This window comes from Rhinolophus sinicus, linkage group LG03, assembly GCF_036562045.2.
Source record: "Rhinolophus sinicus isolate RSC01 linkage group LG03, ASM3656204v1, whole genome shotgun sequence".
Classification (NCBI taxonomy): domain Eukaryota; kingdom Metazoa; phylum Chordata; class Mammalia; order Chiroptera; family Rhinolophidae; genus Rhinolophus; species Rhinolophus sinicus.
The window spans coordinates 157,882,321-158,318,133 of NC_133753.1; the positions used below are offsets into that span (position 1 = coordinate 157,882,321).

General features: G+C 35.9%; 3 protein-coding genes and 1 pseudogene across 7 annotated transcripts; 2 read left to right on the forward strand and 2 right to left on the reverse strand.

The window, feature by feature from the left end:
- Window positions 1–868: 868 nt before the first annotated feature.
- PPWD1 (peptidylprolyl isomerase domain and WD repeat containing 1) lies at window positions 869–21,629 on the reverse strand. The gene is made up of 11 exons (XM_019743876.2): window positions 21,393–21,629; window positions 18,128–18,230; window positions 16,343–16,443; window positions 16,073–16,193; window positions 14,335–14,782; window positions 10,821–11,011; window positions 9,792–9,981; window positions 6,202–6,383; window positions 3,912–3,993; window positions 2,836–3,018; window positions 869–1,790 (listed from the first exon to the last, which is right to left on the reverse strand). The coding sequence occupies exons 1-11, from the start codon at window positions 21,580–21,582 to the stop codon at window positions 1,647–1,649; spliced, it is 1,935 nt and encodes a 644-aa protein (XP_019599435.1). The 5' UTR covers window positions 21,583–21,629; the 3' UTR covers window positions 869–1,646.
- Window positions 21,630–21,691: 62 nt separating this feature from the next.
- CENPK (centromere protein K) lies at window positions 21,692–55,129 on the forward strand. Of its 3 annotated transcripts, none has more exons than XM_019743031.2 (10): window positions 21,692–21,787; window positions 28,988–29,138; window positions 30,903–30,959; window positions 35,047–35,119; window positions 39,062–39,108; window positions 45,143–45,225; window positions 45,324–45,422; window positions 45,759–45,885; window positions 51,713–51,766; window positions 54,244–55,129. In XM_019743031.2, the coding sequence occupies exons 2-10, from the start codon at window positions 29,022–29,024 to the stop codon at window positions 54,400–54,402; spliced, it is 816 nt and encodes a 271-aa protein (XP_019598590.2). In that variant the 5' UTR covers window positions 21,692–21,787; window positions 28,988–29,021; the 3' UTR covers window positions 54,403–55,129. The 3 variants fall into 3 exon arrangements, with proteins under 3 accessions (XP_019598590.2, XP_074184998.1, XP_074184999.1); XM_074328897.1 differs by having other exon boundaries at window positions 21,782–21,963; window positions 54,244–54,535; XM_074328898.1 differs by lacking the exon at window positions 21,692–21,787 and adding an exon at window positions 23,847–23,867 and having other exon boundaries at window positions 54,244–54,535.
- On the reverse strand, window positions 32,717–33,800 carry LOC109443021 (large ribosomal subunit protein eL18; annotated as a pseudogene).
- Window positions 55,130–69,827: 14,698 nt separating the features above from the next.
- Window positions 69,828–331,914, forward strand: ADAMTS6 (ADAM metallopeptidase with thrombospondin type 1 motif 6). Of its 3 annotated transcripts, none has more exons than XM_074328899.1 (25): window positions 69,829–70,400; window positions 77,195–77,527; window positions 79,688–80,052; window positions 90,025–90,193; window positions 95,937–96,148; window positions 96,659–96,742; window positions 97,260–97,405; window positions 172,757–172,800; window positions 176,994–177,099; window positions 205,366–205,512; window positions 213,726–213,867; window positions 230,663–230,770; window positions 240,510–240,655; window positions 242,750–242,813; window positions 258,742–258,844; window positions 264,779–264,912; window positions 266,437–266,560; window positions 267,099–267,179; window positions 276,938–277,101; window positions 277,546–277,684; window positions 297,066–297,195; window positions 305,207–305,411; window positions 313,702–313,878; window positions 316,254–316,410; window positions 328,546–331,914. In XM_074328899.1, the coding sequence occupies exons 2-25, from the start codon at window positions 77,431–77,433 to the stop codon at window positions 328,653–328,655; spliced, it is 3,354 nt and encodes a 1,117-aa protein (XP_074185000.1). In that variant the 5' UTR covers window positions 69,829–70,400; window positions 77,195–77,430; the 3' UTR covers window positions 328,656–331,914. The 3 variants fall into 3 exon arrangements, 2 of the variants coding, with proteins under 2 accessions (XP_074185000.1, XP_019599425.1); XM_019743866.2 differs by having other exon boundaries at window positions 77,389–77,527; XR_012495117.1 differs by lacking the exons at window positions 316,254–316,410; window positions 328,546–331,914 and adding an exon at window positions 278,353–278,441 and having other exon boundaries at window positions 69,828–70,400; window positions 77,389–77,527; window positions 313,702–313,838.
- Window positions 331,915–435,813: the final 103,899 nt, after the last annotated feature.

Genomic DNA, 435,813 nt, shown 5'->3' on the forward strand with positions numbered 1-435,813 from the left:
AGTATTATAACTGTAGTGTTTTGAAAGGAGCTAAAATTTTGCATTGAGCAAAGAGGAACTTTTTAAAAATGTAACCTTGTTTCATTTGAGAACATTTAGCATTTTAAATAACCATTTTGGAAAATGGCTTGGAAAACTTAGCTGTCATCTATGAACTAATATTGCTAAGAGAAAGATTTTTATGAAACATTGGGATACTTCTCAATTTGCAAAGTAGTAATAGGGAAGATAGTGTTACTTGTCCCCTAAATGAATGAGTGAAAAGGACTAATGAATAAGCATCAGATGGTATCTTGCTAATGTAAAGCATGCTTTAAAAAAACATCTAGCAATTTATGTGTTTAGGTCTACTGATTACATTAAATTTGTGACATGGAATGGAAAAATTCATTAATCGAATATGATTTTGACTCAAAGCAAAATATTTTGAGGGAATGAGGCATCACCACCACTTGGTGGCAGTATTACCAAAAATTTAAGCGCGTAGGAATGAATAAATTGCTAGCTAGGTAAGTCTAAACACCTAAAATTAGGAAGGAAAGGTAAATGTCACAGTGAAAAGTTATTTTATGTTCAACTTTAAGTTGTTTTTAAAAGAAGGACACAATTTTACTTTAACGTAGCACAATTTAGCATATCCTACCATTATACAAGTTTGTGGTACAAAGTGAATAAAGGAAATAATCCTGATCAATAAAAGGAAAAGTGAAAGCTGAGATTTAAAGCATAAGAATGTGAATTCCCTAAACAAGTCTGTTAAACATGTTCCTCTTTTAAGTTCTTGAAGAGTCCGTCTGGAAGCTAGAAAAGGTAGTTCTTAATAGTTACGAAGTAAGTTATAAGGATAAGTGAAGAAAGGAAATCAATATAAGATTTTGAATTCATTGTTTTATTGCTCCAATTTCTTCTAATCTCTCCATTTATTAGATGCCCAAAGTTTTACTCATTATATATTTTTTGATGGCATATTTAATAAGGTAAGAAAAGATATGCTATAAACTTGAGGACAGAAAAATTATTTAGCTACATTAGAAAAAGAATGAAATAGTAAGTGAATCTGTATATAAAACCAAGGACTCAGGTATTCATTTACTCAAATTCTTATATTTGAAAGAATATTTGATAATTATTAGGGCATTTAACACTTGACTGAAGGGACTTCCTATTTTATACATTAAGTTTTACTTACCATTGCTTACTACTTAACAGTGATCAAAAGACAAAACTAATCCGCATAGAACACAAACCTTGTAAAACAAAGGAAATAGTATATACAGTCAGATCCTGGTGCCCTTTCTTTGTGGATCTGACGAAACACGAGGACAGATTTGGCATGTTTTAAGAAGGTAAATGCATACCATTCTTATTATTTACTATGGTTTTGAGTCTCATGAGAAATTACGTATAAGGAGTACTATTTGCCTGAATTCAGTCCATTCCAATGTTTCACCTCCCAGGATGAGAAATATTGCAAGAAAAAGGCAAAGTTTTTAAAAAGTGGCCTTTAATGAAAAATATAAAAATATAAAGCTGCATCCCTGAAACATGATTTGTATGTTCAGCAAGTCTTAAGAGATTTCTAATGTAAACTAATCCTGTGTTTACAATGTGTATTTTTGTTTACACAATACAATGAAACAATCAGTTTACTTGACAGTAATATTTATGATGCTGACATCCTCATAGGGTTTATCTGTTTTGGGATTAACTTTGACGTTGGAGATCCTTTGTACAACTTCCATTCCTTTAGTCACTCGTCCAAATACCGTATGCTTATTATCAAGCCAAGGCTGTGTTGGAGGACAAATGGAAAATCTTGGTAAACCCAGATTTCTTACATCACACCCTCTGGGTGAGCAAATTAAAGATGATTTAAATTTATGCTTCACTTCTTTATGTAATTAAAAAGATTTACAATAATTTCACTTAGTAGATTTTGAGTGATTTCATGTTTATAAGAAAAAATATAAAAGCATAGTTTAATGTAGGTATCTGTATGTTTCAGACCAAAGGGAGGTGGAAAATGTTTGCTAAAGGTAAGTTTCTTTGCATGGCTTAAAGAATTAAAGCTAAAACTTTAAAATCTCTCTGCAGGAATCCTACCTGCACAATTAAAAGCAATTTGGAATAGTTTAAGGAGCATGTGCTTTGGCACTAGAGAGGAGCTCAAATGCTAGCTCTGCTACTTAGTTGACCTTTGGCAAGTTACTCATGTCTCTTTGTTTCTCATCTATTATTTAAAACTTGGTATACTGATACTAGAAGTATTGTGACTATTATGTGAGACTACGAGTATGTAACTGGCATATGATAGTTATAAATATTTTTCATTCATTGCTTAGTGCTTAATTTCAAAAATTAAGTGTATAGTTTTATAATTTTGTGGAACTGCACAGCAGTAGAGTATACTGTTAAACTGTATTCCATCAAATCCACAATGCCATGGATTATTGGTTGCATTCTGACTTCAGATACAAATATGTGGGGAAAAAATGTCTTAAAATCAGGAATTTATATATTCTAATCTTCCCATTCTAAAAATGAGCAAACAGGCCCAGAGGTGAAATAATGTGTTTTGTGGATTGTACAAAACATTAATGGTAGCAAAGCTGACTAGAACTCAAGTATTCTAACTTACAGGAGTATTGTTTTACAAAGTAAAATTGGATTTGTTAGGTAATTTTATAATACATTTGCTAGTCTAAATGGTTTTCATTTTTACATCCTGGCAGATAGAAATAATGGTAGGGAACAATGCAGCTCTTTCTTCCACTGAATTCACTCTTAGATCACAATTATAAACTTCTGACTTACAGAAAATACTGTTCTACTTACCGTTGGTACTACTGTTATGAAAAACTGAGATCCATTAGTATTTGATCCAGCATTGGCCATGCTGAGTGTATATGGTCTGTCGTGTCGTAACGTTGAATGAAATTCATCTTCAAACTCTCCTCCCCATATGCTTTCTCCTCCCATACCAGTGCCTGTTGGATCTCCTGTCTGAATCATGAAGCCCTTAACAGAAAGTATACAAAAAACATTACACTGTTGTTTTCTATATGTATGCTGTGGAGTTTTATGTTTGCCAAGAGTGCTTTGTATTCAGTAAAAACTTTTAACAGTTAGTTACTCCATAAAGTGATTTTATTAAACTCTTATTAATTTATACTTTAATTTGGATGATGTATTTCCATTGTGCAACTGCTACCTAATTTCAATGATTAAAACAAAAATGCAAAGGTCTCCTCACTTATAGACATGTATTATCTTCCCCAATAATCTAACTAAAACCAATTAATAGTGTAAATAAGTTTTAGCATCTGTATAGTATTTAGGTCTTACATAATTGCCTCACTCTTCTTCCTTTCCCTAAGCACTTGGATTTTCTGGATTTCATTTCACTAATTCCTCCAGAACCCTGAAATGTGATTTTTCTTCTGCCATCTCAGACCTCTCAGTAACCAAGAACTACATCACTGCACCACCCGTTTTATGGAATGCTGCTCAACAAAATCCTGGGCAGAGTTCATTCTGCTCTTCAGGTATTAATGGTGACATCTGGGCTCTTCTATTATTTAAATTCATTATCTTCTAGATCTAGACCTTCTCTAGCCACTAGGAACCAGTTACTTTGGCTATTGGTTTTATCTCAGCATGACCCTCTCCTCATCTGACCCCGTTTTCAACTGTTGACAAGAGTATTGCTGCACTGTTTCTAAAAAGGTAACTATGCTACTGTTCCTGTCTTTGATTCTAGATCTGATATTCATGACCGTTCTTTTGGCTTCCATAGTCCATGTTTCCTATTCCTTTCTAATAAAGTGTGAGAGATTAAGACTCCTTAGGTTTAAACCTCTTGTTATGTAATAACATACTATTCCTTGAAGCATAATATTTGCATAACTTACCTTAATTATACGGTGAAATGTATGTCCATTATAATAACCATTTCTGCTGTGAACACAGAAGTTTTCCACTGTCTTAGGGCACCTAGTAAGACATATTTTAAAAATATGAAATCTATTCAGAGCATCTTAAGACAGTTTCTTTGCAGTTCTGCTTCCTAATGGTGTTTTCAATATCTTCTGAATGTTTCAGAAGGACAGTATTTTTTTCATAACCTCTTCTAATCTGAGGACAAGCAAGAGTTGAAAGGACATATAAGCAGTTGTATGTTATTTTTTAATGTATCTTTAGATCAAGATTGCTTATTATTTCAGTTTGACAGAATTTAATTTCAAGGTTACTTATCAGTTTAAAAAATAACAACCATAGCACCTTCAAATATATAGTTTCTGTGTATAGTGGGTTAAGTTCCTAGGAAAGTTAATTTTTTTTTAATAAACAATGTTATGGTACAGTGAAACATCCTCTTGTGATTAATTTTTACCTTTGTAACAGTTAAATTAGAGGTAAAAACCAAAAATTATTTTCCTACATTTATCAAATGCTGGTAACCTTAATAGCATCATAGCTGCTTATAATATGTCAGCTAAAAAACGAGTACACTATATGGGCCAGACACTTTACCAAACTTTGGAGATTGAACAGTCAAGAAAACATAGTGCCTGTATTTACGAATTTTATATCACCATGAGGAGATGACAGGGTCAGCAACCAAAAAAAAAAGAAAAACACTAAATTATTACAAAAAGCATGACACCAACATAAGGAGGCACACCTAACCCAGACTAGATATTCAGAGAAGCTTTCCAAGTTGAGATGTGAATTATGAGTGGGAGTTGGGGAGAGACGTGTGGCTGGCAAAGGGAATAGCCTGTGCAAATGCTTAGGAGGTAAAAAAGGATACTCAACTATTGCAAATGGGATCAAGTTCAGTATGTTCAGTGTAGCAAATGAACTGAAAATGGAGAAAGATAAGCTAGGAGGGCCAGCTAATGAAGACAGCTAGGAAGTCATTAAAGGATTTAGGGCAGAGAAATACAGGAAGTCTTCACTTAAGGTCAATGATAGGTTCTTGGACACTAGGACTTGAATCAAAACAATGTAGAACAAAACCAATTTTACCATAGGCTAATTAACATAAATGGGATAAGTTCCTATAGCTTTCTTTCTGGTCACAAAAACATCACCAAACTTCTAAATAAAGACCCAAAACACTTCTAATATTAATCATTAAAATAAATGTGAGCTATATATACATTTAAAAAGATTAATAAAAGAAAGCTAACTATTTCCCAACCCAATTATTCCAGTTTAGGTAATTTTTTATAAAAATGTTATGGTACAGTGACATATTCCTGATCAAGGACTTACTCACTGAAGTATCTCTTATATTTAATCAACTTTAAATAACAATCACACACGCTGAATATGAAGCTTTCTAAATAATATTAACTAATCTCATGGAAAGTTTAATACGGTACATCATGTAATAACTAGCTCTTCGAGCTGGGAATGGAAGGGAAAAATCAAGAGAATCTTGCATGAAGTACATCAGGGAATAACAGGCTTAAGTGGTTCATGGGTTCTGAGCACTTGAAATGAGATGGTCCTGGATGCTGGAACTGCCTGGTTCTTTGTTCAGTACCACAGTGTGGTATGATAAAACATCCATAACCAATAAATAAGTCCTTTTAAGTAAAGGTGTTGTAAAAGATGCCACCCTTTGCATTAAGACTAGCCAGATACTCTATTGTATTTGGTATTCTATGTTCATTTTGCAAACTTTTAAACTGTCTAGAATACTTTTCTTTTTTCAATGGAAGCCCTTATTTGTTTTATTGGAATTTATTTTTAAAACATGTTAACTTCTGGGACTAAGGAAGAGGTTAAGTAGATGTCTGGCAACTGTCAGGAAGGAAAAATAATTATCCTCTCCTTAAGGATTTGCTTTGAGAGGAAAGCCAGTTAAAAATAAGTGAGCCACAAAACTTATTGTTGGGATGAGCAATTAACAGTAATAATAATATGTTTGTATATCACTTTACAGTTTACATTTAGCACTGTTACATTTTGTCCTTATTTTATAAGCCTGTTATATATGTGTATATATGTATAAAAAAATTTCCCATTTTCTAGTGGAATGATTATCAGAAATCTCAGGGTTGTTGCTCTTTCACACATTTCAATTCTTTAAAATTTCTTAAGTCAAAATAACAAGAGTTTTAAGTTGCATAGTTTCTTCAAATATACACATTTACATTGGTGTTTTAAGATGACAAAAACAGTACATACTCAACAGGAAAAAGTTTGATGTGAATGTCTCCCATGCTTGTGTGGATAATCGCACTGTCTGAAACTCGTTTAGGTCCTTCAGCCTGAGTAGCTGCCATGACTTCTTCTTTAGAAGGTTTCTCATTAAAAACATCTCGGTCAGAATCTGCACTTTTGGTATCTTCTGGTTCTCGTTTGGTAAACTCAAGGAGGAAAATAAAAAGTGATTGAATGAATTAAATTTTTCATCAGGTTAAAAATTATGAACAAGAAAATTTCATTACTCAAATTTAGTAACTTCTTTAATAGCATGTTGATTCTTTAAAAAACAAAATTATTGTTAAGTTATAAAAATTAATTTATGATTTTGATTTAAAAAAATTCATTTCTAATGCAGTATTTGAGGAAAGTAAGAATTCACATCAGAAGAAATCCTTATTTCAGGAATTACTTCCTATTATAGGATGTATAGGCAGTTAAATTATTTTTATACTTATCTAATATGAAAATAATCCATATAATGAAGATGTACAATTTTAAGTAAGATTTAATATCCTTTGGGGTAGAAATATTGGGGGCTCACATTTAACAAGATACAGTTTTACGTGAGGGACCTCTCTACTTCTGCATTCTAGCATGTCCTAACCTGCCACCTGTTGATAGCTTTTCAATCTGGAATCTCTGGGTTTGAATTTCAGCTCTGCCATTTACTAGTTATGTGACTTTGGGGAAGTAAATTTATTTTGTCCATTTCCTCATTCTAAATGATGATAGGAATCCATTCTAAATGGAATAGGAAGTACCTCAAAATGATACCTTGTGAAGATTAAATGAAGGGATGAAGTGCTTAGAGAACAGTTTTTACTATACAGAGGGCACTATATACACATATTAATAATTATTATGAGCAGGACCGCATGCTAGGTAGGATGAGGATTCAAAGACCAATCAGTAATGGATCCTGACTTTTTTTTTTTTTTTTTTTTTTGCAGAGCACCATCTAATATAGCTGAACCCTGAAGTTTGGAAGAAAGAACACAAATTTTGAATGAAGTTGTAGAAATCTCACAATCCTCAGGGTATAAGGAGAAGTGAGAAAAACCTTTCAGTTGTTAAAACTCTGGACTTCCCAAAGCCTCTTTCTTTTATCTAACTCTAAATAAGTAGACATCTTTCCTCCCAAGAAAGCTCTACTTGATGCCAAATGAGTTCCAGGAAGGTAAAGCTAGTGCCCCAGGCCCTCTTGCCTAATATTCCTTGATCCATTTGGACAGAATCCAAAAAAAAGAAACAACCAAGCTAGGATGTTATTGCATTAACATCTTATTCTCCTGTTTTCAAAGGAATATTAAATAATATTATTTATTTATATTAATTTTTAAATACCTTGATTTAGCTCACATATGGTATTACTAAAGTTCAAATTTTGTAAAATTTTACTTCATAATACTGGATTTGAAAAAAGGAAATCGCATACATATATATGTACATATATTATAAATATATATATAATATATATATATATACCATTTTAATTTTGCTTAAGACTATGTACATGTAATAAAACTGAAAGCTCATTCATGAAAATGTTAGCTATATAAAGACAGTACGAGTCACTTATTTTTGTTTTTCTATTTCTTCAAAGTTTACAAGGAACATGTGTGATTTAATCAACATAAAAGTAAACTCTGGGGAAAGAAAAACAAAACACAACTTGTTACTTAGGTTTTTAATAAAGTGGATGGAAATTGTATGTGTTTTTAGTGTATATCAAGGATTCTCTTTTGTGATTAATTTTTACCTTCAAAACAGTTAAATTAAGGTTAAAAAAATTATTTTCCTACATTTATCAAGTGCTTGTAACCTTAACAGCATCACAGCTGCTTATAGCATATCAGTTGAATGAATGAGTGTACTATAGGGGTCCAGACACTTTACCAAAATTTGTGGACTTAATAATCAAGAAAACAGTGCCTACATTTACAGATTTTATATCATCATGAGGAGATGACAATGTCAGCAACCAAAAAACAAAGAAACAAACAAAACACCACCAAATTATTCCAAAGAGTATGATACGTGACACCAACATAAGGAGGCACACCTAACCCAGACTAGATATTCAGAGAAGCTTTCCAAGTTGAGATGTGAATTATGAGTGGGAGTTGGGGAGAGACGTGTGGCTGGCAAAGGGAATAGCCTGTACAAATGCTTAGGAGGTAAAAAAGGATACTCAACTATTGCAAATGGGATCAAGTTCAGTATGTTCAGTGTAGCAAATGATCTGAAAATGGAGAAAGATAAGCTAGGAGGGCCAGCTAATGAAGACAGCTAGGAAGTCATTAAAGGATTTAGGGCAGAGAAATACAGTAAGTCCTCAGTTAAGGTCATTGACAGGTTCTTGGACACTGGAACTTGAATCAAAACAATGTAGAACAAAACCAATTTTACCATAGGCTAATTAACATAAATGGGATAAGTTCCTATAGCTTTCTTTCTGGTCACGAAAACATCACCAAACTTCTAAATAAAGACCCAAAACACTTCTAATATTAAACATTGAAATCAAACATTGAAATAAAATGTGAGCTATACCTGTATTAAAAAAGATTAATAAAGTAGATAATTATTTTCCAACCCACTTATTCCACTTTAGGATCATAGGTAGCTGGAGCCTATCCCAGCAGCTCAGAGCAGGGCTCAGGGTAGGAATTACCCTTGGACAGGACACTACTCCATTGCCGGGTGCGCTCGCCCTCTCTCTCTCACACTGGGACAATTTAGACACCAATTAACCTATCGTGCACATCTTTGGGATGTGGGAGAAAAACAGAGTACTTGGAGAAAACCCACATAGACATGGGGAAAATGTGCAAACTCCACACTGACATTGGTCCTGGCCAAGAGTCAATTTTTTTTCTCATCAAAATTATAATGAAACGTTATTTAAGGACCTGTAGTCACATTCGGGTCTTAGGAAGTCTCTGACTGCAGTGAAGGAAAGAATGTGAGGGCAGGGGTCTCTAGGCTTTATAGACATTTCTGCTTGGCTGAACAATTAGGACGATGTTACTCCTAGGTAGTTTGATTTTGAGCCCAATTTTAGTTAACATGCAAAGTACTTGTAATTAATTCTCCCAGAAAAAAAAATTCCTCAGGAATAAACAATTCCAAGATAGCAACGTTACAATGCAGTCAAAAGATAAAAAAAACAAATGTGTAGAGAAGAAAGTTAAGTGTGGGGGAGATGTATTCAAGAGTAAAAACTGTAAAATAGTAACAGAAGAATTTTTAAAACCCCATAGCAAAACTATTTTGGATTCAATTATTACCATAACCACTTACTTCCTATCGTCTTAGACAACACAAATAGTTGTAGAAGCCAGGTTGAAAAATTTTCAAAACAGGATGGAAAACAGTACAGAAATACTTAAAATCAAGTCCTAGTTAAAAATTCTACAATATTAATGTTGTAAGATGGTATTCTGGTTGTTTAGAAAGTCTGCTATTATTGCCAACATTCTCTTCAGTTGAAAGCACAAGCTAAGAAAATAAAACTCCAACCAAACTGGAAGAAACATTAAGATCTATCTCTCAGTACTTCCACATACCATATAAAATCTATTCTTTTTGAAAGATGTGCAGACTATTGTTGGATCAGCTTGAATATTCTGAAGAACAGGGTTTTCAGAAGCTTTCATTTCTATAGTAGTTGCAGCACGATGTTTTTTGGCTATCCCCTGAAACAAAGCCAATTGCATCACTCTAATATTTTCTTGCTTGCCTAAGATCCGCACACACCTGGAAAATACGTTTTATCAAATAAAATCATCAGAATTAACTCTAATTATAACAACTACACAGATAAAAGCAGGGAATAGTTATCTTTATCTTTGTACAAAACAACTAGTGAAAGGTTTTTAAAAAGTATTTCTCTACCCACCCCCCAAAAAAAAGTTATTTAAAATTGGTAGGCAGCTATAATTTTTAGGTTACAAAAATACAATCATTCACTCATACAGTTTTAACCTATCCCTATTATTTTAACCTATCTGCAAACCTTCAAAGATTTTGTATTGCCAAGAACTACAATACAAATTTGTTTATATGTGAGAATGTACAGCACAAGATTTTTTCTCCTTAAAATATACTTTAAGTTCTTTTTATTTACATTCAGTGATAGTATCTGATTGTAACTATTCTGTACTAAGACCAAATGGACTGTTTGTACAAAAGGCTTATTGTGGTTTCATGCATTTTAACTTCTGATTTTATGTCTAGCAGGATGTAATGCTGAATTCTGTGGTTAAAATATTTGGCAACGTTTAACATGAACCAGGCTAATTTAAATCAATAAGCAAAAGACAGACTATAACTTGTTAAAAAAAAAACAAAAAAAACTTGAAACTATGCATATCTTCTTTCCATTTCTTTTACAAACATGAGTGGAAACTTTTTACATAAGATTATAAACAACCAAAAGACCACAGAAAAATCCAGTCAAAACATTTGGTTAAGTTTAGACATTTGGGACCATTCCACTTGTCTTGGAACAAACAAAACTCCCATTGTTTCCCCGACCGAGGAAATGGTCCCCCATAAATGCATTTTTAAAAAACATACATCATATTAAAGCTTACCGGTTTGTTTCTACATTTATGACTTTAATGCCCAGCATTGTTCCATACAGCACAAAGTGTCCAGTTTCATCAAAAACTATATTAATTAATCTCACTGCATCCACCTTCTCCAACTCACGTTCTACAGCCATTCGTCGGCCAAACTCCATGTCTGGGAGCTGCTGCCTCATCTGCTGTAGTTCAGTAAACATCTAGGAAACACACCACTTATTAACAAAAAGCTACATAATAAAGGGAATGAGAATTTAAATAGAAGCAGAGTATACATGAAGAGTCACTGACAGTCTGTATACTTATATATGTTCTTAAGGAGGATTCCAAACATTAAGCAGGAAATAAAAAGATATCAGTAAGTTCAATCATAAAATATATTTACACTAACTGGTTTCTCCAATTAAAACAAAACCAGTTAGTTAATATAATTACTGCTTTTCCTACAGAAACAACAATATATCTGCTGCCTTTTATAAGCTATAGACTAGCACTTTCTGATAGAAATACAATGCAAACCATATATGTAATATAAAATTTTCAAATAGCCACATTAAGCAAAACAGGTAAAACTAATAATGTTTTATTCAACCCAATATATCCAAAATATTAAGCAATTTAATAAAATTGAGATAAATTATACCTCTTCTTATATTAAGGTTTGAAATCTTGTATTTTATAATTTTAGCTGATCTCAATTTGGACTAGGCACATACCTAGTGTTTAAGAGCCACATGTGCCTAGTGGCTACTACATTGGGCAATACCGTGTTTCCCCGAAAATAAGACCTAACCGGAAAATAAGCCCTAGCATGATTTTTCAGGATGACATCCCCTGAACATAAGCCCTAATGTGTCTTTTGGAGCAAAACTTAATGAAAGACCCACTCTTATTTTTGGAGAAACACGGTAGCTATAGACTATGAGGTCCTTATTCAAGGATCCTGGGGTCTGACATACGAGTTGTATAACAAGCACTCCATTTTTGTTCAATGAATGAACTCTTATTATTCCACTAATGTGTAACAATTTCATGATATTTCAGAAAATGTTTCAAGTTATTTTGACATTGAGCACAACTACAGTTAGAATATCATTAGATAACTAGGACATAGGATAGATATGGGTGCACTTTAGTATGAAAATTTTGTTTACTTTTCTTTAGAATAGTTAAAACACAATTTTCAAAATAGGGATCACATCTTAATTATTATGTACTATTACACTATAAGCCTCCCAAAAGATACGTTCTTTACATTCAGTTTTCCAGATGTTTAGGGCATCAAAGAGCAGAATTCAAAAGTAGCTCTCCAATGCAGATTAAAATAGGCCAGACTTAGGTCTCATCTACTTCTATCCTTTTTTCATGCTTGTGTTAACTGGAAATCTCCAGGGTTTTTTTTTCGTTTGTTTGTTTGTTTTTTAGATATGGAAAGAACAATATACTCTGAAAATCAAAAGGCAGTATGTGTGTTAGGGAACAAACAACATGTATTTCATAAATGTTAACCCAATGTGATAAGCACATCAAAATCTTTTTACAGTATTCTAGCAGGGCCTCTGTAATACACAGTTGTGTGGCCATATGCAGTGATTCTGGTTAATAAATACTAAAAGATACAACTTCACACCATCCAATTAAATTTCTCATCGGTTATACTAGGACACTTAACTGGTTAGACACCTCCCCCTGTAACATGGAGCTGTGAAATTCCAGTCACTGACTACTCACTAGCATTGTAACTAATTTAATTGGCATTTGCTTTTTTTTTTTTCAAACTCTCATTATGAATCTCAACTTCTATCATAGGCTTTACTACTGTACTGACCATTGACCTCTTAACACTTTAGTTCTGTCACTTCGACAAATGTTGAAGACAACAAAGGAGTGGATGGAACAGCTCAGAGTATATATGTTAAGAGATTTACTAAGTTCAATCATAAAATTGATTGAGATTAAATTTATGAGACCAATCATAAAATACCCAGGGACTAGGATTTGAATATTTCTTTTCCTAAGGAATCTTGGAAGAGCTGCAAGTTGGTAGAGTTTTTAAATTATACTTAAATTGAAACTAATAACTCGTTACCAGCCACCACTAAAGAAGAAAACATCACCACCAAGGTTTCTTTTCTTAAAAGCATAGTAGAAAGCTATCTTCTTCCAATAAAATGAGTCATGAATCCGGATGATTTGACTAGCAAATAGAACTTTATGTTTGTCTCAAGTCACATTACTTCAGGCAGATAATCTATCTAGCTTGTTACCCTTGCCACCAAACAGGAGTGTACTTATAAAGTGACAGAATTTTTGAAAAGCTTAATGCCAAGAATATAATGTAAACTGGTCATTACCAAGACTGTGGAATCAACACTGTCATACAGTAAACATTATCGCTACAAAGGTTCAACCCACAGATTCTCAGGGCACACCATCGGCAGAGAACCACCTGATGAAAACAGTTGATGAGACCCAAGTTTCCACAAAAAGCAGTTAACTTTGCATTAATAAAAACTATACAACTATATGCTCTAACAAATTCTTGTTAGCAGTAATTACGTGTCAGATCCTGTTCTTAATGGAGATAATATCATGAGCCAAAACAGATACAGGACCACAGATCAATCGCATAGTTTAGTCTACTGGGAGTTGATACACATTAATCAAATAAGACCATACCAAATGCTTTAAAATAAATAGTGATATACAGTCACATACAAAAAGTTGTCCTAGACTGAATGAAAAGTGAAAAATTCCCAAAAGAATTGATTCTTTGAGATTTGAAGAATGAGTTCAATAGGTAATGGGAGAAATGAGGGGGGAGGGGTCAAAGGAGGACATGATCAGTATGTTCTTTTAAAAGACTGCTCTGGGTATATAGCATGGAAAACAGATTAGGAGAAAGCCAGAATAGATACAAGCAGTAGGCCATGCAATAGACCAGGCAAAAAATCATGATAGGATAGTGACAGTTATGCTGAAATGAAATGGATGGATTTAAAGCATATTTAGGAAGTAAAATTGTCAGGACTCATGAGAAATTAAATAGAGGGGTAAAGAAATAGAGTTATGGAGGACTCAAATTTCTGGCTTGTGCAAGTAGATGGATGTTGATGCCATTCATGAAAACGGAAAAAAGGGATAGGACCAGGCCTATTAATAATAGAAAGCTGGAGAAATAAATCTGGGAGTAGTCAGACAGGAGCGAACAGAGTGGGAAGAGAAGGGGGCCTAGAATAAGTTTTGAGGATCTTAAGAGAATCTGCTTACAAATAAAACAAAACTGAAAAAACAGCCACATAAGTAGAAGGGTAACTGGCTCAGAAGACCTTACATCATAAACCTAGGGAAGACACCCTTGAAGAGCAACAATACAAGACAGCAGACAGTTGAATACTATCTTTAATGTGCTAAGAGAAAATAACTGTCAATCTAAATATCTATATTTAGAAAAATATTTTTAAGAAATAGCATTAAATATTTTCAGAAATGTAAAATCTGAATAAATATAAATTGCACTTACACTTAGTGATTCATCAAAGACTCTCATGAGTTTTCCAGTTAAAAACCTAAAAATTCTGACTTTTCTATCAGTCCCAATTGTAGCTATTTTCTTTCCATCCGGTGAAAAACATATGCTGGTTGGAAAAGCCTTGCACTTGGCAAATTCATATAAATCTGTGTCAGTTTTATATTCCCAGTTCACATTTTTGGGGAATTTATATTCATGAGGAGGCCCAGTCCAGTATTCAATCATTCCAGATTTGTCAGAAGACACTACTGCTTTGTAAACTGGGTTTAGCCGTATCTGAGTAAGAGGTGATGTATGGAGTTTGTCAAAAACATGAAGTGGCTGGTTATCTCCTCGACCATCATAAATAAAAATTTTTCCTGTACTCTTCTCAGAAGCAGCAACTGAAGATATAGCATCCCCTGGGCAATAGATCCACTCACATTGTCCAGGAAAATAGCTGAAATAGTAAAGAATTGAGGGGAAAAAAGAGGTCAACACAAGTAAGCATCCCTCTCCATTCGTACCACCAAAAAATGTCCTGGCCAGTGATTTAGCTAGTTTTGGATTCCTTGCTCTAAAGAAGCAAAGAGATACAGAATGGAGAGGAATAACTAAGAACAGTTACTAAGTTTTCTCTTCCTGACCTCACCAATGAAATGGTAATAAATTCTGAGGAGTTATCAAACTACAAGAAGAGAATTGCATAGCAAACCATTTACTTCTCTTGGGTAGATAATGAAACTTAGTCAGACCTGGGCCTTAAAATATTGTGGGGCATTACTTTTGGGATCTCTATGTGTCAATCGATGTACAACTTACTCTTAACTAGGTTAGCATGTAACAGTATACATTACAAATCCATTCTTGAAATATTCAAGTTCAAAATATTTCAGTTTTGACTATGCTCAAAAGAAAAACATTTTTATATCACACTCTCATTATTAGTAACTAGAGAGTGGGGCCCTATTCCCACATGCTTGTGGCCTTCCAAGAATAGGGAGATATCATTTCCTCTCCCCAATGCCAATGAAGACACAGTGTAAAACACAGAAGAGAATCCATACCAGAAACCAAACCCTTCTGGAACCTTGATCTTGGACTTTGCAGCCTCCCGAACTGTGAGAAAATAAATTTCTGTTGTTTAAGCCACCCACTCTATGTAGTCTTTTATTATGACAGTCTAAGCAGACTAAGACAAGTCCCAAAACTGTTTCTGATAATGCTATAACTTTCAAGCTGACATTTATTTAGAAATATGTAAATTTAGTGCGTTATCTTAAAAAAAACATACTTAAAACAAAGTATTAGTCTCATTATTGTGCAGTTTAACCACAAAGTTAGGGTATCAGTATACTTCAAGTTTAAAATCATCAACAAATAACCTCAATTCCAAAAATGTGCATAAGATTTGTAAGAACACAACACCATATTACTGAAAAGAGCACAACAAAGAAGTTAATTCTAGGTACCAGTAAATGAGATATGATGATCCTTCTTGTTAAGTAGTGTTAAACGGATATAATAAATTCTTGCCATGATGCTGTTTGGAAATTTCTGCAGTGATTAATGACAAACTCACAGCAGAAGCCTCCACATAGCATCAAAACAAGAATTCACCATATCTAATTTTCCCAAAGGTACATTTTTTAATGGCATGGTAATGTATTGTTTAGAAATACCTATGAAATGATGTAGTTTAAATATTATTTCCCTAAATTAAAAAATCTATCATTTATAAAGGACTCACCCGAGCTTCAGCATATTGATCATGTCGAAGTTCACGACATCAAACACCTTCATTGCCTTATCGTCGCCCACAGAACAGAACAACGCTCCCTCGGAACTAACTGCAATACTCTCAATAACTCCTATTTAAATAAACCAAATTAAAACATCAAATACCAATGAAATAAATGCACGATTGAAAGCAAAAAACACTTTAAAAGAAATGTTACCCAGTACAGTTTTAAAAAGTCCCCCACCCCCCAAAACAGAAAGAAAAATTTGAAATTCTTACCCAGGTGACTACGAAAATGTTTAACAAATTCAATTCCCTCTTCCACTTTTTTCCAGAACTTAACATGTCCATCATGACTGGCAGTAATAATAAAGTCTGTCCTGCATATATAAAATTGTAAAAGTTGATTTCTAAAACAAATCTATGAATCACTCAATACCCCTTAAAGCAATCATTCACTGACAATCTTTGACTCTTTTATAATAGGTTTTCAAAAAAAACCAAATCTTCGTTTATGCAGGCCACTATATTAGAGTAGATAGAACATTGCAAATGTTGAAGCTCATTTCTGGATATCACAACAGTTGGTGTCGTTAATTTTAATCTTAAGAGCTAGGATCCAAATTGAGCTAGGATGTGACATTAAAAAAAAGAAATCTCACCAGGAATCACGAGACCATGGGGTCCTTTTATGCTAAAATTACCCTATAAGCAGTCCTTTCACAAGGAAAATGTTCTATTTTTCAGAAGCTGATAAATAATTCTCAACATACTGCTTTCATATATAGTAAAATTCAACGTGTTTGTTTTATAACCTAGGCAAGGTATTTTGCTTGTTTAAACTATGAAAAAGATTTTGTACAGAATCATCTTGCCTATAAGGTACATAAAAATAGAAACTATTTATTGAAACCTAGTATGTGTCAGGTACTTGACACACATTAGTCTTTACAGCAACTCTATTAGAGTGGGTATTTTTATTACCATTTTACAAAATAGGAAATAGTTTTAAAATGTTAACTGTATTTGCCCTAGGTCCATAGCTGGAGAATGGCATTAAATTATCAGATCTGCCTAACTTCAAAACCTATTCTTTCTATTATACTCTGTTGCCTTGGGTTAAAAAGAGAAAAAAAAAAAAAATTGAGAGAGTGATAGCAATGCTAGTCCAATATGCTGCTTTATACACTACAGATATTTTATTTAATTAAATTTATATCTTAAATTGTCTCCAAGAAATCAAGAATATATTGATCCAAAGAGCAACGTAATTAATTTACTTCTTTCCATAATTACTGCCAATATCATCCATCACATCTCATCCCAATTTCTATACTAATCTCCTAACTGCTCTCACTGAATCCATTCTTGCCCTATTTAAATCCATTCATTTCACCACAGCCAGAGTGGTCTTAAAAGTAATAAATCTGATGTTATTCTCCTGATTACAGGTTCAAAATCCACATAAGGAATATAAAACGCTGGGATTTAGCCCTTGCCATTTTTTTTTTCTCCAGCCTCATCTAAAACTGTTTCCTTACTTATAAAATGCAGATTATATTGCTACTTCATAAGCTTGTTCTTAAGATAAATAATTTGTGGAAAAACTTTAGAACAGTACTGGGATAATATGAGCTTAACATACAGAAGTATATTACTATTATTATCCTGTTCCAAATCCCCGTTCATCTACCTTGAAGGTGCTGTGACATTTCCACAATGTGTTAGTTCTCATCATTTTCCCCATTAGTACTGAAGAGGCCAGTTACCAATTACTCCCATCTTAAGTAATATACTCTTTCTTCTGGGAAGCTCAGACAATACCTGGTTCATCCCCTTTTGGCATTTTATCTCCAAAAGACATACACACAAACTAAAGAGTTCTTAGAAAATATAATGCATTCCTTGTATGACATAGGAAAGAACATGTAGGACTTAAAACTATTACAGAACCTGTGGAATTATATAGAAATCCATAATATCTTAAAGTTACTTCTACAAGTCCACCTCAAAATTGAAGCATTTAAAAAAAAAAAATCTTGGAAAAAAATGTGATCGACTTACTTGGTGCATACCACATGGGTAATAACATCTCTGTGCATGTAACTGCGCTCGTACATGGATGCACTGGGGAGATTATCAAGATAGACTCTTTCAAACTCTAGAACTGAAAAAAAGCAAAGAAAAAAGGTTATTTTTAGCAACTGAAACTAAATACTATTTTGTATTTTCTTTAAGTTTTCTAAGTTCTATTTTGTATTTTCATCTAGATTTTCTTTAATTTCTGTCAATTCCACATGTAATGAAAATAAAAATCCAGTGTCTCTCATGTCAGTTTTAACTTTTATTATTGCACGGTACTGAAAAGCACTATTATTTATTAAGTCAAGATGAGTTTCAGGTGTTAATATAGATGCTTCACTGTCCCCAGAACTTAAGAATTGAGTTTGAAGATTCCATTAAAAAAAACAAAACAAAAAACCTTAAAAAGCTTCATGAAAATACTACAACCACCTTTCTAACCATGTAGATTCAATTAGTGCTAATTTAAATAAGTAATAAAAAGCCAGGGGCCATCTATTAAGATGTCTCGTATCTTTAAGGCACTGATCCTCTTTGAAGTCACTGATATTGGGATTTTTTTAGAGCTGAGAAAATCCTAGAGAATATCCAGTTGAGTGCTTCTCATTTTTCCGGGGCAAAACATTTGTAAGAGCGGTAATCTGAGGACACAGTGATTGCATTACATGCGCTATAAACAATTTTACTAGTAAAAAAATGACATTATAAGTGTACCTAATAAAAGTCCAATGATGGCCAAACTACCTACAAAAAGTTGCTAAATTACATATGATGAGTTACTTCACCTTTTTATAACTACTGTATAGCAGACTCAAAGCTAGTCTGACAAACTATTTTTCCCTTCATTTTTATTAACAGAATCCCCATTTTTATAACAGCAGCTGTAAGATGACCTTTCTCACCTTCTCCTGCCGTTAGGTGTGACCATGTGTCAATGAGATAAAAGTGGAAGAGTTGTGAGATGTTAAAATTGTATGATGGTAAAGAAGTCTCCTTGAAAAGGTGTACCATTCTTCCCTTCCTCAATCCAGCTTGAATTGGGATACGTGCACTGTAATTCTAATAACCATTTAGGATGAAAATGAGGGCCATACCCTAGTGATGTTAGGGCTAAAAGCTGGAAACGGCCTAGGTTCCTTTTGAGCCCCTACATCAATCCTAGACTGCCTACTTTGGGGCTTCTTTTCACGTGAGAGAAGTATACCTCTATCTTTTTAATGTTACTGTCATTTTGGGTTTTTCTGTAATATGCAGTTAAATTTAATCCTATTTGATACACATTCCTTTTGCTGTTTGTTAGTTCACTTGTTGAATAGATTTTATTGAAAATGAAATAGGTTTTAAGGCACATGGGCATAAAGAAGAGCAACACATAGTTCCTGTCCTTGAGAATCCATGAATTAAAGGTAGTGCCATATAATTACTCATAATGTTTTTCTGAAAATGTATACAGAAGTTCAAAGTCCAAAGAACATATTAAAGGGAATGGTTCCATTCCTAGAAAGCTAAAACACTGTCTTTTTAGATAAAAATCTTCATTGATTTTTTTTTTTTTAACATTTAATGTGTTTTAAAATTTCAGTTTTATTCAAACTGAATACACTACTGACTGGCTTAAATACAATAAGCATCTAATTAAGGATGAAGATTTGCACCCCTAATGATTTCTATCTCTGAATTGTATTAAATTTATAAGATCTTTTTCTCATAACACTAATATCAGCACTTCGGTATTTTGGGATTTTCCCATTCCCCCACTTATTTCCATAGAAGAGGATATGCAAAAATATTCTAAATCAATCATAAACACCATAATATTCATTCATTCGGTAAATACTGAGTATCTGCTATATGCAAAGCACTGTACCAAGCACTGGAGCAAAACTAGCTCCTATATCCTTATAGTCCTAGCAGTGGAGAGAAACATTAATCTATGACATGAATAAATATACAATTTAAAAATGTAGCAAGTGAAATGAGGAAAAAGTTGCTATGGAAACATTTATCAGGAAGACCTGGCAGTAAAAAAGGTAATGCACTTTAAGGGTGTCAATGTACAAGGTTCTAAAAAGCAGCTTCTTCAAAATTTGGACACATAAAATTTGAAAGCTACCTGTAAATTCAGCACCATAAACACTACCTCAGAGTTATCAGCAATGTGCTTTAGAAACCCAGCCCAGAATGGAGAAGTCACAGGCTTCCCAGAGGTGATGGCTGAGTGCTAACGGATGAACAAGTCAGCCAAGTGAAAGGGTTGAGGGGAATAATTCCAGGTAGAGAGACACTATGATAGCCTGACCGGCATCCAGAGGAGAAAATGACTATGGCTGGAGCGCAGAGGAGAAATGACAGGGGTTAGGAGAGGAAAGTATGGAAATATGCTGATCGGATGAGAAATCATATCATGAAGAGCCTTATATGCCATGTTAGGGAGATTAGGGACTTCGTTTTGAAAATAATGAGAAATCACTTAAGAGTTAAGTAGGGAGAGTGATAAAGTAAGATTTGAGCTTTCACAAAGATCACATTTTCATGGTCCTATACGTTTAAGGAAAACATTTCATTGAACAACTTGAAAAACAAGAAAATTTAATCTATCCCTTTACCCACTCCTTTTATTTGCTACAATTTTGTCACTATTCCACATTAGTGGCAAGATGCTTCATGCCATGGTATGTAACGAGTACGGATTGGGAACCACAGACCTTGGCTTTCAAGTGAAAAACGTGTGATCCAGGTAACTTACGTAACTTTCCCTAGGTCAGAAAACTCATTAGTGGAAGAGTCAGGGTGGAAATTAGCTTTACCTACACTTCACGATTCCAAATGGGCACCGCCGTCCCTCCGCTGCGCAACACACTACCACTCCTCGGCTAAAAGCCTGAGAACCAGGACTTTTTTCCCACAACTGCTACACGGAGTTAGAAACTCCAACCTCATATGGCTGCAGGGATTAAAAGAGAGGTGCTAAGCACGTAGTAAGTCTCGGTACAACTAAGCATTAGCATCTGTTATAACAAATCAGTGATTAATAGTATTTGGTATTATAAAAAAGACACTGTACTGCGCCCAAATCACGCTTTCAGGAGGACGTACAAGTACAGAGTGGCCAGAAGTGAGAAGACGACCCTCTGTTCTGAAGGCACAAAACCCCACAAACACACCACCCGTTTTCGAGTCAGGCTTGAAGTCTCCTACTCGTGGCTCGCAGCATTCCACCTCGCCCGGGGCTTATCCCTGTAACTACCTTTCCTCTTCTTGGCCAATGTTGCCTCTACAGGTAAAGGCCCAACCCAGCGCTCTTCATTATCCTCTTCGTTCTCTTGGGCCACTGGTACTGCCACTGTCAGCTCTCTTTCTTTGAGCTCCGTTTTTTCCGGTTCCTCCGGGTCCCGGCGCCTTCTCCTCTTTTGCTGGGAATCACCTTCTGCCGCCATGTTGACCGAATCGTCGGAAAAGGCGCGACACACACAGAGCGGCAACCAATCGCAAGGCAGCGGCGCAACTTTACCGTCAGCGGCCGAGCGAGTGTCAGGATTGGCTGCGGCGAATCCAATCAGCAAGCAGCGCGCGCTCGGTCCTGGGCGCGGAAGGCTGGTCTACCTTAGGCTGAGACGGCTTGCAGTCTGGGACTCCGTAGTGGTAAGAAAAGGGCAGGGGAGTGCGCAGTAACGGTTTTTACTTGTCCCCCGGGCTGGCAGCTCCCACGATATGGAGCTGTAGCCCCGGTTGCTGGGACCCTTACCTCCGGGGAACTGGATAGCCGACTTCCAGCCGGGCCTTGAGTCCCGCTCTTCTCCGGCTCTAGAACCTCTCAGGTTAGGAGAGAAAAAGACAAAGGGGTGGGGAATTGAAAGAACTGGTTAACTTGGGCCTTTTTTAAGTGCTCCAGGCATGTCTTCTTTCCTGAGCGTCTTGGTTCTGACACGCACTCTCTGAAGGAGGTGGTTAGCGTTCGTTACTGTTTTTGAAGGAGAGACCCAGCCACACCAAGTAACCTAAGTTGCCCACGGTGGGACCACTCACCCTTCTGCCTTCACCCTGGTCTAGGCGTCCATCTCTTAGCGGCCTTCTGGATTTCAGCTCTCATCTTAAACACAAGCAAGCAAAACAAAAAATAAATAAAAAGAAAGATATTTGTTGTGGGGAAAAAAAACTAACACAAAATTTACCATCTTTATCTCTTCTTTTTGTCTTTTAAATACATCTTGTTCACATGACCTTCCTAAAACACTGCTTTCAAAAACCTATTCAGCAGCCTCCTGGTTGCCTATTTCAAACCAGATAAATTATTTTTGCTTTGAGGTGGACAGATACAGGTAAAGAACTGAACTGCCCATAGTAAGCACTTTTTAAAGGTTTTTTTAATTTTTTTTTATTTTAAAGGCTCCCATTATTTGGCCCATCCTACCTAGCAAGTCTCATTTCTTCTCTGCCTTCTGCTCTAAGCGGATCACTTTTTGTGTGTGTTGTGTGTCTCACAAATTTCCCATGCTCATCCTTGCCTTCCAGTCTTAAGTTTTCATGCCTTGAAAGCATCTCCACAGCAAATCTAGCCTTCACCTTTTCAGATTCTCATCTGTCAGACCCCATGGCAAAAATAATGAGGATAAGGATGATGATGATAATGGTAGTGAGCTAGTAGTGTGTACTAAGCACTGTACTTAGCCCTTTATTCTTCCAGGTAGATTTCTCTGATCTTCTCTATCCTGAATTCTGAAAGCATTTGTAGTCTGTATTGTGTAATTTACCGCACCATAGCACTTCTCACTACCTGAAATCGTATCAGATATTTAGTTGTGCATTTGTTTATATTGTCTCTCAGTGAAAAGGTAAACTCCGTGAAGACACTTTCACCTACACAGCTATAGCCACTGTGTCTGACAAATGGCACACATTAAGAACATAGTTGTTGGATAAATGAATACAGCTTAGAATTATAAGGGTACTTTCTGTTACTTTATTTCATGTATATTAGTCTTTTCCCAATAATAGTATTCATTTCTTTAATTTGGTTTTCGATCTTTTAAGTTTCTATGGGATAGTATTCCCAACTATAGCAGTATTGTTCTTCAATAAATAATTGGGAATTGGAGTACTAACTGAGGACCTTGAAAAGTTGTCTTGTTCTATTTCCAGAAAGATAGATTTAAGGATACAAAATGTGGGAGCAGGATAAAATTAATTTCTTAAATGTTTATATTTATTTGTATTCTAATGCTACATTGAGCTGCAAATCCAGCTAATTTGTTAAGTGTCTGTCCACATAGTCATTACACGCAGCTTCACATTCCTTTTGCATACTGATAATGTATTTTATCAGTTAGTAGTCTACAAAGTAGGGAAGCTCAATCTGCACTTAACTTTTAAGTTAAGGTATACTATTTAAAATATATGTGGTATTTGGCTTTTTGCTTAAAAATATTCTAAATTGTTTATGGCTTGTAAACTTAACTTTTGTGTATGGCAAGGAAGATGTTTAATGTCAACATTTTTGGATCTAACATGTTATTTAACCAGTCTTCTAGTTGACATTCACATTGTTAATAGTAATGTTTATAGCTAATACTGATATAGCCATATATGCTAGGCACAGTTCTAAGAGCTTTACATTATTAACTCATTTAACCCTACAGGGTAAGTAGTATTACTATCTTCATTTTACAGATAAGGAAACTGAGGCACAGACAGTTTAAGGGACTTGCCCAAAGTCACATGGCTTGTAAGTATCTCAGCCAGGTTTTGAACCTAGATAGTCTTGATTGCAGAGTTCATACTTGTTTAGACTTATGCAAATATATCTATCTGTAGGATTATTCCTAGGAGTAGAATTTCCTGGGTCAAAAGATTAATGCATTTAAAAATTTTTTGGATATTGCTTATTATTCTACAAAGTAATTGGTCTACCAACAAGTACATGGCTTTGTTCTATGCTCTTGTCAATACTGTTTTTTACCAAATTTTTCATTATTGCTACTCTGAATGAAAAATAACTCCTATTTAATTTGCATTTTTAAAAGTTATGACTAAAGTTAAGAATGCTCTTTTTGTGTATTTAAAAGGTATTTCTTAGTTTTTATTTTTTCTTAGAATTCCCCATTTGTGTCCTTTGCCCATTTCTATTGGATTATTTTGTTGTTTACCTTTTTTTTACTATAAAGTAAAATATAGACTTAAAAAACCACATAAAATAAATGTAAAGTTTATAAATTATTATAAGATGAATACTTTTCTTGATCACCATGCAGATCATGAAATAAAATTTTGATACCTCAGAAGTCTCTCCATTTGGCCTATCCCATTCATAGCCCTCCTCATCTTTCTACCTCCTTTTTTCCCTCCCTCCTTCCCAAAGTGGTTGATATCCTGACTTTTATAGTGATCACTTTTTAATGATAGGTTTAATTTTTTCTTATTAATTTGTAGGCACTCATACATGAACAAAATTAGGTCTTGATGCCATATGTATTATAAATATTTTTTCTTAGGTTTTTAGGTATTAAATTTTGACTTTGTAATGATATCTGTGCTCATGTAAAATTTTAAAAATTCCTATATAAAGATTTTGCTTAATTTTGTTTAGAAAGGCCTTTCCTGCTTATTCTTCATGAGAATCTTGGCTGTTTTTGGCTCTTTGCACTTCCATATAAAGTTTAGAATTAGCTTGACAAGTGCCACAAAAACAAACAAAATCTTTCAGAATTTTAATAAAAATTCAATAGATTAACTTGGGGGAAATTAAAATCTTTACTATGTTGAGTTCTCCAATCTATGAATATGATATACGAGGTCTGACAAGTTCACGAACTCATCTTAGAAAAAGTCCTGCATACTTTATTGCTGAATATCACTATGGTTACCTTAAAGTACTCCCCTTGGGAAGCTATGCACCACCGCTAGTGCCTAGTGCGCTCTTCAGAGCAATTTTGGAACTCTTTTTCTGGAATGGCCATCAGAGCTGTTGTACCACCCTTGTGACAAGTTCACGAACTCATCTTAGAAAAAGTCCTGCATACCTTATTGCTGAATATCACTATGGTTACCTTCAAATTACTCCCCTTGGGAAGCTATGCACCGACGCTAGTGCCTAGTGCACCCTTCAGAGCAATTTTGGAACTCTTTTTCTGGAATGGCCATCAGAGCTGTTGTCATACCACCCTTGATGTCTTCAATGTCATCAACATATTTTCCTTTCAATATTTCCTTTATCTTTGGGTAAAGAAAGAAGTCATTGGGGGCCAGCTTAGGTGAGTAGGGAGGGTGTTCTAATACAATTATTTGTTTACTGGCTAAAAACTCCCTCACAGACAGTGCTGTGTGAGCTGGTGCATTGTTGTGATGCAAGAGACATGAATTGTTGGCGAAAAGTTTACGTCGTCTTTGTCTAACTTTTTCAACCTTTTCAGCACTTCTAAATAGTAAACTTGGTTACCTGTATGTCCAGTTGGTACAAATTCATAATGAATAATCCCTCTAATATCAAAAACATTAGCAACATTATTTTGACTCTTCCCCCCCCACACACTTCTTCTGCACCCCCGCCTCCCCTGCCGGCCGCTTACGATGGCTGCCAGCCACTCATGCTCGTGCTCCATCCACCTGAGCCACTGGGCCAGCCCCATTTTGACTCTTGGTTTGGACTGATGGAACTTTTTTGGTTGTGGAGAATTGCCTGATTTCCATTGTGCACTTTGACGCTTTATTTCAGGATCATATTGGTACACCCATGTTTCATCACCAGTGATAACACGGCCCAAAACATTGTCTTGCGTCTCCAAAAGGTCTTGGCAAACTTCAGCTCTCTTTTGCTTTTGATCATCGGTGAGCTCCTTCGGGACCATGTTTGCACATAGCTTTCTCATGCCAAGATTTTTAGTTCAGATTTTCCTGTTTCTCTATAGGTGTTTACTTGGGTCTGCTACTTGGGTCTCATGGTCAGCCAACAATTTTGGTGCACAATTTGATGAATTTTTGCAATGTTTTTGTCATTTCTGCTCGTTACTGGCCGCCCTGACCTCTCTTCACCAGTGACGCATTCTCTCTCCTCATAAAAACATTTAATCTATTTGTATACTGCCGTTTTCTTCATGACATTATCCCCAGAAACTTGGACTAACATGTCCCTGATTTCACTTCCACTCTTGCCAAGTTTAACGAGAGATTCATTAGTGCATGTTTTTGTGTGCCATCACGAGAGTGTCTGAGCTTGAATTAGGGCAACGAACAAACATTAAACACCACTCAGCAAGACACTGCCACATGTTGACACAAACACAGCTGTGAGCCAGATATACCAAGATTATGAAACCTTACCGAGCTGTTTGTACAGTGCTGCCAATGTATGTACATGGTGACAAGTTCGCGAACTTAATTGTCAGACCTCATTACGTCTATCTTAAGCCAGTCCCTTTATTTATGGACTAGCTCCCATTCTTTTTCCTTCTCTCCTGCATCAGCAATATTTCCTTCTGTTTATCATAATAAGATGTTGTATTGGGGGAAGAAACAAAGATGTGTTTTCTCCCATCTTAAAAAAAAGAAAAAATCTCTTGATCCCATATCTACCTCAACTGGGACCTTGTTTCTTTTCCTTTAGAGAAAAGTTTTTAAGAACACTTGATGTACTGGATATATCCAGTTCTCTGCCTTCTATTCTCTTGAATCCACTCCAATGAAACTTTCACTCCCACCATTCTACTAAAATTACACTTAATAAAGGTTAATAATGGCCTCATTTGTGCATATTTCCCCCAGTGAAATTGTTGTGACAAATCATCCCAAAACTTAGATGTGTAAAACAACCATTTATCATGCTCTGTGATTCTGTGCATCAAGAATTCAGGCAGGTCTCAGCAGGACAACTTGTCTCTGCTTCACAATGTCTGGACCCTTGTCTAGAAGACTGCCTGGGTGCAGAATCATCAGAAAACTGGTGCGTGTGTATGATGTGTATGTCTGATGGTTGATGCTAGCTTTTGGCTGGGAACCTTTTTAGGTATGTGCTCTTCTCCATGTGATCTCTTCAGTTTGGGCTTCCTCACCGCTTGGTATTTGGGTTGCAAGCATCAGTGTGCAGAGAGAGACAGATGTAAGCTGTATTGCCTTTTATGACTTAGTCTTGGAAGTCATGTGGCAGCACTTCCACTGTATTCTATTCATAAAGTCATATTCAGTTTCAAGGGAAGGGTAAATAGGCTCTGCCTCTGGATGGAGAGTGACAACCTGAAATATTGCTGTGACTATTATTGGAAAATAAAGTCCCCAATCCATATTGCTAAGTAAGTTGTCCATTATCTTACTTGACCTATCTCTAGTATTTCGCATTTCATCATTCATTCCTTCCTTGAACACTTTCTTATCTTGGAGTTCAGGATACTGTACTATTGATTTCTCTCTTATCTTACTGGGTTCTCCTTCTCAGACTATTTAAGTGGTTCTTCCTCATCTTCTCAATCTCCAGGTGTGGAACTTTTCTCTTTTCTATCTGTACACTTTGCTTTTCTGATCTCACCCAGCCTCATGGCTTTAAATAACTGTATGGTGATGACTCAAATTCTAGCTTCAGACTTTCCCTTGAACTCCAGGCGGGTATATCCAGTTGCCTAACCAGTAGCTCCACTAATAGACACCTTAAATTTAGCATGTCCTAAACTTAATTCTTTAAAAAAAAAATTAGTTGAGGTGACATTAGTTAATAAGATATAAATTTCAGGTGTACGTCATTATAATTTGGTATCTGTATATTCTATTGCATGTTCACCACCCAGAGTCTAGTTTCCTACTGTTACCATATATTTGACACCTTTCACCCACTTCGCCCTCTCTGCAACCCTCTTCCTTTCTGCTAACCACCATTCTGTTGTTTGTATTTATAAGTTTATTTTTGTTTGCAAAACTGAATGCCTAATCAGCTTTCCCCCACATCTTGCTGAATTTGTTTCTTCCACCATCTTCCCCATCTCAGTAACTGGCAATTCCATCTTTCCAACTGGGTAGGTCCAAACTTTTTTAGTAATAATTTGACCCCTCTCTTTCTTTGACACTATTTATATGCAGGCTGACACTATATATATGCAGGCTGTTAGAAAATCCTGTTGGCTGTATTTTAAAAGTATGCTTAGAATTGGACATTTGGTACTGCCTCAGTATTCTCCTGGTCTACATCTTACTTGGATTATTGCAGTGGCTTTCTAACTGGCTTTCCTATTTCAGTCCTTTTTGGCTGTAATTAACCAGAGTTATAATGTTCAAACATAATTCAAATCATGTTATTCCTTTATTTAAATTCCTCTAATCACTTATTATTTCAGCTTAAGTCCTTAAAATGTCCTACAAAGCCCACATGATCTCATTTCTCTTTCCTCTCCGACCTCATCATGTTTTCGCTACCTTACATGCTCTGCTCTAGTCACAGTGGCTGTTTTACTGCTTCAGGAACAGGCAGTCATATTCCTGCCCCAAGGCCTTTGCACTTACAGGTGGCTCTGCCTGGAACCTAGTCCCCTAAATATCCTCATGTCTCACTTCTTTATTTCCTTCATGTTTCTGCTCAGTTATCAACTTCTCAGTAAAATTACATTGCCCCTGCCCTAGCATTCCCTGTGTTTCTTCCCTGCTTTGCTTTTCTCCATAACACTTATAAATAATTTGATGTACTTGAGTATATAGTTAAAATTTTGGGGGGGCTTTTTTGTTGAACTAGAATGTGAGGGATTCTAGTGGTAGGAGGGATTTTTTACCTATTTTGCTTACTGTTACATCTTTAGCTCCCAGGTGAGTATTTGGCAGGTAATAGGTTTTCAACAAATATTGTTAAATGAATAAATATTTTTTTTACTTTAGTTTTTCTTAAAAGGCTAAGAAAATCACAAGACACATGTCAGTGAGTCAGGAAGATCGAGATCCAGATAGTACTACAGATATAGAAGATGTTACAGATACTAAAGAAGAACTTATTAAAAAATGTGAAGAAATGTGGAAAGATATGGAAGAAGTAAGTATTGGGAGATAAAAGTGATAATTAATGTAAGAGTTAATTCCATTTCAATAATAGACTTAGAAAAGACATAATTATGCTGATTCCTAAAAGCCATTATATAATAAATATTTTTATAGTTTTTAGAACTATAAACATTCATTCAAGGAACTTTATACTGGGTGAGCTGTAGAAAGAAAAAATTATGGCAGTCCCTGCCCTCAAGGAGATTATCATCTAATGGAGGCAACAGTCATGATGTTAGAATTATTGTGGTAGAAGTGCAAAGGCTGTAATTAGGAGGAGTACTAAACCTAGACTCAAGGGGTCAAGGATAGCATCCTAAAAGGGGTAATGACTGCAATTCACAGGAGTTAGCCTGTGAAAGTGGGAGAGGTAAACAAAACACAAAGAACAAAATATGTAAAGGTTGGGACAGTTGAGAGATCTCCAAGTAGAATACTAGTGTGACTTAGGTAAATGAGGAGAAGAAGGAAGGACTTGTGGAGTGAGACTGGACAGGTAATTAGGGGTAAGAACATGAAGGATTTTGTTGAGTGTATACTATGGGGAGCCATTAAAGGACTGAACACAAGAAGTGACATGATAAAGATACATAGTTTGGGAAAATTACTCTGGTCGTTTTGAAGAAAGTGGAATGCAGAAGAGTAAGACTACAGGTAAAGCATTTAGGAGGTCCTAGTAGTAGTTCTGGTAGTACTAAAGGGCTAAATCCTGTCATTGCAAATAGAGAATGGATTCAAGAGGTATTAAGGAGATAGCACCAAAAAGACTTGGAGGTTAATTGTTGTGAAATGGGGGGAGTTATGGATAGTTTTAGGTTCTTGGTTTGGGCCAGTGGGTGGTTGGTGGAGATACAGAAGTGGAATGAACACTTAATTATGTGAATTTGAGTGGAAATGTGGAAATATGAATTAATTTATAAAATGTGTGAAATATATGTACATTTTCTGAGTTAGTGAAATAGAATCACTTCCGTTGCACTACAGTATATTGGTAAAAATTTGTTCTACTTGAATTAGCGTAATGTATAATATAGGTCACAGACACATTTCGCGGTTTATTCTTCCCAGTAAAGTTTCAGATTAGGGCAGAGTAGTGTGATTTTTTTTCCTTTTTTTTTTCTAAAATTATTTTTTAACACAAATCTTTGGTACTCTCTGTATTGTGAATGTATTTTCAAGATAATTTATATAATCTTTGCTTTTGATATTTTTCAGTATAGAAATTTGATTTTAAAAAATAAAAGTATTTTTTTGTAGAAAGATACTGGAGATAGAAATGACCACATATAAAATTTAAATTACCCATATTTTTACTCAGATATAATCACCATTAATGGCTGTGGCTTTTTTTAATGGCACAGAAACAATGTCTCCTGGAGGTTTTATTTTCTTATGGTCTTAACTATCTTATAGTATCTCTTTTGTTACTTTTCTGTAGTGCTTTCCCTCTTGTTCCTTATTTTCCCATTATTTAGCTTCTAATTCACTCTAGTTATTAGTTGTTGTTCTTTTTTCCTTAATTTTTGTACTCATATTTTCATTCTGTATAGAGTCTTGTATCCCCTTTTACTTTCGATGTATTCACCTTGGGACCTGTTTGCTTGCCTTTCCTATCCTCTTGCTTAGAAAGTGAGGAATTTAAACAAACTCTTCTCTTACATCAGATAATTAGAGGAATATAACATTGACTGGTATAAAGGGAGGAGAATGGAATTGTGGGTTATTCTGTGTGACTTGTTTTTCTTTTTAAATCAAGTGTCAGAATAAATTATCGCTTGTTGGAACAGAGACACTCACTGATTCAAATGCTCAGGTATGATTCCTTTTTTTCTTTCTAAAAATAGGTAAGTGGAATTATTGTGTTTTTGTTAACAAGTGTATCCATCTATATTTATGTATATTAATAAACAGTTTTGCTAATACCTGTATGTTTAATTATTTGTAAAATTCTCTGCTATTTTTGATTTAAGAGAACTACTTATAAAAATTTTTGAATAAGCTGTTATAAGTAAGAGAATATTTTCTTTTTTATCTTTTCACAGGTACACATACATTTAATTTAACTGTTGAGTGAATTGCTCATTGGCTGCTATTATGATACAATAACCTTTTTAAAAATTAGACCAAAGACTTTTCTACTTTGTGTTAGGTACAGTAGCCACAGTTTATTTTACTATGTGTGTTGAATCTTAACTGATTTTCCCTAGGTTTTAAAAAAAAGGATTAAGATCTCCATTTTAATAATCAAAGACCTATGGAATTGGTCTAGGAATACACCAAAGGATCAGTGCAACAGATTAAGAATTTAAAATTTGACAAATATGATAGTTCCAATCTCTAGGAAAGGGATGAATTAGTTAATAAATGATAGTAGTGCAGCTACACATCCATCTGGGAGAAAATAAAATCCAACCTCCATCTTTCGTTACATAAACATAAATTCTAGCTTGCTATAAAAATCTTAAAAGAAAAGCAAGGAAACTGCAATCTAGTGACAGGGAAACTCTTGGCTATTAATAGAAATCCAGACATTACAAAAGAATACTTAGATGCATTTGATCACATAAAAAGTTAAAATTGTTTTAGTAATAAAAATTCTAAGAACAAAGTCAAATATATAAATGAGTCCAGTGAAAGTTCTCCAGAACTGGTGGGAGCATGTCAAAAGATATAGGGACCAATTAAAGTCACTCCTGCTGTCTAAATTTGGTATCATTTGAGCATCAAAAGGAATACTGGTTTTAATTCATTATAACAATATGAAAAATAACAATCTATGAGCCTAATAAAACTCAATAAAAAATGAGAGCGATAGAGAAAGGAGGGGAAAATACTAATTTGTCACTTTTGGACGTGACTAACATCAGATCTTTAATCTAAAAATTGATAAAGAAATAAGCCATCTTTTGTTAAAATTCTTGCATCCATCAATAAATATAGAGCTCTTGTACAGGGTAAAACTGAATATTGTATTTGGAAAAGCATTATACAGTAAATAAACTATCAATGTGTTTTCCTTGGGAAATGTGGTTCTGACTGTAGAAATTGAGACCTACTGAATCAGAATCACTAGGGAGAGGGATTATAAGTTTCCTAATGGTTTTCATGCAATGAGCCAAACACTGGCTTTGAAGGAAATACTTATGTAGTTGTAAATAATCAGTATCCTGAGATAGTCAATAATAACATCTAAGGAATCTGCAAAATGTATTTTCCTATCATGTTGAAGGTCCTCGAGATTACTCCCCATATGATGGTTCTCTTGGGGGATTCACAGGACTCAGGATATGGTCCTACTCATGGCTGAGATTTATTACATTGAAAAGATACAGAGTAAAATCAGTAAAGTGAGCTGGACCATGGGGTGAAGTCCACAGGAAACCAGGCACGAGCTTTCGGGAGTCTTTTCCCGATGGAGTCCTACAAGACGTGCTTAACTCCCCCAGTGAGTTGTGACAAGTGTGAAATGTCCTCCTTACAGACTCAGTGTCTAAGGTTGTTTGTGAGGGCTACTCACATAGGCATCCTCTGCCTAGCAGTTATCAAAATACTATACTCTCAGAAGGAAAGCAGGTATTCAGCATAAATCATATTTTTTGCACGCACAGTTTTAGGCACAGTGAGTGACTTTTTTTTTTCTTCAGCATCCAAAATCTTTTTTCTACCAAGGCGGGATGTGGGGTTAGTTTTTGTAGCTGTTGCTGGCCCATTGGTCTCTGGTGCGGATGAACTGCCGGCCCTTGAAGGGCACATAGCATTTGGTGTGGTTGTGCGGGATTCCAGGTGCCTTGCCAAAATTCCTGTGTACCTCTTGGCCCTTGTGGGGACCAGAGAGCAGGACGGTGCCATAGCCCTGGGGGAGTCCAAGGTCATCTGGGCGCAGGTGAGGATCTTGCCCCCGGCCTTGAGGATGCGGCTCTAGGCACAGCTTCTTACACGGAGTGTACACACCTTCAGTTTGGGGACCACCTGGCCACGCACATCATAGGTTGTAGTTCCTACAGCCACAGTTGTTTGCCCTCCCTGCCAGGAAGCTTCATCTTCCGGATCATCTGGGAAAGGGACAGAGGTGATGGATTGGTGCAACTCATGAACAACCTCTTCAGCACCACCTGGTTGAAGGTGGAGTTGGTTCGTCTGGCCAGAAACCGGTACAGCTTTGACCATCAGCCTTAGGTAGATGTCATGGCTCTTGGGCTGCTTGCGCCAAACCTTCTGTCTTTGTTGTGGCGGATGTTGACTTCTGTGATGATGCCTCCTGCTCCACGAGATCTGGAAAAAAAACCGAGCCACTCATATTATTTAGGTTGGTGGGAACCATCTCAGAATCCAAATTACCCCGATGCCCACCCAGGGTCAACTGTGCAAGTAGGCCTGTAAGGATAATCTCAGGCTTGCTTTGTCAACTCTTTTCTGCATACCTGTTAACTGCAAAACTTCAACATTAAAACTCAATTTATTTTCTAAAGCAATAAGTTAAATATTAAAAGAGAAAATGGCAGGATTTCTCAAATTTTTGTGTTTAAATAACTTTAGAAATGCTACTGTTTGTTTATTTTTTTCTACAAGGGGTTGTTCAATTTTATAACAAGGTCAGAAATAATTTGAGTGTTTACCTTAGCTGGGCTTTGACAAGGTAAGAGCTGTGTTTCATTAATACAGTACGAAGTTGAGCAGTATGAAATTATTATACTATTTTTTAATAGATCAAAACTTGAATATTAGTAATTTTGCATCTGTCAACCTAATATGTGAAGGGAAAGTGACATGGATTCCTTATCATGATAGTTTTGCATAGTTTAGATACTATTTAAGAATTTGTTATCCCTTCCTAGTAATAATAATAATTTTTTAACACTTATAAGTTGCTTTATAGTTAACAGAAAACTTTTTCGCGTTCTTATGTAATTATAAGAAAATAATGTTAAACTCTCCTTTGGTAAAAAATTTAAACACCTATAAATACATTTTCATGTAATTATATAAAGTTTTCAGAGAGACTTTTTTTCCCACTGACTATTCAACAGGCAATGTTATAATATAGAGCAGGGTCTTTGAGCTACTGACTCTGTATCAGGAAAATTGGTTAAAAAGGCAATACCTGGTGTTCTTTTAGTGTAAACGTTATAGTGATATGCACTGCATTTTTGAAATGTGCATTTTTTATCTGGTTGGCGACCCGTAAGAATTATATAGAGGAGATAAAAAATGTTCTGAAATTTAACTAAGCATACAGAGACTTTAATTTTATGGTCTAATTCGGCATAAGATTTATAACATAGATTTGTAATGCTCAAAATTACAATGATTGGAGCCACCTAATATCAGAAACATATTCATCCGAATTTAACTTTGGCTAAAGAGGTACACAATTTACAAACTATTGTGTAGTAAAACTGGTTTTTATGTGGCATGTGGAATTAATTTCATAATTGTCTCTATATACGTATTTAAAGTTATTTTTATCTACTCAGCTAAAAACAGTTGCAGTGTTTTTGAAAGTGCATAGAGAGAAAAAAGAGCATCTTTAAATCAAATTTGTCTAAAAAAAATGATGGCAAGAAATGACCCTATTTTTTTGAAGAAATGCTAATTTAGGGAATAAACTTAATATATGTACTTAGGTTATTTTATTTTAGGTTGAATGTTGAGGTAGAATTGACCATTTTTAAATACTATATCACTAGTATAACAGACAATTTATGAGCTATAATTAGTGTGGTTTAAAGCAGAATTCTGATTGGAATGATAATTTTTTTATAGTTTCGATGGCTATTACGTTACCCATTTCTGTTAAGACTTTGTATTAAACTATTAAGAATGTCTACACTTTCATTTATAAGTAGTTAAGAATATTCCATAAGACATGATTTTGTTTTATTTTCTTGTTTTTTTTATAGCTGTCATTATTAATTATGCAAGTGAAATGTTTAACTGCTGAACTCAGTCAATGGCAGAAAGAAACTCCTGAAAGTAAGATTCTTATTTCTAGGTTTGTATTTTTGTATACAAATTAATGGCAAATCACAAGAATAATTACTAGATCCATTTAGCCTTCTTGAAATTGCCTAAATTCCGTGGTATCAGAAAGCCACCTTGTGTTTCTTTCTTTGCCTATATTATTTTGTGATTATTGTATTATTATAGGTGAACATATCTGTCTCACATTAGATATAGCAATCTTGATTATGAAGACATTACCACAGTTCATCCTCATAGACACTGTCTTATATGCTAGGTAGAAACTATAAATTGTTTCTTAATGAATGAAACTTAGTGGAAAAGAAAAGTTATTTTAGATACTTATTTGCATAAGGGTACATAGATTATATGTTGCTTCTTGATTTGTCCAACTAAGACCAAGTATATTTTTACTTTAAGTTGAGAAATAGATGGCTTAAAAATCTGTAGTTATAACACCCAACTAGGAGTTATTTTTCTATTATGAAAGCCTACATTCTTTAAGCCATCTGTATGTCTGTATGCGGTATTCAGTATGGATTGTATCCTCTTTTTCCACACACATCTCCCTTCTCCTTTCTCCTGCCCCTCTGTCTCCTTTCCTTTAACTCCCCCCATTTCCTTCTTAATCTCCTTTGAGTTTATCATCTTCTATCCCAGTTACTGGAATTCTTTTCATTCTCTTCCTAGACAGTTTCATATGCATTCTTGGTTGTAATTAATTCATGCCAATGTCTACCATTGTTCCACATCCTCACTACCATCTAGTAGTCTTTTTAATTTTAGCACTTCTGAAAGAGGTTATATGTGTGTATATATGTATATATATACACACACCCACATATATGTAATTGTGATTTTAATTTTAATTAATCCAACTCTATCCTTTTGCCTTCTGAGCATCATATTGAGCATTCAAAGGCTGTTCATATTCTAATGTTAAAATGTTGGTGTTCCCCAGAGGACTATGCCCAACACTTCACTTCGTGCTCTAAATGCTATTCCAGCATTATATTTTCTGCTCCTGTTTTTATGTGTTATATCTAGGTTAATGACTTCTACATTAGGATGCTAGGGCTGCCATCTCAAAATACTATGGATTGAGTTGTTTGGATTGGGTTGTTTAAATCACAGAATTTTATGTTCCCATAATTCCAGAGGCTAGAAGTCCAAGATTAAGGTGTTCTTTTCTGCTGAGGCCTTTCTTCTTGGATTATAGACTGTCATCTTCTCCCTCCCTGTGTCTTCACATAGTCACTGGTCTGTATCCTAATCTCTTTCTATAAAGATGTCAGTCACAATGGAGTAAGGCCCACCTTAATCACCTCATTTTAACTTTTTAAAGACCCAATTCCAAATATAGTCACATTTTGAGGTCCTGGGGATTAGGACTTCAACATTTGAACTTGGGGAGGGAGGGGCTACACAATTTCCATAATAACTAAAAGTGTATACCCAAAACAGACTTCTCTGTAACATCACACTTATATATCTCTCTACCTTCTAGACATTTTTTCCAGAATATTCGACAGAAACCTCAGATTCATGAACTAGTCTTCATTCTCTGACCCATTGAATGGAATCTATTTGATTTGCCATAAAGTTCAGTACCTCTAGATTCTTCCATTTTCATATTTCACATACAGCCTGTCATTAATCATTGAACCTTATTACCACAGATTTACCTTAGGCCTTCATCCTTAGTCCATTAGTTTATTATAATAAACTTTTTGCTTCTCGATCAAGATTTTTTTTTTAATTATAGAAATTTAAACAATTTAAAGAAAAGTTAAAGGTCTAACTTTATTCTTTTGCATGTGTATTATCTACTTTCTCAATACCAATTATTGAGAGGGTCGTTTTTCCCACTGAATTGTCTTGTCACCTTTGTCAAAAATCATTTGACCATATAGTGAGGATTTATTTCTGGGCTTTCTATTCTGTTGGTCTATATGTCTGTCTCCATTCCAGTAGCACACTGTTTTGATTACTGTAGTTTTGTAGTTGGAAATTAGGATGTGTGAGACCTCCAACTTGTTCTTTTTAAAGGATGTTTTGGCTATTTTGTGTCCCTTGAGATTCCGTGTGAATTTTAGGATGGATCTTTCTGTTACTACAAAAAAAAAAAATTTACTGGGATTTTAATAGGGATTACACTGAATCTGAAGTTTGCTTTGGGTAGTATTGACATCTTAATATTGTCTTCCTTAAACACGGGATGTCTTTCTGTGTGGTGGTAGCTTTAATTTCTTTCAGCAACATTTTGTAGTGTTCAGCATACAAGTCTTTTGCTTCGTATGTTAAATTTATTCCTAAGTATTTCATTCTTTCTTTTTAAATTATTATTAGTTTCAGGTGTACAAAACAATGTACTAGTTAGACACTTCTTCTCCCCTCACAAAGTGATAACCACCTGTCCCCATTCCATCGCCCCTCTGACATTGTATATATCTATTACAATTCCATCGACTCTATTCCCTATGCTGTACTCCATATCCCATGTCATGTTGATGGTATATATCAAAGAATTTTAAATTTTAAATTTTAAATTTTATTTTATTTTTTTAAATTTATTGAGGTGACAATTGTTAGTAAAATTACATAGATTTCAGGTGTACAATTCTATATTACATCATCTATAAATCCCATTGTGTGTTCATCACCCATAGTCAGTTCTCCTTCCATCACCATATATTTGATCCCCCTTACCTTCATCTCCCACGCCCTACCCCCTCATCCCCCTTACCTTCTGGTAAATTTTTCTTATTATCATCATCCCTTACACTTGGTACTGTTAACACTGAATACACAGGCTGCCATGTTGGTCAAATACCCACCTTGCTTAGGGTTGCCAGGAAAAATTAAAAAAATCTTTGTATTTTTAGAAACTGCCATATTGCATTGGTTGAAATGATTGAATGAATCTTGAAATGCTACTCTTGGCCACACTGGCTAAGAGGGAGATTTTTATACTTTATGTTCTTAGAATTCGCATTTATTGAAATGATTTAGTAGCCATCCTGGGGCTGCCTATAATCAGTTCTAATACAGGGCCTATTAGAAAGATAAACTATTCTAAATATAAGGGTTGAACTTTTCTAAGTATAAAGATTTCATTTTGCTATACAAAATTAAAATGAAATAGTAGTTTATACTTATCAGACCAGCAAAAATTTTAGTTTGTAATATCTTTTGTTGTTTCTTATTCATTGGTCGGAAATTTTTAGAAAAGAATCTGGTAATCCTGTATTAAAATTCACAATACACATTTCCTTCTGTGAAATTCCATTTCTGGGACTCTGTCCCACAGAAATGAAAGTACCAATACAGAAAGACATAAATAAAAGAATGCTTACTGCATCATTGTTTTTGCAACTAAAAATTACACACAAAGGTAATGCCCCGTCAATAGTGAAATCACTAAACACATTATGGTATATTCACTCTGTGGAAGGAATATTATGTAGCTATTTAAAATTATGAATTAGATTTCCACTAGATGAATAGAAAGTTTTTCCATGGGAGTTCTATTGAGTGCAAATAAGAATAATGTGTATGATATAACCCATTTTTATACAACCAGCAATGACAAAATTAATAACCTTTGCATGTGTATATACAGATATATGTATGCATACATAGGATCATGTGACTACAGAAGGAACACACTAGAGATTATTTTAATTCTGAAGGATTGGGAAAACAAAACAAGAAAAAGACACTAAAAACAAAATGTATAACATCACATTTGTCTAAAATTATATATAAGTTGGTTATATATGTAAAGATATTAAATAAAAATAATTTCATAAAACTACACATATTTCATAAGAATTTTTATAACATACAAATGGAAAGGGAAATGGGTATCTTAGAAACCACAAAGTCAAATTCTTGATTTTTTGAGAGTTAACTAAGCATATGTATAATTTTTGGTTTGTTTTGTTTCTGTAGTAATCCCACTGAATGAAGAAGTTCTGGTAACATTAGGAAAGGAAGAGGTAAGTCACTTAATGAATTTGTAATAACTTCAAATAATTTATAACTAGAAGTGTTTTAGATAAGTCCATCACAGAAAAAGTAGGATGAAACCACTTTAAAATCATAATAATTTTCTGTTCTGATTTTAATGTTTTATTAAACAGAATATTTGAAAATATTTGAATTTTGAACTCAATTTGAACTCAGTATCAGAACTATTGCTAAGTCAGTATATGTGAACCTTACTCTTATACTTAATTTTCAGTTGATTAAACTCTCTTAATAATAAAAGTAAAAAAGTAAAACATAGCGAAATGATCATACATAAACATCTATCCTTTTCAAATCTTCACATAAATGTCAATGAAGACATGGTTTTAAAGTGTAAATCCATTAGGTCAAAGTATAAGAGAAAAGAAAGAATCAAACAAAAATTTTAATAAGGTTGTAGAGCATGGAAAGAGGTAATTATCTGTATGCCTACAGACAGAAGAGGAATGAAAGATTATCTGCCTTACAGAATTAAAAAAATGCCTGGGATTTGAAGGTACCTGGTACTGCTACATTCAAGGTTCAAGTGAGGAGCTAAAAACAGGAAATTTCTTTAAAGTTAGAACACAGACTATTATATTTTCTCTCTCATTCTCTTTTTTGCAATCAAACAGCTAACTGTTTTTACACCCATACCTGAAAACTGGAGGTATGTGGTATGGGGACATAAACCATTGAGGTGCTGGACTCAGGGACACCAGGTTGAGTGTTAGTAGGTGTGGTATACAGGTCAATAGTCAAACTAACAGAACACCAACTTAAAAAAAGGAGCACTTCACACCCCCAGGGATGGATATAACCAAAAGACAGTAACAAGTGTGTGGATACTGCTAGTGGGAATGTAAAATATTGCAGCCACTTTGCAAAACAGTCTGGTAGTTCCTCAAACAGTCAAAGAGTTATAATACTCTTTGAACCAGCTGTTTCACTCCTAGGTATATACCCAAGAGAAATGAAAATGTGTGTGTGTGCACACAAAAACTTACACATTAATGTTCATAGCAACATTTTCTTAATTGCTGAACAGAGGAAGCAACCCAAATGTCCATCAACTGGGGAATGGATACATAAAATGTGCTATATCTATACAGTGGCACATTATTTGTCAATAAGAAGAAATGAAGTACTGGTATATGCTAAAAATCGGTTATACCTTGCAAACATTATGCTAAATGAAAGAAGCTGGTCACAAAGGATCACATACTACGTGATTCCCCTTATATAAAATTACCATACTAGGTCAATCTAAAAGAGACACAAAGTAGATTGTTGCTTGTTGATTAAGGCTGTGTGATTGGAGAGGAAATAGTGAGTGACTGCTCACTGTAAAAAATATGACCAGTAGAAGTTCCAAAATAGAAAATAAAAAAAGGAAGGGAAAAAATAATAAAATAAATAATATATAAACATTTTCCCAGAATTAAAGATAATGATTCTTCACACTGAAAAAGTCCACCAAGAGTGATACATGGCATAATGATCCAGCATCATTTTTTTTCTTTGATAGCAGCCATTAGGCTAGCAACTATAGTTTGGACTGGCCGAAATCCAAACTTGATGCAGTGTCAGCATCTGCCTCAACATTCTACTTTCATTTTACCTATACAAATAAAAATAATAAGGGGGTTGAATATTTAGCTTGTTTCTCATTATTTTGCATTTCCTTACGATTCAGTGAGCCAACTCTAGGAATTGTTTCTATCATTTCTAAATTTCATTGATAATTTCTACCTGCAGAAACTGTTGACAGTACAGCTGTTATAGCTTTGTTGATTCAGTAACCATCAGGCATCAAAGATTCATTATCATCTGCTCCATCATCTTTCCTTTTCTCAGAGTGCTTTTGCCAGGGTTATTAGAGCAAATCCCACTTCTGATGCCACCTGTGTCAGGGTTTTCCCCAAGACCACTCTCAGGTTCAGTGATTCGCTAGATTGGCTCACAGGACTCAGGAGAGCTATTATACTCATGATTATGGTATATTATAGTGAGAGGATATAGATTAAAATGGGCAAAGGGAAAAGGCACATGGACCAAGCTTATAGGAGTCATTTCCCAGTGGAGTTGCACGGATGTGATTAATTCTCCCTGAAACTTTGTGAGACAAACATGGGTAAAACAAGTTCCCCTGAGCCTGTTGTTCAGGGTTTTTATCAGGAGTCAGTCCATATGCATGTAGGGCCTCTTTGATTGACTCCAGCTACTCAGATGTCAGCCTCCAGAGCAAAATTGCATTCACCATGAATCACACAGTTAGAAATCAACTCTGTAATCAAACTGGTACCAACTGGCCCAATGCTGCAGGCACACACAAGCACTCTATCTGGCAGAATATTCCAAGATCTCAGAGCTGCTCTTCTACAAGTCCACCGGGAACCAGGGACCAGTCCTGAAGACAGGACTTTCTTGTAATGTGCAGAGTTTGTGCAACCTTGGTCTCCTGGGTTAACCCTTTCCTGCATACTTGTCTTTTTTCTTCTCTTAACAGTGTCTTTTGAAGAACATAAGCTCCTAATTTCATTAACTCCATTTCATCTAGTTTTCTTTTACAGTTTGTGCTCAAGTATAGGAAATATTTGTCCAACTTAAGGTCACAAAGATTTTCTTGCATGTTTTCTTTTAGAAATTTTAAAGTTTTAGGTTTCACATTTAGATCTATGATCCATTTTGAAATAATGTTTATATATAAAATGAGTTATCGGTAAAGGTTCATTTTTTTTCATACAGATACGAATTGTTTTAGCACAAATTGTTGAAAGAAATAGATTTTTCTTGAATTTTCTTTGTACATTTATTGAAAATCAATTGACCATGTACATGTGGATCTGTTTCTAGACTCATTTGTTCTCCATTCTGTGCTGTGGCTGTTTCTCTTCCTTTGTCTGTGTTTCTGTCTTTAGGCCAATAACATATTGTTTTATTTACTGAAACTTTATAATGTGTCTTAAAATTAAATTAGTATGAATTATCTAACTTTGTTCTTTACCAAAATTGCTTCATATTTTTGTGTAAATTAGAGTTGGCTTGTCATTCTATCACATATAAAAGCTTACTGGAATTTTGAGATTTTCCTGAATCTATAGTTTAATATAGGGAGAATTGACATCTTTAATGTACTGAATCACAATTCAAATCCATAAGATAAGTTTGATCTCTGCATTGATTTAGGTATCCATTTATATGGTATTTAAAAAATGTATCTCACCAATGTTTTGTACTTCACTGTATCAATAGACTAAAAAGGAAAAAAAAAAAAGAACTTGACCATCTCAATGAATTCAGAAAGAATAGTGACAAAATCTAATATTAATTCATGAATTAAAGGAAAACTTCATAAATTGTAATAGAAGTGTGCAGGTATATTACATGTTCTGTTAAATTCATCCCTTTTAGTATTCCATATTTCTGATGCTATTAAAATGATATTCTTTTTTAAATTTCAATTTCTAATTATTTACTGCTGGTATATACAAATGCAATTAATATTTACCTATTGATCTTGCACCTAGTGAGCATGAGAAACTTTTATTCTAGTAGCTCTTTTCTAGATTCCATAGGATTTTCTATGTAGCTAGTCATGTCATCTGAGATAAAAGGAAGTTTTACTTACTTCTTTCCATCTGGATGCTTTTATTATGTTTTTCTCGACTTATTGTACTGTCCTGGAACATTTAGTAATCTATAGAATAAAAGTGGTGACAATGAACATTTTTGCCTTGATCTTAATCTTAGCGGATAGCATTCACTCTTTCGCCATTAAGTGTGATTGTTAGCAGCAGCAGGGTTTTCATTGATGCCCTTAATTAAGTTGAGGAAAATATCTTCTGTTACAATTTATGAAGTCTTTTTAAAAAATCATAAATTAATATTGAATTTTGTCACTTATTTCTGAATTCATTGAGAAGATCAAAAATTTGTTTTCTGTTTTGGTCTATTCATACAGTAAATTACATTGATTGATTTTTAAAAGTTGATTTGGACTGTTTGTACATTCCTAGGATAAGTCCCACTTTGCTGTAATGTATTAATTTGTTTTTATTTCTTGATAGATATAATTTACTAAAATTTTATTAAGACTTTTGCATCTATGTTGATGAGAGATGTTGGTCTGTGGTTTTCTTTTCTTGTGACATATTTGTCAGGCTTGGTATCAGGGCAATACCAGCTTCATAGAATAAACTGAGAAGTATTCTCTCTTCGAAAGTGTTTGTATAGAATCAATATTATTTATTCCTTAAATGTTTGTTAGAATTCACAGGTGAAGCCATCTGGGCCTGGTGTTCTTTGTGGGAAAATTTTTAACTACAAATTCAGTTTTTTTGCTGCTAGTCAGGTTTCCTGTTTTCTCTGAATGAGCTTTTGTAGCTTGTGTCTTTCAAAGAGTTTGTCCATCTCATCTAATTTGTCAGATTTATTGAGATAAACTCTTCATAGCATTCCCCCATTACCATTTTAATGTTTGTAGTAATGTCACCATTTTTATTCCTGACATTGGTAATTTGTGTCCTTTTTTTCTCCTATGATTAGTCTGGGTAATTCTACTGACTGTATCAAAAAATCAGCTTTGGAGTTCCTTCATTTTCCCCCATATTTCTTTCTGGTTTTTTATTTCATTGATTTAGGTTTTTATCATTATTTTTTCTTCAGCTTAATTTTTGTTTTATTTGCCCTTTTTCTAGTTTTTTAGGATGGAAGCTGAAGTCATTAATTTGAGAGCTGTCTTTTTTCTACTATAGACTTTTAGTGATATAAATTCTCATCTGAGTACTGCTTTTGCTTCATCCCAGAAATTTTGTTTTTATTTTCAGACAGTTTATAATAATTTCTTATTTTCCTGTTGATTGCTTCTTTGATCCATGGGTTATATAGAAGTCTGTTTTTAGTATCCAAATATTTGCATATTTTTCCAGGTATCTTTCTATTATTGATTTTTAATTCCATTGTTAGATATTATTTAATGTAATATCAATATGGTTACATTGAAATCTATATACTTGAGTTTTTGTTTCTATTTGTTCTACCTTTTCTCTGTTCCTTCTCTCTCATCCCACTTTCTTGGATTAATTGTATTAAAAAATAACCCATTTTATGTACACTATGGCTTCCTTGTTTTATCTCTTCATTTTTCTTCATGATTGCTCTACTGTTTATAATATACAACTTTATATTATCACTGATTTAAATGTAGAAAAAGCTAATGGTAACCTTGATATCAAGAGAATGGAACACTAGCTAATGTTTTTTGAAACAAAAGGATACTAGAAAAAGTTCAGAATTTATTGTGATTTCCTATTGCCCCACAGTCCTCTTTTATGTTCCTCAAATACGTCAAGTGTATGCCTGCCTCAGGACCTTTGTACTTACAAATTTCTGTCTGGAACATTCTTTTGCTAGATAGTGACATGGGTTATCTCTTGCCTTCTTTTTCGATTGCTAAACTGTTAACCTGATCAGAGAGGTCTTCCCACATCATAATATCTATCATATATCTCATACCTGCTCCTCCTTTCTGTATTCTTAGTTTGACTTATTTTTTTCTTCATGGAACTTATCACTTAGTGGAGTTACATGTTTATTTTTCTAGATTCCTGACTTTGTTCTCTTCACCTTTGCTTCCCTGATTCCTTCAGTAAGCCTGGTAGTGAATACCTGATCAATAAATATTTGTTTAATGAATGACATTCATTTGTGCCTGTTTTTTCTCCTTAGAAAAGAGACCTGATCTACTTGATTACTGAAAACTCACCATTAAATTGCCTTTCAATAGGAAATTAAACTTTATTGCTTAAAAACCCCTTCTTAAATTTTGTATTATATTTAACAATTAAATATTACAAAGAACTTAGTACCTGCTATATATTTCCCTTTCAAAGACTGCCTGCTCAGCTTTTTTGCAGTTGATTTCTGAATATACATTTTAGAATTATATGTAAATTTTACTGTCATTCTGAAATATATTTATAGGATTAAAGACTAAGCAATTAATTTATTATTTTGTTCTAGTTCCAAAAACTGAGACATGATCTTGAATTGGTACTATCTACTATTCAGTCAAAGAATGAAAAGTTAAAGGAAGACTTGGAAAGGTATATTTATATTATAATTACCATTAATCATTGATATGTGTCAAATTGGCATTATTGTTTTATTTGGCTATTGTTTGTTTTGCTTTTCCACATTAAAGGGAGCAACAATGGTTGGATGAACAGCAACAGGTATTGGAATCTCTGACAGTACTACACAGTGAATTGAAACATCACATTGTGACAGTTTCTGAATCAAGGTACTATTTTTATGTTCTAGGTTTTTAAACTAGGAAAAAGTAATTTATTTTTTGTTGTATGAAATACATAGATGAAAAGAGGTAAATTCACCAGAAATTGTGAGTCTTACCATAACTTTTGCCATCTATTAGTTACATGATCTTCTATGAATGACTTGACTTTTAGTTTCCTTATATATTAAATAGAGAATATTACTTTCATAAAGCTAGATATATTTGTTTTGAGCAAATGAAGTTTGAACAGAGTTCTTGATCAACCTTATGGGTAACCAGTTACATACACTTACATATTTTTTATCAGTGAAATATTTCTCTTAATTTTTTGAAACCTGTTAGAATCTTTAATGAGCTGAAAACTAAACTGCGTGATACGAAAGAATATAAGGAGAAACTATTGATTACCTTGAGTGAGTTTCTAGAAGACCACTTTCCTCTGCCTGATAGAAATGTTAAAAAGAAAAAGGTAAGTTTTAGAAAAGACATTCATGTAGATATTCATGGATGAATTTGTTTCAGATAGCGTTAAATGTAAATTTTCTGATAAAGTTTTATGTTTATTGTACATTACACACACATGTAAATGTAGAAAAACAGTCCATCACCACATTAAAATATTGATTGAAAAATTAGAAGCAACCTAGTTGTTCAATAATATAGGATTAGTTAAATACATTTTTTATGTTGTATCCATATGATGGGGAAAATGGATAAAGCACAGATGATTAAATTGTATAATTTGTACCAAATGATGTAATAGTGCTTATGTCTGGGGACTAGGATTGTAGATGAGATGTGTTTTCATTTTTAACTATTTTCTAGATTTTTCCATGAACACGTGTAACTTTTAAAATTAGAAGAATTATTGTTTAAAATCTGTTAATGCAAGTTACTATTTTAATAGTAATTAAGATGGAATAAACCTTTTCCACAAAAGCAAATAAATATTTCAATGGATGACAGAAAATTGAGAACATCCACTTAAATTTCTTTCTTATAACAGAATATTGTGTAAATGAAACGTGGAAGTAGAATAGGCATTGAAATTGGCATCAGAATGATCTTTTTAAAAATATATAGTTTAATCATTTTTCAATGTAAAGCTTCTGATGGCTCCCTACACAATGAAGTCTATAAGCTCCTTAGAGAAATGAATTTATACGCTGGACTTTGTCTCTTTAGCCCCCTTTCCAATCATTCTTTATCCATCTCTTGCATGAATCCATTCAACCATACTATTATTGTTCCAACAGGTTTGCAATGACCTGTCACCTTTTGTGCCTTACACATTATATTCCCTCTGCTTACAAAATGCTTTCTATCTGTGAGGATAGCAAATTCCCACTTATGACAACTCAAACATCATCTTTTGTGTGAACCATTGAATGAAGCTTAAATGTGATCTTATTAGGATTTATCGCATAATTTTGTAGTAATCATTTATGTCGATCTCCTTATTCCCCCACCATGCACTGAGCTCCTTGATGTGTTTAATTCATCTTTGTGTCTTTACTATCTTTCATATCTATTATGTACCTTCTAAGTTCATATTTATTGAATAATTGTAAGTATGTATACTAGGAAAAGGAGAAGAAGTTCTCTTGATTTTCTTACAGTCTGGTGTTTTTTGTTGTTTTTTTAAGTCTTGCCTTTATTGTTTTAACTATCAGTAGGCTTTACATTTGTTACGGACTATCCTGTTTCCCTGAAAATACGACCTAGCCGGGCAATCAGCTCCAATGTGTCTTTTGGAGCAAAAATTAATACTATGTCTCCCATTCTATCCGTTGTTACTTTTACCCCTTATTTATTTCTGAATTGTTAACACTTTATGTTAACTGTTTTATTAAGTTCATGATTCTTTATCTACTAATGATAATAATGCCACATTAACACACTTATTTTCTGATCCCAGTCTCCCTGTTTTTCAACTTTTTTTTTAACCTATAACTTCTCCACTAATAGAACCAGAGGTTTGAGGCATTCTGAAAAGGAAACATTGATTACCAGAAGTCATCATTTTTTCATTAAGTTGTATTTGATAAGCTCATTTTTTTAAATGGAATTTATGAACTATTGATATGTCACAAAATGATACTTTCTGTCAAGCAATAATACTGGATGTAATACTGGATGTATTAATAAGCTCAAGCTGTTATAACAAATTACTGCAGACTAGGTGGCTTAAACAAAATAAATTTATTTTCACACGGTTCTGGAGGCTAGATGTTCAAGAGCAAGGTGCCATCAGAGTTGATTTCAGCTGAGGCCTTTCTTTCTTGCTGTGTCCTCACATGGCCTTTTCTCTGTGAGTAGAGAGAGAGAGAGAGAGAGAGAGAGAGAGAGAGAGAGAGAGCTCTCTGGTGTCTCTTATTATTATTATTATTATAAGGACACCAATCCATTTGGATTAGGGCCCCACTGTTATGACCGTATTTAACCTTAATCACCTCATTAACAATAATCTCAAGATCCATCCATATTGTCGCAAATGACACTATTTCATCTTTTCTTATGGCAGAATAGTATTCCATTGTGTATATATACCACAACTTCTTTATCCAGTCATCTATGGCAGGAAACTGGTTGTTTCCATGTCTTGACCACTGTAAATAAAGCTGCAATGAACACTGGAGCACACATGTCTTTATGGGTAAATGTTTTCAGATTTTCTGGGCAGATACCCAAAAGAGGGATTGCTGGATCATATGATAATTCTACTCTTAGTTTTTTGAGGAACCTCTATACTGCCTCCCATAGCGGCTGCACCAATCTGCATTCTTACTATCAGTGTATGAGGGTTCCTTTTCCTCCACAGCCTCTCCAACATTTATTATTATTTGTCTTGTTGATAATAGCCATTCTAACTGGTGTGAGGTGATATCTCATTGTGGTTTTTATTTGCATTTCTCTGATGATTAGTGATGTTGAGCATCTTTTTGTATATGTGTTGGCCATCTGTATGTCCTCTTTGGAGAAATGTCTATTCAGGTCCACTGCCCATTTTTTAATTGGATTGTTTTTTGTTGTTGTTGTTGAGTTGTATGAGTTCCTTATATATTTTGGATATTAGCCACTTATCAGAAGCATTGTTTGCAAATATCTTCTCCTATTCAGTTGGTTGCCTCTTTATTTTGTTGATGGTTTCTTTTGCTGTGCGGAAGCTTTTTTAGTTTGATATAGTCACATTCATTTATTTTAGCTTTTACTTCTTTTGCCTTTGAGGTCAAATTCATAAAGTGCTGTTTGAACCCAAGGTCCATAAGTTTAGTACCTAGGTTTTCTTCTATGCAATTTATTGTGAAATAAGTCACAGAAAAGTCGAGAACCGTATGACTTCACTGGTATGTGGGATATAAAACTGAAAGCAACAAAGGAGCAAGACAAAGAAAGAAAGAAACAAAATCTCATAGACACAGACAATAATTTAGTGGTTCACAGAGGGTAAGGGGATGGAGGGATGGTACATGAGGGTAAATGGGGTCAAATATATGGTGATGGAAGGAGAACTGACTCTGGGTGTTGAACCCACAGTGTGATATATAGATGATGTATTACAGAATTATACACCGGAAATCTATGTAGCTTTACTAATCATTGTCACCCCAATACATTTTAATTAAAAATAAATAAATAAAAGCTTTTCAAAGTGAAAAAAGAAAATCACTTGTTTAAAGGGTCTCCAAATATAATCACATTGGTTAGGACTTCAACATAATGAATTTTGGAGGGCACATTTCAATCCAGGACAGTGGAATTTATCATTCAAAGATGTATACACAGAAGAAAGAGACAACCAGAATCCATCCATGAAATCATTAACATTAGGTGAATATCTATTGAGACATTTTTCTAAACCCATACATGTATAGAAACATAAGTGGAATGATGGATGGGTGGATCAATATAATTTTGTATATGCTAATATAAAATAAGTATTAGAGGGAATTTTACTTACATTTGATAGAAGAAAAGTGAGTGAAGTTGAATTGTTGAACTCAGATACATATTTCTTTGCTTTAAGTGATTTTAGTTGTGGAGAGATCCCTAATATAAAGAAAATAAATTAGAAAAACATAAAAGATTATAATAGTTTGTTTAATTTTACCTTTTAACTTTAAGCAGTATTCATTGACTCCCTGCTATGAAAGATGAGGAAATTAACATTCTTCCTCTTAACCCTTATTCCAATTTGTGTTATTTATTTTTACTTTGGCAAGTCTATAGCATTTATATTCTGTTTTGATACTATCATTAATGTATATGCTTAGTCTTTATATCACATTGTATGGGATTCAATAAGTATCATCTTTTACCATTCATTTTTGAATTTTTAAGTTTAATTCATTGTTTCATTTGATGGGTTTCTTTGACAAGTAATTTGTTCAAGAATTCCTAGGTGCTTTATTTTTTAAATTTTTGAATGCTGAAAATACTTTGTTTGCCTTATACTCAAAGGATACCTTCGGCACATTTTAAAAAAACGTCTCAAGACTTGGTAGGGATTGCTCCATTCTGAGATGGAATGTGCAGTGGAGAAGTCTGAGGCCAGCCTGTAGATGTCTTGCTGCTTCTGAGTATGTGCCTGAAGACTTCTTTATCTTTGACCTTCAGTGACTTAACTGGATACGTCACAATGTTGATCATTTATTAGTCATTTTGCTCTGAAGATGAGACATTGTTTCCAGGGACAGATTTATGTCACCTTTAATTTTAGAGAAATTTTATTTTATATCTTACATTGTTTATCAAGTCCTTGTGTTGAAACATTTTTTCTTTGTTTGCTTTATTTTATTTTTCCTTCTGTGTTTTCTTTAACTGTCTCAAACCTTTATATTTTAATCCATGCCTTCCTGCTTATTTCTGTATCAATTCTATAATTGTCTTTGCTTTCATCACTAGTGAATCATATGCTGCTTTTCACCTCTTTTTGATTTAGCAAGGTATTAGAGGTGAGGAGACTTTGACATCCAGCTTTACTGAGAAATTACATTTATTTTTTGTGAGGGTTATTTTACTATTTCTTTAATATTTTTGTATTTTTGTAAGACTTTATATGAACTGCATGTTACTCTTTGACTGGTAACTGTAATGTACTAGCTGTCACTATAGTTGGTGACTTTGCAGTTAATTCAATGTGTGAACTCAAAAGCTGCTGATTAGGATTAGTATTATCTTGGAAGATTTCTAGCAGTTTCCCTTAGCGCCTTGTCCTGTTCAACATTTTAAACTGTTATTTGGATAAAGAGGTAGAAGACTTGGTCATCAAAGGTTGGGGAGATATGAAATTGTAAGGGCTAGATAGTAAATACTTGTATATTGGATGACAATTAGGACTGTATTTTTCAGCTGTCCAGGAGCGAGGCCAAATAAAATAGGATGATATTTAGAGGAGGTACATTGAATATTTTTCTTGGGTTTAAAAAATTAAATAAAGATTGAAGGTGACATATCTTAGATAGATGTATGAATAAAGCTGGCATTTTAGATGATAGTATGTTCCGATCGAGGTAAGCAGGGAGAAATAGATGTCCACAAGCTAATGCAATCTTCAACTTAATGAATAGAATTCCAGCATCTACAAATATGGATATGAGTCTTCCTTTTTTGTCTTTGGTGTTTGAGTCATGCCTATATCATTTGGAAACTGGAATAAAAAAGCAAAAAAGACAAATTAAGACACTTTCAGAGAACAACCATAATACTAAAGGGCTGCAAGTCTATGGCTTCTGAAAAAATAATTGAAGGAACTAATGATTAATAAGGAGAAGAGTTGAGGCTCATAATTACTGTCTTCAAATATGTGAGGAACTTTTGCAGGGAATTGGATTGAGATTTATTCTCTGTCATTTCAAAGGAAAAAAGCTACAGTGAGTTAACTTTGGGAACTGTCAAGAACTATAGCAAGGTGAACAAGTTTCCTGTCCTGAAGCTGTAAAAATACAGTCTGAAAATGTCATTTATTGGGATATTTTGATTGGGCAGTTCAAACACTAGACTTTTATATATGAGTGTATGTAATATGTATAACATAACTCATCCCTTATATATTTATAAATAGTCTGAATTGTTTCAACTGTGTTTTTATGAACCTTGCTGTTTAGTAAAAGTAGGTTGTTTACTTTCAGAATTCTTTTTAAATCACCTAATTATAAATGTTTGGCTTTAGTATGCCTTGTGACATTGTAATTAATAAATGTTAATTTTTTGAATTTTATAATAAATACAATCTAATATTCTGCCATAGGCAGAATTGAAGTGTTAATTCTTTGTTATTCACATTTCCCTCAAAGAAAAATATTCAAGAATCAACTGCACAGCTGATAACACTGCATGAAATATTAGAGGTGAGTGTTTTGTATTAAAGATGTAGCTTAGTTACTGATTTGTGAACAATTATACACAGGCTTGAAAAAAAAATACTGCTTCAGAAAAAATACTTTAGTTCTTAAGGTATACACCAATCTTAGACATATTAATTATCTTTAATATAAAATTAGTTTCTGTTTTTTATACAGTACTAGAAATAATATTTTCATTTCTTAAAAGAACATGAAATTAGAGTCTAACTCTTAATCATATTCCCAAGATTACTACTTTAGGAACATTTTTATGATGTTATTTAGTATTTACATGGTGAAATCGTGTGCTGTTACATGGATGGCATCTTAGTTGGCAATGCAGCATTCTATGAAAAATACTTAAGTGAGTTTAAGGATTCTTTCAACTAGGTTGCAGAAATTCATGCACAATTTTTTCTTAAATAACATCAGCTTCTTTTTTCATAATGCAAGGACTGAATAATCCCAACTTTTTCCGCTTGACATTTACCTTTCTTAACAAATATCTTTGATCTTTTTAAAACAATCTTTTTGAACTTTGCCAGTTATCAAATATGTTAAATATTTGATAAGATCTTGATATGACAATCCATGCAAATTGGGCAGAGAAGAAGGTAAAATAGTCTATGAAGAAAGAGATCTTTAACAGTTAGCATATCTTTTTAAAATCATTGGTAAGATTAGAAGAAAGAGTGCTATTAGAAAACTTGTTTCATTGTAATTTTATGAATTGGATGCTGAAGTCTCTATTTTTATCTAGAGTAGTAGTTTGGTGTTTCAGGATATTTTAATATAGACTATTGCTTTGGAAGTAAAATACAGATTATTAGATTTGTGATTAGCCTCTTTTAACATATTTTTAGTTGTTCTAGTTTATACTGAAACTAATAAATTATTGTTTCTCATGGATGACTTAACTATTTTTTTTAATAAAATCTGTCATAAGTGGAAGATATTGACAGTTATTAACTGGGAAATATATGAGTAATTTTTGAATATTATACTATGAAATTCCATCTAAAACTTATAATTACAAACCATATTTTGTCTCCAACACTTATATTATCAATGATAAAGGTAACCAGTATATAAGCTGCAATTCATTGAAATATGAAACAATATATATGTTCATTTTAAAGTTAAATATTAGCATTTAATTATTGCTGGCATCTATTAGAATTTTAATTAATATAATTGAAAGTTAGAAATGAAAAGTAAGGATGGTTTTAAATTGTATTAAAATAAGCAATTGCTCTAAAATAGGAATAATATTTAATTATTTTATCATCATACCTTAAAGAATGAGACCAAAAGATTCTTTTTCCCCAGTATGTGTACTTGAAAGAGCTAAAGTTCATGATAGATGAAAACATCATTTCAAGAATTAAGATACTGATATTATTATGAAATGTGATTGAGATGAGAGCTTCATAGTTACACTTTTATTTTTATGGCACTTAATATTTGTATAAATTATGCTTCTTTTTCATATTCCTTAAGTAATATCTTTTAATTATAGCTTTGATCTGGCAATTCAGAGATACACTGTCTAATTCATGATCTGCCACTATAACATTCCCCTTGAGGAATCTCTTAACCTTTCTGAATTCTGGTTTTGTAATTTGTGGAGACAGTGTATAGTAGCTCAGGAGGCAGAATAAAAATTGATATACATTTAGCATTTTTCATAGAACATTAGTGTTCAAAGAATTTCAGTTATGTGTTTCTCAAAAATAATTTTCCTAATGTCAGTGGATCTGGGAACAGGTGGTTCTCGGTGCACATTAGCAATCTTTCCCCACCTTATTTGACCAGGGAACCCTGGTTTTCAAGACTAAGAACATCCTTAGGGAGACCAATTCAATGGAATACTTGTACAGTTTGGGAAATGTTAGCTTATATAATTTACTACAAATACTCAAAACTTCTGTTTGTAGTTGTAATCCCTCAACATCCTTAGTAAAGAAATCCAAGATATTCAGGATGCAGTTGAAGGAAGTGATGATGATAGAATAGTTTTGAAGATTTATCATAAAAACAGGTGTTTTGGAGGAGGCACAGGGCTGGTGATTTCTTGTTCCCCCAAATATTAAGACATGCATGTATTTTGAATTTTGCACATATTTTATTGAGTATTTATTTAACTTATTTTTATTTTTAAGAAGTAGTTACACCCAAATTTCTAACCTAAAGAAATTATTAGTGCCAAAAGAGTGGGAGAATTGTAAATGCCTTTTAACTAGTTTTTAGGAAATGTTTTCAAAGTTAAGATGTAGAGATTCATTTTAAAGTTTCTTCTTTCACTAATATCTATAGTGAATTTTTCTTTTAAAAAAAATTATTTAATACATAGAAATTATGATATAAACAATTATTCAAAGAAAAAAACATTCATTCTTTGGTAAAAAACTGTATTAATGTTTTATTATAGCTGTATCCATTTTTTTCCCAAGTAAGGTTTATTTTGAATGTTTTTCCCTTAGATTCTTTTAAATAGATTATTTGATGCTCCACATGATCCATATGTCAAAGTTAGTGATTCTTTTTGGCCACCTTACGTTGAGCTGCTCCTGCGTAATGGAATTGCCTTGAGACATCCAGAAGATCCAACCCGGATAAGATTAGAAGCTTTCCATCAGTAACAAGATGGTCTCTTTTTTCACACAGTACTTAAAGAATCTTGGATTATGAATCAAGAATAATGGAAACACTGAGGATTACTTGACTAAAGAACACTGTTTGCAAATTAAAGTACATAGTACTTCTTCTATCCTTACAATGACACATGCTGCCATCTATTATTCATTTAAAAATGGTCCTTTCATATTTGAGTCAGTACTTCGGTGTTTTAAACTGAATGGACGAGGATGCAAGTAAAAATATTCTAGACTTAACCATTCTAAAGCATTTAATGTACCTTACTTTTGCAATGCTTTTGGGGAAATTCTTTGTTAATTTATGGTATTGCTAATGTAATATTTTTCTTTTAAACTTCATGACAGTTTCTTTTATGCATTTTTGAGTTCTGTTTGGTACTTACCTTCTTTAACTTTAGGAATTAAAATGGAAAGTCCACTTAATTTGCAGATCGTTTTAAAATTGACTTAGTATCCGATGTAGAAGGAAGCATAATTTAAAAGTATTTAGTAAATCCGTTCCATGTATACTGTCTTATTTTTATATTTGTTAAAAATTGAAATATTAAAAAAAGTATTGGATAGAGGTAGAAAACTATATTTTAATGTGTATCACATAATTGATACATATTAAACCACTCATGATTGTTAATTATTACTAACAAAATTGTGTTCATAAAATTTTTGTTAATCTTTGTAACTTTTCTTTAAATAAAATTCTCTTATTGAAAAATATTTAGCTTTTTTGGTGATGTGGTATGATATTTTTAGAAACTAAATAGACTTTTTGATAGGCAGATAATTGAATATATTGTAGGACTCATTCAGGATTACTTACAAGCTAAACGAGAGAATTTCAAACCCATTTAGAATCCTTAGTTTTCTAGGAGGACTTAGTGTGTACTTTTCATTTGAAAATGCTTTCTACTGTATATCATCCAAGTGTCTTGATTACCTTTAATACTTCATCTTTTTAAAAGTAAGCAAATAATACTCCAACTATACCATGTCCCTTTTTGTAGAAAATACAAACACTTATATTTTAGTAAACATAAGTTTTTTTAAAGGAAGATATATATACCTTTCTAGATTACTCCAGTTGGGAGTCAAGGGAATGAGCCACTTTTTATTCCTTGAAGTTACTGGAGAAAGGGAGAAATGGTTCTGGCAATAAAAGCCTGACAGTAATTCTACAGGGCAGGTACTGATGTTGTCCATGGACTTCTCTGTGTTGCAAATTACAGAAATAAGGAGAAAGGCAATAAACAACTCGATTTATTTGGTAAGTCTTCATTTCACATTTTACTGATAAATCTACTGATTAGATCATTTTACTGCCGTATCTTGTGTAAGGCTCTAAAAAAAAGTGATTGCATCCTACTTTAATTTGCAACCTCCTTACACAGCAAGATTATTTGCCCACTTTTGATCTCAATCAGCAAAGTAAACTATAGTAGAATTAGTCTTGATTTGTACTCCATCTAAGCTTACAGTCCTTGAAGCTTTTTGTGGTTGTGAGTATGTTGGAGAAAATGTTTCAAATTCTGAGGATCTATATGTTTTTTCACTTTTTCACTGATTTAAGGAAATCACTGAAATTTGTTAAGATTTAGAATGTATTTTTATTTCTAGCTCTTAAATATGATAATGCAAAATATCTGAAAATAATACCATATTCTAGCTTTCCCACACCAGATAGTGATGTTAACATAACTTAAAAACAAAAATTTGTTTTAATCTGCCACAAAGTATATTTAACTTTGTTTTTGGTTGGTGTGTACACATGGATTGATTTGGGAGAATTTAAATCTCTATTTGGTTGAAAATTTAACCCAGTTGAATAAGACCTAGTTTAGTCATATCCGATGTTTTATGTGGTCGTACATCTGTATTAACACTTCTGACTCTGTTATTTTCCTTAGTTTACTTTTTGTTTATTTATCTAACTGTAGTTAACGTTCCTGTTGCTTTTACCAAGGATTATATTTTTCAATTCCAAAACTACCACAGCCAAATGGCATTTATTCCAGGTGTGCAAGACTGGTTCAATATTGAAAAATCAATTAATGAAATCCATCACATCATCAGACTAAAGCAGAAATATACGATCATACCAATAGATGACAGAAAAGCCATTTGACAAAATACAGCACCCACCCATGATTAAAAACTCAGCAAGCTAAGAATAGAAAAATTCCTTTCCTTGATAAAGAACATCTACAAAAAACAGCTAACGTATTTACTTAATAGTGGAAAACTAGATGCTTTCCTTCTAAGATCAGGAAAAAAGGCAAGAATGTCTCCTTCACCACTCCTACTAACATTGTACTGGAAATTCTATCTAATGTAATGAGAGAAAAGTCCCAAGAATCAACAAAAAAACTCCTGGAACTAAAGTCCAATTATAGCAAGTTTTCAGGATACGAGGTTAACATACAAAAGTCAATTGTTACTTATGCACTTGACATTCAAACATTTATATTACACCAAAGAGAGAGAGAGAGGAAGAGAGAGATAATTAGTATAAATCAAACAGTATGTACAAGATTTACTAGTATGTAAGGAAACTGACAAAAGTTAAAGAAATCAAAGGAGATCTTAATAAATGGAAACATATTTCATACTTATGGATAGGAAAACTTCATGTTGTTAAAGTCTCAGTAGTTCCCAAATTGATTTATTGATTTAATGCAATCCCAATTAAAAATCCCAGCAAGTTACTTTGTGGAAATCAACAACTTGATTCAGGAAAAAGACCCAGAATACCTGCTACAATATTGAAGAATAGCAAGTTAAAGGACTGACACCAACTTAAGACTTGCTATAACACTATAGTAACCAAGACAGGGTGATATTGATGAAAATGGATGAATTAATCAATGGACAGAATGGAGAGCTCAGAAAATAGACCCATATAAATATGGTCAGCTGATCACTGACAAAGGAGCAAAAGTAATCAATGGAGAAAGCTTAGCCTGTCTTTTTCAACAAATGTGCGAGAACAACAGTACATACACATGTCAAAAGAAGAGGAGGAGGAGGAGGAGGAAGAATGAAGAAAGAAGAAGAAAGGAAGAAAAGGAAAATTAGACACTGACATTACATGTTTAACAAAAATTAACTCAAAATAGATCATAGACCTAAATGTAAAATCTACACCTATGAAACTTCTAGAAGATAAACTGAGAGAAAATCAAGTTTGATCTTGCATTTGTTGAAGACTTTAGATACAACACCAAAAGCACAATCCATGAAAGAAAAAATTGATGTTGGATTTTATTAAAATTAAAAACTGCTCTGTTAAGGACACTGTTAGAATGAAAAAGTAAACCATAGACTGGGAGACAATATTTGCAAAACACATCTAATAAATCACAGATCTAATAAAAATATTCAAAGAACTCTTAAAACTCAGCAGTATGACAACAAACATCCCAATTTAATGGAGGGCAAAAGATCTGAACAGACACTTTACCAAAGAATATATACAGATGGCAAAAAATAAGCAGATGAAATACATCTCCACATTATATGTCATCAGGGAAATGCAAATTAAACAATGAGATACCACTACACACCTCTTAGAATGGCCAGAATCCAAAACATTGACAACATCAAATGCTGTCAAGGATGTGGAGGAATAGGAACTCTCATTCATTGCTGGTGGAAATGCAAAATGATAATAGTCACTTTGGAAAACAGTTTGGCAGGTTCTACAATAATAAGCATATTCTTACTGTACATCCCATTGCAATTATAATCCTTGGTATTTGCTCAAATGCATTGAAAACACATGTCTACACAAAATCCTGCACACAAATGTGTATAGCAGCCTTTTTCATAAGTGCCAAAAATTGGAAGCAATTCAGATATTCTTTATTAAGTGACTAGATAAATTGTGGTACATTCATACAACGGAATATTATTTGGCCATGAAAAGAAATGAGCTATCAAGCCATGGAAAGACATAGAGGAAACTTAAATGCATATTGCTAAGTGAAAGAAGCTAATCTGAAAAGGCTGTATATTCCAGCTATATGACATTCTAAGAAAGGAAAAATTATGGAGACAGATAGAGATCAGTGGTGGCTGGGGAGGGGAAGGGTAAGAAGGGGTAGAATGAATAGGTGGAGTACAGGGACTTTTAGAACAGTGAAAATATTCTTTATGATATTGTAATGGTGGATACATAACATGCATTTGGCAAAACCCATAGAACTGCACAATACAAAGAATGAATTCTAATGTTATCTATGGATTTTAATTAATAATAATATATCAATATTAGTTCATCAATTATAGCAAGTGTAACACAAGCATAAAATGTTAATGATAGAGGAAACTGGGCAGGGGAAATGGAGTATATGGGGACTTCTCAATTTCTCTGTAAACCTAAACAGCTCTAAAAATAAAGTCCCATAAGGATGGGATAAAGGAGAGAGAACAAACTATAAAAGCTCATTTTTATATAGACACTGAAACTGAGAAAATAAATGCTTATTGTTTTAAGCAATTAACTTTTGGGTTATCTTACATACCGTTTCCCTGAAAATAAGACCTAGCTGGACCATCAGCTCGAATCGTCTTTTGGAGCAAAAGTTAATGTAAGACACGGTATTATATTAATAATATATTTTATTTTATATTTATATTATATTATATTATATTATATTATACCATACCAGTCTTATAGTAAAAATGAAACCGGGTCTTATATTAATTTTTGCTCCAAAAGACACATTAGAGCTGATGGTCCGGCTAGGTCTTATTTTCGGGGAAACATGGTAGTAACAGATAATTTTATCATGAGAATGTTAAAATGCTGTAATAACTGGTTATGGACTTGGGGGTGGGACAGACTAAAGCAATTTTAAAACTCCTAGGTGAGCAAGGGTCAAAATGGAGGAAGAAGAGAATAAACATGACAAACCATAAACAACACTTTTCCTAGTAAAATGACCATGCAAACCAAAATGTTAAATAAGTAAATGAATTTAATGCAAAGATAGCCAAGACAGCTGATTTTGTTGTTTGCCTCTGCTCTTTTCTGCTTTTAACAGAACTACATTTTGTTTGAGTAATCCATTTTTGTATACACAGCCATGCCATTTAATTAACCAAACATGGTTATCTGAATCCCTTTCTCAGTGATTTACTTAGGAATACTTTTGATGCAATATTGAATCTATATGACATTTTGGGAAAGTTTATTTTTTTTTACTGACTAAAAAAATGTGTAGGAAGAGATGGCTTCTTTTGTTCTGGTGGATATTATTGGGTCTGCATGGAACATCTGGGACTGTTTAGTCATTTTGTAACCATAAGGAGAGTCGCCATGGACAAATCTGGCATTTTTAGTATGGCAGAGTCACAAAAGAGAAAGAAAAATTCTGATAATTTTATTGAGCCACTGAATTAACTATCCCTAGAGCTGCTCTACTGGGGAACATGATATGTAAGATAATAAATTTCCCTTCTGGTTTAAGTCAATTGAGACACGTTTTTTATGTTACTTGAAACTGAAGGCATGCTTGCTGGTTGCAACATCCAACAAAATCATCAAATGAAACATTCACTCTTGATGAAATTACTTTTATGGAACAGTCTGACTAATACTTTAAAATGTGAATTTTGAGGTTGTTTGAAGAAATAAATTTCTTCCATTTAAAATGGTCTGGGAATTAACAACACAAAAATAGCAATAAGTGAAATAACATTTTGTTATGAAAGGGAATTCATTAACAAATCCCGTATCAGATTAAATATAATAATTTAAATACAAATTCTACAAGTGAGATAGTCTTGACTGGATAGAGTTAAAGTTTGAATTAATGAAAGAGAATTTGAAGAATTCACCCAGAAAGAGATACAAATTATGAATGAAGAGAGTAGAAGGAATGATAGGCAAGTAATATTTGGATATGTAATAGCTAAAAAATGTATAGCATGCAGGACAACAGAAATCCTCAGGAAAACAATGTACACATCGAATATTACACAGGTTAAATAAAGCTAAATCCACACCTTGAAAAAGTTTTGTAAAACTGCAAAACTTCAAAGAGAAGAATTTTCAAAAATACCAAAGAGAAAACATAGTTTAGAAACATAGAAATAGCAATTATGTCTTTCATCTGCAACAATGTATATGGATCCTGAGGGGAAAGAAGACCATTAGCCTAGAATTTCATACCCAGCTAAACTATCATTCAAAAATGAGGACAAAATTAGTTTCCTGACAAATAAAAAGTAAAAACCTTTGCCACCACACATTATCCCTAAAAGAACTGTTAGAGGACATACTTTGACAAGAAGAAAAGTTAATCTAGGAGGACAATGGGGATAAAAGGAACAACCATGAGCACATAAATTTATTTAATATCAGTTATGAAAGGAAGGCATTTGGAAAGAAAAAATGTTTCTGGAAAAGATGTTGCAAGGATATCACACTTCAGAACATCTGGCTATTTGAATAAAAAATACAACCTATGTTTAAAGGAAAAACCCACACAGTTACCAAGTTTGTATTAGCCTGTTCATAGTGGGGAAAAAATGCAATTTTCCGCATCATATAATCATATAATAATCATATAATAATGATTATATGCACGTAAGTTGTGATGTTTCTTTAGGCATCAGAATTGCAGAAGTAAGGAATAAGCATTTGATAGTAAGTTAATTTATGGGAAATACTTAAAGTTTTTTGGAGATGTGATAGGATTTCCCTTTCATTTTTGGCTTACCTTAGGATATAAAGTGTTTTGACTGTGAATCATGATATGCATTCTTACTGTGTAATGGCAGCAGGGCAAAGGGTTGTTTTTGCTTTAGAACAGTCGCATATTATAAAGAAACCAATGGTTTGTTTATTTTTTGCTTTTTTGCTTTTTTGTTAGAAAAAGATATAGCAAGTAGGCAAAAAAACCCAAAAACAAAAACAAAAAAAACTAAGGGAATATGAACTACCCTAAACATAAAAGGGAAAAAGTTGAAATGTACTATATTAAAATTAAGAATTTCTGTCTATCTATAAAAAAAGGAAAACTCATTTGGAAAGACTCAGAAGTCAATGTATAGAATGGGAGAAAGTATTCACACTATCTATATCCAACCAAGAACTCAAATATGAATTACATAGAGTGCCCAAAAATCAATAAAGTGAAGACAGTAATCTATGTATTGTTAGCCTGTTTGGGCTTTTATAACAAAATGCTATAAACTGGGTAACTTGCAAACAACATAAATTTATTTCTCATAGTTCTGGAGGCTGGAAGTCTGAGATCAGGGTGCCAACATGGTTAGGGGAGGGCCTTCTTCCTATCTTATAGCTGGTGCCTCTCACTATGTCCTCCAATGGTGAATGCGATGAGAGGTCTCTGTATGGTCCCTTTAATAGGAACACTAATCCAATTTATGAGGGTTACACCTAATAACCTAAGCACCTTTCAAAAGACCCACCTCCTAATACCAATCACATTGAGCATTAGGATTTCAACGTATGAATTTTGGGGGGACAAAAGCATTCAGACCATAGCAGAGAGGAGTTCTAGTTTCCAACTAAGATGGAATAGATGCAGTTCTCTCTAGTCCAGTTACGTACAGCTAAAAACTGCACATTATATATAAAATACATGTTAAGAACACTGAAAAGTGAACTGAAGAAGGCACAGTGGCTAGGGACATGGTGAATTGTGGTTCCATTTACTAGATGGGAAACACAGAAACAGGTTGAATTCTGTTTAAGTCACATGAAGTTTGTGTTGCCTGTTAGCCATATTCAGGTAGACATTTAGATACAGGAGTCATTGGCATATAGATAGTCTTCAAAGCCATGAAAAAAGATACATTAGTCAAAGAAAGAAATCAGTCAATAGGGAATAGAATGGATCTTGGGACTAACCCCTGGGCATTTTAATATTTAGTGATTGAGCGGAGGAGGAGGGAGCATTGGGGTAGTGTTACCATAGACTCAAAAGGTCCGCTTGCCAGTGCACATTAAGCCAAAAAAGATACAAGCAGGAGTTTGCAGCAAAGAAAGTAAAGGTTTATTTAAGAAGTTGGTGCCAAGTCTGGAGACACAGGTGAGCTCATGCTCTCAAATACCTGGCTCCCAGATGGCCTCTAGCAACTGGGTTATATATGGGGAAAATCATTAATCATGGTTACTATGGGAGCTGGGGTTGTGGGCTCTGCTGATTGGTTGGGGATTAAGGCAGGGAGCAACTGATCATGGCTTTAGGTCCTGATGTCAGTCATGGCAATGTTCGGTCTGGTTTCCAAGGGATGCAGTCCGTGGGATTGTTCTGCTTTCATGAGTCTGGAGTGGAAACAACTGAGGCCCAGGTGTTATCTTGTTTTACTAAAATATTCTGGTTTGGGATTTGGTTATTGTATCTTGGTCATGGTTGACAGACCTGAAGCTTTATTCATAAATGAGTTTGATGTTGAACAGAACCTAATGTCCTAAGGGCTTAATGATTAAAAGGAGTGGACGTACAGTATATGAACAGGTAGAAGGACCTGAGGTAAGAATGCAAATGAGTTACAGTTCTATCTGGCTAAACAGTTACCTAGGATTAAAGCAAATTGCATGCTAACAAAATGAAGTTCATGTGTGGTTACAGTAGGAGGGGAATTATAAGACTATAGTGTCACAGAAGCTGAGGGAAGAAAATATAGCATTTCTAGAAGTTGGGAGTGATCAACTAAATTGAATGTTGCTAGAGTTCAGGTAAGAAGCACAAAATTGACCACGAGAGATTTGGCAACATGGATGTCAGAAAATCATTTAGACAATCATCGAGTGCTCTATTATTTGGAGCCCATAACACTTACAATATATGTTACTAAATTATGTAACTTATTGCATTTTCCCTTATCACTCTTTGATTTTGTTTTCCAATTTGTAAATGTTTTGAGGAAAGGAAACTTGCCTTATATTTGTATACTTCTTTTCCCTTTGCATAATGCTAAAGAGTAGGCAATTGTTATTAGCATATCAAGGACTTTGCTGTTAGCTTTCACTTCATTTTCTCTTCCTTCTTTTTGAATGTTAGATATTATTTGCACACTATAGTTATGAACCATTGATTATACCCAGTCTCCTCAAGTTTTTTATTCCTTCCTGTTATTGATCTCATATCTAATAAGAAAGTAAATAAGGAAAGAGAGGTTGAAATGAAACTTGTTTTGTTTTGTTTTGCCACTATTGGTGGTAAAAATTTGGGGTAGAAAGACTGAATTTATAAGCTAAATCTAATATATGAATTTCAGTTAGCTTTGCTCATCCATAATATATCATTGTATTGCTAATTGCAAATTTAAAATATGAAAGTCTCTCTGAAAATAAATTATAATAACAAATAACAGTAATCTTTATTTCTTTTTCCTTTTTGTAAAGTTGTAAGTCATTCCAACTATACAGAGATTAAAATAATAAATACCCATTGTGGATGAAAAAGAGTTTACGGAAAGTAAACTCACAGGGTGATCTGATCATAAATTCCTAACTGGGCAGGCCATGGTGGGTAGTCACTCCCCAGGCATACACTTCTTTAATGAAAGGTTTATCATTGCCTTTAGCAAGCCCTGTCCATTGTTTCTATGCATCTAAGTTAACACAACCTTTGAAATGCCTCTTTCCAGACCCCTCAGAAACTACCCTCAAAAGAGAACCCAGTCTTATAAACTATCTTGTACTCCAATTCATGCTTTCTCCCACCTCGTGTAATCTTTCTTATGTTCCCTCCTTAATTTCAAATGTATAAAAGAAACTGTAAATCTGTTATTCTCTGGAACTTTTGTGATTGTGCTTCCGGGCAGCTGCCATCAGTTTTGACTCAAATAAACTCATAAAAATTCTCTACAGGTTTGGTTCTTATGTCAACACCATGTACATTCAATGCCCGTAGTTCGCAGATGTTAAATATTTTACACTACTAATTCAGGTTGCTTTTCTTTCTTTTTTTTAAAATTTTTATTGGGGAATGTTGGGGAACAGTGTGTTTCTCCAGGGCCCATCAACTCCAAGTCATTCAATCTAGGTGTGGAGGATGCAGCTCACTGGCCCGTGTGGGAATCGAACCAGCAACCCTGTTGTTCAGAGCTCATGCTCTGACCAACTGAGCCACCTGGCCACCCCCTTGTTTTGTTTTTCAAACAAAATTTTATAGATTTAGTTGATGTCCACTTTGTGCTCCTCCTTAATTCCATTCTTCTCTTTCTCCCCCAAATAACTATGATCTTCAAGATTCTGTACTCTTCCTGTGCATACATTTGTAAGTTTGAGATATATATTTGGTGTGCTACCAAAAACTTATATAAATGGTATCATCATATATATATATATATATATATATATATATATATATATATATATATATATGATCCTATCTTAATATGCATTACAATGTAGCCTAATGCATCCTTTCAACTCAGTTATATAATTTATCCACAGCAACACCTGTAATAGCCCATCGTTTAACTGTTGTATAAAATTCCACTGTAGGAATAGATTACAGTTTATCTCCCTATTGATAATCATTTAGGTTGTTTCTAATTATTCAATGCTACAAGTAGTGTTGCCATAATTATTAATGGGGATTCACATGTGCAACAATTTCTTAAGGTTATATACTTAAAAATGGACAACCACGTCAAAGTCTATGCACATCTTCTTCTTTATTAGATATTACCAAATTGCTAGTATTCATGGTTATTGCACTTAATTTTTACTTTCATCAACAGTGTATCAGATGTCCAGTTTGCCCTATCCTCCCAAATACTTGATATAATCAAATTTTAACATTTTTACCACTCTAATGAAAGAGAAACATTTCCATTTCCGTGATTGCTGCCAACATTGAATACTTGCTTCATTCATTGGTCCTTAGCTTTTTTTCTCCTCTGACTTTCCTATTCATGCCATTTTCCTATTTTTAATTTTTTGGCCTGTGTCTTGGAAATGAAAAAGGGGCTACATACTAAATCTGACAAGCTCAGAGGAGGCCTGCGTGGTTGACCTACCAATTCAGAGACCAAAAGTAACCACATAGGATGGTCTGAACATAAAAATTCCTAACTGAAAGCGGGTTATGGCAGGTAGTCACATTCTAGGCCTGCAGCTTCCTTGACAAAGGTTAATCTTTACCTTAAGTGAGCCTGTCTATTGTCTTTTTGCATCTAAGATAACATATACTTGAAATGTCAGAGTAATCTTCTTTTCCAGACCCGCACTAGAGCAGGAGACCGCAGAACCCCTTATTGTTATCTTGTTCCCCGCATACCATCTCTAGTTGCTGTAAATGTTAGTTATGAACTGTCCTGTAAATGTTAGTTATGAACCAATGTAAAAGAAGTATGTGTCGTTCCATTTTGCTTTTTATCCAATCCCAGAGATTTCCCCGCTTTGCTTTCTCCCTCCCCCTTAATCTACCACCAATGGATTTCATGTAACCCTTCTTACGTGTCCTCCTTTTATTCTAATGTATAAAATAAACTGCAAAACTGCCATTCTCCAGAGAATTTTCTCAATCTGTTGAGATTTTGCTTCCTGGCAATTGTCGTCAGTTTGGCTCAAATTCATGAAAAATTCTCTACAGGTAGGTTTGGACATTTCTTATGTTAGCACTCGTATCTCTTATAGATTTGTGAGAGTTCTTTCAATGTTCTAGATATTTATTACGTTTTACTTACATGTGTTGCAAATTCTTATCCCATTTTCTGGCTCACGCTTGTCTTTTTAGTGGTTTTAAAAAATTTAATGAAGTTAAACTCATCAGTCTTTTCCTCTATGCTTTGAGCTTTTGTATCTTATTTAAGAAATCCTACAATAATCCTTCAAAAAATTAGAAAATATTTATTTTCACTATATCAAATTCAAATCCAGTCTCATTGAAAGAATAAAATGTATTGTGTAGAAAGCGTATGGAATTTGGTTTCAATGTGTTGAATCTGGTTTTAATGTCTGGGAGGTAGAATTCAAAATTCATCATCTTTTGAGATAGTCACCTGCTCCAATTTAATAATCCAAGCAGGCATAAAATCAGAATTCTTCATCTCATTTTTCTGAAATACAGGCAATAATCTAATTTTAAGAACTGCCTTGGTTTTTAACTAAAAAATTTAATGTACATGCAAATATATGAACAATTATAGGTTAGAAGTTATTTTTTACCTCTAAACGTTTCTCATTCCTGATTCACTGGTTCTCAAACACTTCTGTTGCTTCTGTTTTTCAGTCCCTGAAATACATACATATAAACTTGCATGCATACATCCATATTCCTTCCTTTCCCAATTTTTCATTTATTCCATCTTTGATTTCCCGAAAGGGCCCTCTTCACTTAGATTTATTAGGCTTCTGAAGATTGCTGGCACAGCTTTCTTTCAAGTGTTAGGAGGGGGTTTGTTGTCAACTGTACTCTGCCCATATTCTTCATTTAAAAGAAAGGGAAAGCTGTAGGGAAAAGTTTTCAAAGACTAAAGGATTGGTCATTATAAAAATTTTAAAGAATTTCTACTGAAACTTAAATTCATATAGTGTTTAACTTTGCTTCATATAATTCAATTGAGAAATAATGCATGGGTATTGCACTAAAACATTTCCATGCTAACAGAAGTGCTGTGTATAGTATAAAGAAGGCAAAATATTAATATAGCATTTATATTGCAAGATAAAGAAGAAATGAGGGGGAACTGATAGATTGAAATAGATTAAAAGTTATATGGTTACACGGGCAGGTTCATTTTGTGAAAGTTCATTAGACTGAACACTTTCATCAAGTTTTATATTTATGCACTTTTCTGTATACATACTCTACTTCAACAAAACGTTTAAAAAAAGAGACAGGAGATCAACCTAATTCAATATATGGATCCGAATTTCAATAAAAAGTTTATTTTAAAGCCTTTATTTGCAATTGAGGAAATCTGATATCTGATGAAATTAAGGAATTATTGTTTTTAGAGTAATAGTGGTGTAATAGTGGTTATTTATTATTTTAGTCCTCGTATTTTATAAATACAAGTAAATATTTAATGGATGCAAGGAAATGTTATCTGGGATTGGCTTCAAAATAATCCAGTGGGGTGGAGGAAGTAATGGGGAAAACTCGATCATGTGCTGACACTTGTTGAAACTGCATGATGGATATGTTGGATGGAGTTCATTATGTGATTTTTTTTTTACTTTTGTATGTGTTTGAATTTTCTGTAATGCAAGTAAAATGTAAACATGCAAACACACACATATATAAAGTTAAATCGACACAATCCATTACTCACGCTAATAATTTTTCACCTTTACTCATACTGTTTTACTTAACTCAGTCATTTGGAGAAAAGGAATCTGTTGGAAAATTTTCATTACTCTGTTTAGACGCAGGATGGCACTCTTTGAATAAGTAATTAGCCAAAGTCCATTTCTCACTGAAATAAACTCCTCTACAATGTTGCTGTTTCCTAGGGCAGTTTGTCTTAGTTGAGAATAAAAACTTTTCAGATAGCTTATATAGATAATTACTACTCACACCTTAACTTTAGTTTTCTGTGTTGGCTGTGTCTATCCACCACCAGTTTTGAAAAATTAAACACAAGGTTCACAACTATTTAAATTGATGGTTTGATGCAAAAACACTCTGTGCCCACTCTTCTTATTTTCGGTGTTTACAATTATTGCTACGAGATTAGCCACCTCATGTATGAATGTTAATGCAAATATATATATACACATATATACATTTCCCTATGAATCACCTTTATTTAAAACCGTGAATGCCAACCACAGGGCGTATTTCTATGTTTTACATGGCGTTGAGCCAAATACTACTGATTTAAGGTCAAGATGAGGACTATTGACTGTGGACAGATGCTTTCCCCTTTCAACCCTCAAAAAAAGAATGGAAATAACTGTATTCTTGGACGTTCTCAGTCTGATTCATGCCTTCTCTTAGCCAACTATTCATGTATTCACCAGAAGAATTACACCTACTACCTCCGGTGTAGGAAGAAAAAAAAAAAATCAAATGAGCAATAATGTTAGCAGAAGCTTGAAACTTAAGAGCCGGTCTTCAGAAGGTCCTCCTCCCCACCCCCTTCCCTCCGGTCCAATTCCCGTTTCTGGTTCTGGCCATCGGAAATTGACTTGGCGTTAACTACCGCCTGGAATTGAAAGGCGTCAATTCCCCCACCCCACCCCCCAACCTCGGAAACTCTTAAACCTCTTCCTATCCTACACTCAACGGGAGAGACAGATAAATGATGCAGCAGATTACACCGCTGAAAGACAACATTTGTCCTGAGCTATTTTCACATTTTTTTCCTGTTTCCGATTGGTGTGCCAGACTTTGTTTGCTTGCTTAGGACATGGAAAACATATTTGGGCATTTCCCCCTCAGTTTAATGCCAGTGGCTTTCTCCCAGCAAATGAAAGTGAAAGTGCTACGTTGTAGTGGTGTTTTATCCTTAAAGTATAGACTGGTAGCTGGTGTGTGTGGAGGGGGTGCTGGGGCGAGGAACGGGGGCTGCGGGAGGGTGGGATTAGGAAGCTTGAAGAACCAGTTTTGAGGTTTTGTTTGTTTATCTTGAGATCGCAGCAGGGTTCCTGTCCCCCGCCCCCCTTTTGGGGGGTTCTGACTTCGGATTTATTTTCATTTGGGCAGTCATTGAGATTTCATTCAATGTACAGACTTAAAAAAACACTCCACTTGTAGCCTTCCCCGGTTGCACTTTAAAACAGCATCCAGTCTCACCCTCATCTGGAAATAATGCAAGCTTCTCTCTTCCCCCACTCCCTCCTCCCCCACTTTTTTTTTTTTTTCCCTTTTAAAGCCCCACATAACCTGAAGTCGGTAATCAGATGGAAAATGTGCTGGTTTTAGTTTACTTTAGTCTACTCTCCCTTTTGGTGGCAATTTTACTCATGGAGGTGTATTTAAAAAAAAAAAGAAAGATATTTTGTGCACATGTAGCTTACCGAGTCTTGAAATCTGCCAGTGATGTAAGTTTCCTATAAATTTCTTCAGATATACTGTTTATGTGCAACTTTTAATATTTTTGTTGTGTGGACTTTAAAAAAAAAAATCCAAGGAGAAGGACACCAGAGATCTTAACAGTGACATTAGTTCATCTAAAGTCATTCATCCTTTCCCTCCCCCTTCTTTTTTCCAAGAAACAACTAATCACAAACCAGGCTAGAATTTCTAAAAGAGGTTAGAGGAGGAGGAGGAAAAGAGGCGGAGTGGGGTAGGGGATTGAGGTTAGAAGGGCCAGAATTTCTCTCATTCACAGGGTGGAAAAGTTGACATTGTCTAAGCCCGTCTGAATGGCTTGTAGTTAGTTACCCCGATTGTACCTCTACCTCCCCTCCCCCTCCACGTGACGACCCAGGACACATGCGCACCCGACGCAGCCCGGCACATCTGCAGACTGACGTCAGTGTGCTCTGCCTCCGAGGAAAAGCTGCCAAAATTTTCTCCTGCTGCAATTCAAGTTGGCTGGGGGCCGGTAGTGAGGGCTACTTCAACAAAACTTTGCTGCCCTTCCTGCTCCTCCTGTCTTCTTTTCTCCTGATACCTTTTGATGCTCTTCACATGTTATTTGCATAGCAAAGGCACTAAGCTGTCCAGGAAGAGAGGGCACCACTTCCACCCCCAATAAGTCTTTTTTTTTCTTCCTTCCTTTCTTTTTTTCCTTTCCTTTTTTTTTTTCTTTTTTTGGAGGTGGGGGGCGGGAGAAAAAGGGGTTTGCAAAGGCAGCATCTCAGGATGATAGCCTGGATGTATTGAAGGCATCTCTTTTTCTGCCAAATCAGAAAGTCCGATCTCTAAAGCCAGGGTTAGCCAGACTATAGGGTTTTATTCTGGCTGCAGAATAACTAACTGACTGCTGTGGCTTTGCAAAGGGGGGCAGAAAAAAAAAGTTAAGAGAGGAGAGGGAGTACGTGAGTCGTCCAGTGCAATCTCTATTGTTTGAAACTTACTTTTTATCAGAATTTGAAGATGAAAACGGTAAGGAAGACTTCACAATATTCAATGAAACCGTTTTTTTTTTTAAATTAAAACTTGTGCTTTGCTTGTCTTCCGAATAACGCGTAGAAAACTTTTTTCTGTGTTTTTTTTTTTTTTTAATGGCAATGAGTGAGCTTGACTGAACTCATTTTACAGATAGAAATCTTTTTAACTCCAGACTAGTCGGGGGGTTGGAGAATTCTGGGTCTTGCAAGTATTTTATGATGCAAAAATATATACGTTTATTATACGAATAGACATGTTTTGTGAAGTATGACTTTATTATGATTATTGTGGTCTTTTAACTCATCACCAAATAGTAATCGGGAAAGTAATAATGATGTGTATTTGAAACCGATTTCCAGTTTTCTTAAAGAAAAACCTTCTGCATTTTATAGTTTCATGTCAGTGTCTTAAATAGTCAGACAAGTGCATAGTTTATGCCTGGGCTCAGAGGGCAGAATTAATGTGCTAGCTGTAGCCCCGATGCTCTAGGATATGTTAAGCTCTTAATAGGCTAATCAAAGAGATGGTAGCGTGTGTTTTTGATTTACTTTTGGCCACTTGGGACGTGCTAGACTCATAACCCTCCGGAGCCTTGAATATCGGGGTATGTCTGTATATATGGTACATAGGATCAAAGTTCAGAGATTTGGGGGGCGGGGGGTGAGTGCTGGAGGGGTTATTGGAAAGCTGCCTTCTGATAATGTGTACTACAATTCCTGTCTTTGGTAATTTCTTTCCTTGTTGTACTAGAAGAAAAGAGAGCGAGAGAGTGAGAAAGCGCACTGAGAGGGAACAAGAGAGTGAGTTTCTTACTCTTGTTTTTATTTGAGCTGCCGGTGCAACGCGTTTGGGCCAAATGCCAACTGTCTGGGTCACACGCGTTTTATCCAAATAGATTTAGCGCTGCTGTCTGGAAATGGGCTGCTGAATGTTAACTTTAGGATCAACTCAACCAGGGCAGCTCAGACTGTTACCCTCTGTCTGGGCGAAGTGGGATTGGGGTGGGGGTGTACAGAAGTGGGGGGAGGAAAGGGATAACTGCACCATTGCTTGGAACTTTTAAAAAGACACTGGAGTGTGATTTTCAACATATTCTTTTATGTTTAAATTTCCTGGACTAGTTTTCTTTCTTTTGTTTTTATTGCTCTTTTTAGCTTATGTTGATTGGCCTGAAACTTAGATGTGGGAATGACAGTTCTCAAAATTCATTGCAGGGAAAGAAATGTAAAATAAAACTGGTGTAGTTGAAGGAAATTGAGAAAATTAATTTTGGAGATAATTGTTTTCCTGTATTTCCCCAAAGTGGTAACTGCAGATCTGGTTTATATTAATTTAGTGTTTAAACGTGATCATTGGTGTTTTGGATTTTTGAAGAATAGCGTAAAGAAGCAAATAAGTTGATTTCAAACAAATCAAATTCATTCATTTGCCACAAATGGCAGCAAATGAAATGTATGTTGTGGTGTTAGTATTTTTGTAATTCTCAAGGAGAAAAATCTCTAACCTCAAGACCTGAAATATTCTAACACTTTTCATGTCTGAGCCAATATGTGTGAGACTAATTCTTACTCTTGTCTACTCTTACCACTTCCTCTTCATTTCCTTAGCAACCACTAGTAGCTCTTAGTGGCTTAGGACGGTCTCTATGCCAGATCTTACCCTGTGTGTGACTTTTGTGAGACAATAAAGAGAGTAAACATGTTAAGAGAGTTAACAGCACATCTTCAGAACACTTCTGGGGTGGGGGTGGGGGGGCAAGAGGAAAATGGTGGAAAGGTTGATAGCTCTCTTGGTTATACCAAAAGACATAGTTGATTATCAACATTTTGAGCTAACCTCATGAGAAAAAAGTATTTCTGTTTTTCAGGAAAGAAGTTATAATACAATGTATATCTAACTTGCCATCAGTGGGGGGTTGGGGGGTTGGAAATAACAGTTTGGGACTATATGTAATTTAGGGCTTGATTTTTGTAGAATGATGTTTTATAGTTTTGCTTTTGGCTCATTTGCTTTTCTTATAAGTTTTGAGTGTGTTTAATTACACCTTTCCTTGGAAACCAATCTCACAAAGTTTATAAATGATCTGGAAAACCTTTGTACTTTCAGCTTAGTGGTGTCCTTGGCATATAGTATAAAACCATAAATATTTGTTGAGAGAATAAATGGAAAATGAAATGAGACATTAATTTACACATATAAAAATTAAATATCTGAAGAGAGCATAGTATTATTGCTTCCTCTGTGAAGACCAGATCAGCCTTAAAAAAACACAAAACCAAAACCAAAACAAAACAAAACAGAATTAAGATGGATGAAAGAAGTTGAGAAGGATGTTATACATGTTCTTTAGCTCCATAATAATAGCTCAGGAGAGGAAATTATTACCTTGGCTACTCCCAGATCACTTGAGTGGGAAGTAAAGATGATAGAGGAAAAAGACAAGTAAGTACCCTTCAGCCAGGGCAGACTACTGGGAGAATTACTGCAGTGCAAGTTGTCTGATCTTATTTCTGCTTAGCTAGTATAGCTTTGATCCATGGAAGCAGGTAAATGATCCCTTTACTGGCTGGTGCATTTGTATTAGGAAAGAAGCATATGTGAAATAAAAGTAAAATGGCAGTTTTGATTCTGTTTTTAAATTTCAAGTGTCATAAACCCAGTTATCATGACCTAAATTCTTTACTGTTTGCTGTAAGACAATACAAAGTAGTTGATTGATTCCATCATCATTTCTAACTATTCCACATTTTTGAGGGAAGCAGGAACATGAAACTATCTTTGAAAGAAAGCTTTTGAAAAGTGATGAGTCAGATAAGGAGGAGAGGGGGGCGAATATTTGTTTAGTCATTAAAGTGAAGTGTGTGGACACTTTACATCATGTGTAATCTAATTTAATCTCTCAACAAGTCTTTGTAAGGTAGATATTATTATCACAGTTTTATAGATGAGGAAACAGATTCACAGAGTTTAAGGAACTTGAAGTCAAGCCAGGACTCAAAGCCTTTGAGCTTTCCGCAACATAATAATGTTTCTGCTGTACAGTGTAAAGAGTTAATGCCTTATGATTTCTGGAGAGTTATGTAATATTTTAATGTTAGCCTGAATTTTGGAAACTATGGAAAAGTCAGTGCCTATACATATTTGATGATGCTTTCCAGCAGATTAAGCTATCCAGCAAGTGTCAGAAAATAAGTTACCCATTCACTTTTATTGTGAGGTGACAAAAAGTGGTTAGATATGTTAGTTATTGTTGATATTAGTTGAATATGAGCCAACTCATTTACTCACTGGTAAGTTTCTTCACTGACACTGGAGGCTTGAAAATAGTGGGGAGTGAAGGCGGAGTGAGAAAGGAGACAGAAACTCAAATTTATTGAGTGCCCACATGCCAGATACTGTAGCTAGTGCTGGAAGCAAGATCGCAGCGGGTTTGTTTAACTTCAGAGCTCCTGCGCTTTCTGCTATGTACCAATGCCCTTTCTACTATAAGCCTTTAAATCAAACGTTAGTCTACTTCTGGCCAAGTAGTTACAGATTACTTGTTCTGTTAATGCTACTGGTTTACTTACCTTGGGTGTTTGTAGGACAGTGCTAGTAATGGTAAGAGTGGAGGTTACAGAACTGTCAAGAGCAGGACATTTTTCGAGGGGGAAAAGAATTGTTCCCCAAACTCAGCTAACTATATTGTAAATTTGTCATTTGTTTCAAAGCCCAGCAAAATAGGGAAAAAAAGGATGAATGATTCAATACAAATCTATCATCACTACTAGATAATTAACTGAAATGTCAATTATGTATTCCTCTTCAATGGAAAATTACTTCAAAATATAGGAGAGACTCATTTAATGTGGGACATTATTATAGAAACACTTAGTTGATCTGAAAAAAGTTAAAGCAATGAGGAGTGAATGTTGTTCATAAAAAAGCAATTATGGAGTTGGAAACTGTATGTAGTAGGTTGGGAATCAAGATAACTGGATTATTTTCACTACTGTTATTGAATAATGGTGTGACTTAATCTCTTTATAGAGGGTTTTGCCTGAGAAAGGATATACGTATGTCTGCTGTCTTGACTAAATCATTGTAGAGGTAATTTTGAGATGAAACAGTTATTGTGTATAAAGTTGCTTAACACTGTTCACATTAATTAACCTATACCGTTTTATGAATATTTTATTTCATACTGGTTGTATGCAACTGCTATTGATTTTTAAGTTAGAGTGCCTTAAAATGTAAGTGTGATGTAGTAGAAAGAATTTGGACTTTGGAGCCAAGTAACTTTGTGTATGACTCTGGGCTCTACTATTTTCTAGCTTTCTGACTACTATGGGCTTCAACTTCTTTATCTATAAATTGGCAGCAGTCTTAGTTATCAATTGCTGCAAAAAAAAGATACCTGAAACTTAGTGGCTTAAAATTACACACATTATTATCTTACAGTTCCTGTGGTTCGGGAGTTTGGACATGGTTTAGCTATATTGGGTACTTCAGAGTCTCTCATGAAGCTGCAGTCAAGGTGTTGGCAAGCACTGGGGTCACCATGGAAGGCTCGACTGGGAAGGGATCTGCTTCTAGCCTTCTGTATTAGTGAACAGGATTAGGTTTCTTGCAGGCTATTGCATTAAGGGCCTCAGTTCCTTGCCAGTGGTTATCTGATGGCTGCTCTCAGTTCCTTGCCACGTGAGCCTCTCCATATGGCAGCTTGCTCCATCAAAGTCAACAAGGGAGAGAGCCTACTAGTAAGATGGAAGTTAGAATCTTTTGTAATCTAATCACGGAAGTGACATCCCCTTCACATTGAGGTCTTCAGTTGGAAAGGATCCAGTTACTTAAGGGAAGGGAATTACACAAGAGCGTGAATATCAGGAAGCAGGATCATTGGAGTCTGCCTGACACAGGGGCAGTAATACCTACTTCACAAGATTGTTATGAATATTAAAAGAAGTAACATATTTAAAAGTCTCTTTATTTTTGGTCTGAACTTAAACTACTTTTCCAGATATTACTTGTTAGTCTTCTGCATAGGAACCAAACTTACTATTATTACTAATATTTTCTTTTTTTTTTCTTACCACTTAGACTTTGTAGAATCTATTTCTTTAATTTGTAATGACTGTCCCTAGCAATTTGACATCTTCCAGCGCCTATCTCAAGGGCTACTTTTTTGATAAACTTTCCTTGACTCATCTTTCTCTGATTCAGAAGTCATCTCCCCCATCTGACCTCCTATAACACCTTTTCATAACTGCTTTATGGCATATGTCAGTCTGCCTTGAATTTTTTCCTTATTACTTAGATTATGAGTAATGATTGTGTCTTAATCTTTTCTGTATCCCTGTGTTGTAATAACATCATTTGAAAACATAGGAAGATAATATTTGTTGATTTATGAATTAGTTTTTTCAAAGTTTACCAGTTTAATAACTTGTAGAGACAGACAAGGAATTTTAAATAGTTGTGGTTGTTTTATATGTTGTAATAACTGATATTTCTAGCACCATAGGGAGTGAAAGTATTCCACATACGTTAATTTTCCAGTTAACTACAAATATACTTTTATAAGCCTAAAGTGATTTTATTTTAACCACTATTTATTTATTCATTTACTCTTTCATTTTTTTAACCAATAAATATGTAAGCATTTATTATATGATAATGCCATATATTAGGGATGTGTGATTAAAATCGAATATCTTTTGTGTACTTCTCTATCTTAACAGTAAATTATCATATTAAGAGTAATTTAACCTTTTCTTTCTGACTCAGGCATAGTATTTTGAGTATCAGATACTGAGCTATAACAGTCATATGCACAATAGGAACTGCTAAACCATAGAAGGACTGTTTGCCTGTGTCCCAAGCTGTATTGATTTGGGATTTTAAAACTACTTTTTTAGTTTTTTGTCAGTTTTGTGCTGTTAGTGAGCTAGTTCTAGTCCCTTTGTTAATTTCTTTTTAAGTGCTTGTGTGCTGGGAAATCTGGTAGCCAAGTATGCTACTTTTCTGTATAGAATGTGAATTCATGGACTCTGAGTGAGGTGGTAAGTCGAAAGGAAAGTACATGAGATAGAACATGAAATCTGTTGTGATACTTGAAATGAATTTTTTAAAATGATTTTCTTTTCAGAAAATGGATTTCTTTTTCTTTCAGTTAGATTCTAGATAGTTGATGTTGTCTTACATGCGTTGCCCTATGAGTCATATATAAGACTTCCAGATAAAGTCAAAGGTTACAGTAAATATGGTTCAACTTTTTTAGAAGTTTAGTTTGTGTTACTGTCTGAGTGTTCAGACAGCAGCTAAATGTCACTATGTGTTTATAGATCTACTCTGTAAGAAGAAATGATAGGTGCCTCATAAAGCAACAAGTCAATCTCTGGATATGTGTGTTCTAAAAAGCATGTTACGGAATAGGATCACATACTGTTTCACACTTTCATAAAATGAACTTTGATTGTGAAGTCAGTCTACTTTTTCTTTTATCAAAAGGGGTTAGTCACTGTACCCACACATAATCTTCAAAGTTCTTTAAAAAAGAATTTTTATGATTTCTCTTCAGATTCCTTCTTTGATTATTAAGTAGCTCTGACATTATCCTGCTAAACATTTAGGTTTCTAAGTCTGTGTTTAGTCTTGTGGATTTTATTTAGACTATACAGAACAACAATGGTCTAATTTAACTATATTAAGTTATTTTGTAGTGTATGTCCTTTGGCAAGCATTCAGCAATATAGATCTGTGCATTCAGGATCTTTTTCAGTTAACTTAAATTTTTTTTGTTTTTCTAGGTTAAAAAATGGCCATACTTTAGTAACTAATCAGCCTAATGCTTTGCTTATGAAAATTTTACCATCATTAATTTTTTCATTTTGGATTGAGAAAAATGAATCCAGATATAGAAGAAAGTACGGGATGTTGGAAAAAGTACCTGTTAAACAGTGGACCATCTAATAACTAATTTGCTATGGTATTGACTCTCTAGCACATAGGTAGCCCTCCAAAAAATCATCCAGTTTTCTAAATTATGGAAATTTTGTGGAAGACGTTGGCCTGGATTTTGAGCCTCATCATGGCTTCATCGGAATTTCATAGTGACCACAGGCTTTCATACAGTTCACAAGGTAGGATTTGTGCTTTTGAAACTGACAAAAACTATTGTTATTATCTGATAAGAAAAGATTCTGAATGTTTAGTTTGGGTGAATATTTTCTTTGGGATATGTAATGATAGGAGCAGAAGCCTGCTATGTCAATTTAGTGCTTGTTTCATAAATGTTAAGGGCTCTAGGAGCCTTTTTACCTTGTTCTACTAGTATTTAATATCCAGTGGATTTTAGCCTGGTCTTTCTCAGAAGATAATAGACCCAGGCCTCTCATTCTTCTTCGGAATCCTAAACTTTAATAGGTTCATTCATTGCTAAGGTTTATAGGCAATGTCATGTTAAAAAGGGATCCAAAGGTTTATGTTATGAATGAACAAGAAACCAGACAAATTCTGATATGAGATTTTTCTAGTATGGACCCTTAGTGGAAAAATGCTTGTCCTAACTTAAGAATTCTGATCTAAGCACTAAAACCTGGGTAAAAAAGTAAGAGATGTAAGAAGTTCAATGTTTCAAATTCCAATCCACAGGTCCCTATGATTTTCATCTATGGAATTGAACTTTATGTCATAGAAAAGTTCTTAACAGAGAGGTCCCAGGAGCGAATGCCATTTTGTTTTCCATGGATCGGTCCAAAACTTGTAAAATTATTGAAAGCATATCTTTTGGATTCTCCTTCCATGAATGTGTAGTGACAGATCATTTTTCGGTGCTGATGAATCAGATTTTCAAGGCTATTACAGATTGATGTCTAGAAATCCATATGTATAAAATATGGCTTTCAAAGTATATCAACAAAGCCACCATAGCATTTAGTATGAACTTTTATTCACGAGAGGTAAAATAAATGCTATCTTTCAATTTATTTCGATTTGATCATGGTTTCATGGTTTCTATTTGTGGGTGAACTCCACATACAGACAGTGAGGCATCAGGCAGACATTTGGTTTTCCTAGCTAAAGAAAGATATGGTTGAGATGGTAGATTGGTAATATTTACTATGCCTAAGTGAGGAAATTATATTTAATAGTGTTCTGAATTTTTTGTCAATTGATGATTTTAACAGCTTTATTGAGATACATATATATCATATAATTCATCCACTTAAAGTTTCATTTACAATTCAAATGGTTTATTATATTTACAGAGTTGTACAACCGTGACAACAATCAATTTTAGAACATTTTCATTATCCCCAAAAGAAGCCCTGTACCCATTAACAGTTACTCCCAAATTCCCTTCAAACCATCCTCCACTCCTAGCCTTAGGCAACCTCTACTCTGCTGTCTCTAGAGATTTGCCTATTCTGGATGTTTCATATAAATGGAACCATATAATATGTGGTCTTTTGTGACTGGTTTGTTTCACTTAGCATGTTTTTATAATGTTAGACAATGAACTTTGATTATGAAGCTGTTATTATGAAGGGTCATTTATGCCATAGCTTGTATCAGTACTACATTCCTTTTTATTGCAGAATAATATCCCCTTATGTGAATATACCACATTTTACTCATTTACTCATCAGTTGGATATTTGGGTTATTTCCTCCTTTTGGCTATTGTGACTAATGCCGCTATGAACATTCATGTACAAGTTTTTATGTGGATATGTGTTTTCATTTTGTTGAGTATATACCTAATAGTGGGTCAGATGGTAGTTCCATGTTTAATCTTTTGAATTGAACAAAAAAATTTCAAAAAATTTAATTTTTTGAAGGACTGCCAGACTGTTTCACTAAGTGGCTACAGTATTTTACATTTCAACTGATGATTTATTAAAATTTTTTCTACAAAGCTATAGAGATTCTGTATAAACTCTCTTGGATAACTTCAACAAGCATATTTTATCTGAGCTAAATTCTGCTCTTTTACATATGTGTATTTTTCACTGTTTTAAATTTCAATATAAAATATTCATATTTCCTGCAGAATTTAGCTCTTAGAATCCATGTTTTTAAAATTAAATTTAAAAAAGGAAAATAGTCTTTCGAAATAATTTTAAAACAATGTTATTTTGAGGAGTGAAATAATTGGAACTGATTTCATCTTTAGATGCCTCACACATGATGATGCACGGTGTTAACTGATATAGTTGTTGTTTATACTGCTACTTCTTTGTTAAATTTTGTTTTCTTCCATGTGTTTTTTTCTGGATTCTCTACCTTGTGATTACAAAGAGGAATTCCTGACTTATCTAGAACACTACCAGCTAACTATTCCAATAAGGGTTGATCAAAATGGAGCTTTCCTCAGCTTTACTGTGAAAAATGATAAACACTCCAGGAGAAGACGGAGTATGGACCCTATCGATCCACAGCAGGCAGTATCTAAGTTATTTTTTAAACTTTCAGCCTATGGCAAGCACTTTCACCTAAACTTGACTCTCAACACAGATTTTGTGTCCAAACATTTTACCGTAGAATACTGGGGGAAAGATGGACCCCAGTGGAAACATGACTTTTTAGACAACTGTCATTACACAGGATACTTGCAAGATCAACATAGTACAACTAAAGTGGCTTTAAGCAACTGTATTGGGTTGGTAAGTAGATGTTTTAATTTTAAATTTCTGATGGGGAAATAAATTCACAATGTAAATGTCTTTCTTCACATTAAGAAAAATGTATATGTATATATGTACATACATACACATATACATATACATACATGCATACATAGGTGGTTTAAATAGGGAAAGTAAGTCTAAATTTTTTGTTATTTTCACTGGCTTTGCTTTTGATAGTCTTTTTGATAATGTTTGCATTGACTTTTGAAAGTAAGAGCTACTTTTAAAACTCTACATTATTAGTAGAACAATGAATGAAACCTCAGGTTTAATTTTAGGTCTAAGTTTTCTGTTCAAGTAAGATATCTTTTATGCATAAACAAAATTCAGTCATTGATGAAGAGTTTAAGATTGTACGTGTATGTATGTGTGTGTATTATTTCAGGAAGCCACAACACTGATTTCTTCTTTAGGTTTTTTTCTATAATATCTTTCTCTAATAGGCAACATAGCTTAAAATTAAGTATGACCTACTTGTAGTTATCAATTCTTGAAGCAAAATCTTTTATACCAATATCTCTTTATGAAATAACTTTTTCCTGAATATATCTGAAGATTGATAATAAATCTTATTTTACTTAGAAAATAGATTTCAAAAGTGTAGGGTCTATCCTGGGTATTTGAGTCTATTCTAGTCAAAGGTAAATACGCAGTTCAAAGTTGGGCCCAGTAGTGGTTGCAGAACAAAGCATACTCTTACACTTCCTTTACCACTTTTACCCTATTTAGTCTAACGTAGATATTTCATTAAAACTTTGTGTAAAACAGCACAAACATTTTGATGCTCAAGTCGTTTTAGAAACTATGTTTCTTCCTTATACTATCACATTCAGATTTTCATTCCTACTTCAATATAAAAAGGCTACATAATTAGAGTTAAGTTTAAATAAGTTCTAAATTTGAAAGGAGTATCGAGAACCAGTTTAGGAAAATTTTCACTATAGGTATTTATAAGAATTAGCTCAGATTGTCCATTTTCTATAATTGTCAATGGGTCAAAATGATTACTTGGAGTTTAAGATTTGGGTTTAATTTCTATAAATAGATACATTGAGTACATTTATTGCTAGTTTCTTTTTCTATAAGCAGTGTCAGTTTTATATACAAAACAGATTTATCTTTTTGAATAAAAATAAATTATCCAAAATAAATAAGTATTTTAAAACTTTTCATTATGTTGAAATACCGCTTGCTGATAAATATGATAGAAAAAGACTCTTCCTAATCATTGATCAAACCCTTTAAGTTTGGCATTAACATTAATTATGCCGTTGATAGTTTTAACAGGGTGGTGAAATGAACAAATTTGAGATTTAGAAAAAAAACAAAACTAATTCTATTGTGAGATTTGAGGGAAGAGGAATGATTGGAGCTATGAAAATGAGTTAGAACGTGAAGGACTATACAAAGACTATGGTGCTAGGAACGGAGAAGATAGAATGAATTTGAACAACATCTTGGTGAGAAAAATGAGAGGATTTGTATCTTATTAATTTTTTTCCCCACTGGCATCTAATAAGACATATAGTACATAGTAGATATTTAATAATATTTTAAGAAGTTGAAATAGAATTGAACTGAGTGTGGAATGAAGGAGAGAAAGTAATTGAAGATAGCTGAGGTTTCTCTTTTTGAAGAGGGTGGTTTATGAAGTTTACTAGTTGAGAAAGGAAATGCCAGTGGAATGCTGGATTGGAGAGGAAGATGAGAGTGATTTTGATATAGTAAATGTGAGGCATCTGAAGAAATAAAGGTTAAAGATGTCTAATTGGGATTTGGAAAATACAGCTCTGAAATTTAAAAAAGGATTTAATTCTGGGAACAAGTAATTTGAGAGTTATTAATATAAATGTTTATGAAGTTGTGAAAGATGTTTTTGAGGAGTCAAAAGTGAGAATAAGGTTGAAAAGGGAAACTTTTCTACACTTAGTGGGATAGCAGAGGATCATCCCTCTCTTCTTTATCCTCAGTGAGATTTTCTGTCTTGTTTTCTTTCCCTTTATTTGTGAACGCCTTTCTGTTTCCCTTTGCTTCCTATTAAAACTGCGTGGTCCATGTTAGCTAACTTTGATTGCTTGATTAAGGCGAGGTCTGCCATGTTTGTCCAGTAAAGCTACTCTTTTCCCCTTGGCAACTGATAAGAAATTTGTGAGCAGACACTCTGAGACTATGTAAATATCCTATTTGTCATCACACTTTTACCCACCAGTTTTAGTAATCCTTGCCTTCATTCTTATTTTGTATCATGTTACATTTTAATAAAATGGAATATGTAAACAGGTTTTAAAAAAATCCTACTTTTTAAAGGCCCCTATTAACCAATTCTGTTTTTAATTGTTCTATTAAAAAGAGTATCCAATGTAGAGATCATTGAAATCAGTGTTACAACCCTTGCATCATTAAAAGGAAAAAATTTCCTAACATTACAGTCTATCTGCTGTTTAAAATGGTATCATATTTTAGGACTATGGATGTGTTATCCAGGTATTGTTTTTCCAGAGTTTTTAATTTTATTTTGTGTTATTGAGAATTTTTTTTTTTTTTTTTTTTTTAGCCACATGATCAATATCATTCAGTTCCTTAGTTCTTATATGTATTGCTTGGAATATATTTCATTCTTCTTGGAGGCTTTTTCTTAGAGTCTTCTAGTTAATTAATTTCTTGAGTTGCTACACATCTCTCATCTTGGGATTTCTTTTTTCCGAGGTTGGTTCCATATCTTCCTCTTTCTGTATTTACATTCTGGTTTTATTGGAGAATATCTTCAAGTAATTACCTCAGAAAAGGTACCTGGGAAGTAAAATTTCTGATTCCTTACCTATTTAAAAGTGACTTTATGTTGACCTCATGTTTGGTTAATAATTTAGCTGTATGTGAAATTCTAGGTTCAAAAATCATTTTCCTTCAGAACCCTGGATGGTGGAATTGGGAAAGGGAAATATTGAGCATCAAATTTAGGTTGGTACAAAAGTAATTGCGGTTTAAAAGGTTAAAAATAATTGCAAAAACCATAATTACTTTTGCACCAACCTACTATATGGTTTTGTAGCTTAGGAAAAGACTTACAGATCTAAAAAAATTAGCATTGATTCATTTTTGGGTGTCAGAATTCTTCTTGTTCTATTTTTTCTTAAAATTTTTTCTTCAATGAAAGTGATCCTTATACTACTTCCTGTTTCAAGAATTTTATAATAATGTGGTAAGTTGTGAGTCTTCATTCCTTACCTCTACTTAGTTTTTAATGGGTGCTTTCAATTTAAAGACCCGCCTGTAGCTTAGAGCAATTTGAAAAATAATTTCCTAATAATTTTGTCTCCTGGTTTCCCCCCCAACCCTTCAGTAATTGGGTCTCTGCTTTTCTTACCTCTTTTCCCATCTTTTCCTTATGATCTAAGTTCTATGAGTTTCCCCAAGTTTGCGTTTTTTCCTTCAATTGATTTAAAAATTACAGCAGTATTATTTCTAATTTTAAAGAGATCTTTTTTTGTGTGATTGTTTCTTTCTTTATATATTGTTCTTAATTCATGCTAAATAATTTTTTCAAATCTCTCTGAAGATACTAAAGACTATATAGCTAGTTAAAAAAGACCAGTGACTCCATTAGACTTTCTATTTATTTAATTGTATTCATAGTTGCCTTTCTACTTTTTCCATTATTCATTCATCTATTCACCCAATACTTATAAATACCAGATAATAGGCACTGTTCTAGGTGCTAGGAGTTCAACAGTGAACCAGACAAAAATCCTTATCATCATATAGCTTGCATTTTAGTGGAGAAGATACACAATAAGATAAATAAATAAAAATCATAGTATTTTGGATAACGTTAAGTTCTGAGGTGGAAAAATATTGAGTAAAAACTTTAAAGAAAATGAGGAAGGGAATGCTGACATCTGAGTGATAAGATTTCTAGATGGAAATCTTCAGCTACAGAGCCCTGATCTTAGAGTGTTTGAGGAACATAGCCAGTACCATGGCTAGAGCTAAGTGAAAAAGAGAAAGAATAATGGAAGATGAGGTTAGAAAGAGAACCTGGGACAAGATGGTAGGTTTTAGAGGACAGGATAAAATCAGTGATGACTCCAAGCTTGAGTCCTTGGCAACTAGAAGAATACAGCAGTCGTCAGTGGATATGAGGAAGACTCAGGCATTAACTGAGATGGAGAAGCTATAGGAAGAGTAGGTTGGGTGGTGGTGTATATCATAAGTTCAGTTGGACATGTTAAACTTCAGATGTATAAAATGTTGGATATACAAGTATGGAGTTCAGGAGAGAGATGTGAATTATGGACTTATAAATTTGGGACTCATCAGTATATAGATGACAGCCAAAGCCAGGAGATTCTATGAAATTGCTTAATTGGGGAGAATAGACTAAAGAAGAGGTCCAAGGGCTTAACCTTTGGGCACTCCAGCGAAGAACAGTGAAATAAGAAGTTAAAGGAAAACCAGGCAAATATCCTAGAAGCCAAGAGAAAGAAGTATTTAAAAAGAAAAATGCTACTGAGTCAAAATAAGAGTAGGACTGAAAACTGACCATTGAATTTATCAATAAAGAGGTCATTGGTGATCTTGACAAAAGTGGTTTTGGTGAAATCATGATGGGGTATGGAAAAGAGGCAAAAACCTGATTGAAGTAGGGATTAAGAAGAAATGGGAGAAGATAAAAGACTATATAGACAATTATTTTAAGGAATCTTGGAAAAGCAAGAAATGATCAGTTGCTGCAGGCAGAAGTGGGGGTGACAGGAGGTTTTGTTTTGTTTGATAGGAATGATTATGTAGAGAGAATCGAAATTTCTGGAGTGGTATTCTTGATAGGTAAGAAGGGATGGAATCATATGCATAAATAGAATAATTGTCCTTAGCTAGGAGAATAGACAACTCATTCATAATAACAGGAAATAAAATAGATTATATGGACATGAGATTCAGGAAGGTGGGATATTTGTGGTTGTAGGCGTAGGAGGTTGTGCAATGTTCTCTATTGGAACGGAAGATGGAAAGATGAGCTGTTAGGGGGTTAAGAACAGAGGAGAAAATATGAAATATTTATCCAGGAGAGTGGAATACTGAATGAACCAGAGAAACATAATATAATTGCCATGAAGCATTAAGGACACAGTTGAGATTATGATGGTGAATTTAAAGTGAGACTCGTCAGCATGTTGGTGTGTTTTCCTCTGGCTAAATGAAGCTGCAGGGGTGTAGACCCAGACTAGCAAAATTGGATTTAATCAGGGTTGTAGTTTAGCCAGATAAATCCCATGAAGGGAGAAAAGAACAAGGAAATGGAAGGTGGAATTGAAGCTAGGTTAGGAGGCAAATGAAGACATGAAGTGGGTGGAGGACAATGAAAAGCATCAGTGGGTCCTGGTGGGCATAAGGACTGTCTCTTGGGGTTGAGATACTAGAGGGATAGTACTGGAAAGATAGAAGAAGGGGGAACTTGAAATTGAGACTATGGCAAAGTTGCAAATATTGATAATGCTGAAGTCTGGTATGTGACTATGTACCCATATGCATCCACGAGTGTCTAAGGTGAGGTGAAGGATAAGATATTTGGAAGGGAGGAGGTCCAGGAATGGAGGAATGGGCAGGGATTCAAGAGGCCATCTATGTCAGTAGTTCTTATCCTGGGGTTCATGGATGGAATTCACGGGGTTTGTGAACTGGAATGGGGAAAATTACATCTTTATTTTTGCTAATTCTGAACTGAAAGCTAACATTTCCTTCTTTTATGAATGTCGCTAACAAACCAATAAAGAAATAGCGGTACCTGTGACTTTGTCTCCAATAGAAATTACTGATATTTCCATGTCATTTAACAGTTTTCGCAGGTTCTTCAAAATATTATTTATGTTAATCACTGTTGTGAAATTATGTTAATTATTAGACCCACTGCGTATCTTTAAGTGTTACAAAAGATATATGTATTACTACTACATTTAAAAAATCTTTTGATAACTGTTTTTCACTACAGTGGGTTTTATTTATAATTCTATATATTTTTTCTGCAATTAAAATATTATTCTGAGAAGTGGTCCCTAGGCTTCACCCCTAGACTTCCAGAGGGATCCATGACACGTGCACGCACACGTACATACAAATTTTAAGAACCCATGATATAAGAAGATACTGAAAACAATTATTTCAGGAATGGTACTGCAGAGAGTGACAGTGATCCATAAGCTAAAATCTTTAAGGGATGAGGGAAGCAACTCTGGGTCAGCAGATAACCGCAACTAGCAGAGGGAGAAGGTGATGGCTTGAGATTTGAAGCTGGTGGGTTTTGTTTGGTTGGTTTTTTGTTGTTGTTATTGTTGTTTTGGAAGAGGGCGAGAGAGGGAAAATTGTTTGGAAATGGCCATGAGTCACAAGGACACAGTCCCTACTTCAAGATCCAATAAGAGGCTGGAGGCTGGTAGGAGAGACAGCAGCCACATTTCAGAGGATTACAGGGAAGAAAGTGTCATTTCGGGAAATTCAGGTTTTTGTTTGAGCCAGATGAAGTGAACATTCACAGATGAGGCTGAGGGTGCAGGGCATTTTGTTGGCAATTGATTTGAGTTTGAGAGGGCACAGTAGAAGTATTTTAAATGGTGAAGAGGGGAAGTAGCAGGTAAGATCAGAAAACATGACGTGTATAACCATATGGGCAATAGAACCCAAGGAATGGGTCTTGGTCTTCTTGTAAGGACAGGTGTGGCAGGGAAAGGGAGTTCGATGGGATTACTCCTGATGGTCCTGAGGCAGACAGTGCAGGGGTGAGTGTGGATGCTGAGGAAAGTCAGAGGCCGGGCGCTTTGGAGGCACGCACAGATTTCTGGGACTCCCACTTAACTCAGCTCTTTCATCATCTGGCCTTCAGCACCTTTCTAATTTCATAATCATTTCCCCCTTCCCTCCCTCTAGCCACAGTTGCTCCTTGCTGTTTATCAAATACTGCACTCATGCTCCTACCCCATTGCCACGCAAAGGCAATGCTGTCCCACTGGTCGCTTCTTCCCTAGGTATCTGTTTGGCTTGCTCCTTTACTGTACTAAGGTTTCTGTTCCAATGTCATCTTCTTAGAGTGGATGTCTCTGGTCACCCTAAATAGCTTGTGTAATTCCCTCACTTCTGATTACTCTCTGTCCCCCTACACTGCTTTATTTTTCGTCTGAACATTTATCTCTACCTGATGGATCATTTATTTATCCAAAGAATGAATTACTTTTTTCTAGCTCCTCCCAACAGAATGTAAGCTCAATGATAGACCAGGAACTTTGTTTTGTTCACTATCGTATCCATACTGCTTAGAACAGAACCTGCCATGTGCTAGACAGTCACAACATAGTTGGTGAATTAATAAAGTCAGAAACAACCCTCAGACGGTAGGGGAATTATAACATAGTGACTCAGAGTACAGGCTCCAAAGTCAATCCGGTGAGCTTGTTACTTACCTTTGCCCAGTCTTGGTTTCTCATCTGCAAAGAAGAGCTGACAGTAGTTCGTGCTTCAAAGAGCTGTTAAGATTAAATGAGATAATGTGTGTGAACATCTTACATAGTACCTAACATAAAATCTCTGGGTTTTCTTCCAGAGTCGTTCCATTCTTGATGTTAGAGATTGTGTGTACTTAGGAGCCTTCTGACTCTGTTTGCCCCCAGCAACCTGAGTTTCTCGTCTGGGACCTTAAACCGTTCTTCTTTTTCACAGTCCAGCATGACATAACTCGAGCGCTCTTCCTTTTCTGGGCAGTACTCTGGACCCCACTTCCTACACTTCCCTCTTACCCAAGCTTCTTACATATGCCCTCTTTTCTGCAGGAAAACATGCTCAGTTTACTATCACATTGTTAAATCTTCCCGGTAAAGTAATTCATGTTCATCTTTAGAGTTTGTTAATGGCATATGATGTTATTTCTGTCAGTGCTTGCATTTAATTTAGGGACTAATATCTTTAAAGTAAAGCAAGTGGTGGAGAAAATAATATGAAGTGACTAAGGGCTGCTTTTTTGTTTTGTTTTGTTTTTGCATTCCTTAGTTCATTTCGTATAGGTGGTTGCCAACTTCATCTATAAGTTAGAGCAGTTCTGATTATGTCTTATCTTTCTTTCCAAGCATGTGATACTTAACATGAATTGCCCTAAACAGAATCATAGAGGCTAAGATTCAAAGGGACTTTTGAGATTCTCTGGACTAGAGGCTTTCAGCTTTTTTTCTTTTTAAAGCAACAAACCCTTTTCTCAAATGAGATGTTATGTGGAAACTTAATATATAGATTAATAAAAGCACAGCTGATTCCTAAGCCCAGGAATCCAAGCCATGTAGGTCTGTCTTTGTTGTCTGGGGCGATCCCCTGAGGGCACTTCCATGGAACCCTTAGGGCTCCCCAGAGTGCTGTTTTAAAACCACTAATTTACACCAACCCTTTCATTTTTCCAGCTGAGGAAATACACCCAAAGAGTTTGTGTTTTATCCAGTGTTACAGGGTAAATTAGTCAGATTAAGAGCAGTCCTCACATGTGCCACACTTATGAAAACACTACCGTGTTTTCCTGAAAATAAGACCTAGCCAGACAATCAGATCTAATGCATCTTTTGGAGCAAAAATTAATATAAGACCGGCATTATATTATATATTATATTATATTATATTATATTATATTATATTATATTATATTATATTATATTATATTATAGATTGGGTCTTATAGCATTTTAAGACCAGGTCTTATATTAATTTTTGCTCCAAAAGATGCATTAGAGCTGATTGTCCAGCTAGGTCTTATTTTCGGGGAAACAGTATTAGACAAGGATGGAAATTCTTATTTCTGATGCAGATAACTTTTACTATCTCCTTTCTTTTAATCAGCAAATTTTTATTTGGTATGCACAGTATATCTGAGACACTGTGCCTGTAACTGATATAAAGAAATATGAGACATAACCCTTTGCCTTAGGAAAGCGACTAGTATAGTTTGGAAGATAAAACATGCAGTTGAAAAGTTATACCAACTTTAAATATAGCTTCAGGACTTGAGATGTAGCAAAGCTGTGTGGAATTAATTACAAATAAATTAATTAAAAATAAATAATAAGCTCTGTTGGAGCTCATAGGAGGGTGAAGTTATTCCAGTTAGGCAAGAGGAAGTTTTAAAGAGGAGCTATGACTGAGCTGAGTAGGAGTTGGCTAAATAAATAGGTGTAAGGCAATATAATACTGTGAATGAGAGCAGAGCTTTGTGTGAATTCCAGCTCCCTCACTGACCTCTATACAACATTGGGCAAGTTCTTAACCTCTGAGCCTGTTACTTCATCTGCAAAATGCGGATATGTGGGATGTATATTAAGGACATATCAATTGGTGTAACGTAACCTTAAAATATCAGTAGTTACCACAATGGACGTTTATTTCTCCCTTATGTCAGCATTTCTGATGGACAGCTTTCCATGAGGTCACTCAGGTACCCAGGTTCCTTCTCTTTTGGCTTCTACCTTCCCCAGGTCTTTTTTTTTTCAGAGAGTGGAGAATTCCACTGGGAGGTTTTCAGGGGCTGGGCCTGAAAGTGATATACAACACTCTGCCCATTTTCTATTGGCCAAAGCTCAATTACAAAGCTATACCTAAACACAAAGGATGTAGTTAATTGTGCACAATTTGAAAAGGAAATAAGCCTTAGTGAACGCATAGAGATCTCTGCTACCTCATAGAGTTGTTAGGAAGATCGGAGGAAATAATCTATGTGTCATGCTTAGTACAGGGCATAGCATGTGGAGGCATTTAAACATCCTTTTTAAAGAAAAGGAAAATTCATATAATATTTTGCTGAGTATAGACAATTCATTAATTTTCTATTAACGTGTTTTTTGGAGAGATATAAATTTATTTTTGAGTTTTGGTAATGTTAATATTTCAAATGATTCTTCTTGGTAAATTCTTTGTTTCTTTTTCTTTTAGCATGGTGTTATTGCTACAGAAGATGAAGAATATTTTATTGAACCATTGAAGAATACCACAGAAGATTCCAAACATTTTAGTTATGAAAATGGCCATCCCCATGTGATTTACAAAAAGTCTACCCTTCAACAACGGCATCTGTATGATCACTCTCATTGTGGGGTTTCGGGTAAGTGAACGTATGGCATTTAGAAAGCATATTGTGTTGTTTGCCACTCACTTTTTTCTGACATGTATAATAAAAGTAAATAAGAATTTGAGTAATTAGAATGATAATGCCCAGAGTCATTTCAAAAGTATCACTAGTATCAATAGTTTTAAGTCAATTTTGGAAGCTCTTTCAGAAGTCTTTAAAATGTAAGTCTGCGTAAAATTTGATTTTTTGTTTCTTTGAAGGGGAAGTAGAGCCACCTTAATTTGCTCAGGTAACAGTTATAGCTTTCATGCACAGGTGTTCCCATAGTACTGTGTACTGTTTGGTCAGCCTGATATCTTTATGCTAGGGACAGGAATCTAGACACTTGAATACGACTTGAAGAGTTTTAAGGTGGTATTCAAAGATGGTGATAATTAGGGTACTGTAGAACTACATAGTAGGGACAATACACCTAAACTTCAGTGGTCAAAGAAGGCTTCATGGAGGAAGTGACTTCTAAGCTGAGGCTTAAGGGATAAGACAAGGTAGCTGGGCAGAAGTGGAGGGAGCAATGGGTTTATATAAAGGAAACAGAATTTACAGTGGTTCTGAACCTAAAGAAAGAATGTCACGTTCCAGGAACTGACAGTTTATATAACTGGATATTAGAATGTGGGTTGGAGAAATAGGGGTAAGAGTCATAGTGGGTGGGGAAGTGGTGGTGAGAGCGATAAGAAGGGGCCAGATCACAAAGGACTTATAAACCATGTTCAGGGGTTTGTCTACCCTAAGTGCGCTGGAAATCCATTGAAAGGTTTATGTAGTGGTGTGGGGACAGAGTCCCAGAGAGCAGTTTCCAGGCTCTTGGCCTCACGTGGAAAACTGCTGGCTCGGGTAGTAGATGGCCATCAGCTGTGACTATAGTTGGCCATCAGCTGTAACTGGTTAGCCATTGGCCACTGATATAACTGCCGTGCCTGAGGTAGCAAGGGCGGATTGCAGTTAGCAAGTGGGTTGGTTGGTTGGAGGATTGCAGATCGTATGGCTCCTGCTTCCTGTGTCTCCAACCCAGCTGCCAGTGAGAATATAGTGGTATGACTCCCCTATCTATGGCTCCGTGGGTATTCCTTTTTGGCCTCACTATGTCCTGCGTTCTTGTGTGGGGGAGCAGAAGCAGACACCCTGCATGACAAGTAGGAATCACATGATCAGGTTTAGGTTTCTGAAGATTACTCTGGCAGCCACGTGGAGACTGAATTAGAGAAAAGCAAGACTAGAGGTAGGGAAATAGGAGGCTGTTTAGTTTAAGGGTTAGGAAACTTAGAGAAACAGAGGACACAGTCTGGCATAGTAGAAAGAACATGGGCTTTGGTGTAAGCTTTGGACAAATTACCCAACTTCTCTGAGTACTCCTCTCAGCACACATTACTTACTCAGTCGAATTGTAGCTATCATCATTGTTGAGACGCCTGTTTCTAGCATTTAAAGGGCTATTATATTTTTTAGAAGATTAGATTTGTTCTATGTAGCTCTACTAACTGGAACTAGGGGCAAATTTCAGCTTAATACAAAGAAGAGTTCACCAGCAAGTAAACTTAGTGAAAAATGGGGTGGGTTCAATAGGTAGATTTGTAAAAAAATGGAGTGCATTGCCTTACAATTAGTGAATGCATTGCCCTTTTGTTTCTTAGTATTGTTCATGGGCTCCTTATTTTCTGCTTCAAGTATAAGTGTTCTTTAAAGTTCTTTCCTCAACTGCCTGTTCTCATAACACATTCTCTCTTGAGTAATCGCTGAGGTTTTTAATTACAAGAGGTCCTGTTGGTCAAGAATAATTGGTACTAGAAAAAGTCCACTTAAAGTGAATCCACTTAAGACATTAAATAAAATTTTAAAATAAATACTAATAAAAAAAGATTTGATTGGTCTTTGTATTGATTAATGAAACTAAATATTATGGAAATGGTGTGCTTTATTTTTGTATTCAACAAAAGTTAGGCTATAAATACAACTACATATAAATTCTTTTAAAACTAGGACTTAAATATTCAGTTGTTTATTGTAATATAATTGTTTTATATTCAGATTATCCTCTTTTGACGTGCCTATCTTGTTAACTGGTGTTACTCAGGCAAATCCTTATTTTTCAATGGTTTAGGCTTGAGTCAAACAGTTCTGCAACTCCACTCTTACTGCCATCATAAAATTCTGTCCTTTTGCGGGAAGATTTTCTTCTTCTACAATCTTTCCCCCTAGGTTACTGAGGCTATTTCCTAAATGGTCCTCGCTTTTAATCTTTGTTGATTTAGTTGATTTAGTTCAGACCCTCACTATCTCTTGCCTAGACCACTGTAACAACTTTCTAACTGGTCTTCCTGTCTCCAGGTTTGTCTTCCTGTCTATAGTTAAGTCTGTCTCCTAGATCCGGCTATATTACACACTTTCAAACACTTCACTGGCTTCCCAATAGTGGGAATATAGTAATAGTTCCTTAATTTCCATCAGAATGTCCCTAGATGTTATTGAAAAAGAAGCATTTTGTAAATTCAGTAAGTTTGGGAAATGTCAGGTTGAGAACTACTGATCTTAGTTATGATACTATTTCAACAGCTTAGTTCAAGTGAGATGTACCTTTGTAGGCATACATTGCCGGTTAACCTGTTATTGGGAGCTCAAGTTTATATCAAAATATGAGCTTTAAAAAAACCCCCTTTGACTGTGGGCATATTTATCTCATATTCAGATATGAATTTTCCTATTTTAATTAGATTTAAGATATGAGTTAAGGTTTTTTTTTGAAAGTAATATCTATTCTTTGAAGAAAATTTAGAAAATACAGGATAAAAAGAAAAAGAAAAAAGGAAAATGAAGTTACTTTTATACAAACCACCCAGAGATAATTGAATGTTCTTATACTCCATTGATATAGATATTATGTTTCTATACCTGCATTATCTACTTCTGAATTTTTTAAATAAATATTAACTTAGCATATATGTACAAGGCTATTCTAGGTGTTGGGGATGCAATAAATAAAGCAGGAAAACTCCCTGCTTGCATGAAGCATATATTCTAGTGAGGAGACAGTTAACTAAGTAAGCAATCAAATAAATAAATACATGTCCAACTGTCAAGATGTAATAAGTGCTATAAATGAAAAACAAAGCAGGTTAATGAGATAATCTTGAATTGCTCGCTATATTAAAAAATATTTTGAAATTGATCAATTGAAATCTTATTTTCGACTGCAAAGAGATGAATGTATTTGGTTTTGAGGAAAAGTTCTTTATTGTATGTGCTTATGAAGGAATGTTTTCTTTAACATTCTACACTCTAAAGTTAAACTGAGCAAAGCGTATGTGATGAGTATCATTTGAAGAACTACTAATCTTCATTTTGAAAAAAAAAGTCAGTTGTGTATTCTATTTTAGACTAAAAATATATTAGTTACAGATCATTAAGCTTAACATGAAGCAGTCAATTGACAATTGTAAAATGTAGATATTGTTTTGCAATGATCTAATCATGCTGGATTAATTTTTAAAATGAACTGCGGATGTTATCTTTTTTGATTTTATACATTCAGTGTTCTTACATTGTATGTATATCGGACAACAAGTTTTCTGAGTATAAGAACTCTTCATTTATGAATATCCAGCAAAGACATTATATATACATATGTCTAATGGAATGGTAGCCATGCAAACAATTAAAAAGCTAAAAGGTTGAAATTTATGAAAATGATGATTATAATAACAGCACCTACTTTGTATTGAATGCTATCCAAGGAGAAACACCATTGCTAAGTGTTTATTTTGCCCAATGGTGTGTAATTCTTTTCACAACACATTAAATAAAAATAAGAAGAAATTGGTTGGGTCAGAGAAGTGAAAATGATGAAAATAATGGAAATTAAATTTTATGTTTAGACATGTAAGCTATCTAGTCAGAGGAAGGGAAGACTAGGCATGATTTGAATACATGAGTGGTTTTATGATCACAGGAGAGTGAGCAGGAGAAACTGGAGTTATGTAATACAGAAAAGATTTTAGCTGTTTCATAATAATATTGCTCCAAACCCAAAGGCTTAAGTAATACACTTTTATTATGTCCCAGTTTCTGTGGACCAGGTGTCTGTGCATGGATGGGTACCTACTTAGCCTCAGCCAAGGCTGGGTTCTCATCTGGAGTCCTGACTGGGGAAGAACCCATTTCTCCACTCCCATGGTTCTTGGCAGCATTCCATGGGAGTGGAGAAGTGGATTCTTCCCCAGTCAAGACTGAAAGCTTTAGTTTTTGGGTTGGTTGTCTGCCAAAGGCCCCTAGCAGTTTCTTGCTATGTACGGTTCACTAACTTGGTTGCTTGTTTCCTCTAAGCCAGCAAGGGAAAGACTCTATTAAGATAGATGCTACAATATGATGTAACACAATTATTATGTACAGTACTCCTATACATTTCATCATCTTTGCTATATTCTGTTGGTTAGAAACAAGTCCCAGGTCCCATCCATATTAAAGTGGAAGAGATCACAGAAAGGTGTGGTGAACATCAGGAGGTCCTGGGGGCCACCTTAAGAGTCTGTCTGCCACAACTGGACATAGGGGAATACTTCCTGGCTGTCTTGGGGATATACTATTGAAATAAGAAATAGTATGTATCTGCTTCTCTTGACCTTTAGGAATAAACACACTATACGAGTTTCAAAAATATTTGACTGATACTTCTCTTGGTCCCTTTCATCTTATGTCTTAAAATTTATAACTTCACCAAAGTAATTTTTAAAAGGGAAAGGCTAAAGAAGTTAGAGAAATTGAGAAAGTGCCACTTTCTGTCAAGTATGCCATATAAATTAATCTAATTTTTCTTCACTAAATTGTTCAATAAGTGGAGGTTCGAAAGATTTCTGTTCAATATAAGAATGTGAAAGTGAGGTGTGCAGAAAGTCTGTATGCTCAAGTTTATTAAGTGAAGAGGAATGTAAATGAGGCAAGCATTTCCAAGTGCCATAGCACTGCAAGGTTTCCTGTGTACTGAAGAACCAAAGGTCTAGAAAACCAAGGATACGCTACAGTCCACACTAAAATGTAGTTTAAAGTGAGTCGTGCTGGCATCATGAACTTTCAACTCTCATTCTATTGCCCTTTACCTCTAGGTTTTGGAAAAGGAATACTTTGAGTACTCTCAAAGTGTAAATAGTTGGGAGACCACAAAACTAAGAGCAAAAAATAATTCACAGCTTTTTAGACTAGAGATTTCTAGAACAATAGAATTGCTCTAATTAAGATAGTTTAATAAAAGCATCTTACTTTAAATGCTCAGAAGCATCTTAAGAATAGATTTTTGCAACATTCATGTTCTTCATCAGAACTATCTTAGTGTGTTTAGAAAGTTAATACTCTAGTAGCTTTCTAAACAACTTTAAATGATTTTTTAAAGTACCCATTCTAAATTTAAAAGTATTATAATGTACTTACTGGAATATTATGAAATGCTTACTTGAAAATTCTTTTTTATTAAGTAATTCATTAGATTTATTTTCTTTTGCTTTCATGAACAGTTGAGTATGATTAATGTTTAATTTTTTTCAGAAAATGTAATTTGAAAAATTTAAAGAGTTTAATTTTCTCACTACCGTATTTCTTCATCTCCTCCTGTCACTTTGAAAAATCTAAATATGTTAGAGAATTTATGAGAAGCATGTCTATTTGAAAAACCTATAAATAAATAAATTTAATTAATGGACCTGTCTGAATTAGTTAATTTTTTTTATTGTAGACCTCATAAAAAATGGCAAACCTTGGTGGCTGAATGACACCTCTGCCTTTCCTTCTGCACTGCCAATTAATGGCACACATATCCGCCACAGACAGAAGAGATCAGTAAGCACGGAGCGGTTTGTGGAGACATTAGTAGTGGCAGACAAAATGATGGTGGGCTACCATGGCCGCAAAGACATTGAACATTACATTTTGAGTGTGATGAATATTGTAAGTTTGATCCCTCTACATAATATTTTAACTTAATCATTTGTTGTGGTTTTTGACTAAGGTCATAGATTTTTTATTGTGAAATAATGAGTTCAAGAATTTATTTGTCTACTGTGAGAAAGGATTGATCTACTAATATTTCAGTTCCATAGAAAATAAATTTAAGGATGATTTTATTGTTCATTTTCAGATAATAGGAGTTTCTGAATAGTATGTGTTAAATTTTGTTTAAGAGGTTTTCTTTAACTTGAAACATTAGCTCACCCTCTCAATTAGTATGTTGTAGTTCATCTTTAGGAGAAAATATTTCTTGAGGTAGACTTGTATAACAAACCTTTTAAAAGGCATTTTGAGGGTATTGTTTTAATTGATATGGGATAAAAGAAAACCTTTTTATATACACAGTGGTTAAAGTCATGAAAAATTGCTTTACCACTCTGTAAAAAAAATAATGAATCACCCTATGATTTTTGTCTGACTTTGTGTCTTTTCTTATTTTCTGGAGGTCAGGTTGCCAAACTTTACCGTGATTCCAGCCTAGGAAACGTTGTGAATATTATAGTGGCCCGCTTAATTGTTCTCACAGAAGATCAGGTAAGAATGAGTTAGTTTACAAATCTAAACTTCTAATAGACAGGCTATAGAATTATGTATTATAAAATAATTTAATTTATTATTGCTCCTCTTAGGAAGTTCTAGTTGAATATGATTTTCAGCACTAAGCATTTAGTATTTGAAGCAAATTTTAAATAGTTTATAAGAATATACCTCTTATGTCATGTTAAAGCTATATATTTGTATATTAGCTGTATATTTCAGTCTAAAGGTGAGCATTTGCATGACAGACCTTCTAATAGTGGTTTTGGTTGTTTTTGTATGCTGATAATCACATATATTCACATTATCATTAAAGCTGGAACTGGAAAGAATGTTTGTTCAATAATACACTAAATTAACTCTAGGTCAGATATTACAGAGATAAAAATTGGCAAGAGATTATTCCTAGAAACCACTGCTTCTAATTATAGTCCCACTTTTAGTCTTCAAAAGTTTTAACAAGTGACCTTAGTAATTTGTTTGGAACATTTCTGGTATGCATGTTGTATTGCAGCCAAACTTGGAGATAAACCACCATGCAGACAAGTCCCTCGATAGCTTCTGTAAATGGCAGAAATCCATTCTCTCCCACCAAAGTGATGGAAACACCATTCCAGAAAATGGGATTGCCCACCACGATAATGCGGTTCTTATTACTAGGTATGGTTTGTTGCAAGTATTTTACCTTTGATTGTTGTGTTTGATATTGTAACTATATTTGGTTCTATCTAAAGTCTCATTTAGGTAATGAGTATAGAGAAAGCAAATAGTAATTTATTATTCACCACTGAAAAGAATATATTACACTATTATTGTGTTTGCATCAAATGAGCCAAATAAGAAAAAAAGAAAGATTTAGAGTTGATGTAGAAATTTAATAAATAGCTTTCCTTCTACTAAGATCTAGTCATAAGGTTTAATTGGAAGTACACATATGCTTTGTTAACTGAACAAAATATGCTATAAGCAAGATTTTTAAAAGTATGAGAAAATTATACTTTAAAAATGTCATCACTCTTGGTTGTAAAATATTATTCTTTCATTCAAATTGTTAAAAGGGAGGACATTGGTAGTTACACAATTTACTTAGATGAATGTTTATTTAATTAAAAATATTTTAATTAAGAGATACAAATATAAAGAAGCAGATCTATTATATTATACGTTAAACAGCTTTTCTCTCAGGCAAATTATTTTTTATGATAACCCAATGAATGCATATATTTCTTTCCAGTTTTACAAAACTGCATTCCGATCCGTTTTATTCCTTACTGTCCAAGAACAACTCTGAAAAGTAGATATTGTTATTATTTTCCCATGTAAGAATGAGGAAACTGGTTCAAAATACTTAAGTTGCTTAAATTTATTCAGCTAATAAGTGAAAGAACAGGTCTCAAACCCTGGTGATTCTTCTTTGATTATATTATGCTATTTGTCTTCATTTTTTAATATTCTAATTATGATTGTTTAGAAACATGATTAAATCATAAGTTAAAGATAAGTTTGTCTTTAGACCTCTTACCAGCATTTAAAAATGAAAGCAGTAACAAACAACAATAAGCAAAATGGAATCATCATTCAATCTTGGCTAAATGGACTAGCCTTTGTTCTTTTGATTGTTTCTTTTAATTTGCAAGGCAATATTTAACGTATACTTCATCTGCAGTGTGCTCATGACTTTACATTAAACTCCATGCAGGGGGTATAAAGTATACGAAATCAGATTCTTTAGACCCAGAATCTTGAGTAAGATAATGTGAACTTAGCTTAAAAACAAATTCCTTGTTAGCTGAGTTGTAGAGTTAAAGTTTTTGAGTTTATTTTTTTTACAGTTAGACTTACTTTAATTGCCTTCATCTACCTAACATCGTAAACCAGAAAATTTTGTTTATGACATGCTTGCTGAATAAAAACAACATTGTATAGTTCTATATTCATATGTGTTGACACGTCAGTCTGATAAATTCTGCAATTCCTCAGAGTCTTGTGGTCTGGAATGATTCCCAAATATATTTGAGGAGTTAAAAATATACTAGGAATTGTGCAAATATAGAAAACTTTGTGTAAAAATATATATGGATATCATTAGCGTCAAGGAAATTACTAAAGGAATATGTCTTTCATATAATGATTATAGATATTTACATTGGCTTCTGTATTTATATTTATAAAGCCCTACCTTTGGCCAAAAAAGCAATACCCAGTGGGCTCCGAAAGCTTCACATTTTTATTATTGTATCTGCATTGGATTTTTAACTTTTGCATCAAATGACCAAAGTTATACCAAGAGTGCACATTTATAACTATTCGAGTATTGAAATACATCTGGACAGTTAGCCACCCTTTCTTTGCACTGGCTACAACATTTGGCTGTCTGACTTGTTACTCTGAATTGGCCCAGATATTTTTCAGATCTTCTGCAGAGCTCTTTTTTGCTTTAATAAGCTATACTTTTAGTGGTTTTCTTTTTTTCTTTTTTTTATGTCTGAGATCTGAACATAAAATTTTTAACTTTTCTTTTTAAACTTGTCTCCTAATGGTCAGATTAGCACTAGAAATGATCTCAGGATTTAATAGGACATTACTTCAAAGAGTTCATATCTCATATTATTTTATATTGGTTAAGTAAAGGAGGTTAGAAAAATGCCTGTTTGGGGCAGCTTAGAATGCCCTTTTGAATTGTTATTAAAGTCTCAAAGTAACTTTTAGCTTGTTTCAAATTCTACAAATATCTTTGAACTATTAGGGCCACAGAGTGACTTATCCAAAGAAGATGACTATCATTTGTAATATTCAGGGTCTTTTTTTGTTGTTGGAGCATTTACCAGTGCTTGCCTCTCCCATATAAATTTTTGAATTGTGAAATTGAACATATGTTTAAATCATACTGCTTCTTTTAGTAAAAATAATTATGAGAATTTCATAGATGATTTTATACTAATGTTGAAAATTGCTTCATGTAATTCACTTATTAATATGTTCAGGGTTATGACTCCACCATTTAGAGGTAAGATCATGATTTATGATTGCTTGAAATGTCAGCTCACTAGGGAGAATGGATAATGTGTTTATCGAGAGTTCCAGAGAAAAATTGATGGATATGTTTATCTCTAGTAGGCCTAATTTTGTCCTAGGGATTTAAATGTTTTAAACAGAAAACCATTTAGAACTGTAGTTACTTAGGTAGTAATACTTACTTTTAGAAAAAAGTATAAAAACTCAAAATGTTATCTCCTCTTAGCAATGGCATTTCATTGTTTTATTTTACTGATATAAATTTAAAACAAACTGTGCTCTACAAAGCTATCAGGTCACTGTGACTAGACAGAAAGAAAATAAAGTAAAAAAAATTAAAATTTTGTTGTTTTCACCTGGTATAAAAAATGTTGAATTAGCACCAAGAACATCTTAAAAAATATTTATATATACATAATGTTTTAATTTTTATGTACACTTATGTTTATTTTTGTATATAAGTGTATATAAAATATAGTGAACATCTGTTATTCATCAGCTAACTTTAATCTTTTTTTAAAAAATTGAGGTATAATTGACAAATAAAATTCTGTATATTTAAAGTATACAACATGATGGTTTGATATACCTTGTGAGGTGATTACTATAATCAAGTTAATTAATACATCTGCACCTCATAGTTACCTTTTTTTTGTTTCTTTTTTGGAGTGAGAATGTTTAATATTAATAGCTACTCTTAGTGAAGTTCAAATACCCATACAGAATTATTAACTATAGTCACCATGCTGTATATTAAAATCTCAGCATTTATTCATCCTACAAGTAAAAGTTTGTAACCTTTTACTAACATTTCCCTATTTCCCTCATCCCCCATTCCTGGGCAGCTACCATTCGACTCTCTATTTCTGAGTTCAACTTTTTTAAAGATTCCACATATAACTGAGGTCCTACAACATTTGACTTTATCTCTCTGGTCTATTTCACTTAGCATAATACCCTCCTTGTTTATCCATGTTGTTGCAAATGGCAAGATTTCCTTCTTTTTTTATGACTGACTAATATTCGTGTGTGTGTGTGTGTGTGTGTGTGTGTGTGTGTGTGATTTTATTCGTTGATCCATTGATGGATGCTTAGGCTGTTTTCATATCTTGGCTGTTTTGAATAATGCGGTGAACATCAAAGTGCAGCTATCTCTTCAAGATGCTAAACTGCTGTTTTACTTTCGGCAGAAATATACCCAGAAGTGGGATTGCTAGATCATATGGTAGTTTTATTTTTCAAATTTTGAGGATCCTCAAAACTACCAGCAGTGTAGACTCCATGCGGCCTTATCAGCTGAGATTAATGTTGGAAGACTGCAGGGTTCTTCAGTGGCCAAGGCTGCAGTTGCCTTCAGCAGCAGTGAAAGCTTCTGGGGACTGCCTGATCTCTCTTTCTCCCATGGAGGATGTCGTGGTGGTGGGGATCCCTCTTGGTGCCAGGTCCAGCTTGTGGGCGTCCATACCAGTGCTCGGTGTGTGATGGAATTGTGCAAATATAGAAAACTGATTATAGTTTTCTATCACTGTGGAGCTGTGATGGAGATGGACTGGAGTGCCAGTGCTCGCAGTGCAACAGCAGCTCTGGGGTCTGGTGCCCTGGTTCTGCTGCAGCAGCTATGTGTGAAATGCAGGTGTGTGCGAGGTGGCCACGAAGGCGGAGTTTGAAGCATGGGCATGTGCACAGCAACAGTGGCACTTGGGTCTAGGGTGCTGGCTAGCCTGTAGTGTCATTAACTCTGATTCTTGAGATGTGGGCATGTGTGGAGCAGCCACAGGGCTGGAGTCTGGAGCCCGAGTGCACACAGAGCGGACTTGGAGCGAAGGTGTGGAGAGTGGGAGCAGGTGGAGCAGCTGTGGCTCTGGATTTGGGTGTGCTCAGGGTGAAAAGGTGCTGGCAGCCTTGGTCCCAGGGAAGCACAACAGCAATTCCTTTTTGGAGTGGGCACAGCAGCATCTTCCCCCGGTCTGAGGCCGTGCTGGCTATTGGTTAACTTGGTGATGAAAGCTGCCCGGGTCCTCTGTGGAGCAGGCTGCTGGGCCTGTGCTTCCCTGTGGAAGCTGTTGGGGGTCTGGCTGTGGTGAGGGCTGTTGAGGTCCTCAGCAGCAAAGGCTGCTGGGTTCTCTGCATAACAGGTCACTGAGGGCCACGATGGTGTGTGCCTCATGGCTTGGCACTTTGTTCCAAGTTTCCTCCAGACATCTCCACTAAGCTGATCTCTCCAGAAATTCTTTCTGTGCGGTTATTGTCCATTTTTTGTTCCACTATGTTGCTGTAGGTTCTTAATTGCACTCTTGAGCCCTCCCAGGGCTATTTTCATTTGTGAATAGTTATCTCGTTGTTTTATGTTGGGGGATGAAGGTTGGTATCTCCTACTTCACCATCTTGCTGATGTCACTCTCATAGCTTTATCAGATCTTAACATTTTGCCATACCAAAGAGCAATTAGTTTCATGTCACTTTCTAAACTGATGTATGGATACTTCTCTGTGGTGTATCAACTATGTGACATCTTAGCTCTGAACATAAGAGTAAGTGCTATAATGCATAAATTTGTGGAAATATAGTCATATGAAATAAACAAACATTAGTGGTGGAATAAACAAATTGGTCTTTTATTTTTGTGATCCATTTTTTAGTTAAAATAGTAGTAATATATATTGGTTACTTATATAGACTAGATTTATTAGAATTATTTGATGATTATTAGTGTTTACTTAAATCAGCTTGACATTTAGTAACTCTTTTCAAAATAATGGACTATGACACCATATAACTAGGTCAAGAAATGATTAATATTTTGTACTCGAAATTCTGGAAACAGAATTTAAGAAATAGGACTGTATGTATACACTTAAAAAGTTACACTTTCCACAAAACTTTCAGATTATCTATATTTACTTTGTATTGAGAAACTAAATTAATAGTTACTTAGAAATAAAAATCTACTATTTGACAGATTATTTAAAAAATTATTTGTATTTCCACATGAAGTCAGGACATACCCACCACAAAATTAAATTCAAGCCAATTTCTAAATTTATTTTGTGGCAAAAGTGTTAAATCCATTTATAGTCCTGAAAATCGGTAGGAATTTAGTGACATAAATTGTACTTGCATCAAAGTTGAGCGATTAGCATGAGCAGATTAATGTATACATTTCCTGGCTTTGCCTACTATTTAGCATTGGAATCATGTTTTTCATCTTTATGATATTAATATATAATGTATATATTTCAGATAGGAATTATAACCTAAACTCTTCTTTTTGGTAACAGACAGCTTTATTGAGATTATTATAATTCATAGACCATACAATTTACCCATTTAAAGTGTACAATTCAATGGTTTTTAGTGTATTCACAGGTTTGTGCAACCATAATTAATTTAAATAGAGTTCTATCATTCCCAAAGGACGTCTTCTCTATTCCCTTCATCTTCCTCATCCCAGCCCCAGCCTTAGGCAACCACCAATCTTGTTCGTCTCTATAGCTTTGCCTTATCTGGACTTTTCGAATGCATGGAATTATACAACATGTGGGCTTTTGTATCGGGCTTCTTTTATTTTGTATATTGTTTTCAAGCTTCATCCATGTTGTAGTATGTACCAGGACTTCATTCCTTTTATTATCCTAAATTATTGAAAATTCAAGGTACAGATCTTTAAGAATTTCTCTATTAATAGGATATTCTGCCATAATTATACTTCCTTTTCAATTTTCCATTAATGAAATATATAAGACATATAACTACATTTCAAAATACAGATGCAAAAATTTCATACTAAGTCACATAATTTAGTCATTTAATTAAAATGAGCATATTTATCCTCTTACAGGATCACGGCAATTTGCTTTGATGGTGCTGGATTTTAAAGGGATTAGAATTTCCAAAGTCAACTAATGTTTTCAGATGGGAGATTAAAAATAGCTATAAAAATGAATTTTTGGTAAAACTTGGCCTCTAATATGTAGATTTAAACAAGTTTCCTGATATTTTTAAAGAATGTTATCTATCAGAATTATATATTGGCTTCACAAATATACATTAAAACAGAGGAAAGGGAAATTCAGTGTGGTACATTAACATTTATTTGGTATTTATTTATGGTTGTTTCTTTTTAATCCTTAAGGAAAAGCCAGTTAAATTTTTTATGAACTATTACTAAGCTTTTAAGAATATGCTAATGTTATAGGCCACAGAGAGATCCTGAATTCAGATTGTGGATGAATTGATTTTGGCATTTGGACATTTTGAAGCATTCATTATTCTCTTATCACTCTGGCTCGATCGATCATTCTTACTCATCCCCATCATCCTTCTTCCTTTTTAAGTTTCTTTCGCTTGGTCCCCAGTTCATTGATTCCTTACTCAGATGTGTTTGAGTAGATTATTTCCATTTCGATCTAGGGTTATGACAAATTTGGGCAACCTTGATTTCTTGTGCATTTTAGGATACTTTCAAGAGAGAGCGTACTATTGACAGCTATTTCTAGACAATAGGCACAAACTAGGACCAGGTAAAAGAGGATTATGGTCATCCCAGGCATTACCTATGTTTGCTTGTAAAGCTTTAATTACCAATGGGAATAAGAAAATACTTTTCCCTCAGTGCCTCAGTACATGCAATTTAGTAAACTGTCTTTGTATACACCTTGAGTAAAATTGTGCTTTATTTGTAATAGGCACCGTTAAATAATTAAATCCAAGAAGGATGTGTCATAATAAACACTTAACTTTGAGGAATAGTAAGTTTAGTATCTATAATGGTTTTATGGATATATTTATGCAGTTTCTTATGTGCCAAATAAGTAAGTGTTTACAGACATTTAATTATTTAAACCTCACAATAACTTCATGAGATAGATTCTGTATTATCTCCATTTTATAGATGAGAAAACTGAGGTACAGGGAAGCTAAATGATTGGCAAGATCACACATGAATGAGAAGACCCAGGATTTAAACCAGGCAATCTGTCTCCAGAATCCTTTTAGAGGAATTATAGGAGTGTTCAGCAAAAATAATGTGGTGACACATTAACAATAGTGGCTACTGTGGTAGTTAGACTTCTAAGTTGGCCCCCAATAATCTCTGTCCTCCGGTGTTCGAGACTTTGTGTAATCCCCTTCTGTTGAGTTTGGGCTGGGCCTAGTGAATTGACTTTTAACAATGCAGATTCTTCCTACCTACAAAAAAAGTGTATCTCTTTGTCTATTTAGGTCTTCTTAATTTCTCTCAGCAGTATTTCGTGGTCTTCTGTTTTTAGACCTTTTGTTATTTTTTGATGTTATTGTGAGTAGTATTGTTTTACAAATTTCATTTTATAATTGTTTACTAGTATATAAAAATACAATTGATTTTGTATCCTTTTTTAAATTTATTATTAATTTTAGTAGCTTTTTAAAAGATTCTAATGGATTTTCTACAAGAAAGATGATCATGTTTTCTGATATTAAAGGTAGTTTTACTTCTTCCTTTTAATCATAAATGACATTTATTTCCTTTTCTTGCCTTATTTCACTGGCTAGGGCCTCTAGTACAATGTGGAATAAAGATGTGATAGCAAGAGATCCTTGCCTTGTTACTGCTCTTAGCGGGAAGGCATTCCGTGTTTCAACATCAATTGTGATGTTTCCTGTAGGGTTTTTGTAGATGGCCTTTACCAGGCTGACAAAGTTCTCTTCTCCTTCTAGTTTGCTGAATTTTTATGAGGAATGGCTGGTGAATTTTGTCAAATACTTTTTCTGCATTTATTGGGAGGATGATATGTTTTTTCTTTTGTTTATTAATACAGTGAATTGCATTGATTGATTTAGAATGTTTATATAACCTTGCATTCCTTTGATAAACCCAATTTGGTCATGATGTATTATCCTTTTAATAATTGTTAGATATGATTTGCCAACATTTTGTTCATACACACACACACACACACACACACACACACACACACACGCACACATCTATATTTACGAGGGATTTTGTTGTGTAGTTTTCTTATGTCTTTATCTGGTTTTGATGTTAGGGTAATGTTAACCTCACAGAATGAGTTAGAGAATATTTCCTTCTTTCCAATTTTCTGCAAAGGTTCATATAGAATTAGCATTATTCCTTCCACAAATGTTTTATAAAATTCAGAAATGAAGACATCTGGATCCGGAGTTTATTTTGTGGGATGATTTTTAACTACCAATTCAAATTATTTAAGAGATATAGAGCTATTTAGGTTATTTTATTCAATGTGCTTTGGTAGTGGAGTCAAGAAATGTATTTCTTCTAAGTTGTAGAATGTATTGGTATAGTTGTTCATAGTATCTTATCTTTTTGATATCTGTAGAATCCATAGGGCTTTCCTCTCTTTCTGATATTGGTATTTTTTGTTCTCTTTTTTCCTAGTTTCTCTGGCTGGTTTTAATGATCTACTCAAATTTAGTTTCTGTGGTTTTCTCTATTGTTTTTCTGTTTCTTTGATTTCTGTGATGATTTTTATTGTTTCCATTCCTATACTTACTTTGGGTTTAATTTGCTATTCTTTTTGTAATTTTGTAAGGGGGAAGCTGTGGTCATTGATTTGCTACCTTTATGCTTTTTCTGGTATAAGTGTTTTGTGTTATAAAATTTCCCCCTAACTACAGCTCTATCACATCTCACAAATTTGTATGTGTTGTGTTTTTATTTCCATTCAGCTCCAAATACTTTATATTTTCCTTTAATTCTTTTTTTGACCCATGCAACATTCAGAGTTGTGTTACTTAGTTCCAAATATTTGTTTTTTTCCCCCTCTGAGATCATTCTGTTATTTATTTCTAATTTAATTCCACTGTAGTCAGAAAATATACTTTGTATGACTCATGCTTTTTAATTTATTGAGACTTGTTTTATGGTCTTTCTTGCTATATGTTCTAGGTGCACTTGAAAATAATCTGTATTCTGCTATTGTTGGATGGAATGTTTTGAAAATTCAACTCTTCTATATCCTTACTGATTTGAACAATTTTAACTCTACTAAGTACTGGCTAAATGCTCTACAATGTGGTTTTCCCAATTTTCATACTTGAAAGCACTATAGGAGAGTTCCAGTTTACTCCAATTTGCCTAACACACCGCTTAGCTTTATAATGCTTGATATATTTTAAGTAGTCAATTAATGTGTTAGTAGTTAGTATTAGACCTAAATTAATGGCATTTTACTATTTAAAAAATTTTTTAAATAAATAACAAGGGACGATTTAGAGCAGTAATTTGTGCATTTATCTGTTATGAACTTGTCATTTCTTTGAGTTTTAGTTAGTAGCTCATTGTAATGTACTTTTTTCACCGTGTCACACATGAATAAAATCAAGGGTAGGTCCAGTTCTATCAGTTTCTTTTATTTTTTCTTAACAGATCTATTGACATGTAATTCATATATTATACCGTTCACCCATTTAACATGAACAATTCAATGGTTTTTAGTATATTTACAGAGTTGTGCAGCTTTCACCGCTACCTATTTTAGAACATTTCTATCACCCCAAAATGAAACCCTGTACCCATTAGCCGTCACCCTCCATTTCCCGTAGTCCTAGGAAACCACTAAACTACTTTCTGTATAGATATGCCTATTCTAGACATTTCATAATGGTATCATAAAATATGTGGTCTTTTACAACTGGCTTCTTTCACTTAGAATTTTTTCAAGGTTCATCAGTGTTGTAGCATGCATCAATACTTCATTTGTTTTTATGACTGAATAATATTCTATTCTGTGGATACACCACGTTTTATCTATCCATTCATCAATTGATGGACATTTGGGTTGTTTCCCTTTTTGGCTGTTACGGATAATGATGCTGTGGACATTCGTTTATACGTTTTTATGTGGATATATGTTTTAATTTCTCTTGAGTAGATACCTAGTAGTGGAATTGTTGGGTTATAAGGTAACTATATTAACTTTTTGAAGAAATGCCAAACTGTTTTCCAAAGTGGCTGCACCAGCAATGTATAAGTGTTCAAATTTCTCTACACCCTGGCCAACACCTTTTATTGTCTGTCTTTTTGGTCATAGTATTTCTAGTGAACGTGAAGTCTTATCTTATTGTGGTTTTGACTTGCATTTCCTGGAAGACTATGTTGAGCATTTTTTTCATGTGCTTATTAGCTACTTTTATATCTCCTTTGGTGAAATACATAACGTTCTTTTATTTGACTAGATTGCATTTCTTTTCACATTTATATAAAAAGTTAAAAATGAACATTTAACTTTATACAAAATCAAATATTCTTTTTGAGGAATATATTTATTGTTCAAGTATTTATTCAATAGATGTTGAATAGTGGGAAATGGTCTTTGTAGTCACACAGCCCTTGAATCCTACCCCTGGACATCTGTTAGTTGGTGACCTAGGACTAAGTACCCAAGCTCTCTGAGTTTGTAGGATGGTGTAATTTTATGATATAATGTGTGTGAGTACTTGGTACACCTTGTAGGGAGACATAGTAATAATTTGGAGCTATTATTAACTATATATTAGGCACAAACCAGGTTTTGAGAAGACCAAGTATAGTGGAATCATAGAAGAAGCATCTAATCTTACATGGAGGAGAATCCAAGCATAACTTCATTCAGAGTATAATACTTGACCAGGGACTTGGAAGTTCAATAAGAATTTGAATAAATGATGGGTACCTGTTCAAGAAAGAAGCACTGCATATTCAGTAACATAGAAAATGTGAGAGAGAAAATGGCCTCCTTTGGGGATCATAAAGCTCAGTATTTTTAGGGAGGAAAGTATGGGTGAGAAATTGTAGGAGATGAGGTGGGAGAGGTAGAAATTCATTTACTGATTCATACATTCAACCTTTATTTGTTGAATTGATAATATGTCATGGTGCTGTTGGCTGCTAGGTATTCAGTGGTGAATAAGTCAAAGAATAAGTTTGGTGGGTTTGAGGAAAATAAGTGAAATGTAGTGAGCAAATGGAGAGAATAATATGCAATAATATAAGAGAAGTTGCAGAGGCCACGGCATGGAAGGTTTTGTGTGCTATTTACAAATTTAGTAGCATAGTATAGAAATAATAATGTTCCCTATTCATGGATATTCAAATTGATTTCTTTTGTTTGGTTTTCAGTTATTAAAAACAATGGAATTCTCTTTGTACTCATGTACAAATATGTCCATATTATGAAATGCAAATCAGGAATATATGGACATGGAAAATTCTTCAAGAAATAAAATAAAGCAAGCAAACAAAGTTACATGGAGGAGAATCTAAGTGTACCTTCATAAAATATTATTTCTTTTATGTTTAAAAAATCAACAAAACTAGTAAAAAAACCTTAGCTTTTATTTTATGTTATTTTTTACATAAGGGATGACATTGGAGAAATCTAAGCAGAAAAGTGACATGATCAGATTAAAAAAATGTCCCTGGCAGGAGTGTGGAGGATAAGTTGTGTGTATGTGATTAAGTGCTAATATATGCAAAGCAGTGAAAAATGGGTGGAAAAAAATTCAATGCCTCTTTTCTCTCCAGTTCAGAAAGGCTTTTTAGAACCATTTGAATTAGCATTTCACTTTTCTTTTTTACTTATCCTAGAGAACCGGATGCCGGGCAAAAATCTTAGTTTCTGATGTTGGAAGATGAGGCGTTCATGATGAGTGAAGTAAAAGGGTAAAGGAAAAGGAAAGGAGATTTGGGGAATAAAAAGAGGAAACTGCATTTAGAGACATTAGAAGTTACACTTCTTTTTTGATTAAATTTTTACACTGTATTATTTTGGGACACTATTTATATTGGCTATATCTTTCCTACCCCACCCTTCCAGAATTTATCAAAAACTAACATCCCTACAAGTGATATCTTTCTCATTTTATAAATTCTCAGCACCTTAATAATAGCCCAATGTTAAAGAAATGTTAACAGAAATAATTCTGAAGTCTTTTCTAGAATAAGAAAAAGCAATGTTTATTTCACCCACTTCTCTCACACTATCTTCTCAATTTACATTTACTTTCAGTAATCTCATTCATTCTCATGACTTAAGTACCATTCAGTTAAGTACACCTATACAGCTTTAAGCACCATTTATATCCAAATATACATCTCTATCCCCGACCCTTCCTCTAAACTCTCTATTTGTAAATTGAATTGTAATTGACATCTCCGTGCATCTCAAACTTAACATGTTCAAGACCATATTGCTAGTCTTTCCTTTAAACCTGCTCTTTCTGCAGCTTTTCTGATTTCAGCTTCTCCCTACATGGCAATTACAGTACTTTTGCCTGTTATACAAACAGCAAAGAGGCTTCAATTAGGGAATTAATATTAAGGAATTAATAACATGACATTGGAAAATTAATATATACTAGGTTTAGCTCTGCAAAATTTTTAAGCATTTCCTCTGTTTCCTTGCTTTACACTGATATTTTTTGTTTGCTAATCTCTGATATCTTTCTTCCTATCACCTAATGGTTAGTTTACATATATCATGAGCTAAACATACATACTTAAAAACTCTATTAAGAAGGAAGAAGATGAATTATAATTCTTGGAAGAGTATGTGAAGTATTTAGGGGATCCTGCTCCTGTCTACTAGTCCATTTCTCTAGAGTTCTGGGCTTAACTTTCCAAATGGGTTTTTGGGCCTGAAAGATAAACTTATAATGATATAGTAACTTTTCAGAAGTTCCTTAAAAAAAAAATTGTTTCTCCATTTTACTGATAATAAAGGATATTGAGAGAGCAAAGACTAAGAGATTTATATAAGGCTTTATATGGCTGCAGTGGAAAGACTAGAAAAAGGAATAGGAAAACTATTAAAAATAATTTTGAGACACACAGAAATTATCTTCTCCAGGAAATACTGTAAAGCTGCATTTATTCATTCATTGAGACATTCAACAAGCATTTATTGTGTACTTACTGTATGTAAGTTGTTGGGAATCACATAACAGTGAAGAAGATAGATAAGTCTAAGTTTTTAGCTTTCACTCTAGAGAGAGATAGATTATGAATAAGTGAAAAAAAGAAGAAATACATAATTTTAATGTGGGATATGTATATAGAATAGAGAGAGTGACAAACGTCGTAAGGAGGTAGAAAAGTCTCTGATAAGGTAACTTTATTTAAAAGGTGTGAAGGATGAGGAGTCAGCCATATTGGAAGAGGAGAATGACAATGGCATGTGTTTTAGGCAAAGAAAACACACATGCAAATAATGAATAAACTCTAGTAAGTAAATGAGGTGGGAAAGAGTTTGGCTTGTATGAGAATATTTGCTACAAGTGCATACACATGCACTCTTTTTTTCCTTGCTGTTTATTTTTGCTTTCTCTTTTTTTTTTGAGCTGCCTTGGCTGGCTGTTCATATTGAAAAAATACTATTTAGGAGCCTTATTTACATTGGTTAAGGCTTGTTGATGAAAGATTTCCCTCAGGGTGATTGGATGTTTGTTCACTTTTTTCCAGGGGAGGCAAAAATGACGGTGTCCTTGGGTCTTTTCTGTGAGACCATTCAGTTTCTCTAGAAAATAACCCAACAATTTCCTGCCTAATTGCAAGTGTTCTGAAAGCCAGATGGGGAGGGTGTGGGAAGGTTCCAACTAAGCATGCTGTTACTGGTTTCAAGCCTTGGACTTTACCTTTGCCTCCACTAGCTAAGGTGTCCTTGAAACTGAGCCTCTCTAGTTTAATTTCAGAGAACAAAACTGGAGGTCAAGGTTGTGGAAGACGAAAGTTTTCTAGTCTTGCAAGAGTATACCTAATCTTCTGTATAAAGATTTTGAACCAATCTCTGTTTTCAACCTCATGCCTCAGCCTTCTCAAAGGTAGTTAATTCTTTTTTTTTTAAAATTAGTTTCAGGTGTACAAAACAATGTAATAGTTAGACATTACACCCCTCACAAAGTGATAACCCCCAGCCCCTAATCTACTAGCCTTTTGACAGATTTTGTAGGGTGTCAGATGGGCACACGTCTTATTAGGGAGACCACTTCATGGATGGTGTAGATGCCTGACCACTGCACTGTACACCTGAGGCTGAAGCTGAATAACAATGAATGTCAACTGTAATTTATTATAGTTTCTAATTTTGTTTATAAATTCTTGATTATTCAAATAGTATTGTGTATTTTTCTATATCAAATGTATTACTAGCTTTCCATTTTATTGACTTTCTTTAAAAACATCTCCAATTTAATAATTTAATTTTAATGTTGTCTTGTTATTTGGGACTGGTTAATTCTGACTGATCATTCAGTAGTGTGTGGTAAATATTATACATACAGTAAATTTATTTTTAACTTCATGTTCACTTTGTTTTTCTCTTTTTCCATTGACTCTATTCTTTCCAATGGCAGTTTCTCACTTCCTCAGATTCTTTTGGTTGTGATCCTTAGGCTAGGTAGGAAGAAAGCTTTGATTTCCTACTTCTGGTACAAGTGTCAATTCAATATAGACTGAGTATGCCCTTTGGACTTCTCCCACATAAACTCTCTAGGAAGTCATCAGGATTGCCAGATAGCAAGGTACTTTGTGGTGTAGCTGGGTCCTCAGGAAAATTCAAATATGTAAAATAAGTTGTTTAATAGTTTCCAGAAAAATGTAAGCATATTATTTACCCAACTTGGGTACAGCATGTAAATTAAGGAGTCATATTGTGCTTAGCCGGCAAGTACTCCTTGAAGCCCTTTAAATATGCTCTGGCCTTCCTCCTTGGGCATGTAAATACTTTTAATTTTCCATAGAGCTGTAGAAGAATAATGATTATATTCATGAATCTGAATGTTTATTAAATGAATGGTGACTAAAAATAGTAACACTTTCTCAGTGTGCTTAGTGAACCTTTCTAGTTGAAATAGAGGCAACGATTGAACTATTTTGAAATCATGGTTTTTGAGCTTTTGAAATGAACTTGTTGTATTCTCCTTTCTCATAAACAATGTCTTATAGCAAGAGAAGTTTATAATAAAAATTTCTGTATTTAATTAATTATGATTAGAATTTTGATCGATTAAGTTTTTTTTATTTTCAAAACTTAACCTTTTTTTCTAGAACTATAGCTTTAAATTAAAGAAAAAATATTTTTTCAAATATTGTTCTGAGTCATTGTGGCATTTTGACTTATACTTGCATTAACTAAATTTGGTTATCTATCTACTCTTATTCTAAACTTTGAATTTGTTTGTATTCAAGTAAATATTTGCACTTTCAGTGAGTTCTTTCTACCACTATTGTTTTTATGCTTTTTGTAAGCCAGTTCTGTTTGCCACTAATTGTAATCAGTCACAGTTTTAGGGATCAGGGCATTATATAGGAAACTAAAACACACTTGTAGTTTTCTTATTTCTTTTGGATTGAGGTTTTATTTTTATTTTTGTAACAATTTTATTTAGATACAATCCACAGACCCTAAGATTGACCCATTTAAAGTATACAATTCAGTCGTTTTTGTATATTCACAAAGTTGTGCAACTATCACCACAATGTATTGATTGAATTGTTTGCTTATTCGTTTTTATTATTTCTTTTTCCCCTCTCCTTTATTTGTATGGGAATTATATGTTTCATTTTTAATTTTTTGATGGTTACTCTTGTAATTTTATCAAGAATATTTAATGAGTAAAACTAATCAGTATTACTCTTTCCCGAACAAATCAAAAACACTAAAGCATGTAAGTATGTCCACTCTACTTAACATATGTGGTATCGTGTTCTGTATTTTATTTCTAATTTCTTTTTAACTCCACAAACTATATACTACCACCATCATCATCATTGCAATTTTTATATAGACAGCAGTTATTTTTATTTATTTACATATATGTCAATTTCTTCACTTTTTTTGCATATTAAGGATCGTTTTCCTTTTTCCTGAAGTACATTTTTTAGAAGTTTCTTTATCGAATGCCTGTAGTAAACATTTTCCCCTCTTCCTCCCCCTCATCCTCCTCCTTCTCTTTTTCATCCTCCTCCTCATCCTCCTCCTCTTCCTCCTTTTTTACAATAGTTCTTGAAAGTTATTTTTGCTAGATTTACAATGGTAGGTTGATAGTTGCTTTCTCCCAACATTTTGAAAATATTATTTTATTCTCTTTTGGCTTCCATTGTTGCTGTTAAAATGTGTGAGGTTAGTGTGATTGTCATTGTATGTACGATCTGTCTTTCCTGCTGCTTTCAAGTTCTTCTCTGTATCTTTGCCATTCTGAATTGAATGTATCTCTTGGAATTTATTCTGCTTAGTGTTGAATATTCCTTTTGTATCTGTGGATTTATATCTGTCATCAGTGCTGGAAGTTTCTCAGGCATTAGATTTACAAATATAGGGTATTTTGAATTCTTTCTAATCTCTCCTGGGTCTCTTTGTATGTTTGACCTTCTCATTTAGCCTGTGTTCTTATAATCTTTGTTGTTGTTTTTTTTCATTATCTTGATCTACCTGTCACTCTGTGGTGCAGTCTGGGTAATTTTTTCATATCTATAAGTTCCTAATTATTTCTTCAGTTGTGAGTAATCTGCCATTTAACTCATTCACTGAGTTTTTGTTTTAAAATTATACATTTTAAAAAATGTTGTTTTTCCTCAATTCTGCCTAGCTGTTTTTGAAGTGTCCTTTTCCCTGTTTTTAAAAATATTCTATTCCTTTTTTTTTTTTTTTACATTTTCATTCACTTTCATTTTCTTCATGGCTCCAGTTCCCCTATGAAAATAAAAAAGTAGGTTAATCTTGAAGCACTAACTGAACTCATGTAGTAAATTTACCTTTCCTCTTTTAGGTGTGTTTATTTATTTTTTTACTTGGTAATTAGATGGTGTTTTTGGAAGATGTAAAATGATAATGAATTAATTGGACTAGAGACAGAGACCAGTTAGGAGACAGTTTGATTTGTTTTCCATAGTTTAGCATTTAGTATACAACTGTTGATTGAATTGTATAGTGTAGGCAAAAGGAAATTACAGTTATTTAGAGAAGGAATAAGATTAATCTAAAACACCAGTAAAATAACAATCTTCAATTACCACTGAATTTGTAGAGTGTGTATTTTTATTGATTCTTTATTAGTTTTATGTTTCTAATGGATAAGAAAAAAATATATTTTTATTGTAAAATGATTTTTTACCATATGACATCAAGTTACAAACGCACTTTTTTGTGTAATTAGAAATGGAAGACATTAGATGAAAAGATTGTTTAGGGATAGAGAGGAATGCTGCATTATATAATTTAACTGGTCAATTAGTAATTAATAATATTGTTTATTTTAAATATTAATCTTCTTTCACAAATGGAGATTTATAGATAATAGTGAAAAAGTTTACTTAAAAAGAAAAAAATCCCTGCAGTGCTTGTTATTGGAAATGTTTCTGGAAAACCTGAGTAATGCATTGCCCTACTGAAGAAAATTGCCTGGGAAAATTGTGACTGACAGCTTATGTTAAGGTTTGCAATCTTGCATAGGTATCATGCCAAGTTTTCATTTATTCACTTTCTTGAAAGTGCAAAGAGACTTAGAAAATATAGGCTTACCACAGAGTTCCTTTAGAGAAACCATTGTCATATGAGAGGATGTCCCGCTGAGCCTGCCTATAGTTGTAGTCAGTGATTCTTTAAGAAGATATGGAGGCCTGTTGCTAGGTTTTATAAGGTCATTTTGAAAGGCTACAGATTGATCAAAAAGACAAGTTCTTCCTTTTGGTGCCACAGAGAAGTAAATACAGTTTCATGAACTTTGATTTTTGGTGTGTAGGTTAAGGCTATTCATTAGCACACTAAGCAAGTTATAAGGGTTTAGTAACACTTCATATTCATAAAATTAAGCAATACAGTAGAGACTACTGAGATACACATGAATAGGGAATTGTAAACTAATACTAAACATTTTCAGGTGCAAATAGTTGGATTTTCAGAAAAACACTATATCAGTGTGATTTGAGTTAGTCAAGGTCTTCAGTGACTTCACTTGTTGCTTTTCTATTATTAATTTAGTTTCATTTAATTTGTTATTTTTTATCAAGTACATTTTTTTGCATAAACAAATTGGTTTGTTTTTGACCTATAATATTTCAATAATAGAAATATCATATATCTCCTGTATGAATCATCTATAATATTATTGCTAAAGCAGATGTATACAAAATACCCTCTTCTCCAAATTTATTTGTGTAGGGATATATTATTGGTGATTTGTTCCTATGAATGGATAGCATGTAAATAGCTTAAAACATACTGTTAAATTAAGAACAATAAAATTATTGCCTCAAAAATATTTATAGACATTGTTTTATGACATAAAATTATGTGTATGTGGTCAAGTAATATGTGTGTATGTATGTGTGCTTGCACAAAAAAGTGCTTATACATGATTTACAATCCCAGTCCACTCATCAAGGAGTAATTTTATTACGTGTTGCCCTGAAAATAATACCTTGCTGGACAATCAGCTCTAATACATCTTTGGGAGCAAAAATTAATATAAGACCCAGTCTTTTATATTATATTATATTATACTATGTTATATTGTTATATTAGACCTAGTATGTTATATTATATTATATTATACCTGGTATTATATTATATTGTATTACGTTATATTTTATAAGACCAGTTCTTATATTATAGTAAAATAAGACTGGGTCTTATATTAATTTTTGCTCCAAAAGATGCATTAGAGCTGATTGTCCAGCTAGGTTTTATTTTTGGAGAAACACGGTAATAGGTGGGACTCTGCATTAGAGTTTGTCATTCTACTATTACAATTTAATTTCTTGGTTCTTAAAATATTTTAGCATTTGATATTCTTGTTTTCACTTTTTAAAATATGTATTCTTCCAGAATGTAATCACATCTTAATCATTTATTATATTATATATATATATATTCCTTTTAAAAAAAAATCACTTTACTAACTGTGTGTCCTTGGGCAAGTTACTTTATTTGTTTGTGTTTAATTTTCCTTGCCTATAAAATGGGAATTATAATAATGACCTACCTCATCAGAGTGATTGTGAAGGTTAAATAATTGTAAATATCTTAGACCAGTGCCTGGTGCAAATCAGCATTCAAGAAATGATAGCTATTATTAATATTTGGCACTGTAGCGGGATTAATTTACTTGATAGGAGACTTTTGAATGAGATATGTAGTAGGGTGTTTCTAATTCCCTCCTTTCGCACTCATAATAAAGTGATCTACAGGGAAATCTAGAAGTTTAGCTTGTGACAGACTTCCACAAATCCATAATTTCTTTTGAGACTTCTGTGTAAAGTTTACCCAAAAATATATCCATGTTTATTTTAATATAAATGTTTTTAGTTATCATTTAAATAGTTTTCTTTTCCCTTCCCCAATACATCCCCATAAAATTGATTTAGTCTTAGCTCAGGTTGCAATGACAAAATACCATAAACTAGGAAGATTAAACAACAGGAATTTATTTCTCACAAGAGGCTGGGAAGTTCAAGATCAAGGTGCTGGCCTTCTGTTCCACAATGAGGGCTTTTGTCCTGGCTTGCAGATGGCTGCATTTTTGCTGTGCCTTCACGTGGCAGAAAGAGAGAGCAAGAGCAAGAGTCAAATGTATTTTCTTAATTCATTAATGAATTAATGATATCAGTACTAAAATGTGAAAGATTATTAGAATTTTTTCAGGATTTGATATATCACATCTGCATATAATTGACAAGTTGTGTGAAGATTCTTAAGCAGTGCTTTTAGATTGGGAGAATATGTAATATTCATACTTTTTTTTTTTATTGAGCACTTATGTGCAGTGCATTCTAAATGCTGAAGTATAGCTGTGAACAAACAGAATTCCTACTATCTTTTGAAGAGCTTACATTTTAGTAAGGGACACACATGAAAAGCAAGATAAATGAATACAGAATAAGTTAACTAGTGATAAATACATGAAGATATTAGAGTCTAGAGAGTCATAGTATGTGTTTATGTATGTGTGTGGGAATTACTATTTTACATAATGTGGTCCTAAGATGATATTTAATTTTAGAGACTCATTTGAACTAATGGAGTAAGTCTGGTGGATATTGGGAGAAGGGCATTCTGCTCAAAGGGAAAAGGAGAATAAAGACCTTGAGGCAGGAGCAAGCTAAACATATTCAAGGAAAAACCAATGGGCCAGTGTGACCAGAGCTGAGTAAATGATGGGGAGAGGTAGAAGATAGGATCAGAGAGGTTCAGGGACCAGCTCATATATTATCTTGACAGTATTTTACTCTGAGTGAGAGAGAAAGGCATTACAAGATCATTTTGACTTCTAGATTAACAACATGCTATAGAAGAGCAAGGGTGAAAGTGGAATTACCAGTTAAAAGTTATTCAGCATTTTCAGTTACATAATGGGAGGTTGGACCATTGTGTTGGCAGTGGAGTCACGTTCTAAATATATACTTAAAAGGCACAGTCAACAGATTTTTTACCAATGTATTGAATGGGATGTGTGAGAGAAAGAGAGGAGTAAATGAATGCTCCAAAGTTTTGGACAGATTGGTTGAATGGAATTGCTTTTTACAAGAGATGGGGAGACATACTGTAGGAACAGGTTTGCAGGGGAAGATCAAGAATTTGTGGTCTTGTTAGTTTTAAGATGTTTATTAGATAGCCAAGAGGAAATGCCAAGTAGTCAATTAGATACATGAATTTGGATTTCAGTAGGGAGTTAAAAATCTTGGAAAAATCAGTATATAGATGGTATTTAAAGCCACTCAACTAGATTAGATCACCGAGGAAGTAAGTGCATATAGAGAAAAAAGGTAGTCCAAAGTCTGAGTCTGGATTACTTCAATGTTTAGAGGTCAGGGAAAAGAGGAAAAGGAGACTGAGAAAAAGCAGTCAGTGAGATAAAAGGAGAACCAAGAGAATGTGGTGCTCTGGAAGACAAGTAAAGAAAAGTGTTTTAAGGAGGAGAGCATAGTCAACTATGTCAAATGCTCCTGATTTAATACAATGAGGCCCTAGAAATAACCATTAGATTAGGAAAGATAGAGACAATTGGTGATCTTGAAAAGAGTGGTTTCAATGGAAGGGTGAGATGAAAGTCTGATTGGACTGGGTTCGTGAAAAAATAAATGAAAGGAAAAGAAGTGGAGACAGTAAATATACAAAAGTTTGTTTCAATGAGTTTTGCTACCATGTTTCCCCGAAAATAAGACCTAGCCAGAGCATCAGCTCTAATGCGTCTTTTGGAGCAAAAATTAATGTAAGACCCGGTCTTATTTTAATATAATATAAGACCCGGTATAATATAATATAATATAAGACCCGGTATAATATAATATAATATAATATAATATAATATAATATAATATAATATAATATAATATAATATAATATAATATAATATACAACACTATACTATACTATAATATAATACTGGGTCTTATATTAATTATTGCTCCAAAAGATGCATTAGAGCTGATTATCCGGCTAGGTCTTATTTTCGGGAAACACGATATATAGTCAGACAAAAGAAGTAAGGCAGTAGCTGGAGGGATCAAGGAGTCCTTGGGGGTTATTTTGTTTTGTTTTTTAGAATGGGGAAATACTACGTGTGTTATATGATACTAAGAATAATCAAAGACAGGTAAAATTGATAATATAAGAGAAAGGGGAAATCTACAGTAACTATGCCTGAGAGGCTGAAAGAGATGGGATCCCGTACTATATACGAGGCAGTGTCATTAGTTAGGGGTCTGGGGGATGTATTTATTATAAGACGTAGGAGAGAAGGCAGAGTATGTGCGTCAGAATATAGTTGGTTAGATTTGGTGTGGAGCATCGGGTTGTCTTCTGGTTGCTTCTATTTTCTCAGTGAAATAAGAAACAACCAACTGAGAGTAAATGAAGTATTAAAGATGAAGGAGAGGAGACGTGAAATAGTCATTAATGAAAGTAAAAGAATGACTAGTGAAATGTAGTAGCATTGTTGGAAATTGCTAAGGGCTTACTTGAAGTTACTTCTTTAATTTAAAGTGAAATCAGTCAACATTGTTATGTTTTTTTCTTCAGTGACACCCACCTGATTAGGTGCAGGTGTAGAATAGGTGGAGATTTGGATTTCCCTAGGTTTGGGGTTTTTGCAAGTGGGAACATTGGAGGGAGAGAAGGGAAGGGGACATACAGGATACACGCAGGAGGGTGATAATAATGCTTGACCATGGTATTGAAGCCTGGTAAGGAGGGACACACCTTCATTACACGAAGGTGTTGAGGAACAGGGAAAAGTGGTAAGAAGCTGGGAAGACAAGAGATGGAGGTCAGAGAATGGAATTCTTGATATGAGTAATGACTAGGTTTTGGATATGATCATGGGAGTAGGAGGCTGAGGCAGACGGAAGATAAGACAATTGGAAATAAAGATGTCAAGTAAATGAGAGGCCAGGGTATTAGGATGATGTAAGTTGGTATTGAAATCATTGAGAGTAAAGTTACATAGGTTGCAGGTGTACAATTCTGTAATACATCATCTATATATCACATTGTGTGTTCACTACTCAGAGTCAGTTCTCTTTCCATCACCATATATTGGGTCCCCTTTACCCTCATCTACCAGCCCCCTTCCCCTTCCCCTCTGGTAACCACTGAACTACTGTCTGTGTCTTTGAGTTTTTGTGTCTTCATTTGTTTGTCTTGTTCTTTCGTTGTTTTCAGTTTTATATTACCACATATCAGTGAAATCATATGGTTCTTGACTTTTTATTTCTGACTTATTTCGCTTACTATAATAATCTCAAGATCTATCCATGTTGTTGCAAATGGTACTATTTCATCTTTTCTTACTGCTGAATAGTATTCCATTGTGTATATATACCACATCTTCTTTATCTAATCATCTATTGAAGGACACTTTGGTTGTTTCCATGTCTTGGCCATTGTAAATAAAGCTGCAATGAGCATTGGAGCACACATGTCTTCATGGATAAATGTTTTCACATTTTTTGGGGTAGATACCCAGGAGAGGGATTGCTGGATCATACGGTAATTCTATTCATAATTTTTTGAGGAACCTCCACGCTGCCTTCCATAGCGCCTGCACCAGTCTGCATTCCCACCAACAGTGTATGAGGGTTCCTTTTTCTCCACAGCCTCTCCAACACTTGTTACTATTTGTCTTCTTGATGATAGCCATTCTGACTGGGGTGAGGTGATATCTCATTGTGGTTTTTATTTTGCCTTTCTCTGATGATTAGTGATGTTGAAGATTTTTTCGTATGTCTATTGGCCATTTCTATGTCACTCCAATAGACTTTAATTAAAAAAATAAAGGAAAAAGAAATCATTGAGAGTTATAACAAGTGATAGTTGAGAGAGAGAAAAGGAGGAAGGCAGGAAGGGTTGGAAAAGTAAGAAAGAGATGGGGAGGAAAAAAACAAGTGGGAGTGACCTGGAAAAATGGTACCTTTTCAGTGCAAATCACTTTGCTAGGTATTGTAGTGATTACAGAAAAGTGTAAGATGTAAGGATCTAGGCAATTAATTCTTATATTAAAAAAATACCTGTTCTAAAAGAGGAAGAAAAATGAAGAACTGAGATTGTCTTAGAGAAGAATAGAATAAGGGTTAACTTAATTATTTTAAGTACCCAAATGATATTTGAGTGTAAGATGCTAAGTAATTATTTTTTTGTTTTCACTGAGGATGGCTTATGTGTTTATGCCTGATTATTTCAACTCTGTTCTAATGCACTGACATGGCACCATTAAGAAATCAGCAAAATAACAAGTACTGTTTTGCTTTTTATGACTAGAGGAGGTTTTAAGCAAATTGCTGTTAAATAGTCCTTGAGTGGACCTAATAGAGGAAAAATAAGTAGAGGAAAGCTGTCAGGGTTATACAATGAAACAAAAATAAACCAAAACTGAAGTTAAATATCAAGAGCAATTATGGGACTTTTTTTTTTTAAGCACCTGTTAGGATTTAGGCTGATGTCCCATCTATTTCATACAGAATTGACCATTGAACATTGGGAGTGATGGGCGCTGACCCCTCCATAGTCAAAAATCCTTGTGTAACTTTTGACTCCCCCAAAACTTAGTTGTCCCTTGGTATCTGCAAGGATTAGTTCAAGTACCTTCCTTGGATACCAAAATCCTGAGATGCTCAAGTCCCCTATATAAAATGGCGTAGATCAATGCATACTGTTGGCCCTCTCCATCCGCAGACTCCCAACCTCGGATTGAAAACACGACAGGTATTTATTAAAAAAATAAGTAAGTAAATCTATGCACTTCAAACTTTGTTCAAGGGTCAACTATCTATACAAAATTCACAGGAATAGAGACAGTGGAAATGTAATGGCTGTGTGCGATGTCAGAGGGATAGTGGATGGGGGAGGGGGGTTGTCATTGTGTGAGGGATATAAATGATAAATGTCTAACTAGTGCATTGTTTTGTGCACCTGAAACTAATAAAAGAAATGTTCAAAAAAACAAAATTGACACTTTCTGCTGTGAAAGCTAATTGTTGAAGAGGAGGTTGGAGAGTTAGAAAGAGAAGAAGGGGAGAGATTGATAGCATAGATGAGATAGGTTAGGTGAGGAATGATCAGGGGAAACTGGGTGGCCATAGATAGGAATTGTCTGTTCCAATCAAATGGTGGTGTTTTTGTTCTTATCTCATGATCAAGACAGTTTAGCACTGTATGTTTTATTGTAATGTTTCTTTTTCTGAATTTAAATGTTTTACTTAGATAAAGAGTGTTATCTCAGTCCAGTTCTTGGCAAGAATTAAGAAAATGTCATGTACATGCATAAAAACGGGGAGTGGGGTGGAGAAACTAGAAATGACGTCATCTGGACTATTCACTTTCCAAAGAAAAGGGGAGGGACAAAATGTTTTTAGAGTTCTAGAGTTCTAGTTTGCATTCTTGAGATAACTAGTTTACCTTATTATTGTCTCTGTAAGTTTTCTAAAGGGAAATAAATAATCAGGTTAAACTCTCTTGGCATTTAATTGTATTTATTTTTTTATTTTTTAAGCACTGAAGTGCCATTCTAGTGATTAAGCAAGTGCGTTATGACCTAGTGGGTTAATGTGACAAGTATGTGGCTTGAAGCCAGTGAAATGTCTGCATGTTTCCAACCATACTTAGTTGTTTTCAGACATATAGCTGTCATAATTACTGTGCCTGTTATACTATACTGTTATGATTGCGTCTATTGTAATAGTACAACTAATTGTTTAGGTATCAAACTGGAAGCTGTGTGGTTTCTTTGTACCATCAGTTAGGAAGAATTTTTTTTTGGTATATCTTTTTAATGTTGCAAAAGGGACCAGGGATTTACAGTAGAACTACAGAAGCTTTAAAATATTAACAGCCCATTAAGTACAGGATATGGTTCATGAGGTTTAATGGGAAGTTGTTAAAAGGAGATGGAACTATTCCAATGGTTGGGGAGGGGTTGTTAGTGGCAAAGAACAGGGCAAAGAATAAAAAAAGCTTGTTTTTCTCATAAATAGACAATGTTTGGGTACACTGAACAACAACAGCAACGGAGCTCTTCTGTCCTGATGAGCAGTACTCGGAGCTCCACGAGAATTCCATTTTGTCCATATGGTAACTTCCCTTTTCAGAGGATATCCAGCAATGTTGTGTTAAAAAAAAATTTCCTGTGGATTTGAGATGCTTGGCATTCATTAAATCAAACCTTTGGACTTTGAAATAGCACCTACTTTGTTTAACATTTAAAAAATTACAAGGCTCCTGAGACTAGTCCTTGGAGTAGCCTTTAGTGATTATCCAGAGAATAATAAAATACAAGTTTTTCAGAGGAGGGTATTTTAAAAGCAAAAGGGTATAACACTTAAGAGTATAATATTTAATCTATACCCGAGTCTTTGTTCCTTGGAGAGTGGCACACTTATAGCATGTACCACACGGCCACTGACAGTTAGAATCTAATATGTCACGTGTGTTCCCTGCACATACTTAGGTCTTAGCTGCCGGGTCAGGGTAGCAGGCTTCGTCCACTTGCTTGGTTTAAATACATCCCCCCACCCCGCCACCACCCGCAGCTCTTCAATCCTGAGCAATTTATGTAGCTTTTCTGAGTCTCAGTTTTCTCTTTCATAGTATTATTTGTAACCAAATGAAATTATATTCATAGAAGCAGTGTGTAAGTTATTAAGTGATATACTTGGTATATAGAATATTATGAGATTCAAATAGGTAAATCGGAAGCTAAGACTCTGGCATTTTGTAGCTAGGCCCAGTGATAGGAATCAGAGCTCTACTCAATGTTGATTCTCTTTTCAGCAGACCAAAGTTAGTTTCACCACATATGCTTCAGGACTTTTTTGCTTTGGATTTTATATTAGATCGATATTATTGAATGAACTTTGAAAAACACTGAGAACCCTTTAGAAACCTGAATGAGAATTACAATAAACATTCAATATGACTTTCACACTTTTAATTCCTTACATGGCCTTTTCTTTCAACCCAGCCCATGGTATTGTTCAATATTCACTGTCTGGAATGCTGACAGGTTACAGTTATCTGTTGCTTTGTAATTTGTAGTAAATCACTCCGAAACAGTGGCTCAAAACAACAGTCCAGTAGTTTTGTATCATCACTCACAGATTCTCTGGGGCAGCGATTTGGGAAGGGCTCAGCAAGACAGTGCTGGCTCCTTCTCTGAGGTAGCAGTTAGACTGTGGCCAGAGCAGTGAAAGGGGGCAGAAGCACCTGGGGACTGCCTGGGCATCTTTCTCTATTTATGTGGTTCCTCCGTGTGGTCTAGTTTGGGCTTTTTCACAGCATGCTGGCCTTAGGGCAGCCAATCTGCTCTCATGGAGGCTCAAAAAGCCAGTGTCCTGAGAGAAACAAGCGGAAGGTGTAAAGCCTTTTATGACCTCCCCTCGGAGGTCGCAAGCCTGCAGGATTCAAGAGGAAGAAAGATGGATTCCACCTCTTGATGAGAGGAGTGTCAAAGTCATAGATCTGTGGGAGATTATTATTATGGCCGTCTTGGGAAAAAACTGTGTGCTGCACAAGTGATGATTAATCCTGCCTTTTCACATATAGCTCTTGCTTCCTGTGAACCTGACCTCTCTAGGGCCACAATATGGATTTACTCTTCTTTTTCTTTTGTAACTAAACAATTTTCCTGTTATATGAACAAGGAAGAAATAAAAGCTAACTAAAAGTAATAGCACTATTCTTTTTGTACCCTCTTAAATCTAAAATCAGCCTCACTTGGAAAGATTATTTGATACATGTAATGAAAAAAATAAAATCCTCAATTTCCTTTGTACACTTGCCAGAAAATGTGCTACTAAATATTGGTTTGGAAAGCACATATTCAAAGAATGTAATGCCACTGATTTGCATGAAACCTACAGAAACTCTTGTTTGGAGAACAATTTATCCTCTGACAGATAGTGAGAATGTTTATTCTTATTTCATATAGCACTTTTAAAAAAAATATTTTTAATTTTCAATTACAGTTGATGTACATTATTAGTTACAGGTGTACCACATCGTGATTAGACATTTATATAACTTATGAAGTGATCACCTCGATAAATCTACTACCCACCTGGCACTATACATAGTTATTACAGTATTGTTGACTATATTCCTTATGCTGTGCTTTACATCCCGATGACTATTTTGTAACTACCAATTGGTACTTCTTAATCCCATTCCCTTTTTCCACTCATGCATGCTTCCAACCTCCCTCTCGTCTGGCAACCATCAAAATGTTCTTTATATCTATGACTTTGTTTCTGTTTTGTTTGTTCGTTTATTTGTTCTTTAGATTCCTCATATAAGTGAAATCATATGGCATTTGTCTTTCTCTGTTTGACTTACTCCACTCACCACATACCCTTTAGGTCCATGTATGTTGTTGCAGATGGCAAGATTTCAATTTTTTTATGGCTGAGCAATATTCCATTGTACACATGTACCACCTCTTTTTTATCGTTTCAGCCATTGATGAACAACTAGGTTGCCTCCATATCTTGGCTATTGTAAATAATGCTACTATGAACATATGGATACACAGGTCCCTTCAAAGTAGTGTTTTTGGTTTCTTTGGATAAATATCCAGAAATGGGATTACTGGGCCCTTCTATGTCTCTTGTCATAGCGTTTGTTTTAAAGTCTATTTTGTTTGGTATATATATTGCTACCCCAGCTTTTTTTTTTCATTTCCATTTGGATGAAATATCTTTTCCCATCCTTTTACTTTCAGTCTGTGTGTGTCTTTCAATCTTAAGTGAGTCTCTTGTAGGCAGCATATGTAGAGGTCTTGTTTTCTTATCCATTCAGCCACCCTATGTCTTTTGATTGTAGCACTTAATCCATTTACATTTAAAGTAATTGTTGATAAATATTATTGCCATTTTATTATTCATATTTTGATCTTTGTTTTCCTTTTCTTAAAGAAATCCCTTTAGTAATATTGGTTTGGTGGTGATTAACTTTTTTAGTTTTTCTTGTCTGGGATGATTTTTGCTATTGAGTTGTATGAGTTCCTTATACATTTTGGATATTACCCCTTATCAGATATATGGCTTACAGTTTTTGCCTCCATTCTGTAGGTTGCCATTTCATTTTGTTGTTGTTCTTTTGCAATATGGAAGCTTTTCAGTTGATGTAATTCCACTGTTTGTTTGGCTTTTGTTGCCTATGTTTTTGGTGGTGTATCCAAAAAAATCATTGCCAAGAACAATGTCAAGGAACTTTTTCCCTATGTTTTTTCCTAGGAATTTTAAATCTTACATTTACATCTTTATTCCATTTTGAGTAAATTTTTGTGCATGTTGTAAGATAGGGCTTCAATTTCACTTTGCATGGGAATATCAAGTTCTCCCAACACTATTTATTCAAACGACTATCCTTTCTACATTGAATTTCTTGGCTCCTTTGTCAAATATTAGTTGACTGTATATGTGTGGATTATTTTAACAAATTTAACTCTTCTGATCAATGAACACAAAATATTTGTCCATTTATTTGTCTCTTCAGTTTCTTTCATTAATGTTTTATATTTTTAAGTGTACAGATCTTTCACTTCCTTGGCTAAATTTATTCCTAAGTATTTTATTGTTTTTGATGTTATTGAAATGAGATTGTTTTCTTTATTTCTTTTTTAGACAGTTCACAAGTGTATAGAAACACAACTGATTCTTGTATGTTGATTATATGTCCTTCACTTTACTGAATTCATTTATTTGTTCTAACCATTTTTCTTTTGGTGGAGTATTCAGGATAGTCTATATATAAGATCATATAATCTACAAACAGAAGCATTTTATTTCTTCCTTTGTGATTTGAATGCCTGTTTTTTTTTTTTTCCTTACCTGATTGGTCTGACTAGGACCTCCAGTACTCTATGTTGAATAGGAGTGGTGAGAGTGAAGAGGGCCCATGTTTTGTTACTGATCTTAGAGAAAAAGCTTTCAACCTTTCACCATTGAGTATACTATGGCTGTGGGCTTGTTATATTTGTTATATGGGCCTTTTTTATGGTGAGCTATGTTCCTTGTATACCCAATTCGATGAGTTTTTATAATGAAAGGTTGTTGAACCTTGTCAAATGCTTTTTCTGCATCTACTGAGATGGTCATATGATTTTTATCTTTCATTCTATTCTTGTGACATATATATATATGTAATATATATATAATATGTATATATCTAATTTATTGATGTGAGTACTTCGAACCATCCTTGCATCTCAGGGGTGAATCCTACTTTATCTGGTATATGATCCTTTTAATCTGCTTGTTCTTTGTTTGCTAGAATTTTGTTGAGCATTTTTGCATCTTTATTCATCAGGGTATTCAAAAGGAGTTTACAATGACATTTTTTCTACAAACTTATTTCATCAATCTTGCAAATTATCAGCTATCCGTATGTTCAATAAATGTAACTTTTTAAGCCAAAAGAGTAATAAAAACATTCTTTTTATCTTACTATCTATTTTCCCTCTGGAGAAAGGATAGTTTTTCTAAATACTTTTTGGCTTTAATGTTTGAACTAATTTTCAAGATTGGCTTTAAATAAATGGCTGTAGAATAACAGATAATATGAGAACATTTTAAAAATCATCTTTTAATAGAAAAAAGAAAAGCATTGCCAATTTGAAATGTTCAGAAAATTTGGCAGAGTTGGCAGGGAATATTTAGAGAACACTACTTACATCCTGAGATTCTAGGTAAGTCATAAAGGAATATAAAGTGCAATATTTTAAAATTTTATGATTATCATGTCTTAGATGACTCTAAAGTTACTTTAGAATTAAGACACTTAAACTTTTAAGCAATTGGAGAGTTTTACATTTGAAATCATTAGGCAGTTTGGCTTCTTCAATTTTTACAACCTGCTAAAAGTGATCTTTAAATTCTAAGAATTAGAAATATTCTAACTTTGCAAAGAAAAGGAGAACCTAGAGACTCCTCAGGAAAATGGCTGATTTCAGGAGTAGATTAGGGTCAGTGCTCAAAAAAATGGTAGTTTAATGTAGCAAGAACCCAAAGCCTGTTTGAAGGGGTTTACATTGGCCAACCTGGGACCAATTAAGCCCCAGAATAATTAAGTACCATAATAAATTATAAGCCATTGAAAAAACAGTAACTGATGTGTCTATAAATCATAGAAAAATAGAGGCTCTTGTTTATAGAAGAACACTGAAGCCTGACTGGTAAATATAGAGGAGATCTGGAGTCAGAAAATCATTATGATAAACATTAGATCAGGCTAGGATCATGTGTGCATGCTAAACTATAGGGAGATTTTGATGAGCAGCAGGATATTTGATTGACTTCAAGTCTCAGGCTACTTATTAAGTTGCAAGAGAGGAAATAATCCCAGTAATTATGCAGTGGAGAAATAAGGCAACAGCTTGACCTGGTGATAAGAGTTTACAGAATGAATGATGGACAGATAGACCTGGTAAGTGTCTAGATATTATATTCAGGTCAAGATGCCTGAGTTCATCCTCATCACATCAGACAAATGCAAAATGAGGAATGTTTTATTTTAAAAAAAGGAGGGAAGACTGTGTCCTTTAAAAAGGTCAATGTCATAAATGACAAAGAAAGGCTGTGGAGGTGTTCTCATCAAAAGAGCCTAAAAAGACATGACAACTAAATGTATGTAATGTCTGATCCTACACTGTTTCCTGTATTGGAGGAGAAAAAAATAAATGCTATAGAGGACATTATTGGGTCTACTGACAAAATTAAAATATGGACAGTTTAGATAAAAGTGTTAATATCCGTGTAAATTTATGCAGTTGATGTTCTCTGTGTTTATACAAGAGACTACTGCTAGGTGGGTTTCTTAGGAAATACACACTGACATTTTTAGAAGTAAAGGGCCATGATGTATGTAACTCACCATCAGATGATTCAGAAAAATTTTTTTATGTGTGCGTGTGTAGAGAGCATAAGTACAAATAATAAAACAAATAGAGTAAAATGTTAACAGTAGGTGAGTCTAGGTAAAAGGTATATAAGTGTTCTTTGTGGTATTTTTGTTTTTGCAACTTTGTGTGAATTTGAAATTTCAAAGAAGAAGGTTTTTTTAAAAAAATTTTTTTAAGGGAGCTGAAAACACCAGTTGATGTTAGAATTAAAGAAAAGCAAATAAAAGCAGAGTCAAAAACTTCCCAAGACATAATTTCATTATTTAATAAGCTGGTAATCGATTCATTACTTTGAGACATTTGCAACTATTTCTAATAAAGACATGAAGGAGATTACTTGATGAAGGCATCAAAGTGAACGACATGATATAATTATTTCTGATGTCTGTGATTCTTTCTCTCTGTGATTTTGGCAACTGGTATAACCAAAGATGTGAGGAAAAGTTGTTGTAGTAAAGATAAAACGCAGTAACAGTGAGCTTACTGATAATGTCATAAGTTATTGTTTCTATTATTTGGGGGTATTCAGATGTGTAATAAGAAAAAAGGGCCCAAACTATTATCACTTCTTTTAGGATATGTAGAATTACAGAAGAAACCGTATACATTATTTTCAATGACTTGAATGACTATGAATTTATACTGCTGCTTGTGAAAACAGTTGCCTGACCTGTGCTAGTATATTAACCATTTATTTGTCTATATCTTGCTTTGAATCCTCTCTTTGCTTCTGTCCTGCAGCTCTGAATTAGATTCATTAATCTTCTAATCTCCCCTAGATTTCATCAGTTCACTGAAATCTCCAGTACCCTGCTCTAACAATGTCTTCCCTACTTACTTTCTCCTCTTGTCTGTGACCCAGTGATAGAGTTCCTCTTATGAACTATTTAGCCAGGAGGAATTCAGACCAATCTTGACCAAAAGTTTAAAAATGCTTGACTGAGCAAGTCACACCAGGTGATATCTCTCTCTGTAGTAGACCGGGGGTGTATGATAAAACGTCATATTTCTGAAATTTTGTTAATATTAATGTACTTATACAAAACTATTTATGGAAAGGGAAAGAGACAGATTCCAAATAAATGAATAAAACCTGGTTTTCAGTGACTTCCTACTTCTACTTTCAGAACTGTTTCCGAGGGCTAGAATTGCTATGTAATCTGTTAGGTCCCTAATTACTTCTGCTTCGAAGAAACTCTATGATTCCAAGCTTGGAGAGTTCTCTTGAACACCTTATATCTTGTTCCTCTCATTAAACCAAAGAAATACATTTGTAATGATAAAATTCCAGGAATGGCCATTAAAGGTGACTTTTTTTTTCATTTGAATGATGCCACAAGTGATTATTAAATCTGCCAGTCTATACCCATTGATTAATTTCTTCTGTATAAAGCCCGAAAACTGAAATCAAATCATGCCCATGAGACCACCCCTTCTCCCCCAACCTCATTATTACCATAGACAGGAAAAAACAAACTTAGCCAAATGCCAGAAACCTATGTAATGATAAATATGTACAAGGAAAGGGATAGGTATTAAATTTTACTAAGAGCTACATTTCTTGGGCCAAGCACTATTTATACATTTCAGTTTCAAAGAGAGAAATATACAGATTCTTTTTAAAGAAAAAAATATTGTCTCAGACCCCCCAATATTAAATTAAATTCTTTCTTATTATCAGTGTTATTTAAATATGTACAAATATAAAACAAGTATAAGTTCTTTATGCTTATAGCTCTTATAGACTCATAAAACCAAAATAAATTACAATTTTAATAACAAAAGTATGAAACCAATAAAAGTCACATCACTATTACTATGAAGGCAAAAACTATTATTGAAACTAAATTTCTTCTTAAAGTGAATATGACACAGGTTTCTCTGAGTTCAGCAGGCCTGTACTGCTGTCTGATGACTTCTCCCATTATTTTTCTCTATTCAAACTGTTATAAGCCTTAGTTTATACAGCATTATGCCCTCATTTGGCCTTCACTTGGCACAAAAACAGTTTTTATGTAAGTATTCCTCTGTTGTTTTCTCATTAGGCTATGGCAATTCTAGTACTATTTGGGGATAACGTGATCCAGAATACAAATGTCAAAGCAGGCATTGAAACTATACTTTGTTTTATGATGTTTATTCACTTTATATGTTTAGTCTTACCATGCCTACATTCATTATTTAAAAGAAGATGGTCTTCAAAATGAAAACCTAATACCATATATATCTATATCTATCTATACCTATATCTATATCTATCTATATATCTGTATCTATATCTATATATCAGTAAACCCCTGACCAGGAGTTTGTGGACTCCCAGGATGAGAGACACTGCATTATCAGATTTAATCCTTAGAACAACCTTAATAGATTGATATTATTTTTACCATTTTGCAGATGAAAAGATTGAGATTCAGAGAAATTAAATAACTTAACCTCAGATCACATAGAAAGTAGGTTTAGGAGAACCCTTAGATGCATTGGGCAAGAGAAGGGTGCTAATTGGAAGAGTGATAAGGATGAGGTTGCATGTTATATTTAGTGTGGCAGTCTTAGAACAGTTACTGGACAAAATCTGTCATTTATTTATTTTCTCTTTTGGTCTCAAAACTTATACAGTTATCCTAAGGTCGGAAAGTGCTATGCTATGTTACGTTCACTGTGGCTCGCATGCACTGAATAGTCTTTGTATGTGGTAGCACATGGTAATCTACACTTTTTGCTTTTTCTCTTTCTGGCCAGAAGATTAACCAACAAACCTCACTTGGGAAAATTCCAGGGTAATCCATGAGTTTAATCCACATGAGGTTCACATCAAATGAGTTATTGATGCTCTCCTTCTTCCCCACCCTCTGAGACCGTAAATGTCACTACTATAAAACTGCTGCTGATTACCTGTTTGGAGAGTAAGAAACTTATTCATGCAGCCAGTGCCCTGTTCCATCACTCAGACATCAGGTTGGCTTGAGGTTTACAATGACCTTACTGTCAACCTGTCAGGCATTTCTAACCTTCGATTTAAAAGGCACACTGTAACCATATATAAAGTATGAAATGCTAGTCCTGTGCTGGACATAGAATTATAAAATTTTAAAAATGTAATACTGAGTACCCAGATAAAATGGTTTCATGGCTGAGGATTGAAGGAATTAGCTAATCTATGAGGTACATTTTATCTCTTATTTTGAATACGCTTTAAATGGAGTGAATATGAATCTATTTTTCTGTTTAAGGGTAAATACACACACACACACACACACACACACACACAACGTATAAAGCTAGCTTTCTAGCTTTAACACTGAAACTCAGATTAACAGTTTAGATTTTGTTTCTTAGCACTAAATATTTTTATTAAAATAAATAAATCACCTATACCGAGATCAGTAAATGTCAATTATCAAACACACTGCCCCATGTTTTGAACCAAAGAATGCCTTTTGTAATGGAATTTCAGGTGCCATGGAAGGCCAACATGAGATCAGTTTGAAATTGTACAATTTCCAAATAACTGAAATATAAACTGGCTTGCGTTATTGTTCTTCCATCCACAACAAATCCAGTGAAATCCTCTTTGTTTCCCAATAATCATCTTGTACTCATCAGGAGCAAAAAATTAATAGAAATGTTTACAGAAATGTTGATTAAAGAAGCTAATGGTCAATGCTTGTTAAGCATGCTTGTTAAGATGTGTCCAAGGCCCTCAGTCCTATGTGTGGTAGTATAAATTAGTATAATATTACTGAAAGGCATTTTATAAATAGGAATCAACAGCTTTAAACATTTATATACCTTTTGATCCATCAAGTGCATTTCTAGGAATCCTTTTTAAGGACATAAACAGATACATGATCAAAGATTTGTGTACCAGGATATTTGTTGCCATATTATTTATAATATAGAAATATTGGGTGCAACTTAGATGTCCAGTAAAGGAGGATATTTAAATTTAAAATTTCAAACATAGAATAGATGTACTCATTACTCAACTTTAACAAGCAGTGGTTTATTTTTTTAATGGGCGTTGAACATCTTTTCATATGTCTATTAGCCATCTGTATGTCCTCTTTAGAGAAATCTCTCTTCATGTCCTCTGCCCATTTTTTTTAAATTAAAGTTTATTGGAGTGACAATTGTTAGTAAAGTTCCATAGATTTCAGGTGTACAATTCTGTAATACATCATCTATAAATCCCATTGTGTGTTCACCACCCAGAGTCAGTTCTCTTTCCATCAACAAGCAATATTTTTTAAAAAGGGAAAAGTGGGATATTTTCAATGTCAACCATGATGTGATAATAATGTATGGGTTCAAATTCAATCAGAGGAAAAACATCTAAAGATGTTGCTAAGATACCACTGATCTAATTCTTCATAAAGCACTCACCACCCTGGTACTATTATAGCTTACTTAGTAAGTTAAAGAGCTTATATTGTTAAAATGTTCAAATATTAGGCTGGAGAGTTTCTGATAAAATAAACTAAAATCTGGTTGGCACAAGGAGCTTCTCTTTTCTCTGACCATAGAGGTCATTACTGCCCCATAATTCTTAGTCCATCCTCCACGCTCGCCCAAAACAAGAAGTGGTGCATTGTCATTGACCGCGTCGAACCTTCCATTTGGGCAGAGTGTATACTCGGAGATGGTTCACATAATCCATTATTCCTTCTGTTAATTTTAAACTTCCTACAACCTCTTCTGAGGTATTATAAAATTGGCTGCACTAGCCCCTTTCTTTGTAAGCTACTTAATAATTGGACATGGCACATCCCATAACAAATGGGAAGAAGGAGTATCCCTCTGTCCTGATGCTTTTCCCTCTGTCCTAATGCTTTTCCCTCTGTCCTGATGCTTTTAAAATATATTGGGAATCAGAATTGATTTTCAGAAATTGTTGCTCTTTATAGAAAAAAATGACTCATAAAATATAAATAATAATATTCAAAATGATAAAAATGTAAATGACAATAAATATAATAATTAAATGATAACAATAGTTTTTTCCTGAGTAATACTATGAAACAACGCTTTTCAAAGCACCTTATACATGTTAGTTCATTTAAACTTCATAGCAGTTTCATATTTATTCTGCTCTCATCCTCACTTCATAGTTAATAAAACTGATGCACACAGGAGACTTACCCAAGGTTACCCAGGTAGAAAATGGCAGAGCTGAGATTTAAGCTTAAGAGATCTCTCTGATTGTAGCTTGTAGTAATTGCCACCCCCAATATTTATTGGTATTTATTTATGGCAGGCACTGGGTCTACATTCACGAATAAAACATCCATGCTATCTGTACTTCTGGAGCTTATATTCTAAGAAGAAAAGACAGGCACTAAACAAGTAAACAAATACAAATTTACTAATTGTAATGAATTCTACACAGGAAAAACATTATACAATGAAAGAAAACAGTAAGGGATGTACTTAGATCAGGGTGGTCAGGAAAGGCATCTCTGAGGAGTGACATTTAAGCAGACACCTGAAAGATGAGGAGAGGTCATTTGTGGAGGGCAAAGGGAAGATTTATTCAGTCCTAACAACAGCATATGCCCTGAGGCAGGACGGAGACTGATAGGTCTAAAGTGAGATGACACCAATATAGGGAGGGAAAAAATGTATGAAATGAGGTTGGAGATCAAATAAGAGTCAGGGCTTCACTCTTAGAAGGGCCTGATGCTTTATTTAATGCTCTGCTGTCACCGTCTTGAAATTCTTAATTTTTGAACAAGGAACCCAGCATTTTCATTTTGCACTGGACCTTGCCAATTGTATAACCGGTCCTATTTGTGAGTTATGGGAAGGAAACTGGATGGTATTATAATGGGATGTCTCCAGTGTTTTATGCAGGGATTCGACCTGATGACTCAACATTAATATATAGAAATTAAAATAGAATGTGACAGTCATGACCCAAAGTATAAATGTCCAATTCCAAATGAGTACATTCAGAATTCAACTTGTTCAGGAGATTATGTGGCTCAAATCAGATATTCCATAGGAGCAATATTGAGACTTTTTATATGTCCAAGGCAGATGACAACTAACACTTTTGCTAAACATTTTTTTATAAGTTTTAATCAGTGGATTTAAACTTCTTCTTAAGAAAAATCTTAGCTTTGCCTGAGATACTCCTGGCTTACCATCTAGGTGAAATTACTGCTATGGCTTTTATAGTATTAGAAAATCCAAGAGTTATGGATTTTCCCTCAGTAAGAGACATGGAATATATGTGCTTCTGGCTCTTTCTAACGGCGCCAACCTTAAATTGTCTGTGTACCAAAAAATAGCTGAAGTAAGTGATTTTTTTTCAGGACAATAGTCCAAAGGAACTGTTAGTTATCCACTCCTCTAGACTGAGGAGTATGATATGTTACCATGTCTGGGTCATGTTAGTCTGCTTCAGTGTGGACACTCAATAAATGTTCGCTAATTTCAAAATCACCTTAAGTCTTCACAGAATTGTGTTTATTAAGTGATACTTTACCTCTGCAGCTCTAAAACTATTATCAAGATAAGATTTCATCTGTTTCCTGAATGTAGTTTCCTATGTGATAACTTAAAAAAAAAAAAAACACAAAGAAAACCTTTTCATTATGAAGAATTTCTATTAGGAAAAATTTGTATCTTTCAAAGGATTGATATGGTTTCTTTTATCAGCAACAAAAATGATATAATCCTTAATTTACCCTTTTGCTTTGACTGCCTGGAAGCTTATAGCCAAAATTTAATCTTTAATACAATAATAGTTGCCTTTCTAATCCCAGAATAAGGGTATCATATTTGCTTCTTTCTTTATTTGACCACTTAAACATCTATGAAAAATATTCTATCATACTCATAGTAACAGGAATGTGAAAATATATTTAAAAAAATTTTTGCCCATTAAATTAGTGAAATTTAAGAAATGATAAGTTATGTTTCCAATATATATTGAGTGGTACTATAAAGTAATTATTATTAGATCTGTGGGTACTGATATGGAATAATTTGCAAAATATATAGCTAAATTAAACACACACACACACACACACACACACAGAGTACAGAACCTGAACACTTTGGTCAGAGATGTTCTGCTGAAACAGCTCTCTGGAGAAAAAACAGCACTCTGATTCAAAACAGGTTTAGATTTCTATGGTATATGAGTAAATACTCCTACAATGGCTGATTTCAAGCTACTGACATGAAGTCACTGAACGTTGAGTTGGGAAGAAATGTATTTTATTGGTTCTCATGAACCAGTAAGAGCTGACTCCAGCACACTGCTGAATAGTATAGTGCATATGTTAAGAATTCAAACAAGTAAATGTGAAAAATGCTTATGATGTAACCTTAAGTGAAAAGGCAAGTGTATGTATTATACATTTATTGCATATTTGTAATAATTACATATGATTATGTATATAAACACACAGGTACCTATGTGTGATCCCATTTTTTTTTTTTTTTTTTTAGTTTCAGGTGCACAAGACAAAGCAAAACTTAGACGTTTCCCATTTTTATTTCAAACATACATACTGTAAGTGTGTGTGTATGGGGTGAGAGTTGAAGGAGCGAGAGATAGAGAAGAAGAGAGAGAGAGACACGATTGTTCGTCAGGTGTTGGGAAAGTGAAAGTCCTACCAACAAAATGAGTCCTCTCCACAATGTAGAAAAGAAAGAAAACTGATTTGTTAGTAGGTAAGCATAGTAGAGTTTATGCATATAGTAGCCTTCTAGAGGCTATAAAGATAGGATGAAATCTCCCATGATTTATACAGCAAAGAAGAGGAAAGAATAAGAATTTCTCTTATCACTTTATGCCAGTCTTTGTACATCTCACAAGAGCCCTGAGCTAATTCTCGTGGTGCACGTTTACATATCATAGATTATTTGGCCTGCAACATTGTATGTATCTCTCCACTATAAAAATGAGGGAAGAGACAGGGTTCACTCCCTAGAGAGATTTGTTTATTTTCCAAAGATTTTAGTAGGACTTAGATTCACTATGTTTTCAAGGAAATACTGTACAAAGAGGGGGCGGGGGATGGCAGTGGTCTCTTTGCCGTTTATAAATGGAGAAAATAATTTTCATTTAGTCCTACACATGTTGAAATGAAGATTAGAAGGGAATGCCCCAAGTATTTATACTAATTATTTGGTGAATTGTTTGTATTTTTTAATGATTGCCTGTATTTTCCAGGTATTCCTAATGAACACATATATCTTATAATCAGGAAAAAAATGTTCTTTGATCTTAAAATGAGACTATATCATTATATTTTATCATTTGAGATTTCATTTTTAAAATCTCAAGTTGTTTATTGTTAATCCTTCTATGCACAATTTCCTCACGATGTACTACTTTTATTCAGTTCTGGGGAATACATAAATAAGCACAGAAAATGTCCTTGTCTTCAAAGAGTTTTTAATATATTCAGAGAGTTAAGTTAACTTACATGGAACAATAAAGCAGTGAATGATATAAGCAAATGACACACAGCCCAGGACTAGATTGTATGTAGTATGGTGCTGTGGTATTTCTCCGAAAATAAGACCTAACCGACCATCAGCTCTGATGCATCTTTTGGAGCAAAAATTAATATAAGACCCAGTCTTGTTTTATTGTAATATAAGACTGAATCTATAATATAATATAATATAATATAATATAATATAATATAATATAATATAATATAATAATATAAATACCAGATCTTATATTAATTTTTGCTCCAAAAGATGCATTAGAGCTGATTGTCCAGCTAGGTCTTATTTTCGGGGAATCAGGGTAAGATGAGAACGAAATCAGAGCATTCTTAAGTTCAAAAAAGGTTATTTGGAAGAAGTAGATTTGGGAAAGTTTTGAAGGTTACCTTTTTTTTTAAACGTTTTTTATTTTATTTTATTTTATTTTACTTTTTTAAATTGGGGAACAGTATGTACTTCCAGGGTTTTTTCCAAGTCAAGTTGTTGTCCTTTCAATCATAGCTGTGGAGGGCGCAGCTCAGCTCCAGGTCCAGTTGCCTTTGTTTGTTGCATGGGGCACAGCCCACCATCCCTTGTGGGAGTCTGACCGGCAACCTTGTGGTTGAGAGGACACGCTCCAACCAACTGAGCCATCTGGGAGCTCAGCGGCAGCTCAGCTCACGGTGCTGTGTTCAATCTTAGTTGCAGGGGGCAGAGCCTGCTATACCTTGTGGGAGTTGAGTAGAACTGGCAACCTTGTGGTTGAGACCCCACTGGTCCATGTGGGAATTGAACCGGCAGCCTTTGGCATTAGGAACACAGAGCTCCAACCGCCTGAGGCACCAGGCTGACCCCAAAGGTTACATTTTTTAACTAGATGAAAATCTCATCGGATGAGTTTAATGTCATAAACCAAATCAAAAGTCAGGAATGAACTTAGAGATTTCTATTAAAAAATATAGCTAATATATCAGTTTCAGGTACACACCATAATTTTTCAACATTGATGTCACTAAAGAAGTGATCACCATGGTAAATCCAGCAACCATCTGACACTATACCATGCTATCACAATATTATCGACTATATTACCTATGCTGTACATTACATACCCATGACTTACTATACCTGGAATAGTACTTACTATACCTGTACATTACATACCCATGACTTTATACCTGGAAATTTGGAACTCTTATTTCCCTTCACCTTTTCCCCCCTTATAAAATCTTTCAGTTACAGTTGACATTCAGTATTATTTCATATTAATTTCAGGTGTACAGCATAGTGGTTAGACATTTATGTAATTTAAGAAGTGATCCCATGACTAGCTGTGTACTATTCTGGCACTATGCATAGTTATTACTATATTATTGGCTATATTCTCTATGCTTTACATATTTTGTAACTACCAATTTGTACTTCTTAATCCCTTCCCTTTTTTCATCCATCCCCCAAACCCCCTCCCATCTGGCAACCATCAAAATGTTCTCTGTATCTATGAGTTTGTTTCCGTTTTGTTTATATTGTTCTTTAGATTCCATGTATATGCAAAACCAACATTGCATTTGTCTTTCTCTGTCTGATACACTCCATTCAGCACAGTACCCTCCAAGTCCATGCCGCCACAGATGGCAAGAACCCATTACCTTCTATTGCTGGCCAATATTCCATTTTATATATGTACCGCCTACTATTTATCCACTCATCCATTGGTGGACACCCAGGCTGCCCCCATGTCTCGGCCATTATAAGCAGTGCTGCAGTGGACATATGGATGCGTTCACCCCTCAAAGTAGCGTGTTGGGTTTCTTCGAATAAACACCCAGAAGTGGGATTACTGAGTCCTTCTTTGTCTCTTATTATAGCCTTTGTTTTAAAGTCTATTTTGTCTGATATTAGTGTTGCTACCCCAGCTTCTTTTTCATTTTTATTTTCATGAAATATTTTTCCATCCCTTTACTTTCAGTCTGTGTGTGTCTTTTTATCTGAAGTGAGTCTCTTGTAGGAAGCATATGTAAAGCTTTTGTTTTCTTATCCGTTCAGCCACCTTATGTTTTATTTTGTTGTTGTTTGTTTATTTTTTTATTAGTTTCAGGTGTACAAAACAATGCAATAGTTAGATATTTCATCTCTCACAAAGTGATAACCCCCCTCTCCCAATCTATTCTCCCTCTGACATCGTATATATCCATTACAGTTCTATTGACTCTATTCCCTATGCTATACTCCATATCCTGTGACTATATAAAATTATAGTTGACATACAATATTATTCAACTTCAGCTTCAGGTGTACAGTGCAGTGGTCAAGCATCTACACCGTCCATGAAGTGGTCTCCCTAATAAAGCATGTTTTGTAGGTTTCAGCCCCCTTGTGTTTTTGATTAGAGCATTTAATCCATTTATATTTAAAGTAATTGTTAATAGATATGCAGTTAGTGCCATTTTATTAGTCATATTTTCTATCTTTTTTCTTTTTTTCTTTTTGTCTTAAAGAAGTCCCTATAAGATTCCTTGTAATACTGGTTTGGTGGTGATGAAGTCCTTTAGGTTTTTCTTGTCTGAGAAACTTTTTATCTGTCCTTCTATTCTAAATGATAGCTTTGCTGGGTAATCTTGGTTGTAGATCCTTGCTTTTCATCACATTGAATATTTTGTGCCAACCCCTTCTGACCTGCAAAGTTTCTGTTGATAGATCAGGTGATAGCCTTATGGGAGCTCCCCTGTGGTAACTAATTGTTTTTCTCTTGTTGCTTTTAAGAGTCTCTCTTTGTATTTAACCTTTGGCATTTTAGTTGTGTCTTGGTGTGGGTCTCTTTGGGTTCATCTTGTTTGGGACTCTGCGCTTCCTGGGTTTGTATATCAATTTCCTTGACCGGGTTAGGAAAGTTTTCCATCATTATTTCATCAAATAGGTTTTGAATTCCTTGCTCTCTCACTTCTCCTTCTAGTACCTCTATAATGTGTATGTTGATACACTTGATGTTGTCTCCTTATTTTTTTGGATTCTGTTTTCTTTTTGCTGTTCTGATTGGGTATTTTCTGCTACCATATCTTCTAAATCACTGATTCTACCCTCTGCTTCATCTAATCTTCTGTTGATTCCCTCTAATGTACTCTTTTTTTTTTTTTTTTTCAAGATTTTATTGGGGGAAGGGGAACAGGACTTTATTGGGGAACAGTGTGTACTTCCAGGACTTTTTTTTTTTTTTTTCCTAAGTCAAGTTGTTGTCTTTTCAATCAATCTTAGTTGTGGAGGGTGCTGTTCACTTCAAGTTGTTGTCCTTTCAGTCTTAGTTCTGGAAGGCTCAGCTCAGCTCAAGGTGCCGTGTTCAATTTTAGTTTCAGGGGGCGCTGCCCACCGTCCCTTGCAGGAGTCAAGGAATCGAACTGGCAACCTATGTGGTTGAGAGGATGCGCTCCAACCAACTGAGCCATTCGGGAGCTCAGCGGCAGCTCAGCTCAAGGTGCCGTGTTCAATCTTAGTTGCAGGGGTGGCTGCCCACCATCCCTTGCGGGACTCAAGCCCTCTAATGTACTCTTCATTTCTGTTATTGTATTCTTTATTTCTGACTGGTTCTTTTTTTATGTTTTCTATCGCCATTTTTATGTTTCCTATCTCTATGTTGAAGTTCTCCCTGAGATATTTGAGCATCCTTATAACCAGGGTTTAGAACTTTGTGTCTGGTAAATTGCTTGTCTCCATTTTGATTAGTTTTTTTTTTTTTTTCTGGAACTTTGTTCTGTTTTTTTTTATTTGGTACATGTTTCTTTGTCTCCCCATTTTGGTTTCCTCCCTGTGTTTTTTTCTATGTATTAGGTAGGACTGCTTTGTCTCCTGGTGTTAGTAGAGTGGCCTTATGTAGTAGGTGTGCTGTGGGGCTCAGTGGCACAGTCTTCTGAGTCACCTGAGTCATGCACTCCAGGTGTGTACCTTCTGTGAGTTATGTGTGCCCTCCTGTTGTAGTTGAACCTTGGTTTCTGTGGCATGTCAGTGAGAGGGATTGACCCTCCAGCTCACTGGTTGTGAGGACTGGCCATGACTGCAGTGGAGGAATTGTGGTGCAGGAGTTGACTCTACCGAGCAGGTCTCCCTCAGCAGGGCTCTGGTGCCTACCCAATCTGCCCCTTGAGTGTGTTGTCCTTGGAGGTGGCTTGGTGATGCTCTGGCTTATTTCAAAGCTGGCCACTGGGCATGCCAGTCCCTGGGCCACCTGGGAGAGGACCTGCTGCAGGTCAAGTTCAGCCGCAGCTTGTCCCCCATCTGGGACCACCCAGCAAGAGCGACAAAGCTGTCCGCAGATGGCTGCCACCCACACCATGCTTGGAAGTACCTCTAGAGGCCAAGCCATGAACAAAGGTCAGCTGTCGCTAGTGCTGGGCTTAGGGCTGTCCAGCCAGAGATACAGGACATGCTCAAGCCAGATGCTGCTTGTCTGGTTTTCGTGAACCTTTGAGAGACCCTAGGAAAATCGGTAGCATGAGCCAAGGCAGGTGGTTTGTACAGAAAAGCCACTGAAAGCGTCTTGGGTGTGTGCGAAAGTTGTGTGGGGCAGGGTCTAAGAATCACTGGGGTGTGATGTCCACCAGCTTGATGGAGACTCAGATATGGGTGTCTGCAGGCCGGGAAGGGGGAGAGTTCAACAAAGAAACAGTGGCTTCCATCAGCTCCTTCGTCCAGGAGAAAGCTGTTCCTCCAGCCCCAGTCCTGAAGCCGGACAGCTCAGTTCCCTTCCTACCTCTCTCCTCTCCACCCCAATATGTCCCGTTGCCTCTCCAGCTGCTGCCCCAGTACTGGAGCTCAGAACCAGTGATTCCACTGGTGAGTAAGTCTGTCCACAGTCCCTTTAAGAGGAGCACCTGGGACACCAGCTGCCCTCCATCTCTCTCAGCCACAATCTTCGCTGGTTTTCACAGCAAAAATTATGGAGACTTCTCTCCTTGGTACTGGAATTCTGGACTAGGGAGCCCAGTGTGGTGCTGGGACCCTTTGTTCCTTTAGGGGGGACCTCTACAGCAGAGATATCCCTCCCAATTTTTAAAGATGACATATGGGTGTGGAACCAGCCTGTTGCATATCTCCGCCCCTTCTGTAATACCAGTCTCCAGGTGGGTTCAGTATGTCCTTAGTTGTAGGGCTTTGGTTCAACAAGATTTCAGCAATTCTCAATGATGGTTGTTTTGTAGTTTAGTTGTAATTTTGATGAGGTTGTGAGAGAAGTAAGCATAGCCTTTACCTACTTTACCATCTTGACTGGAACCCCCACCTGAGAGTTTTCTAGTCTCTATAGTAGAGGAAGGCAAATGAAAAGAGTCAGTGAAATGGGTACTGAGTGACACTGTGAAGCAACAAATAATAAACCATTTCATGACTAATAAGTTTCAGACCAATTGAGTTGGACTTGTAGTCTAAAGGCAGATATGCTTTGCATAACATCAGGATCCAAAAGAAATCCTGTTGCTGGTGAAATGATAGCTTAAATAAGCAAAAGGAGTTTCTCCTCTTGAACAAATTGATTTCTGATAACAATATTTACTACAGGGAAATGGGAAATTAGCATTAGGACGCAAAATAGACATACTAGGACCAACTTTAGAAAGTTAAGTGACCTTAAGTTTTATCTTTATTAAATCTTTCCTTTCAAAACAGAGCTTTCTAAACCCTCTCAATGTCATGACCTTAATGAAGGTAGACTTTCATCATTTGATTGTTTTTTCCAAATAAAAATAAACCCTGAATTAAGAAAAATAATTTTGTGCAGTAAGATATTATGTAGATTGATCTTAATGGAATTTTATGTGGTTGGTTATATATGTGGTCTTGTTTGATTTATATATGACATCCTTTTAATTTACCTACAGCAATTACAGGTTGGTACCTGGGAAGCAGGATGAATATGTAGGATGTTTGTTTGGGAGAACTTTTGGTATTTGTTCCTATGAGGGAATGGAAGCAAACAGGATTGGGCTGAAGGAGGAGTAGGGCTGTGATGCAGTGAGAACAAAGGCCCCAGTCAATCCCATGGGGAGGCTGTTTGGAGCAGTTCCAGGTTGAAGGAAGGGGGCTAGGTCTGTTTACCCTTACGCTGACCAGTCATCTAATGTAAGCTGCCCCCAGGAGGGGATGTGATCTTGAGCAAGGTGATCTATACAACTGAGAATAACTCCCAGAGAGGACTGAAAGCTGAGGACTGGTAGCAGTTGGGGAATAAAGTCTTCAAACCTAATTTAACATTGTAACTATGAGAAAATCAAACTTAACATGTACATTTTAGTTTTACATTATACTTTTTAGGAATATTACATAAGTACAAGATCTATTGATATATTCTCATTTAAGATTCTGGATTTGGAGTATTAAAGGTGACTTATTCCAACTCAAAGAGGTGTCTTTTTTTTTTTTTTAAGATTAATATGGAAGCTTCGCTTGAGTGTCCCCCACCTCCAGAAATATTAAGTTAATTCTGTTAAATCACTTATCTGTAACATCATTCTGCATATGCTGAATATTGAATAAGAACAGTGAGTTGTCATTCATTTTTTTTAGTTTTTAATTCCATTTGTTCATGGGAATTTTAATTTCAGTACAGCTCCATGATGATCTTTGTAATATTTTGGAGGATGCTGATGTCAGGCGTAATTCTCCATTCCCTTGTTCTGGCTCATACATTAACTGGCCTATATTAAAAGAGCCCCCCCACCCTCACCCCCATTCTTTTTCTTGGAATGGAAGCTTAAAAAGAGAGAATCTGTCTTGGTTGTTATGCATGCCTTTTTTGCCTCTTGGATAGACTACTATGATTTATTTTCTTTTGGCCTTTCCCTGAAAGTCATCCAGAAGCAACAGTATTTATAGAACAGAGCAGCTCTACTACTGAACATGGCAGGGGGCAGGGGGCTGGGTTATCTTCTGGAGTTTGTATTGTCTGCAAGAACAGCAGTCAGATGGATTGAATTTAGATTTTACCGATTTAACACTTAGAATAATCTAGACTTTAAATCTATTACTTGTTTGTGAGAATATGGGATCAGTAAGATGATAGCTTTAGGAACATGGATTTTGATGAAGCTAGATTAGAACAGGCACACTAGTTATATGTATGAGTCTCACATATTCTATATAGCAGAGTTACAATTTTTGAAATGTAAGTCCACAAGGCTGAAAATATCAGGAGTGGTTGAAACATCATTTTACTCAGTTTCTAGGAGCATTGCAACTAACTTTTATGTTCATATAGTCTTGTTCTTGGATGAATTCAAGTATCATTGGTAGATTTTCATAAAATTTCTATATTAAGTATTTTCATCTTCCCTCTCTCACTCTTCCTTCCTCCTCTTTGGCTATTTTAAGACATAATCAGAATGGAAATTATAGGGATAGTACTTTTATAAAGACTGACAAACTTTTACGATTACCATTAACAATTTATAGTAATTCATGTAGGTTCTCTGAATAATAATTCTCACTTCTACCTTTATGTAACACTGAAGGTTTTGTATCCCTTTGTTTCTTAGGTGATTGTATTTATGAGGTTAGTTGTGTTTATCTGAGATCTGATAAAATGATCTGTTTTAAGCCTGGAACATAAAAGATTTTTGTTTTTGAAGTTTGTTGATGACTTTGTGCCTGTAACATCCAAAGAGGTGTTTTTGGTTTCATTTGATGACTATAAAGGTCAAAAACAGAACCAGAAACTTATCAGCTAACATTTGATTATATAGGAATGCCCATGCCCTGAAACTATACATGTATTGTATTAAATCTCTTAAGTGCTAAAAAGTCTGTTCCAAAGTGAAGTAATTGACAAGACACTATTATGTCTTCTAATAATCTTTGTTTTACCTTGTAGAAATAAATTACATTGCATGCTTCTCTAATTCAGATTTGAACTAATTTTTCATAAAAAATGTGACCCATCTAAAAAATGACACCGTAAATATGGCCCTTAGAACAAATAGACCCTTAGAAATTTTGTTCCAAATAACTTATTTAATACTGTTGTGTTCAATTAATATTAAGACTTTTTCATTAAAAATTTACTTATTTACAACTGATATTTGCATACTGTATATCAGTGTATGGAGAGCACTTTGGCATATTTTCTGGTCCTTATCATAATAATTCTATGGCATGGTTAAGATAGTTATATTATTGTCCCTAATTTATAGAAGAGTGATCTGAGACATATAATTAAAAAAAGTAGATCTCCTAATTCCAGTGGTCTTTCTGCCACATGTGCTATATCCCATGGATGATCATTTGTTTTGATTTTCATAGATGTGAAGCAGAATTTCTCTCTGTTTCTGCCACGAGCAGGCAAAACCTCTTTTCAAAAGGCAGGAATAGGTGTTGTGTAGGTTGTAAGAGATACCAAACTTGATCAGGCTGGCAAGAACTATAAATTGGTAAGGCGGTCTGATCTGGTCAGCATATCTACAATAAGCAGACTGTATCAAAATAAGTCAGGATTCCATGGTCAGGAACTTAGCACGGAAGCAGGAGAGCTTTAATGATGATGGGGACAGTAGGGCTGTCAATCAGTTTCAAAACTCCAGGGGCACACCATTATTGTATTCTCTGTGAATATGATCTTCTGTAGTTGTGCACCATGGCAGTGCTCCATGATATATTAAGAGTACTAAAAGAGCAGTTATGCAGTGAAGAAGCTCTGAAGACTGAGGCCTTTTATTATGGCTAGCTCTGATAATCAGTAAGTCATTTTCCCAGACAGAATCCTTTGGTCTTAAAAAGCTGAGGTCAACTCTCACAGCTGTAGTTTCTCCAGGGATAAATAGTCCTTGTGCTTAGCCAAAAGCCTTTCACATCAATATTTGAAGAAAGAGAACCATATCCTGAAGTCAAATTGAGGATTATTTATGCCCCTTTCCAAACACAGAGAGGTTGGCTTCTTAGATGGTGAACTGTGTTTGGCAAGGTGACAGGAGTTCAGAACACCAGAGTCCTTATCGTATCTTCATGTGCTTTCTGCACTTCAGTTTTGCGAAGTTCATAATAGATTGTGAAGGTTGCTCTTAGTTATCTCTAAGAACTTTCAGTTATGGCTTAGATCAAATTGAAATATTCTGGGATGGTTTTTAAATGATTTATAGTTAGGTACAAGCTTTTAATGATGTTAACATTTCTATTTGACACAGAAAATCATTCTTTCTGAATAGTTGATGATTTATTTTGATTTGAAATTATAAATCCCAAAGATAATTTTCTTTCCATGAACATTGTGTTGTTTGGCAGGTAGTTTTCCCTAAAGATTATTTAAAAGTCTCTTACCCTTAATTGAATATGTTACACAGCATAGAAGTCCACTAAGCAATGCTTCCAAAAAGTATTTTCATTTAGTGGATATGTACAACCCCCTTTTAGATTTGATGAAAGGAGTCAATAATAGTAAAGTAAGCTCAAATGGATTTTCAACATGTTGAAACACTCAGTGCCAAAGAGAAAAACAAGTATTGTTCTGAAATGAATGAACAATAATCTTTGTATTTTATACCAGAATGTATCATGGGAGGGGGGGAGATAAGAATTTTAAAAATTCATGTGAATGCTAAAATTTTCCTTTTACTTTGCTAATGCTCGCTTTAAAAATTTTCCAAGTTGCGTTATTTGCAGTCTAGGCATAGGGATATATAATTTTCCAATTATAAAAAAGATTGAAGCCCTTGTTATATCCTGTTGGCCATGAAATCTTGTAGTGTCTTACCATACTGACTTAAGTGTAGAAATAGAAAAAACAGCATTTGAAGCAACTTATGTTGAAATTATATCAGTAACATGCTATAGCAGTCTCTATTTTTTTCCTTCAAAAAGATGGAGAATTAGATATTGTATTTACATGAGGATTATAATATTTTTTCCATGGATTAGTATGTATTCACAGAACTAGAGTACAATAAATACTTAGTAATATGAAAATACTTTGAATATAACTTAATATATGATGAATCAGAAACTCTGACAGGACCTTGCATTATCTTGGGTACCTCTTTATAAATTATACAATTATACAATACCATGGAAAAATGCTAGTTGTTTCAATTTTACCTTTTGGATTTAGATGAAAGGGTTTGTTACATATATTCCTTCTACATTCTTTGATGCCAAATTTTCATAAACAAATTGTTTTTATTCAGTGATATTTATGAGTTTCCTTTCTTAAAAAGTTCTCTACTGAAATAGGAGCACTCAATTTGGTTTTTAAAATTACATTTATGAATGACTCTTCTACTGGCATGAAAATTGTAGACTAGGTGATGTTTGTCTCTCCCCCCAATGAAGGCAGAAGTCTTTTTCTGAAGTCAGTAACACTTTAGAAAGAGAACAGAAAAATATGTGATTGAAAGAATTGAGCCCAGTAATTCCTGCTATTATGGTGACTTTCATCTGAAACATGTGGAGTGCTCTTCAAGCTCTATTTCCCATTGTTGAATTAATATAACAAATATAGAATATGATTTTGAGCAGTATGTTTACTTTCCTAGATTTAAATTTGTTTTTTTAGGAAACAGTCTGAGCAAAGTACATACTTAGCCTTGAATAATTATTTTTAGAGGACAAATAATATTCACTGACAGAATACTCTCTGGGTAAAAAAAACAAAAAACAAAAATGAAGTTATTTTATTAACTTTGGTTTAGTTATTAAGTACTTTTCTGTTCATGTAGAATATTTCATCTGGCTCTCCTGGCAATGCTGTGAAGCTGAGAGAGACAGTTGGGGAAAATAATGGCACAGTGAGATGACTTGCCAAAGGGACTGTAACTGGTAGCTTCAGAAAGGACTAGAACTCAGATCTGACAGGCTAACTGTGTGTTTTCTTCAGCTGACCACAGTCTCATTTTATAACCTGTTGATCACGATGCAGCCAAAATTTTAACATTGTAAAAATGAGAACTTTCAAAAATCTACCAGAATGATTCCTTCAGGTACTCTACCATTACTTCATACAAAACAGGTTTTTTTTTGAGTGATAAATACAAAATTTCCATGGTAAAAATAATTTTTACTCGAAAAGATAGAGAATGGAAATAAGGTGATGCAGTGGGTTAAGTCACCAATTTCTAGCCCAACCGACTTAGATCTTTATCCTGGCATGAATTTGGTGGTACCTCCTAGTCCCTCATGGATTTTTCCACATCAGACAAAACCACTGAATGGTTTTGTGCAGTCTGGCAGGATTGTTAGTTGCAGTGGTGTAGAAACGGAAACAATTTGGGAGTTGTAGGTTGAAACTTAGGTGCCTGGTTCTATGAAGTGGTATTGGTACTGAACTTTGAGTACCAAATTTATGTATATATTTAAAACAATTTTTTTAAGGTGGATGGTAGTGGTGGCTATTTGAGTGTCTTTGGAATACTGAGACATTCAGTATAATTGTACATCTTGTAAAGAGGAATTTTGGAGCAGGATGGGTTGTAAATTCACTGCAAATTTAGAATCCAAACAAAACTCATTTCATGTTTGTATAAACTATTTTAAGCCATTTTGTTCTTACTAAAATTTTTTCTCTAGTCTGTAGTTTTTGTTTTTAATGCCAGCTTCCCCTTTTTCTCAATGGGATTCATATGCATGGATCTGAAGAATCATTTCTAGATGGTCCCAAAAGAGATTAATGCCACTCTACTTGCTTACATACATTATAATCTTTTTTGCAAATCATTATTGAAGATCCACAGAATTCACTAAGTTCTTCAGAGAGCTTATATGGTAGAGAGATGATGTGATTGACATCTTCCTAACGTTCACTTTAAAGAGGCGTTAGACCAGCATAGTAAACCATTAAAAAATGTGAAACATTTTATAAGAGAGATACAGCATTAGGGGTGTATTTTAGCAACTCCTCTACATGAAATAGATAAATTTGGAATTGTTTCGAGGACATACTCTCTTTCTTCCCTGAACTCTTTTAACATTCAGTCTTAGTCTCTGGATTAAAGGACTAAATCACAGTACTTTTTAACAGCAAACTCTCAATGTGTGAATGAGATAAGGAAACTGGTTTTGAATTACAAAATTAATATTGCCTTAAAATCTACAATTTCATTATTTTTTTACAAATTGATATTGTGTAGTTGCTTTGCTAGTAATTATAACACATGGAGTCATTTTATACATAGTTTTGAGTGCAGTAAGTTCTATTAATCATGCTTTTATTATTTCATCCACCTCTCCTCCTTTACCTTCCCTCTAGCGCACACCACAGCAAACTCTATCCCAAACCCAGTTAATGTATGCCAGTCGACACTAGAGGCTACTTCATTAATAATCTTACCACTCTTGAAAAAATGTGTGATATCTTCATTTAAAATAAAAAGCTAAATAAAAGTGAGTTTAGATATGGAAGGAAAGCAGAGCTAGAAAGTTCTAAACATCTTCAATGTTTATTCTCCAAAATATAACAATTTTAACATACCCTAAAACTTTAGGGAACAGCTGCTGCGTCAATATTTGGTTGGAACTTAAAATCCCTAATAAATTCCAACTTCCCAGCAAGCTAGAGTTTGAACAAAGCTATAAATGTAGTGTGGTGTCATTGGCTTGAATTAATTTGAAGAAACATATGCAGAGGGTATCCTTCACAGTGATGAAAATGCATATAAACAGAAGATATTAAATGCTTAACAAGAAAAGGTGCAAAATATTTTTCTCTAAAACAAGAATGGAAAAGTGTGGCTTTCTGGGGCTAGCCAGTTGCTATCTGGATCCTGGAGGTGAGGTCCTGTTGTTTGGCTGTTCCTTTCATATTACATGCCTTCCATTCTTATGGAATATGCTTTTGAGATAAACCAGGCGGAAACAATAGTAGTCTTTATTTGACCTAATTGTAGAGAGTCATAATTGTCACACTACAACCACAAACAGGATGCAGTTCTCCTATTTGCTGAGAGCAGGGCTCTTTCTTTTGAGGACAGCTAGTTAGTAAGAGATGTACAAAAATGTTTTATTTTCAAGATAAAATATTTACAAACAGACTATTTCAGTGAATTTTTATTAGCTATGTATGTGTCTTGCTCTAATTTTTTGTGATTCCTTGTATTTTTCTGACTATCAATCAAGCTTATAAAATAAGTTGATGAATTGAATGTATGAAATACATAGACAAAACCTGAAATGATGTAAATTTTTAACTATTTAAATGTAAGCTAAACATATGCCTACTAAAAGTGGGAACCCTGGTACTAAAAAATCTCCTCCTAACATGAATGGTTTCTTAGCATTAACTTATTGTGTAAATGTGTGTGTTTGTGTTTCAGCTAGGAGTGAGTAATGGAACAATGAAATTAGGGGATGGAAGGAAGCAATGTAAAAAATAAAGAAACAATTAAAATAAAACCCGATGTTATGACGGCAATTATAAATTCTAGACATATTTTCTGAAATAATCTCATACCTGAAGAGTACATTATTAGTTTTACTAAACATGCACCTAGTCCTATTATAATTACTAACACAGACTCTAAAATTTTAATTAAAATGAAGCTGATAATGTTAATGGAATTGAAATAGAACCTTGGCCATGGTTTAGAAAGGGTGTTTGATTTCCCATGTTTAACCTTTGTTTTACTATTGCTCATGAGTAGAGTAAACCCAGTTCTATTTATCCAACGGTGGCTTTGTGTTTTATCTCTCAAGTAGTCACTATTTTGAAACCTAAGTGGCTAACTGCCATGACAGGCTAACGATGGATTTAGAGAAGGAATTTGATTTGAGTGAGAAAAATGACTATCTTTAGTTTGGTCAACCTTTCTTTTCTTGGTTCAGTAATGCCAGATGTGGGCGTCACAGTTCCATTTTCATTTTGCCATAATGATTCCTTGGTATGGGTCATATATAGTACAGGGACTGAGTAAGTTGATAATGGGAATTGAAACTTTGGGTGAAGACAAATTTTCCAATTATCTTGGTATTTGGGGAGTTATTCTGAATTCTAGAATCTTGCTCTTTGTGTCTAAAAAAAGTCCCCACCTTGGATTATTGCCTTGTCTTTGAGCAGTTTTAACATAACATTGTCATCACATTTTAAAACTATTCATTCACACAATGATTCATTTCACATAATATGTTGATATTCACATCAATTACGATGATTTTGTGACAGAACATCACCACTTCACGTTGCTACACACCCTTGGATTATGATGAATCCACAAGAGTGGCCATCAGGACTTTTGGTCAGAAAAATTTTCAGTTTTGGAAGCAATGTGAGTGGCAAGGAATGAGAGGAAAAAATTAGAAGATATACTAGATTTGGCCAACAAACAGCAAGAGCACTTTGGGGATTTCGAATTTGATTTATAACTATTCTTTTAAAAAGTTGACTACTTTTACAGTGCTCCCAAAACTAAAAGAATAGTGTTTTTGGAAGAAAGGTTGAGGAGTTTTTAAATTGGCAGATGGAGAAAATTTACCAGCCAAATAGGCCTTCATACTTGCCGCAAAACCTTTACTGACACTTCATTTATCTTAACTACATTAGGACTAATAAGTTTTTAGGTTAGCAACCTCCAAGGAAAGCCTTGTTGAAGATTCAGAATAAACTGTGAGGCAGTTCTCAACTTTCAATTAGTTACATTATAATACTATAAATATCATCTTTCAGTGGGAATCTACAGAAAGTAGGATAATTTTAATTGCTTCATAATCTTTAGTAAAAGAGTTGTTGTTATTTCTATATTATGAAGTTTACTGGTGTGAAATTTAGAATTTGTGCTTAAGTTTTAATATACAGATGAAAGAAAAAACCAAGTTACTAGTATTATCAAACATAATTGCAAAAGACCAATTCCCATTAACTACTGAGTGGGATTAACCTAATCAATTAGTTCACAAATATTGTTCACAAAAGCAACAATAATTAAAATATCGATAACATTTATTAAGCATTTATTGAGCTAAAAATGCGCAGTATATATGCAGTACCTAAGTTTATCCATAATGCAATTCTAGGAGCTATAGTTACTGTTATTTCCCCAATTTTATAGATGAGAAAACAAGTTATACAAGTAGATGGGGAGTAGGATGGTTCTAGAACTAGAATCTATGTTAGAACCCTCTTAGGAAGATACAGTAGTAGAAACTATTGCCTTTGCTCTCAATAGGCTTACAAACTAGTTGCAGAGATAACTTGAAAAAGAACAACAAAAATATGAGGCAATATATAATTAATCAATAATTTGAGTGCAGCTGGAGCTCTAAAGAGAGATCAACAAGAGTCAACAGAAAATGCTTCCTAAATAAGATGAATCTTCGATTTATCATATTTGTATAGAAAGAAAGTAGAAGAGATAAGGGGAAAGAAAATTAGAACATGTATGGAAGAAGCAATTAACTTTGCATTTGAAACCAGTCATAAAAGAACAGTGAACTTGTATACATTAGTCATAAGTAGCATAAAATTTCTTACTTATCTCACATATAGGGATAAAACATTTTCATCAAAATTTAGAATGTCTTTATTATTTTTTAAATAATTGTTTTATTTTTCAATTACAGATGACATACAGTAATATGTTTGTTTCAGGTGTACCACATAGTAATTAGACATTTATATAACTTATGAAGTGGTCACCCCAATAAATCTAGTACCCACCTGACACCATACATGGCTCTAACAATATTATTGACTATATTCCTTATGCTACACTAAATCCCCATGACTGTTTTGTATCTACCCATTCGTACTTAATCCTGGCCTTCTTTTCAGCCATTCCCCCAAACCTCCCTACTATCTGGCAGCCATTAAAATGTTCTCTGTATTGATGAGTTTGTTTCTGTTTTGTTTGTTTATTTTGTCCTTTAGGTTCCACATATGCATGAAATCATATGACTTTGTCTTTCTCTGTCTGACTTACTCCACTCTGCACAATACCCTCAAGGTCCTTCCATGTTGTTGTAGATGGCAAGATTTCATTCCTTTTTTATGGCTAATTAATATTCCATTGTATATATGTACCACCTCTTCTTTACCCATTCATCCATAATGGATACCTAGGTTGCCTCCATATCTTGGCTATTGTAAATAATACTGCAATGAACATATAGATGAACAAGTCCCTTCAAAGTAGTGTTTGGGTTTTTCAGTTAAATACCCAGAAGTAAAATTACTGTGTCCTTGTCTTTTGTTATAGCCTTTGTTTTAAAGTCTGTTTTGTCTGGTGTAAATATTTTGTCTGGTCTAGCTTCTTCTTCTTCTTTTTTTTCCATTTACATTTGGATGAAATATCTTTTTCCATCCATTTACTTTGGGTCTCTGTGTGTCTTTCATTCTGAAATGAATCCCTTGTAGGCAGCATATGTAAAGGTCTTGCCTTGTTATCCATTCAGACACCCTCTATCTTTTAATTGTAGCATTTAATCCATTTACATTTAAGGTAATTGTTGATAAATATATAGTTATTGCCATTTTATTATTCGTATTTTTGATATTCTCCTTCTTTCTTAAAGAAGTCCCTGGAACATTTCTTTGTGTGTTGATGTGTTGTGTGTTGATTTGGTGTTGATGAACTAACTACTGTAGCTTTTTCTTATCTGGGAAGCTCTTTTTCTCTCCTTCAATTCTAAATGATAGCTTTGCTGGGTAGAGTAGTCTTGGTTGTACGTCCATACTTTTCAACACTGAATATTTTGTGCCAGTCTTTCTGGCCTATAAACTTTCTGTTGAGGAATCAGCTGTCAGTGTTATGGGGCCCCTTGTAGGTAACTAACTGCTTTTCTCTTGCTGCTTTTAAGATTTTCTCTTTGCCTTTAACCTTTGGAATTATAATTATGATGTGTCTTGGTGTGGGCCTCTTTGGGTTCATCTTATTTGGGACTCTCTGAACTTCCTGGGCTTGTATGTCTATTTCCTTCACCAGGTTAGGGAAGTTTTCTTTCATTATTTCTTCAAATAGGCTTTCAATTTCTTGCTCTCTCTCTTCTTCTGGTAACCCACTGATGCAAATGTTGGTACACATGATGTTGTGCCAGAGGCCCTTTGGGTATTTTCTGCTACCTGATCTTCTAAATCACTGATTCAGTCCTCTGCTTCCTCTAATCTACTGTTGATTTCCTATAATATATTCTTCATTTCCATTATTGTAGTCTTTATTTCTGACTGGTTCTTTTTTATATCTTCTATCTCCATTTTTATGTTTTTTATCTCTTTGTTGAAGTTCTCCCTGAGATCTTTGAGCATCCTTATAACTAGCATTTGGAACTCTGCATCTGATAGATTGTCTCCATTTTGTTTAGTTCTTTTTCTGGAGCTTTGTTCTGTTCCCTCATTTTAGACATGTTTCTTTGTCTCCCATTTTTGGCTGACTCCCTGTGTTTGTTTCTGTGTATTAGGTAATGCTGCTATGTCTCCTAGTCTTAATAGAGTGGCCTCATGTAGCAGGTGTCCTGTAGGGCCTGGTGGCACAGTCTCCCTGGTCACCTGAGCCAGGTGTTCCAGATGTCCTTGTGTGGGTTGTATATGCCCTCCTCTTGTAATTGAGCCTTGATTTCTGTTTGTACCTCAGTATGAGGGATAGACCATTGGGCTGATTGGTTATGAGGACTCGGTATGACTACAGAGGAGGAGCTGCTATGCTGGGACTGACCCAATGTAGCAGGACTCACATTAGTAGGGCTCTGGTGCTGCCTATTCTGCCCTTTGTGTGTTTCAGCTGTGAAGGTAGCTGTGTGGTGCTCCAGCTCAGTCTGAAGCTGGCCATCAGGTATGCTGGCCCTGGAGCCTCTTGAGAGGAGCCCTCTCCCAGCCAAGTTCAGCTGCAGCTTGTGCCCTGCCTAGGGCCACCTGGCATGAGCCATAAAGCAATTTGCAGATGGCAGCCACCTGTACTGGGTGTGGAGGTGCCTGGGAGAGGCCAAGCCGTGAACCAAGGCCAGCTGCTGCTAGTGCCGGGCTTGGGTTGCTCAGCAAGAGGTATGGGGCATGCTGAGGCCAGATGCTGCTTGTTTGGGTTTTGTGAAACTTTGAGAAATTTTAAGAAAGTCTGGAGCATGAGCCAAGGCAGTCAGTTTGTACGAAAAAGCCACTGGAAGCGGCTTTGGTGGGCCCACAAGTTGGGTGGGATGTGGTCTCAGAATTACAATGGCTGGGTGAATGAATGGCATCAGCCAGTTGATGGACCCTCAGACATTGCAGCCTGTGTCTGCATACTGGGAGGCAGTAGGGCTCAACACAGAAATAATGGCTCTGCCAGCACTTCTGTCCGCAAGAAAGCTGCCTCTCCAGCGCTCATCTTGAAGCCAGACAATTCAGGTCTTTCCTCTATGTTCCTAGTTGCTTTCCAGCTGCTGCCCAAGTGCTGAGCTCTAAGAGAGTGAGTCTGTCAGTGAGTAAGTCCTTGTGCAGTCCCTTTAAGAGGAGTGTGTGGGACTCCAGCATCCTTTTGTCTCTCTCTGCCATAATCTCCCTGGTTTTCACAGCCAGAAGTTGTGGGGACTTTTCTTCCTGGCACTGGAACCCTGGACTGGGGAGCCTGGTTTGGGCTGTGACCCCTCGCTCCTCTGGGGGACCTTTGTAGCCAATATATTCCTCCTGATTTGTAGCCACCACTCGTGAGTGTGGGACCAGCCCTTGGGTGACTCTGTCCTTCCTACCATTCTCAAGGTGGTTTCTTCTCTGTGTCCTTAGTTGTAGGATTTCTGTTCAGTTAGACTTCAGGTGATTCTCAATGATAGTTGATCTGTAAATTAGTTATAATTTTGGTGGTTGTGAGAGGAGGCAAGCTCAGCATTTACCAATTCTACCATTTTGACCTGAAATCAGAATATCTTTAATATATTTCCTAGTATATTGTAGGTGCTCAAAAGAATTTTGGTAAAATGTCTGACATGCATTAGTTGATTAAAATTAAATATTTAGTGTCTTAATATTCCCTATTAGGTGTTTTTTTCAGTGAGAAATAAATCAACATTATTTAATTACTTATTTTCTTTCAAGAATCTATTGAAAGAAAAGATTTAAATACTCTTCTATATATATTTTGAGGTGGTTTTTTTTGTACATATTATTGCTATAGTATCAATATTTACTAAAATTTACATTACCCAAATTTGTTGTAGGGAGACTAACTCCCTTTAGAAGTAAAGAGGCAAAGAAATATAAACTATATATATATCTTTTTCACTGCTGTATTCATAGAACTTAGAACAATTCCCAGCACATGGTAGGTTCTCATTAATTATTTGTTGAATAAATGAATGAACACACACACACACACACACACACAGAATTTGTTGAGTAACATCACACTTTTTAATCTGAGAATATTTAAGCATTTTCCAAGTGTTATCCATTGGCAGTATCACAGTCATTTTGTTTAACTAGGGACTAAAGAATAGTGAGAGATCATGTTTACTCAGTGCTCCGTAGTGATTCAAATATTGGGGATAAGAATCTTCAAATGTCCTCCCTCCCAAATGTAAAACTTTCCACTGTCACCCTCAAGAAACGATAATGGCAATAAATTATTTTTCAAAATTGGTGGGTTAGAATCCCATAGTTATTTAACTTCTGTAAATCTCAGTTTGCTTAATCATAGAATGGAAATAATACCATTTTGCTTCCTACACCATGGACGTAGTTATGAGGTCTAAATGAGAAAATTTCAATGGGAACTATTAACACTGTACAAATGGCATATATTTTAAATTGTTTTTAAAATACTAACAATGTTTTAAGCCAACACATGCAGTGTACAGAACAGTATAATGTTAAGCCTGTTATTACTATGGCACTGATTATGGAATGCAAGTATATATTAATAAGGTAAGTTTCATTCATTCATGTGAAGATCTAGGGATGAGTCCTCAGGTTGAAATAAGCCTTGCATATTTGGGGAAGAATGTAGGTCCGTGTGGTCAGTTCAAGTGAGTGAGAAGGAACATAGTGCTGGAGAAGTAGGCAAGACCGGATCATTTAAGCCTTACAGAGTATGATGACTAGTCTGAGTTTTTTGTGAGTGTAATATTATCATTATGATTATTTGAAAACAGTATTCTGCAACTGAGAATGGCATCGTTACCCTTCCTTATAACTGCAAGTGGACTCAAGATAAGAGATCTTAAGTTTCATATATACTCAAGTGGATTATAAGAGAAGAACAACTATGTATATGCCGGGAGGCATCCTGCACATTATTTTAGACTAACAAAAACCATTAATGGTCCCCTATGATTATTGAATACTCTGTCTTATATTATTATTTATTGGTATTGTTGTCGCCTAATCTATTCTAAATTTCTTTTGGCCATGGATTGTGTTTTAAACAACCTTGTGTAGAACAGGTTGGTTGTTTTGGTTGTTATTGTTAAGTTTTTTAAATACCAAAATAATATACTATTAGGTTAATAAACAAAAGTCTCTTTCCCCATCCCTTCCCTACTGTTATTTCTGGAAGTTAGTGCTCTATCTCTAAATTAATATGATTTTACAATAGTTTTTTGATTTATCCATTTTATATATTTTCTTTTATTTGCTTCTCTTGTGGATAATAATTTAGCTGATTTAAACCACTGACTGTATCCTTGTCTTTCTAATATATTTAATCATTTTAAATATAAATGAAATATAATCATTTCCTCTTTTGGTTACCATTTAAAATTTAAACAATACACCTTTGTTTCTTATTTTATCACATATAAGCATCTTTTGTTTCTACACCTTGCAGAGAACAATGTAAGTGCTGACCAGATATTTTAAAAAGCTGGCTGAAACAGCTTTGTTCATATGGAGCGTAGAACAAACACCATCGTTACTTTTCTTCTCCGTAGCAATTAAATACTGATCCTTGTCTTACAGCTCTTAAGTGCATTTGCTCTTGAACTATATACGATATATAATTCATGTATGTGGGTTAGCAATAGATGACTTGATGGATCCTGTCTGGCTATACATACTTTCATGTTAGTCAGTTGTTTAAGTGTCTAGTTCCTACACAGTAGAAACCAGGTCAGTTTAATTTTCTTGGTATTTTATCTGGCATAGCTCGACATATAATGAGGGCATTCTGAAAATGCTTTTTTGATATTTATCAGTAAACTTATTCAAACAAATCTTGTTCAGTTATTAACAGCACAGAAGGCCTAGTAGGGCAAGGTAACCCAGATAGTTATACTGTGTTGTGATCCTCCAAGCTTTTCATTGTTTTCTGCAAAGAAAACTGGTCAGTATATTGGGAACTTTTAATCTAACGCTTTGAGACTTTATGAAGTTATGAAAGCATGTTGGGTTTTTATACCTTATACCCTTTACCCCGCGAGACTGCCAGTATTTGGCTGGGACCTGAAGGTGATGGAGCAAATTTAGCAAGACCTCCACAATCATACTTTTTTTTCAGAGGGTGATGAATTCTGGCACCCAGTTTTTTAGAGCACTTAAACCTTTCTTAGTAGACCTGTAATGATTAAATGTTCTAATATACTTAATAAATTATTTGCAATTTGAATTGGAGAGCAATATAAGAGGAATCAAAGCCTTATGTCACCTTATTATTTTTGTTAGACTAAAATTATTTAACAAATTGGAATATTGACTAGATACTAGGATAAGGACGTATAATGGCAGACAAATACAATGCAATATGTTTAGAGAAGAAAAATAGTGTAGACTCCAGAGGATAAATAACGGACTATATTTAAGTGAATTGGAAAGCCCCTGAGCAGTAAAGGAATAATAAGATTAGTGTGAGTTAACAATGCAGTGTTTTGGTTAAAGCCAACAAAGTACAAAGTCATATAAATAAGAATGAAGAATGTAGGAAACTTGAGATGACCTTCTCATTGTACTTGCCACTGGTCAGACCCTTATGAGAGCATTGTTGCTGGTTCTGGGCTCTACCACTAAAGGACATGGTGAACTTGGAGAAAGTTCAGAGGAGGACCACAGAGATGATTAAAGGGTTGAAAAAGAAACCTAAAAGAAAAATTTTTAAGTAGTAGAGATTATTATTGTTGCAGAGAAGAAAAGATTTAGAGGTATTTAATTTGCGTATAAAAGTTAGAGACCAGATGTTCTGAATCTTCTCTGAAGGTCAAACAAAAAGTAATCAAATTAACCTGCAGCATGATGGATTTAGATTAGATAGGAGGAAAATTTTACACTTAATGTTAGAGTAAGTGCCTCTCAGGCATGTGAAATCTTTTCTAACACTGTAGATCCTCATTGATAACCTCAAACTGCTCAAAGGGCATTTGAAGCATTTATCATTCTAGTACCTCATCAGGTAGACCTACATTTTAAAAAATGTTTTCTGACTGAGAAAAATTAACAGTTGATTGCTAAATTATGACTTATGATCAATCCTTGTAGAAAGTGTATCTGGTTGACTTGATAGAGGTGATGTAATTTGAGTTGTAGTCAATTCTGTTAAATAGACAGTGTAGTATAAAGTTGCATTAAATCAGAAGGGTAGTCAATATGACCTCTTCCCCTACTTTCATTTAACTAGACCACACTTTAGAAGACAAATGACAGTTGTTGCTCATTAATAGGATTGATGCTAAATATCAGTAAAAAAGAGAAAGGATTATGTTGAGGTTTAAATATATTTTTATTTAAAATGTTAACTTTTATATACATATTTACAAATGATAAAGTGCTGTGGTGTTGTTTTTTTCTAAGAGTAACCCTTTCATATGCAATTTTAAAATGCAGCCAGGCTTTCACAATCAATGTTGTTAAATAGTTTGACCATAAATAAAAATTATTTATCTTTGCAAATCAACTACCAAAGTACTGCCTAACTAAACCAGACTACTGGTTGTTTGTGGCTAGATTTAAAAAGCCTGTATACTAACAATAGAAAAATTCTTCTCCCTATTGAGCAATGTGCTACATGTATATTATGCTTTTCCTTTTTTGCTTTAAATAGCTTTGTTGGTTTTGAGGTTTTTGAGCAAGAAGACAAAATAAGCTGTGTACTTTATTTTAAGGCAAAGAGCTGTTGTGGTCTGCCATGTTCTGTAAAACTAAAAAGATGCTATAGTAAAATTTTAGAAAAAAAATTTTAAATGTAGTAAGTAAAGTTATTTGTATAAACTGTCCTTATATTATAAATAATATAAAATGACTGATGATTTTTTCATTGCCTATAAAGCATTTCCATTACATGTTGATGTTAAATGTAGTTTTTTTCTTAATACTGGAGGAAGTTGTATTCTTTTCTTTTTCCTTTTTTCCCCCCTTCTTTTACCCCTCTCCTCCCCCCTGTTCAAGCCATTGTTTCTCAGTCTAGTTGTGTAGGACACAGCTCTCTGGCCCATGCTGGTATTATGAGCCTTGCGCTCCCCCCGGCTGAGGCAGTTGGTCGTCAGTTGGCTGCTCAACCACCTGAGCCACCGGACTGGCCTGAGGAAGTTGTATTCTTTATAGGGGGTAATTTGTTTTCGAAGCAAAGAATAACCTGGTAATTATTTTTTAGAAAAAATTTTTTATTCAAAAATTTTATATAGTTTTGTTCTAGGTGCTGTAATTGTTGTAAATATTTTAATATTAAAAATACATGGTGTGCTTGTTCATCCAACTGTAAGGGAATATTGGGATTCTTGTTACTTACTCCATAAGAAGACAATATATTTTTCAGGGTGGTATTTATTAATTAGGTGAATTTAGTATACTTCCTCTTCTTCCCCTCCTCTTCCTCCTCTAGTGATGGGAAGATATTATTATATACCCTCAATACTGCTGATGGTATTTGGGAGGAAAATGAGTCTTATGTGAGTAATTGAATGTGAAACACATGAATGCTGTGATAATTAGAGAAGGGATAGATCACTTCAGTTTTCATGAAAGATGAGGTCTTTGAACTGAGCTTAAATGATGCTTAGAATTTTACAGTAGAAATAGCAGGAGGATATTGCATGAACAAGGCATGGATACAGGAAAGATTAAGATCTTCTTAACAAGTGGTGAGTATATAGTCAAATTAGAGTAGAAGACATATCTAGGGAGAAGTAAGCTAGATTTTGAGCTGTCTTGAGCTCCAAGCTAAAGAGTTTAGATTTTTGGAGACAACTGCAGTTTTGAATGAGAGAATGGCATGAGCAGAGCTATGCTTTAAGAATAATAAGCTATATATAAGAGATACAGTTGGATAAAAGATACTTGCATTCATCCCAATAAGAAATACTTAAGGATATAAATTAAGGATATAAATTAAGAAGTTGTAAGTAGGGTTGGAAGTGAAAGGATGAATATATCTACACTGAAGAAAAATTATCCAGTTCATGTGAAAGAACAAAGGAAAAGGAAGGCACAAAAAAATAACTCTAAAATGACCAACTTCAGTCCAATAAATTGTACTCCAGTGGTAGAAAAGTGTGAAAATGCTTTCTCTTTCTGGTAATGCCTGATTATATCTTTACTGATCTTAGAAAAGTTTCTAAGCTTCTTAAGATGAGGGGTATGTTAGTCTTGTACATGTTTTTCCCTACCCCGACACATGATAAGCTCTCAGTAAATATTTGTTGAAAACTGGCTTAATTTTTTGATCCATTAAAATGAGCGAATCTTTTAGTAGACAAATTTTTAATGGGTCAAACCTATTCCATTATCTGCTTTTCAAGGCAACACTGTATTAAATATGCCTTTAAATATTTTTTGCTTTCCTGACAAACACACAGAAATTTCATTATCCAACTGTGTTTTGATACCTTAAAAATAACTTTCTTTCTACTAACTGTTGACAAAGGTATTGGGAAGTGGGCTTGTGGAAGCATAAATAGATAACAGCCTTTTTAGAGGGCATTCGTTCTGTAAACACTGAATACCTACTGTGCTCCAGGGATTGTGCTGGGTGCTGGCATACAGTAGTGAGCAAAACACATCAGTCCCTAATCTCAAAGATTTTGCAATCTAGTGGGAAAGACATGTACATGAAATTACCAATCTGTTTTTAAGAGTTATGAAGGAAAAAAATTTGGGAGCTCAACAAGTGTTTATTAGGGGAACCTCATCGAATCAGGGAAGATTTCTCTCAGGAAGTGCATTGACCTAGGATCAAAAGATTAGTAGGAGTAATCTAGGAATCTGTAGGAAAGTTTCAGATGGAGGGAGTAGCAAGTTCAAAGTGCATGAAATGGGAGGAAACATAGCATGTTTAGGAATCAAAAAGAAGGCAAATATGGCTTGAGTTTGCAAAGAGGGGATAGAGGTGGACATAAGGCTAGAGAAGTGGGCAGGGGTGAGATCATGACAATATGAATGAATGATAATCCTTAAATGTGTTTCACTTCTAGGAATTTATAATAGAAAAATTATCAGACAGATCTGCAAAGATATAGTGATAGTCATTGTGTTTAAGTTTGTATCAGAAAACTTGGAGACACTTTAAGTTTTCAACAATAGGGAATTGTTTAAATAAATTTTGCTACATCCATACAATGGAATTTGCATATGTCATAACTGACGTAGCTCTTCAAAATATATTGGTAACTAAGAAGGAGGAGACAAACCATGTAATATTACATTTTTGTGATGTGTGAAAATATAGTAACAATGTATACATTATAAATAAATATAGTATGATTTCGTGACAAAGCAAATAATAAATTATTTGGTTAATGAGGAAATGGAAAAAGACTGAAATAGTAATGAGAAAAGGCCCAGAGGACAAATGTAATAAGTAATCTGTTGAACTGATGATTGCAAAGGGGTGACAACCCCATATTGGTAGGCTTTTTAACTTAGATGTGAAAGTCTCAATCTTTTCCAGTAGTTTGGGGACAATTTTGCAAGGGCAAAAGACATTGCTGGCTAACTATCTCTATGTTTCCCAATAGAAAATCCCTACTAGAATGAATGGAAAATTCATGTTATGATGTGAATAGCCACCAAGGTATTTTACAAACTAATGGTAAATCTTTAATTTATTCCATGAACAAAATCATGGGCAGCCTCTAACATATGTTAGGAATTAGTAGCTAAAAGTATCCCAGTATTTATTAAGCAAATAACCATGACATATCTTGAGAACTATTGTATAAAATGTTTACATAATAATAAATAATGTTGCCTCATTAGATAGTATACATATGGTTAGTCTTAGGTTTTAGGCATTCAAAAATATCAGCAAGTAACTTTCTTCAGGTAATAAATGTCATTCAGATAAAGAGATGAATGTTATTAAAGATGTAACCTGTGAAATGAGGTACATAAACTTAACCAAATTAACTGTGTAAAGTGGTGTTATGGACTGAATGGTTGTGTCCCTCTAAAATCTGTATGTTGAAACCTTAACCCCCAGTGTGATGATATTAGGATGTAGGGCCTTTAAGAGGTAATTAGATTTAGATGAGGTCATGACGGTGGAAACCCCTAATGGAATTAGTGCCCTTCTACGAAGAGAACAAGACCGGAACCCTCATTTTCCACCCTGTTAGGATATAGCACAAAGGTGGCTGTCAGTAAGTCCGGCAGCGGCCTTTCACCAGACACCACACACCTGCCAGTATCTTGATTTTGGACTTCCAGAATGATGAGAAATAAATTGTTGTTTAAGCCACACAGTCTATGGTATTTTGTGGTAGATGTCAAAGGTGACTAATTCAGCCATTGGTACTAAGAAGTTGGGTGCTGCTGTAGCAAATACCTAAAAATGGGAAACTTCGGAACTTGGTAATGAGTAGGGGCTGGAAGAATTTTGAGGTGCATGCTAGAAGAAGCCAGAATTGCCTGGATGGGACTTTTAAAGACAATTCTGGTGAGAGCTCAAAAAGAAAAGAGGAGAGTTGCAGAAAAAGCTTTCATCTTCTAATGGAATAAATAAATAATTGTGAACAGAATGTTTGTGTAGAAATATGGATGATAACGGCCATTTTGGTGATGTCTCGGTCAGAAACTAGGAATATGTTGTCAGACGATAGAGAAAAGTAGGGTTTTCAGGTGGGAATTCCCGCCCGTTCTCAGGAATTTTTTTCACTTTCCCGTTCCCGAATCCCGAGAAAAGTTGGTCAGGAAATCGGGAAAATCAGCTCCTTGAACCCAAGTGGTTGGCAATATCGTCCATCACTTTGTGGAAACGATCCATTGTGGAGAACAGAAAACAGTTTATATCTCGGGATTAGGAAATGGGAAAGTGGAAAAAAATTCCTGAGAACGAGCGGGAATTTCCTCCTGGAAACCCTAGAGAAAAGGTGGTTCTTGTTATAAACTGGCAAAGAACTTGGCTGAATTACGTTCATATTCTAGTGTTTTGTGGAAGGTAGAACTTGTGAGTGATAAAGTTGGATACTTAGCTGAGGAGATTTCTAAGCAAAGTTGAAGGAGCAGCTTGGTTCTTTCTGACTACTTATAGTAAAAATGTGGAAAGAGAAATGTATTGAAGAAGGAATTGATCAAAAAGGAACTGGAACTTCAAGATTCGGAAAATTCTCAGCCTGTCCATATTATAAAAGGTGAGGAAGCATATTCAGAAGAGAACAGTAAGGATATGGCCGACTGACCCTTTCATGAGGAGATTCGTGTGGGTGTGAACTGCAGACGTAATCAGCCATCTCAGCAGAGCCAGCAGTGGAGATAAGATTATACCAGGAGAAATATTGCCACCTGGGACTAATGCAGAGGACATAGTAAAAGGGAATGAAGGAAGGCTGTGAACATGTTACATCTTCAAAACAAGGCAATTCAGAGATGATCTCTGGGCCTGCTTACTCCCACCCCAGGTGCAGCGTGCATGGCCTGGGAAGCAAGACTGCCTCCACCTTGGTTTCTAAGAACAGGAGAGCTGCCTGGGATGGCCTTTGCAGACAGTCACGTGGGCAGTGCTCTGCCTAGCTAAAGGCATGGGGTGACGTCCCTACTGCAGAGGGTCCAGAGGGCAGCACATCACCCAAAGAGGATTATTCTCAAGCCTTAAGATCTACTGGAATTTGCCATGCTAGGGTTTGGATTTACTTGGGGATCCATTGCCCTTTGTTCCTTCTGATTTCTCCCTTTTGGAATGGGAATGTGTATTAAATGCCTGTCCCTCCATTTGGTTTTGGAAATACATAGCTTTTTGGGGTTTCACAGCCGAAAAGGAATTTTGCCTCAGGATGAATTATACCTGGAGTCTCATGCATATCTGATTTCGATGGTATTTAGATGAGACTCTGGACTTTAGAGTTGATGCTGGACTGAGTTAAGATTTCTGTGATTGTTGGCATGGAATAAATGTATTTTGCAGGCAAGAAAGACATGAATTTGGGGGGCAAAGGTGAAATTTTATGGACTGAACATTTGTTTCCTACCCCCGAAAATTCCAGTGTTGAAGTCCTAATCCCCAATGTGTTTGTAATTGGAGGTGGGGCCTTTGGGTGATACTTAGTTTTAGATGAGGTCAGAATGGTGGACACTTATAATGGGATTAATGCCCTTATGAGATGAGGAAGAGACACTAGAGCTTTCTCTCTCTTCATGAGCAAGCACCAACAAAAGGCCATGTGAGTACACAAGGAGAAGTTGCCTGTCTATAACCTAGAAAGCAGGCCCTCACCTGACACCAAATCTGCCAGCACCTTGATCTTGGACTTCCCAGCCTCCAGAACTGTGAGAACTACCTGTCTGTCATTTTAACCACCCAGTCTACAGTATGTTGTCACAGCAGCCCAAACGAACATAAGTCGTCTTGTAATCTTTTTCATTTGTCATAAAAAGTTGTGTACATTCTTGCGTGCATTGTGTTAAAGTAATTTTTTCTCTGTGTTATTTTATTACAATTGTTTTTATAACTGAAATCAGTTTTATAATGCTGGTGCCTCAGTGAGTTTAAGAAAGCAGAAAATCGCTGTGTCACTATCACTTGGCTTTCACCACCACATCTAAGAGAACGAAATGAGACAGCACAGTACCCAGGACATTCTGTTTGGAAGTAAATCAGTGACTCAGTGTTAAACAAATGAGTCTCAAAGTTTAGATTTTGATTTATTCCATTTCAAAACTAAATCACTGAAAGGAATGCTTCTTTGCAAAGACTATTGCTCTTGCATAAGAATGGAATGTAGTTTTTGGAAAAGGTTTTAAGAACCCATCCAGGTATTTCATCATTGTAAGGTAGTGCTATGTTTTGCAGATCTTGAAATGGAACTTAATCGTATGTTTTGGTCAGTTTCTTCTGATAGCCATGCCTAGCCAAAAACGATTAGGAGATTAAAGAGTTGAAAGTAGTCACGGCAGAAAAGTATATTAATATTATAGTAACAGATATTCAGCCAACCTCTTTGGTTTTGATCTTGCTCAATCAGTCCTACCTTGAGAATTTAGGATAAGGGAATGACAATGTATACATTCATCTACTTATCCCAAAACAGAACTCTTATTTCCTTTAGGTGCCTGGCTTTATGTGGATTCCTAAGATCACATTTCTTAGCATTTTTTTATCTGCCCAGAGGCCTTTATTATTCTTTCATGAAAAGAAAATAAAACAAGTACTACAGTGACAAGGTGGTGTTTTTCTATCTAAATTCAGAATCCAGAAACCTTTTCTAATCATATTTCAGCTTTTCTGCCCTGTCTTAGGACTCTGGTATACTTTTTAGCCCAGCCTAAGTTTAGACCAAAGGCCAAAGTTTAGGGACTCCTGCCACGTCTGGGATGGTCAAGATTTAGTAGAGACTGATTTGTTTAAAGGTGGCTGAGAGCAGGCAATGGGGAACTCCTTTTACTTAGTCTCTTTTGTTTTCAAATCTTATGGCAGCAAGATAAGTCCTAAAAGCACACCAACTATATCTTTGGGGTAAAGCAAGAATCCTTGCATTATTTTTCTTCGCAGTTTTTTTCTGAACTGGCACAGGTCTGGAGGAAAATCAGGCAAAACCATAGTATGGCAGAGAAAGTTGATAGGATATAGGGTTAATGTGATGTAAGGTGAAAATGAGAAAGTCAGGAGAAAGAAACCATTTCTCGAATTAAGCCAAGTATGAACCAGCTTCTTTCACCTCCTGTATACATCTCTCAGTTTTCTCACATCTTACCTTTAAGCATCATTTTTCAACATTATGCCATATAATCCTCATAAATGATGTTTAAAAGTAAGATGTGAGAAGACTGAGAAATCCTGGTTTAAGTGTAATGTGGCTTGAATTAGATAACTTCTCAAGATTTTTATCATCTGTAGAATATGGCACTGACAGCAAAGAATAGTTTGTAGGAAAGAATCAGAAATTCATACATGAAAAAGAAGGAATGATAGTATTGAGAGAATGGGCGGAATCAATAGCACACAAAAAAGAAATTAAAAAGCAAAATGTGAAAGAATAATATGTTTATAAAAATATAAAAGTAAATGAATTAAAGCAATTTTTAATTTTTTACATGTCTCAAATGATTACCTTGAACTTATGATGAATATTTTATTATGTACAGGTAATACAGTGTTGAGCAAACACATACAATCGAGGTTTGGAAAAATATTTGTATTAATCAGTCCTGTATTGAAGTTGAGGAAGTTTATCTTGAATAAAAACTTAGGTTTTTTTAGATTTATCATTCCCAATTTTGATATAAATACAACTTGATTCTATATTACAATTCATGGGTAGGACTCTGTAAAGTTTTTAAGCCATGGCTAAAGTCTACTCATAACTATAAGAATAGCCTGAAGAAGAATAATCTTTTAGAGGTATGTATCTTGATGGATATAGCCAAATATAAAATTATTTTTCTTGTTAACCATATCAACTCTTCCTTCCATCAATCAGGAATTTCTATTGTTTCAAACTGAACTAAGCTAGTATGGCCAGGCAAACCCTTAGGGGTTGGTGAGTGAACATTGCTCTCAGTTATAATGAAGGGATGTTTTAGCTCAAATTCCATTAAGCATACAAATATTTATTAAACAAACAAGGAGGTACAAAATAGTTCATGCTCTTTCTTTTGTAAGCTTGACATTCCAGCTGTCTGTTATTTAGGTGCTCTGGCAACACTTTGTGTGAAAAATGAACTCAATGGGTGTGTGAACATATTTTAAAGCAGAATTCTGTTACCCTTATATTTATCATCTGGCACCATGATCCTCCAAAACAATGAATGGACACACAAGACCAATCTCAGATGCTTTATCTAAATGTACAGCCTACATAGTTTGCTGGATCCTCGTATGTGTTCATGCAGAATTGGGGAGTGCCTCTGAAATATTCTAGCCAATCTACAGGTCTGGAATGCCACTAATTTCTTCCTTTAATGAAAAACACATTTTCAGTATTTATTAAACATTCATTAGGCTAATTATCAATCATTTCTTGTGTTGATCATCAGCGAGGCATAGCTGAAACAATTTCTAATTAAACGTTGGTTATATAGAAATGTATATAATAGAGTGAAAATCATTATACTCTCCCTACTCTCCCACTTCTTCCTTAGATACCCACTGTTATCCTTCCAGGCTTTTATTTATATACAAACTTAATTTGTATACACCCTCATATAAACATACTTAAAATATTTTTTCCTACTTTGCAAACTATTTTCGATGCTTCTTTTCCCTATAGGAAAAAACAAATTAGGTTTGGTGTACAAAGTACGTAATAATCTGTCTCCCAACACCAACTTTCTAAATTTATTTTCTGATATTTTATTCTATACAGTCAATGTTCCACTCAGCCTCTGTGGACTTCTCATAGTTCCCTGCATATGCTTTACCCTTTCCAGACCCTGTGCCTTTGATTATTCTGTTCTCTGCCTGGAATGCCTTTCTTTACTTTTCTTTCTTTCTTTTTTTTTTTTTAAGTTTATTTTTTAGATTTATTGGGGTGACAATTGTTAGTAAAGTTACATAGATTTCAGGTGTACAATTCTGTATTACATCATCTATAAATCCCATTGTGTGTTCAGCACCCAGAGTCAGTTCTCCTTCCATCACCATATATTTGATCCTCCTTACCCTCATCTCCCACTTCCCACCCCGTTTCTTTACTTTTCTATTTTATCTGGCTAAGTCTTTAAAATATGTTTCAGATATTATGTCCTATATGAGTCTATTTCCTAGTTTTCTACTGTGGAAGCACTCCTTCCTCTGTATTTCCATGGTATTTTATATATAACTTAACTGTGGCAACTATCATCACTATAATAGCTAACATGTATTGGCTCTATTGTATGTAAGTTTAAGTTTTTTTTTACATTTACTTAATCATCTTTACACATTATTTTGTAACTTACCTGCTTATGTGTCTTTTCCCAAATAGACCACAACTAACTTACTTAGTCATCTTTAGATTCTAGTATATGGCACTACTCCTGGGCATATGATAGGTGTTCAGCAAATCCATAAATGAAAGAATGAATATAAAAATGTTACTCTTTGGTATTTTGTATTAAAAGTAATGCATATCTCATAATGAGGACTCTCTGAGTATAGACTAGAGGAGGATAAAGTGTGAATTGAATTGAATGCAAAAGCCACGAGGGAATGGCATGCCTTTGGACTACAGAGTACCCTATAGAGGATTCTATAGGTATGTTAGAGGATTGGGGAAAACTGAGGAAAATGCAAATACAATTATCTTAGGCTAACATGCTTTCGCTTGCATTATTTGTTGATGGCTTTAGCCTTTTGAAGGTATTCTGGGGAGTCATGATAGAAGGGAATAATATTCATCAGAAGTGTAACATAAAAGGTGTAGGCAAAATGAGACCAATGAGAGGAGAGGAGAAAGGACTGCTATGAGGTGGAAATACCAGTTATATTTGTTTGTGATCTTTAAACTTTTTGCTTAATTTGCTCCCTAAAATCATTTTGAAAAATTATGTACCACTTTGCATATTTTAAAGTTGCTATCTAAAATACTTTTTATCATAAGCTAAGTAGCTACAGAGATTATAGTGAAAAACATATTGTATGTAGTATATATGCTTTAAATAAATTTTGTCAAAACTTTGGAGTTGCCTATTTCATTGAAGCATGAAAAATGTTCACCATATAATTTAATTGGCTAAATCAGCCCTCATTGCCAAACTACTTAGTTATGTCAGACTTATTGTTTGTCAATAATAAGCCTGACTTCATTTTTTAGATCAAATGAACACGTTAATACATTCCATGACAACCATATCATGTCTGAATTCTAATTGTGAGGTAGATGTATAAGCAGTCCAACAGACTGGTGGAAAGACATAGAGTCTTGCCAGGATGAAATAAGCATCATCCCCTTCAATTTTTCTTACTTTGCTCATAAGAGATTATCCCCAAGATCAACATGTTCCTGAATTATCCCATTTGCATATGCTCTGGAGACTTGTATGCCCAGGGAGCAATACACCACAACAAGGTTTGGGATGGGTGGGTGAGAAGTAAACTGGAAACGGCGGTTGTGAAAGACAAAAAGGAGGGAAAACTGGTGGCTTGCAGGTACATTCTCAGACAGATGAGTTTTAGGAAAGGGCACATATGGGAGATGAAGATTTGGAAGTAGATTCCACTTCAACATTTATATCTGCATTACCTGTGAGAAGTCTTTATTTACATTTTCTTGAAGACTGCTGGTATGGTTTGTGTCTATGTAACATCACAGGTATTACGTACATATTATGATCACAGGATAAGTTGATTGTGACACCCAGAATATACTTTCTGGTGCTTTGGTAAATACACCAAGTACCCTCTCTACCATGTTTCCCCAAAAATAAGACCTAGCCGGACAATCGGCTCTAATGCGTCTTTTAGAGCAAAAATTAATAAAAGACCCGGTCTTATTTTGCTATAAGACTGGGTCTTATATATTACTATATTTTACTATAATATAAGACCGGGTCTTATATTAATTTTTGCTCCAAAAGATGCATTAGAGCTGATTGTCCAGCTAGGTCTTATTTTTGGGGAAACATGGTATGTCTTACGTTCAAAAGTGTACCAGATTGTACAATCACGTAGTTTACCAATTGCAAGAAAGAGAGAGGTTGAGTGTGTGAGTGGTCAGAAAAGAAAGTTACACAAGAGGAGAAGAAATCCCTTTCTTCAAATGTAAGGAAGCAACATTTGTAGAGTTTGAACAAGATAAAGATGAAGAATTGATTAGGGGATTAATTAGCAGCCCTTCCCCCAGTAATATGGTAATATACAGTACAAGAGAGCTTTTACAACTTGGATTTTCCTGCAGTTTGCGAAATTTTATTTTTTACTTGAAAAGCTTTTTATTTCTAGAATGAGTCATAGGCAAATAAAAATATTCAGTCTTTTTAAGTTTATTTTTTATTCTCACTTTAGAAACTCCTAATATGTTTGGTTTTAAAAACTGGTTTACAAGAATATTATAAAAATGCTTAAAATAAATGTTCAAATCAATATTGATTCAGCATTCTCAATGTAGTATGTTTTAAAATATACAGCATATTTATGGACTCCATCATTTGTATTAAGTTGTAATGCGACACAGCACTAGGATAAGTCTGGCCAACATTAGGAAAGTCCCATTGATCTATTTATTTAGCTGTTTATGAAAACCACTTAAACATATTTGTGTGTGTGTGTGTGTGTGTGTGTGTGTGTGTGTGTTAAGGAGGGCGCAGCTCACAGTGGCCCATGTGGGGATCGAACCGGCAACCTTGGTGTTATCAGCTCCACGCTGTAGCCAACTGAGCCAACATATTTGTGTTTTAACCACACTAAATTGCTGGTATACAACTAGGAAAACTATCAATTTCATTCCCATTGCTGTATTGCACTAGTTTTTGTTTTGTTTTTTGTTTGTTTGTTTGTTGTTTTAAACAAGAACTTGTGTTAGAGTTGAAAGAACTCCAAATAGTGTTTGTAGCTCAGAAGTATAAAATACAGTCTGTTGGCTATAATAAGAAAATATCCCAGCAGTTTCATTGGGAATAAAAAGCCACCCGTTTGCTGTTTGCAGAAGCAGTAGCAATCTGCAGACAAGCTATTCTAGCGTCAGAACAGTCAGGTAGATGGTTTTATGGAACTCACAATTACAAAAATCCACTTTAACCTTATTTTCTTGCTGGCAGGTGTCCCACTGGCTTCCAGCCAGAGGCTGCGAGTGTAGTGCAGCCGGCGGTGTTCCCCCAGAGTGCTGAAAATGCCAACACTCCAGCTGGCTGCTCATAATTGCACTGATTGTGGTCTGACAACCAGAGCTCCAAGAAAGAAATGTGACGAATATATGAAAATATTTTACGAATTTGATCAGATTACAAATTTCATCTCTCTTTTTTCTCCTCTATAGATATGATATCTGCACTTATAAAAATAAGCCCTGTGGAACACTGGGTAAGTATTTTTTTATAAAGGGAGGATAGTTCAGATTGTCTCTTTGGTCCACTGGCTTTACTCATTATTATTAATTTGGTCATTTTCTTTTGTGATACATCTGAAATTATTCCTATAAATTGTTAAATCTGACCTTTGTAGGAAACAAGTAGAATGATGATTAAAGGACTTACTAGGAAACAAGTAGAATGATGATTAAAAACAACTTAGAAGATGATTCAAAGTCATCAAACAATAAAGATAAATCAAAAATTTCCACTCATATTCATATAATCCATCTCTAATGTATTTTCCAAATACAGCATCTTCAAATCTCAAGCTACAAAAGAAAAGGAGAAAACAACAACAACAACAACAACAAACTTTGGAGATACTTAAAGGAAGAGGCAGTGAGAATAGTGCTTTGTTTGATGCAATTTGATGGCAATAGTATATCCCCATAAATTAAGATATTATTGGAAATTTTTAGTACCTGACCAAAAAAAAAAAAGAAATTTTGTAAAATATTACAAACAGTAGTAGAGAGAAAGAACAGGACTGTATTTCTTGTGCTTCCCAAATATCATTTATATTTTAAAAAGCATTTCTGTAGTATTCTAGAATTTAAAAAAATCACATTTTGTTGCAGAGCGTAACTTCATACTGGTAAAAGTTAACTGCAAATACAAATGGCTGGGAGGAAATGGTAGCTTTCAAGTAGACTAAATTATTAAGCAACTAGAGTCATTTTAAGAAACAGGAGCTTTTTTTCTTTGATAATTCTTTAGTGTCATTAAGACTTATTAAAGACTCACAAGTTAAGCAACTGAAGCAGAATTCTGTAGTTTCTCTATAACAAGTCTCAATTTTCTTATCTGTCAGGGGAATAATTATGAAATCTATTCCTATGCACCTCTTAAGAATTTTGGGAAGATCAAATTAAAGTAGAAGTGGAAGAAAAGGTATTACCCAACTTCCTGGGGAGTTCAGTGAATTATCTCTTTAGAGTTTAAATTTTCTCTTGATGATTTTACCTGCCTTCCAGTCTTCTCCCACCTCATTTCCCTCAGGATTTATGGCCAAAGAAGAAATCCCAATTAGCCAAGGATGAGTATTACCATGGAGAAGTTTGCTAGTTAAAAATGTAATGCAGAAGAAGCTGTCTGCCGAGAGAGCTTACATCAAAATGATTTTCTTTGTAGTATTTTAGGTTAACAAGACCAACATAATCCAATGGAAGAGACCCTGAACTGGAAACTAACAACTGGCTCTGACAGTTTCAGTGCATTACCTTTTATAGTTTATTTAACTTTTTGTTCCTCAATTTCCTTATCTATGAAGTAGAAGTAGTGTCTGCCCTTATGCTGCAGGGATATTGTGAAAATCATTGAAGAAAATATAACAGTGTTTAGTAAAGAAGTACTATAAAAAATGAACTTATACTATTTAATGTGGAATCTATACTGTTTCATTTACCCTTTCTATTATTGTTCAAATTCTGTAAGTACTTACTAAGTGCTAAATCAGTTTTAAATTCAGTAGGCACTAAGCCTCAAAGAAGGTACAAGCTAGAACTTGTATTTCTCTAGTGTATGTACACACACACACACACACACACACACACACACACATATATATGGAAATATATGCATATATATGTACATCCATATGCATATATCTATACATATTCTATTCTGCTTTATGAAGGTAGATTACTTACAGTGAGATGATATGTTCTTCATTGGGACATTACTAATAACACTGCCTAGTGCTTTGTCATTTTTGCCAAAGTAGATTTGAGGTGTTTTCCTAATCTACCTCTCCTTTTATTTTTTTCAAAATAATATGTTCAAATTTTTATAGTTTATTAATTTCTAGAATCAATACATTTTAATGCATTTTTAAGCTCAATGTAAATTATTTTTCAAATTACAAATCATTACAAATTATCTTCTTTACTGCCTCAGTGAAAACTGAATGAACTACATAAATACACAAGGTTTGACCTTCTGATGTGGAAAATATATTATCGGTACAGAACTGATGAGGTTTTTTCTTTTTGAGTGGTCATTCTGGTATCTTTCGCATTGGTTAGAATGCTGATACTTGCATATTCTCTTTCTTAGTACCTCTGACAGGCAATTGTAGCATGGCTAAGCAGATTTAAGGGTGCAAACTATGGCCATCAAACTGAGGAAATCTAAATGACCCAAATAGTAATCAAACCCCTATTAACACAATCACACATAAGAACTTTGACAGCTTCAATTTTATAGGAACACAGAAAATGGTGGGGGGTTGTGAAAATACATTAGCTTTTAGATTGTTCTTTTATTTTACATAAGATTTACCTTTATATTTTCAATAAATAGTAGTTATTTCCCAAATAAGTTCTTTCTTAAGTTGAGCTAACAATTTTATATCAGATATAGAGGTAAATCTGTGTTTGCAAATACTCCTTGGGGAGTCATTGAGAATTCTCAATTAAAAGTACAGTCACATGGCACATACCAACCACAACAACAACCACAACAAACAAAAAGCTAACCGATAGAATAAAATATTTGAGGAAATACAAGAAATGTAATTTAATGATAATTATTTTTAGTAATCTTTTTTTTTAAACCAAAGTGCATAAAGCTCAGAACAGAAACAGTTTTGGCATTGTTCTTCCCATGTCATGGACGATATTGAACCCAATAGCTTAAAGCCAGATAATGTACTGCAAACTTCTTTTTTTCTCTCTCTGTCTCCCTTTCTCTCAGTGGAGCTTGAAAGTAACATTTATTTTTTATTTATTTTTTATTAAAATATTTTTGATTAACCAAAAAAATTAAGTCACCTTGCCCCTCTTTTTACATCTTCTTCTTCAACTAGTCGCTCTTTTTACGGCCTCTACTTCAGGTTCCAGGACTTCTAAGTGAATGGAAGGCAACACAGGGTGACACTAGTTATTTATAATAAATCTATATGGCAGAAATCAACCCCTCCCCCAACTCCTGCCCCATCCACATAAAACAGTAGGAAAACTAAACAATCTAATAGCAAATCCAGCACTAACCTCATCTCTGTTCCAATGTGGTTATTATGTTGATAATTTATATTAGAAGATATGGAAAAACAATTTCTAGAGATTTCTTGTTAGTAAAAATATAAATTGAATAGCTTTTGCTGTTCCAAATTAGTGCAACTGGGAAATTGTACCTAGCACAGAACATTGTTTATTGTGCTAAATAAATAGTCATTGAATTGGATTAAAATCACTTTTGGTGGGAAGATAATTATTTATATTTGGATGATGATAGTAGACTACCAACATAAAGTGTTTTTCCTACTTTTCCTTCAGTTTCTTCTAAGTAACTTTCATCCCTATGTGTGTTAAGTATGATTTGGTATCTGTTTCTCTATAACACATGACATTTTATCATTTTGAAATAAATCTTAAAGCTTTTACATACTAAAATTCCCAAGGGAAGAATACTTTGAGTAACATAACATTTCACTAGAATCAGCGAATTAACACCATAGTTTTTGCTTTATTAGTAAAACTCTAATGCATTGAAGAGGGATGGGAGAGGGGAGAACTACACTGAATATGTGAATGACTTTCCTACCATTAAAATACTTAAAGAAATTGTTGCATCACTATCAGGACTAATTTCAGAATATTAAAAAAATGCAAAAACTTCCCATCTTTAACAGTTCTCCTTTTTCTCTTTTGAATCATTCATTTTTGTTTTTATAAAAATGTCATTTTTAAAAACCATTTGGGATTCCCTTTTTTTTTTGTAACTAAAAAGTTGCTTGTATATTTTTATGAACCCACTAAATTTAAACAGATCTCTTTAGAAAAATAATGTGGATATATTTTGCTTTCTACAGCCTGTAGAATGTTAAAATAGAAATGCTTTCTTGAATTCCCTCTTCTGGCTCAAGTTACTAGGTGGTCCCAAGTTACCAGAAGTAAAATTTATAAATCTAACCCCTAGTCTAGACATTTTCCAGCACTGACTGCAGTTCAAAAAATATTAATGTCTAGCCGGCAAAGTGAAACTCCCCCCAGTGATTTTGCAAATGACTAGAAAGTTAACCTTTGCCAACTGCTCCTTCTGTGCATGGAGGTTATTAAAAAGAATCCAGGCATTTATAAGCATGGGCTTTTTAAGACTGAAACACCTTGGCTTGACCCTTTGTGTCTCCTTGTGTTTATTCAGGCTTGGCCTCTGTGGCTGGAATGTGTGAGCCTGAAAGGAGCTGCAGCATTAATGAAGACATTGGACTGGGTTCAGCTTTTACCATTGCACATGAGATTGGTCACAAGTGAGTGAGTTTAAGAAAATCAAAATAAATTTTAGAGCTCCACTCTTTTGAGCAAACTCATAACTACTGTGTGGAACGCATGTGCTCAACCATATTTTACTGCCTCTTTGTCTGAATTCAGTCGAGAATGTTATCATTCTGGGTGTTGGGATAAATCATCTTAAGAACTGGAGACTTGTTAAATAATCTTTCTAATTCAATGACTAGTATTCTCGGAGTGGTGAATGCACCACACTTAAGTTTTCTTATATATGTACATTTGAAGTAATTTACCTTTAGTACGGTCTACTCAACACCCTGTTCCTCAAAGTCAAATGGTTGAAATGATCTTTCTTTTCCTCAAGTGACAACACCTATATATTTTAAAATCATCATTGACACCACTACCATAAAATGTATTTTGAGTTTTCACGCTTTACACAGCTGTGAGCATATCTTTTCCAGGCCTAAAATTTGTGTGATCATTGCTATGTTACTTATATTTTCAGGTGTACTGTATGTTATTGGGGAAAAAAATACTGCTGTTATAAGAGTAGTGAGATATCCTCCTCACTATTTTTTAAGAGGATCTAGAGTTTTTAATATTTGTTTTAAATAAATGTGTGCCAAAAACTGTCCTATGGCTCCCCACTTTCCCTCCAGCAATAAAACCCTTACTTTCTGTACTTCAAGCAACAGACAATAAGTAAATGTAAAAGCCTGTTTATGTGGAGGAAGAGAGAAGTTTGAAAACTTTAAAAGGATAGTCAAACATTTTTATTCAAACAAACAGCCTATTTGCAAGAACTCCTGACATTTGTATGATTTAAGTTTTACAGTCTGCTTTTTTGGTAGAGAAATGGGTGAGGGAAAAAAAAAAAAAAAACCAATAAAAATGAATGTTTATTATACACTTGCCTCAGAGGTCATTCCTGAAATAAATCTGTAGTTCAGCTTTTTTTCTTTTTTTTTTTTTAAAGTGGAGAGTAAAATTGGGTCAATCTGTTGCATTATTTTGAAAATTGCAATTGAAATTTTACCAAATTGGTATTGATTTATGTGTAACTTCAAGTAACCGGCAAGTTTCAAAGTTGATTTGATTCAGACATTGGGAAAAGTCAATATTATATTCTTAATGAAGTCCTAAAACTATCGGTATCCTAGTTCCCATTGCAATACGCAGCAGGGAACAAAAGGGAAAAGCCCTGTGAAGCGGTCAGTTTATCTTCAACACACTTAAAAATCTGGCTCATTAATGACTGTCATAATCTTATGCAGCCAGACTGACTATAATAGATTCTGTTAGATTCAATTAAATTGAAAGGTCAAGACAAGTAACCCAGCGGATGAGTAATGTGTGTATGAGAGCACTGTTACTTCCTGCAGTCACAAGTTAGTCTATGCCAACATATGCCTATGCATTGCGAGCCCCTTCTGGTATGGACTTAACTAGCGGGTTGAGGGTTATCTCTGTATCTTTGAAGATTCTAACTGAGCTGCTCTCAGCCTTCCCAGCTTTTTTTGTAGGCCTAGTGGGTAATTCCTTTTAATTTTTCCTATGATGAATGGTTTATACCTTATGTGTAAAAATTGTGAAAAATGTGAATGTACCTCTTAAGATTTTATGTGCCTTGGAGTAACTTTATCTTACAGCTAATTCTTGTTTGATAGTGTGAGTGTTAAATATGCGGGGGTGGGCTGGGGGTGGAGAATCTATTATATATTGAGAGCCAGAAGAAATATTTCTATTGAGAATATTATTTGACAGACTAAAAATTAGCTTTCTTTCCACATCCAGTTGATTACTATGTGACCATTCCAACCCCTTTTTCCCCAGACCACTAGGCAGGATGTGTTGTTTAACATGTTATCTTTTTCAATATGTTAAATTCTTATTTGGTCAGTTAGGGAAAATCTATTTCATGGATAAAGATTCCTTTACTTGCATTTAAGATCTTAGGGTTTAGCTTTGAGGCACTTAGCAAGTCAACTCTGGCACATCTCGTAATCCCTAAAATACAGTGCTCTCTATTCCTGAAACAAAGTAACAGCTATGGTAAATACATCGAGTATACGTTTCAGGTAAAGTGTACTGAATTTTTGTAACTTTTATTGTTTAGTAGGGTAGATGTTAAGTGATGTGATGATACCTGCAGATTCATTGCACATGAATTACTGATAAGTGTCCCTGCTGAGGCACTGGAATGTGATTATTGTCTATCATTCAAAAAACTGTGTAAAATATGGTATTGCACCCACTGTATACTTGTGTAGGGTTATAATACCCATTTTAAACAGCCATGTGATAGCTTTCTTCTTTGGCTGGGCCTTAGTGACCACTTTTATTTCTCTCCACGCCTTTGTGTAAACAACAAATTAGTTTTCTTGTCAAATGAAAAAAATGAGGTTTATGCTATATTTAAATGACATGTCTAACTTTAATGTAGGCTATAAACCAAAGGCACTTAATGAAACTGTATATAAAAGAATGTTTTCTGAAAGATATTTTTGAATTATGTAGTTGCCATAGGTTTTAGAAGTGGAAAAATATCTGATGTTGGAGAGGGGTTGCAAGAATTCAACCAGACCTCTAGTATATTGAGAAAGTGATCTAATGTATCCATACTGTACAGAAATAATCTTAAAAAGAGATCTTAAAAATATTCATGTTTTTTAGAGATGCACATTGAAGTATGCAGGACTGAAGAGACAGGACGCCTGAGATTTGCTTTTAAAAGAAAGGGAAAAAAGAGAAAGATAAAGCAAGAATAGCAACATGTTGAATTTCATAATCTTGATGTTGTGTGGATGGGAGTTCATTATGCTACTTACTCTCTCTACTATTATATGTCTGATTTTTTTTTCACAAATAAGAATAGGTCCTAAGATCATAAATCTGTTAGATGTGACAACTCATTTATTAATTGATAGTGATTGAGTGAACTAGGACTGTGATTCTGAGAAAATTTAAAGAAGTGTTAAAAGAAGTATTGAAAACTGCAGGGATATATTTGGTCTTGCTTTTGGAAATCAGCATCAGGTTTTGATCTTACCAATAGGAATATACTTTCTATAGAAGACTGGCTAGGAGATATATTTTTTTAAAAAGAAGAAATGTGGCAAAACTTCAGGATAAAATTGTTAATTAGATTACCTGTGTTAGGAAGCTCCTATTACTGTTTTTTTTAATCCAACCTTCCCTTCTGCTGTAAGTACCTAAGTGCCTTTATATGCTTGATCAGTGCTGTGTTTTCATAAGAGAAGGCTAATTATAAACATATACCAAGGTATTTGCAACTTTAATGCCTTCCGTCTAGTTTTGGTATCAAAATAATATTAGTCTTATAAAATTAGTTAAGGAGTATTCTGTTTTCTGGAAGAGTTTGCTTTCTCATGAGTACATTTTAAAACATACTTAGGCATAATTTACATATAATAAATGTACATCCATTTTGTGTACAGTATGAAGAATTTTGACAAACGTATATAACCCTGTAACCACCACCACAAATCACATATCCACCACCACAATCAAGATATCAACATTTCCATTACAAAAATGTCCCCTAGGTCCCTGTACTGTCTCCACCCTCCTTCCCCTTTCCCTGGCACCAGACAACCACAGATCTATTCTCTATTACTATAGATTAGGCGTGTTTTTTCTATAATTTCGTTTAAATGAACTTAAATAGTGGGTTCTCTTTTGTGTCTATGTTCTTTCCCTCAGCACCATGTTTTTGAGATTCAGCTATGGTGTTGTGTATCAGTAGTTTTGTTTTGTTTTGTTTTGTTTGTCTGAATAGTATTTCAAATCACATATCACATTTTAGATTGTTTTTAGTTTGGGGCAATTATGAATAGGACTTCTGTGAACTTCCATTTACAGGTATTTGTATGGTCATATGCTTTCATTTATCTTGGGTGTTACTGCTAGTAATATGATATGTGTTAGTTTCACTTTTACATTCCCACTAACAATCTATGAGAGTTCTGATGACTTCAGATACTTGCCAACATTTGTTATTATCCTTTTGATTTTAGCCATTATTATGCATTTTAGTGGTATCTCATTGTGGTTTTAATTAGTTGATTATTTTCTGATAAACTAATGAAGTTAGTGATGATGAGCATCTTTTCATATGCTTATTTGTCATTCATTGTCTTCTTTGTCTATTCAAATCCTTTTCCCATTTTTTTTAAAAAAAGATGCTTTCTTCTTATTGAGTTGTAAGACTTCTCAATATCTGGGTAAAAGTCATCATCATATATACATGATGTGAATATTTTCTCCAAGTCTGTTGCTTACTATTCATTTTTTTAAAGGATTTCTTGTGAAAAGCAGAATTTTGATTAGTCTAACAAAATTTTTCTTTCACGATTTGTGTTTTTTGTGTCCAAAGAAATCTTTGCCTACATCTAGATTGAGAAAAATTTCTTTCATATTTTTGTCTAGAAGTTTTATACTTTTAGCTTTTATGTTAAGATCTGTGATTCATTTTGAGTTAATTTTTTTTTGTACGGTATGAGGTAAGGGTTAAGGTTGCTTTTTTTTTCCATAGGAGTATCCAGTTATTTTAACACAATTTGTTTAGGAAAATTGGTTGATTTATACTTTTCTGTTATGTCTTTGTCTAGTTTGGGTATTAGTATAAAGTTAGTGTTATAAATTGAATTAGGAACATTTCTAGTTTCTAAAAGAGTTTGTGTACATTAGATGGATGTTATTTCTTCCTTAAATGTCTTCTAGAGTTTACCAATGAGACCATCTGAGCCAGCAATTTTCTTTGTGGGAAGATTATAAATTAATAATTTAATTTTTATAACATGTTATCTAAATCTTTTGTCTTTTTTATTATGTCTTTCAAAGTGTTAGACTATTTTAGCTAAATTGTCAAATTTATTATGATATACTTGTTCCTTATATTCCTTATTGTCTCTGTAATATAAATAATAATTTTCCATTATTCATTCCTGATATTTGTAATTTGTGTTTTCTCCTTTTTTCTTTTTTCCAGCTTTATTGAGATATAATTGACATATAGCATTGTATAAGTTTAAAGTGTACAATGTGATGATTTGATACATGTATATATTATGGAATGATTATTGTGATAAGGTTAGTTAACACATTCATCACATCGTGTAGTTACCCTTTTTTAGTATGTGTGTGGTGAGAACATTTAAGATCCCCCCTCTTAGTAACCTTCAAGTGTACAACACAGTATTGTTAACGATAGTCACCATGCTTCTTACATGAGACCCTCCAGAACTTATTCATCTTATAACTAGAAGTTTGTACACTTTGAACAAAATTTCACCCATACTGCAACACCTGACAACCACCAATTTACTCTGTGTTTTTATGAGTTCAGCTTTTTAGATTCCTCATAAAATGTGACATACAATATTTGTCTTCTCTATTTTATTTCACTTACCATAATGCCCTTAAGGTTAATCCATGGTGTCACAAGTGGCAGGTTTGCCTTTTTTTATGACTGAATAATATTCCATGTATACAATGGAATATTCTGTTACACACACACACACACACACACACACACACACACACCCCATATCACTTTTTTTTTTTTAACCATTGATCCATTGATGTACACTTAGGATGTTTCCATATTTTAGAATTGCTTTTTCCATATCCAATAAGTTTTAGTATGCTGTGTTTCCATTTATGTTTGCCTCAAGATAGTTTCAAGTTACTCCTTTGATTTCTTTTTTGACCCATTGATTATTCAGCAGTGTGTTGTTTAGTTTTCATGTATTGGCAATTTTTTTTTTTTTTTTGCTTTTTTCCTGTTTTTCATTTCTAGTTTCATACTATTATGATCAGAAAATAGATTTAAAGTGATTTCAGTCTTTTTAAATTTGTTAAGACATGCGTTGTAACCTATTGTGTGATCTATCCTGGAGTATGTTCTGTGTGCTCTTGAGAAGAATGTGTATTCTGCTACTGTTGGATTCAATGATCTATATATGTCTTTTAGGTCCATGTGACATAAAGTGTAGTTCAAGTTCAATGTTTATTGATTTTCTGTTTGAGTGATCTATACATTGTTAAAAGTTGGGTATTATAGTCTCCAATTATGGTTGTTTGCTTCTCCTTTTTGTTCTGTTTGTATTTGCTTTATATATTTAAGTACTTCAATGTTGGGTACATAAATATTTACAACTGTTATATTCTCTTCATGAACTGATCCCTTTATCATTATATATGACTTTCTTTGTTTCTTGTTTCAGTTTTGGAGTTAAAGCCTATTTGGTATGGTATAAGTTTAGCTACCCTATTCTCTTTTGGTTTACATTTGCATGGAATATCTTTCTCCATTCCTTCACTTTGAGCCTATATGTGTCATTGAGGTGAGTCTCTGGTAGGCAGCATATAGTTGAGTCTTAGTTTTTTGTTTTTTGTTTAATCCATTCAGCCACTCTCTGTCTTTTGATTGCAGAATTTAGTCCATTTACATTTAATGTAATAATTGATAGGTAAGGACTTAGTAACACCATCTTATCAATGGTTTTCTGGTTGTTTTGTAATTTTGTTCATTTTTCCTCTTCTGTTGTATTTCTTTGTGAATTGATTTTCTGTTGTGATGTGCTTTGATATCCTTCTCTTTATGTTTTGTGTATCTACTATAGGTTTTTGCTTTGTGATTACCATGAGCCTTACATAAAACATGATATAGACATAACAGTCTATTAGAAGTTTATAACTTCAATTGTATAGAAAAACTGCCTAATTACTCCCCATTTATATTTTAAATGTCATGATTTATATCTCTTTATATTATATATCATTAAACAAATTATAACTATAGTTAGCGTTATATTTATATTTTATTTGTTCTTTAACTTTTAGTTGAAAGTTAACTTCTTTAACTTTTATAGTAATTAACACACCTCCATATTACAATATTGGAATATTCTGAATTTCACTTTATACTTTCCTTTACCAGTGTGTTTTATATTTTTATTTGTTTTCATATTACTTATTAGCATCCTTTCATTTTACCTTGAATAACTCCTTTTAGGATTTCTTGTCGGTCTCGTGGTGATGAACTCCATTAGCTGTTTTTGGTGTGGAAAAGTATTTATTGCTCCTTCATTTCTGGACAATTTTGCCAGGTTAAGTGTTCTTGGTTGGCAGCTCCCCCCCACTCCCCACCCCCTGGCACTTTGAATACATACCACTTTCTCCTGGTTGCAATGTTCTGCTGAGAAATCTGCTGACAGACTCTGAGGATTGTCTTGTATGTGAGGAATTTTTTTTTCTTGCTGTTTTTAACATTCTCTTTGTCTTTGATTTTAGACAGTTTTATTTTCATTTATCTTGGAATAGATAAATGAAAATTGAAACTATTTGAGCACCTATTAACTTCATTAACTTGGATGTACATCTTTCCCTAGATTTAGAAAGTTCTCAGCCATTATTTCTATAAATAAGCTTTCTTCTCCTTTCTCCCTTTCTTCTCTTTCTAGGACTCCAATAATGCATAGTTTTTTGTTTGTTTGTTTTTAATGGTGTAATTGTGTAATTGATATAAACTTTCTCCACTTTTTTTCATTCTTTTTTGTTTTGCTCCTCTGAAGGGATAATTTCATTGACTTCTTTGAGTTCACTTATTTTTTTTCTTCTTCTGCTTTGTCAAGTCAGCTGTTGAAGGTCTTTATTGAATTCTTTAGTTCACTCATTGTATTCTTCATCTCTAGGATTTCTTTTTTTTTTTTTTTGAATGGTCTCTATTTTTCAGTTGTTGAACTTCTCATTTTTTCCATGCATTGTTTTTCTAATTTCATTTAGTTGTATATTTGTTTTCCTGTAGTTCGCCTAATTTCTTTAAGAGAATTATTCTGAATTCTTTGTCAGACAGTTCATAGAACTCTGTTTCTTTAGCGTCAGTTATTGGAGCTTATTAGTTTCCTTTGATCCTGGAATGTTACCTAAGTTTTTGTGGTCTTTGTATCTTTGCATTGGTATCTGTGTATTTGCGGAAGCCATCTCCTCTTTCAATCTTTTACAGCTCTTGTGTGGTGCTACTAATGTACTTTGTTGTCATAGCTGGTGTTAGATGTGCTGCATTTCTGCTGGGAATCACTGGTTGGGCAGGGTTGGAGGCTGTGCTCAGCAGTTGGTTTGGATCAGTGACTTGCTATGTGGGTGAGGCTCTAAAGTGGGTGCTGGGCTGTGATAGACTGATGTTGGGAATCCAAACCTGACAGAACTGCCCAGCCAGAAGGGGTCATTGGCTGAGCTTTGCAGATGAGGGCAGCCACTAGTTGGGATCTTTGCTGTGGTACCAACATTAGCAAGAATGTGAATGCTCATTACTGTGAACCTTGCCTCCCTTCTCTGTCTTTTGCTGATTTGCCTAGTGATCCCTGTGAGGCAGTATCTAAGTGGGCCTCCTGGTAAATGTCCTAGAATTCTCCAGAAGCTGGATGACCACTTTGGGCTTTCCTTTTTCCATTGGAGAAACCCTTGGTGTGGTACTTCTTTGGCCAGGGAGAGGTGCAATATTGTCAAAGTGAAACTGCTTCTCTTACCTTTCTAGTGTGGTTTTTGTCATTTGTGTGTGTGTTATTTAAGGGGGTGCTTCTGCCTCTCTCCCAGGTTCTAAGATCTTCACAGAGGTATCTGATTTGTGGATACTTGTTAGTTGCTCTTTCTGTGAAGGGGACAAAAATTGGGAACTAACCTATTTTGCCATCTTCTCCTTTTTTCTTGATCAGTATAGCTGTAGGTTTATTACTTCTACATCTACATTTTTTAAAACCTTGCTTTTGATTTCATTGATTTTCTCTATTGTTTGCTCATTTTTAAATTTCATTGCTCTACTCCTTATTTTTTTCTTTCCTTATGCTTACTTTGGGTTTAGTTTCCTGTTTTTATTCTTTTAAAGTAGAAGCTTAGTTCATTGATTTTTGCATCTCTCTTCTTGAATAAAAACGGGACTTAGAGCAGTAAATTTCTTTCTGAATCCTTCAGTAGCATCTCGCAAGTTTGTTAGTCTGCATTTTCATTTTCATTCAGTTAACAATGTATTATATTTTTGTGATTTCTTCTGGAATTGTGATCAGATAATATACTCTGTGATTTTAATCCTTCTATATTGACACTTGCTTTATGGTCTATCATGTTTTACATGTTGTTGAACGTATCTTGCACCCTTACGAAGAAAGTGTGTTCTGTTGTTGTTGTTGGGTGGAGTGTTCTAGCATTGTCATTTAGATCCATTTGATTGATAGTGTTGTTCAAGACTACTGTATTCTTACAGCTTTTTAAAAATAGTTTATCTATCAATTACTACTAGAGAAGTACTGAAATTTCCAAATGTATGTGCAGATTTGTTGATTTCTCCTATCATTTCAGTTTCACATATATTTTGAAGTTTCCTAATTAAATCCATCCACCTTTAGGATTATTACGTCTTTTTGATCAATCAGTCCTTTACCTTTTTGTACTTAGTAATATTTGTTCTAAAATCTACTTTGTCTCATTAATTAGCAACTCCAGCTTTCATCTTATTGTTTGCATGGAATATCATTTTTTAGTTTTTTTATGAACTTACCTATGTGTTAATATTTAAAATGGATTGCTTTTCAACAACTTATAATTGAGTTTTGCTTTTTTTATCCAGTCTGACAGTTTTTATCTTTTAATTGTATTGGCTACTTACATTTAATGTAATTAGTGATATCACTGGGTTTTGTCATTAAACTTGCTGCTTGGTTTCTAGTTTTCCGATTTTTTCCATTTTTTAAAAATTTTAATTAATTTAGTATTTAAAAAACGTGTAGTTTTTTCTTTTTTATTGTCTCTTTTAATTAAAATATATTGGGGTGACAATGGTCAACAAAACTACATAAGTTTCAAGTATACAATTGTATAATACATCATCTATATATTGCATTATGTGTTCAACACCCAGAGTCAGTTCTCCTTCCATCACCATATATTTGACCCTCTTGACCCTTTTCTACCATCCCCCCATACCCTCTAATAGCCACTAACCTGTTATCTGTGTCTATGAGTTTTTGTTTATTTATTTGCTTGTCTTGTTCCTTTGTTGCCTTTGGTTTTATATCCCACATATAAGTGAGGTCATATGGTTCTCCACTTTTTCTGTCTGACTTATTTCACTTAGCATAATAATCTCAAGATCCATCCACGTTGTTGCAAATGGCAGTATTTCATCCTTTCTTATGGCAGAATAATATTCCATTGTGTGTGTATATATATATATATATATATATATATATATATATATATATATATATATATATATATATATATCACATCTTCTTTATCCAGTTGTCTATCATAGGATACTTTGGTTGTTTCCATGTCTTGGCCACCATAAATAATGGTGCAGTGAACATCGGAGTACATGTATCTTTACAGATAAATGTTTTCAGATTTTTTTGGTAAATACTCAGGAGAGGGATTGCTGGGTCACATGGTAATTCTATTCTTAATATTTTGAGGAATCTCCACACTGTTTTCCATAGTGGCTGTACCAATTTACATTCCCACAAACAGTGTATGAGGGTTCCTTTTTTTCCACAGCTTCTCCAATACTTGTTATTATTTGTCTTGTTGATGATAGCCATTCAATAGGTGTGAGGTGGTTTTGATTTGCATTTCCCTAATAGCTAGTGAAGTTGAACATTTTTTCATCTAGCTGTTGGCCGTTTGTATGTCTTCTTGGGAGAAGTTTCTGTTCATGTCCTCTCACCATTTTTTAATTGGATTGTTTGTCTTTTTGTGTTTTAGTTGTTGTGTTGTATGAGTTCCTTATGTATTTTGGATATTAGCCCCTTATCAGAGGTGTTTACAAAAATCTCCCATTCAGTTGGTTGCCTCTGTTTTGTTGATGATTTCGTTTGCTGTACAGAAGCTTTTTAGTTTGATTTAGTCCCAGTCATTGATTTTAGCTTTTACGTCCCTTGCCTTTGAGGTCAAATTCATAAAATCCTCTTTGAACCCAAGGTCCATAAGTTTAGTACCTATGCTTTCTTCTATGCAGTTTATTGTTTCAGGGTCTTATGTCTATGTCTTTGATTCATTTTGAGTTAATTTTGGTACATGATTATTGGCTATACCTTTGTGGTTTGTTTATCTATTTTTCAGTGGTTTCTCTATGGTTTGCAATGTTGCACTTCATCTGTAATATAAAGTATTATATGTTTTTTCTTCCCTCGCATCCTTTCGTTATTATTGCCAGAGATTTTTACTTCTTCATATGTTGTAAGTCCTACAAGTCTGTGTTATTTTTGCTTTAGGCAGTCAATTATCTTTTATAGAAAGTAACAAATAAAAAAGCATGTTTTATACTTACACATATATTTACCATTTCAGGTGCTTTTAAAAAATTCCTTCATGTGGATCCATGTTTTCATCTATTATGTTTTTTCTGCCTGAAAAACTTCTGTTAGTATTTTTTATAAATTCCTGGCAACTTTTTCTAACTTTTATTTTTCTGAAAATTTTTAATTTTATTTTCACTTTTGAAGGATATTTACATTGAGTTAAAATTCGCTATTGGCTGATTTTTGGAGCAAATTCACTGAAATATAAAAGAATATGATGCATCATGATGACTGCATGGACTTTAATGATACTGGATGGTGAAATGCTTAAAGAATTGTGAGATGAAACTGGTGAGATAGACAAGTAAATGATAAATATAACATATAAATAATAAGGAGCTTGCATGTTATCTCTTAGGACAGTGGAAAGTGACTGAGTAATTTTGAACATAGATGCCATGTTCAGACTTTCATTTTTGGTAGTTCATTCTAGAAGCGGCAACAGATATGACTTTCACATGGGAAACATGGTCTTAGTGATTAGTTCTTTTGCTACATTACTGAATTTGATTTGCTAATATTTTGTTGAGGATTGTTGCATGAGAAATATTGGTCTTTATTTTCGTTTCTTGTAATATATTTATCTGATTTTGGTATTAGGTCATTCTTTATTCTACTGCTGGTATTCCATTTACATGTGTATTATACCTTCAGATAGTGCCCCAGAGTTTATGGATGTTGTATTCTGTTTGTTTGTTTTTCCTTTTCATTCTTTTTTTTTTCTCTGCAGTGCAGTTTGGGAATGTTCTATTGACCTATTATCAAGCTCACTGATTCTTTCCTCGGTAGGCTGTACTGAGACCATCAAAGGCATTTTGTAACTCTCTTACAGTTTTTGATTTCTAGCATTTCCTTTTGATTTTTTTCTTATAGTTTTAATCTTTCTGCCTACATTACCTATCTGCTCTTGCATATTGTCTACTCTTTCAATTAGAGCTTTTAACATATTAATCATAATTATTTTAAATTCCTTGTCTGTTAATTCCAGAATTTTTGTCATATCTGGGCCTAGTTTCGATGCGTGTTTTGTCTCTTTTTACTGTGTTTCAAAATGCCTAGCTATTTTTTAAAATTTAGAACCAGACATGATGTATTGGGTAATAAGGACTGAGGTAATGTGATGTGTCTTTTAATGTGACATAATAGGCATTCTGTCAATAATTTTTAATGAATGGATGAGTCATGAATGTTTATATTGTAAGGTCTAAGTCTAAAATGAAACTTGAAGTTCTTTAAGGCTTTCGACCTTTTGGAAGAAGCAAATTAACTTCTTTTTAGCATGGAAGCATTTTTAGTCAATGGAACATGATTGAAGCATTTTACTCTGTCAGTTGATTAAGCTTCAGAGCTGTATAGTACCATTGTTATTTATACAAAATACTTATACCATGCATGATAATACTATTTTCTTATTTTTCCCCATTTACATTAAATTTTGTAAATTTATTATAAAATTTTATATTTTTCAAATCATACCATATTGCTATTATTATTAATATGGTACTCATTATTGTCTTTTTATAAATATTGCATTTTGGTCAGGCCTGTAAGATGACAAAATTATGTTACTAATGTGTCCACATACATACTGCATGCACATACATACACATGTATATTATATATACAAAATATATTTTCATGTAAACGAGTAGACAGGCACATATGTAAGCATGTTCCCAAAGTAGCTAAAACAATGAAATTAGTTTTTCAGGAAAGTTATTGTAATAAAGTTTAACAATCAAATTATTTCAGTAATTAAGCCTTTGCCATGTTATCCACTAATGACCAATAATAGATAAGTCCAGTCAGGTAATTACAGCATTAAGTATCTTGAATTATAGAATAAAGTAAGTACGTATGCGTGTATGTGTTAAAGAAGTAATAAACCTACTGAAGTAGAATTTAGTCAATATCAACTTTATTAAGGGATTCCCTTCATTTTGCTGGAAAAACAAAGAAATCAATTTGTTGGCAGAAAGTATCGTACTAATTGGTTGATATGAATTTCAGCTGCCATAAGCTAATTTAGTTACATTTTCCCCGTAGTACAAGGAAAATCATAATGGCAAAATTCCCTTTTTCTAGCTACCTTCCCTATCTTTGCTGTGATTATTACACACACACACACACACAAACACACACACCAACACCACACCTAAAATCTTGGTATATCTCTAATAGTTTGTTTCCTCTGGTCCCTTCCATCTTTACAGTTTGATGAAAGGAAAAAAGTACAAAGTAGTAGTAGAAACGATGTAACTGTATTACAGTGATTTCATCATTGGCTTTGGAAACCTAACTTTCAACTCAGAAGTGATTATACTAAATGCAAATTTTCTTTATACAGGTATGGAAAGAGTCTAGATTCTGCAAGGCACATCCCTCCCCCATTAAATATTTTCCTGAATAAGTTCAAAATCTTGAGTTCACTTAGTTTAGTAAATTGTATATAAAGTCAAAAAGTAGAATTGAGTTCCAAATTCTGTTTTAGAAAACACATGAGCAAATTGTAATAACTATCCTATTGGGTAACTATTAAATCTAAAAATGTTTGCCAGATGTGGGCATAGACGGCTCTGAGTACACCCATTAAATTTTGTCTTTGCTTTATTATAACAAGTGATTCACAGCCAAGATACGTTATAAATAAGAACAGATCAAAGCGATTACAAATGGAAAATAATTTTAAAGAAAGATGTCTCGTTATTCCCTTATATTTTTCTGCTCCAATGTTAGTTTTGATATTTTATAATTGTCACAATTTAGACTATCATCATCTCATCACTTTTTAGAATGAAATTTAACAATTTTTAAAAATTAGGAAACTTATTTAACTCTGTAATTGTATATGTGTTATCTTTTTGAAGAACTGAGTCAGCATCTATTTTTTTCTTTAGTTGCTGAATTTAAAAGTACACGCTGTATGTACTAGTGATTGTTTAACAATATGCAAGACAGAGTTTAAATACCATGATTATTTAACAAAAAAATGATGTTGATATATTAGCAACACAGTAAAATTAAGATTGTTTACATGCAAAAATTGAATTAGGCATTTTAAGATTTTCCTTCTGTTTGGTTTGAAAACATCTGTTACGATTTTAAAAAGAATCTCCAGACTAAATGCATATTAAATTTATACTCAGTAGTCTGTGTTTACTCTTTTTAATTTTACAAATCTCCCAAAAAAACCAATAAGAATTGTGTACCAAAATCAAGAGTAAGCTATTATTTTCTAGTATAAAATATATTATATTACTTTTGCAGTAAGTGGTCATATAATATATGGTGAAATGATATAAAATAGAATCATAAATGAGCTGCCTCTTATATATGCTAAAAAATAAAAGTAAATAAGGAATTATCTCCATATGTATATATCTAAAATCTCCATATATGTATAGGAAACTATGTAATTTACTATAGAAAAATATTTGAGAAAAGCATGTTGTGTCAGTAGATTGATGCATATGATAGACTGAGTCACAGAAGCTTAATTTAATGAATAACATTTATTGCACAATCTTTCAGTGTCTATATAGTAACCACTTTGTCTCTGAGTGGTGAAATGACTTATTTTGACCCAAACTCTGCCCTTTCCTCCTTTTTGTTATTTATTATATGATTTTCCATATCATTATTACATTATTCACCATCAAGAGAGGTGTATGTACATAGGATGCTTCCCAAATTCTTTCTCTTACGTTTTACAGTTGCTGTAGTTAGTCTTCCCTTTTGCACAATGTGATTCAAGAGATTTAATGAGTACCTGCTGTACTTACCTAACATAAAGTATATTGTGGATTCAGTGATGATGAGAACAAAGCTCCTATCCTGAAGGAGCACCTCATTTTTGTTCATTTTTGCTATGTCATACAGTTGATCAATTGCCCAACTGTTGAGCAATTACTTCAAGAACAACTTCTGACTAACTCTCATCTCATGAATTAAATAAAAAGCAAAACCGCTAGGCTGGGGTTTTGTAGTGATCATGGTCTATCTTTATGAAGGAAAATGAGAAAAACTCAAATTTTTGAATTTAGACTTAATATAATAAGAACCATTTACCTGTAGAACTTTTTGATAATACTTACAAGTCCTTTTAGAACTTATTCAATACCTTTCACTTATCTTTTCCTTTATTAAACTAGCTTTTCTCCTAGTAATATTAATTCTGTGGAAAAATTTAAATATGTTCCATTTTGTTTAGTAGTCACTTCCAACAGTGTTGTCATATACTATTTTTCATTTCAGAGGCACAAACTTTGTCTGTAAAATAAGTTAAGTAGGTTTATGTGGAGGCTGTCCTAGACATACAATAACAATGTATACCATTATTTCTGGAGTAAAATGTTCAAAATCCCAAAAAACAGCCTTAAAACTTTAGAAGTAACATTTTACAGTTTACAAAACTCAGCTATCTTGTGTCGCTGGACTGAGAGGAAAATTTAGTTGCTAAGTTTTAGATCAAAGTATTCTGTATCTATTCAGATACTTGTAATTATATAGACATTTTATTTTGAAATGTTTTACTTTGAAATACTTTGTGTAAATACATGTGTGTATATTTTAACATATCCATGTGTGCACTGTTCAGATTTAACCCATGTTAATATTGTCCCATATTTGTTTCGGAGCTTTTATTGTTGTTATTTTCAAAGGTTCCCTTTTCCAATATCATGTTATTTTATTTACCATGGTTTTATAACAGATATTGAAGTTCTCTCCTTCATCAAAATTACTTTGGCTCTTTCTGGCCCTTTATTTTCCTATATTAATTTTGGAATCTTGATGTCACTTTCTACAAAAAGCGTCTGCTAGGACTTTAATTAACCTTTTTATTAAAATGACATGGATAGGTTACCAGGAGATTTGCATGATTCCTGAGTGTTTCCCCATGTACCGAAGGAAACTTGTCCTCATTGGGATAAAGTCCAGAACCTAGGTTGAGTTTTAGTGAGAGGACCATCCAGTAAGGATTGTGCCCCAGAGAAGATAAACCCTGCTGGATAGGGTGGGTGTTGAAATCAGGCCTAATGAACAGAATAGAATGCCTTCCCCTCTTTCCCCGCCCCCTTTAATGGGATAGTTGCAGTTCTTAAGATCCTATGTTATTTAAAATTGTGTTTTAAAATATTATTTGCAAATGAAAAATTGATTAGCAACCAGAGTTTCAAATTATAATATTACAGTTATTTTCCCTACATAAATTAAACTACTAAAGGCTTTGATCAAACCTAACAAAACAAACCTAATTGTGTCATCTTTTTCCTTTTAAGCCACAATCCACAGTCACTGTCTTCTGTATCCCTTTGGCCTTCACCCTTTATTTTTGAGTGGAGCACAGTACATAACCATCCCTAGTTCTTAGCAAAAGCACGCAAAATCATGAGTAAAATTAATAAGTAACTAATAAAATAACTATGTGTTCCTATGCTACATAGCAGACACAGCTTTATTTCTGTAAATTGATCTAGTTCCCTATACGCCTTGTTGTATAACCAATAGGGGTCTATTTAAAGCAAATTATATTCACTAATTAATTAAGCACATTATATCCAGTTCCTATTATGAAAACTTTACTAATTTAGTCTGGCTTAAGTAAAAATCCAATCAAGGAACAGTCACTATCATGAAAGTCCTGTGCATAGCTGTGTGTATCCCAGAGCGTAGAGCAGAAGGGAGCCTGGGCTACATATCCAGGACTTTGATACTCCAAAGCCAATGGAATCCCTGCTCAATAAGCACTGGAATACTACTGTTCAGGAGTCTCAGGAGCAGGTGAAATAAACAAGGGATGGAGTTACTGAGACTCAGGTATAAGGTAGTGTCTTCTTCACAAGAAACAGGACCAGAGCCAAACTACAGATTACCTCAAAAATTAGCATACCGTAGAACTGGACCAACAATCTGTCATTAATGCTGCTCCACAAAGCTATTGGCTTCAATCTCTTTAAATTCTCCCTCGCAGTGAACAAAACTGGTCCCAGAACCCACAGGTAGAGTTGAGCCTTCCTGTAAGTGTGAGCTATGTAACTCCAGTTAGGGGATTTACAAGAACAAGGGAGGCAGGAAGGAATGAAGTTCATCATAGTGAATGTAGAACTCACATCGGCTTCTTTGGATCCCATGTTTATAAGAGAATGTTTGTTAGCATTTTATCGGCATTTTAACCTTGTGAGTCTCCTCAATTAATTCAAATTAGGTTTCAAATGATAGAGTTTTCATCCACTTCACTAAGCCCCTATGCACTTCATCACCAGTTATTAAACTCTGATTATATGGGACTGTGGATAACATGAAATATAAAAAATACTTTCTGCTCGGTGAAATAACATACTCGTAGCAAAAATGGATCCCAGTGTCAAGCCATACATAAGCTTAAAGATTTATTATTAGCAGCCACTTTGGAAGACAGTTTGGCAGTTGCTTAAAAAACTAAATATACTCTTACCATAGGACCCCAAAATGCCTAAATGTGGAAATCAAACTATTACTGGTTTTGGAACATATGATAGAAGTGAATTCCCATGACCTTAAGGCAAAGAGGAATTTTTTTAAAAACAAGACATAAAGAACACTGATCATGAAGTAGTATATGTTGACCATTTTAACCACATTAAGATTAAACATTTAATTAGAAGACAGCATAGAATGAAAAGGTGGGACAGTGTCAGAAAAGATGTAACTCCTGCAAATTAAATATGCAAAGTATTGAATATTTTGCAAAAGAAGAAATCCAAGTGGCCAATAAGCATATAAAAAGATGTTCAACTGATTAATAACCAAGAAAGTGCTAATTATATCCATCATGATTAGCACAAATTTAATAGTCTGACAATAGCAAATATTGGTGAAAATGTCATGCAAAGAGGATTCTTATACACCACAGGTGAGAATGTAAATTGGTGAAACCACTTTGAAAAGCTGTTTGGCATTGTCTAGTAAAGTTGAAATTTTACATAAACACGTATCCTAGAGCAGTGATTCTCAAATTGTTCCATGGACTCCTGTTTTGAAACTATTTTTAGACTGAACTATTTTCATAATACTAAGACTTAATTTGCCATGCATTTATCTGTTTTTTTATTTATTTACTTTTGGTTTTTAACTGTGTTGATGTTTACAGTGGTTGTCCAAAAGCAGTGGTCATTGTGCCAGCACCTTAGTGTGAATCAAAGCAAACATAATTGTAATTTGTCACCACCATGTCAGTTGTGCTTAAGCATGTCCTTGACGAAGCCAAAAAATGATTAATTTTATTAAATCATGACCCTAAGTACATATCTTTTAAAAATATTTTGTGTGACAAAATGGGAAATACGTAAAGCACTTCTTGCTCTATATCTTAGTCTGATGATTGTCACAAAGAAAAGCACTTGAGATAACCTAGCTACTTTTTTCCCCGGAGCACAATTTTTATCTGAAAGAACTATTGAGAAACTATGAGTAGCTGGCAGAATTTCACTTGAAAAATAAACAAATTAGCTTGTTATTCAAGGAAAACAACAAATACTGTATTGCCAATGATAAAATTTGAGCTTCTGAGCAAAAGTTAGAATTTAGGAATGATTGTATGTATTGTGATCTTGACAGCTTCCTAAGACTTTTCTGATTGGATTGGTGACATTAATGAAACAGAATGCATACAGATCATTGATGTGGTTTCAGAATCCACTTTGCGATTAACATTTAAAAAATTACTAGTTGTCAAGTTTTATTGCAATATCAAAAAAATCTAGTTATCTGAAAGGGCTATGAAAATACTCTTTTTTTTCCAACTGCATCTTAGTGTGAGGCCAAATTTTTGACATATACTTCAACCAAAATACTACAACAGGTTGAATAAAGAAACAGATATTAGAGTCCAGCTATTTTCTAGTGAGTCAGACACTAAAGAGATTAGCAAAAATATAATTATATGATTCTACTCTTCTCACTGCAATCCTTTTGTTTTGGAAAATAGAAAACTTTCAATTGATATGGTTATTTATATTAAATATGGGTTTCTTATTACTTAAAATGAATTACTATTTTTAAATCTCTCGGTTTTCATTTTTAATATGATGAATGACACTGCACACAACCTCATAAACAAAAGGTCTTTGGGGTCTTCAATATTTTTAGGAGTGTAAAGGATCCTGAGACCAAAAGTTTATGAAGCTGGTTTCTAGAGATACTCTTATATATATAACCAGGAGATGTGTTCAAGAAAGCTCATAGTAGCAGCATTGTCCATAACAGGCCCTAGAAAGAACCATCCCAAATCCATTGTCATGGAATGGATAATTAAATGGTGTATTTACAGTAGAAATCAACATAGCAGTGACAATGAATCATGTACAACTAGACAGCTCAGCAGAGATCACTCTAACAAATTGTGTAATGAAAGAAGCAAGTTATAAAAGAATATATACAGTGTGGTTCTACTTCTATTGATTTTAAATCCAGGCAGAATTAACATAAATTGTTTAGAGATGCATAGGGAATGGTTACAACAAAAGTCAGGATAGTCGTTCTCTCTCAGGTGAGAAGAAAAATGCTGGGGGTGCCCAAAAAATGTATACATATGACTTGTATTCATCTTTTGTTATCGGTATATATTATTACAATTTCAATACAGTTTTTTCCTTTCTTAAAATGTGTATACTTTTTTTGGCATCCTCTGTAGATTGTGAAGTTGAACACAAGAGACAAGCTTTTATTATTCTGAAAATGTTCTATTTCTTAAATTTGGTAGAGATGATATGGATGTTTCTTTATACTTATCCTTTAAAATGTAAATACTTTTTATTTCTTAAGTATGTAATATATAAAATATCATATGTATGTAAGAGACTAAAATTAACCTCACAAAACACAACAGCAAAAAATTTAATTAGGAAGTATAACAAGGGAGTTAATTGGGCTGGTGACCAATTTCACTTGTGTTACATGCATTGCCTGTTATGAAACTCAAATAGAGTCAATAAACCATCAAACTTTCCCATTATTTTTAAACAAAGCTGACATTTATCTTTTGGCATTTTTTTGTAAGAATGATTCATGAGACCTCTATTCCTTGAGTTCTTGTTCAAGATGATTTTATACTCACTTTGGCTGGATGCAAAATTCATGCTAGGCATTGCTCCAACATGTGCTCGTTCGTATTAAATGTCACCAGGGAGAAATCGGAGGTTACTACCATGTTTCCCCGAAAATAAGACCTAGCTGGAAATCAGCTCTAAGGTGTCTTTTGGAGCAAAAATTAATCTAAAACCTGGTCTTATTTTACTTATAATATAATATAATACATATAATGCCGGGTCTTATATCAATTTTTGCTCCAAAAGATGCCTTAGAGCTGATTGTCCAGCTAGGTCTTATTTTTGGGGAAACATGGTATGACTGTTTTACTATTAATTTGTTCTTTTGCCCCAATTGCCCCAAATATATCTCATTTTTGAAGACCAGTAAGTTTACTAGGATGTGGCTCAGTGTGGATTCATTCTGTGACAGTTTTCCCTAGGACAGATACTAGTGCACTTTGATCAGATTGTAGCCATTTTTATTTCTTGAAAGTTTTCATGAATTATTTAATCATTTTTATTTTTTTATTTTTTTATTTTGGTTCTTTTGGGACAACAGTGATGCATATGTTGAATTCCTTTACTTTGATCCTTTTAAGCTCTTTATCCATTTTAATATTGCTTTCTCTTTTTACTCCTGTGAGAAATGTTTTTAGTATTTGCCTTTTTTTTTTTTGCTACCTCAACATGGCTTTTTTCCTGTGATGGGTTTATTATTTTCCTTTATTTATATCCTCTGACAGTTCATATTTTCATCTCCTGTCTTGCCATGTCTTCCCTGATTGCTTGTATCTCTGCATTAAATTCTTGTTTTTATAAAATGAAAAGTTTGTTCAAAGTCACGTGCTCAGTTTTTATCTTTTCTGTAGCAACATTTTTTTCTGCCATGTCCATCTTCTATTTGCACTTTTCTGTTATTTTTTTTAATTAGATGTATTTGTAGATCCATTTATTGTTCCTTTTGAATCACACAGCTTTGCATATGTTTGATTTTTCTAGATAAACTATTTCTAGAAGTTTATGTTGGATAGGGGCCAGAGCTACTTTCTCAGCAAGAATTTATTAATGATAAACAGTATTGTATGGATTCCAGTTCTTTAACCCTGTTTTTCTTTGTAAAACTGCTAGTGAGGTAGAATCTTTCACCTTTTCTCACTGGCAGAACGCTTCCTACAAATATGGTTTGTGTCACTAACCAGTTAACTCAGTCTATATTTCTGACAACTAGAACAAGGGAGTATATTTTAACAGTTTGCACCCTTGTTCCAGTTGTTTATAAGAAGGTACTGTTAGTTATGCCCCTCAGATTGTTGCACTGCACTTTGGAGAAACATGCTATGTTCATTTTATCTTAAATCATCAGTTTTGTTGTCTTTTTCTGTGTCTTTCTGCATTCCTCTTTGATTTTTCTGTATTCAGTCATACTTTCACATACATTATGATATTGTGGTTTATGGTTTTTGAAGTTTCCTGCTTCTCATTAAATATAGAGTTTGTATTTCTGTTCCTTATATATCTTTCTTTTAAATTAAAGTTTATTGGGGTGACAATTGTTAGTAAAGTTACATAGATTTCTGGTGTATAATTCTGTAATACATCATCTATATATCACATTGTGTGTTCACCACCCAGAGTCAGTTATCTTTCCATCACCATATATTTAATCCCTTTTACCCTCTTCTATCACCCTCCTTCCCCTTACCCTCTGGTAACCACTAAACTATTGTCTACGTCTATGAGTTTTGTTTCTTCATTTGTTTGTCTTGTCTTTTTGTTATTTTCAGTTTTATATACCACATATCAGTGAAATCATATGGTTCTGGACTTTTTCTGTCTGACTTATTTCTTATTGCTTTTGGATGATATCTTAGAGGAAAAGGGGGAAAACTTTTTATCAACAATGTAGAAATAAGAAGTGTCCTTTCAACTTTTGAGATAGGAACAGAAATATGAAGATATGAAAAAGGGAAAGGGTCTTTTACTTGTATCCACTGGGAGCTTTAATTGAAAATCTTCAACACTATTTGGGGGAAGGCAACAAAACAATTAACTTTGTTGTAACAGATATTACTGAGAATTTGGGCCTCATTTTTCTGAAAAATTCAGACTAATTTGTAGTACTTTGCTTTCAGGATTACTTAGCTTTTCATATTTGGTATGTTATACTAATCAACTACAAACTTCTGTCTCATTGAATTTGACATTTGATTTTATGTACTTATGGTATAGGCTAATAAGTGAGTCTATTACTATTGCATGGATGCTAGCAAAAGACATGAAATTTCTGGGTCAGAAACAAAGGATTTTATTAGTTAAGAGCGCAACAAACAGCATAGGCATCAGCATATTTATTTTGATTTGTCTTGGCCCCAAATCTCACAGGGGCAATACAGTATGGCCCAGATGAATGATGCACATGCTATGGGTTTGCATGAAAACTGAGAAATACTGAGCTTGGCGAATCTACCACTTTTTTTTTTTTAATTTATTGGGGTTACAATTTTTAGTAAAATTACATAGATTTCAGGTGTACAATTCTGTATTCATCATCTATAAATCCCATTGTGTGTTCACCACCCAGAGTCAGTTCTCCTTCCATCACCATATATCTGATCCCCCTTACCCTCATCTCCCACCCCCCACCCCTTACCCTCTGGTAACCACTAAACTATTGTCTGTGTCTACGAGTTTTTACCACTTTTATTGCAAATACAGTAGTCCCCCTTCATCTGAGGGGGATATATTTCAAGATCCCCACTGGATGCCTGAAACTGTGGATAACACCAAACTGTGTGTGTGTGTGTGTGTGTGTGTGTATACATATATATATATATGTGTATCTGTATATGCTAATAAGTGAGTCTATTACTATTGCATGGATGCTATAAATATACTATATATATAGTATGTTTTATTCCTGTACATACATACATACCTACGTATGATAAAGTTTGTTTTTAAATTAGGCACAGTAAGAGATTAACTCAATAACTAACAATAAAATAGAACAATTATAACAATGAGAGTTGCTTGAACACAAGCACTGCCATATCATGATAGTAGATCTGATAACTAAAATGGCCACTAAGTGACTAATAGGTAGGTAGTGTATATAGTGTGGATATATCGGCGTAAGGGATTCTTCATGGCCAGGGTGGGACAGAGCAGAAAGGTGCAAGATTTCATCACAGTACTCAGAACAGTGCGCAATTTAAAACTTATGAATTGTTTATTTCTAGAAATTTCCATTTAATATTTTTGGAGTGTGGTTGCCCTCAGGTAATTTAAACTGCAGATAAGGGGGACTCCTGTAGTCAGTAAACCTGCTCTTTCTCCAGGAGTAGATGTTCCCTCATTTCTTGAAGTTATCCTGAGAAATGGCCTGCGATAAGAGCCAGCCTTGCAGACTTAGCATACCCAGCATAATGTGGGGAATCACAAGAAGCCCAAGGAAGACCGTCTCTCCTAACCTCCCATCCCCCACCTCTGTGCCTAAAACCCTTCACGAATGAGAACCATTATTACCTTTATGTAATCTGAAATGTTTTATTAAACACATAACATCAACCATAGAAGTGTTCTCTTGTTAGTACTGTTCACTCATCATGGTGGGCCACAGGTTCACCAAACTCTTTTTTGTTCTTGTTCTTCTTTTTGTAATTATTATTTTTGAAACTCAAGAGCAGCGAGTTCAGTTTATTTTATATTTATCCATCCATCCATTTATACATCCACCCTTAGTTCTTGGCACATCATTATCAATCCCAACATATGGTTTAATATATGCAAATGTGTATTTATTTCTATATTCCCATTCCCCGCTCCCATTTGTTTGCTCCCATAGATAGCTTCTCTAGTAATTTTGATAGTATATTTGATTCCATATGTATCCTTGTAAAATATTGAAGGTTGTTTTGTATATGTATGTGTTCATTTTTAACTAGTTAAGTTTAAAATGATTTCGCACTTATAGAAAATTTGGTATAATATTTCCCATGTGCTCTTCACCCAGATTCAAAAATTGTTAATATTTTGCAACATTTGCTTTATCTCTCTTTCTGTATATATACTTGTATTTCTCTTCATTGTTTGCGAGTAAGTTATAGGAATTTCTCTTATCCCCAAATATTTCAGCATCTGTTTCCTAAGGAGAAAGATAATCTCTTACATAACCACAGTACAATTATGAAATTAGAAAATTTAACATTGAAATACTTCTATTATCCAATACACCATCGTACTTAAATTTCATCAATTGTCCCAACAATGTTCTTTATAACCTTTTTTACCCCCTCCAATCTAGTTTTCCTTGTACTTAGTTATGTCTCTTTAGTCTTGAATCTGAACAATTCCTTGGCCTTTCTTTGTTAGATGAAAGTGTATATGTAATTTTGTTTACATATTTGATATAGTGTAATAGACATTGTTCCTTATCTTATTGTTGCACTATTTTTAAGACGAACCCAAACTTATGTAGACATCAATCTTTTTTACTCCTTAAACTTCTGTTTAGTATTGCACAATATGCATCTGCCAAAGTTTACTTATGCATCCCCAGGGACAGACACCTAGATTGTCTTCAACTCCTTGCTATCATAAATAATTCTGTCGCGGACACCTACATATGTGTCCCTTTTGGGAATATTTCTAGGGTATATATCCACAGGATTGCTGGATCATAATATATCTGCCTATTTAATTTGACTAAGTACTGCTGAATTGCTCTCTGGAACAGCTGCCCTGACCACACTACAAATGTGAACTAAGATCCCAGTTTCTCTACAACACTGCTAACACTTAGTTCTAGGTAACATTCTAATTTTTGCCAGTGTCATGGTTTTAAAGTAGCCTCTTGTTTATTCTCTCTGATCACTAATGAGTTTCACTTCTTGTGTTTTTGCCAAACTCTTCATTGATAGAGTTCTCTCAGCAGGGAAAAAAATCTTTTCCCTCATGCACTTCAGAATGATTTTTTAAAACCTATGTACCCTATTGTGTTTTTCAGTTGATGTCTAAAATTTTGTATATTATGTCTAATTGCAAAGGACAGAATTTCTTGGTGTACTAAAAATGTTAGTTTATAAAAGATAAAATTGTTTCATACCTCTTTTAAATATATCCAGTTGAATCTAAATGCCATAGCAATTTGGTAACTATTGTTATGCATTTAAGAAATACACAGATTCTTCTTTTATAGTAAAAATTTTTATCACTTTTTTTCTCCTTTAACTCAATATGTCTACTTTATTCTCCCTCCCAGAATATTTCCCTAATGTATATTTTACTATTTTTAATATATTTAAAAATATATTTTATGCTTAAAGGTGTTTTTAATTATATCAAATGTTTTCATAACAAAAATATATGTAAATTGCAATTACATGTAAAAATTTCCTGTAATCAAAATGGAATTTTTTTCTGGATTATATGTTCATTACAGTACTTATTAATTAATGATTGCTCACAAGAGCACATATATATTACAGATTTTAATAAATAATTGAATATAGAAATAAAGTTTTTATTAGAAGATGTATCTTTAATTAGATGTATTTTTTCAATTACTGTATTTATCTCTGTATTGCTATAGAATGAGGCAGGATTTCAGCACCAATTCAATTTATTTTGTGTCTGTAGATGATGAATGCTTTGTTCACATAAGTAAGTAGATGAAATGAAATGAGTTTATTATAAAAATATCACTCAATCCTTTAACTTCTTTTGAATTATTTGTCAAAATGTAGCCATGGTGATCTATGCTCAAAAAATATTTTTGACAACCCATCTGTTAATTTTATTATAGCCTCCTGTAAATTTGATGAAAGCAAGAAAGTACATGATAAGTTATTCAATCATTGAAGTCATTCTCTTTCTCAATACTGACACCAAATTCTTCCAATTTCTCTTTTCTTGACGCTCATGTTTTTAAACACCAAGGCAATGAGCTATTGTAAAATTATGGTCGGGTGAAAGATAAGGTTTTCTTTTGTAAGTGGAAGAAATATGATTTCAAAAGGAGAAGGCTGACTTTTCTTTTTTTAGAAGAGTACATAAGGAAATTGAGGATCTCAAAAATGATTTTCTAGAAGGCATCTGTGCCTGCCTGCACCTGTCTTAACATGACTCAGGGATATTTAAAAGGCCACTGCTAAAAGGAAATAATATTTTTAAAGTTATCATTGTTTGAAAAGAATTATAGTAGTATTCACACAGTACCACTAACCTTTGAGATAAATATAGACTAACTAAGTTTATTGAATTAAAAATTTGCAGAAAGGAGCTTTTTATATAAGTTTGTGACTGATTGTTTTAACAGAATATATGTCTAATTTAACAAACTGTAAACTCCATCATCATCTTCCTAGCCATTCAAACAGGTTGGCTCCAGTGTGTTGATGTAAAATGGGAAGACTAAATAGTGGTGTTCTTGGAAAGTTATTTGGTATTTTAACATAGGGCTCTGGGTACTTTCATACACTTCTCTTCCTTTGCTTATGTTACTTCCTCCACCTGAGTTACTGGTTCCTCTTTCCTGCCCCCCATATATGAACATATTATATGTGTTCTTTATAGCTCTTTTATGTTGTATTTATGAAGACCCAATTCATTCAGCTTCCTAAGCATGTCTCAAGTCTAATTCTACCTCTCTATCCAGTACCCTAATTCAGACCCACATCATTTCTCAATTTCTCAGTCTTCTATCTGTTCTCCCTGTCTCCATTCTCTTCCCACTCCAGTGTCTCCATCACATAATTACTATAATGACCTGTCTAAAATATAGATCAATTCCATATTCTCCCACTGAAAAATCTTCAGTTCTTACAAATCTTCAATGTCTCTACACAGCCAAAAGTGTTAATATTTACTTTCATTTATTATCTTGTAGTTATCTGTTCTCAAAAATATTTCCAAATTTTTCTCCAGCAACTGCCCTCATCTGTTTTATACTCTTGTCACACAAATCACTTATTTCCTTGAACACATGGTGCATTTATTAGAATGTCACAATGGAAACATAATTTCTTTTAATAATAGTCAAACTAAACTTATGGCTACTTGTGAATAAAGGCTAAAATTTATTCATAGGCAGTGGGTATATTCTTTACAGAAAAATTTTATGATTTATCATTGAAATATGTTTTCAGATCTCATTGATAGCACAGGAAAAAATGACAAAGAAAAGCTTTGAAAAGTGAAGGGAGGCCATGGTAAAGAAAAAGTCTGTCTCCATAATCCTTAAATGTATCAAGATTTTTCACAATGTGTTTTAAAAACATACATACACACAAACATAAATTACATATGTATTTAATTCTCCTTTATTCATATTAGTAAGAGAAAGGACTCTGTGTTTGGACTATAACCTAAAACTCAGTGGATTATAACCATCCTTTTGTAATTCCCTTCTGGATTCAGCATAATGAAGTAATGCGAACTCGAGCATGTTGAAAGGCAGGTTCTAACACTTTCAACACTTAATTTTATGATCTTTAATAGATCTTTTTACTAAATTTCCGTTTTTCTCATCTATAAAGTGAGAATTAATTCATATTCCCTATCTGTTCAAGGAGAGATGGTATCATATGAGATAACGTTTGAGATGTATGATCAATTTAAAGAGATTTAGAAATACATTGTAACATTGAATTATTCCTTAGTCTCTTGAGCTTTAATCCTATATTTCCTTAGAGGATCTAGTCTATCATCATGGGAGGCATATATTGATAAGGCTAATAAATGATCAAATAAGGAAATAAAGGATGTATTGGAGGTTTGTTTGTTTTATTTTTTTTCTTATTTCTTTTATGTTTCTTATGTTTCTTCCTTGTTAAAACAGTTTTGGTATGAACCATGATGGAATTGGAAATTCTTGTGGGACGAAAGGTCATGAAACAGCAAAACTTATGGCAGCTCACATTACTGCAAATACCAATCCTTTTTCCTGGTCTGCGTGCAGTCGAGACTATATCACCAGCTTTCTAGAGTAAGTAATCTCTGGAGAGTGATGATGAATTACTCCAGAAGTAAGCCATTGGTAGAAGCCTAATATGTAGTGCTTCAAATTTTGCATAATGAGTAACTTTTATAGGGCCCAGTGATATTTCAGGCTGTTCCCAAAATACTTTAATGTATCATTGTGCCAAATGTTTTCCTTTGTACTCAAACAGAACTTACTGAATAGATCAGAAGAACTGGAGTGAGGATTTAAGTGGAGTGATCATGTGAGTGTTAGAAATGTTCAATAAATGGGAAGCAGTGTCAGGAAAAAAATGTAGATTTACATAATTTAATAGAGTGTAGGTCAAACTTTAATTCAATGATTACATATTTCATTTTCTTGGTGAAAAAAATTGAATTCTATAAGAATGCCAAAGTATCTAATAGTAACAAACAACAACAACAAAAAATCAAACACTCAGGAAATAAAAAGGAGAAAATGAAAATTTGTCTTCAACAATTTATTAAATGACTCATCTTTTCTACTGTTTGGGACCTTTTTTGCTGGTCCTTTAATGTATAGTCCAAGTCTGGTTACATAACTGTGAAGAATATAAATTAGCTAATGTATAACTTTTTTTAAGAAAGCAGATTTTCTTCCACATCTCACCTGCCATAGGGCTTCAGTATTGAACTTTGGAAACTAACACACTTAGGTCTCACTTTCTAACTGTGTGACCTTGGGCATGTTGCTCCACCTTTATAATCTTCAGTGACCTCATTTGTTAAATGAGTTTAGGTAATAATACATCAGGTATGTATATAATTATGTATAATGCTATAATGCATTAAAAAACATTTAAGAGACATTTCATTAAGTGGTAAAATATTATTATTTTAAATAATATCAAGGTTTTAAGCTTTACTGCTCTATCACTACCTTCAATATTTTGTGCCATTTTTTTCCTTGGGGAGGAGAGATTGAATACTCCATGAAAAGTGAGTCATGCATAAAGCACAGGCAAGCAACAGAAATCTTTTTAAAAATTGTCGTTGTTCAAAGTTCACGTTAGCATGATAATAGTATAAAATTTTAAAAATTCAGCTGTGTTATGTAGGGTAACATTATTCATTAAAGTTTTGGTTCACCTCTGTGAATGGCCAGATCATATCCTGAAAAGTTATAATTATATTTTTTTAGAAGCCTCAAACAAGAGATTTTAAATTACCTAACACAATGCTTTGCTCAATCGCAGATCAAAAGATAAATGTTTAAAACCATCTCTTTTGAATTAACTTATATAATAATGAAATTGACAGAACTGAAAATTCATTTTGGAAAGTAGCTCTTCTGTAGAACCTAACAATTTTTAATCCTAGTAATAGATAATTATGACACTGTACTTGCCCAATGCCAAAACTGGGTGAAGGGCCATAAAGATAGACCACAGATAATTTGTTTGACATCTTTTGGTAGTTTTTAACACAATGCACTAGCAATATCATTTTCCAAGATGTTTTTAATGAGATCATATTACCTAAATGGGGAGATCTGCTCCCCCCAGAAATCAAGCCAGATCTGCAATTTCTCCCTTGACTACGCTCATATTTTCATAATGGAATCTTAGTGTCTGTCACCAGAAAGACAAACTATATAGCATGCTCGGTATTCCTGTGCATTTTCAAAGGCTTCCGTCCTCTTGTTCTCTTCAAGTACCATTTTCTTGCTCCTCTGTCCTATTTCTATTGCACAGCCCATTTGCTAGGACTGTCTCTGTATGCATAGTAAATACAAGGACCAATTTTTCGTCTTTTGCCAGCACCTGCCTACCTGAAACCATGTCAAGGCTGTTAAAACACTCCAAGGGGGAATCCTGAAATTGCTGATAAAACACAGTTAAGAAATCACCACTGGTTTGGTGAGAAATGTAAAATTATTGTTAGTTGCAATAAAGTGTTCCATTGAATTAATTTAATAATCCAAAAAGCATTAATTAAGTGTTATTGCCTCTTTGCATTTTATATGTGTAAGCATGATTAGAGTTGACAGCGTTCTGATGTGCTTATTTATCCTGTAATTTATAAAAATATTTCTGTTGTGTATTCCTGTGGGGATACTCACAAAATTAAAGGCATTTGTGAAAGGTAGTTGTGTAAGACAATGGGTAGAGATTTGGGGGAAAGTTGGCTTTATTCCCTATCTTTAATAACTAAATAACTCTGATCATAATCTGACCAAGCAATAAAGGTTCTTAAAACACAAGGCCCTTCAAAAAGGTCAGTTCATTGGAGCACAAAGACATAATAGTAACTTGCTTGAATTTCTTTGTTCCTTTTTACTAATGCAGTGGACTTAATTGCTTTAGCAGCTATGTGTGATATTTTCTAAAATCCAGTGATATTTTGATCAGGGATTGAGGTTACATTTATGTTTTATAGTTGGCTCAAAAAGACTCATAACATTTTATTTCAGTTTTTCCTCTCAAGAAAAAGAAATCTTGAAAGATGAATTGTTTAGGAACTGCAGCCCAGCCAACAAAATGCATACCTTTCTCTACTTAGTGACTGTATAGGCCAAAGATGATGGTGGATTTTAACAATGAGCTTTCTATGATTTATAGAGATTCACTATTCACTATGTTCAACTGAAAACAATTCCATGGCCTTTAAATGCCAATAGAGTAAAAAGTCTCTCGTGTCATTCTGAAACACTACGTGCTATTGATCAATCAGGAGATGGTGTTTACCAACTCCCAATATTTTTTTTCAGATTTCTTAAACTCGGTGATTCAATAAGTGGTTCATGAATCGCCCAGAAGCCGTCCTGATTAAATAATAAAGAACCCATTTCCGTTAAAATGGACGTGTTATGCCAGCTTCTGATGTTTTCGGCGGACGGCTTTGCAGGTAGTGTCCTTCCTATCTGCCTGCGGGACTTATTTATTTATTTACTTACTTAGAAAATAGAGGAAACTGACCCTGGTATGATGGCTCACTCTCACTGATGACAATGGGCTAATTTACCAGGCAGTGGAAGGCAGCCAAAAGTCATTTAGGCCAGTTTTTTTCATATATTTTCCACCACTTAGTGGTAGTACAGAGTAATTTCATATAGTTTTCAAAAATTCCGAGGCCTCTGTGAATCAATTCTTGCTCTATTTAAATTAAAGTCTGTTAAATTGTTTGAACTGTCAAAGATACATAGCAAAATTTCCTACAGTTCCAAATTAAATAGAGACCAACCATTTTCACAGAAAGGATGGAAGCTGGAAAAAGGCAAGGCAACGTTATGGTTGAAGGTGAACTAGGAAGAAAGGTGAGTAGTAGAGCTGCAAGAGAAGTGATACAAGATGAACAGGATGACCAAGGCACTCACATTTTCTCTGTAGCAATTACGTTTGAAGGTCAAAATCAATAATCTATTAGACAGAAAACAGTTTTACCAATAGGACCTTTTTTTTTATATATATATGTATATGGAACCCATGGAACAGCTTAGAAAAAAAGGTTTCTTCTCTTTCCATTTATTTGACACATTTTGGGGACTTCATTCAAACCCATAAATATCTTTGGTAAGTCATAATTACATGTGGAGAAAAAGAGAATATAACTAAGTAAACCATTATTAGTACAGTGTTTGTATATTGGAAGCCTCAAGTTCAGTTGTGTTCAAGCACTGCAGTCTACAGAGGGCAAGGGAGAAAGGTCTGACTTAAAGTAACTCATTTTAGGAGGTGATGCATTGTTAGTTTTGTGAAGACCGATAGAGCAGTTTATGAGAACATAGTAGGTAAGACACTTGATTTGCTATAGATGATGCCAACCTAATTCATTTTTGCTTAATTTAGGTATATTAGCATAATTTTATGGAAAAAAAATAGGAGATGGCATTAAATGTTAACTTTTTGTTGTTGTTGTTAAGAGACTGTTAAGATATGTACAGGGTTATATAGAAAGGTTTGTTTTTAGTTGACCAACTGTATGGTATAATGACGGTCTATACTTTATAGTATAATAGAGTGAAAAATAAATCTAAGATTACAATTAGGGGTATGTCCTCATGTGTTCTGGAAACAGAGCCAAGAGTGCATATTTTACATAGGGATCTGTAAATTTTAGTTGAAGACTCAACCCTGGCTCATGTTCCTATTTTCAAGCTAACTCTTGAGCTATGTAAATAAGACTTCTCTAAATTAGAAGTAGAATACATAAAATACGACTTTGCTATCATGCTGCAAGAATTTTTTGGAAACGTAAATATACTTTGATTTACTAAGAATTTCATAATCAAGGAAAAAGCATATTCTCAAACTTATATACATTTTATTGCCTTGTCTTAGCATAAATGAAAATCGAGTCTATGAATTCAATAATTATCTATATTGCTATAGATTTTAACTAGGATTGGGTTTTTAGTTGTGAAATATATGCCGCTAGGGAAATAATCATAGTTCTACTTTTTGTGTATACAGTTTTGCTCTGGACAAGAATATCTGTGCTTAACAATAGTAAGTTGTATTAGCTTCTTATAGATGGACACTACTAACAATATCCTTCATTTTATTTGTTAATAAGTGAGGTTTATGTTTTCTGGGTAGAAAAATGCTCATATGACAATAAGGCACAAACTATGTTTAAAAGTGGTATTTGATGGGCAAATTCAAGAAGATTTATATATAATATCACTATTATCATTTTGATAATAGTAGCATAAATAACACTAGGCTCATCATAAGAATTGTATGGTTACATCGATTAGTTAGAACCCTATATTAAATAAAAATTACAACTTCCATTTTGTTAAAAGGAAACAATTACGAAATATATAAAAATAACATATCTAATATCTTTAAGAAAGAGAAAACATTTATACCAGGAGACCTATACAAAAATATTTATATCAGCATAATTTGCAATTTGTAGAAATTAGAAATAATTCAAATGTTCACTTCATACTTGTAGCATAGTCTTAAATGAAATATTAAAGAACAATGTAAATAAACAGTCTATAGTTATACTCATCAATATAGATATATCTCACAGTCATAATACTGGGTGAGTGAAAGAATCAAGTCACACACACAAAAAAATCTGCAGTATGTCTCTTGTTTTATAGAGTCCAAAAACATTCAGATGAATAATTGGGAGGTAAAACTACTAACAAAAACAAGGAAATTATTTATAAAATCAGGATATTAGTTACTTCCTGGGGGGAAATGAGGGCTGTGATTAGGGTAGAGCACTTGGGAATTTTTTAAGAAAAAAAAAAAAAAAGCTCTTACCGGGTTAAATATACATCTCTCACATCCATCTCCTCTACTTTCTGTACCTATATCTGTGATATTTGATGATAGTAATTGATGACTCAGGAGCATGGAAATACCCAGAATTGTTATTTTCTAAGAGTTAGTTAATAATTTATAATGGTGAGCTATAGATTTAACTTACTTGAAATTAGCAGGAAAGTGGCAGACAAATTTTAGTAACATTATGCAGAAAGCATTTTTGTTGCTTAACCCTCAATTAAGAATTAAAATAGAAAACTACCCCACTCCCCAAATACTTTAAACAAGATATTATTGTACAATATACACCAGATATGGTGACTAGGAGGAAAATATGTAATACATTCTCTACCCCAAATGTAGAAACAATTGAAGTCAACCTGTCCCACACTTGCTTTCCCAGAGCCATTAATAGTAGGTAAGACACTTGACTTGCAAGCATTATTAATTTGTACAAATACTACCAAACCCATCTCAAAAGGCCTTTGTGGATGCCATGTTCCTAAATATACATGTTCATTTTTTAAAGATTTATATGATTTTTCATTATTTTACTTCATATGGTTTCTTCTTCTGTGAAAATATACTGGAAAAGGGAACAAGACTTGTTTAGATATTTAATTAGACCACATTAATACAAAGTGATAGGTAATTCCAAAGAACTGAAACAAAATCCACTTTGGGATAAGCTTTCTCAGAAGAATGTTTCAGAAGACCACAGTACATGGCATTCTTCATAGTCTGGAGGCCCTCGCAATGGTCATCTGATTTGGTATTTTTAAAGAACATGAACCATGATTGGAAGACCATTAATACCTGGGAAGAAGAACTTTAACGAAGTAATTAGTTTTACTTCCTCCTGGATGAAGTCAATTTTCAGTTTGCTAACAAGAAAGAATATTTTCCTTAGAGTATTTATTCTTAAACTTTGAGGTCCTCATAATTCTACCTCTACATTTTTAGATTAATTTTCTGTATTCTTAAAGGTAATTATGTGTAATAATTTTTCATAGATTTTGAGTTGATGCCACTTAGGTGAATATATTTTATACTTTCTTTGTTATGCTATTGGCATATATTTTTACCTATAGGATCCTGTATTTAAGTACTTCAGTCCTTAAAATTTTCCCATTGATTTTTAGTAGTATTTAACTTGATATTTAATTTTTAGTACAAATTTAACTCCTCTCAGCAAGACTTTATTATTTGGTATAGATAGAGATGAAATTGATACTTTAGAAAGAAAATTAAAGATTTAAACTACTAATTCAATTATTTCACAAATATTCCATATTATCAAAATGGACTGTCTTCTTCCATTATATTTTTCATGTTGACGGTTTTATCATTAACCTTAATACATAATTTCGAATTTACTAGTACAAATACACTTGCCTACCATTTGTGTACCTGTATAGATTAAAGATATTTTAAATTTTAAAATAAAAAAGAACTTTCTATTGTGAAAATTTACCAAGAAAGAATTTTTCTTACCAAGGTACATGTCAATTTCTAAAAGTACAATAAACAGGAAATAAAAAGAGTTCTGAAGTGAAAACTGGGTAGCTGGGTGAAAAAATTTGTTCTCTTTTAGTTAGATACCTTGAACAGTGACAAGTGAAATAATTGTAGTAGCCAAGAGCAAAATTCATCTATATTAGTAGCACTTTTAATATTCCATCTAAATATTTTTATTGATTAAAAATTAATCAAGAGGTGCATAAATGAAAGGAAAAATGTATAAAGAAGACAGTATTCTGTCCCCTGGGTCTTTGAATCTATCACCTTATAAATAATATTGTTCTGTTTTTAAAAGATATTAATTTGCTGCTGTGCAAACACAAGTTTTTATGTAGCAAATTAACTTTTACATTTTAAGATATGATAAAATTTTAAGTAATATGAAACTCATTGTTATGCATGATTCTTTCTTACTTATCTATAAATGAAAATTTGTACTGTCCTAAATAATAGTTGAGGAACTTCTACTTGTGAAATTATTTTCCTTTGGCAAAGTAGATGGAAAAGATTTGGAAAAAAAACACAAGTGCTGGCACAATTGACAGGAATGTTGGAAAAAATTTTTAAATGTTGGCATAGGAATTCTTTAAAAATTCTAACTTACTCACATGTGAAATGAAAGTAAAAAAGCATCTGTCCTATTTTATGCACACTGACTCAATAAAAATGAACAATTATATTTAGCAAAGTATAAAGCTCTTTAAACTAAGGTATTCTGTCTGGTTTTTGGCGATCTTTATGTTATTTGTTCCACTGAATTAAATATTATGTTTGAGTGCAAGCACACTTTGAAAAGCAGAAATTATATAGAGAGGAGAACATTCCCTTTCCTAACTCTGATGACCCTAGATGAAATATGAAATTTTTGAGAGACTAAACACTTCTAATATACTTGAGAGCAGAACTTTGGATCTTGGCCTCATCTGTCATTCAGCCCATTTATTACTGAAATATTTCAAGAACCTTTGGACATGTCTTACTTACTACAGCACCTATTGTTCTACTCAAGGTGGAAGTATATAGATTAGATCTTTAAGGATTACAACCACAATTTTTTATTTTAATTTTAATTTTCCACATTTTATGTTTTTAATTCTACTACCAGATGTGGTTATATTTTCACTGAAAACAAACAAGAAACTTAGAGCAATGTGAAATTCTGTTTTGATTCCTTCAGAAATTAGTTGAAATCAGTGTTTTAAGGCCAACATGACATTTTTATATTGTTGCCTGAGAGATGCTTTTATTATGTCTTGGTGCTGGAAAAACTACTGGAGCTCTTATTCAGGTTTCAGTAAAGCTATTCTATTTTGTCATGTGATTATTTCTTGGTAGACTGTATTGTTTTTCATGCATCAAGTTATTAAAACAAAGAGCTGAACAATGGTTTCATAATTGTGATGGAAATCGTCCATAGTGTTCCTAATTTCCTTTGATCCTTTATGTTGAACAGTTCAGGCCGTGGTACTTGCCTTGATAATGAGCCTCCCAAGCGTGAATTTCTTTATCCAGCTGTGGCCCCAGGTCAGGTGTATGATGCTGATGAACAATGTCGTTACCAGTATGGATCAACGTCCCGCCAGTGTAAATATGGGGTAAGAAGTCTCAATCCTTATGTTTAGTTATTTATACGTGTTCACACACATTAGGATGGAATTTTGATGAATACAGTTTCCCTCTGGTAACATCATGTATGCTAATGTGGCCTTTGACAGTGCTGTTTTTCTGACACCATTTGTATGGTATCTATTTCTAAATGTTTGAGTAATCCAAAATTAAATAATTTTCAAATACCTTGTGAAGGGTGCTGGTAGAATTTTATTAATTTCTAATGTATTTCTTCTTTCAGTCCTGAGTTTATGATGCCACCTTTAGTTTGTTTTATGAAATGTTACGGTGTTGAAACCTCTCCCCGCACCTCCGCCTTTTCTGATTCTCTAATTAATTGGGTTAAGGACATTTTATATTGGCCAGGAGCTTTTACTTTAATTTATACTTTCTAGTACTGAGTCATTTCAAGTTGCTTCCATCCACTGCCCACATTCCTACACAACAAGCAAGTAGGGAAAAAATGACGTTAACTCAAATAGAGAAACAAAATGGCTGTGGGGGAAAAAATAGGTATCATAATTGATTCTTCATGTCTGCCTAAAGATGTCTCAGTGTCTATTTCAGAAGATTCTTCTCAAATTTCATAGAGAAAGATTTCAGTGTCTAGGATAGGGATGTGTTTATAGTAGGTGCACAGTATAAGCATGCTGAGAGAAAGAGTAGGATTTTTTAATAAATTGTCAAAAAATATTCAGGAGTCAAAAATACATTTATAACTTGGTTCCTATTTTTATGCAAATAGTGTTGAAAATCCCTTTTTTTAAAGAAATAACCATAAAAAGAATTAAGTGTTAAGGTAATTAAGACAAAACAATGTATGCATTGTACTGTACTAATTATTCCTCATGGGTACAATACAAAGGAAAATGATTTTTAAAATCTCCCTTGGGTGACAAGTCTCTTATTCATGGTTGGCTTTGGTAGTACATTTTGTGTGCTAGATTTAAAGAATGTGTGCAACTATCTGAATATCTAGAGCCTTGAGTAAAACTTTGGCCTTTCTGGTCTCTCTGTGAAAAGTCTTTACTTCTATTCTCATTTCTGTATGATTTTAGTTTGTTTTTTTCTTGGGTTGCTTTTTCCCTCAGAAAAAGTCAGCCAAACTTTAATCCTAGTCTTTGTATACACTGTTAGATTACTCTTATCTATGGTCTTTCATTAATTTGTTAGCAAGTGAAATAGTTAATCTATGTTTAGTTTTTCTATTGGAAACTTGGTTTTAGCTCCACCTATATATTTCCATATTAGATAATTTATGTATTATTAGTTTTACAGGAACTATGAAAGCACTTTTTTCCTTCAATAAATTAATGAAACACTTTTAACCCGATTATCTTATTTCTATGTAAGTATATCATTTGTTTCAGACCTCTTGGTTTGAAGTGAGATAAATATAGTAAGTGGGAAATTATACATTTTCAGTTTATATTCCTTATATTCATCTTTTAGGTTCTACTTCTTTATGTGTTATATTTATAAAGACTTTTGTAACAGATATGAAATAAAATTGGAAAACAAGGGAAAGACATTAACATTTTACAATCCTATACAATTTCATGTTTTTTATTATGAATCTTTTCACATTGATTTGCAGCAAAATGATTTCCTTACACTCATGTACTATATCAACATGCTTATGTTACTTCTTTATGAAGTGCTATACATTACTAACAAAGTTTCTTGAGTCATGGGAGATTCTTTATAATCATCCCACCTCTTAAGGTTGTACCTAAAAAATTGGGTTTACACAATTGATAGCACCCAGACACACACCATGTTTTATCAGATGAACCCTGAAGATTTTAAAGGATTCAGAGTACTACTTTAGAAAACAGTAGTGGCTTTGGAGGTGAGCGTTCAGTCGGTAAACAAACATGCTTGAGATGGTAGCTAACGGGGAGACAAACCAGCCCTGATTTAGATAGCTGACTGTTGCATCCCGAGATGAACACTAAACATAAATAAGACTGGGGGCTTAGGAGAGCACTGCAGCCTTTTAGTGAGGGCATACTTCTCGTGCTGAAGCATCACGAAGTGATCCCTCTTTCAACTGGAAGGTCCCTCATGTTGTCAGGGAAGATTTTAAACAACTACAAAATGACCCATAACTGCTGAAGCAATCAGCTTCCCGTCTCTCCTACTGGTCATCATGTGGTCATTGCTGAGGTTACCAGGGATTACGTGCGTACTGATGAAAAATCTGGCCTGAATTCTTTGTGAGTAGGTTCATTACTTACATTTTGGGATTTATGTGAAAACTTTGCTTTTTTGTTTTACTCCAGACATTTTCTACCATTCTCCTTGTATATCATCCATTTATGTTTTCCAGGTATACCATAATTCCATTAGAAGTATGAGGAGATTGTAATGGCTTTAAATACAAAGAACAAAGCAGTATAGCACAACATATAGAGTAATATAGGTGTATAATGTAATAATTTATAAATGATAAATAGTTTCTGTTGATTACACTCTTTTTTTCTGAGATACTTCAGACTGCTTTGGTTAAAATTGTAATTATGTTTTATAGCTGGAGAAACTAAAAATACAGAATATGATTTACCTACCCCAAGGTAAAACATACAAATGTACCTAAATCTGTCAGTTCTGCTTTCTATTAGATATAGTAAATATGTTAATAAAGATAGCAGACATTGTATTTCAGGAGACACTTTTATCGGTTTTCATCAGGTGATGCCTATTTTTAAGCATCTCCTCAAAACTCTCCATTTTGTCCCAGTCTTTTTTGTGAGAGAGATGATCAGAAGAGCTTCCCTAAACTTATTTTCAGGATCATAAATTCTCAGGTGTCTAGAACCCTGAGTCTTGATTTGAGTTTTATTTTCTTTTACCTTCTACAAAAGGTTAGCACCTCTTCAGGGCACGATGCAGGGACAGACAAGCAGCATGCAAAACCAGGTTCCAACAAGATCATCCAAAAAAAAATCCGTTAGCAGTTTTCTAAGAGGGCGTTGATTCATCCTTGATGAAAATGCATTGCAAAAGAAACAGTATCAATTTAGTCCAAAATATGTTTGTTTGCCTATTTAGAGGCAAATTGCTTCCTATACATCTCTGTAGAATCTATTGTCTCATTCCTCTTCCATTTTCTATTAGTCTACTCTCTCTTAGTAGAAGAGAATTATTAAAATTAGATTAACAAAAACATTTCACAACAACAATAATAAGTTTAAACATAGGAAAGAAGTCGCTGATGAGCCTATATATTGTAAGACTGTGGATGATCTCTTGACTGCTTTCCAGAAAGCACAGATTAATTCAGGGATCAGTCTCAAACATAGTTTCTTTCTTTTTCTCTTTCTTTCTTTCTTTCTTTCTTTCTTTCTTTCTTTCTTTCTTTCTTTCTTTCTTTCTTTCTTTCATTAAAGTTTATCGGGGTGACAATTGTTAGCAAAGTTACATAGGTTTTAGGTGCTCTGTATTTCTTTATTCTGTCACTTTAAATCATATCCCAAATGTTGTTTTCAAATACATTTAATGGTTTGATATAGGTTAACAATATAATATCCAGTACATAATTTACTGGTAGTAATCAAGAGGTGATTTCCCCAATGCATTTTTTAACAGAAATAAAATATCCTGAAATTCGTATAGAACCACAAAAGACCCCAAATAGTCAAAGCGATTTTTGAACAGTGTGCCAAGAATACACAATGGGGAGAGGAGAGTCTCTTCAATAAATGGCACACAAGGGTTCTCTTGGGGAAACGGGGAAAACTGGACAGCCACATGCAAAAGAATGAGACTGAACCCTTACCTTACACTGTATGTATAACCCCAAACTATGGACCCAAAATGGATTAAAAACTTGTACGACCCCAAACTATAAAACTCCTAGAAGAAAAGAGAGAAGAAGTTTCTTGGCATTTTTCTTGGCAGTGATTTCTTGGATATGACACCAAAAAGCCCAGGCAACAAAAGTAAATAAAAATAGACAAGTGGGACTACATCGTACTAAAAAGCTTCTTCACAGCCAAGGGAACTGACTACAAAATGAAAAGGCAACTTATGGAATGGGAGAAAATACTTGCAAGCGATATATCTTATAATGGGTTGATATCCAAACTATATAAGCAACTCTTACAACTCAATGCAAAAAAGCCCAAATAAGCCAATTAAAAACTGGGCAGAGGACCTGAAGAGACATTTCTCAAAAGAAGACAAGCAAATAGCCAACAGATGCATGAAAAGGTGCTCGATATCATTAATCATCAGGAAAATACAAATCAAAACAACAATGAGAAATCACCTACACCTGTTAGGATGGTTATTATCCAAAAGACAAGAGATTACAAGTGCTGGCACAGATGTGCAGAAAAGAGAACCCTTATACACCGTTAGTGGGAATATAAATTGGTGCAGTCATTACGAAAAACAGTATGGAGATTCCTCAAAAATTAAAAATAGAACTGCCTATTATCCACCAATCCCATGTCTGGGAGTATATCCAAAAGAATTGAAATCAGGATTGCAAAGAGATATGTGTACTCTGATATTCACTGCAACATTACTCACAGTAGCTAAGATATGGAAGCAGCCTAAATGACCATTGACAGATAAAGGGATAAAGCAAATGTGGTTTATACACACAATGGAATATTATTCAGCTTTAAGAAAGGAAATCCTGCCATTTGTGACAACATGGATGAACCTGGAAGATATTATGCTGAGTGAAATAATGCCAACACGAAAGGACAAATACTACATGATACCACTTATATGAGGAATCTAAAACAGTCAAACTTACAGAAGCAGAGAGTAGACCAGTGGTTGCCAGGAGCTGGAGAGAAGGGGAAATGGAGAGATACTAGTCAAAGAATACAAAGTTTAAAAAAAAAAAAAGAATACAAAGGTTAGTTATGCAAGATGAGTAAGTACTAGATCTCTGCTGTATAGCATAGTGCCTGTAGTAAACAGCATTGTATTGTATACTTACAAATTTGCTAAGGTAGATCTTATGTTAAGCGTTCATATTATATACACAAAAATAATAATCAAGAGGTTGGGAGGAAATTTTTGCAGGTGATAGATGTTTACGGCCTAGTTTGTGATTATGGTTTCATGGGTGTATTCTTATTTCCAAACTTACCAAGTTGTATATGTTAAATATGTACAGCTTTTTGTATGTCAGTCATACCTCAATGAAATGGTATAAAAAAGAGAGAGAGATGATGCTTAGCCACAGGTAGAACTGAATATCCAGGACAAAACTAGAGAAATTTTATAGACATCATAGCCTTGTTTAATTTATGGAGAATTATTATTATCTATGAAGCTTATCACATCATATAGACTTAAGAGTTAGCATGTAAATGTGTAATAGTGTGTTGTACATTGTTATTACTTACTTTAATGGAGAACTGTACAGTGTTTTATTAATGGGCCATGTATTCTGAACCATAAGTGAGAATACATGATCTAATACATGGTTTCACAATGGAACAGAATATTTTTCGACAGTGTTTTAGATAGAAGGTCTGTTTACTAACAGCATTACCTATGACCTCAAATCGATCATCAATAGATTTTACTCAGACACTTTTTCCAGTGAACAACCACCTTGTTGTTGTAAACTTCAGATAGCAAAGGGTATGACAAGCATGCAAAGTGCTTTTCATTTACCTGGCACATGGCAGACATTCAATAAATGTTTCCCTTTATCTGTATCTGTTATCCATGATACCATTTCTGTATAGCAGGTACACTGGTAGTGCTTTAGGAGAATCTGAGCCATCTGTACTTTGGGAGGCATATTAAGATATTTCAGGGGTCACATTTTGACTAATTCTCATCCTTCAACCTCAGCTCAAATGCAATTTCTCTTCAGACAGGCTTTCTGTCTGACCAATCTGTATGCAAAGAGTTCTCCCAGTTACTCTCTTTTACATTATGCTTTTTATTTCCTCCATAGGTCTTATAACAATCCATAATCATTTTGTTTATTTGATTACTTGTTAATTATTTAAATGTGCTCTAGGTATGGCCTTCCCTAACAACTTTATCTAAAGTGATCTGCACACACACGTGAACAAACACTCTTACTTCCTGTCATTTTTCCTTGCTTTATTTTTCTCCTTAAAATTTACTCCTTTCTAACATACTATATATTTTACTTGTTCATCTTGTTTATTGCCTGGTTTCCCTACTAGAATCAGTTTTCCTTGTGGGCAGAGATTTTGCCTGTTTCATGCACTGTTCTATCCCTAACATTTAGGACAGTACCTGTGTCATGGCAGGTGCTCAATAAATATTTGTTGAATGAATGAACTGATAGTTATAATGAGAATATAAGTTTCATGAGAGCAGGAATTCCACTTTTCTTGTTTATGGCAATTTATATAGTAATACAATGCCTGCTCAATAAATAGAGCTCAGAAAATACTTGTTTAGTGAATGAGTCAGAAGAATGATCTGGAGAAGAGATGGTGGGGAGAGGACCTTTGTGAGCACCATGTGGCTGTGTATTTGAAGAATTGAGAGAATGCCTTGTAGCTGAAGCTCTCAGCAAGCACCATATAAATGAGACAGGAAAACAGAGTAGGAACCTAATCTGACTGCACTTTATAGGCCACGTTAAGAATTCTAGGTTTTTATCTTAAGAGCAATGGGAAACTATTGAAAGGTTTATAATGAATGAGACCAAGAGTGATTATTGAAGTACAGAAGATCACAGAATTTCCAAGACACATAGGAAACAAATATAATTTTGTAATCTGGGAAAACCATATTGGAAAATTGAATACTTTTGTAACATGATCTATGTCCGCCTCGTTCCCCTTTTCTCTTCCCCTCCGAACACACCTTACACAGAGAGTAACTGAAGCAATTCTGCCACTGATGATACTCCCTGGTAGCAATGCCCTTGCTTTTCTAGGTAAATGTAAATTTATCCTTTTCATAGTGGAGGGTACTACACCATAATTCTCAGGTGAAATGAATAGAGGTGTTTAAATGTAGAACTGTATGGGCTCCATAATTTCGACTTTAAGATTGCAGAATACCAGTGTATTGTGGTGGAAACAGAACATACAAGAAGAAAATATGACATAACTTTGTAAACTTTAAGACTTTTCATTAATGTTGAATCTTTCCAGGTGAAATGTATTTGTGTCAAGGGCTTTATTTTATTTACAGATCATCAAACTTTTTAATGTTTTCTCTTCTACATTCTTCAATTAAGTGACTAATGACAGAATAATCTATAAGTGGTCAAATATATACATTTGTTCCATACTTCAGGTGTTGAGAGATTTTTAGGATCTAATATTAGAAATGAAAGGTCAAAGGGAATATATGTTTACATATAAAATTATATTTATTAATTTATAGTAAAAAAATACAGCTTCCCAGTTTATATTTAGTCAACTCTTCTAAAATCTGAAAATTTTATCACCTAATGAAATCTACCCAATTAGGTCAATTTATTATCAAACAATTGTTTGGTAAACATATAATTAAAATATGAGAGTATTTTTATTAGCATGCTAATGAACAACTTTAATAAGAATGCCATCAAGCTATATCTGCCGGAAGTACAGCTCTTTGCCGTCAGGGTAACCTGCTAGAGAGAAGATAGTTGAGTTCTCTCAGTAGGTTATCTTCCTCCTGCAGAATGCTTTATAAAGACTGACATATTTTGTCTCTCAGATGCTAGTTTTTAATGTTTTCATGCTTACTCCCCTTTGTTTACTATTTTATCACTACCAATTAGCTGAGTCAAGTCGCTTTCTTATTGAGAATCATTCCAATAAAAAGACTTGATTAGTCTTTTTTAGGGTATTGTTAGCGTCTACACTTTTTTTTTTTTTTTTTAAGAGATGCAGATAACTTGGGAGAGGATAAGAGTGAAATACTTAGAAGTACATATAAGGAAAGTTTAAAGAAATTGAGTTTGAGTGGCCTGTAAAAAAGAAAGCTAAATGTTGGCCTCAAAACCATCTTCAGGCTTTAGAACATTTGTTATAGTTTAATTGCTGGTAACAAATTGTTCTCTTTCCCTACCAAGAGCATAAAAAAACACAGTGGCCTTAATTTTCACAGCTGGGAGGTTGTAGATTAGGTAGTAGGAAGAATTTCAAGCTATTAAACATTGGAATTTTGCACTGAGAGAGATTGTAGAATCACTTTGCTTGAAGATTTTAAGGCGGTATAAATATTCTACAGTGTGGTCTGATATAGGCTTAGGGAATAAAAGGCTAGGAATTTTTAGCACCTTAGTATTCTTTTGGATTCCAAATATGTATGTTTATCAAGCACATAATTGACAAAAAGTTGACTTGATTTTTATTTTCCCTTAAATTTCAAGCCAAAATTATAGGTTCATAGTCACTTGTATCTTTAAAGATCAGTAATTTTTACTCTGGATTTGCTTCTTAGGGATGTATATTTTTAAAACCATTTAATTGTCTTTTTAACCTCTTCCAATTGATGATTATTTCATCTTATTTCTATATTAGTTTTTTGTTTACTTATTTATAACAAAAACATGTATATATACCTACTTTTGTGTGTGTGTGTGTGCCTTTCTAAGACCTCTTGCACTTAAATTACTCACATCATAGAATTAACCTATTTAAGGTGAAATAAGGGTATATTATTCTCTCGCTTCAGATGGCCAGTAAACACCTGGAGCCAGGCCACGGGGTCACCATATGTTGGTTTTCAATTTTCCTTTGTGTGATATAATGATAAGTAACTTTTATAATCATTGATGCTCCTTCTTGACCTCTTCAGGACTCTGCTCTCCCCCTTGGTCATCAGGATCCTTTATTGCAAACAGCTGTTGAGAGATGTTACTGATAGGGTAATGAGGACAAAGAGAACGTTTCATATCCAGAGCCAAGGACCCAAAATGGCATAGGGTTTAGGGTTTCTCAAGGGCAGAAAATTTGTGTGTATGTCTTTTATGGTCTTTAAGTGGTTAAAATAAAAATAACAAATAACACTATCTACATTAAAGATGGCATTTTCTCTCCATATACTGTTTTACTTCCTTAATAATATAATAATTATAAAATCATCTTGCACTTCTATGATACCCCTTTCCCCTTAAGAAAACTGCTAATTTCAATTTTCCCAGGTACATCAAAGAGCTTTTCTTTCCATTTTTAAATATCATTTAACAGCTACAGATGCTTGAAAAGGATGGAAATATTAGAAACGATAATTCCAATTTCTTTTATTGTTCTGAAAGGATCTTTGACTATAAAATAATCAGTTATTCTATTCTGAAGAAAGGAGCCCTAGTTCAGTTCTTTACAAAGTTATTTTCTGAATATCAGGCAAATTATTTTACATTAGATAATTACTTTAAAACTCCACTCTCTATACATGCTTTTATTATGATTTATATTTTTATTGTTAATATTTGCAAACTGTGTTTCATCTGAAAAATTAAATAGACTAGAAATCTGGAAGATGATTTTAAAATTTTAAATAAGTAGGAATATTTTAAATATGAATATGCTTATAACAGTAGTTGACAGTGTCCCCTGAAAAAGTGTTAGTTCCTTTCTTTTCTCCCTGCCTACAACATCACTTCTAAGAGATTATGAAGTTATCTGCTAGAGTTTTTCCAGTGATGGGAAATTCAGTTTCATTTCATCATTGTTCAGCTCTTTCAGGGGATATTTTTATACATTGAACTGAAATCTACCGCCTCTTAGGTTTTTTTTTAAACTTCCTTTTTTCCAGTTTTATTGAGAAATAATAGACTTATATCACTGTGTAAGTTTAAGTTGTACAGCATGATGGTTTGATCTACCTGTGCCGAAAATGGTTACCACAATAGGTTTAGGTAATATTTAGCAGCTCATATAGATACAGTAAAAAGAAAAGAAAAAAATTTCTCCCTGAGATGCATACTCTTAGGATATACCCATTGGTTGAACTGACTTCTCTTCTAAGTTGGCATGTATATTTTGTCTCCAATCCTTTATATAATTGGATTTTTAAAGTATAGGAAAAGGGTTTCAGTTTCAAAACCATGACAAACAGCAAGCACAATCACTCCTCCAGATATAAAAATAGAAAATAGTAGATAAATAAAATTAACAAAACAATTAAGTATCATTTATTTAGCTACAGCATGTATTTCTGTGATGAGAAGAGACATAGATATAATGGACAGATTGTGAAATGATGCCAGCATAATGCATAAGTCTCGTTGTTCATATATGATTGTTTACGAATGCATTAGTGATGTAAAGGTATCAGACAAGCTTTCTCAGAAAGAGAAAATCTATAACACTGTATAAAGACTTATAGAAACAATTGAAAGTCCTATAGAAGGTTCTTTATTGGAATAGTGGGTAGCTTACTGACTTCATTTCCAAACTTTTGAGGTTATGAAGGCAGATACAAAATCTGTGAAGATACATCCTTTTGTGTTATTTTATTTTAAGTTGATTGATCAAGAAGCTATTCCCTGAATCTAATTTTTAATTTTTACAAAGTGGTCTCTGTTGGAGGCAGGTACCCTCAAAGACCTACATCTCTTAAGAAGGAAGCATCACAAGCCACAGGGTTAAGGTCACCAAGGATCCACTGATTGGGATGCTGAGAAAAAAAATGCCAGCAGAGATTTAACTGTGCAACCATTTAATTAGTTCTGTTGATGTTTTTGTTTTTTTTCTGGCTATAAAGTTAAACATAGTTTTTAAGTGGTCTGCTCCAACTCTTATTCTTACCCCCCGCCATAAGCCCTGTTTTTTTCATGTTATTTTGCAGAATGTAGGGGTTTTTCACACAATGCATTTATCACCTTGCAGCAGGAAGTTTCTATATATCTGAACCAAAAAAGGAGGTAGAGGTATGCCAGAACTGAAGGGTTTTAGTTCAAGTGGTAGCTGGTGAGCTGATGTTGCCCATATGGGAATAGGAGACATCGCATTGGCCCTGCACTGAGAAACTGGAACTGAGACCCTTTCATAAAGTCACAACGTTAGAAGGGTCATCTCTACTATGAAGAAAGAACTAAACGGAAGTGACAAATAAGCTTGTCTGCCCTTTACTCTGGGTGGGGAAAAATAGCTCCCATGAGAAATTGAAGCCCTAAGCTTGTGCCTCACATAAGAACAGAGTAAGACTTTATACAGTCTACATACATGGTGCTCACAAAATAAATCAACATGAAAACTGCCTCAGTGAAACCTTGGAGTGTATGATAGAAACAAATGGATGAGCCTACACTTCTACCACTCAGGAAGGCACAGGATACTCAAAGAAAAAACAATATTCATTGAAGGTAAGTTTGAATACAAAATAACAAACGAAATGAGGAAACAATCCACTGTGAAGTCAACGAGCAGAAGGATTAGCCCCCCACGAGAAAAAGATATGGAAAATATGAAAAGAAATCAAGAGAGACGTGGTGGTTAGAATGAGAAGATCCAATATAAATTGAACAGGAGTTCCAGAAGAAAGGGAAGATGTATAATAAAAGAGATAACAACTAATAATATTTCAGACTCAAAGAAAGATACGAATTCTCAAAGCATGAATCCCAAATATAAATGAAAAGAACACGTGGGTAAAGTGGTGAAACAGACAAAGAGAACTCTTGAAAGCAACTATAAAGACTTTCTCACAAAGAAACTCCAGTTAGACTGGCAGGTGACTTTTCATCCGCCTCCATAAAGTTTCCAGATGACAATGAACTTAATGCCTTCAAATTCTGAGGTAAGATTAAATATCAGCTTGGAATTCTATATTCAATTAAAATATCATTTTAAAAATGAGGGCAAAGTAAATATATTTTCAGATAACTAAGAACAAGAGTCCCTTTGCTAAATTAACTACTAAAGGACGTAAGTCAAGAAGAAATTGAATTGAGAAGATAGTGGTGGTGAAGCCACTGGATATTAAAGGCATTGGTAAACACATAGGTGCATCTAAACATACATAGATGATCAAGTTTTGGGCAATGAATGGTTTACAAACTTTTAGACTTTTGTACGCAAGGAAAATTTCTCTCCAAAAATTAGTGTATCAACACAGGACTGCCAATTTTTAATTTTACCAAGGAGAAAACATTTTGTAAATGCTGCCATAAGCAAACACACCCTTCCCTAAAGAATCTTACAGTCTACTGTAACACTTAAAAAGCAAAAAGAATAAGACTTCATAAATAATCGCAGTCCATTAAAATGTAACATTTAGTTTCCTGAAAAACCTAACCACGTGGACATCATTCTTCTAATTTTGTCACAGAATATTAAAAGCTTGATCACAGAGCAGTACCATTCCATGGCATTTGGGCTATGTGTCTCATTATACTTTACCTTCTCCCTGGTTCCCATAAATTCTATGTGACAGTATTTTTTCCAAACACTAACATAATGCCCGGTGCACTGTTGAGTAGCTGCTCAACAAATATTCTTGAATGAATGGGAAATAATGCCATTACTTTTGTTTTACCAGGCAATTCTGATTGGTTAGAAGTTGATCCCATGAAATTAAGAGATTCCATTTCTAATTTTCAGCGTCATGTGACAGAAATTTCCCTTAGTGGAGATTGTAGGTAACTTCTCTCTCCTTACTTAAACACAAAGACAAGCATAAAGATCCAAATTTCTCCTAGAGAGTCTTCCCAAAATGAATTGTAGGATTAGAGAAGACAATTAATTGCCCTAACACATAGGCAATGATTTATTAGTACCTAGAGGTCGTGAGACTAATCCTAATAAATCTTAACTCCTCCTATAAAGAATCACGGGTGTGTGAAAGATAACTATGATTTTTCTAGAGCGAAGCAGGTGGGTAGACAAATCATTAATCCCTCTCACTAACTATACTCCATCACTTTATATATTTTGTTTAGAGAAATCAATCCACCTTCTAGGATGGTTGTTATACAAATTCCTCAAGAGGCAACACATTTTAGCTTGCATTTAACTTTACTGAGCTTGGGACCTACCATAGGGTGCTCATTTAACAGCTGATAATACATGTGCAATTGAAACTGACACACCCATGCAAATGGGTCATCCATGATCTGAGATCCAGTGGTTTTGAGAAAGAAGGGTATTTCTGAAAGTAAAATTCTTCTCAGCTTCTTTCAGGAAGTGTACCTCTTGCTTTCTTGGTATGAAATGAAATTTTCTTGGGTTTTATCTTTCAAGAGAGATTTTTTCTCTTGGGAAATCTTAATTGGGATATCAAAATGTTTATTATCTGAGTTGATATATGTTAGATGAGAGATCAATTTGAAAACTCTTCAGAGCTTTCTCCAAGACTAGTTTAACATCTTGGGAGATTTTCCCATACATATAAGCAGATTTCCAGTCCCATACTTTACACAGTGAGAAGTTAATGCCCTAGCAAAATTTGAATCCATAGAAACCTGCTAAGGTAATAAAATCCCATGAAAATTGGGAATCTACATTACAAAACGTGTCATTCTCTAAAAGATAAAAGGCCTCACTCAGAGGGTTCTATTGTGAATTTTGAAACTAAAGTTTTGGAGAAAAAGAATCTTGAGCACTTGTCTTTGGGTAGAGATTTTCAAGGCCCTTTTGGAAAACAGAGTTTCTATAACTTGACTAAATAGTATGTTTTTCCTTTCAATGATAGAATTTTCATTGCATAGTTCTACCTAAAGTAAATGTTAAGTTTTTACTTCTGTCTAAAGTAATATTTAGGCCTAATAAAAAAGTCATTAAAGATCAGGAGTATGGTCCAGGATTATGGATAAATTTTTATCTCTTAATACATTGTTCTAGCAATGCTTCTCTGTTTTTTTGAACACATTTTTCTTTGAATGTGGGTATTTTTGACACATGGGAACAATATTTTAAGACCCTAAAATGTTAGTCCTACTGCTTTTTAAATATCAAACTAAATGAATATATTTAGGAACATGTATTAAGAAACCATCTCTTATAGAAAAGGAAAAATAAAGTAGTGTAAGTAACCTGTCTTAAAACAGAAATGGAAACTTTGAAAGAAAGTAGAATTTGAAATAAATCGGATTATAAGAACAGGAAGTTTTATTTTGTTTTGTAAATTTAATTTTATATATTTTTTATATTAGTTTCAGGTGTACAAAACAACATAGTGATTAGACATTTACACCCCTCACAAAGTGATAACCGCCCCCCCAACTCTACTACCCCTCTGACATCGTATACAGCTGTTACAATTCCATTGACTATACGCCCTATGCTGTACTTTACATCCCATGAACATGTATACTATATACTATATACTATAGTTACATAGTCAACTATACAGTTATAATTGACATTCAATATTATTCTACTTCAGCTTCAGGTGTACAGTGCAATGGTCAGGCATCTACACAATCTATGAAGTGATCCCCCCAATAAGTCCACCCATCTGATACCCTACATAATCTTTACAACATTATTGATTATATTCCCCATACTGTACTTCACATCCCCTTGGCTATTTTGTGACTACAAATCCCTTCACCTTCTCCCCTATCCCCCTCCCATCTAGCAACCATCAGTTTTTACTCTGTATCTGAGTCTACTATTTTTTGTTTTGTTTGCTCATTTATTCTGTTTATAAGATTCCACATATAAGTGAGATCATACAGTATTTTTCTTTCTCAGTCTGACATATTTCACTTAGCATAGTACATATTCAATAGGCCCATCCATGTCGTTGCAGATGGTAAGATTTCATTCTTATTTATGACTGGGTAATACTCCATTGTATAAATGTACCAGTTTCTTTATCCAATCGTCTATTGATGGGCATTTTGGTTGTTTCCATATCTTGGCTATTGTGAATAGTGCTGCAATAAATATAAGGGTGCATATATATTTTTTAAATTAGTGTTTTGGATTTTTTTTGATAAATACTCAGGAGTGGAATTGCTGGGTCATAAGGTAGTTCTATTTTTAGTTTTTTGACAAACCTCCATACTGTTTTTCATAGTTGCTGTACCAATCTGCAATCCCACCAACAGTGCACAAAGGTTCCCTTTTCTCCACATCCTCGCCAACACTTGTTGTTTATTGATTTGTTGATGATAGCCTTGCTGACAGGAGTGAGGTGGTATCTCATTGTAGTTTTACTTTGCATTTTTCTAATGATTAGTGACGTTGAGCATCTTTTCATATGCCTATTGGCCATTTGTATGTCATCTTTAGAGAAATGTCTCTTCATGTCCTCTGCCCATTTTTAAATTGGGTTGTTTGTATTTTTGGTGTCAGGAAGTTTTATCTTTATATTATGATTGACAGTACATGTTGTTTTTCTTTTCTAATGTTTTAACTCTCGCCTAATCCAATAGTTCTCCAAATGGAGTTTAAAGCAGATAAATAAAGTAAAATGGAGTTTAAAGTAGATGAAATAGATAATTTTTAAAAAGTATTTTAAAAGTCTAATAGAAATTATGTGTCTCATTCTCTGCCTGGTGAGAGAGTAGGAGGAGTAGGGGTCCTAGAGAAAGGCCCAAATTAAAGAGATCCCTTTAATTTGCTATTCTCTGTGGGGCATTTCCATTTGTAGGAATGTTTGACTAAATTCAGTATTTTACCAATTATTTCTGAATTGTGTTAATGTGACATAAGTTATTTTTAATTTAATTGAGATACAATTGATGAATAATATTATATTAGTTTCAGTGTACAACATAATGATTCAATATTTACATATATTGTGAAATGATCACCACAGCAAATCTAGTTAACATTCATCACCATACAAAGTTACAAAAAATTTTTTTCTTATAATATGTGACATAGTTCTTATAGTTATGTTTTGAGAGTTTAAAGAGCAGTTGGAGAATAATAGCAATAGAATTGAATGTCATATATAAATTTATCTTTGCATCCCAGATTAATATGTTTTATACTAAGTGGTCCTAGTTTAAATTAAAATCTTGTAATGTTACTAATGATGCTAGCTGGTGATCCTATAAAAAGTGAAACTGAAAATTTTGAGTATTTCTTCAAAGTAAGCTTTTTTTCTTTTTTGTTTTTTGGCTGTTATTTCATACACTTTAATCAAGGATATGTTGGACAGCTTATTTTAAAATTTGATAATGCATGAACAGAATGAGGTATTTTATATTGCCAATATTAGAATAAATGTTGTAAGTCTCCCACGCTGAAGTAGGATAATGAGAAATCATAGTGAAGAAGATAAGACAACTCCAAACAACATCTGAGATAGGTCAGCTGTGAAAGTGGCACATAAATAGCAGCATTGGTTTAAAGCCAAATTTCCTTTTTATGACAGTGGGCTATGTTGATGCACTGCAAATAAAATTGCTAGATTGTTCTTTAGTCATCTTTGAATTTTACAAATTACTCGCTGCCCATTCCTATGGTCTCTTGTTTCTTCTTCCAATGGTCCTTATTTGAAAATTACAGTAGATCTAGGAAGTCATCTACCAGGCAACACTCCATTAGTAATTGGTAAGTTTGTGTTATTGTATATTTTTGAGAGTGATAAACATATATTTACTTTTTACACATTCATTCTTTTTCTCTACTCATCTTCATTAATGAAATTTCTGCACATTATTTTTAAAAGATCTTAATCAATATTAAAATCTAAGATACTTTCCCCACTAAAGTAAGAGTTATAAAGACAAATGGTTAAATGATTCTGCAAAATGGGTAAGCCACCTTCTATCAGAGCCTTCTCCAAAATCCTCATCTTCGATGCTTCGGCACCAGCAAGAGACAAGTAATGCTTAGTGACTGTGGGTATATTTTATGGAAGAGTGGACATGATTTTAGTCTGTACTTCTGATCAACTTGCTTTTGCCTTCTTTCCTAGGAAGTGTGTAGAGAGCTCTGGTGTCTCAGCAAAAGCAACCGCTGTGTCACCAACAGTATTCCAGCAGCTGAGGGAACACTCTGTCAAACTGGGAATATTGAAAAGGGGGTAAGCTCAAAAGAATTATTAGCTACTTGATAAATTTCTGGTGTTGATACTCAACCACTAGGAAATCATGCATACTAATTAAAATGTACTTGAGAAAATAATAAATTCCTAGTCTAATGAGTTAATTGTCATATCTTGATATCTGGAAATATGCATTGTTTAGGAAATTACAGTAACTCTTTTTTGGGTCAGTTTCACTTTCTGTATGTATGTGTATATTATATTTGTACAGAAAATGTCTAACAACAATCTTACATAATATAGTCTGCTTAGTCATATGTCTGTTTCTTTTTCTGATAAATAATTCCCAAGAAAATTATGTGACCCCGAAATATTTTATACCTATAGTCTAACTAGAGTCACTTTTAAATTGCAGTTTGGAAGGGCTAGAAATGGAAGAATAATTAAACAATTTATTGAGCATAGAAATTGGAGCTAAATTATTTTAGTTTCATCAGTCTCATTTTTCAAATATATCATTATTAAAAATTGTTGAAACAGATAGGAATAGTTTATGCTATTCCTGAAGTTCTTTAAGAATTGCTATATATGTGAATTCTAGAATTTATTGCTGTGTACTGAATTTACAATAACTACTACTGTCATCTGTTCCCAGTTCTGACTTCTTCCATGTTAGCTGGGCTAGTTTCAACAAAGATTACACTGAATTTCAGCTTGCAATCTGATGTTTAAATAAAAAGAATGAAAGCTTTTGGGCAGCTGTCACAGTTTATTAATCCTTGCTGACGGCTTCATTCAAGACCCATGACCTAGTGCCATGTTGATGGCTTTTCCATGCTGAGTTTGGAAATGTTGGTAAATTATGCTAAATGTATGAATTGATAGGGTCATTTTTAAAGGATTAAGGATCTTTTTTTGAAACTATGTAAGTAGCCAATAAAAATACAGAGACCTTCACACACTACCAAAAATTCCTTCTTTTTTTTTTCTCCGAAGTAATAGAAAATATTAGGAACCACATTCTTGAAACAACAGTCTAGGTTTATTTTGGAACGAACAATTCTTGTCAACGACAAGTAGCAATTTAAATCAATCTGTACTTAGAAGAAATACACAACTGTAAGTAGGGAAATTCATAGTGAGAATCTGCTTCTTTTTTTTGCCATTGATTGATTATCATTCTTGTAATCTAGTCCATTGGCCACAGTTTCTGTTTGCTTGCAATAATACTGTCACGAGGCCTGATGGCTCCTTTTATTTCACTTTATGTTTTCACCTAAAGCATACAATTTTATTCTTTTAAAAACCTCTGAGTTCTCCTAAAGCAATCTATAAATTACATAATCACTCCAAGTAAGTAAATCACAAGTAGTGGCTATCTGAGAAGATATAGCTCAACCCCACCAATCATTTATATGATAAACACATATTTAATATCTTATCATTTATGCTTAATTACAGGACCCTCAAATGGCATATTTTATAACTGTGTGCATATATGTGATGGAGATGATATATTTCCTGAAAATTACAGACAATTTTGAGTGATATTTAGAAGACACTCTCAATAATAGTGAACAGTATTGAATTTCAATTTAGATAAACAAATGGAAGGGAAATATAATTCTTCTAAGCATAAATAAGAATAAACACAGACAAGAGAAAGTGAATAAAATAGGCCAAAATATATTTGATTTCTAAAGATTCATATTTTTAATTTAAATCAATAGTTGTCAGCTTTTTGATCCCTAACTCCTGTTTTCAAATGAAGTCTACATAATTCTGATATATGTATATATATATACATATTTTCTTTTTAAACTTTTTATTTATTTTAAGTGTATTTTTCCAGGACCCATCAGCTCCAAGTCAAGTCATTGTTTTCAATCTAGTTATGGAGGGTACAGCTCACACTGGCTATTTTTTAAAATGGAAATTCTCTAGTTAAAAGAACCCCTTGCCTGCCTCCTTACCCGGTCTTTGGACCCTTGTCACCTTCTGACATAACTTAAAAGAACATCTGGACTCAATGAAACATTATTTAAGAGCCTTGTAAGTTTAGCAAAGCTTGTGTACCAAGAGGTCTTTCATATACACAACATTAGAGTTTGGTTTCATAAGTCAATATGTTGGATTTCACCATCTAAAATTAATCTACAAAACAAATCTTAGCTGTTGTTTCAGGGATGTGGAAGTTCGGTAGCCTGCTTTAGGAATGGCACTAAGAAATTTTAAAATGAATGAATGAATGAATGAATGAATGAATGAATGAATGAATGAGTGAATGAATACAAACACATATGTAGACTCCTAGAAAGAAAAAGGATAGCACGCTAGGAGAAAACTCTTAATATATTCCTATCATTAATTTTGAGTTAATGAATAGTCTTTCAAAGAACTAGATCAACCTATATTTTTAAGGAGAAAAAAAAGTACAAAGTATTAGACATGTGAGCTGAACAGTTCTTAATTTATTTTTAATTTATTTTTTACTAATTGCATTTGTCATACTATATATTTATGAATTTTTGTTGTTGATTTCAGTTTTGTTTTTTTTAAGAGAGAAGTGTGTTTACTGTTGCCAAATGCAGATTTTCCACCTAAGGCTATATTTATCTGGAAATTAAACCACAGTTCAGAATTTTGACTCAAATCAAAAACCCATGCAAAGAGCTAGTGACAGAATTAAAGTGGAATTTTCAATTGGTGAGGTCAACTTTGTGTGGCCAGCCTGTATTCGTGGGTTTTTTTTGTAATTAAAGTTTATTGGGGTGACAATTGTTAGTAAAGTCACATAGATTTCAGGTGTTCAATTCCAGTCTGTATTTTTGTCATCTAAAAATAGTTGGCAATACCAATAACAATGATGATGATGAATATTTTTAAAGTACTTACATTGTGCCAGGCACGTATTTGTTCTGTTTAATGTTGACAAAAATCCTATGAGGTGGGTACTGTTTTAACCCCATTTTACAGATGAGGAAGATAAGACTTGAAAGCCCAAGATTATACAGCAATTTAATAGCAGAGCTGAGATTCCAGCCCAAGTCTTTCTAATTCCAAAGTTGAAAACTGTGCCCCTCTATACTGCTTCTGATTTAACTTTACCTTTAGATGGGGAATTTTGCAGAGAAAAAAGCAAATTTTCATTGTCACAGGAATAAAGTGAGTCACTAAGCTTTGGATGGGTGGTAATAATGTAGTTTACCCTTTAATACTAAGTGGATTTTTCACTTATCCACCTGTAACAGTTTGTCTCAGGAATCACAATAAGAAGGTACTGTGACAGAATATTGAGCTAAGAAAACACGATTGTGTTACAATTGGCAAAATAATGACTCTCCACTTTAAAATGAGAGATAATCTATTTCTGCATTTTTCACAGAGATATTGTTAAGATGGAATGAGATAATATCTCAGTGAGATTTTTATGGGCTTCCTCCAAGGGAAGGTGCTAGTATATATCACTAGAACATCATCACTACTTTTGATTATTATTTGCCAACCTTAGGTGATTGTGGGCAGAACATTTTTTTTCAGCCTGTCTTAACTGATAAGCATCAGAGAGTATAAGCATGAGTTTCTCTCAGAAACATGAATGGAATAGATACAACTTCTGATCTTAAACTGTAAATTTCAAAACTACTCTCATCAGAAGAAACAAGCAAGAACCTACATCCTGTCTAGCCAGAAGGATAAAACCAAAGCTGCTCATAGTTTTTTGAATAAATCTTTTTTTGTTTGTAATGGTCGGGGGAGAAGTATTGCTCAAGTGATAGCATAGACATATCCAGAGGACTGGATCCACAATGATCTCGTCAAACTCTGGCTGCAAAAGATATGGGATCCCTGCCCGAGGGCGCAGTTCCACAAATGTTCCATGTAAGTATGGGAACTGTTCCATGCACATTTAGCAGATGGAGTAAGAAATATGGCCAAAAAATTAAAAACTGATCTTTGGGTGAGTCCTGGGGGGTCTGACATTGCTATTACAGCCATTGGATGTTTGCCTGAATAAGCCATTCAAAGATTGAATAAGAACCATATGGTCTGAATGGATGTGTTTAGGGACAGTAGCATTAACCAAAGGAGGAAATTTGATGAGCCCAGACAGTGCGCTGGTTGGTACTGTGTGTCCACGGACCAAACTCCTACATATCAATCAATATAACTTTTAAGCCAAACACACTTTAGACATGGCATCAGCAATAGCACTTTGGACAACAATCGGAGGGATGCCATATTTGATGATATAATAAACAAAGATTTAGACTGTAAAAATTTTGATAGCAGTGCTGGGATTGTTACTGAACAGGGTATTAAGGATAATCAAAACCCAATCCTTGCAAGCTCTGATGGTGACTACAAAAAGGGTTTCAATTACTTGGTTTATAGCTGAAAGATTTATTTAGTGATTCTACAACACCCAATTAGAGATATAGCCCAGGATTTGGACTTACATATATATGACATTGATTCCTAATATCTTTTCATGGGAAATGTTGGGCTGGATTAGAATAGGATGATTATATGCTCTTCTAAAGCACTGGATATATAATAGGATATTTGCAGCCTTAGATCTGAGAGTAGAATATAATATGTTTTGACTGGGTCCCAAGCTATGAACACAGCAATTAAAAAAGGAGTAGCTCTTCCAATTGCTCTAGAAATTTAAATAGTATGGGATGACAAGTTCTGATTTAGGATTTGGGCTGAAAGAAGCTTCAGCATTCCAGCACCTGCTCAGCGGAAAGATAAGGCTTTTAATAGCGCTGTCCTCCAACTTTCAGCTTTTCTGACTTGGGAAGAATGTTCTATATTGAATCACCAATATCACTTCCTTTAAAATCTTAGGATTTCTTTAGAGGCCTCTCATTCCAGATGCTGGCTTGACCCAGTGCTGGCTATGGTACAAGATCTACCATAATCACATCTTAAAATTACTCTAGTTAAAAATTATGTATATTTTAAATATTTTTTTAAATGTTTAAAGCATACTCATCTTGAAAATTTTTTGTGTGGAATTCTGACAAATTCTCAGAATTAGATTTTTTGATTTAGCATGTCTTTTGCTTGAAGACAATTCCCTGATGTGGATCATGAAATTCAGTGGTCTGATAGCAAGAGATGTATTTAATAATTGTTTCTTAAGAAAACTTTTAAAGCCTCACGGGAATATATCCTCTTTTTAGATAGTTTTAAAAATATATTGTTTTATTTAGAAGGAATGTGAAAAACAAAAATAATCTAAGATTTTATTGTTGGAATGCAATAGTTTCACCTTTCTGAATCTGATTAACTATACTTGAACTAGCCAAAAAAAAAAAGGCCAAATTTATCCAATCTATATGAATCATTTGGGCTGAAGTAACGTTGGTGATACTTAGAATATATTACTTGATAAGATATAACCTGTCAGAACAAATATTAGAAACTGGTTCTCATTGAAGACTTAACTCTTCTAGTTTAAGAGAGGAGGTGAAATTCTATGCCTATGGAAATAGAGCTTTTACAGGTTTGGCAACTTCAGGCAAAAAAACAAAAAAAATTAAAAAAGAAGAAGAAGAAGGATAAAAATAGAAAACAGAACACCCGAAATTCTCACCTTTCTGTGCTCATAGGATTTATCTATTTCAAGTTGCTTTATTTGGCGTAATCCAGTCATATTACTTATGACTTACATTAAAACCAGCATATATTGATTCATGTAATCACCTAGAAAATTAATTCAACTAACTTGATCCACATGAAGTCCCTATGGATTTCTCAAAACACTTATTATTAAGTTAAATAAGTTTCTTCTCTTAAAATCATGTGCTACATCAAGATACTACTACCAGAGGAGGGAAGTAGTAAGAATTCCAAAGAGGTCCTTTCCTATAAATACAAGGTGGTGGGGAGGGGGAGCTAAACAAAACATAAAAGAACACTATGCCAGAGATCAAAATCAAACAAGTCCTTTGAAAGATTTTTAACTTCTTTGAAGGTATGTCTGCATAGAAATAATTTCTAAAGTTGTCCTAATCCAAAGCCATATTGGAATCGAAAACTAAAGGTAGTCGTCATTTCATATTTAGGGAAACTAAAGAAAAGAAATAAATGACTGACTTTGGACTAAAGATTTTGTTAGAATGAGAACTCAGGTTTATAACACAGACTACACACAGACTGAAGTTGTTAGCTTGTTAACTACTTGACTAAGTGTGAATTAGTTGTTAAAGTAGTTTCTTGTCAACTGCTAAATGAATAATACTTATAATATTATTATGAAGTCTTCATTTTTTACCTATTTGTCTTTGTTGTTTAACTTTCTGATATGATTGTCTATTATGTTATAACTCCATGGAATAGATATAATCAATAGTGTGAATTTATACAGTAAAAGGTTCTAGCACAGCAGTTATGAAATACTACTGCTATATAGGTGTTAAATAATGATGAGAACTGAGCAACAGTTTGCAAACTGAATATTGCATTTATCTTTTACCATAAGAATTTTAAAAGGAAAACGAGAATTTTTTTACTTTTTTCCCTGTCCATCACTTTGTGAAACTCCAGGAAACATGTATAACAATATTATTAAAAACTTTGGAACCTACATCTTTCAGTATTCTTAAGGCCTTCACAATTCCTTTGTCCTCTGAAAAATGGAAAAAGTGAATGTTTTTCTCTACCAATTATGAGTAGTCAAGGAGGTCTGAAATAATATGTGGGTGTTGCAACTAAGTGGATTTTTTTAAATCTCTAGTGTTATTTTGTATTTTATGTATTAAAAATAGTCCAGTAAAGTGTATTAGAGTATTCTTTAATGTCTTCGGATATATAATTCTACACCTCCAGTTGATTTTTTTGTGCTGACTTTTTTTTTTTTTTTTTTTTTTGTAATTTTGGGTAGATAATCCCTTTTCTGCCAGTAAGTGACCTTGGGCAAGTCACCCTCCTTCAAGCTCTGGTTTCCTCATCTGAAAAATGAAGTACTTAGACCACATGAATGCTCAAGTTCCTTTGAGCTTTAGATGCAGCTCTGTGATTTCATAAAATGTAAAATCAAGCTTAATGTTAATTAAAATCAGTAATGCTAAATTTCCAACTTGAAACAAAGTAGGCAAATTTTTAAGATTTGGTATTTTTTAAAGTGTTGTCATTAATTGAAACCATGGGAAAAAATGAGTAATTGCTGGTTAATACAACATGACTCAGTATTCTCACAGGAAAATAGATACAGGCATAAATATTCTTACACACAGCTACTTCTAATAACAAAAATGTAAAACTGGAGTTTAGTTGGCCCAATGTTGTGCCTTTTATATAGGTGAAGGTCTAACACAATTGGTATATCACATACAAATAGTTGGTCTTCAAGATCGATTCGGTAAGTCATAAGCTGGCAGATGGAACATTCTCTCCCTCTCAAGTGTACATTACCAGCAGCCCTACTCTCAGAGTTGATAATATATTATCGGTTCAGCCAACTACCTCTGCTTCATCGCTTAGGTCAGATGATTTTTTTCATGGTAATTTTCATTGTCAAACCTCATAATCTGCCTTAATGTCCTACTTAAATATTTATTAGATTAAGGGTCAGAATGTTCTGCCTTATAGCCAACCAAATTTTGACTTTCTCTTGCCTAATGTTTTATGGACAAATAATAACTGCTCAGCACTTCTCTAAAAAGTCTTTCATGTTACAACTATTCAAATGTTTACTGAGTGCCAACTACCAGGGAAACAAAGATGAATTTGACTTGGTTTACCCTCCAGTATTTCCAGTTCCTTCCTGACATGTAGGAACCAAAACAGGACACAGAATTTTAAGATTTAACTAATGTATTCATTCATTCAATGCATTTTTGTTGTTTATTTACTACATGCTAGGTACTGTTCTAGACATTTAGCATTTCCAATAGAACATTCTGTGGTGATAGAAATGTGCTAGATCTGCTCTGTCCAAAATAGCCACTGACTACATATGGCGATGAAGCCCTAGAAATGTGGCTAGTGGGTCTGAGGAACTGAATTTTTAATTTTAATCAGTTTAAATGTAAATAAGCACATGTGGCTTTTACACACCAATGAGAGGAGACAATGAAGTAATTTGAAAAACAAACCGGGTAATTTAAAGCAGTGTGAAATGGAAAGACTGAACTAAAACAGGAAGATGTAATCACGATGACACCCTGGAGTAGGTGGAGCGGAGTGTAGGGGGCTTGTTGAGGTGTACTACTTCAGAATAAAGGTGGTCAAGGGAAGACCTCACTGTTGAAATGACACTTGACATGAAACTGAATGATGAGGGTACAGCAGCATAAGGAATTGTGAGAAGAGTATTCCCAGGACCAGCAAATGAGTTCCCTATGGAAGGAAAGCTTAGTGTATTAAGGAAGAGAAAGAAGGCCAGTGTGTCTGGAGCAATGAGTGTGTGTGTGTGTGTGTGTGTGTGTGTGTGTGTGTGTGTGTGAGAGAGAGAGAGAGAGAGAGAGAGAGAGAGAGAGACTGAGAAAAGGAGGGGCAGGGACTAGATCCCAAAGGCCACTATTGACCAGAGTTAAGGGAAGTAGGAAACCACCACAATCTTTTAAGCAAAAATAGAGACATAATGTGATAATTTGTTTTTAAAAGATCTCTCTGAATGCTTACTGGAGAATGATTGATTATAGGTAGAAAAATGTGGAGGCAGGGAGACCAGGTAAGAAGCTATTCCATTTGCCAATTTGGTCTAGGGTGGTGGCAGTGAAAAAGGTGAAAAGTAAAATAATTCTGGGTGTATTGAATTAGTATAATAAACTGATTACTTTCTAAGCATCACATGTCATAATCTCTTTATGTTTTAATATGAGGTTGAATTTGTGTCTAACATTGCTGACAGTTGTTCAACTCTATTGCCTATTGTTATTTATATAAACAAATGACTTTCATAGCATCAGTATGGTTTGTCAATGTTTGATGATAATTCACAAAAAATGTACCAGTAAAAGCCTAGAAATGCTTGTATTTTTTTTTAAAGTCTTTCATTTTTACCATATTCTGCAAGTAAGATTTATCATGTTAGAGTTATGAGCTGATTATTTGATGTCTGCGTCTCGATAAATTATTCCTGACTTTCTACTTACGTGCAGTATGTGTGGTTTATTGCCGAGGGTAAAGCTGAGAAGAATTCCAGGACACATGTTCATGTAGGGGCTATACACACGGCTAGTCAGCGTATATAAGGGTTTTTTTGTACCCAATCCCTAGTGTCTTGGCATTACTTTTATTATGTCTGCAGTACTCATGTAGATGAAATGCCACAACACATTCTTTTACTATTGTAGCCTCAACCGGGCCTTTTTTTTTTTTTTTTTTTAAAGAAAAAGCAATTACCATCATAAAAATTCCTTACTGGGGAACTTTCCATATTGCGTTATCATTCCATGAGCCTAATAATAGTGGAATATAAAGAAAAAAATGTTTAATACTAAAATATCTAAAAAAGACTTTTGAGGTCTCTGTAATGAGAAACACTAAAAGTCTGGAGTAGGAGAAATAAGGAAAAAGAAGTCAAGTTTTTTAGACTTCTGGTACGTGTCAGAGATTTATAAATCATTGCCTAGCTAAAGATAATTTGCAAATCACATGCACCTTCACCAATGTCTAAACACAGTTAAAGAACCCTCAGTCTGTTATCTATTGGGAGAATGCTAATGCCTATAATTGGTCATTGCCTGACCCTTATGTATTTCTATCCTGATAGGTCTATCTGCCTAAAAGCTAATTCTGTGTTTTCTGTGAAATCTTGCAGTGGTGTTATCAGGGAGATTGTGTTCCTTTTGGCACTTGGCCCCAGAGCGTAGATGGGGGCTGGGGTGCCTGGTCACTATGGGGAGAGTGCAGCAGGACCTGCGGGGGAGGCGTCTCCTCATCCCTAAGACACTGTGACAGTCCAGCGTAAGTAGCTAAAGTAAGCCGGAGCCAACAAAAAGACACAGTTGGAAATGATTCAAAGCTGTGGTTTCACATGTTATCTGTAAAAACGTTTCACTAGTGAGCCAAGTGCTTGTCTTCAGAACAAGCAATAGGCACAGGAAAGCAGGAGTCTTGTTAGACAGACTTTCCTTTTCTTCCCTGCCCCTTACTATGTAACTAAAAACAAAAGAAAAAGAAAAAAGAAAAGGATTGTGTATCTATCCCAGGTATAGCCAGACTTTTTAATCTAGTACTAATCAGATAGATTTCCTCCTCCAAAAACTACTGAATTATGGATGAATTGTGTCTGGTCTTAGCTACCCTACCATTATTCCCAGGAAACCTAAGGTCTTTGCACATGTCACATAAAATTATTACTGCTACATTAGTATTAAAAGGACCAATGAGAGCACTTCAAGGGTTGAAATGCCTTGATTCGCATCACAAATCACAATGAAAAGAATACTGCCCATGTGTTAAAATAGTTTCCATTCACATGCCCCCGTTAATCATTTTCCGGAGTTGCCACCACTTTTCTCCCCGTGAGAGCTGTGTGCAGGTCAGACTGCTCCTCTTCCTCTTTTTCTCCAGTCAGAGCCCCCCTGGAGTAAGGCTGTCCCCACCAGTACTCTTCGCTAGCTGTGTTGCTTCTCCCTTCCACCAGTGCTCATTGCAGGCAGACTATTCCTCTGGTTGGTCTTCCCTGTCCTTCCAGAAGCTAAACTGCTCCGTTAGCAGCTGCAGGTCAAGTGCTTGCATTTTTGTCTAGAACTCAGGTTGACGACCTTCTTTGCTGACAAATACTTTGGTGCAGAATGATGTTATGATATCAATTCTGCCTTTCCCCTCCCCGCCCCTCTGGGGTAAAAGATGGTCTATTTTTTTTCCCCTTATTTTAACTCACGATCCCTTTCTTTGCTTCTTCTCTCTAAATGTCTCTTTCCTTTTCTTTTTTCTCTTTTCAGCTTGAAATTGTTTCCCTTTATATCAGTTGTGTGTGTTTCCATTCTCCTACTTTTTATCGTTATTATCCTCCTGCTAAATAAAGCTCACTGTTACCCACTCATAAACTAGTCATGCTACCACCATCCCCACTACCTTGTTTTCATCTGACCAACCCATTTCTCCCAAGCTGGTTCAAGCTGGGACATTTCTTTCCTTTGCTTAGAGTCAGCATTCACTGGCATTCCAAATAGATTCAAAATTGTAATTTTAATTACCCCATTGATACCAGTGAGCCAAAAGTATAATTTAGACAATACATTTTAAACAAGTACAGAATAATTAACCTAAGTTCAAATGCAGGCTACTGTAAATTAATAGCCAAATACTTAAGATACCTAAGAGAATGACCGGACCTCTTTTAAAAGGACAAGTTAGTTTTCTCCATTCAAAAACAGCATTCAAATAATAACATATGGCTTTCCCTAATGTTAAATACTTCAAAAATTAACTTATGTAAATCAAATATTTGACATCTCACTTTTTCATTGATTTGAGTATAATATAAAGTATTTATGTAATGCAAACCCATCTGATGTTTAGATTTAATGTTTTAAAACTGTATGTTTGAAATGAAATAGAAATTCATTTCTGCATTAATTACTTTAAATTCCAGAGAGTTATTTAGTGTCCTCCCCTTGTTTCCAGTCTGGAAAAAAACAAACTTTCCATTTCCTACTTGGTAAATATATAGCATCAGATTATGGGTTTTGTTGAATATGATTCAAATGACTTTTCATTATAAATAAGTGATTTTAAAACTCTCATCGAACTGATCACCTGTTTACTATGATAGTTAGAAAGTATATTGATTTAACTGAATCATCTTTAGAATGTAAATCATGATAAGAGTCTTATAATGTTACTCATAGTAACTTGACTTAATTTTAAATTCAACAATCATAATCATTATTCCTAACAATCACCAGCATGATTATTTGAATAACTAATAAATTGTCAAATTTTGTATTTTCTTAAAGTAAATGTTGATATGTTTTCATCAAGCAATAATATATGTACTCTCTATATGGATAGATACATTATATTCACATGTTAAACAAAATGTGTTTTCAGACCTTCAGGAGGTGGAAAATATTGCCTTGGGGAAAGGAAACGGTATCGCTCCTGTAACACAGATGTAAGTAAAACCAAACTCTGCTATGAAACATTAGCTTACATTTCACTCAGAATAGGGAACTTTCTTTTTAATTGTAAGCTATTTGATCAGAAATCCACATGTGTAATGGTCACATAAATTTTTATAATTGTTAATGATGAAGGGAACTGGCTTCAGGTCCATCCATTCCATCAACAAGAGTCAAGAGGAAGCTCCAGCACTAGGAGAAAATACACTCTCCTCCAATAGGGATCAAGAGAGAGCTACATACCCGTTGAGCTGCCCTGGTCCTCCAGACTCTCACAGCTTTGCCATCATTCTTTCTTGAGCCCACCGAGAATATCTTATTATGTTTTATATCCCATATTATGTTTGCTGCTGCAAGAAGACCCAGACTCCCGCATCATTCTCATCCCTGCCATCCAAGCCCAGAAAGCTATTTCCTATCCCTGTCCAACTGCTAAAACTTCTGTGTCCTCAGGAATTATTCCTCATCAGCAAAATCACTTATATCCTGACATCTCTGAATTTCTCTTCCCTTCACCTTCTTGTTCTAATGGAAACTGGCTTTCCCCGAGGATACTGAGTCCTCTGTAGCTCTTTGAAGTTGGGGACTTGTGTTTTCTCCCTTAGCTCTTGAATGACCGGGCCTGAAAGTGGATTGCCTATCTTTTTTATATCTCATTACTCCTTCCAGATAATTCTTCCTCCCTCCTATCTAAAAAGTCACAGCTTTTAATTTCAAGTCATCAGACTATTACCCACTATCTTCACTCCCATGCTCTCAAACCCTATTACCTTGGTTATTTCATAAGTATGTAGATGATTTTTCCAACATCTCTTCTGGATTTTTCCATACTCATACAAACATATTGTTATTTCTCCTATCTTGAAAAAACAAAAACCTGCCCGTTATTTTCCCATGTCTTTTTCTCTCCTTGAAACAAAATTTCTCAAAAGAGATATCTGTACTTACTATATCTAATTCCTCTACTCATTTTTTTCTTAAAATCGATCCTGTCAAGTTTTCACCTCCATCATTCTACTGAAAATGATTTGTGACATCACAGGTGACTTCCGTATTGCTAAATCCAATAGTCAATTCTGAGTGTTTGTCTAACTTCATCTTCACTAGACTTCCATGACACTACAACTTCTTGGTTGTCCTTTTATTTTACTGCTATTCTTTCTCATTTGCCTTTGCTCATTCCTACTCTTTTCTCTGGTGTCTAAATGGTAGAGTACCCAGGACTTAGTCCTTGGCCTTTTTCTCTGCCCTACCAATACTCATTTCCTTGATGATCTCATCAATTTTCATTGCTTTTGATATCATTCATATGTCCTTTGAGCCACAAATTTGTATTTTCAGCTAAGACTTCTTCTATGGATTTTAGACTCATATCTTATTATTGATTGAACTTTTAATAGACATCTAATATTTAACACGTCCAAATGTTATCTCTAAAACATTTCTACAAACCTGGTCTCCCAGCAGTTTTTCTCATCTCAGATGTCAACTCTGTCTGGCACAAGCCCCAAACCCTCAAGTTATTTTCGATTCCCTTCTCTGTCTCACAGCCTATATCCATTCCTCAGAAAATCCCATTAGCTTTACCTTCAAAATGTATCAGAGATCTGACTACTTCTCACTACCTCCACTGCTACCACTTTTTCACTGGATTACTCTTTATGGCTTTTTTAGAGTTCCCCATGCTACTCTTGTTCCCTACATCCTTAATAAAGGAGGCAGAGTGAATCAGATTATATCCTTTTCTCAAAACCCTTCAATACATCCCCATTTTTACTTAAATCCGAAGACCTTGCAAAAGCCTGCAAGGCCTACACACTCTGGCCTTCCATTACTTCTCTGAATTAATCTCTTATTATTTCTTCCTCATTCTCTCTGCTCCAGCCATAAGGGCCTCCTTCCTTGTACATGGTGGATGTGTTCCCAACTTACAGTTTTACATTGTCTTTTCCCTTTGCCTTGTATTCAATCCCCCAAAATATCTACATGCTAAGTCTCTTACCTCACCTTTACTCAGCTGTCACCTGCGCAGTGAGGCCTAGTCTGAATACCATATTTAAAATTGCAACTCTCCCTGCTCCCTACAACCCTGGGAATCCTAGTCTTCCTTACCCTGCTCTTATTTCTCCCCACACCACCTTCTAACACACTCTCTAGCTTATTTATCACATTTAATTCTGTTAAATTTGCATCTTGAAATAATGAAATATAGCCTCAGTTACAATGATTATTTCAAGTTACTAGCATTATTTTTGCATTCATTCAACAAATAATTGAGTGCCTTGTGAATATCAGCGTGTGCTAGAGTGAAAAAAGCAATTTCTGCCCTCAAGGATCTTATAATTTCCTGGGAAATCACTTACATGCAAAAAGTTACAATACAGAATGAGGAGTGATATGATATGATAGAACAAGTATGCGATGCTATAAAAGCATATAGAATTGGCACATTGCCTAATTAGGGATTTAGGAATTACTTTTCATAGGAAGCTCAAGATCTGCGGGGCAAATAGGAGCTGAACAGAAAAGAAGAAAGTGACAATGAGCATTTTAGGCAGAAGGAAAATTAAGTGCAAGGTGTGGAGGTTGAAGATCTTTATCTTGAGGCATGAAGAAACCACTGAAACATTTAGCCCCAAGTGTATGCTTTATATGAGACTGGATTGGAGAAAGGCAACGTTACAACAGAACAACAATGAAGTCAAGAAGAATGTAAGGATACTGATGAAAACAACTAAAGTGTTGAGCCATGTGTTCTATGTTAGGAATGACAGTGGAGTCTAAAGACGGCTAACGGGAGAAAGTTAAGGACCTAAATTTAAAAAATCCATAAAATCAAAGAACCAGTGTTGTAGGAAAAGCAGAGTGAAGGAGATAGAAGGTGAGGGGATCAGGGAATGGAGTGTGTTTGAATTTTAAATGTGAGAAGTGAGACTGTTCTCGATGACAGACCTGGAGTATATTCATGGTAGTACGTATCTACCCTTGAGTGGAGGTAAAGGAGTTCAAGGAAGGCCAAGGCTAGGTGGTTTGGGGAGTCTCCCATGTGGATGTTGAAGTCGCTCGGTGATGTTAGAACTTGGAGCATATGGTGGAACTATGAACCAGGTATCAAACTCTTTAATAAATGAGGGGAAAAGACCATCGTGAGGTTGGTAGGAAGTAATGGTGAAGCCAGATAATGATTTGGCTGAATAACATGAATCTCAGAAGAAGAGAAGTTTTAGACAAGGGTAGAAGAATTGAATACTTAGTATATGTCAGACTATATGTTAGGTAGGAGTGAGAACGCCAAACCTACCTCTCATTTTCCATTGTTACATAATTGTTTGGGTAGGCACGCACTTTGGCGCTGATAACATAGGTAGTATATAATATGAGTAATGTTTGATAGGTAACAGAAAAAGAAAACAACATGCCAGACATCTCAGGATTGTTGCGTTTTACCCATCAACTGTGTTTTAGATGCTCAAATTATAGAGCTTGCTGTTGGCATGTTGACTTTTCTATTATTATCTTTTTCTGTTTCAGCTTTTATCAAATGATAAGGCGATACAGTTAACATGACTATATCATGAGCATACAAATAATTAACTTTTTTCCCATTAATCTTGACTTTACTAGTTCAGAATTTGAGGCAATTCATTTACTGCACTGAAATTTATTTTCATATTATCCAAGTTAATAAAATTGTCTGAGCATAAATTGTGTAAGCTGGGGCCTTTTAAAATGTAATCTGACATGTGAAAGTTTCAACTTTCAAAACACATAATCTAGCCTGGCGCTGTCCAAGAGAACTTTCTTCAATATTTCTTCAAATATTTTATATGTGCACTGTCCAGCTTGGTAGCCACGAGTCAAATTAGCTATTTAGCACTTGAAATGTGGCCAGTACAATTAAAGAACATAATTTTTAAGTTTAATTCATTTAAATTCGAATAGCCACATGTGGCTAGTGGCAACTGTATTGGATAGCACAGAGCTAGACAGTCTAGCTATGCAGTAGAAAAATAATTGTTATAAAGAAGATTGTAAATATTATATGTAAAAGTTATCAAAATAAATTAGTCTTAGTTCATTTTAGAAACAAATGTAAGAAGACACTTCCATTTTTGGTAATGACAGATTAGGTTATTCTGACAAATTAAAAAAAAATGCTAAATAAGATTTGTTTTCTTTTATTATTTTAAAATCAACAGGGAGCTGACAAGATAGTGAGGGAAATGCCAAAAGGTTAAATTATTTGAGCCAGGGGAATTCAAAAATAAAAGGGGAGCATCAGAGCACCTAAGATACTTTTGCCCTACTAGTATTTAGAGGAAAAGAAGAGATAAACTGCTCTAGTATCTCTTTCTTAAGTCCTGTATAAAGTGTTCCCCCAAACTACTCACCTGGTCCCCTAGCTAACTTCCTTCACGTTTTATTGGCCAGGAGGACACATGCTCTTAAACCAGTCACTGGCAAAAGGAATGGGATTACTATAATTGGTTTAGACTAATCCAGATATGCTTTTAAAATAGGTTAAGGTAACCTTCCCTGAGAGGTAGATACCTGAGTAAAGATCAGAATTTAGTTAGCAAGAAAGCAGGGAGTGATAGATAATGGATATGCTACAGATGTCTGCATCAGAGCCCTTTTAAATTCCTTCTTTACAGTAGTCCTCCTGCTGTTTGAATGGGATACATTCCAAGAACTCCAGTGGATGTTTGAAACCACGGATAGTACCAAACCCTACAAATATTGTTTTTTTCCTATACATGCATACCTATAATAAATTTAATTTATAAATTAGGCACAGTAAGAGATTAACAACAATAAGTAATAATAAAATAGAACAATTATAACAATACACTGTAATAAAAGTTATGTAAATGTGTTCTCTCTCTCTCTCAAAATATCCTGTAGTACTGTATTCACCCTTCTTGTGATGATGTGAGATGATACGCTGGACAAAGGGATGATTCATGTCTTGGGCAGGATGGAGAGGGGTGATAAAAGATTTTATCATGCTACTCACAACAGAATTTAAACTTAAATTTAAATGGAATTTAAACATAATTTAAAACTTATGAATTATTTCTGGAATTTTCTATTTAATATGTTCAGATTACAGTTGACCTCGGTAACTGAATCAGTGGAAAAGGGGGACTACTACACTGGCAGAAGTAGCAGCAACAGTAGTAGTTGTAGCGGTAATAGCTACTGCTGATTTACTGAGCACTTACACATATCAGAGTTATTATTTTAACTATATTTTCTTCCTATACTGAGAGTTCTCAGTAGTGACTTGGGTTGCTAAGATATTTTTAATTTCCATTTTTCAATATAAATCTAGAAAAGCTATGATAATTTAAAGTTTTGCTATACTCTGTTCTGTTACAACCTTGTTTTTGTAATACAAATTAACTCATAAATGATTGAGTTGTTTTGTGCCACTAAGCAATACAGCGGCTAAAGTCAAACTACATTGATACAGCTAAATAACGGGAAAATTGTACTGTACATGAAGACCATTCGTCCCAAATTCTTCTTTTTTGCTCAGTTTGGTCACATGCTCTGTTGTAGAAGCCTCTATTGTGTATTTCTGCCTGTTCTTTGTACATTGGCCTCTTGTTCTTACAACCCAGTCCTCAATCCTTCCTTTATTAACTTTTTTCACCTTTTTTTTAAAAAAAAAGATTCAAATCCTATGTTTACTCCAGTTATATCTTTGTTGAGAATGTGCCACGTGTTTTTGAAATTGTGCTACTGTTTTCTTAGAATTGTTACTGTTTTCGTTAGTGTTCTGTCTTTGAGTTGCCTGCCTCTAATGCTGTTTTCCCATATGCCTATAATTTTTAGTGTGCAATTTTGCAGAAAGAGGTTTTTCAGGAATGTATATATATATATATCACATTAGAGCAGAAACTCCTGTATTTTAAAAATCTATTCTAAAAGTTTCTATTATATAAACTACATTATAAAGTAGAGAATTTTATAATAAATCATGAAGGGTGAAATGACTGGAGTTAAGAATCAGTAATGCAAAATAAAAATAAAAAGAATGAGTAATGCAAGCTTCAGTATTTTCCCTTAGCATAGAATGGATGTTGCTACAGGAGCAATATAGGGCTATTTGTTTGTATCCTTTAGGTTCATCTTGGGACTTTTTTTCCTAAAGTTATAATGCTTTAAATGTTCTTTTATTTTATAATGACCCGGTGTCTGTTTTGAGCTATCCTACTTTAAGGGATTCAAAGGAGTATACTTGTCTTTTACCAGATCAGCCTCCTTCTTTAGCACATGTTTTATAAATTTAATACTCATCATATTTAGTGAGTCTGTAAATAAGATCTGGGAGAAAACTTTCCAATTAGTTAGAATCAATTTGAGAGTCAAGAACTAGAAAACAATTCATACGCATTTTTAGCTTGGTCATTTGTGATCCAAGAGCTTTTCTTGAGACTTAAATCAGGGTAATATAAAAGATAAATTCCAATGACACTGGAAGAATTCTCAAATCAGTGCCCAGGATGAGATCATGTCAGGCCGTCAAACTGCAGGAGGAGTAGGGCTCTTTATTTAGTGGCATGAATCTTTGCTCTGTGCTTTCTAATTTACGCCCTCATGTATTTGATCAATCTTACTTATATTCCTTTTAAGATCTTTACACATAGTCTATCAGTTTCCTGACCCTCTTGTTTCCATGGTTGACCAGATGGTACTATAGATTACTGCTTAGTTCTCATGTTTTTATGCATAATAATAATTATCGTTATTGTAGCTCTCTGATTAGAGTTGAGTTAGCTTCATTACAATCACAACTGAAAAACAGAATATATTAGAAAATCACAGGGAAAGGAAAATAATAGAAAGCAGGGGTCAATACCTTAAATACCGTGTTTCCCCCAAAATGAGACCTAGTCGGACCATCAGCTCTAATGTGTCTTTTGGAGCAAAAATTAATATAAGACCCAGTCTTATATTATATTATATATTATATATTATATATTATATATTATATATTATATATTATATATTATATATTATATATTATATTATACCCGGTGTTATGTTAACATAAGACTTGTTCTTATATTAAAATAAGACTCAGTATTATATTATATTATGCTATATTATGCTATATTATATTATATTATATTATACTATACCCAGTTTTATATTAAAATGAGACCGGGTCTTATGTTAATTTTTGCTCCAAAAAATGCATTAGCGTGGAAGATCCGGCTAGGTCTTTTTTTCTGGGAAACACAGTATGTACCATAAATTCCTTCCACCTACTAAAGGCGAGTCACAAGTTTTGCTCTGAATTTCCTAGTGACCTGAGTAAAGAGGCAAACACTATCACTTCTAAGATTCATAATGCTTGGTAGCTGTGACAATAGGAGACATAACCACAAAGGAACACTCTACTATTTTGAAGCTTTGTTAACTCCTCTTGTGTGGATCCTACACGGCGGTAAATCAGATTGAAACATACATGGTTGATAGCACTCCTTTTGCTTAGGTTAGAGGGGAAATTAGTTCTAGCTTAGAACCTAGAACCAATGTAGGCCAAACAAAAGTGGCTAGCACAAAAAAAAGATAGCCACACTTTCTCCCTGATTTCATTCCCACCACAGACATTTGCGAGGTATAGGAGTGGTATGAAGAAAAGAGCTTTCCAGCGGAATGGCCACAGTGTTCCCAGAGCTTCCTGTCCCATTTACCCCAGTTTCAAAGAGGTCCATAGAGATAGAAAGGCAACTTACAAAGAAAAGAAATCTCAATCTTTGAAGATTTTAAAATAGATTTGAAAAGGGTCTCTAGTTGTAAAATTGGCCTGACCACTCTCAATAACAACAGAACCGGTCTAGAGGCCCAAGGTATTTACACACAAGACTCTGAGGCTTGATTGTCTGCAGCAGGATGTCTTGGATGGGCATCAGCATTGGTCATACTCAAAAGCCTTCGAAACATCTTGACGAGGACTCTTTCTTTGACATCCACATGATGGTCTCCAGGACAGAAGAGCAGATAAAGACAATAGCTGTGGCAGGAACAAATGACTATGCTTTTCATCTTAATACTACTGAGAAACCAGGAGTATTTATTGAAGACACTTAGGAGAATTGGATGAAGTTTGGTCTTACCATTAAACCAGGAACTACAAAGAATATTTGGTATCATAAGGCCATCTCTATGAGATGGCCTTGTGGAACTATGGTTTGGAGAGCAAAGTTTTATAGATGTAATAATACTATGAGTTCATTAGCTGAGGACACAGTTCCCCTCTTTGGACACAAAGATAAGTGACTGATAAGGTCCTGACAATTTTTATAAATGTGCGTATGTAGGATCTCACATGCCGATCTGATAATGCCATTATGAGAAGTAAAGCGCCCAGATCTGTACCCAGTCGGCTGAAAAGTTCTCAAGAGCTGCTCAAAAATATAATTTTGATTTTTATGTGTATGGAATCTCCTTTTTACTGGCCTAAGAGAATATTGACTATTAATCAGGCTTTTCTGCTTTCCTGAGCAAGTTTTCATTCCAATGACTTAAAGCTATCATGCAAAATGTTCTAAGGGTAAGCCTTTGTGTACATAGTATAACTTTTAAATAGCAGAATTTATCGGTGTTGTGAATGAATACCTTACTTGATAACTTGATTTCTGTAAAAAGTAAAAATATGGCTATATCTAAGTTTATAAACCAAATTTTACATCAAAGCCTACAGAAGAAATATTAGTTACTGTGAAAAGGACTTACCCACATTTTTAAAAAGAATTTTCTGATGTGCTTAGCTGTTTTCAAAACTGAGAAAATCCTTGTGTTTTTCCTGTTTCATATTATTTGTGATTTGTGTATCTGCTTGATAATGTGACTAGGATAATACTTCTGGTGGAAAACCTAAGCTCCACTTTGGCTGAGATGGAAAGTAATATTATTCTTGCATCTTAAATATCTCATTTTCCTCCTTTACTTTATGCATCAAAATTATTTAAAAAATTATGGAGTAAAAAAGGGTTTTCCAGGTCATCGGTGCTCTGTTCTAAAGTTTAAACATAGATTGTATATTAACAGGGTATTTTCTCAATCAGCTTTGCCAGAGTTACCTGCTATTCTGCAATTATCTTCTCCTTTAGTCATTGCTTGAGGTCATTAAACAGTGTGATTGCCTTGGTTGTGGTACACAGGAAAAGTACAGCCTGTAGTTAGAGGTAGAATTATAGTGAATAAAGTATGGACTTTGGATTTAGACTGGTTTAAATTTAAATCCTGAACGTAACACTTGTTGCTATTTGACCTTGGCAAGACACCTAATCTCACTAAACTTCAGGGAACTCATATGTCAATCTAGTATGATTATATCAGACTTGCAGGGTTGTTTGAGCATTACAAAGAGGTGACGTGTAAAAAATCTGGTGCTGCTCCTAGTACTTAATCTGTACTCAATACAGCTACACTGTATTGAGTTTATATTATTACATACATTTATGTTCTATAGATTAAAAAGTACTTTCATGCATGATCTCATTACATCTTCAAATCACTGTTATAGAGAGGAAGGACAAGTATTTTTAAAATGAGGAACTAAAGCTCAGCAACAGGCTAGTACTATGGAAAGGATTCAGTAAGGTATAGCATTTCTGAGCACTGACCTAGTGCTCTTGTAACAGATACAGCCCTTAGAAGGTAGGGGTGGCAAGGTAAGCTTCTCTGAAAGAGTTTGGTCACCTTTGTCATTGTCCTACTTCCAGTCTAACCTTATGCTGTATCAGAACCAAATAGCTGTGGACATTCTGAAACTATACCCTTTGCCCTCAGGGAGAGGTGTGAAGTGATGACAAGGAACAGAATAGATCCGTTAACTAACAGCGTTATGATCGTATCTCAGGTTATAATTAGAAACAAATATATATCAACCACTCTGTTCTTATTACTATTATATATAATATAATATAATACATATATAGCAAAAAATAACAGGAGCAGTGTCATTGCTTATCTTTAGGTTGGTATGAATTTTATGATATGCATCATGTTTGGAGACATAAGGACTAGCTTTTAAATACAGAATAGAGCTTGATTATTTTGTTCTTAAAAGGGATGTTTAAAAACTTACAAAGGAAATTTTTGTTCCTTAACCTTTTTATAGGCTTAGGGGAAAGGGTTATGCTATGGATAGGTGGAGTTTTAATTAAATTCAGACTATCCATGGCATATTAGAAACTAATTTTGAAAACTTGCATAGAAGATTATCATTATCAAGTATGTCAGCCAGAATCAAGCTTGTCTGGACAATGTAGGTTTATCGGGCTTTTGTTTTCTTTTTTCTTTCTAAATAAATGTACAGTGAAACTCCAAACAAAAAATCAGAAGCTATGTGGGACAGAAAAGATAAAGAGGTTGAATCAAAACTGAGGTTACAATGATTCAGTACTTTCATGGAATACAAAATTTAACCTTAGAAGTGTCCTTATGAATTACTTTAATAAGATAATCACAGTACCTGATAACTGGGAAATCAGAAATTTTGTTGGCAACTTGTAAGAGAGGGTGTGGAAGCAAGGCCTTTGTTAGCCCATGTGGCAATTTTTGTGTAATTTAGAAAAAGATGCCTATCTGGGTGAACAAACAGAAATACGTCCCATGTCAAATGCATAACTTGCTAGGGGTTGGATTCAGACTCCACTTATTCAACTAATGGGGCATAACTGGCTAATAATATGTTGCTATCCTGGAAAGGAAGAAAATAAGTTTGGGGAGTGTAGAAGGTTAGTCTAGTGTAATAGTCAAGAAGTAATAGTGCATTTGGTGTGAAAACAAAAAAGTAGAAAGGAGCAGAAGGTGGAAAAGAGATAAAGAAAGGATGTAGAACAAAATGCCAATTTTGCTCATTTCGCAGTTTTCCCTGAGGCATAAGAATCCTAGTATCTTCCCCCTGCTCATCTTCTTTCAGAAGAGGAGAGGAGAGGAAGAGAGGGAAAAGGGTTTTCATTCTCGGCAGCTCCTCACTCTTTGTTATCCATAAGACATAGTACAGTATTTTCAGAATTTTCCTCATTTGCAGAACATTTGGGGATGTATTTCTCTTAAAGGTTAGGGCATTTGGGGGGTGTATTTTGTAAATGAAAGAAAAATGACACAGAGGGGTTCCAGGACAAGGTCACCCTATTCTTTGAGACAAAACCAGGATTAGAATCCTAGTAATAGAAATGCCACTGGAAAGTTTGTCCGAGAAGCTGAGGTTTCTTTCTATAGCAACATTTATGCCCAATGAATTATTGTGTTTTAGATTTATCTACCAATAAAAAGTATTAAGTTTAACCAAAAGGAGATGTTTTTAAACTATCAGTAAAATTGGAAGCATGAGATAGTCTATAGAATCTGCTAACAACACAGATCCCTGAAAAAAAAAAGGTGATAAAAATAATAATATTAATTTTTTATTTCTTTGAAAATACTCAGATCAAAAGATGCTGAGACCTGCAGCTTTGCTTTCTGGATTTATTTGGGACCCTGCTGGTCACTTTTTAAAAGGAGAGGATGCTTGATTAGCGTTAACACTAGGAAGCTCATAACCTGTCAAGCTTTACAAAAAAAAAATGTGTAATGCCCACTGTTTTCTGTTAGGATTTCTGCATAGTGTCAGCATTTATAATCCCTAAGTAATTTAAAAAGCATTACTCCTTAAACTCTTTACTATTTTTAAACAAAAACAAAAATACATTTTATGTAATTTTGTTTTAATAAATTACTCTTTTCTTTGATCACTCTCATTCTTTGGAACCGGCATATACAGCTCCTGCTGGGCTTCTTTCTAATCAACACAAATTCAGAGCATTCACTGAACAAAACATTGAAATCAGGAGAACAGAAAGACTAGAACACTAGCTTGGGATATTCTAGAAACAGAAAGGAGTGGGGTCAAGTTCCCAGGTCTACAATTCTATTAGGTCTTTCCATCTTCCATGCTGCTCAGTGGACATCCTAACACACTCCTGCCTAAGGGCCTTTGCATTTATGATTTCCTGGGACACTCCTTTCGCAGCTACGTACATCAGTCACTCCCACAGTTTCTTTTTAACTCGGCTGAAGTGCCACCTTACCCAGGAGGATTTCTCTGACCATAATATTTAAAACAACTTCCCTCCATCTCACTATCAATCTCCCTAATCTGCTTTATTTCTTTCTTTCTTATCTCCAACTACAGTGAGCTCTATGAAAGCAGGGACCTAGTCTACTTTGTTTATTGCCTTATCCCCAGAGCCTAGATCATATGTGACACAGAGTAAGCATTTTATATATATTTGCTGAACAAAAAGAAAAACGCTTTAGACCAGTTCTTGGTGCCTTGTTTTAAGAAGACTAATGATAAATTAGAATGTGCCCATAGGAAAGCCATCAAAGTCTAGGTGCCTTTTAGTTAAGGGTTGGATTTGCTCAGTGTGGATTCAGAAGGAGCAAGACCACTGGGTTATAGGAAGACAGATTTTGGCTAAAAGTAAGGAAGAAGCTGATAATAAGTGCAGCTGTTTGAAAAGTATGTGATCTGTCTGTAGATATTTATACAGATTATATGACTACTTTGGGATAATGGTAGAGGAAATTTAAGCATCTTGTGCAAATTCGATTATATTACTTCTAACAATTCTTCAAAGTGTATGATTTGGTATTGATTGACTCAAAAAATTAATTGAGTTTGGTTCTTCTGCAAAGTGCTGCCAGTATCTATTATGTTAACACCCTAAATCAGGGATTGGCAAATTCCACCTCCTGGGTCAGATTTGGCCTGCCACCTCTCTTTGTAAATAGAACCTTATTGGAACAGTCAGGGGACTGTTCATTTACATATTGCCTATAGATTCTTTCACATTGTAATGGCACAGTTGAGTAGTCCCAAGACACTGTATAGAACACAAAACCTAAAATATTTGCTATGCAGCCCTTTATAAAAGTTTGTCAACCTCTGCTCTTAACCAATAAGCTGCAAAAAATAACTTACGGAAATGTACCTGTATTCAGCCTACTAATTTCTTCTCCTCTTCCTCCTCCTTCTCCTCCCTCCTCCTCCACCTCCTCTTCCTGTACCTCCTCTTCTTCCTCCTCCTCCTCTTCCTCCTCCTCCTTCACTATTATTATTATTGTTGTTGTTGTATCAGTAAAGATCTAACCATAATATGCTAGATGGGAAGGGATTGGGGGCTGAGTGAGAAAGGTGAAGAGATTAAGAAGTACAAATTGTTAGTTACAAAATAGTCACGGGGGTATGAAGTACAATATAATGAATATAATCAATAATTTTATAAAAATTATGTATAGTGCCAGGTGGGTACTAGACTTATCCAGGGGATCACTTCATAAATTATATAAATGCCGAACCACTACACTGTATGCCTAAAACTGATATAAAATAATTTTGAATGTAAACTATGATTTAAAAAATATATAGTCAGGGGATGTAAAGTACAGCTTAGGGAATATAGTCAGTGGTATTGCAATAGCTATGTACGGTGTCAGATGGGTAGTAGACTTGTTGAGATTATCACTTTGTGAGGTTTGTAAATGTCTAATTAGTATGTTGCTTTGTACACCTGAAACTAATTTTAAAACAAGAGAAAAAATCCAACCATAATAATGTAAACCACTCTGAATATTTAAATAGAGGTAATTTAATGCAAAAAAAATAGATTACATGGGTGATGGAAGAGGTTGACAAGCTCATAGAGCAGCATCTGCAGGAAGATGCCACCCCTCCTACGGGGAAGACCCAGGAAGGAGGTGATTGTATCAGAGTCCAGAGGCTGGAAGCAGAGGATGAGGTGGGAGTGGGGGCTTCTGTTGCCTGAAGCTGGCACCACAAAAAGATTCTGCTTCTGAGATGCTGCCTAAGGTGGAGGGGGCTTCTCCCACTAGTGCCTTCCATTGCCTGAACCCAAACAAAAGTCAATTGACACCAAAGCCTGGAAAAATGGAGTTTTCAGGGTTCGTTCCCCTAAAATACAGGGCAGAGAAGGTGAAGTCGGAGGATGAGGCTGAGGTTGCCTAGACCCAAGACCAGCACAGCTGTTAATGGTTATTCTGAGCAACCACATGTCAGAGCTAAACAGTTTACATGAATCCTCACCTTGCTATTTCACCTGTGTACAGCACCTATAGACAACCTGTTACATGCCATCCTAGACTTAATTGCCTGAAACAGTGCTGTAAATTTTCTGTTTATATCTTGTTTCTCCAACTAGATTGAAAGCCATGCTTGGATGAACTTTTAGGTGGTTGGTGCTTTCCAAATACTTAAGTTTTATGTGAAAACTTGTAACTAGAGTTAAAATTATTTGTATTTTTAAAAATTGATATTTGCCTAAAAGCTAGTCTTGCTGGATGGCAAAGGCACTGACAACCTTAGCCCTTGTGTGGGATTCCCTGAAAATGGCTAGAAAAGGAAAGCCTTAGCACACCATGAAACAAAAGACTCTGGAATCTGGAAGCCTGTATTTCCACATGATACAGTATGTAGCCTATGGCTAATAGTTATTTTGCATTAAAAAAAAAGGCAAGAAGGGTAATTTGACAAGCAGAATCATTAGATTTGGCCTTGCAGTGTCACATTTTAATGTGCAGAAAAACATTTAAAATGCAGGCTCTTAACAGAATGTACACCTGCTGCCACTAGTTTCAGAATCCGAGGCTTTGAACTTGATATGGTAGAAATTTGAACCACAGTGTATAGGAAGTAATGATGACCATGCAAATATTTGTACATTGTGGTCTATTATTTTTGCTCGTGCTTCAAGGGACTGTTTACTGATCTCAGAAAACTACGAGTATAAAGTAAATGTAGAGATCTAAGGGAAGATTGTAAAACAACCTCAAAATTATCTCTGAGAGTGTAACATACTCCTCATTTATTCACAATTAAAACTTTTATCTGATGATTTCTTCTGTTCTTCCATATTTAAGGGGGATTTTTCTCGGTCACTGTTTCAAAAGTAGTAGCTTTGTGTTTTAGGTGCTACAGCTGCAGAACTCCAAAAGATAAGTCAAATTAGGTCATATTGCTCAAACACTCAGAGATGTTATACTTTTATTTCTTTATGAACTTAAATATTGAATTTAGGATGGCCCTGTGGTATTTGGAAGCTAGACCTAGCTACATTGGCAAGATTTCCATCCCAAAAAAATTCAGGTAGAAGAAGCATTCCAAATTTTTGAAAACAAATAATTCTCTCTTCACCCTCTCAACATCCTTCTCTCTCCTCCATCCAACACATGTATATGTCTTAAACCAAATTAGTATATTATTTTCTGTGGTGTCAAAGATTAAATGTAAATCTTAATAAGTCCAAATTCCTTGAATTTGAAGGTGTTTAAACTTGAGGCCTAGCATTTTGCCCAGTTCATTCCATGTCTAAAATATGGTTTTTGTCAGGGCTAGACAGTAAACAGCTATAGTAGTAGTGATCCAAACCACAATTAATAGTGCTGAATGTCATGTTACAAACCTGCCTCTTGATTCCTTAAAATAAAGAGTTGGGAGTAGCTGTGGCAACTGGACCTCAAATACTGCTCCGAAAAAAGATTTTATGTTTTAGTTTCTTCACCTAGTTTTTATGTGCATTTATAAGGAGATACCTGATGGATTGATTGCAAAGTGGGCTATGACATACATCTGAGTATAAACTTATATGGAAACTGTCTAACACTTAACTTTGTTTAAATGACTTCAGTTATTTCTTCTGTGGCTAAGATTACAATTCAGACACTTCAGTCTGAATACTGGTTGTAAAACAGTAAAGCAAATGCCAGAATTATGGCCAGAGAGCAAGGCAGTGAGCTAATGTGGTGGAGTTCAGGCAATTTTAATTTTAGGGACATTGTCCCTTGGTTTTGGAATTTTTCAACAATCGTACCATTTATGATTTTATTTTATTTTAGCCATGTCCTTTGGGGGCCCGAGATTTTCGAGAGAAACAGTGTGCAGACTTTGACAATATGCCTTTCCGTGGAAAGTATTATAACTGGAAACCCTATACTGGAGGTAATGTATAACCTGGCAGAGCATTCATCATGCTTGAGAGCTTTGCAAACATAAAAGAATATATAAACACATACAAACACACACACATACATTCCTACATGTACTAGTAAAAATTAGTGCTTGCTAATGAAAGCAGGAAAGTGCTTATGATTCTATAAAGGTCTCATGTTTTAGTTTCCCTGTAATAAAGTTTATATGTTAGTACAAAACAAAAATCATTTTTAAAAACATTTCTATTTAACCATGTACAAAGGTCCTAAAAAGGATATAAAACTAAATGATATTTTTGAGTTTTTGAAACTCGGGGTATACGGACGTTACATTATAATCACTGAATATTTGGAATTATCACCCTAAAAACAAATTATAACAATATAAATCAACTCAAAACAGGCCAAAGGAATCTGTCCTTTCTTGGGGAAAGGCCAAAGATCTTTTATAGATTTTTATTATCCTTGTTTATTGTTGGAAAACATTTTTGCTCTTTAATTTGGGCACATACCGAACACTAATTGTTCAGCAAGCACAAGAAGTTTTCTTCTACTTTCAAAATAGAAACTGAATTTAAAATTTTCTCTTGGGAAAATTGAATGTATGTTTAAATTTTTGTATTGTTTATTTTGTGAACATCTTTGAAAATTTTTCAACCTAGAACAATATTAAAAGAATTTTACAGTAACAACTGTTTACCGACCACCACAAGTCTACCATTAACATTTAGTATATTTTTTTGTATTATATGTCTAGTCATCTCTCTATCCATTCATTAATCTACCCTGTTTTTTTGGATGCACTTAAAATAAATTGTAGTCATTAATATACTTTCTCTAAGTATTTCAGCATGTGTAACATTAATCACAGTTTCAATATTTATTTACCTTTTTTCTTTTGAGGTAACATTATGTACAATGAAATGCATAAATCTTAACTATGTGTTCTCTGAGTTTTGTCAAATGCATACACCTGTAAAACCCTACTGAGATATAGAACATTACCATAACCTCCAAAATTCTCATATACCTCATAGTCTTCCCCAATGAAGAGCTGCCTCTACCTAGTTCTTCCAAGATGCAGTTACGGTTGTGATTTTTTTTCTTTCCATAGATTAGTTTTCCCTATTCCAGAACTTCATATAAATGAAATCACGTCTTATTTACTCTTGTGCAAGTCTTCTTTAAGCCTAATGTTTTTTTAGAGCAATCCACATTATTGCATTTAATAGGAACTCATTCCTTTTTATTGCTAAGCAGTATTCTATTGTAATAACCAGTTTGTTTTTCCATTCTGCTATTGATGGACACCTGAGTGTTTGTAGTTTGCAGCTGTTATGAATAAGCTGCTATGATATTTGCATACAAATCTTTTGTGGGCATATGTTTTCATTTCTCTTGGATAAATATTTAGGGGTGGAATTGCTAAGTAATAGGGTAGGTATGAGTTTTAAAAGAAGCTGCCAGGTATTTTTCCAAAGTGATTGTACCATGTCACACTCCCACCAACAATATATGAGAGCTTTGTTTGTTCCACATCCTTATCAACATTTGATATTTTCAGTCTTCTTCTGGTGGGTTTATGTAGTTTTAATTTGCATTTCTGATTATTAATTATGTTGAGCATGTTTTCATGTACTTCTTGACTGTTTATATATCTTCTTTTGTAAAGTGTTTCAATCCTTCACCGATTTTTAATTCATTATTTATCTTTTTATTCTCTAGTGGTAGTCATTTATCAGTTAACTTTGACAAATATTTTCTCACAGTCTGTCACTTTCCTATTACTTTTTAAATTATATTTTAGATGAGTATAGATTTTAATTTTTATGAATTCTAGTTTTTAAATTTTTATTTTATTTTATGTTTACTATGTTCTGTGTCCTGTCTTGGAAATCTTTGCTTACCTCAACTGAAGAAGATATTTTCTTATGTTTTCTTCTGAAAGCCATGTTTTTGATCTTTACATTTAGATCTACAATCTAAACATAATTTCAGGGGTATGGTGTGTATTTGTAGTGTATTTATGGACTAGATTTTGTTTAATCAATCTATTTGTCAACCCTATGCTAGTAGCACACAGACTTAATTACTGTAACTGTGTAGTCTTGGACACAGGTAGTTCCTCCAACTGATGTGTTTTTCAAGAGTACTTTGGATATTCTAAGTGCTTTGCAATTCCATATAAATGGTAGAATTTGTTGTTAATTTCTACAGAGAAACATGCTGGGCTTATGGTTGATGTTGAATCTATAGATCAATAGAGGGAGAACTGATACATTCAAATATTGAATTTTCCATTTTATTAACATGGTATTTATTTTCTTTAATTTCTTTAATTCCTCTCAGCTATGTTTTGTAGTTTTAGGTATAAGGTCTTACCTATCTTTTGTTAAATCTATTCCTGAGTAATTTATATGTTTTGATACTAATCAGGTTTTGTTTTGTTTTGTTTTGTTTTTTGGTTTTTTGTAGATTGCTTAGGATTTTCTGGTAAATAGTTATGTTATTTGGAAATAGAGACTATTTCAGTCTTTATGTCTTTTATTTCATTGTATTGCCTTAATGCACTGGCTTGGCCATTTGGTATAATTTGTTCATGTGCTGATTATATGTGATTTTCTTTTTTATTCTGTTAATATGGTGAATTACTTGATAAATTTTATAATGCCAAACCAACCTTTTATTCCCAGGATAAACCCCCTGTGATTATGATGATTTGTTATCTTATTATATGTTATTGTGGTGGATTTAATTGCTAATATTTTATTTAAAATGCTTGCATCTATGTTCACGAGGAATACTAGTTTCTAAATTTTATTTATTTTTGTCAAATCTTTGATGAGTTTTGATATCAGAGTTACTCTGGCTTCCAGAAATAGAATCCTTATTTATTTTGATTCTAGGATTGGTATTATTTCTTCCTTAGAATAATACATTTCATAGTAAAACCATATAGGCTTGGTATTTTCTTAATAAAAAAATTTTCATTACAAATTCAACTCCTTTAATAAACAAAGAGATATTCAGATTTTTTAATTCTTAAATCAGTTTTTGAATTTGTATCTTCAAGAAGTTTGTTACCTCCATGTTGTCCAATTCACTGACAGAAAATTGATCATAACAGCCTGTTATCTCGTTTAATATCTGTAGGATCTGTAGTGATGTATGCTCTTTCATTTCTGATATTTATAATATGTGTTTTATTTTTCTTGATCAGTCTTACTGGTTTATCAATTTTACTAATCTTTTCAAAAACTCAACTCTTGGCTTAGTCCTTTCTCTATTACTGTCTTTTCTCTCTTCAATTAATTTTTGCTCTTATGTTTATCGTTTTCTTTTTTATTATGGTTTTTTTTACTCTTTTGCATCTCCAAAATTTGATGTGTTTTTATTTCCCTCAGTTCAAAATATTTTCTTATTTGCATTGTGATTTCTTCTTTGACCCTTGGTTTATTTAGAACTATGTTATTTTACTTACAAATATTTGATATATTCTAGTGGGTTTTTTTTGTTACTGGTTTATAATTTAATTCCGTTATGCTCAGAGAATACTCAGTATGATTTAAATTTTTTTAAATTCATTGAGTTTTTTTGATACAGCTTATTATTCATATTGGTGAGTGTTCTATGTATATTTGAAAAGGATGTGTTTTCTTCAGTTGTTGTATATAGTGTTCTATAGAGATATCCATGAGGTCAAGTTGTCTTGATAGAGTTTTTCAGATCTTATGTGCTTTCTGAATGTTTCTGCTCTAGTTCTATCAATTACTGAGAGAAGTATGTTAAAATCTTCAACTACTATATGGTTTTGCTTTCTTTTTTAAAGGTTTTGTCTCGTGTATTTTGAATCACTTTTATTAGATGCTTATACATTTGGGATTGTTTTGTCTTATGGTAGAAGTAAGTGTCTGAAATAATTCATAGATTTAATAATTAGCATCTAGGTAGTTGTGTGCTGAGTGAATTAACCCTAAATTCATAAGCTTTACCTGAAGGTAATTGATAATGTGTACTTCCATTTAGCCAATCTTAAATCCCTTCTTGAAATAACAGCAGTACATCTTCTGAAAACTCACTGTAGCAGAAGAATCTGAAAACATTTTCAGCAGTAAAAACACAGAGGAAATTTATTCCTATTATCACATACTGTAGTGGGCTGAGGAATACAACCGTAACATTTTATGTCTTGCCTATCAAATACTACCTTACATAATTAAAATTGAGTAAACAAAAGACTCATGTTCTCTTTTTAAAGCCTGATGCATAAAAAGCTACATTAAATTTCAAAGAATTGCAATTAAAATTGGGAAAAGAAGTATATTGGATAGTAATGAAAAAAATCCCAGTAATGTTCATGAAAATTTAGAGTACTTTTATTCATGAGAATCTTTCAAAAATATAAATATTTTGATTGTCAGTTCAGTAAGAAATTATTCTATTTATTACTTGTTATTCCTGTGCTCAGTACAGCAAAATGTATGATTAACCTAAGCCTAATAATACCATTATAAGTTATATAGAAGTTCTATAGCCTGTAGACAAAGAAAATGGAAGAAAACATGAACTTAGGCCAAAGGCTGTAAACTGGCAGTTCATGAAGGTTTTACTTACCGTACATGTTTTAGCCTCCACAGTATTTTTGAAAACTGAATGAGTTGCCAAGAAGAGCTTATATTTTAAAAATCTAGGTTTTCATTTTCTCTTATGAAAACAGGATGTCTGACAATATTGGGCAATCTTCTTGTAAAACAACAGTCAACTGTAACAATGATCTCCTTTGGTAGAATGTTCTCTCTCCCACTTATCAATGTCTTCACTACCCAGTTGGCTTCTCTCTTTTACTTCACATGCCTTCACCCTTCAGCAGCCTGGTTTCTACCTCACTGAGACCTAGGCATATCATTTCATTTTTCTGCTCTATTTTCTTTATTAGAAGTTGTCTTTATTTCAAAGAGAAATTTTATCACCATAATTAAAATAAGACCAAGTATTTTAAACTTCATGAGGTGAAGATCCAACAGAAAGTATTCTTAAGTCATATTTTTAATCAATAGTTACATGTTTGTAAATAGCTTTTTCCTGCAGTTTCAAATAAAATAAATTCATATTTATTGCTACTTTTCTAATATACTATGGTCATGATATATACTGTTTGTTTTTTTAAATTGTTATTATTTATGCCTATTTTTCACATCAACCTTAAAAACTACAAATTTCAATGACAAAATGAAAACGCTCAAGTTATTATATGCGTTTATTCACAAAATAAAATTAATGTTTTAATAATTCAATTTTAATGCTATATGTAATATTTATCTTTGATTTATTAATCTCACAAGAATTATTCAAATTTAATGCTATATAACTAATTTTATCTTTGATTTGCTGATCTGATAAGAATTTATATCCATGCTAAAGCCATGTTCATGAAATATGGTATATTTAAAGTAGGTACAAATTTAGTTTTATTTTACAGCTACCATATCCCTGCTTGAAGTAGCAGACTTTTTGTATCAGCTTCAGTAACAAGTTACATATGTTGCAGGAATTCCTATTTGTCATATGAGGTTATTGTCTCAAGCCTCCTTAAACTTTATTTCCTTAGTTGACTTTTTAAAATAGTTTTAACTCCATTTTTTTCAATCAACATTCAGTACCTTCACTGTGCTCCCTTTTGACCTAAAATATATTGTAAATATGTATTGGAAATACCTAAAAATTTTAAACTTTAATACTGCTTAGTGTGTCCTTCATCAAGTTGCACAAGCAATGAAAATAAACATGAGCTTTTAGCAAAAGAGGAAAGAAATCTACACGTCTAGCTATATAGTCAAGGAATGATGTCTATATGAATTACAAATTTGCTGTGAATAACATTGAATCACTGTTCCGTAGGAGAATCACTGCATCTATTTATTTCTTTTCTACAATGTTTGTCCAGGTGGGGTAAAACCTTGTGCATTAAACTGCTTGGCTGAAGGTTACAATTTCTACACTGAACGTGCCCCTGCGGTGATTGATGGGACTCAGTGCAATGCAGATTCACTGGATATCTGTATCAACGGAGAATGCAAGGTTGCTCAGATTATGAATTTCACTTCTTGTTGTTGGGGGGGGTTTGAGAGTTTTCTTTTTTTCTTCAGATAGTAGCTCCTAATTAATACCATGCTCAGTTTTAGTAAAGAAAGCTACAATTTCCAATAAAGATGACAATATACATATAGTTAAATGTAGAATGACCCATTGATATTCAAGCACCATGCAAATATGATTTATTCTGGTGTTTTAGCTATGTTTATAATGGTGGCTTGAGCTATGAAAATATTTTGGACTTTAATTTCCATTACTCAGATTCTGTTCTGTTTATAAACAAGATGATAGAGAAAGAGAGGGAATGAAAATTCAGCTCTTATTCATGTAGCTACCATATGTTCTCATTGGAAGATTGTTTGAAAAATTTCGTAGCATAATTTTTTTCTCAGTGTGAAACAACTATGTTCCTCATACTTTGTCTCCTTTTAAAGAATTTACAATGGTTTTCATTATAGACTTACTCTTTATCTTATTAAAGAATTTACTCTGGAGAAGTAGCCAGACTAGTTTGGAGTTGTAGGAGCAAATTCATGCTGTTTTCCTACACCTGTGTAGGAATCTTATCATAAGCTATAAAAACCACTGTTCTCAATTTTTTTCTTGTTTTACTTTAAAAAGAAGCACATATCCCTAAAACTGAGAAGGAAGAGATAAAAACACTGTATATTTTACTTAGTCTATTATTTCTTACCAAATTTTCTATCCTTCTGACTACTGGCTTCCAAATGTATCTGATAATCGTGTGTGTGTCTGTTGGGGGTGGGTGTGTACTTGAGGGAAAGGTTTTGTGACAGTATTAAATTTTTTTTTTAGATAACTAAGACCTAGGTACAGGTTTTACTCAGAGATTACATGCCTGGTGTTTATGGCTAAATGTCAAATACACAAATTTAAGTACCAAAATATATAAAAATCCACATTTCTATGATTAAATGCAAATTTGAAAGGTAGAATTTCAGCTTCTAAAATTTTATGCTTTTATCTCCTTTTTGTTTATGGCAATTGTATTCAGTTAAAATGGATACAGGTATTCGTTTTTAAAGGTTTAGCCAGATATGAATTCCACGCCTAATCCTTGACACTAACAATTGGATATCTAAATGAGCCAGTGCTTTTAGAAAGGGCAAATCGTAACACTCAGTCAAGAGTCTTGCTGTTATAACCCTGCATAGTTCCAAATACCATTTTTCTTATTTCTTGCATTTTTTAATTTAAAGTAAGAGCCCACTGTTAACTGATTGGAGCATGAATTCTATAAATGAAGAAGAAATCTAGGTTAGAAATATAGACATACATTCCTGGGGAATCAGAAATTTTTTCTTGAAACTTATATGTTGAGAAATGTGAGCTAGAACTTACTGGAGAGTGAAGGTAAAAGTGGAAAGAGGAAAATATTTCCTGTTTTGATTTCCTTTACTGGAAAAACAAGTAAATAAATAAGTTATATTTATTTCGTTAGTAAGAATTCCTCTTTTTGACACACTGAATATTCTTCTCTGTTTTCAGCATGTAGGTTGTGATAATATTTTGGGATCCGATGCTAGGGAAGATAGATGTCGAGTCTGTGGAGGGGATGGAAGCACATGTGATGCCATTGAAGGGTTCTTCAATGATTCGTTGCCCAGAGGAGGTGAGTGTGTAGAAAGAACTCTTCCTCACACCTCTGGTGTATTTGGAATAGCCAAAACATTTGATTCCCCTCCCCCCTTATTTAAATTTCTTTATTTAGGTAGACATTGTTTTTTCCCAAAATTGCTTTCAGTTCTTTAAGTATTAAATGTGGCTACATGTAAGATATTTTAAGTAAATGTTATTCCCTTTCTAGTACTTGACTTCGTTTGGCCATGTTTCTTTGAGATGGGAATTCCCACTGTGCATTGATGTGAGGATCCTGATTCAGAAAAAGAAAAAGAAAAAACGTGATCTAATAACATACATGTTGAGGCTTTAAAGCTATCTTGAGATAATTTTAGAGAAAAAGAAAATATATTCTAGAGGTATTCTTGAACCCAAAGGGGAATGTGCCCATATTTCATAATTTATAAAGTGAAAAGTCAAAGAAAGCTTCGAAAACTAAGGACACTGTTGTTATTGAATGGTTATTAAGCACTCGTTTTCTGACTGAGGCTGCAGAACCTACTTATTCCGGGCTGTCTTCTGTGTTCCAGGCTACATGGAAGTCGTGCACATACCAAGAGGCTCTGTTCATATTGAAGTCCGGGAAGTTGCCATGTCAAAGAACTATATTGGTAAGTAGCGCATTATTTGTTTTAGCAGTCAAATCCCCCCAGCCTTACCCTAGGCAAACATTCATCTCTTGTCTGATTGCATATTTAATTTTATTTATCTGGAATTTCACATAAATGGGATAATACAGTATATACTGTTACATCTGGCTTTTCTTTCACTAGACATGTTTTTGAGATTCATCTGTATTGCTGAGTATATCCGAAGATCACTCCTTTTTATTGCCAAATAAGGTCCCAATATGTGAATATATCATACTTTGTCAGTTCACTTGTTGATGGATATTCAGATCATTTTCAATCTTTGACCATTATGAAGAAAGCTTCTTTGAACATTTAGAGACAAGCTTTGTGTGGACATTATATTTTCATTTCTCCTGGATAAAAAGCCTAGAAGAGAAATGGCTAGGTTATATGATAATTACATGTTTAACTTTACAAGAAATTACTAAACTGTTTTCCAAAGTGATTGTAGAACCAACGTAGAAGAGTCCCAGTTATTCTACATCTTTGTCAAAATTGTCAGTCTTTTTAATTTTACCTATGCTGATATCTTTTTTTCTGTGGGAAGTGTCTAAACAAATATTTTGCCTAGTTAAAAAAGTGTTATGAAGTTATGAGTCATTTATGTATTTTATACCAGTCTTTGTTCAAATATATATTTTAGGAATAGTTTCTCACAACCAATAGCTTGTTTATTTCCTGTTCTGAATGGTGTCTTTTAATTTTAATGAAATCTAACTTACTAAATTTTTTATGGTTTGTACTTTTATGTCCAACCTTTGAAATTTTGCCTACCCCAAAGTTGCAAATATTATCTTCAATGTTTCCCCCAAGAAATTATAGTTTTAGCTTTTACATTTAGATATATGCTCCATTTTGAGTTTATATATAAAGTATATAAGGGTTGAGGTTCAATTTTTTTTCATATGGATATTCAATTACTATAACACCATTTGTTGAAAAGACTATTATTTCTCCCATTTTATGCCTTAATACATTTGTTAGAGATCAATTGAACATGAATGTATGGATCTGTTTCTGTTCACTCACGTTGATATATATGTCTATGCTAAACCAAAACCACTTTGTATTGATTGATAGAGTTTTCCAGTAGATTTTGAAAATAGGAATTATTAGGTCTTCAAATTTGTTTTTCTTTCCTCAAAATTATATTTGCATTTTGGGGTCCTGTACATTTCTATATGCATTTTAGAATCAACTTGTCAATTTCTACAAAAAGAGAATATATGGAATCTATAAATAAATTTGAGAATTGACATCTTAAAAAAATATTATTTTCCAATACATGAAAAGATTTAACTATATTTATTTAAGTTAAATCTTTCACCATTTGTCCACCAGTGTTTCTTTTTCAGTGTATAGGTCTTGCACATATTTTTTCTTTGTCACTAAATATTTCATGCTTTTTGATGGTATTGATATTTTAATTTTACTTGTCAATTGTTTATTGTTATTACATAGCAATACAATTGATTTCCTTTGGCATTGACCATATGTCCTGTCACCTGGTTATACTCACTTACTAGTTCTAATCGTTGTTTTGTAGATTTACTTTTCAACATAGACTGTCATGTCATACTTGAACAAAGGCAGTTTTGCTTCTACAGTTCCAATCTTTATGCCTATTATTTCCTTTTTCTTGCCTTATAATAGTGGTCAGGGCCTTCAGTACCATGCTGAATAGAAGTGAGGAGAATGGATATCCTTTCAATGCTACTGGTCTTCACAGGAAAGTGTTCAGCTTTTTTTAAACATTAAATTTGATTTAGGAAAAAATAAATTTGATTTAGCTAGAAGATTTATGTAGATGCCTTTCATCATATTGAGGAAATTCCCTTTTATTTCAAGTTTACTGAGATTTTTCTTCATGAATAGGTGTTGAAGTTTTCTGAATCTATTGCATGCTTAGTTTTTGTTTTTTTTTTCCTTTTGCCTGTTAATATAGTAAATGCATTGATTCGTTTTCAAATGTTAAATCAATCTGGCATTCTTGGGATAAACACCACTTTGTCATAATGTGTTAGCATTCTTATATATTGCTCAACTGATTTTGTTAAGCATATTTCCATCTATGTTCATGGGTAATATTGGTCTGTAGTCTTTTTCTTATAATGATTTTATTAGTTTTGATATCAGGATAAACTTAGCCTCAGAAAATGAAATGGGAAGTGTTCCTTTCTCCTCTATTTTCTGTGAGAGTCTGTGTAAAATTGATATTACTTCTTAATGTTTGATAGAATTCAACTGTGAAGCCTTGTGGGCTGGAGTTTTATTTGTGGAAAGTTTTTAATGAAAAATTCGATTTCTGTAGTAGCTATAAAGTTGTAGAATTTGTTGGCATAAAGTTGTGCATAATATTCCCTACTATCCTTTTAATGTCTGTAGGGTCTGTAGCAATGGCTTTCTCCCCGTCCCCCACCATGCATTATTTTTTAAAATTAGTTTCAGGTGTACAAAACAACATATTGATTAAACATTTACACCCCTCACAAAGTGATAATCCCAACAAGTCTACTACCCATCTGACACCATACACAGCTATTACAACACTGTTGACTATATTTCCTATGCTGCACTTTACATCTCATGACCATGTTTATATATATACATACATATATACTTTACATCCCAAGCCACATATATATACTTTTTTCTTAACTCCTCACATTGGTAATTTATGTGGGTTTTTTTCCCCCATGATCATTTAGTGAGGGCTTTATTAACTTTATTCATTTCAAAGAATAAGTTGTTGGTTTAAATAATTTTTTCTATTATTTTTCCATTTTTGTTAACAAAATGCCCACTCTTTATTATTTCCTTTTTCCTTTTCACTTTTGTGTTAGCTATTTTTCTAGCTTCTCAAGATAGAAATTTGGATTACAGATTTTTAAAATATTTTTTCTACTCTAAAATAAGAATTTGTACTACAGATTTCTAAGTACTGCTCTAACTTCATCGCACAGATTTGGATATGTTGTATTTTTATCATTCAGTTTTAAATATTTTCTTAATTACCATGTGACTCATCGCTTAGAAGGTATTATTTAATTTCCAAATATTTGGGGGTTTCCCAGATCTTCTTCATTATTGATTTCTAGTTTAATTCTATTATTAGCAGAGAACATACTTTGTATAATATTAGTTCTTTTGTTGAGGTTTGTTTTATGGCCCAACATTCAGTCATCTCAGTGAATGTTTCATGTGCACTAGTGGAGAATGTATATTCTTGGGTTATTGGGTTTAATGTCTCATAAATACCAGTTAGATTAAATTGGTTGATAGTTTTGTTTCAGTCTATTATATTTTTACTTATTTTCTGCCTTTTTGCTTAAGCAGTTTCTGAACATGTTGAAATCTCCAGCTAGAATTGTGAATTTGTTTATTTCTCCTATTATTTTGTAAGGTTTAGTTTCAGAGTTTAGTTTAGTGCAGATTCATCTTTAGGCTAGAATCTGCTCAGCCTTAATAATAAAACATGATTCTCTTTGGGTCGCTACTGAATGCCTAGTGGTTGAAACTCTGAATTCTCACTCTGGAAATTTTTCTGCTAATAGCTCCCTAGTAGGTGTTTGTTTGTTTGTTTTTGTTGTTGTTTTTCCCAGATTCATGGAATTTTATTCTATACATACAGAGATTACTATTCAGCAGCAGATTCCCTCCTTCTACTCTAGTTCTCTGATCCTGCAAATTCCAGATATCTTAGCCTTTCCAATTTCTGATCTCCATCTTCTGAGTGAGACCACTATGCTCTACTTGGATTCTCTTGTTCTACACTAATAGAAAGTGCCTTCAGGCAGAAAGCTGGGAAGATTCTACAATGCACCTTGTTTCCCTTCTTGCATACATCACAGTCCTGGCCAGTGTCTAAGAACAGCTGATTCATATATTTGTGAGTTTTCTGCTTGTTTACAGTTGGAGGGCAAGTCCACTACCAGTTATTTCCACAAGAAAAGAAGTGATGCTTTTATTTGATACTTGATCCTTTGAGTTAGTTTTAGACTCTCCAGAAACCCTTAGTGAGACCTGGATGAATTCTATTCTCTTTATAATATCATCCCCTTTTTGTTTAAGTCTTTTAAAAATAAGAATACATCTAGAATGCATATTTAGATAGCACACCAGTATAATCAGACTCTTCCTTCCTTTATTTAAGAAGACCCCTTTGTTTTTACATCGTAATTTTGAATTCTTTACTGCATTAGCAAGACTCAAAACAAAAATAATATTTGTAACATCACACTTTTCCCCTTTTATAATTCTGTGTTCATAATGCCACATTTTCCTCCCTTAGTAAATTATTAGTTATTACTTCTTAAATGCTTGATGTTTTTTGAACTACATTATCATACCAGCAAAGATATGTTTGGATTCAGTCATTGAGTAGTTGAGAAAATGGAAAGGGAGAGCTCAAATTAAAGGAGAATACAAAGCTGTGGGGTGGGGGTTATTTTTATTTTTATTGTTTCATATTATACAGTCTCAGATGTCTTTATATAATTTAAGTAATTTTGATGTTTTAAATGAGACAGAAAACCACTGTGAAACTTGAAATACAAATTTTTAAATATAAGAAAAATTTAAGACTAAATAATCCTTAAAATTGGTTGACATGTTCCTATCTCAAAAGGTTAGATTTATTTTTGATAAATGAGTCTTCATAACATATCAAATATCAAGAAAGTATAACTATGTATGCCAGAAAGTACAAATATATATGCCAGGCAGATTAGAGGGGGGGTATGAAAATGGTCTATGCTATTGAGGACAAGTGGTAGAGGTCCAAGGAGTCAGAGACTGCACTATGACCCTTTCAGTCATTTTGGGCTGCTTGTTCATCTGACCTGATAATGTTTTTGAAGAAGCTAGAATAATAACAACAAAATTAAACTGACGTGTTCATCATTGTGAAACCATGATAACATTATCAAAATTATCAGTCTTATTTATTTATAGGAATTTTGTATAATAGTGCTAATATCCTTTTTCTGTCACATATTTTAAACATTTCTAATAATTTGTTTTTCCATAGAGGTTTAACAATTATGCACGCATATTTATTAATCTTTTCCTTTTAGTTTCTGAGGTTTTGCCATGCTTAGAAAAGCTTTTTATATTCCATTGTTATTTTTTTAAAAGTTTTCCTACATTTCTCCTAGCATTTTATGATTCAACTATGTTTATCTTTAAATACCCACCTGGCATTTATTCTTTTTCTCTGTTTTTGTTTAAAAAAATTCATTTTTGATAAAAAATTTCAATTACATAAAGTAAATGTTCAGTAAACGTTTAGATTTGCCATACACCCACCACCAAGATTTAATAACTATTAATATTTATGTAAATGACATAATTTGCTTCACTATCTTTATATAAACATATAAATATTGTTTTGGGAAATTATTTTAAAGAAAGAACAGATATAAATCACTAAGTATTTTAGCATTTATCTCCAAAAAGTCAGGACATTTTTCTATATGACTACAATATCATAAGAGACCAAACCTTATTAAAAATAATTTCCTCAAATCATTTAATGACTAGTACTTATTCACATGTCACCAACAAACTGACCTCAAAATAGGAAGAACCATTGTTTTTTTACAGAGCTTTTTTTTCGCTGTAGTATTACTAGCATAAAAGAAATATTAAAACCTATATCTAATATAAAAACTTTAACGTGTTTGTTTTTTGTTTTGGTTGTCATTTTATTTTGTTTTTTGGAATTATATTTTATTTTTAACAATTTTTTAATTTTTCAGTTATAGTTGACGTACAATATTATATTAGTCTCTGGTGTACAACATAGTGATTAGACATTTATATAACTTACAAAGTGATCACCCTGATAAATCTAGTACCCATCTGACACCATACATAATTATTAAAATATTGTTGCCTATATTCCTTATGCTATACTGTACATCCCCATGATATTTATAACTATAATACCAATTTGTACCTCTTCATCTCTTCCCCCTTTTCACCACCACCCAAACATCCTACAAGCTGTCAACCATCAAAATATTCTCTGTATCTATGAGTGTGTTTCTATTTTCTTTGATTGGTTCTTTTGTTCTTTATATTCCACATATAAGTGAAATCATATGGCATTTGACTTTCTCTGTCTGACTTACCCTCGAGGTGTATCCAGGTTGTTGCAGATGGCAAAATTTTGTTCTTTTTTATGGCTGAATAATATTCCGTTGTATATATGTACCACTTCTTGTTTATCCATTCATCCACTGATAGATACCCAGGTTGTGAACATATATTAGCTTTTATAAATAATGCTGCAATGAACATATGGATCCACATGTCCCTTCAAAGTAGTATTTTGGTTTTTTTCAGATAAATACCCAGAAGTGGAATTACTGAGTCCTTCTTTGTGTCTTGTCATAGCCTTTGTTTTAAAGTCTATTTTGTCTGGTATAAGTATTGCTACCTCAGCTTTTTTTTTTTCCACTTCCATTTGAATGAAATATCTTTTCCATCCCTTTACTTTAAATCTATGTGTGTCTTTCTATGTGAGTCTTTTGTAAGCAGCATATGTAAAGGTTTTGTTATCCATTCAGCCACCCTATGTCTTTTGATTGGAGGATTTAATCCATTTACATTGAAAGTAATTGTTGATAGATGTGTTGTTATTGCATTTCATGATTCATATTTTTTAATTTTTTTTCTTCTTCTTAAAGAAGTCCCTGTAACATTTCTTGTAATACTGGTTTGGTGTTGATAAACTCCTTTAACTTTTTCCTGTCTGGGAAGCTATTATCTATTCTTCAATTCTAAGTTATAGTTTTCCTGGGCAGAATAATTTTGGTTGTAGGTCCTTGCTTTTCATCACTTTGAATATTTAGTGTCAATCCCTTCTGGCCTGCAAAGTTTCTATTGAGAAATCAGCTGATAGTCTTATGGCAGCTCCCTTGTAGATGAATGTCTTTCTCTTGCTGCTTTTAAGATTTTCTCTTTGTCTTTCATGTTTGGCATTATAATTATGACGTATCTTGGTGTGGGCCTTTTGTGTTCAAGTTTGGGACTCTCTGCGCTTCCTGGGCTTGTATGTTTATTTCCTTCACCAGGTTAGGGAAGTTTTCCGTCATTATTTCTTCAAATAACTTTTCAATTCCTTGCTCTTTTCTCCTTCTGGAACTCCAATGATGTGAATGTTGGTACTCTTGATATTGTCTCAGAGGCCCATTAAACTCTCTTCATTTTTTTGGATTCTTTTTTTTTTTCAGCTCTGATCAGCTGTTTTCTGCTACCTTAACTTCCAAATCACTGATTCGATCCTCTGCCTCATCTAATCTACTGTTGATTCTCTTTAGTTTCATTTCAAGTATTGTATTCTTCATTTCTGACTGGTTCTTTTTTTATATTTTCTATCTGCATTTTTATATTTCCTATCTCTTTGATGAATTTCTCCCTGAGCTCATTGAACATACTTATAACCAATGTTTTGAACTCTGCGTCTGGTAGATTGCTTGTCTCCATTTTGTTGAGGTTTTCATTGTTTTGTTTTGTTTTTTGAGTTTTGTTCTGTTCTTTAATTTGGGACATATTTCTTTGTCTCCCTATTTGGCTTCTTCCCTGTGTTTATTTCTATGTACTAGGTAAATCTGCTCTCTCTCTTGGACTTGGTAGACTGGCCTTATGTCCTGTAGGGCCCAACGGCACAATCTCCCTGGTCACCTGAGCTAGGTGCTCTAGGTGTGTCCCTTGTGTGGGCTGTTGTGCCTTGCTGTTGTAGTTGAGTCTTGGTTGCTGTTTGCTTGACATAGGGAGGGATTGACACTCGGGCTAATTGGCTGTGAGGACGGGGCTGTAACTACAGTGGAGGAGCTGTTATTCCGGAGCTGACCCTATGGAGATTTTACAAAAGACTGCACCATGAGCTAAGACAGGCCGTTTGGATGGAAAATTCACTAGAAGTGACTTGGGTGGGCCCACAAGTTGGGTGGGGCCAGGTCTCAGGGAATCACCAGGTTTAAGAGAACATTGTTAGCCAGGTTGATGGAGACTCAGATATAGTGGCTGCCTCCATCTACATGCTAAATGGGAGGAGGGCTCAACAAAGAAATGATGGATTCTGTCAGCTCTTCTGTTTGGCAGAAAGCTGCTCCTCCAGCCCTCACCCTTAGCCAGGTAATTTAGTTCCTTCCCATATGTCCCTGGTACCTTTCAAGCTGCTACCCCAGTGCTGGAGCTCAGAGTGAGTGAGTTCATCAGCAAGTAACTCTGTGTGTGGGCCCTTTAAAAGGAAGGCCTGTAACTCCAGCAGTTCTCCGTCTCACTCAGCCATAATCTCCACTGGTTTTCATAGCTGGGAGTTGTGGGGACCTTTCTCCCTAGCACTGGAACCCAGGCTGGGGATCCTGGTGTGGGACTGGGTAGGACCTCTCCACCAGGCGAAACCTCTGCAGCTGATATATCCCTCCCGATTTTTCACCACCACATGCAGGTGTGGGACCAATCTGTTCCATGTCTCCGCCCCTCCTACGAGTCTCAAAGTGGCTTCTTCCATATGTCCTTAGTTATAGGACTCTGTTCAGCTAGACGTCAGTGATTCTCAGTGATGGTTGTTCTGTAGTTTAGTTGTAATTTTGATGTAGTCATGAAAAGAGGCAAGCACAGCATTTATCTACTCCACCTTCTTGACCAGAAACCTCTCTTTTTTTAAACTGTATTTTTATTGAGGTGAAATTCACATAACATAGAATTCAACCATTTTTAATTGAATGATTTAGTAGCATTGTATACATTCCAAAATATTTTCATTATCCCAATAGGAACGCTGTGTCCATTAAGCAGTCCGCCTCCCTTCCCACCCCCAGCCCCTGGCAACAACCAATCTGCTTTCTTTTTCTATGGATTTACATATTCCAGATATTTTATATAATTGGAAGCTTACTGTATGTGACCTTTTCTGTCTAGCCTTTTCCACTTAGCATGATGTTTTTGAGGTTCATCATCACTGAAACATGTATCAGTACTTCATTCCTTTTTATGGCTGAATAATATTTTATTGTATTTGTTTATCCATTCATTCATTGATGGACATTTGGGTTGTCCACCATTGGTTACTGGGAATAGTGCTATTATGAACATGTCTGTACAAATATTTGTTTGAGTACCTATTTTAATTTCTTTCAGATATGTACCTAAGAGTGGAATTGTAGTATTGATAAAGAATTAGATACAAATTCAGCATATTTTTTTCCCAAAAGACTAGTCTTTTGTCTTAGGTTGATTTCTTGTTATCTATACTAATTTAAGGTGCTTCCTTTGTCATATACTAATTACCGTATGTGCTTGGGTTTATTTCTGAACTATCTGTTTGGTTCCATTGTTAACTGTCTGTGTGTCGGTACCATTGGTTCTCCCCAGCACATATTCATACAACTACTATTTTAATATTTGGACAGGAAAGTCACTTTCTATGCCTCCCCCATCCCTAGTTATTTCTTTTGTCATAATTTTCCTTGCTGGTTCCATATGTTTATTTCTCTAGATAAACATTTTATTCCTTTCTATTGATAACATTATAAATACTTAATATCTTCTTGACATTCACATGGAAAATTACCATTTTAATTTGCACTAAAGAAAATGGTCAAGAATCCCATTTCTAAATGGACATGTATATTCATTGTATACTCCAGTGCAGTTATTAATCAGTGACATTGTGGTAAATGAAGTTTCATATTTTTAGGTGGACTGTGATTTCTTTTATTTTTTAGCTTTAAAATCTGAAGGGGATGATTACTATATTAATGGTGCCTGGACTATTGACTGGCCTCGGAAGTTCGATATTGCTGGGACAGCTTTTCACTACAAGAGACCAACTGATGAACCGGAATCCTTGGAAGCTCTAGGTCCCACCTCGGAAAATCTCGTTGTCATGGTAAATGTGTCTTTGCCACTTCATTTTCTACTGTTTGTCATCTGTCCTGTGAGGTATGAAAGGACAGGCTTTATTATCTGTTTTATAGGTGGTGAAATTAGGTGAATAAAGGTAAAATGGTTTGCCTAAGGGTATAAAATCTGTGTAAAGTTAAGGCCATAGCACTCTTTGACTCTTTGACCATTTTCCATATGACTCTTTGACCATTTCATGCCTGCTTGAATAACATTTTTATAACCAAATAAGTTATATGAGAGAAGTGGCTCTAAATTATCCATGAAAATGGAAAGAGAAAATTCAATATAAATGCATGTGTTCTAAAAGTTGTCTTAAATTTCCTATAAGACTTACTCTATGACATTTTCTTCTTCAAAAGAAATAATAAATATCTGAATGGAGGCTCATTGTATTTTAATTATCTTCACCAGTTGTTTTCAATGGCAGGTTCTCCTTCAAGAACAGAATTTGGGAATTAGGTATAAATTCAATGTTCCCATCACTCGAACTGGCAGTGGAGACAGTGAAGTTGGCTTTACATGGAATCATCAGCCGTGGTCAGAATGCTCAGCTACTTGTGCTGGAGGTAAGACACCCACTAGGCAGCCCACCCAGAGGGCAGGATGGAAAGTAAAACATATTCTGAGCTATGCTTTGTGTTGCTAAAAAAGCTAATTGGAAACATTTCTTGCAGGTTTGCTTCAAGCTGTAATTTAGCAAAAGAAACTTTGCTTTAATTATATTATATTCCGTTTGTTTTTAACCTCATGTAATTTGTACAGATTTGTTGGTAAAATACATCTTGGCACAATGAGTGTCTCTGCTGGTGCTTCTCCCAAGACTATCTTGAAGGTGGGCAGTTTGCTTTTCGTGAACGCATTCTTGGTAAAGAACATCAAGAGTTTTAAATAAGAAAATGAGCAAGAATCAGACGACACAGATACTACTTGTAATGGGGGATGAGAATGTATGTCTGTGTGCTTGTGTGTTTGTGTTTGTATGCTTGTGTGTTTCCCACAATCCTATTCAAACTCCCTTCTCCTGGCATCAAAGTTAAGGGGCTATATACTGGGATACTACAATAATTACTGGTGTCTGGGTCTGTGGGTTAATGGTGTATGCTCACCCCCAGGATAGTCCCTCAGAAAGGTAGCTGCTAGGCGGTGGTTGGTGATGTGTTGGTTGTCCCATGTGCGTTTTTCATGGGTGCCTTTTCCCCACAATTTACTCTATTCCTAATCCTCCTCCCTCTAGTGGCCACCAATGCAATTCTTTACCTCTGGCTGGGAGAGCAGGACAGTTGGCTTCCTTCAAAGCCAACACCCTTGCTGCTGCATGGACTGGTGAGTAGAAGTGCTGTGCAAGCAGCATCTTCCTTCTCTCTGGAGACTAAATGCATCGCCTCCACCGTACACCTTGATTGCAATAGGCAAGGAAACAAACCTATCCCTCAGGCTTAGGCTGGACTAAAGCACCTCACCATTCTGAAAGCAAAGACTGAATTTTTGAATAATGACATTTAGAATGGGAGAAATTGAAATAAAATGAATTATCCCATTTTACCCCATATTCCAATGTATTACCTAGTTTTACTTTCTAAACTTCTTGGAAACATATGCTTTAACATCAGATCTTGTCCTATATTCAGTGAATCTCTAAATACCTATGATCCTTAAGGCTCGAACCAGAGAAATTATTTTCACAGAAATGATGATCAAATAATAGACTCAGTATTTTTAGACTCATATAGAATTAATCATTGATTAACTATAACTCCAAATTCAGTAGCAAACACCATACAAAATAAGAAAACATAAAGTAAATGAACAATAATGTTTTCTCCTATGTGAAGTATCATGAAACATGGTTATGTATAATTTGTGGTATATTTAAAAGGATCTCTAATTCCCATCCATTTTATTTGTGAAATGGCTGGTGAGTTGTACAGTTTTTAAAACTGTAGGGAATTACTATTTCTTTTAGTAAAATAAAGGATATTTAAAATTAATTGTTCAAGTGAATGCCATTGTATTATTCCTCAGTGGCATTTATAGATAGATATTTCTTTGTTTCAGTTAAGTTCCTTTTTCTTCAACCTATAAGTTAACTTTCCCCTTTTCACATACCAAAAAAAGTCTTCCTGATAACAGTACATATATAATTCAGGCCCTGAGGTAAAGTGAGATAGACTTATTAAAGAAGAAGAAAAAATCATTTAAATTTAGGAAATCTAATGAGGAAAGTCTAAGTGTTGAGGTTGATTAGCTTGGTGAAAAGAAGGCTAAGGGGAAAGTGTATTAGTATCTTCAAGTATGTGACAGAATGTTGAATGGAAAATTCTTAGTGCCTGTTCATCTTTGTACTGAAAATTGCTATATTTGGGAATGGTTTAGACACAGTCTTGTCTGAGGCCAAGGAGGGATTAAGTGAATTCTTAGTGTTCCTTCTAACCCTATGATTCTTTTGTTCAAAAAGGGGATAGTCCAGCAAAAAAAGAAAAAAATAGGGCCATAAAAAATGAATTTAGAAGAAAAACAATGGTTTTATTAAAGTAAAGAAATATGAAAAATCTAAATGGGTGTTTTTCTTTTCCGTAACACTTGTATTGAGAAATCATAATTAAAAAAGTGATTTCTTGTGAGATGGGATAAAAGAAAAGGAGGAAGAAAAACCCCCCAAAAGGAGAATTTTCTCTTCATTATTTATACCTTTTTCTTCTCTTCTGAAGTCACTGACCCTAGATATTGAGGTGGTTCTGGGAATTAGAATTGTGCTCAGTTAAACGTGATGATGACAGCATTCATGGGGCCATTGCCTTCTTTGGAAGAGAGATGTACAGTGCTTGAAAGTTGGCAGGCATAGTGTGAAGCACTCCCATTTGTCTTGGTGAGTGGTTCTCAAAGTGTGATCCCTAGACCAGCAGCATCAACATCGCTTGAAAATGTGTTAGAAATCCTGATTTGCTCCGCCCTTCACATCTTAAATCTACAGACTATAAAGTCTCTGTGCTGGACCCAGCAAGCTGTGTTAGCAAGCTCTCCTGGTGCTTCTGGTGCTCACGCAAGTTTGAGTACCACTCGTCGTGGGTGACAGAGTAACTGAAACCTAGCACTCTATAGATACATAGAATCCATGTCCTCCTCACTGGAGTCTGTGCATCTTTCCAGACTCATTTTGCACCTATGACAAGATACTGGAAGATACTAGGCACTCAATACATATTCATTAATGAGTGAATGAGCAAAAAAGGATTAATAATTTTGGCAATTATATATTTGTGCTAGTTCTTTCCAGTATGGAAAATGAGAGCTTAGAATTGCTGGTTTTTCTTAGGATGTGGGGCAAAAGGATTACCAGGGAGAGACAGTATAATTTTGATAAGCGTGGATAAGTAAAACCAAGCTTCTCTCTTTTGTTTTCTTTAGTTTGAATAGGTGGAAAATATTTCCTAAGACATAGAGTACAGGTATCAATTATTGGAGTTATTCTTCTTACACATACCCCCACTTTTAACCCCAAGTTATTTAAATACAGGAAGCTTATGAATGAGGGAAGTAAAATCCCTTAGGACTCAGATATCTTGGTCAAAGAGAGAACCTGAGTCATCTGCTTGGTAATGGTAACTGGAACTTCGTCTATTTGAGGAATCTTAAAGAAAAAAGTCAATTCTACCTAGTTTTCACTAAGTAACTAAAGGTGAATACTAAAGTCAGTTCTCAATTGGGATACTTCACTCTCATCTTTCCAGGGTGGTGCTAGGTGTCTTGAGAACTTTTAAAATTGGAAAAAGAGAAAACAAGAAAGATCTCAAAGAACTTTCTTTTGCAATCTCACAAGCCTCTCCAATGTCCTTACCTATCACTGCCCTGCATGTGTTTTATTTAATGGCAAGACCTTTGGACTTTGTATTTGGGAGCAATGGTGATAGCTTTTTCTTACGAGATCTTTTAAGATAAGTTTTGAGACTGTTTTTTTGTTGCTTAGCAGACCCAATGACAAATCTAATGCTGCAGGAAACACTGCTGGTGATTCAATCCAAGTTATGGTCTTTTCTCTGAGTCAGTGATGAAACACTTCCTTAGCCTGAATAAGAACATTGAAATGCTGTGGGGTGTTGTCTTTGGGATAAATGTGATTTTCAATATACAGTTGTGACTCTTCCTCTGAGAGAAATCCAAGCTCAGTGAATTAAAACTAGGCTATTTTCTGAACCATTATTACTCCTGCTAGAGTTTTCTCTTTTTTAATTTCTTATCCAAAGTATGTATACTCTGTAATTTATCTGGCTCCCAATTTTATACGCTGCCATTATATTTATGATTAATGTGTTAATTGATAGTTTGGCTGGATAATGAGAATTGTATTATTTTAAAATACAAAGATTTGGGAGGATTTTTTAATGTACTAGTAATTTATCCTACTGTGCCTTTACACTCTGATTTCTAAAGATTCAAGTAACAAATTCTGTATATTCATCCTTTGATTTTAGTCATACATACTCTCTTTTTACTAATGTTTGGCTTGATGTGTGGTTCTCAAATTTTAGTGTGTATCAGAATTACATGGAGGGCTTGTTCAAACAAGATTGCTAAGTTCTGCCTCCAGTTTCTGATTTGGTAGGTGTGGCCTAGATTCCAAGAATTTGCATTTCTAACAAGTTTTCAGAGGATGCTGGTGCTACTGGTTGAGGAACTATACTTTGAGAATCACTGGGTTAGACACCTAAGGTTTCATAAAGCTAATGTTTATTTACAAAGTGATAAATATTTTAGGAAATAATCCACATTATAGCCAGTCTTTTTAATGATAAATGGTTCTGCAGCTCAGCTGTGTAATAATAAATAAAAATTTACATTTTATAAAACATTTTCTGGTGCCCTGTTTCATTTGATCATCCTCAGCACCAGGAGACAGGTAGTCATTGCTATTATTGTTCCTATTTTATAGGTAAAACTTGAGTGAAGTAACTTGCTGACATAAAGACTTAGAAATTGAATCTCTAGTGATTTTTAAAATGTAGCATTTTCTCTCATAATAAAAATGGTTCTTTACCTTGAACAAAGCCTTTTCAGTAGTTGACAGCGTCAACAGAGCAATATGCTATATCACCACTCAAAAAAATCTCCTTCGCTAGCTTGAAATTTCATTTTTTCAAATGCTTTCCCTAAAACAGTGCATCTCAACTGTGGCTGCATGTTGCAATTGCCTGGAGAACTATAAATAATTCTGATGTTTGGGCCCTGCCCCCAGAGATTCTGATTTAATTCGTTAGGAGTGTGGCCTGGGCACCAGATTTTTAAAAGCTCCGTAGGTAATTCTTCTGCGCAGCTAAGGTTGAGAAGTAATGCCTTTGAGGCTGATTGAAAGTTTATTTAGTCTTCAAATGATTTACATTCAGATGCAAATACCTCTGGGAGCATTACTATTAATAACTCACATATTTGTTATTAATTGGCTGCTAATTGAATGCAAAGGTTAATGAGATTTAGATGTAAGTATCTGGGGTGGTAGATAGGGCATCAGAGAAGAGAATGCAAAAGGTGATAGAATGCCAATTTCATAATTTTGTTTAGTTTTGGCATTGGCCTTGGACATGCCTTTAAAAAGCTGCTTCTGTAGTCTATTTACATGCTTTCTTCTTTATCTGATAGATCACTTATAAGCATCTAATTAATGCTTTTAAAACTAACTGAAATTGTGCTAAATATCGTTTCTTAGCCTTTTGGCTAAGATCAAGTGAAATTGTGCTAAACAGATTTTGAAAGCTCTTCATTTTTATTTCAATTTTTGTGGTACCTAGGGAGCTAAAATGAGTAAGTGATAATATACACAACCGACTTCAATTTAGACCCACAAGTCAGAATATAAGAGGCATGTGACCTGTTTTAACTCAATATTTATGAAAAATGATAACAAACACTTTTTTCTCTTTGTGACTTATAGTTTTAATCAGAGAAGCCCTTCTGTTGTTTTTAAGAAAATGTTTTTTGTTGGAGAATGAATTTTTGTAAAATGCAGCAGTATTCATGATACTTTCCTATCTTTCTGAATGTACTCTCATTTTCCAGTATTCAAACCATTCCCTTGTATCCCCACAACCCCCCTAACCCCTTCTCTTATTTAATACAACTCTTAGGCTTTAAAGCAAAACCTTCCAAAGCAAATTAACTGAGAGTTGATGCTGTTCTGTTGCCTTTAATTTTGTACCTGTCCTGTTACTAAATAAGCCTTAAGGATGCTTTCTTCGTGGTTCAAAGAAAGGTCAGAAATACATATTCATTCTGCATGTATTAGTTTTAAATTTATACTCTAAATATATACAGTTTTGTCCGGCAACCCACTCTATTGACATTTCTGATTACTTTCTCCGAATTGTTTTTTTTCTAGGGTTTTCTTTCTTCCTCTTTGTGTAGAAGTACAAAAATTGTATACCAAAGAACTCAATTTGAAAACTGAAATCACACAAACACATGGAGACCAAATAACATGCTACTAAACACTGAAAGAATTAACATTGTGATCAAGGAAGAAAGCAAAAGATACCTTGAGACAAGGGAAAAGGAAAACACAATGACTCAAAATCTATGGGACATAGTGAAATCAGTCCTAAGAAGGAAATTCATAGAAATACAAGCCTACCTCAAGAAACAAGAAAAATCTCAAATAAACAGTCTACTCTTACATCTAAGGAACTGAAAAAAGAACAGCAAATAAACCTGAAAGTGAATAGAAGGAAGGAAATAATAAAGATCGAAGGGAAAATCAATGAAATAGAATCTTAAAACATAGTACAAAAGATCAATGAAACCAGGAGCTTGTTCTTGGAAAAGAAAAACATAATTGCAAAACCTTTAACCAGACTCATCAAAAATTAATCAGAGAGAACTGAAATAAAATCAGAAATGAAAGAGAAGTGACAACTGACATACAGAACTACAAAGGATTATAAGAAAATACTATGAACAATTATATGCCAACAAATTGGACAATCTAGAAGAAATGGATAAATTCCTAGAAACATAATCTTCCAAGACTGAGTCAAAAGGAAACAGAAAATCTGAACAGACTGATAGCTACTAACAAAATCGAATCAGTGATGAAAAAACTCCTCAAAACAAAACTCCTGGACTGGATGGATTCATCGATGAATTTTACCAAACATTCAAAGAAGAATTAGCACCATCCTTCTCACACTATTTCAAAATAATTCAAGAGGAGGTAATTCTCCCAAGCTCATTTTACAAGGCCAGCATCACCCTGATTCCAAAGCCAGACAAACACATGACAAGAAAAGTATAGGCCAATATTCCTAATCAACATAGATGCAAAAATCCTGAACAAAATATTAGTAAACTGAATTCAACAATACATTAGAAAGATCATGCACCATGATCAAGTTTGATTTATTCCTGGGATGCAAAGTTGGTTCAATATCTGCAGATCAATGAACATGATATACCACATAAGCAAAATGAAGGATAAAAATCATTTCATCATATCAATAGATGCAGAAAACGCATTTGACAAAAATCCAGCATCCATTTGTGATTAAAAACTGGAAATAGAGGGGACATATCTCAACATAATAAAGGCCATATATAACAAACTCACAGCTAACATCATGCTCAACAATGAAAAGCTAACATCATGCTCAAAGATAAAAGCGTTTTCCTTAAGATCAGGAAAAAGACAAGGATGTCCACTTTCACCACTTTTACTCAACATGGTATTAGAAGTCCTACCCACAGCAATCAGACAAGAAAAACAAAAGGCATCAAAATTGAAAAGGAAAAAGAAAACTGTCATTATTTGCACATGACGTGATACTATATAGAAAGAACCCTAAAGATTCCACCATAAAACTGTTAGAAGTAATAAATGAATTCAGTAAAGTAGCAGGATACAAAATTAATATTCAGAAATTGGTTGCATTTTTATACACCAATAATGAACTATCAGAAAGAGAAACAAGAAAATAATCCTATCTACAATTGCATAAAAAAAGAAGAAACCTAGAAATAAATTTAACCTAAGAAGTAAAAGACCTCTACTTGGAAAATTATAAGACATTGAAGAAAGAAACTGAAGAAGATATAAATAAATGGAAGCATATACTGTGCTCATGGATAGAAAGAATTAACATCATTAAAATGTCCATACCACCCAAAGCAATCTATAGATTCAGTGCAATCCCTATCAAAATACCAATGGCATTTTTCACAGAACTAGAACAAATAATCCTAAAATTTATATGGAGCCCCAAAAGACCGCAAATATCCACAGCAATCTTGAGACGGAAGAACCAAGTTGGAGGTATCATGCCCCCTGATATCAAACTGTACTAAAAGACTGTAGTAATCAAAATGGCATGGTACTGGCTTAAAAAGAAACACATAGCTCAGTGGAACAGAATAGAGAGCCCAGAAATAAACCCATGCCTATGTGGTCAGTTAATCTATGACAAAGGAGGCAAGAATATACCATGGAATAAACACAGTCTCCTCAATAAATATTGTTGGGAAAACTGGACAGATAACCTGCAAAAAAATGGAAGTAGACCACCTTCTTACACCATATACAAGAATAAACTCAAAATGGATGAAAGACATAATTGTAAGACATGAAACCATAAAACTCCTAGAAGAAAACATAAGCAGTAAACTCCTTTAAAATGTCCTTTGAAATATATTTTTGGATATACCTCCTAAGCAAGGGGAACAAAAGATAAAACAAACAAATGGGACTACATCAAACTAAATTTTTTTTGCACAGCAAGGAAACCATCAACAACATAATGATAACCTACTGAAAGGGAGAAGATATTCACCAATGATATATTCAATAAGGGGTTAATATCCAAAATTTATAAAGAACTCACCAGAAAAAAAAAAATAGTCCAATTAAAGTATGGGCAGAGATCAGAATAGACATTTCTCCAAAAGGGAGAAATATGATGCCAACAGACATGTGAAAAGATGTTCAATGTCACTAATCATCAGAGAAACCAAAATTAAAACCAAAATGATATATTACCTCACACCTGTCAGAATGGCTATCATCAATAAATCAGCAAACAACAAGTGTTGGTGAGGATGTGGAGAAAAGGGACCCCTCATGTATTGTTGGTGGGATTGCAAATTGGTGCAGCCACTATGGAAAACAGTATAAAGGTTCCTCAAACAATTAAAAATAGAACTGCCTTATGACTCAACAGTTCTACTTCTGGGTATTTATCCAAAGAAATCCAAAACATTAATTCAAAATGATATATGCCTCTCTGTGTTCATTGCAGCATTATTTACAATAGCGAAGATATGGAAGCAACCTAAATGCCCATCAATAGACGATTATATAAAGAAGATGTGTTGCATATACACAATGGAATATTACTCGGCCATAAAAACAAATGAAATCTTACCATTTGCAACAACACAGATGGACCTAGAGGGTATTATGCAAAGTGAAATAAGTCAGAGAAAGACAAGTACCATATGATCTCATTTATATGTGGAATCTAAAGAACAAAATATATGAACAAACAAAACAGAAAGACTCATAGATGCAGAGAGCAAACTGGTGGTTGCCAGATGGGAGGGGTTTGAGGGGGCTGGGTGAAGAAGGTGAAGAGATTAAGTACAAATTGGTAGTTACAAAATAGTCATGGGGATGCAAAGTACAGCATAGGGAATCTAGTCAATAATATTGTAATAACTATGTATAGTGCCAGATGGATATTAGACTTATCAGGGGATCACTTCGTAAATTATATAAATGTCTAACCACTGTGCTGTACACCTGAAACTAATATAAAATGATATTCAATGTCAACTGTAATTGGAAAAAAATTTTAAATGTCAATTTGGTCAAGTTTCTGCTTACAAAGAGACAGCTCTGCTAAACATTCATTGCTCAAGATCTCAGGGGAAAAAAACAGATAGGTATGCTTAGATTGAGGAGAAGGAGGAAGGAAGCAGGTTTATTTTTAGAAGCAATTTTATTTTTGTTTAAAGATCAAAGAGCACTGATTTTTCTTACATAAACTATGGGGTTATTCAAGAATGTGTATGATCAGTTGTCACTGACCATTTAAAATGTTATCATTATTTTTTCCTCTTACATTTACGTAGCCTAATTAATTTTTCTTGTATGTTCCCTGGATGTCATCTTAAGCCGTGTATGTGTGTACGTGTGCATGTGTGTGAATAGCATATAAACTTAAAATATATTTTACATGTTTCTTCTAAGACATATTCTTTTTATCTTACATTTTGTGATTTCACCTGAATCACCTGGATTCTTATACATTTTGGAACTGGTCTCTGCTTTTTCAAAAGATTTTTAAGATGCTTTACATTGTTTCCAACTACTATTTTGTATTTTCCTGATTTACAGCCACGTTTTCCAAACTGTACCATGGGGGCACCAGGATATTGCAGCGGACTCACAGAGGCCCTGCAGACTAGATTGTACATTTTCAGTGAAAACAGATTGACTTCAGTTGTACACCACACGAATCATTACTGTTAAGTTATTTGGACCTAGCTACTTAATAAGTGAAACTTACTTATTTTCTCCTGAAAAGATTCCTGGGGCACTAAGGGTGCTGTAAAAACCAAGAAAGTTTGAGAACTCTTCATTTAGGGTAAAATGAGTGTCATTAAAGTTGGATAAAACTTAGTCATCTCACTTCCTTTTAATAGATGTTGAATTTCATTTCATAAGAGGAAAAAATGCATATAAACTTCATATTCAGGGTCTTGATGATGTTCAGAGTTTAAAAATGAGGCCCTTCTGCACTTCCAGTTAAGGAACTACAGGTCTTAACTAATGTGTAATTTCTCCTTAACTATTCCTTAAATATTTAACATAGGCACATCTATATTAAGTATTTTTTTCTGATGTGCCCTCCCGATGATGTTCCTTCCTTTGTCTCTGTTATGTTATTTCAGTTTAAGAGTTTAACATTGATGGGTGATTTAAGAAAAATAAATAAAGAAAGAAAAAAAGAATCTATACATTTAAAAGAGCCCCTGATAGCAAATTCTTCTTTGCAACTTAATACCTAATAAGTTATGTAATAATCTACACTATTCTATTTATTAATAACATATTTTTTCAACTTACTTTAATGAAGCTATCATGCAGAGTATCTTAGCTCCTTTAAAAAGTTGGATATTTCTGCATTGTTTCTGTGGAAACATTGTATGTTCATGTTATATATTTTATTGTTTTCAGGAATGATACAACAGAAATATAACGTACACTTAAACGTATAGTAAGTCCATTCTAAAAATAGCAAATATAAATTGTTTTTCCAAAGCAATTATTAGAGAAAATATAATGCAATCTTTAGGCCAGCACTAGTACCTGACTAAAAGAGAACAGCTCTTGAAGTATCAGATAAAACAGAGGCAAATCACAGAAATTATTTTTACACCTGTCCTTTTAATTTCTTTGCTAGTTTTTAAGTGACTATCACATTTAACATCACTAAAAATGGTCAAGAAGGGTTTTGAGACTTGACTTTTATAGACATAATAACAATAACAATGACTAACACTTGTCCAGCTTATAAAGGACATGTACACTGTATGTAACTGTGACTAAAACTCAAAGTGGAGGAGGCTCAAAATGGAGCAGAGGAAAACAAACTGCAAGTGTTTATTAAGATACAAAATAGACGTGATTGAAATTAAGTGTGAAAGACATAAAAAAGTTGAGTCTTATAAGTAAGTTTGCTTCCATTTGATTTAGGATTTAGCATCTAAAAGTTAAGTAAAAGATAACAGATGGAAATTTTAAGTTGAAGAAAGCCCTTTACTCATTGTCATTTATTTCCCTTTGAAGAAACATAGTTATGTAATTAGTTTTTAAGAAAAATTCCCTCTGAAGTTTATATTTGTGTGAGGTTTTGTACTGTACTATTGTTTGGAACTGTGAGGGTCCTTTTACGTTTGATTCCTGTATATACCAAACTTAGACATAAAAAAGATCATTGTGATATTTTTAATAATACAAGTCCGTTGTAAAAAGTGACTTGAGTTATAACTTCATTTATTATTCCCTAATTTTCTCTTTGGTCTTTTAAAAAGAAAATTTTTGTAAGACTAGACAACGGTCTATCATTGCATTGGCCATGGAATTCCCCTATTCACTCTCTCCCACCATCCCTTTCTTTCAGGTCATTTTCAATGTTGAAAAAGAAGAGTACACTTTAGCATACGGGATTAGTTGTACCAGGTATCATAGCAGGGCATCTGTGAACGTCACAGCTCCCAAAAATATACGCTCTGTAGCCATCAGTTGCACCTGGCTTGATTCTCATGTATCATACCCTTGAGAGGAGTAACCTCTAGATAAACTCATGCTCATGGCTTGTTCACGCTTCTGGAAGTTAATATGCTTGTTTGTTTATTTGTCCATAATAACTATATTTATCTTTTTCCTTAAGCATTTGTCTTTCCCTATATAATACCCTTTTTAAAAACTCTTGAAATTCTCCTGCGTATTTTCAATATAATTTAAGGTTTCTAATCAGTCTTAACTAGACTTTCTAACAAGTCTTATATATGAATGCTTAGTTTGATAACCTGACATTTTTTACTGTTTACCCCTGCATGTTGTGACTTGCATCTTCTCTAATGCCAGGATTTATAACTGAGGGCAAGAAATCTCTGCTGGCCTAGAGCATTTCCTCTAGTGCTGTTTTCCTTCCTCTTTCATATCATTTCTATTGCTTTAGAGCAGGGGTGTCCAAACTTTTTTCAACGTTTTTTACCAAGGGCCATATGCAGTAAAATACACAAACAGCCGGGCCACTCACTCGAGGTGAAGTGCGTATTGCCTCACCTGGTTTATTTAAGTAAACTAAATATATTTTTGGAATTTGCTGCGGGCCAATTAACAATGGATTGCGAGCCACACTTGGCCCGCAGGCCGCAGTTTGGACACCCCTGCTTTAGAGATTATATTCTCTCATGTGATTAGGGTGTAAATATATATTTACTCACTAAAAAGCTTAAGTAAGACTGAAACCAAAGTTTGCGTGCCTTCTTATTATATTAATGATCTGTGTGTCACAGGTTATGCTTCACTTGACAAAAGTTCTGTCCAAAATATAATCTTTAACCATCATAATATTATGTATCTTTACCAGATATCATGCATAAAAAACTTTTGGAAAAAATAAAGCTTTTTGTAATGATAAGCATCATCATCCTGATTTTATAGGACCTTATGCTGTTACTATTTCTACTGTTTTTACTTGAACAAAATGAAGAGTTTAGTTTAAAAGCTATGTAGCTTGTTCATGATTGTGTCCTTATTATAACTCGAATTTGAAATATTTACTTTTTGGTTCCAAGGAAAGGATTTTATATATAATTAGAGAAAACCTTCAGTATTGGTAATAAATCCATCACAGTGAGTGATGGCTTTCTTTTACTGTCAGCATTCTTCCACTAAAAAAGTTTTAATAAAGTATCAAAAACAAATAAGCTCCTACTAAAGATCATGGAGATTCTTTTTATTATAAGTTGAGTTAATTTTTTATATTAGGAAGTTTGCCTCTCACGTGTTCCTATTTCATGTTAGTGTTCTGCCTCTTGACATGTCCAGCCCTCTTGATCTGTACCCCACACTGGTAGGAACTCAAGCTCTGAAACAAGACTGTAAAACCAAATGAAATCTGACAAGTGCCTGTTTTCCAGATTTATTATTCTGCAGAGCACAGGGGGAAAGCAGACATAGAAGGAAAAATATATATATATATATATATATTTTATATATATATAAAATATATAACATATATAAAGTTATATATATATATAACTTTATAGAATTTTTAGAATTTTGGATCTCGAGAAACATTAGAAATCATGTAATTTTTAAAAAATAATCCTATTTATTTATTTTAATCTTTTTAAAAATTTTATTGGGATGGCATTGGTTAGTAAAATTATATCGGTTTCAAGTGTACAATTGTGTATCATCTATATATAGCATTGTGTGTTCACCACCCAGAGTCAGTTCTCCTTCCATCACCATATATTTGACCCCCTTTAACCTTTTCTACTTCCTTCCCTCCCCACTAACCCTCTGGTAACTACTAAACTGTTGTCTGTAACTTGATTGTCTCCTTTTACAAAGGAGAATGAAAACTTGCCTTTCATCATTTACCTAAACTGCCTAGAACTCAAAAGAGGTAACTAAACATAACAGAAATTGGAGTGAGGAAAAATATAGTAACAAGATAAAGTGAAAGGGAGTAACATCATAGACATTTGGCTATGAAAATAGTTCATAGGATCGAATGAAGATCAGGGAAACAGAAATCAGACAACAATATAACAAAATGGGGGACAATAAAATTAAAAATATTAGACCTGGAATTCATTATTTTATTAGCTAAGGTAGCTCCTGTAATAGAATTGTAATGACACTTGCCTTATCCATCCCCGCTTTAGTGTAATCTTATTGCAGTCAAGACTATCTCACTCATTTTCCTCCATATGATAATGAAAAAAACATGCCTTAGACATAGTATGAATTCAGGGAGTTAAATAAAGTTAGATACTTTCTATGGAAGAGATTACTGTTAATATCTAATGAGTAGTAGGAATTCCTCCAGGGATAGTGTGATTTCAGATAAGTGGAATATATTTATGCTCCACATCATTATCACTAAACACCACTGCTCTAGAAAACTAACAGTATTTTTGGAGCCATGTTTTCCTTAGTCCTGTTTCCTTGGGACATCTAGTTTTGCTAGGACAGAAGGGAATACACTGGAAAGGCAGAGAAAGAAAGCCTTTAAAAGGTAACAACTAGCAGGAGGCTTATTAGAAGATGGAAGTATATGGGTGGAGCTGACTGGTACCCTGGATGCCAGCTGTTAGATCCAAGGCAGATGGGCTTTGCTCTGCTCTGTCAATGCTTGTGTCTGGCCAATAATCACACAGCACAATAGCCAGATTCCAGCAGTGAAAGGCAGAGCAGAGAGACATTTTTTTCCTGGCATTTGTTGTTCTTTGGATGCTATCTGCACTGAAGATTCAGATTAAATTAATATAGCTGGCCATATGCTTTGTATACTGTAGTTATATAGTCTTGTCTTGGTTGCTAGCTACTTTGGATGCTGTAGTTAAGCAAATTGTTGCTTTAGCCACCAACCACATTTTTAGTATAAGCTCTGACTTACTCACTACTTTCCCCCTTCTTCCACTTCAGAAAACTGTGCTGTGATATAGTGTGCTACACCACTAAGTTCAAATTATCTAGATTTTGGTTAGCTCATCAATGCCAAGGATACTTTTATACCTTTCTTTTCTTTCTTTCTTTGTTTCTTTCTTTGTTTCTTTGTTTCTTTCTTTCTTTCTTTTCCTTCCTTCCTTCCTCCCTCCCTCCTTCCCTCCCTCCCTCCCTCCCTCATTGACTCACTCACATGTGGTTATAGACTGCTAGCTTACCAATTCAATGGTCTAGAACTGAAATGCTGGGTTTTAGGATTAGATTTGAGATGACCTAGAAGGTCTTCCTGTAGCCCTTAACCTCCCCACACCATTCCTGGTTTAACACAATAACTGTTTTGAGTGAAATTCAAGTGGTAATTTCTGTGCATTTTAAGCACTGTCTCTACTTTCAGACAGTGAACTGCCCCAAGAAAAGCAATATATTGCAAATATTGTTACCCATGTGTATAAAATTATGTCATTATCTGAAAGAAGAAAGAGATAGGACAGGAGAACATAAGCAGCTTACAAGGGAAGTAAAGGAGGGACTTGAAAAGGAGGTGAGAAATGAACAAGAACTGTGGTCTCTGAAGTGAGGACTCAGGAGTGGCCCTAGGAATGTAGCTGTTGAACAAAGACCTATGTTCTTCCCGTGAACCATCACTATCTCCCAGAGTAAGCACAGCAGATGAAAGGTTCCATCCAGGACTCACCGCATGGTGGACTTCTTGCTCATTTTCCTGTGGTATATGCTTCAAAATGTTAAAAACCACTTCTTGTTGTGTAACTAGAGCAGTGGTTCAAACTGGGTACTTCCTCCTCCCATTGGACAAAAACCTTTGGTGGGCAAACAGGTCATCTGTAACTTTTAACTACTGGCAGAAAATTAAATCTAAGATCTGATCATTTTAAATTTACAGACAAAAAGTATGGGTTACGTTTCCATGTTAAGAGCCATCATATTTGTTTCTTTAAAGGTATGCAAATCAAAAGATTCTAAACAGGTTATATCCATTTTAGAGAGTTTAAAGTAAATAGGAATTGGTAATGGCATCTTTATACTTAAATTTTATAATATGAAACCATTAATTTTTTTTTAAGCATAGTAGAGTGGCTGCATTTAATGAAAGAATGGGTATAGAGTTTGCATACCAGTAACTTTAGGTGTGTAAGAATAAAATACAATTAGTGCAGTTTTAAATTTGACTAATTAAATTCTGCAGAACATCTGCATATCTCCAGGGGATATATGGACACTAAAAGCCACTAGAATTTTGTTTTCAATTAGGCCTATACTGACTGGTCATGTGCACATTTTATGTTTTGGGTTATAAACTATAAGTCTTCAGATTTGAAAGCATAGTGGCTTTGTGTAACTGGGTGTAATTATTCCCGACAGGGTTTAAATCAACTTCATAGCAATGTTTTACAGATTACTTTAAAAGAAGCTATGTACAAGAGGTTTGGTCATAGAAACATTCTAAACTTAATCATTTCTCTCGTTGACTTAGCTTAGATTATTTCCAGTTGATCGGTATTTTCTACTTTCTAAAGCTAAAAGCTGCATTTTTTTTCCTCCAAAAGTATGTGTCTAAAAATATGTCCATTAGGTGCATTGGTTTAGAGAGTTATCCTGTTGCCACTGACTTAAAAGGAAAAGAAAAAAAGAAAAACAACCTGTAAACCTGCCAAGTGTGGGGGTAAAAGTTGGAAGGAGATTTGTATGGTGTTGGAGGAAGATAGTTCATTATTGTAGGAAGATTGGAATAGATTACTGGTGTAGTCAGTTCTTAAGTGTGAAATACCACTGTCTAATATAGCATTTTAGAAGAAAATTAATAAAAGATGAATGTGAAGAAAAATGCATCTTCCTAAAATATAGAGTATTTGTTTATTCAGCTGTGTATTCAAGGACTTTAATTTTTACTTCATAAAAATAGCATTCTAAAATTGTAAAACTGAAATACACCCCAAAATACCCTAATTCCTAGTTTTTAAGAAGTCTGAGAGACATAACCAAAATGAAGTCAATTTGTAATTCTTAGCACCTAGCCCAGTATCTCATAAGAAGCACAGTGCCTTGTATGTAGTAACTATTCTCTGTTGAAAGAATGAATGAGTGAATGAATGAAGGACCTGCCAACCACATTTAGCTGGCATTTTTGGTTTGTGTAGTATGTAATTTTAAACTAATTACTGGATCCTACGAAAGAGCACAAATAGTCTTAAAAAATAAAGGTCAAGAACGAAAATATAAGATTGTGGATAATTTTTCATTTTGTTCTTTGTAGTTTTGTATATTTTTCAAAATTTTAACAATAAATGTTATATAGCTATTTTTTTTCAAGATACATACGTGGCTAGAATTTATCTTAAAATGAAATATAAATCTCACCTCTAATAATATCTGTGATACAAATTGCAGAGGCCTTGCTTTTACACTAAAGTCTACTTTTAAAAACTAATGTAATTGTAACCAAACAACAATTCTAGGGTTAATTTAAAGGAAGTAGTATTTTACCTTAGAAATTGTAGAAACTGAATGTTTTGGCCACTGATACAAAGCAACATCGTTCCATTTTCTAGTATTGAAAATGTTTATCCTTTTCTGAAAAAGAAGCAAGATACTAAACTGAATGCCAACTTTTGTTGCAAGTATAATCATATTGTTTTTATTATTAAACATAGTTATAAAAGTTGGGTAAAGTTGTCTTTTATGTAAGTGGGTGGTTTGAGTCTCTTCTCTCCAAGTATAATCATATTTGAATGACTTAAATAAAAAGAGCTATGCTGACCAATAAAAATAATCCCCTGCCCTCCCTAATGTTGAACCCCGGTGGATGGATATTCTGAGCCACTGTGGCAGTTGAGAGTTGAATCCTGTGACTAATGGTGGAGATTTTTCTCTAGGTAGATCACATGGACTTAGTTATCTGCCCACTGGAATGACACAATGGGGAGATAGCTGATGAATATTGTGGAACATCTGTGAATGGATCACAGCTATGCCTGATGTGAATCATTCTTCCCTCAAAAATCTAAAATTTAATAGTTAAAAAATTCCAAACCGTTGTCACATAAACTGAGATGTTTGGCCTTTTCTGGGAGTTAGGAGGGAAAGAATACAACACATACTCTGAGACCTTTTGCTAGTAAGTCATTTGGCTCTGTTTTAAACCTCTAAATTTAGGAAAACCTTAGAGGTTGTCGAAGGTCATTCACTAGTGAGAACCTTGGGTCACTCACACAAGTAATAAAATATACCTTCTTCAACTGATCTCCACCTTCATGGAGGCTCCAGGACTTAATAGTTTTCCCTAACAGGGGAATAGATTTCCTAGCTTTAAATTCAACAAGCTTAGTTAAAAGTGTGCAAAACATGATGACTGAAGCATTCCCAACTCAGAATTTCCATGACTCTTTTGGGACCTTGGGGGAAGCAGTTGGTATGCATTTCTTTAGGTGACCGTTTCCTTTACTAAATGATCCTGTTTCACATTGATTTTCCTAATTTGAGATCAAACTCTTGTCTGTAAGGTACTATTAAAAGCAATTGGAAAAAAAAACAAAAAACCTAAAGGTTTGTATGGCACTAGCTAGGTGTGGATCTGTGGTTTCCTAAGTACTGCTAATGCTACTTTTACAACTCTTTCTGGGTAATGTAGCCTTCCTGCTATTGAGATGGGGTAGTGAGTAGGCAAATAGCTCAGTCTGTACTTTGATTTCAACCCCAGGAGTAACCTGCTACCTCTATGTGATCTGAAACATTTGGCATTTCTTATAGTTTGACTTTTTCTCTGACATCTTGATATACTTATCTTTACTTCTTTTGATTCCTCGACACTAAAGAGAAAATGAGTCTACATGAAGTCTATTCACCAGGGATGTTTGCAAATAAGAGTGTTTGTGTGTGTCTTTGTGTTTTGTGAAATGTGAGCAAGTTGTGGTGGATGTCTCTGACAATAAATAATAAACATATATTTAGAATTTGACAAGTTTTATAATGAGACTATTTTTAATTGTGGCAAACATTTTTAAGTATTTTTAAGAATGAGATAAGTATTTTATAAGTTAAAATTTTAGGAAATATATATATTTATATAAAACAATGGTTTAATCAACAGGGGACCTTTTCTGTTAAAGCAAATAGACTAATGGATTGTAGTCCAAAAGAGCTTAACTGTAATCTTTAAATTCTAGACTTTGTGGGCTGTTAGAGATATAAGTCTATAAATGGGAGAAAAGAATAAAATGTCTGAATGTGATGTGTTCCTAACAAAGATTAAATTAATGGGATTTGTCCTACAAAACATCAAAAAAGCAAATTTGTCCCTATCATTTTGTTTTTAAATAGATATACAACCATTGTTTTGCATTGAAACGTACATTAATAATTTTATCTGATAACATTTAGGGAAAATGAAGGTTTTGTTTTGTTTTTTAAGGAAAGCACGAAGAAGATTATTCTAATGGGAATACCAGTTGTTTAAAATTACCAATAGTTTCTTTCCTGAACTTGAAAACAGTTGTTTCTAAATATGAGAACAATAACTTTGCCTAAATTTGCAGTATAATGACCAGGACTTCTCTCCTTTTTAGAGAAGCAGTCAAGTGTTTCGGGAACAGATAAGAGAGCCGCGATCCAGTGCGGTTGATTCCCACAGAGGAAAGCTATGCCTACCTAACTTAGTGGACAGTAAACAACTCTTCAGTTAATGATGTTCTCCTTTTCTCAAGGTGTCCAAAGACAAGAGGTGGTCTGTAAAAGGTTGGATGACAACTCCATTGTCCAGAACAATTACTGTGACCCTGACAGTAAGCCACCTGAAAATCAAAGAACCTGCAACACTGAGCCCTGCCCACCTGAGTAAGTAAGAGAAAGAAGTGAGAATTATTTTCTCCAACTACATAGAGGAAAACATTAGCTATTCATGTATGGAAACATATTCATTCATATGATAGGAATAAATTAAATTAAGAAAAGGGGATAAAACATCACAGAGTGTGGAATTCTGACATCCCTTTCATTGAGCAAAGATTCCTATTTATCCGTAGGTTTCATTTAACTCCTTTAAAGCAAGAACTTCAGTAGGTTGATCCTGGCACAGTGCTGGAGAGTATCATATTTCACCATTCTACAGCGCCCATCTTTTCACACTTTACATCTCTGAAATTGGGGTTCATCTTGCAGCTAACTTACAATAACACTCAGCATTCCTTTTTCTTTCTTAATGGTACATAAAATAATGGTATCTTAGATCAAGTAAAATACAGTAGGTTGGTGTGCAGTCCTGCCTTTTCCAGATATTTCTCCCAAAGGCCTAAAGACTTTTAAAATGGTTTAGAAAGGTTCTGCAATGGCATATCAGTGCTTTAATTTGCTGACCCACTTTAAAGTTCTGTCGTATCTTCTAAGGGTCGGGCAGAGGCACAGAGGTTGACTTCACTCTCTTTCTGTCGATTAATGTAGCCATTACAGCTCACTGTAGAGGGAGGCACAAGGAAAGCATCAATTCATCTTAGTTATGACTTTTAAAGAATTAAAATTTTAAACTATGAGACCTGCTATTAGTGAATCACACGTGATCATCTGTAAGAACAGAAAAGCTTCTTGATTGAGCAAAAGACGATGGTTAGGTGAAAAAAGACAAAGATGGTGAGTTCATGAAAATACTGATCTTTGTAGGGATTTTGCCTATTTGACAACTGCAACACAAAACATGTGTGAATGGCATTTCATTATTCTTTCAGAGTAACCATTATCCCCTCCGGTTAACTAATTGTCCCAACATGAAATTGATAAAGAAAAAGAGAGTCATCAAATGAATTTATATACATCCCAAGGTCTCTAAAACTGGAAAGGGAAGCTCTATAATGAAGTAATCTCTTTTTCTAAAAATGACTACCATGAAGTCACAAAATCCGGGGACTTACAATGGATAAGGAATTCAGTTCTTTAATACAGTTAAAGCAAGAGGCATTTCTTAATATTCGTTCCCAAACAATAATGCCTTATAAACTTGCATTATCCAAACTCAGTGTCTGCCTGAATATTTGAATCTCAAAGGGAGAGAGATATTCACTACCAGTCTCTTGAAAAGGTTTAGGGCAGTGGCTACCAAATAGGGAACACAAGGAGTCCAGAGTGATAGCAGTTTTTATTCTAAAACTTTTTAAATTTTATGTCTCCTTTCTGTTTTTGAAATGTGATCACCATGTAACTTATTCCTTAAAATCCAGACATGGGAAAGTATAGAAATATGACCTATGATATGTATTACAAAAACAAGATATTTAATTTTTTTCACTTTCTTTTGCTAATTATTTTTATATGTTTATAAAACTGTATAAAGCAAAGTGATGTTCAAAAACCGTGGGGTAAATTTGGTTTCCAATAACTTCAACATATTTTCATCAAATTATGAGTCTCAACCCATCAACCTAATTCACTGACACTCAGGATTATAAGTATTATGTTTGGCATTTGATCAGCCATGTAAGGCATCTGAGTGGGCCTGGTCACACCTATTCTATTTTGGCCTCGGCTTTTTTATTTGTTTAAGCTTAAATGCTATTTGAACAACCTTTGAGATTTCAATGGTTGGCCATTCCACCCCATATATTGTAGGCTTGGGTATTACATGGGAATTTGGTGGGGTTTTTTCTGTTTTTGTTTTTCACACTTTAAGGATAATTGACAAATTTGAATTAGCATACATAATTAAAATTAGGTTTCCTATCTCCTTTTGTAGGAAATAAAACGTTATTGACTTCTTTTTTTAAGTTTGGAGGTTAGAGGATGGAATTTGAAAAAAGATAGAGAGAATATGTGAAAGAAAATTTAGTCTGACAGTTTTCTTTCTTGGAAAGAGCTAAAGAAATATACTTAAAATATTACTCTTTATTAGTCCATGTTTCCTTAGTTCCTTTAAAATTTTTCCTCTATTACTTTGAATTCAGTCTATGAAAAAGGGAATGGTTGTCGTATATAATAAGATTCCCAGTAGACACTGATGTTATAGAGATAAAAATCATAGAAAGACGACTGAATTCAGTAAGACTTTAAATGAGTGTGGAAGATAGGAAAGGAGCTAGGTTTTTCTCAGATTTGTTTTTTGTAATACATATTAAAGCATACATTTTTTTTAAAAGCAGGTAAGGAAAAAGAATAAAATAAAAAACACCTATGATACTTGTAATGCCACTGTTAATATTTTGATATATATATTTCTAATTTATTTTTCTATGTCTACATAGTTTAGTTTTTGAGCCACATTGTCAAATTGGTCTCCAGAGAGAACATAGGAATGTATATTCCCACTAACAGTATGTAAGAATGTCATTTCCCTGAGCTGAACAACACTGGCTATTATTACCTTAAAAACAATTTTTGCCTATTTTATAGGGGGGGAAAGCCTTAATATCTAATTATCTTTTATTTAGTATACCTTGGATTGCCAATGAGCCTGAACATTTAAAAATTATGCCCAGTGGCTATTTGTTTTACTTCTGTTTTCCTTCTCATCTTCGTGGCCTATCCCATTTTTATTAAAGTATTTATCGTTTTGTTATTGATTTGTATTAACTCTTAATGTGTAAAGAATATTAACTCTTTTATCTGTGTTCTAAATATATTTTCCTAGTTTGTCATATATTTTTGATACTATTTATGATGTTATAATCTATTTTTACTTATGAGTCTTAAAATATTATATAGGCAAACAATCAAACTTTCGTTCTTTCATTGGTGTGTCTAGGAAGCCTTTACCCACTCTAAGATTACACTTTCAAAGTTTCCTTTTTCAATGTAAAGTTCAATCTATTTTAAATATATTTGTCTGCTTTGAGGAAAAGATCTATATTTATCTTCAGATATTATTGTTTTTCCAATACCATCCATTTAAAATCCTAAATGGTATTTATCAGAAAGTATCTTTTCAAATAATGAAATATTTCAAATGTCTTTTAGTCATATTGGAGACTTTATAGGTAGAATATAGAAAAATGGAAGGCTGTAAGATGTATCCTTGTGTTTTATAAAGAAAATGACAGAGGACTAGAAGGAATAGACAAAAGAGGCATTGGTAGAAAAATAAAAATAACAATAATAATATATATTTGGAAGATCTTAAAGGACCAGAGGAAGCCTTGCTGGGAAAATTTAATGTGCTCAGAGCAGCAACTCTTTTATAAGAAAGAGTATGGTAGTCAAGATGGTGAGGTGACTAGGGACAGGAATAAAACAAGAATTCTAGAGACATTGAATAAAAATGGTGGGATTCATGACATAGGCTGAAAAAATTGGAAAAAAGGAAAGGGAGGAGTTGATATTAAAGAGCATGACTGATAGGAAACATGACTGGTAGGAAGCCCCACCATCAGAAAAGGAAGTAATGCTGAGTTGGAATCCAAAGAGAAAGGCCAAGAGTTCAGTTTTGAGCATGTTGTCTTTTAATAGCAAGACTATTTCCATATATGACCTCATGTGAAGAAACCTTGGATACTGAATATTATCCCTGTATGATGCTTTGGTGTTTAAATTTGTGAAAATCAGAAAGGTGGAAAGAATGGAGTACTATACACTATGCTAATCCTGTGATCAAAAATGAAAAGACATTTTTAAAGTATCTGCAATGTGGAAGGCACTGTGGATGGGAGAAATGGTTCCTTTACCTAAGAACAATTTAATTGGGCAAATACATATAAAAATGACCATAGTAAATGGCAAAATATGTAAAGTACAATTAGAGAGTTATAAGCAAAAGTACTAAAGGATACTCAGACTGGGGAGAGATTTTTACCCAGGGGTTAGGTTTAATTTAATGATATCTTTTATGATATACTGTTTAACAATTATTTTGAGTCATTGCACCTCACCCATGAACAACTATAATCTGTTGTTTTAAGTTTAGAAAAAGATTCATCGGAGTCCTCTATAACACTCCAAAATGTAAGACCTCAGAAGATGCATAGAAATCATGAAAACCAACTCCCATTGTTTTACAAATGAGGGCATGCTGATCTCCAGTAATGTTTTTCCTATTATACCAGACATCACTAACTTTGTAAGTTACAAATCAAATGTCTGTTGACACTTTAATACTTTGAATTTTGTTTAACACATTCTCAATTGCCGCTTTCAGAGATGTTTATTACATTGTTGTTGTTTTTTTAATTTAGAAAAATCTCAACTATGGAATATTTAGGGGATAGAGGCTTCTACCTAATATTAGTTTCACTTTCCAATTAGCTGAGGAATGAGCAGATTTTTCTTTTTTTTAACCAACTTTTTGTTTTGAAAATCTTTCTGAAAACTATTTTAAAACTTAGGAAAGTTTTGGTATTTTAGTAACTAGTCAATAGGTTAGATACTTGAATCTCAGTAAAAATGTTATTGTCAAATTCTGAGGATTTTTTTTTTTTTTTTTTTTTTTGCTATGTGATATTTATAAAAAAGGTTGACAATTACACCCTTGATTCTGGGACAAAAGCTGGGAAATTTCAATATCTATCTCAATCGCTCAATCAGTCTCTCTTCTCAGTCTCTCTCTCTCTCTCTCTCTCTCTCTCTCTCACACACACAAAATCCCAATATCTAATATCAGTTTATTTTCATATGCACTGCCATTTCCCTTTGAGTTAAAAAGGGAAAATAATATTCTGGTTTTATGGTTCTTCAAAAATATTCTGGTTAACCTAAGTTCGGCAAAAATTTTTATAGTGTCTCTCTTATTCCCTCCTCCCAATAGTATTACTATTTGTCTTATTAATGTACAGATACTGCAGATCAAATTACATAGGCTGCACCAAGCTGCTCTTATTTCAAACACTCAAACATGAATCCTACTAATTGTTAGCATCTAATGGATATAAAGGCACATGTGAGGATGAAGACAATTTGATCACCAGGTCTTCAGCTCAGAAAGAAACAGCCCTGGTATTGTTCAGACTATAACAATTCAGCAAGTGATACTCCCAGTGAGAATTTTTGTGTTCATATTTTTACCACTGAATCTAGAGGAAGAAAAAAAAAGAGAAATAGGGAGAATGTCATCAAAGGGTCAAACACATGGACAATGAAGGTGAAGGAAGCAGTCTGTCTTAAACTGGACAGAGGAGGGGAGAAACTGAGACAAGTTGATGCAGTGGTAAAATTGCAAAACTATTTAAATATAGAGTGTGATTTAATCCTTTAGAGGGACATGGGAAGGGATGATTTGCTGAGCAATAAAGATGCAACAGGAACTATCTATGAAGCCTGAAGTCAGAGGTACAGTCAGAAGGGAAATTGGGAGGGTGGTTAATATTTTTACTTTCAGACCTTCCAAGTTAAATGCTAGAGTGATACATCTAGGCTAAGAGATGGTTGGCGATAAAAGAGAGGACAAAGTATAAAAAGGCGGAGGTGGCCCTGACCTCGTGCAGCAAAGAACAGCAACACCTCCTGAATCACCGCTGTTACTCTGGGCACCTGTGTTTAATTTGACGGCCTCCATCCCTCTTGCATTATGAGACCTAATGAGATCATGGCTGGAGGTGGTATGACTGAACTTTTTGTGGCTGAGTTACACACATTTCTGTTTTATCCCCTAATCTCGGTGATGAAATCACTGTTGTGAATTGAATCAGAGTTTCACTATGGCTGGCATGCAAGTTATTATTCTCAGTACACATTTTTTTCTTGACCAAAAATGGTACTAACAACTCAGATCATGTTCATCTGTGGAAAACAAAACAAAGAATATGAAAATCACTTTCAATCTCCTCAGGAAAATGACTTAGAAAAAAATATGGATGTCATATTTTTAAAATTCAGCATTAAATAATTACTCTTTAAATGAATTTTGTATTGAAAATTTTTAGATTTTTGACAAGATATATTTTAATTTTAAGAAATTGGTTAATTACGATGTTTCCAAATGCTGGTTTCCCTCTATAAGTAAAGATAAGACAAAATAACAATGAACAAAGCCCTTTGTAGCTTATTTAGCTAAATCAAGCTTAAATTTAGGCTACTAGTACTCTGACTTCACAAAGGCACTATCCCCCACATACACATGGCACAATTTGTTCTTAAGCTTTCATACTCCTCTCTCTGGATAGTCTTTCACCCAAGAGCATGACCATATCCACTGGGGATAGTTGTATGATTTATGATCATGGGTTGAAGAAAATGTCTTGTGACCTCATGCTTGTGACCTAGATCCTACTACTTAGCAGTGTTAAAAGTGAAATATAGTGGAAATAGCAATGGGTGGGGGATCTAGTCCTAGTTCCATTATTGTTCTTCTCATGATTTTGGAGAACCATTTTCCTAACACTGGGTTTTACTTTCTTCTGTAAAGCAAAGCACAATGCCTTGAGCATAGTAGGCATTCTGCATATATTTATTAAATTAAGTACAGTGATGTGTCAGCCAGGACTCTGGTTGGAAATAACACAACTTTAACTTCAGCTATTTTCTGCACATTAGAGGATTTATTGTTTTATATAAGAAAGCTGAGGAAATGGTGAGAGTGGACCTAGCTTGAGGAATGGCTAGACTCAAGGATTCAGATTCCATCAGGCCTCTCTAGCTCCTCTGTATGCTTTCAAATCAGCTAATGCCACTTGACAGGGGCTGTGGCCACCAGCATTTTGTATATCTTTATCCACCTTTGTGACCAGAAAGGAAAGGGTCCTCTTTGCTCTAATCGAGATATAAAAATTCTAAAGCCACATTCTCATTAGTCTTATTTGGATCATGATTTACACCCCATGGACCAATTAATGTTCCCAAAAGGGTGAGTTGTACAGAAGTATTTTATACACACACACACACACACACACACACACACACACAACAACAACAACAACAAATTCTGAATTTATATATATAAAAGTTAATTGAGGACTTTAGGAAAAGGAGTGATATACCTATAAATGTGAGACATGTTCATTTTATTAAGACATTTTAGTTTCTTCCCGCATTAGCTGTACAGAGGCTGTTTTTAAGACTGAAGGGGTCAAAGCGAGGGATTTCCATGTTTTCACAGAGCTGGCTCAGGGCTCTGCTCTTGCTGCAGGTGTTTTAAGAGTCCCATGTCTTCAGGATGGTTACCTGGGCCTTCTCTGCCCCTGTAAGGACAGTTAAAGGCCTTCTATCTTCTGCAAAGTATGACGTTCATTTCTGGGAATCAAAAACAGCCCTAGCTCCTGTAGTATGGTTTTAACACAAAATCCTCAATTGTGGCAGAACTTGCCTCAATTTAGTAATAAGGTAGCTACTGTTTGTTGTATGTCAAACACTCTTTTAGAAGCTCTCAGTGGTATGCTGAAGCGAGCTGATACTGGCACCTGAGACCCTATTAATAGCCTATCTTCTCTTGTTCATGTTTAGTCTGTGAAGGTGGTAGCTTGAAATTGGTCTTAGTGAGGTATTTACCCCACAAAAATTGGCAAATACAACAAGTCAGGACTCCCTCCCATGACAATCTAGTCTTTAATTATTTCCCAGCACATGACTGGCAGCTTCATATGTATTATCTTACTTAATCCTCGTGACAATCTCAAGATTGATATTGTTATCCTCACTTTAGAAATTAATAAAAAAAAGGAAAAATGTCAAAAAGTTTTAAAGATACGTAGTGTAATACTTACTTGAACATGGTTCTGCCTGCTCCAAAGCCCATGCATTACACTTTAGAAGGCAACTGACAGTGAGTTATCTTTTCCTTAGCAGTTTTTCCATTTGTCATTTGTCTCATCAACCAACACTGAAATGTCCGTTCTTCTAGGAAAAGGATGTAGTTTATTGATAAAAGTTCCTTCGCTCAGCTGAAAATCTCTGGCTGCACTGAGGAAATGCTTTTCTGTGTTTCTTCCACTTCCTGCTGCAGGTGGTTCATTGGGGACTGGTTGCAGTGTAGCAAGACTTGTGACGGTGGAATGCGGACAAGGGCAGTGCTCTGCATCAGGAAGATTGGCCCTTCCGAGGAGGAGACACTGGACTACAGTGGTTGTTTAACACACCGGCCTATTGAGAAAGAGTCCTGCAACAACCAGTCATGTCCACCTCAGTGGGTGGCTTTGGACTGGTCAGAAGTAAGGAAATCTGAGGCTGTATGTTTTGAGATGTCTTAACTATGAATACCAAAGCATTTAATATTAAGGACACCTGAGCATGTGAGCATCTTAGAACTCAACAAGTAAGGACTACACAACAGTGAATTTGGCCATGTTATATTTTGTTGCTGCTTGTCAGGAAGTAAGGGTTTTTTTGGGTCGGGGAAATCAACGAAAACTAGTCTGATTAAAAATAAGCCTAAAGTAAATTTTCAAGAACATTATAGTGAGTACTCATATAAGTGGTTTTATGCCCTTCTTTACTAGTCTTGAACAGCATCATAGGCTCAGAATTAGTGACATATTGTATCTTTTTTGCCAAGTAATGTTCCAGGCTAACTATATAACTCTAGATATGAATCGATGTCAATTTTTTATCACTTGTTTTATATATATATATATATATATATATATATATATATATATATATATTTAATTGAATCAGGAAAAGAAACATGGAGTTGAAGTTGTAACATTCCAAAAAAACACATTCATATTTTTATCATTACCTCCATTTATATGATCAGTGAGGAAGACCTGGCTAAGAGAATGCTTTTTAGGCATACATGTATATAAAAGAGTCTAACATAATCCAGAGGCCTCAGAAAAATGGTCTTATGAAAAATGAGGTAGGAGGTAAATTCTTGACTCCTCATTCTGCATGAGACATACACATACACGCACTATACCATTCTCCACATTTCCCAAAGAAGAGCTGAATCCTTAGTTTTGGTTAAGAAAAATGAGTAACTGGTTATATAACTAAAGGTCATTCTTCCAAGTTAACAAACAGGATGCATTTTTTTTTTTTTTAACATCGTGGTACTTCCTTTAGGTATTGCCTGTAGACCGCGTTAAGTTTGTCAAAAAATAAACAAAAAACAAATTAAACATAGTTCTTTAGGAACCTCTGGATATAACTTTTCCCCCCTGTGAATCTTACTGCTTGAACGACCTTATCTTGCTACAGGCATGGTGCTAAAAGAGGGGCTGTGTTTAAAATGGTACGTGGAAATAGAGATTTTGACCAGTTGTGGTTATCCATGGAATCCTTGGCAGGTATTGGGAGTGTTCCCCCAAGTTTCCTGGCCATAGTCCAGCCTCAGTAATTACATTCTGCCCACTAACTTTTATTTGTGTTTCAATCAAATGTAGAGATAGCCTTGGTATTATTCACTCAGTGATTGTGGAAAGTAGTATGAACTCTTCTGTTCCCTAACAGTGGGTGGATTAACTCCTAAATTCCTTTTGAAAGGTAAAACCTATTGATAAAGGATAGACATTCTAGAAAGTTGTCCACATGTTAGTAAAATAATTTTACTTGCAATTCAGTGCCCGAGACCCTTATAGAATCCATTGATAATAGTAGATAATAGAATCTTTGATAATAATGACAAATTTATTATTGGAAAACCACAATGGGAGACCTGATGATTGGCTTCAATGATGTTAGGCTTTCAGGTCAAGTCAGTAAGTATAACTGAGTCTTACTAAACACACTGGGATAGGCACTATGGAGAATACGAAAGAGTCTTATAAGCTTGGAAAAATAAAAAATACCCATTAAACAACGAGAGAATAATATAATACAATGTTTAATAAGATGGTAGATTGTGTGGTATAAATGTATAAGTGATATAGAAATTCAGAGCTGAGAAGGTCAGAATGGCCTGGAGTAAGGTCAGAAGGCTTTTTAGTTGATGGGAGTTAAACTGAATGTTGAGGGAGTATAGGATTTGAAGTAGGGAAGAAAATAGGGAAGCTGGAGAAGGTATTTCTGATAAGAGAAACAACTGACCAGAAACACAAAGACCATGTGGTAAAATAGTATGGGAGAAAAGCATCTTAAAGAATAAATAGAAGATAAGATTGAATAAAGTAGTGATAGGTAACAAGACGTCCTGAATACAGAATTCTATACCACATCATCTTTCTACAAAAAGTGGATAAAAGTAGACAAGTTCATGAGCAGAAACTAGAAAAAATTTATGACAACCACTAAAACACCAAACCTCACGCACAGACTCATTTCACATTGGTCTCTTACCTATTTCTGTATTATTATATTTTTTATTTTAACATAAAACAACCAAATATAATCACCTTGACAGATAGCTTATGTATATTGTATGTTTCCATTCCAAATACCATTTTAAGGATTTCTTCCTAATTCAACCACGTATTGGTTGTAGTTACCCTCCTTCTAGAATTTTGATTCTTATCTAGCCAATCTTAGAACTGACTTGCTTAAGTGTCTCTAAGAGGCTCTTAGGTATTCCGGAGGCTGCCTAAAGAAATATGTGTAAGCTAAGGGAGTTTTTAATTACATTTCCGCTATCTTCTTCAAGATAGTTGAGTCAAAGCTTAGGGAAAAGAAGTTGTGCTGAGGGCATGAAATGTCTGTGTTGGGATGACAACACATGGGTAGCTGCTGTTGTCTCTGCACAGACAATGCAGAAAAAGCAATTCTAGTGTAAGCATAGATCAAGAAATGCTGCCACTGCTGGCTCAAAAAATTCTGCCATTGCTGGCTCAAAAAATTCTAGTTGGACACCACCTATGCCATCATCTTCCTCCTTTATTCAGGAGGAAAGAGATAATTTTGCCCCATGCAGTCTCTCCTGTTTATTTTCCACTGCTGGGGTGCCATCTCACACTTCCATTTCCTTACTTTACCAGGAAGCCCACCTCTTCCCTAGATGGGTTAAAAATAAGTGAAAGTAAATACATGAAGTGAAATAAATGTCAGAGTAGCACTGGAGAACAAAGTGCGAACAAGGAGACTTCCAATAAGAATGGAACACCTCCTACTAATGAAAAGAGGAGGTCCACACAAACAGAAGAGCAGGCACTGTTCAACCTCTTTCAGTTTACTTTTGCAAACATTTCACACACTGTTCTTTTGACATGCCCATGAACACTTCTCTTTCTGCCCTCTCCCCACTTCCAACTGTCAGCTGTCTGAGCTCTGCTAATCACAAGGGTGAGGTTCAACTGGTGAAAACATGTTGCAGCAAGAGGAATGTACCCTTTGACCTTTTTCCTTTTGTGCCGGCTGCTCTAATATAAAATTTCCATTGTTGCAAAGCCAGGAACCGTTTTTCGTTTTCTTCATCAGCAAAACCTACCAGTGCTGTGGCAAAAGGAAAAACAAAAAAAAAGCTAAATTATCTTGGTGGAAAATGGCTGTTCGGCAGCCTTTTGTGAAACTAATGCAGCCACGGCTTTCCCCTTTCCTATAATTTAGCCTCACTCTTGGGGTCACCCATGCTATGTTGGACTTAAATCGTTTTCTGTTTTTGCCCTCTCCTGGCATGTAACTCTTAAAAGCATTTCTGCATACTGTGCATGGGCTCCAGCAATCCTAAACCATTTTTCGATGTATCAGGATAATTTCTTTTGACTCCCACAGAGTACCCATTGAAAATGGCCCATTTTTTGTACTTCCTCTTGTACAAGTGATGATTAGCATCGTACTCAATTGACTTTACAGGACTAACATTTAGGTAGCATTACTTTAGAAGGATGGGGGGAAATCTACCGCCAAAGGGCTCTGCTTCATGTTAGTAGATTTACCTTGTTTACTCCTAGGTTCTACTCTGGGGCTATAACTAAGTAAATGAAATCCACCTCTCCAGAGAGGATTTAGTCTAACCCCAAAACTTTAACATTTCTATCCTTTACAAGTGAGAGCCAAATTGTTTTCCCTGGTGTGGTTTCAAATACTTTTCTTCTGAAAAATCTGTTTTTGTTTCTTAATCATAGAACATTAAGCAAAAGCATCAATGCATCTCTTAACAAAAATCACCCCCTATATCCCACTGAGATGAAAACAAAACACAAATGGTGTGGTCAGACTTTAAATCATTGTGAAATTCTGAATAATAAATAAAAGAGGCAAATAGATATTTGCCTGCAATAAGGAAAAATAAAAATAATTTTACTAAACGATTGTCCACTGAAATAATATCTTCCACCCAGCTATCTAATGGTTTATTATGAGAATGACTGGAAGGGATTTTAATATTTATAACTGTACTTTAATGTAAAAAATGATTTTTTATTCACTGACTTAAGTATTTAATTTCTGATTATTACTAATGAATTGTATTGCATACTCGAAAAGTGTACAAAAATATACCCTTCACATGGGTATAGACTGACGATTATTATCCCTGAGGAATGTTCTGAAGCATTTATAATTAAGTTAACGCACATCTATCATATACATAAACATGGCTACAGTTGGGTTTTCTAGAATTTCTTTTTTTTTTTCAGATAGCTAAATAAAAAAGAGGCTCTCAGATAGATGAACATATTTATCATAAGACTAAAGAGAGGCAAAGATGAAATGTAGGCTAAATAAAGCTGAGGAAAAAAGTAAAAATAAAAACAAGCTGCAGGACGTCTCTGCTTGGACATCTCTGACATAAGGTCAGAAGAAATTTCAGGATAGAGTCTACTTAGAACGAAGCTATTCTAAGTGGCATCCCCGTGCCCTCACTACTTTATAATCACCCTTAAGAAGTGCAATATTTATAGAGACCAGATTTGAGATTCTGGCTGTAGATGTGTAATATTTGTGGCTTGATCTGCAGGGCTCAAGGGCTGGTGTAGTCATTGAATCAGAACATAGCACAAATGTAGTCTTTAGTCATTCACACTATTTTGAGAATCCAGTTGATTATCTCTCTACTTCTCATGCTATAGGATAGAATATCTTTTGCTTATTTAGTGGAGTTCGGGCTGTAATTTTCTAAAATTATTTCTTACCTCAGTAGCGTCATTGTATGTTTGGCTTTGCATATAACTGCACATTGTCCCACAGAGGGTTTGTGTCTTTGTACATTTATCTACCAGAACTTTATTCCAGGAGGAACCTGCCGTCTGGATTTCTTTGCACCTCTCAGGGCCTCAGTATCTCGCTTGTAAAATGGATGTGAAAATAGAACTTCGTGAAGTTCTGTGAGGGTTAGGTAGTTTATGACATGCCAAGGACTTAGAACACAGTCAGACATAATAAATATTAGTGTTGCTTTCTCTTTTTATTCTTCTGTTCTTATCAATCTTACTTGGATTTCTTGTTTGTTTGTTTGTCTGGTGGTCTGTCTGTGTTTGGTTTCCTGGAGAAGTCTCAAACACAAATGCGTTGTCAGTTCTTGCATTGTCTGCCTCCCCTAATTGTAAGCAGGATATTTGCATAGGCTCTTATGAAAGACTACTACAGTCTTCAAATAAAAAAAAACCTGAAGCTTCTTGCTCCTGGAAAAAAGATATTAGAATAAGCAAGGGACATATGTCCCAGGATTTAAAATACAAAACGGGAGGGGTGTGGCACAGGTGCATTTTTCAATGAATGTTCCCAATACAGAAAACTAATCGTAGCCTCAAAATACTAAAACCAAATTCATTATACATCCTATGTGTTTCTGCCTGTATCCCTGAAGTCTGAAGTACCCTGCTATCTTGTACTTTACCTCAACTTATTTTTTATGATAATTAATAGTTCTTATGTGTTCTCATGCTTGGTTTCTACCAATGCTAAGAGCTACTATATATGGATCAGAAAACTTAGGACTTAGTTCCAGCTCTACCACTTGCTATCTGTTTACTCTTGATTACGTTGCTTGAACTTTCCTCATCTGCAGCAATTATCAAAAAGTTGTTTAAGAATAATGTGTTTGAAAGTATTTTGTGAACTGTGATTCTCTAATGGAGTGTAAGGTAGTAGTGTTATTATCAGTAATAATAGTAAGTATTAAGAAAGTGATAGTAATCCTCTAAGGCTTTGGCTACTCGCCTTGGTGGACAGTGGAGGTGTGAAGTCAAGAGGACCAGATACAAGTGGGGCAAGTTCAAGAGACTTGAATCAGCGCTTTATTCATTCCACAGATTGCCTGATTGCAAGATATGATCGCATGTCTTGCCTTCTTAAATATAAAGTAATAATGTTGTTGTGACGATTAAATGAGATAATATATGCAAAGCAAATGTGATAGTGGCTAACATCCAGGAAACACTCAGTAAGAGTTAGCATTAGCTCTGCCATTTAATATCTGCATGAGTTTCTACCAATCACTTATTCTAAGGTTGGTTCTTCATTTTAAAAACAGAATAATAATTGTCATCTCATGGGATTTTTGTGAGGACTATGTACATTATAGCATTTAACATAACTTTGGTATATACAGTGTTTACTAAATGGTAGCTGCTATTATTATTACTATTATTATTATTAATAGTTAGTTGTAGTAGTCATAGTAGCAGCAGAAGCATTAACTTTGTGCCTGTGTAGGGAATGCTGCAAATTATTTATTATGGAAAGATGAATCTGCAGAGATAAGCAGAAACTTCCTATCTGGGTATAGTAAGCATATTTAAAGATTTGACTTTTTTTTAAATTAAAGTTATTGGGGTGACAATTGTTAGTAAGGAGATTTGAATTTTTATCTTGAAGACAATAGTGAGCCATTGAAGGATTTCTTTTTTAATCAAAAGAAAATATAATTGGATGTGTGCGTTAGAGAATGGATTGGAGTGAGGCAAGAGCAAGAAACAGGAGACCTGTTAGAAAGCCATTGCAATATTAGACGTGACGATGTTGTCTAGAGTAAGGTTAGTGGTAGTGAAGACAGAGAAATCCACAGATGTGAGAGAGATTTATGAGTTGGTGTAATAGAGCCTAGTGATTGATTATATGGGTAAAGTGAAGCAGCAGCTGGAAATAAGGATGTAGACTTGGCAGTATAAAGGAATACTAGGGATCAGGAATTTCTCCCTTAAGCCTTAAGTCCCTAACTAAAGCCTCTTCTGGAACCATGTTAGAAAGAACTGAATGTTATCCGCATTCAAAATGCGTCTTAAACTTGTTATAATTTGGAGAAAATGTATTGTTATTACACTCATTGTGATGAAGAGGATTCATGAGATCCTTAATTTTCACCTAAAAACAAAACCAGTTAATATTTTTCTTTCTTTGCATGGCATGCACCAAGCTCCAGGATGGCCCTGGGCAAAGCCACTCGGTTGTCTAGTAATCATTAAGACATCCCCATCGCACAGCTAGTACATCTTGATTTACCTGACGGTAAACCAAAACCATCATTTTCCAGATAAAAGACAATATATATTTATTCAGTGCATACTCAGAGCCCTGTGCTGGATCCTGGGGGTCAGGGTGGGGTGGTGTACAAACATAAAATAGAAATGAAATAATTTTAAGGAGCTTATAATCTGTAGGGATGAAAAGATATTTAAATACATAATTATAAAATAGGCAGATGGTGATTAGGGGCACAAGAGTTTATATATTCTACATCCCCTTTTATGGTACTTAACCCTTATGTTCACATGTTTATCTCCTACATAAAACTATGAGCTTCTAAAGGTGTAAAGACTGTCTTATTCATTTTTATGCCTTCCCCCCTCATGTAGTGTAGTTCCTATAGGAGATCTGAAAATGTTTTTTAAATGATAAGTATAGAAACAGGGCTTCAAAATGTTGAAGGTAAAGTTCTCACTTGACTGAGAGGAAGTACAGATTTTAAGGAAGGGTTCAGATGTGCAGAGGAGACAGCTGGGGGACTTCAGTCAGCCACATGTTAAATAGGTGACTCTAGAACAGAGCATGCCTGTTAACCCCGGAGAAGAGGTAAAGAACAGCGTTTGTGATGTAGGAGAATCACCTTTTCCTTAGTATGAAGAACAGACGGGTTCAACTAAAGAATAGTCAAAGTCATTACGTTTAACTGAAGGACAGGGAACAGTCCAGAGATTTTCTGTGCAATAAACCATCACTGTATTCTTAGCTACCGCACTAAAAATACACATGTAAACCAACCCCAAGTTTGCTTCACAAAGACAAAGTCTTTGGTCTACTAATACCACAGTCTTCTTTTCTGAAGACTACACCTAGCATGTAGGAAACCAAGGATTCCACAGTCCAAAAATTAGGAATCTTATCACAGCTGAACGTGGCCAAGGATGGGGAGGAATCGAGGAATAAACCTACCCACAATAAAAGAAGAAAATAAGTGAGCCAAGAAAAACAAACTTTGGATTTAGCTCTTCATAAAGACCTTAGGGAAAAAGATAAAAGTGCTTCTGCTAAAAAAACTTAAGGAATTTTCATATCGGAAAGACTTTGCCTAGAATTTAGTGTGTATGTGTATTGTATACCCAAACACCCATTTACTTTAAGAAAGACTTTCCTCAGATTTTCTTCTGTCTTTAGACTGTTGTTACTCATTAGTATTTGTTTTCTTTCCAGTGCACTCCCAAATGTGGTTCAGGATTCAAGCATCGGATTGTTCTGTGCAAGAGCAGCGACCTTTCCAAAACATTCCCAGCTGCACAATGTCCAGAGGAGAGCAAACCTCCTATCCGCATCCGCTGCAGTTTGGGCCGCTGCCCTCCTCCTCGCTGGGTGACAGGAGACTGGGGCCAGGTAAGGCCATTGGCCTGTGGGCTCCTGCTGAAGCAGCAGCAACTTGAGACACTTGAGGTCCCTGGTTGGGTCAGTGTAAGGGCTCAAGAGATGAGTAACAACACAGAGAAATCTAGGTGTAAGACACGCGTGTGCAACAATGCACAAACAGCAGCAGCTGCACAGAAACCTTAGCCATGTTTCTCCCACTTGTACCTATTCTTTGCTTCCTAACATCTTTATCCTAAAATTAAAAGCAAAATAGTCTAGATGGCCAGAGATTTGAACAAGCTACCAAACCTTTGGATTCTAGTCCCAACCCTCTCAACTGATTCAAGAATGAATCAGTTAACACCAGTATCTTAATGTTCTCACTTACAAAATAATTCCTCTTAATCTCTCAGAAAAGATGTGTGTGGGAGGGGAGGGGAGATTTAATTAACTGGATAATGTGATTCACAGTCTTTGAAGTATCATTAATACTTATTCTTCAATGGATTTTTCTGATGGAGACTATGAATTGTGTTTTGAGATGTGTTTTTATATTAGACCCACTTCCATTTTATGTTCCAATTCCTGTTTTTTCTTTCTTCTTTTTCACTTACTTTTAAATTAAATTATCTTGCTGAAAGCCACCTTAAATCCTTTAAAAGCAAATTTGTATTTTTGGATAGAAGGAAAATTAGGTATTGTTCTTTTGAATGTCAAAAAAGAAATCTATTATGTTACATTGAAAAATAGGATTCCAGAAAGTAGATGTCTAGACTATCAATGCCCTTTTGCTATGGTTTTATAATTAACCTTGTAGCTAGTCATTTTCTAATCTCTGAGATCCAAATAAATTATAATGGCATTTGGTAACACTGGTATGATTTTGTCTGTGCTCTGGGCCAGTGATTACTTATTAAAAGTGGCATTTCTTAGAAGTAATTATCAAAATTCTGGCCAAAATTCAATATTGCTAGAGTATAGCAGTATCTATAGACCTCCTTTGTCACCTTGGGGAAGATAACAGAAGTATGATTATAAAATAGTGGACATTTGCATTTGTATAACAAATAATAATTTGGTTTTATATAACATATATACTTTAATTGGCAAAGTACTTAAGTTGAATACACATGAGCATTGTATGCAATTAAGTGTTTCACTGTAGAACTATGACAGTTTCACAATATATAATTGATATAATACTATTAAAGAATCAGAACAAACATGCTCTCATAATTTTTATTTAAGCAGGTAGGAATTCCCTTGCTCATACACTCTTCCTTGCAATGCACTGCTATATAAAGGTCAGTTGAAAATTTTTGCATGTCAGTGATTTCACCAAATTTACAGTTATCAATTTGAGATTATTTCCTTAAATGTTGTCAAGTCCTTTTCTTCACATCTGCAGTTTCAATTCAGTTTCCTAAAATTGAAATTAGCCAGGGAAAAAGCAAAGATGCTTTAATACATTTTTATGGTACATTTATTTGCCATTATGTATTTAGAAACTTAAAAGCATCTATGAATGTCCTTGCAAGTCCTGTATGTGCTTTTAGAGTTTTGGCAAACAAATCCAACAGGGCCTTGGTTTGTTTACCTTGTAAACATCATGGTGGCCTGTCTTGGCACCCCTTTGCTCCTCAACCCTTTGATCTCAAAGCTCACAGGCTTTCTAGTACTCTGGGTGGCAGGCCCAAAGAATAGACTCTGCTTCATTCTTCAGCCTGTACAATCCCAGCTAAAACCATGCCACTCAGAGAAACTTCAATCCTGAAATAACTAGATTTTGGAGTAGATTTACAAAAACAAAACAAAACAAAACATAGGGAGACATGCTAATTGGCTAACACCAGACCACTTCTCAGGTTTGTGTGGCTGACAATACCTTAGAAAACTAGAGGTACTAAATTTAAGCTCTTTTTCTTTTTTAAACTGGCCTTATTGCCAACTCCCACAGTAGTCCCTGCTGTTACGCTGAACTAATATTTTGATCAGTTTCAGAGCACACCAATAGACCATCATGTTGTTTGCCCACAAGCCTATAATAAACAGCAAGCATCAGTGATGTGCCTTTCCTGGGATCTCTGGTTATTCTACTTCTTCATGGGGATTTTCTGATTGTACTCCTATTAAAGTTCACCAGTGCTACCTGGAACTGCTGTCATAATAGTCCAAGAAATCTCCATCTGTTATCTTCTGCAAACTCTGTTGTTTCCATTTTTTAGGGTAATAACATTGATCCTTGAGTTTCCAAACCAATTCTATATAGAGGGACCTAATCACTCATCTCTCCAAGATGAACTACATACAAGCTTTATATGTGATATTTGAAAAGACATAGTATCTTTTTAACCTCCTCAAAATTGTTAAGATCAGTATTTTGTTTCTCTCTGCCTTGGGTTTAGTGTTCTGCTCAGTGTGGCCTGGGACAGCAGATGCGGACTGTGCAGTGTCTCTCCTACACTGGGCAGGCGTCTAGTGACTGTCCGGAAACTGCTCGGCCTCCATCGATGCAGCAGTGCGAAAGCAAATGTGACAGTACCCCCATTTCCAATACTGAAGGTGAGTTTCCCATGGAAAGGGGGCCTGTGGTTTCCAGTGACTCACCTAAATTGGTTCCCAGGTTTTGAAGAAAACCACCAGTGTAGTATAGTTTTCATAGAACATTTGTGAAAGCTGCCTATGTATTGGATATGTGAGCAGAAAACCGAAGTTGTTTCCTGATTCTTCCACCAACTATATGACCTTGTTAAGTCACTTAACCTTTCTGGAGCTAAGTTTACTTATCTATACAATGAGAGATTGGAGTGTAATCTCTAAGGTCATGTCCAAACATTTTATGTTTGACTTGTGCTAGAAATGTAGAGGTGATTTCTAATGAACCATGCTTAATAGTGAAAATGTCTGTTTCTTTTTGGCTATAACAATGGATACCATCTTGAAGATAAAAAATAATACCTACTATACATATAACGAAAGCGTGTTTGAAACTACTTACATTTTAAATGAAAATTTTCTCATAGTAGAAAAGTAGAAAAAGATAATTATATAGTGGTTTATATGGGAGGACAAGGTCTAAAATATCTTTGTTATGTGTTGGGAAATCCTTTTATTAATAGCAGATGCCCACCCAAATTCTGAATTTTCTTATATCTTCTTTAAATAGATGTACTTTATTTATTCAGTTAGGCATTCATTTGAAATTTCCTGATTGCTACTATGTGCAAGGTGCTATAACAGAAACTATGGGATGTATAGAGATAAACATGGCATAGGCAGGAAGATCAGAATGTCTTCTCATGAAAATTGTGTCATGATCAAATACATGCACACAAACATCTGAAGCCACGGATTTAAATTATGTAAGAAATCCAGCTCTAGGGCTCTGCAAAAAACGAACAAACAAACAAAAACCTAACCTGAATATAATTTATTATTTTTCAAATGAAAATGATATGTTCATAAACCTTTTACAAAGAGATCTATTCCTTTTGACTAGATTTTTCCAGTTTGAAGAATTTTCTTTAAATCCTTTATTTTTTTAATTAAAGTTTATTGAGGTGACAATTGTTAGTAAACTTACATAGATTTCAGGTGTACAATTCTGTAATATATCATCTATATATCACATTGTGTGTTCACCACCCAGAGTCACTTCTCTTTCCATCACCATATATTGGATCCCTTTTACCCTCATCTACCATCCTCCTAAATCCTATTTTTTAATGTTTCCATGGGAATTTTATGTTAGGAAGACCAATCATCTTGTATGACAGGATGTAGAAACTTTGCATCATTGCAAATGGTCTGGTTTTTATATCTGAGTCTCAACACAATATACTTATTCTGTAATTTACTCTTTCAAATAAGTATAGCCTTATCCTACATTAATTGAAAACCACAACTTTAATGACACTTGTTAAGAATTGTGTGGGTTCTGAGATTTTACTCCACTTGCAAGCTAATCCAGGTTACTTACTCTGCCAGTGGGTGCTGACAGAAGTCACAAGACTCCTGGGTCACAGACAAAGGACTTTATTATAATACAGCAAGCAGCATGACCTTAAAAAAAGAAATCACAACTTTAATTTGCAAAATCTCTGGTTCTAATGCCATCTGCTTCTTTTTTTGTCCCTTTGATAAGGGACATTCTGGAAAGCTAACTTGCTTTCTCTTGAGAATGGCTCAAATTCCATGAGAAACAAGTATTTTTTGTAGTAAAACTATCTCTTTAAGTGATCTAAATAAATACATCTGTCTTCTATTCTATAAGACTACAGTAAGTAACTTTTAGCCACTGTAAATTATTAGCAATCAATCACAGAGGTTTGGGAGTCTGTTTTTCTGTCAGAGTTGGAAGATAAAAGGTTAAGGTGGAAGAGAGGCTACAACTATCATATTAAACTACTTTATGTTGGGTAGTATGTTAGGCTCTTTATAGTTATCATCCATCTTACGTATCTCATATACATAAATACCTGTTTGTGTGTGTATTATATAATCATGACAGCAACCTTCTGAAAGTTGATATTACTGATGAGGAAACAGGCACAGAGAGAGATAGTGACTTGCCCAAATTACAAGACTAGGAAGTAGTATAGTCAGGATTTGAACCCAGATTTGGCAGAGCCCAAATGTATATCAGTTTCAATTACATTCATATGCTATTTGCAATTTACTCTTTTTCTTTTTGCGTATCACAAAAAATAATTTATATATATATATATATATATATATATATTTGTTTTGTTTTGCTTTGTTTTTTTAATTATAGTTGACATTCAAAATTATTCTACATCAACTTCTAGTGTACAGTGCAGTGGTCAGGCATCTACACAAGCTATAGAGCGATCCTCCCCCATAAGTGCAGCATCCATCTGGCACCCTACATAATCTTTACAACATTATTGATTATGTTCTCCATACTTTATTTCATTACCTTATCAACTAGCAATTACAGTCATGGGTATTTATCCAAAGAAATCCAAAACACTAATTCAAAAAAATATATGTACCCCTATGTTTATTGCAGTGGTATTCACAATAGCCACGATATGGAAACAACCAAAATGCCCATTAATAGATGATTGGGTAAAGAAATTGTAGTATGTTTGTACAATGGAGTATTACTCTGCCATAAAACAAAATGAAATCTTACCATTTGCAACAACATGGATGAACCTAGAGGATATTATGCTAAGTGAAATAAGTCAGACTGAGAAAGACAAATACCTATATGATCTCACTTATATGTGGAATCCAAAGAACAGAATAAACGAGCAAACAAGACAGAAATAGACTCATAGATACAGAGAAAAAACTGATGGTTGCTAGATGGGAGGGGGTTTAGGGGATGGGGGAGAAGGTGAAAGTATTAGAAAGTACAAATTTGTAGTCACAAAAGAGTCACAGTGATATGTAATTTACTCTTTAAAATTGGGTATTTTAACACAAAGACAGAGTTTCTGGTTATGAAGTAGAGACACTACTTCTGGCATTCACAGATTGAAGCTTAAACATTGCTGAAAGAATTGACTTTTAACATGCCCACAATAATATATGTTGAAGATATGTTTAGAACTTCATTTAAGCCACTTTGGTAATTTCTCCAAAAGCTTCTCTGTAGTGGGTAATTATACATAATCTTTGCCACTGAAAATGCAATGCAGTTTTTAGAGTAGGCAGAATATCATTTGTAACTGCACTTATTTCTGTCTTAAAGAAATTCTGTTAAAGTGTGTAGTTGTTAATCTGATGTTACTTGGGTTATTTGTAGAAAAAAACTCATGGTCATTTTATCTGCCTGGCCAAATAACCTTTTATTAATAATAACCTGAAATAAGCAGTGAAGACAATATTTTTAGCCTTTTCAGTAAAGGAAGAAACTTTTAGGAAATTATTAATTCTACAAAGTATGACTAATCTTAGAATTGTTATTTCCCTAAAGCTGTTGACTGATTTAAAAGAGTATTACTCTCCTTTACAAAACTAGAATTAAAGTACAAACAGTATGTCTGTTGTAACTTGTTCTGTGTTCTCTTTAGCTTCCAAATAGTACATACTGACTGTATTTAATTACCCGAAACTATCTGTTCATTTTATCAGCAGCTAATTATTGAATGCTTACTATGGCCAGCCCCTTCCTTTCGTTATGGAAAATTCAAATACATTTATAAGTTCATAGTCTTACAGAGAAGATACTTTGAAAACAAAGAAGGAAGGTGGAATGCGTCATGTGGAGCAGTTTACACAAATGAAAGGCCAATAGCTTTCACCCTGTGGATGAAAGCAAGTTTCGTAGCCTAAGTGGTCTATGAACCGGCCAGAATGTGTAGTTGGAAAAACTCAGTGTGCAACTTGGGAAAAGTAGATGAAATGGTAGAGTTGAATCATAAATTGTCACTCATAGAGATAAAAATGGGCAGATAACATGGATTTCAAAAGAAAAGAGGCTCTTCCATAAAAGTAATGTGAGAGTGACCTGATACCGCTTCTGTAGATCAGAGCAGGGAGAGAAAAATGCCTTTTACTAAAGGAAAGTTGGGAAGAGAATCCAGCAGTCCTGGAAGAAACAGGTTCTGGTTAATGCAGAAGGGTAGAAGAGGACCCCCTTTTCTCCAGCAGAACCAGGTTTCCTTGACTCCTAGTGACAGGCTACTGAGAAACTAGTTCGGCTTTATCCCAAGCAAGACAGGGTAGGAGATCCCTTGGGATCTAAAATCTTCCGGTGGGGTCTCTATGGCTAAAATGGGCCAATGATAGAATCTTGAGAATTGTTTTAACTACCAAAGTTTAGGGAATGGTTCCTCTCCTAACATTTTATTACGAAAATAATAAAAAATTTTAAACATACAACACAGCTGAAAGAATTTTACAATGAACATGCACCATCTGGATTCTAGCATTAACATTTTGCTGAACTTGCTTTGTATCATTGATATTTGTCCATCCCTCAAGGTGATGGTTTTTAAATCATGCGCTCCATTTATCCAACCATTAATTCATTTATTTAGCAAACATCCCTACCATGTGCTAGGCACTGAGACTATGAAAGGAGTACGACAATATCCCTGTCCTCCAATGGAGCACAATTTAGTAAAGGTGGCAACATGCAAACAAATAATTATCACAATATGGGCAGTAGTGTAACAGGGGTTAAGAGAAGCTACCATGAGTACACAAAGGAGGAGGTAATCAGAGGCATTGTGGAGACGGCAAGCTTGAGCAGGACACTGGAAGTTAAGAAACAGTTTGCCAAGAAGACATTGAGCTATTGGGCATTCCTGGCGGAAGACAAGTGTGTACAGTCATGACATTGTGGGATGGTTCAATATGTCCGCCACACGTTGGCAGATGAGCAGGCAGTGGAAATGAGGCTACAAAGAGAGAGACGGGGACTTGGTTTTAGAGGGTCCTATATGCCGTGGAAGAAAGTTAGCACTCTATCTTCTAGGAAACAAGTGAAAGAAATTGGGGAGTGACATGCTAAAGATGGCAGGAGTGTAAAGAAATAGAGGGAGGGTAGCCTTGTGTGGGAGAAGAGTTCGGAAGTTGTTCAAAGAATCAAGGCTTGAGATGATGAAGTCTTGACCTAAGGCAGATATAGTAGGGATCAAAAGGAGGATAACGAATGGAACAAAGGAGAATAAAATGGAAAGGAGAATAAAAAGAACCTGATGCACAATTAGATATGGGGATGAGAGATATGGAGGTGTTCTGTATGACTCCCACGTTTCAAATTTAATCATTCATCATGATATTAATTGTGATAAGGAAGTTAGGCACCTGTAGAGAAATTAAGCACATTTGTCCTCAGAACCCATAATAAAATAATAGAATTTGAATAAGATTTTTAAAAAATAAAAATAAATAATGGAGAAAGATTAAAGAAAGGGAGAGAAGTTAAAGCAACAACGGATAATAAGAGAAAGAAAATCAGAAGTGGAGCATCACAAAATTAAAAGGAAATTGTGGAAAGGAAATAGGAAGAAGGGAGATAAAATCTGCCATGTTCCACATCTGCTTTAGTTTTTATTCCCAAAAGCCTTCAGCTAAGAGTTAAAGCATTATAGGCTTCATCTTGACAGATTGCCACTGATGATGGTTACACTGCATTGCTGCTGAGAGGGAATTATAGACATGCTGGGTATCACTGCATTTGAAATACTACTCAGAGTAATTTTTTAAAGTACATCTGGCAGCTGGGACTAGCCTACTCAAACTCACCTGAAATTCTATCCCAAATGCCATTTTATTCATCTTTATGCAGTTTCAAGTTCTCTTGTAGTTTATACGGTGAGTCTTTTCAGCTTCTCAGTAGCACAAGGCACTCTGTCATCTAGTATTTATTGCTACCAGGTAATGATTCATGTTGTGCCATGAGCTGGTAACCAACCCAGGAAAGGCGTGATTAGTGTACATTGGATTACCAGCCCAGCTAATGGTGGCTTTGGTCGTTCTCAATGTCCCTCAAGTAAATGACTCTGAGAAAGCCTGGGCAGCTCCAGAAATCTATAAAATCCCTGAAACAAAACAGCTACTCATTTTGGGTTTTAAAATGGCATCCAGTGTATTAAAATCAGTGAAAGGGATGGTGAAGGTGAACTTTTTGATTTCAAGGAGGTGAGAAAGACCAGTTTCTTTTTTTCTTTACCATTTTGAAGAGCTCTGATCTGCTAATGTCTGATTTGGAGGGAGCTCTGGATTTGTGTGGGGATCATACCACCTTGAGGTTGAAAGTAGGTGACATCTAGGGAATAAGACTGGGTAGGAGGAAGCATAGAAAGCAAAGAGAGAGTGGAGAGGCTTAGTCCATGGCAAGATGAAATCAGAATAAAGTTCCATAGTTGATAACACCTTGCTTTGAGGACAGAAAGTTAGTGTCCTGTTCCCATTGCAAGGAATTTGTTGAGTTCCCAAGCAAAACTTGTTTCATCCTTTTCCATTGGCATACATAAAATATCCAGGGCTCAAGCACAATTTTTTTAGGAAAAGTACGCTGAGTCCACATCCACGCCGGTACCACACATGCAAATGCTCAGCCTTTGCCATCTCCCTTCTCACCAGGCTCTGCCTGTGCATGGGTAGCTTGACAGAGGCATAGCTGGTTGTACATTTATAATCCAAAAGACAGACCTGTAGATGATTCAGTCATAACTCTCTACTCACGGTGTTCTTCCTGTGAGCTTCATAAAGAGCTTCAGGCACAGAGGGCATGCATTCTCCAAAGACAGATGCTGAGTGGTCCAACCTGGTCATGGAAGAGTATGCCCCTGTGTGTCCCAGCTCACTCCAAGGATACAATTTAGGCCGGCTTTGCAATGCTGTGTGCATTAAATGCAAGAGCGCTGCATTTCAGGAGTTGCTATTATGCTCCTTGGACTAAGTCACGTCAAAGTCACAATGATACTGAATACAACTGCATCCTAAATTAATAAGCCTCTGTTCAGTATGAGTATTTTGAAATCATGTCTTTTAGGTCTGGGTTTTGAAAGATTAATGTAAAGCACCTGGGGAGAAACCCATTAGAACATCAATGAAAAGTAGAGTCATGTGTTGCCTATGAAACAGGTTGTCTAATTTTATCATTCAACTCTACCAAAGCCCAGATTCCCACTGAGACCCACTCCAGCATACCTGGCAAGTTACTTAAGGTTATAAGGAGGGGTCTAGTTCCCACTGCAGGGCCCAGGCGCTGACTTTCAGCCCTTGATATATTCCCAAATCTCTCTGAGAAGAATTTAGGGATACTCCACAAATTATCATTCCTACCAGAAGTCCCTGACCTTGGGTAAAGTAAAACTATTTTCAAGGGGGGAAAAGGGTATAAAAAAAGGAGAGACTAGGTAGGTCCACAAAACATTTCCTAGAGACCACACAATAAGGACCTCTGACCCTTCCAATAGCCTTGTAAGAAAAAAAAGGTAGAAAGAGTGTCTTTTCATTCTTTTCCCAGGAGAGAACTTAGCTGGTACATAATGATAGTAGAAGAGAAAATCAGACTCCTTTATCTTAAAATCCTTGACCCTCATGGCTCAGATTCCACTGCTTAAAAAGCAGTAGATATAAGTATATCTGCATGAAGAAAATATGATAGTAAAGACCAAATCTTCAAAATAGATCAGTTACAAACAGATTATATTACAAAAAAGATTCTACTTAAACTAAAGGATTCTTTTTAATAGATCTTCTGTTTATTTGCAGATTATGTATTACTTGGGTATAGAGAAACTTTTAATTTTTAGACATTTTCTAGAAATCAATGCCAACTGAAGATCATTCAGAAATTAAAACAGAACATTTCTGTTATTGTTTTGATTTCAATGGGAAAATGTAGTTTAATTCATGCACAATTTTTCAACAATGGTTTTATCACCAATGTAAGCTGTACTGTGTATTAGCTCAAGGGTGGGAGTGAAAAGACTATTTCATATTTTTAATGGGCTTGGAGGATGAGGCCGACTAGTGAACGATGAGTTTTATAATTAAGGCCTCTCAACTACATCAGCAAAATGTCAGTGAGTTAATCCAAATGCTCAACAAGTCAATCCTCTCTAGCTAAGCTAAAAAGGTGACAGATGGGCTGAATGTACCAATATAATTTAAAACTGGTCCTAATATTTTTAAGATGACATTTAGCTTTCTATAATCATGGGGCTTTAAAACTTCCCGGTGTGTCTAAAATCACCTTTCACTTTTGTAATTTTACAAAATTTAAGAAGAAAGGTGCAGCTGAAGAAAAGTATTCAGGCTATTCTGAATGCCCATGACCCTCTGTTCAAAAAACATTTTCCCATTCTCTAAGGTGGCAGAGCAAATCTCCGGTAATGAGGCACCTAACGGTTGACTTATCATCAGTGGTATCAGCCAAGAGTACAGAAGCAATGACAGGCAGAAACCTTTTTGCATTTAGATGCCAAGAATACTGCCAAAATAGAGTAATTTTGGAGTCAGACAAACCTGAGTTCTGGTCCCAGTTCTCAGACCAACGAGCTGTGTGACCCAGCATGAGTTTCGTAATCTTTTTGAGCGTCAGTTTTTCTGTCTATGTAAAGCTGAGGTTTTAGATGTTTAAAAGGATTAAAATATAAATATGTAAAGCCACCTAAGGCAGTGCCTGGCACATAGGAGGCATTTGGTAAATTATTTTTAATGTTATTCTTACTAGATTAAGCTCTTGTGGAGGTAAAAGACTGAGAGAATGAAAGACCAGTCATGGTTGACCTTCTTTGGTGAATAGATTTTCATCAATTCTGAGACTGATTCTTCCTGTTGGGCAGTCCCTGGAAGGCACAACCAGGAAGCGGGATATTCCTCGGGCCTCCTCCTTTGTGAGAACCCCCTGCACTCCATCAAGGCTGAATGTCCTTATTCAGCCCAGGAGTTACCGTGTTAGCATCTCATCAAGGCCCATGTCTGAGTGTTGGCAGCCACCCCTAGGCCCCGCCAACTTTCCCCCTCCCCCCATCTTCCTTCAGGTCTCTCCCCACCCCAACCCTAGCGTCACTCATCTGCTCTCCGTTTACTATCTTCCTGTTAATTTGCTCGTGTGCCATTGTGTAACCCTTCCTGAGAGCCTATATACATTTTGATGTGGGTCCCAGAGAAACAATACATGATGGTTGTTCTCACAGGCAGATGTGTCAGTGACAATAATAAGAACCAGTAACCTGAGTGCTTCCTCCACGCCGGGTGCTGTGGCATATGCTTTAGAGGCATTATCGCATGTGAGCCTCACAGCATCCCATGAGCAGGTCTTACCACTGTTTCCATTTCACAAATGAAGAAACTGTGGTCTAAAGAGGTGAAGTAACTTAGCCCAGGACAAACAAACACTGGGAGGAAGCAGTACCAGAATTCACCTCCAGGCCCATTTTACTCCAGATCTGCTGCTTCGTACCACTGAGCTGTGCGGCTGGTACAGGCAGGTCCTGGGACGCTCCTAAGCAGTTGCCACCTCGCTAAGCTTGACACTGCTCCTAGGACCCAAACAATTTCAAGTTAGTCAGAATTAAGTTATTTGGGAATTAACAGAGGTGTTGGGAAGTTCACAGAGGGACCCCCTGGCAATTGGCCTCCAGCCTATCCCTCGGCTAGACCCCGCACCTAAATGACCAGGAGAGACTTCTCATTTCCAGCCCCCACCTAAAGAGCCAAACAATATAATACCCGAGTATATTTGTAATGGCCTAAATGGGCAGATAGAGGAGCTGCTGGAGAGAGAAACAATTTATTTTTATTTTATTTATTATTTATTGTCTATTATTTAAGCAGATTCCAAAGTCTAAATCTAAATGGAAAATCTGTGAATTTGCTTGTATTTTGCTCATCTCAGAATTTTCCTGGTTCAGGAAAACTCTTCCATAAATGGAGTAGAGTCTCCCAATAAAGCCGTATGGATTCCCAGGAAATACTCTTCTTTGTTTTGTCTGCAAATTGACTTGTGTCTATATGACAGCATTTTCTCAGCAGTAATCTGAATATCGCATCCTCATTGAGAAGTTCAGAGCACAGCTCACTGTCATCAGGTGATAAGAGATAATAGTAACTAATAGTGCTCCTAATAATTGCAATTCAATACCCTACACTTTCTATACACTAGGTGGTAACATAGGATCTCCATGTTCCTTCTGAGGGTGGGAACTCTCATCATCCCTGTTTACAGACGAGGAAACTTAGGCACAGAGAAGTTAAGCGGTTTGTTCAGACTCATAAAGTTAGTAAATGTAAAGCTAGGATTAAACCCAGGCAGTCTAGCTTCTAATTTTATTTCCTTGTACTAGTAAAACAACCAGTCCTCCTCTATCTGTTTATCAACTAAATCATTTTTATATTTTGGCAAAGAGGGTCAGAGCCAAAGTGTATTTTGTACTTCTAGCAGCCCCACCAAGCCCTGTTGCAAAGGCTGAGCGGTGGTCTCCTCGGGAGGGCTGCCCATTAGGATGGCGATTTGGGATGAAAGATGAGTGGACTTGTGCCAGCTTTTCTCATCATTTTAATAACTATTACTGTGACACTATATCCCTCTTGTATACAACTGATAAAAACTTTTTTTTCCACAAAAATATTCTTAGTCTAAACTTGTTTTGGTTACTTTTACTGGTCATGATAGAGAGGAAAGAGAAAAAAAAAAGGTGGCCTCTAAATTAAAAGATGTGGATACCATTTCACCTCAAATTCAAACTTGATTGACCAAACATCATCTCATCTCTTTATTTTACTTCAAAGTTTAAAGAACATTTTCATGTCTCTCCTACCTTCCTTCAGCCAAAACTGAAATTTATTGAGAGTCCTAGTGTGGAAAATTTCTATTCAAATTTTCTATCTATTATTCTCTTTGTAAATCAAATCTTCAGTAAGGGATTTGATGGTGGCAGAGCTTATATTTTCAGAGAATTGAGGGTTACAGTTTAAAATTTTAAGTCTTTCACTGAAAGACCCTTGAAAGTGAGATCAATATGATTTGTTACCTTTTCAATAGTAAGAACTGTAAACTTTCCCATTTCTTTGCATTTAATTTTCCAAGATTAGCATGTGGCTTGTGTACCATGTACAGGACTTCTTAGAACATTAGTGGATTTCCAAAGCCAGGAAAAAAACAAGCAAATAAACAAGCAAACAACACCATCCACAGCTCTGTTTTGTTACACTGAACTCTGCCTGATTCTAATTACCTGAAACAATTTACCCAGGATGCTTCAATATAACCACCTGGAAAAATGAGGGTGGAACTTTGATTCTGGGAGGCATATGGAAATTTAATTACTAGGCTTACAAAGTATTTTAAAATCCCCAGATAAAAGTGACTAGAGGACTGGAGAAGAATCTCACTCTTAGCAGCAGTGGGATTATGTCGGGGTGGTGGGTATTGCTGAAAATCAAAGGTCTGTGTCCCTCTCTACACTGGCCTCTCCACCCCATCTTCTGTAACCAGCCTCAAAGGGAGATGGAGAAAGAATCATGTATTCACCTTCTGGCTGCAAGAACTGCAGACTTCAACTGTGGCAGTTCTAGTACTAAGGAGAAAACACACATAGGAAAAAAGAAGGGCATGTCTCACTTCCAAATTAAAAAAAGACATTTCTACATGTTTCCATAACCCACAGACTGCTGCCATTTGAGGCCAACCCCTCCGAGTTTTCCTCTTTGTCTCGTGTAGTTGCTGAATCTAGGCCACTGTCAGCAATCCTTTCATTCACCCAGGCCCATCCCCACACCTCCCAGATGCACACATTCTCCTGAGACGTGTACTTTGGTATCAAACAATGCAACTCATGTTTGATTTTGGATAACCTTGCACTGCTGAATAAAATAACCCTTGAGAAAGAAGCAATAAAAGCACTGTAAGAAAAATGACTCATGTTTCCAAGCTGTCTAAAGTGATCATTTATCCCAACAAATGGTAATTCTTTCAAGACACGGTGGGCATGCACCATACTTATAAAAGTGTGGGAGAAAAGCCTTGCAATCTTTTTTTATTTTATTTTTAATTTGTGTTAAAATATATCAAATAATGTTTCTGGTAGGCTGTACCAGACAGGGTATGCTTAAAAACAAAAACAAAAACCACATGGATGTGAAAGCCAAGCTGAACTGGCGCAAGGGGCGGTCCTTGCCGAACACCCGGGCTCATTGGCTTGTTTCTGGGCTTGTTTATGTGCCTCTAATTGTTTTCCATTTTCTGCCTCCATTCGTTAGAGTGCAAAGATGTGAACAAAGTGGCTTATTGCCCACTGGTGCTGAAGTTCAAGTTCTGCACTCGAGCATACTTCAGACAGATGTGTTGTAAGACCTGCCAAGGACACTGACCCACGGAAAGCCAGAGAGAGAGACTTGTCATTTCATCGTGGAAATGCGTCCATCAAAGAGAGCCACCCAGAAGAGGATTGATGTCCTTGCAAATGCATTACCCTGTGGAAAACGTAACCACTGGTCAGCCTTAGCTGACAGGATTTCAATATTATTTTAACTTCTGTGAAGTAGGATTTATTGATCCAAAGTGCTGGACACAGTTATTAGGAGGGAATGCCAGATTGGAGAGATCCAAACAACACAGGGAGACTTGCTTACTGTGGAACGTTTGTGTTCTTTCGAGTAAATCCAATAGCCTGTTTACCTCCTTGGACCATTAAGATAATTTTTATTATAGACTTAGCAATGACACTGAATCCATTTGTATTTAAAACTGTTTAAAATGTAGCTGTTATGACTTGGTCAACTATGGAAGTAAAGAAGATTCAGAAATCTTAAGTCATAGCTTAAAAATATTTACTATACTTTATCTCACCACAACAGCACCACCATTTAAATTCTAAAACGGGCTTTGAACTGTAATTTAAGGAGCAATTATAACTCAAAAGTAATGAAAGTTCGTATTATTTTCCTTCCTCCTACTTAATTTCCTTAGGAACGACCCCCCTGTTCTGAACACTGCTGTGAGCCATATATAAACTATATTAAACTGAACAACAATGAAGGACTTAGTTTGAAGCAGTGCATCAGTTACTGCAGCTGTGCGAGTCTATAAATCCAGTGCTGCGAGACTGTGGCCAACTCGCCATTGTGCGAGTGCAGCTGAGATTTCCATTAAAACTTTAAGAGAAAACCATTTCGGTTTCAGGCAGAAGCCAGACCTGGGGTACGGTAGAGACTGAGGGACCAGGCCCTTTGCTACCACCACACAGGATGCCTCAGCTCGTATTTGAGTTGCTCCAACTCACTCGTGTTTACATCCGCACCAGCCACAGAAAGGCTTCTGCCCCACTGGCTTGCTGCGTGCACGTGGAGCTCACTGAGACCACAACCATGCAAATGATAGACTGGCTCAGTGACAACTAGACAGACCCTTTTGCTGACAATTACGATGGGTTCCAGATGTCCCTTCTTTGATATGGCAGAAGGGCATTTATTTATATGAGAGCAAGTGTGTGTGTGTGCGGGCGCTTTTGAGTGTATGGATAGGTGAGTATGCTTGCACATAAATGTGCTATTTCTGTGAGTTTTAAAGTAGGCAAGGGATAACAACCAAAGAAGAAAAACTCATGAAGACTAGAGATCATCAAGCCTAATTTTAATAATCACTCAACCAAGTATTTTATACTTTTTATGGATACTCTGAATGGCAATTAAATGTGAAACCCAGTTGCTTGGACAAGTCAAATTCTAGCATCAAGTTCACCTAAATTAAATTGACTAGCTCATAGTCTTCCTATCCACAAGTTTCACATTATGCTCATCAAAAAATCCGACAGTGAGATTTTAAAAAAAGAAAGGAAGAAAAAAGAGGGTACTTATTAATATTCTGTACTTGAACACTTGTAGCTTGCAGCCGGTTCTTGATGAATGTGCTTTGTGCTCTACACATGTGTCCACCATGCTACCCCAACACCTCAGACTCAAATCAAATGGCTACTTTGTAAAAAGATACTACTTGCAGCTAAAGAGTGTTTGACTTAAATCCATCCGTGTGCTCTGAAACTCCATGTCAAGGGCAGCACATGTACCATGACCTAATGTGGGTGATTAGGATTTTTCAGCAAGGAAGGGAGACTCACAGATTTTAAAAACCAATCCAAACTTCAGGTTTGCTGTGGAGAGTTAGCACAGGATGTCATTCCGCATGCTCCGTCACAGTCATCTATGTCTCATCACTTGCTTGCTCTCAATCCACAACTCACGTCCCTAACCTTTCCAGAGAGAGCTATTCATGACACATGAGAGTTGTTGCCAGGGCCCCTATCTCTGCTGCCCTCAGAAGAACAGCCCGCTGTAAGTGCCATCTTAGCCACTCAGTGCAGGGAAGGCAACCCCAGCACTGAATTCCATTGGTGCTTTGCAAAGAGCAGTTAACATGGTGCTAATGTGACCTAGTGAAATAAACAACAAGGGTGGTTTCTGTGGCATCTTAGGCATAGGTTTGCTATCAGGATCTGCTTTCCTCCAACATAAATATCAGCTCATGTTTTTATTTGAAGAAGATTTCTTACATTACTGACTAACGGCTATTTGTTACCTCACCTGGAAACCAACCTTGCGAGGGCCATCCCCCTGGGCACCACATAGCCCCACACTGGTGCTGGAAGAGGAGGGCAGCCAGTGTCCCCCTGCGGTGTACACCAGCAGCAGAAAGCTCCCAGGGGCAGCATCAGATTACCTTTTCAGAAGGAACCAAGCACAGAATTTAGCAGGACCAAACATCTTCAGATAGGCCCTGAATTTAAACCTGAGTGGGGAAAAACAAATCACATTCCACAGTACATCACAATACCGCTGCTATTCTGTAGCCAGCTACATGGCTACCCGACGCTCTTTTCCTAAATAGTGACCCTAGATCAGGGATGTCCAGACTTTTTTCAACGTGTTTTTCCAAGGGCCATATGCGGTAAAATACACAAAACAGCCGGGCCACTCACTCGAGGTGAAGTACGTATTGCCTCACCTGGTTTATTTAAGTAAACTAAATATATTTTTGGAATTTGCTGCGGGCCAATGAACAATGGATTGCGGGCTGCAGTTTGGACACCCCTGCCCTAGATCATCAGTGGAGGCCGAGCCAGTCTCACAGGCCCTCCGAAAGTAGTGAACCCTATAGACTACTTAAGGAACCTCAAGAAAGCTGGGACCCGTGGCTGAGAGCAGTATCTGCCACTGGCATACAGGCCTGCCAAAAATCAAAAGGTAAATGTACCCAACTGATTAAACCTCTTGAGACACCTATGACTCCCCAAACACTCCATTTCATTAGGAATATTTTTATTTGAGTGAATGTCACATAGGTATCCTTCATAATGCAGAACAAAATTACCTTTGTATTATTGTGATTAGTTGTTGCTTATTATTTTATACTCAGTATTAATGTGGTACACTGTTACTTTTTTTTTTGCTTTTGTAAATTATATTCTAATTTATTGCCATGTTTCCTAACACGTGTCCTTCATTCTCCTGCTTGTAATGAAAATGAAAAGTCATTGTAACACTTGATGGAGTGAAATTCCACACCAGGCACAGATTTTTTTTTTTTTAACATAGATAATTTAGTAAAAATAAAAATTCAGCTTATAAGAACGATTCAGATGGAAGTTGTCTATTCTCTGAAAAGCTGATGTTGAACTTGCAGTAGAAGGGATCTATCCCTTGGATTACTACATGTACATTATCCAGATTTTCCAGGTACTATCCAGGATTGAGTTAATTTGTTGCATCCTTAATACCCTCCCCAGAGATGATATCCATTTGTAATATCTAAATGCAAGAGCTTCGGACATTTCGGGGGGGAGGGGCAGTGGAGAGCTATTTCCTCAGATGCCACCAGCCAACCATTCTAAGGGTACAAAGGAAGTCCAGATTGGCCACTGCCATGTACATCCAATCACTTGCTTACAACTCTTTTGCTCCCTCCTTTTTTGCCTTCCATGTAAATTCTTTAGCATAGAGGAAGATGCAAGAGACTTCATTGTGGAAAGGATGCTGAACAAAACAATTCGTACTTGAAGGATTTTACTCCTCAGAGTCAATGGGGAGCATAGAAACATGACGGGCATATTGTTCCACCTTCAGACAGTCTCTGCTGAGCTGGAGCACACTATCATATGCAAAGGTAACAGCAGTTTCTGACACTCAGCAGCCAACATTCATGCCTGGCAATTTGAGTACTTTCATAATGACAGCTTTACCAATTACATAAGATACGGGATACCCAAGCACGGTTGTGCTTTCATTCACTTACTCCCATGCCGCATCCACATACATTCAAGCTTAATACATTAGAAGAAATCAGGTGAGATGATTAGATAGTCTTGGGGAGTATTTCCTCAAAGTCATCCTAGAGGCCACAAGTGGCTGAAGTATTATGAATGCTCAGTTAATGAGAAGACCCTGGGACCCACCGTTTCAACTTCTCACTGTATTTGCAAAGAGTTGTTCTGCTAGGGACAGGGGAGAGGGAGATACCAAGAAACAAGGCTCGCCTTAGCGTCCATTCCTCAGATTCAAGTCTGTCTTTTCATCTACAGTTGTTTTCAAGCTTTCGTTGAAATGTTCTTCTCTCTTTGGAATGTAAAGGGCACGACCTGCCTAGGGCACTGAGCACAATCTACCCTCCTAGAGATTCTGCTCCTCCCCAGGGAGCTCTAGGATCACCCCTAAGACGTGATGCCCCAAAATGCCAGGTGACATTTTTTCAAGTAAGTTAGGAAGAAAATTGGGTATTGATTTTGGTAAGAAAAAGAGTGTATGAATTTGTTTGGCTAGGACAAGATTCATTATTTTTTAAAGATGGGAAAAGAAATGTAATTCAGGGAGAGAAATCACAGCCCAGGCAGACTGGAAGTTTCTAAATAGGTGATCACAAGAAGGAGAAAAGATCATTGACTGAATAAAAAAGTGACAAGTTGTGTTTGGAATTCTGTCTCATTCATATCATCAGAATATGTGGAATAAACTAACATGTGTTTTTAGAAAACACAGCTGTTCACAATAGTTTTGTGCCTCAGACTTCAAAACCTCCAGCTGGAACTTAAAAGGAAAATGGTCTTTTCTCCAGTCTTTTTCTCAGAAGGTTATTCCTAGCATTTTTTGTCCCTCATTTCATCCTCAGATGATATCTGAGGCCAGAGATGGGACAGTGGTTTGAGGGCTGGCTGTACTCTGGGGCGGAACCAAAGTGATACCTATATTGTCTTTTGGTCAATAGTTCCCTTTAGCCCACTGAAAGCCTTGAGCTGCATAGTTGATGAAAGCTGATTTCCATGACAACGTCCTATCAACACTGAAACATCCAGTGGTTACACAAGGGCCCAACAGCTTCTGATGTCCCCACTCCAGAGCCTGAATATTCCTGTTCCCCTCATGGCACAGAACATGCCTGACCAGTCTGATTCCACTGCCCAAGACCTTAAGGTTTGTGAAGTTCAGTCGAGAAGTCTTTTCTTGCATCTTGGCTTGGATACCTTACCTGACAGAGAAGCTTGTCATGAGAAGGGGCAAGTTATCCCACCGGCTCTAGGCCTCTCAGAAATCAAAGTGCCTGCCTCTGGACAATGGCTTGACAGTGGGTGGCTTCTACTGGCTCCAGGCCGATGTCATTCTTGGACAGGCCTGATCTGTGTCCCCAGAAAGGGCAGTTATGTGCCATAATTGTGAGATGAGGCCCCTGAAATCCCAAGCAAAAGTGGCAGCAGGAAGTTCCCGTCCTGGGCCAGTCCAGGCCAGGAGTGGCCTCTGTGTCTAGAGAGTGGCTTCAGCTATGGTCATTCATTTATAAAACCAGTATTTGCTGCTGAGCACCTGTTGTGCTGGACACTTAACATATGCTTCCTTATTGAATGCGTTATTATAAAACTAGGAAGATGATACCATCAACTCCGTCTCCAGGTGCCGAAACTGAGGCTCTGAGAGGCTAAGTTACCAAGAGCCACAGAACCAGTGAGGGGAACCTCTTTGGAACACGGAAGGGAACTACCTGGTCTGCATCTGGGACAGGAAGTTCAGAGGATGTTGCTCTGCTAGAGAGAAACTGACTCACCAGGCCAGAGGAAACGGGGTCCTCCTTCCTGGGAAGCAGTGGGCCCAAGGCCATCAGCGGAGCCCCAGTGTCAGGAAAGGGTGAACTTTGGGCTCCTGTCTCCATAGGTGGTCGTAGTCAGTATGAAAATTCCTATGTCCAGTGACAAAATTACAGGTGTGGATCCAAAGTGGTTTCCAAGGACATACTTAGAGTTCATGGGAAGAGGAGGAAAAGGAAGGTCAGAGATATTCAAGGATGGACAGTGTCTGCAATGGCAGTTAGCAGCCAAACACAACATGAGGACTCTCTCCTCCCCTGAAATGTCCTGTTTTGAATCAGAGAGCCTGTTCCTGCCGGACAGCCCCCCACACCATTTCTTGGCATGCCAGATGGCCTCATTGACCTATTTCAACACAACTGGAACAGAATGATTCCCGTGTTGGCTTTGGGGTCAATTTTGAGAAAGAAAGGTGGGTTTTTCTCTGTTTTAGTCAGAACGGGGCCATCAGGGCTTGAAAACTCGGGCCATCAGGTTGCTGCCAGCAAGCACATTCTTTGACCTCCTGTGGTGGGTCCACAGAGTGGAACCAGGTGTTCTTTCAGCCCATGCCAGAATGTACTGGCCGCCCAACTGGCCACCTGTCTCCACCCCATCGATGGGGCTTTGGCTGGCCTCTACCAAACAGCTGTGCTGGGAGCTACAGGTGGCCGCCCACGCCTGCGCCCAGGCCAGCAGCTGCATTGGCCTGACTCAGCCTGGCAAGATGGACCTCGTGTCCCTCTGCCCCTTTACCCCAACTCCTCCGGAACCAGGGCACTCCAGGGGCTGAGGAGAAGAAAAACCAAAGCTGAAATACACTAAGGAATTGCATTTGTAGTTCAAATGAAATAAAAAAGAATACTGTTTTATTTTCCTTCCTTCAATATCATCAATTTTGCTATTTTATCTCAATCATTCAAATTAATCTGATATAAATAAATAGACATTTAGTTCTTGTTTGTTGGGTATGCTATTGTTAGAATAAAAATCTCCTGGTTCTGTGTATCTACATATGAGTAAATAGGCAAAGGAGGATGACATCCCAACTTCAAAACAATATCAGTATCTTGGAAACCATTTTAGATGATAACTACCTACAGGAGCATTATTTGATATTCTGAAAAACACCCACAGAAATTGCTAAAATATAATATGAGTTTGAATTAAAGTGGGTAGCAAAACCAAAAAAAAGTTATCACAGCCAAACTTTTTGCATTAAGAAATCATTTGATTCACAGTTGTAAACTTTAAAACAGAAAAAAGGCAAAATTGAGAAATTATTGTTTTATTTTGAGATTAAAAAGGAAAGTATATGTTAAAATTATGAAACAAGATGATAACCTGGAGCCAGATTTAGCTTTGTAGGTTCTCTGAATGTAGAATGAGCCAGGAAGATGTTATACATACTGCACCTACAGTCCAAATCCTCACCAACATGCTAAGAGCCTGCTGGAGGTAGCATAGGGGACCCACTATTTTATTTCATCCCATATTTACTCTCAATTGCAGAAACTACATTCACCAAATATCTTTTATGTCTGGTTTTTAAAATCTATACGTTAGAACTTAACTCTCCAGAAGAGAGCTGTCCCTTTCCATGTAAGCACCGGAGATCAGTCTGAACTCATTCTAAGAGTAAAGTCATCACTCAAAACAGTTTTAAAATTGCTTGTTTAGACTATCTCCCAGGGCAGGATGGATTTGATTTTTGTGAAAGTCTAAAACCAGATCTGGTGAGTAAATTGCACATAATCATTTTGGCTACAAATATCTTATGCGTCTTACAAATTGACCCCAAGTGATACTACAAAGGGAACTTTCAAACGTGTTCTGAGTGACTACTTTGAAAGATTTCACTCATTTGGGTACAAAAGTGCTGATGTTTTGTCTAAAAATGATTGATATTACTTTATAATCCAACTTAAAATTAATAAAATACAATATTTCACTAGACGTTTTGCTATTTCCAGTTCTAGAATTAGCTGGAACCTGGACCACCTGAATGGTGTGCTTTCTATGAGGGAGAAGAAAGATCTTGGATCTCTCAGGACTGAGTAATAATCCTTAAACCCAGGAAGCCAAACCTCTTCTCCAGACCCCGGAAGTGGGCCAACAGCTGCTCTTACAGGGCTTTCTTTCCTGGGGTCTCTGGAGTAAAAGCTCTCCTTCCGGAGGGGCTAATTAACCCAGGCCCTTCAGCAACAGTAATGAAGCTGCGGCCTAGTGTGCATGATTAGGCGCTCTGCTTCCTCAGCACTAAGGCTTGGCAACCTCAGGCCTGTGCCCCGATTTACACAATTGTGTGTGTGTGTGCCATTCTGTACTCGAATACTTTCCCTTTTGCTTAAATGATATTTCCAAGATAAGCCTGTCCTTTGACCAATCTTTAACTGCTGTGCATTGACTAACCATCCAGTATGGACAGTCTTCTCCCTTCCCCGACCTTCCTCCTAGAATTTAAGGAAGTTGTTAATGATGTGTAAACAGATACTTAAACATATGGAGAGTCTGGTGTTGTAAGGAATTCCAAGAGTGCTTCTTTCGAAGAGGATAGTTACTCCCTTATTTATCTAACTTGGAAGTGTGAATTTTCACCATGAATATTTTGTAATTGTTATATCTTTTTTTCCCCCTGAAAGAACCAAATCATTTTTAATTCACACCTCTCTCTAAACAGCTTCTAAAAGGTTCCTTGAGTGGCCAGAAATTACTGTTTCCTAAAATTAACAAAGACAGCTATCATCCATTGTCACTCTGAATCAAGAAGAACACTTCACATTAAACATGTTTACATCCCCCCCCAAACAGTCTAACCTGATGGATTTTTTTCACCAACTTTATAATAATTTAATTGCTGATAATTGTCTAGGACAAAAGCCCTGATAAGACAGACAGATGGGGGGGTCCCTTCAGAGCGTTGTACTGAAGAAAAGAGTGATTATGTGTTTATTTAATGGAATGTTTTTTATAAGAGTGAGAGACGCTGAGAAATGAGAAATGTTTCCTACACTGTTGAAAGTGTTTAATTCAATGTCCTTTGCTTTAAGCAGGAAATTATCAACTTTTGTTTATTTATTTTGGAATTTTAAATATGTGCAAAAGTAAAAAAAAAATGGTTTAATGACTCCCCCTTCTTTACCCAGCTTCCACAATTGTCAACACCTGGCCAATTTTGTTTCCATCTATACTGTTTTACTATGGATTATATAAGCAGATATTGTATCATTTCATTATTAAATACTTTGAAATATATTCCTAAGAGATAAAGGCTTTTTAAAAAAGATTATACTACCATTAATAAATTTATAATCATAAATAATATTCATGTTTTCATTGGAAAATTGAATTTGCTCTAATACTGTCACAAAACTTGTGGAAAGTAATAATAATTGTGTATACTGGTTAATGAGCATCTATTATGTGCTCTGTTCCAGACAGCATAGTAGGCATTTTCTGTCTATTATCTTATCATCGCTATTATTGATTTTATAGAAGAGGAAATTGAAGCTGAGAGAGGTTGACACACTCGTCCACTGGCAAGTTAAGCTCAAAAGGACTGCAGAAGACCAGGATTTACGAAAAATAAATTCTTCCAACACCAGTGACTGTCCTGTTTTTCTGTTGAAAATCACATTCAGGAAGAGGAACACAGAGCATTGATCTCTACTTCTTGGTCCCAGAAGAGTGTTATAAAAACACTCTTGGATAGCTCACGGATAAAACAAATGGTCCTTGTCTGGCCCTTCTGGATGATGGCTGCTTTGAGCCTTAGTCACATAAGACAGCCTTGCCTTGGTACAATTGCCTTCTTGCTGCAAATCATTTTAGCCATACTTTTCTCTACAATCAGCATGGTCAAAAGGCATCCCCAATTAATGAAACTTCTCTTGAATTTCCCTCTCAGTCTCCAGCTCCTTTGCAAAATTTCCAGCTGTAACCATTAGTAATGAATAATTAATTGTAACCAGGCTCAACTGTGGAATAAAGTGTGTAATTAAAATTTATCTTTGTAGGGAAGTGCCATGATGTGTGCAAATAACTTTCAAAGGACTGATTTTTTTTTTAATGGGGGGAGGGAGGAGGTGTAGAGGGCAAACAATAAAACAAATGTCACAAATGTTAATAATTGGTGAATGTAAATGATGGGTACATGGAAGAAAAGAGTTCATCGCCATAGAAACTGTGTGTGTGTGTGTGTGTGTGTGTGTGTGTTCATGTGCATGTGTATATATTTGTGCGAAGCCAGATATTTGGGAGCTAATCGTTTAGAGATTCCCAAGCTGAGGCCTGCAGTTCCTGCTGAGCCTATATTGAGTCTAAGAAATGTTTTATTTAGCTTCATCCAAGTTTAGAGCAGAGATTTGTGTGATAACTACCAAGGTTTTGCCTAGCCAAATGATATCATAGCTCTGTTGAGAAAAGCTTGAATAATCTCCTATCATTTCACCCTCAATCACTTAGGAACAACTAACTACTCATCTTTATTAACTGCCTTATTGAATTATTCATGAAAGCAAAGGTATTCAAACCCACAGAACTGGCCTTCCTTTGTTACATAAAGGAAACTGTAACAGCTCCTAAAGAGTTAGTGTAATTAAAATGAAATTTTTACTATCTTGACAAGCTATGGAAAATGTGATAACCCACAAATAATTTAAAAACAACACTTTAGCCTGTAGCTTGAATTCTCTTTCATGACATGTACCATCACTAAAATTGTACAGAAGACAAATTACAATTTTAAGCAAAAACTGAACAAACAGATTTCCAGGATGACAAAATGAGACAGTATCATAGAATCTCTCTTCCCGCAATCTAACAAAATAAAACAAACATAAAAGAGAATAAAAAGACCAAAAAACAACAACAACAACAAAAAAAAAAACACAAATCACCAGAAGCAAACAAACAAGAGAGGCAGAATAATTTTCTGCTGCCATTAGTGGAAAATGGTAGCCAAAGAAGTCTCATGCAGCCCCCATTCATTATAAATAGTACTTAGAAAAGAAGGGGAATCAACAGAATCCTGAAAAGTCTTCCCATGTAAGACTCTCAAACATGGGAAGCAGCAGATTGAGGGGCTAATTGGCTGGCTCTGGAATAACAGGGAAATCCAAAAGCAGAAGTCCCTGCTTACCACAACTTTAGAGATAAGTAACCAGGATCTGTGAACAACAGTATGGACGTTCCTCAAAAAATTAAACACAGAACTACTATATATTCCAGCATTTCCATGTCTGGGTATATAAACTCACAAGACTTGCAACAAATGTTTATACTCGACCTGAATCACGCTAATCTTCCATTAACTGGACTTCCAGAGCGACTGGCAAATCTGCCCAGTTTGGGCTTCCCTTAGCCAAAGAGGGCCCCACACCCATCTCAGCTCTACTTCATTCAAGTATACAATAGTTGTAGCTGGGTTCCCCTTGCTAATCTGTTTCTACCAACTGATAAAAAATAATAAAACTACACACACAATAAATAACGCTATGCCTAGAAGCTATCACCGCACGATTATTTACAGCAATGTGTGCTCTCACCCAAAATTATATTTTTAAAAATTGTTGCTTTCTCCCTCTCAAGTCAATGAGGCTTAATCACAATAACAATTAGTACTAACCGATCATCCCTAGCATTTTTTTACATCTGCCATATGCATTCTTCAAAGTCACACTGTTTATGTGTTCTGGGTCCATAATTCATAACCTAAATGACAAACAAGATTTATTTAAAGTATTACCTTTTACCACAACCTCACTCATCACTGGAAATTTAGCATTAACAGGCTTACCTTTCCTCACAGGCTTTACTCCAAAGACTTCATTATGGAAACCGCTGACACCAACGCCTGAGCCCCACTGGTCACTCTCGTTGCCACTATTTTAACAGCCATCTATAACACCGTAGTTATTTTCTTCCAACTTCTAGGACAGTCTCACTTTTCTACTTTAATTATAATTAATGAAAACAACCCTCTCCTAATTAAGTTCATTCAATGTCTTCTAATCAAGAGCATCTTTGTCAATTTTTTATTTCAAAAAATATTACATCAACGGCTATTCCACAAAAAAAAAACAAAAGCAAACAAAAAAAAACTATGCCTTATCATCTGAGATTAACAGCCTTTGTTGTAACTATTTTAGGTTTTCTTTTATAATATATTTAAAATTTTTTTCAATTATAGTTAACATACAATATTGTATTAGTTTCTGGTGCACAACATAGTGATTAGACTTTTATATAACTTATGAAGTGATCATCCTGATAAATCTAGTATCGCCTGACACCACACATAGTTATAATAACATTATTGTCTGTATTACTTATGCTATACTTTATATCCCCATGACTATTTTGCACCTATCAATTTGTACCTCTAATCCTTACCCACTTTGCACATCTTCTCAACCCTTCTCCCATCTGGCAACCATCAAAATGTTCTCATCTATGAATTTGTTTCTGGTTTGTTTGTTTGTTTTGTTTTTTAGATTCCACAAATAAGTGAAAACATATGGTATTTGTCTTACTCTGTCTAATCTATTTCTCCTAACAAAATACCCTCTAGGTCCGTCCATGTCATTGCAGATGGCAAGATTTCATTCTTTTTTATAGCTGAGTAATAGTCCATTGTATATATGTATATATATTCCATTGTATATATCTTCTTTATCCATTTATCTATTGATGGGCACTAGGTTGCTTCCATATCTGGGCTATTGGAAATAATGCTGCAATGAACACATGGATAAATAGTGTCTTTTTGAATTAGTGTTTTGGCTTTCTTCAGATAAATACCCAGAAGTGGGATTACTGGGTCCTCCTTTGTCTCTTGTTATAGCCTCTGTTTTAAAGTCTATTTTGTCTGGTGTATGTATTCTACCTGAGCTTTTTTCTTTTTGTTTCTATTTGGATGAAATATTTTTTTCCATCCTTTTACTTTCAGTCTGTCAATCCAAACTGAGTCTCTTTTAGGCAGCATATGCAAGGGTCTTATTTTCTTATTCATTCAGCTACTCTATGTCTTTTAATGGGAGCATTTAATCCATTTACATTTAAAGTAATTGTTGATAGATATGTAGTTATTGCCATTTTATTATTCATATATTTTATTGTTTTTCCTTCTTCTTAAAGAAGTCCCTTTAACATTTCTGATAATACAACTTTGGTGGTGATAAGCTTTCTTTTGTCTGGGAAGCTCTTTATCTGTCTTTTGATTCTAAGTGATAACCTTTGCTAGGTAGAGTAATCTTGGTTGTAGCTCCCAGCTTTGAATATTTTATGCCAACCCCTTCTGGACTGCAAAGCTTCTGTTGAGAAACCAGCTGACAGTCTTATGGCAGCTCCCTTTTAGGTAATTAACTGCTTTTGTCTAGCTGCTTTTAAGATTCTCTTTTTGTCTTTAACTTTTGGCATTTTAATTATGATGTGTCTTGGTGTGGGCCTCTTCGAGTTCATCTTGTTTGGATGGGTATGTCTATTTCCTTTGCCAGTTTAGGAAAGTTTTCCATCATTATTTCTTCAAATAGGTTTTCAATTCCTTGCTCACTCTCTTCTCCTTCTCATACCCCTATGATGTGAATGTGGGCACACTCAGTGTTGTCCCAAAGACCCCTTTAACTGTCCTCGTTTTCTTGGATTCTTTTTTCTTTTTGCTGTTTTGATTGGATGTTTTCTGCTACATTATCTTCCAAATCTCTGATTTAATCCTCTGCTTCATCTAATCTACTGTTGATTTCATCTAATGCATTCTTCATTTCACTTACTGTATTCTTCATTTCTGACTGGTTCTTTTTATGTTTTCCATTATCATTTTTATGTTTCTTATCTCTTTGTTGAAGTTCTCTCTGAGATCATTGAGCATCCTTATAATCAGTGTTTTGAACTCTGCATCTGGTAGATTGCTTGTCTCCATGTTGGTTAGTTCTGTTTTTGGAGGTTTGTTCTGTTCTTTCATTTGGGGCATGTTTCTTTGTCTTCCCATTTTGGTTGCCTCCCTGTGTTTGTTTCTATGTATTAGGTAGAGCTACTATGTCTCCTGGTTGGTAGAGAGGACTGATGTAGTGGGTATCCTGTGGGGCCCAGTGGTGCTGTCTCCCTAGTCACCAAAGCTGGGTGGTCTAGGTGTGTTCCATGTGTGGCTTGTGTAAGTCCTCCTTTTCCTTTGAGTGTTGGTTGCTGTTTGCACATCAAGGAGAGGGATTGATTCTCAGGCTAATTAGTTTTGAGAACTGGCTGTGACTACAGTGGAGGAGCTGTGGTGCAGGGGCTGACCCTACAGAGCAGGATTCGCTTTAGCAGGGCTCTGGTTCCTGCCAAGTCTGTCCTTTGGGTGTGTCGCTTGTGGAGGTGGTTGGGTGGTGTTCTAGTGAGGTCTGAAGCTGGACACTGGGTATGCTGGTTTTGGGGCCTCTTGAGAGAGACCCTGGTGGCAGGCCAAACTCAGCCGCTGCCTGTGTCCTGCCAGGGACCACATGGTGTTAGCTACAAAGTGATCTGCAGGTGGTTGTCACTTGTGCTTGGCTTGGAGGCCCCTGGGAGAGGCTAAGCTATGAACCAAAGCTGATTGCCACTAGTACCATGGTTGGGGCTGCTTAGCAAGAGGTACAGGGCACACTGAAGTCAGATTTTGCTTGTTTGGGGTTTGTGAATCTTTGAAAGATTTTAGGAAAGTCCACAGCATGAGCCAAGATTGGTGGTTGTATGGAAAAGCTACTGGAAGTGGCCAGGGTAGACCCAAAAGTTGGGTGGAACTGGATGTCAGTGTGGGATAAATGGTGTTAGCCAGGTTGATGGAGACTCAGATACGGCACTGACCTACATGAGCAGGCTGGGTGGGAGTGGGGAGAGCTCAACAAATAACAATGGCTTCTGCCAGCACTTTGCCTGGGAGAAAGCTGCCCCTCCAGGCCTTACCCTCAAGCCACAGAACTCAATTCCTCCCTATATGTTCCTGTTGCCTTTCAAACTGCTGCCCCAGCACTGGAGCTAAGAGCGAGTGAGTTTGTCAGCCAGTAAGTACATGCACAGGCCCTTTAAAAGGAAGATATGGGACTCCAGTAGCCCTCCATTTCACTCTGCCATAATCTCTGGTCGTTTTCAGCCAAAAGTTGTGGGGACTTCTCTCCCCAACACTGCAACCCTGGGCTGGGGAACTTGGTGTGGGGCTGGGATGCCTTGCTCTTCCTAGGAGACCTCCAAAGCTGAGATATCCCTCCCAATTTTTAACTGCCACACATGGGTGTGGGACCAGCGGGTTCCATGTCTCCTCCTCCCCTACTAGTCTCACAGTGGCTTTTTCTGTATATCCTTTGTTGTGGGACTTCTGTTCACCTAGGCTTCAGGTGATTCTCAATGATGGTTGTTCTGTAGTTTAGTTGTAATTTTGATGTGGTCATGGGAAGAGGTGAGTACAGAATTTACCTACTTGACTGGAACTTAGGTTTTATTCTGATATTTGAACTCAATCTTGCAATACAAAATCTAAAATTTGATCATCCTTCAAATGTATTCAAATTCTCAAGACTTCTTGGATATTTTCCAAATATTAGACTGCCTTTCCACCAATCACAAATTTATCAGCAACCCCCAAATCAGCATCATTACTACTAGACTTAATTTGACTAGAAAGTGTACTATCATTTCTCACTTCCAAATAAAATTTTTCATACTAATTTCTTACCAGAAACTCTAATTAAATTTTATATATATATATATAATTCCTCATCACATCAATTATAAGCCTGATTCTGTTTGGTTTCCATGAGTAATCTCCAGAATAACCAGAACTTCGATAAGCAAGAATCAACCAGTATCTACTACTAGTCATATCCCATAACTCTATAATGCAGTGATACCTAGAGCCTCTTCATTATAAATCCAGAAGTTCCAGTATCATAAATCCCTACCACCCCAATCCGTTAAACTTAAATACAATTTCTACCTCATCATTTTTTAAGACATATAAAACTACCGTAACCTCCATTAATGGACCCAAAAGAAACATTCCTAAGACAGTTATATTAGAAACTCAAACCTCAGGACATTGCTCAGTAGCCATGGCCATTGTATAACCAAAAACCACCAACATTCCCCCCAAATAAATTTGAAAAAACGATTAAACCTAAAAGATCCACCAAAATTCATCACAATACCACAACCAATTTCACCACTTGCAATCAACCCTAACCTACTACAAATAAGTGAAGATTTGGGGGGAAAAAACCAAAAACCTACAAAACTAATCAGAAAAACAGTACTCAAAATAAGTACAATATACATCATCATTATTCTCACATGGAATTTAATAATGACATGAAAAAAACATTATTGCATTTCAACTATAAAAATATTAATGACCAACACCCGAAAATCTCACCCCCTATTCAAAATCATCAACAGTTCATTTATTGACTTACCAGGCCCATCAATTATTTCATCATGATGAAATTTTGGCCCCCTCTTAGGAGCTTAATTTTACAAATTCTAATATGACTATTCCCAGCTATACACGATACATCATACACAATAACTGCCTTTTCCTCCATAATCCACATCTGCCAAGATGTGATTTATGGTTGAATTATATGATATTTGTATGTCAATGGAACATCTATATTTTTCATCTATTTATTCATTCATGTAGAATGAGACTTCCACGATCGATCTTATACCTTTCTAGAAACATGAAACATTGGATTATGCTATTGTTCACAGTGAGCCACAGAATTCACAGATTACATCCCATCATGATGACAAATGTCTTCCTGAGGTGCAACAGTCATTACAAATCTCCTTTCAGCCATTCCTTATATCAGTACCAGACTAGCTGAAGGGATCTGAGGAGGATTCTCAGCTGATAAAGTTGTACTCACCTGATGCTTTGCCTCCCACTTCATCCTCCCATTCATTATTTCAGCCTTAATAATTGTTCATCAATTATTTGTTCATGAAACGGATTAAATAATCCATCAAAATTTCATCTGACATGGATAAAATTCCATTCCACCTGTACTACAGAAGTAAAGCTATCCTAAGACTTTTGTGTTTAATGCGAGTACTATTAAATTTAGTCTTGTTTTCACCTGACCTTCTAGGAAACTCAGGTGATTATACTCCAGCAATCCCGTCCAAACTCCTTCACACATTAAGCCAGACTGATATTTCCTATTTGTTAACGCAATTCTACCATCTATTCCCAATGAGTTAGGCAGTGTACTAGCCCTAATTTTCTCAATTGTAATTCTAGCTATCATCCCAATATTTTATACATCTAAACAATGAAGTGTAATATTCCAACCACTTAGTCAAAGATTATTTTGATTTTTATTAGCAGATCTACTAACATTAACATGAGTCAGAAGATAACCAGTTGAACACCCATTTATCATCATCGATCAACTAGTACCAATCCTATGTTTCCTTCTCTTTGTCATATTTATACAATTCACAGGTATTATCGAGCACAATCTTCTCAAATGAGGAGTTTTGTAGTGCATTTATTACTCTGATCTTGTAAACCAGAAAAGAAGACTAATACTCCCCAAGAATGCCAGCTGGGAGTTCCTCAAAAAATTAATCATGGAGTTACCATGTCTGGGTATGTACACAAAAAAATTGATAGTAAAGACTCTAAAAGATGCATTGTTTTCAAAGCAGCATTATTTGCAACAGTCAAAAGGTGGAATCAATCTAAGTGTCCAACAACAGATGAACATATAAAGAAAATGTGATACACACATACAATGGAATATTATTCACCCTTAAAAAATAGGACCATTCTGACACCTACTACAACATGGGTAAAACTTGAGGACATTTATGCTAAGTGAAATGAAGTCACAGAGACAAATACTGATGACTCAACTCTATGAGGTAGCTAGAGTAGTCAAATTCATAGAAACAAAAAGTAAAAGGGTGGTTGCCAGGGGCTGGGAGTAGTGGGGAAGGGGGAGTTAGATTTAATGGGTACAGAGTTATAGCTGTAGAAGAAGAAAAAGTTCTGGAGATGGATAATGTTAGTTATATAGCAATGTGAATATACTTAATGCTACTGAACTGTGCGCTTAAAAATGGTTGTGGTAAATTTTATGTTATGTATGTTATACCACAATTAAAGAAAGTCCACAAAGACTTGCCATCTACTAAAAGCTGTGCAAGTTTGGGGAAAAGATTCCAAGCCCACAGGAAGGAATAATCCAGTGACATAAGTGGGTCATGATACCAGGCTGTGGTGGAATGTTTTGTCATCCCCAGCTGTTCCCCTTTCCTTTATCCTTTCCCTTTGCCATATGACTTGAGGTGGCCCCTGCTATGAAAAAGAGTCCACTCTCTTCCCCGTAGACTTTGGGCTTGGCCATTTGACTTACTATGTTTAATCAATGGAATGTGAGCAGATGTGACACAACGCTATATCCTGGCCATTGGTGATTGGCTCTCTTTTTTCCTTCTGCCATGAGATAGGCTTGTCCAAAACCAGCACTGCTTGGATGATTTCTATTTTGAATGTCCATTTCAGTGCATTGGAAGCACACATCCACATTAAGAGCAAGAAGAAAATGTTGACATGTTATCTCATATTCCACATAGCAATGAAGCGACTTTCTTTCCCTACCCTCTCTTCTCTCCACAACCGTCTCCCTCACTTTTCCCAGTAGCAGAAATTATTCGTGAAAACATTGCCCTAGATGGAATGCTCTTTTCTGCCATACCACTGGCTTCTCAATCTGGTGACTATTATAGGATTCCATTATAAGATCTGTCTTCCTTCCAAATTGACCTAAAGAAATGAAGAGCCCCTTTTGAGTTCATGGGCAAATCCTGGAGCGCTTATCAGAACATCAGAAGGGAAAGGCCATTGCTTCAGACAGACTGGAGTATCCCAACCTAGAGTGGAAGGAATATTTTTTCACCATAGCCCCACCCCTCAACTTTCTTCCTTAGCTCACATGAATACTGTGCACTGTTCTTACTTTTATTCCCTGTTCCAATATTCAGAATTTTTCTACTCCTACTTGAGATGTGTAAGTTGCTAAATCTGGGGCAGATCCTTTCTTTCCCAATGTAACTCTACAGGAATTCTCGCCTGTTCCCTCAGTGTCTGCCCAAAATAGGTACAGTTATGAGAGCTGCTGCTGCCCACAGAGTGCAGGCTGCTGTCCACTGAGCTGCAGAGCAGACAGATGGAAAGAGAGGAGTTTTGCTAAGGAGGCCTGTGGTAGAAGTCTGGATGCACATACTTGCCAGGAAGAAAATAGCCCAAGAGGATGTTCTCAACTTCTTTTTTTTTTTTTTTAACTTTTTAATTTATTGTAAGTGTGTTTTTTCAGGACCCATCAGCTCCAAGTTAAGTAATTTTTTTCAAGCTAGTTGTGGAGGGTGCAGCTCACACTGGCCTATGTAAGGATAGAACCGGCAACCCTAGTGTTACGAACATCGTGCTCTAACCAACTGAGCTAACCGGCCGCCCCTCAACTAATTTTTGATTGCTAATTTCTAGTTCCTATTCTGAACACAGAGTTATAAACAGTCTGTGCTTGGAGGGTTTGCAGTCTAAGCTGCTAGTGGTATGCCCTGTGCATGGGGCAAGTCAATAAATATTATATGATGAACTGGCAGTCTGTCAGGAAGGAGGAACAAACTGGTTCTCTGAATAGTTTCAGCATGCAATCCAAGAGGAGAGAAATGGGATTCCACCAGAAGTCAAAGTCTGGCCTACTTGAGAAGTAGCAACGACGTGATAAATAACCATATCTGTTTATGAGCAGGGAGCTTTTTATACCACAGAGCTCAGGTACTTTGGAACACAGCTCCCAACCCTGCCCAGTGGCCTCAGGAAGCTTAGAGGGACAGGTTCATCCCATTTTTGAGGAGGAGAAGTTGAGTTATGAAGACATTAGTCAGCTTTTCCATAGTCATATGGTACAAATAGCCCCAGAGTTAGGTTTTCTGCTTCCCAAGGGAGGCATTTTTCAGAACTCTCGCCTTCTTCACAGGACTCTTCTGATACAGTGTCACCCGCCAAACATCCAAAAAATTCTACAGCCCAGCACGGCTTTGGCTTTGAATTCAATTGGCAAACAATTGGCGATGCGAAATGGAGACCTGCCCCCAAGAAGCAGAAGAACAAAGGAGCAGGAATGAGTGCGGCCCGGGTCAGTGTCTTCTGCTGGAGAGAAGCAGACAGACACCAGAAACCTCTGCTGTCCCTGATTTGTGGCCCCCAGGAAACAAACACAGGAGAGCCTCACCCTCCAGTGCTCAGGTTGTCATCTGCAACGCTGCAAAACACGGTTGGCAGATAACAGACTCCACACTGGGCTGGCTCAGCTTAGACCTATCTCTGAAAATGAGCCCATGGCTCAACCCCCACCCACACGAGTGCCCACAGGAGCTGTTGTCTCCATTCAGCTAGTATGGGACAGTCTGAAATGCCTCGAACCAACTTCAAACAATAAGAAAACTAAAGCTTTCCATAGGCTTGGTTGCCAAGTTGATTATCAGCAAAGGGAAGAATCAGTATGCTAAATTATCCTGAAAGAATGAAATGGAAGCCAACTAGTTTAACCAAAGAGGTAGGATATATAGTTTTTAAAAAATTCACCAGACATCACCAAAGAGGCTAAAATATAAAGCAGGCGTTGCCAGTTGGTAGAGACTTGGCATGTTGAGTGTGGTGGACCAGCTGTCCAAGATGACAGGATTGTTGTTGATGGGTATGGGCCTCCAGGGAAAAGGGCTTTGGATGGTGTTGCCATGGGCCGATCACAGTTGTTTACATCTGTTCCCTGGAATATTAAAATAGTATTGTACTCCAAGTCCTGTACCTCAGGAACCTAGCTGCTGCCCCCTTGGAAGCATAATCAGCTCTGTCTTGAGAAGAATCCTCCAGGCCCAGGTCAACCAGAGGACACAAGGTGACACTGTTGCAGAAAAAGCACTAGATGAAGGGCTCAAAGAGCTATATTCCACCTGTGCCTCTGTCATCTATCTGTCTGACATCACTAGCTTCAGTTTCTTCAAGGTAAAGTAGAGCTCATCTTTACCTACCCCATGCGTTGGTAATGACTTCCTGTGTGTAAAATGCAAGGTCTCAAGGTTGTTGGTGTCCTGGGGCTATTCCCATTGCCTGGGCTTGTGGTAGATTTCAAGGTGGTCCTGTCCTGCCATCTCAGTCACACGTAGGGCTTGACCTGACACTCCTCCCTTGATTCTTGAGTCTGAGTGTATTGCGTCACTGGATATTCCTATGGATTGTTCTTCCTGTTGGATGATTGCCAACTAGTGACTATAGCGACCTCCCTGCCCCAGCATATGTCTTTGTTCCTGGAGCATGTTTGCCAGAATCCACTGCTGGCTCCAATCCAAGCAAAGATACTGAAGATTCTGGCAAGGCTTATAGTGTCTCCAAAACCTGCCCTCAAGAATCAATCCTACAGAAGGTAGTTTGCCAAATCCTGAGAACCAGTACTATTATCTCCATATTGGAGGAGAGAATTGAGAAGCCAAGACTGAAACCTGAAATGTAGCACTTAATGAGATGAAAAGCTTGAGATGATCACAGTGAATGCATGAAAACAAACATACGGAAATCATGAGTTGAACTCAGATTGTGAAGGACTAGAATTGATGAATTTAGGGGTGTTACTTAACCTCTGTTCTCTGAGAAGGGCCCCCTCATTCATCAGGTGAGAGCCTCACAGCTATATTTGTGTCATGTGGACCTGCTTTCTTGGCTATAGCTGATTAGGTGGACCCTTGGTGTGGAGGCGCCAATGGAATTTCCCTGGAAATGTGGATTTTGGATTCAAGGATACAGCCAGACTCTGGGCATGGCTGGACCTGAGGGACATGTAAATTTGTACTCTATGGAGTGGACGTCTTCTGTCATGTACATACAGGTGCAGGGAAAAGTGACCTAAATAGAGAAGAGAGAAAGAAGACACATAGAGATAGCCAGAGATGTGAGTCGATATGGCCCTAAGGAGAGAGTGGTTTCTGATAGTGTCCCAGGGTCTGATTCTAGTCTCTTGTGAAATGTAGCTCCTTCCCTGCTATTCCATGAGACACTCTGAGTCCTTATACCACATCCTCCTTTTCCCACTTACACTAGATTAAATTCATTCCGTTTTTTGCAATTTGAATAACCTTCAGTAACTCAAGAAACTTACTGGTCAAATGAAGACATTTGGACTTTATTCCATAAGCACTGGGGACACTACCTAGCCAGTAAATCAGTAGCTCCTCAAACCATCACTTAAAACAAATGCTGAAATAAACTTGCTCATAATAGTCACTTAATAAATGATTCTTGAATTACAAAATGAAGATAGGACTTAAGTCATGTGTAGGATACACATGTATACTACAGTTCAACAAAGGATAGGAAGATGATGAAAACAAACTGCCAATAGGTCTTACCAATCTTCACGACAATCAAATGATCTGTTATTTAGCAAATGATGCCTGGGCCCCTCCATCTCTTCTAGGTAGTCTATTTTCAGAATAGGATTTTGGATTCAAGGATACAGCCAGACTCTGGGCATGGCTGGACCTGAGGGACAGTCTATATACTCATAGTCTGGCATCTAGTGGTGTTTAGATGATATGAGAAAGAAAATAGTTATGGAGCCTTCTTTTATGTACGGTAATTACAGACAGATAGATGTGTCCTTTAAAGTATTTCCAAGTAAAGGTGTTTCCCAAATACATTTCATATAAATTCCCATATAAATATTAGACAAATGCTAGGAGGGAAAGCCTAGACATTTCCTTTTCAGTGATACTGTACTTCTGACTCCTTTCATGCTATATTGGAGACTGTATTAGGCACCAGGGATGAATGGACACAGACAAACTGGCGAATGAACATATAAATGACCATAGGAAGAGACATTAAGGAATGAGATCTTGGATCAGAGAATATTTGGCATGAAGATGAATTCTTAGTCTTTACACCTGTCTTTAAATATTTTAAAGATTTTCAAGTTGGAGAGACATTAGACTTGTCATGAGATGTTCCAGAGGAGGAAACTACAGGGACATCTTTTTTGTCTAAAACAAGGAAAACTGAAAAAAATTAAAAGAAAGCAAGCAAAATTATACTAATATTATGTAGTTGGTATGGTTTTTCTACCTAGTTTTCCTGGAACAACTACTGTGCTTGGCCTCACAACGGGCCAGTCATGGAATCTGTACCGATTATTTGGCATGTGGATCAGAAATTTCCCTTTCCATTGGTGTCTTAGTCTATTCAAGCTGCTACAACAAAATGGCACAGCCTGAGTGGCTTACAAATAACACAAATTTATTTCTCACAGCTCTGGAGAGTGGGAAATCCAAGATCAGGTGTCAGTATCTTCATGTCTGTTGAGGGCCCTCTTCCTGGTTCATACCTACTACCTCCTTGCTGTGCTTTCACCTGGTGGAAGGGGTGAGGGAGCCCTGTGGGACCTCTTTTAAAAGAGCACAAATCTTATTCATGAAGGCTCCACCTTCATGACCTCCCAAAGCCCCTACTTCCTAATACTATCATCCTTGGGAGTTAGAATTTCAACAGACGAATTTTGGGGGAGCATAAACATTCAGACTATAGCAATTTGGTCATGTTGCAAGCAACTGAAAGAGTCCTACCCAGGACCTAGAAAAGGACAAGACAAAAGCAGACTGTCTCTCAGCCGTCAGTTCTCACCAGGGGCCATGTTCACAGAGAGACAAGAAGTAGCTTAAAGGGAACATTGGGGGAAGTTAAAATCAAGACGTCCTCTGCACTAAGTATGGTCCCTCCAGCTTCCTGATTATTTAATAATGGTAATATTCTTCCTTCACAAATTATTCATTGATGAGCAGAAAATATGCATGGTATGTACCACATAAAAGAATGAAAAGTCAGAAAAATGCTGTAAATATTTAATACTATACTCAACTCCAATTCAAATGTATTACTCAACTCATCTTTATTAATATCTATCTTCCCCCCCAGATTGTAAATTCCTTGAGGACAGGGTCTCTGTCTTTCTGGTGTTTTTTTTTCCCCCCTCTCTCTCTATCCCAGGATCTGGCACAAATATCTTTTAAAGAATTGAAATGTAAGTGTATATTTGTTTCTTTTTAATAGTTTTCAGCATTTAAAGGGAATTACTTACTTGAATTCTGGGATTAACCTAAAGCTTCAAGTGCATTATCTTAGTCGGCTTGGGCTGCCATAACAAAATACCATTGACAGGGTGATTTAAATAACAGATACTTATTTCTCACAGTTCTGGAAGCTGGGAAGTTCAAGATCAGGGTGCTGGAAGATTTGTTTCTTGGTGAGGGCCCTCTTCTTGGCTTGCAGATGGTCACTTTTTCAGTGTGTGTTCACATGGCTGAGAAAGCGAGAGCTTTGGTGACTTTCTCTTCTTATAAGGGCACTAATGCTTTCCTGGGGACCCCACCATCATGACCTCATCTTAATCAAATTACCTCACAAAGGCCCCACCTATAAATTCCATCACATTGGGGGTTAGGGATTCAACATGAATTTGGGGGAACATAAACATTCACTCCACAACATATACTTATTAGGAAAAGAAACTCTCCCAGACTCAAGCCTGGTCCATTATTCCTTTTGGAAGAAGGAGAGAGTGCTCATTAAGGCAGTGCCCTGGGTGAAGTTCTAATTTTCCATTTCCCTAAGGCAGTGGAGGGCAACCTGCCATATAGGGATGTTTGAAGCAGGCTCTTTCATATCCCAGGATGGGATTGTCCCTCCTGACAGGTTGTCCTACTGCTGTGAGATTATATTAGTGCCAAATGTCTAATCTTAGCTCTAGACTTGACAAGACATGGAAGCTTCTGCATAGTAATCAGCTAAGTTAAATTAGCGCCACCAAACCCCAAACAGAAAACACCATGACTCTGCAAGCTGAACCTCCACAGGCTGACCCAGGGAAGTAGAAAACGTTAGAAATGTTTAAGCAAGATTTTTTTGTGGCTTCAGCCCTTTTGACAGCCATTGTTGTTGCTCTCTGACCCCAACTGACTATCCTCAAGGCCTCTCAGATCACCAGAGGGCAAGGACCTCCAATTTCCCTTCTATAAATAGTTGACAGTCACCATCCAATAGCATCCACTGGACACTGAAATATTGAATATATGGAAGATGTGAGGGAATTTGAGGGTTCATCTTTAAAAAAAAAAAAAAATAGAGTAGCATGCTTTATAGGGTGAGGGTGACCAGACAGAACTTCGATCTCCATTCCTGGAGAGAGGGAAAACTTAAAAATCATTTAATTATGACATTTGGGCTTAATATTCACAAGCTCAAAAGTTTTCCAACACCCTTCCACAAAGCCTCGCAGCCTCCAAATGACTTCAGCTGCTCCGAGACAACACACTCTGTGTCTGGGGCATCAATTTGATTTACAGAGCATTTCAAAATATTTATATATTTTTTAGGGTTTCCATCATGGCCTCAGCCAATAACCTGCTGTGTTTGAAAATGTCTGGGCAGTAATTGTCATTGTTTGCAACAACTATTTTGGACTCCAGTGAGCGCCGTGGCATTTTGTAGAATCTAGGAATGCAATTACCAAAGTTGTATACATAATCCAAGTGACCTCCTGGCTTCAGAAGCTCAACCCTTAGGAAAAAAAGGATAACAACAGCAAAACGTTTGTTTAATTTTTCTTCTGTAGTTGGTCAGTGGTCGGTGGATTATATCATGGCCAATTTGGCAAAAAGATGATTAGTGTAACAATTCCTTATAAGTACAAAACAATGTTGAATTAAACATACAAGAAAGAATATTACTGGGATGATGGGCTCTTCTGACCCACTTTCCTACCTAAGTGTTTGTGCAGGAAATTATATACTGAGGGGATGTCTGGGTCCTGTAATGACTCATCCGTCATGATGCAAGAGATTATTTTGTACCAAATAAAAGAGGGCACTCTAATGTCATTTAAAAACAAGTTGGTAACAGTCAAGAAGTTTATGTAAAAAAAAAACAAAAAAACTATCCAATAAGAAAGAGACAGTTTTGGAGTAAGTAAATAAATTTACAAGTTGCCCTGCATGTCATTAGGGATTTAAGTTTCTTGGATCTTAAAAGTTTCTGACAGTCTCAGGTTACTCCCAAATTATTTTCTTCTCACTTTTCTTTTTTTTTTTTGCTTTCGGATGCTATCTGGAAACTGCACTGTGAAAGCCCTCACATAGTGTAAACAGAGTTGTTAGACCTAGGTCAAGAATCAATAAACAGAATCACTTGATTCCCAAGCAGATCAGTGGTTTGGGTAACTCTAGCTACAAATACAGAATCGCCAGAAATAGTCTAGAAATTTCCAGGCTTCCCTTAAGAAAAAAAGTAGTCATTTGTCCAATAGAAATGCCACGATCATTTTGCTAGTATCTTTCAGACGTACACAATAGCTCCCATCTATCTGTCTATAAGCATGTGCAGTGCCTGTGGATCTGAACCTCAGTGAGTTTCAAGCCTATACCACAGCTCTCCTTCAGATCTAGCACTAGATGAATGACATCACTCCGCGTGCTGCGCAGGGCCTTTTCTTGATGGTGGTCTTTGCTTTCCAGCTTGTTCATAGACTCTCAGGAGGCCACCGGGAAACTAAAATGAAACTGGCCTTAAGCAGGTCCTCTGAAAGCCTAAGAGGGCCTGACCTTCCGTGAAGTGACTCAAGACCAGAGAAATGGGACTCAGGTGACCCTGGGCTCTTGCACTCTTTGGAGTCCATTTTTATTTATTCCACTTTTCTACCAACCCCTTCACTTCACCAACTGTTTCCTTATTCTTGCATGGAGTTATACTAAGTATAGACAAACATCTCCCCCACATCCCCCACCCCACCCCGAAACAACACCTTTGTTCTGAAGCACTGCTCTAAAACCCCAGCCAGAGATCCGAGGACATCTACGAGAACAGCAAACGCAGCGCGCCTAGGCACAAATACGCCTGTCTCTGAAGGAAAGCATTGCCAGCGAGTCTCAGTGGGGGAAGAGCTTCGTGAAGACGGGCTAATCATTCCCAGTCGAGCTGGGTTCTGCAGGGCTGTGTGTAGACAGCTGTCAGCATTGGTTACGGAGGAGGCAGCCGGCCTCGAGAGTCTAAGGAGGGATCCTGAGCCCAAACTCAGGACGAACTCAGATAATGGCAATAATAATTACATCTAAAGTGTCTGCCACCTCAAGAGGTGACCTCATACGCAGTCTCTTGATAAATCACCCAGAAAGCTCCAGCAGGAAGTTGTCCTCGAGGAGGATCTCCAGTATTTTTTTCTTTTCAGATTATGCACATGACCAAGATAAAATATCTTAGTGGCTACCGTTTACATAAATTATATGGCTCTGAAATGCCTATTTTGTATCCAGACAGGCAAATGTTTCAGCCAAAGGAGCTTGTATAATGTCAGCTTTGCTAGGTACTTCCTCCCTCTTTCCATAATATTCAGTTACCCCCGTTTGTCTTTTATTACTGTAAGCACGGCTTTTGATTAAAGGAAATGAAAGCATTGACATTTTTTGTTCACTCATTCACTTATTTTAAAAAGAGACTGATGCTTTTGTGATGTAAAGATGTTCCCCTGGGAAGCAATGACAGTTTCTGCTGGAAGAACTGGTTTAACAACAAATACATTATTCTTGCAACATTTTTCCTTGTGCCAGGAAAGCAAAGTGACTGGAGCTTCGTAGAGGAAAGCTGCTCTGTCCATATGAATTCAAAGCAGTGGAAAGGGCTCCAGAACCTCCTGTGTTCACTCCAACTGTAGGCTAAACTGCCTTACACCATGAGCTAGCAAATTAACCCTTTAATATGTCTTTACCTCTATTAAAGACTAGGTACATACCAGGGGATTGAGGAAACTACACATTTACCATCCATCATTTATGCCTGAGTCTAAATGAAAGATTTGAGAGCAGATTTTGATAGAAGGGAGTCATAGAATTTTAGAGGCCAAAGACTCTCTAGACAACATCAAACCCACCACCCAGTCCTACATTATACTTTCTAAATGGTCCTGGAACACCAGTCAGCCTATGGGACAGGTCTGTGGAAGGGTTGTGTGTTGGAATTTCTATCACCAAGTGATATTGGTCCTAATTCTGTAGTTTGGAGCAAAATACAAGTTATTCTCATTCTCTCTCTCTCACTCTCTCTTTCTCTCTCTCTGAAAAGCCTTTAAATATGTGAGTGTTTGTTTCCATTCAGTCCCCTATTCTCTGGGTTCTGGTCTCTGTTCCTTCAACGTTTCTTTATATGGTAAGACTGATTCCAGATCTTTCATGTCCTAACTGCCAGTAGATCAGTGTTTTAAAAATGTGGTGCCTAGAACTGAACACAATATTTCAGGTGCTGTGTAGATCACGTTCTGTGGTCCAACCAATACAATCCTCTTCTCACAGTCCACTCTCTTATTGAGCTCAAGACCAAATTTCTTCCTCATGGTATCAAGCCATGTCACCCTTATCCTGTACTTATTTGAAATGTGAAATTTATACTTATCCATATTACTTTTTCCTTGATGCTACCAGTCTTGGTTGTATCTTGATTCTGACATCTTTTGTACTTGTTATCTTACATAGTTTTGTGTCATTCTCAAATGTGACAAACAGGTCTCTTATATATGTTTATTAACATCATGTATAATAACACTGAATAAGTTAGGGACAATGCCTGAGACTGTGACATGCCAGGCAGGACCTCTCCAGATAGAAACAGATCCACTGAATGGCATTTTTGGATTCTGTTCTTATTTGCTTACCACCATGATTAATTTGTCTTATATCGCCCACAATTAGCACGGTGTCTGGCAGCGTAACTTAACTGTTTGTTGAATAAATGATATCCACCATATTTCTTCACTCAATGCACAAAAATAGACACTTTACATACATATATATCTATCTACATCTACATCTACATATATCTTGTGAAATGGAAGATAAACTCTGAGACCTGCATTGTCTTCCCCCATCTATTAATGTAGTAGTACATGTAAAAGGAATTGAATTTGTTTAGAATAACTAATACAGCTAATACTCCCCTGCTCCCCACGACCAAGACCAGGACTTTGGCATTGCATACCTGCCACAGTTGGGAGCTCAATCTTTGGAGTTTGACAATACTGCTGATTAAATCCTGGTCCTCATCAAATATATGGTGATGGAAGGAGAACTGACTCTGGGTGGTGAACACACAATGGGATTTATAGATGATGTGATACAGAATTGTACACCTGAAATCTATGTAACTTTACTGACAATTGTCACCCAAATAAATTAAAATAAAAAATCCTGGTCCTCAGCTTTCTCTGCCATTCCCCAAGAACTGAGATGGTATGATACCATACAAAGAACTGACTTGCATGGTATCCGGGAGGCTCTTGACTTTCACACTTTACTTTCAATGATCTGTTGTTTGCTCTCAGCCTTTTATTATCTTTTCCTAATGTCCATGGTTTAACAACAGCCATTCAATTTCATTGGCTTTACAGTTACTATTTGCCTCCTATACCTCATATTCCTGATACTTTGCTCCAACTCATATATTCCCTCCCAATGATATAACATCCCAATTCACCAACAGTAGAAGTTTTAACCATTGGACTTCCACATTGTGCCAGGGGTTATTTGTGCTCTGCCTACCACTAAATAGGCTATAAGTGATGCAGCTCCAAAACCGGTATTTTCATCTGTGCTCCCAGACTACTCCTGATACCAACTTCCCCAAGAAGCAGAAATATTGCATTTTTTTCAATTTGTTTCTGTACATCCTTTCATCTGCTACCCAGCATCTTAGTCATTAAAAACACATTACTCAGGTTCTGGTCAAGATGGCAGAGTAGGTAAATGCTGTGCTTACCTTCTCTCACGACCACATCAAAATTACAATTAAACTGTAAAACTGTGTCATGCTGGGTGTCATGCAGGGTCTCAGCTTCCGTTCCCCAAATAAGAATGCAGGATATGGTGAGGCCAAAAAGGAACACCCACGGAGCCATAGATAGGGGAATCATACCACTATATTCTCACTGGCAGCTGGGTTGGAGACACAGGAAGCAGGAGCCACACGATCCGCAATCCGCCGTCCATTTCTCTGCCAACCCACCTCACTTGCTAGCTGAAATCCACACTTGCTAGCTTAGCTATGGCAGTTATATTAGTGCCTAATGGCTAACTGGTAACAGCTGATAGCCAACTAGTCACAGCTGACTGTCATCTACTAGCCGAGCCAGCACCTTTCCATGTGAGGCCAAGAGCCTGGAAAATACTCTCTGGGATTCTGTCCCCACAACAGCCATCATTGAGAATCACCTGAAATCTTGTTGAACTGAATCCTACAACTAAGGACATACAGAAGAAGCCACCTTGAGACTGATAGGAGGGGCAGAGATGCAGAACAGGCTGGTCCCACACCTGCCGGTGACCATTAAAAATTAGGAGGGATATCTCGACTGCGGAGATCTCCTGCAAAGGAGTAAGGGGTCCCAGTACCACACCAGGCTCCCCAGCCCAGGGTTCCAGTGCCAGAGAGAGAAATCCCAATAATTTCTGTTTGTGAAAACCAGTGGAGATTGTGGCTGAGTGAGATGGAGGTCAGCTGGAATCCCAGCTGCTCCTCTTAAAGGCACCACGCACAGACTTACCAACGGAATCACTGGCTCTGAGTTCCAGTACTGGGGCAGCAACCAGAGAGGCAACAGAGGCATACAGGGATGGGGGGAACTGAGTTGTCTGGCTTCAGGATAAGGGCTGCAGGAACAGCTGTCTCCCAAATGGAGGAGCTGACGGAAGCCATTGTTTCTTTGTTGAGCCCTCCCCCTTTCTGGCATGCAGCCGAAGGCAGCCGCCATATCTGAGTGTCCATTCAGCTGGCTAAAACCAATCATTTGCCCCACCCTGGTGATTCTGAGGCCTCTGGCCCACCCAACTTTCAGGCACACCTGAGCTGCTTCCAGTCTTTTTTGTACAAACTGCCTACCTTGGCTCATGCAGCAGAATTTCCTAAGGTCTCTCAAAAGTTTGTGAAACCCAAACAAGCAGCATCTGGCTTTGCTGTGTTCCATGCCTCTGGCTGAGTGGCCCTAAGCCTGGCACTGGTGGCAGCTGGCCTAGGTTCACGAGGACTGGCCTCTCAGGCACTTCAAAGCAAAATAGACTTTAAAACTCCTGTGTTCTTCCCAACCCCAAATACTCATGTGCATTTCTATACTTGTAGCAATGAACAGTCCAAAAATAAAATTAAGAAAATAATTCCATTTATAACATCAAAAAGTATAAAGTAAATTTAACCAAGAAGGTGCAATATTTGTATATTGAAAACTATAAAACATTGTTGAAAGAAATTAAAGAAAACCTAAATAAATGAGGAAGAGGGTGCCAAGAGAGAATCCTATTATTACGTGCATTCTGGTTCACAATGGTTGGAAGAGCTGGCACAGAGAGATGAAAAAGCTGGTAGCATGGTGGAAGAGGGGAGATATACTCCCCAGTTTCTAAGAAGCTCGCAATCTCTCAGCTGACAAAGCAGGTGTTGTATGATAATGAGTTCTGGGAGGGAGGGAGCGAGGGGGAGCTCTATGGATCAGGGTAGGTAAAGGAAGCAGGATTTAAGTAGATCTTTAAAAATGGGTGACTGGAATAGTTGGACAGTGGTGGAAGCAGAGCGCTGGGAATGCCAGGTCAAAGGATTTTATGAACAAAGGAGGAACTACACCAGGAACATTCAGGAAACATGCTTATGTTGAGAATTGATGAAAGATAATTTTAGGAGGTGATCTCAGGCCAGATGGAGAGGGCCTTGAATGCATTATACATCAAGATGCATAAGACATCTGATTATAAACTTTAGTTAGTAGGGAGCCTTCAAAGCTTTGGATACTCCGTTAAAAAAATTGTCGTGTTATTATTTTTTTCCTTTTTAAAGTGTCCCTGTCAGACTAGTCCCTGCTATATAAACTTATTTCTTTCCTATCATGTTGTATGTCTCTTTGTTGACTTTGTTTTAAAGAGCAGTAGGTGTGACTCTGACGCTTCTTGAGTGTCAAAGTTGATCTGGGACTGTTCAGAGGCTTTCTCCAATAGGTAGTTAAGTTTTCTTTTCTTCCATCCTATTACTTCCAGTTACATCCCTCAGGGACCCTGTGAAACAATTCCACGTTCTCCTTATGTTTATGTTCTGAGGATGCTGATAGAGTTTCCACATTCCCTCTGCTTTGAGCTTAGCCAAGGTATACATGTTTAATTCTTTTAATCTCTCCCCCGAAGTCACTCCCTCTGGCCTCTTAATCATCCTAATTGCTCTTCTCTGAATGGCAGCCAACTCAGTATGTGCATCTTTCTTGTGAGGCCATGAGGAACATAGTATTCCACGTGTGGTCTCACTAGACCCATATATTACCTCCCAGTTTCATCATCTCATGGCTGGACATGTGGGGCTCTCCCTGCTCCCCACAGTGCACCCTGGCCTTGGTAAATCCCTTATCTCAACAGGTTATCTTTCCATTTCCAGGTGGCCTGTTCCGGAGCTTGGAACCTGTGTTCACCACATGTTCTCCCCCAAGCTCCCATCCCAGGAGGTCTCTTACTGGGAAGGTGGCCCAGGACCAGGCTGAGGCTCTGTGGAAAATTGCAACTAAGTTTGCATTAGTAAACCTTGGAAGAAGGGAGGCTGAGGAGTGCCCAGAATTAAAGGATGCTGTGGCCTGCCATGAGCTCTCTGGCCTGCTGAGCTGTAAGCATTCAAGAAGGTGCAACTTGGAGGCTGCTTCTCTGTTTCCAATTATCCTTTTTATCTCTGCTCTGGCCCCTCTCCTTACCTAAGCGTTTTCATAGCTCTCAGCCATTACTGTTTAGCTTTGTGGGGATAAACGTGAAACCAAACAAATTATAAATATCCTGTTTCAAGATGTGTTATCATTCTGTGAATAGAAACCCCCAGAAGCCTGAGTCTTTTGAAAGCTCTAGTCTTTTTCTTTTTTTCCTTTTTTTTTAAGCTTTGGGGGGAAAAAAAAATCCTCTGCCACTCTAAGGATGTGGTGGCAGAGGTTAAACTGCCTTTGAGAAAGCCAAATGTTTGGATTTCAGTGAAGGTTGACATGGAAACCCACCTGAGGCTTCCTCTTGTGTCTCGGGAGGAAATAAAACCCGAGATGGATATTCCTGTTGCAGGAGGAAGAGCAGCTTGGTGGGGTAGCAGGTACCTCTGATCTGGTTTGAGGAAGAAATTGCCTGGGGGCCCGCAAAAGAGAAGTCCCAAGCAAGAGGAAACAATAAGCCAGAAAGGGCATAACTGTTGGGTGTGTGCAGGTGCCCTGGGAGGCCCCAGCCGTCCTAGAACTTTCTACTGCCAGGGGCCTGCAGCACCACAACTGGAAAGTTGTTGTATTTATTTGAAGCCCTTTATGTGAGCAGTTTAATAAATAGCAGCTGGCTGGGAGGCCACGTCAGTGGCAGATGCAGCGGCAGTGTCCTGATGCCTGGAGGCCGGTGTGTGGCCAGGTGGGCACCGTCCTCCTACCGGAAGGGGGGGCTCAGGGGGCGGCTTTGGGCCCCACTGTGATCCGGGGCCCAAACAGGCTGTGGGGTGGTGGTGGAGGGGCAGTACCTGGCGACCAACCAGCCTGTCTTCCTCTTCCCATTGGTGGGCTGCAAATCAAAATGGAGCTTTGCCCACTACTCACACCTTAGGGTTAATTGCTTCAGTCACGGCTACACTTAGGCACATGACAACCACAGTGAAAACGTTTTATTGTTATTTTGATTTTGGGGGTTTGAAGCGAGGGAAGAGGAGAAGCAAGAGCCATGAGGGAAGGAAGAGGAAAATATCAGAAGAGGGGAAGCTGTAAATGAGGAAAGGGGCGTAAGTCTGGTTCCTTCCACTTCCTGGTTGTCTCCTTTTAATAAGGAATCTCCCTCACAGTGGGCCAGGCTGATGGGATAGAGAAGCCCTTGCCCTCCAGGCAGTCTCAGACTCTCCGCTTCTACTTTGGGTACTTGAGAATGCCCAAGAACAGAAATCTTGAGAACCTCTCTCTTTGGGATTTTGAAGGCCTCCATCTTCTAGGCCACTGTTTCTTTTACATCTGGGGTCAAACCACTAGGTAAAATACAGGATGACCTGTATTTTGAATGTCAGGTAAACAAGGAATAATTTTTAGTGTAACTATGTCCCATACAATATTTTTTGCTTGTTTTTCTAAATCTGGCAACCCTAATTTAGTAAGTATTTATGATTCTTTTAATTCAGTTCTTGTCGAGACAGCAACTCTTTAAAGCGGATAGGCACACTCTCACCAAGCTGGCCCCCAGGCACAATTTCCTGCCTCCAGCTTGTCCCCTCCAAAATTGGTGCAAGTGCCACTTTAGGCCAAACCCTCAGGTGTTTTCTGGGGCAGGTGGAGAGAGTTGATGTGGGAGCACAGATCAAAGGGGCAGTAATTTAGGTCACCTAAGCCAGCAACTGAATCTCCAACATGAGATAATGTTACTAGCAAGTGTTGTATTCTCATTTATTGGAGGCATTTTCAAGATACGCTGTGAACATAAGAGTTAAATAGTAAACGCTTTTTGTAAGCAGGCAACTCTAACTGGGGTTTACATTTGGGATTAATAGTAAACTCCCCAGGCCTTGCTGACAGAAGAATGTAGTTGCCCGGGTAAACAATATTTTCAATCAGGACTCAGGACCAATCCTCAGAGCACGCAGCCTCTTCCTAGCAAAGAGCATTTCCCAACTCTGAAGTAATTTGCGCAAGGAAAACATTTTCAAAAAATGGATATCTTAGATACCATAAAAGGAAAAACAATTCTCTCTTTTGAAGTAATAAATACCATTTGTAGCAGAATTCCTTCAGTTTGCATTTCTAAATTATTTCCTGATAGTGCCTGAGTGGTGCCTACTGCCTAGTAAGGAAGAGTCCACTGGGAAAATGCACGTGTGGGGCTTACTGTCCTCTACATGTTACACATTCTTCTTGGTATATAATACTCAGAATGCCCCCCACTTATTGGGTAGGCTTCGCGGGGCTGGCCATTCAGACTTGGAGTGGAAAGCCCCTCAGATGGTGGAATTCTGTTACACTGTCTCCCAACAGTTACTGTTCCTTCAGCCTTCCCAACCAAAGGGGTATGATGAATTATCAACATTTCCTGAGGGATACCAACGTTCCAGCTAACTACTTTCCTCTCCTTCTTCTCCTCACCTCAACACCACACTCTGGATTTCAGCGAGACACAACATCTCCACAAAGAAAGACAGAACTTTGACTACAAACATGAATGTTCCGAGAAGTACAGAAAACATGTTGTTCTACTGGGAGGTCTCAAACAGCTCCAGGACTCTCTTGAAAAAAGGCTCTCAGTCAATTCCAAAAGTGCTGCTCACTCTGCCCCCTAGTGTACGTATGCGCGGCTCATCCAATAAGGAAATCCTTGGGCCCCACTGCCAGGTGATGCTGTGAGCAGCTTTGGAGGATCCTGCCTCCCAGGGGAACAGGGAATGTTTCTTACTCTGTGTGTCATGTGCTTAAAGCTTGAGGAAGGCTTGGATTCCTTTCCGTTTCATTCCTTCAACAAATATTTGTTGATTTCCCACTGTGTCCACATCACTCTTCACCAAGCTGTCAAGGGAGGCAGGCTTGTGGATGAATGTGGGCTTCTGAGTCATCGTGGGAAGTGATGAGGGCCAGGGAATGGCCAGGAGAGAGGTGGGTATAATAGTAAAGCTGATGTCTGCCCAATGTCTAGCATTGTGCCTGGTACAAAGCAGATGCTCAGAAAAATATTTGTTGAATCTGTTTGAGAATGAGCTATTCTGGGTGATTAACTTTTTTTATTAGCCCTAAATTAACTCCTTTTTATCTCATTAACTATCTGTTATCAATAATACCTTAGTAATGTTGTGTACTCAACAAAGCTGCATTGTTGTTTTTATCTTTTCTTTTTCTTGGTTGATTGAAATGCTTGCAGCATGTCAGATCTTGGTTCTGATCTTGAATTGTGACTGTCTGCTGCTCAGTCCTGTAGCCAGAGGCATTATAGGAGATGGAATGAGTGTGCACTGACACTAAGCCTGGTCTGGCTGTTCTGAAGAAATCCCTTCTGCGAGTTTCTTTGTTGAGATGCTGTATCTCACTGAATCCAGCATGTGATGTTTTGGGTCAGGATGGGAAGGAGAATAAAGCAGTTAGTTAGAAAATTGGTATTCCTTAGGAGCCTTGCTAATTAACAGAGTGTATGTATGCCGGACATGGCGACATGGTGGTGGATAAAGTTTGCTTGAGTTAAGTGGACGGCTTCTCCTCAATCTTTGGCTGGTATGTAAGAACATATCTTGGAGACACTCATCAAATTTACGTGGCTGGCTGCTCACCTGCATGAGATTTCATGGAAAGGTTTGCCCAAAGAATTGTCATGAGAAAAAAAAAAAAATGCTACTGACTAGTCAAACAATTAAATATTTTCCAAACAATTAGATATTTATTGAGTCTATAATGTGAAAACATTCCACAGTGCTAGATGTGCCAAGAGAGGGAGAAGGAGAAAGCTCTGTCGCTACCTGTTGGGACCTTGTCATGTGGTGGAGGATTCAAAGCTAACTAACATATGCAAAACAATCAAGTACCATTATAAGACAAGGGATGTAGAGAAGGCAGAAAAAGGCATGGGTCTTAGGAGTTGAAGACAGTTGGAAGGCAAGCAGGTACTTGAGCTGAGAGGGATAATAATGTGCCAGGCTCAGCGCTCAACAGACTGAGCAGATTGTTTCTGCAACCCTCACAACAGCTCTGTGCTAGTTGTACTGTTGCTGCCCCATTTGCTACATGAGAAAACTGAGCCTTATAAAAGTTCAGTAACTTGCCCCAGGTCACTCAGCAAGTTGAAATAAAAACATTTGTATTGAAAGTAAGAAGGGTGGTAAAGAATGTAGTTTATTGGAAAAAAAGTTTCCTCTCCCCCTCCTCTCTTTAAAATGCAGATAATAGTTCCTACCTTTCAGGATTGTAAGGTGGGATAAATGAGAGTATTTGTGAGTGTTCTGAGCTGCCTGAACACTCAGTGGGAAGTCAAACCACATAAGGGAAAGGGGGGAGTGAGGACAGACAGCGCATAGAGGGAAGTGTGACATGACTAATGGGAGCAGTGGGAAATAAATTTGGAAAGGAAAACTGATCTGCTTTACAGAGGACCTTAAAATCTAAAAGGGAAGGTGGTGACTAATGTGGAATTAGATACTTTAACAAAAGTGATTGTTCTTTTCAGATTTTAAAAGAAGTACATACTCATTAATATTTTGGGAAAAAACACAGGAAAGTGTAAAGAGGAAGATAAAGTAATTCTACCACCCAGAGATAACCATTTATAAGCTTTTTTGTATTACCTAACTTTTATCCTAACTTTATGAAATGTGTCATAAAGTAAAACTATGATCTTAACTTTATGTAATAAAGTGATTATATATGCATAATATGTACAAGGTATATACTTATAATATTTTTATGATTATATTGTATAATAAACTGCTTTTTTTTACTCTGTTGTGAACATTTTTCTCATCACTAGATAATATTTGACAAAAAGTTTTTAAGGCTATATAATATTAATAAGGTAAAAGCACCATAATACACTTAACAGTTTCATTATTAAAAGCTGTTTAGGTTGTTTCCAATCTTTTGCTATTCGAAATAGCACTGTGATGAATATCTTTATACATAAATTTTTAATTGCATTTTTAAAGTGTATTTCTTTAGGCTGCATTCCTAGAAATAGAGATACTAGGTCAAAGAGTGTAAGTGTTTTTAAGACTTTTGATTCATATTGCCAAATGGTTTTCCAGAAAGTTTGAATCAATTTGTACTCCTACCAGCGGTGTATGAGAGTGCCCATATTATGGCATCCTTGCCAACAATGAGTTTTTCTTTTTAACTTTGTCAATTTCATAGAAAAAAAAAATAGTATCTTGCTTTGTGTTTCTTAGATTACAAGTGAGGTGAGACAATTTTTTTTTCATAGTTTATTGGCCATTTGTATTTCTTATTTTGTGAAGTTTCTCCTTTCTTGATCATTATTCTAGAATGACACTGTCTAACAGAGACCTAATGAGAGCCATGTATGTAATTTTAAATTTTAAAGTAGCTACATTAAACAAGTAAAAAGAAACAAGTAAAATAAATTTTAATGATAAAATTAATTTAGTAATGAAAATCTTAATAATAAAATTTAGCCAAATATATCGAAAATATGATCATTTCAACATTGGTACTAGTTGCATTTCAAGTGCTTTTTTGGTCTAGGAAACTGTGTCCGTCAATTCTAAAGGATAGCTTTCTTAGGTAGTGCAATCTTGGTTGTAGGACCTTGGTTTTCATCACTTTGAATATTTTGTGCCAATCCCTTCTGGCCTGCAAAGTTCTGTTGAGAAGTTAGTTGCCAGTCTTATGGGAGCTTCCTGATAGGTAACTAACTGCTTTTGTCTTGCTACTTTTAAGGTTCTCTCTTTGTCTTCCACCTTTGGCATTTTAATTATGATGTGTCTCGGTGTGGGCCTCTTTGGGTTCATCTTGTTTGGAACTCTCTGCGCTTCCTGGACTTGTATGTCTATTTTCTTCGCCAGGTTAGGGAAGTGTTCTATCCTTTAACTATCTTCATATTTATGTATTCCTTTTTATTTTTGCTGTTCTGATTGGGCATTTTCTGCTACCTTATCTTTCAAATCGCTGGTTTGATCCTCTGCTTCATCTAATCCACTGTTGATTACCTCTAATGTATTCTTTATTTCACCCTTTTTATGTTTTCTATCACCACTTTTATGTTTCCTATCTCTTTGTTAAAGTTCTCACTGAGATCATTGAGCATGCTTATAACCAGTGTTTTGAAAGCTGCATCTGGTAAATTGCTTGTTTCCATTTCATTTTGTTCTTTTTCTGGAGCTTTGTTCTGTTCTTTCATTTGGGGCATGTTTCTTTGTCTCTTCATTTTGGCTACCTCCCTGTGTTTGTTTCCATGTATTAGGTAGGACTGCTATGTCTCCTGGTCTTGGTAGAAAGGCCTTCTGTATTAGGTATCCTGTGGGGTCCAGTGGTGCAGTCTCCCTGGTCACCTGAGCCGGTGGTCTAGGAGTATCCCGTGTGTGGGTTGTGTGTACCCTCCTGTTTTATTTGAGTGTTGGTTGCTGTTTGCTTGTCAATGGAAGGGATTAACACTCAGGCTAATTGGTTGTGAGGACTGGCTGTGACTACAGGATTATTTCATTTTGCACCTATATTTTCTCCTAGATTTTTAACATGGTTTCATTTTAATTTAATTATTTAATTTTGGAATTTGCTGCATTTGTTTTTAAAGTCTACTTGATTTATGGAAAAGATCACTATAGTTGTACTGATTTCTCCTTGTAGTTTTTAATTGTTTCTGTCTTATGTATTTTGATAGTGTGTTATTTTGTGCCCAACAGTTCATGATTGTTAATACTTGTAAAGGAGTATGATCCTCTTTGTCCTGTCTAATGATTTTTGCTTTAACTCTACTTGGTTTGACATTAATATTGTTATCCTGGTTTTGGCGTCTACATTCTCCTAAGAAATAACTTCCCACTCTTAAAGTTTTAACCTTTCAATTTTATTTTGCACATCATTTTATGATCATTTTAATAGTTACCTTTTACTTTATTCTTTTATTTTTATTTTTTATTGGGGAAGGGGAACAGGACTTTATTGGGGAACAGTGTGTACTTTCAGGACTTTTTCAAGTCAAGTTGTTGTCCTTTCAGTCTTAGTTGTGGAGGGCACAGCTCAGCTTCAGGTCCAGTTGCCGTTGTTAGTTGCAGGGGCACAGCCCACCATCCCTTGCGGGAGTCGAACTGGCAACCGTGTGGTTGAGAGCCCATGCTCCAACCAACTGAGCCATCCGGCACTGGCCCATGTGGGAATCAAACTGGCAGCTTTCAGCATTAGGAGTACAGATATCCAACCGCCTGAGCCACCGGGCCGGCCCTAATAGTTATCTTTTAATCTTAACTGTTAACTTGATCTTGGTTCTTTTTACTGGTCCTTTTATATGGCAGTTTCTCCCATTTTTGAGTTTTTAATTTTGTCTTATCAATTAGACAGCTGAAGTATGCCTTTAAGTAATTCTTTTCAAATATCTATCTTACAGTAAGTGCGCAATAAACATTTTCTGACTAAAGGAAAATGAATGAATGAAGGGTGTTAAGCCTATGCACATCATAGAATGCCTTTCTCTTCTGTTATTAACATATGACAATTTAATTAAAAATAAATTTTTCCCTTAAATTTCTAAAAAAGAAAAAACCTATAAGCATTGCTGAATTATCATTTAGTAGAATAGTAGAAGATAATTGGAGAATTGGAGTTTTTGTTTTGTGATAAATCTACTTTTTACCCCTGAGTGATGGTTTCATGTCTCTCTCTCTCTCTTTTTAAAATAAACCTTTAATTTTTTAATCTTTCATATAGTTTACATGTAAACATTTTGCTAAGGTATGTCTATGTTTTGGTTTCTTTTCATTGGTTTTTGCCTAGAAGAGAATGAGACTCTTTTATCTGAAAATTTAAGTCTTTTTTCAACTCAGGAAAGTTTTGTTTAGATATATAATTGTCTGTTTTGTATGGATGTTGCTCTAGATCCATTTTCAGGAACATGACTAATTTTGAGTTTGTGTTTCAGGTTCTAGTTCTTATATCTATCATTACTTTGTATCTATTGGTCCATTTTATGTGTAGTTTAGAGGATTTTTGCAAATGGCCTAAAATAACGAGGGTGATGTTTTTCTAACTAGTTTGATTTCTCAAAATTGAAAAAAATATATAAGGTTTTTGTTTGTTTGTTTGTTTTGGTTTGGTTTTTTTTTTTTTTTTTTTTTTTTGGTCTTTCACCCCCTTTTCAACAATGTCAGTTGTGTACTTTTCAGGCTGTGGTGTATATTTTACTTCTGCTATTACATTTATTTATTTTTATCACAGTTATTTCCTTTTCGTAGCAGCCTATTTGCTATTCTGATCTTGTTTTATAAAGTACATGTGTCCTGTGTCTTATTAATGATGCCAAACAGCTTTATCAAATATTCATATGATTATTCTGATAGTTTTTAGATCTCTGTTTCAGTAAGAAGTTCTCTTTCTCTCATCAGTAATTTTCTTTCTTTTATATATATTTTTGAAAATGTTTTGTTGATTAATAACTTACACATACATACAAAAAAGTACATGAATTATAAACAAACTTCTCCATGAATTTCCTCAAAATGAGCACCCGTATGTAACCACCACCCAAATCAAGAAAGAGACCAACACCAGTATTAGCGAAATACTTCTCATACCCCTTCCCGGTTACCACCCCCATCTCATATCCTGACTGCTGTCACCATCTGTAAGTTTTATCTGGTATAAAAATTTATATAAAAAAAGATCCCATTAATTTGTTTTATTTTACTTTTTCCATTTTCTGAAACAAGAACAGATAAATCCAGATCTGGTGTTAGCCAACAAACAAGATGTTTGCTCCTTTGTCACTTTCACTATCTTCTTGCGTGGATGGATTTCTCCTTCTCAGAGTCACAGCACAAATGAAGTCAGTGAGGTGTACTTTCCAGTCCAGTTTCCTGGAAGGCTGAATGGTTATATCCTTCTCTCCCAACTCTCTGATCCCTTGATACTCTGAACATGTGGTGCATAAAAAAGATAATTCCCAGCACATACTATGTATTAACTAGGCTTAGGTTCAGTGTATGAAATAGAGAAAAGAAATTAACAGCCACTTACAAAAGATAAACATTTATTTCTCTCTCACATAGGAATCCAAAAACACGCAGCCCAAGGCTGGTATGAGAGTTCTGTTCCACGAAGTCCTTGACAACCCAGACTTTTTCCAGCTTTCTGCTTTGCCATCCCTATAGTGTGGTACTCATTCCCAGGGTGCAAAGTAACCATTAGAATGCTGGGCAGTAGAATGGAAAATAGATGAAAAAGGGGAGCAAAGAGAATGCACCAGCTATCTCTTAAAGAGACTCATGCATCTTCTACTTATGCTACTGGTCAGAACTTAGTTCACGGGGACACCTAGGTGAGGGGGAAGCCGTGATATGTAGTCTTCATTCTTAGAAATCATCATCTAGCTAAACCCTCTTACCACAGAAAGCCAGGATATGGGAGGACAATTAGAAGCCTCTGCTACACTAATAGCAGAGTTCTCTCTGTCTCCATCTGTCCCACAGCACATTGCATTATGGGAGGTGTGGTTTCCACAGCCGTTTTCCTATACTCCCATTCTGTTATGGGCGTGTGGTCCTACAGGATGTAGACGGGGAAGCACTTACGAAGACACAAGGGGACTGTAATGTGTTACTCCACAAAGCAGTACCCGCACCATGCAGTGACAGCTGCCTGATTTTCTAAAGGACATACTTGAAAGTCTGACAGGGAGCAGGAAGTGGGAAAGAAATAACAATGTCTTTGCCTTCTTTCAGGCTTTGATTTGTTCAATTTTAAGTGGCAAAATGTATCATTTTTTATAGAATTTCTCAATTCAGTTCTAAAGGTTTCGTATTTAGTAGAATTGCCTCTCAGGTTTTAGAAATAGATTGACAGTCAATCTTGGTTTTCAGTTTTTCTCCATTCATGGAAGAGGTTATATTAGGAACTGTAAATCAAACACAACATGTTTTCATCCATGTTAATAATTAATTTTACCCAGAAGTTGAGATCATGAGAGCCATGTTTTAGAAGGATGCTCAACTTTACAGAAGACATTTTAGAAGTTTGAGCTTGGAGTCATGTAGACAAGCCAGGAGGTAATTACAACAATTTAAGCCTGAAGCAATGAGACTCTTGATAGGATAGGGACACTAGGGATGGACCACAAAGTGTGTATCCACAAAACAATTCCTCTCAAAGGAAACACAGGGTCTCAGTTAAAAAAAAAAAAAAAAAAAAAAAAAAAGGCATTATCAATGAATGGAGAGAAAAGATTTAACTTATATTTTTGTTGTTGCTCTGGTGGACAGAAAGAATGGTATTGCCTCTGTAGGAAAATGGGAGGGTTGGCAATCTGACTTATAGGAAAACATTATTTTAATTTGGGATGTGCTGAACTGGAGGGAAACGCAATTTGTGGAAGAAACTGAAGATTAGTTTAGCCAGCATTCATTCACTCTCCCTTCCAGCTTGTCCTCTATCATAGGGCCTAGAGGGCATTCTTTTCTGAGCTCCTTTCTTACAATCAGCAACTCTAGTTGAGTAATGTCATTCACTTTGAGGTGCCAGCAACCCCTTCTAATTATTCTAGTGATTCCAAACCTATACCTGTGGCCTCTGCTTCTTTCCTGGGGTTCCAACTCACATTTCCCATTTCCTACTGAGGACTCCACTTCTCTCCCTCAGGCACCTCTAAGTGAATATATACCAAATCAAAATTATCTTCTGCAGTTATCCTATTTCCTATGTATTCTATTTTCATTCCCATTTGATAGTCCAAACTTGACACCTGGGAGTGGTCCTTACTCCCTCCTTCTGTGTCCTCCATATACAATCTATTAACAAATTTGTTTTTTCTATTTTTTACATATCTCATTAGTTTATTTTATCCTCTGTCTCTCCCTGTCACCTTCAGAGCCCCTAATCTTGTTCAACTTCATCAGCTTTCTAACAATGCCCTTGCTTTCCTTCTACTTCACTCAAATCCATCCTCAAACTTCTTTTAGAGTAATCATTCTAAAATTCATTTATTTCTACAATGAACATTCTACATTCCTGATTTTAAATATGTGTTGTTTATTACCTCAAATAGTAGTTCTCAATCCCTTTTGCATGGAGCTTTTTTCTGTCAAAAACATTCTGAATACCAACACTACAGCTATACTCTTATTACCTGTTAATTGAGAAATTACATAAACCAAACACTACTTCAAATTCAGTGACAATTTTAAATTTATTTTGTTATTAATAAATATAGCATGAACATACATTTAACCAACAATAATATGAGGTCTGACAATTAAGTTCACAAACTTGTTGCTAGCCTTTTTTGATATCAGGAGTATTATTCATTATGAATTTATACCAACTGGACAAACAGTTAACCACATTTACTATTTGGAAGTGCTGAAAAGGCTACGTGAAAAAGACGACCTGAACTTTTCCCCAATAATTCACGGCTCTTGCATCACAACAATGCACCAGCTCACACGGCACTGTCTGTGAGGGAGTTTTTAGCCAGTATACAAATAACTGTATTGGAACACCCTCCCTACTCACCTCATCTGGCCCCCAATGACTTCTTTCTTTACCTGAAGATAAAGAAATATTGAAAGGAAGACATTTTGATGACATTCAGGACATCAAGGGTAATACGATGTCAGCTCTGATGGCCATTCCAGAAAAAGAGTTCCAGAATTGCTTTGAAAGGTGGTCTAGGCACTGGTGTCGGAGCATAGCTTCCCAAAGGGAGTACTTTAAAGGTGACTGTAGTGCTATTCAGCAATGAGGTATGAGCACTTTTTCTAGGATGGGTTCATGAACTTAATTGTCAAATCCCGTATATATGTATATTCAGAAACAAGATGTAGTCAATCTGTAGACAGTGAGTGATGGATTATTGGACTCCTTGTAATTACTACACCCAGTCCAGAACCACTGCCTTAAAGAGGACATCCAAATAAATGAGTGTGAGCTATTTACACTCTTGACACTAGTGTGTCTAGTCTCATTTCCAGTCACTACTCTCCTCACCTTCTTAACACACATTAGCCACACAAGCTGTTCCTGTTCCTCCCATCCCTCACTCATCACTTTTCCCAGCAATGTCTTTCCTTCCTTTTCTTTGCCTGGAATACCCTCCCTCTATCCTTCAAGACCTCACAAAAATGTCAAAAGAAACTTTTTAGATTCCTCTTAGAGTTATTCACTCTCCATGCAACTCATCACACTCCATGCATCAGCTCGAGTGAAGCACTTAAACTGGGATGGTTCCCTGGCCGTAAAAAAGGAGGCTCTATGGACAGTAACCTCACAGGGTGTTCTGATCATAAATTCCTAACTAGTAGGTCATGGTGTATAGTCACACTCCCAGGCATGTAACTTTTTAGTAAAAGGTTTATCTTTGCCTTAAGCAAGCCCTGTCCATTGTTTCTGGGCATCTAAATTAAAACACCTTTGAAAAGCTGTAACCACCCTCAAGAGAACCCATAATCTTGTTAACTATCCTGTAATCCAATCCTTGCCTTGCTTTCTCCCGCCTCCATGTCATCTTCTTTATGTTCCCTCCTTAATTTTAAATGCGTTAAAGAAGTTGCAAAACTGTTAATTCTCCAGAGCAGTTGAGATCTTGCTTCCAGCACTTGTTGTCAGTTTGACTCAAATAAATTTTTTCAAAAGTTCTCTACAGGTTTGGATGTTTCTTATGTCGACAGGTTTTACATTTGTCTCCCTCACCAGAGCCTGGGCTCCTGGGTGGCAGAATCTGGGTTTTATTTATCTTTGTGTGCTGGGCTCCTAGCATAGTGCCTGGCACATAGTAGGTGCTTGCATGGTAGAGGCTGGTGAATTCATAGTGACTACTAGAATATCTTTGGCAACCTTGGAAAGAGCAGTTTCTTGGCAGAAGAAGAAAAGCAAAATAGATTTACCCTTAGTGCTTGGGTCTTTCCTTGTAATTACCACTCTCTACAGGAACAAATAATAATCAATCTTATTCCTAGACATAAAATTGTGTAATGTTACAGCTGGAAGGAACTGTAGCTGTCATCCAATGACTCCTTCCTTTTACAGATCAGGAAACAGTCAGCATGGAGCCTTTCCTTTTCCAGATGCAGCAACAGTTTTCAGCTTTCTCTGTATTCTGGTTCTTGATTAATTTTCTTTGGATCCTGATTTGTCTACATTCCTCTTAGGTTGGTGGAGTAAGGTACTCATTTACAAAAGGTATAAAAATTATTTTAGTCTTTAACATGAATGCCTGCAACGCATAGGTAATTTCTATTTTAAAATGATTTAGACATTTCAACCTTCTTTTTTGGCTAAGTTCTTTACCAGGCGGTATCTAAAGAAGGACAAAATTGGCCGATTTGAATTCTAACTTCATTTACTTCTCTTGCCAGGCTCTGGTGGAAGTGTGAAGGGGCAGCAAAGTGACAAAGACAAGTGACCAGAGGAAGAGCAGCAACCTGGACATTCAAACTCTGGAAAAATGAAAATACACTGGAAGCACTCTCGTTTCAGAATTCAGAACCTGCTTGGTTTCTGTAACTTTTAACTGTTGAGTCTCACAGGCCAGGTCTTAAATAGGAGATGGGTATTTTTGTGGCCACACGGATGAAGCTGTGTGGGAGGGATGATTTGCATAGAGCTCTGAAATAAGTAGCTTGGGGGAGAATATGGAGCAAATCTGTCTGTGGCAAGATGCTGAGCCACTGAATTATCTTCAGGGAACTGCGTACAACGTGGAAAAAATTTAACTTTCTTCTGTTGTATCCAACGGACTGCATGATCACTTTGAGAACAACAAAGTGGAAGCTATTCTTCAAAAGTGTGTAGAAGAAAACCTAGCAAAAGCAAAACTACAACCTAGGACTTCTGAAAAGCCTGCCCAAGATCTAAGATAAATCACTGCCTCTTCATGGAGGGAAAACCTGGGCATCTCTCTGCAATTAAGAGATATTCCTGCTGATGAAATATGATAAAAATGAAAATCTTCTTAAATCCAGTAGCCTATAGGTATGTAAACATCCTTACCAACCTGTGTTCCATCTTTTGGCAAGTGAATGTGACCTGAACTCATGTATTTATACTTTATACAAATTCCTAACTCCAAGGGATAAAAATTGTCAGGCTCCCAAATTCAAGTCTAGAGAAGTTAGAATCCTGATTGTTTACAGTGCTTCTCCATCAAATGGAGCTGATGTTAATTAACTCTGGCATCCTAAATTCATTTTGCATATTCAATGGTTGCTATGAAAAGCTAGGTCTGAAATAACAAATGCACAGACAGCACCATTAAGCAGGGTGCAGACATCACATATTTTTCCTCGGGTTGCTTCTGTTACCAATCAAACTTGCAGACGTGAGACTAGAGCGTTTCTGACAGTAAGTCCCGCAAAAAGATGCTATTCATTTATTTTGGCAGTGGGTTGTACTATTTGAAGGAGGCAGCTGCGAATGGCTGCCCAACATTATAACTAAAAAATCTGTCCTTTCTTAACACTTGCAGGAGATTGGGTTATGGCATTTTAGGAGGAGATGGAACAGATAAAAGGCTGTATTGAGAAACAGCATGTTGTTCAAATGCTATGAAGTGCTTGTAAAATCCCTGGTGTGCAATACAATGTTTTCAGTTATTAAATGAACATAATTTAAAAGGCAATTTAATTTTCATTATTTGTATTACTATCTAGTCTACTGTATTGGTCAGTTATTTCTTTGTAGACAATTTTCAACTTGTGCAGCTCAGTAGTAATTCCTGGGTATATTTAGATCTCAAGCCAGGAGGTTTACATTGATATTTTAGAAATTATAGTGAGCATTTTTCAATTTATATTAGGTTCTACAAATACCTCATTTAAATAGGGTATACTGGACATAAAACAAGCCAGCAATACAATAAATGAGAAGTGGGTCTTTATTTTTCACCTGATACTTTTCTGGACAATACAACTGTGAGCTCACTTTGAGGGGATGCCAGAGCACGCAGGAAACATCCACGTATGTAGCCTAGGAGAAGACTGGCCTACTATGAGAGTGGCTTTGTCTGGGTTCACGTGACGAAAAAATTCACATACACTCCAATGATAGACACATCTTTTTCCTGTTGTTTGTTGGCAGGATGCCTGCTATCAACTGACAGCAGGCTGGGTGCTAAGCAGAGTTGGGGGCTGAGAAGAAAAGGAGAGGATAATAGAATGCCCCAAGCAAGTTTAGCTCATTTTTTCCAGCATAAAAATTATACAGCGTGTGTATCTTTCCTCCATAAATCACCAGGCAAATATCCACTATCTTTATGATATTCTAAACAACTTCTTTGTCAATACTTCTGGAATAAAATACTACTAGCATCCAGGGCCACAGATATACATCATACATTATTGTCTTTGCCTATAAGCTAGAGTCTAATGAGTCTCATTCATTCCATTACATAGTTGTATCTGCATCTTAGGGTGTTGGAATAGAGATTTGCATTTGGAACTGAGATTTTTATTTTTTTTAATTCTTTCTCCTCAAATTATTCCCCTTTTGTTCTGCTCTGCTTTAGACCAGACACTCCTAAAAGAGTCTATGTCTTAAATGTACTGGGCATTGTTGGGGATACATACATACAGTTCCATGGAGTCAGAAAGGAACCAGGCCTGTTGTATTGATACTGTGATGTGTGTTACTACTGTAATACCTGACATGTGTGAACTGGCCATGAATTGCTCCCCTAACAGTTGCTGTGCCAGGTGGAGCTAATTGGAAGTATAACCCATGACTGTTTGGGGAAGGCAAAGTCATACCATCTCCTGGGCAGGCCTTTCCCTTCTGTTTCCCAGTAGGGATCCCATTTCCTTAATATGGCTCATGGTTTTATTGCAGTCAGTGCAGCCAGTGGAAGACAAGAGGCCATTTGCTTTCTGCCCATCAATCCCTATGGACCTAAGACCTTGGGATATGTGCATCAGAAGGCAGGCCACACAAGCCTTGCTCTTAAATTATTGGAGAGTACTCAGACAAGTCAGCTAACTGCAAGAGACCAATGAATCAGATTCTACGTGGAAAGCGATGTGAAGAAAAACCCAAATGCTATCAAGTGATTAAGCCAAACAGATTACTTATCTGTTGTTGTCTATGGCATCATGACCTGCTCTAAGCCAGGCAGGCAAACTATGGGCCTTCAGCCTGATTTTGTATGGCCCACAAACTAAAAACAATTTTTACATTTTTAAGTGGTTGCTAAAACAAACCCTAAAAGCAATGAATATGGGATAGAGACTGTACATGGCCCATGAAACCTAAAATATTTACTGCCTGACCTTTGACAGAAAAAAATTTCAAGCCATGAAGCTGCAATAATGAGAAGTTTCTCATTTCTAGCTGCCACATCACTTCTCTTTGCTCCCTAGAGTCCATCTATCGGTCAGTTTGGCTTTAACTTAAGGGACTCCATGAGAACCATGTATAGTTTGGTGGTTTCCTGAACCACCTTCCGATAGGCCTTACCACAATCAAAAGCTGCCATACGTTGTGTTCCACAGATAATTGGATGGAAAACCAGGGCCTTACAAAAAGTTAGATTGAACACCGATTAGAACAATCCCTTCTCACTTTCCAGCCCATGACGGAGCTTCCAGAGCAGCCCAACCTCTTAGTAAGTACATATGTTTATCAGATCTTTTGAGCCATTTGATATTTGGGTGTTTTTCTTCCAATACCCTTCTTTAAGAGTTGGCCCACCTCCAAGGTTTGGGGAAGATAAGATTCTAAATTAATTCCTAAAGTTTCTGGTTAAATAGAGGCTGTCTTTCAATCCAGGTTCTTCCTCTTTGTTCTTTGATCTGAATCCCAGGAGAGTCATGAGTGTTTCTCCTGCTGCAGCTTTGTCTGAATATCGCCAGTAAGCTCTGAGGATGTGCCCCTAGGTTGATTCCCGGGGTAGGGTGGAGAGAGGGAGCATCCTTTGTCTTGCTTTCTCTTTGGGCCAAACTTTCTGTTCTTGAAGGAACACAAATCCCAAGGCTAATGTGCTTCCTCTGAGGCTCGGTATCCCCCCCATAGAGCAGACTGAGTAAAAAATAACCTAGCCTCCGTCACCATTTCCTCACGACTCTCATTGCCCCACTCCTCTTCATCCTCTTTGATGTTACCCTAGCTCAGGCCCTCGTCATCTCTCTTTGAGACCAGAGCAGTAACTGTGGTTACTTAGAAGCATATAGTGCCTCTATATTGCTTCAGACACTCATGCTCCTTCCACCACCTGAAATTCCCTCCCCTGTGCTTTCCTGAACTTGCTTTGCTAATACCTAATCATCTTTCAAGTTGTGGTCAAGGGTCATGCTAGAATTGCATTGCATCCCCTCAAAATATGTTGAAGTCCTAACTCCCAGTATCGGTGAATATGGCCTTGCTTGGAAATAGGGGTTTTGCAGCTATTTGAGTTAAGATGGGGTCATGAGGGTGGGTCCTAATTAAAAATGACTGGCATCCTTATAAAAAGAATAAGTTTGGACACAGACAGATTTGCCTAGAGGGAAGACAATAGGAAGACACAGGGAGAGCTTCATTGACAAGCCAAGTTATGACTGAGCCTATCAGAAGCGAGGAGGCTATGGAATCGATTCTCCTTCACAACTCAAGAAGAAACCATTCCTGCTGACATCTTGATCTTGGACTTCTGGCTTCCAGAACTGTGAGAGAGTACATTTCTGTTGTTTAAGCAAGGCAGTTTGTGGTGCTTTGTTACAGCAGCTCTAGGAAACGCATACTGGTCACCCTTAGTGTTGAGCCATTCTTGATCCACATAAAGTCTAAATGACAAGCCTCTCGTGTACCCCAGCTTGTCCCACATATATCCCACAATCCAAAAAACCGTAACACAGTAAAGCAGCTTTTCCAATTATAACGTACACACGAATAACCTGGTATTCTTGTTAAAATGCAGATTCTAATTCGTGAGGCCTGGATTGAGGCCTGAGATACTGAATTTCTAACAAACTCCCAGGTAATGTCAATGCTGCTGGTCCACAGGCTGCACTTTGAAGGTCAAGGCTTTATGGTACTTGTTTACATGTCTGTCCATGATGCTGTAATGTGCCTAAAGGCAGGGACTACATATATGAATACCCAGTACTTGGTGCAGGGCTGGAAACATGACAGGCATATAATAAATGCTGGTTGAATTGTTGATAAATGAATGAATGAATCTATGTTATTAGGATCATGCCTTGGTATTGAAGGGTTCATGGTCATCCTCAAGTTATGCTGGGTATATAATAATTGCACTGCCAAATGTCTCCTAGTTTTCCCATTCTTCAACCTTGTTATTCAGTTGAAACTTATCCTTGGAGAGAAAAAGAAGCTTCAATCATACACTTGAACAAAAACATTCTGGAATGCTATAGTGATGACAGGGTGGTGTATCACTGCATTTAAGTCAACTCTTTAACACCAGTTAACAAGAGCCGCCCCCTTCCTCCAACCCTCCACTTCTACTCTTTGAGCAACTGCCCAGAAGCTGGTCACTGAGAGTTGGAGGAAAAGCAAATGTACATGACTAAGCTCATAGTAGGACTCTGTCACTGTACACTTAAAACAGTTCACTAACATAGGTATTATTATCCCTATTGATAGAAAATTGAGGCTTCAGTGGTTTGTCCAACGCTATCAAACTTGTGGGAAAACAGAACCAGAGGGCAAACAGATGTAACTTCAAAGTCTGTGTCTTTTCCATCACATTGTAAAAGAGAAAGCTACTGTTCTAACTGGCCACACTGTTGGGATATCTATGCTGCCTTATCTCCTCCCAATGGAAAATTGAGAACAGGAGATATTCCTCGATAGCACAGAGGCAGTTACTTAACTGTTAGAATTCTGACAGTCACAGAGATGCCTCATTTTTTTGACATCTTCAAGAAACATGATGTTTGTTCCTTTAAATGATTCCTTCCTTTAAATTTTAAAAAATCGTCTTAACAACTTTGGATCAAATAATTCTGACATATAATACCCTTGTTTTTCCTCCTTCAATAAGTTATGTCCTTTCTTAATGCCTCAGGGCTATTGTTAAGTATTGTCAGCACGATGCTGAAATTCATTCATGTTGTAAGGCATTATTGACATATATTGAACTGTAAATGGTCTCAGGCTTAATATTTTCTGAGACCATATTTCTGCTGTTACAGTGTTGCTTTTCTATTCCTTCCTTAATCTGCAGACTATTAGCTGCTCTACTATCAATGAATCTGCTTCTTATATTGTCTTGTTTCTGATTTGCTAATTCAATTCTCAAGGATGACAAAAACTGATACACAAGCTTGTTAGAAGTATATACAACGGAAAAGTGAGTACAATATGAGTTGAGCATCTAAGCGGTTTCCTTCTGAGTTAGCGAAAGACATTCGGTGCTTTAAACAGTTTTTGATCTCCCAGAGGTTTCTGTTCATTTCCTGGTTCTGAACATTACATTTGGAAGTTAAGGTCATCTGAAAAATGATATCTATAAAGGTGCAATGGTGTTATACAATATCTTAGCTTTAGATTCCCTTCTCCTATAGAACAACTAATTACAATAAAACCTCACTAATCTGAAACACCCTAAAAGGAGAAAACATTCTGGATTAATTTTTTAAAAATTTGATATAAAGTATTTTTTTTAAGTTACATGAGTCTCTTGCTTTCAAAATCAAAACGTGACTCACATTAGCTGCTAAGAAAATATTACCAAGACTTCCTTGGGAATGTATTCTGTTGAATAAATAACAATATCCATTTGGCTTTAAATAGTATGTCTAAACACTTTATTGCCTTAAGTAATTTAAACTTAATGCTGTAATCTTTTATAGGACTGCCCCCTGTAAAATCATTTCTGAATAGTTAAAAGGTAAACGTTAGTCTCACCAGGCTGAATTGTCACAAATTCCTAATGAGTGGGTTCTAACTTTATATGTATTTTAACAGCTAAAGAGTCATCTCAATGACCTTTTGACATCTCTCAATTTAAGGTCTTCCTTTACCTTTGGGAAGTCGTTTTAAAGCTGAAAGTTAATTTTATTTATACCTACTTATCAAATTATATACTACAGCTCCTCACTTTGAAAAATGAGATGAGAACAAAGGAAGAACAGCAAAGATGAAGAGGAGAGGGGTAATTGGTCCAAATTAAATGTGATCTATGTAAGGCAGGTTGGGGGCCAGAGGACAGGCCTTGCTCTGGCTGATTGGAATGTTTGGGTGGGTAATGAACAGAGGCCACAGGCCCTGGAGGCAGCCTCGTCCTTATTGTTACTTACAGACAAATGACCCTTAGGTTCATCTAAAAAAACCGCATTTGCAAAGTCAGTGTGATTTATCTAAGAAGAAATCAGTACCAGCAAATTAGTTCTTTTAAACAGACAAACAAATTTTAAGGATTATTTTCTAGAAGGGTTTTTCATTCCAAATAGGGAATAAGAGATTCCCTACAAACTGAATGTACTTTCACCTCAGATAATGCAACAAGTTTGAGTTCTAACAGGATTTCCTGCTTTAACAGAAGTTTTCCTTAACTAAATAATTGTAGTTAGCAAAAAAAAAAAAAAAAGGAAACCATGTTTTAAATGTCTTTTTTCTTACCTTTTGTTCTCTTGTAATAGATAACAAACTTCTTGTTTCAAAAAGTTTTTATGATTAGTGAAATAGGCTAAAATGTTGGAGTTCACAGTTAAACAAGGCAGAAACATGCAGTTTAAAGAAATTTACAGCTTATCAGCCAGAACCACATCTGTTGTGCAAAAAAATCTTCTTAACATAATTATGAATGTAAAGAGTTAACTTTGATTTCTGTTGATCATGTAGATAAATTAAGGGCTCTTTCTTTGACAATAATAGTACTATCAAAAAAAGCAAGAAAAAAGAGTAAAGAAAGGACATTTTAATGAGATGTGTGGTCACACAATCTAAACAAATTCTTAAGGAAATATAAACACCTAGGTGCAAATTAAATACTTTCTTAAACTTCAGTTGTTTTTACTGATTTTGCCAATCTTATTTTTTTAAATTTTGATTTAAGGGAAAGGCTATTTCCACACAGTGCTTCAAAGAGCAGGAAATTCTCTATCAATGATCTCCTTTAAGCTTTTTGCTCATCCGACATCAAAAGGCTTCAACTATCTGTTTGTCCCCCAATTATAGAGACAGCCTTCTTTTCAAGCTCCAAAAAGAATCTAGACTGTTCCCTGACTGTGGAAGGGAAATCTGCATTCTTCTAGACAAAATGGAAATTATACTTGCCTATACCTACCATTCTTCTATCTTTCTTTACCAAGTTGGAAATTTCTAAATCAGAAACCAAGGGGAAAAAAAGAGGAATATCCATATATCAGCGAGACTCCCCAAAGCTTGTGAAAGCTCTTTAATGGTTTCTGGCTAATTAGAAAGATTTCTTAGGAAAAAGACACTCATTTGTTTTTTTTGAAATTCCCTCTTCTTGCTATATCAGTGATTTTTAAGATTATATACAAATTTGCACTAAATTACTAAGCTCCTAGATGTTTTCAAAACTGCTTTTCAGAGAAGCTCAGACCTTTTTTGGAGCATTTAAAAATAGATTTAAACCAAACTTTTAATTAAAAGCCAGTATAGAGAAAAGTGGTATTATCACAGTCCATTTTGCAGGTGGATGATGAAGAAACAGTACGTTAGAAACCTGAATTACTAGTGTTTCTAAAATCCAAATACGAGAATGATCCTGTCCAATGACTCATGCCACTCATAGGATTGTTTCTGACTTATTCCGTATCTCTGATGCTGGAAAATTAATGGACAAAGTTCATTGACATTGCACGCTTTGGTTACCTATTTTTCCAGCCCTTAAAAAAATAAATATTACATATATTTGCTAAATACTTCCTCTGTCTTGTGCTTTATTATGAGAAATGAACTCTAAATGTTTTTTGGCCAAGATAAAATATGTTTGGCTTCAATATCATGCCAGACATTTTTTTTCTTAAGTTTCTAAGATCTTTGGTGGACTTCTACTTCTTGGAATCCAGGGTGTTGGAGTGTGTGTGTGTGTTGTTTTTTAAGTAAATGTTGAGACATTTAAGTAAATGTTTTCTAGTAAATTTGATTCTTTATTTTAAACAATTTCAACTTCCCTCTCAAAATTGTGGTTATGGGTGAGAAACCTGTGGTCTCAGTGTTCCAATGATCCAACTTTCCAATTACTCAGACTGCACCCCCAGCAAACCCCAAAGTCTTTCGTCAGAGAGGCCGCTTCAACAAATTCTAATGTCTTTATTGATCTCCTTTCATCAATGCGTCAACAAATATTTCATGAAGTGCCAAAGAGAACAGCCTCTTTTTCTTCCAATATTCAAGTAGGTACACCCATATTAACTACAGAAAGGGATTTTGTTTTTCTGTGAGAATCCTCTTCATTTGAATTGGGTGTTCTGTCGGCTTTGTGTGGTTAGGGAAAAACATTTCAACAATTCCCTACCCTTCTGCTGGAAAATCCATCTCACCCTAGTCTGATATCTTATTTTTGTGTAGAAAGAGGTAAATAATTGATTTATCCTCTCTACTGCATGCTCTACATTGTCTCGCAGACTTCCCTTCCAGGCTATCTGTGAGATTTGAGAATGTATATTTCCTTGCTCTTGTTTGCTGATTGTACAAAGGATTTTTATCTTGCTTTAAGGTCAGTCTCACAAGCTAGGATTTCCTTTCTTTAGTAACACTTTGTCCCCTAAGCAATAAGAATTTTAAAGCCTTTTCTTGAGTTTGTTCAACACTCCATTTTACTCTTATTTTGTTTCTTTTTTCATGTATACTTTAAGAAGGTCTTGCTCTACCTATTTTTAATTTCTGTCTTTATTTCCTTGGAAAGCCAAACTGTTGCCTCTTTCTCTTTCCTCCCCTCCTGTCTTTCTTTCACTATGATTTCAAATGACATAAAAGTTGAAGTGCAATATCCACCCCATAGGGCTCCTACTTTTTCTATTTCTGAAAGCCCCACCAATAAGAACTTACACCCATACTGAATAGCTATTCTCAAATTAGAATCACCTATTGTCATCCACCTAGTGTCATTTGTCCTTTGGGGTGTAATCTAAGCTCTGTTCAGGTGAAATAGAATACACACCAGAGGGAACAAAAGAACAAAGACCATCATTTTCTGAGCTCCCACCTACCTAATCACTAGCAGCCAGGACTCTGCACAACAAACACTTCAGGCCTAGGAGTTAAGTGTTTCACACCAGGGTATATGTCTGAAACATATATCCATTTATATAACAAAGAATAATTGATAAATTTCATACAACACAAAAGACATAACATTGCACATTAAATTCAACTTGAATAAAATAATATGGCAGAAGTTATATTAATAAGGTATTTTTCCAAGTTGCAATTGAAAGCTCACATATTTTTAAAACAATTTTCAATATAATGAAATTCCAAGTCAATGAAATTAGAATAGTGCCTTAGACTTTGCTATAAGCAAGTTTGGTTTGTATTTAGTTAATTCAGTTGTTGTTCTAAAGTTTTTCTTTTAAATAATACTTTTTTAAAAATTTAAGTGATGAATGGTAGCATTGCTTTCATTCAAGTTTATTGTAAGATATAAATTAAAAGACCTAATGGATTATGTGGTTTAAGGTGGCAGTGAAAAGGTCTGGTTCTAAAAATTTCATGTTAGCCATAGCAACAACAACAACAACAAAAAATGAAAATCTAACGAAACCATCAGCATTTTAAAACATTAACTCTACCCCCTAAGAGAATCAGCAGCAGCAGGAGAAAAATGCATTTTCCTAAGATGTGTTATTCATTGTCTGAGGAGGTGACTCCTGGGATGCAGTAAGGAGAAAAGGTCAGAAAGGGTTAACTAAGAAGCAAGAGTGGGGGAAAAAAAAAAAAAACAGCAAAATTTTATCAGATTTCCTGTGTCCCTTGTTTCAGAATTTCTAGCTTTCATGATTGTGTCAGGTGTTTTCTATGTATATACAGTCGAGGCCTTATATCACAATCTAACTTATACCTTTAAACAAAAATGTGCAAGAGGATTTTTCAGGGCAGTGACATGACTCTGTATGAAACCGTAATGGTAGATACATGTCATTACACATTTGTCCAAACCCATAGGATGTACAATACCAAGAGTGAACGGTAAACTATGGTCTTTGAGTGAGGATGATGCTGTGTCACTGTGGGTTCATCAATTCTGACAAACATACCGCTGTGGTGGGGAGGTTTATCATGGGGGAGGCTGTGCGTGTGTGGGGACAGGGGACTCTCTGTACCTTTTTCTCAATTTTGCTGTGTACCTAAACTGCTCTAAAAATAATCTATTTTATTTTTTTTGTTTTAAAGACTGTGCACAGCAGAGACCTCTCTACTTCTCCTGCCCCCTCTCTGCAGGCATTTCAGTTCAGCTTTCAAAGGCTGTGGAATAACAGAGAAAGCACACAAGTGGCCTGCAGACATGTCCTATATATAATGTGACTGTAGACTTTATCAACTGCATAAGGGAGTGAAGGGGCTACTAGTAATGATAGTGTAGGGACAGCCTGCACCTGGGACTATTCCAGCAAAACCGGATGTATGATCACTCTACCTAATATTCCACAGTTTACCAGCATTTTTAGACTATAAAAGTAATGTAGCAACATGATGGAAAGTGTGAAACCTAGGAGAAAGAAAACGTAATCTCACCATCCTAAAACAACCACTCAGTTAATAATTTTGAATTCGTTTCCAATGTTTTCCATATTTCTTTTTTACAATTGCACTCCTAATGTGTACGTGATTTTTTGTGCCCTGTGTTTTGCTCTTACTATGATGTCAGAAATACTTTTTCTGTTGCCAGTTTTAAAATCATTTTAATGTCTATATCCGTATTCCGAGGAGAAGAGGTACCTTTATTTAGCCATGTTTTTCCAGTGTTTGAATTGTTTAGCTGCATATAAAGAGAAAAGTCCTTGCTGTTCAAGGTGTGGCCTGTGGACAGCTGGTATGGGGATCTCCTGAGAACTTGTTGGAAATGCAGAGTGCAAGCCCCACCCCAGACCTACTGAATCTGCCTTTTAAGAATATTTCTAAGTGATACACATCAAACTCTGAGGAGCGCTGAGTTTGTCTACTTATAAATTATGCTGCTCTGAACAACTTTGTGCACATATATTTCCCCTGTTTGTGGATAGTTTAGTTGCATTCAATGGCCAGATATGAGATTATGAGTTCAAAGGACTTGCTGATTTTCATGCTGGCCAGAATTGCAGGAGGGGGATTTTAAGAGCCACAGTGGTGGGTGTAATGGTGCACTATAACCTGAAGATTGGTCCAATTCTTGCCCTCTGTCGGGTAGTAGATTATGATTGACCTGTTGGGGCCCTCTGGTGTTAAAAGTCCTCCAATGTAAAGAACAAACCTCATATTCCCATCTGAAGGCAAAGCTAGAGAGGAAAATAACTTTCTGTTCCATCTCCCTGCCCATAGACACACAGAGCTCCTTGCAGTGCCCATCAGATTGCAAGGCTGACAACTCCTAAATATTCCAGATACAAGCCAGAAATCTCCTTAAATTTCATGTCCAGGGAATTCATTCCTGACTTTCTTTGAGTCATGAAGAGCAAGAAATGCTTCTCTCGGGGGCCTTTAGATTCACCTTCCAAGCCACAGTAATTCTAGCTTTGTTCTGGCATCCATAACCCAAAGGATCACTGTACTGCTGCTTTGATGGCTCCCTAAGTCTTGCTTCTTCCCCAGGAACTGCAGACATTTTCTTTTACAGATAATCTCAGTCTTTTTGGAGCCTGTGATTCCCATGCTTATGCCATCCTCACTGGGAACCATGTTATCCAGACTTTACTCACCACTGCTCTTGTATATGACCTGCTTTTTATTCCAGCATCTCTAGTTTTTCAGTCGGACTCTGGGTTGCTGTTTTTCTTGGGCCAATGTCACATTTGGAGGTTTATGGTATGCTTCCCGATAGTGACATTGTCCAGATCCTCAGTTTAATTCTTAATGTTCTTAAGCCTGCCCATCAAAACTGCCACACATCAGGCCTGCTTATCTGTGTGAGTGTCTGGGACCGACTCTATCAACAGCATCCTGCTGCTTCACCTTCATTTAAGGCTGATCGCAAATGGACATCTGGGTTTGTCTTAGGATTCTTGGGGTATCAATATTCATCCTGACAAACTTGACTAGATCGGTAATGTGCCTTTACTGTTTCTTCTGAGGACATTTTCTCCAATTTAGTTGTTCTCCCCGCTCCATCACTGACAGAGCTTAACATTGTTTCACAGAGAAGGGGAAGAGTGTCTTCCATGACCTACTCTTCCTTATACTATTCAACCTGTGAGTCCCACTGTGTTTAATAAGTCATCTTTTGTGTTCAAGCCTGGTACTATAATAGGCATCATTTGAAACTGTGTAAAGGAGAATGTGTGTGTGTGTGTGTGAGTGTATGTGTCAGAGAGAGAGAGAGAGAGAGAGAGAGAGAGAGAGAGAGTCTATCTGACCTTTACACATAGTTCATTTTGCTCTGAGACAGGCCAAGTGGAGAACTTGGCCCCAAGATAGCTACCAACAATTCCTTCCTGTATGCAAGAGCCATTCTCCCATTAAACAGTAGAATCTATGCCTTAACTTTTCTGAGTTTGGGCTGATCTGGGAATGCTCTGACCAACAGGATACAGTGAGGCTAGGTCATAAGAAGGCTTTCAGCCTTTGCCTGGCTTTCTTGGAATGCTCACTCTGGGAGAATCCAGCCATGACATAAGAAATCTGACCACCCCAAGACTACCATGCTGTGAGGAAGCCCAAAGTAGCCAGACGGAGAAGCCACATGGACAGAGATATGACCAATCAGCCCCCAGCTATCCCAGCCCACATGTCAGACATGTGAATGAAGAAACCTTTAGAAGACTCCACCCTCTGCCTCCATACAACTGAAGTTATATGAGAGAACTCAAAAGAAACTCATCCGGCTGAGTCCTTAAAGCCCCAGACCCATGAAAGATAAGTAGTAAATAGTTATTGTAAACACTAGGTTTTGGGGGTGGTTCGCAGTGCAGCAATCAATAACTGGAATACCAAGTATCTATTTTTCGTAAGGACACTTGTCAGATCCAAGGTAATCAAACAACTGTATCTGTGATTATGCCACAGGGTTTGAGTCTGCTTTAATTTGCCATTAAAAGCTATGGCATGCTAAATTATTCTGGAAAGGGTAAAGTGTTATGGCTACTTTAATTTGCTATCCAGATGTGGCTAGGATGTGTTATTCTCCAAAGCTGTGTGATGAACAACATCGCTTCTGCACTGATGGACTAGCTATGGTCTAGGACTTTATTGAGGGTCTGACACTGTTAATATTCACTGTAGTATGAAAATTGGAAATAGTCATAGAAAGTTAGAGGAAGAGGGAGCCATATATACAGAAATCACCTAGTTCAGTCACCAATTTTTTTTTTCCAGATTAGATAAACAGAGGTGCACAGAGGTAATGTGACTTGCTCAGATCACAGATCTGTTTGGTGTCAAAGCCAGGACAAGAATTCAGGTCTCCTGACCTAGGAGTAGCTCCTTTCACCATATTACTGTCTCTTGGAAGTTAAAGAAACACTGAGGAAGTCAGTATGCAATGTGGTTTTCTCTTCTCTTCCATTATCAGTGTATGTCCTATGTGCTATTGATCTGTACAATGGGTTAATCCATAGCTTATATGATTATTATGAAGGTTAAAGGAGATAACTTATGGAAATTATCTGGCACTTACTATGTACTCAATAAATGTTAAGTATTGGCTTCAAGAGCCTCGTAAAACAAATTCTTTGGGATTAGCTTCTGAAGGATCTTGAAATTGAAGGAATTTTTCTCACAAACAATACCCTAGGTATGAGAAATTCATCACTAGGGAGTGCTACAGAAGGGAATTCAGCATCCACCCAAGTTCTAACCCAGACAAGTAGACATTTAAACGACCTGTGAGGAAAGAAAGAAGGGGATGTAGGTAATTAGCACGAGTGCATGGAGTAACTCACCATCCTGCAAAGGGAAACAGAGAGGGCTGAGTCAGCTCTGGACACAAGACTGAGAAGGGAGCAGGCCTGGATGTCTGGAGTTCTTTCTGTCAACTTTTTATAAAAATAAGTACCTCTAGCTCTCTGTCTGTCTGCTGAGGAGACGATCCATCACCCGGTCTGTGAAAGTGGCTTTTCCTTGGGCCCGTCTCTCCAGACTTCTGTTGTGGTTACTTGTCTCCCTGTGGTTATCCCCATGTCTGCTTCTCTGTCTCCCTTGTATCATATGTGCTGTGTGTGTAAAACTCTTTATGTGGAGTCTGGGAATGGTTTTTAATACATTCAGAGCCATAAGCCAGAACCTCCACCTTTAATACCTGCTTCTGCCATTTCTCATCAATGGAGCTGCGAGCACATGTGGGAAGCAGCCGGCCGTGACGGATTGGGGCCTTGCTGCACAAGGAGAAGCAGATGGGAGAAAAGGGAGCTATTGTACTGCACACCTGTGCAGCCATCGGGACCGGAAAAAAAAGGTGTTCTAGAGGCCATGAGCAACAGTGGACACAGCCCAGGTTGTGGACACAATGAACAAGGGACTCCGCAGAGTAACCATCACGGTGATGTCAGGCGATGAGTGGGAAAAACCATTTTCACTAGTTTTTTGCTCGCCACATGGTAAGGTGAAGTTGTTGTTTCAAAACTGTTGGCAGAAGCCTTTGGAGCGAGACTGATGAGTTCAAATTCCAAGTCTGCTGCTGGTTGGCTTTATGATCTGTGGTAAGCTATTTAACTTCTTTGAGCTACAATTTCCTTACCTAGAAAATGGGGATGATAATAATGTCTGCTTTGCAGGCATGTTGTAAAGAAGATTACATGGAAATAGCATAGGAAAAGTGCCTATCACCTCCCTGGAGTATTGCAGATGCTCCATAAATGACAGCCGTTATTATGTTGATAATGATTTTCAAAATACAGCCGGAAAATGCTTCACAGTGAATAATATTAACCTACTCATTTGGACTAAACCTCCCACCCAACACTTAAAACCTCACTTAACCTTGCTGGACCTACTAAGTGAGCATCATTTTGTCTGACCCACTCACAGGTTAGGTGAATCGTAACCTTAGGTCTAGCTGGACTCCCTTTTCTCTGCAGCATCAAGATGTCTAGCTCCAGAAGATGCAAGGACCACAGGATGTTTATCTGGGGGTCAGGATGGTTCTGGACCTGTTTTTAGTCAAATTTAGGGATTTAAAAAATGTGATGATTAATTGTTTGAGCTCCTCCTCAAAAGGGCACAAAGCATCTGCTGCTAGTGTTTGTGCTTTTAAAACCTTAATGTTCTCTATAACGAGGGAAAAAGGAACTTCTAGCCCCACGTGTGTTTTGCAAACAGTTTTATAATAACAGTGAATTGTGTTTATAGACTCAACTAATGATAGAAAAAGAGAAACAACCATTTGTTGAGTGCCTGCTACTATGTGCCAGGTATGTCACAATCCTCCCTTTAGGATTGCCAGGTTCCCATTTCACAGAGGAGAAATCTGAGGCTCCAAGAGGTGAAGTCCTTGCTGGCGATTGGTGGAGTCCGTGTTCGGATGTGGGTGTGTCTGATTCCAAAGCCCTTGCTCTGTCCAGTCCACTTTACCACTTCCAGGCTCAGTTCCATTTGCTTGACGTTAATATCGACCCCATAGGTGCTCAGCCTCACAGATTTCTTGGGCTGTTGAGATGCTATGAACTATCCTTGCTCTCATCTTTGGAGTGGTCCTGCTGTTTCCACTCTGGGTCCAGATGACAGAAACTCTCTGTGCATATGTCAGTTATTTCAAGATGTTGAGTGTGAAACTTTTAATCAAGTATATCAGGGGAAGGCCACATCTGGAAACAATTATCCAGATGTTATAAACCACTTTGGCCAGCAGTTGCCAGACTGCTGTCCAGGTGATGAGTACAGGATACCCGCTCCATATGTTCTGGAGAAACCGAGAGCTGGAAATTTGTAACTACTCTGCTGCATTCTTCCTTGGAAAGGACATGAGGGACCTACATCACACACCTCTAAGACCATGGGTGACTTGGTGACTCAGAAGAAGCTCCAAGCCAAAGAATAGTGGCTCCGTTTTCCTCATGATCCCTAGCACGTACCCTGAAAGAGGAGTGAGGGGGTGGTCTGTGCAGCTGCAATGCTATGGGCACCTGCTCCCCACAGCTCAAATTCAGGACTTTGTTTATGGGTTGCTTTCTTTTCCCCCAAGCTTCTACAGAGAAAAGTCTCAATCCCAGAGCCTCCCCAGAGAGAAAAAATGTGCAGTCGGAGTTAACTGCTCCTGGGAGACAGAAGGATGGAGCAGGTACTTCACCATGTCGTCGTTTTTTAAAGAACTGGAATCACCATCCACAAGTGGGAGGGCTCTGTGTGATTCACACGGTTCTGTTATATGACAAAAATGATACAGGTATCTAAGTTCTAATCAAACTTTATGATTTCTTACCATATCGCACAACCTTTTGGTTCTGATCCCAGTGTTCATTGCTGCTATTAATTGTCAATTGAAGCCAGCTTATTAAAAAGGAAGCAACATGGCATCAGGCAAAATGGGTGAAAAGCATCTATGTGAACGTTAAATTATCTGCATTCAGATCCATTGCTTTCTACCCGTGTGATCTGGGATGAATGAGTTAGGCTTCATCTTTGTAAGCTTCAGTTTTCTCTCCTGAAAAAATGGTAATACCAAACTACGCAGGGCTGCTGTGAGCGTCTGAGGGACGACACATGTAAAGCACTTAGCCCAACGTAAGTACTCAATGATTGTCATTGTTGGGGTGGTTGCTGATGACCATTTATTTGTTCTAAGAAAACTACATGACTTCCCGATAACTGGAAGGCGAGTGGCAGGTGTTAGGGGGTCGCTTGTGTTGAAACGCAAACAACTGGCAAGTGATTTGGGCCAGAGAAGAGAAAGGCTGGGTGGGAGGGGCTGAGCTCTAGCTGCTGCTATTCACATTCGAGCTAGTGGACAGGACTTCTAATCTAGCCCAACCAGTTTGATTCAAAACCAGCTTCTCCACAGGAATTTCACACTTGCAAATGAGGATTTTGATGGTCCTTGTAAAATAACCTCTAGTTTAGTCTGCACAGCTCTGCCATTTAAAAGCCAAAGTCCCTAAAATGGGCTAAATTGACTGCACAATTGCTCTAGTCTGATCCCTGCCTTGAGACCACAGAGGCAACAGGTCTCTTCTTTCCAGTGCTGGAGGATTCTCTCACATTTCTGAGTGAATGAGCCCTGTGGTTATTTCCAAGCAGAGGGAGCCAGACAACACTTAGGCTTAGAAAACAAATGTGAACCCTCATTAACAGCCACCGTTTAATAATATGTTCAAGCAAAAATGTCAATTTAACTTTAAATAATGCTTGGTCCATATAGCCAGCAGAACCCTTTCAAGGTGTACCCGTTTACAATTTTTTTGATTCATTCAATATTTGCAATTGCCTTTATATGCCGTAAGTATTCATTTATGTCCTAAAAAGATTTTTGTTTTTAATTTTTTCCCCAAGAGTGAAATAGTTGAACTCTTGGAAAATTTAAGTGTAATTTTGCTTTGCTTTATCTGGTAACTCTGATTACTTTAGCCCCAGGCAAAGATGCATTAGCTTCAAACAAAACAAAACTATGTTGCCTTCAAACTATACGTTTGACTAAAATTTCCACCTTAAAGCAAATTGATGTTTATATAGTTTAATACAGAGGAGACTTATTCATACTCTGATTTCTTGGATGATCCTTTTGTATTGACTTCTTTCTTGCTTTCCCTTGAATGTGGGTCTGTCCTTGGTCCTCTCCAATCTTATGATGCCCCTGGCCTGACAAGTGCTCCTGACTACAGAGATCTTAGTTACTTCTATTGCTTTACCTGTCACCTCTATTCAGGTACCATCCAAATAGTGACGCGAAGAAGAGGAGAATCATCACTGCTTCAAATGTATTGAAATTGAGAAGCCCACCGGACATTCAAAAAGGAAAGTCCAGGAGATGCATACAGAGACACTCTTAAACAAAAGCTTTATTCAACTTTTTCTTGCCTATAATCATGCCTTGAAAAAGCTCTTGTTTTAATGTATCACGAGCCATATCTGTTTGCCAGGGAGGCTGATGAAACATGTCTATTTTTCCTTTTTTCTTTTTTAAGACTGTGGGGTCTCCTGTTTCATCCTGTTTATTCAAATGTTATTAATTAGGTTGGTGCAAAAGTAATTGCGGTTTAAAAGGTTAAAAGTAACTGCAAAAACTGCAATTACTTTTGCACCAACCTAATACAATATCCTAAAAAATCTCTGTGCTGTAGGGATCATGTGGATATGAAGATGGTTTCAGCGGCTACCCATGAGTGCTGTAATGTTAGGAAACATAGGGCAATGCTTTACTGTTGAGGACATGGGGACCTCACTGTGCGAGTGCAAAGTCAGGCATCTCGCTCTGGACTGAAGGAAAGAAATTCAAACGGAGGACCAGATGGAGTCTTACACAGGCCCTGTCCAAACCACCACTGGGCTAGGAACAGCAAAAAATGCCCATGCTATCCCTTCCTCGCTTGGCTGATGACAGGTAGGAAGCAAATTAATTCTCTAATAAAAGTGTAAGAAAAAATTCTTGGTGTCCAAATGTCACTAAGTCTCCTTTGCCTGCGGATATAAAAGAAGTCACCTCAGTGTCACTTCCTCAGCCTCCTCAGAGCCTACGTACATCATCTTGGGGAGTCCCTAGGACTTTCCTGCATGGGTTGATATTTTCATATCATCCCATCTGGACCTGTATTTGGTATGTAGTATTTTGTCACCTTTTTTACTTAGTGTATTGTGAACTGTCTCTTATGGATTAGATATTCTTCTGTGCCACGATTTTATGGTTATATAGTATTCTATTATATGGCTAAATTGTTTAACCAGTCCTCTGCTGTTGTACATTTATTACCAATAGTAAATAATTCTGTGGTGAATGTCTTTGCACACACATCTTTGCTCACGTGTCTAATTATTGTCCTGAAATAATTCCTGGGCATGGAATTGTTGGCTAACAGTGTGCTCCTCATAAAAGGATAATGCTATTATTATTAATAAATAATGATAACGATATTAAGTACTACCAAATAGTGGGCCAATGGGAAGCAATTCCTCCGGAGAGAGCTCTTGAAAACAAAAGTAAAACACAGCCTATTAAAAAAATGCATTTCAAAGAAGAAGAACCATTCCAAATTCAACAATACAAAGGACAGCCCTGACTTTTTGAAGCCCTTTCATAATCTGACATTTTTGTTTCCTAAAATTTAAATTAGATAGTGTTTTTATGTAGGAGTGGTAAACATCTATTTAAAGGACAGTAATGAATAGGTTGTTTACTAGTGATATTTATCATCAAGAAGTCATGCAAGTCTGGACAGATGTTTTACACTTTATTTGAAAGCTCAGCATCCTGAAGTTTGTTAATTCTCTACTAGAGAGATTTTAAAATCCCAGTGGTCCATAAGGGAATAAGCGGAATGTATGACTTGTATCGTTAACTAGATTTTCAGAGAAAGGAGTTGTCACCAACATATTTTGACCAAATGTCTTATTAAAGGCACCATCAAGAATGGAGCTTGGAAACAAGGGTAGCCCAGACACCCCTGGCAGCTCCATCATTCTGTATTTTAATAACGCATTGGCAACAGGATGAAGTAGTTTATGTTCCAGACTTTGCCTCCTGGTATCTAGATTTTTATAGGTGTTTTGACTGAGGTGTAGAGGAGGCATTTTTTTGACCCACTGATTTCTATTCCAGATTGTGGGATGTGAATAATTTGGTAAATTAACATCAATGGGTTAGACTGTTCTCTGTTACTAAAGGCCCCTGGGCTGCCTGTTCCACTGGACGGTCACATTAATTTGCAACCACATGAGGATGGCTGCTGGGCACATACGCCCAAGTTAAATTTCCTTTTGCAGGTTTTCCCCCTATTTTGGATATTCAGGTAGCCACTGAAGTCTGAGGCAGCTCTCTCTTGTGCATTCATAATTCTGGCTAAACCTAGAGCTTCCAAAACTAATATCAGAGAGGAAAGATCCAAACCTTAGTGCTTTTGTGGCTTTTTTTTTTTTCCTGGGGCCAGCTTTCGGCCATGTTTCCAATGATCCGTCTGTACTCCTAGTCATATACTAAATGCATAAACTGTGTGTGCTACAAATGATGTTTTTCTAGCCTGTCCGTATAGCCTATTAAACCAGAGTTGGCAGTTTTCCATCCCTTAGGAGAAGCATTTGGCATAAATAATATTGTCATTTGGGAAGGCTAGACATGGTTTGAAGAAGTGACCTTGTATAAATATTGTCTGAGGTATGACTGAGGCTAAATTATATGACAGAGAGCTAGTATAGTCTGGGCTCTGGGCCCTTCTGGTAATGAAGTTGCTTCTTGTAGTAAAGGAATCATTTGAATTGAAAATGTAAACAACTACATCTGAGGCTGTTAAAAAACACAGGAACCAGTATATTTATGAACCCCCCCAGGGTCCAGAGGATGGCAAAATGGTGCTGGAATTTCTTTGTCATTCCAATGGCTGTGTCCTTTTAACAGACAGGATGTCCTAGAAAGTGCCTTTTGTCTTACCACAGAAGTTCCCTCAGAGACTGCTGAACACTTAAGGCATTTGTTAACCCTCCACCCACATTTGGGATGAGCAGTCGGCACTGAGCACAGCATTTCTGGTCTGTTTGTGGGTGGCCTGGTATATCAGTCGCACAACAGTCCCCCAGAGACAGTTACTTTCCATTCCCCTTTTTACACCCTAGTTTAGTATTTCATTTCCTCTTTCTTGGCCTATGTAACTCTGATGGCCTCCTAATTTTACAGAACTCCTCCCCTTCACTTTCTCCTCTGTCTATTAATTGATTTGCCAGATCTGTCTTTCAAAAGCATGATTTTTATTTTCATTAATACATTGATTTATCCATTCATTCAATAAATATTTATTGATTGTCAACTGTGTGTCAATCACTTTGTTCCTTGCCCTAATAAGATCCACAATCTAATAGGGGAAACAGGTATTTGACAAAAAAATCCCAGTACTAGACATAGAATTTTAAACTAGTGTGAGCATTCTGTAGGAAAGGAGCAAGATTCTTTGATAGTGTAAAACAAAGGAACCTTATCTGGACTGAGAACTTGGGGAGGCTCCTCTGAAAAAATGATAATTTAGTTGCAGTGTGAGCATATATAGATCTCAACTAGGCAAAGGAGGGACCTGGAGAATGGCGGCAGGATGGGGAGGGAGGAGTATTTTCCAGAGTAATAGGTCACAGCAGGGGAGGCCTGGAGCCTCTGAGAAATGGAGAGAAGGCCAGCGTGGCTGAAGGGTGGGAAGTGAGGGCCATACCAGGAGGGCTATGTAGGCCATGTTAAGGATTGTGGTCTACATCTACCATGCAGCGGGAAGCCATTAAAGAATATTTAAATATTTGAGCAGGCTGTAATTGATGCGATTTGCATTTTTTTAAAAAAAGATTTTATTGGAGAAGGGAACAGGACTTTACTGGGGACAGTGTGAACTTCCAGGCCTTTTTTCCAAGTCAAGTTGTTGTCCTTTCAATCTTAGTTGCAGGGGGTGCAGCCCACCATCCCTTGTGGGAGTCAAACCAGCAACCTTGTGGTTGAGAGGACGCACTCCAACCAACTGAGCCATCTGGGAGCTCAGCAGCAGCTCAGCTCAAGGTGCCATGTTCAATTTTAGTTGCAGGGGGCGCTGCCCACCATCCCTTGTGGGATTTGAGGAATTGAACCGGCAACCTTGTGGTTGAGAGCCCACTGGCCCGTGTGGGAATCGAACCGGCAGCCTTCGGAGCCACTAGGCCGGCCCTGATTTGCATTTTGAAAAGACTGCTTGGGCTTCAGTGGGCAGAAGTGATTGGCAGGGGGAAAAGAGTAGAGGAAGGAGAGATAACGTAAACCTGAGTTTTAGCAGCAAAGATTAGAAGTAGACAGGTTTGAGCATTGTTTATGTGAAAACAACAAAAAAACAAAATAAAACAAAATAAAACAGGATTTGCTGATGGATTGGACATGAGGGAGAAGAAATTGTCAAGGATGATTGTGAAGCTCCAATTTGTGCAACTAGATTGGCTGAGCTGCCATTTACTAAGTGGATGGTTACTAAAAAAGAGGACTAAAATCATGAGCAAAGGGCTCGAAAGCAGGAGCACGCTTGATTTTCAAGGAATAGCAAAGGGGAGAGAAGTAGGAGATGATGGGACAGAGGTGTGATTGGGTAAGGTGGCAGATCGGATCATGTAGGGCTTTGTGGGCCACTGGAAAAGTATTTTGGCCTTTAGCTGAGTGAGATGGGAAGCTATAGGAGGTTTTTGAGCAAAAGAATTAAATAATTTGATTTACAGTTTTGAAAGATTACCATGGCCGCTGTGTAGAGAAAAGATTCCAGGAGACAAGGCTAAGAAGGAGATCAGTTGGGTGACAATTACAGTAATCCAGGTGGAAGATGGTGGTGGTCGCTTAGATCACAGTGGTAGCTGATAAGGTGGTGAGAAATGGGTTGATCCTGAATAGATCATGAATATTGAAGCAGCAGCATTTCCTGATGGATTGGATATGAAAAAGAAATAAAGAGAGCAATAAAGGACGACACCAAGAGTTTTGGTTTGATTTATTGGAATGATGGATTGCCATTCACTGAGATGTTGAAAACTGCAGAAAATTCATCAGTTTGGTTTTGAATATTAGGTTTGAAATCCTTGTTAGATATCCAAGTGGAAAGATTGTGTAGGCTGTTGGAAAATATGGGCTAAATTTCAAAGAAGAGATCCAGAATAAAAATATAAATTCAGATATATTTGGGGTAGATGATAGATGATACTCAAACCCATGAGAAAGGATGAGTTCACCAAAGGAATAAAGAACAATAATTAGAGAAGAGGAATAGTATGTTTAGAAGCTAAGCATAAAGAAGGTAATTCTAGTCAGTAATCAAGGTTGACATCACCAGTAATCAGACATACTGACATCACATACCCCTTGATATGATATACTGAGAAGAGTATAACATCACCTCTGTGGTATTTTTGCCGAAAATATAACCATGAGAAAAACATCAGATAAATTCGAATTAAGAGACATTCTGCAAAATAACTGACCAGTACTCTTCAAAATGGTCGAGGTCATGAAAGACAACAAATGTCTGAGAAACAGTCACAGATGAAAGGAAACAAAAAAAATCCTCACAACAATACAAAATGTGGGATCCCAGATTGGATCCTGGAACAGAAAATGGATGTTAGTGGGAAAACTGGTGAAATTAAAATAAAGACTGTAGCTTAGTTAATAGTATTGTACCCACATTATTTTACTGGTTTTGATCATTATACTATGATTATATAACATGTTTGCATTAAGGAAAGCTGGTTTAGGAAAACAGAGAAATTTTCTGTTTTATTTTTGTAACTTATCTGTAAGCCTAAAATTATTCCAAAAGAAAAAGTTAAAGAAAATTAAATGTATGGCTTTTGAGCATATAAACCCTAAAGACGTGGCTGCCCTCATGTCCAGTTTTTCTGGCTTAGCATAGAGATAATAGAGAAATAGGCAAGAGTACCCAATGGGGTCTTTAGACTGTTAAAGACTTTGGACTTTCCCCTAAGAGCCAGTGAAGGATTACACAGGGAATGTGGAAGAAGATGGGAAACTAGACATGTTTGTTTTAGGGAAAAACAGACAAGAAAACAGAATAAATACTAAGTTAGGCCCAGACTCAAGCAAACACCCAGTTACTCTCAATTATTCATCCTGTTCTCCAAACAGAGTTGACCATGAGTTAGTTCATGACTCACAAGGGTGTTAGCACATTGTAACGTCTGGCTGGGAAGACTGCTCAAATCCCAAAGGATTATCCTTGAGGAGCATTGCAGCAGCCTGTTTTCTCCTGGCACTTCTACAGTTCAGGCATAACTGTAGAGGGGCTTTTAAGCTTGTAGGCCGGAAAGGTAAGTTGAGTGTACATTATATCTGACCCTCTCTGTCCTGAATCATTCCAGAACAAAGATTGCAGCTGGATTGAGATACCAACCTGCAGTGAGTGAGGAAATGACACACGAGGAATGAGGAGACAGGCTCATCCTATATCCTCCTTCTTAGTGAACTCTGCTGGGAGAGGGGGTTGTGGTGAATTGGGGTGGGGTGGGAAGTGGAGTATTAAGGATTCCATCACATCAAAGTTCCCAAGGGTGTTGTAGAGCAGTTGGAGATGGTGACAGGGAAGTGCTAATTATAGAATTATGTACTAAATATTAGCCTCGGGGCAATTGTAAAAGTGGTTCCTAAAGAAGACAGAAAGATTTTCTGGAGGTGGGATGTTTGTGCTGTGGGGACAGAGCCAGGAGTACAGTTTCCAGGCTCTCACCCTCACGTGGAAAGGTGCTGGTTCAGGTAGTAAATGGCCATCAACTGTGATTGGATGCCCATCAGCTGTGGCTAGTTGGCCATCAGCTGTAACCAGTGAGCCATTGGCCACTAATATAACCACTGTGGCTACGCTAGCAAAAAATTGGGGCTAGCAAGAAGATGGTGGCTGAGCTAGCAAGAGCGGATTGCAGCCAGCATGGTGGATTGCAGCTAGTGAGTCGAGTCGGTCAGTTGGCAGAAAAGTGCACAGCAGGTCGCACATTGTGTGAATCCAGCCTCCAGTGAGATAGTGGTATGACTCCCCTTCCTATGGCTCCGTGGGTGTTCCTTTTTGGCCTCACCACATCCTGCGTTCTTATGTGGGGAACAGGAGCAGAGACCCCACAGGCCGCCCCGCGTGACAGTGCCTTGGCCAAAGAAAGGGGTGAACTATTGAAAAAGATGTGCCCTTTAACCTCTCTGCTGTCCAATGGGGAACGAGCTAAGAATCAGGGAATCACTGGAGTATGATTACCTCCCCATCCTCCCAGCGACCAACCTACCTCATGTCAGCACTGATGGCTAGCTCTGCTCTCAGAAACTCTGAAGTCATGCAGTCCAATACCCTAAGATACAAATCCTACAAAATGCTATTAATAGTAGCTGTCAATCCTGAATGCTTACTATATGCTAGGCTCTTTATATAATTGTTTCGAATCCTTTCAACAGCCTTTCAAAGTAGTTATCATCATCCCCATTCTACAGGGGATCTTACTGGTGAGGAAATAGAGGCTTAGCTTGTCTGAAGTTACACAACTAGTGAGTGGCTGAACCCAGATCTGGCTTCCCACAGAGTGGCAGAGCTTTCCCTTAAATCTGCTGCCTTCCCAATGTTGAATGAGCACATGGTGGAGCCAGGAATAAGTAACCCCCTGGGAGAACATCCGCACCTCTGGGAAGTGCCCCAACTGGCATTGACCATCACTCCAGGTAGCCGAACTATATAGACACACAGCAATGTGCAGGTTTTCAGGAAATTTCACTGGAGAGGTAGAATCAGCAGCCCATGACTCACTAGGTTGAATTTGGGGAGGAGGGATGCCTGATAGGGTTACTGCAGGCAGTTTTCATAACTGAGGTCTGTGAAGAGTGAGGGGGAGGGCATGAGAGCCATGACCCACACACCTGGGTTCCTGATGTTAGAAAATCACGAGGCTATTCTGTCAGTGTTGGCCTGCAGCTACATTTTTGGCTTAAATTTTGGGTGGCTTTACCAAGCCTCAAAGGCGGAAAAAACAAATTATGTTGAGAGTTTGACAGTGAGCAAAGTCCAGGGTGCTAGCTGGCTCCTTGCCACAGACTTGACATGTGAAGAGGAGCAGAGAAACTTTCTCATTACCATCAAAGTCTGTCATCTGCCCTGGGCGTCCCACAGAGAGAAAGGTAGCCAGGTCTCAACCCCACTCCTTGGAGCGAACCCCTTTGATGCAGAATTACAGAGGAGTCCAGGCCCCCAGAAGACAGTGTGTACCGACCCACCACACCGATAGAACAGATCTGCTATTAATTATTTTCATTAAGTGCAAGCAATGGGCAAGAGTATTTTGCATGTTGTAAAGAAGTCAGAGTTTTCCAGAAAAGGTAAAGGAGAAAAAAAGAAGTCAACATCTCATTGTAGGTGTTGAGAAGAGGGAGTAACGTCTGAACTCTGTAGCACTATTTACAAGATCAGCCTTGTCATTTCCTCATTTTATCTCCCACTGTTGCCCTCCTCAACCTTTGTTCCAGCATATTGTTCTCTTATTGCTCTGCTTTTGCGTGTTTCCCCCCCCTCTCCCTGGAATAGCCCCTGCCTTATTCCTCTCCCTGCTCCCTGTCACCTGCATAGCTCCTACTTGTTCTTCACAACTTGACTCAGTATTCCCTGCCTACCTAAGCTTAGGTAGGTGCCATCCCATGTGCACCCTGTGGATTCTTCTAGCAAAACACCAGTTTTGTTAGCTCTGGGAAGGCAGGAACTGAATCTTACTATCATTGTTCCCGAACTCTTCACGTCCTAGCTTCAGGGATACACAGAGAACAAGAAAGTAAGGACATCCAGCTGTAGACAAAACACCTCTCCATAAATGTCCCACTGGCTCCTCCTATTGAGTTAACCTGCACCTCCGTCTGGGTTTCTCATCACTTCAATCCTCATCAACTATCTTGGACTTTTCTCTTCCCCTACTTCTTTTATTTAATCACCCACTAAGTCCTGTCCATTCAAATAACAATAATATTAAGTGTTGAATATATGTTGTCATGCAGGGTCTCTGGTCCTGCTCCCCACACCAGAGGCCAAAAAGGAACACCAACGGAGCCATGGGTTATATGGAGGGTTCATACCACTATATTCTCAATGGCAGCTGGTCGAGACCCAAAAGCAAATATCCACCTGTACCCCACCAAGGGGTTTTCCTGCACCAGTCTTGCTGGCAGTCAGGCGATACACAGGAAGCCAATATCCGCCAGTTCCACTGTATGGTGGTACGTTTCCAAGCAAACAGTGAAGAGGTCCATCAAATCAGGGATGGAAGGCAATTCCCCATAGTCCACTGTCATTCGCCAGGGCTGTGCATTGGCCTCACAATGTGTGCCCTCTCCAAATGGGATGACCTTGACCTCACCCGCATCCTCCACTGAGGACTCAGCAGTGTTTCCTCCTGGGTCTACAAGTCCCACATGTGGGCTGCCTCAGCAAGCACTTCCCAGCCTACATGGCTCAATGACCTTCACTTTCACCGGTCTATCTGATTGGAGAACCATCCACATCTTCCCACCCCTCCACGTGGGGACTCCTGAGAACAGTCGCTACCAGGCACCACACACTGTGTGGGGTCACATGTCCTACTGTGCAGGGTCAGACATCATTCTTACCTGGCCGGGATCCTGCTCCCGTGCCAGGTATCCGATTGGGTGGAGGCCTCTGTATAAAATGTCCACAACTCTAGAAGCCCATGGCAACAGCAGACCACCAAAAGGAAGACAACATTTGCTTTGGCCAACAGGGTGGCGTGCCATCTGGAGGCTTGAGAGGACCACCAATTCATTGAGGGGTCACGTTTTTCCCAGGTAGATCACGTTTCCTGCTCCTGGCGCCGCTCCTCACGGGCTTCCTGAGACTGAGTGTTCATACACATAAACTGCTCCCTGCCCTTCGGAGAGTTTTGGCCAGCACCGTACCCTGCTCGCTGCGCCATGTGTCATGCAGGGTCTCTGGTCCTGCTCCCACACCAGAACGCAGGATATGGTGAGGCCAAAAAGGAACACCCACGGAGCCATACATATGGGGTTCATACCACTATATTCTCAATGGCAGCTGGTTGACAAAAGCAAACATCCGCCAATACCCCAACAAAGGGTCTTCCTGCACTCCAGTCTCATTGGTGGCCAGGTGAGACACAGGAAATAGGATCCACATGACCCACAATCCACCATCCACGCTTGCTAACCCCACTTGCTAGCCGCAATCCACCGTCCGTTTCTCCGCCAACAAGCCAACCCCCTTGCTAACTGCAATCTGCCCTTGCTAGCTCAGCCACAGCAGTTACATCAGTGGCCAAGGGCTAACCAGTTACAGCTGATGGCCAACCAGTCACAACGAAGGCCATCTACTACCCGAGCCAGCACCTTTCCACGTGAGGCCGAGAGCCTGGAAACTGCTCTCTGGGGCTCCATCCCCACATATGTTAAGTATTGTCAAAAACACTATATATATGTTAAGCCATTTAAGTCTCACAACTCTGTATGGTGGATCCTATCACACTACTACTTTGCAGATGAAGATATTGAGGCAAAAGAAGTTAAGTAATTTGCCTAAAGTGACACAGCTAAAAAGCATTGAAACCAGGATTGGAACCCAGGTGTCTGGCTTCAAAGTCAATTCCTAAATTCTATGTCTCAGTCTCAGGCCACCATGATCTCATTTCCCCCTGCAATCTATTTCCAATCGTGCAGCCACGGCAATTTTTCTAAATCAACTCTCCTTAAAACCCGGTATAGCTTCCTATTTCCCTGCAGACAGAGTCCAAACATCTTAAGGCAACAGGTAAGATCCTTCCCCTGCCCACCTTCCAGCCTTGTCTCTTGCCACTCCTCACCTTAACTCTTGGGTCCAGAACTTTCTACATGTGGCACACACTGGCCTCCTCCTCTCCTTGCCTGGCCGATCCCTGTTCACCCTCAGGTTCTCAGCTGAGATGTCACTTCTTCCAAGAAACTTTTCCTGAGCCCCTGATGCCTTGCTGATGCCGTGGCAACCCGTGCTTACCCTTTTGAGGCAACTCTCCCAGCCTTACAAAGTCTGCTCCACTTCTCTGTCTCCTTTATCACTGTAAGCTCCATGAATGTAAATATTGGGTCTCCCTTTCAGTGAATCCCCCAGGAACAACACTGTCATGCGGGAGACCCTGCTCGCTGCGCCATTTGTTGTGCAGGGCAGCCTGCAGGGTCTCTGCTCCCGCTCCACACATAAGAACGCAGGATATAGTGAGGCCAACAAGGAACACCCATGGAGCCATAGATGGGGGAGTCATACCACTATATTCTCTCTGGCGGCACTATACTCTCACTGGAGGCTGGATCGGAGAAACAGGAAACAGGAGCCATACAATTCTCAACCCTCATTGCTCCGCTTGCAGGCTCAGCCACCATCTTCTTGCTAGCCCCCATTCTTTCTCCTCTCTGCTAGCGTAGCCACAGCAGATATATTAGTGGCCAATGGCTCACTGGTTACAGCTGACGGCCAACTAGCCACAGCTGATGGCCATCCAATCACAGTTGATGGCCATTTACTACCTGAGCCAGCACCTGTCTATGTGAGGCCGAGAGCCTGGAAACTACTTTCTGGGGCTCTGCCCCCACAAACACATTATTCAGTAAACATCTATTAAATGAAGGAATCGAGAGATAACCTCTAGGTCAAAGTTCTGGCCTTGGCTGATTCCATGGAATCAGGCTGATCCCTGCCACGTCCTACCTTTTGTAACATACAAAATTGCCAAATTCATGAATGAAGACAATATTAAAGGGCAGATGATATGGAAACGGGAAACACAAAGGGAAGCTACTTTCCCTTTGAAACAATATCAACTTCCTTTTTCCAGGGGATACAGAAGCCTTCCTGGGAACTTTTACTTGAGAGTTTCTAGCTTTAAAATTAAAACCTTTCTACCTTTCCACCAGCCAGAGTGCCATGTTGAGAGGTCAGGCCACCTGGGGCTTCTTCAAGTCAGCACTACGCATTTACTGGCCTGGAGACTTAGATAGCTTTACTAAGCCTCACTTTACTCACTGATTAAGACCACCTGGGTTCAGTTTCTGGCCGTGCAACAAATTAGATAAACTGAATGATGCTACCAAAGCACCTAAAATGAAAGTGAAAAAAGTGTTTGTTTGTTTAGCACTTTGTTCAAGTGTCTTGAAAGTAAAGATTCTGTGAATCCCAAAAGGGAAGTAACAGCAAGAACCTAGAGGTCACCGAGGGACAAGGTGATTTTCACCCAGAGGTTTTCTGCAGAAGCCAGGAAACTTGAACTTCCACTTTGATGTATGTACATGACTCCAGAGGTAGAAGATAAGCCTAGAGCTTGCCCAAAGTGGAGATTGAATAAGACACCTTAGAACCAACTGAGCTCCCAAAGGCATGAACAAGAAAAAAAACAACAAAAAACCAACAACCCTGTCTCAGAGGGGAGAGCTCGGAGACTTGCCTGTATTGACCTAGTTACTGGGTGGAGGGACAAAACAACTTCTCCTCCAAGATTATAATCACAACTGAGCTCTCATAAGGCTTTATCAGTCTGAATTCAGGCCACCTGTGAGGTCAAAAGATTTTGAGTGAAGAATTTGTCTTAAAGTAGTACCATATTAGTGCTCCCAGGAGACTGGCAGAAGCAATTTGAATCTTCTTGAGAGGAATTCAATTTCAATCCAGGCCTTACAGAATTTTTTTCAGATAAAATTACAAGGAAAATAAGCAATTCACAACAAAATAAAACAAAAAACACACTAGAAAACAGGACACTATGATAATTTAGTGCTTACCAGAGGGTAAGAGGGATGGGGTTTTTAGATGACAGTAAAAGGGAACAATTATATGGTAATGGAAGGAGAACTGACTCTGGGTGGTGAACACACAATGTGATATATAGATGATGTATTATAGAATTGTACACCTGAAACCTATGTAACTTTACTAACAATTGTCACCGCAATAAACTTTAATTTAAAAAAAAAGAAAAAGAAAGAGTAGAAGAAAACCAGTTTTCAGATATCAGAATAATCAGACACAGTATTAAAATTTTATGTTTAATTGCTTCAAGAATAAAAAGAAAAGCTTGAAAACATGTGCAAGGAACATGAGCAATTTTGAAAAAGAACCATAAAAAAGCTCCTAGAAATAAAAAATTAATAAATGAAATTTAAAAATCAGTGGGTGAACTAAACACGGTATTAAATCTGAAGGGAAAACTAGTAAACTGGAAGATAGGGGGAAGACATTACCCAGAACGCAGCACAGAAAAACAAAAGAGATAGAAGATATGAGAGATCAAATGGAAATAGACTGAGGTCTGGCATACTTTTAATTAGAGTATCGGAAAATAATAGAATGAATGCAGAGGAAAAAATACTTGAAGAGGTAATGGCTGAGACTTTTGTCAGAATAATTTAAAGACTCCAATCCAGGACTCCCAATGACTCTCAAGAAGAATTAAAAAAAAAATCCACATATAAACGTATAATAGTAAAACTACAGAATACCATAAAATAAAAATAAAAATAAAAACCCAACATATTAAAAGCTCTCAGAGAGAATGGTGCAGTCACTTTGGGAAACAGTTTGGCAGGTTCTCAAAATGTTGAACATAGAATTGCTACAGCAATTTCACTGCTAGATATATAGTCAATACAACTGAAAACATATATCTACACAAAACTTGTACATTTATGCAGAACTACTCATAATAACCAAAAAGTGGAAATAACCCAAATGTCCACCAACTGATGAATGAATAAACAAACTGTGGTATATCCACACAATGGAAAATTATTTACCCATAAAAAGGAATGAAGTACTGATACATGCTGCAATATGAATGAACCTCAAAAGCATTATGCTTAACTGAAAAAAGCCGGTCACAAAAGGCCACATATAATGTATGATTTCATTATATAAAATGTCCAAAATAGGCAAGTCAGAAGAGAAAAGAGACAGAAAGTTGATTAGTGGTTGTCAGGGAGAGAAGGGCGGAGGCAATAGGGAATGACGTTTAATTATTGATGTGGGGTTTGGGGGGTGGTGGTGACGACAGTGTTCTAAAATTAGATATTAGTGATGGTTGTGTAACTCTGAATATACTAAAAACCCCTGAATTGTACACTTTAAAAAAGCAAATTTTTTCGTATGTGAATTATATCTCAATAAAGCTGTTATAAGAAAACAGAGAGAAAAGATAAATTGCCCTCAGAAGATCAAGTTGCACTGACAATTGACTCTTCTCAGCAGCAGCAATAAAAGCTGTACCCAAACATTAAGTACAAGTGAAATAATGAGTTAATTATGAAAGGTAAAGGTATAAATCTTTTAGAAGATAAATTAGGAGAATATCTTTATGATAATCTAAGGGTAGGAAGGCTTTCTTTAAGCAAAACACATAAACCACAAAAAAAAAAATTGAAAATTTCACTTCTGTTAAATGTCTGTCATCAAATGACACTGTATAGAGAGTTAAAAAAAAAGAAGTCATAAGATGAAGAAGATATTTCAACACATGAAAATCAGTAATCAAAAAGGACTAGTATCAGACTACATTAAAAATTACTACAAATTAATAAGGAAAAGACAACAGAACTCAAAGGCAAAATGAACAGAAATAGGCACTTCATAAAAAAGGAGTTAACCTCGTTAGTGCTCATCCTTTTTAGTAATCAAGGACATGCATATTAAAATGATAATTTCATACCCCTCCCCCCAGATGGACACAACGTTTAATACCGATAAAGCCAGATGTTGGCAAGTCTGTGGAGTAATGAAATCTCTAATCCGCTGATAGCAGGAGTACAACTTGGTATTAGCCCTTCAAAAACACTTGGGCATTACTTAATAAAGTTAACATGTGCATATCCTGACCCCATCCATTATACCTGTAAGTATGCAGCCTAGAGAAACTCTGCCTGTGTGCGCTAGAAGCCACGTGGCAGAAGGTCCCCAGCAGCGTTGTTCATGACAGCTCCGACTGGTGACATTCCCAATGTCTATAAAGAGTAGGTAGAATAGATAGCTTCTGGTGTATTTATACAGTGGAAAAACACACAGCAGAGAAAATGATTGAATTACTATTGCATGTATCAACAATTACTATTGCATGTATCTAAAAACATAATGATGCTATAAAGAAATAAGCTACTAAGGCAGTTTGATTCCATTTATATAAAGAACAAAAACTGGCAAAACTAAGTATTATACTCCAAGAGATGCGTACGTAGTTGGTAAACCACAAAGAAAAGCAAGGGTATAGTGAATACAAAATTCAGATGTTTCTTTTGCAGGGAAGAGAGGACGATATAAATGGAGAGAAGTCCACAGAAGCCTCTAAGATACGGGAAATGTTCTGTTTCTTATCTTGGGGAGTGGTTACAAATTTCATTACTATTTTTATAGTTCTACAGAAAAAAATTATTCATTTTTATATATGATGTATTCTGCAATTAAATGAGAACTCTGCTTCATGTTATTATGGCAAAGGTCAAATGACATGAGACACATAAAGTGCCAGGCATCCAAGAAATGCTTAATAGGATATGTGTCTAAATGTTAAAAATAGAATAAAATAAGTCTTCCCTGAGGCCAGTACTGGGGGAGGAACAAGAAGGCACAGAGGAGTGGACTGCGGACAGCAGGACAGATTCTCATGGGCCCCAAGTAAGGAGGCAGAGACTCAGACATTGGCTGGAGTTCCTCCAGTCCTTGAGGAATCTGCCAAGCGAAGCAGGCAGACACATTCCAGAGGATGGCATGTTTACAACATCTTGGCCCGACACCACTGCCATACAAGCAGCCAGCCCACATCCCTTTCTTCTTATCTACAAATGAGTCCCAAGACACTATATCCTTCCGGGGAGAAAATACTGACTGTTTTCTAAGGGAAGATGGCCTGTATTCACTACGGGTCCTCTCCACCTGCCAGCCCTGCAGAGATTTAGCAGACAACGATGTGGCCACCAAACAATGCATAGTTACCTCACCCTTGCCCATGGGTGGAGGGTCTCAAACACACCTGGCTAGAGGCCGGGTCTCGCTGGGTGTTCTCAGGGTCTTTTAAAAAACCTTAACTGAACATCTGCTAACTGCATGACACTTTGCTAGACATAGGATATTATGGGTTAAATTGTGTCACCCCCAAAGTATGTTGAAGTCCTAACCCCCAGTACCTGTGAATGTGACCTTATCTGGAAATAGTCTCTTTGCAAATGATCAAGTTAAGATGAGGTCATTAGGGTGGGTCCTTTCCCAAAGCAACGGTGTCTTTCTAGAAGAGAGATTTGGTCTCTGTGTCCACACAGGGAGACCGCCATGTAAGATTAGAGTTCTGCTGTCACAAGCCAAGAAACTACCAGAAGCTAGGCAAGAGTCCTGGAACAGATCCTCCTTCAGTGTCTTCAGAGGGAGCATGGCCTGCCCACATCTGGATCTCAGACTTCCAGCCTCCAGAACTGTGAGACAATACATTTCTGTTGTTTAAATCACCCAGTTTGTGGTACTTTATTTTGTCAACCTTAGGCATCTAATACAAATGTGTAAACATAGAAGTGAAAAAGATATGACTTCCTGCCTTGAAGGAGCTTACTGTCTGTACATTTCCAGCAGAACAAAATAAGTAAAATCATTAAACAACAACAACAACAACAACAATAACAACAAAAACCAAGGAAAGTCTTCTGGCTGTGCAGGCTAGAGAGTAATTCTAACTGTAGAGAGTACAATATACAACTTCACACTTTCAATTTATTCTTTCTTCCACATATTTGTATATTCACAGGGGCTATAGAGTAAATTAATTAAGAGTATATATAGGCTTTGAAATCAAATAAATCCAAGTTCAAATGTCAGTTCAGTTGGTCTCTGGTCATGTGACACTGGGAAAGTTTTATATCTTCATGAAGGCTCATTTTCCCCATCTATAAAATGAGGACAACCATACCTCCCTCATAGAATCATTGTATGTATTAAATAACACAATGTATGGAAATATGTACATTTGCTTATATCTTAGTACAGTGTCTGACACATAATATGTGTTCCACAGATGGACAGAATTAGCAGCAGCACTACCATTCATCCAACAAATGTTTATGGGGTCTGCTATGAGCCAGACAACCTGTTATGGATACAAAAATAAGGCAATGGTTGTTGCCATCAAAGAGCTCAGGTCGAGCTCTGTCCAGTCATGGAGACAGGTGTGGAAGGAAACAATTACCAATAAACAGAATAAGTGCTGATCAAGGTATGGGCCAAGGGAGAGTCAAGTGAGCAGTGACTTGTTCTGAATTGGGGATCAGGGTACATGCAGAGAGGTGATGCCTGAGGTGAGTTTTGAAGGATGAGGAATAGTTTGCTGGGGAGAGGGCCATTCTAAGGAGCAAGACACAGTATGTGTAAGGGAACAGAAGCAGGAGAGAGTAGGCAATGTTTGGAGTAGGGCAAATAGTTTGGTGGAAATGAAGCATAGGATCCTGAATGAGGAGACGCTCTTGGAAAGGACCACGTTGCAAAAAGCTCTACGTGGTAATCTGAGGATTTGGACTTCATCTATAGACAACGAGAACTTCTGAGGGACCTTTTGTTTATAAAAAAACAAAATGGATGGCAGTAAGGGAGTGATTTGGTGAGATTTGCTTTTTGATGCATTGCTCTAGCATGAGTGTGGAGGTGAGAAAAGAGGAAGGAAACCAGTTAGGAGGTTATCACATTAGTCAAGACCGCGAATTACAAAGACTTGAGCTGAGTCAGTGGCGGTGGGTGCACTTGGGCAATAGGCGATAGTTAACTAACGTCTGTGATGCCTCGTGGCTGTCCTGCGTTTCTCAAACACACTTCCTATGGTTGGGGAATTTCCCAACTTATGAGTCCACCTCCTCAAAGAAGAAGCCAGAAACTCACTTCCCCAGCCTCCATGTCAGAGGGAGCACAGGAATCTGATTTGGGCTCTGCCCCTCAGATGTCTATTAGGGCTTGTTTTAAAAAAGAAGTACATGAAGAAGGAAATAGCATATGGAATTCATTCTGACAAGGATAGTGGTGGGACACTGAGTTTTGAGAGACAGCGGTCCTAGCCATCACTTTTCACCCTGAGGTTTGTTATAATCCATAGGCCCTGTGCCAGCAGTGGCAGTGGCAGGGTTTCTACTGGACAGCCTGGCGGGGCAACCTGGCAGGGCATTGTTTTTGTCTACAGATCCTCCAAGGTCGGCTCTCAGACCTTCCTGAAGATGCTGTGCTATCTAATAATTTAAAAAATTCTTTTCTTTTTCTTAAACTAGCTTGAGTGGCTTCTGTTGTTTGTAACTAAAAACATAATCTGATACAAGTAGAAAAGACAAGATTTGGTGATAGATTGGGGGTGAGGAAGAGGGTGAAATCTAGAACGATGCTCAGATTTCTGTCTTGAGGACCCGGGAAAATAATGCTGTTAATTAAGCTTGGGAATGACAGGGGCAAGCAGCTTGGGGAAGAGAATCAGGAGCAACAATAAGCTCAGGTTTTCAACATGTTAAGTTTGAGTTTCCTTTGGAACAGAAAGGTCATTCACAGTGAGACATATGAACCAAGATACCAGTAAGGCAGTTTAAAAACAAGTTTTGGACTTGTTAGACTATATTCATAAAGTAAATTAATAATAATTGAGCACTTAGATTGTACCAGGTACTGGGGAAACAACTGTGAACAGGACATGACAAGATCCCTGCTCTCATAAAATGTATAATCTAACAGGATAAATCAGAAATAAGTAAACAATAAACATAAAATATGATTTCAGGAGTGATATGTGCTACAAAGAAAAATAGAGCAGAATAAAGAGATACAGAGTGATGGTTGGAGGTGGGATTGGAACAGGTATTTTAGAAAGTATTTTCAGGGAGGTGACATTTGAATAGAATTAGGGACTGAGCCTTACTCGGTTTGGGAACAAGGAAAAGCAATTTAAGCAAAGGGAACAGCAAATGTAAAGGGAAAATAAACTTAGGGTGTTTAAGGAATAGCAAGTTGAAAAACAAGTGTTGGCTAATGTGGCTGGAGTGAAATGAGCAGGGGGCGAGGGGAGAAGGTATGATCTTGGAGAGGTGGTCAGGGACCAGATCACATAGAGTCCACCTTGTTGACCATGATGAGAAATTTTTATTTCATTCTAAGTTGCATGAGAAGCCATCAGAGGATTCTGAGCAGAGAGAGAAATGATGTGACCTATGTTTTTAAAGGTCAATGCTGCCGTGTGGAGTAAAGTCTTTGGGGAAGCAAGAGTAGAAGAAGGCTAAAAAAAAAACAACAACAACAGAGTAGCAAAGGTAGACCAGACAGGAAGCTAGTGCAGTAATCCAGGCAGGAGATGATGGTGACTCAGACTAAGGAGGTGATAGGGGCAGCAGGATGGTGAGAAATGGTTGGATACTGGATATCTTTAGAAAGTACAACGAAGAGGACTTGCCGATGGAATTACTGTGAATGTTAGGGAAAAAGAAATCTTGGGGAACTCCCATGGTTTTGGCCTAAGAAACCAGGTGACCAGTGGTATGGTTTAATGAAGTGGGTGAGAGCAGTTTTGGGGAATGGTGGTGGAAATCAAGTATTTGGGTTTGGACTTAAGTTGGAGATGCCTGCAAGACACCAAAGTGGAAAGACTGAGGCAAGCTTTATCAATTTGGAAGTCATCAGCTATCTCAGAAACAGTATTTAGCCATTTTCCTTCCTTTCCCTCCCCTCCCCTTTCCAAACCTCCCCTGCAGCCTTGGGAAGTTTCCTGTCATGGGTGAGTTATAGAAGGAATCTTGATCTTTCCTCTCTGGCACAAGTCTTTGCCCAGCAGGTCTGTGCTGAGCCTACCACAAGTAAAATAATAGAAAATAGGAAAAGCAGAAAAAACAAGGCACGGCATTGTTTTAAAAGTGCATTGCATTGCATTATGAATTTTAAAATTGTAAGATGAATGAGTATGTATGTGTGCTACATATTTTAGGATTTAAACTTCTACAGGCAGCAATTGTTCTGCTTTATGTCTTCTTGGGAGGCAGTTTAGAGAAGTGGTTAAGATCACTGGCTTTGGAATCCCTCTTCTTGGATCCAATTTAGATGTGTGTCATCTTGGTCCAGTTACTAAATCTCTCAGTGCCTCACTATGCTCATCTGTAGAATGGGGATTGTAATAGAACCACCATTTTAGGACTGTTGTGGAGATTAAATGACTAAATGTGTGTAAAGCCCTTAGAATGGTGCCCGTGTTGAATGCACTCAATACCACTAGCTGTTAATGTTAAGTAATTTTTTAGGAATGGAGGCACATGGTGGATCTCACAGAGGAAACGCTCAAGCAGAGATGAAAATAATCCTATAAAAGTGTTGTCGGGCTGCCGGCTGGCTCAGTTGGTTAGAGTGCAAGCTCTGAACAACAGGGTTGCTGGTTCGATTCCCACATGGGGCAGGGAGCTGCGCCCTCCACAACTAGATTGAAGACAATGGTCTGCGGAGGGGCGGCCAGATAGCTCCGTTGGTTAGAGCGCGGGCTCTCAACAAGGTTGCCTGTTCAACTCTCGCATGGGATGGTGGGCTACGCCCCCTGCAACTAAGATTGAAACCGGCGACTGGACTTGGAGCTGAGCTGTACCCTCCACAACTAGATTAAAGGAAAATGACTTGGAGCTGATGGGCCCTGGAGAAGCACACTATTCCCCAATAAAATAAAAAAAAAACATTAAATTAAAACAAAAAAAAAGTGTTGTCAAGGAAAACTGTATTGAGGATGGAGGGGGGCTTCTAGATCTAAAACCTTCTAATCTTGGATTCTTTGTCATTCTGTGAAATAACTCCTATGCTGCCTGGGAACGTGATGTGTTGATCTTAGGACAAAGTGTGAGGCTGGTGAATGAGGAACTTCCCGGTCTCCTTTTGATACCACTTTTATTCAGACGCTTATTCTCATCCCAGGTACCAGATGACCTGCTGTGCTTCCAGTTTATTTGGTTCCCTGCTTTTCCACTCCTATCCTGCCATATAACCCTCCTCCCCATCAACGTGAAAAATAACCTATCCCGATTCCTGATTCTTCAGGTGAGAGTCTTTGCTAGCCAGCTGACCATAAGGATTAATCTATCGTCCTTCTAGGCAATATGTGTGTTTTTAGTAGAGGCCACTGTGGAGAGGTAACAGCTGAGTGGCGATGGGGACACTGAATGAGGGAGATTGCAGAGCCCACACTAGACAGTGTGATTTGGACAGTTGCAGGTTCCCAGGACCATCCTGCTAGGGCCCTTGGGAGAGTTATTCTAGGAGGGATTCAACTGATTTAAATTATAAGCTCTGGGAAATAGGATATAAAGTTTGTACACCACAGGGTGTCACCATGCTTGTATGTAGCATTGGACTGTAATTTCTCTGGAGAGAATGGATAAGATCTTTCTGTCTGGGAAGAACAGTAAAACTCCCTTGCAGCTGTGTTTCAGTGTTGTGTTGCTATTCTGAGTCAGTCACCATATCCCTGAACTTGCCTCAGAAAGTCCAGGCCATGTGTGTTTGCATTAAAAAGCACATAATAGAACCTAGACCTTCCAGTGTCATCTCCAGGTGCTTCCTTCCAGATGTAACTGGACAAGACACCACTTCTGCTCTGCCCCTCCCTCACTGAGACTGTGAGAAGGGTGGTCCTGGTCCAAGTATTTAATGGGGACGGGATGTCTCACAAGGGGAAAGAAAACTTGCACTGGGTCTTAGTGTAACTAAGTGAGCAGCCAATACAAAGTTCATGATCTCTGCCTAACGGGACATGATGGCCAAATGTAATACAATGATTCCTGACTGGATCCTGAATCAGAAAAGAATTAAGAACTGTCAAAGATATTCTGGGACAACTGAATAAAGTTGACTATGGATTGTATACTAATTAGATCCTTGCGACTCAAAGTGTGGGCTATGGATCAGCAGCAGGTATGTCACCTGGGAGCATGTTAGAAATAGTTTCAGCTCCCACCCCAGGTAGTTTATATGCACATTAAAGGTTGAGAAGCACTGTGTTAGACAAGATGATTGCATCAATGTTGCATTTTTTTATGTGGTAATAGTGTGTGGGAGAATGTCTGTGTGAAGCAGGTGCGCCATTAGAATCTTCTAGGCAGGACTGGCCAGGCATGGAAATATGCACTACACCACGAAGAAGAAGGATGCTGGAGTCAGACCAACCCCCTGGGAAGGAGTTGCAGGGTCCCACAGTGGGGATTCATCCCCACTGTGGGACAACACGTCAACAAGGTTAGGATTCGGGTGTGTCCCCTTAACTCGGTGGGGAGTTTTTCCTCTTTGTTAGATGACACAGCTTAAAATTCCTTCCTTCATATGTTGTAATTCCCCTTGGTTTTCTGCAATGCTGTACTGAGGTCAGACACACCCCCTATAACTTTGAGTGTTGGTTACAGGGGAGAAGTGAGACCTGCCCTGTGTTCACAGCTCTTGGTGGAGGCCTTTGCAGAGATAGCAGCATCGATCCCCAGGGGTGGAGGTCCCTGGGTTGCAGGCAGCACTTTCTAGGAGGGGAGTTGAGCTGCTGCCAGATTATGGTCTCATCTCAGTGTCTGTCTCCTCGGCAGGTCTGAGTCTTGGATTCAGGATTACTGACTCTGAGACATTTCTTTAATTGCCAAATCACATAAGGGGAAGTGGTAACGATGAGTCTTCCTCAACTCCCATATTTCTGTAGCTATAGAGGATTTGATTCATGCTGGGGTGTTTATTTCAAATAAAGACTAGCACAAACTGAAAAGACCTGAGAAATTACCTCCTGCCACTCTTGTTTCTAAATTCCATTCAAGTTTGAAACTTATTTGAACAATTTTCATTTTGAAACATGAAAAGGTGGAAAAATCCAGCCTCTGTTTGCTAACAGTAGACAAAGATAAGCATCTTTCCACAAAGGTACAACATTATGTTACCCTTCTGGAATCTTGGTAGCTAATTCAAGTTGTTTTTGAAGCACAATGCTACCCATGAGGCCTAAACCAAAAGAACCAGACATTCCAGATTGACTCAAATAATTCCATTTTTTAAATGTAATGTTCTGGCACCTCCGTGGTTTCCATATTTGTTCCAGTTTTCATCACACCCTGTGATATTGAATGGTAAGATCAAGAACAAAATGTTTCTTTGAGTAACTCAGCTGTCTTCCTACCTTGTGGTTGTCAGGTATAGGACACCGTTTTTTCAGGAATTAAAGGAAAACAAAATTTCCACTCAAGAGTTTAATTTTCTTTCAATAAATATAAAGGGGAAAAATTGTTTTGTGGTTTACTATGGGGAAGGAAAAGTTTTATTAAAAAAACAAAGGAAGGAAATTCTCAATGGAAACTATGGATCTTTGATGAACTTTCCATTTCTGCATGATTTGAGAACTATTAAAAGTCAAACTAAAACCTACTTTGTTTCTTACTGTGTCTTTTAAGTGTGTGTGTATGTGCGTGTGTGCAGGGGGGTGGGGGGGTGACATTAGTAACTATTGAGCCACACGACTCTCAAATACATAGTAATTTAGCTTTGCAGGCAAGTCACAATGCTTCTAGAAACCCCAAGACAGGAAAGTTAAATCTTTTTCATTTTCTTTGGAACTATTTGGGAACATTCACAGCTCAGACCTGGGATGTCCGTCCTATAGTCCCTGTAGCATAGCTATTTTGTCTCTGACTGCACAGAACAAGAGTTTACAACCGAACAAGAAAACAGCTCTCCTGTGCTATGTCTAGTCTAGTCTGTGTAGGCCAGACTTTATCAGTTTCTGGTACACCGTGTGATAATTACCTCTTGCCAAACTCTCTCGTCTGAATTATTCCATAAAACACACTTGATAAATGGACTTATCAAGACCATTAGGTTTTGAAGAACTTAAATTACTCCCAGATGACCCTCTTTGCAGTTAAAAAAATAACTTTAAATAACACGTGAATGTAAACATATTTTCAACTCAGAGTTCTATTTCAATCACTGAAGCACATTCTGGCACTAAGTGCTTTATCTATTTTTGACGTTTATGACTTTTGTGTTTGCTGGAAACAAATATGATCTCAGGTGGCTGTATCTATTTTTTATATTTATGACCCTTTTGTATTTGCTGGACACAAGGTCTTGATTTTCTATCTGTAAAATAAAATGATAACAGCTGCTTCGTAAGGATCTTAGAAGGATTAAACAAGGTAGAAGACACAGTGCTTATCACAGTACTGGGTACATAGAGAGTACTCAGCGAATCTTACAAGTTAATTCCTTTAGCTCTGTGCTAGATGTACATAGATTGGGAGATAATTTAAATTTATTAATTTCTATCAGTTTTCAAATTAACTTATTTATCTTTCATTGCAAATTAATGGATTTCCATAGCAATTCAGAGCTAATTTTTTGTGTGCATTAGTTACGTTTTAAAATTTAAGGCTCTTCCTTATCTGCGTTTAGGACCCTCTGCTTTTTTGGTCCTACTCCACACCACTTCTTTTAGGGTCCCAAATCACTAGTCCAATAGAACCATGTACTGGTTCAGTTATACGCTCTGCAGTTTCTTTTCCAGTTTTATTGAGATATAATTGACTTATAACATTGTCTAAGTTTAAGATATAATGTCTTGTATGATACACTTCTATGTTGCAAAATGGTGACTACCATTGCATTAGCTAACACCTTCATCACCTCATATAGTTACCATTTCTTTTTTTGTGTGGTGAGAACATTGAAGATTTACACACTTAGGAACTTTTAAGTATATAATACAGTATCATTAACTATAACCACCATGCTATACATTAGATCCCCAGAACTTATTCATTTTGAAACCAGAAGTTTCTATTCTTTGAACAATATCTCCCTATTTCCTACCATTCCTTAGCCCCTGGTAACCACCATTCTTACTCTCTATTTCTATGAGTTTGACTTTTTTAGATTCTGCATGTAAGTGATATCATACAATATTTGTCTTTATCTGACTTATTTCACTGAGCATAATGCCTTCAAGTTCCATCCATACTATAAAAAAATGTCAGGATATCATTTTTTTGTAGCCAAATAATAGTTCATTATATATGTATATATATATATCGATATCGATATCGATATAGATATAGAATTAGATTTACATTAAGTCACAAAGATTGTATAGAGAATTCCCATAGGCCCCTTAGCTAGTCTCCCCTCACGTTCACATCTTAAGTTACTATGGTACCTTTGCCACAACTAAGAATCCAGCACTGGTGCATTCATTGAGCACTTTTAACTTATATTGTAGCTGACTCTTAACTGTACATTCCTTGGAGCCAGGCCCTGTGGCCACCAAATTATTTGTTTCTGTAACATGTACAAAGTCTATGCTTATCATTGAGCACCAAGTGAGCCCTAAAATACTATTTGTTGAATGAAGGAATAATGGCCTTCATTACCTACCTTAACAAAACACCTCAGTTTGTTTGTTCATTGTAAGTCAACTTTTCTGCTGAAGTAAAACATACATGTAGAAAAGTGTGATCATGAACACAGAGCTCAATGAATTTCCACAAAATGGACACATTTATGTAACTATCACCCAGATCTTCAAACAGAATGTTTCCTGCATATTTCCATTTCCCAGAAGCACCCCTTCCATTAACTATGGACTTTCATTTTGACTTCTATTGCCCTCAGTTTTATTTTAATAATGGGACATAGTGTCATGGTTCATGATTATAACGTAACCCACTTTTATATTATTATCAATGTATATATCATTGCATCATTATACACAATATATAATGTAACCCATTTTTATGGGTTGTTATCAATATTATTAATGTTACTATATCCATGCAAAGGGCTTGAATCTACGAAAAAATTAACTGCTTGCTTAAGAGAAGTACCATGAAGCAGATTTTCCAACAGCCAAACAATGTCCATTGTCTTTGTAGTTTACATACGGGTTTCTACATCAAGGTCCAGCGTATGGCTGGGTGGACCCACTCTGTGCTGAAGGACAATTCCAGTCTGACATCAGTCAGGCTGGTGTATGAAGTAGGACATAAACCATTTGGATTTCTGTTCCCTAGAAACACATGGAACAAAATAAAGTTTGCCAAATGGAAATATAAAAAGAACCACTGGGGAAATAAATGTTATTTTTAAGCTTCTAAGAGGCTATCACCAATAACTGGGAGGAGGGTGGAAAGAATTTGAAAAGCAGGTGACCTTTTAACAGGCAGAACACAGCAGGGTCAGCAAGTGCCTGTAGAATGTAGTAACTTGGAGAAAGAGATGCTGAGAGCCCAGGATGGGAGGGTCTGACCTCGTTGGACACAATGAGGATGGACCTGGCTTTCTCCCAATCCTGCGAGAGGTGGATAGCAAAAAGGAAGTCATCCTCCAAAAATGGGAGCTGAAAGCATCCCTGGGTACTAATAAAGGAGCAGATTTAGAGATCTGGGAACTGGTGGGTTGGCTGCTGGCAGCCAGGTCTGGAGTGTCACCCTCTCCTCTCCTCTTTAGAGCATACACGTCCTTGTAGAGACACCACGGTGACCTGTCTTCTGGGTGGAGACTGCAGAGGTGAGGCACGTGAGTTAGGGGGGAATGGCTGCACTGTCAGTAGAGGGACCTGCTCTGGAAAGGGGACGGGGGGAGGGCAGGCACCTCTTTGGGGTTCAGAGGGGAAAAAAGCCATCATGGCCTGTCTCAGCCTTTCTGAAATTGCATCACTGCTTCACTGCTAGTTCTCAGATGGGTCAAGAATTGACAGCTACTTTGCAAAGCATATGCCAGTTACACAAAGTGCCTGCTTTGTGGTGCATATTTAAGGCAAGACAGAGAATGTTGCCAGTTGGTCAGTCTCGTTTTCCTCACAAAGATAGTGTTGAGAAAACTGGTTTTACTAGGGACAGAGTTTGTGCCACACTCTCCTAAAGGAAAAGCCTCCCCAGACCAAGCAAAGAGGTCTGCCAATAGCTGGCTGTTCCTACTTATCCCTTGGCTTACAGACAGTCACAACTCCAATCACAGCAGGACCTGTAGTGTCTTGGTATTCTGCTAACTCGTAGGGTTGCGTGTCCTTTATTAACTGGACTCACATAGATAGAATGTGTAAAACCTTCTGGGAAAAAAAGGCCCTGGGAGCTTGAATTTGTTCTCAAACTACCAGCCTTTCTCTCACCACCCTCTTCTACTACCACAACTTTAGTCAAGGGGACTTTCAGGAGATATGTAGAAGAAGGCTCATGTGAGCTCACAGAGAAGTTCTGAATGGCTCGTAGGCTTTGCTTATCCTAGATATCTGGAATCTTACAAAAACATCACACCTGTCTCTCATAAAGGGGGACAGGGACTTTCTAGAGGGGCACATCACAGCAAGGCAGAAAATGCACTAAATGCTCTTACTCTTCCTTCGCTTAGACCTGATCCTTTCCCCTGCATTTCTCTGAATTTTTTTTCGGTAAGAGAAAGAGACAAGAAGAGCTTTCCCAAATAATACACTGGCGCTTGGGACTAACAATTAAAACTGAGTGTTCAACATCAATGTTCTAAAAATCATCAGCCACTTATCTTCATGGAGAGTTTTCCCATTAGCTGCCAGCTTACTGTCTTTTCTTGGCCTCTTTCTCACTCGAGTGGGAGATGCATTGTGTTCTGCCACCAGCCTCCATCTTCACAGCAAAACCTGTGACCTCCACGTCACAGACACAAAAGGTCATCCTGCTGCTCTGCATGCTGGTTCTCTGCCCTCAGCAATGTGGACAAGAGCAGAAGTTGTCAAGTTTCTGTCACTCTTGGATATATACTAGAGGACATTTTTAGTTGGGGCTTGCGTGCTCCACCAATCAGCAACCCTAGGGCAAACATGGAGATGGTGCAGGGGTGGTCTGCCCACAGCTGACTCTTGAACCACACCGGTTTGAACTGCACCGGTCTACATACATGTGGTCTCCTTTTTTTTTTTTTTTTTTTCCAGTAAATATACAAGTACAGGCGACCCTCGGTATTCCTGTTTCACATCCACAGATTGAACCAATCTCGGCTGGAAAACAGTATTTTCGACCTGGGGTTGGGAATTCACAGATGCAGAGGGCCAGCTGTACGCACTGTTGTATGCCATTTTATGTAGGGGATTTCAGCATCTGCGAATTTGGGTATCTGTGGAGTCCTGAACCAATTTCCCGCAGATACCTAGGATGACTTTAGTTAAGTTTCTGATGAGTCAAAAGTTATGCGGATTTTTGGCTGCTCGGGGTCTGCACCTGTAAGCCCTGTATTGTTCAAAGGTTAACTGTACTAGTAAAAATTGGGAATATCTTAGATGCCCATAAATTGAGATAATATTTAAATAACTGACCATACATCTACTAACAGGACTCTGTGAGCTTTAAGGCAGTATTTGCTAAAAATACATAAAACATTTCTGATGCAATATTAACTTTAAAAAGTATGATATAAAATAATACATTTATAATACGACTGCAGCTGAGCAATGTTTAAAACCTGAAAATCTGTTGCAAAGAAAGAAAGAGAAAAAAGACTGGAGGGAACTGCATGAAATTAATTGAAATGGAGCCCAGAGGTGAGGCTTTGGGTGATTCCTTTTCTCTGTATAATTTTCCACCTTGTAATCGAGCACGTCCTACTTTTTAACTACGAAACAAGAAACCTTGAGCTTTGGCATTTAACCAGTGCGCAAAAGCAACAAACAGCAGAGGCGCTGTGGCCGGGCACCCAGAGCTCCAGGGGCCACGGGGAGTATTTGGCTGAGGCAGCCTGGGCAGGGCGGGTCCCGGGTCGGGTCCCTGGGACAGTGTCCGGGACACAGGACCCTGCTCCGGCAGGAGCCTTCAGAGAGGAGCCTGTTTTATCTCTGAGCATGGATGACGTCATCCTAAGAAAACCAGAAAGTGCTTATTAATCACGAAGTCAGGACTAATCCTTGAAAAGAACTCGAGTCGGGGTGAGACGAGAGGGTGCCCCAGACGAGATCGCGATCTCAGACGCCGCCGGGGGGCCGCAGTCTGGGCCGCCGCGCCGCGCCACCGCGGGGGACGCCGTCCTCGCCGAGGGGCGCAGGGGGCGCGCGCGCAGCAGCCTGCAGGCCCGCGGGTCCCCGCCACCCGCTCGCGTCGCCCGCCTGGCTCCCGCCCCGGGCAGGTTCTCTCTGTGCTGCGACTCGACATGGTCGCGAACCGAAGAGCCGTGCTCTTAAAGATGACTATCACCGCGGTGATGAGACAATTGTTTGGCCGAGATCTGTTCCAGTAGCAGAGCCAAGAAGGGTAAATTAGATCCTGGACTGTAATTGGAAGACACTTGGAGAGAGATGCCATTCTTCTTTCTAAAGCATAGGGGTTTCCAGCCACCTGTTTTAATAAGATCTGTATTCTAGTCACATATTATTCATGATTTTATTTTTATTACAATTCTTTTAACGATTCACCCTGTTGTGAACACACTGCAAACTGCGGCTTTGGGGGAGCACCGGAGGGCTTTGTCAGCTCCGCTGCCCGAGGATGGCTGACTCCGGGCTCCAGGGCTGCGCTGGAAGCCAGCGTCCCCCAAAGGCCTTGGAGAGGAGCCCCCGCAGCAAACAGAGAACCGGCACCTAGCAGCCCTGAGGGGAGGGGAGGCTGATCCCTGAGAGACCGTCCGAGGGATAATGAACCTTGGGTGCCATCGGTTCTCCATGGAGAAAGTCATCAAAATCACACTGGTCCAAAAGAGAGTTTGCCTAAAAGCTGCCTGTGCCCTTGAGGAGAAAAGAAAGTGATCAAAGCACTCAGGGAAGTCTGAGATGTCAGTAAAAATACCTGGCAGTGAAATATGTTGCTCTTACGAATGGTTTTGTAAAATCTTCTAAGAAGAATTCTGGGCAAGGCCAGATACTGTTTTTAGGCCCCAAGCAGGAGGAGAACTTGAAGCATTTTAAGTGGGAAGCTAATGGGCTCTGCTCAGAAATGCTGGGAAGAGTGCCCAGGAACAGATGGAATGAGGGACAACTCCATCTTGCCTTCACAGCATTTCTCACATGAACTTAGCCTCCTGGTCAGCCTCGCAGGGGCCCCCACTGGAGTCCCTGCAGCTCAGTGCCCCAGCTCCCCCATGCTATCTATGCTTGTCTATTCTAGCTCATTAGGCGAATTTAGTTAAATAGTGAACCACAGAGGCCTGTGGTCCAGGGGGCAGGGTGGAGAAGAAAGTACCTGGAACCTGGAGATGAATGGAGATGGAACAGGAGGTCGGGTGCAGGTGAGCAGAACTGGCACCCCATGAAAACATCCCCACACACTAATTGCTCTGCTAGTTTGTTTTAATCATATCAAGGCTTATCACAATCATTCTTTCCGTTTTCTTTCTCTTTCAAAACAAAGGTTTCACTAGGGTTGCTTTTATGAACTTCATCAGTACAAGCTAGTGCTGCATCATGTTAGATTGTCTTGGCAGGGAGAGGGCATTTTATCTGCTTTTGATCACTGTTGGAGTCAGGCCTTTAAATCTTTTGAACTCACATCCATTGTTCCACATTAGCTGCTACTGATTCTACAACCCTGGTGCTCTCTTGATTATATTTCTTTGGCTCAAACACGATGTCTTTTCTGTCTCCTGGGCTCAAGGAACTAGGGATGCCGAGCAGGGTTCCTAAGCTATAATCAGCAGTTTGAGTCCCTATGACCTGTTTGGAGCTCATAGTAACCAGAGTCAACAACTAACTGGGTTTAGGAAAAACAGCAGCAGGTTTATGTAGCTGGGGAAAGATAATCCAGTTCCAAGACATGGGAGGAACACATAGGGATGTTTGGTAGCTGCTAAAACCAGAACTTCTCAAACTGGGGTTTTCATTAGAATCACCCAGGAAACTTAAAAATACAGACTTCTGTGGTTGGGAGCGGGGAAAACATCTGTGTTTTTCAAAGCTCTTGGGTGATTCTGACGTCAGAAAAGGCAGGGCCCACTGGCTTATGGCTCGGGCTGCTGTGAATCAGGGGCAGCACTCAGCCTAGGCAGCTCGGTGTCTGGGGGTGGGGCTGCTGATCAGAACGTATGAGGTTCTGGGAATGCATTTGGCCCAGTTTCCCCAAACCACAGCCTTGCTCTTGGGGATGACCTTAAGATTTGGGAGACAGAGCTGAAGAGATCTGCTGAGCACCCTCCCACTTGGTTCCCAGCTTGGCCATCTTACAGGAGCCTGGAGCTCAAGGCTAGACAAGGGTTCTCAACCAGTTAAGCTTTGACCTTAGGAGATAATAATAATATTAATAATAAGCATTACTAAAACAAATGCTATTGTAGTTTGTATTTATTAAGCACTGTACTAAGCACTTGACAAGTATAAGGCCATTTAATCCCTCACAACAATCTTTTGAGGTAAACCATATGTGCAATCTACAGATGAGGAAACCACAGTTCAGAGAGTTTAGGTGAATCATCTGAAGATTCCCAGCTAGTTGGTGGCAGAAACAGAACTTGAACTTAAGGCTGTTTGACTCCAGAGTGTGAGCTCTTTTGATGTCAGTTTTCCTGTGTCATAGGCCTGTTTAGTACTAGAATGGGTTTGAATACAAATTGAAGAGTTGGGATGGTGGTGGTGAGAGACACTTAGGGAATGAATGACAGTCAGTGCTACAAGATGCAAAGAGCAATTCATTTGAAAACTCACATTTTACATATTTGAGGTTGTTGGTTCAAGGTGGTTATTTGCAGTCTGAGATGTTAGTAGGTCCACGACACCTTAACATCAACCTGAGGATTACGTAAGGGCATAAGCAACCAAATCAGAGGAGCTAGAGGATGATTAAGTTCTAAACTTTATTTTAACAGACACCTATTCATACCTTCCCAGAATCATTTAAAAAGAAACTGGTGTAATTGTATTAATATAGTCCTCACATTTTACCAGTGTCTCTAAAGTGTTCACCAACTTAGTTCGAGGTAGAGATTGGCAATGACTTGGAAACCATGTCGTCCTTGTAATATTGACTTGAGAGTACCGTGATGGAAGAGTAAAGAAAATGACAAAGCACCCTTTGGAGGCTGATGACAGAAATCTATGTATGAAAATAAATCATACCTTGGGGATCTTGGAGGATCTGCAAGCACTACAGATTACTCACCAGTTGTAAGATCTCCCAGCATTAATCCATCTTGACAGTGGGAAGGACATTACCAAATGACTACATGGCCTGCTGGCTTCTTCTAAACTCCTGGCTTGAAAAGCAAACGAATGAATATTCACTCTGGAAGATGGAATTATTTCCAGTATAGAGTCTGTCTCATGGAAGTTCTTCAGGCGAGTAGACCAGGATTTGAAATTTTATTTTTCTGTTGACTACATTACAAGAAATTCTGAAGCTTCTAAGTCCTATACAGACATACCTCAGAAATACTGCAGGTTTGGTTCCAGATCACCTCAATAAAGCAAATATTGCAATAAAGTGCATCACACAAACTTTTTGGGCTTCCCTCCACATACAAAAGTTATGTTTACACTATAGTGTATTAATTGAGTAACAGCATTATGTCTAGAAAAACAATGTAAATACTTTAATTAAAGAATACTTCATTGCTGGAAAATGCTAACCATCATGAGTCTTCAGTGAGTTGTAATCTTTCTGCTGGTGGAGGGTCTTGCCTCAGTGCTGATGGCTGCTGACTGACTGAAGAGGTGGTTGCTGAAGGTTGGGGTGGCTGTGGCAACTTTTAAAAATAAGACAACAATGAAGTTTGCTGCACTGATTGACACTTCTTTTTATGAATAATTTCTCTGTAGCATGCAGTGCTGTTTGATAGTATTTTACCTACAATAAAACTTCTTTTAAAATTGGAGTCAATACTGTCAGACCCGCCACTGCTTTATCTCCTAATTTTATGTAAGATTCTCAATCCTTTGTTGTTATTTCAACAATCTTCACAGCATCTTCAACAGCAGTAGATGTTGGCTCTTCCTTTCATTTGAATACTGAGAGGCCATTGTAAGGTTATTAATTGGCCTAATTTCAATATTGTTGTGTCCCCGGGAACAGGGAGGCTTGAGGACAGGGAGAGAAATGGGGGAATGGCTGGTCAGTGGGGCAGTCAGGACACACACATTTGTCAGTTAAGTTTGCCATCTTATATGGGCACAGTTTGTGACGGCCTGAGACCATTACAATAGTAACCTGAGAGATCACTGATGACAGATCACCATCACACATATAACAATAATGAAAAGGTTTGAAATATTGCGAGAATTACACGGATATGCGAAGTGAGCAAATGCTGTTGGAAAAATGATGTGATAGACTTGCTGGACACAGGGTTCACACAAACCTTTAATTTGTAAAAAAAGAAAAAAAAAGCAGTATCTGTGAAGCACAATAAAACAAGTTACGCCTGTACTGGAAGCAGTTTCTTAAGGTTTAACAAGACTCGTATCAGGCAAGTGACCACCAAAGTTCTTTTTTTAGCCCTATGGTAATTTTAGACGGCTGTGGAGATGTCAAACCTACTATCATATTGGCTGTGAAGAGAAAGAAAACAGCTTGGCTCTTGAAGGTGCTTTAACATTTTTCGGTCGATGTGTACTTCACTTCCAGCACATAAGATGGTTGGAGAATAGTGTACTTGCAGAAAAACAAGACAAAAACATCCCCCCCCCCCCACTGGTGGGATAAGTTTTACTCACAAACAGTAAGGATGATGTGGGATAGGAGGAAAGGGAACTAACTGACATTCGGACGCTGGAAGAGTTTTCTGGCCACCACGGATTTTGAAATGGCTGCCTCTTCTTTAAGTAGTTCTTGATGGGATAGTCGGGGGGAAAAAAGCCCCATTGTTAACCAGGAAGTCTCAGGAGGCATCAAGTGTCTTAGATATTAAAAGGAGAAAGGCAGAGAGAGGGGGAAATGTACCCATCTAGCATATTACGAACCCTTGCTAGCAGAGAGATTTTCTTTGAAGGGAGGCACTGAATACATTTCCCACGTTATGCGTACAGAGAGGGTTACCCAGGACCTGGCAGCAGCTCATGGACCACATCAGAATGTCATCCAGGAACACAACCATCCTCTAGCCCAGTTGGTCATGAAGACCTCATTCTTAAACCTGGGGCTATCACCGGCCTATGGAGAGACACTTTAGCTGCTCAGGGAACTCACAGGCCTGGGAAGATGCCTTTGTTCTTTACCTTACTGGATGGCCTCTGAAGTGCAGACTTGGTAAAGAATCATATTTCTCAGAGTGTTGCAGAAGGTTGGGGCCAGAGGCAGAGAGCTGTGAGTCACAGAAGTCTCTTTAGTTATTGTAGAGTCTGAAGTCCCAGATGTTTTTCATGAACAAGCCATGGGCCTCTGAAGGTGAAGTGGAACATCGTATGGCCCAAGTTATAGAGTCTTGTCACTAAATCTAGAGGCCTGTTGGCCCAAGTTTTATAGGAAGACAAGCATTTGACTGGACTACATGCTGTGAGGGACAGTGAAGGGCGCAGGCTAAGTCATGGAGAACAGGAAGCACTTCTAGTTTCCACCTAAGAAGTGTCTTCGTTCTAAAAGCCATTGTATCTCAGGGAGTATTGACTAGATTCCTCAGAAGTAGAGTCTAAGAACACAGTCCACAAAAAACAGCACAACACAAACTGCTGGTAGGAGAGGCAGGAAGAGAATCAGAACTACGCGTGGAAGGAGAGAATTAATTCCAGGAAGGTAGATTCCAATTTGTCAGGAAGAGTATCTTGAGTGGTCTTTGAGAGAACAGTCTTTCAGTGTTTCCATAGCACTGTGAGGCACTTGCCAGCACGTGGAGCAGGCTGACAGGGCGTGGGGACAGGGAAGGGCTGCCACGCAGAGCGGTGCTGGTGAGTGTTGCGCAAGGGAACCATGTCTAAGAAGGCACGATTCACTCAGTGAGCAACACAGATTTGATACTTGTTATGATGCTTTTTCTTGCAGATGTGGTAAAGCATCTTGTTTAAACAAAATTAGTACATTACCACAGTTTTTTGACATGTGGAAGTAAAGTGTCTTTTTCTGATTCATGGGAGGCCACCCCATGGGTTAGCAATGGCCTTTTCACCTTGCAGAAAAAAAACACAGTACTCAAAAGTCATTCCATGCAATAAATGATATTAAAGCAGTAGATTCAATGAAATACTCTAAGAAGAGTATTTCTTTCTTACCTTTATCAATACTATGGCTAAGATGGAGGCAACGAAGATTAATATTTTTATGTGAGAGATAAAGAGATCATTGAAAAGGAATCTTTCTACTTTAATCTGTATCAGAATGCAAGTACTTTATATGTTCTGAAAATTCCTAAGGATTTTCTTTTCCAATTCTATCTTGTTCTAATTGACTTATGCTAGGGAAAGAGACCATTTCCTGTGGTCGCTAGATGGGATTTGAAAGTGGCAGGAGAATGGATAAGTGGGAAAGAATCAGTACTTAAGCCAAACCCCCTTGGCTTACATGTGAAATCCTTGATATACTTCAAAAGCATCACTTGAAGCATATCAAAAGGTAAATTTGACTTTCAATTGTGACACTGTAGGTAATGAAGGGCCGCTAATAAAATTCTCCCAAGTTATTTCCTGTCCTATGTCCTTGGGAAAAGATATAGGAGAATGAGTTGCAATTAAGGTAAATAGAATCACAGTCCCAGAAAAAAAAAAAATCCACTCATCTTTCTTACAGTATAGTTAGTGCTGTCAAAAAAGGGATACCTAAGTGATTATTCTGTGTAAAGCACAAAGAGCCTAATCTTTATGCTATGATCAGGGGCATTTCACTGATTAACTTTTTGAATAACTAGTTTGCTATTTACTAACTTTGAGGCATTTTTTACAAAATGATGGCTGTGGGAAGGTTATATTAAAATACCTGGATCAATCACCCATTGTTTCAGTCAACCCAACTGTTTTTTTTTTTATCTGATAAATAAATGACTCACTTAGCCTTGGAGAACTAGAAAGACTTACCAAGATCATTAATTACATTTCCCCATCATGTAAACTTTGTGTTCAGGAAGGGCTGTAGTAGGCAGTACTAGGAATTGAGAACAGACAAGCTGTCCTACTTGTCTTCTGGGCTTCTCAACTTGATTGCCTAAGTATATTTGACTTTATGCAGTTTCTGTGAAAAGTTCTGCCTTTCAAAGATCACAGCAAATTTACCTAGTAGCTTATTACATAAAGGAATAATATAAGGGATTGGTTCTTGGGTAAGAAAAAAAAAAGTAAGCTATTTTACCACTTTCAATTCGTGTGTCCAATAGAGGTTTTTCACTCCCTAGCACTCTGCTTTAGGGCAGTGTCTGCCTAAGGTTGATTTTCAAAAAACGGGCATCAGAATTAGTTGCAGGAGCTTGTTAAAAATCAAACAAAAAACAACAACAGATTTTTGGATTCCCACCCCAAATCAATAGACTTGTCATTTCTGAGGACTGGGAAACTGATTTTAACAAGTTTCCTGACCTCTCCATCTCCTCCATGGTGATTTTGAAATACATTTATATATATATATATATATATATATATAATCTCACATTCTGTGTTGTTCCTCTAGTGGGGTGAGGGGGAAGAAGAGAGAGATACAGAGATTGATTCTCAATTTTTTACCAAACCATGAACAGAGAGAGATTAACCTTTGTTGAAAGTTCTTTCTCTGATGAAATAAACAAGGAAGTAGTTGGAGAAAACCTGGTTGTGTTTGTAAAGGGCACACAACTGGCTATGTGGCTGATAAGCCTGTGGCTGAACATTTGAAATCACAAATTTATAAAGTCATGAGTTGCATGGATATTTAGAGTATTTTTTTTTTAATAAGTGAGATCACATTATCATATAACTATCATAGATTGAATCCCAAATGAATTGGAATGTGTTACTCTTTATAAAGATAAATTTGATTCTTATCAAAGAATGTATATGAAATTTTAAAAATCCTGCAAAATATCTAAACCAAAGTTGAACATTCAAAGATATCTCACATTAAAGATTTTTAAAAATATATAATTAATTCTTGGATTGGGCCATCAATTTTTGTCTGTTAACAAGCTTTTATAATGCTGACTTGTCAAGTAGTATAGGTACTGTGTAATTTCTCATACTCTCATTTCATTTAACTCACTCATACCCCTATACATCTTAGTTCAGATTACATGCTGTATAAAAGCAGAAGTCATTAAAATATTTATGGCCTCTTCAGACTTCACACTGAAAAGTCTACCTTACAATCTACCATTCTCAGTCCTTTCATTACATTGGACTTGAAGGGAAATCAGTTTAGGTTGCTCTAAAATGATTAGAGAGCCTTCACATGAGAGTAGTGTTTGTGGTCTCAGAGTTCCCTCCACCTGGGGGCCTGGCTGTGGCCCTGGATGGGGGGTTGAGATGAGCGTCTCTTGGGGCTTCCCTCTTGGTTTACTACTGTGCTGAGGCAGACGGCAGCAGCTTTCCCAGGCTTGGACTCTTGCAGTCTTGGGGTGAGGTGCAGTTTTACTCCTTTGTCTAGCCCATCATAACTTCCCGTTCTTACTCTGTCATGTTTTTCAGATCTGCTCTTTGCTGTTGCTTTCCCAAGTCTGATTCTGGTCCAGGCTCTAATTACCTCACACACACCTGCACTCTCCTAACATCCTCTTTCCTGTCTACAACTTTTCCTCTCACCGTTTTTTTTTTTTTTTTTCCTTCACATAGTTGTTAGAATCCTCTTCCTTAAGCATCATTTCCATCACACTCTTCCTCCAGCAGCTCCCAATTGCATCAAATCCAAGCTCTGGTCCTCTGCTCCAAAGCCCCCTCTCCCTGCCTGGGCCGTTATCTCCTTTACAGCTGGACTCCACTCCAGCCAAGCAAATGTCCTGACACTATGTCTATACAATGCTCCAACATCTGGTTAATCCAGTCAACTATGTCAAATCTTCAGTTAATCATCTGGATGTTTTGTCTACAAGACGCCAAACATCTGGATTGACTGAAGAAATTCACTACATTGATGGAGGTTTTTTAAAAACTGAATTGACCAGATGTTTTGGCATCATGTAGACACATTGCTGTCTCCTACATTTGTCTTAATAGCTTGTCTGCACAACATTCTCTCCACCTGGAACAGGACCTGTCTCCTCGATGCCACATTCTCCCTTCCTTCCAAATTATGGTCACAAGTCTCTCTGCCACAAAACAGTTCTAGATTAGTCCCGCGAAATCGATCTCTTGGTTCACTTTAGCATTCATTTAATTCTTACATATATAATTCTTGTCAACTGAAATCACTGTGTTTTGTGTGTTTAGTGTTGGGTGTGGTCCTCCCCTGCACCCCACGAGATTATAAACTCTGCAGGTAAATGTAAGCTGTAAGGAAGACAATTTGGCTTGTAAAGTGAGAGGCGTGGCAGCCTCTGTGATCAAGGGCAGAAGCTCTAAATGTCAGTTTTGTTTTAAATTCCAGCTCCTCCACTTACTGTGTGACCTGTATTACTTATATAATGCCTCTAAGCCTCGAGTCTCCTCCTCATTTGTAAAGTGGAGATAATAATAGAGCCTACCTCATAGACTTGTTTATAAGGATTACAAGAGTTAATACAGATAAAGTGCTTAGAAAGAGTGTCTGGCATAAAGTGAATATCCATTAAATGTTAACTCTTACCATTATAAACTTTGTAAAAGCTTGGTTTTCTTGTCTATTCTTTCTTTTGACTGAGGCAGCTTGGTAGGTAAGGCAGCTGGTTTTGCTCCCACGTGCAAGCGGAGAAAACAGATATTAAGAGGTTATAGCACTTGCCTGTTAAATCAGTTGTAGGTCTAAAACCTGATAGCCTTCCTTTCTACACATTACACGTTGGCCCTGGGTTCTTTCTAGTCTCAAGAATTAGATATTGCTTTTCATAAAGAGCATATACTTAAGGAAGCAATATAGGTAGAAACGTGTTTTTCAACAAACAAGTGGTTCCTCCAAACTGGTCTGTGGATCTTTCCCCATCTGTTCAAGTCAGAAAAAGGCAATGTAGTGAAGTTTCCTAAAGCTAAATATATTCAAATGTTAGAGCTGCCCCCGAACTGAGGTTGTAGCCTTCCTTCATTTTTAGTGTAAAAACATCACAATTTATAAAATGATGGTGATATTAAATTATAAAATATGGACCAACACTATATTGGATATCATTTTTTTAATGTACTGGTTTATTTATTTATTCAACAAATATTTACTAAGTGACTACTGTTTATTAGGCATGGTTCTAGGCACTGGAATGATAATAAACAAAACTAACAAAAATCTCTGCCCTCATCTGGCACCTTAGAGAGGTTAATTACTTAATTACTTAAACAAGTAATTAACCTCTCTAAGGTTGTTTGCTCGTCTGTAAAATGATGAAAGAGCCTCTACTACATAGGGCTGTGGCTAAGAAATAAGTTAATAAGGCAAAGTGCTTAGGCATTTATAGTGCTACTGAATATAATCAGGGAGGGAGATTGAGAGAGACTGAGCATGTAGGGAGGGGATGGGTTGCAATTATGAAAAAGAGTGATTACTGAAGGCCTCATTTGAAAGTGCCATTTGAGCAGACTCAAAGGAGCTGAGGGCGTCGGCCATCTGGACATCTGGGGGACGAGCGTTCCAGGTGGAGGGACAGTGCAGGGCATAGCACCTGAGATGGACCACACCTAGCGCATCTGATGAAGTGCAGAGTATGGTGTGGCTGGCATAGAGTGAGCAATGGGGAGGGTAGTAAGAGAGGAGATCGGAGATTGAAGGGAAGGGGTGGCGGTTATCGAGATAGAGCTTTTTAGGCCATTGTAAGGACATAAAGTTTTACTCTGAATGAAATGGGGAGCCAGTGAAGTGTTTTAAGCAGAGAAGTATAACAATGTGACTTACGTTTTAAAAGGTTTTGCTTAGCTACTAAGTTAATGATAAAGTATAGGGAAACCAGGGTGAAAGCAGGGAGACCAGCTATGATGTTATAATAGTCCATGTGAAAGGTGATGGTCCTTTTGGGAAAGACCAGTGGCAAGTGCTAAATAATGGTGAAATTCTAGATATATTTGGAAGGTAGAGCCAACAGAAGACTATCATAACAGACTGGATGTGGGATGTGAGATAAAGACAGGAATCCAGACTATTTGGCCTGAGATCCTGGAAAAATGGCATTGCCAATAGCAGATGGAGCAGGTCTGAGGGAGGCAGGCCTAGAAAGTGCAGCTGAGAGTTCAGTTTTGGATATGTCAGGTTTGATGGCACATGATCTGCACGGAGGACATCATGAAACTCCATGCTGAAACGGACCTAGGCCTCACATAATATCATGCATAACATTACTATATTAGTTTAAAAATCACTTGTTGAATTCTTTGGTTGCCTGGGAAGATAGTACCTACTCTTAACCAATCGATTCATTTACACCAACAATATAGTATAACTTTAGAACAGAGATAAAATGATCATATTCTTCTTATCTGAAATAAAAGATTTCCTCAACAACAGAGTGATTTATACACATCACACAAACAAAAGCAAACTCACAAATTCTAAGTTTCCTCATAACCATTGAGAACCATGGAATGTATACTACTTTAGTTTATTTTCTACACATGATACTCTTCATTTCAAATATATTGGTATTAAAGTATTTGAATATTATAATAAAGCTCTGGCCCACGGGAAACTCATTTAAGAGTTTCCTGCTCTCAAAATCATCTTGATTATTAAAAAGTGCCAGAACTTCAGCAACGATATCATTTTTGGCATCATGAGAATGAGAACAAAATTTTCTAAAAGATCAAGAACACCTTTTTGACTGGTGCTGTGAAGAAAGCCTCCAAAAGATGTTTTGCTGATCAAGTAACATAAATTAATACTATGATCTAACCTTAAAGGAATAATTCCTAGCAGATGTGGAAGAGAGAGACCGGACTCCTGCCTGCATTTTATTTAGAAGTCAGTCTTCTCTTTTCTCCAGGTAGGATTCTCCATCCCTAAGCCAAAATTCCTTTAAAAAAATTAAATGATGAATATGTACATTATAACTTATAGGGAATAATTCGAGGAACTATAATTATATTCCTCCCTCCTTTCTTTTTTCTGTGAGATTTGGTTATCTTGAGTTGGACATATGACTGAAACAAAAAGGACAAGCAGAGGGAAAAATAAACGTGAGCCAAGTGGCTTTGAAAACTCCATCAACAGAGAATCTGAAGAGACAAACGAGTCATAAAAACATAGGGTGAAGATATTGCCAGAACTTAGAACTTGACCAAATTGTGTGAAGTCATCACATAAAACAGAAATACTCATGAAGACTGTGATCTTGGAAAAAGGTTAAAAAATCATCGTGTGTTCTTTAGTGCCAACTAAAGTTACTATATAAGCTTTCAGCTAGCAGTGAAACAGAATGGGAAAAAAGAACCGGTTGTATCCTGGGGCTTCCTTTGGTGGCTTCAAATCAGTCATGGTGAGTATTTACACCATGGAAATCAGCAAATTGCTAATCAGGGCTTTACTTTTTTTTTTTTTTTTTAGGAAGCCAGCTTACCCTTATACCACTGAAAACAACTCTGCATGGGGATTAAGGAAGCCCCCAGCACCTCTGACAGATATTCACATATGGCTTTGGCAAGGGTGGTTTTTGGGAATAAATGAGTATTCTACAAGCAGGGGACTTCTAATAACTACCTCAGTAAGATTCAGTGTTTTATTATTTCTCTTGGAATTCAAATAGTATCAAATCCTTATTAGAAAGGCTTTCTCTAAAAAATGGTCTTGTTTCACTTCTCTTCATTAAAAGCTATAAAAAGAAAGGAGATAAAATATATATGGGACAGGAAAACCTCCTGCTTTCTAGTAAGCAGAAGTGGTGCCACCTGATAAAACTGTATGGTTACTGGAATGGAGTCAAAGCCATAGAGAAACCAGACCTGCTTTTTTTTTTTTTGTGAATGACAGTGTTAAAAATGTAACCCCTCTTAACTTCTCTACACCCCGAGCATACAAATTGCTTATACTGATACAACCTGCAGTGGTAACTCATTTCACACCTCCATTTTCTTTCTTGTAATCAGCAAGATTAAACAGCATGTTTGGGCAATAGTTGGCATTTATCTAACCTTTTCTATACAGGCCACACTGATAAAGCAGAACAGGCTTATGTACCTCACACGTCAGATCCTATCAAGAAATGTGGTAGTGACAGTTTGATAAGGACACCATAACTTATTGAACTTATTCTAAAAACAACAGCAGCAAACCATTCATCTCCTCACACTTTTTAATGATCTTGTTCTATTGTGTCCCCATGTTTAGATGCAGCCGATGCATTTCTGTTTGGCCACGTAGCATACAGTGAGCTGAGGGCACGTGGCAATGTGCATTTTGGTGTTATACCACTAAAAAATTCTAGAGAGTACACATGAAACTAATATAATATTGAAAGTCAACTGTAATTGAAAATTAAAAATTTGAAAAATTCTAGAGATCTGCATTTACTTCAATTATCTATAGAGAAAGGAGAGATCTAGGGTTAGTTTTAACTTTCACCTTGCCAACAGCTTCAACCAAAGTGAAAACAATGGCTTGTCAGAAAAAACACTGGCAGTTGCTTTTTCCTTTGTTCTCCAAAATGTCTAGTGTTGTCACAGACGATGAACAAGAATGCTAACACTTTTTACTGTTTTAGGATAACATAGCTACCTAGGGCAAGACACATAACAGAAAAATAAACCCAAATATATAACAAATTAAAATGAACTAAAAGGCTAATTTTCTTTTTTCTTTTTTTGTCTTTAAACTGACTGGTTTTGCAATTTATTATGGCCCAAACACGTTCTGGTGACATTTCCCAAAACTTTAAGCACATTTAATATTATATTTAACAGATAATTTAACTACATTCTTGAGCTTTAAAAAATTGTTATTGCTATTATTTAAGTTCAAAGTGAATTTTATTACCATGGTGAAATTCTTCCGATAAGATTCTAATCTCTGCGGAATTTCAGATCTTTCTGTTCCTTGTGAATAAAGCGGGATAAAGAGCATTCAACCAACCTGAGGGTTTAAT

Coding starts and splice junctions, on each gene's coding strand:
- CENPK (XM_019743031.2), top strand. CDS start 29,022: ATGTCAGTGAGTCAGGAAGATCGAGATCCAGATAGTACTACAGATATA. Junction 30,960..35,046: donor TCACTGATTCAAATGCTCAG/GTATGATTCCTT, acceptor TTTTTTTTATAG/CTGTCATTATTAATTATGCA. Junction 45,423..45,758: donor GTGACAGTTTCTGAATCAAG/GTACTATTTTTA, acceptor GAAACCTGTTAG/AATCTTTAATGAGCTGAAAA.
- PPWD1 (XM_019743876.2), bottom strand. CDS start 21,582: ATGGCGGCAGAAGGTGATTCCCAGCAAAAGAGGAGAAGGCGCCGGGAC. Junction 18,231..21,392: donor ATTGGCCAAGAAGAGGAAAG/GTAGTTACAGGG, acceptor GCTTTTTTTCAG/TTCTAGAGTTTGAAAGAGTC. Junction 3,019..3,911: donor CATTTCACCGTATAATTAAG/GTAAGTTATGCA, acceptor CTTTCTGTTAAG/GGCTTCATGATTCAGACAGG.
- ADAMTS6 (XM_074328899.1), top strand. CDS start 77,431: ATGGAAATTTTGTGGAAGACGTTGGCCTGGATTTTGAGCCTCATCATG. Junction 80,053..90,024: donor TAAGCAACTGTATTGGGTTG/GTAAGTAGATGT, acceptor TTTTTCTTTTAG/CATGGTGTTATTGCTACAGA. Junction 266,561..267,098: donor TGATTCGTTGCCCAGAGGAG/GTGAGTGTGTAG, acceptor TCTGTGTTCCAG/GCTACATGGAAGTCGTGCAC.